The sequence below is a fragment of the Leptinotarsa decemlineata genome, unplaced genomic scaffold (genome assembly GCF_025532065.1).
Source record: "Leptinotarsa decemlineata unplaced genomic scaffold, Ldec_3_MD MMD2_tig00026354_RagTag_RagTag, whole genome shotgun sequence".
In the NCBI taxonomy this organism is placed as follows: Eukaryota; Metazoa; Arthropoda; class Insecta; order Coleoptera; family Chrysomelidae; genus Leptinotarsa; species Leptinotarsa decemlineata.
This window is the reverse complement of record NW_027412702.1, coordinates 7672092-8203685: the sequence shown is the minus strand read 5'-3', so window position 1 is coordinate 8203685 and position 531594 is coordinate 7672092. Positions and strand designations below refer to the sequence as shown.

Sequence of the window (531594 nt, the reverse complement as noted above, 5' to 3'; positions counted from 1 at the left end):
ACCAAACGATATGCAAATCCTAGTTCCTCTAATAGGAGACATAAGAAGAGAAAATATGATGAGCTATTGGAGGAAATTCGACGTTTAAAGGACAAATTTTTCTTAAGCAGTTCCGATGAATCGGATAATTCTTTATCGGGTGAGTACTAGAATAATTTGATTTCTTTCATGTCGTCACTTCGAAGAGTTGTTGCTCTACCAACAAAGAACAACGAGATAAACTAAGGTTAGGTGGGATGTACCATGTTATATCGATCACCTTTAGATCGGTTCGAATTAGAAAACAAAACTAGCATAATCTTTCATTTTTGATCTCTCCATAGAGCAGTACTGAATAACTATCGATCTCTCTATAGTTCGAAATTCTGTTGCGACAGCAATGACAATGGAATTTTCCATTGCAGATGCTAGTGTGGAAGAACAGGCATACCCAACCGAAGAGGCGGACCGAACTGAAGAAGCGGCGGATGCCCTTTGTGAAGATAACATGGTTTCACAGGACATTTTGGACAATACCGGCATTCAGGAATTTTTCTCTTTTCTCGGGTCAAATACGGAAGAAAATGAGAAGGAACGAGAATCGGTCCATGAGGAAATAAAAAAACGTGGGGATATTTTTTTGAAGGATGGTCTATCAAAAGAACAAAGAGAGGAACTCGTGAAAAAATATCCCATCTTTGGAAACTGCCCACTTCTAAAACCACCACAACTGAACCCAGAAATTCAATCATGCCTGGATAGCAAAGCTCTGAGACACGACCAATTTCTAGAAAATCTGCAACTACAAGCAGGACATGCTCTTTCGGCCTTAGGAGGACAACTGAACAAGATATTAGCAGAACAAAATAGATAGTCAATGAAAGAGACTCTGTCAATACTAGCAGATGTGGGCCAGTTAGTATGTAATATGCATAGTGCACTGTCTAAGAGCAGAAAATACCAGATTTTACCCTACCTCAACTACACTACACGTAAGGTTGTAGAAAATGCCCAAAGAGATGAATTTCTTGTTGGACGAAATTTTGTCGAAAACATGAAATCTAACGAGTCGGTGAAAAAAGTGGCAAAGGATCTTAAGATTACCAAACCACTGACGCGGCAGGAAACCCCGAGCTCTTCTAGGCAATCTTGGCAAACTACACAGCGAAATCCACAACAACCGTTACGTCAACATCCTTTAAACTGCCAGCGCCCTCCTCCCATGAAAGGAAGAAGTGGATCGCCAACCAAGGGAAAACGTCGAGGAAACAAGAATATTACAAACCTCACCGCCACAGGAAATTTTGAGGGTTAGCTGATTGGCAAGCCGTCTGAAATATTTTACACATAAATGGAAAACAATTACGGAAAATGAAACTATTCTGGATTGGACACGGGGTGTAAAAATTCCATCCAATTCGCAACCTTGTCAAAAGTCCCTTCCGAAGGTCTCTATACCTTATTCACAAAAGGAAGAATACGAAAGGGCTATAGCTGAGCTTGTAGAAAAAAGTGCTATATCACAATGTCAATCAGAAAGTGGCCAGTTTGTGTCTAGTTATTTTTTGAATTTGAAACATAACGGAAAATGTAGATTCATCCTGAATCTAAAACATCTTAACGAGTTTATAACTGCTCGCCATTTCAAGCCTGAGGACTACAGAACAGCAACAAAGCTTATAACAAAAGCTTGTTTTTTTGCTAAGATTGACATGAAGGATGCTTACTACCTAGTGCCAATACACCTAAATTACAAAAAATACTTACGATTTAATTACTACAAAAAAATGTGTCAGTTCAACTGTTTACCCTTTGGACTGAACGTAGCCCCTTTAATTTTTACTAAGCTCTTAAAACCAGTCCTACAAAGATTGAGGGAGAATGGTATTATTTCAGTTATATACCTAGACGACCTATTTATAATAGGTAAAAATGAATATACATGCTCAAAACATGTATATTTTACTGTCAATCTATTGTCTGAACTGGGTTTCATAACCAACCACGAAAAGAGTAACCTCATTCCTACTCAAAAAATCACTTTCTTGGGTTTTTTATACAATTCAATTGACATGACTTTGAGATTACCGGATGAAAAAAAAATCAAAGATAGTTGAGTTGTTACAAAATTTGAAAGAGAATACCACCCGCTGTACGATCCGACAATTCTCTACAGTAATCGGTAAACCAGTAGCAGCTGCATGCCCTACAGTAAAATATGGCTAGGTTCACATAAAAACATTAGAGCGAGCAAAATACGAAGCTCTTAAGGGGAAATCATTACGCCATTACAATAAACGCATGCGAATTCCCCCTTATATTGGGGACGACGTACAGTGGTGGTTGGACAATTTGCTAAAATCTTATCAAGCGATGAAGTCTCCCATTATTTCATATTAGAAATTTTTACAGATGCTTCCAAGACGTGGTGGGGGGTGTATGCTAATGGGTGCAAAACAAATGGATTTTGGTCGAAAATGGAACAAAAACTACATATAAATTAGTTAGAACTGCTCGCAGCCTTCTATGGACTGAAATCATTTGCAAAACATCTTGATAATTGCGAAATTCTTCTGAGAATAGACAACAAGACCGCTATAGCTTGCATAAATAATTAATAAAAATTTGCAAATTTGAATAATATTACCAGACAAATATGGTTATGGTGCGAAGAAAAACATTGAAATATTTGCTTCATACATCCCAACTAAAGAAAATACTTTTGCCGATGAAGAACCCAGATCTCAATACATAGAAACGGAGTATGCCCTGAATGATGAAATATTCAGTTCCATTTGTTCAGTTTTCGGCACTCCAACAATAGATTTGTTTGCCAACAAAAGCCAACAAAAAGTGTAAGAGATATGTATCCTGGGGTCCAGATCCGGACTCAGAATACATAGACGCTTTTACTATTACTTGGAAGCACGAATTTTTTTATGCCTTCCCGCCATTCAGCTTAATTACTAAAGTTTTGGATAAAATTGTAAGAGACAAAGCAATGGGGATATTAGTGGTACCGAAGTGGCCCTCCCAACCGTGGTTTCCCCTGTTCAATAAATTTTTAATCTCTAAACCGCTAACGTTTATTCCGGAAAATTATTTAATTATTTCTCCTTTCAACCAGCCCCACCCTTTATACCAGAAACTTACCCTGGTTGTAGGGAGTTTATCAGGCGACTATGGTTAAAGAACGGCACACCCCGAAAAGCCATTCCCGTCATGATGGAATCAATAACAGATAGTACATTAAAACAGTATGGTAATGTTTACAGAAAGTGGTGGGAGTTTTCATCGAATCGTAGGGAAGATATTCTGGCTGCAAATTTACAAAAAATAATTGATTATTTGTCAGAGCTACTTGATACTGCCGTGTCATACTCGACTATTAACATCCATAAATCCGCTTTAGTTTTGATCTTTCAGTTGAAATTGGAGGACGAAAAAATTTTAAAAAGATTTCTGAAAGGTGTATACAATAGAAAACCTCCTACACCAAAATACCAAACCACATGGAATCCAGAGCCAGTTTTGGATTATCTACGGACATTATTCCCTCTTGAAACATTATCGCTAGATCAACTCACAATCAAATTAACGCTGCTTCTAGCTTTAACCACTGGACATAGAATTCAGACTCTGTCAATGATTCAAATTGGAAATATACATGTATCGAATCATAAAATAGAAATAAAAATTTCTGAGAAAATCAAAACTTCGGGGAAGAATAAACCACAACCATTATTAGTTCTTCCTTTCTTTCAAGAATGTCCAGAATTGTGTGCTGCTTCAACTGTTCAATTTTACTTGAATAAAACAAAATCTGTACGTAACCAAAACGAAAAATACTTAATTTTGACTCATAAAAAACCACATCATAGAGCTTCACCTCAAACGATCAGTAGGTGGTTAAAATTGGTATTGGAAAGAAGCGGAGTGGATGTTAGTATTTTTCAGGGTATAGCACAAGGCATGCATCCACATCAGCCGCCTTCAGGAATGGTATCAACATTGAAATTATTCGAAAGGCCGCTGGGTGGACGCAGGCCTCAGAAATTTTTTACAAGTTTTACAATAGGCCCATAAATCGCAACTCAGAGGAGTTTGCAAGAGGTGTATTGAATATTAAAAAAAATATATTAGAAGATAGTTGTAAATGAGATGGTATCTCATTACCATTTTTTCTTGTAGTATTATTAGTTGATTACCTTGTTAAAGTTAAAAGATAAATAATTAGAATATAAACTTACTGAAAGTGTATATTGTACCGGAAAACATAAGAATAAAATATCTTTCAGATCATTTGTCTTTAAACATCTACAGGGTGTGTAATTATTGAGGAAGACAAGCGAAGAAAAATAGTAAGATTGATTGACTTACCTGGTAAGGAAGATCAATCGAGATTTTTCGAGCTTGTCTTCCGAAAATAATTTCAACCCACCCCACCCACAAACCAATTGTGATCTGAAGTGTACAAATAACGAAGTGATAAATCGAGGCAACAGCGGAGATGGTGATTCATTTCGATTATTCTTTTTTACATGTACCGATAGGTGTGGATTAACGACTACTACTGGGTGTGTAATTATTTTCGGAAGACAAGCTCGAAAAATCTCGATTGATCTTCCTTACCAGGTAAGTCAATCAATCTTACTATTTATAATGATATTTCCCTTGTTTCAGTCTTGAAAAAAATCCCTTGGTTTTTACCTGATATAAAATTTCCTTTTTATTTACTGTTAATCATTTTCCTAGAAATGTAGGTCGTGACGTCGATTACATTGTAACTTCTTAGGAATGGATTAAATCTATAGAAAGTGTATTATTTCTCTTTTTTGTTTATCTATATGGTGGGTAAGTATTATACAAAAATATTATTCATTATACTATTATATTCTGTAGAGTAGGGAGGATGAGTGTAGACCCATAGCACTTAGGTCACATGTGACTCATTGTACATCCTCCCGAGGAGTTGTCCTCCTAGGTCATCGTCCATCCTGTACTTTTCAGGAAGGTGGACAGGTCACTAGGAGACATCTCCTTTATATTGGCAGGTGTAGGTCAAGACTCGCCGAACACACACTCTCTTTGGCAACCTTGAGGTATCTCACGGTGGCCTCCGCGAAGTTTTTGGAAGGTGCAGCGACATTACTGTCGTTGCGCGGCTCAAGTGAGGGAGCTTTCCTGCAGGAGCAGCCGGTTCCTTGCCTTTATTCCAAGGCGGAGCTCTTGGCGCCCTCCGCAGGAAGTACCTTTGCTGTTGTAGGTGGAGTGGGGGAGGAGGAAGGTGTACTTATAGTTGTTACCACTCCTGCCTCCTTCGCTCTCTTTCTCCTTTTGGACTGTCCTATATATTCTTCATTACATAATGTCAATTAATTTGATGAAATTTTTGAGTTTATTGCCTATCTGACGAATCATATCTCATCTTTAACAAGACTATTCATTTAATTTTGTTATCTGGCATTTTTTTAGGTGATACAAATATTATCATCGATTGGTTTTCAAATTATGAGTGCTTATCTCAATGAGAATCACGATATAATGTAATCAATTTTTGTTGAAAAAACAATACAGTGAACTCATTTCAACTGAACTCCTACAATCCGCCTCGTCAATTATCCCGATCACTTCTAGAAAAAAGAATGTTTCTATTCCTTCCAGGTTTATTTAACTTACTTTTTGTAATCAAGTTACTTAACATGTTATAATATATTTATTGATGAATTCTACGTATCTATATACGTATTTGTGTTTGTATGTGTTTATTATTTGACAACATGTGTTGATTTAAATTAGGAAATTGTAAACTGTAATTTTATACATATTTTTATTTTTTGTGTATCTACTTTATGTGACGTATGTATAAATACTTCTGAGTAATAACATGAATGAAGTGTATATTTTTCTATCTTAGAGGTAACTGTGTGAATGAGAAATGGCTATTATGTAACGTTCGCCATATTGCATGAAAATGTTGGCATTTGGAGAATCGGAAATTGTTACGAGAACCAAACGTGTGCTAAATTGCACCTCAATAGAATACTGGCAAGTGGGACGATTTCAACTTGCAACATAACAATAACCTAACCTAACCATGGGTGGTAATAAAAATTGAGGCTCTAGATAATGTGTCCTTTTTCAAGGAACATAATTATTACAATTACCAAATAAATTGGAAACGAGGATCCTTTTCATAAAACTATGTTTTCCATGAAATACAACAAATATAAAATGTAAAAGCTATATAATGGTAAAGAACCCCTTTTATTTATCATTCGAATTACTTGGATACCTACTACGACAATCATGATTTAAGTACTTTTATCTTGATAGTATCCATTATTATTAAGGTTTTCCTTTGTTATTACGAGTGGCTATTTGATTTAAATTGATTCTGGTTGATTTTATCTTGTATATCGTGATATATATAAATGTATGTAAGTGTAAATTTTATTTTAGTATGTTCACATGTTCCTTTTGTGGTGCATTTGAATATTTTGGTAATCCGTAGTGTGAGAAAAAAGTAAGCTGTAAATTTGAAATTTTTATGAACCTTTTTCCCTTCATTTATCAGCTTTCACACAACTGATGACTGTGTATATAAGAGATCTGAATTTGAATAAATAAACATTCGTAATTTTATCATTCTGAATCTTTTGTCGCTAAATCACAATCGCCGTAATTTGCGCTTTACAATTTGTTCAAAGGATTTATTTTCACACTTCATTCGACACGTATTTCGAGTGTAACTTCGTGAAAAAAAATTCATATGTTATTTCGATTTCTTTGTACATTTGATAAGGTGTCCCTGACCGATACAAATTATTTATATTATTTAATTTTTTAAAAAAAGAAATCATTTGAAGATGTAGTTGCATCGTGCTCATTGTTGATACAGGTAGATTTATCAGTTATAAAATTCCAAGTGACTGGAGTTTATCTAAGCAAAGTTGTTAGAGGCTCAGCTCAATGGAATGTGAATTATACGATTTTTTAATATATGCAAGAACGCAAGATATACTTCAAAGTTTGGATAAACTTGATTCAGTCACTCATAACTTATCGGGAGGCAAAATGGCTATTTATCTAAGTCACTTTTCAAAACACGGCTAGCAAACGATCAAGTAATAAAACGAGTCTACTTAATGTTTCCTGAAAGTACTGGAAAATTGTTTTGTATTCTTTATCAGTTATTTGGTTGCACAACAAAATTAGTGAAAGAAGGATTTGTCGACTGAAAATACGGAAATGAAATCTTGAAAACATGTGAAAACTCTTCTTATAAAAAATAACGTTTCTTGGCTATGACAACTAGAATGCCAACCAAACATACTTACTTTCAAGTCAAGTCGACGACGAGAAAAATTATTGGCGCTTTGTTTTGAAAAGAGTGGTTGCAGTGTCTCGGTTTTTAACAGCTGATGGCTTATCTTCAAGGGGGCATGACGAGAAATTTCGATTATCATCAAACAGTGGAAATTACATAATGTGCTGGGAATCAATTTTTCGATCCATTTTAAGTAGAGTACATTTCTAAATATGGTAACTGGTTAGGGTCACACTTCAACTATCTATGGAAAATTTTTTAAGCTTGTGGCCAAAGAAGTCGTTCATGATACTGTAAAAAAGTCAAAGTAGCGAAATATTTTTTGTCACTATAGATTCTACTCCAGATATCACTGGCAATAGTCCTTAGTTATGTGTTACTAAATGGAATTGTCCGTTGAAAAATTTATTGGCTTCTTCAATCTATTGTTCATAAATCAGAAGCTCTATTCGGTGATGCGACTACTGTGTTGGTAGACCATAAAATCAATATTGAGAATTGTAGAGGTCTATCATTTGACAACACCTCATATATGTCTGGTGTGTATTCTGGCATATAATCCAGAATATGAGAGGTTAACCCTATTACTTTATACACACTGCTCTGCACAATACACCAATTTAATTAAAGATAACGCTGCTAGCTGCTGCAAAGAAAGTGTGGATTTCTTCTCGTTTCGCCAAAATCTGTATGTTTTTCCTAAAGTTCTACAAATGGGCGGAACATATTGAATGAACATTTGGAAAAAAAATAATCTTAAAAAATCGTTGGTCAGCATGTGATAATTTTTGTAAAAATTTTAATATGGATTGAACGGAAGTAGTTGTGCACTCACAACTATACCAATTGATGAAAAGGTAAAACTCAAAACAAGAATTGAACCCTCTGGATACCATCGCAAGTACAACGATTAGAAACAGCGATTCTTTTTACTTTTACTTGCTATTCAGATTCAATCTGACAAGTAAGAAGCTCCAAACAACAGATATACATTTTTCTGTTGTTGCCAAACTCTACGGATCATTAGTAGAAAATTTGATCATTATTCCAGAAGAGTTTCGAGATCTACGCAAATGGAGCAGAAATTACTGGGAGTGATGATCTGATCGCAGGAACAAAGAAACGAATACCAGAGTTGAGGAAACTGAGCTGAATGGCCGAATCTAAACTAAGACAAACACCTACGTGGTCATCGTTTACAGACTAACTTTTGAGTTAATGAAACGTGAATTATATAGTGTGATTAGCTGAAGATTTAACTTTTTAATTAAAGGGATGAACATGAGCAATAATGAGATGAAAAAAATGCAACAAGATTAAGCGAAGAATGCCCATATGATTCGTCAGATTCGGATACGTTTAGTAAGGAATGTCTACACTTGTTGATTGGATTTGCAAGCACAATTGAAATAGTAAATTGCCAGCAGGCAACACCCTTGATTTTTGAGCTACTATGTGACAATGGTTTGCGCAAGACCTGTACCCTTATGTGAACATCGCACTAGGATTTTCTCAACAATGCTTCACATTTTTATATGAGGTTCAGTTTACCGGTCTGTCTGAAAAGAAGGTATAAAGTAACATACAAAGAAAAAAGTAATAATAAATATTGCACGGATCAAACTTGCTTATATTTCTAGTTATAATATCAAATAAAATATAGAAATTTCAACTACTGCAAAAAGGAGTTAAAATTAAAAGATATAATTTGATAAAAGAAGGCAGGAGAGTCATGATCCAGATTTACTCTCAGGGGTCCAGGAGATACTCGACGGGGCATCCACGTTAGCGGGATCAACAAGTGGGGGTTCACAATTCGTAAACGGGGGTTCATGTAAAAACTTGCGAATTCCATATTCAGTACAACGAGTCGAGACTTGCAAAGCGCCGTTGCCGTTGGCAACACTTGTTCAGACGTGCAAAGGGAACGAAATATAACGTGTATACTTGCAATCTTGCATAAACTTGTTCGATTATTCACTGATATAAATAATAAACATTAATGCCAAGGATAAACGTTACTCATTTGTTTCCTGCATTCCGAAAAGAAAAGTGAATCGACGTGTTTGCCGGGTACGTTATTAATGTACTTGTGATGCATTGTTCGAAACCTTTGGTGTAGTAATGAATATTACTGTCAATGTTTAATTTTTTAATGTTCTATTTTAATTACATTACGACTGAGTAATAATAAGTAATAATTTCACCACACCGAAAGGGGTCTTTTGAATAAAATAAGTGAGAATTGATTGGTTTCTTGTGCTGTGAGTAGATGTCAAAAAAGTAAAGTTGGGTGGAATCACTTTTTTGATTGACCAACTTCACTTCTTTTGGCATCCACTCATAGCACAATCAATAAATTAATTAACCAATCAATTGTCACTTTCTATTCGAAAACTGTTACTTCGTCGCGTCGTGAGAATGCAGCCACAACGCAAATATCCATAGTTGCGTTTTGGGAATATGGTAGAAATGTAGTTGCAGAGGGTCTACAGGAACCAGCAAAATTTTGAAAGTGGTCTATGATTAGAAAAAATTTGGGAACCTCTGATCTAAACAGTACAGCGCGCGGGTGGTGGGGAGTACGGCACTATGTGAATAGCCCAGGGGCGACAAATTTCAAATCCGCTACTGGATGCGTATTAATTCAACTATCTTGCACTGCTCGATCACATGCGATATTATCAAACGTTACGTTTCCTCTTGAAATATTTCTTCCTCACTCAGCCTGCTGGTAAATCCGCCACTGGAAAGTAAATTACTTTTCAACCTTTTGAACACGTGAAATCTTTTGTTGGTGAACATTGCAATGATAACTAAGGCTAATTGCACACACACCGAGTTTGGATGGCCGATATTATACCGGTTGTCCAAATTCCAATAGTGAACCACATGTGGGAACGGGACCTGGCACACATGCCTACCTGTAATCGTCGCGTCGCCGGTAAAATACCGGTGAGCAGCCGTCCACTGCCACTGTATCGCCGGCAGTACCGGGAAGTAGTGGCGTACGTGACTAAATACACTCTTGCATACTCACCGGTTTTTTACCGACCATTCCAGTCTCGACTGGTCGGTGAAATTGTAGTTACTACGTATTAACTTAGTTTTGGTAGTGTGTGCTAATTACGGTTGCCGGTAAAAATTCGGTGAGTCTGCAAGCACCCGCTACCAATAAAATATCGGCCGATTTTATACTGGCCGTCCAAAATCGGTGTGTGTGCAATTAGCCATACCTACCGGTGATCGGCGTCGATCACCAGTAGGCATGTGTGCCAGGTCCCGTTACCACATGTGGTTCACTATTGGAATTTGGACGACCGGTATAAAATCGGCCGTCCAAAATCGCCTATGCCTATGCAATTAGCCTAAGGCTAATTGCATAAAACTTTTATTTTCACAAAATTTTTTAGAAATAATTTTCAAACTTTAATATACTAAATTGATACCCATAAATCTCGGAAGTATATTTCTCTTCTACCCGTTGCTGAAAGAAATGCCAAAGGGTTTTTTACTTGGAAGATATCTAAGGGTTCTTTAACTAACTAATAACACAAATATAGTTTGAAAAACTTCATTTCAATAACACTACTCAACTACCATTGATATTCCATTAGACCACTTTTCTATTCGTTTACTATCCTTTTTCAGAAACTGATTCTTAAATCGCAAAGCATGCTAGTATGTAAACAGATCGTCTACCCTGAAATATCACGAAGCAAACGTTTCTTTCGCTGACTATCAGAACCGAACCTGCCTATTCGCATCATTGTCCCTCTTCATAAGTTACTGTTTCTCTGATAACTCATCTGCTTCATACTGACGTAACCAATTAGCACGTTCGTTATAAGCCAGTCTTTCTATGTGGACGACTGATGGGTTGCTCCTCATATGCGACACATGTATCTATTTATTTCTTAATCACGAGCTAGGGATATTTAATCTTCCCAACGGCAGATGCATGAAAGTTTTAAAACATTGTGAAAGTAGGAATCTGATTTACAGCTGGATAAAATTGTGAATTCACTGAAGTTGGTCGGTGAATATAACCTACACTCGTTTCACTACAATATTTTCAAAAACAAGCACTTTTTCCAATTACCAGAAATACAAAACTTTTCTTGATGCGCATTTCACCAACCAAATTGGGGTCATTGGCAAATGTAGAAAACGTTTCTTCAACCGTGAATCACGATACAATAGATTTTTCAGGTGTGTGGATTTTCATCAACTATCGGCCAATTCCATTCATTTACTACATGTCATTTAGATTCAAATATACAGTGCATTTCTTTGATTTCCCACCCCCCCCCTTTATTTTTCAAACGGGTCAAATCAAAAAATTGAAATTCGGGATAACGAAATTAATGCATGAATACTTTATTTTGAAGTGAAATTGACAGATGAAACTTTTAAGATGGCGACTGGGCGCCATCTGGAAAAAAAAATAAATAGAAAGGAGGAGTCTTGTGACACATCATTTTGAAGTTCCTGACGAATACTTCACAACCCTAGAATATGAAATCAATATCTTCACCTACTACAAAATGACGGAACATTTAATAATTTCCTGAAGACAAACACATCAATATCCATATTTCTAAAAATATTCCTTTTTATCTGCCATATGGCAATTCCAACAACCCGACAAGGTTTGTTAAGTTATTTTTTGTTTATAAAAACGACAAAAAATGTCAGTACGACAATGAACATCATTGTTTAGTTAGAATATTCTCATTTAGTAGTAGTAGGTTTTACTAGTGATATTTTAGTGACACTAACCCTCACGTTTTCCGGGAAACACATACCCAATATCCAGAAAAAAAAACGTTTGGGTAGGAATATTGGGAAACCATATTGTAGGACCACTATTTATTGATCAAACTTTAACAGGGGAACTATATTTCAATATGCTGGAAACTACTTTTGACCCTCCCATCACTGAAATCGTCAAAGCGAATCCTAATAAATTCGATATGGATATTGTATTCCAACAAGATGGAACACCACCACATTACTCCAGACAAGTGATGAACTATTTGGATACTACTGTTCCTGGTCGTTGGATTGGCCGTCGAGGTTCTACAGAATGGCCAGCCCGCTCACCAGATTTGACACTTTTGAACTTTTTTTTATGGGGCTATTCGAAGCAAAAGGTGTACTAAACTGAACCTGCTTCAATATTGGATAACGGCAGAGAATAATAAATATTTGTAGAGATATTGACGTTACTGTGTTCGAAAATGTTCGGCGTGAAATATCGGATAAACTGTTCATATGTCAAAAAGTTCAAGGCAACCATTTCGAGCATCTTCTGAACTGACCTCAAGCTTATTACCTCATATTATGTAGTTAAATATTATATTCAGGCAATTATTAAAAGTTTCGCCATTTTGTAGTAGGTGAAGATATTGACTTCATATTGTAGAGTTGTGAAGTATTCGTCAGGAGATTCAAAATGATGTGTCACAAGACCCTCCTTTCTACTTAATTTTTTTTCCCAGATGGCGCCCAGTCGCCATCTTGAACGTTTCATCTATCAATTTCACTTCAAAATAAAGTATTCATGCATTGATTTCATTATCTCAAATTTCAATTTTTTGAGTTGACCCGTTCAAAAAATAAAAGGGAGGGACATTAAAGAAATGTATTGTATAATATATACTCATATGTTAAGGTTTATAGTTACTTTACATGAATATCAACTCATGAACTAGACTAAAACAGTTAATTGATTGATAAAATCCTCTGGTTGTTGAGTAACAGATCTGACAAGATTATCATTTCAAGAGTTGCAGCATTGTTGTATTATGAAAAATTAGATTTGCAGACAACGGAAATATTTAACTGTTCCGGAATGTCTGGTGGACTCTGTATATTTATAAAACCAGAACATTTGCCGCAAATTTTATAGTTTCTCTCAAGGAGAAAAATTTTCAAATAACTCGAATGGTGAAATGATTCCCTCTTTACTCTCGAATCTCAAGATCATGCCGACTTGCCGCACTTCAGCAGAAATCTTGGCCGGACAAATTAGAAAACTCGATTCTCGGATCCCATTATCACTTACCCAACGGTGTGTGGAGTGGTCATTGATTAATGATGCTGACGTGCCCTCCCGAATGTTTTGGGGCTTCTGGAATAGAGCCCGATTAGCGCAACTTCAGGAAAAAATAATAATAATATTATCATTCAGACTATATTTAGCATATTGAATTTCAGATTTCTTAGTTTTCACATCAATTCTCACAAAAGCGACTGCAGAGGAAGTGTCAGACGATTACAAAATGGATTTTGGGAACACAGAAATTTTTAGGGAAACCAATATAACTACAATGATATTTTAAGAACGAACCAACATTAATCTCAGACTGCTTAAACATTTCACCCAAATACGGGAAAGATAGGAAAAAATCTCCCATCATTCAGAAATTTCCCGCGTGACATAGTCAACATTTTACTATTTTCAGAATTTATTTGAGTTTTCTCTTTTCGTTTTTAATGTCGTTTATTTTTTATTCTTTTGTTGGTAAATGCTCCATATTTGTCTTTTCACACAATATTATGTGATCTATTCATTTTAATTGAATTTATACTGATTATTCAGTTGGTCTTATACCTACCTAATAAGGATTGAGAACTGTCCAATATTTTGATAACATTGTGTAATTCGCAGCTATAGAATGTCATATTGATTTTTTTTCAATGAAGTCAGCTGCTAATAGAAGTATTTATCAAATTCGTTCTTTACAGTTTTTGAAAGATGTCGGCCAAAGCTATAAGGGAAGCGACCGGAAAAAATCTGATAAATAATCATCTTGGAGGCGGTACAGCTGCAGTTCAGTGCAGATTTGCTTCCGTAAATCAAGATACCAAGTTTGCTGAATTGGTGGCCAACAATCCTTGGTTGAAAACAGAGAAACTCGTCGTCAAGCCAGACCAGCTCATTAAAAGGAGAGGGAAATTGGGTAAGTTTTTGTTTTTAAACGGTTGTACAATATTGTGGCAATCCAGACATTTCAAATTGATGTTTTCAGCATATGGAATTTTCATTTGTGATCAATAATTAAACCATTACACAATATTGTGTTGCTCAAATCGGATTTATCTTCATTTAATCTGAACGTAGATAAGCCCTATCTATGTACGCGTAATTGAGAAAAGTGCGATTGTGCTGGTTTTGACTAAGGAAGTGACTGATTTTGGAGATTACGGTCGCATTTTTGTTTGCGTTGTTTTCAGTTAGATACATCTATTTCAAAATTAAAATTATGGTTGTGAACATACGTTTCTTTGAGTGAATTTTGTCAAAGGTCATTATTATTAGTTACACTCTGATGTCAAACTGTACTACTAAGCTTTCATTTCACTACATTATCTTTAGCTTGTCGCCATTATTAACAGTCCCGAAAAAATTTCAAATATTATTCAGAATATACACCAATGTGAAAGACATCAGAAGTAGATACCTGATTTTATTTTTCTAGTATCTTCGAAAAAAAAATTATTACCGGTTTCTTCTTTCATAAACTTCACATGAGCTTTGAATTAGGAAAGCTGAATTCATAAATATTATGGTGTCGTTCAGGTTGTCAGTAGCAGATTATTTTCCATTGAACAACACAAAAATTAAAATGAAGGCGGGCATGAAAATTCAAGTTACATGAGATTGTTCAACGTGGGAAAACGACCTGACTGGAAATACTGGAAAGTTGTGATATTATAATTCATATGATATTATAAGTCACCCAATGATTATCAAATTGCAGGAAACTCCCAAAAATATCATGGCCAATTCAATTTCTCAATATTTAAACATAAAAAAAGTATAACATAAAATACAGATCTGTCCGAATATTTCAATGTTGAGAAAAACCCAAGTCGAACCACACATATTGTATAAAATTTCTATTAACATCCAGAAGAACATATTCTCAAGAGTTAACAGATTTTTTATTACAGGGTGTTTCAAATTAAGTCGGCACCATTGCCAACTCCGTTATTATTGATGCTACGAATTCGTTTAAATGGGCAAACTAGTAGCATTCTTAATCGCCTTTTCGATGCCGAAAAAAAAAACAACTACTCCCCTGGCTAACACCATGAAGGGTGTTGGATTATATCCGACAGGTTTCAGTACAGGATTCTTCACTGAAGTTATTTCTGCATATGCTGTTGGCGACACAACTGCCGCAATAGATTTTCAATTATTGGAACACACTTGCAGACTGGTTTCGGGCTGTTTGGTCACTCGTCAGTGCAATGTAGAGTCCATCATCAACATAAAGTCGATTTCCGATAATTGAAAATCGAATTCCTTCAGAGTTTCATTCCTCGAACTAGGCTGAAACGGACGGAAATAACTTCAGTCGGATATAATTCAACGCCCTTCGTGGTATTAGCCAGGAGAGTAGTTGATTTCTTATAGGAAGACTGTCCTGAACGAACTGTTCCTTTAGATTTTTAGATGATTTGACTTATAGCCAGTCTTCAACTATGCACACTGACTATATGTGAAAAATATTTTTTAAATGGAACACCATATATTATATCATGTATTTCGATTCGTGAAAACATTCTCGACATATCACCTTTTTTCCTAAAGTTGAAAATGAGCGAGACTTATGTGAAAATATTTATTTATTTCATTACTCCGAAAAAATTCTTTGATTTGGCTAATCTCATGATTGTACAAACACCCAATTTTGGTACTTATACGAATGTTACTAACGGCAAAAAAAATTGCGCTGGGATTTGAACTCGTGAAACCCGTGATGATCATGTCGTACCACTCACTTGACACCACTGAGATATTTGGTGTTAATTTACAAAACGATAATTTATATGTTAAAGCCATTCCACTAGCCGCATTTATTTTGTGAATCAAAATATGTCTGCTACAATGATAACATTGAAGCCGATGTTTGAAGGTGATTGACAATGTTTCATTAGTATCCACAATCGTCTTCGGGTGATGACTGATGACACCCGAAGACGATTCTGGATACTAATAATCGAAACGTCGTGAAGTAACTTGGCTTGGAATCTCTTACTTGTATTTTATTTCACTGTTATTTCATTTCAGGGTTTTTTGCTTAATAAATACAATTGTTTTTTCAACTATTTTTTTTATTAGTTCCTTCAGGGATTTCAAATCATTTTATATAATATCAGACAATGGAAGTCCGAACAGAACAGAAAATTCTGGATCGTCATTTTAATGAGGTTGGAAAAAACTATGTTTGATTCGTTGAAACAGAATTATTCTGAGTAATCAAGTTGCTCTGAAACATTTTTGAATTACTAGTTGTCAAATATTCTTAAGTATATCATGAACATGTCATAAATTATTGTAACTGTCAACTACTGTTCGAATATTTTTCAAAATGCCGTTTTCCCATGATTAAAAATGTGTTACTTATGTTAGAATCCTACTTGGCTTGCCAGAAAAATGGCAATTCGTTCCCCGATCGTGAATTACCTAATCGGCTTTTTTTGCTGTGCTTTACCGTCGATTCAGGAAAATGAAAAAGTTTTTGGGAAGAGGAGAGCTAAAAAACGTTTTGTAATATCTGAAGATACATCCATTGACGTTTTAGCCTACTTTGAGGTAAATCCAAATAATTCCATCAGAGATTCATCTAGGAAATAGTGTTTCACCGTCTGTTATTCAACGAATTCTGAAGAAACATAAGATTTCTTCTCATAAATTGAAACCAGTGCAAACGCTAGAACCTGGTGACCCTGAGAGACGATTGGGATTTTATCGGTGGTTTATGAATAAATGCATACAAGATACAAACTTCTATAGAAATATTATATGGAGCGACGAGGCTAATTTTTCAAATTGTGAGATGTATAATAGAAAGAATGTTCATTATTGGAGTAGACAGCGGCAGCTGATTAACGGAAAAACAGATTTTAAACAGATTTTTTAAACATAGGTAATCCATTTCTAGTCCATCCCCACAATCCGCAAAGACGATTCAGTATTAATACTTGTAGCAAATATATCTTCCACATTAGGCATTAAATATCGATCATCTTTGAGAATTTTATTAATTGTAACCTTATAATCGGCACACAATCGAATAGTACCATCTTTCTTAACAATTGGAACTATTGGCGTACCCCATTCGCTATATTCAATTTTTGTCAAAATTCCTATTTCTTCTAGGCGGTCTATCTCGTCTTCTACCTTCTTCTGCAATGCATATGGAACTTTTCTTGCAGAACAGTAAATTGGTACAGAGTTGTCCTGAAGAAATAATTTGGCTTCATAATTATTTATTTTACCAATTCCAGTTTCAAAAACTGCACTGAATTCTTTTCGTAATTCATTCAAAATTTGGGATTTCGAATTTTCTGACCAATATATACCGTCCTGTATCTGATGAATTTCAGGTAATTTTTATATCTTTGAGCCATTCACGACCAAAAATAGGTTCTACCTCACCAGGTAATATATATAGGTTAGCCAATACTTTTTGTCCGCAATAACTGACTTCAAAAGTTGAGTATCCAATTGGTTTTATTATTTCTCCTGTGTAAATCTTCAAAAGAAGTTCACTTGTATGAATCTGTTTATTGGGAAAAAGCTCCTTGAACATATCATAAGATATAGAAGAAACTGCTGCTCCGGTATCGTATTCCATTTCTACATGTTTATCATCTAATTGAACATCAAGGAGAAATTTATCCGGTTTTCGCTTAGATTCTGGTAACACATAGTCTATGATATTGTTGATGTAACAGAATGACACTTGGATGATTTGTCATTGGTTTTCCATTTCTACAAACTGCATCTAAATGTCCAACTCGACCACACCTTCCATAATGCGAACGTGTTTACAGACATTTGCTAAATGCGATTCATCACCACATCGAAAACAAAAACGCTTGAACGGATTCGGAGATGACCTTTTGAAGTTTTTACTGAATTTCATTTGATTTTGAGATATTGACATGATTGCAATGCTTGAATTTTTTTCGAATCTTTGTGAGCCGATTCCATTGCTAGTGCTGTTTGAACACAATCCAAAAAAGTACTGTTAGGTTCTTTCAGCTGAATTAGTTTTTCCAACCAACTGGAGTTTTTCAGTCCACTAATAAATTGCTGCCCTAGATGTTTATCAGCGGTGGACGCATTACAAGAAAGACATCGAAAGTCACAATTTCTTGATAGTTTCTTCAGATCTGCTACAAAATCGGTAATGCTTTCACCTTCTTGTTGTATTCTTCTTGTGAAACGATTTTCTTCCGCGATTACGCTGGGTTTGGGATGGAGATGTTCTTTAATTAGAATTTGGAGAGAATCATATGATTTGGTTTTCGGATCGTCAGGACTAGTCAAATTGTATAAAGTTGTAATGTTTTTGTACCCATGGAATGTATCAACCATTCTTTCTTCTTATTGTCAATCTCTGCCAAGGTACCCGTGAAATTTTTCATATTGAAAAAATTCTCTAGTCTCTTGATGAAAATGTCCCACGTTTCCGTTTCTTCGCAGAAAGGTTCTAAAGGAATAACTTCTGGGGAACTGCAATTTTGTGAACATTGTAATGATTCCGTAAGAGTCTTAATCAAGATACTGAATTGTTCAGAATCCATTTTATTCTATCCCGTCCTCGTCGCCACTATTTTATATGTAAATTCTTGTTAAGAAATATGTAATACTTTATTACAAAAATGCATATGACAAAAGTGATAACAGAATGACAGACTTCACTGCCTACACACATCGGTAAAATATGACCTATACAGTGTGAAATATAAATGAACATATACAACAGATTCAGTATTAATGTTTGGTGTGGTTTATTTAGAGGTAGAGTTATCAGTCTATTTTTCTATCAAGGTTCTTTGAACAGACCCCATCACATTAATTTGTTTACAAGAGTGTTGGAAGAGTTTTTCGATGATCTTGATATGTAGGCTCGTCAGATGATCTATTTTCACCAGGATGGAGCACCGGCACATAATTTTAGTGGCATAAAAAATAATATTGCGAGACTGTTTTGGAAACAGATATATTGCTACAAAAGGTCATGTTAGGTGCCCTCCGCGTTCACCATACATGACACCTCTGGATTTTTATTTTTGGGAATTGCTGAAAAATGAGGTGTCCAAAATAAAACGAAATAATATAGATGAACTGAAAAGTTATATTGAAACTATAAATAATAAAATTGATGTTGTTGAGAATGTTTTTACGAGTGGAAATGCATGATGAAATATATATTTGAAAAATATCATTTCATGACATATTTTGAGAAAGTAAGTGTCAATTTTTTTGTTTTCGGCATTTAGAAGGCCATTGAAAATGCTACTTGTTTGCCCATTCAACCAAATTCGTAGCATCAATAATAACGAAGTTGGCAATGGTGTTGACTCAGTTTGAAACACCTTATATATCAGGACAATTTAAAAGAAGAACTGATTTTTTGGTGTCATTTAATAATACTCTGAAATCAGTAATTTTGCAATAATTCAACCAATTTTTCAATTTTACCTTTTACCCAAATAGTAGAGTTCCATTTATAAAACGGTTTCAGTGTCCGTTCAATTCTAAAACTGTAGTGAAAGTGATGCCACTTGATTCCTAGAATTTTTCATGAATTTCGTTATGGTATGTTGAATAAAATTGATGTTCACCAAGTCAATGAGACAATATTGGATAAATATTGAGGTAATATGTATTGTTTACATGAAGTATTTTTGAAACTTTGCGTTTCACTGAAGAATGTATTTCTTGTATCAACTCAAAGTCATAACGGTACAAGCTTTTTTACAGGATTGATTGCTGTCAATAAAGAACTAGACGACGTTCAAAAATGGATAGCAGAAAGAATGAACAAAGATCAGAAAGTGGGTGCTGCTACCGGCAAACTTAGAAATTTTATAATCGAACCGTTCATACCTCACAATGACACCGAAGAAACATACGTTTGTATATACTCTCATCGTCATGCAGATACGATACTGTTTTATCACCAGGGAGGGGTGGATATTGGAGACGTAGACAGCAAAGCTCTAAAATTGGACGTGCCCGTAGGAGAAACTGTCGATGAAGCCACCATAACAAAGGTGAAGTAAAAAATAAACAATGACATCAGTAATGAATGATATATATATATATATATATATATATATATATATATATATATATATATATGTATATATATATATATATATATATATATATATATATATATATATATATATATATATATATGTATATATATATTTATTTTGATTTTTTAGGTGTTATTGGGAGGGGTTGTGTCCGCCAAGAAAGAAATGATCTCCACATTTATCTTTAATCTCTATAAACTATACACTGAGCTTTATTTCACATACTTAGAAATTAACCCGCTAGTTGTTACGGATAAAGAAATATTTATTTTGGATTTGGCTGCTAAATTAGATGCCACTGCTGATTTCATTTGCAGACCTATGTGGGGAGAAATTGATTATCCACCACCTTTTGGAAGAGACGCTTTACCAGGTGAGTTTATGTGATACCGGTAAAGTTACAAGTTACTGTTTCTCTAAAAAACCTTGTTGGTTCATTTATACTGTTTGATGATGGCGGTTCATCTTTAGAAAGATTTAAATACATTTCAGGTAATAAATTACAATTAATTTCTTCATGATTAGTTTACGGTACCCTTCAAGCTTGTACATTATGAATGTCTATTCTAGAGAAAGTATAAGCTTCAAATCCGTTGTATTGTTTTCTCTTTTCATTTTTCTTTTCACCAGGCGAGTCAAAGAAGACGAAATTATTGAAGTTAACGAAGAATTGTAGTATAAGAGGCTCAATAAAAATAGTCTGAAAGTTAATCTACACATGTGTTGGTTTTATACGAATCAGATCTCTTAATCATGTTTTTGAATCTATTCTGGTTACCTTCATTTTGAAATTTTAAAGAACATGATTTAAACCTGAGTTGAAGATCGAATAATCAGTTTGATTGTTCTGACATAGTAACCTATGACTTTGCAATTTACATTTTCAAAGCATTCTTTTTCTTTTTCATCATCACATCAATCCTAGTAATGGATCAATTTCAACAAGAATTACCTTAGTTAACCTATTAGTTAAAATAGATTACTTCTTGGAAACGCCATTTATTCATCCTATAAATTTGAACATGAAATGCCTGTCATTAATACAGGGTGGGCCAATTTTTCATACATGGCATTCGGGAAAATAATTCGCTCGGATCCGTCGATTTTTATTTCAAGGGAAAAACTTTTTGAAGATTTTTATCAATCTTTTCACTTTTATCCCCACGTCGGAGTCGAGTCAAGTGACAACTCATTCGAAAGGTCATCGATTTCTTCTTTCAACGCTTTCCACCTTTTTGATTTTGCTGCAGTGATTATCGAAAAAAAGACTTTTTGAAATCAATAACAAATGTTTTAAATTTTTTTAACGAGAACGTTAAATATATTAAAGAAGAAAGTAATACAAATCATGAAATTATGAAACAATTGGCGCTCCGAGGCGACTTCATCGATTCCAGTGGCGCATTAGCTTTTTCAGCTGTAGGAAAACCCGAAAAAACCTGCTGCACCAAATCATCTGAAGATCTTGATCTTAACACGAAGAATGTTAGCCATTTTGTTTTGTCCCTCACAAGGAGGGTTAATGAAATTTACAATTTTTTCCCTATCTTATGAATTGACGTAAGTTGTCTAGAGATGTTGGCTGAGATGTTGGATGAGATTTGGCCGTCTTGAAGTGATCCCACAAAAAAAATGTAACTAATTCGAATCTGACAACCTCGCGGGCCACTCCTCGGCCGATCCACTAACCAGAAAAGGTTCCATTAAAAAACTCACCCATCGTTGGAAATATCGATGTATTGTCATTGCATTTTGAAGGTGCATTTTTTGAAATATTCGTTATTTATACATATGTTAATACAATTCTTTTTACGTGATTATCTGTGTTATTATCAACACAAAATGTATCATCGTACGAATATTTGTTTTGCTGTTCATGAATAAAATTACTTTTTTAAAACAAACGTGAAATTTTGTCCATAAAAACTTCTACATACTACCTTCAACATGTAAATCGTCTCAATGCGTGGATTAAATGATTAGTTTTTGAAAAAGTTCTGTATTCAGGTTTCTTTAGAATTTGAAATATATTATATTAATAAATTATAAAAGGAAAGTCATTAATATTTTCATCTGTTGATTTTACCTCAATTCCATTTTTGAAACGAGGAATTCATAGATAAGACAGAACACTCAGTACTTAGGGATAACTCATTTGATATTTTTTGATACTTCTAGAATTATTTAATTATTTTTATACAATTTCATTAATTTGTTCCCAGAGGAGGCCTATATTGCAGACTTGGATTCCAAATCAGGTGCTAGCTTAAAATTAACGATTTTGAATAAATCTGGTAGAATTTGGACCATGGTTGCTGGCGGTGGAGCGTCTGTAATTTATAGTGACACAATATGTGATTTGGGAGGAGCAAAGGAATTAGCCAATTATGGAGAATATTCAGGTAAGCGAAACATTATATTTTCTCAACTACTGATTCCGCTCTTTCCATTGATTATTTGGTATTTGTCATTTATTATATATGACGTATTAGGGAATATATAATTATAATTTCGCCTAAACCTTTTACTAGTATAGAATTATATTTTTTATGATACTAAAAGTGGTTAATGATAATCATCTTGATGTTTTTGTCAGGTAAGGTTACCTTTTGTCACATTGTCATATTTATCACTTTTAATATTGGAGCTTGCTTGATAGTAGATATCTCTTTATATCTAGGACACGATAGAAATACATTAAGGCTGCCGTGAGGCTGTATAGATAGTAGATATCTCTTTATATCTAAGACACGATAGAAATACATTAAGGCTGCCGTGAGGCTGTATATTCATATCATATCGAAAATAGAATAAATCAAGAAGTGATGGAATTAATATTACCATTGCATCTCAGCCAAATTTTCGAAATAAGATTATACAGGCTAGTAGCCATATTTGCTGTCAATTTTTGTGATCACAGATAATTTGTTAGTGATTGTGAAATGGATTCAAGCGACGAAGAAAGTGTGAATTGTACTCCACCAGAAATAAGTGCATGATACAGCTGAGGATGCGAAATTGAGTTTCTGTAAATCTAAGAAAATATATAACAAAGTGTATGAAGAATTCGTGAGGTAGTGCAACGGGAATCGTGTAAAAAATAAGAACTATACAGATAATGTACTTCTTGCCTATTTTCTGAAAACATCTTATTATTCCATGCTGAAAGATACTTTAAATGTACATGCTAAAAGATATATCAGTAGTTACCTATAAGTACAATAGATATATTGATAGTCTGATGATGATGGTTGAAGGATTCTCGACTCGTAATGTACACTCCTGTGTATTTCAGATATATGTTTCAATAATTTTGCATTTATAGAAACCATGGGAATATAGATTCCTATCGATAAGAGTTTGAAATTCACTTTAGAGCCTGCTCAACGATTTTATTGCCCGTCGGGCGATAAAGTAGTCTGCGGGCGCTAAAGTGCTACTTTACGCCCGGTTGTACATAAAATATTATTCATTGTTCGGATATAGTTGTTTTTGAACCAATAAATTATCTTTGATATATTTATCTAAACTTTTATAACGAACATAATTTTTGAAATTCATGTTTTTTCCACTGGCTACTGTGATCTCCATTTAACCTTTCGGATTATTGAGATGACGAACGATTCCAAAGAAATCGATATGATATTCTTTAATCCTATCTCTCGTAGCTGCATGTGCTCAAAACAGCATAACCTTCAATATAAAGTGAAGATTTGTACTCTTAGTAACAGTGAAAACAGTCCACTCCTATGAATAATATCTACTACAACGCCAAATATATCTGCATTTATTCTTTTCATCAGAGTAATAATTTTCAGCACTGTAAGACTCTAAAGTTTGTCTTATCTTTCGACATGTATAGGAATACAAATCCTACTTATTCCGCCTAATTCATATAAATGCTTCTGAACTGCAATTTCAGTTAGTGAGACCAGAGTTGTAGAATCTTCTACAACTTTTGGCTTTCCTTTGATGGGTCTCCTCAAATTTACTTCTTTTCTTTCACTAACGAGCCACGATTTTTTGTATTGTTGAAATATGATTCACCTGTACTTAGGACAATTTTGCAATTTTCGTTTTAAAGAAAACTGACCACTGAGTTTTAGAAGTATGTTATGTTTCAGATTTACTAGAATGGTACTTGACTTCTAGTTATTCTATACTTCAGGTTGTTACAAAAAGTAAAAGTCTCCATTGCATTGAACATCGTATTCTCCCAAAAATGTATATATGAATGTATATATGAATTGTTCTGTGATGTCAGCCATAAATATATTCATTTGGTCTCTAGACAAAATACATGGTATCAGATATGTTATGATTGTGATGATTCAATTTATATTTTAATCAAAATGATTACAATATTTTTGTAGTAAATCTTTCAATAATTTAAAAGTTCTACAAGTTTTTGTTTGTTTCACATTCTTGTTCTACCATAAGTTGTGAGATTTTTGAAATACAGAATTTCTCTAAGCAATAGTAATTATTTTTGCAGCGTTTGTAGTGCGATATTGCATGACAATTATTTTTCCGGCACTTATTTATATAAATCCAATAGGCTTAAATAAGTATAGTATTTATTTCCACGTATATAAATGGTGAGGCAGATTATACACCTGAATTGAGTTGTATCTCAGTAGTAGCATTGCAAAATGGGATTCGAAAAGTTTTTTATAAACATATATATTCATATCATGACAGTGATTTATTATTAATTGAACGTACTTGAAAACTAATTTTTATTTATCTGAGGAACTTCACTGCCGCTCTGACATTTTTCGAAAAAAACAGTTTGTTTTTTGTGCATTCTACATAATTTGTTTGTTATAATGACAGTATCTTGTCTTGAATAAAGAGTCTAATAGTTGACTCTGCTATTTCAAAAATGGTTTCTGCTACTGTAATAGTCATTGGCGGTGCAAGACAAAATCACATGTTGCTATTCAGGTAGAGACCATTAATTGAAAAACGTTAATAAAACCAATGGTCCCAATATATGAACATCTGTTCTTGATGATGTTTGCTTTTTTTAGCACATGTTTTTCTGAGGTCTTTACATCATCTTTCAGAGTTACTCATATGATCTGGTAAGGCTGAATATGGCTGATGTTCAAGCCTTACGACAGCACAAATTGTATTCGTTTGCTTTTTGATTAGTCAGTTTGAAACCTTCTTACTTGGACAGCAACCCCTTCCTTTCCTTGGATTTTTTTTTATCCTTTCTGCTACTGTAATAGTCAGTGGTGGTGCAAGACTCCTAAATTTGATGTGGGCTAGGTACATTTCTCGATGCCCTCTAATAATGCAAGAAGAAGGGTTTATAAAATAAAAAAAATTATTCATTGAGAATCACTCACCAAAATTTTTATTCATGTATTTTTTTGAAACATTCAACAACATAATTAAAAATAAAACAGCCCGACTCAAAAGTAATTAAAAAACATCATGTATAGGTCTTCGTATTAAAACCCCAGTCAGTCACTGGCACTGCGGCTATTGTCTTACTTTATGTTAATTAAAGAAACACAATATTTTTCTTTTTCTTTTTGCTGAACCAGATTCCCATATTTTCTCCCTACATCTCTTTTTCTCTTAGTGCTTGAGCCTGACATGATTGATGAATTATGATGTATGCAGCAAATTTGTATCCGTAACCTGTAAAAGAAATAACAATAACATTTGTAGGTATTTGTTTCTTTCATTACATTTTTATATCACCTGCTTCAGTATTTTACTAACGTAATATATTTTTAATACAATATAATATTGGAAGAATATTTTTGATGGTGTTCAACACTTTTCATTGATATTCAAGATAGTTATCAGTATTTTTGATCTATTTTTTTGTATATATTTATTTGAAAGTGATAAAGACGATGATTATTATTACTATTATTATCTGTATAAAAAAGTAGGTGGATTCTAGGGCAAGCAACCGAAGGTATGAAATAAATAAAAACATAATTCTTAATCATGTCATGTTTTGTAAAAAAAGCTATATAAATATAAGTGTAAGTATAATAAATACTTCTTTCCTTATTCTTGATGAGTAAAATGAATACAGGTGTTATTATTTTTCTTCACGACAGAATCCAAGTTTCTACTTATTAAACAAGTGTTATCATTTGAAACTATGTAACACTATCATTTATTCCCACATCAAATATTTTCAGAACTTATCATATAGGAACATGAAGCGAGACTGCGTTCGCATGCGATACTTCGGCTTTCTGTTGAGGGAACGTCCCGACGTCTCTGACCGGGGATTTACTGCGATAGCAGCTTAACGCCAAGTAATGTTGCCAGATTCAATGAAAACGAATGATTAGTAACGACAAAGATGAGAATTTTCTAATATAATATTATTTTTTTGAAATAGGAATATATTCACAAGTTTTTAATTGATATGCTTTCGTGCCCCGAAGAGTGGTATTTATTATAAATAAAATACATGACGCGTACTTTTGGATTTTCCATATTTTTTATTTACGGCATTGAGGCGCGAGGTCCTTCGCACCAGGAGGCCGTGGGCGATCACCCACACCGCCCACGCCTTACGCCGCCTCTGGAAATAGTAGTACATTACAATACTATATTCCGCACCAGAATAATATCACTGTTCCTCGAGGCGCATTTCGCATCTCCTGATGATGCTAACTTGGTTAGCACTTGGTTAGTTCTTGTGTGTGAGAGCTGTTTCTATCAGATTAATTTCAATATTACTTATGAATTGCAGTTAAGGAAGACTGATACAATCCCAAAGTTTGAAATTTCATATTTTTTTAAGGTGCACCAAGTGAACAACAAACTTATGAATACGCAAAAACGATACTGTCTCTGATGACCCAAGAGAAGCACCCACAAGGAAAAGTGTTGATCATTGGTGGGGGAATCGCTAATTTTACCAACGTATCGGCTACTTTCAGAGGTATTATCACTGCCTTGGTCCAGTTCAGGGAGAGGCTCGTAGAACACAAAATTTCAATCTTCGTCAGAAGGGCCGGTCCAAATTATCATGAAGGTTTGAGAAGAATGCGCGAAGTTGGACAAACTTTGGGTGAGATTTTTGAGAAAAATTTAAGTTTTCCTGGATACAAATATGTTTCTTCAGGTATTTCTCTGTATGTTTTTGGCCCGGAAACCCACATGACTGCTATATGTGGTATGGCCCTAGGCACTCGTCCCATTCCCCAAGAAAATAATATTGAAACTGCAACGGCAAATTTCGCACTACCTAGCGGAGAAAAAGAACCGAATACGCAACGTCTGACTTCCAATAAAGATGTTCCGACACCTTCTGTCGCGTTCAGTGTGAATCCAAAAGTGAGTTGATTTTGTATTGTATTGTGTATGTTTTGACCTTCAAAATAACTTTGGCTTAGTTTCTTCAAGTCCTCTCCTTATAAGTTGTGAAACTTTTTCTTCAGAAACTAATGTAAAATATAAATAGGGAATCGAATGTTCTTAACTTAAGAATGTTGCAGAACGCAGTGGATGTCCAAAAACCATGAATGTGAAAAAAATCAATTATGTGCATGGTTAAATTTAGTTTAGTGTTAAGTTTCCTTCAGACCTTGTTTTTTTCAAAATGGGGAATATGCACTTTAGTGGTTTTGCCATAGGACCAACGAAATGCTCATGTTTTGATTAGTTTAACAAGTCTGGTGCATTTAATCGCTGTAGGTAATACTTTGTGAACACTGCCTAGTAGTGTATAGCCTTCAACTGCTTCCTTTTTTTATGCAATAAGGGAAATGATCTGCTAAATTCAATAATATCTCCATCTCAAATCTGCTACTGTTATTTCAATTTCAAAAAGTTTCAGAGCCTGAGATACAGAGAGTGTTTATAAACTAACTGGTAGATTATACAGTTAACCTTGAAACGAATGCTTTCTGTACATGATAGCACACTTTTTTCTTTCTTCATGATCATCTGCGCGTTTTAAATGATTCCTGCTCTGAAACTCGCGACCTTTAAAAATTTTTCTTATAATTTTTTCAAAAGCCTAATTTATTCTGTTACATTGGTGATAGCTGTTTTAAAAATGATGGCGTTATTTTGTCTTTGTCATTTGTAATATAGGTAAGTAGAGAAATAGAAAGCTAAAACCTTTCTTTCCCAAAAATTAATATCTCCTGAAAATATACGCCTTTCAATTTAGATTGAATCAATTTCATAATACTAGCTGATTTGAAATTGGAAGTGATTGGGCAGAAACTGTAATGAAATATCTTGTGGTTTTGCTGTATAAAGCTGGTAATGAAGTTAATCAACTGAAAAATTATAGATTTTCATTTGTTGAAAGAAAATGTTCCAATTCTAGTACAAATACTCACATCACCTACGAAGTCACAGATAATCATTCATAATAACATCTTTCCATGAAAAATAATGGTAAACAATATTGTTTTCAAAAGGGAGACGCAATAACATCCATGTTCACTAAGTCTACGAAAGCCATCATTTGGGGTATGCAAAATCGAGCAATACAAAGTATGTTGGACTTTGACTTTGTCTGCACCAGAAATGAACCAAGTGTTGCCGCCATCATCTACCCCTTTACCGGAGATCACAAGCAAAATTTCTATTGGGGTCACAAAGAAATCCTTATTCCCGTTTATAAGCATATGAAAGATGCTATGAACAAACATCCAGACGCCGACGTTTTGGTGAATTTTGCTTCACTCCGCTCTGCTTACTCAAGTACGGTTGAAACCCTGCAGTTCCCCCAGATCAGAACCATTGCCATAATTGCAGAAGGTATTCCAGAAAATTACACGAGAAAACTTATCAAATTAGCGAACGAGAAGAAAGTATCTATAATCGGACCAGCAACTGTTGGTGGAGTCAAACCAGGGTGTTTCAAAATCGGTAACACTGGCGGTATGATGGATAACATTTTGCATTCTAAGTTATATAGACCTGGAAGTGTGGCATATGTATCCAGGTCTGGAGGTATGTCCAACGAGTTGAACAACATTATGTCCAAGGCAACTGATGGTGTATATGAAGGAGTTGCAATTGGTGGAGACAGGTATCCCGGAACCACTTTTATGGATCACGTCATGAGGTTCGTCATTGAGTACATCCTTTGCAAAATTGTATAATTTTATTATATTTATTATTTATAATCTGTATTACATTAATTTCATAGGTATCAGGCTGATGAAAACGTTAAAATGATTGTACTCCTTGGAGAGGTGTGAGGTACTGAAGAATACGAAGTTTGCAGAGCGCTGCAAAACAAACAAATCACCAAACCTTTAGTAGCATGGTGTATAGGTATGACTGAAGTAATGACTTTTTCTCTGGAGTCTTCTCACTGATAGATTGTTTACAGGTACTTGTGCTGGTATGTTCACGGCAGAAGTTCAGTTTGGACATGCCGGATCTTGTGCTAATACCAACCAAGAAACTGCAACTGCTAAAAATGAAGCCCTACGAGCTGCTGGAGCACACGTACCTGATTCATTTGACTATTTAGGTATACAAATGCTATTTATAAGTACCTTCGGCGTTCAGAAATTGTCTTTACCTTCTTGCAGGTGATATTATTCAGAGTGTATATGATCAATTGGTCAAGCAAGGAGTTATAGTACCAGCTCCAGAAATACCTCCTCCAACAGTTCCTATGGATTACAACTGGGCTAGGGAACTGGGCCTCATTCGTAAACCTGCCAGCTTCATGACTTCCATTTGTGACGAGCGAGGACAAGAACTGATTTATGCCGGTGAGTTTACTTTTTTTCAATAAATTACCTAGAGGAATGCTGAAAACTTATTTTTCTACATTCTTATACATACATTTAAAACATTTCATTCTGATATAGCTTTTCAATATTTCTTCTCGGTCGTTTCTGTTTCAAGATAATTTAGAGATATCATGAGACTCATTATATATTTTGTTCATTTTTCTTTACGTATGGAGCCACGAGAGCTATGGAGCCACGATACCTCTAAAATAACAGTTTTCACAAGTTAAAGCTGCTGCATAGTAGTTTCAACAAATTCAGAGTTTCTGAAATTGACATATTCCTGGTGTCTTTGAACCTTGAAAATTACTTTCGATTTAGGTGGCTAGCTACAAAAATTGAGAAGATGGTCTCAATTTGATTGGGAAGTAACATCACCTTTGCACTCACAAATATTGCGCTGAGGGATATTTTCCGTTGTGAAGTAGCTAGTGATAAAAAATGATATCAAAAAATAAAAAATAGACTTATATATTACAGTAATACCTTGAAAATAGAGTTAACAATTTTTATATTTCACAATAACCAACAATAAAATTAGAACTTTCTCAATTTTTTTTTCCTATCATATATTCTAGGAGATAATTCAGAAGATTATTTTCATTTGCTTGGTTCCTTGATATTCAACCAATTCGAATGTAACAAATAGTGTTTCTAAATGTATTTATATCCATTATCTCAAAATGATGTTACCTTTTACTCATCCATGTAAGTCACATTTATGTAAGTCACATGCTATTTTGCTATTTAACAGTTTAGGGAGATCTAGTTATGAACGTCAATTACATCATATATCAACAGAAATATTTCTTTTTCGTAAAATTTATTCTCTTTCAGGTATGCCAATATCTGATGTCCTTCAAAAGAACGTTGGCATTGGTGGTGTGATCTCTCTTCTGTGGTTCCAAAGGTGTTTGCCGCCTTATGCTTGCAAATTCTTTGAAATGTGTCTTATGGTTACAGCCGATCATGGTCCTGCAGTATCTGGAGCACATAATACAATCGTATGTGCAAGAGCTGGTAAAGATTTGGTTTCAAGCGTAGTGTCTGGTCTATTGACTATTGGAGATAGATTCGGAGGTGCGCTTGATGGAGCTGCCAAGCAGTTCAGTGAGGCTTATGAAAAAGGTAAGTTCATTAACTGGCTTTGAAGAGAGTTCATTTTGTCCCTGATCCATTGAAATACTATGTCTCTGAAATGAAAATTTATTGATCATTTGGGGACAAAATACCTTTGATCATGTATCGAAAAATGCCAACACCTCTATTCGATCTTTTCAATACTGATGTTACGAATTCAATTACATTATGATATTTTCATGTGGGAGCTTTTTCGTGAATATTTTTTGAATAAATTAATTACTTCATTCAGGTCTTTGTTATATGTTTTGCATAGAGTTTCAATACGGAATAATGCAAAAACAAATTATTAATTGGTTGAATCTGTTTTCATCAACAATCTGAATTTGAGAAAAGTAGCGCATTTATGTGCCTAATAATATGCCATTTAGAAAATTTTGATATTCCGGGTAGTTTTGGAGATATTCGAAGAAAACCGAAATTTGAGAATTTCGTTTTAATTTTCTCCTAGCTTTATTTTCAAAGGGAATTTTAAACAAATAGCACTTTGCCATGTCCACTTTCTAAGCACTACACGATAACGTAAGCTAAGTTTTTCTGCTACGTTTCGTCTTTTAGAAAACATCATCAACTTTTTATTTTTATATGGGCTGAAACTAAAGTATACCCTGTGTACGACTCTATTTTTCATTGTGAATACAGCAACGTATCACACAAAATGATTTCATAACCATTTCACGCGCAAAATGTTTTTTTTTGTCTAATATGATTTTAAAGGAAATCTGATTCAATAAATGTTTGATTGATTGATTTTTGTCAAAATAAAACTGTTGTTTAGTAGAATTTTTGACATATTATCGTTTCTACTTTCACATCTCGTTACCTACCTAATTTGTGTTAAAAATGGAAAACGGCAGCTTTTTGAATACTGAAAAATTTGATGTTACATTTTGTGCCAAAGAAATTGTGTTTATGCTGAACGTGCGTACTTTAATATGTATCCAGAGAGGCGAAATCCTAGTAAATCAATATTTAGACCTTTAGTTCTTGATTTAAAAGAATACGGATCATTTCAAAAACCTGTGGTTTTCCGACAAATGCAATGAAGAAAGTCAACGTGATGTGTTACTGACCGTTGTTGAAAATTTTAATTTTGAGATATCCAGTCACACTATTGAACATAGGTAATACTGGAGTAGCCAAATCCACTGCTCACTTCATTTTAAGAAAAAATAAATATCATCCGTATAAATGTAGGATTTGTCATGGACTCAAACCAGGTGACGATGCAAGGCGAACAACCTTTTGTGAATGGTAGGTAGTACACTAGAAAATTTCCCTTTCAAAATAATTTGGTCTGATGAAACTAAGGTCACCAACAATGGCTTTTTTAATAGGCGGAATATTATTTATTGGTCACAAAAAAATCTGCGTGTACACAATGTGTCCAGATATCAATATCGTTTCGATTTTAACATGTGGGTTGGGATTCTCGATACGAATGTGATGGGGCCTTTTATCTACCAAAACAATTTAACAAAAGAGCGGTATATAAATTTGTTAGTAAATGATTTGGAAGACGCTCTAGATAATTTGCTTTTAGCGGTTACTCACTAGTTTCAACAAGATGATGCTCCAGCACATAATGCTAGTTGTGATTATTTGCACCGTCGCTTCCCAGGACAGTGGATTGGTATTCATAGTGATACATCCTGACCTGCAAGGTCCCCCGACCTAACCCCACTAGACTTTTTTCTTTGGGGATATATCAAGAATCAAGTGTAGGTACTCTCATAATTTTCAAAATGAAGATTTGCTAAGATTGGTTACTTCATCCTTTAACAATTCATTATAAAAATTCATTATAAATGACATTAATCAATTTACTTCATGTATCAAAATATGACATTTTTTCCAGCGCGTACTATCTAAAATTGAAGAAAAGTAGGTCAAGTAATCACTTCTCATTTTGCGCGAGAAATGGTTATGTGATACGTTGCTGAATTCACAATGAAAAATGGAGTCGTATACAGGGTATACTTTAGTTTCGGCCTATATAAAAATACAATGTTGATGATGTTTTCTAAAAGGCGATACGTCGCAGAAAAATTCGGCTTACGTTATCCTCTAGTGCTTAAAATGTTGCCATGGCAAAGTGCTATTTGTTTTAGATTTCCTTCGAAAATAAATCTAGGAGAAAATAAAAACAAAATTCTCAAATTTCAGTTTTTCTCGGATATCTCAAAAACTACTCGGAATATTTAAACTTTCTGAATGGCATATTACTAGGCACATAAACGCGCTACTTTTCTCTAATTTAATCGACCCCGTATCACTTACCGTTTCCGATATCCTCATGATGTTCATTCTTATCTTGGACACAGTGTATTTATTCCATACTGTAAGTATACTCATTCTAGAAATCATAGTTTTCATTATATCTGTCATATTATTCTGTCATGTTGTTCTTTAAATCATCTAAAATCTAAAGGAACAATTCGTTCGGGCCAGTCTCAACTCCCTGCACTGTAGGTTAATGAACTGACACCTATCAGAAAACAACTACTTCTCTGGCTAATACCACGAAGGGCGTTGGATTATATGCGGCAGGTGTCAGTGCAAGATTCTCCACTGAGGTTATTCCTGCATATGCTGTTGGCGATACAACTGTCGCAATAGATTTTCAATTATTGGAACATACTTGCAGACCGGTTTCGGGCTCTTTGGTCACTCGTCAGTGCAAGGTAGTGTCTGTCGTCAACATGAGGTATGTCTACTGACTATACGTGAAAGTGTGGTATTTTGTTGATTAAAGCCAATTTGTAATTTAATCTATTTATAACAATTTGATCAACAAAATAATGGAAGATATCTTCGTCCGGATCGTTTTGAAGTAAATCCAACTTAAAGTTCAGCGAATCGGGATTGGATTCATTGAAAACAAACCTTAGAAAATATTCTTGAGGTTCATAATGAAACCTCAGATGAAATTAAATTGAAATTATTAAAAAACCACATATCTCCTAATATTTTCGGAATAATCAGTGAGTACAAAAACTTCAAATCAGTTCTTGATGCACTTGACAGGGTTTATGTCAAACACAATAATGAAATTTCAGCCCACCATCGCCTTCCTTCACGAATTCAGAAGACTGAAAAAACTATCGATGAATATCTTCAAGCAGTGAAACAATTGTCGAAAGAATCCAACTTCAAAGCTGTGACAGCAGAACAAAATCAGAATAAGAGATGCCTTCATTGAAGGTTTGTACTCAGCCAGTATACGACAGCGATTTCTCGAAAACGTCACTCTTGAGTTAAATGGAGCATTCGATGAAGCTCGACCTCTGGAGGTGACTCAGCTAAATTCTATGAGTTTTTCATTGCCATCCTCGTCAATGAATGCAGCTCCAGAAGATCCATCATCCAGTTGTTCTGATATTGCCGTAAATGCCGTAAATTCTTATCAAAATAATGCTTTTTTTGTGGCAATAAAAGACACGCAAGAAACCAATGCCCAGCTTTAGGCGCGATATGTGAAAACTTCGAAGAAAAGACATTTCGCAAAAGTTTTCTGAAGTAAGAGAGCGGAAGGTAGAACAGTAGTGGCTGGTGCAAAAATACTTGGTTGCTTTATTATCGGCCACTTCACCCGGATGCCTGAGTAAAGCCACAGTACCAATCACTATCAATGAAATTAACGCTGTAGGTCTCATTCATACCGGAAGCAATTCTAGTTTCATCAATTCTTCTATTGTTTCTCGTTATAACATGCAAAGAATACCTTTTGATATGAAGATTGATATGGCTTTTTCAAACCATGTATCACAAGTGGCAAAAAGCTGTATAGTTGATCTGCAATTGAAGTTAGTTTCGGTGGGCCAAGGACTCTTCTCAAAATTTACAGTTTTACACAGGCGTCAGTCCCATCGGCCACTCTTTTCGAAAATCTCTCACGAGATTGCAGGCTCATTGCTATAAAATTTCGCAGATAATCTCAGGATGATGAAAAATCAATCGAATCGGAAATTCAAAGACTTCTCTTGGAAGGAATTATTGAGAAAAGCAAATCCCCTTGGCTGACACAAGTTCTTGTTACAACCAATGCCAGTCACAAGAAACGAATGCTAGTCAATTATGCTTAGACTATAAATATATTTACGCAGTTTGATGCATATCCACTTCCAAATATGGAAATTATTATTTCTAAGATTGCGAATTATAAAGTGTTCAGTACTGTTGATACCTATTTGTGAGAATGAAAGACCCTATACAGCATTTGAAGCATGTGGATATTTATTTCAGTTATCATATCATAGAACGTATTTTATTGTTATACTCGTATTTTTTGGTGTCCAACAGGGATCGGCAAGAATAATATTGACAGTATTAATAATTTTGGGAAGAATTTTGATAAATAATCTTCGGTTTGAGAACATAGAATTTCACGTCAGAAGTCGCGATTAAAGAGAAGAAAATCCGGGATAGTGGGCTGTGGTTGAATGGAATTCGAAGTACCGAACGTTTTGTCATAGACATAATCAATGGTATGTACGTTAAATGCTGAGGCGAATGTTATATTTTGAAGTACCACGTACCGCTGATGAAGTCTGCCAAACGTTTGCTGCTTCAAGTTTCATTCGACCAAAGCCTACCAGCACGGATTTTGTTCTCTTCAGTCTTTGGTTTCTCGTTCCTCACTACTCGATTTCCATTGTTTGAGACAGGATGAAAAGTAGCAAATAGAAGATCAATTAAGCATCAAAACGATGAGAATGGTTATTCTGGTTTCAGAATTGTAGCAAAAAAAAGGCAGCTTATATTCGTGGTGAACACATGTACCTATTCATGAATATATTGAAATTTCATAAAACTTTTAAAACATATTCAATCGATAGTTGTTTACTAAGTTTTTTTTTTAAATTTCAGGTATGCAACCCGCAGAGTTCGTTAACCAAATGAGAAACAAAGGAGAACTTATTATGGGTATAGGCCACAGAGTCAAGTCCATCAATAATCCAGATCAGCGTGTGAAAATAATTAAAGAATTTGTCATGTCTAACTTTCCCGCTACTCCACATACGCAGTATGCCTTAGAAGTTGAAAAAATTACAACGAGCAAGAAACCCAATCTCATTCTGAATGTAGATGGAGTTATTGCCGCCGCTTTTGTAGATATGCTGAAAAATTGTGGTAGTTTCACAAGCGAAGAAGCTCAAGAGTATATCGACATTGGAGCAATCAATTCGCTCTTTGTTTTGGGCAGGTCAATAGGTTTCATTGGGCATTTTATGGACCAGAAGAGGCTGAAACAGGGAATGTACAGGCATCCATGGGATGATATTTCATATGTATTACCAGAACAATATAACAACGATAACTAGATAGATTATGATAGATTTGACTATTTCACAAACAACAGCAGCACTTATTTTTCATAGAGACTTTATATAGTTAAGAGTAGAATGTATGAAATTTTGATTGGTTGTATCGAAATTGGGACATATGCACTTTCCATACCCATTTCCACGATGAAAACTAATGAACTTACTTGTATGAGAATGATATTCTCTAATTTTTTAATTTGAAAATTGAAAATTTATATTTATTAACCAATTATTTTCTAGTGTTTAATTTAAAGTGATGTCAGGCATAATTTTCAAGAGATCGACTATTTTATCTATCTTGCTTCTACCGAGTACCTACATGAGTTCTAAATTTATGTGTGTTGTATTATCTGAATAAAGTGATTTGAAATTGTTTCAATTGAATGTTCAATTAAATCATGGTTGGACCTAAATTTCAGGGAAAATGTTGAATACAATTTTTGTATACCTAATTAATTATGAAATAGGGTCATAATAATAAATAAACTTCATTATCAAAAACATTTTTTTGGCAAAGTTTGCATTCAAAATAATCAACATTTAATGACATGACTACTGCTCCATAACCCCCAACTTTTTACCCAAGAATTGTTTCTATTTATAAGATTCGTCAGCACTTTATTAATTATTTTAGAAATATATTAAATATTCCATAATCCAACTCTGGTAACTGGTAATTTGAATGTTCCAGTAAGCGGATAGTTGTTGGTTGACAGATGGATCAAAAACACCTTCCGGTTCTGGTGCAGGTGTTTTCAGTCGCAGACCCAGGACAGAGTTATCTACCTGCCTAGGAACTTATGCGACTGTATTTCAAGCGGAAATTTACGCTATTGATTTGTATGCGGAGAAATTGAATAAATCCAACCTCACTCACAAGTCAATAAAAATATTCTCGGACAGTCAAGCGGCGTTGGAAGCTCTTGGCCCCCACCGAGCAACGTCTAAATTGGTAGCAAACTGCCAAAAAAGACTCTCCTCGATAGGAAGACTAAACATATTGTCTCTGGTCTGGATTCCTGGCCATACTGGCCTGGAAGGCAATTAAGCTGCTGACTCTTTTGCAAAGGAGGGTGCTGCAAGCGGCTTCATTGGACCAGAACCTGTCATTGGTATCGCTTTGGGCTTTGCCAAACAAACACTTAACACCTGGATGGCAAGAAGAGTTATGGACTTCTGGCAGAATCTTCCTGAATTGGCTCACTCCAAGGCGTTTATTCACCCTTCGAAGCTTGATTCCAAACAGTTGTTGGACTATAGTAGGGATGAACTACGATCTCTAACAGGCCTTCTTACAGGTCACTGTCTTTTGAATCATCACATGCAGAGACTTGGACTGTCGAAAGACAGTGTGTGTCGCCTCTGTCTGGAAAATGATGAAACTGCAGAGCATATACTTTGTGCCTGCCCCGCTGGGGACCGAATCAGGTTCTTTAAGTTCGGCAGATCCGTACTCTTACCATCTGACCTGAAAGACCACTCACCATACAAACTATTCGGCTTCGTTAAGAAGCTGGGTTTATGTGGCCGAGTGTGAATAGGTGTGAGCCACAATAAACCCTTACGAAAACACTGTTGTCAAGTAAATTGAAGGCCGTCGTGGTTTGGAACTGTATCTTAACGTTTCGCCAGCACGAGTGGCTGGCTTCTTCAGAGGTCTATTCATGAGAGTGGATCTGCGAAAGACAAAAGAGATCCACTCTCAGCTGCGGAGGTATACCGTATCGTATACCATGCACCTGCGGAAAAGTTTATATCGGTACCACCAAAAGATCCATGGGTAGAAGGCTGAATGAACATCGGAGAAACTGTAGATTAGGTCAAATAGAAAAATCGACAGTAACGGAACACGCATTTAGTGAAGGAGATCATGCGATACTATTTGAAGATGTGAAACTACTTGCACCCGATCATGGATACCACAGTTGGCTTGTATGGGAAGCCATAGAAATCCATAAACATACAGAAAACTACAATAGAAAAGAGGAGGCGATAACGCTTAACCGGATTTGGAATCCCATACTGAAAGATGCTAAGGTAGCAGCAGTGCAACGGAATGTAACAGGTAATAACACTTCGGCCAATAACAACGAACTAATTAGAAAGGCGGGCTACCTATGTCAACATAAATACAGCTTACGAACTAGAAATCACGAGTCATATGTGAACCACCAGGATGAATAGACCTCCGAAGAAGCCAGCCACTCGCTGGCAAAACATTAAAATACAATTCCAAACCACGACGGCCTTCAAACCCGAATGAAGATCGTAACGTTGTCAAGGTTGTGATTCCATATATTTTATCATCATTTTTCCACATCTGTTTGGTATAATTTCCGTACGCCACTGCAAGTGACATATTAAGGAAAAATGTTAAGTCATTTCTGAGAATTGACTGCTTACTATTTTGAAATTATAGCTTTTTTATAGCATTGAACACTTGATACCATAGAAATTTTACAGTATATTTTTTCGACAAGAGAGAAGTAACCATAACTCATTAGAATGAAGTTTATTTACTTTGCTTTATCGTGCGATTTTCACCAAACAGTTTTACAAAAACACAACATGTGTTTCGCCATATAATGACTTTTTCAGGCGTGTTTTTACTGCGACCCGAAAAGATTAGCATCGTAAATCATTTAAGCGAGTGATTTTCGTTCCTCGCGAGTAGTATACCTACTAGGTATATGTACTTTTTCTGGCTTCTGTCATAAATATTTTGAAGTAAGATTCATTTGTGTAGGATATCCTGAGCGAGAGAAATATCATTGAATTCCAAAACATTAAGCTACCAAAAAACTATTATTATTTTATTCAAAAACTGTCGTTGGTATGTTTTGAACCAAGGATTACTGATTAACAATCCCGTGTTCAACCAACTACTTCACTCAGTTTTACAAATTAATCTGACTGAAAGCTATTTGAATTTTTAACTGCTCCCATTAAGTGAACTCTTTAAAAATATCAATCGTATTTGCAATATTACGAAATTCTGGTATGGTGCAGTCTTTTTTACCTTCTGTGATAAGGTTTGACAATCAAGAACCATTTCAAATCAAGAATTGAATTCTCAAGGCTTATTTGCAAATGAAAATAACTCGTACACAACTGTAAAGTAACGAATTTGCTCAACTAGGAGTGGCCTTGGAGTTAGTGAGTTATGTATATAGTCAACTGTGATTGGTTCGAAGGTGTTGAATAAAGGATCATTGCTTAGGTACTTACTCAACAAGAAATGGTCATCAATTGCCGAATTTGGAATTATTTGTGTAAATGCGGCCGACCATAGAGAACTATTATTAAAATTATTACTTGTTTGACGGATGATCTAATTGTAGAACTTCATATTGAATATAGGATAAAGAAAGTAACTTTTGTCTAATTTCTACTTATTATTATTTGTTACGACCGGTTTCGGTTTGTTAGACCATTCTCAAGTAACTAAGTTGCAATTCGTAAAAACATTTGTAAAGTTGAAAAAAAAATTATTTAATGTTTACTTATATATTGTTTGATAATGTATAATGTTCAAAGGAAACAAATAATTGATTAATAGTGATTTTCATCTAAAAAATTGCGACTTTGAGGATTTCAATCATGTATGGTCATGGAAAATATTAGATATCTTCAAATTTATATTTTTAACGGAAAAGTGGTTGGAATGGAATTTGAAGATAACAACATTCCCTATAAAATGAAGAAAAATCTAATTTCCAGATAGATAGTTTTCATTTTATGAGGAAAAAAACGGCGATTTTTAGAAAAAAAATCGTTTTATTCCAATTCTATATCAATGAGGCACATTATCATTATCCAATTGAGCTCAAACTTTCCAAATCTCATTCTCTAGATTCTAGACAAATAGCAAATATTACATTACTCGACAAGAGACTCTACTACATACCTTAAAAAGAAAAACAAAGCACTCATCAACAATTCTAGCATTTCCGCTGACAAGAAAACATATCTCGTAATAATATTGGAATTTTGTCGTATATGCAGTCTCCACAAATATACAAACTAAACATCCCGTCATCAGTGCTTTATTCCCTTTGCACACTGTTACCAAATACCTACCCTCCGACCACTAGCCCAAAAGTTGTCATCATGAATATGTCCGAATGTCCCAAGCGTTTGAAGTATAACAACAAGAATAATGCTATTAGTTCTTTTTCCATTATACTGTGGTAAAAGCTGTCGAGAGCAAAGGACAATGGTCAGGAGTTTCCCCTTCCCAAACATGGGAGCCAAGTTGCAGCGGTCGCAATACATCCAAATTTCGTGGATGTTGGATAAGTAGACACTCCAAATAAAAAAATTTGAAATTTGACATTGACACTTATATTGGTTTTTCTGATATGAATTAGGATTCGTGGTGCAGCTCTCGACGTGTGAACATCGGACTGACGAACAGGTGTGCTACTAATTTTTTGGGGAACTTTTTCTTGCTAACCTTTTCTTTCAAATATTGACAAATTGAAATTAATATTGGGTAGATTTGCGAAGCATAAAAAGTGTTGATAATTTTTTTCTTTTGAGAGAAAATTTACAAAAATAAAATCTTGGGCAAATAAGTACTGTAAACATGTTAGAAGAGGAGGGGGAGGATATATCCTCCCCCAAAAAAAAACCACATATACATACTGATGACATCGAAAGCAATGATAGTGTTGATGCGGAGGTACAGAGTATCTTGGAATCGAAACCGGGAAACTCTGAAAGCCAAAGCAGTTCACGTTTTTTTGATAGGGGATATACGGAAAATTTATCAGTAAATTCACAAACAAATAATGAAATGGAGGAAGAAGAACAATCAACTAATGAAATAATATTATATAATGAAATGGATAAGGGGCCATATACAATTATTGTAGAGTCAACTTTGGAACACAGAAATCTTAGACGTTTTTCTCATTTAGAAATCGCCAAGGATGTATGTGATTTAAAATTGGGAAATATAATAAAAATAAAAATAAAAGGTAATAATAAAATAGGTATAGACTATAAAGATAGGGAAAGTGCTAATAGCATGATAAATAATGAACAACTTAAGAACAAGGGATACAAAGCTTACATCCCGTATAGCCATGTAACATGTAAAGCCATAATAAAGGAAATTTCAATTTTATTTACAGAAAATGAAATTAAAGAAATGATAAAAAGTCCTTATAAAGTAATACAGGTTAAAAGAATGAATAGGAGAGTTATAATAAATGAAAAACCAACATATGTACCAGCTTCTACGGTATTAGTTACCTTTAAAGGAACAATAATTCCTAGATATGTAGATATTTGTTATATGACATACGTTACAACTCCTTACATACCACCAGTCACTCAATGCTATAATTGCCTTCTCTATGGACACATAAAAAAAAACTGCAAAGGTAAAAGGAAGTGTTTTTCTTGCACAGAACAACACAAAGACGATGAGGAATATAAAAATTGTACAATAAGTAAATGTTTATTTTGTAAAAGTTACGAACACAAATCAAATAATAGAGCATGTGCAGAATATGAAAGACAAAAAAATATCAGAGAAAAAATGACTTTCGAAAACATTTCCTTCTATGAAGCAGTGAAACACTTTCCAAAAGACAAACCAACATACACCCAAAACTCACGTGACTTTCCAACACTACAAAAACAATATACAATCAACAACCAAATCACAGTAGAACAACGTAGGGAGGTATACAATACAAACAATGGTAGTCAAAAAAGAACATATGCACAAAGTACAGGTAAAGGGAGAAATGTGGAAAGAAATGATAAAAATAGAGGGACAGGGTATAATAGGCAAGAGATAAATAATATACTTATAAATCCAAATGGAAGAGTTCATCAACCAGATAACGGAACGGTTTTTAATTACATGGAAAATCAAAGACAAACAAATACAGGAGCAACTCCAAAAAACCCATTAAGGCATAGAGACAGCAAGGTAGGAGAAAATATCGAAAAAAATGACAGATTAAATTTTGCAGAAGTAGACACAGAAGAAAAAATTATTATTAAAACTTTTTATGAAAATTTTATTAAGTTACCGAGCAATACCATTACAAAAATAATAGATTTAGTTCAAACATATGATAGAAACAAAAAACATCAAGACTTTGACACACCAGATTTTTTCTAAACATTCGATAGTCAGGGGGAACCTAAAAACTTGAAAATTATACAGTGGAATATAAGAAGTATCAATTCTAACTATCACTACTTAATCAACATTATTCAAGAATATAATCCACAAGTAATATTGTTAAATGAAACATGGCTCAAACAATCTCAAACAATAAAAATTAAAAATTATAACATTATTAGACAAGACAGAGATGACGGCTATGGTGGTATAGCCACAATCGTCCGTAAAGACATAATATATAACCTCATACAGGCAAACTTCGGCAATAATCCGGAAGAGTGCCAAAATATAATCATAAATATAGGGAATATTAACATAATAAACACATATAATCCACCAAATAACCAATTACAAGTAAATACATATGAAAGGATATTAAATCAGTTAAAAGAAAACATTATCTGGATGGGCGATTTTAACGCACATCACCCACTATGGGGAAGTAGGAATACAAATCATAACGGAAATACCCTGAATACAATAATAGACGACTTTAACATGATCGTCCTAAATAATGGGAAGAGTACAAGATTAGCAAAACCAAACGAAAATAATAACCCCTTAGACTTATGTTTAGTTTCGCATACAATAGCAATTAAATGCAACTGGGAGACGAGTGAAGACTGCGGAAATAGCGACCATTTTCCAACTATTTGTAACTATAAGAATAATATAAATAATGATTACGTTATTGATAGGGGGGAAAAACGAGTCTTCTCCAAAGCCAACTGGGGAAAATACGAACTAATACTAGAACAAACAAAAAACATAACAAACATGAGTTATGATGAATTAATACAACATATGAATGAAGCAGCGGATATGTCGATTCCTAAACAGTATCAGAAAAACATTAAAGGTTCAAAATCACCCTGGTGGGATGACGAATGCCAACAAATTAATATTAAAAAAAAACAAACAATAAATAAATTCAAATCAAATCCAACTATAGAAAATTTCATAGAAGCAAAACGAATGATAGCAAAAGCAAAAAGATTTTTTAGGAAAAAGAAAAAAAATAGCTTCCAAATTTTCTGTTCAACACTAAATAGAGAGTCAAACATTTCATACGTGTGGAATATGATAAGAGGGTTTTCAGATAAAAAGCTAAAAAGAGCGGACAAAAACAACCTACCAGATAAAACAATAGCAATTCAAATGCTTGACAGATATTCGATATGCGATATGGAGCCTGAATTTAATGTAATAAATAATCAACACACACTCAAACCATTCACATTTGTAGAATTAGAAAAAGCTTTGAAATGCAAAAAAATTACAGCACCTGGAGTTGACGGTATACCATACAGCATGTTTATGTATCTGCCAAGAAATTTGAAATTGATGCTACTAACAATATATAATAAAATATTACAAGGAAACCAGTTACCAGAAACATGGAAAGATTATTTATTGATAGGAATTAAAAAAATAAATATTGATATAGAAAACGTAAATAGTTATAGACCGATAGTATTGGCTAATTGCGGGCTTAAGATATTAGAAAAAATAATCAGAAACCGGGTGGAATGGGAAATCGAACACAATCAAATATTAACTAGATATCAAATGGGATTCCGTAAAGGATTAGGGACAATGGACTGCATTAGTTATCTAATTTCATACGTACAAATGGCATTTAACCTCAATGATAATGTAATAGCAGTTTTCTTAGATATAAAGGGAGCATATGACAACGTCAACATTCATAAACTATACAATTACATGATAAAATACGGAATAGATAATAACATAGCTAAAGTAATATTCAGAATTCTAAATAATAGACAAAACTATATTATAGATAAACAAGGAAATAAACACGGTCCACAAATAAATACAAAAGGAATACCACAAGGATCCCCAATCAGCCCCATACTATTTAACATATATATAAAATCACTTTTCGATATAATACCTAAACATGCCAAACTTATAGCGTATGCAGACGACCTAGTGGTAATATGTAAAGGGAAAAATATAATAGATATCAGAGACAAAATGAACATTATTCTAAATGAAATAAACACATGGATGAAAGAGCATGACTTCCAATTATCAGAGGAAAAATGTGAAACAATATTGTTTAAACGAGGGAGAGCATGCATAGAACAGTTAGATATAAAAATAGGGCAGTCTAAAATTAAAATATCAAGTGATGTTAAATATTTAGGAACAATAATAACACATAATCTAAAATGGGATAAACACATAGAAAACATAATAAATAAGGCAAAAAAGGGAATAAACGTAATCAAAAGTTTTTGTAGAACATGGTGGGGGGCGGACCCAGTAACAATGAAAATGGCGTACAATGGCCTAGTGAGAACACATTTAGAATATGGGGCTATACTTTTCAACCCATGCACAAAAAAAAACCTAAATAAACTAGAACAAACGTATATACAAGGTCTTCGGATTATACTAGGATGTATGAAATCTACACCTAGAAACGTTATACTTGCGGAAGCGGGAGTAATAAATCTAGAACATAGAAGGAAATGGTCAGCACATAAGTATGTAATAAAACGTATGGATTTTAAGCCACCTATTATATATATTTTGGAAATACTAACTATCATGGAAGGGAAACAAAACAACTATTGGAAACCCCACCAAACACCATATCTGATAGAGGCATATAAACAATGTAAAATATTTAAAAATAGCATATATACAAATGAAATAATACCAAATTTTAGTTTTGAGTATGATACCTATATACAAGAAGTAGAGACAATAGATACAAAACTTAAAAAAAATGATATAAATACAAAAAATGATTTTCTAAAATTTGCAGAAGAATATGAAGATGAATATAATTTCATTTATACAGATGCTTCCAAACAAAATAACAGGGTGGGAATGGGAATATACATACCAATAATTGACTACTCTTTTTCAGCAAGATTAAACGATTATACAAACATATGTGACGCAGAAATCATTGCAATAAATGAGGGTATGCGAATTTGTATTCAAAAAAACTTACACAAAAATATAATATTAACAGATTCTAAAAGTGCAATAGAAAGAATAAAAAATATGGATTCAACAGCAAACAATGATTTTATTACATTAAACATAAAAGATAAAATAAGAACAAATACAAATAATAATAAAACATTTAAAATAGCCTGGATACCAGGTCATCAACAAATAGAAGGTAATGAAAAAGTTGATAAGTTGGCAAAAATTGGTAACCACCTCAATATTCCGCTGGATATTAAAATAGATAAAAAAAACTTTATACCCCACATAAAACAAATAATAAGTACATCATTTTACACCCAATGGAAACACGAAATTCAAAACAAAGGTAAAATGTATTTTAGGGTCCAACCTGACTATCCAACAAAACCATGGTACACAAAAATACCAAATATGGACAGAAGACACATAACAAGTATCATTAGAATGAGAACAGGACACTGCAGTTGTAAACAACATTTATATCGCATAGGGGTCAGTGATAGTCCAAACTGTGAATGCGGACAAATAGAGACAATAAATCATATCTTTTTAGAATGCCCAATTAACAGTATCCCCGGACAAGATTTATATCAAAAATTTATTAACAACGGAATCAAAGCACCGTTCGATATGTTTACAGTACTTAGGAATTTAAATTTAAAAATTATTAAGGACATAACACAATTTATGCTACACAATCAAATTAAAGTATAAAAGAAAGAAAAGGTAATTGTATCGTTTAAAGACAAACCCTTGTATCATTCACCCTTGTATGTGTCTTTCGTCTAAATTTCTATCTGTGATATGTGAAAATACTAACAAACCTACACCGACTACAACAGACAAAAGACAGCAAAAAGTAATAAAGAGAGCAAAAGAAGAAGAAAGTGACACAATAAGGAAGCAGTCTGCATAAAAGCAGGACAACTGCAACCCCGGACGAAGCGACTGTTACATAAGTGACGTGTAACAGAAGGAGAACTGGCTAAATGCGCCTCAACGGAAGCAAGGGCCAACCAAACGGAGAGAGAGAGAGAGAGTGATATGAATTAACAATTAACGTGTATTGTGTCTGTATGGTTGTAAAATAAAACAGTTCCTGGTGATGAAAATAAAAAATGGCAAAGGAAAATTCAAGCTGTTTTATTCTGGAAAAAATAAGTGAACAAGTGGGTACCTCGGAGCCCGCACTTAAATTACTATTGACTGTTTTAGCTGGTGAGGAACTATTGAATTAATTTGGATGAAATGTCCTATTTTTATCAGTGGTCTGATGATACAAAGTTCAAACTCTTATTTTTTGTTGATTTTACAGGTTATCCTTTAGCTTTAATTCATAGGAAATATTTTTATGGAAAAGATGTCAGCTTGCAACATTTATTTTTCATTGCCTCTGGATTCTCCATGGGATATTGGAATTATGGACGAGACATGTTTCATTGTGTCTTCACAACTTTTTTCACCTATTGCACACTCTTCATTTTGAAAGGAACAGATATTAGTGTTGCGATAACTTTAATTTTCAATTTAGGATACCTTCTAATAGGTAAGTTACCCATCAAGTACATGTAATACTTCCTATTAGGTAACTATAAGAACAATTTTTTTCATGGATCACCTTCTATGAATTCTAGATATTTTTCATTACATAATGTCAATTTTTGAGTTTATTGCCTACCTGACAAATCATATCTCTATTTCCATTTTAACTAGACCATTCATTCAATTTTGTTATCTGGTATTTTTCTAGGTAATACAAATATTACCATGGATTGGTTTTCAAACTATGAGTGCTTATCTCAATGATAAAATCATAATATCATGATGTAATTAATTTTTGTCAAAAAAAAAAATAGTAAACTTCTCTCAACTAAACTACTATTCGCCTCGCTAATTACCTGTGATATTTACAATATGAAAATTATGTTTCAAATATTCATTGTAGGCTTATTTTTCATTATCTCTTCATGAATGAACACCTTCGAAATAAACCTTTTTTTTTCAAAATTCAATCCTAGGGTTGACCCCAATTGATTCCAATAACTGTTGTATAATACATTATAACACTTAAGTGTTTGTATGTATAATAAAAATTTGGTTTTTGCAGTTATAATGACTAGTAGATACAAAAGTGTGTGGTCTTCCGAAATCTCCTTGTGTGCTTTGGGGAAGAGAAAGGAACACTACCTCTCTTTCTGTTCCTCCATTTTACTGTTACTTCCAAAAACATCATTTTTCGAATGAGAAAATAAAAGGAAATTAAATAAAGATGTTGCCAAGTTTCACTATAACTACTCTACCAATTCAAATGGATAAACTTAAAACAGTAGTTTACCTCTGTTTTCACTTGATATGACAATTGGTTCTTTGGAGAAAGAGTTTTTCTCATTATTAATTTAATAACAATATAAACCTTAATGATTGAATTCTGAAGGATCAACTGTGGTTAGAAACAGGCAAATTTACATCAACTTATATTTGTGGTCATGCAAAAACTTTGTGGAGTGGACTGACAAAGAAATCAAATGTTATTATGCATGGAGCTGAAAAGGACTGACCATATACATCAAAAATAATAACAAGAAGCAGCTGCTTTTCGTAATATTACCAAGTGCTATACCAAACTTGACCAATACATATAGAAATACTTAATTGTTATCATCGGATACAATTTTCATTTTGGAGAATTAATGCTTCAATATAATTCGTGTTTTATTTTGGTTATTATCTTTTTCATTTGATTTGAAAAGTTTTTTCATTTATTCTTTTGATTTTCAATCTAGAATTCTTTTAATAGTACCAATAAAATTTTTGATTGGACTTGACCTGCTAGTTTGAAAGCTGACAGGTTGACTTTATCTGGTAAGGCAAGTCAACCTGTGGATCTGACTTTGGAAAAATGAGTCCTTTTACTGAAAAAAACTGTATCAGTTTACTTTCACCTAGATGATTTTAATCATAAGACTGTCTCAAAGGGAAGGTTGAATATCACATCTACATACTATTTGCACTAGGATAAGGATCAGCCAATCTCACAATTTTTGGTTGAGTAAAAATGGCAAGGTTTTGTACCTTGGGATTGCCAATGATAGATTTTGTATCTTTAACTGATTAGCAAAGAATTTTTTTTCAGGATATTATTATGCTAGTACAGATAGTTACGACATTAATTGGACAATGCCACAGTGCATATTAACTTTGAGATTAATAGGTGAGTCTTAATAACACCAAATTATCTTTGTGCTCCGAAAGCATTCAAACAATTTGCAGGTGTTGCATTTGATCTTTACGATGGACATCAGCCTGTCGAAACACTATCTAAAGATAGTAAAAAAGTTGCGTTGCAGAAAAGGCCCAGCTTACTAGAAATGTTTGGACATGCCTTCTTTCCAGCCTCTTTTTTGGTTGGACCACAATTTCCTATGAAAAGGTACCAAGAGTTTGTTTCTGGGCAGTACAGTGAAAAGGTGAAATTTATTATAATCATACAATAGAATACAAATCAGCACTCTGTTTTTAGTGCAACTAATAAAACTGTCTCATTTTTTAGGAAACTCCCAACCAACCGCCTGACAGTATTGATGCTGCAATAAGAAGATTTGCTCTAGGGGTGCTCTATCTAGTCATATTTCAGGTTTTAGGCATTTTTGTGTCTGATGATTTGTTTATCAGCGATGAATTTGGGAATCTAAGCTTTGCACGGAGAATATTGTTATTGGGAATATGGGGAAGATATACATTGTACAAATATATATCCTGTTGGTTGTTGACAGAAGGAGCATGTATATTATTTGGTGAGTGTTGTAAAATCCCCTAAATACTTTAAATTGAAAAGGGAATTTTTATCTGCTGATAAAATATATATGTTGGTGCTACAGTTCTGGGAGGTAGAACTATTCTTAAGAGAACTTTCTGCTCTTTGGGTTTGTTTTAAACTAAAAGTGTACAATAATATAAAATATAATTCTATGAATAATTTCACTCAAGAGGAGGACCCACCATAGAGACCCGAAAATGATGCATCTCTATGGGAATTCGGACTCCAAATCGTCCGTTCCATAGTTATACTTTCCCCTGAAAACAAGGGGGCTGTAGCCTTTTGAATTTGAAGACAGGGCCTTGAAGTCTTCAGAAGTTTGGTTTTTATTCTATGCATTTTCCGCGACATTGAGAGAGCAGGAATTAGAGCGTTTCTCTTTAAGAAAGGTGCCAGAGTTGGAACTCATTAACAAAATCCCCACTTGAAAGCATGCAGCCGTGATATATTCAGACTACTTCAACTTGTTATCTACGTGAACGCTGAGGAATTTCGTGAAACTTTAGCTATTATTGCAGATCTATTAATATGTGATTGCTGTTATTTCTCAAGTTAAAATAGATAAATTATGTATCTTGCTCATTGCTTGTGAAATGAGTAGGCAAATTATTGATAAACAAGAGAAAGATCAGCGAACCTAACACAGAACCTTGAGAAATCCCAGAAGTCAATTCACGATATTCTGATTTCACATCATTAAATTTAACAAACATTGTTCGAGCTGAAAGAACGCCAATGATCTATTTTGAGAAGATGCTCCTAAATCCAAGATTATGTAATTTATTTTTGATAAATTCAAAATTTATGCAATTGTGTGCACAGGACAGATCAAAGAAACATGATTACAATGATCTAAAGACTTCTATATCTATGTTTTTTAAGAATATACAAGTGGCTGATTGAATGGACCTGCATCTAAAAGACCACGAGAGAATCCTCAATCAACTCCCTGAACTATAAAACCGGATGGTTTCCAAACTACGGCCCGCGGGCCAAATCCGGCCCGCCAGTGTCATCAACAATTTATGTAATTGTGATTTTCCACCGACAATACTTTGTAGTTGTGGATCAATTTTACTTGTACCAATTATCAAAAGAGATTTAAGATGCTCATCGGTTAATTGAGATCTGTAAACATTCTTTGTCTACTTCATCTTGGAAAACATTTTCTCACACAAGTAAGTAGTACCAAAAACAGAAAACAACCCACGAGCAAATTTATGAAAATTATCAAATTGTTCCAGTGGAAGACTCTAATAAAATTCCAACAATGATGAGTTTCGATATTTGTTCTTAAGCATATCACTGCACCGTGAATCAATAATTTCCATTTGGATTTCCGGAGCCAGGGTTTTAATGTCAGAATGAAAAGGATTTTGAAAAAGCTCAATTTCATTCGCAATGACATCAAAATCTGAAAAACGAGTATCAAAATTTATCTTCAAAGCACTCAAAGTTTCGATTGCAAAGTTGACGGGAAATTCAGTTTCTGTAGTGTGGCTGAATATTTCACATGTTTCAAAGTGTGTGAAACATTTTTTACGTAATTGCGATTGAAATAGTATTATTTTCTGCCTGAAGGATTTGATATTGGTGTATAAATCAGGGAGAAGCTGATTTTCTCCTTGCAATCTCAAATTCAGTTCGTTCATATGATTTGTCAAATCGACATAGAAGGCTAACTTCCACATCCATTCACTATTTTCTAAATTGGCAAAAGGACGCTGCTTCTCATTAAAAAAAATTTCGATCTCTGCTCAAAGTTCAAAAAAGCGCTTAAGGATTTTTCCGCAACTAAGCCAGCTTACGGCAGTATGATATGGTAAATCATTTTCTCCAGTCTGTTGAATAAACTCGCGAAATTGTCGTTGATTCAGCCCAGTGAATCTGATGAAGTTAACAACTGATATGACTGGTTTTTGGAACTTCAGATATGTCCAAACATTTTCCGCACAAGGACTGTTGATGAATGATACAATGTAAGACTAATGGTTTTGAACCACCATCATTTTCTACAGCCTTTGACACAAGTGCAATCACTCCTTTATTTTTACCATGCATATTTTTGATTCCATCAGTTGTTATAGATTTCAAATTTCTCCATCGAAGGTTCTTTTTATTAATGGCATTTTCAACTCCCTTAAAAATATCTGCCCTAGTTGTCGTGCCGTGAATACTATCAATATCAAGAAGTTCTTCATACACTTCCTAGTTTTTATCTATTCCGCGAATAAAAATCAACACCTGAGCAGTATCTGACACATCCGTTGACTCATCCAATGCTAGAGAAAACCACTCATGATGTCCATTTTTGTCAGACAGTTGAGATGATATATTTTCTGCGATGTCTTGCACCCTCCGAGCCACGGTGTTTGCTGACAAACTGACACTTAAATAAATTTATCTACCTTTTCGGGGCATATTTCTTCGGCTACTACAATCAAGCATTCTTTTATCATTTCTCCATCGGTGAATGGTTTGCCACGTTTTCCGATATCTAGAGCCACACGAAAGCTGGCGCGAGTTGCCGACTCTTGTTCAGTATTCGCTTTGGTAAACAAAGATTGCTGCGATTTGAGTCCGCGTTTCAAAGCTTCAAATTTTTCCTTCCGCAAACTTCCTGTATACTTGGAGTAACTTTGAAGATGTTTCGACTCATAGTGTCGTTTAATGTTATAGTCTTTGGGAACAGCTATGGTTTCATTACAAATTAAACATGGCGCCTTATTACTGGACTCAATCACAAAATACTGAAAGTTCCATTTTTCTTGGAACGTTCTGCATTCACTGTCGATTTTTCGCTACTTTTCCATACTAACAAATCATACATGAAAACAATAAGTCAAATCAAAATACTTTTATTGACGGGTGTTACTTTATTTCACAATAGACAGTTTCGCTTCCTTCGCCTTTCCTACGCAGACTAACTCGCAGTTGTGCCTCTAGCCTTTTTATATGCAATTATTACTGCCATCTCGAGGTGATCGGAATACACTAGCTAGAACCAGAACTTTGTCGAACCAACGCGGTAATTCCAAATATTTAATTTCGCCTAATGCCACCAAGCGGGTAGCTGAAAAAGATAGTACATAGTACCACTACTCGCCACTAGATGTCGTTAAGTGTCGCAATACACAATAATAATTGAAATGAAAAAAAAAGCGTAAGTTTGCTTAGGTCACGCACTTTGCGACTATCCTAGTCTGAAAATATAGTCAAGGGCAGAAATTGGCCCTTGGAACAAACTGAAAAAATCATTATGGCCCGAAGGCTTAAAAGTTTGGAGACCCCTGCTCTAATCCATTGAATATGAAAATTAAGAAATAGAAAAAAATTAGATATTTGCTGGATAGCTAAATAAAAAATAAGCTTTTTTTAGTTCTCTCAATTATGTTTTTATTATTCAACAATTTTTGTTGAAGGATTACATATAACAATTTTAAAAATTAAAGCCTGATTTGTTTCTTTGTTGGAGCTTTTTTAAAGGCAACAGAAAAGATCCTTTCTGGATAAATTGAGAATTTATGAACAATCAAATATGTAAAATAATGAAAAATATCAAACATCGAAAAAGTAAATTTATAGTTTTTAAATTATTAAATATTTTTGCCATAGACAGTGACTCATAATAAATATTCTTCTAGGCCTAACTCACAATGGAGAGGATGAAAATGGCGAGGTTCAATGGAATGGTTTAGAAAATATAAAAATTTCTATTTTCGAGAACACCACCGAATTCGGACATTTCATTCAATCTTTTAATGTTAACACCAATCAGTGGTCTGCACAATATATTTATAAGAGACTGAAATTTCTTGGCAATCGCCTTGTGAGTCAATCTGTTACCCTTCTTTTCTTGGCAGTTTGGCATGGACTCCATTCAGGATACTACGTTTGTTTCTTATTTGAATTCATTGTTATGTACATGGAGAGAGATGTGAGTTGATTAACAAATTGTTCGTATATTATGAATAACTTGGTTTTTATATTTCAGTTGAAATCCATAGTGAAGTCCAATGAAACGCTAACTCGATTTTTTGATATCCCACAACTGCAATTGCCTCTACAGATTATTTTGAGGATCTACACCTTTGTCTTCATGGGATGGTGCCTATTGCCATTTGCTCTTTTGCATTTTCATTCATATATGAAGGCATTCGCAAATGTTGATTATATTGGTGCAGTATTGTTTCTGCTGTGGCCTATTGTATATGCCCCAATACTCAGATTGATTTTCAAGAAAACAAAGATTCGTAGTGAGTAGCTTGTACGGAAACTGAAATTATTCGCTAAAGAATTTCTATAAATGACTGAAATTGAACTTTTTTTTAGTATTTTATAGTTGCGTAGTATTTTTTTTTGAAAATGCAGTCTTGTATTTGAGATAATTTGAATTCACCATTGATGAAAATCGTTTCATGCTTTGGAGTTCATATAGAACGTATGCAATTTTTTTTATTATGTTATTATGGCAATATCAAGTGCTAAGGGTGCTTCTTCTGTGAATAATTTTTTTGTTTTCGTGATACTTCATTATGAATATCTACTATTTCTCATAGTATATTAAAACGTAACAACTCTGTCCAGTTTTCAAAAAGAGTGTGAAGTCAGTATTCTGAATATATTTTTGCTAGTTTTTTTCATGAGTCACAGTATCCATGAAAGAAAAATATATCAAAACTGGTAGGTACTTACTGCTGACCAGGTACGACATTACAAATTATCACTACTCATCACTCTCTGAATTGAACTTTTTGATTTCCTATTACATTTCAATCTTCAATTCAAATATATCCTCTGTCCTCTTATCAGCTATTTAGATTAATTCAATATAAACACTTCTCCTTTACATCCGAACTTTAACATTCTTCTGGAAGTATGTTTCACAAACCGAGAAGGCGTCATCAGGAGATGACGCCTTCAATATTATGTACTAGCAATGAAATGATAATATATGATGGTATTATAGCGGATTTCTGAGATTTACTTTCATTGTTGAAATGTGAATTTTTATGAAAGGCACTTTCTCATGATTGCAATATTTTCGTCCATTTTTATCAACAGTATTCAAATATTTTTATACTCTAAAGAAATGAATGATTTTCAAAACTTGGTTTTTGTCAATTGATTATAAAAAAATCATTTGGTCGTCCATTATTGCTGTTTTTACCTTTTGTCCTGTACTTAGTAACTTTACAAGATTTAATTATAACAAAACAATTTTTGTTTTGTGTGGTTTTTGTTTTTTATGTAAATTAGGTATTATTTAGTTGGGAAATCAGCAGTTTACTTTGGCGAGACTCTGGGATATTTTATCAACTCTTCAACTTCTTATTTACAGTGTAGGTTTTCACGGATGCTGGAATATCTGAAGTTGCTTTTCCGGTTGATGTTTTGCCATCATCTCAGATGGAATTATCAAGACTTGTTATCATTCGTTCTTCATGAGACGAAACTTGTAACTCATCAGAGATGATGGCAAAACGCCAACCTTTGAAAAATATATAATTTGTAGAATAGTTTATCCTAGGAAGATTTTTCCTCAAATGTGGTGAATCTCTGCCTGTTACTATTTGAAATTTGAAATTCTTGTGAAAAAAAGAAAAACGGAAATTGAAAGAAGTAAAGAAAATGGTTGCTCATCTGGCATTGGTGCCTTATACTCAGAACTAAAATTTTATAAATTTCATTACTTCCTTATAGAAAACATAATTAAGATGGATTCAAAATTTCAGTACTATTGAGTTTTGACTTCTTCGATATATTTTAGAAAGATAATTTTCAGTCGTGCTAATTTCAAAAGCAGGATATCTCAACGATTGTAATATCTTTCTAAAAATAGTAATATTAAGATAGTTGGCCAATGATAATTTTTAAACGAACTTGCACAAACCTTATTTGTACGATTTTTTATTGTCTTGAAATAAAATGATTTTATGAAAATATAATGTAGGCAATTCTTTCAGTTCCCTTACCAGGTTACCACTTTTGTTTTCATCTGATCAATGTGAAATTACTTATTCAGTCAGTTACAACTTAATTGTTAGTGATAAGACTGCCGTTGATTTCTTTACTGCTATAACTTGGTATGACTACAGAAATCTAAGAACCAATATAGCAATACAATGAAATATGTAAATATTGTGTACTTTGCATAGCGTGGAACTAACTGCAATCAGTGATACGTAGATGCTCAACTATTCTTTTGAACTCGTGAAGAATTTTTTTTTTACATTTGAGTGATAATTTATAAATTGTTTTATAGCTATTGAAAGAAGTGTCAGTTATGTGACTTTACAGTGACTACTCCAAAATATATTTTCAAAGGTCAAACTTGATCACTAGGTGATAGTTCGTTCGGCCATATAGTTTCCAACGAAAGAAAAAGAATAAAAACATGGATTCAAGTAAAACGAGTGTACATTACTAGAAATTTATAATGTGGCAAAGGAATTGATATTTTTCTGAAGTTCATTACTCAATAACAAAATGATAGTTGTGTCACTATTTTCCGGGTTTGAAGGTTGTGGATTTTTGAAATTTCATCCTGACGTTTCGCTGGCGCGAGTGGCTGGCTACCTTAGAGGTTTATACGTCTTGAGTTAGTATCTCGGAAGTATAAACCTCTGAAGAAGCCACCCACTCGCCCCAGCGAAACATCAGGAAGAAATTCCAAAAATCCACGGCCTTCAAACTCGGAAAATTGTGATACTGAAAACGTTGGCCGTGAAAGCCTCAACCATTATATAAAATTATAGTAGTTTGAAACTAAGCTAGTTTTATGTCACAATATTTTGTATACTCCTTGGATGATTAGTTAGAAGAACACTGGATTCAAATCTACTGGGATAATGATCCATAGATTCATCAGTATGCTAATGTCCACAGATAATTTTAATGAAGAACTCATTTTGATAAGTAAGTTGCAGTAAATAATAACTTCAACCTGAACATGATTCATCATATTCTTAAGAAAATACTATTCAATCAAATAACGAAATATACCCTCACAATAGACATATAAAAACATTAAGTCAAGCACTAACAAGAACAGTATATCAGGTGTTAACATGTGTATAGTGTTCAAAAGTTTATTTAAGGAAAATGTCTAGAAATTTCAAAACGAGAATTTCTCAAAAGTTTGAACTTTGACATACCTATTACATAAAGAAAATTTAGGACAAAAATTAAAGATGACAGAATCCCAGTTAACGAAAACAATCAATTACCTATTACACGACGAACAAGAAGTTAATAGCTCACTATAATTGAACTTATTTTTAAAAAATTATGAGAATTTATCATCACTAACTACTTGATGTTTGAATTTCACCCACTTACCTAGAATTGATTATGGTAATTACTTCTTATTGAATTCTACCTATTTACCTAGAATACCATCATCAACAAATCCAGTTCAGTAATCAATAATAATAATAATAGTAGGTCTTTATTCCCAGGATGTTACAGTAAATATGTGTAAATATTTACCGAAACGGGAAAGGTTGAAGATCAGTTGGTTGTATCAAAACATGCAACCCTGGTTTTTCATCTCAGGCTGTTGTATAAAATGCATTGAAGAATAGTTTAATGTATTAGTTTAGCTGAGGAAGATACTATGTAGTAAAACTCGTCTTTAAGTAAAATTGTTTCATTATTATGGTTTGGAAATGTGTAGTCCACTCTTGCAGAGTTTCTGTCCAATTCAGCTTATGGATAGAGAGGGATTTGATGACAGGGATATTTACTCCTGATTATTTCCCTCGAAACATAACATCGATGAAACAGTTGATGAGTCAGCAATTACACCAGACATATTTACCCGATTAAAAGGAATATAAATAGTTCATATTTCATGATTATCCTAAAATTTGGATTTTGGTACTGTAATTTTTTGAGGTAATATTGTCCTTTTCATTTTCTGGAAATGATCTCAGCATTAGCGGAATAAGTGGAAGAGCAACAGAGTAGCATTTCTTGTTTCCAAGTTGAACTTTGCCCTTTATTATCCCTAAGAGCCTATAATCCAAAGTTTTCAAAGCATGTAATGGGTAATAATATAGACTATTATTATTATATATCTCAATCAGTCGAAAATTGTGCAGTCCTATATTATTGAAAATTTCGCAACATATAAACTGAATTTTGGATTTCGCAACTACTTTCTTTGAGTTTCCTTTTTCTTCAAAATAATCTCCGGTACAACAACTGGAGATTATTTTGACCGATTACCTAACCTTAAGGCACTCGTGATACCTATAATTATAAATATTTAAATTATGAAGGTACTTACGTTTATTTGCAATGACTCAATTCAAATCAAATTCTACAATTCAATTAAAAAACTACAATAATATCGAAATCAAGTGAGTACCATGTATTTCATGTGGAAATTGCAATAATACAACCCAATATTAAACTTGTTTATATATGAATGCTCATCATGGCATTTTGATTCATGATAATATATATACAATTTTCACACCTTCGAATTCTCAGGTTAGGTTAGGTTATTCAACAAATATAAAGCTCATTCAAAAAAATTTATTTACCCAAGGGAATAACAAATAAACATTAATTATCAACATGTATATATGTATACAATATATAACAAAACCAATTTTTGGTGGTTCAAAAATACATTTAGGTACAGAGTTTCGATCAACACATTCAAAAATCAAAACTATTAGTTTCATTAAAACAATATCTGAGAGGTGGTACTACAAGAAAGTATGCAAAATGGAGTATTGAAAATATTTGAAATACCGAAAGCATAATATTTCTGTTTTTTTTTAATTTGAGATGCATCAGCCTTGTCCTGTACGTTTCAATAAACAGTGTTCACAAATTTTATTCATTTGTATAAAGTTTCACAGAGAAACAGTCGAATGTTGTACAGCTGTAGTAAGCAAATATATTTACACGTGCCTCAGTGGATAGTTTTTTCGTTATGTACATAATCTGAATGGTTCTTCAATTGTATTTGGGATACGTATTATATTCAGATTTTATGTAGTTGAATATTCAGCGATAGCATTCCTCCTACTTCTATTGTTTGAATTTTGGATAACCTTCAATATTTTTTGGAGTGAATATTCAGGTCATGTAATGAACCAGTTAATAACTATTCCACATTAAAGCAACACATACAATCAAGCTTTAAATATCTCCCATTAACAATAAAACCACTAAGAAATAAACAAAAAATATGTATTTCTGCCACGCACTAATTTTGGCACCGCTAGAGTCTTTGATTGTTGTGGTCAGGGCTTTTTCTCTTTCTCGAAAAAGATTTTTTGCCAACATTCTCATTTTTGATATTTTGTCATCAAACATGTCTGTCGATGAATTCGTTGGAACGTTGACATTGCAGTAATTTTGGTCGCAGCAGGACACGCACATCTGAAACAGAAAAATTATGTAAGTATTTGTATAGAAAATGAAGGTCCCTGCAGAATCCAATGAGAGATGACTTTAGAAAAATATATTGAAACTTTTTGAACCTGTAGTTCCCAGCATGTTGATCAACAGTGTTCATGAGTTCTCACATGCTGGAGAGGTCTCTGTATCTGTAGAGTAGGGAGGGTGAGTGTAAGTCCACAGCACTTAGGCCACATGTGACCCATTGTACATCCTCCCGAGGAGTTGTCCTCCTAGGTCATCGTCCATCCTGTCTTTTCCAGGAAGGTGGACAGGTCACTGGGAGACATTTCCTTTATATCGGCAGGTGTAGGCCAAGACTCGCCGAACACACACTCTCTTATTGACTATAACTCCGGGCACTCGCACAGTACATGCGTGATAGTCTCTTATTCCTGTTGTGTTCCTTTATATCGGCAGGTGTAGGCCAAGACTCGCCGAACACACACTCTTTTATTGACTATAACTCCGGGCACTCGCACAGGACATGCCCGATAGTCTCATCTTCCTGTTCACACCTCCTGCATAGAGGTGTGTCCACTAGCCCCATATTATGGAGGTGTTTCCTTAGTTGACAGTGGCCAGTCAGAAATACTACTGTTAGGCGTAGATTTTTCCTGGTCATCGCAAGATATTTCTTCAGCACCAGCTTCCCAGGGTCGCTCAAGGTGATCCTGGCAAAATTACATCCTTTAATTCCATCCCATCTCTTTAAGGATTGAGCATGGGTGTAACATTTGACTAGTTCTGCAATTGTCGAAGTCATCAGGCCGTAGGTGCCACTGGGTCCTAAAATTCTTAGTCCAGCCGCTTCCTTGGCTAAAGAGTCGGCAATGCGATTACCTTTACTCCTGTCGTGCCCTTTAAACCACCTCAGGATAATGTTATTATCTACCGAGGCTTTGGCTAAACCTTGGTGACACTCTAGTACTAGCCCTGAGGTTATACGTTGTCTGTTCAAGGCTAATAGGGCTTGTCTGCTGTCAGTGCAGATTGTTATGTTTTTGCCAGAAATTCCTTTCTTGGTAATTTCTTTTTTGGCGATTGAGATACCAGCCAGTTCTGTTTGGACCACGCTGGTATTTTTCCCATTCCCCACTTAATTCTTAGGCTTAGTGATCTGGAGTACACTCCACACCCTGAGCCTTTTTTGTTTTTTGAGCCGTCTGTATAAATCCGTATTGCATTTGTTTCATCTGACTCTATGTTTTGCTTAATTTGTATTTTGTAGGGTTTATTAAACACAAACCTGGGTTCAATCGCATCGCTTGTTGCCTGCAGCAGATGTTGTGCAGTAAGCGCTTCCCGCCATAGGCCCAGCCTCAATTGACCCATTCCTACTTTGAGGTTTACACCAGCCCTGTGCAATGGTACCATGTCCATTAACGCAACCTCCTTAACGTACAGATCAGGGGTCAGACCCGTGATTAATTCCATTGCCGCGGTTGATGTTGTCATCGTGGCTCCTGTGATGTTTAAACAAGCCAGTCGCTGTATTTGATATAATTTTTGGATGGCCGTTGCTTGTAGAACTTTCGGTCCTCATGCAATGGCTCCATACGTTGACATAGGTCTTATTATTGCAGTGTAGATCCAGGTGACCACACGGGGTGAAAGACCCCATGTGCGTCCCACTGTCCTCCGACATTGCTCACAGCTACATATGCTCTTTTTGCTCTACTCTGTAGATGAGAGTTCCATGTTAGCTTCCTGTCGAGGATAGTACCAAGATATTTTACCTCTTCAGAGAATTTTAGTTTGCTTTTGAAGATTTCGGGAGGTTTTAAGCCCATTAAACTTCTTTTCTTGGTGAAAAGGACCATCTCAGGTCTATTTGCTGATTGAATTGCGGCCAGCAAAATTTTTACTAGATCTTTATTTAAAAAAAAATGTTTAATTCTGTTTTTCCGTTAACCAGCTGTCGCACCCCTACGAACGACAACCCTCAGAAGTCTAAATTTGTGCGAGCTAAAGACTAACGAGGTCTTACCTTTCAACGTCTGATTCCTATCACGGGTTGGACGATAGCAAGTGAAAATCGATCGTTCAGCCGGGGGCTTGAACCAGCGACCAACACGGCGGTCGATTTGAGTGAGTGAACAAAGCACCCAGGTCGAACCGACCGGCTACCGTCCGACTCGAGAACATTTTCTAAAAAGTTCAAGTAACTCCATAAAGAAGTTTTCTGTGAATTCTTTGTCAAAAATTATCTTTTCTATTCATTATAAAATTCTGTATAGAAACGATATCTTTATTTTCATGTGAAAGGTACCGATTTCGATTTATATATATATATATATATATATATATATATATATATATATATATATATATTTTCAAATTATTATATATATATATAATTTATTATATATATATATATATATATATATATATATATATATATATATATATATATATATGTCATCTCAAAAGATTCGTACGTTATATATATAGTTCGTTCAGTATTGTCTGAGAGTAAAAGAATTTCAAGAATGCAAACATGTCGCTACGTCAAAGAAAGTATTATAGTTATCTCAAGCAAATAGCACTGCAATTCACCCACAAAATTATTGAGATATGTCTACCCTCTATATCCCTTGAGGATGCCGCTAACGAGCCATTAAAATAGGGATATGCGACAAAGAACGCGAAAATACCGCCAAAAGAACCGCTCGACGTTTTTTCTCATATTACGTTTAAGATAATATTAATAGGCGTCGGACTGGGGGTACTAATATAAATTTTCCATTGATATATTTTGTATGATGAAAAGATAATTAAAATATGGTGAAAACTAATTTTGTTTATATATTTTATTTTGGGATTGGTCATTTTATATTTGAAATAGTTTATTATTTAGAATTGTTACCTTCTATAGATCTATAAAATAATTAAATTTACAAGTAAATACAAATGTAGAAAGGGCAAAAAGTTGCTGCATTTGATAAATTAGCTCTTTGGAAAAAAAATTGTCATTAACTTGAATTAAAAAAAATTGCATATTAAAAGAAATATGTATCATTTGGTGACGTTGGTTACGTTATCCAACCTATTTAAATCAAAACATTATAATTTGTAGTTATGATTCGTCTTTTTATGTAAATAAATTTGATATTATTATTATCATTGACACCGACACTGATCGTCGGTATGATAATGAAGATGGATAAAGTAGTCAAAACATAACCAGATAAGTATACAAAAAGAATAGATTTCTGCGGTAAGAAATTTGAACATCTGATTTCGAGTTGAACCGCGTTCAAAATTTTGCGTTGTTCGACGTTTCGGCTTCGATTTTGACATTTTCAGGAAGTAGAAAAGTGTGGCTGCACTGAGAGATACACTTTATATATTCTTGTTGGTTTGGAAATGAAGATTCATATTCCTTATTGGATTTTATAGTTCATTCAGAAACAATTTTATAGATTTAATGGGAATACTTACTTCGAATAAGACATTGCGATAATTTTAATCTGATAAAAAGTCTACAGGGATTCGTTGAGTGATTCTTCACTGGATGAATCAGTTTGATTCGGATTGATGACAACTGGAATAATTTTTTCTGATAATGAGTCTATGCGGTCATCCCGATCCCACATCTCTGCTTCGATTCTGATTGTTTTGTGGATACATTTTTCCCAAGCTTTTTGGTCGACTGTTTCCAGAGCACTGTAGGTATAATATGTTTGTCTTTACTTCACACAGCTTAAAAGTCTTATTATTCCTTGCGATAAATCCTTTAACTTGAGCCCAAACCAACTTTATTGGATTCAATTCACAGTGATAAGGCGGTAACCAAAGAACCGACATTCCTTTAGTCTTCGCCATCTCATCGGTGACATACCTGAAGAATTTTGACTTATGACGTTCAGCTAAGTTGAGGAGCTCCGCTTTTAACATGGTCGATTTAAAAAGGAAAGCTTTCATTTGTAACCACTCAGTAATATCTGCTTTCTTCCAACACGACGTCGGCAGCTTCTCGAATCGTCTACTGTGGTGACTTGCGTTATCCATTACTATTACGGATCCCTGCGGAAGTTTTATAAGTATGTTTTATAACCATTCTTCGAATAATGTGGCATCCATTTCTTGATGATGATCCCTATTTTTCTTTAATTCAAACACCATCAATCCATCTTTTACGAATCCTTCACTGCTGCTTATGCGAGTGATGATAAGACGACGACCTTTTCCAACTGGAATTTTCAAACCAGTGGACCAACCTTCCATAAAGGCTTGTCTTCCACTTTTGATGTTCTGATCTTGCCAAACCTTCGAGACGGTATGACCCTCATTGACCCATATTTCATCCAAATAAAAAATAGATTTACCTAGTGCTCTGGCTTTCTTTATTTCTCTTAAATAGTTTCTTCTCCATTCTACAATCTCTGATTTTTCAATTAACATGCTCTATCTTGCTTTCCAAAAGTGAAATTCAGCTCATGTAATATCTTTCATAATCGAGTTCTTCTTATATCAGGAAAGAAATTGTCTTCGCGAATAACCTATTTGTTGGAGAATGTCTTGGTTACTACTGGACATATTTTAACATTTGTCATAGTAGATTTGTTATTTTGCTTGTTATGAATGATATTTTTCAAGAATAAATATTGTATTTTCGTCGTATAAATTCATTTATTCAATTCGTTGAGAGTAAATAATTTGAATGTAGTACGCCTATGGCACTAAAATATATGTAGATATATATATCTACCACTTTGTTGCCACCAGCCAATCCTTTGTGGATGCCTTGCACTGCATTTTATAGATTCGTTAAGGCTTTGCGGTATCCAGTTAAAAACAGTTTATATTGATCTCTTTCAGTCTTCATTCTATCAGAAAACATTCTAGTTTGCTCTCTACTTGACAGAAGGACAGTGTTGGTTATACGAAGAGATAATAGCTCCTGGTAATTGGTCTGCTGATAACTGATAAGTCTGTATGATCACTTATTATGAAGAGCCATCCCGGTCATAGCAAAATTCCAGATGTACCTTGTAACCATCCCAATTTGTCTTTCGAGGGTTTGATAAAATGCATTTTCAATTTTTCGAAGAATTATGAAACACTTTGGGGGGGAAGGGGGGGTTGGAAAATGTTTCTATTGAAAATTAATATTCTGGTCGAGAATCAAATCTGGCGGACCCGACCTGTAAGACTTTCTGTCGACCTGCAAGGTCACATATCTCATTTTATGAGATATGTGAAATTTTTTCATACTCGAAAGATGGAGGTTTTTCGTCAAAAATGATTAACTTCGTCGAGATATATGTCTGGGGATCCAACCTGCAAGAATTTCTGCTGACCTGCAAAATCTATTGTCAGTTTTTTGAGAATTGTGAAACTATTGAGTGGGGGTAGGATTCTTTTTGTCGAAAATGAATAATCTGGTCGAGATTCATTTATGGGAGACCAGAACTGCAAGAATTTCTGTCTTAGGAAAAGATTAGGAGAACAATATCTACTGAGAACAATTTGCTGACCTGCAGACCTGCAAAATACTTATACCCGTAATATAGACAATAAAGACTAGCAGATTCTACCTCTCCGTTAGGATTTCGTCTTAGTCGACGTTGCATTGTTAAACATTTTTAGTTTGTTCATTTCCAGAATTTCACTTTTTACGTGTGGTTTTGACTGAATGTGGGAAACTATTTTGAATGCACTGAATGTTTATATTATATGAATATTTTTTAATTTCATACTGAAGCGAATACAAATAATATAAATCGATCATTGAAATTAAAAATGGTGAAATATTTCTTCCGTTTCAGGAAAAACTCACAGACACTCAAAAAATCTACCTGTGAATTCCTTTGTGAATCTTTCTCGAATACCATTCAAACGGTATTTTCCCTTAGGAAATATGCGAAACTGTGAGCGAAGCTCTTTGCATCTACACAAGCAAACAAACTCCGCGAAAGAACAAACAAAAACGGAATCGATTGTAATATGCCATACCATGAATAGTTTGTATCTCTCAGCAAACACCAAATCAAATTCTGAATGTTATAAAACTCACCGTTTGAGCGTCGATTTCCACACATCCCACTTTATTTCTTTGGCATTCCTTGTCGGTCGTACACTTTTTGTTCACCAGCACGCTCGTACCCTTTGAATCCATTATGTGCAACGTGTGACAAAACGTTTCCCCTGCAAAAATAAAAATATGATAGAGAGCGAGTTCAATATCCTATCGGTTGTTCGAGCACCACGGAGGGCTGGATCATAACTTTTTCGGATTTGCCCGAAGGCTTTGGAATTGAACGGGCGGGTTCAGAGATTAGAGTTGAGTTACGGCCCCAATGTTATTTTATAGAGCGACTTCAGTGTTGATTCTAAAAGGAGGCTGTTATATAGATTCGCTGATTATGAATTCAACTGAAACACTCTTTGGGGTGGTTTTAGAATTTTTTTCAGAGTGACTGTGGAGCAAATCAATTCTGCCCAGTCGACAAACGAATAATCGAATGGTGTCAATGGATATACATTCTAGTTATTATGTACAGAGTGTGCCAAATGGGACGTTTTTGAAGGAAAACTCCTGTTGCCAAACTAGATTAATGAAAACTGATGGCTGTGACTGAGGATCAAATTTTATGATAACATCAGTAGTGAAAATCGCATGTCGATATCTGTCATCGTTCCTGAGTTACAGCATGTTTTTTGAAAATGTGCATTTTCAAAAAGTTGCTGCATTTCTTGTTTCTATGAAAACATTTCCAAAGCACTTTTTTACGTAGAATTAAATGGTGCAAACAATTTTTTCAAAGGGGATATCAATACTGATTAATGGAAAACTATTTTTTTATTGAGATACTCTGCATATTCCTGCTTATTTCTGTAGCACACTTGATGTTTTACTAGAGTCATCTTTGAAATACAGAGCTTTTAGGTTTTTTCATGTAGATTTTGAAACGCACACTTTACTGATAGCTGTTAGATTTTAATTTAAGCAGTGACGACGTGGCTTTTGTTCAATTTTCAAATACATTCACAATGAAGTATGAGAATTATGAGAAATGGGTTTGTTTTATACAAACCGGAGAAAATTCAGAAGCAGCAAGCAATTTGTATCATGAGAGGTATCCAGAGAGAAGACAACCGTTTAGAGACATTTTCGCAAGATTGTGACACAGCTTAATTGATGGTGTTCAGTTTGAAAAGAAAAAGCTAAAATTATATGAATCAAATAGGGATAGGGAATTGGAAGAAATGAGTCGTTTTAGGAGCTGTTGAATATAATCCCAAATCATTAACGCGAAATTTGAAAGCATCAAGGAGGATTTTCAAAAAACACAAATTCAATTCATACAGGACCAGAATAGTTCATCAACTCAGACCAGGAGATTTTCAAAGCCGCATGGTTTTTTTTGCCAGTGGTTCCTAGAAAGTTGCCTCCAAATGCGGGGTTTTTCGTTAAATTGTATTCGGGCAGACGAAGCTTATGTAGGCAGTACCGGCATTTTCAATCGCTACAATTCTTATACTTGGGCACAACAAAATCCTCATTCTATTGTGGAGCAAAGAAGTCAAGAAAGATTTGGATTTGGTGTGTGTGCAAGTGTTTTTAGGGGTAGCATTATCGATCAGTTCCGTTCCCTTATCTTTCCATCAAATTATTGAACTCTTTGTTGATGAATTGCCACTAATGAAGCTCAGAAAAATATATTTTCAACAAGATAGGGCACCGTTATGGTCTCCAATTTTTTGGTTGCAAATTTTGGTAATAATTGAATAGCCAACCAAGGACCCAACCGTTGGCCGGCCAGGTCACCGGACCTAACGCCTATTACTTTTAACCTCTGTGGAATGTTTTTGAATTGCCAATCACTTCTAGATACGAATTGGAAGCGGCAATGATGCAAAGTTTTGCTCCTCTCACTCCTTCAAAACTAATTATTTCGTCAAAAAACGTTCAAAAAAGGTGTCGCCGATGTGTAGCAGCCACAGTCCGTCGCGTATTTTTCATATGTACCGCTCTTGATGGAATACTGTCCTAAGTCACTTGAACACCTTCCGTGGAAGGCGAAGCTCCATACATGAGAACAAAACTCTAAAGAAGGTCTGATCTGAGCTATATAAAGCATCAAAAGTTGTTGAGGTGTGTACAGTTTTTTGGTTTGGAACAAGCTTTTGAGGAGCAGTCTTTGCAATTTTAGCGACATGATTATGAAAAATCAGAATGCTTGGCTCCATGATTTGGAACATAATGTTATCAAAATACGTTTTCTCATATGTAATTTTTTGCCAACTCCACAAGCAGATAAAAAAGGATGATTTTTTTATGATGCAAGTAAAAAGTTATTCGCTTCTGTTTCTCACTTACGAAACGGTTTTGATGAAAAAAATATTGAAGTTATTTGACAATGGCAAACACAGGAGTTGTTCTTACGGAAACAATTTCAATACAAGTAGCACCTAGACGTTTATTTTAGATCATAAATTGTTTTATGAAAAGGTGCTCACTATTCTCACTTAGATATAATTTGTTTTGAATTTTCGTTCTCTAAACAGTTTTCCAAACATGGGAAACGTGTTTCGCTATATAATAGCTTCTTCAGGCGTTTCTACAGGCTGATTCACGGTGGATGGCACATTAGACGTTTCTGGTGAACCAGACAACGGATCACTTTGAAAATTTAATGGAGGGCAGGCATATTCAGACATTCTCTAGCCAACTAAAATATTTTCGACAATGCGGTGTTGCCGCTAAATTTCTTGAGGTTCATTGGCGGTAGATTCGGATACATTTCATTGAACTTTCTACATGTTCTGCTGATAATTTTGTCACACTGTCCAAAAATAATAAACAAATTCATAAGAACTTCGTTTGAATAGTTTTGTTCCATCGTTTTGAAGGTATTTGCAACTTCTGAAGTGACGAAAATGTCGATATTATTAGGAGAATGTCACAACGCTACTGTCAAATAGTAATCATGGCCTGCTTACCAAATACCGAATGGAAATACCATTCTGAAGGGACATTTTCACAAATAAATGTTCATAAGTCCGAAACTTGACTAGTTAGGTATAGGTATGATATACATAGAAAGAAAGCAAATTTCAGCAGCTACCCGAATTTTCAATAATATACAGGGTGTTCCATTTAAAATAATCAAATTTCAGCAACTTTTTCAAGCAAACGAAAAAACTATTTTTTTACCACCCTGTATTGAAGTAACGGAGATTAGGCTGACGTGTGGGAGTGTCCAAGGATCACCTAACTCCAAACCAAATTTCGATATCATAGTACTTCTTAACTAAAAGATATCGGCATTTTTAGAAGTCATGATTTTCGAAGAAAAAAATTGAAATTAAGTTTTATTTCGAAAACGGTAACAGATAGGTATAGGGAAATATCAAGAAAAGTTGTCGGGCAATTGTTGGAGATTCCAAAAATAATATTATATACAGAGTGTTCCATTTGAAAAATCAAAGTTGCTACTGCTTTCTAATAGAAGCGGCAACACCGCATTGTCGAAAATATTTTAGTCGGCTAGAGAATGTCCGAATATGCCCTCCATTAAATTTTCAAAGTGATCCGTTGTCTGGTTCACCAGAAACGTCTAATGTGCCATCCACCGTGAATCAGCCTGTATATCCGCCCATAGACACGCTATTGTATAGCGAAACACGTGCTGCGTTTTCATTAAACTGTTTAGTGAAACTCTCACAATAAAGTGTTTCTTGAATACATTATGGATTTTCGTCAAATATCGGCCGATTTCATCACATATTGGAAATATGGCAATATTTTTCCGCTAGCTCCTTTACACGTATCAAGAAAACATTTTCTGGTTTTCGTTCATCCTTCCATCTAGAGATGTTTATTCGGACTATCGATTTATGTAACACATTCGAACCAAAAATATTTACTGTATATCTCTGAAAACCCATGTCAAGAGTGACACGTTCTACTGGGAGAAATTGACGAATATATGAATAACATTTTCCCAAATAAATCAGAAATAGTTGGAAGGGGAGACAAAAATGAATGAATAAATTTCAATGATAGATGCTTTGGTTATAATGGACTTTTGATAGGAAGTCAAAAACTGATATTTCAATTGAGGAAGATGATGAACATGTACCTATTACTTTATTGTGTAGAAATATACAGTGAAACATTTAGATTCGTCTGAATAATGAGATCATTTGTTTGAAGGTGTTTGATCATTCTCATGGCAATCAGGGAACTTGATATTCCACAGATATACCTATATATATATATATATATATATATATATATATATATATATATATATATATATATATATATATATATATATTGGAAAGACCAGAAATCTTTTTACGATTTGTACCAGAGAATTCAAGAATATTAATACGATTATAACACTGTTTAATGCCTATGTGAGGTTCAAAAAAATTTTTTAAAATATCTGTCTTTCAAGGTCACAGGAATATATCCTCAGAGGAAAATCGACTATTCTATCCTTTTGAATCAATTTAATGTAATATCTCTGAATACACGACGACTTTTTGTCACAATCTCCTTTCTTCACAAACTGCTAAACAATAAGATCTCGTGTGCCCCTCTTTTACAAATGATCAACTCCCACGCCTTAATTCCAGATACCAAAGGACATTTTACTGTGATCTTGTCAGAACAAATAACAGTTTGAAAGCACCAGTGCCAATACTTTGTAACAACTATAATTCAATATGTGATATGTGCGATATTAATCACAGTTCTCAAAGTTTTATTTCAAAATGTATTCTCACTAGAACCTTTTAACTGTGATAACTTTTTCTTTTCGCTTCTTGTGATATATTTCTATTTCTACTCATTTTCCTTTTAGTTGTAGCAATCTTTTTATTTAACTAATTATACTGTTTTGCATATATTTTCATCAACACCTTTGTACATTTCCTGTAATTGGGTGAAGGCCTGTTGGAAATACAGTGCTATCAATCAATCAATCAATAAATAAGAGCACACTAGTTTCTTCAGACAAATGAATATCAGCTGCTAATGCACATTTTTTCTGATAACAAGTTTTATGTCTGATTGAAGATCTGAAGGAAATTTTTGAAAAGCAGCTGAGGAAAATTAAATGCTATAGAAACCCAACCATCAAGTTTCTGTATGAAACTGAATGTGACTGAAACGGAAATAAAAATAATGACAAGGTACACCCTTCCGATAGCTCTGTCGATTATTTTGCTAGGTATCAGAATGGATGAAATGTTTTACTGAAATGGTAAAGGCAACGTCTCAGGAACTTTCGTCTCGCACTAGAAGATTTTAGACACCTCAGCAGTTTCTGATGGTCATTAGACCCTCTTTGAAATATTGCTCACATAAGTATATGGAGCTCCGCTCTCGAGCATACCCTGAGGTTTTCGAATTTAACCCAAATGAAGTCACCCGCCTGATTACAGAAAACAAGCAACTGTTATATAAATACTTTCAAGGGAGATGTTCAACTGACAGATTCTACCTCAACATATATTTATTAGAAGTACACGGTGAAATGCAGCTGCCTACTGCTTTTCGAATTATATTTTTCTATAACGAAATCCAACAAAATCGACGCAATCGATCTCGTTTACATACCATTTTGAAGAGGGATAACAACCGATGTTATCAAAACCAACGTTGATTTCTGTGTAAACACCATTTTCATCGAACGTTATTAAACCGGTTCAATGACCCAAAACTTTTTGGAAAGAGGTTTAACCTTATAAAACTGCTACACTTGATGTAATAATTCAGGAAGATGAAAATTCACTAGTATATCGAAATGTGAATTTTATTTCAATCGATGCTTAATTGAATGAGATGAAATACTACCTCACTGCTTGCATAACTTGATGAAGAAGCAGGTGGTGGGTGAAATTAGACAGGAAAATATTTAGGTTAGTCAAATATTTTTCCATTTAGTAGAACATTACTACATAGTATGAAACAAAGTCACTTTCCGCTGTCTGTCGCTATACATGCTTATATCTTCAATACTATATGCAACAGATTTGGAAGCGGGTTTTTTTTAAGAAAGAGAAATGTTTATATGTATATAACATGTATAATATCGTAGAGAAACACTGATAATTTTAAAAGTATATAATGTGATGTGTAAATAAACACATTTTTTTGCGCTTACCATTGGAAACGCTGTCTGAACTCTACGAGGCGGATCAAAAATGTACTACAGTATTGTACACCTTGAAATGATCTACAAAAAAGTCCGCGATGGTATTTGTCTGTCTGTCAGGGATACCCCACAATAACAATTTTTCATTCTAGAGAAATAATGACTTATTTACCTACGAATCGATTTCAACCAATACAACAATAATCTTTATCCAGATAAAGATATTACAGATTTAAAATGCAGGGACACAGCGCTTGCGGTGATACCGACCGGGAAGGCGGTGGCGGGTGTCTATAAATAGCGCGTCAAAAGTCGCGTTTCGCCGTGTCCTTTCGCCACACCTCTTCTCGGTATACACAACAGATGTGCTCCAGCCGGAGAACAACTTCAACAAGTTGGCGCTCTACGCGGTCGACACAGTTCTGCTGACGAGATCGACAAGCCAAGCGCAGGTCACTAAATACTTGCAGCAACATGCAGATAGATTAGAGGAATGGGCCAACATGTGGAAGATCGGTATAAACCCTGACAAGAGTCAGGCGATACTGTTTACCTGGAGGCCGGCACACCCGGAAGGAAACCTCACCTTCAACGGACAAGAGATTCTGTGGACCAACGAAGCTAGATACCTGGGAGTCACCCTAGACAAAAGATTAACATTCAGGTCTCAATTTCACTAGTTCGGACTTCCATTGTCTATTATATAAAATGATTGGAAGATGATCATGGACCAATCTTTGCCAAGATTGAAAGGACGTGCTTGAAGATCCGCCAAGACATGGAGAATACCCACAACAGAAAGTGGGGGAAGTTAGTGAGGAAACAATGCCCAAATACAGACCGAAAACAGGACAACTATGAAGCCACCAACGTCATCAACATGAGTTACCGCCCGCTCACGGGAATAGAGGAATCCTTGTTGAGGAAAGGCCTGAATTTTGCCATTACGCCAACATCTGTGCCCACTTTGGAGATAATTACTGCAGTGGAATCCACCAGTTTCCTCATTGACCAGACCGAGGCAGAAGAGTTCAGATGGAAAATTAGAGAACAGTTGGATCGAGAACCAGTTCCAACATCTAACATCAGCAAGGAAGAACGTAGAGCTCTGAACGGCCTACGTAGAGACAACACCATTAAGATCCTACCTGCAGATAAAGGAAACGCTACTGTGGTAATGGATACCGTTCTCTACGAACAGAAGATCGAAGAGGTTCTGCAGAAGGGACGATACACAAAGATCGTACGGGACCCAACTGCATCAATCGAAAGGAAGTTGTACCAGATTTTGAAAAAACACCAAGTCTATTTTTCGGACAAGGAAAGATCATGCCTAACACCGCACCACAGTAAGCCCCCTCACTTGTATGGTCTACCCAAAATCCACAAGAAGGACGTTCCGCTTAGACCGATCATCAGCTCCAGAGATTCGGCTACTCAAAACTTGTCTAGATTTTTACTTCCCTTAATACAACCATTACAAGGGAAAACATCGTCTTTTGTGAAGAATTCAAGACATTTTGTCGAACTACTAGGGTCAATTGAAGTCACACAGGAAGATCAACTAATTAGTTTCGACGTGGAAAGCCTTTACACCAACGTTCCTGTCGAAGAAGCACTCCAAATCATACAGAGAAAGCTATCCGAAGACGGGAACCTGAAAGAGAGAACGAATCTACCTATAGAAGTAATTATGGAATTACTAGGATGCTGTGTGCGAAACTGTTATTTCCAACTGAAGGACGAATTCTTTACACAAGATGAGGGACTGCCAATGGGATCGCCACTTTCACCAGTCATAGCCAACATATATATGGAGTGGTTTGAAACTCTGGCCATTGAAGAAGCCCACAAGAAACCTCGAGTCTGGTTGAGATATGTTGACGACACCTTCATAATATGGAACCATGGGAATACTGAACTAGACGCCTTTCTGAAACACATCAACAGCGTGAGACCTTCCATCACTTTCACAATGGAGAAGGAAATCCACAATGAATTGCCATTCTTAGACGTTTTGGTGAAGAGGACCGACACTAAGTGGGAAACATCTGTATACCGAAAACCCACTCATACGGGACAGTATCTGAACCACGAATCCAACCACCATCAATCGACAAAAAGAGGAATTATCAAGACTCTATTAGACCGTGCTTTTGGGCTTTGTAATACAAAGGAAGGTCTCGAGAAGGAACTAGACATCATCAAAAGTGATCTTCAGCGGAATGGATACTCCAAAGCGATGGTAGAAAAGACTTTGGCCAAAAGACAGCAGGAGCTTCGCAAGGAAGAGAAGCCGTCACAACCAGTGCTTGCACTTCCCTACATCAGAGGATTATCGGAGAGGATAAGAAGAATTGGTTCCAAGTACAACATTAGAACCTGTTTCAGATCCGGTAACACTATCCGTAGCAGCCTCACGAAAACCAGGCCCCCAAACGCGGACTGCGATTCCAAGAATTGCATTTACCGGATACCCTGTGAGTGCGGAAAATCCTATATTGGTGAAACTAAGAGGCCATTGAATATTCGCATTGCCGAGCACAAGAAGCACACACAGCGAGGAGAAACCAGCAAATCAGGAATAGCAGACCATGTTTGGACCCATCAACACAACATCGAGTGGTCCCAAGCTGAGATCTTGCACAGAGAGGAACATTGGTTCAGGAGAAAATTTAAGGAAGCCGCATACATGTTGTCCAACAACGTATTCAGCCAGGCCAGCGTAGATATACGAAACATATGGAAACCCATCATCAAACGAGAAATGACCAACTCCCGCCAAATCGGTCATCTCTCACGAAATCAGTGAAGCGGAAAATGGAAAGTAGAGAAAGTGAAAGTATTTCAACGACCTATAAAATAGTCATCTCTCGGAGGAATCAGTCCAGTCATCACCCGAAGACGATTGTAGATACCAACAATCGAAACGTCGTGAACTAACGTGACTTGGAATCTCTACACTTTTTTATTTTTATTATTTTCTTTTTTGCATTCCTTTAATTTTTATTTATTCAATTATTATATTTTTACTTGTAGGTTATTTTACTATCATTTCATTTCAGGTTTATTGTTGCTTAATATGATTGTTATTTTCAACTATTCTTTTTTAATTTTTCTTTTTTTACTTGTTTCAGGGATTTCAAATCATTTTATATAATAGACAATGGAAGTCCGAACTAGTGAAATTCATCACGAAACATTGTCAATCACCTTCAAACAAATTCAGGTCTCACGTACGATAGACAATAGGAATGGCGAGATCTGCCCGACAAAACCTATTACCAATAATAGGTCAAAGAAGCAACATGGGACTGAAAGTGAAGCTACTGATGATGAAGACCGTACTATTACCAATAATCCTTTACGCCTGCACTGGCCTGGGGCCAGTGCGCAGCGACATACAGAAGACAGATCCAGTCTTTTTTGGGAAAATAAAAATATAACCCCTTCAAACGCTTCAAGATGTACCTGATAGGTACATATTCCGGGATCTAGACCTGAACATATATTACGTAGATGCATATATGATACAACACGTAGAAGACGCGTTTGACAGAATTCGAGCGCAATGACAATCCAGCGATACGCGATCTACACAATGCATCAAACAGGGATGACCCCAGATTCCGAGAGAGAGAGATCAACATAGAAGGCCTACCAAGCAGAACCAACGTCCATGTCCGAGAGTCGCTGCCAGGCTGCTCTGGTAAGTAAACATTTTTTTAACAAATAACAAACACTTACTTTTCGGGTTCAACGAGAAACACTCGACCGCGATCTCTTTTTAAACAATAGTCTCCGGTTAGTTTTTGGGGACCCCATGCAAAAGTTCAGTTAGGAAAGCCAAGGCAAAACAAAACATTACAGTCATTAGAAAGCAAAAGCACCTAACGGCTGTCTTTCGACCGAAGAAGGTCAGATGTCAATCTTGCTGAAGTGCCTATCAGCAAGGATTGAGGACCGCTCATGTAAGAGCGGGGGGATGGAATGGCATATTCTCAACCCGGGATGGGGGCATGGGGGTGCTTCGCCGTATAGCACTTTATGATTAGTAGCGATCGCACGCGTTCAAGTGTATATTTGGTATCGGCATTGCACGCGTGCAATGCCGAATTGTAAGTTTAGACTCGAAGAAGAGATATTTGATATCATTTTAGAAAAAGTGAAATGAGGAGTCTTGGAGCAATTACTTTTCTACTTTTTACCTGAATATACGGCGTCACTCATACGAAAGTCGATATAATATAGTCCAAGGTAAAAATATTCCTGCCAACACGAAAGTTTTCCATTTTATACCTAGTGAAAAAAAATCTGAAGAAACATATGACAAATTTACGAACAGTTAATTAGTTAATTAAATGGGTTAAGTTGGCTACAATGGCAGCTAGGAAATTTTATTCGAGTACGAGTACTAGTAACTACTATAATTATTATTATGTATAGTTCTAAACTGCATATAATAATGACAGGACAAACAATTTCGCTTTCCGCTTCGATAAGTTTGTTGGGGTTAAAATGGACACGAATATGTGTTGCCACAATAATGTCGCTGGAATGGCAAAAGCTGTTTCTCAAAAGCATGGAACACTGTTCCGAACCAGAAAACTGTACACAAGTCAGCAACTTTTGATTTTTTATAAAGTTCAGATTAGACCTTCCTTGGCTGCTGGATTCTATCCGGAAAAGAGCCATCCGCCTGATTGGAGACGCGAACATCACTGACAACCTTGATAGTCTGGGTCTGGAACATCAAAGAAAGGTTGGGGATTTGTCTCTCTTCTACAGATACTTTTACGGGAAGTCTTCAAGTGACTTGGCACATTTGATTCTATCAAGAGCGTTACATATCAGAAATACGCGACGGACTGTGGCTGCTCATCGTTTTAAGTACAACTCAGTACACCTCGAACTTTACTGTTAAAGAACTCTTTCATTTGTAAAACTGCGTTCATGTGAAATAACCGTTTTTCCAAATCAAATGGATTTAATCTTCAGCGATTTAAATCCAATGTGAATCGCTTTTTTCGCATAGGCACCGCTTTTAGAGCGCCTGAAGGATTTTCCTGTTGTGCTTGTGTTTTGTTCTTAAAAAACCATTATTTTATTGCTGGGGGCAGAAAATGTCAAAAAGTGAAAAGCTCTAACTTTCTGCCCCATAAGTTCCACGGTAAAATATTTTATCTTGCACAACAATTCGAATTTTTTCCTACTGGCCTAAACTTGGGCTGTTATCGTTCGACCTCGCAGTGAGAGGGTTGTTTGATTAGGTTAACTAAATTCAGTTCGCTTCACTCTTTTTCGTCGATTTTGCGGCTTTAGCAAACACCGGGAAGGCGATTGAATAGCTGTGCAATCTTCATTCAGTAATTAGAATGCATTTTGGAGTATGTTTGCATATTCGAATGTTCAAGTGATTTTAACGGCGCCTCTTTGAAGTCGCTTCACACGAGATTTATTTCAAAATAATATTTATTGGTAATTCATGAAATCATTCGGAAACAGCAGTCAGTATTGAATTCAGTGTAAAATGAAAAGCCAAACATTCCTGAACTATGAAAATGAATTATGAGGTTTGCAAGCAGCTTGTAGGCTTCTAACAAATGCTCTGAAAATGCGATATGGACAATAATTGAAGCAAGTAGGTATATCAGAACGGGACACCAATTAGGAGATCAGGAAAGTAACTGAGCCAATCAGCAAATCCCCTAAAAAAATGTGAATTTGCAAGAAATCGTTGATTTCGTAAGATGTTTTATTATGGATAAATAAGGCAAAATTTCAATATAATGTGAATTACAAACACCTTTATCTTTACTTTTATCTTTATATCTACCTTCAACTTTACCTTTACCTTGTCTTTACCTTATTTGTCACATGTTATCAAGTGTTTTTGTTTTTTTCATCACATAGATAAATTGAATTCACGACGTAAATATAATATATTGAATACGGTAGGGAGCGTCGAAAGAATTCTAGAATGTATAATTCAGGGAAAGTGGTTGACAAAAAAAAAGGCAGATCCCTTTGGTCACCTTGTTGGAAGGATCTGATATCCCTGGATTTTTTTCGGGCTTCTCTTGTCTGTGTGCCACCAGAGGTGACAAAATGACTATAATGAATCGTTATTATTGAACATCTTATATAAAAATTCCAGAATATTAAATCATCATATCTTAATTGGATTGAAACTGAATCATTGCTGAGACATAAATGATTTTAGCAAATTTCCCATAACCTCTGAGATCTGTGCAACAAAGAAATTATGGATCGAATAAGGAACATTTTTCAGAAGATAAAACTTTTTAGGAAACAGCTTTCAATTTTCTACTGCTCTAACTTTATATAAACAATGTGAGAATCTTCCCAAGAAATGAATAAAATATGAATGCTTATAACGGGTGCTTTTTTAAGAGGTAAAGGATTTGATTTTTAAACAACACACAAAATTTGAAAAAATTGATGGAATCCATTGGAATCGATAGAACGATCAATATAATTTAATGTTTGAAGATGATTTCATGCAAATGTTGTCCGCGGCTCCGTTTTAGATGACCCATGCGCAAGGTCCAATTTTAGCACACTCTCTCTAACATATCGACCGGGATTTCACGTATAAATGCTTCAATATTTGCTTCCAGAGCGTCAGTCATTCCTGGTTTATCCCTGTAGACATGAGCCTTAACATGACCCCACAAGAAATAATCCAAAGGCGTTAAATCACACGATCTAGGCGGGCCCCAAACGTGAGATAAACTGTTCACCGAAGGCGGCTCTTAATTGGACCATTGTTTCGCGTGCCGTGTGGCATGTGGCACCGTCTTGTTGAAACCGCATGTCAGGCATGTCCCATTCTTTCATTTTGGGCAACAAAAAGTCGTCAATCATCACACGGTAGCGCTCGCCATTCACAGTAACGTTCCTGCCGTTGCCGTCTTTGAAGAAGTACGGCCCGATGATGCCCCCGACCCATAATCCACACCAAACAGTGACTTTTTCGGGATGCATCAATAGCTCTTGCTATGCTTGTGGGTGGTATTCACTCCAGATGCGGCAATTTTGCTTGTTAACGTATCTATTCCACCAGAAATGGGCCTCGTCGCTGAACACAATTTTTCGATAAAAATGTGGATCTTCCTTCAACTTTGCCAGCGCCCATTCACCAAATGTTAGACGTTGTAGGAGGTCGTGTGGCTTTAATTTTTGCACCAGCTGTATCTTATAAGTTTTTACACACAAATCCTTTTGCAAAATTTTCCATGTAGTGAAGTAACAGAGGCCCAATTGCTGCGAACGGCGGCGAATCGACATTTCACGGTCATCACAAACACTGATGTACACAGCAGCAATATTTTCTTCGGTCCTGACTCTACGTATGCGTGTTGGTGGTTTAATATCCAATAATGTAAACTGGGTTGTAAATCGATTCATGGTTGAATTATAGACCAAACTGAACAAGTTTGACAATGACACAAGACACGATTCACGCGTGATCTGTCAAAAACAGTGTTGCCAAAAAGATACCAGCAAAAAAATCACTCATTATTTCAGATACAAACGGAAAGACAAAGCTACTTCGAAACTTCTTCAAGATATATGAACATTGAATCACACGAAAATCTGCTTTTACTATTCAGTGGGCATTCCAAACATTTGAATGTTACTTTCTTCCTTCAAGTTCCCTACAATTTTTTTGTTCAAAAATGGAGAAATACAAAGCTAAAGTATTTTTACAAAAATCATGAAGTGAGTTCAGTAAAAACTATGATTTCTTCACCAAAAGTAAGGCTGAATTTGAAATTGGAAAGTAGTTATTTCAACTTGACTCTTCTGAAGTTTATGTGAGACAAATGCTGATGATTCAAACATCTTCATGAAGATAATTCATTGATATTCCTCAATTGTTTCGTGATCTATTTGCATCTCACCTGGAATTCAATTTAGGTTAGGAAAATTAACAACCATTTTCTACGACCCATATGATAATTCAATTCGAATTACAATTATGTATATCCTTACCGGGCTTACACGGTCTATCTATGGCGTATTGATTACAAACTAGATTGTCGGATACATTAACGCAAATGTAGCAGGTGACGGCATATTTGTCGAAATCCGGCAAATCCGAGTTGGAGTCTACGAAGTTAGCGGCTAGATTTTTCTCTTCCATCGCAGTGTTTGTCATGAAAATACAGCTGATAAGCATACTCAGTCTGAACATCACAATCTGAAACAAAAGAAAAATTGGTGAGTATTTGTTTATGATTAAGAGAAAATGAGATTTTGAACAAAATTAATTTTTTTTTGGAGATATCAGTTTTTATGAAATTTTTATGGAGATTTTCCCCTTTTACAGTTGAAAAAAATAAATAAAAATTACAAAGGAAAACTTTATACAGGTGTAGAAAGTGTAAAATTCTTGTTCACACGAATACGTTACTGCGTAAATTATTTGTATTTTATACTCAAAGGAAAATTCGCTGTTTATCAGTAACTTGCATTTGATCCTTTTTCTGATACAAATTATTGTTTGAAGTTTCGGTGGCTAAAAACCATCTCCGTCTTCAGAACTGAAAAAATCAATTACATCAAAGACACAAAATTAACGTAATCAAAATTGTTTTGAAATCTGACTGATACTATCGAGTAGAATGATTGCCAATGAACCATTCGCTACCAGGCGTAAGCTTGAAGAATCAGCTAATATTCTGATATAATAATAGTAATTGAAAGGAAATTGATAATTATAATGAATGATTTACATCCCATACAACATAAATAAGGGAGAAACCCCAGCCACTCTCCTTACTGTACTGGCACCCTACTAAAAAAATGCTAATGGACTCGCAGCAGTGTTCTGTTTACTTTTTAACTTGTCATCTGTATCTGTAGAGTAGGGAGGGTGAGTATAAGCCCACAGCACTTAGGCCACATGTGACCCATTGTCACATGTGACCTCCCAAGGAGTTGTCCTCCTAGGTGATCGTCCATCCTGTCCTTTTCAGGAAGGTGGAAAGGTCACTGGGAGACATCTCCTTTATATCGGCAGGTGTAGGCCAAGACTCGCCGAACACACCTCTTATTGACGATAACTGCGGGCACTCGCATAGGACATGCCTGACAGTCTCATCTTCCTGTTCACACATCCTGCAGAGGTGTGTCCATTAGCCTCATATTATGGAGGTGTTTCCTTAGTTGACAGTGGCCAGTTAGAAATCCTACTGTTAGTGTAGACTTTTCCTGGTCATCGCCAGATATTTTTTCGGCGACAGCTTCCCAGGGTCGCCAAGGGTGATCCTGGCAAGATTGCATCCTTTGATTCCATCCCATCTCTTTAGGGATTGAGCATGGGTGACATATTTGGCTAGTTCCGCAATTGTCGAAGTCATCAGGCCGTAGGTGCCACTGGGTCCTAAAATTCTTAGTCCAGCCGCTTCCTTGGCTGAAGAGTAGGCAATGCGATTACCTTTACTCCTGTCGTTCCCTTTAACCCACCTCAGGATAATGTTATTATCTACCGAGGCTTTGGCTAAATCTTGGTGGCACTCTAGTACTAGCCCTGAGGTAATACGTTTTCTGTTGTGTTATGAAGAAAGGCTTCCTGTTCTTTTTACAGGACTGCTCCAGTTCAACCTGTTCCCCCAAAAAATAGGAAAATAACAGTAGACCAGTGATATCGAAAATCATGGAGAAAGCTGTTCATCAATACATTCTCATCTGGAATGCCTCCACATCTTAAGTGATCATCAGTATGGTTTCCGTAAGCAAAAATCAACAGGTAAGTACAATATGTCATCTACTTTTGGAACTATAGAATCGTGAAACATTGAGAGTCTCGAACTTCCAAGACATATGGCCGTTTCTGGCATGAAGGTTAACTAATGGAACTTCGTTGTGGCTTGCCTGATCGTCTTTGTTAGTGGATTAAACGTTCCTGACAAGTATGTGTCCATAGATGTAGACCACAAATAAAATATAAAACGTTGACGCATCACTACATAGTATGAAATAAAGTAGCTGCGGTGTTGATTTGTATCTTGTTCCGTTCCAATGACTGATACGGTCAGAACTCGCAAATACTACCGGAAACAAGTTGTGTTATCTAGCGATAAGACGAACACGTACGGTGTTATTGGCTATTGTCTCATATGGATACGCGCCCATAAGTCGAACCACCATTGCATGCGGTGTTACTTCGTACCTCGTTCAATTTCGTTAAGGTCGAAACTCAAAATGTTTATGCGAGAGAATCGTATCATTTCACAATATAGTCCGAGTATGTATGGTGTTACATTATACGATACGTCATATCGATACGCGCTATTTCAGACATGCCCGTACATCAAAGAAAGCAACATAGACGTCTCAAGCAAATAGCACTGCAAGTTATCCACAAAGTTACTGAGATATTTCTACCCGTTATGCCCCTTAAAGACGCCGCTAAGGAGCCATTGAAATAGTGACTTGCAAAAAATAACTGGGGGTATAAATATAAATTTTCCATTGATATATTCTGTATGTTGCGAAGAAAATTAAAAAATTGTAAAAACTAATTTTGTTTGAATATCTTATTTTGAGAAGAACAATTTATATTGGCAGATCAAGATCTTCAGATGATGTGGTGCTGCAGGTTTTTCCGGGTTTTCCTGCAGCAGAAAAAGCAAATGCGCCATTGGAATCAATGAAGTCGCCCCGGAGCGCCAATTAATTTTTGTTGTTGTTTTATAATTTCATGATTTGTATTTTAGAATTATTGAAATAACAGTTATTAGTATATTACTACCAACATAATTTTTTATTTAGGATTGTTACCTTCTACCGATCGGTACTATTGATGGGTGCAGGGTGTCTGTTGTCGGTATAATTCAAATGAATATTTATTCATACCACTTTCAAAAAAACAATGTTTTCATCAATCCCTTCCATCTAAATATTTATTTGTTGGAGAATGTCTTGGTTACTATTGGATATATTTTCACATTTATCGTAGTTGATGTATTATTTTGTTTGTTACACTTTTCTTGAAATTAAATGAAATATTTTAGAGTAGAATGAAATAAAGAATGCATTAGATCAAATTAAAATTAGTACCTCAATTATTGGTTAAAACATTATTCGATAGTGTAGCAATTTTTTTGGGGAGGTCAGCTTTCAACTTTGACCTGAAACCCGATTTGTTGCTTAAATTTTTATCGAGGTATCCAATTCGTTAAATATTTCAGCAATGGCTTCATTCCCAAGACTTGCGTGATTGAACTGGGTCAAATTGAGTTACGTAATAAGGCTTTATTTTGCCGGTTGTATATCTGTTAAAAAAATCAATTGAAATATATTTTTCCGTTAACCAGCTGTCGGAGCCCTGCGAACGAAAACTCTCATAAATCGAAACTTGTGCGAGCTAACTACTAACGAGGTCTTACCTTCTGAAGTGTGATTCCTAACACGGGTTGGACGATATAGGGAGTGAAAATCGATCGTCCGTTGTTTTGTGTTCGAACCACCGGTTCACACAGCGGTCGATTGAGTGAGTGGAGTGAACCAAAATCAAAATCAAAATGCTTTAAGTGAAGATTATGGTTACAAACCCTAATAAAAATTTATTTACAAAAACAAACATTGTCCCACATACGGAAGGAGGTTTAGGGAAGGAAGAGGGATAGGGGGAAACGGCAGGTGGATGACTATTTTGTTGAGCCTAACAAGACGGTACAAGACACGCCGTCACATGGTCCCACGATTGGACTGTGGAAGGCTCCCCCGCAGATGTTAACGGGTAGCTCTTCGCTCAACAGATTTTTGCTTTAGCCACCACCTATCTGTATCGGTGGAGTAGGGAGGGTGAGTGTAGGCCCACAGCACTTAGGCCACAATTAACCCTTTGTACATCCTCCCAAGGAGTTGTCCTCCTAGATCATCGTCCATGCTGTCCTTTCCAGGAAGGTGGACAGATCTCTGGGAGACATTTCCTTTATATCGGCAGGTGTAGGCCAAGACTCGCCGAACACACACTCTCTTATTGACGATAACTCTAGGCATTCGCATATAACATGCCTGACCGTTTTATCTTTCTGTTCACACATCCTGTATAGAGGTGTGTTCACTAGCACCATATTGTGAAGGTGTTTTCTTAGTTAACAGTGGCCAGTCAGAAATCCTACTGTTAGGCGTAGATTTTTCCTGGTCATCGCCAGATATTTCTTCGGCGCCAGCTTTCCAGGGTCGTCCAGGGTGATTCTGGGAAGATTGCATCCTTTGAATTGATCACATCTCTTTAGGGATTGAGCATGGATGTGACGTTTGGCTAGTTCCACAATTGTCGAAGTCATCAGGCCGTAGGTTCCACTGGGTCCTGAAATTCTTGGTCCAGTCGCTTCCTTGGCTGAAGAGTCTGCAATGCGATTACCTTTACTCCTGTCGTGCCCTTTAACCCACCTCAGAATAATGTTATGATCTCCCGAGGCCTTGGCTGAATCTTGGTGGCACTCTAGTACTAGCCCTAAGGTAACATGTTGTCTGTTCATGGCTAATAGGGCTTGTCTGCTATCAGTGCAGATTTAGCCTCCGCCTATGACGTCATAACCTCCGCCTATGACGTCTCTCTTCCTGCTGAGCTCACGCGAGAGTTCTCCTTGTGTCGCGATTTCGATATTACTTTATCTCATTTAACCTATGTAAGCTTATGTTAGTTGTCCGAAACCTGCTGGAAAAAGTTCATGAAACAAAACAGGTAAGAGTAATTTCGCTATCACGCTACAGCGTAAATTATCTTATCCAATTTTTCCATGGACTTGGCGTGATCTTGTTCTCTCCATTCGTGGAAGATATCCAATTAATCATAGATCAGCCCGTGTTCACGGGGTTGATTATGATAACTCCTCATACCCGTGACGTCCCTCGTCAGAGGATTTTTCGGCAGGAAGAACTTGAAGAATTTCTGAGACAAGCCTCTTGATATGTTCAGTGACTGTCTAGTGGAGCAAACCACCCACGTCAACCCAACCGGCTACCGGCATCGTCCCCGTCCAGTTCCTCAGTTCCACTGATTGAAAATTTTCTCATGAATAGAAGATCCGAATTCATTTTATCTTCACTTAGCGAAACATATTTCCAATAAGGGATAAATTTATGGAACTGATGGAAGACGCTGTTCATGTGAAATAGAAGCCATTCATGTCTGAGCCTCGCACATTTCATTTCTCGAATTACGATTTTCCATGGAAATATTCGAAGCGCGTTGGCGACAAATTCATACGAAATTCATCTTTACGATCCGCAAATGCAAATGATATAGAAACTTTAGACAGCGTTGAACTAAGACAATCATTAGATATAATCCTTTATTTGAGACTTTAATCCGATTTACCCAATTTCGGGTCTATTTGGGAAAACGGAATATAGATATAACGTGAGTTTCAGTGAATTGTTATCTGAAATAATTGATCTCATTAGGTAACAGGTATGTTTTGGAGTATTGTTAGGTTTTCATTTTTTATAAATTTATAAGTGGCACGCATCAAAATCAATACCGTTCACACAGGAGTAACCTAGGAAAATTATAACGAGAAAATTGCCAATACAAGCTCAGATATAATCCTCTATTTGAAGCTTTAGCATCGACGACTGACTGACGAGCTGTGTTATCGCGCCACTTTCAAATCAGTTTAAATCAATTAGAAATGCACCTTCAATCAATTCCACTATTTCCGCCAATCATGGTGCAGATTGGGGATATAAATTGAATCTAAGTTTTGTAGCGGGAGAACAGGCAATAGTTATGGGAAGAACGACATCCCACGACATCTCGGGCTATGAAAGTGGCTGGCAAGTGCGGGTAAAGTACCTCGGTCTTCTAATACACCGTAGGCTCACTTGGACCCCGCACTTCGAAAACGTGAAGGCAAAGATTGAGAAACAGATCAGAGGTATGTACCCTCTGATTAATAGAAAATCTAGATTAAGCCTCAAAAACAAAATAACGATCTATAACACAATGTTAAAGCCTATCAGTATGTAAACTTCAGGCGTTTGGGTACATGGGGCTCCGACGAATCTCTCCATTTTGGAGGTATGCCAAAATAAGTTGATACGGATGATGGTGAACGCTCCGTGGTTCATGGGGGATGAAGCCAACCGCATAAATCTGTCTTCCATTCAGTAGTCCATTAAGTCGAGGAATCGGCGAGTTTTTGATAGCCAACCCTCCCTAACGCTCCCGAAATAGAAGGCCCGAGACTCTGTCGAATGAGGCCCTCATATGGTCTGTTAACGGATGAACAATTTTCTCACCTAATCACTCCAGCTAGGTGGGGTACACCGTGAAGGGCGGTACGGATGTCTGAGGAGCTTCATACTGTCATCAATCCCCAGTCAGTTGTGTCTCGTTTTGTCCACCTGACTTAAAATAAAACCCTCTTTTCACATTACACGATTTACCGCGTGCGGGAAAAAATCGCCCGATTTTTAATAGTGGTTTGCTACTTTTCACATTGAACGATTTACAATCGTACATTTTTATCAGTTCACTGGAAAATGTGGTCTGGTTAAGTTATAACAATGGATCGTGAACAAGTTATTGCGTTATGGATACTGTATCGGCATCGGAAAAGACAAAGGCGCAATCGCCTTCACTGGATTCACCCAATTAATCAGAGAGAGGAAGTCGGGATGTTCCACACATTATTTAAAGATCTTAGAAACGATGACCAAAAGTTTTTCAACTACTTTCGTATGTCAGTTCGCTCCTTTGACGAGTTACATGGGAAACTGAAGAGTGTTCTTCAACGACAAAACACGCAGTTCAGAAACTGTATACAACCTGTTGAAACGCTGGCAATATGTTTAAGGTAAGCATTGAAATACAGCTTTGTTATTATACCGTTGTTTGAATGAAAATGCCATTGAAGTTAATAGTACATTTAAGTTTTGCGTTTTAAGTGACAAATTTTTTTATCATATTTTGCTTCCGAGTCTACCCGGGGTAGCGGAAGCCTTGTTATCACTTTCCGGAGGTGAAAAAAAATAAATAAATAAAATATAATATAACCTTTTGAATAAGCAAATATACTTTATTTAATTTAAATCAGAATATATCAGAAATATATCAAAATATATCAGAAATCGAGGAATCTTGTGAAGGAGAAATAGACGGACTATTCTCAATTTCAGTTTGTGAAGAGTCGCTGTAACAAAATCCCTGTAGGTACTGAGGTGCGGATGATGTATCCGGTTTGGATTGTGAACCTGATTGTTTAGGCGTTGATTGCTGCGGTGGCCTTGATTGATTTTGCTGTTCACGTTCATATTGAGACAAGTGAAGTTGTTGTACGCTATTTTGAACGTTGCCAGAAAAACTAGGATTTGCATATTGTTGAGGTTTAAATAGAGGTTGATGAACATGGACATATGCTTGCGGTTGGTTAACGGGAGATGGCTGAAGCATGTACTGAGGAGGTAGTTGATAAGATGGCACGGAAGAGGGGTACTTTGATTGAGGATGAGTAGTTTCCTTTGGTTTGTTTATGTTTTCTATTACATTTAACACTCCCACTTGAAATTGAAGGAATTCACTGTTGGAATAGTTTGTCAAATGAGGCATTAAAACCCTTTCAGACCCGGCGTCCATTATAATGGACATACATTTCATTATTTACAATACGGACAGACAATAATTTATTTAATTGTCTGAAGTCTCGACTACGCTACTGTATCCTTTATTAGTTTAAATTAAGCACGCAGCACCATCTATGAATGTTTTTGTGAAATATATGATGATTATAATACGACAGTTATCATGGCGGGAACATCACGCTCCACCAAAGGTAAGTAAAATTCGATTTTTTGGCGCTTTTTTGAATTTTTTCACCTAAAAACGTTCCATAGAGATAGATGAATGTGTATAAAATAGGTTTTGATGATTTCCGAGTGTCCAGCTATAGAATAGACATTATTAGAGCTTTATACGTGTTATTGTCCATTAGAATGGACATCTGGTCTAAAGTACAATATTTTTTCAGCTTTCTTTGATCCTGAAAATCCAAAGGATGCAGATATATTATTATCACTTTTGGATGATGACGATCTGGAAAAAGAATGCGAGAAGGTTTTGAGCTCTTTAGGTCATTTTTCCGACACCGAAGCTGACAGTGACCAGGAAATTGAAACAACGTTCAATGACATACCAGCTATTTCAAGGGTGGTAGGAAGCGATATTGAGCTTATACCCGATACAATTGCGTTACCAGAAAGAGAACAGAACGAGAGCAGCAAAAAAATGAAAGTTTCCAAGAAATTGGATATAAACTGGAAGAAAGGATCTTTTCTAAAGTACAAATTTATAACAGGAAACATAGGAACAGAAAATAATGACAATTCTGAAAACAATTTGGTAAAATATCCAATTGAATATTTTTTCGATATTTACCCGATAGTATATTTTCAAAAATGTCCGAAATGACGAACATCTACGCCCTCCAACAAGGTAAACACTTCAAACCAGGCGATACTGAAGAAATAAAAAGTCTTTTTGACCTACACGTTATGATGTCTTGTCTGAGATACCCAAGGGTACGCATGTACTGGGATAAAACGCTGCGACAGAGTTTTTTTTATGACACCATGAGCAGAGACCGTTTTTTCCAACTGCGTACTAACCTACATGTTGTCAATAATTCAGAAAGACCAGCTAGCAACGACGATAGAATGTTCAAAGTAAGACCTTTATTTGATAGCATTAGAAAAAGATGTCTTGAGCTGGAATTGGAAAAAAATATGTGTGTTGATGAGCAAATGGTACCATTTACTGGAAAACTCTCTATTATACAATACGTAAAAGGTAAACCTTGCTCGTGGGGTATAAAAATATTTGTATTGTGTGGTAGCAGTGGTCTTGCTTATGACTTTGTTATCTATCAGGGATCTACAACCGAACTTGACAAACAAATGGACTCTACGCATGATATTTCATGCAGTAGATTTAGTTTGCACTAACAGCTGATTAGAGTATAAAAAAGACGCTCAAGCTATGGGTGTAGCCAAAAATGAAATAATGGATTCCTTACACTTCAAAATGCGGATAGCAGAGTGTTTGATGAGGCAAAATCGTCCTGTAAATCTGAAAAGAAAAGTTTGGCGACCTTCTTCCAGTCCACCAGTTTCCCCTGTCCTACCCAAAAGGGGAAATACTGAAGTGAGGCCCCTACGCGAAATTCAGACAGACCACAAGGACCATATGCCAGAAATGGACCAAAATTCAGAAGTAACAAGATGCAAATATCCTGGTTATTAAGGGAAAACTCATGTTTACTGTATCAAATGTAAAATCCATCTCTGTTTTGTCAAAGATAGAAATTGTTTCAGAAATAATCACCAATAAACTATTCAATCCAATGATATCCGTATTTAGTATTGGGTCTACATGTCCATTATAATGGACATGGTTTTTTTTCTTGAAAAAATGTAGAAAAAAAATAAAAAAGTGAATAAACACCCTTATGGATCATTATTCTGTTGGAAAACCCCTAAAAATAATTTTTTTGAACTCAAACTAAAATTCGGGTCTGAAAGGGTTTTAAACTCTGAAGGAAGGACATTTTACTGCAGGTCGTTTTAGGTTCCAGAGCTTTGAGCATTTTCAACTCGACCTCATCTAGTTTCCTTCGTTTTCTTGTTCCTACGAGCTTGGATGGCAGGTTTACGTTGGTAGAAACATTAGGTTCACCAGTGGTACCTTCAGGCTCCTCATCTTCTTCGAGTGTTCCTGGTACAGTTTCTGTGTTCAAGCTGTCGACCGTATCTTTTTCGGTGTAGATCTTATTCAAAAATTGAAGTTGGTCTGAAAACACATATTTCTTACGTTTTTTAGCCTCAGATCCACTTTTTTTAGCAGATATGTCATATTATATATAATTATATAACTACAGTTAGCTTCATTTGGTCTGGTGGAAGATTCCAGGCAAGCATTTGAAATATGACAAACAATGAGCAATGAGGAATAGACACAACCTTTCGAAATTTTGACTTGTATATTTTCTGTACCAATTTTGCTGCTAGATTCAATTTTTCCTCTGCACTAATTGGAAGAAATAATATTGAGTTGAAATATATTTTTGGATAGTTTCCTAGATTACATGAGAGCTTATGATGTACTGTTTGGCAAGCAAGTTATATAAGGACATATTGTAAAATAATAGAAAGGCCAATTGTAAAATTAATTTAGGGTGGTACACTTGTATGGGTGGTATTACTGGTTACCTACCTGTATGATGTATCTGAATAGCATAAATAGCTTTAGTTTTGAGTAGTTTCTAGTTTTATCTTCCTCTTGAAGATGATCACTTGGTGATCGAAACACGTGTCGAGGTGTAAAAATAACGATTTGGTGTTGGGGAAAAAACTCCAGTAATATAAATGAGAGCTAATTATATTATCTATAATAGCTTTTACAGAAAATTCAATTAAGTTCTTAAATGACCTAAGAGGTATAGAAGTGTATCGCCGTTAGTTGAAAAAATTCTTTGAAATGAAACAAGAATTTCATAGGGTGAAGAACTTGAAACCTAAGAATATATTAGTAAAAATAGGTAAACTGACTTAATAGGTAGAATTTGAAATTTCTGGCAGAAAAGCGTCGATTGAAAACACTTTTCACATAGCAGAACAGAAATACTGTTTCTTGATGGGCGTTTTGCTAACCAAGTGTGTATCATCAGTGTTTTCAATAAATGGTAAACTGAAACTAACATCCACCTTATCTAATATAAAAGTAATTAAGCGTTATACTTTTGCTCGACCAAATATTAGGCTACATTTATCGTAAACAGTTCGAGAGGACTGCAGAAGATAATAGAAAGAAAGGACGAAAAAAGCAAACTGCCCTTCGTGGCAACTAATATTTTTGCATCAAGTAGTTACTAAGACAACTAGTGTTTTTTTTCGACCTTGGAAATTAAATACCTCGAATTAGACTACCAGATCCAACAGAAAGGACTTAAAAAATGCCATGTTGCAGAAATGTTCATCAGAACAAAAAAATTATACCCACGAATTTGTTATTTTCAATGAAAAACCTGAAAAAACTTCCTATAATTCTAAGGTAATTTTAAAAGGTTGTGAAATTATGAGTTCCCGTAATAAAAAGATAGTTTCTAATGGAAAATTATTCACTAAAACAGATTTTAAAAAAAGTGAAGGTTTTTTAATTTATGAATGGACGTTATTTAATGAAAAATAGCAACACTATCATAGCAACACTATGATTAAACAATTTTTAAAAACATTTTTATTTATAGACGCGTTTCGATAACACCATAGCTTCCTCGTAGCTTTTTTACCAAAAAAGCTACAATGTCAGAAATGAAAATGTTTGTGAAAATTTAGATAAAAATAGTGAAATAAGTATTCATAGCAAACATCGGTTACGGTTTGCACAACTGAACTTTCGAAAACAATTTAAAATCAGTTTTGATAGTAAGAAATTTATAAAAAAAATCTTTTCATTTAAACCTGTTTTGCGAATTTCTACGATATATTCCAATGATGCGATTTTATTTCCATGTCATTTTCGTAACTGTCCGACTGGAGCTCGTGAATACAACATTCATTATCCCCAATTCTGTCAGACGAATAACCAGTTATAATAGACTTATTTTGTCTTTATTAATTTGAAACACAAATTTCCCTCTCTTTGTCGTTAAGTAATTACCCTCATAAAACATTGTCACGTTGATGATCACCTCAGGCAGCGGAAAAAAGCTTTCTACCTTTTTTTTTGTAAAAACGTTAACAGGTGTGACAACATGAATACAAATAATTTTCTGATGAGATTTTTTTATGAAACGGGAATCAGAAGATGCAATGAATTTCTCACTAATTAACAATGAAGTACAGTACTTGAGTTTTGAGAATGAGGGTAGACTGGATACGGTTGAAATAATTAAGCTTTCATCGTTAATAATTTTGTTGTTCATAAACCAAATGACGATTATGATACGTGAAATTCAAATTGGTGCGGTTGGGGTCAGTTGAAACACATACAAATAAAACAATAAATACTGATGAAACATGTTTTATTTGTCATCGATCGATTTGTCATCGATACTTTTGACGAGTAGATTACAAAGAACGATAATAATTTCAGAATCAAATGAATATTGAGTATAAACTCAAAAAGAAACATTCAGCTTAGAGATTAATCAGAGTCGCAATTTTGGCAAACGTAGCTAAACAGCTTCTTTGCATTCTTTCTGAGTCCACTGCTTACACGAACTACATTGAATTCAATTTTCTCCGGATCTGCTCTCTGAATATCGTGCTAACCAAACAATACAGTAGCATTCTTCTTGTGATTCTTCCTTTTCTTTCGTCTAATCTTTTCTTAACTTGCTCAGTTTGGTCCCTTTTTTATTTTGCTTCATATTCCTTTTATATTTTTTCTTTCCTTGGTGTATCAGTATAAATAGTTGATTTTTTAGGTTTACGCCCTTCATTAAATTTTCTTGAGGGTGCTTTTGGTAATAGCCTCACTGTCTCCGGAGTAAAGACGATCATTAGTAGCTTGTGTACTTGTAGATGATTTTGGGGAAATTTTTTGATAGATACCGATGCTGCCAAGTCGTCTAGGTGGTGTATTTATTGTTTCTTCAGGTTCATGAACGTTCACTTGCTGAAATATTGAAACTGATTAGTCAAAGAGAGCTTGTTGTTCATCTGTTGTCTGGAAACACAATGTAATTTTTCAGTTTGAAGAGAAGGCGATAATGGTGATGTTTCATTAAATGTAGGAACAACTGCAGAGTCAATAGTATTTTCTGGATTATGTCTATCTGTTCTTTCAGTTGTATTTTTCGGATAAGGCTTATTTGTTACAAATGCAGGAGCATAATCAATCTCAACAAGAAACAGTGGTTCATACCATGTTTGTCTGCCTCTTTCCGTAGCGAATCTCCAGCTTTTACCTTTTCATATGCATTACTATAGGTCGACAAGTTAATTTCCCCTCTGGAAGTCTTCTTCACCTGAACTTTCGACATCTACAAAAAAATAAACACTAATATTTTCTATCCCAACCGTACCCACAAAAAATGATTCAACCGTCCCAAACCCCACTTTTGGTGAAATATACTTTATAGTTACGGCAGTAATGATAACACATTAACCCTTTGAAGCCCATGGAGAAATTTTTCTGTTTTCAAATGTTTTTATTCAAAAAATAGTCTCTCAAAGTTATAAAACACAACTTTTTAAATGATTTTTTTATGTGAAACACAGTTTTTTCAAAAATAGGTGGTTCCGCCAAGGAACCACAAATCCATTAGTGTTTCTGGTGAAATTTTTTGAAGCAGTTGATTTTTTCGTTGAAACATAGACCAACGTCGCAAATAGTACAATGCCATCGTGTATGATGTGGCTCCAATCAAGTGCTACATTGGGCAAAACGAACTTTATTTCCATGTTCAGGTAAATGTGCACATTTGTCATATTTTCTCTCAAGGGGTCTGATTTTTTTATACCTGTTTGATTCAACACTGTCACTTGGTCTCTTATTAGATATTTTGGAGCCGGCTCCGATGAGTCCTGTCGCTACTGCAATCCTAAAATCTTTCAGGCTCAGAGTTTTGGTTCCAAGTGCACGAGATTTATGAATATCATTTACAACTGCAAGATCTATAAAGTGCCACAAGATGCGATGCCACCACTTCCTTGATTTTCTATTCACCTTATATAAGAAAATATACATGTCAGATTTGTCGACATATCTCATATGTTTGTTGTAATCTTTGATATTTTTCAGAAGATACACCATTTAAAATTTGATTTCCATTGTTTTTGTAGTGTAATGATGAAATATACTCATGTCCGTTATATATTTACTAGGATCTTACCTGCCATCATTTTATAAGAACGTGCACACAAACATGAATACTGTTTCAATAATGTGGTTCCAGCCAGCGCTTACTGGGCCACTTCAAAAAAATCATTTGATTTGTGGTTCCACGGTGGCACTTCTAGGCTTCAAAGGGTTACCAAATAATCACCATATCTCATAATAATCACAAACACACACTCAATACATTCACTTGAGAAGAACAGATAATATGAGCAACAATATCTGAAGAAAAATACTTACTTTTGAGTAACAAAAAAAAATATGGCGTCCTGCACGAAAAGAAAACGCGTGGAAAACGGCGCAGCACTGAATAGTTTTTGGAACCATCCACCGCTTCGTTTTCTCCTTGCACGCTTCACTCCTCGCTTAACCGTTCACGAGATATTTGCACTGTTTCAACCGTACATTATTTTTTTTATATTTTATTGTTTTCAATCACTTGAAAGATTTGCTTGGAATGAATCACCATTGTAAGTTCATCTTCACAGTATTAGTCGTCTAGTTCTTTTTTGTTCGTGGGGAACCACTGATGATAAGGAAATAAAGCAATAAGCAATGAAATTCTTGCACCTGTCGGAATGCACCGAAAACCGCCACCGTTTTTATATCGGAAACTGTGTTATTGGATTGCGTTGGGAGAGATTTGTTGAAACGATGTAAAGTCCGTGGTTTTATTGTTGCCCACGCATTATTCAGTTCATATAATTTGCTTTGGCTTGGAAGGTTGAATAATACTTATATTGTGGTGAACCATGCCTGCAGTTTATTATAGGTAGGCAATAGTAAAGCCAGTAGTGTTCTAGTGTGAGATTTAATTAAGTCGTATTTCAGCTGTGTTTTTGCGAAGAATCATCCATTAACGACACCCTGTATTGTCCATTTATTCCACTCTGAATCAGTAAAAGTTCCATATTTTATGAGCAGCAGTCTGAGTTTTCCTGACCACCCACAAAAAACCTTCAATCCATTTAAATATAACTTGGCGCCCAACATGGAGCCAGAAAAATTTGCCGTTTGATAATGGTACTTGAGAAATTGAAATCTTTGATGTTGCATCCAATAAATTAAAGTCATCCAGTCATAGAGATGAAGATGTTCATGTGCTAAATATATTTCCAATTCGGTGACAAAGTCTTGGTTATCTTGGTCAGTTTTGTAGACCAAACCAAGTTTATTTTCTGTTCATATAGCAGAAATTGTAAAGCTAAAGTTAACAGTTCTCTGAAATGGTAGGAACCATGATTATTATATATCATGGATTTCAATTTGTATGTGATGGAATCGGCCGATTCTTAATGAAAATTCACAGTATCAAATCATCTAAAGGAACAATTCATTCAGGCCACTCTCAACTCCCTACACTGTACATTGATGGACTGACACCTATCAGAAAACAAATGCTCCCCTGGCTAATGCCACGAAAAACTTTGGATTATTTTCGACAGTTGTCAGTGCAGGATTTTTCACTGAAGTTATTCCTGCATATGCTGTTGGCGATACAACTGCCGCAATAGATTTTCAATTATTAGAACACACTTGCAGACCACTTTCGGGTGTTTGGCCACTCGTCAGTGCAAGGTAGTGTCCATCATCAACATAAAGTCGATGGTTTTCGATAATTGAAAGTCGAATTCCTTCAGAGTATCATTCCTCGAACTAGGCTGAAGCGGACAACAAACAATAGGTTTGTCATCGCCCCATGTGCGTGTGAACGAGGTAACCAACCGCATATCCGAAATTTGTCCAATTCCTCGAATAAGGAAAGAAAACTCTTCACATATAGACAGTGGGCATACTTGAAGACGCTATTCATCAAATCAATTTCATAGTCAATCTTCAAGTATGCCCATTGACTATATGTGGAAAATCCACAATATATTCAAAAAACATGTTATTGTAAGCTTTTCACTAAACAGTATTAGGAACATCTTCTACCATTACATGCAAGTAGAAGTTCGATCTATAGATCCATTCAAGTAACCATTTCTGAAATTTGTAAATAGATATGATTTTATTTTTTCTACAGATACATTGTTTCTTTTCAGATCATAGATGATATATCGAGCATGGATTGATTTCAACATTTCAAAGCAAAAAACAATTTGAGAATAAAATATGAGCTAAATCAAATCTGAAACAACATTTTTGGAATACGTACACCCAATAATATCCCGAAATATCTCATGGCCACAGGAAATACCGAAGTTATCACACAAGGGACAACCAAATTGGAAATTGAAATAGGAACGATGATTGGAGAGTATGTGGTCGGCAATTGTAATGAACAAAGTTTCTGTTAATAGTAGTTTCTCACTGAAAACAAAATCGTAATCTATCAAAGAAATAGACAGGCAATACTGAACTTTATGCAGTAAAATCACCAAGTTTTGAAAAAGTACCACATTGAGAAAAAAGAGAATCAGAAATATTTATTGGAAGATGAAACTTGAGTTTCTCACATAGAATAAAACCAACTTGAATACTGTTCCAAAAGAACTACAGCACTATTGTCGAGTAGTAAACATACAATTAGACGGTAGCCTAGTGGGGTGACGTGGGTGGTTTGCTCGACAGATTCAATCGACCGCTGTGTGAACCGGTGGTTTGAACCGCAAGGCCGGACGATCGATTTTCACTTCCTGTCGTCCAACCCTTGTTGAAAATCACACGTTAAAAGATTTAACCTTGTTGGTCCTCAGCTCGCACAGGTTTCTACTTTTGAAAGTTCGTAGGGGGGCGATAGCTGGTTTACGAAAAAACAAATTTCAACAGTATTTCCTCAAGGATTAATTGCGAGATTGTTACGACGAACGATCGAAACCGAAAAAATACTTGGTCAAGAGTTTGTTGTATATGTGGTATAGTGGTGTCATATGTCAGGATGTATGCGTTTAAACTTTATAACACTAACGATCCTTTTTGGTTTTGCAGGGGTATCAGAACATATATTCTTACATATCCAGAAAGTTTTCCATAGCTCAAAGTGGGGGTGATCAATCAGAGTCAGTATTGAAACAAAGTCATCTCCACAATATATGATGACATGTATATTTGGCAGTCATTGAAATTGAAGGAGGTGCAAAGATACATAGACTTATTTCGAGTGGAATTAGTTATTCATCTCCAGTATGACAAGGAAGAGAAGCTACAAGGAATGAATCATGAAATATCTAGATTGGAAATGTTTTCAGTAAATTGGTACTTACATTATAAAAAAAGTATTCATCAATAACTCACAAATTCTAGTATAAGTCAAAAGAATCATGATAATTATATCACAGAAATATTTTCAAACTTTGGCTTATGTCTTACTAAGTTGGACCAAGGCATTTTCATAAACTGTTAACATCGGAAATTTTGTAAAAATGCAAAGAGATTTAACAGCTAGTCAATACACAGTTGAAGAAAATGGAGATAAAATGCAAAACAACTGATCCATTAAAAAAATAGTTACATGCTCTGGGAGTGCGATAGGGAAAGTTAGATCAAATGTGAATATGTCAAAATGTATCCCCCTGTATACTATTTTTGAAGTGTTTTTTTTTATTTCCTGAAAATCATTGTTCCAAAAGTTATTCAGGGTGGCTCGTTTTCAACTCAAATAATTTGTAGCTCCCGAACCGTAAGTTTCAGACCATATGTTTTTGACTTTGTTGGAATCTACTCATCATGGAGCATCTGATAATGCGAAACAATATAGAGTGATCCATTTAAAAAAAATTGCTCTGGTGGTTCGAGAGGGGAAGTAACATCAAATGTGAATATGTCAAAATGTGCCCCCCCTGTATACTATTTTTGACGTGTTTTTTTATTTTTCCTGAAAATTATTGTATGAAAAGTTATTTGGGTTGCTCGTTATGAATGTAATGCGCTGTATACATTTTCCTCATAACAATTTTCATTAACTATAAATATAAACATTGAAAATGGAATATAGGCGACCACAATACATGAACTAGAAAAATATTTCAAGTGAAAACAAAGCTCAGTGTTCTTCCAAGTATTGAACGTGAAAACCTATAATTAAGCTCCTAAATAGACTTAGTATAAATTCGGGATATCAGCTACCGGAAGTCCGGGCGGACAATTAATTCTTAGCTAGAGGAATGATGAATAGGGTAAAATTTCGTGTTTTACCTCATCCTGGGCTATCTCTAAATGTTCGGACAGTAATATAGCTCTTAGTTCCCGAAGATTCACGGTAATGCTTTGGCGAATTTAGTGGATACTCAGCATTTTCATTTGTTAATGAGATGTTGGCATGAAAACACAGTTTGAAATGAGAGAACTACTTTCTCAAAAATACATTTAGTGATTTTTCAACATGATATACAGCTGAACTTATAGAAATATAGTTTCTGCAAAATAACAAGCAATTCAAATATTTTTATATCAATAATGATTGAATGCCTTTTGATTGGTTCGGAGTTTTGGGTTCGTGTTATGACCAGCAATATAATACAATATGTTCGTTCCAACCTTGAGTCACCAACAGATTTCCAACAGTTTGTAAATCGTTGTCAACGCGCATGTCTGGTAGATATTTGTTTCTGATTAATTTGAAATTTCTGATTGGAACAGCTGACAGCTGATAGTTCAACTGAAGTTTGGCATGGAATTTCAACATAACCTTTAAAAATAAATCTAATCAATTGTATTTCTGGGGAGTAGTAGTAGTAGACTTTATTTTAGGAATCCTAATATACATTATATAGTTATGCATATATGAATAATTTATATACGTATATAATTTTACAATTGTATTACAATTTTATATATTCTAATAATAACTTTTTGAATACTTTTAAGGAATTTACATGTTTTATTTCATCAGGTAACTAATTGAAACTATCAAGACCTTTAAAGAACAATGAATTCTTTCCACTCTTATAGTTTGTTCGGGATCTATAAAATGTATTACATGTTCTTGTGTTATATGAATGAATGTCACAATTTCGAACTAAATATCTGCTAAGATAGGCTGGTTGTATCCCACTCGAAATTTTGAAAATAAAAATCATGCTCAAATACTACGTTATTTTATGTACCGGCTGCCACTATAGAGTATTCAACATAGATTCAATAGGGGTATACTGGTTGCATCTCAAAATGATTCTCATACCTCGATTTTGTAGTTTCTGCAACTGTCCCATTTGATTTTGATTGAATAGATACATCAGTGTGGCACAGTAGTCAAAGTGTGGCCTCATTATGCAGTTTTACATGTTAGTCTAGCAAAGGTTGATAAAGATTTTGAAATTCTAGAGAAAAAATACTTTTTCTTGCATATCTTTCTAATGGAATATTCGGCATGCTTATTCAAATTTAATTTATGGTCTATAATGAATCCTAGGAACTTAATTTCATTTATAATTGTGAGTTGATTATTGAATATGCTGATATTAACGTCGTTAGTATCAATCTTTCTTTGATTCTAATTTGTTGTAACCATCATTGCCTCAGATTTATTGATATTCAATTTGAGTTTATTCACTTGTAGATATAATTCAATGATCTTTAAAGATATATTGATATTTTGTACAGCTTCTTTTAAATCACAGTTTTCCGTATATACAAGGGTAAAATCAGCAAATAAGAGTAAAAGAAGGTTGCAATATTTTATATCTCTATTCCATTTACTAATCAACATGGAACTGGGAGGTAAAAGTAGGTCACCGCAATAATTAATTTGTGTAATTAAAGATGTTCATATTTTAGGTTCACTTAAAGAATTCCTAATTTTTCCTGCGCCAGCAAATACGTAATTTATTTTATTACAATTTTTGCAGGTTATGTTGTTTGCAAGTTGCATGAACATACAACAGAAACAGTAATACGGAATACGCATGCGTCAGATTAATGGTTGGAAGATAATCCTCAAACCATTCTGATAGATTTCGAACAGGTTTGAATCTTGGATGGAACAGAAAACTGATAGTTTACTTATGGTTGGAAACTCACGTTGGAACGCAATCACATTACTGCGCACAATCCTGACTGTCAGAAACTGTTTCTGACACTGGTTGGAACGAACCTAATAATGATAACTAAAATAACGTGCGGACAACTGGCCCGCTATGCCAGTTCTTTGAAATTACTGGTCATGTTCATTATTGAACTTTTATCATTATATTTGAATACGTGAATTCGAACATATTTTAAACGTATTTTTTGTAAATCCTAGGACGGGATAAAAAAATAAGTGATACATAAGTTCACTTGAAGTGAATAGACAACTTTTAGAATTGTAAATGTGAAAATTTCCGCTACAGTATATGCTCACAAATGATTGATTGGTTCATATATATTTACGTTTCTCATTGATGGATTGAGACTAATAGTTTTTCGTGTCATTAAGTGTCATGAAAAGTTACATGGAATTGTACACTAACTTTGAGACGAAACTTTGGAAAGTTTTTTGAGAGTTGTATTTTTAGTCAGAAACAGAAATTTCTAAAAGGAGAAATAGTGAATAATGTTCTCAGTATCAGTATTGATTTCATCCAAGGTTGAATGGAGTATTTTGTTGATTTATCACTGTTAACTTTAACATAGGGAGTTATTATTATTTCAGTCGTGAAAATGGATTTTTTTTAAATACTGAATGAAATATTTTTATTTTGTCAGAAACTTGAGTCAGAGACCAAAATAATATTTTGCGTATCAGATTATACAGTGTGAACCATTTTTAGAAATAGTGTGTATCCAATCGTGGTCGCCAGTTTTTTTTTCAAATAGGACACAAGTCTTCAATAAAGTCCTTTGATTCTTTATGCAACCGTGCAGCCCTTCTCAAGGAATTTTATATTACGCAAACAAAAGATAAATATCATTTGTGTTCACTTGGAGAGGCAAGAAACCTATCCAGTCGTGGACTGATCTACATCAGAACTATGAAGAGAAATATTAGTATCCGGTTCCCTGAACACGAAAGAAAATATCGCCTGGGGCATATCGATGAAAGATCAGTAGCGGAAAATGAATGCACTTGAAGAAGCTACTCATGTTAACGCATTCGAAGAGACCTAAGTCATGGATAGAACTCCGAGTTACTATCGACGTTTATATAATGAGGTGATAGAACTTCAGAAGCATAGAAATAATTGATAAAATCTGACTACATTTACTTAATTGCTCTTGTATTAGATTTCTTAATCCAATCAAAAGAAAAGAAACCTCTCCACCACCAATGGAATAAATTTGGAGACTTAAACTGATTCTGTAGTATCTGCTTTGAGGACAGCCAACGCCTTTGGTAATGTCTATCGTAGTTAGAACCCGTGGGTTGGGCTTACCTATCGCGCGCGTCCCCAGGTGGCGGATAGGGGTATGGCCAGGGGACTGGAGGCCCTGTCCGGAAAGCCAATGTGGTCTTACGGACGGGGTCGCCGGACTCCTGGTCAGTGGCAGAAATAAGTAGGGTGAGGGGAACTGAAACCACCCAAAAGCCTTTGCAAAACATGCCACCGTGGACCAGCCCACCCAAGCTAAGTGTAAGGAATCGTGTCGACAGCTGAATGGCCGCAGGGTGATATGTGGTTACGAACGATCCCTTTGGGAAACTGGGCGAAACCTGATTGTAATCAGCCTACCTCTGATAATGCGGGGCTCTGCCAGAGGTGACCAACTTTTCCCTTGCTAATACTCGTGAGAACACACATGAATGAAACAAACACAAAAACAGAAACAACAGAAACAAAAATCAATCCCGAGGCTGGACAGAAGGGCTCACCTCAATCTAAGGTGGTGGCTGGGGAGGAACAGAAATGTCCATCCCAATCTACCGCTTGTAATGAGGCTGGACATAGCAGATCACCTCGTGATGAAATACAGAGGCCAATGCGTAAGCAAATTTGCGGCGCTGAGGCCAAAAGGAGAAAGAGATCGAAAGGAGGCAGGAGTGGCAGGAACTTTAAGTGCACCCTTCTCCTCCCCCACTCCACCTCCAACAGCAAGGGCACTTCCAGCGGCGGGAGCCAAGAGCTCCGCCTTGAATAAAGGCAAGGAACCGGCTGCCCCTGCAGGAAAGCTCCCTCACTTGTGCACCTCCACAGAGGGAACCCCAAAAAGGTGGAAGAAGCCGTGCAACGACAGTAATGTCACTCCATCTTCCAAAACCTTCGCGGAGGTCACCGTGAGACACCTCAAGGTTGCCAAACAGAGTGTGTTTTCGACGACTCTTGGCCTACTCCTGCCAATATAAAGGAGATATCTCCTAGTGACCTGTCCACCTTCCTGGAAAGGGCAGGATATACAATGACCTAGGAGGAGAACTCCTCGGGAGGATGTACAATGGGTCACATGTGGCCTAAGTGCTGTAGGTCTACACTCACCCTCCCTACTCTACAGATACAGATACAGTCGTAGTTATAAATGAAACATCGGGCATAGAAACCTGCAGACCGGGAAATATTTTTGCCTGGTCCTAATTGGCGAAAGCTTCACCGGTGAAAATGTTAAAGAAAGATGGTGGTCTGTTGGCGAGAGGGCGTTTAATTTTCGGATGGTCATTTGTGTAGCATGCAGACGGGCGTTGTCGTTGAGCAGGATCGGACCTCTTCTTTTGCCCAGTACCAGCTGCTGATGACGCAATTTTCGGTACATTTCGTCGATTTCCTCACAATAGGACTCTGAAGTGATGGTGATTACTGTACAGTAACTATGGTTTATTCTGGTGAGTTTTCGCCTTAGGGAAATGCCTGGGTAGTTCATCGGTGTCCTACCACAGTCTCCAGTTATCGTAGAGGATCCACTTCTTATCACTCGTGACGATCCGATCCGATAAATGGATCGTTTTAGTTGCGCAAAACCAAAGAAGAACAAACCTCGAGACGTGACAATTTCTGTCGATCGGTTAATTTGAGGGGCACGTTGACCTTTCCAATACGCTTCAAATCATCAAAAACGACATGGGAACTCAACAAAATTATATAGTAATGAGCTAAAAAGAGTAAAAAAAAATTTGAAAAATGTATAACCATCAAAGTGTACAGTAGAATAAATATTCATTGAGCTACAAAAATACATGACACCAAATCGGACCAGACTTTTGAAACAACCTATTATAAATAAAGCGAGAGCTATCCATATCATGTTTTTTTCAAGGACAAAACACAAGCACTACAGAAACATTCTTAGGAAGTTCTTAGAGCTGTGCCTGTACGAAAGTAGCGATTCACGATAGATTGAAATCGATGGAGATTAAATTAACAAAGTGAACATCTCACTGGCGTGCTTTCTTGAATTGAACCTCGAACATGAACATGGCTTGATTATTTTTTGACAGAGGTTCACTACCAAAAAAATTATTACATGCATTCATCCAAAACATTTTCATCTGACTGTCATAATCACTCTGTATTATTAAAAACAGAGTATCAGTGAGTGTGGTGAATTTAATTTTTTGTTGACTCCCAGAAGTTTCAGGAGCCGCCGTTAATGTTTCTGTTCAAAAAAGTGTTGTTTGCTTATCCATTCTTGATTTTGAAAGCATCTGGCCTGATATACATATCATGCATAATGTATCAACTGGAGAAATATATATTCTTTCATTTCATGATGCTAGATACCCCGTTTCTGTGCTTCGTCACAAACTATTCATTTCACTAACGATACATTTGTTCCATGCATCCAGAAAAATACGAACAGTTGTTTTCTTTTGTTTGCTTTCTGTATCATGAAGTCGTGCACATTTCAATGCTACAAAAGATACCGAAAAATATGTATTGAGATAAAAAAGCAGAAGAATAACTGAAAGGAAATAACTTTGCGTTAGAATAACTCTTTCTGAAATATGTTTTTCTTGTCATAACCTTTGTATGGCCCTCGCCAGGAATACTTTCAATCGAGATAACGAAAGTTTAAAACAAAAAACTTGCATTTCGTCAAAAACTTATTCTTGTCAAAAAGTACTCTTATTGAAACTAGAATTTGGCTTTCAGCATCGAGATCACCAAATATTGAAAGACTTTCTTTGCTTTTTTATAGTCATTCGGTGTCTTCACAGGAGTAACAGGTATTTTCAATAAACACAAACACTTATAGGTTCTGAAAATTTCACAATATTAGGCTGTTTGTAGATGTAAAAAGATAAAATTTAAATTTTTGTCAATATAGAAATTCAATCTTCATTCATTTTGACTGTTGTCAAAAAATAATATATGCACATTGGATATTTTTTTCTCACTTCCATGTATCAAGTGTTTTGCCAGCTATGGATTGTTGAATATGAAATTCGTCTTTCTTATCGTTAATCATAAAAATGTCTCTGATTTCTCATTATAATAATAATGATAACAATTTATTTTCCCAAGAAACATATAATGTTTATAGCAGGGAAAAAAACAATAGTTCAAAAAAACTAACTATAACATAACTGAGTACGAACAGAGCACACAAAAAATCAGAGCTGAAACTTAAAAACATATAAATATACATACATATACAAATACATATATACTTACATATATGTTTGAACATTATTATCAACATGAACATAAATGTACTCATCAGATAATATATCTATCTATACAAACAATAAAATATTTCAAATTAATCCGGAATTTTTGTTCATTAATTTTTTCAAAGCATTCGGTAGCTCATTAAAAAATTTTATACCTATATAATAAATTCATTCAGAAACAAATCGAATTCTGAACAATATTTGTTTTCATTTTCATTAATTTCAGATTGCCTGAATATCTTGTCAAATGGTTGTGTTGGTCACCATTAATTTTTAAAGTCAAATTTAAATGCTCATTTTTAGGCAAATGAATGAAGGTACATAATTTGAATTTATGTAAGGATGACAAATCTGAGTTTTGTTGTTTATACAAGTTGACTGTAGGCTTCTTGTAGTTCATCTTGTATATATACTCCTTATAATTTTGTTCTGAAGTTTTTTAATTTGTTTCAATAAGAGATTTGTTGCCATTTCCCATACTGATATAATGTATTAAATTTTGGAATATACTATTGTAAAATAAATCAGTTTATGTTGTTTTAGGGGTACAACATTTCTTATTTTGAATCAAATTCCAATTATGGTAGCTATTTTTTTTCTTATTGTTATAATGTGTTTTATCCATGATACATTTTCATCTAGAATAAGATCAAGAAATTTAGCACTAGGCGAGTATTTAATATTATCATTATTAAATTTAATTGCATCTTTTGAAGCAATTGATATAGACCTTTTTGATATTAACATATATGAAGAATTGTGAAAATTAGGTGTCCTTGATAAATGCGCCTAGAAAGTTAATTATCAATTGAAATTTATTCAACATAAATGCTTAATATAAACCGGGGTAGTAGGCGTTCGAATTTTGTATATCTCATATTCCACTTACATTACAGTTGTTTTTTCATCCCAATCACGTCACGTAACAGTCTTTTACTAAAATTGAATTATTTAGCAATAACATAGGTATTTCAAAAATTGAATTGGTGTACCCTATTGGAGGTATGATCAGCTATTGAGATTTAGTTTTTGTTCTATACCAAATTGGTTGGTAGTGTATCTATTTTCTATAACTTTTTGTTTGTCTTATGTTGCATAACACACATATTATTACATTTGATTGCGAATCCAAAGATGAAAAGTACTTACTGGAGAGTACTTTCATGTTTTGAAGCCCTTCGTGTGTTTTCGTCCACGACCCACATCCTCAAGGTGGTGGGTCGTGTGTGTGTCTTTGGGACAGATGACTCATGACGGAATTTTAAAATATATTATCCTGGGTTCATTATTGATTGATAAAATTACTATCTGTTTTATGTGTGTTTTTCAAGTTAAAGCGTATTTTGTCGATTATTTTGGGGCGCATCCTCCGGAATATCCAATTTTCAATGATTCTGGCGCATAAATCAGCCTGAATTCGATTGATAGTATGGGTTACGTTTGTGGCCATGATTGTGGCTAATTGGCATACACCTGCGACCTAAGAAAAAGCCAGAAGAAGAAGTCTCACGGGGTAAAATCGCACGATCTTGATGGCCAGTTCATATTACGTTTACGTGAGATGGTCAAACCCTCAAATGACAACGTTTCATGAGCTGTGTGTCACATAGTGCCGTCATGTTGAATCCACATGTCATTGGTGTCCAGATCACCCAGTTCAGGATAAAATGAGTTGGTTTACCTTCAGTTCCTGGGTCAGTTACGATGCGAAAATCGACAAGCTTTAGTCTGCGAAAGGCACAGTTCTTGTGAGCGAAGCGAAATCAACTGCCTCGGATTCTTCTGGACACTCTCACAGACAGCGGCGATGTTATTGGCCGATCTTGCGTTGCGTCAACGTACGGATGTTGGTCGATCGTTTACTGAATCAGTGGGCTCAAATTTATCCACCAAATTGCGAATAGTTCTCTCAGCAGGACGATTATGGCGACCGTAAAATGGGCTAAGCACGCGGTACGTTGCCCAAACAGAACACTCATTCAAGTTAACTAGTTAAGTGATCCAATAATTTCTCTGAAAAAGGATCAATTTTTTCTTAAAAAAAAACAATTGTTTTATTGCCGACGGCGATGTTTAGAATTTGATAAAATTCTTCTTCAGGGCTCTGTAACAATAAATTTTCATAATCATATCTCCCACAAAATTTATACGACAATTCTCTGTATTTGTATCTGTGGAGTTGGGAGGGTGAATGTAGGCTCACAGCATTTGGGCCACATGTGACCCATTATACATCCTCCCGAGGAGTTGTCCATCCTGTTGCTGCGGTTCGATGAGACTCAGGGATACAATGCAGGTTCAGAGCTTTAGTGATAAAGACAGTGCGATTATCAATGTTTAATGCAACTCGTGAACATAAATACACTTTTCAATAGATGGTTACTACCAATATAACGTGGTTGTCATTATATAAACTAAAAAACTAACATGCGTTCTCCTAACTAACATGTCCTGCTCAGTCAAGAGCTAACCGAGGACCACAAAACAGCCACACATAGAAATGTAAGTTAAATGGCATCACTTGGTTATATGTTACGCGGCTGCCAAACCAGGGATGGCGACACTATCGGAGTTTTCTCCAGTTTTCTGTAATGAATCACGTGCCTTCTGCGCGCGCATGATTCAAATTACTGTTTACAGAAGAAGAATGAACTTAAATTAGGTAGGACGTCCGTTAGTTTTGTTGTGATAATAATGTATAAATATGGTTTGGGACTGTTTTCCTTTTCAAATTGTGTTTTTGCTTGTGTGCTGTCAGTTTCATATTTTTATTTATCATATTGAGTACTTCCGAACATATAGGATATCGAAAAAAGTGCTGCGTTCCTTCTTGTGAGGATAGGGAGAGTAGTCAACATCGGTTTCCCAAAGATGACCCCGCTGTTTTCGATGTTTGGCTCAAGAATATAAACAATAAAGAACTCTTCAATGTACCCCATGAGACAATTTATTGTAACTCACGAATTTGTGACAGACATTTCGCTGTTGAGGATAAAATTACTAGCAGAAGAGGTTTAAAACGACATACTGTACCTGTTTTATTTCTTCCTGGTAAGTAAGCATAATCCTTACTCCTTTCGATATCTTGCAATTCTAGTTTATATATCTTATTCATCATATTCTCATTATTAAACAACAATTAGATTAACCACTTATCGAGTGCACCATAAGTATTGCTATATGAATTTGCAGAAAAATGGAGATGTTATCATGTGGTTGAATAATAGTGTTCTACATGTTTTCAGAAACTATTGAAGAACCAAGAGGTATGGCAAGAATGAGTAGGTCTTCTGTGGCAGGTAAGAATTATTGTAAAACTGTAGTTCCGAAATATATGTAGTTTATAGAAAAAAATCCATACAAATGCTGCAATTTCATTTTATAGGCCAAGAACAATATGAGGACATGTGTCAGCCCTCCACTTCCATACCTGAGCAAGAAATTTGTTTCGGTACACCTTCCAGAAATGAAATTATCAGTGTTACCCAAGGTATGAATAGAAAAATCTTGGAATGTTCATCATACATACCAATTTGTTAATTTTACACAATATATGAAAGAAAGAAAGAGAAATTATATATTCATGTAATTTTTCAGGTCATGGAAGCTGTGATGATAGCTATATAAACCAGCCATCAACTTCCACTTTTGAGCAAGAGCAAGAAAGTCATTTCCTGATACCAACAAGGAATACAATAAGCGTTATACAAGGAAAATAATACTGGAGCAACTATCCTTCAACCTAGTCCACTGTCTAGATCATTCTGACAATGATTCAAAACTGTGTCATCTGATTGTTAGATGCTGTTTGTATTTTTGGTGTAGAAAAGTCAATTTGGTTACTAGGGGAAAAGATAAAAAATTCATTAGGTTTTTGAACACCCAGACAAACAGCGATTTCATTGATCCAATTATATTGTCCGCTCATGAAAAATTTTTGAAGAAAAAGAATCGTTTATTGAAAAAAACATTAGTTTAAGTTGAGGTTCACGTATTTCCAATAAATTTTGAACTGCGTTCATATAGTTTCATTACCACATTTACACAAATTTAACTGAAAATAAATATGATTGATCATAATTTGAGGTAATCCAGTTCACATATTTATTGTTGCTTCACTTGTTGATATTTTTGATTGGTCAAGGTTTTTCCCAGATGATTTCTGTGGAATCAAAACCTGACCGGTAGTGAAGCAACAATAACAATAAATGATGAGATTGGAACCTGTAGTGCTCAGGTGGGTAACAGTTGAAACTTTTCCTAGAGATCAATTTCCCTAACACCAAACTGATATTTTTGCACTCGACGCGCGTTTCGCTATCAAGGTCAGCATCTTCAGGAGAAGAAAATTGATACTGTATCAATTTTCTTCTTCTGAAGATGTTAACCTTGTTAGCGAAACGCGCGTCAAGTGCAAAAATATCAGTTTGGTGTTAGGGTAATTAATCTCTAGGAAAAGTTTCAACAAAAAAGTAAAATGCGAACAGCCACTATTTGAATTTCGCGCTATATCTCTTAGGTTCGGCTGCCAAACACTGGGGGCGCTGAGAAAAGTGGTTCTGTCGTCAACATTGCCGTTACCGTTCTATGTGTGGCTGTTTTGTGCCGAGGACTCCCCGGTGTCTGCCCGTTCGCTTACCTTCCGCACTCTTCACCTCTTTCCCATCGTCCACATTGGTGCCTTATAGTCCGGAGCACGGTATAGTCTAGTGCCGCACAACCCGAACCACCACACTGTCCTTTTCAGGAAGGTGGACAGGTCACTTGGAGACATCTCTTTTATATCGGCAGATGTAGGCCAAGACTCGCCGAACACACAATATCTTATCGACTATAACTCCGGGCACTCGCATAGGACATGCCTGACAGTCTCATCTTTCTGTCCACACATCCTACATAGAGGTGTGTCCACTAGCTCCATATTATGGAGGTGTTTCCTTAGTTGACAGTGATCAGTCAGAAATCCTACTGTCAAGCATATATTTTCTGGTCATCGCCAGATATTTATTCGGTGCCAGCTTCCCAGGGTCGCCCAGGGTGATCCTGGCAAGATTGAATCCTTTGATTCCATCCCATCTCTTTATGGATTGAGCATGGGTGTAACATTTGGCTAGTTCCGCAAATGTCGAAGCAATCAGGCCGTAGGTGCCACTGGGTCTTAAAATTTTTAGTCCAGCCGCTTCCTTGGTTAAAGAGTCGGCAATTCGATTACCTTCACTCCTGTCGTGCCCTTTAACCTACCTCAGGATAATGTTATTATCTACCGAGGCTTTGGATAAATCTTGGTGGCACTCTAATACTAGCCCTGAGGTAACACGTTGTCTGTTCAAAGCTAATAGGGCTTGTCTGCTGTCAGTGCAGATTGTTATGTTTTTGTCAGAAATTCCTTTTCTGGTTATTCATTTTGTGGCGATTGAGATACCAGCCAGTTCTGTTTGGACCACGCTGGTATTTTTTCCCATTCCCCACTTAATCCTTAGGCTTAGTGATCTGGAGTACACTCGACATCCTGATAATTATCGATCATTATCGTTTCACTTATTATTTCTTGTAAAATTTAATTAAATTCGAAACGTCGGCAACCTGTTACCCAACCAACCTTTCTTCAGAAAATGAATAAGTGACCACTAACTTGACAGATGTAGTGTCAACAAGATGGTCATTATCAATTGTCAAAGTTCCGAAGTGTCTGTTGGAAGTTCCCATATATACTGATTTCATGGGATATACCCGAAGAAATGAAAAAGTATATTTGAATAGATTATTTTGTTGGATATTCTGCCAGATCGTTAAATATTTGTTAAAGTCAGAAAAAATCATTGCCAGTCAAATATTTTTATTCATTCTGATATCAATTACTAGAAGGATCAGCATCTCCGGCAATTATTTGTAGTATATGCTTAAATCGCGGGGACATATTCAACCAAAAATTTTATTGCATCGAATTCAAACGAGATCCGCTCAATACTACTTCTGTATCAGTTGTTGCAGGCGAAACAAAGAAGATAAAAGTATTTTTGAAACAAAACTGTGATTTGTACCCACGTCGTTTTACAAAATCGATAACCTCCTTTGGCTCTGGTGAAAGGTTAACGTGATGAAATGCATGTTGTCTAAATATGATTTATGATTCTTTTGTTTTTGCAGCTACTCTTCCACTTTGTGAGGGAATGCTGGATGTGCGACCAACACCCAAAAAGTTTTTATTTGATCCATTAATGTTCGATTCAGAAGTTCGGATACTGAGTATTCCTTTGGTGAAAAATGTATATGGGGATTTGTTTATTTATTCAGTAATTTAGTTTGACCTTCTGACAAAGTGACATTGAAAGTAGGTCCACTTTCATATTATCTATACTTTATTTTTAGAAACAAATCATCTCGAAAACTCACTTGAAAATTAAATAAAAACTATAACTGCTGCCGAAATATCTTACAATCACTGAAAACGATGTTTTTCGCGTGATAAATTCATTGAGTAACTCGAAATGGCTGGATGTATTTGTTTTGAATAGTAAAATCATAAAAGAAATAATTATCATCATCTTACAACCACTCACACATCTTATCGATGCAATTTTTAGCTCCGGTATTTTCCCGGACGTTTTTAAAACTAAAAAAAGTACTTTTATATAAAAAAGGTGACAGTTCATGAGTGAAACATTATTGTCCATTTTTTATATAATTCTGGAAATAATGCTGAAAACAAATCTGTACTCATATTACGTTAAAAATAAACTTTAAGTAAATCTCAGTTTGGATTGCTACAAAATTGTTTCACACTTGAAGCTGTTTCGAAAATTGTAACTGACGTGATCGAGTGCATTTGGGTATAAAATCATATGGAAATTACATTATGCGATCTTTCGAAGACGTTCGATTGTGTCTCCCATTACAACTTAATCATTATGGTGGAGTATATTAAATACCTTCAAATCTCAATCATTATTTTTTAAAGTCTTCTTCACATCAGCGTTGAAACTTGTCATACATGGTGACTTGATTTCTTTCACTTGATTTATATCCAACAAAATACAGTTCGTACAGTTCAACAACGTATCTTCGTTCGAATTCACCACCACTTCGGAAGTTCCGCATGGCTCAATTTTGGGTCCTCTCCTTTCCGTGTTATTTGTTAATGACGTTTCTCGGTATATCAATTATTCTGAATTTCTCCTATATGCCGATGATCTCAAGCTTTTTAGAAGAATCGAAAGCGAAAAAGTTTCTGATATGCTTCAAGATGATCTCACTGATCTATCTAATTACTGACCTATCTCTCAATGCAAAATAATGAGTTTCACACGAAACAAGTCACACATTATCAAGGACTATTTCATTAATCACACCAATTAACAGAGAATCAATGGGATGAAAGATCTCAGGATCGTTTTCACTAGTGTGTTCAATTTCTCGACACATTGAATACTCAGTATCTGAAAGTGAGAAAAATGAGCTTTGTCTTAAGATCTAGCTATGATTTCAATCACGATACTTGTTTGTTACTCTTTAACTCCATTTTTCGTTCTAAGCGGGAATATGGTTGTGTCATTTGGAATCCAAAGACCTTTCTATATTATTATACTATAGAAAAAGTCCAGAAACGATTATTGAGAACAATCTTTTTCAGAAAAGAGAATGTCTGGCCTTTATTTATGTCGTATACCAGCCAACGACAAGAATTTGAAATGCAACCATTGAAAGACCGCTGTGAGTCCTCTGAAGAAGTGATTTTTGTTTTTAACATTCTTAAAAAACTGAAAGTACTTGAAATTGTCTATACTATTGATTTTATTGTACCTGACGTAAGACTGAGAAGAATATACAATCTATTTTGTGTCTCAAACAATTTGTCTCCTCTTCAACAATGTCTCGAAACTGTTAACAAAATGCTTCAACGACCAGATAAATTCTCTCAAGAAGAATATCTGGTCGAGGCAGGAATCGAACCCACGGTCTTCCGATCGTGAGTCCGGGCGCACTACCCCCGCCGTAGTCAAAACTTCATATTTGAATTTAACGTATCATAATCGTCACTTGGTTTATAAACGATAAATGATAAATTGTTTCAACCGTACCCAGTCTCTCTTACACCTTTATAGAACTTCCTCCGAATGGAGAAAAACTAGTCTGCCATCAAAGTGGTTCATTTCCTGGACGCTCATAAGTTGTACATTCCTGAAATGTATTTTGGTAGGACTTTCTGATGCGTAATAGTTGCTTCATTTAAGTCTTTCCATTGTCGTTGCCAAAAGCTATCGAAAACCCACTAAATTAGGCACCATTTCACATTTTTATCACACTTGGGAACTTACTGCTGCTCTTATCAAATTCCAAGTTGCAGCAAATTCAGGATGTATTGAGTACAATTGAAAGTATAAGAATGAGCGATGCTTTTTCTTCATCTGTCCTACTCCTTCCTTCATCAACTTTGACATAATTGATGAATATATTGATAATTTGATAATGTCCACCACAGTTATGGGCGGAACGTCAAGTATGAAAACCTAGTCATTGATATGAATGAAAGTTCACAGAAACATAATAAATTGGAATCTTTTTATCTAATATATCAACTTATTTACATTTTTACATTTGCGATATTACTTTCATGAACAAGAAATTAATTCAATAATAAATACTCATGTTGAGGTTAGATTTAGGTTTTCAACTTCCTATCAGTCAAAAACAATATGCGGAAAGTTCACATTCAATCATCTCATTAAAGGTATATCAATCGAAATTGTGCTCGACAGTAGTGTAATAATAAAGAATGTGTTTTTGCAGTGTTCAATTTTGTAAAGGAAGGAAATGTGTATAGTGAAAAGTCAGAAGAGCAAATTATATTTCATTTCTGATAATTCAGAATGTTAAATGCTAGAATATTCATATTTTCACTTTTGAAAGCAATTTTCCATATTGGTTCTGAGAAAAACCTCGACGTAATTAAATTTCCACAAAATTCTCTAAGCGAAATAACTGCCTAACAGACTTCATCTCCAGAAGAAACTAAATTATAATTTCATGTTCTCTTGACATTTCTAACGAGTGCATCAAATGGCCAACAAGAAATTTCATCTTTCTAATTCTCTTTTTCGCGATTCCATTCAATTTGCCACGCGACTGGAAGTGTTCGCTCATTGCTCGGAGTTTGGAGTAGTATTCTTTTAGAAATAAAACACTGGAGCAATTTTAATATTGCTCTCTTCACGAAAACTTTTGTACCGTCTCATGAAACAAACGTGAATTAGAGGATTCCTTTCAAAATTATGATGATGATTTTCTTCATATTCAGGGTAGCGTATAAGTTCTGTTACTGATAAAAATAGCCTCTGCGACAATAAAAGGAATCAAAATGTATGGTTGGGGATGAAGTTGGTGACGAGTAGAGCCGTATTTGCCCAATGAGAAAATCGATGTACAGGACACTCTGCAACATTTGAGGGCTGTAGAGGAATTATTATTTGTTCCCCTAGCTTTGGAGTTATGCGTTTGAGAAACAGTGATAGTATTGAGCTTCAACCCAAAAGCTTTTTTTTCTCATATCCATGGAGTTACCGTCAAAGTAAGCCGAATTCTGAAAAAGCACAACATAAAAATAGTATTCACAGCCAGAAATCGAAATTTAAATTCTCTAAAAACATCCAAGGACACGTTTTCCAATAAGTTACGAAATACCGTGTTCCACCTGCTCCAGAACTTGCATCGGCCAGACCAACAGAAGAGTCTTCAATAGAGTTTATGAACATGGGCTTGTTGTCCGTAAATCTGATCCAGACTCATCCCTCTTCAAACCTCATCTTGAAACATCGAAACCATTACCACCAAAAAAACTCTCTTGCCAGGGTATTTCGCAAAACTAATACAATTTAAAACCGACTCAACTGCTTCAATAAACGAGATGATTCACAAAGAGTACTTAATTCATGGGGATTATTACTGTCACGCTGCATATCTCACAACAGTACACTCGCCTCTGCAAATCTGGAGTCTCACAGGACTCTACCCTTCCTTACGGTTTGTCCTCTACCTATATACGGATATAAATTCGAGACCAAAGCCTGTGGACTGTGGTTTCTCGCCTCTCAACACCTGAACCTGTTGTCTTACAGGGCACTGTTCAAGTTCCTTTTCTATTCGTGATCTTTGTACACGACGTTCCCACTACCCAGATATTCATACATTACGCATACGACACGGTTTTATACTCTTCCGCATCGAACACTCGCATACTACAAATACAAACGATGATAAATCACTTATCTCTTCGGTGCAGTAAGTGGCGTATCGAAATTAACCCGACTAAATTACAAACCATCCTTTTCAGACACCCCAACACCACAACCTGACCTAAACTAAATACTAACAATAACTTTGACCTCATGTTTTTAGGAGAGAACCTCTCACTTCAAGATTAGATTAATATTCGGTTTGGGTAGGTTCTTGAATCCCGTTTAGTAGGTATAGTTGTCAAGGGGTTTTTGGATTTTGGATTCTCTTGGGAAAAACCCAAGAACCCCGTAACAATTAGATTAATATTTAGATTAAAATGAATATATTATTGCAATTAACACAGCTCCTGAACAGGCATGAGCCCCTCACAATCTCATGTTATAATACTGACTCATAACTGAAATTATCAATAAACATCTTGAACTGTGGACTCACAATCTTCGCTTGGGAGTAGGCGAATTGAGATCCTTGCGGAGATCAGTGAGGAGACCTTGGTAGTAGGCATCAAGTCACAAAACGCTTGAAGCGTGTCACTTCAAAAGGAGTAGGCAGATTGAGGCCTTAGAGCAGCCATGCTTTCTGGAAAATGGCTTCATTCGAAAAACAGAAAACCGTAGACGCGGTTCAAGCCGGATTTTAGTTTGTCAAACAGAAACGATCCCTCTCCCCATGACGACATTTATTGGCTATAATTTTTGTGACTATAATTGACTATACTGACTATAATTTTCATTTACATTATCTGTGCATTATTTATTTATATTAGAAATAATGTTTTTTGTGCAGATTTTGATCCGTATTCTTATTTGATATGTCTCGATATGTGTGTTGCAATATATTTATATGTTCTTATATAATATTGTTTTGATGCTTACCGAATTTGAGGATTTCAATCAGGAAATTTGCTACTCTAACCAGTTGTATCCCAACAAATCTAAGTAACATTTCACTGTGATAATTCCGCTGAAAGTTTACAAAACTGCAACATATGTTTCGCTATACAATAAATAGCGTTTGCAGTAGTGTTCAATAGTGTTTTGCTTGAGTTCAATCACGTTTCTGAAGTGTTACGTTTGGAAGATATAGGTTTAAAATTCAATCTTTCAAAATGCTCAAAAATTAGTAGATTCAAGAATGATACACCTTTGTTTAATTCTATTGAAAATACCGACAATTTTGAACAGAAGGACTGTTATAATAACATTGAAACCTTGACATACTTGTTGACAAGCTATCAATTTCAACAGATTTGTTCAGGAGAATCTAAATAATATTCAAATATTATAACAAACGAAATAATAAATATCATTTTCAGAAAATTTGTTTCCCAAAGCTGAAATAGTGAAGTATAGCAATATTACTATGAACACTCATGAAGTTTTATTTCATTAGAAGTTCAATAGAATGTTTCTTTGGTGATAGAAATATGTCTGGAAAAATAAGTTTCAAAGATCAGAAACAAAATCATATGAATACTTTCATAGCGAAGTGGCGGAACAAAAACAATAAAAGTTTGGTCAACTCATCTCAAAAACGTGTTTTCCAGGTTGGGTGACAACACTTATGGCAATAATGGAACTAACAATAACGAACATGATCATTTCTGATGATTGACAGATCGAAGTGTGGGAGTTGAATCAATGCGTACTTACTTTGTGAATATAGTTATAGTATTGAATAGTATTTATGTGTCAAAGACATTGTACAACTGTAGTACTGCGAGATTTCATATGCATTTTGACTCGAAATCTACAGTGATGAAATATTTTAAACGTACTTAATAAGCAAATTGATCTTTTCTATCACAAAAGGTTTGATTATGAAAATAATAAAGGAAATACCTTCTCATAGATCATATGGTAACATTAGCGAATTTTGAATTGGTCTTCCCATTCAAAAAATAGTTTTATGTTTCTGTATTTTTTTAAATATTTCTCGATCTGTGTGTTCAGGAACGGTACTTGTTTTTGATTCATTCTACGCCATAGGTTCTAGTTCTATCTTTTATTATACTCATGTTGCTGATGATTTATATAAGAAATAACACGAATAAAATAACAAAACGGTGATATCGACTCTTCTTTTATAATTTTTCAAACTAATCCACAAGCATTCACAATATTATCCAGTCCAATCCTGGACTATACGCTTATAAAGACATTGTAACAACATATATTTCCCCTTTCAACAATTTATCTTAACTCCAGAAGTTTTCAAAACGCATTAAGTTCATGCCCGTTCATGAAAAGTAACAGATCTTCGAAAAAACCTGGAAGAGATTTGATCCATGAGTTCTTGGAAACTAATAAGTGAATATGGGAAAAACGGAAAATAGGTTGGTGGAAATAAATAACGGAGGAACTGATTGTTCGTTCTACTATAATATCCCTTATAACTCATCTATGTTGGAGGTTCTCGTTATATTTTTGAAGAGCCGGTAAAATGAATTGGAGTTTTCCCTTGGTTTTCCCATATGAAGTAGTGATCCGTTTCCTACGAATCGACGTATATATCATAAAAAGCGAGCCAAATCAGTCGTACGATATTATTGATAGTTGTGTTAAAGGTAGGAAAGATTTAAAATAGGATGATTGAAATGCGTTACACATCAATGAAATGATCATAAAATTGTCTACATGAATCATTTTTGTTACAACACCATTCATATGTGGCAATAATAATTTGTATTGAATAAAAATAATTATTTAAAGTTGATAGGCATTTGTTGGAAGCAAAAACGGTTCACTGTTTGAGAATAATTTATATTTTTGAGTCATTACCACTTCAAAATTTAACAAAAAAATATTTCAGTGAATGATGGCAAGTTCACCAGATTTAAAGCAGGATGAAAGTTTGTGTCCAAAGCTCAACCTCTCGAAAAAATCGTAAATAAAGTCAGTTACTGTGAAAAGAACTTCAAAGAGATGACAAATTACCTCTCAAAAGATGAAATTGATTTTGTGATTCCCTTATAGTCCCATTCGGTTTTGTCTGAGAGTGAAAGAATTTCAGGAATGCAAACATGCCGGTACATCAAACAAAGCAACATAGTCGTCTCAAGCAAATAGCACTGCAATTTGCTTGCAATTCACCCACAAAATCATTGAGATATGTCTACCTGATATGCACCTTGAGGACGCCACTAACGAGCCGTTATAATGGAAACTTGTGACAAACAAAGTCAAAAGAGGCGGCCGACGCTTTTTATCATATTGCGTTGAAGATAGTATTAATAAGCGTCAGACTAGGAGTATTAATATAAATTTTTCCATGATACATTTTGTATGATGAGAAGGTAATTGAAAACTAATTTTATTTAAATATTTCATTTAGAGAAGGACAATTTATATTTGAAATAGTTTTTTTTTTAGGATTGCTACCTCAGACAGGTCTATAAAATAATCAGAATATTGAATTTAAGAATGAATACAAATGCAGAAAGGGCATAAAATTACTGCATTTGATATATTAGCTTTTTAAAAGAAAATCTAATTTGTCAGTAACTTCAATTCATAAAATTTTGCATATGAAAATAAATATGTATCATCTGATGACGTTTTAAAGACTATCCATTTTCTTTATTCAACCTACTTAAATCAAAATTTATAATTTGTAGATATAATTTGTCTTTTGATGTAAATCAATTTGATATCATTATTATTGACACTGATAATGTCAAATTGATCGTAGGTTTGATAATGTAGTAGTAGATGATTTGTTATTTTGTTTGTTATAAATGAGATTTTTCAAGAATAAATTTTGTATATTCATTTATTAAATTGACACGAGACATAAGAGGAACTACCTATTGGTGTGACAACCAAGTCAACTTGCCAAGTTTTTATGTCAGTGTTGGTGGTTTGACCAATCAACCGACAACTGCGGTAGCAAAAATTTGGGAAGCTAACCTGGAATGCCATCGGAACGAATCCACATGTTTCTAGAAATGATATGAAATCGAGAAAGGTTAATGCAGTTAAGCTGCTGGAAAATAATTCCATGAATATCAAAAAATAAATACCTAGATAAGTACTATCTTGAATAAAAACGTTAGTGTCATCGTATTTCTTGATGTATTATCAGCTGACAGAAGGTCAATATTATTATTGCATCGAATAATCAATAAAAACAACTAATAAAGACAATACCAACAACGCCATTCGCATCTCTTCAGACAGCATTGAAAAGCAATTTATTTCAAAGAGTTCTAGATGAAAAACCATCAAATTTTCCAATGCTTCCTCAGAAATACATGTAAGGTCGTTTCCTCATGAAAACATTCATGAAAGTGAAAGAAAACAAACAAAAATAACATGCCGCATAACGAAATTTCCATACACATTACAAAAAAGTTGAGAAAAAGTTGGATGATCTTTCTTACAGAACTGAATATAAAAGTGGAATGTGCCAATTTTGATGAGTTTTGGTGCCAGTTTCAGTATAATAAATTCCACGAGATAGACGATTCCTTATGGTTTGAAGAGAATCATTCGTGCTGTAAAACTTGGAGATTGATATAAATGCGAGAGGCACTAGCCAAAGCATCCCATATTATAAACAAGTTTTATTTTTCTCACACTGTCTGAAGAACTTAAAGCATAATGTGAGAGTTTTATGCTGTCGCATGAAATTTCTTATGCACAAACACAATTTAAATAGGGGTGGCGTTAGAAGTATTATCTGCTTGGTCAATTGAATGGGTTCAAGAGCTGTGTGAACATCAAACCCCAAAAATCGATATCTGTATGAGTAAAAGGTAGTATTTTTGAATGTGCGATTCCTAGCACGACTGAGGATATGCAACCAAAAGTTTGTGACTACAGTATCGTTACCGGTCCCACAACAATCTTATAGGTGAAAATAGTAAATTTGAGGAAAATGACTGAGCAATTAATGAAAAACTTTTCAGTGGGACGTAAATAAAACCTTATTTTTCAATGATTAACGAGAAAATATAAGCCTGACAAATATGTGGAATTAGGACATTTAAAAAAGGATAGAAACTTGAAATCCATGAAAGAGATTCCAAGCCATGTTACGTTTCGATTTTTAGTATCTGCAATCGTCTTCGATTGCAGATACCAGTCTTCGGGTGATGACTGGACTAATTTTCCTCCGAGAGATGGCCATTTATGGGTCATTCGAGTACTTTCACTTATCTCCGCTTCCCTTTTTTCGCTTCACCGGTGGGAGATGACCGTTTGGCGGGAGTTGGCCATTTTTGCTTGATGATGGGTTTCCAGATATTGCGAATCTCCACGCTAGCTTGGCTAAATACATTATTGGACAACATGTATGCGGCTTCTGTGAACTTACTCCTAAACCAATTTGTATGATGTCAGCCTGGGACCACTCGATATTATGTTGATGTGTCCAAACATGCTCTGCTCGGTAAGGTATGGAAATAATATAATTTGTCGAAATTGATAACAAAGAATCAAGAGGATTGAAATGTTAATGAAAGTTGAATAATGTTTCATTCCCCCAATATTTTAGTATAACCATCTTTGAAGAGGAAACGAACGTAGAATGGAGAAGAGTGAAGAATATTAACAGATGAAGTTAGATTCAATTTGATGATTTAGTTTGGACAATAATATTTTCCATGAGCAACTTGGGAAGCTAAACATGATAGTAGATGGAGAAAAATCTGAAAATATGTATATATTCAAGTGGATAGCACAGTTGAATTAACAAAAAATAGAACTATAAAAAAAAGAATAGTTCTGTTTCACAACTGTAGAAAATATGTAAAAAATGAGCAAGAGGCTCGAAAAATTCAAGAAAATATTGAATTAACTCGAGTTCGTCAGGACAAGAAGATATATTAGGCAATATTCATAAATTCAAGTGATATAAAAAATAAGACCTTACTTCTTTCATATAGGTAGAGATAAAAATCAATATATATGAATATGTGGAATGAAAAAGTTTGTGTTTTCTCTGAATACTTTTTCTGTGTTCATGAGATTTTTCTCCAAGTTACTGATCCTGTACAGATTTCACAAATTTAACGTACCTTTCAGCCATGTTCTTCTGTCGGAGTCTAGTTTAACAAATACTTGATTCAGTCCAGAAAATCATATCGAATATAACTTTCCATATTAAGATAAAACATCCTAACTTACTTTGAAAGTTCTCAATCAGATCTGGTTTGTTTTCTAACATTCCAATAATACGTAACTGCATTTCTTGATATTGCCGGCGGTGTATTTCTCTTGCTTGAAACGGAAAATCCTCTGTTACCTCGCAAATATTTTATTTATATGAAGTACACGAACACAATCCCAATGGATTTTTCCATTCGGGCGGAATTGTTAATATTCATAGAATTCCTTTTCGATACCGAGAGCTTCAAACAAAATTATATTAGATTCATTTACGTAAAACGATTTCCGGTTCCCTTTGTTGAACAAAAAAGGAAAGCAATTCAATGATATGCAGGTGTGAAAAGACAATTGTGAGAATACTCAATGTGTTTGTTTTACAACAAAAAAATGGTAAGCCATGGCGTGAGAATGTATTTTATGAAAAGTTGGGAAAATTGAACGGTTTTGAAATTTGAATTTCAAAGTTGGGATATTCATAGATTTCGAATGTTGTTGAATGAATAAGTATTAACCATGACGATTCTCCTTACAAAAACTCAAACAATGCCAGAGCTCATCAATGGTACTGAATGCGACCTAGTACCATATTTCGGTTACATAATTCTATAGTTCATACCAAAAGCATTCAACTTGTGGGTGATAACAGTAATTTCGTTAGATTATTTTCATGCCGGAAACTAGCGTTCTGCATAATAATTCAAATAATAAGAAAAGAAAGAAAAAAGGAAAAGAAAAACAAATCTATTACCTAATAGCACAATATATATTAGAATATTTATATAGCTAATACAATCAATATAAATATATGTGTATTTATTTTTGTATAATAGTATAAAACCAAGTGGTTCACGACCTGATGACCCGATATTATCAACATTACTGAGAAATATTAGTTTACTAAATTGATGGATGTAGCCCTGACTACGTGGCAGGAAATCATTATGAAGAAAAGAGAATTGAAAACTTTCTGTTTTTTACCACTTTTATTTGTTACTAACGTTACTACAGTTTCGTCCTATAAGAAAGCTAAAAAAAGTGGTGAGTGAAGATGCTCTGTTAAATACCTATTCGGCACTCTTTCATTTCCATATAGAATATGGTACAATATTGTGGGGCAGTTCCACCAATTCAAAAAAAAGTCTTAAAACCCAAAAAAAAGGCGGTTCGAACTGTTGCGTTTGCAGGTTACAAAGACCTCTGTAGGCCACTATTTCAAAAATACGGTAACAGCTATTAGAAATCCATAAAAATAAACATAATTACTCACTAAATTCAAATTTCCATGACTTCCACACTCGACATGCAGATCAAATTAGACCTATAAGATATAGATTGAATAAAGCTTTGAATAACTCTCCCAATATAATTCTTTATAATCACTTGCCTAGGGAAGTTAAATCTTTGTCCGCGAATTGTTCCAATCAAAAGGTGAAACAGTTCCTCATCAGCTCAAGTTTCCACACTGTTGCAGAATATTTAGACTTCCCCCATTCGCATGAGAATGTTCAGATATTTTCTTTTTTAATATCTTTATTGGTATTTGAGTTAATAATGTTTATTTTTTGTTTGATTGTTCATGCTATATATTCAGTGTTTCTGACTGATTCCATGAATTCTTTTTTCATTCTGGAAATAAAAATGCATTTTATTTTGAAATACAATTTTTGTAATATGACTTGCTACAAATGTAAATTACATGAACGTAGTCAATTAAAGTATATGTCTATGTCTATGTCTTTGCGGTTTTCACCGTCAAGTTTGTCACAGAATTTGATCTTCAGACACAGCCATCAGTTTTCATCTATCAAGTTTGAAAACAGGAGTTTTCCTTTAATAGTATCCAATTTGGCCCACTCTGTACATATCTAAAGAAATGAACTTCAAACGTTCAAGCTAGTCTCGAATATACCTACACAGTAGGTTAAATGGACTGACGCCTATCATAAAACAACTACTTCCTTGGCTAATACCACGAAGGGCGTTGGAATATATCCGACAGACGTCAGTGCAGGAATCTTCACAGAAAATTTCCTGCATATGCAATTGGCAATACAACTGAAAGAGTCGACCTTCAATTTTGGAACGGGTATATACAGGAAATTTTCTGTGAAGGCATATTCGAGACTGGCTTGAACGTTTAAAGTTCATTTCTTTAGATTTGTTTACTGCCAGTTTTCAAGCATAGCCCACTGACTTATAAGAAAGCCACTCTGTACATCTTTCGTTATAAGGTACTGGTAGAGTTCCAGAAGGACCTTTGACGCAACATTTCACATCAAATCGATTTCCAATACGAGCATGTTTCCACCTTCATTATCGCAAACATAATCAATGAAAGCAAATTTCCGGGCAATGAGCTGATACTATCGAAAGCTCTTAACTAATCCATTGAAACCAATAACGTTGCACATCCTCTCAAGGGGATTTTAATAAGCTTCGAACAGAAAAGAACTTGACGGGATCCCGATCGCTTCAAATACATTATTGAAATTACACAGGTCTGTGATGAAAAAATTGTAGGATATTTAACTAATGATTTTAACAGTATTTTGTGTGCAGATTACGGAAAAAAGTAAAAAAATTCTATCACCTATAGATAAGTCACAAATTTCAGCTGAAATTTTCTTATTAAATGGGTTTTTAGGTTCGGTATGGGTTCGATGTTTCTGTATTATATTAGCCTATACCGATTTAGAGAAAGGGAATTTGTCCCTTTATTACACAGGAGGGTGGCCTAGTTTTCTGCAACAATGTACCCGGCGTCATGGAAATAATGTTCAACATAACGTATGAACCAGAGAAATGGAGACTTTTCATCGATTCATCAAAAAGAAGTTTGAAAGCTGTACTTCTTCACAATGGGAACCAATAAGCTTCTGTGCCTGTTGGACACTCAGTTTATTTGAAAGAATGTTACGAACATCTTGAATTTGTTCTTAATAAGCTCAGCTACTCTGATCATAAGTGGACCATTTGTGGAGACTTGAAAATTATTTCAATGTTACTAGGTCAACAAAATGGTTACACTAAGTTTCTGTGTTTCCTATGTGAATGGCATAGCCGTGACAGGAAACAACACTATGTCAGGCAGGTGTGGCCAATAAGAAAGGGTCTTATTCCTGGAGTTAAAAATGTTGAAAAACAAAGTTTACTGTATCCTAAAAAAATCATACTTCCACCACTCCATATCAAATTGGGGCTAATGAAAGCATTAGACAAAGAAGGAGATTGTTTCAAGTACCTTTCTGAAAAGTTTCCTGGTCTATCCGATGCTAAACTAAAAGAAGGAGTCTTCGTTGGACCTGACATAAGAAAACTTTCAAAAGATGAGCTTTGTCACTGAAATGGAATTAAAAAAAACGCCTGGAATTCATTTAAACTTGTTTTTTGGAAACAAAAAAGACCCAAACTACAAAACTTTGGTTGCTGAATTGATACAAAACTACAAAATGTTGGGCTGCAACATAAGTGTCAAAGTTCATTTCAGGAGAACGGTTCTATCAAGACATAAAAGAAATGGAACGCAGATACCAAGGTCGGTGGAATGTTAACATGATGGCAGACTACTGTTGGATGTTAAAAAGGGAAAATTCACATGAACACAGCTGAAAAAGTACCAAAAGAAGCTTTGACGGAAAAGAAAACGTTTTTACAAAGACTTATAATCACTTTGAAAACACTTGTGAATCACTATTATGCTCAGTTCAGCTATGTAGCATTGTTTTTTTGCTTTTACTTCATGTTAAAATAATAAAAATTAATTGACAATTCCTCGTTTTTTTGCAATTTTTCAATTATTTTATCCTTATTTTGTAGGCAAACCTTACGTGATAGATGTCATTTTTGAAATCAGCACAAAAAACTACATAAAGATCAGTTAACGAAATCAAAACAATTTTTTAAAAAGTTTTTTTTGCAGACCTGTGTTATTGATTCCTTATTTGAATTTATGCAAATATATCAAAGTAGAAAAAACTTCTGTGCCATGACATGAAATCATCTATACTTCTATACTATCTATACCTACTAATATTATAAATGTGAAAGTTTGTGAGGATGTATGTATTTATGTATGTTTGCGGCTCTTTCACGCCCAAACGACTGAAGGGATTTAGATGAAACTTTCAATTAATACAGCTTATACATCAGAATAACATATAGGCTACAATTTACAAAGGTTTTGTGTAATTTTGGTCATAATATAACGATAAGTATTACGTACGTAAAAAATCTTGCTCCCTGGCGTGCGCTGCTTATACCGTTGGAGTAACATGAAGATAATGTACCGTATGATTTTTTATTTCAAATAGTTGTAAACGAAAGTCCGCGATAGCATATAGTGGCTACCTCTTACGTGGTAGTCACTGGTAGCATCTGTCAAATTATCATAAAAATTGATACAATTATCGTTTCAATAATATAGATAAACTTTATCTTTTACACTAAGTAATTTGGACGAATCGTTTGAAATTTATTACGATAAGATTAGCTTGACGGAACGCAGTAAGCCATTGCGCGTCGCGCATACTGTAAGATGACGCGGGACGATGCGCAGGAGTAAACGAGCGGTCTATGCAATGAAGTGCCATCGCCGATAACGCGAACCGAAGGCAGGCAGACGCGTGAGGGCAGACGCCGTTGACACTTTTGTTAGTTTTGCGATTTTTTTTATAGGTAACATAATTCAATTCTCGAAGCTATTCATTATTTATTGCAGTTGGCATATTTTCTAAGTTACTGTATTTTTAAAGTCAAAATATATATTACCAGTTGTTGCCCGCTCTTATATTAACGTACAGCCGAAGCTACTTAACCTATAATTTTGAAATATGCAGGTAGGTTCTTTGTTTAGCGTATATAAGCATCAAGGAAGGGAATCAGGAATTTCCACCCCAAGGGAGAAAAATAGGGGTTCAAACATTGTATTAAATTTGGAAATCTGAAGATTTGGGTTAATAAAAAAATATTGTAACTATTCGATTAAAATGGTCCGTCACGAAACTTAATGTGACATACCAAATTCTACTCGGGCGAAGCCGCGGCAACAACTAGTCAAAAATGAAGTTTCAAGGAGTCCAAGGTGATATCGACAAGGTCTAAGGTCAATACTTGAGGCTGCTTAGTGAATTTCTGGAGTTCTATGATCGAGCTGAAAGCATACCTATTTTGTACGTGGTAATAATCAAACAACAATTTTCAGCGTAAAAATTACATCAAATTGAATTATCGCGTATACACCTCGCCTGGAAAGGGCATTAAATATTAAGAGTTTAATCGCTCGTATATGAAAGTTGGAAAGTCTTTTTCACAGAACAGTTTTGAAAGTTATTTTTAATAACAAGCCAGGCGGTTTTTCTGATATATCGGCCCCCGGCGTACAATCGCAATAGAATTAGTTTCGAGAATTTTAATGCAAACCTGCAAGTTTTGCAGTTATTTTATTTTGGTAACGAGCAGACTAATTTCCATATTTATTCGCCTGCTAATGAATTTCAGGGAGAAAACTTTTAACAGAAAGGAGGTAAAAGATTGAAACATTCTAAAATAATTTTTATATAAATTTGCATCAAAGTTTGGATACAGTTTTGAAAAAACAGAGAGTAGATAGGGATCACGGATGTGTCACCAAAGATGATCCAGCGTATTTCTGGTATAAAAACTTTACGAGTTTTGTAATGTGGTGAATGAAGCTCTAGTATCGCACAGATAAATTTGAACTGTACTTATCCGTGCCAAAAACTATTTGAGTGATTAGACGTACCTGAAGGTGTAATTGAGAGCCTCTGTTTTTCATTGTTTTCGAAAATATGGTATAAAAAATTTGAATAATTTCAAGTCAGACTCTTCGTGTTATTCACGAATTTCAATTTTGAAGCTGAGGTATTTTGAGTAAATATTGAAATATTACTTTGATAGTAATAGTTACATTTCAATCAAACCACCTTTCGGTGGATGAGAACGTTCAATAAGTAAATGGTATAAATCGGAAAGAAAGAATGGAAAAAATAACAAAATATAACCCTATATAAGTAATAGCACAGAAGTGTATGGAAACTCGGTAATATCAATGGTTCCAGTAGAGAGTACCTACTGGAGAAAGAAATATTAAGAGCAGATAGTTGTTGGTTCGCAGATGGATCAAAAACACCTTCCGGTTCTGGTGCAGGTGTCTTCAGTAGCAGACCCAGGACAGAGATATCAACCTGCTTAGGAACCTATGCGACTGTATTTCAAGCGGAAATTTACGCTATACGCTATTGAATTGTGTGCAGAGAGATTGGAAGAATCCAACCTCATACACAAATCAACAAAAATATTTTCGGACAGTCAAGCGGCGTTGGAAGCTCTTGACTCCTACCGAGCAACATCTAAATTGGTAGCACATTTCCAAAAACGACTCTCCTCGATAGGAAGACTTAACAGATTGTTTCTGGTCTGGATTCCTGACCATACCGGCCTGAAAAGGAGGGTGCTGCAAGCAGCTTCATTGGATCAGAACCTACCATTGGCATCGCTATAGACTTTGCCAAATAAATATTGAACACCTGTATGGCAAGAAGATTTATGGACTTCTGGCAGAATTTTCCAGGATTGGCTCACTCCGAAGCGTTTATTCACCCTTCGAAGCTTGATACCAATATCGACCGCTCTCAAAGATGGCAAGTGGATGTTGTCGTCGGAGTGGAGACCGGAAGTGAGGTGTTGAAAAAATTAGGTCAAGTTTGAATAAATATTGAAGTGGTAGACTTGAGAGGACTGGCTGCCCCTACGCCAGTAACCAGGCCGGATGTCGACGATAATAAATGTGTTATTAGTGTTTTTTGTAAAAGGAAAAGTGAATGAGAAAACATAGGGTGGCATCATTGCCTCGAGTAAGACGGCTGTATCCCCGTATGAAGGTCCTGTTCACTATAGACAGGAGTCTGGCCAAATGTTCTTGACTTAGAAGCAACGACCATATCATTCAAAGAAGAAGAAACTAACTTCAGGGTGTCGGTTAGCGCGCTCCTCGTAAAAAATTACTCTCATCAATTTTCCCTAACGCGCCAAAAATAGTATAACTTCATAAATACATTGATGGAGACACACGACTTCCCATGACCTTGAAATAAATTGAAAAGTGTAGTAGATATTCTTAGCACAAATACATGCGTATTCTCTGTTTTATATTTGAATACTTATGACGAGGTGTACCTATAATTTATATTTCGTGAATAGCAAATAATAAACTTTTTTTAATGAAAATGGCTTTATTGTTTTTCGAAATATTCCCTTTTGATGATCAATACACTTTTGAATTCGTTCAAACCATTTGTCGAAGAGTTTTCCTCTTTGACACCTCCTCTTATGACACCTCCAAAACATGGGTTTTGAACGCTTCAACTGCTTCTTCGGCGCTCGTAAATCGTTGACCACGCAGCTTACCTTTGATATTCGGAAACAAGAAGAAGTCATTGGGTGCCAAATCAGGACTGTACGGAAGATGAGTCATCAATTCCATGTTTTGACTGCTCAAACATGTACCTGTTTGACGGGATGTGTGAGGGCTTGCATTGTCATGATGGGGAATGATTCGTCTTCGGCGGTTAGTTTAGCGAATGTTATCGAAGATTTCCGGCAAATAAATGGTCGTGTACCAACGTTCTACGTTGCTCAAGCGAAACGGTGGTATGGCCAAAGAAACAGGCGAACATATGCTTTGCTGTGCTTCTGCCACGAACAACTTTTATTGGATTTAGTTCGTCTTATGGGGGATCCAACATTTTCAAATAGGATTGAATAACTCTCCGTTACTAGATATTTTTTCACATGTGAAAACTGGTACATAAGCTCAGGTTATTCAATTCATTACAAATTCAGGTAAAAACGCAGGTACCTGAAATTTAGGTACCTAATTTAAACTGTTAAATTAGATATATAAATCATTGAATATGCAGAATTTAGTTAGTGAAGACACTTCCCGAGGAGCCATTGTTTAGTTACAGAGTAGTCTGTTCAGTTTTGAAATCAAAATCAGAGTTGTGATAATCGCTTGAAAAATGTCAACTGCTGCTCGTTCTACATTCGATCCAGCTCGAGGTGGCCAGGGAAAAAATGAAAAAGATTTGAGTGCTATTTCCAGGCAATATTCCAGCAGAGATTTGCCAGGACACACGAAATATAAATACAGAGAGCATGGCCAACGAACTATTGGTGAGACTAGGGCCCGTGATTTCCGTAGAGAATTAGAAGATAAGGAACGAGAGGGAATACCTGCCAAGAGGCTGAAGTTAGACCAAGTACATACAGCAAGTTAAGATGCTGATAACTCCCTAGATGAGGACTCTGATTCTAGTGACGACGATGATACTGAAGCTCTGCTGGCTGAAATAAATAAAATAAAAAATGAGAGAGCAGTCGAACAATCCAAAAAGGAAATAGCAAGACGCCAAGAGAAAGGAAGAATCAGAATGGAGAGTATTCTAAGAGGAAATCCGTTGTTAACCCGCTATTCTTCCGGTTCAACGGAAGTTGATCAAAGAGTAAAAAGGAGGTGGGACGATGATGTTGTGTTCAAAAACTGTGCCAAGTCTGAACCAAAGAAAAATAATGGCACGTTCATCAATGACGCATTACGTTCAGGGTTTCATAAAAAGTTTATGGAGAAATATGTTGAATGAAATTATTTTGTTATATTTTTGTGTGACGAAAATTTAGTTGTATTGTCAACGTGGCGCAGATTTTTCTTGTTTTTGCAAAATAAAATATTTCATATGTTTTCAGTTCCTCTGATTTTCATTTCGTTTGGGTATTTGTTTACAATATGTGTGCGATTCTAACCAGCTTCTCTCCTTAATTTTTGGAGTTAGTGTGTTGAAAATTGCCAGTAACTTATCCGGTGACATCTGTCTATCAATTTTCGGACATATTATTTGATACTATAATTCTATATGGATGAATTCCATCATACTTCTTCATTCAGTCATGACAATTCTAATTTAAATAGCTCAACATCAATTGAACGTCCAATTTAGCGGGAATTTTGATTTTTCTTCCAGATATAGATTTCTAAGCCTTTTCAAGAAGCCTTTCTGGCATTTCCAGTATAGTTCATTTCCATTATCCAACGCTAGGAAGTCCGAAGGTGAAAATAGCGATTTTTCCATTTTCGATATGACATGGAATGTACTCAGCGGAATTGCTGCCAACTTAATGGGGTATGCAACCTTATCAAAGACAGTTTTATAGACTTTCAAGAGTTATGTGTCGAATATTCCGCAAATAAAAATTGAAAAAATTGAATAGAAAATGTTTTTGTCTTCAGTGGGATGTGAAAAAGTTTTCAGACTGAAAAATCCATTGATATTCCTAAGATTCTGAAATTAATATACATAGCACGGGTCACAAAATGTTAATTACAGTTTTGTTTGCGAAATAAGAAATATCTAATCCACCAGCATTCGGAAATTTCCAGTCCGTTTCGTCTTTGACCAATGCGTATTAATGACCAGATACAACGCCAAAACCACAGTGAACACTGACTGCATGAAGATTATAATAGTGGTCATCTACTTCGAACCTTCGTAAGAGTTTAGTGCTTCTGTCAGAGGTTGAGTCATGTTTAAAGATCATCAGTGCTATTATAAGACTGACTGATGCCTCAGCTATACTTGTTGTCTTATAATAGTCAGTTAGTTTAGCGCATATTTGGCAATACAATTGATCATCGCCAGTTGAAAGTTCTATTTTCAGATAATTCAACAATAAGATTTGCACGGACTGGTTATTAGTCATATTAGGAAACGTTAGTTGAAGTTCTAGATAGTCACATACGTTTTTGCTACTTCTTGAACATTTACTACAAAGTAAACTAGTAAGGATTTTTCCAGCAAAAGATCTACAAACACAACAACATGAAGAGATGTTTGAGTTTGGTGAATGAGTAGAAAACTTTCTCGGACTCGTTCATCGTTAAAACCTCGTTCTTGAAAATCCAATCCAGTTTTCTTTGCAAGATTTTCAGGATACCTGTCTACTGATTCGTAAGGAAGAACGTGTTCCACATAATCTGCTTCAGAACCATTTCTCAAGCTGCAATCGAACCTTCCAAGTGATGAAGGGTTTCGTAGAGGGATCGATTCGGCTCTTTCTCCATGAAGCTCTTCCACTGAGAGGGAACCAAAACCACGACGACTGCAGCTCACATTTTGGGGACAAGAATGACCTATATCCAGAGTAATTAAAACTTTTTCAAACTATTATAAAAACTCAAAAGAAATTTTATTTTATTTTTAGAAATACAAACACTGCCCTCATTTGTTGCACACTTAATGGACCACACTGTGTTTGTTGAGAAATTATCGATGATTGATTGAGTTGCTTGGTGAAACATGTGTTGAGAGAATGTTTGAGAGAATTATCAGTCAAATTAGTTCAAGCGATTCAAATTGCCTCACAAAATGGAGCGCAAAAACCGTTATAAATCCTTCTTCCTACCTTGAAGTACCAACATCGTTCGTGGAAAGGAGCAACCGGAAATGCTTGGGATTAGGTATAGTGGTATTTTCAGGAAACATCTCAGGAATCATAATTAAAATATATTGCGAATACGGTGCGTTGAAACCCCTTCAACCTCACCCTTGCGTGTTTGTTGGTAATTGACTATAAATTTATAATTAACCACATGTAGCTTTTTGATTATATTACACGAGTATTAGAAGAGTTCCTTATATCATGAAATTAACAAGGTGGATTGAACTGAATAATTCATTATGTTTCTAATCAAAGGATATCAGTATGTGGGGTTTTTATCTAAGAGAAATAACTATGGATAATTCATAGATTTTTCTGAAATGTTTCCACTACTATTTGTTGATATTTTTTAATTTTTTGTTCCATACTATGGGAATTTCGTATTTTTTGAATATGAGTGTGAAAATTCGAAGTTGAAAATGATTTATTTTAATAACATTCACATTTTGTTCCACTGCGAATGAAATGCAAATAAAATAACTCTGCATCATGTAGAGATCTTCCTTTTCAGTTCTAAGTGAAACTCAACAAAATAATACTCCAACTTATCATCACTGTCACTTTCAATTATTGTCAAGCGAGAATAAATGGATCAAAATAACCTTTCGAATCAGATCCTAACGGTTTTCCAATAAAACGAGTATACGAAGACCAGTGAAAGCCAGTTCAATTAACTATATACATTGTTCATGAGTTTTTTTTTCGAAACTATCTTGAATAATTCAATATTTTACAGCATATCAAGTATTACATTTTGGGTTTCAGTAATAATTTCTTGACGAAGGCAAAGATCTTTTATTGAATCGGACTTCGTACCAAGCACTCATCCCATTTTCATTGGGATGAATGCTTTTAAACAAACACGCAGTAATTCTAGGACAACTGTGATATTTCTTGAGTGAAATTCAATAATTTCAACTTGTTCTGCAAGGATATGGAATAAATCAAAGAACGAACGATTCCACACAGTTGTTTGCTCATTTTAACAAAAAAAAAAGAAAATACTACAGAATGTTATTTTGTTCTGATTGTGATATCTTCTTTTTTGGCATTGAAATATCTTGTAATTTATGTCAATTGCAGGTTTTTTTTCTTTTGAAAGAGATATCACTTAACACTCCTCTTCCACTTGGAACCCACCCCCACTAGACGTAACCGTAACCGAACTCTATTTCAAATTTATTGAAAAATCAAGATGATACTGGGAAATACAGGTGAGGGGAATTCCATAGCTGGTCCAAATTTCAGTATGTAATGCTTACCTAATGTAAGGATTCATCATGGTCGAGTTCATATTTATTCTGTTAAAGATTCTGTAAGGGTCCGAGGTGACAGAAACTCATAAATGACCATTTTTAATGGACGCATTATGGACGTTCAGTTTGTTTCAAAGAAATGAACGGATTTGGTTCCTGAAACGTTAACGATTTTCAACAAAGATAAACTGTTATCGTTATCTGATAATGTCGATATGAAAACATTTTGAATATGACAAGTTTTCAATTGATTTGGTGTAGTTTTCGTTAATGAAACAACTTTGAGGTAAGCTCGCTAGTTTGTTGCTTGAACAATTTGTCTAAATTTATTTTGAAAGATTATGATAACAAAAAAATCAATAAAAAAAGTCTCTATCCGTTATATGAAATAGCTTATTTGTTTTTACTCACCCCCTCGTCCTAGCCACTCCAACTTTTTAAATAGCAACCACCTACTTGTGATACCTTATCTAAAAGCTCCTAAGACATGCTCTTAACTGGTACATACAAAGCAATATTCGATGTAGTAATTTTTAGTTCATTGAATGAATTGGACATAGGTCCGAGGATCTAGGAGGACCTCTTCTTCCAATCCGTTGATTAGTATAATAATTATTTAACCATTGCCTAACTGTAACTACATAATCATAGGGGATCCCAAGCAGGGATTTCAGGATTCACTAAAGCGCAGCAGATTAATATACAAGGAAATACCTTGTACTCGGTTAAGTACCTCCACCAAATATGAGCCTCGTATATAAGGCCGCCCGCGAAGGATAAAGGATCAGATTAGTAAACAAAACTGATCATCAAAAATTCGCGAGCGCGATAGATTAAGGTAGGGTAAGTTGATTACATGCTAAAAACTGTGTATTCCAATAATCTGACAGTTTTAGAGTGACGTAAAGAAAGGGGAGGGCAGAAAAGTTGTGAAAAAATAACGTCATTTCGACATTCTCTAGCGTAGCTGATTTTTGTTTTATTTTGAAGAAAATAATTCAAGGAAATCTGACGATTTCTGCAACTCGAAATAACAAAAATTCGTTGATAAAGTTTAATGCGTGCAGCTGTGTGATACCTATATTTCCCTCTTCGCGTTTCTATTCCTTTTTCACTTTTTCTGTATCTATTACTCTCTCAATCCGTCCCCACTCTGAATTCTGATTGAAGATGATAATTAATTAATCGATTGATTACAGAAAATTCAATTTTTTCAAGCATATTCTTTAAATTATTTTCTTACAAATACAAGTATTTTATTTGAAAAACATACACTTATTTATTCGCATGCTATTTCCTGAGCTTTTCAATTGATTAAGTTCAAAGATTTAAAAAAAATATTTTTTTTTGTCAGATTAGGTGAATCCCTCTAGATAATCGTCAGATTATGAGACAGCACGTCTAGAACATAAAGATGAACCATATATATCTCAATCTACGGGCTTGGGTATTTCAAAATGACGAATTTTTTTTGCACATTATAATGATGGCTGCGAGTTTGCGTCAGATCGAAATCGTCAGATTATTGAATAAGGGCTTTTTTTGGATGAACTTAATACCCGCTTAGAAAATCTGACGCGCTTTAATATTTTTTTTTCTTTTTACTTTAAACCCTTATGTACAATCACCGCATCATGCAAACGATCAGATTAACATGCGAACATTATTAAAAATACGTAGGACATTGATGCTATCAATATCTGACCCGCTCGAGTATGTCCCTGAACAGTATTTAAAAACCTATATCCGTTTGCCCCACCGTGTTAGGAATCACACGTTAAAAGGTAAGACCTCGTTAATCCTCAGCTCGCACAAGTTTCGACTTCTGAGGGTTGTCGTTCGTAGGGGTGCGACAGCTAGTTAACGGAAAAACAGATTTCAAACAGAACAGATTTTAAACAGATGAAAAGGTATATATTATATAACATTTTTTTCTTTTTATCATCCAAGTTTTGCAACCTAATATGTCTCTATCTCGCTCGAGTAAATCCCCATTTTGCATCGTGGGCTCCCCTCCTATAATGAGAAGGTGGTCCCATCCTGTTGAAAATATAATAATTTTTTTCTAAAGACAAATTACGGTGTATGTTTCCCTGATTCTCTAATTCATTAACTATCTGAGGTTCGATAAATATTTCTAGCATGTGAGGATACATTTCGCCATTTAAATGTCCTTCTATGAATAATGGACCAATAATTGCATCTCCCAATATAACAGCCCAAACATGTGAGATAATTCGGTTGCTATAGCTGCCTGACGAGTCGATAAAGTATGATTCATTGCACTCTGTCCGAGTACTTCAATTTGCGTTGCTCTGTCCAGTAATTTTGGTTGATCCCTCTTTTTATTTGCGACAGTAGGTACCAGTTTCTTGAAATTTTGCTACTAGTTGGCGAATGTAACTAGCATTTCTCTCCGGGTGCCTCTGGTTTAATACTTTAGTTGTTCTTAAAATATTCACATATTCACAATTTCCACATATTCAGCTGTGTTGTACACCATTGTTGCAGATAAAAATTCCGTTTCTCGTGTACAACGTATCGAAATAAAAATCAAATGTATTAATGAAAAGAGTATCGTTTCCAGTCCCTCTCAAAAACAAATTTTTCAAACACCCCTTTTTTGTTACTTTTACTTATCAACTGAGTGACATTTTACAGGCGTAAATTGTTTGAGAGATTTAATACTAATGAAATGAGAATGTTTTTAAACATTTTTTAAATTAATAATAGAAAATAAAATTTTAATTTAAATAAATATTGTTTTATTTAATATACAAAAACTTACTATATCGAATGTAGCTTTGTGAGGTACCATTGAAGAGCATTTCTTCAGAGCTTTTAGATGAGGTATCACTAGTAGGGGTTGCCATTTGAGAATTAAAAGTTGAGGTGGCTGGTGCTTGAGGGTTGAGTGAAAACAAGTTAGCAATTATATCATATTGTTTTCGCCTCCCCATTATGAAAGTTGTTTTTAACAATTTTTCATATTTTTCCTAGTTGATCAGATATAGCCATTGTAAGTTTTCAAATTGTCACTTTGTATATCAATTTTACTGTGCTTGATTGTAAGACCGAGATAATAGGCTTATGGTATGAAAAATAAAATACTTATACGTTTTCGAATAAAAACTAGAAATATATCTAGATAAAACTACAACGATTGTTGTTCCATGTTTCGTGGTGGGCTGTGGTACGTTCTTTTTGCAGAAAGTATACCAAGAGTTGTCCAACTTCAGACGTGAAATCAACATTGAAATTTCCTGCTAAAATTAATGGCAACGTATGATAGTTTTTTCCTAATTCTTCAGAGCCTACTCGACCATAAATGTGTGCTGGCACCTCCCTCTCTTGCCCCTACAGAAATATACGAATTGTAACTCTCTTTCACTCTCATATACTTACTTCCGTTCGCCTCACCCGATCACACTTTTCGTAATGATCTCGTCACGTAATCAGCAGCTTACTCCCCAAGTCAAGTGCGCATGAAGAAGTTTTACTTCAATAACTTGGAGAATAGAGAAATTAAAATATAGAGTAGCTTTCAATTTTGAGTTAATTCATATTGCATCCTTTCCTTAGATATCCGAAGCGAAAATCGACAACTTCCATTTTTGCAAATACGCTAATGAATTCCATCATGAATATTTTACGCACCTCTCGAATTCACTGCTGAAAGCGAATAGTTCAAGAGAGTCTGTTACTTAACAATGTATGCAAGATTGCAAGATGTTTCCTAAAGTAATCTAATGAGAAATTTTATAATGGAGCCGATATTAACCATGGCAAGGGCGATAACTCGATTAATTTCGTTGGTAAATTTCATTTTTGAAACAGCTTTTCACTGTAATTCTATAGGACAGATTCTTCATTGGCGGTAAGATGTTATACAATGTAGGTTAACGAATTGAAGGATCTCTCTCAAGAGAGATTACTTTTTGCGAAAAAAAGTTTTTGGTTCTCTACTTTTCCATTATTATATGAAAAAGTGGAAAACTCGCGAAGTGAGGAAGACAAAAATTGAGTTCATCAGTGAAAACTGTTTGAATATGTATACCTATATCATGTAGATACAGAAGTTTCTTTCAGATACAAAGTGGAAGAAAAAATAGATAGTTTCTATTTCATACAGAATAATAACAATAATAATGAAAACGAACTTTCACTCACGGTATTGACGAGACATTGGTGTTGCCTTACGCTCCAGGGCATAATGATTCCGTTGTGGGAAATGGGAAGTACCGAATTTATGAGAACTATTCATTGCCCATCCTCAAGCTCATTCAAGCTAATAAGCCTAATTTATTTCTCGCTAAAATCAGAGCAAGACGATATTCGTGGTATATTCTTCAGGTCCGAGAGGTGACGTGAATATCGCCTGATGAATATCGACGGATGAAATATCAAGACTTTCTCTTCGAGCTCCGCAGACTCTATCGATACTACTCTGTTGAGGTGGTTGTTCAGATTTATTGGTAAAATGATGAAATTATACTTCAATAAGATTTAAATTCGATAAATGATGACTGTAGCGATCTTATACCGGTATTGAAGGGAGTGCCACAAGGATCTATCCTTGGGCCCTTGCTTTTTAGCTTGTATATTTGTGACTTTTATCTGTCCGTGAAAAAATGCAATATACATCACCATGCAGACGACACGCAGTTATATTTCTCTTTTTCGCCAGGCGAGTCTACATCTGCTCTGTCGCATATTAATAACGGTCTCCAAGCCATCTTTGACATTTCTACTGCCCATAAGCTCAAGCTCAATTCAGACAAATCCGCAATAATGATGTTCGGAGCTAAGAAGAACAGAGAGCTTACCAAATCTACCTTTCAAGTTCGCATCGAAAACGATATACTTCCCTCCGTGGACGAGATAAAAATTTAGGACTGTGGTTTGATCTGGATCTCCGCTTTACTAAACATGTCAGCTATCTGAACCAATCTTCTTATAACGTTCTCAGCCAGCTTTTTCCCGCTGCTTCTCGTATAATGCACCCAAATATTACAATCAACTACCCTGCGAATTTCGATCATACACCATCGTAAACTCTAAAAAAGACTGAAGACTTATTTATCTCATTAGCCTCTTGCCCGTTCCCGACCTTGGCATTTCTAAAATGAATTTTCTAAAGTAAAGCAATAACTAAAATTTTTTGATATTGTTAACTCGACTTGTGTTCATATTATTTATCTATAGTTTCTCCCAGGTTGGGTTGAAAAACAGCCTTGGCTGATACTCCGCCTATTCACCATATACTGGAAGTTTTTTTTCTTTGTTTTTGTTATTGTTCCTGTATTCTGTTCTATTTTATTTTTGTCTATTCCATTTGTATTTTTATGGTGAATAAAGACGTATTATTATTATTATTATTATACTCAAGTGTTCGATTTTCATACTAATATTCGGCTTGTTTTGAAATGAACGTGATTAGAAAATTTCTAATCGTGTTAACAAAAATGAGAGAAAAAATAATTGATTCAGTAAATGAAAAAAATAATGAGAATACGAAACTTTCTATAGAAAAAATTAAACAAAAGGGAAAGAAATATATATTCAATCAGCTGATCAGTTTTTGCAGGTACTGACGGATTGCAGAGAAATTGAAATATATTATATTAGTACCTTGAATTGTACATGTACTTGTATGAAATTATTTGTTCATAAATAACTATGAAATGTTCAATTGATGTTTGTGATGTCTTCTTTATTTCAAATTTTATCGACGGGTTCTCCAAATTCTATGAAGATATTTTTATTGGTGATTCACAGCTTCTTCTAGAGCCAGTTTCATCAAACTGAATTTTTCTTTCGTAAGGTCTCGAATAATAATGCCTTTGCTCGTAGCTTTTTCTTGTTGCTTTCTTGTTGTTTGGTATCATATCGGACGACTTCTTTCATTGTCATATTTTCCCAATTAGGACCCAGTGGCACCTACAGGTTGATGATGACTTCGACAATTGCAGAACTAGCCAAACGTCACACCCATGCTCAATCCCTATAGAGATAAGATGAAATGAAAAGATGCAATCTTGCCAGGATTACCCTGGGCGACCCTGGGAAGCTGGCGCCGAAGAAATATCTGACGATGACCAGCAAAAATCTAGGCCCAACAGTAGGATTTCTGACTGGCCACTGTCAACTAAGGAAACACCTCTACAGGATGTGTGAACAGGAAGATGAAACTGTCAGGCATGTCTGAATGTCCGGAGTTATCGTCAATAAGAGAGTGTGTGTTTGGCAAGTCTTGGCCTACACCTGCCGAGATAAAGGAGATGTCTTCCAGAGACATGTTCACCTTCCTGGAAAGGACAGCATGGACGATGACCTAGGAGAACAACTCCTCGGGAGGATGTACAATGGGTTATATGTGGCCTAAGTGCTGTGTGCCTACACTCACCCTTCCTACTCTACAGATACAGATACAGATTATTGAATTGCGTTTGGAGTATTGCTCCGATTTTTCGCTGGTCGATATTATTTTCTGTAACACTTTTTTTAAATTTTTTGAGTACAAGTTCCAGTTCATTTTGTTTTTCATCGAACGTTTCGAATTTTTCATTGAATTACTTCTGCAATATACCTACCTACAATTGTTTGAGTTATCTGATCCACAAATCCATCGGATGAGCACAATTTTGAAAGAGATATTTTTACACTTAGCTGTTGATCACCCTCTAATTTGTTTGTCGCTCCTTTACGGAACATTTTCACTCATTTCAAGAAATTCAACAGACGAAAAAAATTATCCGGGGCAATCGATAATGAAAGAAAAAGTATTTGTGAGGACTTGTGGTAATCTTCTCAGTTGGTTATTGAGTTATGAATGCTATGCTGCTATGTGGACTCCATCAATATACACCATCTTTCAGTCAATCAATATCGCAGTAGATTGATCTGGAATCCTATGTAATAGTATGGACATCAGACATTCATGATTGATGGTAAATTCTAACAAAATAAGAAGAGTTATATAGCTTTGATTATTTTTCCTGAACCCTGACCGAATTATTGGTAGAATGTGATATCGATTTACATAATCGATTCAATAAATCTTTCAGCTAATTTGAATAGATGGATAACAAGCTTATATCTTTGAGGTCTTCATATTCCAGAGGAATTTTTTCATGGGAATTTTTTGAAGCAAAGTCTGTTTTCATGACGTAGGAAAACATTTTTCAAAACAAAACACAAACACTATAGGAAAATGCTTAAAGTGGAGCCTGCAGATTGTGGAATAAACTTGATTCTCAGGAAGTTCATTCCACATGAAGGCAGTATCCGGTTCAGAGATATTTATGTTTTTGTAGAAAACCGATGCTTGGGTTTTCGTGTCATCGAATCAAACCCGGTTACCTTCACCTCGGTTTTATGTTCAAACTATCAGTACCAGAAGCATTACTCTTGATGTTAGATATACTCTGATATATAAAGAGATTTTATAGATTTCCGTGTAGTTGAGTGGTCATCAACTTTTCGTTGATTCTGACAAGAAGTTAAATGAAAGACTTATTAGAAGTAGATTCGAAAAATTTATTCAGCACCGCAACATTCGTTGAATATTTCTTTTTTTTATCAGAGAGTAGGTACGTGTTAATGTTTGAGAATTTTCTACTTTCCACGTGACTGTCAATTATTTAGTTAGATATTGAAGTACTTTTTTTTGCACGGACTATCGCTTTTGGTATATTGTGAGCTTCTGTGAGCTTCTAAGTTCATCTTTTGATATCGCTTTCGAGCTTTATCTCACGTAGATATTATCAACTTCAACGTATTGGTGAGCCTGGGGGCTTACGGTTTCGTGACATGAATGTTATAATTGGAGCGTGTCTACATGATGTTTACGATCTTCGAAAATAATGAATGCGGCAAAAAACACAATGCAACTGACAATTGAGATATGTTACTCAGTTTCAACTACACATCCGAAATAATCAATATACGGGGTGTTCCAAATCATGTCGGCACCATTGCCAACTCCGTTGTTATTAATGCTGCGAATTCGGTCAAATGAGCAAACTAGTAGCATTTTTATGGGCTTTGTTGATGCCGAAAATGAAAAAAATGTAAATATTTCATAAAATGATGTTTTATTGTATAGAACACCATATATTTAATTATGCATTTCGATTCGTAAAAACATTCTGAACACCAAAGGTGAAATCACCTCTCTTCCTAAAGTTGACAATGAGCGACTTATGTGGAAATATTTATTCATTTCACTAGTACAAAAAATGTCTTCGTTTTGGCAAATATAACCTCATGATTGTCCAAACTCTCAGGTACCTATATGAATGTAAATATTTTGTTACTAACAATAAAAAAAAAAGATAATTTCCATATTGAAGTCATTCCACTAGCCGTATTTATCTTGTGAATCAAAATGTCTGCTATAATGAAACATTGAAGCCGTTTTTGTACAGAACAGAAAACACTGGAGTTTGTTTCGATAAAACAGAATTATTATGAGTAATCAAGTTGCCTTGACACTTTGTTGACGTTTCAGCCTACTTTGAGGTAAATCCAAATTTATCTAGAGAAATAGCTGTGCCACTGTCTGTTATTCAACGAATTCTGAAGAAACATAAGATTTCTCCTTATAAGTTGAGATCAGTGCAAACAGTAGGATCTGGTGACCCTGAGAGACGATTGGGGTTTTGTCGGTGATTTATGAATAAATGCATACAAGATACAAACTTCTATAGAAATATTAAATGGATCAATGGGGTTAATTTTCCAAATCGTGGGATGTATAATAGAAATAATTTTCATTATTTGACATAACCCATTTCTAGTCTATCCCTACAATCCGCAAAAACGATTTAGTATTAATGTTTGGTGTGGTCTATTTAGAGTCAGGGTTAACGGTCCACTTTTCTATTATGGTTCCTTGAACCATCTTGATTTGAAGGCTCGTCAGATGATCTATTTTCAGCAGGATGGAGCTCCAGTACTCTCAGTGGCGTAAAAAGAATGTTGAGAGACTGTTTCGCAAACATATGGATTGCTACAAATGGTCCTGTTAAGTGGCCACCTCGTCCACCAGACACGATACCTCTAGATTTCTGAAAAATGAGGTGAACAAAATAAAACATAATAATGTAGATGAACTGATAATGGTTTTGAGAGCAACACGTAGTGCCAAGAGTAGGGCCCAAATATGTGTTCAACAAGAAGGCGGTGTTTTTAAATATTTAACCGATATTTTATAGCTCTTTATTCGCCAAAATTATTGTACTAGTGAAAGAAATAAATATTTCCACGTAAGTCGCTCATTTTCAACTTCAGTAAGAAAGGTGACATGAGCTTTGTTGTTGAGAATGTAATTACGAATCGAAATTCATGATGAAATATAGGGTTTTCTATTCAAAGAAACTTCATGAAATATTTTGAGAACCCGACAATCATTTTTTTTTGTTTTCGGTATCGAGAAGGCTATTGAAAATGCTACTAGTTTGCCCATTCAACTGAGTTCGTAGCATCAATAATATCGGAGTAGGCAATGGTGCCGACTTAATTTGGAACATCCTGTATACTGAAAGTGTTTGACCTCCCAATAATGAAATCTGTATGTCACCCACTCTGCGGAACTCATGATGATTCAATTTCAGATCGATGTTCGACATTCGAATCATAAAACATAGATGTCCGCCACTCTGTGGTCCCGCCCAGGAAAAGTTACGAAATGAAAAAATTGGCGACAAAGTGGGCACGATACAAAGTGAAACAACGCCATACTTAGATATTTATCAGAAATCACTGTTCTACAGTATGCCATAAAATGTGATTTTTGTGGGTCAGAATCACACGGTGATGTAATAAAAGTTGGAATTTTCTAAGATTTGAGGTTTAATGTATGAAGTTCACAAAAATGTATCTATGCAACAATGTATTTGAAATATTATTTTTGTTTTGTAATGAAGAGTCAATGTTTCTTCACTTTTTTGTTTATGTTTTGGTTATTCGATTGAATCGGTTACAGATTTGATATAAGAAAAACTTTAGGATCTATCTACCAATACATATACCTATCTTCCGATATCTTCTGACACGAACAAAATACGAGAAAATACGAATTATTCACAATATGCTATGTTTTTGTCAAAAAAGCTAAAAAGGTGAACTTGAATAACTATCCTTGATGTGAGAAAATCAGATATCGTGAATATATAAAAAGAAGATACATATCGGGATTAAGGAAAGCAGAGCCTATTTTAAAATCAACTGTTGCATTAGGTGAATGAAAAATTGTCGCCAAAGATCCACACGAAAAAATTAGAAAGCTCAAAGAATCTGCATATATTCTTTCAGCAAGTAACAACTGTATTTCAAATACCTCTGTGGAGATGGATCGTACCTGTTCACCATTACTGAGCCAAAATGTTGAAAATAGAAATATGAAACTAAACTGATTTTTCAGAAAAAACTTGTATGAGTATTCATGGGAATTATCCAATGTGACACCGGGACATTTTATTCTATTGACGCCCGAAGTGCTTTTTTAAAAGTTAATTTCTTTGTGGTTTCGAAATCGTAAAGGGATTACTTTCTGAAACATCAGCTAGAAACTCTTCTCGATGCGTTTCATCATCCCAGCTGGCACCTTCAAGAGATGAAGACCTCTGAAGACGCCAACTTGGTTGGTAAACCGCACTTCGAGAAGAGTATTGCATTTCTTGTTTTCTCAACAGTTCCAAGCGTTTCTCGTTTATTCTATGGCCGTTCTCTACGGCATGTTGAGCTACACTAGACTCCTCTGGTCTACCTCACTACACGAATAGTAGTGAGGTAGAAAATTTTGTGTTTCATCTCAATAACAGATCTCTAAATATAAAGTTCACGTATGAGAATTGAAAAATAATAAAAATGCTACCATTCCTGGGTACTCCAGTTGTAAGAAACGGTGAAAAAGGTTTAGCATTTGATGTATACATAAAAATACTAATATCTTCAGATATTCCTGTCAGCTGTCATCATTGTTCGTAACAAAAAATGATGGGACTGCATTTTCTTGTCCTTGAACTGGTCAAATTCCTTTGATCAAAGGAATCTATAATATAAAGAAAGAAGTTATTGAAGAAATAGCTGAAAAACGAATATCCTTCAAACATAGTGGATTGGTTGATTTGGATAGGAAGAAAATTTAAAGTACTTCTAAGTGAATCAAAATACATCAGTGGAGTGACCTCAGTTTTCAAAAACTGAATATGAAAATGGCTTTCAAAATTGCTCATACACTTCATCGAATGACAAGACGATGGAAATGGAGAAATCTGTTGTTCAAATTCAGTAGACTATAATAGGTTGTTACAAGGAACATGTTTCCCTTATGCAGTTCATGACCAAAGCGGTCTAGTGTCTTACAATTTTTGAGACCCGTTTGTGAATAGCGACACAGGTACGATTCCTAACATTCCACCGTTCACGCTCGTACGTAATAATTACAGATGAAAATCTGGTGAAAGATTTGGTTTGGTGATGCAGAGCAAGAAACCAAATTGAAAGCTCTCATTTGGATACCACCAACAGAAGTTTGTAGAAATACCGTACTCGAATATAGAATAAAGAAACTAAGTTTGGTCTAATTACTACTAAGTTTATTATTTATTACGACCAGTTTCGAAGGAATTATCACAAGTAACTCCAGTATAATGGGAATATTAAAAAGAAGAGGAACAACGACCAACTAATTTTCACAAACACTTGAAAATAGTCTAATGAATCGAAATCGGTCCTAACAAATAATAAACTTAGCGAAAATTAGACAAAAGTTATTTTCTTCATTCTATATTCAATATGAATTTTAACAAAATAAATAGGTCATCAATCGAACAAAATACTGTACCCCTTTTCAATACCTGTCGCTGTAGACTAACTTAGTTTTTTCAAGGACAAACACAAGCACTACAGGAAAATCATCAAGGCGCTCTAAGAGCGGTACCTGTGCGAAAGTAGTGATTCACGTTGAATTTCCATCCCGAGCCTTGGAATGAATCGAAACAAATACTAAATAATCACTACTGAACATGAATTGTCACTATATAAAGAAATCAGAATGTAAATGTTCTGAAATTTTCTATTCTTTCCAACTATTGCTTCAGAAGGAAAAATAACAGAATACAGGATCTTACCCTAGGGTTCAATACATTGAATCTTACAACTTCCGATCGAAATCCTATTTCCAGAAACCATCAAAAAAACTCAAGACTTTTATTTTACACTCCTCTAAATAGACTGCTTTTATTCTTGAGATCCGGGAATTCGGCAGTCTCCAGCAGTAACCACTTCGGACCTATGTGTTACAGTGCAGCCACACACATCCAAGACAATTTCCTCATTGTGTCCAATTCATTCAATTTATTTCTGTTTTTATGCATTAACTTGTTTTTATGTTTTAAATGGTTCTCATTCTTCAATGCTTCAATGATTCTGATTATTGTGATGATTTTGCCTGGCAGAACTACTCAGTGGTTGTGATTTATTATAATGGATGAATCTCAATATTAATAATTACATCACTAGTACGTGCTCTCTATCTGAAGCCAGGCACTGAAAAAACCCTTTCAAAATTTCATTATCCATACATAGAATCAGTATCGGTTCAAAGTTCAGGCAATGCTACCACCTGTTACATCTGCCTCCTCATACACAGGGAGCCCACCGATTCCAAGTATAACATATAAGTAAAAGTCTGTACCTAACTTCTCACTCCAAGTTAATAATCAAAATAAACACTATGGACTCTGAATAGGTAGCATTCTGATTCTGATTCATTTGGAGTACTGCTGCAGACAGCTCAGAAGAATCTCGGATCTGTGAAACTAGAAATTCAAATAAAATTGGTATGTCACAATATACAACTGAAAATTAGGAAAAGGGGTTTCTTTGTGTTCATATTGTCTCGCAAACAATATAAAATCGAATGTGGAAAAATAGAATGTTGCAACTGGTAGTCGTTAACATTAGGAACAATCACAATATGAAACAATACGTTACAATCAATTCAAATCAGGTAAGGTGACGGTTGCTGCAGATCTATACAAAACATCAAGATAGCCATAAAAAATGTGTTTCTGTTATTTTCTGACGACGCTAATTCAATTGGCCAAACGCACGTCGACAGACATAATTTTGTTTGACAAGTGTTTCTAATACATTCATTCCACGTCAGAGGTTCCAAGGTACCTATAAAATTTTTACTTTGCCAGCAATTACACCTCAAGACATCCACTGTTGATGTAGCTTTGTTTATTTTTCAGATTGGTGAAGGTTTCATACCCAACGAATAGCAAGAAACTCTACATTATTCAAACATAATCAATTCATGTAAACCATTTCTACTCCACCTGCAATAATTTGCTTCTGCCAAACCGAACTATTTTATCTTCCGCACCGAAATTATTAATTCGGAAATTCCTGAGCGCTTTGAGCCAGCTCCTCCCCATGATAAAATGAAATTATTTCAAAGTGAAAATTGAATCATCGGTAATTTCATTTCTCGCGAGATTCATTATTGAAATAATTGGATAAAGAACGAAATAAATAATTCGCATAAGAGCGGCGAATTAAAATGTCGAAATTACTCGCACTGAAAATTTGTTATTTACGACGACTAAGTGTCGTACGGTTTCTATTTGAAGCAAATTAATGACTGAATAAATTGAATACCGTAAATCCATTGGAAGAAATTTATTAGTTTCTATGTTTTTAATAGAAATACAATAGCGTTGTAGGGAAATCTTTGAGATGCTTTGAAGTTGGAGAGCTCATTTGGAAAAATCGTTTCAGGAAATCAATTCCAGAAAATGTTCTTGAAAAGCTCGAAGTCTATTGTGATATACATAGAACTCTTTTCCAAATAGAGTCTAGCATTTCATTCTCTGGTTGTGTCTCGAGCAAAATGGTAATGGTGTAATGGTAGATACCAATGAATTGAAGAAAATTTTCCAAATAGCCATCCGCTATTTTCTACATAATAAAAATTCCAACACTACTTAGTGAGATCTTCAATTTTAATACAGAAAATCACATTGAAAGTTTTGGTTTGAGTGTTCACAGTTGTTCAGAATCATGAGTTAATACCTTGAAGCAAATCACAGGTGATAAAGTCCAGAACACTACAGTTGTGGATGAATTATTTTCATTCGCAAAGAGAGCTCCAAGAATTCACCTACTCCAAAATTGTTCTCCAATGTCAAACTCAATTATTGAAATGTCATTTATCATTAAAAAATATAGTTTTTGTCATTGGCATCCCTTAGGTTTGACTCGTTTCAAGACGAGATCATGGACAGTGAGGATGGAGCCGCAACGACAAGAAGAAATGTTGAAAAACCTAGATCGCGACGAATTAAACAGAAAGAAAACCCTCCCTCCAATCGTCATAAAAGGAATACTCCCAATGAGTAAGGATTACCTAAAGCAGAAGTTGCAGGCAAGGTGTCAGCTCAAATATACAAGGCGCACAACACTGCTGTGTACAAATAATGAAAATGACCACTATACCATAATCAATACCCTCAATAACAACACCGACAATCAAACTTATACCTTGGCAGAGGACAACACACACGCTAGACTCGCAACCATCAGTAGATGATATTGCCGATGACAATATACAAGAGAACATCTACAAGATCAGAACTGGAGGAAGGTCGTTATATATAGTCATAACGAACCAGGACATTACCCTTAATGTCCCAAGCATCTCATATATGCGGGTCAAATGGGAGCTAAGAAATAACACTGGGCAAATATCCCAAAGTGTTTGTTACCCACTTTGGAGGCTTGCTACTCCAATTTCAACAGGAAATTTCGATGCCTCAAATGTGCAGATTACCGTCCTATGTATGAGTGCACGAAATTGAAGGATGGAACATCATAGTGCGTTAACTGTGTAGGCCCTCAATCTGTAAATGGCGTAGACTGCATTTTTACAAAGAAAAGCTCAACGATCTTGAGCTTAGAAGAAAGGTCAAACGCCCCATCAAATACATTCCAGCTCCGGCCCCACGGAGCGATACGTGGGGTGGGGTAAACCTACCTAACAAGGACAAATCTGTTCTGATGACATTAAACCTATCTAAACAGATTCAGTCGCTGCGAAGACGTCTGAGCCATCAGAGCAGACGATACAACAAAAGGAACATGGAAGGCATCAACTACATGCAAATGAAGAGTCACCTTCTATACCTCACTCTCCTTGAGCAATTCGTGTCACCGGGGCCCCTTTGAGAAGGTGGAACAGGGCAGAAATATCTCACAGGCTTTCGAGAAGCTCAATTCTTTATTAAACATGGTAGAGATGTTGAGACCGATTAATATTCTCATTCGCTTACTGGAAGGTACGACAGGACTTTCGGAAAAATATAAAGTTTCCCCAAAACATCAATAACTACAATTCATAAAAATTGTATACATGCCTGTTTTGGAGAAGCGACAAAAATGCATCTCTAAAAGCGCTTGCCTCGAACAACGAATGTTCTAACCCGGTTTTTTGGCACGCGCTTTTTTCGAGAGTCACTGTCATGAACCCGAACATCAGCGAATGCGATATTCGATGGACCTCAATATCAATTTCATGATGAATGGTACATAAGCTTGATGCACGAGGTGTCAGAAGGAATAACTGCTAATTGAAAGTCTGTATCTCGACTCACTAACATTGCTTGGGGTCGTGAGGGATTTTCAAAATGACCCTCATTTTCAAATATTTCTGTTGAGTCATAGAAGAAGTATAGTGTTCTATTCGCAAGAAATGGGCATTACTCGCTCGAATGATTTACAATGGCCGCCTTCAGCTCACGACAAAAATCTTCATTCTCACGATTGATGGCTACATTTCTCGCTTGTTGAGTAATATATTATTTTTCTATTATTCATTTTCACCCTCACAAACTAAAGAAGGCAAATTCTAATTAGTACGACAAGTAATTAATAAATAGAATTCAAAAAATATATACCGGGTGATTCTCTAAGGTGGCTCACCCCTATAACATTTTTATTATTGGAGATAGAAAAACGAAATTTGGGGGTTGTGTATTATAGTTCAATTTACATTTTTTGACATATTCACTTGCTTTGCCGTAATTGGAATAAAAATGAAATAATTTTTATTCCAATTTTTATTTTTTGATATAGAATACCATGGATCGTGTAAATCGCTTCATTCTTGATCAAGTAAATTTGCATCAGATGTAAATTTGTTTGAGACCAGTACCTTTTATTATTCCTATTGAACATATCCAAGTTGGTGAATCGGGTTTCATCTGAATAAATAATTTAAATGGAAAACGTATATCTTCTCTGTATTTGATCAAAAACCACTTGCAATAAGTCAATCTTCGGTTGTGATCGTTATCATAAAGATGTTAGTGTAGTTGGTACTTGAATGATCGATAATTATACTACTGAAGAATTCTCTAAACGGACGAATAACTTATATCACACTCAGAAACAATTTGGCGAATTGACGCCGTACAATTCATTTCAACATAGGCCAACACGTCTACTTCTTTTTCTTCACTGATGATGAAGTTATTGGCATTTTCATCTGATTCATTTCGCATTTTTCTTTCCAGGTTTGGAAAATAATGCCGAGTGGGATGGCGACGATTAGGGAACTTCTGAGCATAAATTTGAGCAACATGTCAATTTTCTCATTTCTATTATAATTTGCCATATCTACACAATAAATAAATTTTCAAAAGTGATAGCATATTCATTTGTTTAGGTAGTCCTAGCAACAGCTTCAATTGTTTGTCACGGATAAGTAGAATAACAGGACTTAGGACCACTTGTATAGGTTCAGTTTAAACCACAAGTCTTAGTTAAACTTTGGTTCAACGAATAAAGTTCGTTGTTTAGGTGTTTGTGACTGCCATTCGGAATTTAACTGTCAACTGATGGATGGAGCGGCAGTTAAACTACAAGCGTCGGTTAAACACATGTTCGGATTGAATACTGATGTGTCAACTTTTGTGGTTACTTTATGTATTATAACCTATAAATATTTGACGCGTCCAGATATATTCATGTTTTCATGATGGACATATTTGAAATATTTGAAGATATATTATTTGAAGAAGAAGATGAGATAGATGTTATAAATATTGTGGAAAACCCAAGAAGAGCCCGACTTTTTCTACCGCGAATCGACACATATATAATCACTGTCAAAGTAGCCCTGCAAACCCGTAACAGCAATGCCCATGATCTCCTTTATATCATCATCCTGTGTTGTAATGTGGGGAAAATTCCCTTTTCCTCCCCCTGTTCTGTGAATTTCCTCTTTCTCTGCTGCAAATTTTTTCTTCGTGTTCTTTTTTACATTTTCTCACTTTGCCTTGAGGACTTTGGAGGTACGGGGTTCTTTCGTGTTCTTGCTTGTGTTAAATTCCAGGTACAATTTCTGCCAACATTCCTCCTTTTCCCTCCATGCCATGCCCTTCACTTCCTGCTTGGAAAAATTGGATGACCTCCTGAACCCACGTAATCCATTTTATTACTGAGTCAGATTATGAACTTATGAAACAAATTGCATATGGCATTTACGACATTTACGTCAATGTACGACGACAGGTCAATTTCAATTCACTTGTCACTTGTCAATGGTGTCGTGTCTACGAGTCTTTAACTGGAAGATGTACAAATGATATTTTAGCATTTTATCGGTTTAAACCTAAGTTCAAATATAAGCTTAAACCCAAGTTTAAACTGAACTATAAACGAGACCTATACAACTGGCCCTTAGTGCATAAGTATACCAAATACATATTATTTGTTATTAGGTATGATCGTTTCTTGCAATTATTCAGAAAAATAAAGATAAATAAAGTGGAAGTGCGTGCCATTAAATTATTCGTAAGAAATATTTGCAACTGTGAAATAGTTCTAAAAACGACTGTGAAGTCATACGCCTCAAAAATTGTAGTTTTCCCATGTTATTTGATCAAGAATGAAGCGATTTACATGATCCATGGCATTCTAGATAAAAAAATTTGAATAAAAATCACTTTATTCGTCAAATATTGACAAATGAAGTATTGTTGGGTTTAGAATGTTATTCTCGAACGAAATAAGTAAAAATATGTGGGATGTCCCATTTGAAAATCGGAAGTTGGGGTAAATTCCGGTCAAACCTGAAGTATGGCAAAGCAAGTAAATATGTCAAAAAATGTAAATTGAACTATAATACAAAACCCCCTAAATTTCGTTTTGCTATCTCCAATAATAAAAAAGTTATAGGGGTGAGCCTCCTTAGAGAATCACCCGGTGTACTGTGCTCTCTCTAAATCTGCATAAAATCATTTTTTGTCAGTATATGGTACGTAAAAATACAAAAGTTCAACAAAGTGAAGAATTACTCTGAGAAACAAATGGAGAATCTATAAAGAACGAGATCCGGTCTGGTAAGCTGGGTCGGAAGAAACTTCTACTATAAGACTTCTCGTCTGCTATTGTGGCACGTATCTTCAGTGTCTGAGTCCTATCGATCACCGCCTACTATCATGGATTTAGTTATTTCTGATATCGACACCGGTGAAGGTTTGTGTTCTTATACCATACGATATAAATTTTTATTGAAATTTTGGGTTCCAGTATTTTAGAATTTATCTCTACACAAATGAGAAATTGATAATTTTGTCTATTTCTCTCCGAGGAATCGGTGCGAAAAAGGTTCAAAGATGAATGGAAACTTGGAGTTTCCAATTCTCGAGAAAGAATGAACTGCTCAATTTTTGTGTAGTACGGAAAATTTCAATTAACTCGAAGCCGAGAGAACACATCCATTCTAAACAAATGCCATGCTATTATGTTACTAATATTGGCAGAAAACCTCTCAAGATCCGCGTCCATGTCAGTATTTCTAATACAAATAGTTCTCCGCCCCATTTTTCCCAGCGAACTCAGGCGGAGTAAATGCCGTTCCAAATGAAAATTGCTACGCCAACACTATAAGGAGACGGGACTTATCGAGAAAACATTGTCAGAAGGTATTTTTCTCATCATATTATTTGACGACGTTATCGAATACAAGAGACATTCGAGATGGAACAGCGTCAGCGTTTTTAGTAACGCTTTCTGGGAAGGGGGAGGATTTTATTTCTATATTTCTAAGGAACTTGGATAAATATTCATTCAGTATAGCAAAAAAATACGTTATATGTCAGATATTAGAAAGAAATTATTCAACCAAAAAAAGAAATGAGAATAAGAATAACTAAGGGAAGAGAAATTTGAAAAAGAATTCCGGAAGTTTATGATGGGAATATACAATCAGTGTAAGGAAAATTCTTAACACGCTTTTAGGAAGGCGTCTATGTGGAAATGCTAATTTACAAGTGGATCATATTCAGTTGAAAAAGCAATGTCGTGAAGTTTATTGCGCGATGAGTACGTTCATCAAGAAAACATTCTTTTTAATTTTAGGTCGAGTACTATTATGCAGTTGAAACCTTAAAAATACACCACTTCTTAAGAAATCAAGCGAGCTATAAGCTAGTTACATTTTAAAGAGATTCTGATATGTGTTTTATATACTTATATACTTATATACTTTCTAATTCGGAAAACTTTCGTTTGCTAGCAGCAACTCAGTTGTTTGTCTCATAATATTTCAATATACGGTGATTTCATAATTTCTTTACGGTAACATCAAATCGAAAAGTTTAGATATACTTTCCGAAAAACATGGAATATGCAGGTTACATAGGCTTTTGCTCACAATTTTTTGAACATTTTCTTGATATAATCAATGAATTTCATAATAAATTCCAAAATTGCTGTTTTGTTCAGAAATGATTTGAATCTCGAACTCTCCAAATATCAATAATATCACAGTAGAATTGAAAGTTTCTTACAGAGACCTTTCAGATTACAATGTACGATTTTTTCAAATTGTCTGTTGTTACTAGAAGAAGCACCTTTTCAATAAGAAGATTAACGCAGGTCCATGTCGAATTTAAATTGAAACCATATCCTCAAATATCTGGAAGGCTTCAATATCTTGAGCGATCATCAATATGGATTTCGGAAACAAAGATCAACAGACGACCTTCTATCGTAAGTCATCCATATTTGGAATAACGCAATCGAGAAATATGGAGAATCGGGAGCCCTATCAGGCTAGCAAGGCGAATCCAGCAAAATTGCAAAAAAATACATCAATTTGTAGCTAATTAGTTGCCAAAACAACAATTTTGCTGCTCTTGCCGATCCCTAGAAATCGCAAATAATGCTATCGTAATATCAAGGAAGCAAGGCAACTCAATAAATTGTATACTTTTCCTTTGATCTTTACAGAATATTTAGTTGCTAAACTTCGGATATTACGAAAGCGTTGAAGGGCCACACAAAAATATTTTTTTCGATTTGTATAATTCTGACTTTCATCTCAGAATTCTGACTTGTAAGTCAGAATTCTGACTTGTATCTCAGAATTCTGACTTGCAAGTCAAAATTCTGACTTGTATCTCAGAATTCTGACTTTGTAGTCGACTAGCTTTATGCCTGTATCGTTGTCCGAGTTGATCTGTTATTCAACAGATAAAACGTCCTACCATAGTGTTTATTGTAGTATTTTGAATCAGTATTTATTACAGTATGTTGTTCTGGGTAGGATGCCAATCATCACTCTCAAAAAAACATTTTGTTCTGTATTTGAGTTTGAAAGTGTAGGTATAAATTAATATTTTTCATTTATACTGTAAACCATTGAATATCTTATTAACAAATGTGCTTTTCGATTATTGATTTCTTAGTGATACCGACCTAGAAAGCGATATTTTTTGAAAATGAACCAATAAAACTACAATGGAAAATCCTCAAAACATTACGAGGGGGACATGCTGAATAGCCAGTTTAATTTTCATTTACAAGGTGATCAATGGAGAAGTTAACTGTATTAAATTTTTATCTAAGCTATCTCCTAATTTGAAAAAAATTATACAACGTTCTTTATGTTTCTCCAACACCTCAGTCAAATCTAAGTCATAATAGTCCTATTTATCGACTTTGTCGGATTGCCAGTGAATATCTTGTTACAGCAGATTCATTTTCTGATGCAATCTCGATATTCAAAAAAGATATAAATGATACTTTATACAGTGCGAGTCTCTAACATGGAACAAATTTACTAAATTAAAGGTGTTATTTCTTTCGGAAATATGCTCGGACACGTCGATTAGTATTTTAAAGTGCCCTTATTTTAATGCAACACAAATTATACAGTGTGTCTCAAATATGAGATATAACGTCATGGATAATTTTTTTTTAAATGACAACCCTTCTTTTTAATGACTTCAATAAGTTGCACATGCCTGCCAAATTTCATTTTTTTACTCCATGTCCTTTGAAAGATATTCAACAAACATTATCTAATTAAAAAAATGAATTCAAAATCAATAGTCTTCCGTTAACAAGTGTTCAAAATGTCCATTTACTAACTGACAATACCCTAAACGTAACTGAAACTCGTTTTGAACATTTCTGATTACTTCGCCGGAAATTAGCCTACACTCCTGTCTTATTCCTTCTTTTAAATCATCAATATTTGCCGGTTTGGTTTTAAAAACTTTGCTCTTCAAGTAACCCCATAAGAAAAAGTTCAAAGGTGTTGGATCCGGAGACCTAGGTGGCCATTCATAAGGTCCTCTTCTGCCAATCCATCTGCCTGGATATACATCATTCAGGTACTCACGGACAGGTCTTGCAAAATGAGGAGGCGCACCGTCCTGTTGAAACCAGATGTTTCTATTTGACACGTCAGCTTCTATAGGACAAGGGAACAAAATAGCCAAATTCAGAACTAGGTTCTTCTGCAAGAATTCTGAATATCTTGTTCCAGTAAGATTTTCTTGGAAGAAAATCGGTTCCATAACTCGATCACCAACGATCCCTGCCCAAACATTGACTTTTTCTGGATGTTGAGTGTGGCCTTCGCTCATCCAGTGTGGATTTCTATCTGCCTAATAACGACAATTTTGACGATTTACCACACCATTCAACAAAAACGTTGATTCGTCAGAAAATATAAGTTTTCTTTATGTACAACATTCCTGTCTAGTAGATCCATCATTTTTTCGTAAAACTGAAGTCTTCTATCTGGATCAGTAAGTTCCTGGAGGATTGTTATTTTATATGGATGACATTTTGCAGCTACAAGAACTCTTGCCACTGAAGACTGGCTAATTTCGAGTTCCCGAGCTATCTGCCTAGAGGGGACATGGGGATTTTCTTCGACAGAGAGGAGAACATTTATTTTGATCTCTTCACTAAGCGCATTCCGACAATGTTCATTTGTTTTTCTTAAATGCCCATTTTCCCAGAATTCTGAGATACAAGTCAGAATTCTGAGATACAAGTCAGAATTCTGAGATACAAGTCAGAATTCTGAGATACAAGTCAGAATTCTGACTTGCAAGTCAGAATTCTGAGATACAAGTCAGAATTCTGAGATGAAAGTCAGAATTATACGAAAGCGTTGAAGGGCTACACAAAAATATTTTTTTCGATTTGTATAATTCTGACTTTCATCTCAGAATTCTGAGTTGCAAGTCGGAATTCTGACTTGAATCTCAGAATTCTGAGTTGCAAGTCAGAATTCTGACTTGTATCTCAGAATTCTGACTTGCAACTCTTGCAACTTGCAAGAAAAAATGATGGATCTACTAGACAGGAATGTTGTACATAAAGAAAACTTATATTTTCTGACGAATCAACGTTTTTTTGAATGGTGTGGTAAATCGTCAAAATTGTCGTTATTGGGCAGACAGAAACCTACACTGGATGAGCGAAGGCCACACTCAACATCCAGAAAAATTCAAGGTTTGGGCAGGGATCGTTGGTGATCGAGTTATAGGACCGATTTTCTTCCAAGAAAATCTTATTGGAGCAAGATATTTAGAATTGTTCCCTTGTCCTATAGAAGCTGACGTGCCAAATAGAAACATCTGGTTTCAACAGGACGGCGCGCCTCCTCATTTTGCAAGACCTGTCCGTGAGTACCTGAATGATGTATATCCAGGCAGATGGATTGACAGAAGAGGACCTAATGAATGGCCACCTAGGTCTCCGGATTCAACACCTTTGGACTTTTTCTTATGGGGTTACTTGAAGAGCAAAGTTTTTAAAACCAAACCGGCAAATATTGAGGATTTAAAAGAAGGAATAAGACAGGAGTGTAATTTAACAGGAGAGCTAATTTCCGGCGAAGTAATCAGAAATGTTCAAAACGAGTTTCAGTTACGTTTAGGGTATTGTCAGTTAGCAAATGGACATTTTGAACACTTGTTAACGAAAGACTATTGATTTTGAATTCATTTTTTGAATTAGATAATGTTTGTTGAATATCTTTCAAAGGACAAGGAGTAAAAAAGTTAAATTTGGCAGGCATGTGCAACTTCTTGAAGTCATTAAAAAAAGGTTGTCATTAAAAAAAATTATCGATAACGTTATATCTCATATTTGAGACACACTGTATAATTTTTGTTGTATTAAAATAAGGGCACTTTAAAATACTAATCGACGTGTCCCAGCATATTTCCGAAAGAAACAACACCTTTGATTTAGTGAATTTGTTCCATGTTAGAGACTCGCACTGTATAGAGTATCATTTATTTTTTTTTTGAATATCGAGATTGCGTCAAAAAATAAATCTGCTGTAACAAGATATTCACTGGCAATCCAACAAAGTCAATAAATAGGACTATTATGACTTAAATTTGACTGAGGTGTTGGAGAAACATAAAGAACGTTGTATTATTTTTCTCAAATTAGGAGATAGCTTAGATGAAAATTGAATACAGTTAACTTTTTCATTGATCACCTTGTAAATGAAAATTAAACTGGCTATTCAGCATGTCCCCTTCGTAATGTTTTGAGGATTTTCCTTTGTAGTTTTATTGGTTCATTTTCAAAAATATCGCTTTCTAGGTCGGCATCACTAAGAAATCAATAATCGAAAAGCGCATTTGTTAATAAGATATTCAATGGTTTACAGTATAAATGAAAAATATTAATTTATACCTACACTTTCAAACTCAAATACAGAACAAAATGTTTTTTTGATAGTGATGATTGGCATCCTACCCAGAACAACATACTGTAATAAATACTGATTCAAAATACTACAATAAACACTATGGTAGGACGTTTTATCTGTTGAATAACAGATCAACTCGGACAACGATACAGGCATAAAGCTAGTCGACTACAAAGTCTGAATTCTGAGATACAAGTCAGAACTCTGACTTGTATCTCAGGGAATAATAATGATACATTCAGTATTATAAGGCAGTTTTTTGCATTTATCAAAATATGAAGATTATGAAATTTTTCTCATTGCTTGAATCGCTTCTTTCGATATAACTGGAGATACAATTGCGGTATCGCCAAAAACATATTCAGGCATTTCTTCTGCGAAGAATCCTGCACTGACACCTATCGGATACAATCCCACGCCTTTCGTAGTATTAGCCAGGGGAGTAGTTGTGTTCTGACGATCTCACTCCATTAAACTACTGTGTAGGTAAGTGAAGACTGGCACACACAAGTCACTTACAAGTCAGAATTCTGAGATACAAGTCAGAATTCTGAGATACAAGTCTGAATTCTGACTTGCAAGTCAGAATTCTGAGATACAAGTCAGAATTTTTACTTGCAAGTCAGAATTCTGAGATACAAGTCAGAATTCTGACTTACAAGTCAGAATTCTGAGATGAAAGTCAGAATTATACAAATCGAAAAAAATATTTTTGTGTGGCCCTTCAACGCTTTCGTAGAATTATACAAATCGAAAAAAATATTTTTGTGTGGCCCTTCAACGCTTTCGTAGGATATATCGAAAAAAATTCAAATAATATTTTTTTAAATTTTTTATGATCTTGCTATCTTGAAACTGTTTTTTTCCTGGAATTGAAGATGTTCTAAATATGTTGCTCACCAAGAGTGAACTTAAATACACCTTGAGTAACAGCAACAAAATAGTTGAAACCAATCGGCCGATTTTCATTTTTTTTTATTTTCTACGTTCTTGCTATCTTGAAACTGGTTTTCTTCAGAATAAAAAGTGTTTCAAATTTGTTGCTCACCAGGAGTATACTCAAATACACCTTGAGTATCAGTAACAAATATTTGAAACCGATCGGCCGATTTCAATTTTTTTTTCAGTTTCCTCATTCTTGCTACCTTGAAACTGCTTTTCTTTGAGATAAAAAGTATTTTAAATTTATTGCTCATCAGGAGGGTACTCAAATACACCGTGAGTATCAGCAACAAAATAGGTGAAAGCGATCGGCCGATTTTTAATTTTTTTTTTCTTTCCTCGATCTTGCTATCTTGATATTGGTTTTCCTGAGAATAAAAAGCGTTTCAAATTTGTTGCTCATCAGGAGGGTAATCAAATACACTCCGAGAATCAGCAACAAAATAGTTGGCCTTGATCAGCCGATTTTTAATATTTTTTAAATTCTTCCTGTTCTTGCTATCTTCAAACCGGTATTTTTTGGAATACGGAGTATTATGAATTCGTTGTTCATCAGAAGGAGACTCAAATACACCTTAAGTATCAGCAACAAAATAGTTGAAACTGATCGGCCGATTTTTAATTTTTTTTCATTTTCTTCATTCTTGCTACCTTGAAACTGCTTTTCTTTGGAATGAAAAGTGTTTTGAATTTGTTGCTCATCAGAAGGGTACTCAAATACACCTTGAGTATCAGCAACAAAATAGTTGAAACCGATCGGCCGATTTTTGAAATTTTTTCCTCGTTCTTGCTATTTTGCAACTGGTTAAACTGGATAGTGAAACTTGTGAAACTGGATAGTAGGAACGAGGAAAAAAAAAAAATAAAAATCGACCGATCGGTTTAAACTATTTTGTTGCTGATACTCAAGATGTATTTGAGTATACTCCTGGCGAGCAACAAATTTGAAACACTTTTTTTTCTAAGGAAAACCAGTTTCAAGATGGCAAGAACGTGGAAAAAGGAAAAAAAATTAAAATCGGCCGATCAGTTTCAACTATTTTGTTGCTGATACTCAAGGTGTATTTGAGTATACTCCTGGTGAGCCACAAATTTGAAACACTTTTTATTCTGAGGAAAACCAGTTTCAAGATAGCAAGAACGTGGAAAATTAAAAAAAAATTTGAAAATCGGCCGATCGGTTTCAACTATTTTGTTGCTGTTACTTGAGGTGTATTTAAGTTTACTCTTGGCGAGCAACAAATTCAGAACACCTTTAATTCCAGGAAAAAACAGTTTCGCTATATCCAAGGTTTAGCAACTAAATATTCTGTAAAGATCAAAAGGGAAGCATTTAATTTATTGTTAGTTACCTTGCTACCTTGATATCACGATAGCATTATTTGCGATTTCTAGAGATCGGCACGAGCAACAGAATCGTTGTTTTGGCAACTAATTAGCAACTAATTAGCTTCAAATTGATGTTTTTTTTGCAATTTTGCTGGATTCGCCTTACTAGTCTGATAGGGCTAGAATCGGGAGCTGTTGCGATTAATATTTCTTAGGCCTTTGACCGTGTGTGGCATGAGGATTTGCTGGCCAAACTTTGATGCTATGGTTTGTCAGATCATATCTGTGTATGGCTCTTCAGCTTTATGAAAAAATGTTCCCTGCGAGTGGTCGTCGATGGATATCTCTCGAATATTTTTAACATCAATGCTAGTGTTCTCTAGTTATCCGTACTGCCTCCAATCTCTTTTTATTGTATACAACGACTTATTGGAAAGAACCAAGAATCCAATATATTGCTTTGCTGACGACAGCACACTTGTCTCGTCATTCCATTTGGATTCCAGGACATCGGCTACGGAGACACATCTTCACCGGCAGCAGCAGGTTGCATATCTTGTTGAGGATCTAGAAGTGATTTCGAATTGGGGTGAAAGTAACCAGGTTCAGTTCAGTGCCACAAAAACCCAGGCATAGGTTTTCTCCACAAAGTAAAATGTCTCCGAACCGGATAAAATAATGTCAGGTCAGACAATTTCGCTTTCTGCTTCGATAAGTTTGTTGGTGGTTGAAATGGACACCAATATGTCATAGCAAAATCATGTCGCTGGAATTGCAAAGGCTGCTTCTCAAAAGCTTGGAACACTGTTCCGAACGAGGAAACTATATATACACACCTCAGCAACTTTTGATGTTTTATAAAGCTCAGATCAGGCCTTCTTTGGAGTATTGTTATTACGTATGCAGCTCTACCCCCAAACATACCCTGAAGTTGCTGGATTCTATCCAGAAAAGAGCCATCCGCCTGACTGAAGACGCGAACATCACGTGCACCTTGTTAGCCTGGAACATCGTAGAAAGGTTGGAGATTTGTCTCTCTTCTATAGATACTTCCACGTGAGTTTTTCAAGTGACTTGGCACATTTGATTCTACCAAAAGCAGTACATATCATAAATACGCAACGGACTATGGTTGTTCATTGTTTTGAGGTTCAACTCAGTACAACTCGAACTTCACTGTTTAAGAACTCTTTCATTTGGCGTTTATGTGGAATAAACTTTTTGAGAACGTTTTTTCAAATGGATTTAATCTCCAGCGATTCAAATCCAATGTGAATCGCTACTTTCGCACAGGCACCGCTCTGAGAGCGCATAAAGGATTTTTCTGTAGTGCTTGTCTTTTGTCCTTAAAAAACACGATTTAATGGAACAGATGAGTTCGAAGATTTCTTCAAGTTATTCTATACACTATTCTATATTCTATACAACTAATGCTTTTATAAAGGACTTCTCTCAGGAAAGTGTCGCTCATAAAAGGTTGGAAAACACAAAAAAAATGTTTTATAGGGTTACAGACAACGCACTTTCAGTTGAATATATAGTTGTATATATTCAGAATATGCTATACCTACAGTATGAGAAGAACTCTGAAAACAAAACCAAGGCTACCTGGAATCTTACCAACTGTTTCATCAAGAAAGAGTACAATATCATCGACAAAATCAATATCGACAAAAATGACTCTGATTCAGAAATTTCCCAGATGATGTCTGAAGAATTCAAAGATGTTCTTCGCTTATGAGCACGGAGTTCTGAAACATTACTGAATTCACTTATGTCATTTCCTCTTTCCATTTGCCGTTGACAGAAATAGAGGTTAAATTTTCTTGACTACCTTAAAAGCCTGGAAATACGATATACCAATGTAACTTCTAAAAAATAATGTCCACCTATTTGAAAAGCCTTTTACTTTCTTATTCAACAAATTTCTTTCCACTGAAATATTTAAAAATGCCTTCAAAATTTTTATCATTATACCTATTCACGAAATACCTATGACAGAAACATCTACTACTATCCAGTTTCATAAAACTTCTAGAATGGATCGTTTCGCTAGTTGGATTTCAAGAGAATACAGTTGACGTCATACTCGACCTAACCGCGGCTTTTGATTGAGTTGATCTTGATATATTTCTGAACAAGTTTGATAACTATAACATACATGGTATTTTCAACTAATTCAGAATCAACAAACTCTTCTTTAACTTGAGTAAAACTGAAAGTATTCACATCCTGAGAAAAAACGAAGATATAAAAATCGTCTTTGATGAAAAATGTATCAATACGAAGTATTCGTCAAAATACTAAGGTCTTATAGTATTTCCAATACCAATTGGAACAGCACAGAGAAGGAATTCTCGCCTAGACATAGGCGTCGGCATATTATTTTTCAGTGGTAGTTTTTCAGTTACTTATTCTTACAATCATAGCAATTGATAACCCCATGAAAAAGTTATCTCAACTGATTTTTTCCACCATGGGTAATTATGAAAAACTTCGAAATTAAAGGTAGTTGATTTCCGAGTCGAAAACTCTAAAATATAATGAAAACACAAATAATCACACCGAATTCTCGTCAAACATATATTTACAAAATAATAGAGGCCAACAAAATTGGTGGAAAAATCAAAATTCTTCTTCGATATATTCGGATGAGATGAAATCATCATTGGGTTGAATAACGATCGGATATATGAAACTTTGCACATATTATATGTTCTCTTCTTTTATAACGTGGGCTACACACTTCTTTCACACATCACTATTACCTACTTCATTCACCACTCGGCTTATATTGTCAAGCACTACAGCATTCAAAGTCGGTGACTGATTACATTTCCGCAAGCTTTCTTTCATTGTGGCCCAAACCATTTCAATTGGATTGAACACACAATAGTATGGAGGCAAACGTAAGAGAATATGACCACGTGTTTCACACATCGAATCAATAATATTATCTTTTTTGAAATTACGTTGTTTTATAGTCGCCAGTAATACCTTTTTCGTTGGAATCTTTTCGGGTATTTCCATGTCATGATTTCGTATAAAATTAACAATATCTGATTTTTTTGTGTTATTGTTTAGTATTGTAGTCAATAACCGAGAATGATACGAAGCGTTATCCATAACAAAAACCGAGTATGGAGGAATATTTGGGAGAAGCTGCTCACTGAACCAGGTTTCAAATAAAGCCGCAGTCATATCTTCGTGGTAATCAGCAGACGAATCTTTTATATTTTTGGCCGACAGAAGCAAAGCGTTAGGTACGAAACCACTTTTATCCCCGGCATGCAAAATTATAACACGTTTTCCCCTTCGAAGAAGGTGTGTTCAAAGCACAATACTTGGTTTTGTCTACCCAGCCATATTTGACAACATCATGGGTGTCAAACCAAGTTTCGTCGAGGTAGATTATATGCCTGCTGGATTGTCGGTAGCTTTTCATTCTCCTCAGATATTCTTGTTGGAGTTGAACAATGCGTGTCGATTCCATTATGACCATCCAATTGTTCAATTTTTTATATTTGAAACCACAAGACAATAAGACACCTCGTAGAGTTTCTAAACATTTGTAATTGTAATCGGGATAGTCGAGTAATTTATACCAGATCATTTCCAAGGTTGGTTATTTATTTTTTTGGTATATACCATAAATTTTTCGCCGAATCACATCTTCTGTAGCACCATCAACGTTTGCGAATTTTTCATTCCTTTGTTTTCGTTTCATTGCATGGTCAATGACATCTCCTATTTTAATGACTCGAAGAACTGTCGAACGGAATAGTTTCGTTAACTCGCATATTCTATTCACAATAGCATTTTGTGAAGTGTGACAGTTTTCCTTCTTCAAGTATTCATGAATGTTTAAAATTACTCGCTGAACTTGAACATGTAAGTCCTTATTTTAAAATTCCGAGTCCCTGTCGATTGAAACACATTCCTCACACGTAATGTTATTGTATTGGTAGCAAAAACATTAAGATTTTCACAAAAATCGGTTTGAACGATGAGATTGGAACCTTTGGTGTAATAGTTGAAACCTTTTTCTTGAGATCAATTACCCTAACACCAAATTGATATTTTTGCACTCGACGCGCGTTTCGCTAACAAGGTTACCATCTTCAGGAGAAGCAAATTGATACTGAATCTAAAGACAAGGGTTAGCTGTTTATATACCTGAAGTTTATTGGTCCGATGTGAACTTTGTTTGTTAAATGATGATTATCCTAATTGATTTTTCGGTAATTAACTAGTGGAACCACTACCTGCAAATTAATTTGTCCGCTTTTTAATCTATTGTTGACGTGAACTTTGTTTGTTAAATGATGATTATCCTAATTGATTTCCCGGTAATTAACTAGTGGAACCACTACCTGCAAATTAATTTGTCCGCTTTTTAATCTAATTTTGTGTAAATTTATTAGCGAAGCTTTTCTCCTCTATGTTAAAAATCTAACAGCCCTGATACCGTAATGCAGATTTTTTTGACTTTTGTCTTTGTGACTTTGTTTTTTGACTTTGTGGTGTACCGGCTACACCGGTACACCACACAGTGGTGTACCGGTGTAGCCGAACTCAGAGAAGACACTAAGCCGAGCTCAGAGAAGACACTAACGAAGACACTAAGAGTTTATAGGGTGGCGATAAAAATTCATGAACACACCAAGACATCTTCGGACACGACGAAGGGGAAATTAACGTAAATAATACCTGGCTACCTGTTCTGAACTGCACACTAATTTGGTCTACAATCCGATCAATAGGAACGAAGCCACGCCTGCCACCGACAGTATAAAACCGAAGAAACTTTCCAATGATGTAGTATGTGCTGTGGGAACAACTACAGCACTTCGACTGTTGACTCATTGTCTTTGATAAAATCTGCCGTAGTTGTAGATGAAACATCAGGCATGACAACCTGCAGACAATAGCCAACAAATTCGGCGAATAGCTTTGATACCATATATATTTGTCGTGTTTTTTAAAAAATAATGAGCTCCCCAAATGTTCTTTTCTCTGCAAATTGAACTGTATTCGATCAAAATTCTGAATGAGTTAATGAAGACAAAAGTCGAATTTCATTATAGTTCTCTTGAAATTATTGAATATGAATGAGGCAGTGAGGCACCCTTTCTGTTAATACATATTCGAAAGGAAAATTTCCAAAGTGATTTTCCATTTTAACCATTCAAAATTTCATTTCATACTTCATTTGGTTATCCAGATTACGGCACTTTCGAGTAACTAAATCCAAATCGTAGCAGGAGTTTACGAAGAAACACGAATTCAATTTAACATTTAGCTAGTACAACATAAGCTTCATACTTAAGGAATCCTCAACTCACGGCTCAACCTATGGGGATTTATGCAAATATCAGGTAAATTATTTGATACCGACTTTGATAAGCCGTTCGTTAAACACGGGTTTAGTTTTGCGTTCAGCCTGTACTTGCACATCTGGATTCACTGGAGATTCACGGAATAACCTGTACGCATCGGTAAATTCAATCTGAACTATTTACATAACTCGCGCTGACTTACATCGAATTGAAAAATTCGATGTAGCAACGGCTTTGTCGAATAGAAAAAACACAATTCTACACTTTGACAAAAAACAGTAAAATATTTTCACAGTTGTATACAAAATACCCTCATAAAATGTTATTGTGACAAATTAAATAATTAACTGTCTCAAACAAATTCATTTCCAATTATATTTCACTAATCACCAACTAATTTAATTACAACATTTAGCAACTAACGCTTAATTCATCTACAGCTCGATTCACTTTCTGCACTCCTCCTTGGGTCGGGAAGCCGGACTTATATATCGATAACGATCTTTCTAGAAATTTGTATTCGGTTCGTTTCTAGAGTTTCACCGGCGGTTGCCTGTTGTTTTTTTGTCTAACTTCTAATAATTTTCCTTGATTTTTACAGAATCTCCATGTTCAGATATTCATCAGCAATCATTTTCTGAACGATCTGATTTAATAATCTGACCTTGATTGTAGGCACCCCAAGGAAGAGAGGGGGAAACAGAAAGATAGAGTAAGGTTCTTCATTTCATGTCAAGTATATCCTTGGTACAGAAGATACAAGTGCACAAGTCTCAATATTGCGTGTCCAAATCTCAATAACCTACAGTACGTTCTCCTCAATTTTCATGGTTGTTTCGATTATAAGGGAAGTAGATGAGTTTCATTGCAAAATAAAACCATTTGACTTCGAATTGACTTCTAAATGTGGTCATCACTTACTTTACTTACATTACTTACTTATATTCTGACAAATATTGTTGTGATCCGTATGTCTTCAATCATAATACTGTGTATTAAATTAAAAACCTCCAAATACAAAAACAGTCATTTCACGACCTCATGGTTGGTAGAAACTACAAAAGAAATGATTAGTACGAGAGAACAGGCTATGAATAAATATACAAGAACAAAATCACCAGCACACTTACAGTTTTATATAAATATGCGTAACTATGATAATGACAGATTCAGAAAAATCAATGATTTTTTGATGAATATTATTCTTATTTCTAAACCATCATATACAGTTTTGGACTTCTAGAAAAATCGGTTGAATGATTCAGATTTTGAGTTTCAGAAAGTTAACAACGTAATTGCTTATAAAACTATCAATTAAATTTGATATTGATCTAATTATGTTACCCTCATATAGTCACCTACAATACCAATATAGTAAATATTTGTTTTTCTGATAATATTTTTTCTTTTGTGTTCTTTCGGTTCACCGATGACGGGTCATCGGTGAACCTTCAAGATGAATGAACCTCTGAAGAAGCCAGCCACTCGTGCTGGCGAAACGTTAGGATGCAGTTCCAAAGTACGACGGCCTTCAAACCCGAATGAAGATTGTAACAATGGGAATGAACTGTATTGAAAAGTTTTCATCAAGTATCGGCCAGTTCTATTCAATCTATTCGTTGACCATGGTGAAAAAACTTGAAACCTGTAATTCACATCTTTATGCGGACGACACGCGATTCTATCACAGCTTACATTCAGAAGATGTTAAAGAAACTGGCGAAATCATAGACTTTGAGATTAGCCACTTTATTGAATTAGCAACTCGACACTCACTTTTTATCAACGCAGGAAAATCGGAAGTTATCATTTTCGTGTCGAAAACCAGTAGAAATTCATATAAATGCAGAACCAGTTGATGTTGTCGAGGAAGCCAGAAGCCTTTAGAGTGTTTTTTCACTCTGATTTATGTTTTGAATAGGACACCAAAGGAAAAGGAGAAACAGAATATCTCTTCCAACTGAAGGAAGTTGGATGGAGATATGAAGACTGTTTGCCACCTGTCGCTATCATAAATGATTCCAACATCAGGTTCAAAGGCTCTCTAACGTCTCCAATCTTTTTCAAAATTAAATTGAAATTATATTCTTTTCAAAAGCAATAATGATATAATAAAACTCTCGCAATTCTGCTCTTTCGTCCTTTTTCATCACTTCTTTTTCATTCACGACTCATGATTTTTTGCTTAATTTAAAAACATTATGTTTTCAAAATCTCATCGCCGGACACTGATCTTCATTCATGTAATGATAATAATAATGATTTATTATTTATCATAACATAAATATTGAATTTCACTAGTTCGGACTTCCATTGCCTATTATAAAATGATTTGAAAACCCTGAAACAAGTAAAAAAAGAATAATTAAAAAAGAATAGTTGAAAATAACAATTATATTAAGCAACAATAAACCTGAAATGAAATGATAGTAAAATAACCTACAAGTAAAAATATAATAATTGAATAAATAAAAATTAAAGGAATGCAAAAAGAAAATAATAAAAATAAAAAAGTGTAGAGATTCCAAGTCACGTTAGTTCACGACGTTTCGATTGTTGGTATCTACAATCGTCTTCGGGTGATGACTGGACTGGATAATTGTTATTTTCAACTATTCTTTTTTAATTATTCTTTTTTTACTTGTTTCAGGGATTTCAAATCAATGGAAGTCCGAACTAGTGAAATTCATCACGAAACATTGTCAATCACCTTCAAACAAACATAAATATTATTCAGATCACATAACGAGGTGAACAAATGAATTATGTTAGGCCTTAAAACCAATTCTTTCACATAAACCAGAACGAAAATGAATAATAATTTTCTAACTATAGATATACCAGGATATAAATAGAACTCCAATATTGCTTCTCAAATAAATGTTTTTTGGGTTTTTTTTGAGATTGCCGTAAAGATATATCTGGTAGGTAAATGACCTTTTTATTGTATGCAGGAATATGGATCATATTTTTTCTCCGAAGATTGAAATTATGCATATTTGTCCTGTGCATGAAATAAATTCATTTTTAGCGTTATTATGTACTATGTGGAAAAAACCTGAAACAGGTCGATTTTCATTCTTAAATTGACAATTTAAAATATGAAAATATTATCCTCCTCCAGCACCCCCTCGAAAATTTTAAATAGCAAAGGGGGTCGTGTGGCACCTTGTTGGAAAGTGATTTTAATCCTCTGTTCAGCAATATAAAGTTTTTTGAGTTTGGTGCAATCATAACTGAGAAAATTGATTTTTAGTACGTAAAATTTTGATAATGTCTCTAGGTATCACAAAACTTTACGTAGAATGGAGATAATAACGCCACATAATATTTACAATGTATTTTTCAATGTACTTTACAATTAAATTAAATGTTCAAAATGACCACCAATAACTTCTTGACAATAACCGAGGCGATTTTGGAATTCTCGTACAACATTTTGTTTGACGTCGGGGGTTATTTTGTTAATTTCTTCCGTTATCCTAACTTTTAAATCAGCAATATTGTTTGGTCTATCAAAATATACTTTAGATTTTAAATAACCCCATAAGAAGTAATCGAGAGGAGTCAAATCTGGGGATCTAGCCGGCCATTCGATCGTTCCATGTCTTCCAATCCACCTATTGGGAAAAAACTCGTTTGAATAATTTCTAAATGTACGTGCAAAATGCGGTGGAGCTCCATCTTGTTGGTAGTAAATAGTTTGATCTATCTCATTTGGATGATTAACATCAGGAAAATGTATTTGTAATCTATGCACTAAAAAGTTAATCAAAAAATTTAGATAAACCTCACCATTAACAGTGCCCTCAAAAAAATAAGGGCCAATGATTTTATTGTTAATGATACCAGCCAAAACGTTAACTTTTTTAGGATATTGAGTGTGAGTCGCACACATCCAGTGAGGATTTTTCCTGCTCCAAATCTACAGTGCTGTCTGTTAACTGTTCCATTTGAATGAAACGTCGCTTCATCAGAAAACACTATTTTGTTTATGAACTGCAAATCTGCGTTCATTCTGTCCATCATCAAGTCACAGAATTCTTGCCTTCTAACAGAATCATCTTCATTTAACTCCTGAACCAACTGAAATTTGTAAGGGTGGTATTTTTCTTTATGCAAGACTCTCAAAATAGATGATTTACTTACATCATTGTCGGCGGCAAGATCTCGAGTTGTCTTATGCGGATTTTCCTCAATCTCTAGAAGTACATCTAACATTTTTTCATCAGTAAATTGAACATTTCTACCTGGTTTTCCAATATTTTTTACATGTCCAGTTTCACGAAACTTTTTTTCACTTTTGCTAACTGTAGACTGCGACACGTGTTGACCAGGGTATTTATTATTAAAAATTTCATAAACCTCCTTTTGAGTTCTTGTTTTATTACCACAACCAATCATAATTGAAATGTCTATTCTTTGAGTCTCGGACAAATGAGTCATGATTAAATTCATTAAGCCCACAAATATTATACTGACGTCTTTTAGTAGTGTGATACATCTTTCGAACACAAACATTTTGAACTTTTCGGATTCGACGTATGTCACTACAATCTATACATGAACCATACACAATGTCACAGTGATTGAAATGGGACAATATCATAGTATCGCTCAACATTCTTCTTTATTTACTTGTGATGCACTGTTTGGAACCCCTGGTGTAGTAATGATCATTGCTGGAGTTTTATATCAACAACAAACTGTTATTTTCAACATCTCGACACGTGTTTCAATCACCAAGTGATCATCTTCAAGAGGAAGATTAAACTAAATATAAATAACATATATATATATATATATATATATATATATATATATATATATATATATATATATATATATATATATATATATATATATATTGGGTTGAAATATAAATACAATGTTATCTATTTGAAAGGGTTATATTTTTAGAAGTGACCAATTTTTGGGAAAGAAAGTTTCTACTATTCCATCTTGTTACAGAAAAATGTGGAAATCGTTCAAAGAAAGAGAGAAAGTAATCAATTTTGAAAGAAGTAACTGTATACATAGATGTGAATGATATCTGATTTAATTTCATATCTAAGTGTTTTCTGTATAATTCAGTGTTCATATAAAAGTATTTATTTCGAAAGAATTTTTTTTCGTGTAATTCAATGTTTATATGAAAGTAGCTGTTTCAGAGAGACTTTTTCTTCCAGAGAGTTATTTCTTCACATGATCTACACATCTATGAATACAGTTACTTCTTTTAAAATTGATGACTTCCTTCCTTTCTTTGAAAGATTTCCACATTTTTCTGTATCAAGATGGAGTACCTCAGTAGAAAGCCAAAAACTTCCTTTCTCAAACAATGTTGTTCTTATTCATACCATAGATACCACTGCTAGGTACATACGTCTCAATTGTCTGGAATTAATTTTACAATGTTGTTCATCTAATAGTCAGGTAAATGATTAAATATTATTTCAACAAGCTTATACAGTATCTATCAAAGAATACATTTCAGCTGGTTTTGAATGACTCAAACGACTGTAGGTATACTTTTCGAATTTTGTCGGTTTCTTTCCGAACTAATTTTTATAGATCTCTCTTTCCATGCAGAGGAGCCTTATTGTCAATATTCACTTTAATCAAAATTAATAATGTGTATCCAAATAACGAATGAGTCGAGTACACAGTGTAATACATCTCCACAATTCACAAAATTTTTTTTCAATAAAGGAAGTATCAATATTTCATTCATCAGTTTCAAAAGTTTGCGTTTTTATTTTCATTTCCTGTTATTGGGGACACGAACTCATCGGAGCATATCATCGATCAGCGAGAAAAGGAAAGAAACGAGATGTTCTAAAGTTTGTTCAGTTGGACAGAATGTTATGCTTCCTATAAGATTATTTCGAAAGGTAAACACTCGTCTCACGACACAGCAAAGCGGTTGTTATATCAGATATCAAATTTGCTATAGAAATATAGCGACAGAGGCGTCATATTCACTCCTTTTATTAGGTTGTGTCGAAAGTTTTGTCCATTTTTATAAGTCTACTTCAAACTCTGATAGCTCAGTAAATAGTTATTTGATTTTATCGAAATAAGTCGATTAATTTCGTAAGCACGGGATTCGACGAAGTTGACGAAGGCAATCTTTGCCTTGTTAGGTGGTTCGAACACACAAAATGGCTGCTTATAACGCATTCATATACAGAATGCTAAGGATACCACTTAGCAATGAAGCTCGGAACAAAGGAAGAGAACGGATACACCCAAAAGACAATGGTATAATTAGAAAATTAGAAAAAAACAAAAACACAAAACAATGATCAAACTACTGCAACAGATAAAACAACACAACGATGTATTCACTGAATTCACATACATAGGTTACCAAAGCAAAAAGTTAACAAACATCTTCAAACCCTTGAACATCTACATCACTTACAAGCCGAACACGAAAATACCACAGAAAATAAACAGTTATGAAAACGAAGAAGACAAAAACCTAAGCGGAGTGTACAACATACAATGCTCAGACTGCAACAGATTCTATATTGGCAAAACCAAGAAAAAACTGATTCAAAGGTACGATGAGCATAAATCATATATAAACCCAATAACATATAAATCAAACCTCGTAACATACGCCATACAAACCAAACATAACTTTCCCCCACCAGAAAACATCCAATTCATAAAACAAGTCAATGATGGAAATCGTATGGACATCTGGGAAAACCTAAACATCCATAAATTCAAAAGTCAAAATTCAATTATCGAGGAACAAATACAAATCAAAACACAGCAAGACCTAACATTCAATACACTACACAATACAATACACATTCCTAGAAACAATGAAACTGGAGAAACTCCAACACGAAGGATATTACCTGATGTAACCCAAATACAGACAAATTTAAAGAGACATCCGGATGACAGGAGGTCATACCCGCGCTAAGGCGTTCTAACTGTATAAAAAAACAAACAAGAAGATAAAATGCTCAGTTTTCGTAAATAAGACATGGCTTTATTCTTGCTTTGTTCAGTGTTCACTTTGAACTAGAACTGGAACTATATCACATATGACTAGTTGGATTTTATAGTAAAATACTAAACATTTCTCAAGACACTACTTATCTCTTATATGTATCTTTGATAAAGCAATGTCGAAACTGAGAAGTTTCGCAAAAATTGGCAAAACCCGAAATTACCTTAAGCAGCGGAAATTTTGCGTATGGGTTGAAAATTATATCCAGAAAAATATTTTTGATAACATTTGGATATTTTGAAAAATGATTGTGAAAAACAGAAACAGACAGGTGAAACCAATCACATAATCACTCCTCTTCCTGCTATTTTCCACCCTGTACTAAATAGAAGTTGCTGCAAAAGTCAATTTAAAAAAAAACTATTTTCAAATCCCATATGATGTCTGCCGACTTTACTGGTTATACTGTATGTATTTACTTTTTCAATTATACCCTTTGTCATTCTAATTCTTCCGTTCTCTATAACAATAAGTTCGCATAAATTTTTTTCAACATTCTCAATTATTATAATGTATGTTATTAGCCATACATTTTTTTCTAATTTCACTTAATTAACGTAGACATGAGCTATCTCTGCATCAACATCCTGCTAATCATTTTCACAGTAAACATTGTATCTCTGTCAATAAGCAATCCTTCGCAACTCCTAGGGACTTCCACAAGTTGGGAGGGAGAACCTTCATTCCACCTAATTTCTCATTTCGTCCAGCAAACAAATATTTCACATTTCGTTCTCGACATCATTCATTATATACGCTTCGAATTTCTTTTTATAGCATCTTTTCGGTCCATAGCTCATCTTCACTGGAAGGAACAAGGGTCAACTCGCTCAAAGAAGTATGCCGAAACAATGTAGAGCTGATAAATTTCCCAGAAATCCAGACAAACTATGGAAATTCCTTTTTATGTGCCTTCAGGGTTGAACCTGCATGTTTCGAATAACGTGTTGAAGATTTGCATAATATATCTTCCATTTGGTAGGTATGCTGCGATTTTGATTGACTTGTGTTGGACTAACAGACATAATGAGTGGTGTTTTTTTTTCAAAATGTTTGAAAAAGACACCGGTATGAGCACAATTTGTTTTGTTAACATTAAGATATATCAGATGTGGTGGATTCACTATAGATTTGCTGGTATGAGTATTAATCTATGAGACAACATATACTGAAAATCAATTTAGGTTTCAAAATTAGAACAATCTTCAAATATATCAACACTTTTCCACTGATCTTTTTTTTAATTTTATCTCTCCACTAGGTGAACCAATTCAGAAATTTCATCACAAAATCAGCTGTAATTGATATAATTTCTAGCGGAGAATAAATCCAAGAATAATTCCAATAGTAGAAATGCAACATTATTCTTCTCCAGTCAAAAAAAGTATTACATTTCTGGTGATTGGGAAAAGTGCTCGTCTTGGAGTGATCATGTACTTGGGAGAAGTTGTAGAAAACCGAAGGTTTTTTCCCTTTCTTTGGAAATTCCATTTCTTTATTATCCACATGAATGAGAAACGACGAAGTTGCTCCACCGAAAATTTTCACATCAACTATTCGATGGTGAAATCGGGATAAAAGAAGAAGTGACTCTAAACAACACAAATATAACACACGAACAAAAAACATTCTAAAGTTAACCCAAACTATATGATTATCTTCCAGTTGAGCTCAAAGATATTAACTCATACTGTGCATTCAAAACAAAACAGAAATCATGAACTCCTAATTACTCTACAGGATCCATCTAGTACCATTCTGTATTGTAGATAATCCAAACTCAAATGTTCATGGCCTCCCTGTTATCGCTGAAAGTACAACCGCTGAACGGATGATTTGGGATGCGAACCCCTTTACCGGGTCTTTACATCAAGTTGATATAGCTCCTCCAGAGTCCATTTCACTACTCCAAAGAAGTTGAGTGAAGTCGGAACGACCAGCATATTTGTAGTAGCAACTTTTTTCTCACCCGAAAGTTTTGATTACCAGATCTGCAGAGAGTTTTTCACTGAGGTTACCTTTAGTGAGTAGCGTTTTCCCACCCCACTCCACTTCGGCATTTAGATGGTGCAGGATGAGTGATTTAGATCCTATTCCAGAGGCATAAAGTTGAAGATCAAAAATCCACGGCCATTGAACTCGAAAGATAGTGATACTGAAGTACCTAACAATGTTTCACATTCTATTTCGATCAAAAATTGTCCCATTTATGTAATGGAAATAAACATAGAATAAAACAGGTTAATTAGGAGAAATATCATGAAAGGCATATAAAAACCCAGCAAACCTAATGGAAACTGTGTAAAAAACTTGTTAAACTTACAATATCAAGAATCGATCTATTCCTTTTCATTAAATTCAATTCACTTCTTGAGCTAGTTTGATTCGCTGCAGATCAGTGAAACATTTCCTAATCATCTTCCCTCAGAGGAGGCGGGTTGGCTGTCCTTGTTTATTTTTCACTGCCTGAACCACTGTGCATGCTGTGGGGGTTGAGCAAACCGGCCATCGGATGCCTGCTTCCACGTTGCCCCGCATGGACAGAGTAAACTTAAAAATTCTTTCTGACGCTGAGTCTACAGAGGAGATGGATATAGAGCTTATGACTCCAACTGACCTCCCTGTAAATTGAGATCAGAAGAGAGTCTACAGAGAGATTGATGTCGAGCTTACGACTCTAACTGACCTCCCTGTGAATTTAGATCAGGAGCGAGAGCTTCTCAACTCTTAACCTCTTGATCCAATAATTGAACCTATAAAAAAGGTTTGGTGGTGCAGCCAGGAAATGACTGAGTCGTTTCCTCAAAAGCGGGGTACCTTATGAAACCGCCTTGCACCAAATTCTTGAGCGGCGTACGCATAATCTGTCCCAGGCGAAGAAACAAACCCTCCACGGACAGGTTAGCAAACGTTTGCGCTTAAGCTTAAGTGATAATTCACCAAAACCAGAGTCGAAAAAGCCTTGCATCGTTGAATCTAAGGCATCGTCAGGTGCAGCTGACGTGCAAAAACCCTCATATGGGAAGGTTGTCGCGGTTGTCAAGGAGGGAATCTTGCACCTTGACTATCCGACTACCTTATTAACGATGAAACAGCAGAGCATATACTTTGCGCCTGCCACGCTGGGGACCGAAACAGGTTTTTAGAGTTCGGTAGAGCCGTACTCTTACCATCTGACTTGAAAGACCACTCACCATACAAATTAATCGGCTTCATTAAAAAGCTGGGTTTATTTGGTCGAAGGTGAATAGGTGTGAGCCACAATAAACCCTTGCGGGTTGCGGTGGAGGGTCGAATAGACCCACTCACTTTGGACCTAACCTAACTAACCTCAGAGGACTATAGAACTGTACTCAACACAAAATCTCATGACTTGGGGTCTTTTTAACAATCACCCATTTCATTGTTATTCGAAAAAAACTCGCGAAAAGAAGCAGCCAAGTTCAATATTCATCTCAATTACTATGAGAACGATTGATTGGAAAATGTATGATCACAGTGTATGATCCCAGTTCTCACTCAGAAAATAATTCAACAATTAACTATTTTGGTTAGTTTCCGGGTTCTGCCGTGGTATTCTTTGGTTACAATCTCCAAACATTTCAACTGCAATTGCGGCAGTCATCTTCAGTGGCGTCGTCGAAGTACTCTTCTTCACGTATCAACTAATACAAAAAAGACCACAGCAAAACCCTACCAGAACATTAACGACAGCCGTGAAAGCCTACATTCCTATAACTATTTACACTTTTTAATGACACACTTGACAACTGTCACAGGCGTCTTGTTTTAAAAGCAACCAGAAATCCACTGTCCAAAATTCTCGAAAGTATCGGATAGGAAGTAGGTGTTTTTGAGACAAATCCTCGAAGTATAACATGATATATAGGGGACACTGGGTACGGTTGAAACGATTTAGCATTTATCGTTTATAATTTTGTTGTTTATAAACCAAGTGACGATTATGATACATAAAATTCAAATGTGGAGTTTTAGCTACGATATGGTTGTATCATTGTAGTTCCCAGGTTAGTTTCAGAAATATAAGAAATTAAAAAAACATAAATTTTTGTTTCAACCGTCCCCATGCCAGGGGAGGTTGAAACAGCGATTGAGGTCAGTTGAAACACATAAAAATGATACAATAAATACCAATGAAACATGTTTGTTTTGTCATTAACACTAATTTATACTGTCTCTGGAGTGAAGACGATAGGATCGTTAGTAGCTTGTGTAGACGGTCTGGGTAAAATTTTTTGAAAGATCCAATGCTGCCCAGTCTAGGTGGTGTATTTATAGTTCCTTACAGTTCATGAACGTTTACTTGCTGAAATATACGAACTAGTGAGTCATAGAAAGCTTGTTCAACTGTTGTCTGGAGAAGCAACTGCAATTCTTCAGAGAATGCGATAATGATGGTGTTTCACTTTCAGTTGGATTTTCGTTAGATATAGTAACAACTTCAGACTTGATATTTTTTCTGGATCAGGCCTATCTGTTCTCTCAGTTTTTCCGGATTAGGTATATTTACGAATGCAGAAGCATACTCGGTCTCAGTAAAGATTCCGGTTATATGGATGAATTCTCGTTTTGCGAAAGACGGATTGAATGTTGGGATCGTCTTTGCCGCACAGCAAAAAGTATTTTTTTCAAAGAAGATCATAGGTTGCTTTGAAATTTTTATTTCTATTGGAGAAACTATTAATTCATGCCAACAGCGCCATGTTCCACAAGAGAATCACACTTTTTTTAACGAAGAAATCAAATTTCTTGGCCTTTCAACTACATCATTCGTTTGATTATATTATTGCGAAGATGAACTATTTTGAATCAAGAAAATATAATATCATCTGAAAATCTACCACCCATTTGAAGAGAAAAATAAACTGTTTCAAAGGGAGAGCAATATCAACTTGATCTGATCACATATTGTTTGTTTGAATTTAAAACTGTATCCCTTCAAATAACTCAATTTTTTTATAATAAGAGTTTTGTGAATCTATATTCAAAACTATATTAAGATCGACTGAAGATAACAGGAATTTTGTAAAGAGTGAACACGGTTTCTTTTAAAAAAGTATTTCATTCCTTTCAGTTGCAAATTTGGTTTTCCTATGACCCTGTCAAGTGAGAGGGGAGCGGGGAATTCCTTTGCAAGCATAGCGTACGCGCCTGTATGTGTTGGAAAGTGATGTTTTGTGTTGCGATTTCAAGGAGGCAGTGTTTTATGTGTCTGTAGGCAGTGCAATTCTTTTACAAGACTAGAGTCTTACACAGTTGAAAGATATTTTCATGGTGTTTGAGTTATCTGGGAAAGAAATTCTGCTATATCAGTAAGTACTGTATTGTATACATAGTACCGAAGAGAAAGTGGTAAACTTTGACGACAACTCTTAATTTTGCTCTCATTTTGCGAAAATTATATCAATGCTTCGTAATTTTTCACACATGCATTATTACATTTGCCAATCTCTGCAAGTGTATATCAATTTAAACTGAGAAATCCTCCACGTCGATTCAAATTTGCCAATCTCTTGTTTTGAATATATATTTCATCTTGTTTTCAAACAAGTGCATTTTTTCTAAATAAAATTTGATTTTCTCTTAAACCGAATTCATTTTTTATATTGAACGAGAGAGGTACTTATAGTTTCGACAATAAATTATAATACAAAAAATATCAATATAGGCACCAGTAGGTATAAAAAGCACCTATATATGACACCCACTTTCTGATTTCAACATATAAATGTTTGTTGAATTCCGAAACGTGTTTGCTTTCTGTAATTACTTTAGAAATATTTTTTATGTTATTCATTGGGAACAAATTGAATATACCCAACTCAGCATGAAATTATTTAATATATTTCCTTTAAGAATGTAAGAAATATTCAGAAATAGTACCAATAAACTCACTAGAGGAGAAATAAAAATTTACAAAAACCTGAAAACAGTGAATGTTGTTATTTAAATAGCGAATCGTTTACCTTTAAGTATGTTTGTATGATCAGCAGTTACATTTTTTAAATGAAACATTTTATATTTTTCATTGATCCTCTAATGATACTCACACAACATTTCTAATTCCTATAACGGTTCCAAAATGATTATTTTTTGAAAGGCACTTTTTCTGTGAAGACTTCTGTCCACTTCAAAGGGATTTGAGGTACGTCTTTTGAATTGATTATTCATTTCATCAAGGAATGGATTCAAGGAGCTTAAACTTTTCAATTTGCTAGGAATCGTATGTTAAACAATAATACCTCACACAAGTTTAAAATTTTGAGGGTTGTCGTTCGTATGCGGACAACAATTTGATTGGTTAACGGAATAAACACACTTAAACAGTTTTTTATTTAAAAAAAAATTTTTTTTGAGTGTCAGCTCTTTTCATATTTTTACCTTTCTAGATATTTGAAATGATGGCTAAGAATGATGTGCTGATTTCTTCTTTCGTTTCAGAATCCAAGTGATGTTCCGGCAATTGTGGATAAACAAAAGCAGAATGCAGAACTTGACAGATGATAGTGATTTTTTTAATGTTATTTACCAGAATGGCATCTAGTTTAAAAAACTTTATATGTGTAAAATTACTAATAAATTAATTAATTTTCTTGTCTGAGTTGTAATGTTGTTAATAGGCTTCGATTTTATTTTGTTTGTTAATTTGCACTTGATCAAGAATATGTCACTTTTTTTATATATGTTTTCTGATTGAATTGTTATTTCTGTTATTTGTATAATAGTATGATCTCTCGATAGTGTGCGGTTGGAATATGCAAAGATAAGCAAAGAAAATTTAGTTCTCTATTACGTTTTGTTTTTTATCATATGCTTTTTGAGGGCATTATTAATGATTTGCATTTTCTTCAAATTAACAAAACATGATTTATAATGTATTATTTAATTTCTTCCCTTACTACTTAAGATGTTCATATTATAGATGAGATACTTTGGATTCAAGTAACTAAAGACATTCATATGAGAGGGGCAGTTTATAAACAGAAGCATAAGTTCATCTTGGATGAAGTAAATGAGTTTATTTGATTTATACAATTAGAAGCGTTTGAATGAAAAATGCTTCTCTTCAAAGGAAAACAATTAATTTCTTCTACGGAGATATTTAAATAGTGTTCCAAGTTAACATATGATTCTTTCAAAACCCAAAACAGTTTTGCTTTGAGATTAATTTTGCTCCGACTAAAGAATGCTTATTTACTTCTCTTGAGCTAATGTGATGATTTCTATTGAAATGTACGCACAATCTTGGTGGAATATTTTTTTTATTCCAAAGAATTGTTTATTCAGTCCATTTGAAGTAATGATTCAACTTCAACTTGATAGAATATACTTCTCAGTTTATAAAAATATTTCTTCATGAATATAGGAGCGCAAGATTTCTTTAAATCGAGATAATGTTCTTCACTTTGAGATTTTAATTTTAACTGTGCGGATACATCTTGTTTTCGAATGTATCTCAACAGGGAACAGTGGTTTATACCATGCTTGTCCGCCGCCTTCCGTAGTGAATCTTCAGCTTTTACCTCCTCATATGCATTACTATAGCTATAGCTCGACAAGTTAAGTTTCTCTCTGGAAGTCTTCCTCACCTTAACTTTCGACATCTACAAAAAATAAACATTATTATATATTTCTGTTCCAACCGTACGCACAAAAAATGTTTCAACTGTCCCTAACACCACTTTTGGTAAGAAATGGATATAAAAATACCTCATAGTTTCGAAAAAAATAATAACACAGTAAAAATAGTCATCATCTCTTATTCTACAAGCGTCATAATAATCACAAACACACATTCAATTATTATTGGGTAATTAAAAACAATATGGCGTTCTGCATGCAATGAAAACGCACGGGAAGCGGCGGCACTCAATTCGGATTCGGACCGGCCATCCGCTTCGTTTTCCCCTTGCCCGAATCACTCCCCGCTCAACCATACTAGATACATGCACTGTTTCAACCGTTCTTTGTTTCAACCGTACCTAGTCTACCCTAACAATTACCAAAATATTCTACCCTTTGTGGTTTGTGTTCCATATATAGCATTTTCCAAATAAAAATCCAATAACATATCGCCGTGATGATAACGGATCGTGTCGACTTGTGGCAATATTCAACTCATGCACTAGACTCATCAGCTCATCGCCTACAGCGACGATTGAGCAACACAATTATTACGAAAATTCTTCGAGTTCGATAAGACTATTTCTCTCTACATTTCGTAACGTGTGTAGCATTACATATTTTGTACGTTATTAGAAGACGGCACATTTTCATATAAAGTACAAAGCACCAATCCCGAATGAGATCGCTACGTGATATATTTCAGAAACGCTTCAATCCGCTCAGAATCCGGTAAAGAATGTTATGTGGAAGGCTTACTTTATTTATCGAATTCCAGACTGTACATATATTCTTTGGAACGTGGTGGTTTCGACTGGAGAATGAGCGGGGATTTTTATGAGTTGCATATCCAATTTTTATTAATTTCATTTGAAAAATGAAATTTGGCTGACAATGACTAATTCCGGATACGAGTTATTTGATATATGCATAAGTTCTGACCAAACTGATAATTTTGATTATTGAAAATTAAATTTCTGACAGTAGACCAACAGAAGTTTCGTTTTTTAGAAAGCGTCCATATTTTTGATATTGTTTTTAACTTACATAAAATATCTATCCGCAGAATATTTCGAAAATCGACCGATATCCCATTATTTTTATATACACCTAGACGGATCATTAGCTCACCTGAATACCACAATTTCTCGGATAACTTATATATTGCAATGTAGGCTTTCTCGGCTGGCGTTAATATTTTGAATGGTTTTCGGATAGACTATTTGACGATCGGTGGATGAGGCGCTTGGGACCATGGAATTGGCCAGCGAGATCACCCGATCTTAATCCATTAGATTTTTATTTGTGGGGAATGTTTGAAGAAAAAGTTTACAAAATACCCGTGCGTTCGAGAGATGAATTGTTAGAAAGGATTGCCCAAACATTTGAAGATTTGGATCCCAATGAAATCAGATCTGCCACCACGAAAGCAGTCAACACCCGCATTTTAAAGTGCTTGGAAGTGAACGGCCAGCGATTCGAACATATTTTGAAATATTCCACATGATTGTTTTACTTTTTTTAATTATTCATATCAATATTTCGAATTTCAAGTTTCTTGGTGCTTTTTTAAAGTTTATCCAAACATATTGAAATTGTTCTGAATTCGTATAAATTTCTTGAGGTTCATTGGCGGTAGATTCGGATACATTTCATTGAACTTTCTACATGTTCTGCTGATAATTTTGTCACACTGTCCAAAAATAATAAACAAATTCATAAGAACTTCGTTTGAATAGTTTTGTTCCATCGTTTTGAAGGTATTTGCAACTTCTGAAGTGACGAAAATATCGATATTATTAGGAGAATGTCACAACGCTACTGTCAAATAGTAATCATGGCCTGCTTACCAAATACCGAATGGAAATACCATTCTGAAGGAACATTTTCACAAATAAATGTTCATAAGTCCGAAACTTGACTAGTTAGGTATAGGTATGATATACATAGAAAGAAAGCAAATTTCAGCAGCTTTCCGCATTTTTAATAATATACAGGGTGTTCCATTTAAGATAATCAAATTTCAGCAACTTTTTCAAGCAAACGAAAAAACTGTATTTTTTACCACCCTGTATTGAAGTAACGGAGATTAGGCTAACGTGTGGGAAGTGTCCAAGTATCACCTAACTCCAAACCAAATTTCGATATCATACTACTTCTTAACTAAAAGATATCGGCATTTTTAGAAGTCATGATTTTCGAAGAAAAAAATTTAAATTAATTTTTATTTCGAAAACGGTAACAGATAGGTATAGGGAAATATCAAGAAAAGTTGTCGGGCAATTGTTGGAGATTCCAAAAATAATATTATATACAGAGTGTTCCATTTGAAAAATCAAAGTTGCTACTGCTTTCTCATAGAAGCGGCAACACCGCATTGTCGAAAATATTTTAGTTGGCTAGAAAATGTCCGAATATGCCCTCCATTAAATTTTCAAAGTGATCCGTTGTCTGGTTCACCAGAAACGTCTTATGTGCCATCCACCGTGAATCAGCCTGTATTGTTATTGTTTCTGATGTTGATAACTATTTGTTATGTTACGTTATCTTTCAACTGTTTCTGTCTATTGCATGCGAATGTAAATAACAGGTTTTTTGGAATGGGACTCTTATCGCTGTTCATTGATCTCATTCCAAATTTTTCGATTTCTAAACTTTCGTAGGCATCTTAAAATTTGTTGTCATTTACCGGTCTCAACAATTTCAAGCATTCCTTGCTTATTTTGAAGCCATTCTTTATGGCACTTCTTTGATATATGAAATCAAATATGTGAACCATGGTCCTTGTAACGACCTATTATATTTCGATTGACCAACATACTTTTTAATATCTCAATTCTCACAGCTTGTTTCTAAAATTCCAGACTATTTTTTTTCGATATCTCGTATTCCGGATTGCCCAACATTTTGGAGTCCTCTTTTTGAAATGTTGAGGATTTACGTGAAATTACTACCATTCTGTGAAAATTTATGCCTACACGAAGAACAATCACTAACGTACAATAATTTCCAACTCAACCAAGTGAGTTATAAGCATGTGAAGTTTATGAATTGATCACGAAGTGAAATGGAAATAAGGTTTTCTGTTTAGCGTTATACGATTTGTTTGATTTAAATTATGAAACCACAAAATTCTGTAGGGAAACGAATTTTATGTTATTGTTTCTTCGAATTCTGACGGCAGAGGAGGATTTTCTTAGAAACGTGAATATACGATACATATTAAGACTCATTTTTGATGGGTGAATTCAGAAAATTGGGAATGAGAAAAAGATTATTATCTTTCGGTTATTTCCTTAGAACCGATAAAATGAATAAAAAATTGAAAAATGGAAACATCTAGGTCTCATTATTCTTGAATCTTCGTGAGTGACTGTCAGGACTTAGTTATACACCATTCTCACAATTTCAATCACTGTCACTGTCCTAATCAAATTGAACGAACGGAATGAAACATTCGAATATTATTGTGACTGAATATTAAAACTTTGCATGAATTTTTCCACACAAATTAACGAGTTTGATTTGATATTATAGTTATGAAACTGAATCAAATGAAACTCACCAATACCGTGAACAGATACAAGAGACTGAAATGAAAATTTAATTGCCACACTTCACTGACTCACATAACCTCACGGAAATAAGAACAATCCTTCAATTCAAACTCAACTTGGAATACCAACAATTTATATATGATACCCAGAAATTTCAAAATCTCAATCGAAATTTATACGTATAATGAGACATTTCTTTCCAATGGAAACGTCATTCGGAATTTCAATAAAAACGAAAAGAATACGCGACGTACTGGTGATGTATTTAGCCCTATCAAATATTGTTGAAAAATACTAAGTTTACTGATTCACGTACCTGTTAATATATTGTTCATTGTGGCGTAATTGATCCGATTCGAGAATAGACATTTTGTTCGTATATCTATGAACACAGTTCATACTATATCAGGAGAAAAGTATCAGTAATACGACTTGATCCAAAGATTTTCTCATATAAATGTTTTTTTTTAAACTTAAACTTTGTTATTTTTGAGCAATACTAAACGAGCAACCAGGAATAGATTAAGCCATTCTCACTAAGGACTAATGGTTTTAGCATGTCGTTTGCTCTTATGGTAATGTTGAATTGCAAAGTTTCTTTCGATAAATGAAAATTTGTCAATGCATTTTGGAGGTTTCGTGGTATTACTTCAGATGCAAGTGTTTGTGTTGGCGAACTAACTAGAAAGTTTGTCTATTTCAAACTTATGTCAATTTCTCAATTGTACTTTTTATTGATTTTTTGAGATCGTCGAAAGATGAGTTACAAGCTTTCCTCAGGAAGTGTTGTTGAGAAAGTGAAGAAATTGTTATGGAGACTCGTCGAATCACTATTAGAGAAGTTGCTGAGGATGTTGGCATATCGGTTGGCTCATTCCATGCAATTTTTTCATAAATTTTGGACATGAAGCATGTGGCAGTAAAGTTCGTCCAGTCGAATTTTCTAGAATTGAAGTCGGGAGTGCCACAAGGTTCAATCCTAGGTCCACTACTCTTTTCTATTTATATCAGCCAGCTCTTTAACTCCCTTAGACATTGTTCTTCTCATTTATACGCAGACGACACACAGATCTATATCTCTTTCAAACCTAAAGATAAGTTGATAAGGCTTGTACACAACTTAATAAAGACATCAATAATTTTGTTGAAACTGCAACTGATCATTGTCTAGTTAACAACACAAAAAAGTCAAATGTTTTGATATTTGGGTCAAACAATGTCAGGGAGAAGATTGAAGATGAAATAATAATAAAAATACTTGATAAGGACCTGTCCATTGTACATCAAACGAAAAGTCTGGGACTTATTCTCGAAAGTAATTTAAGATTCGAAACACACGTGAAAAAACTTATTCAAAAGGCTTATAGAAATAGAAATTTTCTTACAAAAACAACAAAAATAATTTTATGTGATAGTTTAGTTTTGTCTACCTTGAATTTTGCTGATTCATTGTACGGTCCTGCGTAACGAAAGCATATGAGCAAAAAATCTGAAAGATTCAGAATTCATATTTACATCTCATTCATGGGGTGCAAAGGCGAGAAAGTATTTCCAATAAATTGGTTGAAACGGGTTGGTTAAATATGGCAATGCGTAGGCGGTTGCATGCAACATGCTTATTTCACAGAATAATCATAACGAAGATTCCGATTTACTTATATGAAAAACTTTCATTTCGAACCGATGTTCATACAATCAGTATTCGATTTAAAGTTATTGTAACACCACCAATTCACCATCATGAATTCATTAAACGGCCCTTCAGTTACCAAATTGGCTACGTGTACAACAGTATTCCAAACGAAATTTAAAAAATGAATACGATTAGTTTCAAGTGCTACTATAAGAATGTTTTGTGGAAGTAATGAACCAAATGATACATTTCAGATCCCTAAGTTGTTGAGAGTCCCTATTATTGTTTTTCCGAATTATGTATTATAGGCATATTCCATAATGTTGAGCTTGTGTGAGGTTAAGTGATAGAACAAATCAGTAATTGATTTGATTGATTTGAACCTCAGTAATTGATTTGAACTTCGCCTTTGACGTCAGCCCTAGCATAGGATCAATAATGTTCCAAACGTATATGTATCCTAGATTGATAGAATAAAGACATTATTCGATCAAATGTTTGAGTTTTGCATCAAGAGTTCTTGCCACATGGTTGTCCAATAAAGAGAAGCAATACGAAGAAAACGTCCGGCATTGTGGAAAATAATTCATGGCTTTTGAACCTGCTGACTTGTTATTGCTTGATCGTGATTTCTTGGTTAAAAACAACACCGCAATTATGCCTCAGCCACCGTATTCACCAGATTTGATCCCCTGCGACTTTTTTCTATTCCCATGATTGAAAAGACTCATAAAAGGGCGGCATTTTGGGGCGGTTGAGGAGATAAAAACCGAATCGTTGAGAGAGCTCAAAGACATACCAAAAACTGCATTTCAGAACTGCTTTGAGGATTGGAAGAAGCACTGGCATAGGTGTATTATATTTGAAGGGGACTACTTTGATAGGGACGAAATAGAAATTGATGAATAAATAATTATTTTTTGAGAAAAATTAAAATGCACCTCACTTTTTGAACAGACAGCGTATATTGAGGTCAACAGTAGAATCAAAACGACCCTATCCGAGTTTGTGACAATCCAAAATGATAGATACGTGATCTATTTCGGAAACTTCCCAATCCGCTTCGAACCAGTAAAAAATATAATGTAGGGAGCTCAGTTTATTTATCGAAGTCGAAAATGTGATGGAATAGCACGGAGACGGAGAGGAAACAAAAACAAGGACGAGGGTAAAAAGTGTGGATTACAACAAACGAATTAGGTTCAGAACGTTTCTCTTTTCCTTCGAAAGGCTGACGTCGGGGTCTTTCGGCGGTGGGGGAAATTGGACCGATTAAAGGCAATAGAGGTCATAAATTGCGGTGAATTTAGGTGAGCATAAAATCAGGAATGTTTATCGACACGTTTATTTTATTCCAGAATCAGCAGGAGAGAAGTCGTATCAGCAGGATGTAGGGGAGGGGTTTCGTGAGTGAGATTGGACCATATGCCACCTGCTGAATATTAATACAAACTGGTATATTTGGAAGTTCCTTTTTGGAATGAATCTTTCTGTCTCATGAGGTATTGGTATTTTGAGTATGATCCATTGAATATTTCAAATACTTTTTTTGATATCGTGAAAAACTCAATTTCAAACTGACTCTATTCAAAATGACAAACACATTTCCATTTTGACAATCTGACAGAAATAACTCTATTTGAGATAAATGGTTTGCCAGAAATGTCTAATTGACGCTCATCGTGAAAAGCCCTGTATATGGATTTCTATTCCTAAGCATACTTTAAGGCTTTTATATTTCATTAAGTAGAGAGTCATCCGCCTGATTAGAAAGTCGAAAGCATCCCTGATGATCTGGACCAACAATTTCGTAATTATTGCAAAATACTCCCTTCTTACTTTTCACATGAAGAAATGGCCGTAATTTTCTAATCCATAGTCGAATATTCCGAGGACGGAAATTCTACAACTAGGTACTTGCTTTTCTACATAAATAGCAAATTACCGAATTCAGGTGGGAACTCCATCGGATAATCGCATTAAACGCCGATATCAATAATTGCCAGTTCATCATAATGAAATATTTCCTCCTGAAATCCCTGAAACGACCACCGGTCCGCGGCGTAAAAGCAGATTTTGGGGATCGCATAGCCGGATTATACCCCAATTTACATACGTGTACCTTCCATTTAACAGCTATAATATCTTAAACTATCTCAGAAATTTGGGAACAATTATTATAAAGCGAGTAACTTGGAATACTTGTGTTGAATCGAAATGTTCTCGAAAGTTTGCCCGTGGATTAATAAAGGGCAGTGGGATATACAATGGTGATATTTCATTTCTCTCGTGACGTGCACATTTGAATAAAGTTGATGATGGGAAACTTTGAAAGGGTCTCTTTATAAATTCATCATAAATAATGTTTTCGCTGCCGTCACCTAGAAACTACGAAAGCGAGAACCATCAGTTAGTCTTTATTATTTTCCAGATGGATTTTTTCGTAATGATATTAATCGTATAGTTCAGATCTTGAGAATTTTCAGTGAGAAGTATTCGTTCTGCTAGTTCTGAAATTGATTAAGCAGATAACTCTGCGAACAATTGCAAGGAAACCATAATTTCCCATGAATATGGATTATATGAAGCATCAAACTAGATAACAATGGTTAGGTTGGGTCCAAAGGGTCTATTCGACCCTCCACCGCAACCCGCAAGGGTTTATTGTGGCTCACACCTATTCACACTCGACCAAATGAACCCAGTTTCTTAACGAAGCCTATTAGTTTGTATGGTAGGTGATCTTTCAGGTATGATGATAAGAGTACGGCTCTGTAGAACTCTAAAAACCTGATTTGGTTCCCAGCGGGGCAGGCATGAAGTATGTGTTCTGCTGTTTCATCATTGTCTTTAGACAGTCCGAATCTCTGCATATAATTATTCAAATGACAGTGACCTGTAAGAAGGCCTGTTAGACATCGTAGTTCATCCTTTCTATATTCCAACAACTGTTTGGTGTCAAGCTGCGAAGGGTGAATGAACGCCTTAGAGTGAGCCAATCCTGGAAGATTCTGCCAGAAGGCTATAAATCTTCTTGTCATCCAGGCCTAAAGCGATGCCAATGACAGGTTCTGGTCCGATGAAGCTGCTTGCAGCATCCTCCTTTGCAAGGGAGTCAGCAGCCTCATTGCCTCCTAGGCCAGTATGGCCAGGAATTCAGACCAGAGACAATCTGTTGAGTCTTCCTAAAGAGGAGAGTCGTTGTTGGCAATTTGCTACCAATTTAGAAGTTGCTCAGTAGGAGCTAAGAGCTTCCAACGCCGCTTGACTGTCCGAGAATAGTTTTATTGTCTTGTGTATGAGGTTGGATTCTTCCAACCAGACAAGCCTGTCTCTGTAAGCCAGAGAGCTTCGCCTGGACTGTTTTCTGTAAAGCTTTCGGTCACCAGGTAATTCAACCATAAATGATCATTGATCTGACAATCATCACATACTTACCTGGTGTAGGGGCCAATCGTGATTGCTATCTTCTCGACAATCTAATCTAATCATCACATACCTCCAATGAATTCGTTTCGGACCTAAACCCCAAGTTTTACCACAGATCTTTCGACGTGTCCATAGAGACAGTCTGGTATCGTGTAAAACTTTTTCCAAATGAGCGTTCTAGGTGAGTTTTTTATCAAGGACAATGCCAAGATATTTCACCTCCGTTCCAAATGGAATGACCTCCCCATTGAGGAAAAGTGGCGTTCTTTGGAGGATATTACAAGCTACCCTTACCGACTTAGACCTTGTCAAGATGACAAGGTGATCTGCATGAGCTTGCAAATCTACTTTTTCTCTGTAAAGGGCATCAAGCAGACTATCCATTAGGAGCGACCACAGAAGGGACGTATTCCTAGTTCTCTAGGAATACGTCCCTTTTCATTCCTTGGCATGCAACTACAAGTTTCCGAATCTAAACGATACGAAAATTCTGCACTATGCAAGGAAGGGTTGCGAACTCAATTATTTAGAATCCTTGGACATGGCGAATGTAATGAATCATTGTTAGTTTATTGTATAAGTTTGAAAATGTCCGTATAGGACGAAACTGCAGTAACGTTAGTTACAAATAGAAGTGGTAAAAAACATAGAAATTTTCATTTTTCTTTTCATTATGATTTCCTACCTACTATTGCGTAGGTATTGCTCAAGTTCCATTTCAATTTCCACTGGCAACTTTTAAACTTGACACCCGGTGTACTTTTCTGCTCGAAATCATCCCATTGAGACCCTTTATAACATCGTCACAAATATTATTCACAGATATAATTACTTTCCCGTTACTGGAATAACATGAAGCTACAGGATATATTGAACCTCTAGGGAAAGATAAACTGACACGCCTAGCAAGAGGACCCGAAGTGATGTCTGGATTATGTTATTTCGAAGATGAGGACGTCACGTGAAATGGAACTTGCCACTTTGAGGAAGTAGGTGAGTTGCAAAATTAACGTTGTGGGGAAAACAATGATGAAAACAGGATTATTCTATCAGCTCTTCGAAACACAAAATAGACCTAAACATCCCTAAACGTGTCACGAAATAGGATTAGCTTACGAAATTGTGTTTTGTGGTAAATCAAACTGGTATGCTCGAATAAGCTCGTCAATTACAGAAATACACAGAAACAACTTTGATATATTTTCAGAAGATTATGGCATATTGGTTTTTTGATAAACACTTTATGAGTACCAATAAAAAGTTATTGATGGAGATCACATGGCTTTTAAAAATTTACAGAAAAGAAAAAAAATATCTTCCGAATATAACTTTTTTTTTGGAATTGAATGCCAATTTTAGTGATATTTACCGATCATAGAAGTGACATGTTTGAGGCCTTGAGAAATAATTGTTTCTTCCTTTTTTTGAAGTTTTGTCCTGCCACCCGCAGTAGTAAGTCAATTACTTCTCTGCCTAGTGAAACAGATAACTATTGTTCATACACTCAACAGAAATCAGTATAATCAGTGAAGAATAACCATTAAAAATTTAAAAATTTCTTACCCTCACGACCTAAATCGACGTCATGTGTCGTTGTTTGTCGTGAAAAGATTGATATAGAACACAGTGGGGCCAATTGGACACGTTCGAAGAGAAACTTCTTTTTTCAAACTGTTAAAAATTCTTTGTTTCTATGAAAACATTTTTGTATAATTCAATGGTATATAAACTTTTTTTTTTAAATAAGATATCAATGGTTATGGATGAAAAAAATATTTCTAATGAGACACTGTATATTCCTGCATATTTCAATGGAGCTTAAAATTACTTTTTCAAAAATCTACCACACTTGATGTTTTGCTACAGATATCTTTGAAATACAGTTTTTTCATGTAGACTTTGAAACGCACACTTTGATCATGTACGCTTTGAACGATGCGGCGATATAACAGAATGCAAATACCACCGCGGCCAATTCCACAATTACATCAGAGCATTGTCGGAAAGGATAAGAAAGATTGGTTCCAAGTATAACATCAGAATCTGCTTCAGATCTGGGAACACTATCCGTAGCAGCCTCACAAAAACCAGGCCGCCAAACGCGGACTGCGATTCCAGGAAATGCATTTACCCGATACCCTGCGATGCGGAGAATCATACATCGCTGAAAATAAGAGGCCATTGAAAGTTCGCATTGCCGAGCATAACAAACACACACAGCGAGGAGAAACTAGCAAATCAGAGATAGCAGAGCACGTTTAGACTCATCAACATAACATCAAGTGGGTTCAAGCTGAAATCATCCACAAGGAAGAACACTGGTTGAGGAGAAAATTCAAAGAAGCCGCCTATTTGTTGTCCAATAACGCATGTAGACAAGCTAGCATAGAGGTACGCAACATATGGAAACCACTAATCAAGCAAAACACGACCAACTCCTACCAAACGGTCAGCTTCCGCTAAAACCGATGAAGCGGAGAGACGGAAGAGGTGATAGGTGAAAGCACTCGAATGACCTATAAATAGTCAGATATCGGAGGAATAAGTCCAGTTACCACCCGAAAACGATTGTGAATACTAATTGGATAGCTAACCAAGGACCTAACCGTTGGCCGGCCAGGTTACCGGATCTAACGCCTATGAACTTTCACCTCTGGGAAAGGTTGAAAGATCTTATTTTTAAATTTCCGACCAATTCTAGATACGAATTAGAAGCGGCAGTGATGCAAAGTTTCGCTTCTCTTACTCCTATTGAACTAATGAATTCGGCAAAAAAAACGTTCAGAAAAAAACGTTCTAGTTCTGTTTCAAAGATGACTCTAGCAGAACATCAAGTGTGCTGAGGTAATTTCAAGTTCTACTGAAATCTGATGGAATATACAGGGTGTCTCATGGTTATCCATCAATAATTATTGATATTTTACTATAAAAAATAATTTTTCATTTGCAATGAATTCTAAGTAAAAATGTTCTCTATAAATGTTCTTATACAAACAAGAAATTTCTGACAGGGGAAAATGTTACAGCAACTTTTCGAAAATGCACATTTTTGAAAAACATGCTGTAACTCAGCGACGATGACAGATATTGATATGCGGTTTTTACCATTGAGTGTGTAATAACATTTGACCTCACACACAGCCATCAGTTTTCATCCGTCTAGATTGAAAACAAAAGTTTCCCTTTGAAACTGTCCAATTTGGGCCACTCTGTACACGTGCACCGAAAAAGTTTGTGGCATTAAAGGTATCATTTTGAGTAAGACATTTCGAATGCCACAACTGCTCTAGATGTAGTGTCATAAACAAGCAAGCGATTTGTTATCATCATATTTAAATTATTATCATACAATCAAAATGAGGATATGTTGAGATCAGTAAAATAAAAATGATATACAGTGTGGTCCACTAAGTGTGCAACAAATGGCAAATTTTTTTATTATCGATTTCTCAGAAAATTTTATTCTTGACAAAAGTTGGTGCATGTTCCAAAACTATACCAAGTTTACCTGAAATGGCTTTATGACAAACACCATACAGGATAGATAAAAAAATATAAAGTTCGTTCAGAAGTAAAATACCCTTATTTCAAAAAATATAGAAATATGTTGAAGAGAAAAGTTGCTCAGAATTGAAAGTTATGTTCAAATACGAAGTCATGGCCTGGTATTCGAATTTTTTTTCTTTTGGAAAATTTTGAATTACCCCTGTATGATACATATTTTTACTATTTTCATTTAATATGTATTTGGAGTAGCCACAATCAAATCAGTTTGGAGTATTTTTCATCAAATTAAAGTGTATTTGTAAAATTTACTTGGATTTGTATTTTTTTTAGGTGGCCGTCAACTTCATGTTTGTTGCAACGATATTTAACAGACCTCTAGAATAAAACAAATACTCTTTTTAATGAGGCAACTGAATGTTCATATGAATAAACTGTCAATGAAAGTATAAAATTTCTTTTATTCTGACAACAATGACTCAACTAGAACAGATATTAAAAAACAATCCAAAATCTATCGCGGATAGATTTTGAACTGAAAAGGCAGAATTAGTTTTAATCTGTGGTGATGATCTGTGATAAGACAATGCGCGAAGCTGCAAATATTTTCAATGAGCGGCATCCAAACAAACAAATTTGCTATTCAAGTGTAAGTAGAATTTTAAAGAATTTCAAACAGACCGGCTCACTAGAATATAAATATAATATGGAGTGTACGAAACCTGTTTGCACAGAAGAAAACCAGCTTGACGTACTTGAAGCAGTAGTAGAAAATCCTAGAAGGTCCACCCAAGAATTTAGTGATTATACTGGCATAAAAAAACCTCTGTGAAGCGTATTCTCAAGAAACATAAGTACCATGCTTACAAACCTACATTCATTTGTACACTTCAAGAAATATACTATGATTTGAGTGATTTCATGTGGATTCAGAGTGAAATAGAAGAACAATGAGATTTTCATCGATGTATTCTGTTTGGAGATGAATCTACTTTTACAACAAATGGGGTTCTATCATCACAAAATTGCAGATAGTGGTCAGATGTCAAACCAAATTTTATTATTGACAACAAAAATCAATACTATCAGAAAACAAACGTTTGGTGTGGTATATTAAATGATATATTACTAGGTCCGTTTTTTTTCGCGAGAATTTCAATGGTGACAGATACTTTTTGGAAACTGAAACAGGAGAGTTTTTGGATGATATGATATTAGAAGAACGGCAAAAGTTATGGTTCCAACATGACGGATGTCCCGCCCATTCTACTAGAAATGTTTCTCAGTGGCTGAATAGGACATTTCGTAATAAATGGTTAGGACGAAATACCGATCCTCGATGGCCTCCTCGTTCTCCAGTCCTTACACCTCTAGATCATTTCTTATGGGGATACTTAAAACAAAAAGTCTACAGAGATCACCTTTTTAATAATGTTGATGAGCTTGAAACTTCAATACGAGTTCATTGGAGAAATATTCCCGCTAATGTGTTGCGATCTACATTAAACGAATTTTATGAGCGAACAATTAGATGCATCGAAGGAGAAGGTGGACATAGAGAGACGCTTCGATAATTTTTATTGTTAGCATCTGTTAAGTTGTTAAGTTACCTACTGTATTTTTCCGTACTATCGCTTATTGGTACTTTTTTGTTCATGACTATCCGCGATAGATTTTAACAGTTTATTCATATGAACATTATACTTAGTAAAGTATTTGCCTCGTTAAGAAGAGTATTTGTTTTATTCTAGAGTTCTGTTAAATATCGTTGCAACAAACATGAAGTTCACCTAAAAAAATACAAATCCAAGTAAATTTAACAAATACACTTTAATTTGATGAAAAATACTCCAAACTGATTCGATTGTGGCTACTTAAAATACATATTAAATCAAAATAGTACAAATATGTATCATACGGGGGTAATTCAAAATTTTCCAAAATAAAAAATAGCAGCCCATGACTTCGTATCTGAACATAACTTTCAATTTTAAGCAACTTTTCTCTTCAACATATTTTTATATTTTTGGAAATAAGGGTACTTTACTTCTGAACGAACTACACTTTTGTCAAGAATAAAATTTTCTGAGAAATCGATAATAAAAAAGATTCCTATTTGTTGCACACTTAGTGGACAACACTGTATATATTGATAATTATCTGTTTCACATAACTATCCAGATTACTGCACGATCGATCCATGCTATAAATCATAAAACCGATTGGTAAAAGTTTAGTATCTCCAGCATCTCTGCACCAACTTTTTATGGCAGCAATACTCATCAGGTGATCACAGCCAATGAGTGAAAATCTTCACGAGTTATATCGATAAGACTGAAGTTGGATGCTTGGTAATTTATAACCTTTATACCTTGTGAACAGATTGAGCTCAACTACGACGTTTTGGTGGCAATATCTCGACTCTTTATATTTTCTTGGTATTGTTTTGAAACTGAGTAAATCATGATAAATATATGTAGTGTCCAAAACAAGATGTTACTTTTCGATTTTGTTAATTCCTTCTCAAGTCAATAGTAGTTTGAAACGATTAGTTTTTTATTCTGAACAGTTTAAAGTTGTTTTCTTCGAGGTCAAACTGCCAGCAGCAAAACAGGATCATTCTTACCAGAATTTGAAAAATAAATCTCAAGAGATTCATCAGGTGTTCAAGAACATACACTTAGAGGTATGTGGAATATCACCTAATATAAATTTTTTCTACACCCGTACTCTAACAATACACTTATATGACCATAATCCGTTTCATAATGATATCCATTATGATACAGATTTTTCATAACGATACAGATTATCAACCAATAGAAACCCATAATTTTTCAATCAAGAATCCTGTTCCTTTGTTTGTCCTAGATTCTAATCTAAGTAACTAATTGCTTTATTTGTCAAAATCAGTTTTCATATTACCTACCTATATTATCAAAATGTCTGCAAACAGCGATATAGAAGGAATACCATCGACTCCAATATTTTTAAAAGATCAGATTAATTACAGTTGTTATATTCAATATAAATATAATTAAAATCTTTATAGTTTTCATATATCCATGATAATACCATTAAGTTTGTGTTTTTTTAAAAAAATATGAGTTAATTACTGTGAATGTGTTCAATACAAATATAATATTTATAGTTTTTCATTATTTATCGGGTTTAGAAAAAATAGCGTATGCAACTCTCATGTAATGGTTATTTAATACACTCGCATATACCATACAAAACTCACCTTCGGCTCGTTTCGTATCCCGGTTAATGCTCGTGTCTTAATAACCATCATTACATGATCGTTGCATAATATACTAATAGAACGCTCTTTACTTACTAAGTGGCAATAGGTTGGCCATTTCGAAAACTTATTCAGAATCAATCAACTGAAAAATATGTACATCTTTGGGAAAAGAAAGTTAAAAAAAAAGATGAGGGAATCTTCCAAAGAAAGGAAGGAAGTAATCAATTTGAAAATAAGTAACTCTATACATGGATGTGTAGATCATGCAAAGAAGTAACTTTCAGACACAAACTGAAAGAAAATCCTCCTGAAATAGCTACTTTCATATAAACATTGAATTACCCGAAAGAAAAAATTTTTTTCGAAACAAATACTTCTATATGAACACTGAATTATACAGAAGATACTCTTCTCTACTCAGTTTGTATTTCAAACATTAGTTGTGGAATGAAAATCAGATATCATTCACATGAGTTCTACTTTAAATGAATGGTAACAAATTGCACTTACATTGAACACTGTCATCCTCACTGGTATACATCGATGTTTCAGTGAGGATAACAGTGTTCCATGTAAGTGCAATTTGTTACCATTCATTTAAAGTAGAACTCATGTGAATGGAATCTGATTTTTATTCCACAACGAACGTTTGAAATACAAACTGAGTAGAGAAAAGTATCTTCTGTATAATTCAGTGTTCATATAGAAGTATTTGTTTCGAAAGAATTTTTTTCATTCGTGTAATTCAATATTTATATGAAAGTAGCTGTTTCAGGGGGACTTTCTTTCAGTTTGTGTCTGAAAGTTACTTCTTTGCATGATCTACACATCCATGTATAGAGTTACTTATTTTCAAATTGATTACTTCCTTCCTTTCTTTGGAAGATTCCCTCATCTTATTTTTTTTGTATCGAGATGGAGTAGTAGAAAGCAAAAAACTTTCTTTCCCAAAAATTATTCACTCCTAAAAATATAACCCCTTCAATTCATGTACATCTTCTTATTGTGTTTATGTCATCCGTAAACTTGTTTCATGAAACTGATTTCATGAAACCAGTTTATTGATTTTCCATCACTTCAATGACCATACCTCAACAACATCGTTCATATTGTCACATACTACTTAACAATTATTGAAAAGACTTCGAAATAATAAAACTGTTTTCACTCACCTCAGTGTAATTGTTCATTTTTCACCAACACTCAGAGCTAACCTCCAGTTAGTGACCTTCTTTGTTATTACTGGAATCACGAGTTCTAACTAGCGATCAAAAAGCGGCTTCGACATCCGAAAAAATCCTTAAATTTATCAGGATATTTGCTCAGTTCCCGAACTACAGCAAAACAGGTGTGCTGCCGATGATGTCGATCCCTGATCAACGGGTGAACCCACTACTTGTGTGTTTTTTTTTAAATTCTTAGCCAATTATAACACAAGAACTTAATCGTCAGAATCTATCACTGATGGAAAACTGTTGCTTCTGTGTGTACGTTAGTAGTTGTTTACAGCTGATTCTCGGCCTCCCCCCACCACTATGACGTATTAATTGCTTTTTTTATTGGTTGTTGTTTGGTGAAGTTTTTTTTGTTGTGCAGTGAAGTCAAGGCGTTGTGACCTTGAAGTGTCTGGTGCATGGATCGTTCAGATTTTTTTTTCATATGAGATTTTGTGTGTTTATGTGTGTGTGTAGGAGAATGCACGGTACAGGGTTTCATCATGTGCTTGTTTGTCTATGTACAAACATACGTCTGCATACTTCGAAGATCCTCCAAGTAATAAATGCTCCATCGGTGTTAGGGCACCAAGTTAGTAGTGGAGTGACGTCACAGCAATAACCGTTCAACGGCTAGAGAGCGACATGTTCACTCCACGACGTGTGGCAGAGTAATGCGTATTCATCGGTCTGCCCTCACCTCTCCTGAAGCGATGAAGGTTCGCTCTAGCCCCGCTATCGATGGTGACACAACGGCAGCCGAGGACTGTTTGCCTAGCGTCTACCCTCTCCGAGACCGCAACGACCACTGCTTGCTCGTACCGGCAACTGTTATCGCATCAAGTTGGGAGATGGGCTTGGCTGTGACGTCAGGCATCTCTAGTGGATAGCAACTAGCAATGTGAATCTTTCACGGTTTCATGGTGGGGGTGACTCACACTGTTTAATATAAAAGAAATGCCTGGCACACTATGAAATCAGTAGACGAATATATCTGCAGCAGTTAGCAATTGGTAGAGTGTTATTCAGTTCGTAATAGAAGGAAGACGGTGAGTGTATTTGTCTGTTGGAAATTGTTTATATTTTCATATATATTTTCATCATGTCCGTTTCAAAAGTAGACTTGAATAAAATTAATAATTTGATTGTACAGGAGGTTGAAATACTAGAGCAAAAGGCCTTATCATCATTGCCAATTGATGAAGTGTACATAATTAAAAATATGTCAACTTATTCTACACGATTTGGTAAATCAATTTTATTAACTTTGCAAGATGTGAGCAATGATAAATTATTTAAAACATGGCTACCAAAACGTATTTCGTTGCAATTCAGTGATGACGATATATCTTGTATCAACTCATCAGGTGGTAAATATACGATGATGTATTTAGGACAGAGCCAACAAAGTTTTGCTGGCATGAAAACGCGATCTCTAGTCAAATTCAATATGATTGAATAATAGTAATAATTTATAGTGAATTTCTTTAGGTCATAGCTTACAAAGTTTTTTTTGGTGTGAAAACGATAACTCTAGTCAAATTCAATATGATTGAATAATAATAGTAATTATAATGAATTTCTTATTGTTTTATTAATATTCATATATTAGATGATAATTATATGGAAATATAAACATTACTAACTTAGTTGAATACACTCACTTTGTAACTACAAGTAAAATGGGAATGTGAGTATTATATCACTGAAAAATTGGAGGTTGCTTATTGTTTTTTTTTTTTGTTCGATTTCAGTTCCACCATTTAAAGATGTGGATGCAGTACGCAAGTCAAGATTGGGTCGATATTGTAGATCTCAAATCATCGGTTCAACATTTGTCGTCTAAATTGAAGGTGTTGGGTGATGGAGCCGAACATGCAAGCGTTTATGATATGAGTGTATGCTATGATGAAAAACAAATCGAATTATGCCTTCGTGATGCTGAGAACTATTGGAGTGGTGCAGAAGTTTGCAACAAATTTTTGGATAATGAATTGGAATTGTGGCAACTTTGTGAGGTTATGATTGAACTGAACCTAAGAAGATTCCTGTATAGCCTCCAACCATACTTGCCAGAATGGATTATTCATCACTTTGAATTGAATGATGAAAATCGAGAGGAAATTGAAGATGGTCGCGAAAATGATGATTATGAGGAAGAAGTTATTTTAGATAGTCTGTATGTTCCTGTGAATCATAAATAATGTCAAATAAAAAACTTTGTATTATTTTCATGTTTTATTTATTTAAATCTGATGAAATACAATAGAAAATGATTACAAAACAATAAATATGATATAAAATACAATACATGATATAAGTCAGTTACAAATAAAAAAAAAAAAGATCATAAAACAGTACATGATAGAGTGAAAAAAAAGTGTCAATATCTGCTATGAACTGAACCATCCAATGCATTGTATGTTAAAACTGTATCATGCAAAATTAATGCATATACTTTAGTGTTGTCTGGAAACTTGGTCTTCCTCGTCTCAAACTCAATCTTTATATCAATAGTTGATGATTTTGTTGCATTCGGTTGATGGGAACAATCGATGACGAATAGTGGATTCTCTCTAAATTGTCCAATGTCCATCAGAGGTTCACTCATATCTTTATCATAATAACTTCGCTGGAAACTCTCAAAAGCATAATAAGCAGGAGCATCAAGTTTTTTATCGAAATTCAAATTCCAACGCTCATATGGATAAACTTCAGAATTCAAGTATACTCGAATACTATTGATATCAGCAGTTGTGAATTTTGTAATATCTTGTGTTCTATCTTCAGATGTGGTAGTACTTTGGAATGCGATGATGACAAAACGAGGAGTTTCCAATGCGTTAGTTGTTTTGATGGCCCATATGTCTGAAGAAGTCCCACGTAATGATGGTAGTTCATAGAGGTCCCACATACGATACGCCAACTTGATTTTGGCATTCAGACCGCTTTTGTTTATTCTACTCAAAAGTTTGAGCTTGTGTTTATCATCTGGTACAATATGCCTTATTTTCCATTCGATTTTATTTATTTCCAAATCAGCATCAACCTCACCTATATATGAGTTTTTGAATGATCGAGCGATAATCAAAATCAATTCCTGTTTGGCATTCAAGATACTTTTGTTGTAATCTTCAGCAAAACCCATCAAATATTTCAGTGGTAGTTTTCCACTAAAAACATGACTGTTTGTATCCAAGATATCTTGCTTCAATTGTGAAAGTCCCCAACCAGATGTCAATAATGTGTTAGCATGAGATTGTCCAAATGATATCATGGTTTTCATTGTAGATGTTATCCCAGGTTTTCTAACAACAGCCACTTGTTCACCTCCCATTTCATAACGAATTTCGTCAAAGAGAAATGCAATTGCATTATTCGAGAGATAGCATGTTTTCGCTACATCTTTGGGGGTGAATTTACCTTCTATGTAAATGAAGCTCTCGGCAATATCTAGTATAACATCTTGATTATTGATTGCAATTCTGATTTCATCCGAATTCCTGAATAGCGGTGATCCATAGGGCTTATATGTGTGCTCATGTAAACTTATGAGAGAATGATCGAGCACTGGTTCATTGAATATATTCAACTTTTCATTGTTTGTTTCGAGCACCATTGTTATTTTCTCACTTTCAATCCAATCGATTTCAAAAATTTAAGATCACTCACAGACAGAGCGTTATGTGCTAACTGTTTAGCATACACTTGTGGAATGAGCTTCTTTTTATGCACACCTTTCTTTTTGATAGTGCAACTCGTTTGGGATTGTTCAATGCGATTTTGTCTATTATAAATGAAACCCATAACAACAGTTATTCGATTTTCTTCAATTCCAAAATAATGAAAATCTCTTCTTCACTTCCAAAATCGATAAGGTTATTTTTTTCATCCAAAATACGCACTGTAATGTTGTGAATCAATTGACGACCTTCTGGACTGACAGGCATATATATAATACTGTGTGGTTCTTTAGTAAGATTGTAGCCAGGTTCAACATCAATATCGAATGAGAAAAGAATGTGGGATTCTTCACCATTTATATATGAACCAGATATTATATTGCAATCTAAGCGGATAAGTCTCACAGTTGTAATGTTTATTGGTAATGATGATTCATGTATCTGATTTGGTGGAAATATTTCATGAGCGAACCCCATCATTTCTGCTATTGAATTTGGATGTGTCAGATCAATTTCATATTTGGATCGCATTTCACATTTGAATGTATTATTATTGGCGTGTAGATAGAAAATATCATCTGCAACGACATCATTTGGTTTTTTATCATGAAACAATCTGAACATGATATGTTTCTGTATGACGGCATTGATCTCTTCTATTTCATAAGCACCACATGGAATTTCAATTGTCAACTTTTGGGGTATCGATGAGTTGTCATTACTGATTCTAAAACTAACTAAGTTATTAGCTTCAGTTATATTATTGATTGTATTGCATCCATAGAATCCCAAAAGTCCTAATCCATAACGACTGTTCCTATCCAATTCAATTGGTGGAAAAAAATCCGCACTCAAGACACTTGTCCCGACAGCTTGTAGCTCGAACTTTCGTGACATGACTGATGAATATTTTGAAACACATTTCAATTTATTATTGTACACAGCAACAGCACATTTGAGACAATTTACACTTTTTGGAAGGTGTTGTATTGTAATAAGTATCATTTTTATTGATACCAATATTCACATCCTCTATATTACAAATACAACACATAGATTTCCGAGGTATAGGACCGTCATTAACATCCGATTCTGAATTTTGATCGTGGTGGTGGTGCTCATAACAATATCTATGTTTCATTATATCGATGTCATCTTGCAGATGCTTAGGCAACTTTTCCCAAACATATGCAATCTCATGTGCAACACATGCAAGTATCACTTCCTTAGGCATATTTGCAAGCATCACTTTATCCATTTTTTTCAAGGTACCATATTTTGAAAACATTCTAAGTGAAAACCCCATTCCCTTGATAGCCTCCCGATCCAGTTTTGGTGTTGAATCCATTTTTATTTGGAAAATTATTTAGAGAGAAACTGCAAGCACAAGTGACCACAGAGAACTGTATTAAATTTCTGTTGTCGATCATAGTTATATTTGATTTTTACATTCGAACATTTTCGAAAGAATCGAGTCAATTCCAATGGTGGGGGTAGATCTCCAAAACTATCGAAATATGTGACTTCTTTCCCACATTTTTTATATGCCACCCAATGTGTTCCTGGTCCACTTATTCCATCTAAATTAACAATAGCTGTCTCGTTTTGTTTTGGACCTGAAGATGGTAATCTATCACGCATAAAAACACCACGAAAATGTGGAATTTTCATTTTTTGTGCATAATAACTGAGATCGAGATCAGTAAGAGGCCTCTGAGGTAGGGGTTCAATTAGTTTTTTGTTTTGTTTGTGGCTTTGTATGGTTTTAAATATAGTCCTAAACCTTTACGGTATGGTTTGAGATATATTCCACTTCCGCGTTTGCCTAATGCTACAGCCTCCATGGTTTTATTGTGACGATTGGCTTCCATTAAAGCCGCTCTGCTGGCTTTTGCCGAATTCACGGCCTTGGTAATACCAGCAGCAGCTCCCGCCAAACTTCCTAGTGCGGATAGTCCAGCAAAAATTGGTATCAATGGTAAAAGTCCACCGATCTTGGGAACAGGAATTATGCGTGGTGTGCGGATTTTCTTCTTTCCACCGGCAGCTTTAAGGTATTTACGTGCCGCCTGCAATGCCACAGTGATAGCTTTTTTGCTATTATTCGTCACAAATTGATTCCCACCAGCTTTCTTCAATACATTTCGCACTTTATGGACTATCCCAGCACCAAATGCAACTTTTTTAATTTTATTTTTCTTCGTTTGTTTCCTCTTACATTTTTTCTTATTGGTACTACAACCCATGCCCATATGTCTTTTCGCTTTCATAATGTTGGTGACAAGTAATGCAGCTGCTCTTTCCCCAATACTCGCGTCCTTCGATTTAACCCTATCCCAAGCGCTGTATTCAAGTTCTTTGTCGGCTAAATGTCTTGCTGCAAGATCGGATGGATGCTTAGAATATTGAATATCGTGTTTTTTGCATTCAATATCTAATTTATTGATTCCAGGGTCGTTACGAGCTAAACGTTGTTTCAATTTTGTACCCGGTCCACAGTATTGATAACCTCCGGTAGATGTAATTCGAAAGGAAGTTTGTTTATTAAATCATTAACAAAACCACAACCTCTTTTAATTTTACGATCACTTTCAATACGTCCGTATCGTTTGATGGTACACATTGAAATGAATAAGCTAATAACATTTATATAGTCTCCAACCACGGCACGATGCGCATTGTAAAACAGAAAGAAAAGTTTGCTGTAGATAATCTAGATGAGAAATTTGGTTGTGGATTGAATGGACAAAGGGTATTCAGACATGGTCCACTACTTCCATCATCAGTTCGAGGACTCATTATAGGACCTTCAAATTGTGGAAAGACGAATGCAATGATATCACTATTAACACATCCACAAGGACTGAGATTTAGAAATGTGTATCTCTATTCGAAATCACTCAATCAACCTAAATATCAGTACTTGCGAAGTGTTTTGGAACCTATAAAAGGATTAGGTTTTTATACATTCAGCAATAATGCAGAAATAGTGGAACCCTCCGACGCTAAGCCTAATTCTGTTTTCATTTTCGATGATGTAATATGTGAAAAGCAAGATATTATTAGATCATATTTCTGTATGGGACGTCATAAGGATGTTGATTGTTTTTATCTAGCACAGACATATTCACGGGTACCCAAACAGTTAGTGCGTGACAATACCAATTTCATTATAATGTTCAAACAAGATGAGACGAATTTACATCACATTTATTCAGATCATGTTTCACCCGATGTAACATTCAAACAATTCCAATTGATGTGTGTTAAATGCTGGGAGGACCAATATGGATTTCTAGTCATTGATAAGGATAGAAAAATAGATGAAGGTAGATATCGCAAAGGATTCGATAGTTTTATATACCCATGATCTTGTTTTTGGAACTTATTCGATCACTGAATATTGTAGTGGTCACTTCACCAACGAATTAAGCTTTAATTCAAAAAAAAAGGGCATTATGAATACAAAAAAAGATCCTGAAAATAAAAACAATGAAATAAATTTGAAACGTCAACTAGTAGAGACAACAGAAGCTGTCAGGCAGAAATTCAACTCTATCAAGAATGATAATATTGAAAATCGTACGACACTTGAAAGATTGTATGAGCCCATAATGAAACCATTGAATGTTTTATCATCAAACGCTACTTCTAAATCACCAGTGTTATCACCAAATCATGGAACTGTTCAATCTACTTCAAATTATCCCATGAGTACTCCAATAGGAAGAAAACAATCTTTTGGTAGTGTATCATCTGTGAATAGTGACACGAGCACACTTCAAGACGATATGAGAACAACTCTATTCGAAACACCATCATCGTCCCACATCGATTCCTCGGATCCTGACATCTCACCTGTTATGAATGAAAGTGGTGAAGATGTTTTGATGAAACATTTGAATAATATAAAATCTAGAAATCCAGCATATGATGGAACATTTGGCGTACGTATGGATCCAATTTCACAAAAGCTGAAAATGGGAAGTCTAGTGGTAAATTTCAAAGATGGAAACATTTCATTTTGGGATGCTAATAAAGTGAAAAAATATGAATGCGCAGGTAGTCCAGAATTGTATGATATGATTTTTTTGAAGAATCCACAAGATGTTGATAATGAAGAAACTCGTCAAGTATATTCCAAAATATTGAAAATAACGAATGCTCCATATAAACAATATCATCTGAAGAATGGTTTTAAAAATACAAATTCTAAAAAATTTCGTGAAGTTATCAAACCTCTATTAGACTCACGACAATATCCAATAAGAAGTAGAAGTAAAATTGGTGGAGCACTCAAACGAGTGAAAATGGAGAAAATATATAATTCTAAACCTGTGAATTATGTGTACTGGAATTCACCGAAAGAGTTAGTTGCTCGCCTACGACTATTGGTAGCTTCAAAGTCAGCCGGACATACCGGACATGATAATGAAATAATTTCAATAATTGAAGAATTACGTGAAGAAGGTATAATATATTAACATATTCACATGTAATGATCACTGTCACATCATCATTCAATGCAGTAACATTATCACCTTTTCTCTTTAATCATATTGAAATAGAATGACTAATGAAATAAGTGATGTCAAACGACAAGTTGTTAATGAATTACATAAACCTGCAAGACGTAATTTTCGTAGAAGAATAACCACCATCAAAGGTTTTGCAGATCTATGGCAAATAGATTTAGCTGAACTGCAACCTTATGCAAAAAGTAATGAAGGATACCGATATATACTTGTAGTGATAGATTGTTACTCCAAATATCTGTGGACTGTAGCAGTTAAAGATAAAACAGGTAGTACAGTAACTAATGCAATGAAACATGTACTGAAAGAAGCCAAATACTCCCCCAAACACATACAAAGCGATCAAGGGAAAGAATTTTTCAATAAAAGCTTCTCATCTCTCATGCGAGAATATAATATCAATCATTATTCAACATTTAGCACAAAGAAGGCAGCTATAGCAGAAAGAGTGATTCGTACAATAAAGGCATGGCTCTACAAGGAATTTTCGATGAGAGGTCACCACAAATGGCTTGATATTCTTCCAATTATAACTAGTAGATATAATAATAAAGTTCATCGTACAATAGGTATGGCACCCATCAATGTTGATTCAACAACAAAATTAAAATTCAAGGGTATCAATGGAATTGGAGGAAGACAAAGTAAACCCAAATTCCAATTAAATGATATTGTACGTATAAGTAAATACAAACATATTTTTGAAAAGTCTTACACTGCGAATTTTACCACGGAGCTATTCAAGATTGTTAAAATTAATAAAACCATCCCAACGACTTATAATCTTGAAGATATGAATGAACAGCCGATTAGAGGATGTTTTTACGAAGAAGAGTTATTACGAACCGAGAATCCTGACGTATATCTGATTGAGAAGGTGTTGAAGAGAAGAAAAAATAAAGTATATGTAAAGTGGTTAGGCCTTCCTAGCGAACAAAATTCTTGGATTGATGAATCAAATATGGTTTAAATGTATATAATAGTGACTTTTATGAATAAAGTAATATTAAAGTTCATTATTGTTTTCATTTCAATTATAAGTATGTGAACTGAAAAATATTGCAGCGGTAAACATTGCCCCAGCCATTCGCAATGTTCTGTGTATACCAAACCAAATTAATTGTATACTCCATTCCCGCTTATATTTTTCAACTCACGATATTGAAAACACATTATCATTCCCAAAACTAATCGCCGTCACTTTGAAATGCAGTATCCAACTCTTTTTGCCAATTATCTCTCACTGATAATGCTGTCTCATAAAGCTTAGTCGACTCCTCAAGCTCAGCCTGAGCTTGCATTCTCGAACGTTGATGGAATTGCTTATCTTTACCAATTTTTGAACGGAGTTCATCAGCATCTTTAGACATTCTAGCCAATTCAACCTTCGCTAATGCAATCTTGGCATCTAATGCTTCAAGAGTTTCATTATTAGCATTAATAGCTCGCTCACTCTTTTCAAGTTCAGCAATAGTCATCTGTGCCTTTACAAGACGGCATTTTGCTTTCCTTTTCATTTCCCCAAACCGATGGAGGGGGCTGAAAGAAGATAGCGGTTCAGCTTTCAAATCACTCTTCATTTCTTTAGGAGTACCTTTTGGCTTCCTCTTCGATCTGTCACTTTTCGTTGCGGGTTTTTTCTGTCGCACAACACTTTTGGATTCTTTCTTTTCTTTAAAGTCAGTGACAATCGATGAAGATGCCTTAGTAACCTTCCTCTTGATTGTTCTAGATTTCTTATCAACACCAAGAGGAAGGGTAGATGAAGAGTGTTTGAGTGATGATAATTGCGAAACGATCGGATTTTCAATAATAATTTGCTCATTTGGTTCTGGCACATCTGCAAAGTTAACGAAGTCGTTAATATCAAAATCATTTATCGAATCTTGACTCGATAAATGTAATACTGGAATATTTTCAAAATCAGTCTGATCGATATCAACAAGTGGTGAACCATCTTCAGCAATCAATAGCGGCATAGAGCTCATGATTATTAAGGTCTGAGGAATGATATGTGATAGCAATAGAATGTGGATAGGAAAGGTGATGATGTTACTGAGACCTCACCATTTATAGAAGAAAATAAACTAGCGCATGCGCTCTTTCATCAACTGGCACATGCGCTCTCTCACTAAACTATTCACGCATGTAACAATCTTTGTCATTTAAGAGGAAAACTTTGTGTTGCATGCATGTATTTTTAAATGTTAGAAAATAATACAAATAAATTCAAAATATATATATATTTATTAATAATAGAGGACAATAACGATAATAAAAAATGAAAAATGTTAATATGTCTCTGTGGATGTGGAACGTTCTTTGACTCTATTCCTCAATAGTTGTTGCTCGTGCGTCAAACACCAACATTGAAAAAAATGGATTCTCCTATTGGGGTAGAGTTGACCAACCTTCTCACACAGATCCCAAGTACTTCTACATGCATTGCATACATGATTCCAACAATTCATGGAATATGTATCACAACGCAAACAACGTTGCAGTGGAGTTGGAACGGCAGCACAGATACCACAAATATTTCTACAGATACCTATATTGTTAAATATTATAGGTTCGGAACACTTCAGACACTGTAACTGTTGTTGACGATAATCCGATTTTGTTCGCTTCGGTGGATGAGAAGGAGGCGATAGTTGAATCCGCAACACGCAATCACTACACATACCAGTACATGGATTGATTGAATCCTTAGGTCTACTTATTTGACAAAAGTAGCACACAATAGCCCCTGCAATCATCATTGGGTAGACACACACTTTTGGTTTTTCATTCCACTCTTTTGGAAACGGCATTTTACTAATTCGATTAGAAATATAAAGAGATGACTTACAGAAACTCTGAATGCTCTCTCCTATACCTACGATCTCTATTTATACAAATCAACATCATGTGGAAGTATAGTGGGATAACTTCTCCTACTATTCCACTCTAAACGAGTCAAGTGGGAGTCGCATCACCTCCTATATAAGTTGACTTGCAAACCTAGAGTTCATTCATTCACTCTCTACAACTGTGAGCAAACAACAACAAGATGAATTCTGCAAAAATAAATGCTGCATTAAATAGAATAGCTGCTGTTGATGAAAACAATTGGATAGACGAATCAGATGATGAGGATGTCAATGTTCCGCTAGAGGAAGTAATAGTTGAAGCAGAAGATGTTGGAGTCGATGAAGATGAGATAGACGAAGTTGAAAACGAGGCCAACCAAAGCGACGAAGATGATGACGTGATGGAGTTTGAGAGGGTCATGGATGAAGAAGGAGATGATGAAGGGATAGAAGCTGACACAACTGAAGGTGATGGTGCTATGAGGATCGGTATGCGAACACTCAATGTCAGTGAGACACTGGAAGATCCCTTGGATTTGTATTGTGCATTGGATGCATACGTATTGATCAGCACAATAGATGGAGAGAACAAAAAACTATGTTGGTGCTGCTTTCGGTTTTATTCGCATAGAAACAATAATGGAGGGTGGTATGCCCATGTCAACACCCACAACACTGTCTCAATTATGGAAATGGGACAGAATTGGTGTGAAGCTTGCGAGAGGCCACTAACAAACTTCACCCGAGTATCTACATGTATTATATGTAATAATGTCCAACCTGTGGCACAATAACCGTGGACCTACTGGTCAAAAAAAAACAACAGCCCTTTTCAGGGCTACATTATTCACACAAACAGTAGTTAGTTGTATTAGTATTCATAGATTATGTGACAAATGAATACTTTGATTAATAAAAGTCTAAGTTGGAAATTTGTTAGTCTTTGAATATCTATACATTATATGACAAATAAATTACTACTTTGACTGAAAAGTCGAAATTTGGAATTTGATAGTCATTGAATATCTATGCATATGATGAGTACTACTTTAAATGAAAGTTGAAGTTGGCATTTGTCAATCATTCATATGCATATAATGATGAATACTTTCACATACATATATTTCGTTTGAGATTATAATGTTAACATAATGTTAACAATGGTATGAATCTGTTTCTGTTTGAAAGTATAATGGTAGCTCTGAAAAGAGCTATTTTTTTTATTGTTTCAGTCTTTAATTGTAGCCCTGAAAAGGGCTGTTATTTTTTTATTAATCCATGCAATGATATGGACTAACGCTCCTCATCATCAGAAACAATAATTATGGTATCGTCATCTGAATCAGATGATATACTAATGATATCATCCTCATAGTAGTCATCTGAATCAGATGATATACTCATGATGTCGTCGTCGTCATAATCAGCTGAATCAGATGATATACTAATCACATCATCCGCATTATTATCGTCAACAGCATCTATGTCGTCCTGAATACCTTGTTCCACTCGTTCTGCGAAATCATCAGGAAGATCATAGATTCGCTGCAGAAATTGAGCGAAGGTTGTACTCAAATGATCAGACGTTGAATCTATTTCATGTACTTGGATGGGTCCTGTACTCGACATTGTGGAAGAATGATATAGAACTGGGATTGTTGCTATATTTATATTGGAAGAAATGAAATGGAGGGGGTGAAATGTAGAACAGTGTTTGAGATTCGAAAACATCAAGAATGAAACTCTGAGCGATTATTAGGAGAAATTCTAGTGATTATTATGGAAAAAAAACTAATAAGAGGGAGAGGAAGGGAGGAAGACACTGCCCCAGCCTCGCAGTGCCTCGTGTACACCAACCAAAAAGTGTGTACTCCGTGGAAGGAAAGGAAAGGAAATGATGGACGAGTAGATGATTATATGTCATCATCGGAATTGAGGACATCATCATCGATTAGGATTGGGGATGGCGGAGGACTATCCTCGATGAGGATAGGGGATGGTGGAGGACGTCTAACGTCAAGCTCGTCATCAGCATCATCACCAGAGTCGTCGTCGTCATCATCGTCGTCGTCGCTACTCATTGGGACAATGTCATCATAAGCAGGGTCCCACCATCCGTCAGGATCTGGATATTCCGAGTCATCCAAGTGTCCTTCGTCACTGCCAGTGACATGCTGAACTTGCATCCTGATGTCGTGATCCCGGTATTCGTATGGCGGACTGTGGGGTTCCGTGGTGGAAGAGACAACCTGTACCTGGCTGTTATCCCAGTAATTGAAGTTGTACCCCTGATCCGGGCAGCTATAGGGTTCGGAGGTTGAATCGGGTTCCATCTCGATGCTAGCTGATCAACTGAATGTTTCATCAGATGATTTCTACTTTTATACTTTCGAGAGGGAGTGGGAGAGGAGTGGAACATTGAGTAGGGGTAAATTGTAGTGTGACATAAGACATATTCAATGAGTAGGGGTAAATTGCAAAGTGACATAAGACATATTCAATGAAAGAGATACTTGAATGGATAAAATACAAATGAAATATACTTGTCGATTTCACTATGAAACATGTCTATTTTTTTATTTTTTAAATTTTCTTCACATGAAATTATTTACAAGTGATTAGAGAACACAAAAATTGATGTGAGGTATTTGTCTAGAAGAACTTGGAATTGAAATAAAAAAATAATAATGATAATAAGAGGAAGTGAAGAAAAATGCTCCAACCATCGCATTGTTCAATGTGTACCAAACCAAAAAACAGTGTACACCCTTTATTTCACTTCCTTTTCCTTTATTCAATATAAACTTAACAAATATAAACTTAAAACTACCATAATTAAATACTCCTAACTAACCTAAAACTAATCTTACATTTACACTTCATCTACAAAAAGAGTGTCCATAACTGTCACTACTTTTTTGTACAGCTCTATCGAAGAGGTCTTTGCTTTACACCTTTCCTGCAGAGATGCATAATTCCGATCTATTTCGGCCATTTCCTTTTGGAGTTCCCTCCGTCGGTTATCCATTTCAGCCATTTGTCGCTTCATGGTAACCAACTCGGCCTCGCTAGATCGGGCAGCTCGTTCTGCTTTCTTGCATCTCTGCAGAAAAACACTCATCTTTTCACTAACCTCTCCGATAGGCTGTGGCACCAACACCTCAGGATCCGCCGGTGTCGCTGGCAGCGGTGGTAGTCGCGTCACCAACGGCGACAATATCACCAACTCCGGAGAAGGACTCCTCGGAATTTCCACTGCTGCTGGTGCTGCTGCTGGTGTGGAGGCCCTCTTACGAGAGGTCGAAAAACTACCTGCATAAGGATTAGTCCTATTGCAAGTAGCTCGGTACTTTGAAATAGGACCAACCTTTGCTGCAGGTCGTTGGCAAACCTTCTTCACAGCCCTGACTTCCTCCTCCTCCTCGAATAAGTCAGGGCTAGAAGATCTGCACCTAACTCGCGAACGCGAAGTGGTTGGCTGGTCAACCGTCACCGCTCTCGAAGATGCTGCCTCCTCCTGGTCAGCGGACACCGGCAGAATAGACGCCACAGCATTATTCACCTCCTGTGTATTGGTTGCCATTCTGAAAAAGAAGAAATAATACAAAGTTAGTTGATATAAAAAATAACATTCCTAATTTACTTACTCAAATATCAAGTTGGTCGTTGGAACGTACTGCCTTGTTGTGGAGTGGACTGCTCTCGATGAGATGACTTCTCGAACTGAATGTTGTGGAGTGCTCTCCGGAGGGTATCGACTTCGATGCGTGAGCGGTGGGAAAATGGTGGGAGCGCACATGCGCGATGAGGGTAGGGGTGTACATGCGCAAATGTTGGGAGTCGGGGGGCGGGGCTTCGGGGAGGGGAGGGGCGGGGCTTCGGAAAGGGGGCGGGGCTTCGGAAAGGGGCGGGGTATCCGAAAAGTTGGTGGCGACGGGGGGGGGGCGTGGCCCTAACGGGCCCCGCCCACTGCCTGGGCTCCGCCCAGGTGGGTGGGGCCTCCGGCCCCAGGTAGGCGGGACATCTGGAGAGACATCTACGCCCTCTTCGCGCGCGCGTTCGTAACATAATATGCAACCGAACACCTAACCTAACGTATTAACGTATTAACGTAACCTAACCTAGTACGCTAACCTACCGCTATGCAACCGAACACCTAACCTATCGTATGTATTAACGTAACCTAACCTAGTACGCTAACCTACCGCTATGCAACCGAACACCTAACCTAACCTAACCTAACCTAACCTAACCTAACCTAACCTAACCTAACCTACAGTAACTATTAACCTAACCTAACGAGGGAATACTAACCTAACACCTAACCTAACGTAAGTATGCAGCTAACCTAACGTAGCTATTAACCTAACCTAACGAGGGAATACATTCACCATGTTGGTTCCATTAATACATCATCAGTTGGTTTTGGTTTTGGTTGTATTATTCTATGATTTGGATTAATGTTCAGTCCTGGATATCCCAGTCCACCTGATGATGATGGCCTGACTTTATAGTTTCTCTCCAAAACTTCTTTATGGTTTTTCTCCAATACTTCAACTCTCTGTTCCAGTACATCATACTTTTTCATTGTAGTCCCTGTTATGTTTGACATAGCATCAAATTTTTTATTTGTAGACGCTGTTATGTCAGACATTTTTATGTCTACATCACTTGTAAGTTTGTCAAATTTACGAGTGAAAGTTATCCGAGCCTCTGCAATTTTATCGTTAAATGCTTGCCGGGCGTCCCGAGCAATATTGCCTATTGTGGATTGTATTGCAGCTTGTAGGGCTAGAAGTATAACTTCCTTTGCTCCATTAATTTCCCCCTCAAGATATGATACAGTTACACAATCACTCTTGTCAATTGGTTCACTTGTATTTTTCAATATTTTCCTTTGCATGTCATAATGACCATCTTTTGTTAATTTAAAACCATTCCCAGGAGGACCTCGAATGACATTACCACCCCATTTTCTTTTTCTACCAAACTTATCGATTGTTTTAGACATTGTGCACTCTACGATGATTCTCTTCAAACTGATATTTCTGTCATTTACATTATACTATATATTGCAGTAATTGATTAGGGAAATAGAAATAATACAAATAAAATTTTAATCATTTTATATTCATTACAGTAATACATATACATACATACATAATACATTAATATCACATTACTTCTATCATATATTATTAATTATAAATGGCTACATAAATATCAATATTGAATTTTCCGGTTTTGAAGATATTGAATGATATTTCAATCATTGATCTCGGCAGATAATAAATTAATCAATTGATCCAATGGAGTCTCCTGAGATTGTGATTGTTGAATAATATTACTTATCCAACGAATGTTCTCATTTGGATCGTTTTCATAAAATTCAATATCATTATGACCCCAAGGAAGAGTGTGGGTAGTATTCGGAATGATAAATCGTTTATCATCGTGATATGATAATGCAACTTTATTTTTTAATTCAGTATACATATCATGTAACACGCTTCTAAATGAATTCATCTTTCTGAATATCATACCACCTTGTTCGACGATTTTTTGATAATCTTCGCATGTCAATTCATTCTTTATTACAGATCGTTTAACCCCTTTGGCTTTCTTAAATTCACCATCAACAGATTTCACATAATATGCTTTAGCACCTGTACCATAAAAACTCATGATTGGATCATTTGGAAATTCATCTTTGAAGTTACCCAAGACTGAACTTGTTACTGGAATATTGAATTGGTTAACTATACTGTAATTGGATGTATCAAATCTACTTATGTTAGTTTTTATGAATTCATAAAAATTTTCTGTGTTTACTTTAAGAATGAGCGAGTCGGTATCTGTGTAAAGTAAAGAGACATTTTCATCAAAGTGTTGTTTGATGCATCCATAGAAAAAGTCATACATGACTGTTTTAGATAATTCTAATATGGAAAATCCCAAATATAATGGTTTATCGTAATGAACCTTCACTCTACCCAATTGAATGGCAACGAAATTATCAGTGAAAATTGAACAATTTTTGAAATTTGGTTTGGCTATGAGAGTGCTGGCACCTATATTTTTCTTTATATTTTCCCAATGTGTAACGAGTCTAACATCAATTCGATTATCTACATTCTCCATTGTCTTTCCATACACCGCATTATTCATTAGTTTATAGAAATCTTTAACAGATTTGTTGTTAGACCTATTACGCATTTCAGTATTAAGATCTATATAGGGTTTCATCCAGCATGATTGTTTGAATTTCAATACTCTATGTGTATTCATTACAATCAATCCATTTTTGACAGCTTGCTGTAGATTCCTATAATGAACAATATATTTTCTTTTATCATTCAAATTTGGAATTAATTTGGGAATTTTCGATTGTGTACGAGGTGGTATTATTTTTTCGACTAAAAATGGAAGGTCAGAATGTTTATCATGCAACTCTTGTGGATAATGAATGTCCACTTCAAATACATACCCATACGGACTATCAGTACTCACATCCATCACATCGAGATTAAGAATTTCATTTGGTGTCAACCATGTAAATTCACTTGTTGGTAGAGGTTGTGACATACTGTGACCGTATAGATTTGTTGCATCTAAATATGTAATGAATGTGGAAGGTTCGTTGGGATTATAATTGGGTAAAAATCTATTATTTGCTATATGTTTCCTCTCGCTACATTGACTAATTCCACCTCGTATACCTTTTTGAAAAAAGTGAATCATATCAATGTCAGTTAGTAATTCCAATTCAACATTAGTGAACTTCAACATGGCATCCCATGATAATCCAGGTGCAGTGTAATATTGTGCCGGATCTAAGTTATATATCTCTAAACTTGTGGTGCGGAAGTTTTCAAAAATATCACATAGTAGCAATACATCCGACTTCAAATACAAATCAGAGTATTCCCCCAAATTCTGACACTCGAATAAATTCCAAACTTTTCTAGCCCTATCATAATCAGTTTCCGATATATGTTCACAATTGAGTGTGTCATAAAACTGATTTTTTGTCGGAAGTAATGGATAATTCAATTTGTCAATGTCATCAACAAAACTATATGGAAATACACCTTTCTGTCTCATCAAATTGAATTTCTCAATTTGTGGGAAATGTTTGTGCATCTCCAAACATTGATCGGAGGTCAAGTTTGCACCCAACTTCTCCAACGAATTAGTCATAAATTTATAACTATCGATAAATCTCATTTTGAGATAATTCTTCCTAACCACACCATCTTTATCGGTATAGCTGTGTGTAAAGAGATGCTTCGTGAAAGATATATATTTCTCTTTAGTTTGCGGGATAACATCAACTTTCTCTTTATTCCTATACAATTCTTTTATGAATAAATGACAATCATAACCACTTAAATTATGAAAAATGATAGGTATGAAGTTTGGTATTTTGAAATTTAAATTACATTTCGAGTGAGCGGCATGTGATCTTTTCTTTCCTGTGACATGACAATGATCTCTTACTTTGACGTCACCATCAGTAAATGCTTTATTACATATACCACAAGTTCTGGCTGCAACAAACTGTTCTTCTTCTTCGACAGTTTGTGTATCCATTGGTTTAGGGTTTCTGAGATGATTTTCATGTATCTCTTTCAAATCATCTTCAATGCTACTCACAAATTTCTGAGCTGCATCTACACCCCTATATGTAACAAATTTTGTCAAATCATCATTATATGAACACTTTATCAAATAAGCAAATGAATATGGGGCATGTTTGAATGTTTTAATCGTGTATGAACTTCCAGGATTTGGCTCATTCACATGAATCGGTTTAAGCACTGATTCAAAATCAGCATACACTACAAATGGCACCCTCATTTGCCTCTCAAAGTTTTCAAACATTAGTTTATTTTCCGCAACCATTCTACCATATTTATTGATCTTTAAATTAGTAGTTGGTGTTGTGGTACTAATGTGATTACAATCATACATATTATGACGTAAAAGCAATCTCTCATCAGAAAAATATATCAAACATCCGTCACAAAAATATTTTTTCTGTCTATGAGCTGATAGTTGATTAGAAACTAATCTTGAAAGATCTTTGATCCAACAATAGTGACCATTACCGGAGTCATCAGTTATAAACAACAAATTGACATGTCTCCGGAGTCTTCTCTGTGAGTATCGCAATGGACCAATCACTTCATACTTCATTTTACCCTTCTCAAATGTACTCTCTAAACCGTAAACATTAATTGAAATATCATTCCTATCTTCGAATATTTCGATACTCTTATTATTAACTTTAACCGGAAAATCCATACCTGTGACATCTAAAACAGTGGAAAAATGTGGATATGACGTAAGTTCGGACACTCGACTATCTGCAGGATATAATGCTGATGTTATAGCCCAAGCAAAACAATATTGATCTTCATTACGAACATTCACAACAGCTTTCTTCCATTGAATACATTGAGGCAGCTTCACATATGAACGTCCTTCCAGTGGACTGTATTTATTAATGTTGACCTCGAGAAACAATATTTTTTCACAAGTCCAACCTGAATTATAAAAAAAAAAAAATATTACTATTCAATCTTATTGAAATTTTTAAAAAATAAATACCTGAGTCACGATCCTGGAACTCAGTCGTTTGTGCCACAATTACATCACGGAATCCATCAAAAACAGCATTCAAATCTGAAGATTGGTCCACTATTTTATTTTGGGAATTAAATGACTTCGTGTCCCTCGAATCATCAGTCTGAAGAATATAATTCCCAAAAACTTCCATATTCACCTTGATGCTTTTATGGATCCTGATGGCTGATTCCAGTAATTCAATGACCTTCTGCCTAATCTTATTGAAAAATGAAATGTAGTCACTGGTTACAATCGAACTCTCCACCCTGTATGTAGCAATGCGGCAATTGAATGCATTCGTTATAATTTGAACACCGTCAGACAATTGAACACATGCATTATTTTTATGACTCATGGTTCTTCGGTGAGAATTCACTTGGCTCATAGGAATTGTCACATTACAACAATTGCACGTATACATAGGTGTTGCATTATCCACTCTCACCCGTTTCACTGCAGGCCCTCCTTGGCAACTCTGGAGCTGATGCCGACGAAGATTATCACTACGAGTGAAAGATTTACCACAGTCACAGGAATACATTTTATATAATAGTTCTCACTAACTCACTTGATGTAAACTGACATAGCCAACACTCGTACGCTTCTTAAATACACTCTGATAGGACCCGTCAAGACGTCATAGCCAACCCCACTTCTCAACTACATGCGCCAAGATTACCTCCCAACTGAATGCGATAACAGATGTCGATATACGAGCAAGCAGTGGTCGTTGCGGTCTCGGAGAGGGTAGACGCTAGGCAAACAGTCCTCGGCTGCCGTTGTGTCACCATCGATAGCGGGGCTAGAGCGAACCTTCATCGCTTCAGGAGAGGTGAGGGCAGACCGATGAATACGCATTACTCTGCCACACGTCGTGGAGTGAACATGTCGCTCTCTAGCCGTTGAACGGTTATTGCTGTGACGTCACTCCACTACTAACTTGGTGCCCTAACACCGATGGAGCATTTATTACTTGGAGGATCTTCGAAGTATGCAGACGTATGTTTGTACATAGACAAACAAGCACATGATGAAACCCTGTACCGTGCATTCTCCTACACACACACATAAACACACAAAATCTCATATGAAAAAAAAATCTGAACGATCCATGCACCAGACACTTCAAGGTCACAACGCCTTGACTTCACTGCACAACAAAAAAAACTTCACCAAACAACAACCAATAAAAAAAGCAATTAATACGTCATAGTGGTGGGGGGAGGCCGAGAATCAGCTGTAAACAACTACTTACGTTCCAATGAAACAGTTTTCTTGAAACCTATCACATGAAAACAGTTTCATGAAACACTTTTCTTCAGTGTGCACCGCGCCTAATGGTAATCTAATGATAGTTTCAAATATATCTGGTCAAACATGTCATTGAATAAAGCTCAGAGTTTTGATAAGTAAGTTTGCGAATATGTGGAGAAATGCAATTTTCAATTTATTATAATTTCATACCATTCCTGTTTCAATATAAATACTTGTGATGGATTTGTGTCAAGTGTTTCCGCGAGACCATAAAATTCTGCTTGGTAATCTTGACGACTGAGAAGATTTGAATATCTCATAAAACGCAAACTATGCTGATATCGTAGGAATTTTACTCTGAACTGAAATTGTAATTGATTGTCATATTTTCTCCAAAGGTACAAAAATCTTGGCCGGACAGGATATCAACCTGAAATTTTCCAAGTTGAAATTATAAATAAATTATTAGAATAGCTTAAATTATTGTCAGTTTTTTAAAAAATGTTTCGAAGGAACTATTTGTATCTGTAAACCAAAAATGTTCTAAATTCTGAATGTATTCTAGTTCAAACAAATATTTGTTTTTTCGTAATGAATGAACCCCAAAATTACTCAACCGATTTTAGAATTCCTGTCACCTAGAAACATGTATCATCTGCAAGTTAACATGGACTATATATATTTTTCTCAATCAGAGATAGATTCCTACCGCAATTGCAGTAATATCAGCCAGCTGAGGTATGAAAAATTTGCCCATAGAAGTCGAATGTCGAGATATCGACATAATTTTATGGTGGAATATTATTGAACTATCTAAATATTAACCTTTCTTGCATCTGAATTTATCATGTTCTATGTTGTTCACCCTATAATTTGGACATTATCGAATTAAACATTTTTCTCCAGATGGACCAAGACATATTTTAGACCTACTAGTTTTTGCCTACTTTGAGTTTTCCCTCTCTTTCATTCATGATCTACACATCTATGTGTAGATCGTGAATGTGAAATTGATTACTTCCTTCCTTTTATTGAAAAATTCTCACATTTTCTTGTATCAAGATGGAATAGTAGAAAGCCAAAAACTGTCTTTCCCAAAAATTATATACTCATAAAAATATAACCCTTTTTATTTAAACAATATTCCTTTGGTTGGGATGTAATCAAATAAGCGAGTGAATGTCATTACGATGCCTTCGATGACATGAGTAGATCAAACTCATTTCGTGACATAATATCGTAATTTCATGAATGAATTGTGTTTTTTCTGTTTAACATTGGTACTGAAGAGCCCTTACGGCGGAACATCGGATGTCTACCAGTGATGACGACAGTATTCCATGTAAGTGAAACTTTTACTCTTTCATTTAGTGTATTGTTTAGAAATCCTGTGAATTATATCTGATTCAACTTCATTACGAATGTTTGGAATACAAACTGAATAGAGAAAATAATTTTTGTGTAATTTAGTGTTCACGTGAATGTATTTGTTTCGAAAGTATTTTTTTTTGTAATTCGAAGTTTATATGAAAGTAGCTGTTTCAGAAGGGCTCTTTCTTCCATTCAGTTCGTGTCTGAAAGTTACTTCTTTGCGTGATCTATACATCTATATATAGAGTTACTTCTTTCCGAATTGATTGCTTCCTTTCTTTCTTCCAAAGATTCCCACATTTTTTTTGTATCAAGATAGAGTAGTAGAAAGCCAAAAGCTTCCTTTCGCAAAAATAATTCACTCCTGAAAATATAACCCTTTCAATTTAAAAAAATATATTCATACTCAATTGATGTAGTTTAATAAACCTTTGATTTGAGTAATATATAAACTACAGTCGCTACTTATATTTTATTTTTGACCTCTGGCAGATTCTTCCAGGATTGACTCACTCCAAAGCGTTTATTCACCTCTCGAAACTCGATACCAAACAGTTGTTGGACTATAGTAGGGATGAAATACATGTCTAACGTGTTAGGAATCACACGTTAAAAGGTAAGACCTCGTTAATCCTTAGCTCGCACAAGTCCGACTTCTGAGGGTTGTAGTTCGTAGGGGTGCGACAGCTGGTTAACGGAAAAACATATTTTAAACAGATTTGAACAGGTCTTCTCATAGGTCACCTCATAGGTCTCATAGATGTGTGTCGCCTCTGTTTGGAAAATGATGAAATAGCGGAGCACATACTTTCTGCCTGGCCCGCTGAAGACCGAATAAGGTTTTCTGAGTTTGACAGAGCCGTACTCTTACCATCTGACCTGAAAGACCATTCACCATACAAACAAATCGGCTTCGGCTGGGTTTATTTGGTCGAGTGTGAATAGGTGTGAGCCACAATAAACCCTTGCGGATGGAGGGTCGAATAGACCCACTCACTTTGGACCTAACATAACCTATATTTTATTCATCTTGTAGAAAGTTTACCAAGAGTTATTCATTTTCGGACGCGAAATCAACACTGAAATCTTCTGCTAAAAGTATAGCAACGTATGGTAGTTTTCTCCTAATTCTTCGCAGCCTACTCGACCGTGAATGTTGTGCTCGCACCTCTCTCTCTCTTACCCCTATAGTAATATACGAAACGTAACTCCCTCTTTCTTTCTTCATTAACTCAAACTTCCCTCTCAACTTCCGTTCGCCTCGTCCGATCACACTTTTTGTAACGCATTCACCATCCTGTTAATGAAGATTTTTGTTAAGAGAATACATATTCATATAAGCTTTGAAAAATGAAATAATTTGGGACATATTTATGTTTTACCAAATATTTCAACCCCGGACGCCATGAAGGTGATGATCATGTGGACATAATTCATGAATTATTTGATGATAATCTCATTAATGACATAGAACGTAGTTGTTCAGAAATTTTTGACATAACCGATATTTCGCAAATACAATGTTTACCAGGAAAGCAGCGTGAAAATTGAACCTATCATTTCTTTTTTCCCTACCAAGTTTTCCATCCAGTGTTGAAGTGAATGCTGCAAAAGGTTTGTATTTTTCATTTCGAAATTCTCATCCCTCCCAACCATCGCTGCCTGAAACACAAATGAATACCTCGGAGTATGAACATGTCCGGTTCATTGTAACACACAACTTCCTTTTCCATCCTATTGTCTGTTTATTATTTTCATCACACCGCCGTAGGTATGATGAAACCAAATGCGTGTCAACACATTTATTTAATATCGCTAGTGATTAATGCAAATTCCGATTAACACCGATGGGATTACGTCGGATGAAATACGTTTTGGTGAATGATGAACTAGCTGTGGTAATTACAGTCACCGGATGTTCGATATTATTATTTGTATTAATTTTGAGTAGAATCTATTGGACTGCGAAAATGTCACAGATTGGAGCAATAGTTGTATACGATAAATATGAGAATCGATTTGTGTGGTGTGCCATCATTATTAGAACTTCAATTGATTATTTTGTCTCTTCGAGCCCTCAAGTTTCAATTCGAAAAGGTAATAAAATGAAATGAGTATCGCGGAAAATGGTTGATTCCTATTTTTCAAGCTTTCGATTCCTTTATAGGAGTATAATATTGAACGACTGGAACGAATCGTAAATTTGTGTCAAAAAAAGTTTGTTATATTGTTGGAAACCAATGATTTCGTAAAACGGTGATAATATTAGAATATAATAACTAATTGGACACTGAGCTGAGCGATTTCTTTCACATAATGAAATTTCATCTCGAATCTTCAACAAAAAAGATAATTTACTCCGCCACACGACGGAATATGTTACAAACAATCATTTCAATAATGATTCATGGCTCCAAGCAACTCTTCCCGTAAACCTTGGCGGATTAGGGCTACGTTCGGCTTCTTCCTTAGCTTTACCAGCATTTCTGTCATCAGTCAATAGTGTTTCCGATCTTATCGATTCCATCCTTCCTTCCATATTTATCAATATCAAAGACGTTTTTTATTCTGAAGGTGAATCACTTTGGCATGCTGCAACTAATATTGCTCCTCCTACAGATAAAAAGAAAATACAAAGTGTATGGGACCGACCTCTCCTGAACATTATGACTGATAAACTTCTGAAACCTACAAGTGTATACGATAAGGCTCGTCTGAAAGCAGCAATGATCAAGGAATCGGGTGCTTGGCTGAATGCTTTACCTGTTGCATCTCTTGGAACACTATTAGACGATGAATCTTTCAGAATAGCAGTAGGACTTAGGATGGGTTCATCTATTTGTGTTTCTCATACTTGTGTTTGCGGTAGTATAGTTGATGAGAAAGGTACACATGGTTTGAGTTGCAGGAGAAGTGCAGGGCGTATATCTCGACATCACCAAGTGAACGACATATTGAAAAGAGCTATGTTGTCAGCGGATGTTCCTGCAATTCTGGAACCCTTAGGTACCAGTCGAGATGATGGTAAACGACCAGATGGCATGTCTCTCATACCATGGAAATACGGTAAACCTGTGGTATGGGACTTTACTTGTGTTGACACGGTCGCGGCTTCCCATCTAGCCGAAAGTTCCAAGTCTGCTGGAACTGCAGCATTGTCTGGCGAGAAATTGAAAAGGAAAAAATACCAAAATCTTGGAAACAACTATCTGTTCCATCCAGTAGCGGTTGAAACTTTTGGTGTTTATGGCCCGGAGTCTCTGTTATTCGTTCATGAACTCGGAAGGAGAATAGGCCAAGCAACGAAAGATAACCGTTCTACCTCTTTTTTGTTAGAAAGAATTAGTATTGCTATTCAACGTGGCAATGCTGCTTCAGTACTTGGAACTATTCCTCCTTCACATAATTTTGATAAGATCATGCATTGCCCTAATTTCAGTACGGAACTGAAACCTCTTCGAAACAAGCCAAAATATGTGGATATTTATCAGTCTCCTGATAAGGTTAATTCACAAGTGATTGATCCACCTTCTTCTTTTTCAGTGCGGTCAGTGGACTCAGGTCATTCTTGGCCCCAAAAAATGAGTTGCATTCCTCGTAGAATTGGTACCATTTCAGTGGAAGCGCTTCTTGAAGCAAGAGCCGGATCGATCCCTCTACGAAACCCTTTTTTATTTGGAAGGATCGATCGCAGCTTGAGAAATGGTTCTTATGGAGATTCTGTGAAACGTGTTCTTCCTTACAAATCAGTAGAGAGTTGTCCTGAAAATCTAGAGAAGAAAATTGGATTGGATAATTTAGGAAACACTTGTTACATGAATAGCATTTTACAAGTGTTGTTCATGACGGAGAATTTCAAGAACGAAGTTTTAATGATGAACGAGAACGAGAATGTTTCCTGCTTATTCATCAAACTCAAACAACTGTTCATGTAGCTGCAGTTTCGTAGGAAGGTATCATCTTTCCCTCCAACTGATTTCCTGGAGTCTTTGAAGTCCACTAGATACTCGTTAGGACAACAAGAGGATTGTTCCGAATTCTTGGGGTTCTTGTTGAATACTCTTCGTGAGCAAAACAATACCAAAATCAATACTCCCAGCCGCTCTGGACTGAATGTACAACCCATCTCGTCTTGTGTTTGTGAATCTTTTGCTGGAAAAATCCTCACTTGTTTACTTTATGGTAAGTGTTCAAGAAGTACTGAAAACTTATGTGAATTTCTGGAACTTCATCTAGCTTTTCCTAATACGACTAATTACCAGTCCGTGCAAAGCTTATTGTTAAATCATCTGAAAATGGAATTTTTAACAGGTGATGATCAACTGTATTGTCAAACATGCGCCAAACTAACTGACTGTTATAAGGAAACAAGTATAGCTCAGGCACCAGTCAATCTAATAATAACACTGATGATTTTCAAACAAGACTCAACCTCTAACGGAAGCAAGAAACTATTTGGAAGGTTCGAAATAGATGAACATTTCAACCTAGCAGACCACTGTTATAATATTCATGCAGTCATTGTTCACTGTGATTCTGGCGTTGAATGTGGTCATTATTACGCCTTGGTCAAAGAAGAAACGGACTGGTTTAAGTTTGACGATAGTCGTGTCACGAAGTGTTCTGGCGATGCATTGAATTTATTGGAGCCTCTGGAGACACCCTACATTTTGTTTTATGAGAGAGAGGACATTGTTGGATCAAGATCTTCAGATGATGCAGCTGAAAAAGCAAATGCGCCACTGGAATCAATGAAGTCGCCCCGGAGCGACAATTAATTTTTATTGTTGTATTTATTTTATTTTTATCGTTGTTTTAACACATTGTAATAATTTTATATATAATTATTTATCAGTACTAAAATTATCATATCGATAAAAATATGGTATCAGAAGTTATCCCAACCAATTTTCAATGTGTTTTGCTTCAGCAAAACACATTGAAAATTGTTCAAGAAACGTAGAAAACCTATGATACACTGTTTGGAACCTTTGGTGTAGTAATGAATATTACTTTTTTTTAGGCGATCTCCGGCCAATTAGCATCTTATGTGCACTATATAAAGTTTTTGAAAAAATATTGAACTTGCAGATGCGTGATTATCTGAATGATTTCGATATATTACCGGAGTGTCAATAAGAGTTTAGATCTGGCCACAGTTGTACGACTGCCTTCCTGAAAGTTGTGGATGATGTGCACAGATCTATTGATAATAACAAACTCTGTCTTCTGATATTATTGAACTATTCTAAGGCGCTCGATCGCATACACCATGAACTTCTTTTTGCTATTTTGATCTACCTAGGGTTTTCTATACATGCTGTAGCACTACTAAAAATTACTTCCGCAAAAGTTTTCAAAGAGTTGTGTATAATAACAAAAAATCTGATTTAATACAAAATAAAAACGGTGTTTCTCAAGGATCAATATTGGCCCCTCTCTTGTTCGTTCTATACACATCTCAATTTCATAGGTCACTGCAGTTTGAAACCATGCATTGTTATGCCGACGATACTCAGCTGTACATGTAATTTGACGAGAATTTAATTAACGAGGCCCTATGGCAAATTAATACCGATCCCGATATGTTATTATCTTTGTCAACAAAATATATCATGCTCTTTGGTAGAACAGCGGCAAGAAATCGTTGTTTTGGCCTCATAAATATTGTAATAAATGGAACAGAACTTCCCTTGAAAGGAGTTACAAAAAACTTTGGCCTATATTTTGACAACAGTCTTCGTTCTAAAACACACATTTCGCAAATTCTGAAACGGGATTATGCAAATTTGAATTGAATTTTCAATATATTCCAACAGAGCATTTCTGAATAAAAAAAGTAAAATTATACTTTGCCATGCCATAGTTCTTTCACATGCCAATTACGCAGACGTGGTGTATAGTCCGAGAATTTCGAAGAGTGACAATTTTAGAATCCAATAGCTCCAGAATGCATGCATTAGGCTCATTACGGGAACGAAGAAACGAGAATACATTTCCCATCTGTACGGGGATGTGGGTTGATTGAATATTGAATTCAAATGGACATTTCTTTCTGCAACATGTTTTCAAAAACTCCTCAAAACAAATAAAAAACCTTTTCGAAAAAATATCCTTCAGAACTGACGTACACCATCTAAACTTGAGATTCAGGACACATGCAACACTTCTTTCTGCAACATTTTTTCAAAGACTCCTTAAATAAAAAAAAAAACCGTTTCGAAAAAAATATCCTTCAGAACTGACGTAGACCATCTTAACTTGAGATTCAGGACACATGCAACACTACGACAGTATGAAACTTCTCTTTCATCAGTTCGGACTTCCATTGTCTAATATAATACAAATTGATTTGAAACCCCTGAAAGAAATTAAAAAGATTAACCGAAAAAATAACAATTTTATTAAACAAAAACAGAAATTACAAAGAAATAACATACAAGCAACAACCGAAGACGATTGTGGATACTAACAGTCGAAACGTCGTGACCTAATTTGGTTTGAAATCTTTTAATTTCTAGTTTCATTTCTTGTTAATAATATTTTTCAATTTTTTAATTTTCAGAATGTATTAACTTTTCAATTTTTTATTTTTTTGTTTGTTGCTTGTATGTTATTTCTTTGTAATTTCAGTTTTTGTTTAAAAGAATTGTTAATCTTTTTACTTTCTTTCAGGGTTTTCAAATCAATTTATATTATATTAGACAATGGAAGTCCGAACTAATGAAATACACCACGATACATTGTCAACCACCTTCAAACATAAAACTTACCTATTTCGCGGATCTTTCACTTACCATATTGCCTACTCATATAATTGGATATCCATTGGATATGAACCTCAGCCATTAGGAAGCTACAAACAGAAGATAAAAAAATATCTTCTCACAATAAATAGATCCAATTAATCGAATTATGCCGAAATCGAACAACCTTTCTCCAAGCTCAACAAAATGTATATATATATATATATATATATATATATATATATATATATATATATATATATATATATATATATATTGTTATGATAAGTTTTTTTATAAGATTATTGCAAAGTTAAAGATTTTCAAATTCTAATTAGTTAAAAGTTTACATTTATTTTAGTAGTTAAAAGTTAAAAGTTTGTATTTATTTTGATAGTTCGATGTTAAAAGTTTTTCATATTATTATTAATTTGATGTTAAAAGTTCACATATTTTGTTAGTTCAGTGTTGAAAGTTTGTGAAAATCAAAGTTATTCTTAGATGTTTAATTTTATTAGAAAGCCAGATACTTTACCTTTATTCAAATTCTTATCTGTATAATTTGGAGTAATGTTCATGCCCAGATCAGGCAAAGTTGTGACTTATCAGTATTAGAGTATTTCAGATCATTTCCAAACAGCACAACTAACCAGAAACCATCAATCATCGGGATAAATACACTGAAAACAGTAAAGACATTAATACAACATAATAACATACAATAAAACAGATTTACACTACAAATTAATAACAAAAATTCAATTAACACTGACATTAGGAATTTATCTGAAAAATGATAAGAACACTCAGTACATGATTTGGATGCAACTAAAGAGTAGCCAATCAGATTGATAAATTGAAAAGGAGGTGTTAACTTCTGAAAAATGATGAATTTTGGATTCAAAATTAGAAAAATTGAAAACAAAATGTGATGAAATGTAATCAAAATTAATCATTATTAGTATTAGTGAAAATTGGGAAACAGAAATCGTAAATATAATATGTGTGAACAGTGAAAAGTGTCAAAATTGAAGAAATTTCAAAATTATTGTTATGAAAAGCAGTAGGCAGGAAAATTTTGTCTGGTTGCCAGGGGTGAATCAAGAAGGAGTGGAGGAGAAGCTTTGGAGATTGTCCAGACGCGAATTTTTTGAAGAGCTGTTAGAAATTAAAAAAAGGAAAAGAAAGAGAAAAGGCCGTTTTGCATGTTCTTATCAATATAAATCCATCAATAGGAGCCAGAGTCTAAATAATAATAACAATAAAGGATACTTACTGGAGATTTTAGAGTGTCTGGAAGAATTCAAAATTCCAATCAAGGGAAAACCAATCCAGGGAAGCTGTACCAGTTTTGAGGTATTACAATATTATTTATAATTCCCAATCCATAAGAAGAATACATTTTTTTGAAAATCTTGAACAATTCATAACCTCCAAATCGAATCAAAAGTTTTCCAGTCACAAGGAACTTCCAGTGTGAAAATCACAACTTCTGAACTTTTATTTATCAACGAACTTCATCATTTTATTTACATGAACTATTATTGGATTTAATATTAGGAAAATTTGAAAAATTCACTGACATTTAGCACAGATATTTTTAGAATCGTTTCCCACGCACGAACCACAGACAGCTTAAGTTTTCAAGTAACTAATTTGCCGTTACACGTGAATTTAACTGTACGGAACACAATTCTAAGAATATTTTTGTTTCAAATTTAACATTTACTGTAACAATTCTTAACATAAGGTATTTTGGCGCAGTTTTAGGGTAATTTAAGTTTGGTTTGACAAAACATTTACGAAAATTTCACATTCATTATATTTTTTTTAACTTTGAGACAAAATTTTATTTTCAAAAACACAGACTTACAAAATTTTATTTATAACACCTTTCCAAGAACTCTACTCTGAGAAAGAGAGCTGCATGAGCTTCGATTGAGCTGAGCAACCTTGAAGAATAGAGGTAAGATTTAGAGGTAAGGACAGGTATCTGCCGGAGCACTAAGAATTTTGAAATCACAGAAAATTTTCAAATTATTTGAACTAACAGAATAATAATCAAGAATCAAATTAATTAAACTATAAATACTCTTCTAATTTTATATATTTATAACAATTTATATATATATATATATATATATATATATATATATATATATATATATATATATATATATATATACATATATACACAAAATGGCTGCTTATAACGCATTCATATATAGAATGTTAAGGATACCACACAACAATGAAGCCTGAAACAAAGAACGGAAAATCATATACTAAATAGCGAACGAAAACGGATACACCCAAAAGACAATAGATAAACTAGAAAACAGAATTAAACAAAAAATACAGAACAAGGATCAAGCCACCCCAACAGACAAAACTACACAAACGATGGACAGCATTTACGTATGTAGGACACTAAACCAAAAAACTAACAAACATCTTCAAACCACTGAACATTAACATCACATACAAGCCGAACACGAAGATAACACAAAAAATAAACAACTATGAAAAATAAGAAGACAAAGACCAAAACGGGATATACAGTATAAAATGCTCGGATTGCAACAAATTCTATATCGGCCAAACCAAGAAAAAACTGATCCAAAGGTACAATGAGCACAAAAAGGCATACATAAATCCAACAGTATATAAATCAAACCTTGCAACACACGGCATACAAAACAAATATAATTTCCCCTAATCAGAGAACATAAAATTCATAAAACAAGTCAACAAGGGAAACCGCATGGACATTTGGGAAAACTTGAACATCCATAAATTTAACAGTCATAAATCACTTATCGAGAAACAAGTACAAATCAAAACACAACAAGACCACATTCAATATATTAAACAAAGCCATACACATTCCTAGAGAAGATCTAACACAAAGAAGAGTACCTGATGCAGAACAAATACAGGCAAATTTACCTATAGTACCTGGAATACCTGAGTTAAGACGCTCTGACCGTATAAAGAGGCAGACAACAGGATGACCAGTTCAGTTTGAGGAGTGCCTAGAAGATGACAGTACTACCAACTGTCGAAAGCGCTCGCAGATAATTAATAGAAGATATAAATCTTCAAATCCTTTCTGTAGAATTTAATACTCAAAAAAAGGAAAATTAGTTGCATCAATCAGTGGTTACTTCTCAAAAAGAATAGTTAAAAAAACTGAAGAAGAAGAAAATAATGCAATAAAGCGTGGGAAGCTTCAAATTATATTTTTTATGGTTCCAATCTGACAAACAGCTCCTAACCAAGTATTTATAACAATGGATATTTAGCCCCCACAAAATCAATTCATAAGTAAAAAGATTTATATTGGTCTCAGACTTATTGAAAGTCATTAGTTACATCAAGCCGTAGGACTTATTATCGATGTTGAACAAAATCTTACATTAGTTTCGGATTATTTTTTAATTTTTGGTTTGTGTTGCTATGAGAGCGTTTTTTAGCTCTCACATAGAGACGTGTGAAGGAATTATTTAGTCCTGGTAATCCAGGTCAGATAAACTTATGAAATTATTGTATTATCACCGATTTTTGATTAGTGTACAAATTTTTAAATAAATCTGTCTTTTTAATATTAGTCAAAATCTAGTTCAAATGAGTCGATTACAAACAAACATACAAGTGAAGCTAATAAAAGCGCACTAAAAAAACCTTCTGAATGCCTCTGAAGTGATTTTTTTTCGTGGATACAAAATAATTCATTGCAGTAACAGTGATCTCAGTATTCATTGTTTTTCTATCAGCATGCTAAGTACATACATACATACAGGCAGGCAGACAAAACTGAAAAACAAATCTTGTTCGAAATGTAATCATTTCGTGATGAGCATCTTTAGCTCTATTCGGTGAAACAAAAATAATTGGGGTCCGCAATCAGAATCGTAGCTCAATACTCATTAGAAAAATTGAAGGCTCAATAATAAGAGATATATAGCAATTCATGTGAGAATTTTTTGTTACAAATCTATTCAAAATCATATTGTTGATATCGAAGGGCTTTTTCCAAATTTTTTTACGGCATCAACGTATTTAACTTTCAATGATATTCAAAGAGTTGCAATTTTCAACAAGCTACACTGTTGTTTTCGAAATACTATGAGAGATGGCTTTTTTAAATCGTTCATCAGTGGTTCTCTATGCTGGAATTTACTTGGTTCTCTATAATATATTTCAGGAAAGGGAAATAACCAAAGGAAAGTCCTCTCCTTCCTATATTGTCTTTATGTGACCAATGATTATTCCACTAGTAGCTACTGAAATTTGAAACATATGATGATAAAATTTTTCCATTTTGAGTCCATTTTGAAGTTCATTTCGAAGATTTCCATATTTTCCTTAAAATAGTTGGTACCCCATTCTGATACTGATATGAACAACTGAAGCTCAACAATATTGAGTTTCCTCTAACAATAAAACGTTCGTCCACTCATTGGATTTGTAGTATTTCGAAACAAAACCAAACGAATTCCTCTCCCTTGTAAACAAGATCCAAAAGAAATACAAGCGAATTGAAACCTCAGAATATAAACGAGAGCAGGCACACTGCATTCATAATGAGTCTTGAGTTATTGATGAATGTTTCATTCATGAGACTTCGACAGGACTAAAAGAGGGAAAAGAAAATTACATCGAAAGAATACAAGTAACGAGTTCCGCAGTATCGAAGAATATCTAAAAATAATTCAAATTGGAAGCATGTCGATAGTGGGTATTCCTTTTTTTTCATCAATGTGAGTTCAGAAAGATTCAATAAATATAGATGAATTCATGGAATACTTTTAAACGAAGGAAGAAAAGAATCAAGTTGATAATGAACTGTGAAGTGAGAAGATCATGCATAGAAAATTGGGATGAAACTGGAAGAAAGGGTGCTCTTGTAACAACTACTTTTATATAAACATTGAATAACATTAAAGAAAAAAATCTTTCGGAACAACTACTTTTATATGCATATTGAATTACACGAAAATCACCTTTTCCTATTCAGTTTGTACTTTGAACATTTTGAATGCAATTGAATCAGATATCATTCATTGGAGCGCTACACAATAAAATATATGAATAATTTAAAATTTCAGTTTTTCAACTAGATTGCTTTCGCCTCTCTATTTGCTCATCTCACGTTACTGAAATAAAAAAGATTTCCAAATAAGGGCGAAGGATAACCTTTCGCATCCACCATTTTATCTCGGCACATTCACCATTTCTTTCAGCAGTAAGTAGTTACAACAGAACAGAGAATAGAATCGCACAAAATCGAAATAAATACATTATTTTCTTAGAGCATTCAGATGGTTTACTTTATTTCTTTTTTTTTAAACAAAATCAGAACCATAACGAACGATTCATCCATTGTGTGCAAATTATTCATAGGAGCAAAGACCTACTCAAAAACGAAGCGGGGAAGTTCACCACCAATTCAGTTATTTCGAAAAGGTCGAAACTGTGATAATTCTCATAAAATTATGTAGAAGCAATCCTCTTTACTCTGGGACGCCCCATAAATCGAAAATATCACTGTGGCTGGAGACGAAAAAAGGATAATAGGCCCGGCAGTAACAATATATAGAGTAAAATTTACGACGGCCCTTTTAGCTAGTGCTGAAAGCAGGACAAATCTGGGAGAACTGTTTAGTTTTTATGTTCAACTCAGAAATATGAAAAGCAAACGGTGGATCCTAACATGAATGTTACATCAGAAGTCATTGTTGAAATAAAATGTTGACCAAAAATATAACACAATACAAAACTAGAAATTAATGAAATATATATTCATGTGAGCAAATATATTGAAATAGTGTGGAATAGGTTATTTGAATGAGTAGCATACTATACTTTCGCTACGATCAAACTGAAAATATATTCACTCAATATACATATTTCACAACGTGTCGATGTTATGTTTGAAACACAGTCTGTGAATATTGTCTGTACTAATATTATAAATGTGAAAGTTTGTGAGGATGGATAAATGTATGTATGTATGTATGTATGTTTGTGGCACTTTCACGCCTAAACGACTGAACGGATTTAGATGAATCTTCACATAAATACAGCTTATACATCAGAATAACATATAAGCTACAATTTACAACGGTTTTGTGTCATTTTGGTCATGATATAACGATAAATATTGAGTGAGTCGGAAAAATTTTTGCTCCATATATATATATATATATATATATATATATATATATATATATATATATATATATATATATATATATATATATATATATTGGATAATGTTAGCGACTGGAGAAATGTATGGTAAAATGGATTAACAGGGTCTCTCAGTCAAAAACTCAAAAATCAAACTCTGCTTTACTTTGCCAAGCTTTCGCTTCTAATGGGAAGCTTCTTCAGGGCAGTAAAAATGAGTGAAAAAACAATAAATTGAAGATAGAATTGACATAAAAGTTAACATGTATACCCACAAAAAAAATCGTATACATGTTAACTTTTATGTCAATTCTATCTTCAATTTATTGTTTTTTCACTCATTTTTACTGCCCTGAAGAAGCTTTCCATTAGAAGCGAAAGCTTGGCAAAGTAAAGCAGAGTTTGATTTTTGAGTTTTTGACTGAGAGACCCTGTTAATCCATTTTACCATATATATATATATATATATATATATATATATATATATATATATATATATATATATATATATATATATATATATATATATATATATATATATATATAAATAGATAAGTACTCTTTGATCATTCCCATATTGATTTCAATTTAAGAGCCACCGGTATACAGCTGTTTCAGCCTATTGGGCATCGTCAGTACCGGGCAGGCGGTCCTCGATTGAAGACAAAATGAGAAAAAACCAAGAAAGTACTTGATAAAAATAGCTGCGTAAACGCAAGCGAAACATAAGTGGAACCACCTATTGGTGTGACACCCAAGTCAACTTGCCAAGTTTTTATGTCAGTGTTGGTGGTTTGACCAATCAACCGACAACTGCGGTAGCAGAAATTTGGGAAGCTAACCTGAAATGCCATCGGAAAACGAATCCACATGTTTCTAGAAATGATATGAAATCTAGAAAGGTTAATGCAGTCAAGCTGCTGGAAAATAATTCCATGAAAATCAAAAAATAAATAGATAAGTACTCTTTGATCATTCCCATATTGATTTCAATTTAAGAGCCACCGGTATACAGCTGTTTCAGCCTATTGGGCATCGTCAGTACCGGGCAGGCGGTCCTTGATTGAAGACAAAATGAGAAAAAACCAAGAAAGTACTTGATAAAAATAGCTGCGTAAACGCAAGCGAAACATAAGTGGAACCACCTATTGGTGGTTGACTGCATTAACCTTTCTAGATTTCATATCATTTCTAGAAACATGTGGATTCGTTTTCCGATGGCATTTCAGGTTAGCTTCCCAAATTTCTGCTACCGCAGTTGTCGGTTGATTGGTCAAACCACCAACACTGACATAAAAACTTGGCAAGTTGACTTGGGTGTCACACCAATAGGTGGTTCCACTTATGTTTCGCTTGCGTTTACGCAGCTATTTTTATCAAGTACTTTCTTGGTTTTTTCTCATTTTGTCTTCAATCGAGGACCGCCTGCCCGGTACTGACGATGCCCAATAGGCTGAAACAGCTGTATACCGGTGGCTCTTAAATTGAAATCAATATGGGAATGATCAAAGAGTACTTATCTATTTATTTTTTGATTTTCATGGAATTATTTTCCAGCAGCTTGACTGCATTAACCTTTCTAGATTATATATATATATATATATATATATATATATATATATATATATATATATATATATATATATATATATATATATATATATATATATATACTTCTTATGTGGTAGCCACTATATGCAAAATACTGAGTCATAAATACAATTAATTTAGATACTCCTTTTACAATGCACATTTTAGAATATCTGTCGATATCTTATAAAAATTGGTACAATTGTCGTTTTAAGTATTTGATATAGATAAATTTATATTTGGACGAATCGTTTAAAAGTTATTACGATAAGATTAATTTGACGCATCGCAGTAAGCCATTACGCATCGCGTCTAATGGGGGACGATGCGCGGGTATAGAGGGGCAGTCTAAGCAGTGAAGCGCTATCGCCAAGAACGCGAGCCGAACGCGGGCAGATGCGTGAAGCAAACGTCGTTGACGGTTGTATTAGTTTTGCGAATTTCTTTATAGGTAACACAATTCGATTCTCGAAGCTATTCATTACTTAGTGCAGTTGGCAATTTTTTCAGCAACTGTATTTTTAAAGTAAAAATATAAATTACTAGTCTTGAAATATGCAGGTAGGTTCTTTGTATGGCGTGAATAAGCAGCAAGAAAGGGAATCAGGAATTTCTACTCTCAAGGGGGAAAATAGGAGTTCAAAGATTGTATTGAATGTCGTTCGTTTTGAAGTTGAAATCTGAAGTTTTGGGTTGATGAAAAAATATTATTACTATTTTATTTGAAATGCTCAGTCACTAAACTTGCTGTGACGAAGCGGGCGAAGCCGCGGACAATAACTAGTAACTTTAAATATTGTATATTGAAACAAATTTTCAAATTTATGGGTATGCATGCATGTTGATATACTTGTATGATGAGATTATCTCCTATAAAAGAAAACGATTATATAAACTCATGAAACTTAGTTTTGAAATCTGAATTTTAATGTTAAATATTTGGTACCAAATAGTTTTTTATCAGTTTATATATTTTGAGTGGAATTTTTCATTTTACTGTTGAGTTGTATACTGGCTCATTGAACAGTATCTTTTGAACACACAAGTACTTTCAAATAGGTAATTTCAAAATAGAAAAGAGAATAATTTTGATAAAGATCAGTTTTTGGCTTTTCACTTCTACCATCTTCCCACATAAAATGTAAGGAGGAACTTCCGAAGGAAAAAAAAAGTTTCAGTTACAAATTGGAAGAAAAAACCCATACGGTACAACAACTTTCGAGATTACAAAAATTCCGCACATTTTTGGTATGAAGATAAAGAAGAAGAGCTATTTTCTCAGAAACATAAACGACTGAAACTTGTTTGTTTCTGCATGTTCTCAAATATAGTTTCATTTGAGGAAAATCAGTGTTTTCTCTGAGTTTTACGTTCGAATTGGAAATCCTAAATGTCGTCCATTTCGGGGTATTCGCGAATTCAAGTTATATTTTCAGAGAGCAGTATTCATAAAAATTGAGATGTTGGTTGACGCTGATATCATTTAATACACTTCTTCTCCTACTTGAATATTCTTTTGATAATCACATCCCGTTTCATTTTAGCCTACTACCGAGTAGATATCTATTTTGAAGTGAAATAGATTTTCTAAATGTATAAAAATGTATGTTTCCTAGATTATCCAGAATAAGGACACATTAATAATATCATCATTATTATTTTCTATCAATCACTAAAACACTGAAGTTACACTTGTAGAAAGCATTTATGAAAATTGTATTTATTGTCTTATTCTAGTACATAGCTATTACACTGTATTTCACGTCTTTCAAAACATACTGTATTTGTTCCGTTTTGGATTTGATTCATTTCAAAAAATAAGTTATGAAAAGATGTGTTTTATATTCATCTGCATCATCAAAAATTAAATGTTTCATAGTTTTCGTTCCTGAAATGTTTCGGTTTTTGAAAGTAGAATAAACTTATATGGATTTTTCGTATATTTCATAATAAAATGAGATCAGTGACGCATTCCTTCTTCGCAGTTTCTGTTTCTACACGGAGACTTGATTCGAAGTTCCCATCTTTATTACCTTGATATATCTGATTTGGGAGTCTTACACAAATCAGATGATTCAATCGTTCGCAAAATTGGGTAAAACGACAAAAAACGCAGATGCCGTTAAATCGGATAGTACTCAACAAACTATCTCATTTGGTATTCATGAAGCCAGTAGTATTCCGTTACCGTGGAAAATATTCTTTAGAACCAATCTTTTCAATATTCTGCGATGGCAAGAGAAGCTAGCTGTATCAGTTGCATGACGATGTTTGCAATGAAATTCCTGAATTTTCAATCCACCATTCGACTTATATTAACTATACAACTGATTTTATTAGTCGAAGATCGGAGAAGATTATTTTTTTCGCGTATCTTGACCCGAAACCAATTTACTTCTATACACTTGGGAAGATAATTCGAATTTCCTTGCTATATATTATTGAATTCCGTTTTTGAGTGACATTTCTGATACGGCAGTTTGACTTCGATACAACTATTGTTGAAAAACGATATCTTAGGAATGAAGCAAGAGAAATGAAATATTTATTTGTATCAGAAAAATGTACAGGCAATTTGAAAACTTTCAATGACTATATCTGAGCAACAAAATAAAATATAAAAAATCGCTGAAAACAACTTCCATAATAGGCAGGGAGAAACAAAATGATGTAATCGTCAACTTGTTTTTACTCACCCCCTTGCCTCCAGCCACCTCAACTGTATATTTTCAAATGGCAACCCCCTACTTGTGATACTTTATTCAAAAGCTTTCAAGAAATGCTCTTCAACAAAGCTACATTCAATGTAGTAAGTTTTGGTGTATTAAATAAAACACTATTCATTTAAATTTGAAGTTAGTTGATGAGTAAAAGTAACAAAAATGTGGTGTTTGAAATATTCGTATTTGAGATGTATTACTTCGAGACGGAAATCGATAATCTTATCAATAATACATTCGATTTTCATTGCGATACGTTGTATACGAGAAACAGGATTTTTTTCTGCAATAATGGTGTACAACACAGATGAAAGTGTGGAAATGATTTTTTTTATGATAGAGAAGATCAGTGTTTCTTAAGTATTCAACCAGAAGCACCCGGAGAGAAATGTATGTCACGTGTACATTCCTCAACAAGTAGTAAAATTTCAAGAAACATGTACTGTCACAAATACTTTATCGACTCATCTGGCAGCTACAGCACCAAATGTATTACATTTTCAGCAGGATGGCGCACCTCCTCATTATGTAGTTCCAGGTAGACAATGGTAAAATAATAATTAAGCTAATCAATGGATTGGAAGAAGAGTCCTATTGAATGCCTATTGATGCCCTCGACAGAAGAAAAGTTGATCTGCAAGCTTATGCAGATGTACTTGTCATCCTGGCAAGGTCCACGTCGGGTAGGGTAACTTGTAATATCCTCCAAAGCGCGTTGGACGTTGTTCACATTTGGTGCCTGAGGGAGCAGAAGTCTGTCAACCCCAGCAAAACTGTGTTAATTCCCTTCAACAAGAGAAGAAAATTGGACGATCTAACCACTTTCCCTCCATGGTGTGGTCATTCCATTTGGAACGGAGGTAAAATATCTTGGCATTGTCCTTGATAAAAGACTCACCTGGAACACTAACTTGGAAAAAGTTTTACACAAAGCCAGACTATCTCTATGGACATGTCGAAGGATTTGTGGTAGAATTTGGGATTAAGGTCCCAAACAAATCCATTGGATTTATGTGATGATTGTCCGATCAATGATCATTTATGGTGCAATTGCTTGGTGGCCGAAGGATTTACAGAAAACGGCCCAAGCAAAGCTCTCTGACTTACAGAGACAGGCTTGTCTGGCTATCAGTGGTGCCATCAGTACCACACCGTTAGCGGTGATGAATATCCTTCTAGATCTACCTCCTCTCCACTTTTTTCTGGAAAGATAGGCTAGGTGGACTGCATACAGACTTGTGCACATTGCCAGTTACACAAATCAATTCAATGCAGAGTGCAACATACTGTTGGTTGACATTGGAAGTCACAGCATTCTGGAAATGACCTCTGGAAATGGCCTCCAACTGTCAACTACGAACTGCCTTATAAAGTACTATTCCCGAGTAGAGAGGATTGGATCCTTCGCAAGAAGGAAATATTAAGAGCAGATAGTTGTTGGTTCACAGATGGATCAAAAACACCTTCCGGTTCTGGTGCAGGTGTTTTCAGTCGCAGAACCAGGACAGAGTTATCTAACTGCCTAGGAAATTATGTGACTGTATTTCAAGCGGAAATTTACGCTAGGTATTGAATTGTGTGCGGAGAGATTGGATAAATCCAACCTCACTCACAAGTCAATAAAAATATTCTTGGACAGTCAAGCGGCCTTGAAAGCTCTTGGCTCCTACCGAGCAACGTATAAATTGGTGGCAAACTGTCAAAAAACGACTCTCCTCGATAGGAAGACTTAACAGATTGTTTCTGGTCTAGATTCCTGGCCATACTGGCCTGGAAGGTAATGAAGCTGCGGACTCTCTTGCAAAGGAGGGTGCTGCAAGCGGCTTCATTGGACCAGAACCTGTCATTGGCATCGCTTTGGGCTTTGCCTAACAAACACTGAACACCTGGATGGCAAGAAGATTTATGAACTTCTGGCAGAATCTTCCAGGATTGGCTCACTCAAAGGCGATTATTCACCCTTCGAAGCTTGATTCCAAACAGTTGCTAGACTACAGTAGGGATGAACTACGATGTCTAACACGCCCTCTTACAGGTCACTGTCATTTGAATCATCATATGCAGAGACTTGGACTGTCGGAAGACAGTGTGTGTCGCCTCTGTCTGGAAAATGATGATACAGCAGAGCATATACTTCGTGCCTGCCACGCTGGAGACCGAATCAGGTTCTTTGAGTTTGGCAGATCCCTGGACCTGTCTCCTCTTGAGTTCTTCCTCTAAAGCCACCTAAAATCTTGTTTTCAAGACATAACCTGACTCAATAGAGCAACTGAAGAAAATAATGATCGAAGAATGCCAAACTATTTCCAGAGAAAAGACTTTAAATTGTTTAAAAATAATGTATAATTGTTTTTGGAAAAAATAGAAATCTTAAATTGATGAGAGGTAATAAAATTTTAATTCAAATGAATAGTGTTTTATTAAATAAACCAAAAACTACAACATTCAACGTAGCTTCATAGGGTACCATTGAAGAGCATTTTTTGAGAGCTTCAAGATGAGGTATCACATATAGGAGTTTCGCGTTCAGAACTATGGAGTGGGGATGGCTGTGGGCGAGGAGGTGAGTGGAAACAAGTTACCTGTTACATTTGGGTGCTATTGAGACGCTGTCCACCCTCTGGATGATGCCCAGCGGAGGATCCACCGGAAGAAGCTCTCGTTTTCTTCAGCCAGGCTCCTAAGAGCCCTGGAGGATATCACGGAGCGGTTTCAAATCATTCTTGATGAGTTTCTGCTGGCGATCAGATAGTGGGAAGCCCACAGCGTGGGTCACCAACAGACTACCAGCTATTATACCCAATTCCATCTAGGACAATACTACCCACATAAGGAACAAGAACCGTAATGCAGAAGTAACACGAGAAAAGCCACTTACCCTACTAACCTAGATTTGTACATATCAATACTAACCAATAATCCCTAGAAATACGTTACCATAATTTACTAACCTAGATCAGGTTTTTAATTTTTTTGTATTTCACACATTCCCTGAAGCATAAGCTTACAGCAGGGCCTCACAAAAATAATCTCATATACCGTGGTAACCTATTACCATAAACTGTTAATAAATGTAGTGATGCATGTGGAATCAAAAACCTTTGGGTCTAACTCTAAAGGGTTATCCGAACTACCTCGGCCTGGATATCGGCAAGAATTTCATCAAAATCAGACACACATTGCAATTACATCCACAATGGATAAATACAACAAAGAAAGAAGTGTTAGCACATTCGAAATATTGTCAATCAACGGAGTTGGAGCAAGTTAGTCGATATTTGAATATTCGGTACAGAGGGTATAGTAAAATTTAGAAGCTACCGAATTCAAACTCCATTCAAGTTATTCAAATCCATCAAAAATACCTGTAGCAAACCCATAGCTGTCCAATTTCCCTATTATCTCAGGTTGTGATAATACGACCCTAATCAAGTTAAAATACAATAAACGATTCAAACACAACGAATGCATTGAGTTAATTAGAAATTACTCTCACAAAAATAATTCTCTTATTGGTTCACAACACCTAATTCGCTATTCATGAAAGAGGTACAATTCTAATACGATGTGAATATATTTTGAGAGCTTATTCTTTTCGAAATCCTTCAATACCTCCAAACGACAAGAGACTAGCTGTATAGTTGAATCTCATCATTATCACCTCCGCTAGAGTATTCAGAGTGGAAACCCAATTTCCAATCGATGTCCCTCATATATTTCATGGAATTTCAGCAGGAAACTCTAACTTAAGTAGGCACTTTTAATTTACTAGAAAAGCTATTAAAATTTAGATCCCACCGCTTCGAACGGCTTTAAATCCGGATAAGATAAGATATGATCCTTTTCGGTTGAGAGGATAGATAAAACCGTTATCCTTTCTCCTGTATAGGTCGCGCGAAGAAAAACAATGAATAGAAACAGGAATTAATTGATAAATGGAAAAGTGTATATGTACATCGAATATGTACAGTAATGTGTACCGGATTTAATCGGATAATATGTTCGCAATCCATTTCAGAAACTGATTTCAGCATGAAATAATTTCTAAAATTGCGAGAAAGTAGGTCGCGAGATTTCATTTCAAATTATTACAGGCGAAAAAATTTGCTTGAAAGCAAAGTCTTCAAAATCCTGTGATTGCACACATTTTGATCGATTGTGCTTCGTGTACGAGAAAACAGGTCTGGCGGATTTGATCGCTGTAAAACTCTGTCTATACTGATTCAAAACTGATGGCATATTAGTCGAAATAATTCACTAGCCAACAAATAAGAAAACAAAATTGCGACTAATGTTACAATGGCTATACATGCGAGTTAAAAGCATCCTGATTGCGACTTCAACATAAACAAATTTTCATCACGTAATGATTTTGAGTTAGAGTTATTTTCATTTTATACAAGAATTTTCAAATATTATAGGGAAATATAAGATCAAAACAAGAAAAAAAAACAATATATTTTGAGGATAACAGACTTTATTCAAAATACACATGAAAAAACATTCAAATGAAGTCTTTTGTGCATGACCTGTTTCCAAATGTTGACTTTCGTTTATATGTTTCATCGTTTTCCCTCATAAGGAACCAACAATAATCCGCCATCATTGCTGCATCCAATCTGCTTTGGTAACGTTGATTCATTGTCAATATGACTTGGTAGAACCTTTCCCCTTGATTGAAGCTGACAGCACCCAAATTTCCTGGGAAAAAATTAAAATGGAAGTGTAAGAAATGGATTTTGAGAAACATGCGACATCCCATTTTGCAGTAGTCTCGTAATTTTTTACTTTGTTGTTCCCTGAAAACTCAAAAATAATTCTTTTGAACTTCACTTAATTCAAACTGTTGATCACCTTCTTTGTCTAATGCTTTTACAAAATTTTTCGTTAACCCCAGTTTAATGTGTAATGGAGGTAAAAAAAAAGTTTTTGGGATTAACAAAAGGTATATTTCTCACGTTAACTTGACCTGGAATATATTCATCTTTTATCTCTGGGAGGCCATTCTTTTACTTGATGATGGCTCTTTGTTGACCTACCATTCCAAAGGCAAAGAGAACAGCTAAACTTCGTAAATCCGCCCTGAAGACCTAGTAATAGTCCTTTTAGGTCACCTCATATTTTCCATTTAAACATATTTCTTCAAACGTTCTAGCCAGTCTCGAATATACCTACACAGTAGGTTAAATGGACTGACGTCCATCAGAAAACAACTACTCCCCTGGCTAATACCACGAAAGTATTGCCAATTGCATATGCAGGAAATTTGCTGTAAAGATTCCTGCACTGACGCCTGTCGGATATATTCCAACGCCCTTCGTTGTATAGCCAGGGGAGTAGTTGTTTTCTAATAGGCGTTAGTCCATTAAACCTACTGTGTAGGTATATTGAACGTTTGAAGTTTATTTGCTTTAGATTGTTGACTGCCAGTCTTCAAGCATAGCCCACTGACTAATAAGAAAGTTTTTTTCCTTATTCAGAGGAATCGGGCAAATTACGGATATGCAGTTGGTTAGTACCTCGTCCACTAGATGGAGTGACATTTTCTTGTTTCGCTCCAACTTAGGAAGAGGAATGAAATACTCTGAAAGAATTCCGGGAATATTATTGACTTTAGATCGATGATGGTCACTATCTTGCACTGATGAGTGGCTAATGAGCCCAAAACCGGTCTGCAAGTGTGCCCGTTCCAAAATTAAAGGTCGACTCTTTCAGTTGTATTTCCAATTGCATATGCAGAAAATTTTCTGTGAAGATTTCTGCACTGACGCCTGTCGGATATAATCCAATGCCCTTCGTGGTATTAGCCCGTGGAGTAGTTGTTTTCTGATAGGCGTCAGAGACTGGCCTTAAACGTTTGAAGTTCATTGCTTTAGAATTGTTTACTGCCAGTCTCCAAGCACTAATAAGAAAATTTATACATATTATAACTTATTCCATTCAGAATAAGTTACATACTTTCGTGTGTTTCCTTCATGGCAACTGCATGTGCAAGAGAAATATTTTGAGGGTATTTTGTTGCCATTATGGAGCAGAACGGCTTTTAAACTTGTTTTAGATGTTGTCTTGCTAGATTTTAAACAATTTCCTCAATTTAGGGGAAAAGCAAATTTGGAATCTGTTCATTAAATTGTTGTAAAAAATTCATAACTAAAAGATCCTAAGTGTTAGGAATTTTTTGGTATCATTTTCGCATTTAGGGACCAAAAATTAACAAAAAACTGCCTTTGGTATTACACTCGTATAAATTGGTTGTAAATTAGTGTTACTTTTATAATAAAGCACTTGAATCAATTATGGAAATTGAAATTCTTTAATTTACTCATCATTATTGTGAAGAAAAGGAAAATTGAACATAATCCAAAACAATTCATTATTTCCAGGTTATCAATGCATAAGCCGAATTCGAAAGTCATCTGATGATTTGAATGATAGTTTTCTCTTGAATATTAAATTCAATTATTGACTCATTCATTAATAGATCTATTAAAGTAAGATATAAGGAACACAATGCACACTTAAAATATGAAAAAATCAGCAGTCGCCCATCATATTTTGCAACAAAACCATTCCATAGACTTCAGTTCATTGAGATTACTTAGACAAGTTAACAACTACAGGCAACTAGATGCCTATGAGAGTGTAGAAATAAGTAAACACAATAATATTATGAATAACGATGACGGACCTATACCAAAGAGCATACTATATAGCTTGTTAAAATAAAATAATATTGTTGGGTTTACTGATTACTACATAAGGACACATTGCAAAAATAAATTTAGATACGCGATATTATGAAATTAATTTTTATATAGCTGAAAATTGTTTTATATAAACATATATTGTAAAATAATAGATAAGGCAGGTGGTACACCTGGATGGTTTACCTGTATGGGATACCTATATAGCATAAATTGGGTTAGCTTCGCATTAGTTTCTAGTTTTAATCTTCCTCTTTGAAGATGATCACTTGGTTATCGAAACACGTGTCGAGGTGTTGAAAATAACGATTTGGTGTTGGGAAAAAACTCCAGTAATATTCAGCTATCGCTCCACTATGAACGGGAACTCTCAGGAATGGGAACTTGCGCGAGCTGAGGATTAACGGGGTTTTACCTTTCGACGAGCGATTCCTAGCATGATTCCTATTTATTAGCATTTCCTGTAATTTACAAATACAACGCCGTTCTATTGAAAATATCTTCCCAACACCAGAACAAAATTACGGCCTCTCGACGCGCGATTCCCTAACCAAGTTACCGTTCTCAGGAGATCATTACGACAAAATTTTTGCTAATATGTTGTGTGTTTCATATGCTAGTGGCTTAACCACTACCTGTTTCTATTACCTTATTACTACCTAAACTACTACCTGTTATTGTTCCTATGCTAAACTACCTGTTTTTTTCATAATACCTTTAAATTACGTATTTCCTTCATGTTAGTGACTCTCATATATTTTTCCTGTTATTTATCTGTTTTTTATTTATAAATATTACGTCACCTTTGTCACTATTCATAGAACTCATTCCACTCTTTTCGATTTCCAAGCTTTTGGAGGCATCCAGAAACCCGTTGTTCTGTACGGGTCTCAACAATTTTAAACATTTCTCACTTATTCTGTGGTCGTTCTCTAAGGCACGTTGAGCTACGCTAGATTTTTCCATATATGAAACATGTTTCTTGTAGCGAACCCAATAAAGTCCGTTTGGTATGACCAACATATTTCTTATCACAATCCTCGTAGCTTATTTCATGAATGCCAGACTTTTTTTTCCAACGTCTTGCCTTTCGGACTGCCCAACACTTGTTGAAGTGTACATGTAGTTTTGAGAACCACTCTCATATTCAATTTTTGAATGTTCGGACCAACTCATTGGTGTATTTGGGTTCATATGGCAGCACTATGAATTTTGAATCTTCCTTGGAGCTGTGAGGGTTATATCTGAAAGTGCTTGCTTAGCAACACATGCGTCGAGAGACCGTAAGTTTGTTCTGGTGTTGGAAAATGCTTTCAATATATTCATTTTATGCCAGTAAGAACTATCAACGTTGCGTCGTTCACAAAATCAAATTATTGGCATAATCATTCATGAAGACAAATTTAAATTTTCTCAGTGTAAAAACCTTTCTTGATTTTGAGATTTGTTGATTACACTTTCTATTGAAGCTAGTTTAGTCTGCCTATCGAGTACTTCTCTACAACCACACCAATACTCGTTAATCACTTATTTTATTTATCACACTGACCTTATATTATAATTTCATTTTATGGACTCCCAATATATGAACCTCCAACTCGCGGCCCAAATGGCTCGCGAGTTGGGTTAACTCAGATGGTAGGGTTTATATAAAAATAATAATCATAAATAAAAAATATTGGAGTTTATTAAAATAAAGTTACAACATAACCCTCAACAATGTTACGTTTTATAAAAAATATGGTTCAATAAAAAATAATACACTTACCGAAGGTACATTTTCAGGGGTGATGGATGTGTTATCTTCAGAAGGTGGCAAACGAATGAATCATACCCACACATTCTTGTTCCCGATTTTAGGTCGAGGTCTAATATTGCCAATTAGCACTATTGCATTATCGCTAATTGCCGAATATCATAACTTTCATTTAGGTAGATGAACTTTTACTAGATCGACCCATACAGTGCGATGCACTGAGGCTATAAATTTGGAGAATTTAATATTTTCGGAAATTAATATTTTTGACAATTTGGCTTTTGACAGTATGCTTTCACACAGTTCCATTCAGGTTTCAATGCATCTCTTGAATTAACTTGAATCCCGCAAAACTAGAATAAAATTATTTAACACACAAAAGTAATCATTTCGCTGCCAACTTAATTATTATTATTGTTTTTTTTTGGTTTTTGAATTTGTCTCTGACGTAAGTATAACGAATTCGATAAAAATACTGGTCTCACAAACCAAAAATCCAACATTCTCCATTTATTTTTCTTATGAAAGTAACAATAAGCTTAGCTTCGAGAAGGGAACAATAAAAAAATAAGGGAATTTTGACAAGAGACTTTTTGATTTTGTCGAAAATTTAAAAACACCCTTTGAAAGTATCAAAACTAATAGAAACTACAAAAGAAATTTGCTGTGGTGAAGTAAACAACAAGCGATTCGACAGATATGTGTGATTGGTGACTGAGAAAATATTCAAAATTATTTCTCTGAATAAAAAATAACAACAGCTTTTATAAGTAATAATGAATCAGGAAGAACTCTGTTCAATGCAAAACCCAAACGGGATAGAATGAAAAAATCATGTACCTATTTATAGAATAGTGTGGCGAATGCTCTGCATTATATACAGGCTAAAACCGGTAGAAATTTTGACGTAAGGTTCCGTGAAAGCGTCTGATTGGATAAAAAATCTACAATGTATGAACATTTTCAAGAATCAAAACACAAAATAAGTAAAAATAACCTTAAATCCAATATTTATGTAATAAAGGGGAAAATGAATTTGTTGTTGGTATTAAACCAGAATTTAAACCAGAAATATAGACCCTCTAAACGAGCAACTCGATTTATGTAGGTCTCCAGTCTTGAATTTATAAGTTTATCAAGCCGTATAATCTTCAGTGTTGAATTTTAAAGTTGGCAACCTCGTTCATTTGACAACCTATCCTATCTTACCTAAAAACTCCCGATATAACCTAGTTTTTCAAATATCACATTTCAGTTTTATACTTGATAATGGGGTTAAACCCGAAACCGGTCGTATAAATAAAATTGACTTGTGGTAATTAGACGAAAGTGTTTTTATTAATTTCATTAAAGTGATTCGAGAGATATCAGATATCAAAGTGATTTGAACTCATCTCTCAAAAGTTTTGGCGTAACTGGTTTATAAAATAACCATTATATCGATTCCAGGAATTCTTCATTTGGTGGAATGAATGTGTTTTACATAAAAACAACATTTGATCCTGAAAGTGCTGCAGGAACATCAGTTTTGGTAAAACTCAAATGGTTTTAATGTTTTTGGAGTACTGAATTACTTGACTATTGGGATTCATTTTGATGTAAAAAAGTATAATACTGAATATCTCGCAGCAAATTTATATTTTTTGTAAAAATAGAAGTATATGAAGATAATTATATAGGTGACAACATTAGGCAATGCCTCAACCCCTTTTTTATTGTCTTGATATTTTGTAACTTCATCTAACAGTGATGTAGTGCATTGTAGGTGAGACTTTTTTTGTACCTAGAGTACAGTAATTTGGAATTCAAGACAACAAATGACCTATAAATTATTTGATTATTTCTTGTTTGATAAGAACTTTATGGTGAATACTCCAGTACAGGCCGGAGTGGTAACATCTGAATTGTTGACATTTTTCGCAATTTTACCTGCTAGCTGCTTGCCTATTGAGAGGAGGTGGATTTTTACTTATTAATTCATCCCTTATACTCCCATCTAGCCGAGTCAACACCGAGGCTAAGCTCCTCTGCAGGTTCGGGAAGTGGAAAACGCCAGGTTCCGATCCGAAAACGCTGAAAGGGGGATCAGCTAAACAAAAAACTGTAGCTGTATTTTGAGCTAGCCAACAGGATCCTTTTTAGACAGAAAACTCCACGACGAATATCGTTTTACTTTGGTGGTCGAAGAAGACAACATCAGTTATTCGCTTGTATGAGCATAGGGTCACACTGGTAATAACGTAAGAGTGCCGGAGATGGTGATATAACAGTTGTGATGACGCGTTGTGTTTCTATAGGCAGCTTGTAATTGCGTAAAGGCTGCAATGTCAAGGATGAGTGGCTGCGAATAATCATAAATGTCCTTCCTGGAGTATTCCACCCCATTAGCGGTAGACGGATTATCCACAACACGTAACGTCTTTTGAAATGGATGGTAAGTTTTTCTCGGAACTTGAGGTTTTATCTAATATTCTATCGAGTATACTCGTCGGTTATTCGTACGAACCGTGATATCAGGATTTCGTCCTTCTGATTCGGAAAACGATGGAACGGCACCGTACACGGCGGTGTACAGAACATCACGAACCTTTGTATCCAAACAAGCCAGCAGTTGTGACTTCTCCTGTGGAACAATCTGTGTGTTAGTCATTATTTTTGTTATCATTATACATTGATATTATCATACAAGAAATTATATGAGAAATACGGCAAACATTCATTCACTATTTGTGGAGAAATTATTTTAAGAAATTTCCAGTTACTCAATCGATGGGACGGGATGGAACGGAGCGGGACGGGTGACGAGGGGACGGGATGGGACGGTAGGTGAGGGGACGGGACGGGTCGGGACGAAAGCTGGTTGGGTTGTTTTGAGTGATTCACACTAGTGTGCAGTCGTAGTGAACAGTTGTCACTTTCCGTTTTTGTTTAGAGATATTTCATGTGTTTCCATTTGAAAAATATCTGACGAGAAATTTTTTATCAAATAACATTGAATAATGATTTTTTTTGCAATTTACTATACACTGCAGGAAGAGAAGACGCACGCCGCTGTACTCAAAGCAGTATTGAACACGCTAGCATGAAGCTCACTGATCGTGCCGATTGGTGTCTGCTTGTGTGCTGTGTATAATCTACCAACAGACATATTTATTCACGTGCTTTGGACAATCTACTTCATAGCAGAAGTCGAGCCAGTTAAGTATTTCATCCGGCGTCTCGATTATGAGAGGTTTCTCTCCAAACATCGTCTGACTAGTTCAGTCACGGCTATTAGAACTTACCATAATCAGCCCCACCACCATGGTGGGCTGATCTGAGACCCACGATATCTTTCACAAACGATGAGTAAAAGACCTCTTTTAAGTTCATGAAGAAACTGGCACCAAAATTTGTAATGACAGTTCTGTTCTGGTGAATTATTTCCAAAAGTAGCTGGCCAAATCCAATAATCACAGCATGAGTGACCTCAATATCAATTCAACGAGATTGTGCGCCTAATTCTTGACAGGCACAAATCTCAGTCGGACGTGTGTGGTCTGTATTTCTTGGTGAGCCCGATAACATCGCGGGAGGCGTTCACCTCCGCCCATTCTCAGCGGGACCGTGAGGGAACGTCTGTAGAAGAGGAAGCCCTTTGCTACTCCACCTTTCAAGTGAAGGAAAACTATGAAACTTAGATGTCTGGTTCGAGCCCAGAGGCCGAACGATTGATTTCCACTGGCTATCGTTCAACCCGTACTGGAAATCGCACGTTTGAATGTAAGGCCTCGTTAATCCTCTGTTAGACTTCTTAGGGTTGTTCGTAGGGAGGCAACAGCTGGTTAACGGAAAAACAGATTTCAACAGATTTTTAAAACAAACGATTTCATTATATCTTGGTGAATTCCTGCGCATTTTTTCCTTGAACTCCGAAACCCGTTACCCACCTTGAGCGCTACCGTTGGAAACGAATAGAGCGTGTGAGAGTCGCAAGAATGACACGGGTGGATTTATTTTATGGCTGGTGTTTGAGTTATTTTTATCGGAACGTGGTTGAAATTTATTCGAAATTTTTGAGATCGCTGTTCAGAGTTTTCTACTTGTTGGGAAATACGTTTTGACACAATCGAGTAATGGAGCAGAATATAGCTAATAAAATTTCAAGGAAAAATATGAATCGATAGGGAGTAGTTTTCGAAATTGAATCATGGTAATAAATTCCTGAGTTATGAAGTCCTGCGTGAATTATGAGGACCTTTGAAGAAGCGAAGAAGGCTAATCTCAGAATTCACATCATAAAGGCTCCCCTAGCCGGTATCAGGTGCAAAAAGTCTGAAATAGTTCTTAATTTCTTCGAGAACGTCATCGTATCTATGGAAAATAATTATGAAATTGAACAAACACAAAATATTTATTTTAACACAAACAAAATTCAATGAACAATTGTATTTAAAGAAATTCTAAGTAGGAAACATTGCGAGATTGGGAATGCCGAACTCAAATTACCTGACATTTTCGTAGGAATAATAATAGGTATTTTCTGTTTCTCGAAATGTCAAAAGTCAACATGTATCCAGAAGGAACATTTTTTTTGAAGACAAAAAACAAGCACTACAAAAAAATCTGTAAGCCGCTCTAAGAGCGGTGCCTGTGCGAAACTAGCGATTCACATTGGATTTGAATCGCTGGAGATTAAGTCCATTTAGAAAAAAGTACTCAGGAAGTTTATTCCACATAAAAGCCGTTCTCTAAATGAAAGAGTTCTTGAACAGTGAAGTTCGAGGTGTACTGAGTTGAACCTCAACACGATGAGCAGCCACAGTCAATAATATCGCTGAAGAACTTATCCATTTGTAAAAACGTTATTAGGAAGATTATTTCACATAAAAGCAGTTCTCCAAATGAAAGAGTTCCTAAACAGTGAAGTTCCAGGTGTACTGAGTTGAACCTCAACCCGATGAGCAGCCACAGTCAATAATATCACTGGAGATCATATCCATTTGGAAAAACGTTATCAGTAAGATTATTCCACAAAAACGCAGTTCTCCAAATGGAAGAGTTCTTAAACAGTGAAGTGAAAAAGATGAGCAGTAACAGTCAATCAAATGTGCCACTTGAAAACTTTCCATGAAAGTATCTATAAAAGAGAGTTAAATCTCCAACCTGTTTTCGATGTTCCAGACTCTCAAGCTGACAAGTGATGTTCGCGTCTCCAATCAGGTGGATGGCTCTTTTCTGGATGGAATCCAGCAGTTCCAGGTATGTATGCGGAGCTCCATACATGAGGACAATACTCCAAAGAAGGTCTGATCTGAGCTCTACAAAGCATCAACAGTTGTTGAGGTGTGTACAGTTTTCTGGTTCGAAACCGTATTCCAAGCTTTTGAGAAGCAGCCTTTGCAATTCCAGCCACATGATTGTGCCAAGACATATTGGTGTCCATTTCAACCCCCAACAAACTTATCGAATCAGAAAGTGTAATTGTCTGACCTGATATTATTATATTCGGTTCGGAGACATTCATCTTTTTATAGAAAACCGATGCCTGAGTTTTTATAGCATTGGTCATTTTCACCCCAATCCGAAATTACTTCTATATCCTCATTAAGATATGCAACCTCCTATTGTCGGTGTAGATATGCATCTGCAGCCGATGTTTCGGAATCCAAATGTAATGACGAGACAAGTTTGCTGTCGTCAGCAAAGCAATATATTGGATTCTTGGTATTTTCCAATGATATACAATAAAAAGAGGGTGGGTGAAAATATGAATCCCTGGAGAACACCAACTTTGATGGTAAAAATGTTCGAAAGATATCCATCGACGGCCACTTGCAAAGATCATTTTTTCAGGAAGCTAGAGAGCCTTACACAAAAATTATCCGAAAAGCCATAGTATCGAAGGTTGGTCAGCAAATCCTCATGCCACACACGATCAAAGACCTTAGAAATATCAAGCGCAAAGCTCTTGACTCTCAATGTGTCTCCATTGCGTTATTCCAAATATGGCTGACATACGATAGAAGATCGCCTGTTGATCTTTGTTTCCGAAAGCCATATTGATGATCGCTCAAGATGTTAAAGCCTTACAAATATTCAATGATACGGTGGTTTACGGCTTCCTCCATGATTTTTGATATAACTGATAGCAAAGCGACTGGTGTATAGGCATTTGTTAGATTTTTCTTGCCATTGTTGGGAATAGGCTGAACGCGAGAAACCTTCCAACGAAAAGGAAAAATCCTTTCAAGGCAGGTTATTGTTTTGACCTGCTACAAATGAAATTTTTTTACATAACGTGGTTAAATAAACTATCTATCATCCAACTTACGAACTCACTTCCTTCCAAGTGAGTAGTACTCATGTCAACACAATCATTGAAATAATGAGAGGAAGTTTGTTTCCAGAGAGTCTCAAGTCTATGTAAGCCTTCGAAAGTTGGCATCCCCTTATGTTACACACAAAAAAACACCTGACGACCGAAAACCTCTTTAATGTTCGTGAGTGTTTTAGAGCATGAAATATATCCGTTTGTTAAACACTAAAGGGACCCAGTAAAAGTTCCTTGCGCTCTCCGAACTCTCAAGGCGTTATTTAAATCGAGGATTATTAGCGATGAGGGCACATGGAACAAGGTTTTGCAATATATGTTTATGGCTTTTCTGGAGAAGTGATTTTTCAGTGCCTGGAATAAAAATGACGGAAGAATGTTTACGACTATCATAGCTTCATACTCCATTTCTTTCTGTTACTTCCACTCTTTATGTATAGTGTCCTTTTATATCTTCAGAATGAAAACTAATTTTGAAAATCACTGCTTTTCAACATGTAGTTTCCAAAAAATCTTCAGTCTGAGATGTCACCAGTACAAACTATGTTCATTATACCCTAACTCACCAAGGAAGTATTATGGCTATTCGCAATCCCTTTTAGTCTTGATACGTAGCAGAATCAGATAAATAAATTCTTCCCAAAAAATATTCAATCGAAGTTGGGATTGTACGTATTCCGGATCCTCATGATTCACGGAAAATAAAATTTCAATTGAAGGTGATTCATTAGCAACGTCGCACTTGAAGTGACCAACGGATAATCTTCTTACCAACTCTGCAGAGGCGTTCCAAAATGATATTTTTATTTATTCAAACACATAGGTAATTACGTAAAAATTGTTATAGTAGGTGGCGCTACCTGGTGTCAATGGTAAAATTGATAACATTTTATTATTATGCCTAATACAGTACTTCAAAAAAACAAAAAAAATTACAAAATAATTATTATGTTCCGTCTATATAAAAAAAGAACTACAAACCATGTTATGCTTATGAAGTTTCAAAATCCATTGACTCGTCCGAAGAGAAATCCCCAGTCACACTTAAATCTATTATTATTTGGTTGAAAACAGTGTGTACCGTCCTGTCCAATCTCCACATTTTCTCTTCTTCCTTGATCTCATGGGCTATAGCATTAGCCCAATCTTCTTTCCGTATCCGTTCCACTGCGAGTTCTAATAAACGTTGGATATCAGAAATTTTATATCTCACGTTTTCACGAGCTACGTAACCGCTAAATTTGAACCCAGATTAATTATATCGGGTTCAACTCGCAATGGTAAAGAGGAGGTCTCAAATTGATGATGTCTTCAGCACGAGCTATTGTATCCACCACATGCTGGCGATATCTGTCACGACGCTTTTTAATGACACTCATTAGCTCGGCCTCAACCATATCCTCGGAAAATGGAATTCCTTTTTGTCCTAACCAACTCTAAATGTCTGCTTTTCTGGTGGTCATAGTTGGCAGATGTTCTACTAATCGGCTGTGATAAGAAGCGTTATCTATTACTATTACCGAATTTGGCTCGACTCGTGAAAGAAGGGAGTCAAAGCACCCTTTAAAGCGTTGGGCGTCCATGTCTTCATGATGATCCCCCGGTTTTTTTGATAAAAAAATTAGTGCACTATCGTCTAAAAAGCCACTCTCGCTACCTATATGGGCGACAATTAGTCGTTGCCCTTTACCCGTTGGTCCGCGTAACCCTGTTGATGAACCGTCTACAAATGCTTGACGATAACTAGTTACAGTAGTATCTTGCCAGATCTTAGATACTGTGTGACCAGCTTTCACCTACGTTTCGTCCAGATAATAAATCTTTTTGTGAGCAGAACGCATTTCTCTAATAGAGCGAAGATATCTCCGTCGCCATGAGACTATATCTTCTCTTTCTATTAAGACAGATTTACGGGATCGTTTGGCATATATGAATTTTAATCTTCTTTTATTATTTTCCTTGAGTTCTCATTGCTCATTTTTGTAATGAGATCATTATCCATTACCTTTGTCCTAATGGATTCAAGGGTTGGCGCTTTATTCTCAACAAAGAAAAAAATTAATGGTATAGCATACAAAATTTTTCTGGTATTCGTTCAATTCAATTTTTTTTCTACCACGACAATGTACTTTTGGAGCTTGCACAATCCCAGTAACCTTTTTTTCACGTACAATGCGTTCAACTATCGACACGGATATTCGCGTTAAAAATGAACACTGGGCTACAGCTTTCACTGTACGGAGTGTATTTTTAAAATTTTCATACACTCTACAGACAATCTGTTTTTCTTCTAACGACAGAAACTGTTGCTTTCTTTGTTCATTATTTGGACTTGCTACGGCATCTATCTTAATACTATAAAAATAATAAAATTCAATCATATTATTCAGCTATTTGTCAATTGTTTACTTACCTCAAAAACTATTTTAAAGTTGATGTATTTTGAAAAACACTTTATTGTGAGATTTTCACAAGAAAAGATTAACAAATCCGCAACACATGTTTAACATACTAACAAACTGAATTCTACATACATTGTGATTTATATTTGAATAGGATGGCGACCGTTGAATATGATTTTGATTGTCAAGTTGGCGGGAATTCGGTCAAAATGTTGAAGAAAACCAATTTCTAAATTGTCAATTTAGAAGTCAACAGAGATCATCTTCACCATAAAATGAAGTTATTCCAAAACACCTCATCTGGAAGAACAATTAACCTTCACCATTTATATACCAGACGCAAGGAAGTGATAGACATAACACTGAGTACGTCTATTACAAGTAACTACTTCAGGATATGTAAGTGCCTGATGAGAAATTTTATTTGGATCACCTTCACATAAACTTTGGTGTACTTTATCTACTGTCATTACATAGATAATAATAATAATAATAATAATAATAATAATAATAATAATTGCCCTACGCTCCGGGGGATATTGAATCCGTTGTGGGGAACGAGAAGTGCCGAATTTATTGGAACTATTCGTTCCCCAACCTCAGGCTCATACAAGCTAATAAGCCTGATGTAGTCCTTCTCGACCACCAGACCAAAACGATATTTGTCGTGGAGTTTTCAGCTCCTGGCGAGACGAATATCGTCAGAAAAGAGGAGGAAAAACGGATAAAATATCGAGATTTTCTCTTCGAACTCCGCAGACTCTATCCAGATCACTCTGTCAAGATGGTCGTCCTGATTGTTGGAGTCCTTGGTGGAATGATGTCTTCTCTACTCTCGAATCTAAAAATCATACCGGCTTGCCGCACTAAGACAGAAATCTTAGCCGCACAGATGCAGAAGGCTGTCATTGGCTCACTGCGTTTGCTCAGGGCACATAATTCTCGGACCCAATGATCCAGACGCACTCCCCACGGTGTGGGGAGTGGTCATTGGTTGATTATGCTGGCGCGCCCTTCCGAATGTATCGGGGCTTCGGGGGATAGGGCCTGACCAGCGCCCACTACGGTGAAAAAATAATAATAATAATAATAATAATAATAATAATAATGAGCAGGGATGGCTACTAACACTCTTGGCCTTTGGTGAGTTGCGACACCACTTACCCGAGCAACTGGTGTAAAACCGGACCGGCAGCCTAGGCGCACCCGGGAAGAAGAACTCCATTCTCCCTCCGGTGCCGGCCGTGGGTCCAAAGGGCTAACCACACGGTGGACCCAACACTTGGTTCCCAATAATCAAGGAAGGGGCCCCCACAATCGACCCGCTCGAAGGGGTCAGAGGCAAGGTGGTGGGGCCATAACGATGATTTGCCTACTGATGACAACCCTGGCAATGAAAACGGACATTTTGAGTGGACGCATGAGCTAAGAGATATCCTTATGCATTGCTACGAGAGTAGTGAGCCTGCGCGAAGAGGGTACATGGCGAGATTGCATGCTCTGTGGTGTGAAACACATCCGGAGCATGCCGCCTTTTCCGCCCAAAACCTTAGGGATTATGTATCTTATCTTCGGCGGCAGGGCTATTTAGCTCCTTCCCAGCCTGCTAACGAAGTGGTAGAAGTGACAGTTCTACCACCCGTTGGCACGGCTGGAGAGGAGACTCGCATCATACCACCAATGGAGACGACAATCAGAACACGCAGGGCGCTCCACAGGATTAAGCCCCTGAAGCCACAAGAACTGGCTCGTTTGGATGCGGAGGTTCATAGTATTCTAACAGAAGTGGCTGACATCTGGCAAATCAACACCGCCGTGTATAACGTCGTCCAATCGCTTTCCGAATCGGAAGGACGAAATCCCGGCCTTGCGGTTCGGAAGATTGAACGGCGTGTACACAAGATGGAGGCTAAGATCACGTCGGCGAGACAATACGCGTCTCGTATCCAATGTGTGATGGATTACAGGGCGGCCAACAGGCCTTTCACGCCTGCAGTGCAGCGAATACCCGCCAATCTACGACGTATCCATCACACTTTACGCCAAGGCGTGCTGCTGACCACCAAACAGCATTGCCTTGATAGGATACGAATGCTAGTGGCTGCTGAGAAGTCACTAGTGAGGCGAGCGAAAAGTATCACGGAAAACCTTAGGTTCCGCGAGAAACCTTCTCGCTTATTCCAAGAGCCTATACGTGTTGTGGATAATCCGCCGACCGCTGATCAGGTGGAATCCTTCTGGAAGGATATCTATGAACACCCGCAGCCACTCAACTTAGACACTCCAGCCCTAGCGCAGTTCGAAGCTTTCAACAGAGAGCTTCGACAGCCTGAGCCCAATGAACTGCGCAACCCGATAACCCCGGATGACGTTCGAAGGGCCCTTGCTGGTTCCAAGAACTTTACTGCTCTAGGCCCAGATGGGCTGAACACTTATTAGTGGAAAAAACTGCCAAGTACCCACCGCCATCTGGCCAGAGTTTTCAACTCATGGCTGGATGGAGAGCATCCGATTCCGGATTGGTTTGTCGAGAGGCGGACCGTTCTTATCCCCAAAAGCGGAGATTTGTCGATTCCTAAGAATTACAGACCGATAACATGCTTGAATTCGTGTTATAAGTTGTTTACAAGCATCTTATACACACGAATACTCACCGCAGTTGACCGAGTGTTCGAACGGATATATGAGCAGAGAGGGTCGAAGAGAGGAGTCGCTGGATGTAAAGAGAACCTGCTCATCGATAGATGTGTAACGCAGGACTCGATACAATATAAGTGTAACCTCTCTATGGCCTGGATCGATTACCGTAAGGCATTTGATACAATTTCGCATGAGCTCATCTTGCATTTGCTCAGATGCCTTGCGGTACCCGACAACATAGTGAGATGCATTGAACAACTGACACCACATTGGCGAACTCGCTTCACCATAACATCTGGTCAAGCAAGAGTTCAAACAGGGTGGGTCACTTTCAGAAGGGGTGTATTTCAGAGTGATTCCCTGAGCCCCCTTCTATTCTGCATCTCACTATTGACATTATCCGTTGCGCTCAGAAAGACTCGAGGTTAAAACTGTGGCACCCCCCGAAACGGGAGGCACAAGGTCACCCATCTGTTTTATATGGATGATCTTAAACTTTATGCCTCTGGAGAGAAGGATCTCCATCAGTCCTTGAGGGTGGTGGAAGAGTACACGCATGCTATCGGTATGAAATTCGGGATAGACAAATGTGCAATGGTTCATCTCAAAAGAGGACGATGCGGGGACTACGGAGAGGATGTGCAGCTCGTAGATGGAAGCATCCTACACCATCTGGATGCCGGAGAGACGTATACTTACCTCGGGGTGGAACAACGCCACTCACAAGAGGTAACTGCAGTGAAAAACTCTCTCCGCGGCAAGTATCAGCACAAACTTCGACAGATCTGGTCATCGGAACTATCGGGGAAGAACAAAGTAGCTGCAACAAATCGTTTGGAGTAGTGAAGTGGACTCGGGAGGAGCTGTAACAACTCGACGTAAGGACCCGAAAAATGATGCATCTCTGTAGGAGTTTGCATCCCAAATCGTCCGTTCCACGGTTGTACTTCCCCCGACAACAGGGAGGTCGTGGACTTTTGAGTTTGGAGTGTCTACATGACACTCAGTCGTCAGGAGTTCGGATCCCCTTCTCTGCATGATCCGTGACCATGAGAGAGCAGGAATTGGAGCATTTCTTCTTAGGGCAGCTGCTCGAGCAGCTGATGAACTCGGTATAGTTTTCGACTCTGAACGAGGTGACTACAACTCTGTCACCGAATTGGAACCCGTTCAGCAAAAAGCTCAGATAAAAGCCGCAGAGATCACCTTACTTCTGCGGAGACACAGGGATAAGCCAATGCATGGGGTCTTCTTCAATAACATTGAAGACCTTGGCTTATCAAAGCGCCTGACATTCGCTTTTCTCAGGTCGAGTGGGCTGAAGTCGAAAACTGAGGAGTTCATCATGGCCTGCCAGGATGGTGTCTTCAACACCTTAGTCTACCGCAGTCGCGTGATGGGTATAGAGGTTTCTGACACAAGGTGCTATCAGCATGTCCCGCATATGCGGTCTCGGCCTATATCCATCGACATAACGCGGCCCTAAGAGTGCTATATTACCATCTACGGCACTCTTACGGTATTGACGAGACACCGGTGTTGCCCTACGCTCCGGGGATATTGAATCCGTTGTGGGGAACGAGAAGTGCCGAATTTATTGGAACTATTCGTTCCCCACCCTCAGGCTCATACAAGCTAATGAGCCTGATGTAGTCCTTCTCGACCACCAGACCAAAACGATATTTGTCGTGGAGTTTTCAGCTCCTGGCGAGAGGAATATCGTCAGAAAAGAGGAGGAAAAACGGATAAAATATCGAGATTTTCTCTTCGAACTCCGCAGACTCTATCCAGATCACTCTGTCAAGATGGTCGTTCTGATTGTTGGAGTCCTTGGTGGAATGATATCTTCTCTACTCTCGAATCTAAAAATCATACCGGCTTGCCGCACTAAGGCAGACATCTTAGCCGCACAGATGCAGAAGGCTGTCATTCTTGGCTTACTGCGTTTGCTCAGGGCACATGATTCTCGGACTCAATGATCATTTACCCCACGGTGTGGGGAGTGGTAATTGGTTGATTATGCTGACGCGCCCTCCCGAATGTATCGGGGCTTCGGGGGATAGGGCCTGACCAGCGCACACTACGGTAAAAAAAATAAAATAATAATAATAATAATAATAATTATCGTCTTTATTGTCAACCCAGCTATAGTTACATACAAATATTTAAATAAATTAGAGAGCTAGTTGCTTCTGAGTTGTTCTTCCACTCAACCTCAAAAAGATTCTACCTAAGCTGAAACAAAAAAAAAGTAATACATAAAAAAAAATGGGATTGTTCCAATATCTATTAGGATGCTGGAGAGGCCGTCCATTACGAAGACTTATTCTGGTCTCATAAAGATGAAAAGTGTATAGGAGTGGGCAGTTTATATTTAAAGTTGGTTTTCGAACAGAAGGAGTTTGAATCTTTTCCGTAAAACAGAAAGTTCTGAATTTCTTATTTCTTTTGGTAACATGTTGATCACTTGGCAAATATTATAGCTAAAAGATCGTTCGAAAAATTCAGTTTTGAAACTAGGAGGGGTAAGAGTACTCTTAAATCAGTACGAAAAGTGATTTTTCTGTACATACCGGGTGTCAACGAATCTATTAGACAAGTCATAATTTCTAGACTATTAGGAGAATTGAAATGAGATTTGGTATAGTTGAATGGTATGTGGAGAGGAATGTTTTCACATATTTTTCACTTTCCGGTCACTTCCGGTTTCAGCGGAAATGGCTCCGGTTCTGAATTTTTAAATGGAACACCCTGTATATTGTAACATTTTTTGGTTTCTGAGACAATTCTGGATCAGAAACTGACATTAACGGAAGTTTTTCAGCCTACTTGATTTTTTCAGAGTCACTTTTAAAATTGCATCTAGGTGGCCATGATCGGACGTAAACTAATCTATGGACCTCAGGTGATATCAGAAAATTGCAATAGCGGAGTTTTAGTGACTAGTGTGTTGAATATGAATGAGACAAGTTTACAAAATAACATTTTCGTGTCTAACTATTATTTTTCAAATGGCGACCATTTTTTGACAAGCAATTTCCGAAAAAAGGATTTTTTGACGAATCTAACGTTACTAATTTATTTGCGATTGGATCAACAAATTTAACAAATTTAACTAATAATTTCAGCGATGCACTTAGATTTTTTGCAATATCCTAAGTTCTTGAAAATTCACTATAGTAAATTTTCAAAGTGCATCCCTCCTTGTTCAAGACACATTTCAGCTCGTTCAATTGTTTCTCTCAACACGTTTTGTAACATTTGAGGCGATATAGTTCTAAATGCCTGTTGAATCCTTTCTTCTAAGATTTTGAGAGTGGCTGGGGCTGTTGCATAGTAGACCCTTTCTTTTACATATCCCCAAATGAAGAAATCTAACACAGTCAGATCCGGTGAGCGGGCAGGCCACCGTACTGGACCGTTGGTTGCAATAACTCTATTATTAAAATGCTCTATTGAAAAATCAAGTACGTCTCTGCGCTATTATGGGGTAGTGCTCCACCTTGCTGGAAGTAAATTTGCCGTAAAACTTCTAAAGGCATATCATTAAGATGATCCTCGATTTCATTTTGAAGAAAACCCAAGTATCTAACCCCTGTTAACTGACCTTGAAACATTATTGGACCAATTATTCTGTTTCCAACGATACCAGCCCAGACATTGACGCCAAACCTTTCTTGAAAATTGCCCTCTCTCATTGCAAGTTGATTTTGTTGGGCCCAGTACCGACAATTCTGCTTATTAAACATGCCATTATTTGTAAACCGTGATTCGTCGGAAAATAGAATGAAGTTGATAAAATTTGGGTTAACTCTATGATTTTGAAGCAACCAATCACAAAATACTACTCTTCTATTGCCGTCGTCAGCATACAAATGTTGATGTAACTGATATTTAAATGCTCGATATCCGTGCTTTTTCAGTATTTTTCTTGCTGATTCGTGACTTATCTGCATTTCTCTACTAATTTCTCTTAAAGAAACCGTTTTGTCAACTTCTACCATAGCAAGAACGTTAATCTCAGTCTCCTCATTTATGACAAACCTCTGTTCTGCGTCTCGATTTCCCTCTTGCCTAAAACGACTCTCAACATAGGAAAAATACTGATGAGATGGGTGTTGCCGATTGGGATATCTCTGAGCATACAACTCAGCAGCTTTCCTTGAATTTCTGTGGCATTCTCCAAACAATAACAACATATCCACTTTTTCACTTTGAGTATACATTATTTCGACGAAAAATTAAACTAAAATTAACGAAAATCAAGAGAAACTTCTACTTTCTGCTCATAAAGCTTATGTCACTGTCATAACCTAGTTGAGCGTTTTGTTCTCCAAAGTGGACTTGATGGAAATAACCGCAAAATATTATGCATCATTCCTATCCATGGCACCCTTGACAAAAGTAAATGAATTTGTATCGAGTATTTTCCTCAGTAATATTTAATGTATGTTCTTATTTGTAATCCAATCGCAAATAAATTAGTATCGTTAGATTTGTCAAAAAATCCTTTTTTCGGAAAGTGCTTGTCAAAAAATGGTCGCCATTTGAAAAATAATAGTTAGACACGAAAATGTTATTTTGTAAACTTGTCTCATTCATATTCAACACACTAGTCACTAAAACTCCGCTATTGCAATTTTCTGATATCACCTGAGGTCCATAGATTAGTTTACGACCGATCATGGCCACCTAGATGCAATTTTAAAAGTGACTCTGAAAAAATCAAGTAGGCTGAAAAACTTCCGGAAATGTCAGTTTCTGATCCAGAATTGTCTCAGAAATCCAAAAATGTTACAATATACAGGGTGTTCCATTTACAAATTCAGAACCGGAGCCATTTCCGCTGAAACCGGAAGTGACCGGAAAGTGAAAAATATGTGAAAACTCTCCTCTCCACATACCATTTATCTGTACCAAATCTCGTTTTGATACACCTAATAGTCTAGAAGTTATGACTTGTCTAATAGAATTTTGTTTCTTATCTCATCAACATAACCTATATCCATATAGAATCCTTTTCCATAAAATTGTAACTGCTTTCATCATCATTTTTTTGTTATAAAACTCTCCAGATATTATATGTTAAAAAAATATGTTCAAAATATGTGTTTTCCATTAACCAGATATCGCACCCTACGAACGACAACCTTCAGAAGTCGAAAGTTGTGCTAGCTAAGGACTAACGAGGTCTTACCTTTTAACGTGTGATTCCTAGCATTCAGCCTGGGGCTCGAACCATCGACTCATACATCAGCCGATTGACTGAGTGAACAAAGCACCCACGTCGAACCGACCGGTAGCTATAAACGATTATTTTTCAATTTTTCATTCCATCAGAATTGTATCTTTACTTTTAACTGTTGATAAACATCCCAGATATCGCTAGATTCATAATTTCATTTATTCTGACCGAATAGCAGATTCATTTATAAGCGGATTTGTTCTAGAAAGAAGCTAAAGAGCCAGTCGAAATAATTCGGTCGTGAAATAACTCTATTGTGGAAAACAGGACCAGATCCGATAATACTCTATCGAGATTATCCTGCCTAGCTGTTCTGAACAGCTATAGAAATTACCTCCACTTCCAGACGATCATGTTAAAGCCGGTATCCATATCCAACAAAAAATAATGAAATGACTTAAGTTTTCTTCCAACTCGAAGAACATCGCATTATTTGTCTTCCAAATCATATGTTGTCCTATATATTTTTTGTAAATTCGTTTTCAGTGACCTCGAATCATCACACAACAAACGCGATATTTTTCCGATCTCGAAACTTTCTCTTATTTGTCTCATGAGTCTTCGCTATACAGAGTGTAGCAATTTTCAAATGGCCTCAAATTTGAGAATTTGCTCGGAGACTTACGCAGTACTGTTGAATAACTCTAATTGATATAGATAGTATCTTCTTATAGAAACCTACCCCATTCATTGACAACCTAAATCAATCCACTAAGTAACAACGAAGTTATTGTTTACAGCATCTATCAAAGGGTCGGAAGAAGAGAAACAATTATTTTGAAGAACATCTGGATAAACTTTTATGATAGAAACAAAGTAGGGAATTTGTTACCTTGATTTTCGCAAAATTTTCATTAGAAAGTGAGTTTTTCACACTAAAACGAGATAACAGTAAGCGAGTTAAAATTATCAACGATAGGAATCAACAAGAATCAACTTGTTAGAAAGTATGTTTTTCCATAAACCAGCTGTCCCCTGCAAACGACAACACCTAGAAGTATGAACTTATGCAAGATAGGATCTAACGAGGTCTTACCTTTTAACGTGCGTTTCGAGTTCTTTTCTCATGTCCACATTTCTTATTTTATCCATCTTCGTAATTCTTCTCACTCGTTTTGTTGTTGCTAATCACTGCGTTCAAATCATTCTTGTTTATGTTCTGACTTATTTTTATTAATTCGTATTCTACATTTCTCTCTTTGAATATATATCTTCCATATTAGTTTCCTAGGTGCCTAGTCAAATGATTTTTCGAAGTCTAAGAATGCTATATATAGCATTTTGTGCTATTCGAGTTTAATAAATATGAAACTTCTGAAAATATAATCGATAGACCACTGGATTCAGAATGACGTGTAGAAAAATGTGTTTTAATGAGTTCACAGTAAATGAGAGGTGCAATTGTTATTAACAAATCAAGATGAAAAGAAGAAGGCATTAATTATTTCGGTAATAGATAAAAAAATATAATTATTTAAGAAAAGGAAAATTCTGAAAGAGGAGGAAATCAACAACAAAAAAGTCCCAATTCCTTTACTTGATTTGAAACCAAAAATTGAGATCCACACACCCATTATGTCATGGACGAATCGCCATTGAAGACATTGTGATTTTTTTCAGAGTATTACTCCATCTTCATCTTCATACTTGAATCAAATGTTCGTAATTTCGCCATTTCCCCATTCCCAACGAAGCAGTTTTTTCTTCAACATATACACAGCATTTCACAAAATTCTCAAAAAAGCTAACTGAACTGCACAACTCCAATGTTTTTTTCTATTGAAGCATTCAAGAGTGTTTAAGTGACTGACAACTTTTATTTTCCAAAGTTATTCTCCACCACTTAACTTCCTCGAACTTTGTCCTTTTCAAAATATCTATTTCCTTGCTTTAACCGCTAATAAAGTTCCAATAGAATCGAAGGTGATGTCAACTCGTTAGGAATGTTTGACACCGAAACTTTTTATTCGTCTCAGCTCGAAGAATGTCTTCGGCCTGGAAAAGGATTTCAACTTTTGTAATCTATTAAGTTCCGCTCTTTCCAGCCGTTGAAGCTTTCTTTTCCATTTATTAGTTTATTTTGGAAGTTTCAGCTATCTCGCCCTCTATTGCACACATCTTTGGGTCAGCTTTCTCAACGTTTACGTGTTAAACGTGCGAACGTGAGAAGCAGTTCTTTCGTGATTCTACTTTGTGACTAATTTGAATTATGGGTCTTGAGCTTGTTCTGGAAATGACATAAATTGGTTTGAATCAAATGTGCTGAAACTCTGTTTTCTTGGAGTTTGTTTTTGCAATCTATTCGGGAGAAAAAAGGCACGAAGAACTGTGGAACGGGTGGTCCAGTTCACATGGAAACTGACAAAATTGTGCTAGAGATTAAGGTCCATGTGATTCTGAAATTTAATAATGAAAATTCATGATCTGAAATGACCATCGTTCGACCAATCCAATGTATAAAACATGGTCGCGAAATCGTGTTAGTACACCATTTATAATTGGGTCAATTTCCATGATCTTTGATTTCTTGGACTCATATATCTGCCTGGATTAGCAGGATGACTATTCAAATGTTCGAAAAATCAAGAAAACTTTGAGGAACTCGGAAATTGACGACATTTGGTTTGTTAGGTTATGAAAATTATTATGGTGCCTGCGAAGACAATTGTGATTGTGCGCGCATCAATGATTGTTATGACATAAAAGGGGCAAAGTCATCAATATTAATCGCTAGTGTTATTCGCAGGGTTACGAGTGAAATAATCAAGTATTTCTCAACAAAGCTATAACACAATTAGACTGTTAATATTGCGAATCAATCTACTGCAGATAGAGAAGAACTCGCACGAGTAGAGCGTCGTGTATATTATTGCCAGGTCCACTGTTTTAGTTCCTAAGCTGAGAGAAGTCTACTGATGACTCAGTTCACTTTCTATAATAACAGTTCACTTTCTATTATAATATTTATTAGCCAATTCACGACTGTAATGCCTAAGCAGTTCTTTGTTAATTTTTGCTCCCTAAATCCAAAAATGATAGTATAAATTTGAGTTATGATTTTTTTCACAAAAATGTTATGAACATGACATTTAAAATTTGCTTCTCCTTTAAATTGAGAAAATGCTTTAAAATCTGGCAACACAGCGGCTCTGCCCAGTATTCGAATCTGCTTTTGCTGTATATAATAATAATAATAATATTTATTTGTATTTCCTTATTATATATAAATACAATAAATATTCAATCTATAAAAATGATAAAAAAATCTACAAATAAGGCTAGAAACAACATGTATCGGAAGGGTACTGTTGATCTTAGTTCTAGCCTTGAAGACAAGAAAACTAAACAAGAGAAAAAAAAAAAGAAGAATGAGAGAGAGGAAAGAGGGAGAGTAAACATGTTAAATGTTATTACTGAAAATTTTTCAGAAGTATAAATTATATGAAATCAATGGCTTTCTGATTGAGCAGCGATGAGCTATTTTTTGTAACAGCACTTAAATGAAGAAACTTTACTAACTTTAAAATTTTGTGGAATATTATTATACAAACTATATATATTATAACTGAAGGATCGTCGATATAGAGTGGTTCGATGGGGTGGAGGAGGGAGTAAGCTTTTAAACCTCAAATTTAGAGTATTGTAATGAATCTGAAGCCGGCCCTGACAGATGTCTCAGCGAGCAAACGCATGACTTATCGGGAATGCACTCGATAAGCCACCGCAAATTATCTAGGCCAGTGCCGAAATCCCCAGAGAGATCCGGAGCGTTCGTTGACGATATAAAAAGGTCGCTCTCCGTCCCGAGCAGTAGTCTGTACTTAGAAAGTGAATCGTGCGTTTAAAGAAAGAAATATAACTGTATAGATACATTAAGCGTTACTTGCTAAGTGTTGTACATATATATTAGTTGTGATAGTGAAATATTGTAAAAAAAAATTTGTTCAAGACAGTTAATTCTTTAATTCGTTACAGTATGTATATCGCTACGAAAGCTTATTTTGTTGTACAAATATGATGGACATTTGTTAATCAATATTTAATGAAAAAGGGTAGCCGAGTGTAAAATACGTGTATTTTCCATAGTTAACCAATTGGTTTCCTTCATTCTGTCATATTTTCTAATACCATATATACCTAAGATATGATTTTTGAACTCTCTCAATTCTTAAAATGTCTTTTTTATCCAGGCATGAACCATACACAACATCACACAGACGATAAAGCATTTTCAAACTCATGTAACTTCTTTGAACACATTTTGTGACAAGTTTTGTGAACCTTAAATTCACGTCCATTTTGATACCTAAATTTTTTGCCACGTTCGTGGGGCATATTACTGTATCACCAATAATAATATTGATATGTATTTCCACCAAGCTACGATTAGTACCAAAAACAAGCAGATTAGTTTTGTTTGAATTGATTTTGAGGTTATGAGCTTCAGATGCTGAAATAAGACGAGCTAGATCTTCATTCAATTTTTGATTAGCAGTAGAAACGTCATTAGGGTTAAATGATAGATATAATTGAGTGTCATCCGCATGCATATGTGAATTAAAATGTCTTAAAATAGAAACTAGATCACAAGTGTGTATGCAAAATGATAAGGGTCCCCGTATAAATCCCTGAGGCACTCCAAATTTAATAAATTCACTGCTTGATTTTTCCTTCGAAGTTTGTACAAACTGTGAATGATCTTCAAAATACCTTTTAATTAAATTTATAGCAGGTTCAGGGAACCCGATGAAGTTCAAAATTGCAAATAAAATTGGATAACTGATAGTATCAAAAGCTTTGGAGAAGTCTATGAGTATCAAAGCAGTCGTCTTATCTTTCTCAGCAGCTTCGAAAATATCGTCAGTTATTTTCAAGATTATTTTTTCCAATACTTTTGAACAAGTAGGTAGCAGACTAATGGGCCGCAGATCATTAGGAGTATTTGGTTTAGATATTTTAGGAAGAGCCAGTATTTTAGAAATCTTCCACACTTGCAAACATGAATTTATTATATTAGTGAGATTGGTAGTATTATAGGACAGCAAAGAAGTAGCATATCTATATTAATTTCATCTGAACCTATGGCTCTTGTTTTTATTTATAAAATACATTTGTAAACAATATTTTTTGTTACCGGCTCAAAGTGAAATTTGTCAGTAGATATATTATTTTTTCAATTACTGTTATAATAATTCAATAACTCATTATTAGGTATAAAATGTTGTCTCACTTCTTATGGAAACACCCCCGTATCTTCCGTAATATTCAAGTTGAAACAATGAAACTCTCAGGATTGATGGAGATGCTCAAAATGCACCTACCACCTGGATAGGGTGGGCCAAAGTGATATACACTGTCCGTCCACAGTAAAAACGGGGTGTTCCATCGCGATTGGCGGACAGTGTATATCACTTTGGCCAACTCCATTCAGGTGGTAGGTGCATTTTGAGCATTTCCATCAGTCCTGAGAGTTTCATCGTTCCACCTCGAATATTACGGAAGATACGGGGGTGTTTCCATAAGAAGTGAGACAAATTCGGATTTTTCAGGACTGAAATTTTTTCAGGAAAAAAGTGTAATCGTAGTAAGTCGGTAGTCCTGATCACGAATCTGAAGGAATTTTGAGCCTATTTTGCCATCTAATATGTTTTACCGTAAAAATGGGGTGTTCCATCGCGAGTGGCGGACAGTGTATATCACTTTGGTCAATCCCATTCAGATGGTAGGTGCAGTTTGAGCATATCCATAAGTCCAGAAAGTTTCATCGTTCTAACTCGAATATTACGGAAGATACGGGGGTGTTTCCATGAGAAGTGAGACACACTATATATATATATATATATATATATATATATATATATATATATATATATATATATATATATATATATATATATATATATATATATATATATATATATATATATATATATTGTTTCCAATTTGTAAAATCATGTTATATACTATATTAGTATATAGTTCATTGGTTCTGTTTTATCTTTCAGTTTAGTATATAGATTTCCAACGGTTTTGATATTTTTTTTTGTAATTTTAATATTGATATTTTGATTGAATTTTGAGAATATGCTTTCAATTTGTTTTGATAAAATGAGAATATGAATCAGTGAAGAATATATAGTTCTTTTATTTTGTGTTAACATATCCGAAGATTGAGATTGATTGTTTGTATTATTATTGGAATTTTGTATTTCATAGTTAGGATTAATAATTCTTCTGGAGGCGGTATTATAGATTAGTTTTTTTAATAATTCAGATGGATGAGAATTATCAATGAGAATATTATATAAAATTTTGAAATTCTTTTCTTTCAGAGTATATAAAAGGTATATTATTATTGTTTTTTTCTTCTAGAGTGAATTGCAATTTTTCGTTGTAATTATTAAATATCAGTAAAATATCAATTGATTTATTGTGAGTAATAACCACAAATGATATCGTCAACATATTTTTTTATAAAAGCTACTTGAAATCTAGTTTAGATAAACAATCCATCAAAAGATCATCCATAACATACTGTGTAATAATAGGTCATATTGTGGCACCCATTTCCGAGAATTTGTTTGTAAAATTTACCATTGTATAAAAAATAGCAAGAATCGAATATAAAAGATATAATTTCAATAAATTTTGGTTGTGATATATTGCATTTGCTTTCTTGAAATTATAAAGGAAGAGAAAATAAATCAATCAAAAAATTACAAAAGAAAGATGAGTAATAAGTATGACAATTGAAATTAAATAAATTTTTTTTAATTAAATGTCTTAGTCAGCTTGAAGGTTCATCTCCCGTCTTTTGAATTTTCTCCAAATCTTCCATTGTTTTCAATGCAATTTTTTTGTCATTGTATTTGACATATACGGTCCATTTTTTGGCCAGACTGCCTCTCTACCATATTGTACTCTGGCCCTAATCATTAATTCCAGGCGTTACTTGATAAGTTCTTCAGCTATTGACAGTCCACTACCCCTTAATTTGCTTTTATTGAAGAAAATAATATTTCGGTCTCCCAAACAGCTGAATTTTACCCTAATCGGTCGAGGTTTTGCAGCTCCATCCCTATAAACTCCCACTCTGTAGCAATTTTCGAATCCAATAATATCTGCATGTAGCTTATCTTTGAAAAACTTTGTTAGTTTCTCACTTAAATTTTCGTTTTTAACGTCCTCGGAATTTGTTCCTGCTCAAAAATTTTCTATTTTAATGCCAAGTCACAGTGTATGGCACTTTTCTGGGATAGATCAACACCTTCAAGTTTTTTTTTGAGTTCTAAATTGTTATTCTCAACGCAATTCAATCTGTTCATAATTGTTTCCACATCCTTATCGAGTTTCATTATTTTTTTATTGTGTTGTGTTTGAACTTCAACTGTTGCTTTCTTAACCTCACAAAATTTTCTGGTTGATCCTGCAATATCCGAAGACCATTTTTTCGACACTAAGTCAAATATTTTATCAGCAAGGCTGTCCATAAAAACATGCATGAGAATTGTAACGCTGCTTCTCGAACTTCCGATACTCGAAGTTTCCAGAAAATACCAGAAATACGGAACCGCTATAAAAGTAGCAGGTTGACAAACGGATCAATATTGATTTAACGCAAGTAGTGGTGAGTTAGTATTAGAAAAGCGAGGTGAGCAAAAACGCGCATATTAAGAGTATTATATTAGTGTTATCTATGTGAATAAAATAACTCCTGTAAACGCAGTATCACATATTTGAACTCGACGTACGCAACAGTACAATGTCCAAACTACAGAAACGTGGCTGCGTTCATTCCGCAGATAGTTTTTACTATATATGTGGTCAGTTTACTTCTAAATCGCAGAAACGGCCCATTAATCAATTGACCAAAGTAGCTTATCGTAAGTATTTTGGATATGTTGTTGGGCTCCTCACGTATGTTGCCAAACCTGTGCAGCAAATCTAAGTAACTGGTTAAATGGCAAACGCTCTTCTATGTCTTTTGCATTAACAATGATTTGGCGAAAAACAACAATTTTTGCATGACAAAGGTATCTGGTTTTTTAACAAAGACCAAACACAAAATTGTATATCCGGATACTCCTTCTGTAAGAAGGCCGGTTTTTCATAGAGAAGGTTTACCAGTTCCAACACCCCCGGAAAATTGGGAGGAAGATTTGGAAATGTATGATGACCAGGCAGGTTCTCCCACTTGTCCAAAGAGAATACTGAACTATTAGGGTCTAGATTACAACAATGGAATTTAATAAATTTATGGATGTAGCCGTTACTATGTGGTAGGAGATCATGATGAAAAGATAAATGGAAATTTCTATGTTTTTTACCACTTTTATTTGTAACTAACGTTACTGCAGTTTCGTCCCATATGGACATTTTCAAACTTAAACAATAAACTAACTATTTTTATTGTTTAACTTCATTTGAATGTTTTCTCATGTGTATTGTAAATAAAGTCTGTTATCCTCAAAATATGTTGTTTTCTTCTTGTTTCGATCTTATATCTCCCTATAATATGTGGACATTTCTGTATACAATAAAAATAACTATAACTCAAAATTTTTACATGATAGAAAATTTTTAAAAGTTTTTATTCAACTTGACTTGTATGTATGTTAACAAATCTTGCAAGTTTAATTTGACCCACTTCCCGGTATCCAATTGACCTGAAATTTTGCATGCTAATTCAGAACCGATGTCAATGCATGTTAATCATAAACGTGATCTGATACTGCTGCCAGGATCGGCTCCGTACGAGAGATCTCCTCAGTAGTAAATAGCAGGGACACGAAACTTTGTATACGCATTCGTTCATGAGGCAGTTGGTAGGCCCACCATGAAATATATGCCACATCCAGGGTTGGCTTCAATAAAGAAATATATTTCTAGAAAAAAAATTAAATCTGATATAAACAAGACTGGGGGGGTTGCCTAAAGAGTTAGAAATATTTGTGGGGGCCAAGGTGATGTTGCGATACAATGTTGATGTATCTAAGGGTCCAATGTATGGTGTCATTGGTCATATAATAGAAATTATATGGCCCTGTTTCAGGAGATCGCAAATGTATGAATCGGACATTCCATCAGTCCGTTTCGAATTCGGTAAAGATGGGATACATGTTATTCAACCGAAATCTGTGCAATTTCTAGTTAAATTCAGTCATGGTACAGCTGAACGTAGAATGTTGTCAATGGTTTTATGCTGGGCTTGTACAGTTCACAAAATGCAGGGTAGTACGGTTGTATACTTGGGTTCAAAGTTGTTCGCTGCCGGCCAAGCATACGTGGCTTTAAGTAGGGTCACATCAATAGAAGGCTTCCTGATAGAAGAATTAGACTGTTCGAAATTAACTGGGACTTCAGCTATGTAATAATGACGTCATCATTGAAATGAATAGACTAAGAAATATACCAAGCTAATTCTTCTATAAGGTATGCCGGAGGAGTAGGTACCTACCTACTTCCTACCTAATAATAGTTTTCCCCGTTCCTTGAGTTTTTCTGTTGAAGGACTCCCTTTTATAGATGGATTTTCGTACTGATCGATAATTATCGATTGAAACTGAAAAATATAAAATAAAATAATGAAAAAAAACTTTTAAAACAAGCTTTCATTCAAGTGCCCTAAAAAGATCGAAATAAAATTTCAAATCACATTAACCACATTCATTTATGAGTTTACAGAATTGAAATTATGATAAAAGCTTGTCACAATGCCTAGAAGAAATCTCTACATATTCAGTTAGATGAAATTTAAAAAAAAAATTAAATTTCATACCCGATAAATCCTGTGTGTGGAAAAAAGTTATTCAAGGTTGAAGTTCCACATTTTAAGCATTCACGGCACTTTTATTTAATTACAAACATTATGAATTGCTTAGAAGTTTAGTAATTACTAATTACTAAAGCTTTTATTATAATTTCAATTCTGTAAAGTCATAAATGAATGTGGTTAATGTGCTTTAAAATTTTATTTTGATCTTTTTAGGGCACTTAAATAAAAGCTTGTTTTAAAAGTTTTTTATCATTATTTTATTGATGTTGAAGTCGCAATCAGAATGCTTTAAACTCTCATGTATAGCCATTATAATATTAGCAATTTTTTTCTTATGCGTTGGCTAGTGTAATCATTGAGCGACTATAGGTAGTGTAAATTACCATTTATGTAGTATGTAATTATAACATATATCTTCTACTGTTTTTGTATCAGTCTACTATTTTTCTGACAAAAAATCAACCGATAAGCATGAAACCGACCTGGCAACACTATTCGTATTAGTATGACCTGGCTTTGTGATTCACAAACACAATATGAAAATAATGATATAGCTCAGCAATTACAACTTTTAATAATCCTGAGGCGGTACGATATTCGTCAAGTCAGCTAGTAATGCTATGAAATTCACATTTGTAGATAAAAATTTTTCTCAACATAATTGGAAGATCCTCAGAAAATCATTCAATATATCAATCAAGAATAACTGTTTACTTGTATGTATCTCCCCGTTTGAGGAGCTGAGAAATATGTACGCCTAATAATTCAACTCATTCTATTGACTCTATCACTCATTCTTACTCGGCGGCTTCATGATATATCCTTGACACGGAGAGTAAAATTAATAAAACTGTTTTTCTCATTACTTCTCCATTGACATTTTATTTTTTTCCAGATTTTGGAAGCAGGCAATTCCAAAAAGGTCGATAAAAAACTATGGTAATTATATCGGATGTCAAAGCACGAGTATCAGGTATCAGTTATATATTTGAGAGAATCAACATAAGTGGAATCAGACTACCTGCACTAAATTGTATACTATGGAATGAAACTGGAAACTGAGACATTTATCAAAGTGATGCATGTTGTGAGGACAACCGGAGGAGTACGTCCGTTGTCTTATCCCCGTTGATAACGCCTACCGTAGTTGTGAACAAAAAGTCAGGCATGGAAACATGCACCGGTCAAAAACCTGGATTATAGATACAAATTATGGTATGTTCAATGAATAAAATACTTGTAATTGGGCCAACAAAATCAACATGCAATCAGAGAGGGCGAAATAATTTCCAGCATCCTTTGACAGTGGCAGAAGATATTTTAATTACATTTTAATTATCGTCATGTCCTGCCGGTCCACCGGATCCTACTGTATTTGAATTTTTCATGCATCGATTCTGCTGCTGGATGAACAGGAAACATCTGTTAGATTAACCTCTGTGAGGTAACTTGCTTGAATGTCTGTCGGATATAATTCAATACCCAGCGTGATATTAGCCGGGAAAGTAGTTTTTTTTTCGGCAGGCACTCACCAGAACCTACGGCGTAGGTAGTTGGAAGACATGAATATCTCGAAACAGTCTTCAGGCACAACCCCACTCTCTGTTGGAACGTATCCAAAACTATTAGCAAAATCGATATTGTATGAAATATATATATATATTTCTGCTAGAAAACATGAAATGAAACGCAATCGAATAAATTCAGTCAGTTCCAAACTTCGGCGAATTATAACTTAAAATCCCCCGTACTTCACGGTATGAAATATAGTTATTTCTGTTGGTGTGGGATATTTAAGAGCACTAACGGTGTAAGTTAACGTGCTTGAAGAAGTACACATAACTTCCAGAAAACTTTATGGGGAACTTATAGCGCACCAAATATTTTATTTGCCGGAAGTGTTTTCTAATGTCCTATGGGAAACTGTATGAATGAGTTGAAGTTCTCCATATAAATAGGGAATTTACGGTTTCGTTACCTTTAACCTCTTTCGTGAAAAACTGTTCAGAATTTCACATACGAATAACAAATCACTTTAATGAATTGAATAAAAATACTTTCGTCTAATTACCACCGGTTTCGGGTTTGACCCCATTATCAAGTATAAAACTGAAATGTGAAGTTTGAAAACTCGGTTATATCGGGAGTTTTCAGGTAAGATGTAAGGACAGGTAATTGAAAGACAGGTAGTTGGGCGAACCAGGATGCCAACTTCAAAATTCAACTCTGAAAATTCTAGGGCTTGTTGAATTTATAAATTCAAGAGAGGAGACCTACATGAATCGAGTTGCTCGTTTAGGGGTATATATTTCTGGTTTTCAATTGATTTCTTCATTTCCATGGCTTTCGACACAGTTTTCAAACTTCACATTTCAGTTTTATACTTGATACAGGGGTCAAACCCGAAACCGGTGGTATAAATAAAATCAACTAGTGGTAATTAGACAAAAGTGTTTTTATTCATTTCATTAAAATGATCATGAATTACCATAAAATAAACAAGTCCTGAATCACACAAATTAGTATAAAAAATCAATATTCCTCATTATTCTAAAGATATTGAGAAACATTCCTGGGTAAAACATTTTATGTTAATATTATGTAGTCTGAATTTTTGTGATGAAATCTTATCAAAATCATCCTATTCTCACGTTTATGCAGTAAATGATCTTACAGAGCTGAAAGAGATATTTGGAACAATATAATCTCATATTCAAAAAACAATTTATTATGAGATTTTCACCACATAGTTTCACATAGCTTCTTCAGGCGTGTCTATATAAGTTAGCGAAACATGTGTTGCGTTTTTTAAAACTGTATAGTGAAAATTTCACAATAATGTGTTTTTTGAATATGATATTATATTGTTACACTTATGGTAGAAGCGAACGGAACCACCATTTAATAACGGAGTGTGTTTTTCTAATATATCATAACATCATATTGTCCACTTGGCAACAAACGAGGTTTGTTCAAAAATAAGGTGAAAAACCATCTCATGAGCATCGCTCAGGAATGTGTGAATGACGTTAACAGCGATCCAGGTTTGCTTGAGAGTCCAATCATTCCAATGGAAGAGCCCAGGATAGCCAAGACAACGAGGAGTATTATCTTGAAGTTATTCGCCGCTTGCGAGAAGCAATACGAAAAAAATGTCCGGTACCGTAGAAACAAAATTCATGTATTTTGCATCATGATAATGCACCTGCTCACTCGTCATTGCTTGTTGTAATTTTTTATTATATTTGTTTCTATGAATGATATCTGTCTCAATTCCATAACAAATGTTTGGAATACAAACTGAATGAAAACAGTGATTTTCGTAGATTTTCGCATAACAAAATATTTATATGAAAGTATTTTATAGTTCTTTCAGAAGTAATTTTTCTCCCGTGAAATGTTATGTTCATTTGAAAATAGTTGTTTGGGGAGGACTTTTTCTTACAGTTTTTAGAGTTAATATTGAACTTCATTGCTTTCTCTGTTGCTTCGGAAATTTCCGACATTTTTTGAATAAAGATAGAAAGGTAGAACGCCAAATAACTTTTTTTTTATAATGTTTTACTTCTAACGTACATCCTAAATATGGATTACTTGCTCTATATATCAGACATACATAAAGTTGATTCTACTATGTTGGGAGATATCGTTTTGTGAGTGAACTTCGTAATTAATTCAGATAAAAAAAGACCAACTTTGCAGATACATTGAGAGCCAACTGATTTACGTTAATTTAGAAGCATTCGCCGAGCAGGTCATTGCAATTCTGATAATGAAAGTTTTCGGTGTTCAAACGTACTACAAAAAGTATTCCAAAACCCAAACTCTTTCAGCAAGCTAATTAATTTCCTTTTGGATCGACATCAATGAAGAGTTCGAAAATTTTCTTGCTGTGATGAACTTCATTACAGAGATCAGACGCAGATCCTGTGATCGATTTTAAGCTAATCACTTCAGTTATGATTCTTTTGAATCACGACTTTACTGGACGAGGAAGGCAAAATCAATAGATAGGAAATATGTTTATCGTGAATTTAAAAGTATCGATAGTTACCAAGTTTTCCATGGTATAAATGGTCGGGAGCTATCAAGACATGAAACTGGTCCATACTCACCTGAAAACAAAATAGTTTTATGAGAATATGAACGGAGAACGTTGAGTAAAATAGCTATTTATGATTTGAGTGTTGAAAGTAAGGTTTTATTTTGTGAGTGGGAAAGTTTGCGAAACGAGCGTAGTGAGGTGAGCAATTTTACGAGCAAAATAAAACTTACTTTTAACACAAATATCATACAAAGTTTCTTGTACAACTGTCCTGTTTTCATAATGAATAAATTTAATATTTCTTTAAAAACACATTTTGATATTTCGTGTTATCGCATTTACTGTGGAGTTGCTGTGTCAGGTGACGACGAATCACCTGGTTACCAACAAACAATATTGTTTACAGCTCGCGCGTTTTATTTAAAGTCACAACTGGTGTTTAATGTCTTGCATAATGAAGAACAATAGTGAGGAATTTAGTGTTCCTGACGTACTGATATGAAAACAATCAAGGAGTGGTGTGATGCTAATTTGCTATCCTTCAATATCACTAAAACAAATATTTTATCATTTAGATGTGCCCTTGATGACCTGTCATTCGGTGATTACTTAGTGATCAGGAACGAGACTCAATCTAAATTTCTAGGTATTCACATTGACAACAAGCTCAAATTTATTGAGCATATTAAACAACTTAAAAGTAAAATTTGTTCTGGACTTTATGCAGTGAGAGTAACTTCAAGAAATTTGGGAATCAAAACTGCCGGACGGTGTATTACGCCCTCGTTGAATCCCACCTACGTTATGGAATACTGTTTTGGGGAGTATGCAATTCATCAGCACTTCTGTCTGTATTAGTACTGCAGAAACGGGCTATCAGGTATATGTAAAAAATTAAACCTCGTGATTCATGCAGACACAAATTCGCTGAACAAAAGATTTTAACAGTGATTGTTTTGTTCATTTTGAAAACGGTTTGCCTCATTTACAAAATGTCCCTATTTGAGGCTTCATGCCATTATTATAGCACCCGTTCTACCGCGTTGAAATTGCCAATTCCTTTAACAAATTTGGTCATGAATTCTATTTATTACAATGGGGTCAAGATGTTTAATCACTTGCCCTCAGATATAAGACAGGCAAATTTGACCAACAAAATGTTTAGAATAAGAGTAAAAACATTTCTGGCTGATAGACCCTATTATAATTTGCAAGAGTTCTATAATGATAAATTTACCTGACAAGTCTGTTCACAACCATGTTGAGACAAAATTTTGATATAGAACTATAGTGTATGTTCTAAATCTACTTTTTTGTAGGTGTTTTTATATTCACATTTTATATTTCTATATTTACATTTGTATGTACTTTTCACAAGCTTTGTCCACAAGATTTATTCCTAAAGACAATAAAGTAAATTATTATTATTATATTGAAGAGGCTGCGAAAAGAGCTTCAATTGAATTGTTCCCAAAAAAATCGGCTCAGCAGTACGACATCGCATAGTATAATTTTCTTAGATGGTATATACTTAAAAACGTCGTAGAAAATTTCAGCGAAACCGTCTTCTTAGCCTATCTAGAAGAGAAATCAAAAATACAGAACTCGTCAATTTTGTGGAGCAAGTTTTCAATGATAAAGTCGAGTGCGCTCTTTGAAAATGGTGTTGATACAAGCAAATATTTTGAAAGTAATAGCAATCTTGAAGCGGAAAAATGAAAGTACGTTTGAACAATTCCAGAGGTTTATAAATGAGGCACCAGATGAAAAATATTAGATGATAAAAGTTGCTACTATTTTCGGAATATCTGGAGTCTGCCAAATACAAGTCCAAATACAAAAACGAATATAGGTCATTCTTTTTGCATCGTTGAAAAAAACAGTGACTATTTTAATGATTACGTTTCATTACGCCCTTCTAATATACTCAAATTATAAATGCACTGTCAACCCAGTTGGTACAAACACGTTTGGGATAATGCCCTCTACCATTACTGAACTCCTGGAACTAAAGGAATATACAGGTCACTGTTTCAGAAGGTCTTCTGTTTCTTTGCTAGCAGAATTAGGAGCAAATGTAACGGGTATTAAGAATCACGGAGGATGGAAGTCTACAAAAGTAGTTGAGGGTTACATTGATCAATCTATTTCTTATAAAGATGCTATTGTTGAAAAAATAATCCTAACAGCTAGTTCCAGCTTTACAGCATCGTCCTCTTCACTTCAAGAATTAAATGTTAATGCCCATGAAATTGTCAACTCAGATATATCAAATATATTACAAGGCTCTTCAACATCGCGAGGTATCAATATCTGCAGTTGTTCTAATTGTACTTTTCATATTAATTGTATCTATATCTTTTGTTCACAATGAAACTTTTTTGAAAATTGAATAATTATGCTTTGTTTATTGGTATTTGGTCGAAAAAGATAGTATTGAAAATACTTTCCACACTAGTGTTACAAATATGTTTAACACGCTACTTTGTAAACATCATCTTTTAGTACTCTTGACAACCATTGAAAATGTCACTTTCAATGACAGTTGTACAAAATAATCTCGTTTGAACAAAGTTTGAGCAAACATACACAGTGTTCTGATGGAAGAGTACGCTTCAGACTGCACAATTTTCTATAGGTCCACGACGTCAACTGTGATGAGTAGGATTTGGAACCTTTGACGGGTAATGATTCTATTAAAAACACTTTTCCTTCACCACAAAAAAATTTTGTCTGTCAAAGGACGTTTCCCTAACCAAGGTAGCATCATCAGGAGATGACTAAAACACGTCAACTGTGTTTTCGAGTACACATTTTCATACTATTTTAAATCTTGTTTAGTTAAAACCTCGATAAAGGTGAATTTGAAACCAAAAATTTCAAATGAGAAATTGCCAGTGAATTCTGTTACAGTGGTACAGTGAAATTGTTCGAGATATTTTGTTCTGAATTGATTTGACTATGAATTTTTATTTATTCTCTGAATGAGCTCACAAGTAGAGATAACATAAAAATGTAGGTAGTAAAGAATTAAAAATACTCCAAATATATTCTGAGATTTTTTAAATGTTCTTTGTTTTTTTTGAAATTTTGTGCTGGAAGCAGTTGAAGGATTTTACTTACTGTCAAGTATACTCTCCAAGACGAGGGCGCCAAATGATGACTTCTTTCATCAAACATCAAAAATGCATGATGTTTCTTGACATCTCTTATCTAATCGAAATTATTATCACCATGATGACGGTTCTACTTTTAGTGTTGGCATTGAAAGTATCTATCTCAAGAACACTTTCCAATGTATTTGGGTGAAAATGGTAATGGTAATGGTAAATCTTCAATGTAAGATTTCCACTTGAGAGTTTACAAAATTGCGACACATGTTTCGCTATACGATAGCATCTTCTTCAGGCGTCATAATACACTCTATACAAATTCTGTGTCGTACTTTCATGGTGATTTGCATCATTATAGATATTACAACCTACCAAATGTCTACAAAATAAATTCATGACTCAAATTATTCACCTATCAAGGAACAACTCGTGAGACTGGTAAACAATGTTCACCTATGAAGCAGGACAAAATTTGAATCTATTTGAACAATAAGCAATAATCCCGAATTTTCACATCAATTGATTTCTAAACATTCCAAAAGTATGAATTCCGAATACAATAAATTCGTCATGATCGTAATTGTACTCGTGCCCCGCTGTCGAAAGATGAATGGAATTGAATTGATCATTCCATTCAGGTTTGTCCGATATGAAATTTTTGACAAGAACTACAAATCAACTTCTATACTCTCGAACTATCCGACACCGAAGTTTCATCTTTATTGTTTCCATTCAATTTACTTAATTGATTTTTTGTTCTGTAGGTTACGTCCAATTCTTTGTTCATAAAAAATCGAGCGATATTATAGTTGGATCACCAAATTAAATTAATACTTACATAATGTTCAGTATCATGTTTAAAAACTGGACAGACCTGATTTAGAGCTTGTGTCTGCCATTTTTTGAAAAGAATTGAGCCAATAATATCCACCTCATAACTGTTTTTGACAGTTTTAAATCAGTTCTCTTTGAAAGTTGCTTTCTGAGAATGGAGGAGTCTGTAAATCATAGGTAGGTACTATTGAATGCTGCCACTTTATTTTGGATGTGCTATTTTATTATGGATGTGTAGATGAATATGTATAATGATGCCAATGTAAGATGGTTTGTAGAAAATTGTAAAATAATAATTAATAGTAATCCTAGTGATGGTCTAGTCTAGAAAATTTATAGAGTCATTCATTTCCGACTCAATCGTGAATTGATTCGAAGGGTGGATGGAATAAACCTACGATGAACCTACCCAGTTGCCGGCCTGTACAGGTAAAACATATCTTCTACATATCTGTACCAGTATGAATATTGGTTGAAATAAATTAGCCGCTCTAGATCGTCCATGTTAGCTGAAATTTCCATTCCCAAAATATTTTTTGTACATATGTCAATCATATCAATGACAATGAATAATTTCCATGAAAATTATTCGATTCAAATTTCGAATAAGATTGTCATAAAATTTCAATAACTTGATTACTTTCATTTCCTCTGCATAAGTTGGCTTTAATTTTGAATGCATATACGAATATAATTTATACAGGGTGTAACAAAACGAGTGTAAAGCATCTAAGGAGGTGATTCCTCATCGAAAAAACTCCACATAGAATATTTGCTCGACTTCATCAACGATTACGAGAATATGGTTCATTCGACAAAAGAGCGCAGGATTGTGGTCGCCATCGAGAAGTACGAACACCACAGTTTGAGGAAGCAGTACGTAATTTGATTGAAGAACACCTACTACCAGTACTAGAATGATTGCTTCCCAGCTAAATGTTGATCATATGACGGTATTTCGAATTTTAAAGGAACAACTCTTATACCCTTACCATCTGCAACGAGTATAGGCACTGTTACCGCGAGACTTTCCGAACCATCTTGAATTTTGCAATTGGGTGCTGGAGATGATTTAGAAGAAATTGTGACTTCCTGAAGACGATAGAATTCACAGACGAATGTAGTTTTACTCGGGGCAAGATTATTAATTTTCATAATTACCACATATGGGCTGATGAAAACCCCCACGCTATTGTCGAAACTAACCATCAAGAAAAGTTTTCTCTCAACGTGTGGCTCGGAGTTATTGGGGATGATTTAATTGGGCTTCATTTTCTACCTCCTCGATTAAATGGTGAGGCATACGTTCAATTTTTAAGAGAAGTGCATCCTGTACTGCTGGAGGAAATTCCTTTAGGCGTCAGAAGGGATATGTTTTTTTATGCATGATGGAGCTCCCGCCCATTTCCGTCAAGTAGCACGTCAGCAAATCAGTGCATAGGTCGAGGAGGACCACAGACCTGGCCCGCTCGATGATCCCCGGATCTCCATCGTCTCGATTTCTATATTTGGGGCCATTTACAGCATTTGGTTTATCGTACTCCTGTTCGCGATGTAGAGGACTTACGAAACCGCATCATCGATGCGTGCAGGGTAATCAGAGAGACGAATATTTGAGCGAATACGTAGCTCAATGCGCCGACGTCTAGACGCATGCGTAATGTCTGAAGGTGGATATATTGAACATTTACCATGATTTCTACATGTTGTGTATTTTGTTATTAATAAATTAGTTTTTTTTATTACACTTCAATCGTTTAATGCAGGTACTAACTACAAAATAACAATAAATCCAGTTCGCATTTATGACGATGTATCTCTGTAGTTGTTCGTAAAATAATTTTTTGCTGCGAACTGGTTCATTTTGGACAAAAAACCCAAGAGACATTTTTTGTTTAGAATGAAACAGAATATCGGAAATAAATTTTTAAATGGTAAACAAATAATAAGACAAAAAGTTACATTGGAAATAAATTTTAGGGGTTGCGTTTTCCATCCCTCACAACCATGGGGTAAACCAAATAGATTACTGGCTTGGTGTCTTTTTGATAGTACAAAACGTCAGGTTAATTTCAATATCGTAACTTTTCCAGTGCTTCTGAAAAAAATTGTTATACAAATTTGATGTACCCCTTTTAAGGGGCTGTATCTTAACAAGGAATGCTCCAATGAAGTTTCTTTATATGAAAGATCCTATCTTTTTTTCGATGAGGAATCACCTTCTCAAATGTTTTACACTTATTCAGTTACACCTTGTATAAAATACTAAGTTAACAAATATTCATTTCCATCCCTACTGAATCACCATCAGAATGGTATGTTTAGTAGATATGCCTTAGTCGGGATAATATCCTTAAATGTCCGAAACTTTCAAATTTGCACATTTGAATGTAATATAATTATTCACAAGGTTTGATTTGCTCTCGAAATATATTTCGAATGAAAATATTGATATAGTTGGTGTCACTGAAACTTTGCTCTTCCTACTATAGACGCTAGCTCCATTGAAATTAGCCCTTATCAGTTAGCCCGATCCTACAGAACTACAGCGATTGCATATATTTTCTGGTCTTATCATGACAGTATCACTGTTAACTCAGCTTTTTTGTTATTTTCATCGCTATTTCCAGGTTGAGTTGAAAAACAGCCTTGGTTGATACTCCGCCTATGCACTTTCATACTGAAAGTTTTTCTTTTTTATCTGCTTGAATCGTACTTTTATGGTGAATTCAGACGTATACCGTATAATTTATACCGAAGAATGCACTGGTCGGGCCCTATGCCCTGAATCCCCGATACATTTGGGAGGGCCCGCCAGTATTATCAACCAACGACCACTCTCCACACCGTGGGGTAAGTGATCATTAGTTCTGAGAATAATATGCCCTGAGCAAGCGCAGTGAGCCAAGAATGACAGCCTCCTGCATCTGTCCGGCTAGGATTTCTGCCTTAGTGCGGCAGGCCGGTATGATTTTAAGATTCGAGAGTTGAGAGGGCATCATTCCACTAAGGACTCTAATAATCAGAACAACCATCTTGACAGAGTGGTCTGGATAGAGTCTGCGGAGTTCGAAGAGCAAATCTCGATATTTTATCCGTTTCTCCTCCTCTTTTCGGACGATATTCGTCTTGCAAGGAGCATCTTCACGACAAATATCGTCTTGCTCTGGTGGTCGAGAAGGAGTACATCGGGCTTATTATCTTGTATGAGTCTGAGGATGGGGAACGAATAGTTCCAATGAATTCGGCACTTCTCGTTCCCCACACCGGATTCAATATCCCCCGGAGCGTAGGGCAACACTTGTGTCTCGTCAATACCGTAAGAGTGCCGTAGATGGTAATATAGCACTCTAAGGGCCGCGTTATTTCGATGGATATATGCTGAGACCTCATATGCTGAACATGCTGATAGCAAGTGCATAAGGTTCTCGGACGCCTCGCGGCAGGCCTTCATCTTATGTCAGGAACCTCTATACCCATCACGCGACTGCGGTAGACTGAGGTGTTGAAGACACCATCCTGGCAAGCCATGATGAACCCCTCATATTCCGACTTCGGTCCACTCGATCTGAGAAAAGCGAACGTCAGGCGCTTTGATAAGCCAAGGTCTCCAATGTTATTGAAGAAGACCCCATGCATTGGCTTATCTTTGTGTTTTCGCAGAAATGAGGTGATCTCTGCGGCTGAACGGGTTCCAACTCGGTGACAGAGTTGTGGTCACCTCGTTCAGTGTCGAAAACTAAATCGAGTTCATCAGCTGCTCGGGCAGCTGCCCTAAAGAGAAATGCTCCAATTCCTGAGATCCGAACTTCTGACGATTTTACAGACCATATCACTATTATTATAATTATTATTGTCATTATGTTTATTATTGAAACCTATATTTCGATAGTTATTGTCGTCGCTTCATTCAGGTGGGAATTTCTACAGAATTGCAAAATATTCGACACTTGTATGAGACTTAAGAAAGATGTATTCACAGATTTTTCCGATGGTATCAATAAAATCTTGGTGAGATTTTGGCAATTTTTTTTTCAAACTCCTATACAGTTCAAAATGCAAATCAATTTTTTTTTTCTACATTTTGTCAAGTAGTCAAGTTTTCGTTAATCTCCTTCTTTCTAAATATTTTGTGAACATTTTCTCAAATTCTATCGAAAAACTTAAGATTGCTTCATCTCAAAATTTTATTGAACCAATACCGACAAAATTTTGGCAAATTCATTCTCAAACAACATTCGCATAATTGATTAGTACACATTCCATTCAAAATTGAAAATAATCGGTTGAATCTCAGAAGTTTTTCTTTCATAAATTTTTTTGCTGAATTTCAGTAAAATTTTAATTCAATTTCGGCATGAATATTCAATTTCTTAAAAATTCTTTTGAAATTTATCGAATGCTTGTAGAAAATTTGTGAATTTTTTTGAAATATTTCATGAATTTTTTTTATTGATTCTGTCACTTACTCAAAAATTCAAATGTCCAGCTTTTCAGAAAATCAGTTGAAAAACTAGGAAACATTTCTAAAAGTTATTCAATTTCAGTGTATTCTAAATTGTGTTCTGCTACTCGGTATTGAAGGTGATGAATAACGAATTGAAATTGAAATATTTCATTTATATTTTTATAAATTCTGTCACTTACTAAAAATAAAAAAGTTCAGCTTTTCAGAAAATCAGTTGAAAAACTAGGGAAAAATTTTAAAAAGCCATTATATTTCAGTGAATTCTGAATTGTGTTCTGCTACTCAGTATTTAAGGTAAAGAATAACGAATTTATAAGTTTCCTGAAATCAAATCTCCCAACAATCGTCGATATTCATAAACACACCGAATTTACACCACGAAATCATTCAAATTATACTTAGTTTCAGATCTCTAATTTTACAACGCGCCCTCTTAAATCCTTCCATACATATTTTAATCCGACAGTGGTGAATTAATGCGACACCCCGGCGTGATAATTTTTCTGTGGAGCCCTTCATTCAGGAAACGAATTAAATTCTGAATAATAAAAACCCTGTGAGGCTTCACAGTCTCGTAATATAAACTTGAAAAAGTTTCCGGACACAAGAAAATCTAGATTACAGATATTCAAATGTCTGAGAGGAAAGGAAATCACATGGCAAGAGAGGGGGAATGGAAACGAAAATTTCCACCAAACAAATATGAGTTTCATCCAGCTGGAAGAGTGGGTGGACATCTGTAGCACTAATTTATTTCCAATAGAAAGTTTTGAAATTATTACCCCATTCGTGAGATAGGTGGAAAACAGCTGTTTTCTTTGAAATTCGGAGTGAGTTTTTTAAGAATCCGGGAAAATATGATGAAATTTTTCATTTTACCATTTCTGATCTGTTTTCCGCTTCTGTTTTTTATTTTCTCTCATTTTGAAAAGGAAGAGTCAATTTTGTTACATTATTGGATATATATAACGCTGAGGTGTTGAAATAACTACACAATAGGAAAATTACCCTGGATTGAACTAAAATCTTCATATATATATATGTATATATATATATATATATATATATATATATATATATATATAAATATATATATATATATATATATATATATATATATATATATATATATATATATATATATATATATATATATATATATATGAAGATTTTATCGAGTGGGCATGATATAAATCAAAAATGAAACAATTCGTGGACACAACACTCCAAAAAGGGGGGCAAATCACGGACCCGTGTTTCTGGCTATTGGCCTCATCAGCGCGGTGCAGCCAAGTGCAAAGATATTCACAATATGAATATAAATCAACCTATATCAACCTCTCAATGCCAGAAGGCTAGCTGGACTCTTCAAATCAGAATCCGAATATTATAACATACCCCTCAGACCCAGAAATCATCCAATTTGCGTCGCTCAGTCCTATTTCAGAGAAAATTGTATCTGAGTCGACAAAGGTATGGGTTTCTGATTGGAATTTACGAATAGATGAAACTTCCAGATGCTCTCCACTAGCTCTAAACAAAAAACTATTCGAAGTAGTAGTGAATGGGTATAAAAAATATCATCTTCGATCAGTTTAGATTTTTGTTGTAATAAGCGGCGAGGAGAGAAGATGAAATCACGAAATAATAATGATTATATTGTAGTGAATCTGATATTAAATGTTGCTTGCATGTATTTGCTTGTGGAGACTAGTTGGTTTATACCATTTTACAAAGAGAAAATATGTTTCGGTAGTCCAGAACCGCTGATATATCCATACTTATCATATCAATTTCGTTGAACTTCAAGAAGTCTTCAGGTCCCTTTAATACAATCAAAAGTAGGTAAGAAGGTAATGCTGGGAAAGACAGCTGAAATAAATATGCCAATATTACTTCGTCAGAGGTACTCGCAACATTGATGAAACCCAGATTGCCAGAATAATCAAGAATCATAGAAAATGCAGAAACTGATCAATGTGACAGACACAGAATATCAACTCCATATATAGGTCTCAATCCAGCTCTAGATTTTGATAAAAATTGAACTGATGAAAATGTCACTTGACCCAACTTGATGTGAACATCTCGTTCGAGTAGCTATTTCAGAGAACTGAATTCCTCGTCGGTATTTAAGACTTCACAACTCCTCATCAATCAACATGGTGTGATAGGTTTCCATATGATTTACCCTTCAGCTGAATAATTAAATTATAGATTATTAACGGTGTTCTGTACTCAACCTAAATGTTATTTTCACAGTTGAGATAGTTTTATAATATATTGGTTCCGTACATCAATTATTACAGAATTGTATTGAATTTCTCACACATAGGTATTATGTATGCGGGGATCTTCATTATGGATCTTCTTTGTCGAGCTACTCCTAGGACCCTACATGGTCCCTAAATCGACTGAAGAATTCGTCCCTAAGTTTACACAGGAGATGAACTTTGACTAGAAGTTCTCAACTTTGGATCAAAGGTGAAAGCTCCTCACTCCAACTCATGATCCTAAACCTAGGAGGTCATGTGGTTCAGCCAAGAGGCGCCTTAGGCTCCCCCAAGAGCAGGATATCCTATGAATTTTACCTTACACGAAATGAATTCTTAAGCCGAAGAAGATTTGTCAGGGTCAGGAGAGTAAATAAACTACCATACACAGGTTTATAAGCGTCTGGCCCAAAAAAAGTTTCTCTCAAATCAAAGGCAAAATGCTTTGCGTGACTGAATCAAATGTATCGTTGACTATAGCTGAAGTGGAGATTGAGGTGAAAATCTTGCATCCTGAACATAAGTCAACCTCAATATCGACTAATAAACTAGAATCATTCCAGTATGCCATCAAAGCTGTCATAAAGGATATTCAGGAAAGTAGTCCGCAAGTATATTTCGAGAAATGAATATTCCGGGTTAGATAGGTAACCTAAAAGGTTGATGTAGTTAACACCCTGGAGCCATGGGATGGTGCCACACTGGAATGCGGCACTTGAGACTCACTCTCTACACTACACATTTTGTTGGCTAGCTGCCTGATGAAGCTAGAAGTCGACTGGTCCCTTATCAAGTCTTCAACATATTAAGAAAATTCACCATAGTCAGCTTCGGAATGGACTATTCCCTAAAGAAAATTTCAGGCCCTGGTAGCATATCACTTACTCTGTGCTTGTCACGCCAAGATCCATATCAGGTTTTTCAGTCTTACTCTTACCAGCTGACTAATCGACTTCGAACTCTCGCGAATTTCAGTGGAGGGATGAGTCAGATAATTATTATCTGGCATTATAAGGCAGATAAAACCTTCTCACTTTGGGCCTCCCCTTACACATATATTATGTTTGAAGTCAAAGGAGCAGAAGTGAAAGATTTTATCCATTAAGATGAGGTAGAGGCTCATCCCACAACGTGCAATTCCAAACATGAGTCGTATTTGATTATTGTAGTCTTTATAGGAATCAGTGTCAATCTCACAAGTCTGCAATTAAAAACAATTCCATTAGGTCTGAGTGCTTTGTCAATAAGAATTTTCAGTTTGCAAACAGTAAAAAACAATTATTGATTGATCACTATAACCCAATGTTATCAATTCACAAGTGACTGCATCTTCACAGTTAACTAACCTAAATTAACGGTCGATTATTGAACATGAAACTTCCGTTTATAGTATTACCCCAGGAGTTTCTGAACTCTCGCATATTCGGTATATAGTTATAATTAACAGTGCCGTATACGAAATTCCAAGTTCGATGAGATGTGAGAGACATGGTGTCAGAAATATTTTTGAATTATTCAATTAGTCAAATCTTGCAATATAATGTTTTTTTAAAGTTATAGAAAGTTATAAATGATTGTGGTCGAAGGATACTGAGATTCATAGTTCCATTCCCTTGAAAGATTTCTCAGTTCACAAAAAAGGAATACAAATGTTCAACAAATTGGACATTTCGAATAACTATTTTAGCAATGTATGAATTTTCAAGTCAAAGTTGAATGCTTATCTCATCTGAAAAAAGTCTCCATTTAATGTGTTTCAACTTGTTCTAAATACTCAAGACTACCAGGTCTTACTTATTTTATTTTTCATTTTTTATGAGCCTAAGGAGACGTTTCCCTTGTTGTCGTTTACAATTTTTCTCAAAGACAAATATTACTATCATTATCAATCTGCTCAAGTGTAGCTAAGGCAAAAATTGAAAACTTCATACCTGAAATTTGGCGCATAACTTGAAACTTTGTTAAAATCTAATTAGTAACTAACTTTTATTCATATATTTTTCCTTGAAATCAAATAGATGATTTTGAAAAAAGAATATTTTTACTCTGTTTTCCTAAAATGGCAAACGATTTGGAGAGTATTTTCATTCCGTTGTCAATACTTGAAAAATTATGTGTGAAAAAACGCCTTGATTGGATATATGTCCCATATTGATGTTTTTCACCATTAATTTTGTAGGTTTCAAAACGGAAAATGCTACTTATAAAAATTCAATTATCACAATCATAAATTTTACTTACAGGTGAAATTATTTTTAAGTACGACCAGTTACTAATTGAATTCGCAGTAACTTTTCGGATGAATTTTTCAGTTTACCCTTTATCATACTTGAGCAGATTGTGCAAGGATTGAAATCTAGAAAACATTAAGAAACATTGCTACCCCAAAAAAATGTCTATCGAATCGAAATCGAATCGAAATTATAATATCAACGAGAAAGAAGGTTTGTGGCTTTCTACTATTCCATCTCGATACACAAAAATATGGGAATCTTCCAAAGGAAGTAAAGAACAACTAATTTCAAATATTACGTAGATATGTAGATCATGCAAATAAGTAACTTTCAGACACAAACTGGAACAAAAGCCCCCGTGGAACAGCTACTTTCATATAGATAGTGAATTACACGAAAGAAAAATTATTTCCAAATAAATACTTTTACATGAACAATTATTTATTTAAAAACACATCCTTTCACTCAGTTTCTATTACAAACATTCATTAGGGAATTGATTCAGATATCATTCACAGGATTCCTACACAATATACTAAATGGAAGGAGAAATTTCACTCACATGGAACACTGTATCAAGATGGAGTAGTAGAAAGCCAAAAACTTTCTTCTTCTACATTCAAAACCCTCTTACCAAGCCATTTTCGGAAATACAATTGAAACTACATTACTTGATAGTTCATACTGAAACCTCGCGCGCTAGGGACGCTGAGGACGCTATTTTGGTTAGAGAAACGCCCAGTCGAGAGACCGTAATTTTGTTCTGGTGTTGGGAAAGTGTTTTAAAAGCTACATTAGTTGTCCAGTCTGATCACTCTCAGAGAATCAATGATAATGAAGAAAGGGATCAATTCGTCATATACTTTCCTTCATAAATATTGAAATTAATCCTACAATTGGAATTGTGAACGACCAAAAAAATTAGTTCTATGGAATGGAAGATAGAACTGGAAACTATGGCGTAGAATATATCAGAAACAATCACTGCTTCCAAATACAGAAGAGTTACATACCTATTTATTTTCAAACGATTTTGAATCACCACTCGAGAAATACATATAACAATTTGCCTGAAAATACATAATATTACAATAAGTAATTACAGGTTAACTATTATTAGTGGGTGATCATATCATTTCTCTCATTAAAAGGATATTACTGTTACGACTATCCTCATTACAGTATTTTGCCATCAGATTACGTTGATTAGTTGTGAAGAATATTACTGGAGTTTTATAACAAGTTCTCATCTTCAAGAAGAAGATGAGAACTTGTTATAAATCGTCTCTTGAAAATGATAACTTGGTGATTGAAATACTTGTCAAGATATTAAAAATTACTGTTTGATTACTTACAGTCAACGTATTGTTTTGTAAATTCACATAAAAAAGAAAATTCAACTATGCTCACCATATTTATTTATTTATTTACAGCTTTGGCAACTCAACAAAACAAAAGTTCCAATTATAGAGTCGCACAGAAATTACAAGATTCACCATTACATTCAAAGAGTTGAGCTAGATCGAACTAAAGATAATTATTCAGAAAACGAAATAAAAATTCAGTTACCCTACCTAGTTCATAGTATGTTTCTACAAGAAAATCTTACTTTTGAAAGGGGTAAGTGAAATAGGTCAACAGAGTAAAAAGTAGAATTGTATATTTGTTGCATACGTGATATTGGAGCGTTTAAAAAATAATTACTACTTGCTGGAGACAACTTGAATAAATCACCATTGCGCATGGAATAAACATTTGCCTTGAACGATATCTTTGCCAAACAATATTCTGAATCGATTTTATTGTTGAACTATATGATTTCATATAGCCATGTGCCACTCGTTTTATAAGAAAATAGCATGATTTTCATATACTACTGTGGGGCTCATTGTCATTCTTCAGAATAACGACAGTGTGTCCCGAATTGCTTTGAACTGGTGCCTCTTAAAATAATACACCTGGGGCTGTTGCCACATACCAAGCGTCAACCCTGATTGTAACGCAACATTCCCCTTTCAAATTTAATACAGCACTTTATGTCTCATGAATGTTCCAGATTACCGCGTAGCTTTATTTTGAAGATACTCTTGCGAATAATATCAGCATATCACAAAGGAGATGTGAATGCTTTACTTAAAATAATAACAAACTACGAATATAAACAACCCTGACCCTATATTAATTACAACAGTTTAATGGATACTGGAATCATTTTAAGAGTGAATTTGTAGTATGGAAGATCTCATTCAACTTGTTGAAAAGTGAAAAGACCAGAAAATGAAACTAAAAAAAGACGTTGAATAAATTGAAATATTTTGGACACTTGACGAATAATCCTCGATTAATCCATGCTTATTAGACAACGTTAGACTATGAAATTTTCAGCATCCTACTTAGATGAGAGAACATTCAGATGAGTACCAGTCAAAAGCAGGAGTGCCCCAAAGGTCAAATCTTGGGCCTCTACTGTTTCTTATTTATATTAATAATCTACCAGCAGAAATTGAATATTCAAATTGTTGACTCTTTGCAGATGACTTTGATTTTTATAGAAAAATATATTGTGTTCAAGATTATAATAAGTTGAAAACTATATTGAAAACGTTTACCAATGGAGATGAAAACTAAGTTACGCTTCAATACGTCAAAATGTGTTGTAATGAGTTGCACAAGAAAGAGAAAAAAATAGAGTATGCATATGAAATGGAAAATATCACGCTGGCACGAGTAAGTGATGTTAAAGATTTGGGGGTACGATATGACTCAACCCTTTGTTTGAAGGTGATTGACAATGTTTCGTGATGAATTTCACTAGTTCGGACTTCCATTGTCTACTATATAAAATGATTTGAAATCCCTGAAACAAGTAAAAAAGAACAATTAAAAAAGAATAGTTGAAAATAACAATTATATTAAGCAACAATAAACCTGAAATGAAATGATAGTGAAATAACCTACAAGTAAAAATATGATAATTGAATAAATAAAAATTAAACGAATGAAAAAAGAAAATAATAAAAAATAAAAAAGTGTAGAGATTCCAAGTCACGTTAGTTCACGACGTTTCGATTGTTGGTATCTACAATCGTCTTCGGGTGATGACTGGACTGATTCCTCCGAGAGATGACTATTTTATAGGTCGTTGAAATACTTTCACTTTCTCTACTTTCCATTTTCCGCTTCACTGATTCCGTGAGAGATGACCGTTTTGGCGGGAGTTGGTCATTTTTCGTTTGATGATGGGTTTCCATATGTTTCGTATATCTACGCTGGCCTGGCTGAATACGTTGTTGGACAACATGTATGCGGCTTCCTTAAATTTTCTCCTGAACCAATGTTCCTCTCTGTGCAAGATCTCAGCTTGGGACCACTCGATGTTGTGTTGATGGGCCCAAACATGGTCTGCTATTCCTGATTTGCTGGTTTCTCCTCGCTGTGTGTGCTTCTTGTGCTCGGCAATGCGAACATTCAATGGCCTCTTAGTTTCACCAATATAGGATTTTCTGCACTCACAGGGTATCCGGTAAATGCAATTCTTGGAATCGCAGTCCGCGTTTCCATTTTATATAGTAGACAATGGAAGTCCGAACTAGTGAAATTCATGACTCAACCCTGTCGTTCAAAAACCACATTGAAATATTAGTCTCGCATGGTTTACGGAGTTTGAGTTTCGTTTTGAGGCAAAGTAAATATTTTAGAATTTACTAAACAGTCATTAGGATATATAAAGCGCTGGTGAGACCCATACTTGAATATTGTGCAGCGGTTTGGCACCCATATCTATTCACATACAAAAATAATTTCAAAAAAATTCAAAATAGACTACTACGGCATTTATATTTTAGGAAATATGGAGTCTACCCAGATTATTATTACGTGAAAACTAATGATCTTAGGAAAGAATTTGAAATTTTGAGTTTGGAGAATAGAAGGTTATACATAATAATCGCAATATGTTACAAAATTCATGATAATTATACCAACTGTCTTTAGTAACGTAATTTGAAGAAAAAAATAAACCCTATTCAAATTACAATATCAACTCCTTTTTCGAAATTTCATAATATACCACGACTCAAGGTACCCCAATCGTAACGACGTTGAAAGTCACAAATGATATATTATTAACTCAGCTTTGTCTAACCCCTTGATGAATTTTTCAACATACTAAGTATCAATCATTAGCTTATCTGTTTTATTTTTGGATTAGTGATATTAATGATATCAAAAATCATGGAAGTCGTAAACCACTATATCCTCAAATATTTGGAAGGCTTCAATATCACCTCTTCAGCTTCCTCAAAGAATGTTCCCTGCAAGTGGCCGTCGATGAATATCTCTAGAATACTTTCAACGCTGGTGTTCCCCAGGGATCCATATTGTCTCCAACCCTCTTTTTATCGTATAACAACGACTTATTGGAAAAAAACCAACAATCCAATATATTGCTTTGCTGAAGACAGCACACTTCCAGGATATCGGCTACGGAGGAACATCTTCACCGGCAGCAGGTCAGAAAATTCCGCTTTCTGCTGCAATAAGTTTGTTGTGTGTTGAAATGGACACCAATGTGTCTTGGCACAGTCATGTCGCTGGAATTGCAAAGACTGCTCCTCAATAGCTTGGAACACTGTTCCGAACCAGAAAAATGTTCACACTTCAGCAACTTTTGATGCTGGATAAATCTCAGATCAGACCTTCTCTGGAGTATTGTTCTTATGTATGGAGCTCTGCCCCCAAACCTGAAGTTACCCTGAAGTTGTTGGATTCCATTAAAATAAAACCATCCGCCTGATCAAGTGCAACTTGGATAGCCTGGAATATCGAAGTGTTCAAGTGACTTGGTTAATTTGATTCCACCAAGAGCGGTACATATCACAAATAAGCTACGGACTGTGGCTACTTATCGTTTTGTGTTTCAACTCAGTACACCTTGAACTTCCTTGTTTGAGAACTCTTCCATCTGGACAACTGCGTTTATGTGGAATAAACTTCCTGAAAACGTTTTTTCCAAATGTATTCAATCTCCAGCGATTCAAATTCAATGTGAATCGCTACTTTCACATAGGCACCGCTCTGAGAGCGCCTTGAGGATGTTCTTGTAGTGCTTGTGTTATGTCCTTAAATATTCAGCTCACGTTCGTCGTGGCACTTTTTTCAGAGGAAGTTTATTTAAGTATCCTATTTGGTTTTGTTTGGTATTTCTAAATTTTCATATTTGTTTTTCGAATAGTCTCAGTAGTATATCTGCCAAACGCTTTATTGATATTTACTTTCACTATCAAATCAAGTGATTTCTTCAATATCGAATTTTCATAATACATTAAAAATAACATGATACATAAATATCACACTCGGAATGGTAATGAACTGCGATTACCTCTCTTTCAACTGGCTCTTGGTCAGGGATCCTCATGTTATTAGGATATCATCTGCTATAATAGAGAACTTCAGCTATTTAGAAACGTATATAGTTTCACTGAATTCCAAAGTACTTTACTTGACTAGCTTACAATTTCTACAACTCTAGGTATTATTATATAATTACTTCATTTTACTTGTACAAATATACAGATTTTATAATTTCAACTAGTTTAAGCTGATCGTCGATTTTGGTTCTTTTTAATATATCTGTTTAACTGCTAACAAGTATATATACATTGTAACTATAGATAAGCGCAGTTGTTTATGTTCTGTTCTGACTAGTCTGATAAAGTTTTATATCTGTATGTACCACACGTATGAATTTTTTAATGATGAATTCTTTTCAATTCTATTCTATTCTATTCCGTTTATTGAGATAGTAGTTGATTGAGCCTCCTTGAACGAATATTCCAAATAAGAATTTCAATTCCAATTTCGTGAATCAAATTACCAAATTTCTGAAGTAATTGGATTCACGAAATAAATCGTCCAATAGCTTGCAGGAAAAGAATTCAATAAAACACATTTGCATTGCTTGAAAATTATCAAAGGATCCTAGGAGAGTATAGAAGACGATTTGCATTTTGGAAAATGAATACCACTTTATTGAATATTTTATCATTTAATAAATTGAGTTCAAATTGTATGTGTACTTTTCTGTGAAAAAATCGATGAATCATGTTTCTGATGTGTTATTTACAAGAAAACTTTGGATATCATATCCTGATAAGTTCACCAACCGAAAAAAGTTGTTCCCATTCGAGGGGAAAACCTATAATCGGAAATGTTGAAAAATTAATTATTGAATCGAAAATAGACATTATATTCAAACATTCATTAAGAAAATGTCAAGTATAATCATTACGACTATTTCGAATGAGATATTTTACGTTTTCCTATAAAATTATGCCTAGGAGTGATTATTTTGTGAATATTATGAGTAATATGACGTTTCAGTGACCAACAGTAATCAGCCATCATATTCGCATTCCGTCGAACTGGGTACTCCATTTCCATAGTATTGATGTCTTGATGGAACCAGTCTTCCTAAGGAAAATACCATATGTCAATCTAGAAAGTGGATATTCAAACTCATATAACATCCCAATACGAATCCAATAAGTTTGCCACAATATTTTTATACACAGGGTGTTTGTGACTCCATAAAAAATTGTTGACATCTCTGAACGACAGTGAAACTTTCAATTCAGTGGTATTCATTGCTGCATCAAATGTTTCATTGGTCAATATATATCTGAATAGTGGTCTATCAAATACCTCTTCGTTTATTTTTGCATCAGATAATCTTGGGAATTTTTGACACAGGTATTGAAAACTATCTATAATTCTCTTCATATGATGTTTTAGCAAACTGTTTCATCATACCGACTATTAAATTTTTTCCTGTGACATTTTTGGTTCCAAATTTGAGATTTTTAGAAGGATTCCATTATTTACGTAGTTCTTTTGTCGTGCCCTACTATACCACAAAGTAAAAAAAAATCTCAAAGTGAAGAACATTATCTCGATTTAAAGAAATCTTGCTCTCCTATATTCATGAAGAAATATTTTTTAAACTGAGAAACATATTCTCTCAAGTTGAATTTGAATAATCGCTTCTTTTGAGTAAAAAAAAATATTCCACCAAGATTGTGCATACATTTCACTAGAAATAATCACATTAGCTCAAGAGGAGTAGGTATGTATTCTTTAGTGTGAGCAAAATTAATCTCGAAGCAAAACTGTTTTGGGTTTTGAAAGAATGATATGTTTACTTGGTACATTATTTAAATTTCTCCGTATGAGAAATCAATTGTTTTCCTTTGAAGAGAAGCTTTTTTCATTGAATCGCTTCTATTTGTATGAAACAAATAAACTCATTTACCTCATCAAAGATGAACTTATGCTTCTGTTTATAAACTGTCCCTCTCATTTGGATGTATTCAGTTACTTGAGTATCTCATCTGTAATATGAACAGCTATAAGTAGTAAGGAAAGAAATACATTACATTACATATTATGATTGGTTCATTTGAAGCAATTGCAAATCATAAATTTTATCCTGAAAAAGCATGTAATAAAAAACAAAACGTAATAGAGAACTAAATTTTCTTTGCTAATTTTTGCTTAAATATCATATTCCAACCGCACGCTTTCGAGAGATCATACAGTTATACAAATAACATGAATAAATATTCAATAAGGAAACATATATGAAAAAGGGACATATTCTTGACAAATTGCAAAATAACAAATAAAATGGAATCGAAGCCTATAAACAACATTACAACTCAGACAAGAAAATTAATTAATTTATTAGTAATTTTACACAAATGAAGTTTTTGAAACTAGATGCCATTCTGGTAAATAACATTAAAAAAATCACTATCTTCGATCAAGTTCTGCATTCAGCTTTTGTTTATCCACAATTGCCGGAACATCACTTGGATTCTGAAACGAAAGAAGAAATCAGAACATCATTCTTAGCCACTATTTCAAACATATAGAAAGGTAAAATATGAAAACAGCAGCCACTTAATCAGAAAAAAAAATGTTTTTCAATAAAACACTGTTTAAGTGGGTTTATTCCGTTAACGAACCCAATTGTTGTTCGCATGCGAATAACAACCCTCAAAATTTTAAACTTGTCTGAGGTCTTATTATTCAACATACGATTCCTAGCAAGTTAAAAGGTGCTTAAACATTATTTGATCTATTCAAAAGACGTACCTCAAATCCCTTTGAAGTGGACAGAAGTCTATACAGAAAAATTGCCTTACAAAATATTAATATTGGAACCGTTATATAGGAATTCAAAGTGTCGTCTGTGTATTATTAGAGGATCAATGAAAAATATAAAATGTTTCATTAAAAAAATGTAACTCATGATTATACAAACAAACTTACAGGAATATGATTCGCTATTTAAATAACAGCATTCACTGTTTTCACGTTTTTGGAAATTCATATTACATCTCTAGTGAGTTTGGTAATATTTCCACCCTATTTCTTACATTCCTAAAGGGGATCTATCAAATAATTTCAAGCTGAGTAGGGTATATTCAATTTGTTCCCAATGAATAACATAAAAACATTTCTGAAGTGATTACAGAAAGCAAAGACGTTTCGAAATTCAACAAATATTTATATATTGAAATCAGACAGTGGCTGTCACATATAGAAGCTTTCTATACCTATTGATGCCTATTTTGGTATTTTTTGTATTATAATTTATTGTTGAAACTATAAGTACCTCTATCTATCAATAAAAAATGAATTCGGTCAAAGAGAAAATCAAATTTTATTTAGAGAAAATGCTCTTATTTGAAACAAGATAAAATGTATGTTCAAAACAAGAGATTGGCAAATTTGAATCAACGTGAGGATTTCTCAGTTAAAATTGATATACCCTTACAGAGCTCGGCAAATGTAATAATGCATGTGTGAAAAATTACGGAGCATTGGTATAATTTTCGCAAAATGAAGGCAAAATTAAGAGTTTTCGTCAAAGTTTACCACTTTCTCTTCGTTACTACATATACAACGCGGTACTTACTGATATAGCGGAGTTCTATCCAATTATAATACTTATCCATGAAAATATCTTTCAACTGTGCAAGACCCCAGTCTTGTAAAATCTGTTCCATTATGGTAGATACAAAATAATCGGAAAGAAATTACACTACCTACAGACACATAAAACACTTCCTCCTCAAAATCGCAACACACCAACATCACTTTCAAACACATACTGGCGCGTACGCGATGCTTACAACGGAATTCCCCGCTCCCCTCTCACTTAATTGGGAAATGAATTAATTCTTTAAAAGAAACCCTGTTCATTCTATGAAAAATTCCTGTTATTTTTCTGTCGATCACAATATAGTTTGTATGTAGATTCACAAAACTCTTGTTATAAACGAATTGAGTTATTTGAAGGGATACACAATTAAATTCAAACAAACACTATGTGTTCAGATCAAGTTGATATTGCTCTCCATTTGAAACAGTTTATTTGTCCCTTCAAATAGGTGGTGGATTTTGGGATGATATTATATTTTCTTGGTTCAAAATAGTTCATCTTCGCAATGATATAATTAAACGAATGATGTCGTTGAAAGGCCAAGAAATTTGATTTCTTTGTTGGGAAAAGTGTGATTTTCTGGTGGAACATGGCGATGTTGGCATAAAGTGATAGTTTTTCCAGTAGAGATAAAAAAGCAACCTATGATCTTCATTTAAAGAAATACTTTTTACTGTGCAGTCGCACAAAAAAACCTATCGGCATAGTTATACATTTCAGCTGCCGCAAAGCTGCCAAATGTATTCTTGATGAAGGATTTCACTAAGTAGTGTCTTCAAATGTTCGTATTTCTTTTCAAAATGAACAGAATGAGCAACAGGTACAGAATCCTAGTGATTAGAATTGTAAAGAAGAAAACCTTCCAAACTCCGTTTCTGTGAAGAACTAGAGCATAAAGTGAGGGTGGCGAACATCACTGAGGAACAGCTAATCAATGTGATGCGCGCAATAATTGAAAAAGTTGAACTTTGCCGTGATCAAGGAGGACGTCATTTTGAAAATTCATAACCTTAATGGACCAATTTGCGACTTGAAATTGTTCAGAAAAATAAAGAAAATAAAGTGAAAGTGTGTGGCATCAAATTATTCGTAAGAAAATAATCTTTCACAAAAAAACCAATTACATTTGAGAAAATCAAGTTGACTGGAAAAATTCATATTTGCGACTATGAAATAATTATTAAAACGACTGTGAAATCATAAGCCCCAAAGTCGTAGTTTGCCCATGTTACTCGATCAAGAATGAAGCGATTCACACGATCCATGCCATTTTAGATCAAAAAATAAAAATTGGAATAAAATTGATTTCATTTGTCAAATATTGACAGGTGAAGTATTGTTGGATTCAGAATTGTATTCTCCATGGAAATAAGTAAAAATATATAGGATTTCCCATTTAAAAATCGAAATTTCGGGTTTATTTCCGTTCAAACTGGAAGTACCGCAAAGTAAGTAAATATGTCAAAAAATGTAAATTGAACTATAATACACAACTCCCAAATTTCGTTTTTCTATCTCCAATAATAAAAAAGTTATAGGGATGAGTCATCTTAGAGAATCACCAGGTATAATATTAGACAATGGAAGTCTGAACTAATGAAATTCAAAACATCCGGTATTATGAAAAATGATTCATGACTTCTGTATCACGATAATGCACCTACTCATTCCTCATTGCTTTTTCGTAATTTTTTGGGCAAAAACAACACCTTAATCATGCCTCAACCACCAAATTTACCAGATTTGGTACTCTGCGACATTTTTCTGTTCCTAAGATTGAAGAGACCTATGAAGGCCGCCGTTTTGCAACGATTGAGAAGATAAAAACACAAAAAGTGCGATCAGAACTGCTTTGAGGATTGGAAAAACCCTGGCACAAGTGTATTATATCCGAGGATGACTACAATAGAAATAAATGAATAAATAAATATTCTTCAAAAAATTCACCAAATTTTTTGTACAGACAGCGTATAACATCATAAAAAAAGATTCATCTTATTTCATATTCAACTGAGCGATGAAAGAATGCATTTCCTATAAATCTAGAAAAACTCGCATTTTTGTCGTGAATTTGTGAATCAAAATTCAGTATGTATCTTGAACATTCAGATTTTACTTGATACATCAATTTTGATATATGTATGTTTTTTATTACAACATGTATGATTATGTATACGTTTGTTTTTCTCCTTCTCTTATACTTTTTCAAACACATTGATTTTATCACGCACACATTTTATATTGTTGCAACTTTCAGTGATGAATAATTCCAATATTCAAGTGAATTTTATTTAATTTCAGTGAATGAACATCATCAATATGATCATTACATCATTAAAGCAGACAGTTTTGAGATTGTTTCTTTCTGGTTGTAGCAATAGTTGTTTTTGGCAAAATATTTATTGCTCGTAAATTTTTTGTGATCCGGTAAGATTTGAGAATATTACTGAATATAACTGAGTTTTTGCAATTAAAAAAAGTATTTGCCAAATCTGTTCCCGCTGACAACCTCAGTTCTCATAAACTTTCTATCAACTATCTGGCATCTAAATTCAAAAGTCTTTTAGTTGGACGTATCCCTTGAAACACTACGGTTTTTATTACTCCAAGAATTTTTTTTTCGATTCATCAACTGTTTATGGACAGTAACACTTCACAAACTACGAAATATTTTTTTACTGGCATAAGATATTTCAAAAGAACAATATAAATAAATCGGTGCTTCCTCGTTACTGGAACTGGCGTATTTGGATACGAGCCAACTGACTATACATATTATATGAAATATTTTGATAAAATAAAAGTTATTTTGTTGGAAATATACGAAACTTGATTCAAGAATCTGGAGAATTAGTTGAGAAATTTTCTTTTATCAGTTGTTTTACGAATGTTGGTAAATTTGTTTAATTGATGAATTAGTCTTTTATAAATTATTCTAATCAAGTATTGTTATATCCAAAACAAATATCGTTTCAGATTTTGATTACTCGATTGTGAATTCAGTGGCCTGAATATAAACCTGAGAATTTCGTTAGTTCAGAATTCCATTGTCTGATATGATTCCACTACGATGCGAAATATGTGACAGAACAAATAAAATCAGAATGAATAACTGAAATATCAATTATATTAGGCAATAAAAAGTGAAATGGAAATACAATGGAATGAATAAAATAATCAAAATACAAAATGAAAATCACTACAAGGTAAAAAAATGAAAACGATGAAAATGAGCAAAAATAATCAAAAAATAAATAAAAATCGAAAAAGATTTCAAACCAGGTATTTTTCCAACGTTTCGATAATTAGTATCCACAATCATGTCCGGGTGATGACTGGACTATTCCTCCAAGGTATGGCCATTTATGATCATTCGAGCACTATTTATGGGTCATTCAAGTACTTTCACTTATCTCCTCTTCCCCTTCTCCGCTTCACTGGTTTAGCGAGAGTTGACAAATTGGTGGGAGTTGACCGTTTTTCACTTGATTACAGGTTTCCATATGGTGCGTATCTTTAAGCTAGCTTGGCTGAATGGGCCATTGAACAACAAGTATGCAACTTCTTTGAACTTCCTATTGAACCAGTGTTCCTCTGTGTGAATAATCTCAGCCTGGAACCATTTGATGTTATGTTGATGAGTCCAAACATGCTCCGCTATTCCCTATTTGCTGGTTTCTCCACACTGTATGTTTTTCTTGTGCTCGGCATAGCGGATATAGGATTTGCCGCAGTCGCAGGGTATCTGGTAAATGCAATTCTTGAAATCGCAGTACGCGTTTGGTGAAACTGCTACGGATGGTGTTTCCGGATCTGAAGTAGGTTCTGATGTTGTACTTGGAACCAATTCTCCTTATCCTTATCGAAAATTCTCTGATGTAGGAAAGTCGGTCCTCATCACCAATACGTCTGAAAATGGCAATTCGTTGATAGATCTCACGTTGTTGAGGTGCTTCAGAAACGAGTCTAGTTATGTATTTCTATGGTTCCATACTGTGAAGGTGTCGTCAATGTATCTCAACCAGACCCGGGACTTCTTATGGTCTTTTTCAATGGCCAGAGTTTCGAACCACTCCATATATATGTTGGCTGGTGGAAGTGGCGATACCATTGGCAGTCCCTTATCTTGCGAAAATAATTTGTCCTTCAGTTGGAAATACCAGTTCCGTACACAGCATCCTAGTAATTCCATGATTACTTCTATAGGCGAGTTCGTTCTATCTTCCAGATTTTCGTCTACGGATAACTTCTCCTGTATGATTTGAAGTGTTTCTTCGGCAGGTACGTTGATGTACAGGTGTACGTCGAAACTATATATGTGATCTTGCTCTGTGTCTTCAGTTACCCCTTGTAATCAGACAAAATGCCTTGAAATCTCAACAAAAAATGGGGGTTTTCCTTGTAGTGGTTGTATAACTGGAAGTGAAAATCTAGACTGGTTTTGACTAGCTGAATCTCTGGAACTAATAATCGGGATAAGTGGAACACCCTTCTTGTGGATTTTGGTAGATGACGGGGCTTACTGTGATGCGGTGTTAGCGATGATCTCTCCTTTTCCGAAAAATAAACGTGGTGTACAACTTCCTTTGAAGTATTCAGAAATTTTCTTTTTGAAGGTTTCTTTCATACTGATATTTGCAAACGGAAAAACTATGTTTTTGAAAAATGGTACTCACCAATTTAGTTTTTGTATCACATAATCTTATGTTTTTTGACCGTACTTTTTAGAATGAATCCGAATTTGTAAAGCAACATGTGACGTTACTTTGAAAAACATAACTTGATGAGCCATGTTGCCATTTGGTAGCCTGTGTATTGGTGAAAGAGTTCATGACTAGCTGGAATTATATTTGCTTGGTCGTGGTTCTAAGACAGTTCAAGACTCTATTAGACCGTGCTTTTGGGCTCTGTAATACAAAGGAAGGTCTGGACAAGGAACTAGACATCATCAAAAATGATCTTCAGCGGAATGGATACTCCAAAGCGATGGTAGAAAAGACTTTGGCTAAAAGACAGCAGGAGCCTCGCAAGGAAGAGAAGCCGTCACAACCAGTGCTTGCACTTCCCTACATCAGAGGATTATCGGAGAGGATAAGAAGAATTGGTTCCAAAGTACAACATTAGAACCTGTTTCAGATCCGGTAACACTATCCGTAGCAGCCTCACGAAAACCAGGCCCCCAAACGCGGACTGCGATTCCAAGAATTGCATTTACCGGATACCCTGTGAGTGCGGAAAATCCTATATTGGTGAAACTAAGAGGCCGTTGAATGTTCGCATTGCCGAGCACAAGAAGCACACACAGCGAGGAGAAACCAGCAAATCAGGAATAGCAGACCATGTTTGGACCCATCAACACAACATCGAGTGGTCCCAAGCTGAGATCTTGCACAGAGAGGAACATTGGTTCAGAAGAAAATTCAAGGAAGTCGCATACATGTTGTCCAACAACGTATTCAGCCAGGCCAGCGTAGATATACGAAACATATGGAAACCCATCATCAAACGAAAAATGACCAACTCCCGCCAAAACGGTCATCTCTCACGGAATCAGTGAAGCGGAAAATGGAAAGTAGAGAAAGTGAAAGTATTTCAACGACCTATAAAATAGTCATCTCTCGGAGGAATCCGTCCAGTCATCACCCGAAGACGATTGTAGATACCAACAATCGAAACGTCGTGAACTAACGTGACTTGGAATCTCTACACTTTTTTATTTTTATTATTTTCTTTTTTCATTCCTTTAATTTTTATTTATTCAATTATTGTATTTTTACTTGTAGGTTATTTCACTATCATTTCATTTCAGGTTTATTGTTGCTTAATATAATTGTTATTTTCAACTATTCTTTTTTTAATTATTCTCTTTTACTTGTTTCAGGGATTTCAAATCATTTTATATAGTAGACAATGGAAGTCCGAACTAGTGAAACTGTATAATTGTATAATTTGAAAGCTCATATACGGCATAGAGTGCCGTAGATATATTCATTTGTTTCAAAAACTGAGTGCCAGTCTGGAAAAAATCAAAAACAAATTTCTGACATTATCGCATGCCACTTTTACAAATTTTCATATCTCTAGTGATTTATGTCCATAAATGCAAGGGACAACAGATCGTGCGAATCTATCCCTGATTACTGGAAAGCCATTATCAAATCAAACAAAAAACATTTCGTTCCAGAATTATCTTTGCGGGCTAAATGAAAAAGAGTTGGATCGCATTCCTGTTATAGAGTTTTTGCACTATAAATAACAGCCAAGTGACATTTTCGGTGTGAGGCGGCATTGTCCTCATCAATTATTCAATTGTAGGGTTTTACAGCATTCGACCATATCGACATAGAGTATTTTTTACATGTTTACCCTTTTTCAGCTTCCCATTCGGAATACCGAGAAATATATCATTTAATGATCGTTTATCATCACTCGAACAATAATTGACGCGACCACTCGGGCTTGTGATCAAATCAATAATATGAAGGAAGACTCGTACAAAAAAGGGCTTATGATGGAGAAAAAAAACCATCAATCAATTTTCACTTGCTTCGTAACTCACTGGAACTCAAGTGGATGATTTATCTGACAGTATACAGAATTGCTATCAACTGGTATATACCGTCAGTTTTTGTCGATGTTTTTTTCTGATTACAGCAGATTTAGGAATCACACGTTAAAAGGTAAAACCTCGTTAGTCCTTAGCTCGCACAGGTTTCTCAACTTCTGAGAGTTGTCGTTTGTATGGGGGCGACAGCTGATTAACGGAGAAACAGATTTTGAACAGATTTTTTTTAATCCATACTTACTCAATTGAATGCTATTTGGTAACGCCATTTGGGTCAATGCACTTTTGCTAACATAACACAAGTCTATTAATTTCGTCAGCATGAAAATTGTTTACTTGGGATTCGATGAAGTCGATGTAGGCCATTTTTGCCTGACTGGCGAAAGTTCTACTGGTTCTACTGCTTGGGAAGATGGTAGTCTGTTGGCGAGAGGTTTGGGAAGTATGGTGAGTGAGGCAGAATTTCGACACTCAATTCGTTTAATTCCTGAATGTCTCCTGCTGTCGTTACGATCCCATCCAGAAAACGGAAGTAGTTGGTTAAAGCCGATTTCAGAACCTCCCGCTACCACTTTCAACCTTGAAATGACTCCTACATACGTCACACGAGGTAGCCAAGGTGACGAAGTGACAAACAACTATACTGAACGTCCCCTGTCGTAGAGGATACACTTTCCATCACACGTGACAATCCGATCCAAAAAAGGATCGTTTTGGTTGCGAAAAAGCAAAGAAGAACAGACCTCGAAAGGTGACAATTTCTGTCGATCGTTTAAATCGTAATGCATCCCCGAGCATTTTCACCTTTCTATACAGTTTTGAACCATCAAAAACAGCATGGAAGGTGACGCGCTGACTTCCAGTTCTTCCATGATCCTACGCACTGTTTGTGATGGATCAGTCTTCACCAGAGTCCACAAATCTTTGTTCTGGATTACTGTAGGGGAAGATCAAGATCCTCCGCTTGAAGATGATCACTTGGTGATCGAAACACGTGTCAAGGTGTTAAAATAACGGTTTGTTGTTGGGAAAAAACTCCAGTATCATTCATTACCACACCAGAGGTTCCAAACAGTGCATTACAAGTATCAATCTTTATGACAATACCTTCTATGGAATTAACAGAAGACTCAAATTCCGAATAACAATGGTAAAGGGGGCTCTCATTGATATTTTAAGTTTGTGTTTACTGTCGTTCCCATGGCGTCTTGTTAAGGAGGATTGCCTTTTTCTACTCAGGTCCATCTTTCAAGGTTAGCTGAGTCTAATAATGCATTTGTGGTTTGGCCTAACATAACTCATAAGACTCAAGACAGATCGAAATAGCATTGTATGATGTTCGCTCAAGAGGAATTTGTTTTTGGGATCTAGCTCCAACTAGTTGCCTTACAGTAGAGGCTGCAGAGAAAGAAAAAAATAATTCCATACAGAGTCAAAACTAGCTTTGCAAGGAATATCCGTTGGGAGTTTTGCTCATCATTGATTTTTATAATTTGGGTCATCTATCAATTCTGTAGATGGTGTTTTCGTAAGAGGATATGTCATTGCCATTTTCTACTAAGACACCCTAGGATCACTGATTACACCTATGATAGGTTGAAGTAGTATTGTTTGGTGATGAATCATGAATGCTTTTTTTTGGGCTCTAGTTCCATCAGCCTTGAATCGCTTTTGTAAAATATAAGAAACTGTTCTTCTGTCTCTCGTATTCTTCATTGTTTATATATAATGTTCAAAACTGCAGTGTAGGACACTACAGGCTTGTTCTACCACTAAATTCACACCACCTTCGAGAACTGGCATCAAGAATATAACAAATACAAAAAATAGAAAAAGAAATACATTTTTAACCTGATATCGATCAGCATTTGAATAACAACAAAAAAGAAATATTCATATTGATAAATTATTGAGTAGTCAAGTTTGTTCACCTAGTGGTTCAATTTTCAATTTTTGTCTAAAAATACCTATTTTTTGAAATGTTTTGAATGGGGGGAAAGATGCATATCTGTTGCGTGAATGATCGTTCAAAAAATTCGTGAGTGTGTATCGGAGGAGTTGATAACCCTTTGTGTACGTCAGTTCGAAATGTAATTTTAGAATATTGATAAGTCGGAATTTTGTTGCAGATAACTTTATGGTAGATACACGCAGAGTGTATCAATCTTCGGTTTTCATGTCAAGCCAACAATTTGCTGAAATTCTTTCCGTTCTACTTACCCCATGAATAAGGAGATTTGAATCTTTTGCAGTTTTTTCTTGTTCCTAATTGTGAGGCTGGGTTGATTAAAAAACCAGACTGTCACATTGAGTGGTTGTTTTAGGGAGGAATTTTTGATTTCCGTAAATCAGCTTGAATGAGAGGTAAGCTTCCTGATTCAGTTTATTCACATGGAAGTTGAATATATAAATATATGTGTGTGTGTGTGTGTGTGTGTGTGTGTGTGTGATCGCAGTGACAGTAGATAATCTACTTCTCCTTTAGAATATGTGCCTTACTCTACCCTGTTCAAAAGTGGCAGGAAGAAAATAGTTTTGAAATCGATAATTATGTCGTGTTGGTCATCAAATAAAATCTCTTGGGAGAAGCAACATCTTTTAGACACATTCTGATATTTTCAACATGGTGGCCATGTGAAAAAATAGATCAATATGGATAAAACTATTGAACCGCAATTTACTGGGAACATTAATTCTTTCTGACTCCTTCAGAACCATTTATTTCGATATGACGTTCTTGGTGCCATATGATTTAGAACGATGCACTGATTCTGTCAGCGCTTTTTCCAATTTATTACCTCTATTCTCTTCTCATTGTGATTCTCAACATTTAAATGTTTGGTGGAAACAAAGTTATTTTCGAAAAGTGCCGTTTGATTTCCCGAATCAATTAAATCGGAAACTACATAACATGTATCGCATGTTTGCATTTTAAGCGGATAAACAAGCCCGGAAAGAGGTGCATGTTTACGAAGAGCTCTCAGCGGAGACTAGTTTACTGCATGCCTCGCCGTATAAAGCCGAAACCATTTCGCAAAGCTATAACGAGCTTCGATTTTCGATAAAGTCCATGCATGAATTCTATCAAAAACCCAACAACAGATATGATTCAACTTGATTTATCATCAAATGAACCAAACAACATCAAGTAAATATGCGCATAATTTTGGAGCATTCTGCCTGGAACAGGAATAATACGGAGTTCGATTTCGAGAATCAAATATTCCACGGAAAATAATATTCTGGTTAAGTGATGTGGAACGCAATAATATATTCAGTTGGAATTAACGTACGTCTTTAAGTTTCTGAGTATGTACAGTTCTAGAAACGCATATAGGTAGATCATCACTATTATAATAATAATAATATTCATTTCAGAACATCAATACATAGAATAATACAAAATTACGATATATAATGAAATAAATATGGTAGAACTCCACGAGAGTTTCCCCTGTGTGTGGAGGGGGTGAGAATAGTTCAATAGGTATAAAAATATTAACAAAGTAAAGCATATAGACACAATAACACAGTCATACACACGCATACTCACGCCATTAATACTCACATATGTAAAGACAATTCACAATACAACACAATACAACATCAATAAAATCGAGAAAGGTTAATGCAGTCAAGCTGCTAGAAAATAATTCCATGAAAATCAAAAATAAATAGATAAGTACTATTCTGATCACTTCCATATTGATTTCAACTGAAAAGACAGTGGTAGACAACTGTTTCAGCCTATTGGGCATCGTCAGTACCGGGCAAGCGGTCCTCGATTGAAGACAAAATGTGACAGACGTAATCCATCTTGATTTCATGCAGGTTGAAGCCTGGCTCTCTTCCCCTTTCAACTGGTGTTTGTCAGAAAGACAAACGGGTCATAGACAAAATGTGAATAACCAAGAAGAGTACTCAATAAAAATAACTGCGAAAACGCAAGCAAGACATAAGTGGAATCACCTATTGGTGTGACATCCAAGTCAACTTGCCAAGTTTCTATGTCAATGTTGGTGGTTTGAACAATCAACCGACAACTGGGGTAGCAGAAATCAGGGAAGCTATTCTGGAATGCCATCGGAAAACGAATTCACACGTTTCCAGAGGTGATATGAAATCGAGAAAGGTTATTTGTTGGATGTTGAAAATATTGTTGTAATACCTTATTCTATAAAGCAGAGTCTCTTCACGGTGGCATTTATATTTATATGATCTTGTAGATATTTTCACTGCTTCCTTATCACTCAAAGTAATGCTATGTCATATTCCACATTCCTTCCATTCTTGGAAGGAATGTGGAATATGACGTGAAGGGAATAAACATTATTTTGTCAAAATTTATTGTTAGAAAGCGACTACTGAACCATTGGATAACTTGTTTGGAATCTGATTCTGCAATACTCTTTAACTCATTTCAGCGATATGATTGGCAAGCAGTTTATCTCTAATTCTCTATGAAGTTCTTTGCTTTCAATTATCCAAAGTTTGCAGCTGTTGCGAGCATTACTAAACCTAGTTCGGTTTTCGGTAATGGGATTTTGCGCCACTGCCGGTGGGCGAGCTTTTTGGAGGCGACAGTTTGCTCGCAATTTTTGTAATAATAATAATAATGATAATTATTAGTTTGCTCGCAATTTTTGTAATAATAATAATATTGATAATGATATTTAATTGATCCATTAGAATGAGCCTAAAACAAGCCATTGGACAATATAAAATACAACTATAAAACAGATACATTCATATAACAAGAGTTATTGAAACAACTTAACAAAGCAGCAAAAATAAAAAATAATACAAAACATTTTTACTAATGTAGATAAGAAAAAACTCATCGATTGTATAGGGGCTAATTCAATTTATTTTATGTTTGAATACTTGTTACTTGCTTATAATTTTGAAAAACTCCGGTAGTGCATTATATAATCTCAGCCCCAAAATCTCAAACGCGTTCAGACGTGGGTGTGTGAAAATATGTTTTGATGCGGGTATTATATCAATGGAAAGATTGGTTTTGTTTGAAAAATTCTTAATTTTTATGGATGTACAACAAAACTTTCAGAATATAGAGAGTAGGTAGAGGCAAAATTTTCAATTTTTTTAATAATGTTCTTCATGATGATGTTCGTGATGCGTTCGCAATGGTTCTGATAATTTTTTTTGCGTTATATTGTGTGGAAGTGGAGAATTTACCCGAATTATAATCCCATAGGTAGTTTTTTATTGTATCTGTTCATGGTAATATAAAAGTAGACCAGAGTAGTGTAGAATTCTTTTCAGGTTTCTTAACACATAACACTGCTTGTTGAGTATTCTAGTGAGATTATCGCAGTGCTGACGAAAATTGAAAATGCTGTCTAGAAAAAGCCCTAAAAATTTTATACTTTCAACCCCTTCTATTTCAACACCGGATATTCCAATATCAATGTCTACCGTGGTAATATTTTGGGCAATATGAAAAGCTATTGCTTTCGTTTTGAATTTTCACTGAACCAATTTTGCAAGTTATCAAGATCAGAATTTTATATTCAGGCAAATATTTTGCTTTAAATAAGAGGGAAGAATCATCAGCATACAAATAAGTGAGTGACTTTTGCAAAACAGATGGCAACTCATTGATATAGAGAGTAAAAAGAATTGGCCCCAAAACTGATCCATTATTCAACTGATCGAAAAAGAAAGTTTCGTCATAATTCTCATTTGAATATTGTATCTTGATAGCCTGGATGAGATTTGAAAAATATGATACGAACCATTCATGGTGAATACCCGTTTTATATAGTTTGTCTAGGAGTCAAAGGCACGGCTTAGGTCACAAAAAATCGCAGAAATAAAAAGAAATAATTGCCGTTGTAGTGGAATGATTCGATCGAAATCCATGTTGTTTCGGAATTAGAATATCATTTAAATTCAGAAAGTTACTTGAAATACTTTTTAGAGTAGAATTTAGAATTATTGCCCTATTGCTGAAGAAACAGCAATAGGGCAATAATTTTCCAAATTATGAGAGTTTCCTTTTGTCAGGATCGGAGAAACTATAGAATGTTTCAGTCGCAAAGGAAACTGTCCTTGCAGAAGGGATATATTTATAATGTAACTTAGGGGCGCTATGATGTATGGTACAATCCTTTTAATCACATGCCCAGAGATGCCATCTGGTCCACACGAATGCTTGTTTTTGATTTTCTTCCTGAAAACCTCCAGTATATCATCTTCACTGACATAAGTAATGAACATACTATTCTATCATCAGTTCAATGTTGCTTCGTTGAGAAGAATACAGTTTGGTGAGAAGATATACAGTTTTCGAGTACACCCCATTCGTTGTTCTCTGGTAGGTTTGTATATATTTGATCGATCGTCGTTTGACAAGTCTGGCTGACTCTAGTAGGTTTGGTTATTCTGGGACTGCGACCATATGATATCAATAATTGTGTGGAGCAATTACTCATCGAATGAGGGTTGGAATATCCATTCAATATTATGACTGTTCTAGGAACAAATATTGTATCAAGAATTAATGAGATTTTTTCAAAAAATATTTCGAACTTTCCATGGAGAGCGATAACATGTCAAGATGAGAATATTATTATTATTATTATTTCATAGGACACCACAAGTTTCAATGTTTTTTTCAACGAAGTAAATTCAACGGAGTTATATCTAAGTCGGTTTGAGACCATATAACAACTTCACCACCTATACCATTGATTCTGTGATATGAAATAGAAAGAGTGAAATCATAAAAATTAAAAGAGTTTACAGAGCTTTCAGACCACCAGGTCTCTGTCAAACATATGAAATTAAGTTGATAGTCGGCAGTTAGATATTCAGCACTGAGGTAGTAGATTATGTCATAATTCTAACATTCTGCATTCAACAGCAATAGATCGACTTGTTCTGGTACTTCACCTAAGTTGGGGGAGGAATCACGGACCTCTGAAAATTTAAAAAAACGTTGAACGTATGCTCGTTTGGGCCATTTAGTTGAATCCATTGCAACATCAAAATGGGATTCAAGGTTTGCCGTTAGAAGGTCGTTTCATTGAAGAAGGAGTATATGCATCCATGGATGATAGAATAACTTCCGTGACTCAAAAGCAGAAGTTGACGGATCTTTTGAGCTGAAACAAACATCTAGTCAGGGAAAATTTCTGAAATGGTCTTGAAGATCCTCCCATTCAGCTGATCTGTAATGCCAAACACTGAAATGAGTTTGTGGTTACAAGATCCCAAGGGAGACCAAACGGTGACTGTGTAAATTTTTGGATTGGTTGTTAGGTATACATCCAGAAGACTGGCATATTCTCCATCACGATCAGGAATCCTAGTTGGCTCATTTATAATATGAGTAAGTCCGCTGCTTATTGGAAAAAACTTCATCTTCGCGACCTCGTTCGTCGTTGATATTTGGAAATTTGGGCCAATCGATATTGTGGACATTAAAGTCACCGATATGGAAATTTCGGCACTAAGATGATTGATTTGCAGAAAGTCTGTGGTGTTTGCAAGTGAAGAGAATAATGCCCTCTCTATATTGTGTATCGCTAGGTGGTCGATAAACGCAGCATATGAATTTGGTGATCTTTTGCGATTTTATTTTGAACCACATAACATCGATGTTTCGGGGTTCCAGTATTTTGTCTCGCTGACAGAAGAGGTTGCTCCTGATAAAAATTGATATTCCAAAGTTACGTCTGAATCGGGAGTGGAAATCATAGTCGTGATATAGAAAATTAACGGGGTTTGTTGAAGCACTGAATTTGGTTTCTGTGAGTGCAAGAATATGAGGACTATTTTATTGCAGATATTGGTGCACTGAGTTTATATTTGAGTTGAGTCCTCTGATGTTGCAGAAACCAATTTCGAAGTTGCTAGTGGGCCTCTCAGCAACTGCAGTTACCATGCCTGTGGACTGATGTTAGAAAGAACCTGCTGACTGTTTCGTGTATGGGTTTCGGGGAAGAAATAAAAAGTGCTTCTCTGCACATTCGTGAGCCCTGAAACAATGATTTGAAAATATTCTTATCTTTCTCAAATTTTATGATGATAACATAAAAACTGAACGCAAAACTGAAGTGAAGAAGGAAACAGAAATAATCTTGATTGTCAAAGTGACTCTCACTACACTGGTGGTGACAATTTTTTTTGTACTTACCTACTTTTTTTAGTTGAATGGAAACATAGCAGGAATCTCTAAATTCTGATCTTCATCTCATAGGAAGTAACATTCAAAAAACTGAAGATGATCCTTCAATAAGTACTCGAAAATTATATTGTAATGTGTTGGGAATTGATATCAACAATTGAAAACACCCGTGGTTTCAAAATGGTGTTTATTCTCCATCGCCTACATACCTACTATAATAATAATAATAATGTATATTCACTAACAAACAATAAAATAAACAGTAAGTATACAAGATTACAAAACGAGTGATTATCATCAAAAATATTGTGAATAAAGATGAATAGGTCACTGAAGTGTGTATAACAACAAACTGTAAGTTGCTACACCATTTGCCACACCATGGAGGAGTGGATGGAGTACTCCATCTTGATGGAGTAGCTCCACTACTCCATCAACAAAAACTTTCATTCCAAAAAATGTATCACCTCTAAAAATATAAGCTTCTCAATTAAAACATTTTGTGCGCTATTATCTGGTGCTGTTAGTGTTCATGAACGCACTGTTCCACGTTGGTTTGCTAAATTTCATCCCGGAGAGTTTTGCCTCAAAGATGATCCCCGAAGTGATCGACGTACAGTGATCCAAGAAGAGAATTGAAGGACTCTGTTAGAGACTGAACCATAGTGCGTGGGCTGGCGGAAGAACTAGGCGTCAGCTCCCATACGGTTTTTGATGGTTCAAAATGTATTGGAGAAGTCGAAAAACTCGAAAACTGGATCCCCACGATTTGAACAATCGACAGAAATTGGAACGTTTCGAGATCTGTTTTTCTTTGCTTTTGGATCGGATCGTCACGTGTAATGGAAAGTGGATCCTCTACGACAACAGGAGACGTTTAGGACAGTGGTTGGACACCGATGAGCTCCCCCAAGTACTTTCCAAAGGCGAAAAACCAATAAAGAATACCGTGTTTATTGTATGGTAGTCAGCGGCTGATTCACTATAACTTTTTGCAAACGAATCCAAACCATCACAGAAGAGTCCTATTGTAAAGAATTTGACGAAATGTACCAAAAATGGCGTCATCAGCAGTCGTCACTAGTCAACAAAAGAGGTCTGATCCTGCTCCATACCAGGGGAGCCTACGATAAAAAATGGGGATTTACTCGAGCGTCATTGAGACATGTTAGGTTGCAAAGCTCAGATGATAAGAAAAAAATGTTATATAATATATACCTTTTCATCGGTGGGGGAAGCTGCTATAGATTTTTGAATATGTAAAAAAATACTGTTGCATGGACATACTCGAGCGCGTCAGATATTGATAGCATCAATGTCCTATGTATTTTTAATAATGTTGGTATGTTAATCTGGTCATTTGCATGATATGGGTGGTTGTACGTGAGGGTTAAAAGTGAAAAGAAAAAGAATTCATTCGAGCGCGTCAGATTTCCTGAGGGGGTGTTAAGTGCAACTAAAAAAAGCTCTCTTTCAATAATCTGACGATTTCGATCTGACATAAACTCGCGGCCATTATTATAATGTGAAAAAAAATTCGCCATCTTGAAATATTCAAGCGCGTCAGATTAAGATATATATGGTTCATCTTTATGTTTTAGACGTGCTGTATCATAATCTGACGATTATCTAGAGGGATCTGCTCAATCTGACAAAAACAATATTTTTTTAAATTTTTCTTCAATTCATTCAACTCAAATAATTGAAAAGCTCAGGAAATAGCATGCAAATAAGTAAATGTATGTTTTTTAAGTAGAATACTTGTATTTATAAGAAAATAATTTTTTTAAAATGCTCAAAAAAATTTATTTTTCATAATCAGTTGATTAATTAATGAAGAAAATAGAAATGAAACTTTCTATGTTTTTTACCACTTTTATTTGTAACTTACGTTACTGCAGCTTCGTCCTGCAAGGACATTTTCAAAGTTATATATTGTATATACTTATATATTGTATAAGTTTGAAAATGTCCTTATAGGACGAAACTGCAGTAACGTTAGTTACAAATAAAAGTGGTAAAAAACATAGAAAGTTTAATTTCCCTTTTCGTCATTATGATTTCCCACCACGTAGTAACGGCTACATCCATCAATTAATTGATTAATTAATTATCATCCTCATCTTCATCATGAACGAATCTCTGTGATCAGATGTGATGGCGTCATGGTAACAGAATTCAGAGTGGGGAAGGAATGAGAGAGTAATAGATAGAGAAAAAGTGAATAGAGAATAGAGGAATAGAAACTCGCAGAGGGAAATATAGGTATCACACAGCTGCACACATTAAACTTTATCGACGAATTTTTGTTATTTCGGCTTGCGGAAATCGTCAGATTATATATTTTCCGTTATCCTCGAATCATTTCCTTCAAAATAAAAACAAAATTAGCTACGCTCGAGAATGTCGAATGACGTTATTTTTTTACAACTTTGCTGCTTTCCCCTTTCTTTACTTCACTCTCAAACTGTCAGATTACTGGAATATACACTTTTTATCATGTATTTAACTCACCCTACCTTAATCTGACGCGCTCGAGAATTTCTGATGATCAATTTTTTTTACTAATCTGATCCTTTATCCCTCACAGGCGGCCTAATATATGGGGCTCATATTTAGTGAAGGTACTCAACCGGGTACAAGGTTTACCCCTGTATATTAATCTGCCGCGCTTTAGTAAATCCCGAAATCCCCGCTTGGGCTCCCCTATTACCACGACAGCGTCCGAACACACGTTTCACGAATCACTGTCGGAATATTAAATAAATTGAGCATTGAAGTTTTGCCTCATTCACATACTCCCCAGACCACTCGCCAAGCGACTGCCATTTTTTCAAGCACTTCGATTAACTTAAATGAATAGTCACCGAGATATTACAGTTGGAAGTTGACTCATAAAAACGACCCAATACTTTTAATTACATTTCACAAATGAGGTGCATCCACGCAAAAGTAAACAAATCCATGTGAAATATATCTGCATAAAACGATATTTTTTGCTGCAGCCACAATTTTCGAAAAATTTGGATTTTAATGTTTGTTAATTTTTTTTTAATATCAACTTTAGAGGAGTTTTTCGATATAGTGATATGGATTTGTTTACTTTCGCTTGAAATGTGAGGATTTGTACTGTTTTGCTTGACCAGCCTGTTGGAATTGTTCTCTTTTGACTGACATATAATAAAATTCGTTTTAAGCGAAACATTTTTATTAAATCATCCAAAAAAAAACATTACAAATAAACAATAACTTGTATTCCTACTTGGGAAAATGTCATGAACATTAAAAGTGAAGCGCAGGATCTTCTTCACATAAACAGTCACAACCTCTTTCCTGTTCTACATCTTCCACGTTATCTTCTTCTATCATCTGTGTAGCATTTCCAATTATATTGCCATCAATTATACTTTCATACCAAGCTAGTTCAGGATCTGCCCGCCAGTCATCATTAAATTCCGCCTTCAGAAGACTTTCAACGTTAGTGACTTTTTCAGGTGGTAAGTTGCGTACTAAAGGTAGCTGTTCCAATTCATAATTTTTTGAAGAACGTCTTCGCTTGCCGAGATTTTGGAATATCTCAGTAGAGGATTCAAATCTGTAATTAACAAGACCACGACACTTAACAACAGTGTTGTTCTTTTCAGTCATCAAACTTAGGTGCATTTTTTTCATTACAGTATAACGCCTGGAAGTTTTTTATAAATCTCTTCCAGCCGTTTCATGTCATAAAGCATCCAATCAACACCCAATACCCTTATTTTCCCTATTTCTTTATATAGTGCGTGTTACTGTATAAAGAAATAGGGAAAACGGGATTCCTCCCATTATTTTCCAAAATACAGAATGTGTAGTATCCAATTTGTCTCAAATAGAACGCTTCACCTACAGCACTTTTTGGCAGAGAAACACTTTGCACCACTAAAATATGTTCAGATAATCTGCGTTAACCACTATTTACACTGTTAAACACAAGGCGGCACACTATGTAAATTATTAGGCAGTTCTGAAATACTTCTGGATTTGTTCACTTTTGCATGGTTCATAACAGCGCCTTCGTATTTTCTGCAAGGATTTGTTGCTTTTCGAGAGAAATTCTGCTGAAATTGACGCAAATTAATGGTTTATATAATAATAATGGTTGATATTCCTGATTTCACCTCACCATTATACAAGGATTTATGTACTTTTGGTTGAATTTGGGGGTGGGATTTCATAGAGATGATCGAGGTCTACATGATGCAATATTTATCTCATTTTGTTGTGAAAATGGATTTGTTTACGTTTACGTGGATGCTTCTCAAATTTGGTCGAAGTCTTGTTTTTTTACTGTTAAGACTTCGAAATAGAAAATATGCAATGGAATTTTAACATCTATTCACTGAAGTAAGTAATATTTAGTGACAGAACAGATAACAGACTGAAAGTTGACTGAAAAAATAATTGATTATTCAAGGGTCATACAAGCTAATACTACAATAATAAATAATTAATTATGATCTGATATGAGACTTTTCATCGCACAGCAAGCCATGATGGTAAACCTCTGAAAAAGTGAGCCACTCGCGCCAGCGAAACGTCAGGAAGAAATTCCAAAAATCCACGACTTTCAAACTCGAAAAACAGTGGCACAGTCGCGAAAGTCTAAACCATTTTGATATGAGACTGAAATACAAACACATTTTTCTAATTACTTATTTGATGAAATTTCATCATATCCTACTCATTGTTTATTTATATACGGTTTTATAATCGTTTATACATGCCAAAGTTGTCTATTTTCAGTGGATTGATCAACTGGTGGGTGAAAAAAAAAATAATATGTGTTTCCATTTATCAGCTGTCGCCCCCATACGACCAACAACTCTCAGAAGTTGAGAAACTTGTGCGAGCTAAGGACTAAAGAGGTCGTACCTTTTAACGTGTGATTCCTAACACGGTGAAGTTATTGCTATTATTGAAAGGGTTCATTTAAAAACCCAAACATGACTTGTCAAGAAAAATATCAGTCTGATTGATTATGGGTGGATTGATCATGAAATATTTCTACATCCAATCAAAACTTCGAGTATATCTACTCCAGAAGGATTCGATTTCAAATTTTCTTGAAATTTGATGTCTATAATGTAACAATTCAGAAGCCAGGAATAATAAGAAAGAAATAATCCAATCTAACGAATGTCTTCAAAAACCTCAACTGGGATTAAAATGAATTTTATTTAGTATTTTCCCCGAATTCAGTATTTTATAAAAATCCAATAATCAACACGAGCCAACTTTTTCAGCAACGAGCCTAGCGAAAAACATTTCCATGTTTCATTCGAGAGACCATTTTTTATCTTTCTCGTTGTATACAAGATCGAGTTCAGATTAAATTTTCTCTTTTTCCATTTTCAGGACAGAAACTTTCGTAATCTATTAGGTTCGCTCTTTATAGAGGTTAAAATGTGTTTGTAATCTTTTTTTCTTTTCACTGTACATTCACTTGCCTTTTTTTTGTTACAACGAATTCGACCATCGTACAATGGTATTCGAAACCCTGGAGATGCCATTAGCTTTTTTGTGGGAATGTAGACGGCTGAGTTGAAAAGATGAGGACATGGACGTAGTAAGCGGTGAACGGAAGACAACCGGAAGAAGAATCCCTGTGGGGAAAATATAGCGGGTTGTGGGAAATCACAAGGATTTGTATAAGGTGTTGTAAAAGTCAAGAGACCCCATCGAGAAATTTAGGTGTTATTGATGATTCTCATATTGTCAACGTCCTCACGAAAAATGGAGGTTTCGTAATTGTCTGGGGAACTAGGTCTTGAATGAATTATTTTGAATCAGGAATCACAAAATTACATTATTTCATTCACTGTTTTGGGTACAAACATGTATAGAATCATATCAGTCGATTGTTTATACATTAGAGAAAAATTAAAGAAATGGATGAAAAATCACAAAAATTACATTCAGCTTTATCAGCTTCATATCAATACGAAGCAAAACAAATTAGCATTGGTTCTGAAGGCTCCATGCGAATCTTTGTTTTTGAAATAGGGCGATATTATCACTAGAATTTATTTTGATTTCCACTTGAAAAATGTATGAAACCGCGACACGTGTTTCGCTATACAATAGCGCAAGATTTGTTTGCTTGGGATTGCTTAATTTATACACCCCGTCTAGGATGTGTCCGATACGTTAATTTTAACGATATACTGTGGTCATTATTTGCGAGTATTCGCAACTTTCAGCCCGATAGGTGCGATTTCTATGGAACGCCGTTTTACTTTATATTGTCACAAATATTCATTCCTCAATTTCAGTGGTCGCCAACCTCTTCAATGTGTTGAGCTACTTTGTTAATTTTGGAATAAACAGCGAGCTACCCACACGGAAGCCACGTAACGCAACGTAAATGAAATAATCCACAGTTAATTTATCATTATATGTATTTATTTTACTATTTAACTGGTAATACATAATACATAGGTACTAATAATAAACTAATAACAAAATAACTAATATTACTAGTACGTACTTGTTCATAGCTACATTCCTACCTATCAAACGGAGGTGTTTGGAAAATAAACACAAACTTTTATCCAGCCACAACGGCATGTCACGTATGATTTAAAAATAGTTAATAATAACAACAAAAAATTAACGCACTATCATGAACATAAACATTGTAAAATAAGAAAGCACGTTCAATGAGAAGGCTGACACTCAGACTCATCGATAATTTTTTTAATGTTTGCAGTATAATTTGATGCAGCCATTCGAATACAATTATCCAAATGTTCATCTGTAAGTCGATTGCGATATGCTTCCACTTTCAAGGCAACACGGCATATAACTGAATATTTGTCTTTACTTACAATAGGCCAGATACATTCAGTACTTGAGACTAACGATTTTAAGGCTAAATCATTTTGAAACTCAATGACTTCCATTTCTGTTGCAGCGATGTCTTCGCCAAAGTTCTGCATAACACAAGTTGCAAACTGTTGGATTTTAATTTCCATAAAGGGTGAAACAACAAACTGCGCTACTAAAGCCATTTCATTGAAATCCTTAAAACGATTTTTGAAGTTATTCTTCAGGGTAGAAATTATTTCTACATGATATTTGTTGTCATAGGGTTCTAATGGATTTTGAGATATTTTTTCTGAAAGGATAGGAAAATGCTTGGCATAGCTGTTAATTAGGTTTTGTTCCCAAAACTCCAGCTTTTTGATAAATGCTTTTATATCAGAAATCATTTCCGCTAGTTCTTTGTCTCTCCCCTGAAGCTGCAAATTAAGTTCGTTGAATTTCTCTGTAATGTCCACGAGAAAACCAAAATCTCTAAGCCAGATTGAATTTTTCAGTTCCGGAGTCGGTTCATCGCGTTGTTTGAAAAATTGAACTATGCCAGATAGGACACCATTAAAACGTTTCGGCACCCGTCCTCTACTTAACCATCGGATTTCAGAGTGAAGGAGTAGGTCCCCGTATTGACAGTCAACTTCATCGGCCAAGGTTCTGAATAATCTTCTTTGTAACGCTTGAGCTCTAATCTTGTTCACAATTTTTACCACCAGTTTCATAACGTTGTTTACTTTCAGGAAATTTCCACATAATGCTTGCTGATGGATAATGCAGTGGTAACAGAGAAATTGCGGAAGTTTCATCTTTACGACATAACGCCACCAGACCCTTATCACAACCCATCAGAGCGTCATCGGTTGTCAAGCCTACCATTTTCGATATTGGACGAACACGGCCATCTGGGCAGTGTCAACGACATCTGTTGATTCATCCAGTTGAAGTGAAAAATAAACACAGTTATCTAAGTCAGTTCTTAACTGTAAAGGAATATCATTGCTTATTACTTCTACACGTCTCATCACTGTATTAGCAGAAATTTGCATAGATTTTATAGCTGAAACTATCTCGTCTTCATTTCTAAAGTTGGCAAATAACGAATCAGCAGCTTCTAAAAACACCTGTTTTATCATTTCCCCGTCTTCATAAGGTTTCTTTTTTTGTGCAATTATCTGGGACACACGGTACGATACTTCAGTTGCAGCCTTATTTTTGTCGACTGTTCTTAAAAATATTGATTGTTGTCCAATTAACTGCTTTTTTAACTGTTTCAGTTTCTCCTTTCTGGCGGCAGAATGTAGTGGGAATGATTTTTCAAAATTAGAATGTACAGTTTTATGATGTCTCTCAATATTTCCTTTTTTAGCAACGGAGACCGAAGTATTACATAACAAACACACATTTTCATCTTTAACTTCTGTAAAAAAGTATTGTTCTTCCCATTCCGAATGAAAGTGGTATGTCTTTACCTTCTTACAACTGCTTGCCATAATATTATTTTTGTTGTTCTCTACTAACCCAACCGCTGGACGTTGGTTACGCGTTCAGTTTTAAACTAAGCGCAATGTCTCCGCGCCGTGCGTATTTATCCCGTTCAAAGCAATCCAGATCGTTCTCGAACACTAACGCGCTGGTCCGGCTGGTCGGTTCTAGCCGATTCTAGCTTGATGGCGTCAGCGGCAGATCGCTCACCGCAACGTTGCCGCTGTTTATGTTTAATATTATGACAATTAGATTTTTTTGTGGAATTTTCGGAAGCTTCTCTGATTTTTGCAGTTTGTATTTTTTAAATTAAAATCGTTGTGAGAGCTACCAGAATTACCTCCGCGAGCTATAGGTAGCTCGCGATGGACAGGTTGGCGACCACTGCTCAATTTATTCACCTAACAATTTATTTGCTTGAATTTAATTGATTCATGCATTTGTTGGACACATTAAAAACGATTGTTCGCAAAATTTGTTCTATTTTAAATGACACTTGATTTAAAATGTTACATGAGTAAAATTGTTATTTGAATAAAAAAAAAAACTAATGAAATAACTTGAAGCTTTTATTGATTCTGAAGAAAAATATTGTTTCAGAGTATTGGAAAATGGAACGCCAATTTACTATATATTATGCTGAAAAATAATATATATACATATAGTTCAACTCAGTAATGAACAAATATTTTTATTCAACAGTCAATGGAATGTATTATTCGAGTAAATTCAACAAACGTTTCAATCCCGCATATAATTTTGACCTTAGAATAAAATATTAGTTATTTATATGACTGTTGAATTATAATGAAACTTTGAATTCACTTTCAAAATGTAAGTTTGAGAATAAAATTTCAATGAATATATTTGAATGACTATCAAAGTTTTCCCATGAAACTTTGTTGGTAATAAAAATAGACTCTCGTTAGTCTGAAAATATAGCAAATCAATTTTCCATATTAAATATTTTTCTATGAATAATAAAAATTGTTATATTTCAATTGTTTTGAAAGTTATGAATATTTTCAACATTCACTTTAATGCATTCAATTTAAAATTTGGTTACAACTTTTGTGCAAAACATTCTCAAGCAAGTATCATTTTATTTCATCAATCTTTTTAAAAAGCTATTTTTTGACATAGAATAAAATTTTTTGATGATTCAAAAAATTTGTTGTAAAACGATTGTTGATAATATTAATTCGGCGCTGGTATCGAGCGGATTTATAAAGAACTTCAAGTGTTACATATGGCAACATGCTAGTTCATTTATAGTATGACAAAACGCCGTTCAACCGTGGCGCCGAATAAAAATTATCAACAATCAATTTGATTCATGTATCATTGAAATTCAACAAACAAAATAATCCAGCTCATTTCACAAGGAATAGTAATGTTTTACTTTCTATTGGTATTTTGTAAAAATGAATTGTTTTGATTGTTGCTTTTAGGTAATTCATGAATTAAATTAATTGTTGATAATTTTAATTCGGCGCTGCGGTCGGACGAAATATTCTATTACTATCACTAGACTATCATGTTGCCAGATTTAAAAATTCAGCTTCTGCAAGAATCCGCTCGACGCTAGCGCCGAATTAAAATTATCAACAATCGTTTTAATTCATGTAACTGTAATTATCAAAAAACAATTTTATTCATGTTTCACAGACATTGTGATAAATTATTCGATAGTTACAAAAAAGTATATGACAAACATTTACTTCCAAAAATTTCAAACAATGAATCTATAATATATAGGTTGTTCACGTTAAGAAGAGAATGACGTCACAAGATGACAAGTTACGGCGTTGCCAACATGTGCACTATTTCGAACTTTTTAATTTTTTATACTAATGATATGTTTTATTGCTATTAACCTTAAACCTTACTTACTTTCAGTATTTGTTGGGATTATTTCGACAATGCTTCAGGCATATTGAATATACGCAGGTCTTATCAGAAGAAATGATTAGTTCTGAAAAGAAAAGAAAGACTGACAGTTTTTGATTTTTTTTTGATTCGGCAACGTCTGAAATTTGAGCAACTTACAAAATGAAATGTTACTAGTTTCATTGCTGTTGAACGCATTTCAGTGGGAATTTTACGTGCGTTTTATCTACCTCCGGATAATGAGGTAGAACTTTCGCCAATCTGGACCAGGCAAAAACGGCCTTCGTCTTTTCTTTTGATACCGAGCACACAATTTTCAGCTGTTATGTTGGATATACAAAATTACCAAAAACGACGTCATTCTCTTCTTAACGTGAACAACCTATAACTGTTCGCAACTTTTCATCAAACAAATTAATTCATGTAACCTTTTAAATCAAGTGTCATTCAAAATAGAACACATTTAGCGAACAATCGTTTTTAATGTGTCCAACAAATGCATGAATCAATTAAATTCAAACAAATAAATTGTTAGTTGAATAAATTGAGGAATGAATATTTGTAAGTATAGATTTCTCCGAAATCTATTCTCATAAATGGGAAGTCACTCACTAATTCATCTCTGTTTCTCTGTATTGTTAAGTCCTAGGCAATTTCAATTGGGTATAAGGTATTTCTTGGGAGAAAATATTTTCTTAGGCGCACTAAGAAAGTATTTTCAAATATTCTAAGAGGTTTTAGTTTTCAAGACATTTTTTTATCATTGCACTACGCCAGATCATCTAATACACAAAATAAAGTTGCAAAATCGTGTTAATTATATTATTCATAGCTCAGTGTGTTAAGGTACGACAGTTGCCAATTAGGGCAGTTGAATTTGTTAATATGTAGGCATGAATAACTCATGTCATAATAGCAGCGGAGTCAGAGATATCCGTCACAGTGTTATTTAAAATTCCGCTAGCGCGAAGATCAAATTTTGCATAAGGAAGTCGTGATGCAATTACACTGCGAGATATTGCGAATCAATCCACTGCAGGTGAAAAATAAATCGCACGAGAGGAGCGCCGTGTTCAGTTTTGCCAAACCTAGTATTTTTGCAGTAGATCCTCTGTTTTGACTCTCTACTGTTCACGAGACGAAATCTGCTGAGGACTCAGTTCATATACTTGCTATAATATACAATGAATTACCATATACAGTGGGAAACTGTATATGGTAATTGGAAATGGGAAACTTTTTTATTATCGAATTCTCAGAAAATTTTATTCCTGACAACAGTTGGTGCATGTTCCAAAACTATACCAAGTGTACCTGAAATGGCTTTATGACAAACACCATACAGGATAAGCCGAAAAATATAAAGTTCGTTCAAGAGTAAAGTACCCTTATTTCAAAAAATATAGAAATATGTTGGAGAGAAAAGTTGCTTAGAATTAAAAGTTATGTTCAGATACGAAGTCATGGCCTGCTATTCAATTTTTTTTCTTTTGGAAAATTTTGAATTCGAAAGTTTAAATGTATGATACATATTTTTACTATTTTTATTCGTTATGTATTTGAAGTAGCCACAATCAAACCAGTTTGGAGTATTTTTTATCAAATTAAAGTGTATTTGCGAAATTTACTTGGATTTGTATTTTTTTAGGTGACAGTCAACTTCATGTTTGTTGCAACGATATTTAACAGAACTCTAGAATAAAACAAATACTCCTTTTAACGAGGCAAATACTTTACTAACTAAATGTTCATATGAATAAACTGTCAATAAAAGTATAACATTTCTTTTATTCTGGCAACAATGCCTCAACTAGAACAGATATTAAAAAACAATCCAAAATCTATTGCAGATAGCCATGAACAAAAAACACATACGCCCTAAAACAATAGATACTGTAGTTTGACAGTGTGGCTTCTTAAAACTTGCCTGTACGTTTTCATATTTGTCCTTAATTAAAAATGCCTCGCCCAGTATTATTAACGTCAACTGAAAGGCAGAATTAGTTTTAATCTGTGGTGATGGTTATAAAACAATGCGCGAAGTTGGAAATATTTTCAACAAGCGGCATCCAGACAAACAAATTTGCTATTCAAGTGTAAGTGGAATTTTGAAGAATTTCAAACTGACCGGCTCACTAGAATATGAACATAATCAGGAGCGTACGAAACCTGTATGCACAGAAAAAAACCAGCTTGACGTACTTCAAGCAGTCTAGCAGGTCTACCCAAGAAATTAGTGATTATACCGGCATAAAAAAACCTCTGTGAAGCGTATTCTCAAGAAACATAAGTAGCATGCTCACAGACCTACATTCATATGTACATTTCAAGAAATTTGAGACAATATTTGAGATATGATTTTTCCATGTGGATTCAGAGTCAAACAGGAGAACAACGAGATTTTCATCGATGTATTCTGTTCGGAGATGAATCTATTTTTACAACAAATGGGGTTCTATCATCACAAAATTGCAGATTGTGGTTAGATGTCAACCCAAATTTTATTATTGACAACAAAAATTAATAATATCAGAATACAAACGTTTGGTGTGGTATATCAAATAATAAATACTAGGTCCGTTTTTTTTTCGCGAGAATTTGAATGGTGACAGGTACTTGAACTTTTTGGAAACTGAAATTGGAGAGTTTTTGAATGATATGGTATTAGAAGAACGGCAAAAGTTATGTTTCTAACATGACGGATGTCCTGCCCATTCTACTAGAAATGTTTCCCAGTGGCTGAATAGGACATTTCGTAATAAATGGTTAGGACGGAATACCGATCCTCGATGGCCTCCCCGCTCTCCAGATCTTACACCTCTAGATTATTTCTTATGGGGATTCTTAAAACAAAAAGTCTACAGAGATCGCCTCTTTAATAATGTTGATGAGCTTGAAACTTCAATACGAGTTCATTGCAGAAATATTCCCGCTAATGTGTTGCGATCTACATTAAACGAATTTTATGAGCGAACAATTAGATGTATCGAAAGAGAAGGTGGACATACAGAGACGCTTCGATAATTTTTATTGTTAGCACCTGTTAAGTTGTTAAGTTACCTACTGTATTTTTCTGTACTATCGCTTATTGGTTCTTTTTTGTTCATGGCTATCCGCGATAGATTTTGAGTTTATTCATATGAAGATCATACTTAGTAAAGTATTCGCCTCGTTAAAAAGAGTATTTGTTTTATTCTAGAGTTCTGTTGAATATCGTTGCATTCTATTCAGGCATTCTATTCCAAAGACACGAAGAGAACAAACTGTGATTACACGCTTGAGAATAGGTCGTACCAACTTAACTAACATATTCATCCTCTCAGGAGAACAACAACCAATATGCCAACAATTTAGGCAGAGGCTAATAGTGAAACATATCTTGCTAAATTGTGTGCAATATGATGAAGCTAGACAACGATTTGAAATACCAAATTCTATGAAGGAATGTTTGAAACATCATAATGACAGTCTGGATAGAATTATAAAATTAATGAAAGCTATTGGGCTATACTCAAAAATTTGAACAAGAAAGCAAATGATAAACAAACTAATAGTAGAAGGCCAATGACCTCGTAGTCGACGCCTTCAAACCACAAAAAAAAAAAAATATCTTTGCAACAAACATGAAGTTGACGATCACCTAAAAAAATACAAATCCAAGTAAATTTTACAAATATACTTCAATTTGATAAAAAATACTCCAAACTGATTTGATTGTGGCTACTTCAAATACATATTAAATCAAAATAGTAAAAATATGTATCATACGGGGGTAATTCAAAATTTTCCAAAAGAAAAAAAATTCGAATAGCAGGCAATGACTTCGTATCTGAACATAACTTTTAATTCTAAGCAACTCTTCTCTTCAACATATTTCTATATTTTTTGAAATAAGGGTACTTTACTCTTGAACGAACTTTATATTTTTTGGCCTATCCTGTATGGTGTTGGTTATAAAGCCATTTCAGGTATACGTGGTATTGTTTTGGAACATGCACCAACTTTTGTCATGACTAAAATTTTCTTAGAAATAGATAAAAAAAAAGTTTCCCATTTGTTGCACATTTAGTGGACCATACTGTATGTAGTATTAATCTATGGAATATATTTGTCACTATGTCTTTATGAATCCACGGGTTTTCTGATACAAAATCAAATTTTCAAGAAACACTCAATTGTGAGATCTTCACTGAAAAGTTTTACTGAAAAGTTTTACAGAAATGCAACACGTGTTTCGCTATACAATAGCTTCTTCAGGCGTGTCTATACTAGTATAGTGTCTATACGTAGTATAGTCACTATACTACGTGTGGTATCTATAGGTACGTCTATAGTAACGCTTCAAGAAACTATCGTATAGTAAAACGCGTGTTTAGTTTCTGTGAAAATGTTCAGTAAGAATCTCACAATGAAGCGTTTCTTGAATATGTTATGGATTTTCATCAAGTGTCGGCCGATTCCATCACATAACAAAATCTACTACTTGTAAAGCACAGAAAATGACCCGTAAAACTGTCCGTGTCAGTATAGCCTGAGGCCGTTGTTCACCAAACACAACATTGAAAATTCAAACCAACTCAGCTGATAACTTAACAAAGTAACCAATAGTTCTGAGGTGATACGAAGTTTGCTGGGTCAGCTAGTTATTTTATAAAAAGATTTAAGTCATTGAACGATCACAATTGACTGTTTTGGAAATAATACTCCTTCTTCCTAACAAAACTCTGAAATATTTCATCACACTGGAAACTGGCCCATTGAAATATACCAAATGAAACGTAACCGGATGGTAAAAATCTGCTTTTTCAAACAACTAGAAGTAACAAGCGCTGAAACGAAATGCAACTGTGATCTAGGCAGGTTAAAAAGCTAAATTTGTAGACTTCAACGTTAGCATAGTTCAATATTGATGCTGTTAACACTACAATTAGAAATAAAGAGAAATCCAAACTCCAGCAAGAAGACGTTTCAAATTATGATAGAGTTAGAGAATTAACTGAAAAATGTCGAAATTATCTGAATATATATTTGCACAGATCAGAGTCTCTAATTAACTCGTGGTAAAACTAACTTTTCACGGCACTACTCGTCATCTAAATCAGAAAGAGTTCTGCACCATTGCAATGATTAAAAATACCAGACGGACGGTAGCCGGTCTGTTCAACGTGGGTGCTTTGTTCACTCACTCAAATCGAACGCCGTGTGGGTAGCTGGTTCAAACCCCAGGCTGAACGATCGATTTTCATTTGCTATCGTCCAACAACCCGTGTTAGGAATCACATGTTAAAAGGTAAGACCTCGTTAGTCCTTAGCCCTTCTGAGGGTTGTCGTTCGTAGGGCTGGTTAACCTCAATAAAGCATTCACAAATTGAATATTTACCAAATGATGAAATATATGTTGCTATCACAAATAACATTAGGTATATTTATTAAGGCAAAATCAACCTATAGGCATGTGCATAATACCATGAAATTGAGAGCATTTGTTTTTAATGAATGAACCATCTGTCTATTTGAAATACTTAGGCAACCACTGCTAATAAACTCTTTCTGTTTGTATATTTGCATATAATTTTGTATGCTCAATATGTATCAGAAAATACAATCTCGTTAGAGACCTGTGAAGTTTTAAAAAACAATGCATTGTCTATCGATTTTCTACCAAATTCTTTATAAGGAGATGATATAGAAGTTTACTTGCATTTATTTACTATTTCTTCGATTTAACAGGTATTCTAGAAACGATATAAAATGTAAAGAATTATAGTGTTACAATCCTGTCATCATATATACTATGATTTCATTAATCTCTGCTGTCTACTGATATCAAAAAGTTATATTTCACAGTCATTTATTTCAGTTATACATTCATTTTTGATTTTTATAAAGACAAATGGGTATATCTTCAATGTATAATTGTTTAAACTCGTGAATCCTACGTGAAAAATCCCAAGCCACAAGTGAACGATAACATTTCATGTGTAATGGAAATATATTTTGTAGGCTTTTTCACCGTTCGGCGTACAAGAGAAAAGCAAACGAAGCGATCACAATATTTTCCAGAAATAATCGCGTCAGGGTAATGCTAAATAGACTATGAATATAAAACAAGATTTCCGTACGTTCGAATTCTTCTTGTAATAGGCCTCTCAAGAGGTTACGCCATAGATCTCGTCCGAAAACGAATTTCTGGGTTCATTTTCTATTCTCTTGTTTTACCCATAGGCCATATCGGAAACCAATATCGTTGTTTCTAGTAGAAGTATTAATTCTTGCACGAATTCCAGAGTTTGTGTTATTATTCAGTTCATATTACAGGGTAAAGGGTTGAGAAATAGGGCATATGTCACCTAATCATCAAATAATCCTCTGCGAATTTCATGCTGTTGGGGACAATCCAACCATGGCATGAATAACCGGTGAATTCATCTCCAGTGACAGGCAAACTTATACGATGGGAGACTATTTATATTTCGGGAACTGGCAACTCTAATATCAATAAGTGAAACACCATAATGAAGTTTGACATTTTTCAGCATAAACGTATACTCATGATTTGATGTACAAGTGCTATTTGTTTTGTTTACAGTCAATTTGAAAACAAGTTGACCAGAAAATGAAAATTTCAAGAAAAGATTTCCGTTGGATTATTTTTCACAAGTTTCGATGTGGATTATCTCAACAAGAATGTGTCAATGAACTCAGTTCTTAATCGGACGATAAAGTACCATCAAAAACCACGCTGGTATAGTGAATTCAATCGTGGTCGTAGTTTGGTCGCTGACGAATTCCTTGAAGGTCGTCAAAAATCGGTTGTTGTCTCACCAAAGATCGACGCAGTACGTAAACTGATAATGCGAGATCGTTATATGACATATTATGAGATAGAGGCATCCTTGCACATTGGTTCCATTTCAATACATTCGATTTGGCATGAAAAAAATTGTTTTCGTTGGATGGCTCATAATTTATCAATCGCCCAAAAAAACGATCGCGTCAAGTGGTGTAGGGAAATGATTAAAACGTTCGATGGTGGTGCTTCAAAAGACGTGTATAGCATCGTGATAGGTGAAAAATCATGGTTATATGCATATGAGCCGAAAACAAAACAGCAATTGACCGTGTGGGTATTCCAAGAAGACGAGCTTAATCCAACAAAAGTTGTTCGTGGAAGAAACACAGCGAAGAAAATGGTCGCCTGTTTCTTCGGTTGAATGGGTCATGTGGCCACTGTTCCGCTTGAGCAACGTAGAACGGTCAATTGTAAGTGGTATATGATCATTTAGTAACTGGAAGTCTTCAGAGAAATTCGTAAAACTAACAGCCGAAGACGAATTATTCTCCATCATGACAATGCATCTCGTCAAACAGGTGAATTTTTGAACAATGAAAACATCGAATTGTTGACTCATCGTCCGCACAGTCCTCCTTTATTATCCCTGGGCCTTCAAATTTTCAAGTCCGGCCCTGGTTGAAGTACATGTTTCCTTTGCTATTGTGAATTATTGAATAAAATTATCAACTTTGTATAAAATGATTATTCTTGTACTACGAACCCATGTATACATGACATCGGTGACATCGATAATCGTGATGATTTAATTTTAATTTGTATTTCATAACTCATCTCTAACTTACTAGAAAGACTCTCATCTCGTCTTGAGGACAGGGTGCTAAATTTCTGTGATCTTACAACTTCTATTTATAGTTCGTTGAAGTGGATGGCATAATATCATTATTTATCTCAATATATTTTTGTGTTACATCGCCTTCCAAATGAACGTATTGTAGTAATGTCTAAAGGTTATTTTGCTGGTAGTATATTTCTGGATCTGAGTGGAAATTTTGACAGTGTGAACCATTCTATTCCAGTAAGTATAAAATCTCTTTTATCATGAGATCAAAAGTAAAGCTACGAATTTCATGAAATCGTTTCAGTAGTAACAAAAACCAAAAAGTTTTATTAAACAGCAAGTAGCAGATTTTTGTTCTGATATAGCTATAATTCATGTGTGTTCTACAAGGATGTGTGCTATTATATTAAATGTTGTTTCTTTATCCTCAATATATTTTCATCGAAACGACCTTTTTTTTAAAATTGGTAAAAGCAGTTGTAGGGAATTGAAAAGTAAGAGAGCGCTGCACTGAAAACAGTTATTTCTTGAATTTGTCGTTATGATCTACAATATGCAAAAACGTATCATAGAGACTATATTGAACATAAACTATACAGAATCTCGTCATATTTTTTAAACAAATAAATGGATTTCAATTTGTTTCGTTCTCTAGTTTTCTGCTGATGTAAGTTACCAACATTTTCATTCTATAAAAGACATTCAGTCTATTCATCATCACTCTATCATTCACACATTCATTCTATAAAAGAGTGAAAGAGTGGACATTGGCAGATCAAGATCTTCAGATGATGTGGTGCTGCAGGTTTTTCTGGGTTTTCCTGCAGCTAAAAAAGCAAATGCGCCATTGGAATCAATCAAGTTGCCCCGGAGCGCCAATTAATTTCTATTGTTACTGTTTTATAATTTCATAATTTGTATTACTTTCAATTATTCATATTATACATATGTATACAATTATACATATTATTCATAAACGTGATTCTATCTCATTCATAACACTTTACCGTGAAATTTCCACTGATCAATTTGAAAAATTGCAACACTTATTTGACAACAGAAGCTTTCTTAGGTGTGTTCATTCTGAATAAATTTTAGCCAATTAGTCATAAAGGAGGGAGAAGGACATATGATTTGAATGGTTGAATTATGTGAAGCACTAATTAAGTAAATATGAACACACCCGAGGAAATATTTGTATAGTGATACACGTGTTGTGTCATAAAGGAGGGAGAAGGACATATGATTTGAATGGTTGAATTATGTGAAGCACTAATTAAGTAAATATGAACACACCCAAGAAATATTTGTATAGTGATACACGTGTTGTGGTTTTGTGAACTACTCAGTGATAATCTCACAATAACAAGTTACGTCACAATAATACGTTACGCTTTTCATCAAGTATAATCCAATTTCACCACATGAGTTCATAGCTTTAGAAGATGCTAAATATTTCCCTTCAAATCATTCTACATAATCTTGAGTGGTAGAACTGAAGTTTGGACTAAAATAGATGTAAGTAATCATTTGAAATACTGGAACCCTCTGTATATCATTCCGAAGACAAACTCTGCTGTCAGGTTTAATTCAATATTCCACTTTCTTCAGCGGAAATTAATTGAGATTTGAAATTTTAATTTCCATAGAAGATTTGAGAAGGCCGACAGCGACTTGCCTGATGTTCGGAGCTCGAAGAGGGCCTCTTAAATGCCGACGAATTACTTCAAAATTATCACGATCTCCACGAATGTTAGATAAATCTCACCTAATTGTCTGGAGGCCCCAATTCTCTTGGACTCGAACGACTTTTATTTTCTATTCAGAGATTTGATTAGGTGTACGTTGAACAAATAACTTTCGGAAGCGGCGCAAAAATGCGTTGGTGGAATTTTGAGGTAATTAACGGTGAGTTCGGGTCGATGTTAACAAAACACATAACACCGGGTCGAACAAATCAGATTGAAGGAGCTCAGTTCGAAATATACCTCGAGAACATGGCTTCATTGTTGATTGTTACCGATATAATTATCATTGAACAACTGGGTTTAGAAAGGACAACACAGTGGGATTTTTGAAGTGATAACTTCTTATGAAACGATGAACCGCTTCGTTACCTAACGTGTTACAGCGCCAGTCTATCTGGCTTCCCTTGCTCTTACGAATACGTCAGCGGAAGGCAGGCCCCTTCTCTCTCGTCGGACAGATCAGTGTTTAGTGTGCGTTAGACATATACTGTTTTTTTCTGATTGATTCGGCCGTTACTTGATGAAGATCCATATTAATTTCATAAACTACATCTCACGATTTGATCTCCACAAATTTTATTTGAAAAATATATCAAGACATGTTTTGCTAACACAGTAGCTTCATCAATAGTGATTTGAATCACTGTTCTATAAAAATATCACCAGCAATCTAGGCTAGGCTTTACTCAAGTTAATCAACTTCAATATTGAATAGTTCAACTTAGATTAGTTGAAGTTATCACTTTTGTCGGGTACGTACACATTCATCATGCATGACTGCCATGAATTTGAAAATGAATATATAAAATGGTGTTCCCTTATTTTCAAAATATTTTCCATCAAATTCAACGATTTTTTAAAATAGGCAAAACCAGTTGTATAGTTTTGAAAAGTAAAATAGCGCTGTACTGAAGCTATTTCCTTAAATTCGGATTTATGATCTACAATATGAAAATACGTTTCATAGAGACTATGTTGAACATAAACTATACAGAATCTTGTGATATTTTTCAAACAAATAAATAGCTTTCATCATAGGGGATTGACAACTATTCCGAAGGGGCGACATCTAACTTTAATATTCGGAACGTCAAACTCAGAGAAATCGATGATTATATTATTATAGTCTCAAACATTTACTTGAAATAGAAGCTCGCATTAGGTTGATATTCGAGAATTCCATAAGCACATAATATTTCATAAACGAGTCCTCGTTTTGAAGGCAAACTTTTATTATTTTTCAATGTCACATCACTGGATTCACGTAGATTGGAAATGTATTATGTCTGAATTACGTCGAAATGCGTTCGTTATAGAAGAAGTTCCAGAAATTTTTTGAAAAATCTGACAACTCCATAGGAGTCCACAGGTTTTGGTCCATCACTGTCCAAAATTTCGAAATCTGTTCATTTTTAATGTAGAGGAATTGCAACAAATTTGGAATACTGCAGGTAAGTTGGAATACCTTGGATACCTAATTATTATGAGTGCCATCTGTGTTTTCTTCTTGTAAACTTATCGTCACCCGCCATCTTGACATTCCGGCTGCCAGCCTCGTAAAAGCGAAATGTCAAATTTCAAACTTTTTTCGGTAAAAAGCAATCATTGATAATCATTTACTATGATACATTAAATCTTTGTTGTAATTATTTAAACTAATAAGCGACCTTTTCAGTTAATGGTTCTACTTTTATTTTGTTGATATTTCTGAAATTAAAAATGTGATATGAAATTTTAGGTTAGGATGTCATGTTGTTAATTTGGTATACCGAAAGTGGATATAATTTGGGATATTCCATCTGTGATTATTGTGACTGATTATTACCTAATAATTATATTAGTGTAAGCTATTATGTTATAAAAATTATTACCAAGAGATCTGAAAACTATAAAACTGTTACAAAAATAAGAAATTTATTAGATAGTAAGGAAAAGTGTAAGCAAAGTCAAAGAAAAAAAGGTGATTATAAATTGGAATAATATATTCCAAATTATCTTAATTTTCGTTTTGTTTTATTCTTTCTATTATTGAAGTTTAATAATTTTCTAACCATTTGATGTATTTTTCATTGGGCTAAGCCATTTTCTTCTCTACTTATTCCCAAAAAACAAACCAGTATTCCAAATTTGCTGCAGTTCCTCTAGTATTCAGCTTCATTCCTGAGTAATGTGTTCAACCAGTGTTCAACGTTATTTTACGAAATTTTTTCCGGGATATTTCAGCCTCGAAGATGAGCCCCGAAGTGTTCTACCTACAGTAATCCAGGACGAGGATTTGAGGACTCTGATGGAGACTGACCCATCACAAACTATGCGTGGGATGGCAGAAAAACTAGGCTTAAGCTCCCATGCGGTTTTTGATGGTTTAAAGCGTATTGGAAAGGTGAGGAAGCTCGAAAAGTGGGTGCCCCATGATTTGGAAGACAGAAATTGACACGTTTCGAAGTCTCTTCTTTATTGCTTTCGCGGAACCAGAACGATCCTTTTTTGGATTGGATCGTCATGTGTAATGAAAAATGGATCCCCTACGACAACATGAGAGGTTCAGAATAATGGTTGGACACCAATGAGCCACCCAGGCACTTTTAAAAGGCGAAAACCCATCAAAAAATACCATGGTTACTATATGGTGGTCAGTGCCTAATGTGATTCACTAACACTTCGTGCAACCGGGCCAAACCATCACGAAAGACTTCTGTTTTGATGGAATCGACGAAATGTACCGCTAATTGCGTCGGCAGCAGCGGACACTGGTTAACAGATCCAGTTCCATGACAACGCCCGTCCGCACATTTCACAAATCAACGTCTGACCATTAAACGAATTGACTGTCGAAAACTATCCCGAATACCAAATTTGCCCGCATGGCAAACAGCCCGATGGACCACCCAAAAGCTTCTTTTCCTCACAATAATGGGGTTACCAATATAGTAAGATGAATTCTGAAGAGGCAGACAAGTGGTCATTTATTCAAACTCTTACTTTGTTATTTTCAAGCAATACCAATCGAGCAATAAGCAATATCATGCCGTTTGCTCTCATGGTATTATTATGTTTTTGAAAACATGAGAATACATCGATGAAAATTCTTGTGGTATTACTCAAAAAAAAAACTCAAATTGGTAATGAAGGGAAAGCCAATTAAGGGTTAGTGATCCATCTTACATCCTGAATCGTTCGGCTTGTGGCATCAATACGTTTTCTAACGGTCACCAGCTGCCTCATTGTGATGGACAATCAGTTCTCTCCTTCTTCCTCTAGGCCTGTATCCCGTAACTCGACAACTGAATTAAACCGATACGAATACCAATGATACTTCCAGATGTTTCTATTTCTGAACGCTTTCCGGAACAGTTCATTCATAAATTGATGTCGAAGAGAAAAAAGTACAATAAAAGATGTAATATGCATTTAAAAACTATTTATCCTCGAAAGATATCCTCGAGTAGTTGTATTCATGACACAACCGAAAGCCACTACTTTTTTCTTGAATAACTTATATCAATGGTATATTTAGTAATGTCACATAATATGCCATCAAAGAAGTCCCAAATCCCATTGGAAATAAATATTCACATAGATTGTCTCTAGTTTTTTCCATTTTCCATAAGCATTGCAACTTGAAACGATCTGAATGCCTTTCGAAAAGTTTCGATCCAGTAAATTATGATATTTCAAGCATATCTCCCATCACTAGTATTTTCTCAGATCATTATACAAGATTATTTATATTATCATACACGCAAGTAATATTCAGACATATTCGTCAAGAAAATGTTCAGGTGCACCAAGTATGGATAACTGAAACTGAATCGAGTCAATTTTCTGGAGAGGATTTCATTTGCTGGTCCAATACTATTTGCATCTATGTAGTTTTCTCTCACCTTCCGATTTGAGCATCAATACAGAAATCAGTGTTTAAATTGAAATAGGTGACGAGATACTCAAAACCCTACAATGTGATTCATCAAATCATTTTGGAAAACTTTTTCTCATCTGAATTTCTTATATTTGCGATCCCACTTGATTATTACAAGAGTAGAATCTGAAACTTCCGAGAAACTTCAGGAGAACTTTAGTATCTTGATCCTAGTTAAATAAACAACTGAGCAATACGGCGTAACCTATAATTATAGTTTCAATACAATTAGTAAATTCACTAAACATCGGTAACTACGCTAACTAATAAGATAATAATAATCATATCCGTAGGATACTGATTCTGCAGGAATTAGTATATAATTCACAATATTCCATAACTTTCATTGACTTCTCAAACATTGAGTTCTCATAATAAATTGATTACATAAACCCAGTTACTGTATAATATACACATCTATGTACATATAGGTATATGTATTGATTTTCTACAAATATTCAAATTTATCATGGGTATTCATTGATAAATTAACATTTTTGAATAGATTTTTCATTTTCATTTATTATTTTTATTATCGGATACATCAGTAATTACTGTGATCGAGAAATGACATACATATGTTTTCGAGTGAAAATAAGAAAGATATCTAGAGAAAACTTCATCGATTATTGTTCCATGTCTCGTAGTAGTTGTCATCATCGGACGCGAAATTAAAATTCTTCAGGACCTACTCAACCGCAAATCTATCTTCACTATCTTAAACCTCCCTCTCAACTTCTGTTCGTCTCGCCCGATCACACTTTTCGCAACGCTATCGACATGCATTCACCAGCTTACTCCAGTCAAGCGCACTTTCTGTGGATGACGTGGAGAAATGGATTGCCATTTCTGTATAAAATAGTGAAGAGGACCAACAAGTGTAAAACATACGTCTACATAAAACCTGCTCACACCCCTGAATAACGAATTCCATCATCCATGGACTGAGAGACTTCAGCTTATTGTGTTGTTAGTCTTTGTGACATAAAAAAAGAACTGTGGTTTCAAAGCCAGTAGAACACACAAGAGCCCCAGAATTCGTGCTATGCTTATCTATTAGTAACCTCAGAAGTGTTAATTAGACAGGCTAGTTGTAAAACTCCAGACATCACCAGAAGATGGTAAAAGAGATTTTTTCCGAAACATATATGCAGGAGGCCACATTTTGAAACATCCGTTCTAGAGACAAATATGGAAGCAATGAATCAGTTCTTCAAATCAATTCTTGAAACAAAATCTGATGACTGGACAATGAGATGAAAAAAATGTTCTATAGTAAATGTTTCCACCAACTTCCATATAATGGTACAAACGAGCTTCCATTTCCTCCCTCATATGGTTGATAATCTCGAGAGTTATTTCTCTGCAATGCCTCATGATACTCTCTCTCAAATCTTTTAATGTTACTGATTCTATCACATACATTTCAAATTACCCCGTAGAAAAAAATCTATAGGAGTGAGATCCGGAGACTTTGGTGGCCATTCTGTAGGATCTCTTCTGCCAATCCAGCGACCAGGAAAATGATTATCCTAAAATTGTCGCACTGGAGCTGTATAATGAGGAGGTGTACCATCTTGCTGAGGAACAATTTCGTGTTTGAATGAATTTATATTCTCCTCAATTGCCCTATTGATGTACGGTATTATTCGATTCTTCAACATATCCAAATATTTATCACTGGTCAAATTATCATCAATAAAAAAAGGTCCAAAATCTGTTCCTCTTTATATTATTGTTGAGGTGTTTTTTAATTTTTTCTGAAAATCATTGTTCCAAAAGTTATTCAGGGTAGCTCGTTTTCAACTCAAATCATTTGTAGGTCTCGAACCGTAAGCTACAGCCCATATGTTTTATACTTTGTTGATAACTACTAATCATGGATCATCTAATAATGCGAAACCATATAGGGTGATTCATTTAAAAAAATTGGTGACGTGCTCTGGGGGTGCGACAGGGGAAGTAACATCAAATGTGAATATGTCAAAATGTGCCCCCCCTGTATACTATGGTTGATGTGTTTTTTTAATTTTCATATTTATAATTGAACGTTCCCTTATGAGTACTTCTACGTCTCGTACAAGTTGGAGCTGAAATAAGCCGCTGAAAATCAACTTTCCAGGTATGGCACCACTGTTGGACTCCACCATAAGTATGGGATAATTTTTCTGAATCATACTTTTTATGAACTTTTCGAAAATTAAAATGCCGTACTGTAAAAAATCGTTTCTTATTTCAATTTTTACATCGCAGCATGTGTATCACGGTCTTTCGTACCATGATCACAGTATGACGTATTTTTCAAAACTTATATTGGTGTTGGAACAATCTGATTTCATTCATGCCATACTGTGAAAAATAATGTCATATCTTTTATTGGCGTGTTTTACAAACGGTTAAAAATTACCATTTTTCATGTATGACGCCACTTTTGTACTGCACTAAAGGTATGGCGAATATAATTTTGTCTCACTGTGTCTCACTAACCACGATTCAACTGTAAGAAAAAGTTTTCCGAATTTTGATAAATGGTATGGCGTCGTAATTTCCGTACAAGATTAATGAAAAACCATTGTTAAAATTAAAATAAAAAATCATTTTCAAAAAAATATGGCGGTCCTAAACATCAACCGGAGAAGTATGGCATATAGCAAGCGCCTATTTGCTTTATGTAAAAATACCGATAAATTGAAGAAATTTTGTGAAAGAAATTGTCTGACACCTCTGGATTTTCGAGCAATTTCAATCAATTATTCTGCAATTGCGTAAGAACATCATTTTCCTGTTACTTTTTACGTATTTGAACCCTCCTAAAAGTGCCATACTGTGAGAAATGACTCACCAAAATCCACCATCTTCCGGTCTATTCCGTTCACAGCATGAAAATAGAGCTGCGTCCACCCACTGCCGACACAGGTGTTCCAATTTCCCAAAAATCCTAATAAGATATATCTTTGGGAATAAATTGAACATATCCAAGTGCTGGCTACCCGCATGAATCACACCGTTCGAGTCCGAACTTGATTCCCCACATACTCGTACATTCTAAGATCCAGGCATTCAATTGGGTATTTGAAATGTTGATGTTAGTGAAGATTTCCGTTCGTTTTTCTCTCAGAAAATTGAATGTACCATTCCGAGTAGAGGAGAGTTTCGGGTGGTGTGAAATATTTATGTCTTTGGTCTTACACTATAATGTGAATATTTTCATATGAGGAAATAAATATTTGGAAATGAATTTCTAAATATTATCCTTTCCCAATTATCTACACAGTAGGGTATGGTGAACGTCTATCGGGAAACAACTACTTCCTCAGGTAATACCACGCTGGTTATTGAATTTATGCAAGATTCCTCACAGAAGCTAGTCTTCCAGGTGTTTCTCGTTCATCTAGCAGCAGGACCATGCTTCCTTTACTGTATAAGTGAAAAATATGTGGAATAGCTAGTCACTAGCGAAATTTATGAAGAACGCTGTTAATTATAAAAGTCTCAATTATTCGTAATACTTGACCAACTTAAGCGATCATTATTATAGTTTTCGGAAACAAAGTTCAAATGGAGACCTTCTTCTATGTCAAATCAACTTCAAAATAGTACAATTGCAAAACACGAAGGGTGTTGAGCTGTTGTGCTTGATATTTCCAGAGCTTTCGACCGTATTTATTAATTAAAATTTGATATTACGCCTTGCCAAATAGTTTTTGTTCGTAACTCTCCAGTTCTCCCAGAGGCCGTTCCACATAAATAATCATGTATGGTTCTCTTTCTGGTACATTCACTGTCAAAGATGGTTTTCCCGATGGCGTCATACAGACTTCACTCATTTTTTATTGTATATCAACGAAATGATTAAAAAAAAAACAGAAACACTACTAAGTGAATAGAACTGGCTGATACTTGATGAAAATCCATATTAAAACTTATTGAAACAGTTTATTGTATGATTTTCACTATAAAGGGTTTTACGGTAGCACATTTGTCTCTTCTTTCTATTTAGGTTTCCGAACAGCAGTTGCTAATGTACATTCTTGCTAACATCAAGTAGGTTTATATCTCAAGGTAGATCTGGAAAAAATTTTAGAGGCGATAGTAATCAAGTAAAACTCAATGCTTAGCCAAATCAGACATCAGTATTCTTTACTCTGAACCGAAAGTTGTTCACGCCTCCATAACATTCGATATTCCATCAAGCTCAAATCAGACCTTCTTCAGAATATTTCTTACTGTATGGCCGGATAAAACTCCGTTCATTTTTTCGTTTATTACTTCACTTTTCCGGACATTCATTGCTCAGAATATCATGTACTTCAATGGTATTGTGAAGTGATGTGATTGAGTGTATACCTAGTCGACTAGTTCTTCAGTAAGTTTTCCAAAGACTCTTGTTGAAAATTATGAATATGTGATGAAGTTAACTGATAGTCACTTCATTGTGAGATTTCCAGTAAATGTTACTAGTAGAAATCTCACAAAGAAGTGTTACTCGAATAAAAAAATTATAAGGAAATCAATCTTCAAATATTCTCCCGTCTGCATGTAATATGCCTATATGGATTAATTTACAAATGAAATTGAAATTTTCGGTAAGAGTTTCTTCACTTTTTCCAATAGTACCTATAAATCTCCAGCAGAGTCGTCAATATGTGCCTCCTATGTTATTGCTACAATCAAAATCACTAAAAGTTTGAAATAATAATAAAATCTATTGTGAATAGGAATGCAGATTTTCTTTTCTGTGGACAGTAGAAAAGTGAATTGCATGGAGAATGGAATGTTTTAAATAGAAACACATTTGCAAATGATATTAACATTTTCGGTAAGAGTTTCGATTGATCGTTTGTTTCTTCAATGGACAAGGTGGAACCTAAACAATTTCTCCAATAGTTTTAATTGTCACCAGAGTCGTGTCAACATATGCATCCCATGTTATCGCCACGATCAAAATCAAACTGCATACTGAAAGTATGAAATAATAATAAAATCCATTGTGGGAGGCGAATTTTTTATTGTGAACAGTTGAAAAGTAAATCGTACCGTTGAGGTGGTGTAGAATCATACAGTATTTTTTCTTCATTTATATCCACTGTTTTTTTTTCTGATTAATACGGCCATTACTTGATGAAGATCCATAGTTATTTAGTCAAATCGTGAGGTGCAGTTTTTGAAATCCATTGTTTCGTTTGTTCAATATATATTATCGTTCAATATATTATTATCGACCTGAAAATAAGCATTCATTTCACTGAAATAATCACTCTTCAATGTTATAAGTTATCTCAACTGCGAGATAAATTTACCATCTCAGGAAATTATTAGTCTCTATAAATTATTCATCGCCTATAATTATTCCAAAAATTTCCAATGGAATGAAAGTTTATGAATACCATACTCCACAATTTGCTCAAACACGGATATTCAAATTGAGAAAATCAACATCCTGTGCGAATATCAAGCGCAGCAAACAACCTGTGGGAGTATATTTCACCGATATTGTGGCCTCAACTCGAGGCTAATGATACTCTGGAGAAAGTCTTTTGTAATAGAAATTAATACTTCCTTCAGCAAACTTGAACAAGAAAAGAAAAAATCTTTATTGGAGCTCCGTTGTGGCAAAAACGCATGAACCGCTGTTGGAATGAAGTCGAGCAGAGACAATAAACAACGAATAAGGTTTTGGTCTTGAATCCTTTACACAAACCAACTTCATTCCATTACAAGACATTAACAGAAAATGTACTTGAGTACTCATAATTGAACAGACATTTTCCTGGATAAGAATATTCGACTGAATCAAAGAAAAAAATATCGTCCTCAATGTAGCGCAAACTAGTTGAAGTTTTTTGTGGCCTGTGAGAGTATGGAGTATTGGATAATTTACTTTTTGAATTCACAAGATGACTAGTCCAATTTAACCTATTATCTAAATTGAATCTCAATACTGCGTAAAAACTATTTTCCGGGTTTTTTGACGGTGGTTTGCAGGTGTTTATACCTGACGTTTCGTCTACTACTGCGGTAGACATCATCAAAGGCTATGTGGTAACGGTCGCAGTACCTACCCAAGTTGGTGCTCGAGTTGTTTCCATTGTTCCGAACGCATTAACTACGATGCTCTCATCCCCCCTGAGTTGAGTGCCCTAAGAATATTACCCACACGGTTACTGTGTGCAGAAGCTAGAATTTCGTTCATCCACCCCGACTCATTGCAGAGCGAACCTCAATCTGCTGATGGGCTCTTCAGCAAGATTGACATTTGACATACTGCGGTCGAGAGCCAGCCTTCAGGTGCTTGTACTTTCTTCATCTGTTATTTTTATTCAACGTGACTTTACTGAATGTAATTTTTGCATGAGGTCCCTTTAAACTAACCGGAGACAAGTGCCTTTTGGTCGCGAACTAATGTTTGTTATTGTTCTGAAAAAAAAGTGAATGTTGGGTCTGTTCATACAATTTTTATACTTACCGGAGCCGCCTAACGGCGACTCTCGGGGGGTGGTCTCTGGTTCTGCTTCGTTGGTCTCTTTCTCGGAATAGTCTTCCCTGTTGAGCGCTTCATGTAGTCCAGTTCCCGGTATATGAATCTATTTGGTATGTATTTTGGCTCACTCGCAAGCGTTCCTAAACATTTGAATACTGCGTCTGTATGTTGCTGAGCATTGGCCCCAGGCAGGGCAGGCATACAGGATGATTGGGTCTTGGGTAGGGCATACAGGGTACGGTCTTGATTAGCAGCAGTTTTTTGCGACCTATGATCGGATATAGGTTTTTTTTGGAGTCTCTCGCCAGCCCTGCTCTTTACCGTACGTGGGCCCTGAACATTAGTCTTCTGTCGAGACTGTCGAGAGTGATTCCCAGATATTTCGCATCGTTGGTCCACGGAATCTCTTGTCTTCTGAAGATGACGTTTCCTTCCGGGTATACCATTCTCCGGGTAAACAGTATCGCCTGACTTTTGTCAGGGTGATTGTATCTGGTGATTTGCACATTGCTAGATGATCGTAGAGCTGTGTTGTCCGCGTAGAGTGTAAACTTGTTAAAGATGTTCTCAGGCTTGGGCATGTCCGCTGTGTATACCGAGAAGGGGTGTGGCGAAAGAACTGCACCTTGTGGGACCTCTGCTTTCAGTATTGAGTTATTATCAGTTAGGAAATATTCGATTAGTCCTACCATTTGTTTCAAGTAGCCAAAATTGCTCATTTCGACTATTAGTCCATCGTACCAAACTCTGTCGAACGCCGGTGTGGTAGTATTCTTTGCCAAGGTTGAAACCTTCTGTCGTATAGTCTACAACCTGTAGCTCTGTCGAGTATTGGAATCTGAAACAGAATTGTTCATCTGTTAAGACTCCCAGTTCGTTGGTTTGGTCCTCTTAACTACGATGCTGGTATTTGATTCTGGTTTTATATTATCATCAGTGGGCGTGGTGTTGTGAAGGTTCTCTGAGGTTCTCAGCTGTCCTTAGACTTTATCTGACAGTTTTTATTGGCCTAAATATTGGTTTCACGTCATGTTTCTTTCTCCCAATTCGGTTTGTAACAGTGAAGGAAAGGTTTTTCCTTGACCAGGGTCGTATGGCCTGCTCGAATTCTCCTTCGCTGTACCCACTCCCTTTTAAGATATTTTTACCTTTGTGATTGAGTTCTTCAGGAAGACTCTCAGGTTTACAAATACGTCATACTTTCTCAACCACCATTTACATTCTTTGATAAATCTAAATAATTCAACACTTTCAAATTCTGATGTCGGAGCGAAATGATCATATTTTCTGATTTATCCCTACTCATCGAAAGTTTGTTGATAGAAAACCAATATTCTGCTTTTTTTGTATTTCTTGTTTAACCATACAAAGATGAACAGTTCGAATGTATTGAATGCAAATAATGAAAGAAATAGAGCCCTACAGGACACCTGAATTTACTGGTTTCAGAAAATATAGACAGTGGTCATATATCTGTTTCAATTTCATAATGGATGTTATGCAAACTGAATAGGAAAAGTTTATTTTCGCATTATTCATATGTTTGGAAGTAGTTATTTCAAATGGATTTTTTTCCAGCTTGTATAGACCGAACTTCTGTGTCTGATTCACTTATGATAATAAGGATGTTTATTTTCAAAAATAGAAAAATACAGAAAGAAAAAATGCTATCCAACTTTGAAAATAGACATGAAACATCACTGAAGCTTTAATATTTATATAGTACAGGATACAACAGTTATACATTGACAGTAATATTAGAACAACAATTATATATTTAAATATTTACACAGGTCCCTACTATTAAAATAATTTCATAATTTTTTGTTTTTTTTTGTTTTTTTTTTTTTATTATTATTGTCAAGGTAGGGTTTCGGTGTCTTATGTTGGTAGATGGGTTGTCATAGTCAGTGTATGTCGTATTTTGGTGATTTGGAGAGTAACTGTTTATTGTAGAAACTTTAGGTTTATAGAGTTATTGAATATGTTTCTATCTGTAGTGTTCATCCATTGTTTTACATGGTATTTGTAATAGGTATAACATTTGATAGATTTGCGGTTTTGTGGCAGTAAATTGTATATTCTTGGTGCAAGATATTCTGCTGAGCGTTGAGAGGCTGTTTTTTCGCAGGTTGGAACTTTTATTTTTTAATTTTTTATTCGAGTTTCATATCGGTGGTCGATGGGTGTTAACTTGATTTTATTTTTACGGATATACATTAGAATTCGTTGATAAAATATTTGTCTTATATCAAGAACATTGGCCTCTGAAAATAGCTTGTTACTGGGATATCTTATGTTCTTCTTTAACATTTTTCTCAGAATCCATTTTTGTATGATACTCAAATTATGTATAATATTTTCTGTTACACCTCCCCAACCTGAGATTCCGTACTTGAATTTTGTGAGTAGACCTCTTAATTTATTTTTACCTGCTCGATATGTGAATTCCATCCAAAGTGTTTATCAATTATTATTCCTAAATATTTCAAGTGATATTTTCTTTTTCTTCTATACGAGAGTTGTCTCCAATGTCCCGGGTTCCCAAGTTTGGAACGTGATTTGGGTAAGATGTGAAAGGCAAATAATATGTTTTTTGAGTATTGACTGTTGTATTTGAACCAGTCACATATACTTCTCAGGTCTTGTTCTGTTATTGTTTACAATTCTGTCCATGTTTTCCCCTTGTATATTATTGCCATATCATCTGCAAAACTGATGAGTTTACTATCAGAAGGTAATGCCATCAAACTATTTATATATATATATATATATATATATATATATATATATATATATATATATATATATATATATATACATCTAGGTAATAATAGGGGTCCAAGCACCGATCCCTGAGGTACACCGTAAGTGACAGTCCTAAGATGGCTTTTTATTTCTTCAATTTCAACTGTTTGTTTTAGATCTGATAGGTAATCTTTCAGAAATTTGTGTGTAGGTCCTCTTATGCCGTAGGACCTTTTGCAATAATCTCCAGTGGCATACAGTATCGAATGCTTTCGATAGATCTACAAAAATGCCCAATAAAGGGATCTTCTTATCTAATGCGTTGTAGATTTCGGAAGTCAGCATCAAAATGGCATCTTCTAAAACCGAATTGGTTATCAGACAGTATGTAATATTTCTCTAGAAACTTATATATCCTATCTTCCATTATTTTTTTCAAATACTTTAGAAAAGGCTGATAATAGTGTGATTGGGCGGTAGTTTTCTGCCTTTATTTTATTGCCGTTTTTGTGTAGTGGTTTGATAACCCCCATTTTTATTCATTTTGGGAATTTCCCTATCTTAAATCTGATATTCGTTAGAGGTAAAGCTATTTGTTCTGATCTGACGCCATCCCATCCAGGTGATTTTTTTAGTTTTCAGTTATTGATGGTATTATTAGCTTCCTTTTCATTGGTACGTTTTAGGTAGATACTATTTTTTATGTGGGGAATTTTTTCTGTGTAATTTTTTGGTATTATTATTTCATAAAATTACTAAAATGGTTGTTAAAGTGATGTGCAATTTCGGTTTTTGAGGTGATGCCTCCATTTTCGATTTCTAAATATTCATTTTTTTTGTATTTTTTTCATGATTTTTTGTCTTATTTCGTTTTTGAGTGCTTTATATCTTTCTTTGATAGTAACGTTATCAGGATTTTCCCGTAATTGTCTATATATTTTTTTTTATTTGTAAGTGTTATTATTTCTTGTGATATTCAGGCTTTTCTGATTTTATTAGTTTTAATTTTTATGGTTTTTGTGTGTTTTTAAATATAATGTTTCAGTATGTTTATGAATCGTTTCATCATTTCATCCACATTTTGTGTATTATATATATTCATCAATTGTTCATTTTCAATATCTGTTTTGAGAGTATTATAGTTGATATACTACTTATATTAGTTCTTTTGTGAGTTTATTATTTTTGGTTGGTAAGTGTATTCCAAAGAAACAGGAAAGTGATTTGTTATATCATAGTTGAAAACATATGAATTCATTTTATTGTCATCATTGAAATCTTTAACGAAGATGTGGTCTAGACAAGTTCCACTGGTCTTGTTATTCTATTTATGTAGAATAAAATTGAAGGAGCTCAATATGTTTTTAGTCTTCTATGTTATTGTTATCGTTCTTAAGAAAATCCATATTGATGTCCCCTACAACAATGAAAAGTTTATTACTTCCTCTCGTCTCTAAATAGTTGTAGAGTTTTGTGTTGAAAATATTTTTGTCTATACTAGGAGATCTGTAAATTGCTGTTAGTAGTAAGTTGGCACTTTTTATGCAAATGTGTACCTCAATTGCAGTACTCTGAATAGATAGGTATGGATTTTATTTTGAAGTTATTAATTTTTTCCGTTCCATTTTTTATGAACAGATGGAAACGTAGAGAACCAAAAACTCAACATTATACTTCAATTGAACTATTAATATTTTTATCGTGTGAATCCGTGGGTTGAATCCTGAATAGTATTTTCTAAAAGCCAATTTGCCTTCATAGTTTCATATCTATATCCAGTGTGATCTATTTAAAATGGAAGCACCCTTATAAAAATATAGTTTTCAATCGATTGGAATATATTTTTTATTGAGTTGACATTTAATAAGTCTACTAGAACACCAAATTTCATAACTTTCATTAGTTTGAACGTCAAGATTCAATAAAAATATATAATGGGACCATTTCAAATCTCTTTGGAATTTGAGTTGATTCGTATTCTCTAGTGAAACAGGATGTTTTTCTTGTTTTTTTTGCCAATTCTAGAGTGAATTATCAATATAAAAGGCATTAAAAAATGTTACAAAAATAATGAAACTGGATCATCTATTATTATTATGAACAGCAAACCTACTGACTGGAAACATTTCTGATGAGGATCAACAAATCAAAACAGTGACTTCATTTTCTCAAATGCTATGGTCAATAATATTACATTACGTTGATTTTCTAGATCAGGGGTCTCCAAACTTTGAAGCCTTCGGGCCATAATGATTTTTTCAGTTTGTTCCAAGGGCCAATTTCTGTCCTTAACTATATTTCTAGACTAGGATAGTCGCAAAGTGCGTGACCTAAGCAAACTCACGCTTTTTTTGCATTTCAATTATTATTGTGTATTGTGACACTTAACAGCATCTAGTGGCAAGTAGTGGTACTATGTACTATCTTTTTCAGCTACCCGCTAGGTGGCATTAGGCGTAATTAAATATTTGGAATTTCCGCGTTGGTTCCAGAAAGCTCTGGTTCTAGCTAGTGTATTGCGATCACCTCGAGATGGCAGTAATAATTGCATATAAAAAGGCTAGTGGCGCAACTGCGAGTTAGTCAAAATAAAGTAACACCCGTCAATAAAAGTATTTTGATTTGACTTATTGTTGTCATGTGTGATTTATTAGTATGGAAAAAAAGCGAAAAATCGATAGTGAATGCAGAACGTTCCAAGAAAATGGAACTTTCAGTATTTTGTGATTGAGTCCAGTAATAAGGCGCTATGTTTAATTTGTAATGAAACCATAGCTGTTCTCAAAGACTATAACATTAAACGACACTATGAGTCGAAACATCTTCAAAGTTACTCCAAGTATACAGGAAGTTTGCGGAAGGAAAAATTTGAAGCTTTGAAACGCGGACTCAAATCGCAGCAATCTTTGTTTACCAAAGCGAATACTGAACAAGAGTCGGCAACTCGCGCCAGCTTTCGTGTGGCTCTAGATATCGGAAAACGTGGCAAACCATTCACCGATGGAGAAATGATAAAAGAATGCTTGATTGCAGTAGCCGAAGAAATATGCCCCGAAAAGGTAGGTAAATTTATTTAAAAGTATCAGTTTGTCAGCAAACACCGTGGCTCGGAGGGTGCAAGACATCGCAGAAGATATATCATCTCAACTGTCTGACAAAAATGGACATCATGAGTGGTTTTCTCTAGCATTGGATGAGTCAACGGATGTGTCAGATACTGCTCAGGTGTTGATTTTTATTCGCGGAGTAGATAAAAGCTATGAAGTGTATGAAGAATTTCTTGATATTAATAGTATTCACGGCACGACAACTGGTGCAGATATTTTTAAGGGAGTTGAAAATGCCATTAATAAAAATAAAATAAAAAGAACCTTCGATGAAGAAATTTGAAATCTATAACAACTGATGGAGGCAAAAATATGTATGATAAAAATAAAGGAGTGGTTGCACTTGTCAAAGGCTGTAGAAAATGATGGTGGTTCAAAACCATTAGTCCTACATTGTATCATTCATCAACAGTCCTTGTGCGGAAAATGTTTGGATATGTCTGAAGTTCTAAAACCAGTCATATCAGTTGTTAACTTCATCAGATCCACTGGGTTGAATCACCGACAATTCCGCGAGTTTATTCAACAGATTGGAGAAAATCATTTACCATATCATACTGCCGTACGCTGGCTTAGTTGCGGAAACGTCCTTAAGCGATTTTTTGAACTTCGAGCAGAGATCGAAATTTTTTTAAATGAGAAGCAGCGCCCATTTGCCGATTTAGAAAATAGTGAATGGATATGGAAGTTAGCCTTCTATGTCGATTTGACAAATCATATGAACGAACTGAATTTGAGATTGCAAGTAGAAAATCAGCTTCTCCCTAATTTATACACCAATATCAAATACTTCAGGCAGAAAATAATACTATTTCAATCGCAATTGTCATCATTTCTGTCGTTAAGTTTTACCTTGCAAGTAAATAAAACCGATTAATTATCATTCTGTGTTTTCTTCTTCAACTTATCACAGCAATAGTAACAACAATTAGGTAATCATTGGCTGTCGCGGGCCAGATTGATGACAGTAAATCATTGGCTGTCGCGGGCCGGATGTGGCCCGCGGGCCGTAGTTTGGAGACCCCTGTTCTAGATCAAACTTAATTGACTCTACCACTCGAGTAAAATTTTTGTGACTTGAGAGCATAACTATTCAAATGTGTGAATTCATCACGATCTGTTTTATATATTCATTTTAGCAAGTCCTATAATTATTACTTAATGTACGCCACTGGTTGATATAAGTCTAACTTTCCTATATGCGCATCGTATATTCCGTGAAGAGCAAAAAATGCCACAGAATACGTCGCTTCTAACAATGATAAACTTGTTATTTAAACTAGTACAGTTGGGAACAGAGTTCTGTTGCTCTTTTCGGGGTCTTCTCTAATTATATTAGAGAAGGATCGGCATGAAACATGCATAATTTCTTTCAATGTCGTTTTCACGGTGCCGCATTTTAAAAAGGCCTCAGGCTGCTGTGAGTGCTTTTACAAAAGGGAATGGAAACGAAATCTTTGAAAAGTTTTTCTTTGTATATGTATTATTATGAGGAAGCGAAAAATATGAAGTGGAAATTTTAGGTCTTCCCTGGAAGGAAAATATGCAGCTTTCATTTGGAGGTTGATATTTCGGAGAAGATTTAACTTGACTACTATACAGCAGAAATCAAATTTTTTAACCTAAAATTTTTATTGAAAATCCAGTTGTACTGAAAAATGTGTACGTCTCGGGACACCCGACAGAAGTAACTTAATCTAATCTAAGTTGAACTATTTAATATTGAAATTGTTTGATTCAAGAAAAGCTTAGGTTACCACTTGAATTCTATGTATAATAATATGATAATGTTATTATTATCTAAATATTCTATTGATTATTTTGTGTATGTACATGTATTATAGCTACCATAAACCAATTGTTACTTTTGTAAGATTAAATAATGATACTAATAATATTCGTTTCACATAATGAAAGAATATTACGTGCTTGCTGGCTAGTTTTTATAATACTGTCAACAGTATATATCTAACGCACACTAAACACTGAGCGTCTATCCGACAAGAGAGAAGGAGCCTGCCTTCCGCTGACGTATGCGTGAGAGTAAGAGTGAGGAAAGCAGTTTACTCACTCATAGGAAGTTATCACTTCAAAAATACATATTTTTGATTTCAATTCGCCACATTCACCCCTTCTGATGTCCCTCTATAGTAGGAACTGGCAAATGTCCGCCGGAAAAACATACAGTTCACTGAATAAACGTTGTTCATAAATGATATCACCAAAATAAGGGCATAGACTTTCACGGCCAAAAATACAAACTCCGAGCTGATAGGCCTTTGAACCTGGAGTACCAAACTTTTCGTCGGATACTGCAGCAGACATCATCAGTGGTATATGCGTTGACTGCGAGGACGAAGGCTTTGCCTCGCAGTGTCAGCAACCTACTGAATATTCTCTTGAGGTGATTGTCAGTTTCAATTCCGGAGAATTAATAATAATAATGATTTATTAAATCCTTCATGATCACAAGTTGATATTGGATACATCGACATTATACATACATAAAAATCTTTACAAAACGTGAGATACAACAAATAAATACCTGAAAGTACAAGAAAAAAGAAAGTATATTAAATATTTATACAATACACTCTCATCGACTTAGATATTCAGCGACATTGTTAAAAGAACCGTTGATTAGGAATTTTTTCAGGGTTTGTTTAAAATTCATTTCCTTATTTTCCCTTTTTATATAATCTGGGAGATTATTGAAAAGCTTTGCTCCTACGTAGAATGGACTGTTCTCATGTAAATCAGTTGAATGTTTTTCCAACCTAATGAAGTTACCATTTCTTGTTGGATATGTATGAAAATCTAAATTGCGGAGATGATTCTGTAAATGTTTTCTAAAATTCAGAATGATTTCGTATAAGTATATATATGCAGGGTACAGGCAACATTTTATTTGTGATAAAATGCGGTCTACAAGATTCCCTAGCATTAAATTTGAATATCAACAGCAATACTCCCTTTTGGCCAACAAAAATGTCATTTATAGATGTGGAGCAACCCCATACAACGATATTGTATGAGATGTGAGAATGAATTACGGCATAATAAATATCCAAAAGCTGATCCGTACTGAGTGTGAATGAAAGTTGCCGTATAACATAATAACCACAGTTCACTTTATTTCTGACCTGACTCACAACTGATTCCCAAGTCATGTTACTATCAATATAGGTACCAAGAAATTTAGTATTGTCTGACGAAATCACATCACGGTACTTACTCTGACTCGAAAATCGGTAATTTTCCTGATAGTTCTAGGGTGGAACTGCATCAAAACAGTCTTACTGGGGTTTACAACCAAGGAGTTTTTGCGGCACTGATCTGTAAATGTGACAGACAGCTCATTGAGTTTGACTTGGAGTTCCTCCGGGATTTCAGCATATGCAGAAAGTGCTGTGTCGTCTGCATATAAAATTATTCGGTTTGTAATCACATGTTTTGGCATATCATTGATGAAAAGTAGGAACATCAGAGGTCCCAAAATGGATCCCTGAGAGACTCCATATTCATTACTGTATGATTGTGATTAGCAGTCATCATATTTCACGCACATCTTTCTGAAATCAAATATGACTCCAGCCATGAAAGTACATGTCCTCTAAATCATTTGAGCGAAGTATCTCTTATCTCCTTTGGATTCAATGTTGATTCTATTCAATTCTACCAGTTCTTCAGATCTCATTATTCTCCATCTGCTGTTCCTTACCTCGTTCGTCAGTATGAATAAAAACCGTATCATCTGCAAATGAAAATATATTTTCTCAAGCTTCTTTCGTTGAAAGATATTGAAATTGATACAAAACCTAAAACAATACCCTGGGATACACCCATACAACTTTCAATTCACATATCAAATTCTTTTACTGAGATACGATCTGAACCCGCCTACAATTATTTCTTTGAAACCTTCCATGAGACATTTTATACAGCTCAGATCAGACCTTCTTTGGATTATTGTTCCGCCCCCAAGCATACCCTGAAATTGCTGGATTCCATCCAGAAAAGAGCCATCCGAGACGAGAACATCACTTGCAACCTTGATAGTCTGGAACATCGAAGAAAGGTTGGGTATTTGTCTCTCTTCTATATATACTTTAACGGGAAGTGTTCAAGTAACTTGGCACATTTGATTCCACCAAGAGCGGTACATATCAGCAATACGCGACAAGCTGTGGGCATCGTTTTGATACACCTCAAACTTGATTGTTGACGAACTCTTTCATTTGAAGAACTGAGTTTATGTGAAATTAACTTCCTAAGAACGTTTTCCCAAACGAATTTAATATCCAGTGATTCAAATTCAACGTAAATCGCTAATTTCACACATCAGGTACCGCCATTAGAAATCCTCAAGGATTTTACTGTAGTTCTTGTGTTTTGTCTCTGAAAAAAGCAGTTAGCTTAGATCACTTTTCAACTGAATATTAAGTTTTACGTAGAGTAAGCAATATACGAAATACATATTACATATATTTTTTTTCCACCGTAGTGTACGCTGGTCAGGCCCTATCCCCCGAAGCCCCGATACATTACATATATATTATTATTATTACATATAAATAAAGGTTGTGGACAAAGTCCTGTGCAAGCCTAAAATCGAAGGATATCAACAAGTTAATACAATGCATGCAAAAGCAAAAGAAAAATAATTAATATTTGCATAGAGCCGATTAAGCAAATAAGCAAATATCTATTTTGTTTTTGAAACTGCCTCGTTGCGAATTTTTCCTTTTTTAATTTGAGTGTCTGACCACGCAACCGCGAATCATTGTTGAAAACAAAAAGTTCTTTCTGATTAGCATAGTTATACTTGGCTATACGGAAAGATATGATGAGCTCCCCACGGAGTCGACGTTGATCATAAGCTAGCAGTTGTGACATCCTCAGTCTTTCGGGATAGGTTGGACGCACTTCACCAAAGGTCATACGTGTGGCTCGACGCTGTACATTTTCTAACAAGTCCCTATCGCGCACCAGAACAGGACACCACACTGGACCTGTATACTCTATGATTGGACGAACGTAGGTTTTGTAGAGTTTTATGGAACTTGAATATGCTAGATGGAGGAACGTTTTGCGGATGAGGTAAATCAGTGTGTTTGCGTGTTTGCATGTGGATATTATATGTTCGGACCAAGTTAACTCGGTATTAATAGTCACTCCCAAGCCTACATGTGAGGACACTGTAATTAATGATTGACCGCTTATTGTGTACGTATGGAGTTGATTGTTCTTTCCTTGATGAAGTACGACGCATTTGTCGACGTTAAGAGATAGAAGCCAATCCTCGCACCACTGACTAATTAAGTTGAGGTCTTCTTGAAGGAAATGATGTTCGACTAAGGCATTTCCATACAGTTCAGTATCATCGGCATAAAACGACTTGCTGGACTTTATGTGAAGAGCAAGACCACTTGCATAAACAACGAAGAGGAGCGGGCCAAGAACAGATTCCTGGAAAACTTCACTTGTGACTTGTCTGGGCGAAGAAAAAGACTGACCCACTTTGACCGAGAAAGTTCTATCTGTCATGTGATTTTCAATCCATAGGTTTAGTTGGCCTCGAATACCGTGTGTGTCAAGTTTGGGAATTAGCCTCCTCAATGGGACCTTGTCGAAAGCCTTGGCAAAGTCAAGATAAACGATATCTGTTCTTATCGTTAACTGTCGTCCAATCGTTCATGCATTGTAGTAGATTGCTGGTGGTTGATCTACCTTTGACGAAACCATGTTGTTCTGGTGGTATGATTGTGTTTTTTGTTAAAAATTCTGACATATCTTCTACGATGATGGATTCCATTACTTTGGAAGGTACGGATAAAAGACTAATGGGCCTGTAGTTAATTGGATTGAGTTTATCGCCTTTTATGAAAATAGCGGTGACAGATGCCTTCTTCCAAGCCCGTGAGATGCGAGATTTTGCGAAAGATACTGACATAATTGTTGACAACGGAGAGCAGAGAGTTTCGGCAAACTTTTTGAGAAAAAAGGGGCTCATTCCATCCAAACCAGGAGATGAATTCGATTTAATCTTCAATAAATGATTTTTAATTTTTTTCCAAAGTAAACGACACATTAGTCAGATTATCACGTAGTCGTTATGCTATAATTTTTGGTAATTGGTCATCTCGAGGCTCGACCGTGAAGGAGCTTGTGAAAGAATCGGCCAAAATCTCAACTGATTCGATGTCTGTAGAACACAAGGAACCGTTAGGTTTTCGTAGGAGCGGAATGCTTACTTTGGTGTTCAGGTTAGATCGTATGAACTTGTACAATTATTTATTGTTTTCAGAGTCTGCAATAGATTCTTCGAACTCACGACGTGAAAATCGTATTGTTGATACCAAGTGTTTTGAGAAATTTCGATAAGCTTGGTAATCTTCTGTGGCTTTTGATCTTTTTGTATGTATGAATGAGATTATTTCGGCATTGATCCATGGTTTGAGAGGATTTTTCCGGCATATTTTGTTGCGGGAGTTCTTGTCAGTAGAGGCAGTTACGGTCGAGTAGAATTTTTCCCAGAGGATATAAACGTCATCACATGCGTTAAACAGTTGTGTCCAATCGATGGTAGAAAGTTCCTCGGATAACTGATCAAAATCGATTATTTTGTAAACTTCGGTTTCGTGCATGTTTGGCATGTGAATGTTGAGCTGAACAGTTGCGTAGATTACTGCATGGTCCGATAATCCAATAGGTGGTAGGATTTCATGATCTGTGATGATGTTTCCATCGTTGGTAAAAATGAGTCTAGAACAGATGGCTCGTTGTTGATTCGGAATCTAGTTGGTTCAGTGATGAGTTAAATTGGCAACGAAATGCATAAAATTACTCATGTCGCTATTTGTGTCAGGTATACTATTATTGGGTCAAGTGCTATTGGGGTAGTTAAAGTTACCAGCAATGATAAGGTTGTCAAGGGTCGATAGTTGATTTAAGTAATTGATCAATTGGACATTGGCTTCATGGGATACATCATTAGGTCTGTAGATACATACAATATTTATACTGACAGTTTCCTTGGTAAGGCTGACACGCCTTGGATCACGGCAATATCTTGTTGAACTGCAAAATCGGTTATGATCTTATTGCATAAATATACAGGGTGTTTTTTAAACACATGCTAATATTCAAGGAGGAAATTTTTAGACCCATTTTAAGGAAAAAACGTCCTATGGACGTATGTCCTGAACGCCTTAACTTTTGAGATACAGGGTGGCAAAGTTTTCAAATGTATATTTTTGGTGAAAAAAATACTACGCCACTGCTTTATCTTAAATTAAAATTATTTTTATAATCTCCATACATTTTTGAGCACATTTGATTTGCTGGGTTTTCTTTGTCCGACGCATGGTTTTCGCTCAAAAAATTAAAAATCGCTTTACTTAAGGATAAATTCCTTAAAAATCTGATGCGGTATCGTGCATCGACTGAAAGCAAACTGAGAGATCAGATTTGTTGCAAAATAATTGAGGATCTCAAAGGTATTTGTTTGTTGTCAGATGCACTGTTCTCAATTAAAATTACGTCATAACGCAGCACCGCTTAATAATTTTTGAAAACATAAATTTAGTTATCCTGGAATAAATAACGTGTAGCAGAATTTATTTACTGCATCTCTTGGAAATATGGAGTTTGTCGATATGTGATTTCTTTCAAAGATTAAAAGCAGAAAAAACAGCGTACCCACCATAGCAATAAAAAACGAATTCTCTGTATGTACAAACGTCAGTAGCTAATATTGATGTTGGTTTAAAGTGAGGTGTTGGTGTGAAAAACTGTCACAGCGCGTTTTGATTGATTTTGAAGTGTTATTGAAGTTAATTTGGTAGTCCGCTGTTTTTCTGAATATCAGTAAATATGGTAAATTTTACGAATGCGGAAATGGCGCAAATGCATTACGTATATGGACTTGCCGATAGTAATGCAACAGAAGCCAGGCGCATTTATCAGGAAAGGTATCCTAATCGTGCCTTACCAGATAGCCGAACCTTTTCAAATATTCATTGTCGACTTGGGGAAACTGGTAGTTTCAAGAAAGGGACTCCGGAAGGTAGACCTCGTGTAGTAAGAACTCCTGAAATTGAGGAAGCGGTGCTACAAGAAATTGAGGAACATCCTGAGACGAGTACGAGGAAGATCGCTAGAACTCTGGATATTTGTCATCAAATTGTTTGGCGTATTTTGGTTGATTTTTTGTTATACCCATACCATATTTCAAGAGTGCAGGCATTACTCCCCAGAGATTTTCCACATCGTGTGAACTTCAGTCAGTGGTATCTATAAAGTATTGCACTAAATCCGCAGTTTGAGACACACATTTTGTTCACAGACGAAGCAAATTTTTCTCGGAATGCCATTCAAAATTTCCATAACAATCATGTGTGGGCTGAAGAAAATCCCCATGCAATAACCGAAACCCATTTCCAACACCAATTTTCGGTTAATGTATGGGCAGGAATTATAGGTGACCATCTAATAGGCCCATTTTTTCTACCAGGACGCCTTTCACTTTCTCGAAGAAGACTTACCTGGGTTATTGGAAGATGTGCCACTTGCGTTAAGGAATCGAATATGGTACATGCACGATGGCGCCCCTGCTCATTTCAGTGTAATTGTCCGACACCATTTAAATACAGTTTATCCTAATCGTTGGATAGGTCGCGGAGGACCTCAGCAAAGGCCGACAAGATCCCCCGATCTCAACAGTTTAGATTTTTTTTATGGGGTCACCTTAAAACTCTTGTGTATAAAACTCCCGTTAATACTTTAGAAGATTTAAGAGAGCGAATAGTTGCCTCGTGTGAAACTATACGAAATACGCCGGGAATATTTGAACGGATGCGTAATTCCATGCGTACTAAGTGCAGGTGGCCACTTCCAACAATTTTTATAATCAGTTTTGGTATTATTACTAATTAACAAATTTGTGCTATTCGTTTAGACTTACTGTCACAAAATGAAATAAAATTCGTTTTTGTGAAAAAATATTTTTTTTGCAGATTATGTTTTCAAATATTATTAGGGAATTGGTAATGCGTTATGAAACAATTTTCAGATTCTCATTCATTTTAGAATTGATCTAATTTCTTAATTTGCTTTCTGTCGATTTTTATTTTTTTGAGTGAAAATCATGCGTCGGACAAAGAAATACCAGGAGATCAAATTTTCTCAAAAATAAATGAGGATTTTAAAAATGATTTTATTTTGAAAAGAAAGCATTGGCGTAATACTTTTTCTGCCTTGCCTTGAGGCATGGAACATATGTACCAAATATGCCAAAGATGTCTACAAAATTATCTCAGTTATTATTAAAAACCTGATTATTTTTGAAAACTTTGCCACCCTGTATCTCAAAAGTTAAGGCGTTTGCGACATACGTCCATAGGAAGTTTTTTTCTTAAAATGGGTCTAAGAATTACCTTCTCAAATATTAGCATGTGTTTAAGGAACACCCTGTATACACACTCCACCACCGACACGATTTAATCTGTCCGCTCTGTAAATACTGTATCTAGACTATTCTATTTAAACCCTCTTACACTAGAAAGAAAACGATGGTTACAAAGGGTTGAAAATGAACACCCTTTTCTGCGATTGCAATGAAGCAAAATACATTCTGTTTTCCCCAACCCTGTCGTATTTTACGAATAAGCTTATCCCGCCTTCAAATAAAGTGTTATAAATGATCACAAACACCAGCAGTTTCAACAGTTGCACAATAGATTTTCAAGGTTTTTATCAGTATTACAACTGCAGCCTATGAATTTTCCGGAAACAAACTATTCTTGTTTAAATTTTTCACCACGAGAAATAGTTCGATTCCTCTTTGGAGCTCGCAAAATTTATAGTGTAATAAAGTTTATCAGCTTGTTTTATCCACGGAGTCTATTTGCATCAAAAGAGAAAACTTTGCGGAGGAATTCTGGTAAGGCCAATATAGTCAAGTAATTACCAACAGTTTGCAACTTTGCTATGTGATCTTGGAAATTGATGAGTTTTTGGCAAAAATAGTTAATGAACTGTGGTCTCATTATACTTATAACCGCTACTTCAATGTGGATATTGCTCTCCCCTTCAGATTTTGGATAACTAGCTTGAACTTATTAAGTCGATAGATTGAATATTTTGTGGTAAATCGAAGAAAAAGTAAAAGTAAGAAGTCAACTTCAAGAAGTTGGGCATTTGAGGAATATGACTCAAGACTTGATGAACGAGAAAATCACTGGTTCAATATAATGGTTTCAGTACTTAAAGAAATCCCTTGGTTTTTATCTGATATAAAATTTCTTTTTTATTTAATCATTTTTCTAGAAATGTAGGTACCTGATATTGTGGCGTCGACTACCTAATAACTCCTTATAAATGAAATAAAACTATAGATTTGGTAGGTTTTAGAGTTTTTATAACAGAAATTCCAAAACTGTCATCAGTGTTGAAACAGACTTAAATCTTTATAACTGAATTATAATAACATATCCCAGAAAAAAATTCTCTACGTATTATTCAACCAATGTTACGCTCATGAATGTTGACATAGTCGCGCTCAGATGATGGGCCAATATTCATATATCTCTCTATCTAACGCTAGTTGCACACACACCGATTTTGGACGGCCGACTTTGTACCGGTCGTCCAAATTCCAATAGTGAACCACATGTGGTAAGAGGACCTTGCACACATGCCTACCGGTGATCGTCGCCGGTAAATACCGGTGAGCAGACGTCCACTGAAGGCAGTACCGGGAAGTAGTGGCGTACATGACTAAATACACTCTTGCATACCCACCGGTTTTTTACCGACCATTCCAGTCTCGAATGCTCGGTGAAATTGAAGTTACTACGCATTAACTTCGTTTTGGTAGTGCGTGCTAATCACGACAACAAAGCAACTGATTGTTTGACCGATAAAAATTCGGTGAGTGTGCAAGCACCCGCTACCAATAAAATATCGGCCGATTTTATACTGGCCGGCCAAAATCGGTGTGTGTGCAACTAGCGTTACGGCAAATTTAATCTGTCGTTTTTTTCCGCCACACGAACATATCTGTGTACGCAAGGTTGTCATTTATAATTCAAATTTTTTATATTCACTTAATGAACATTGATGCTGTCTGTTATTCTATGACCATTAAGCTGCGTGGGTATGATTCAAACAGAGGATGATAAAATTTATAGAATCACAACCTGATAACAATGTTTTCGTTTCAATGAAATAATGTTCTTAAGAATTTAGTGCCTACTATCTTGGAATTTCAGTATATGTGTAACATTATATATACGAATAGTCTAGAAACAGTATTGTGGCAGTACCACTGTGTCCACACCAAAAAAAATTATGAAACTCGCGAAGTGAATTATAATTGTGGCATTAACTATGAGATTTCCACAGAACAGTTTATAAAACCGCAACACGTGTTCCAACATTAAATAGCGGTTCAAACTGACTGTTATTGTCCCACCATAATAACTACAACACTATGGTGGGACAGGGGTACGATGGTGCAATTGTGATGAAAGGTGCTTTTAATGACATTCAAGCAAAAATACGGCAATCATATCATCGAGCTCTGTTTGTCCATTGCAGCTCTCATTCTTTAAACTTGGCCCTTTGTCATTCATGTAGTGTACCTCTTATAAGAAATTGTATAGGAACTGTTAAAGCATTCGGACATTTTTTGAGAGTTCAAATCTATTATTGAGACATTAGAACAATTCAGCACGGAGCGAGATATGGAGACCTCAAGGAAAGCTTCTTCTTTTCTGAGATCTGCTCTTTTCAGCGAATTCGTGGTATCACTCTGTTTTTTGGCAAACGTATTTGCAGCAACATATTGAGAACGTAGTATCTCCACTTTCAAGATATTCGATCCAATATCGAAAAATAATTTTCAAATTCATTTTCAGAAGCAAAAGATTCATTAACTGAAGCCAATGAAGAGATCAAGCCTCCACGGTTGACATCAGGAGTGTGATAAATACCCTCAACAACAAGGCAGGACATAGCAACACTGTTTTACCTAATACTCATGGGGACGGGATGAATCTAGCGAATGATTTTAATGTCCATTTTGTAAACTCTGCACCAGCTATCAAGAGTTTCCATAACAGGGAAAATCCTACCCCTAGCAAAACAAACCACAACTCGATATTTCTTCATCCAGTGAGTGAAGAAGAAATAATCCAATCCAGCTATGAACTCAAAAATAAAATGAGCAGTGGTATAGACAATGTGCCATCAAAAATTCTAAAAAAATGTATTCCGTCCTTATTACATTTTTGATGATTGCCTGGTACCTATTCAGATCAAATGAAACTGGCCGTAGTTATCCCCATATTTAAAAAAAGGTGAACAAAATGACACGAATAATTACAGACCAATAAGTTTGTTAACAGCTTTCTCCAAACTTTTTGAAGTTATTATATCAATGAGAATTATGAATTTTTTTGTGGCACATGGTTTGTTCAATGATTTCCAACATGGCTTTCTTAAAGAGAACAGTACCGAAACAGCCTTGTGCAAGTTTGTGGATGAAATTCAAAATTTAATTGAACAAAACTCTTGTGCCTGTGGCGTCTTCCTGGACCTCAGTAAAGCGTTCGACTGTGTTGATCATTCCATTTTACTTCGAAAGCTTTCCAATTACGGAATGAAGAAAATGCCTTGGATCTCTTGAAATTGTATTTGAGTAACAGGAAGCAGAAAGTATATATTAGGCAACGAAATAATGAATTTTTCTCAGACTTCACTGAAATAGAAAAAGGCGTACCACAGGAACGTGTACTTGGACATTTACTATTTATTATATGATTTATATAAATGATTTCTCTGAAATTTACAAAAATCAAGTACTAAAGTTGTGAGCTGTGCAGATGGTTCCAATCTCATTGTACCAGTAAACAGGAACCTCAACTTGGAAAAATATTTATATTCCGGAATATTTCTATTCCGGAGTGTTTTCAGCTCAGTAGTGAAAGACTAGATATTTCAACGAGTACAAAACTGTTAGGAATTTATATAGATGATAAACTGAATTATGAGGTACATATTGACTATCTTGCAAAAACTAGCAAATAAGTGTTATGCAATTCGAGTGTCGAGAAGTCACTTGAAAATCGATGCATTGAAAACGGCATATTATGGGATTGTTTATCCTCTGCTGAAATATGAAATATTAGTATGGGGAGGGAGTACACAACTGGAACGTATTTCCATAATGCAGAAACGTATATTGAAAACAATGTTCAATATGAATTACACAGATACTTGTCGGGGTACCTTCAAGGGTAACAAAATGCTTACTGTATATGCTATATACATTTATGTTTGTGTACTTTTTGAAAAACGAGAACAAATCAAATTTTGAAGATGACAAATATAGACATGAGTATTCCACCCGATAGAAACCCAATTATATTGTTCCCAAACATAGATTGAAAAACACAGAGCATGGGCCGCATTACGCATCAATTGAACTCTACAACCATTTACCTTTGATCATCAAAGAAGATCGGACAAAACAAATTTTTAAAAAACGTGTTTTCAATCTCTTGTGTGACATTGAGCCATATTCATTACAAGAATTCATGGACAAATACCCATTTTCAGTCTGTATCAAATTTAAGCTTCCTTCAATGTTACATTCTACTCTTCAATCTTTATCTGTGATATTTACTTATTTGTTCCTGTCATTTTCATATACTTATAGTATTTACCTATAACACGTGCTTTTATATATATATTAACATTAACTAGCATTTGTATTGTTGATGTAATCATTTTTATGACTTGAGTTTTATCAATTGTTTAAATTGAAAGCTTCAATAAATCTATCTATCTATCTACAGAAGCATCGCGCTAATCCAAATAGTAATAACCACGAACAGTATTACCGCATAACTGTTGCAATACCCCTATTAGAAGACTTAACTTCCCAGCTAAAAATGAGAAACTAATTGCTGCTATGTACACTCTTATACCAACAGTCTGTTCCGAGAAGGAAACGCCATTCCCAAGAGAGGACCTAGTGATGTACGAGGACCTGGTGGAAATAGACGAGGCACAAGGCGAATTTCAATTATGGAAATTATTTTGGCAGTGCAGAAGCCCTTCGGACCTGCTTTCTTGCGTTATTGGGGGTGTCGGAGAGTGCAACAGGCAATTGTATCCCAACATTTATATGTTTTAAAGATTCATAACTTTTTTGGGCGTACTTCTAGCACATTTTTCAGTAAAAAAATCGATTCCTCTATCATATCTACGTAAATAAGCTACCCTTGTTACTAGTCGACTCTACCAGTGACCGCATGCACCTCGGAAAGGTCATTTTCCACACCTGAAAACCTACCTATGGAATTCTTGTGAGCAAGAAAGGCTAATCGGATTGGCCGTAACGGCAATTCACAAAGATGTCATTATCCCAAGTGATGCTGTTATAAAATCATCTAAAGGAACCATTCATTCAGGCCAGTCTCAACTCCCTACACTGTAGGTTGATGAACTGACACCTATCAGAAAACAACTACTCCCCTCGCTAATACCTCGGAGGGCGTTGGATTATATCCGACAAATGACAGTGCAGGAATCTTCACTGAAGTTATTCCTGCATATGCTGTTGTCGCCCTTCGTGGTATTAGCGTAATAGTTAGGGGAGTAGTTGTTTTCTGATGGGTGTCAGACCATTAACCTTCAGTATAGGGAGTTGAGACTGGCCTGAACGAATTGTTCCTTTAGGTGATTTGTCTTCAAGTATGCTCACTGACTATATATGATGATGTTATAACTGAATTTGCCGTTAAAAAGTCTGGAAGGCTTGATTTTGTATTGTGAATTCAGTGGAGGACTTTTTCCGTACCAATTTAATGGTAATTAATTAAATTTGAATTAGCAAGTCTTTTTTATTGAGACCCCCCGAAACAACAATCTGGGCACGGCTTTGTGTATGGTGAAACAAGTGTTGCAGATTTGTAAAGTGTTAACTGAATATCTGAGATTTAACACGCTTGAGGAAGCTATTGTGCGTTACCTAAATCATTATTAAGGTTAATCACATGTGTAATTTCAATACCCTAGATATCATATTAATAAGAGAATCACTCGCCTACATGGAGTAATTTTCCAAAGGCAGACTGGAATAGAGAACTACATTAAATGTGGGAAACAAAGAAAAATTGGCTGTGAAAAATTATAAACCATCTCAGAATTCCATGCAAAACCATTTAAAATTAATATAACTGGCATTCATGCAGTCCATTTTAATTAGAAAAGTTTGCATTATCATGTAAATGGGAATTGCTGTATTTAACAATTGTGACATGCCGCTTTATATTAGAGCGAAAATTATTATTAACTCAGAAATGATTCAGTTGTCCCCGGTCAACAATTTTGTACTCTGGCTATGACAGTTTCGATATTTGATCCATAAAGCTGAAAAGTAATTTGCACGTAGACTTAAGAATGATGTGTACGTAGAGTTCAGAACAGCTTGTGGGTATTCAACTCACTAGAATTGTGACAAATCGTGATGTGAAGACTGTAAAAAATCATCTCTAAAATGAAATGCAGCGTACACATTTTTTTAGAATAATTGTCAACAACCTCTCAGTAACAAAGTGATAAAGTTGTTGAAGTAAAAAAGTGCAAAAATAGAAAATGATTTACTTCAAATTTTCATTTCTTCACCATAAATTGGTATCATTTGGAGGTATGAATTTTGAACATTTGATGAAGTAATTTTTTTCTCTTCAGTTTCATCACCTAGTTTTGAATCAAATAAAAAAGTGGAGGGCCGTGAACATAAGATGATTTTTTAAGAAGGCATATGAACCTGATGGCGAGGCCATTAGGTTCAGGGTCGCCAGAGGCTGCTCTCAAGGTGGGGTACTATCTCCCCTTCTGTGGTCGCTACTGATGGATAGTCTGCTTGATGCTCTCGACAGAAGAAAAGTAGATCTGCAAGCTTATGTAGATGACCTTGTCATCTACTGTAATGATCCCCTTCACCAGGAGAAAAAAATTGGACGATCTAACGCCACTTACCCTCAGTGGTGAGGTCATTCCATTTGAAATGGAGGTGAAATATCTTGGCAGTTTTATTCATGAAAATCTCACCTGGAACACTCACTTGGAAAGAGTTTTACACGAAGCCAGACTGTCCCTATGGACACGTTGTGGTTTGTCGTAAAACTTGGGGTTAAGGTCTCAAACAAATCCATCACATTCATGTGATGATTGCATATGATGCAATGGCCTGGTAGCCGAAGGCTTTACAGAAAAAGGCTCAGGTGAAACTCTCTGGCTTACAGAGACAGACTTGTGTGGCCATCAGTGGTACCATCAGTACCACACCGTCAACGGCCACGGATGGACTTCCTTCTGACGAAGACAACATCAACACCGATCTATTATCTATCCATTTGGTAATTGGAAGTCGTAGTTGAAAAGCACCTCTACCCTCTTTCCTTAGATCTTTGTCGGACCGAATTATATTTTTTGCCGAAGCAGGCACTCTCGTATTCATGAGAGTTCCAACTGCATGAATGCCTCTGTCTTCCAAATAATCGAAGAGAAGACACGAAGTGAAATCTCTATCCATGAATTTAGGAAGGAAGTATTTACATTTTGAGTCAATCGTTTCACAACACTTCCGCCAATACCTAATTCTGGTTCAGGTTTACCGGCAGGTCATGTGCTAGCACCTTGGTAAACGAAGAAATCCAAGACTAGTCCCTGAGGAGTACCCAAAACAAAATTTTTCAAGCCTACTAGATTGGGCTTGTTTTTTACGTACTGCGAAAACAGATTTTCCCGAAAATGGAATCATTTGTTGATCTATACTGAGGTACTTTGTATGCGGAACTTGTATTGCACTTTCTTTTTATTGCATCAATTATTGGTTGGACTTTCAATAACTTATTATTGCTTTCAGTTTCAGCGGTAATTTCTACGTTATTTACCAAATGCAAGTAATAACAGAGTTTGAATAGTTTATCACGTGGTAATACTGTCGCTGCAGGAATTTTCAAAGTATTTTTCTAGTACATACGCACCCTAGGCATCTTGAAGCAACCCATTATGATATAAGAACCCACTAACTTCTTGTAATCATAACGTGTAGCTCTAAGAGGAGGTAAATTATCTTGCAGCGCTCGAATATTGCTCTGATCTGCCATCAAGCTCAAAAATTCATCGCCCAGATACTGACACAGATAACGAAAATGTGACCAATTTATTTTTTCTCTGACAATCCACTCTTGATCCATAGCTTCGGAAATATCTGGTTGAGAAATGTTATTTTCCCATTTCAATTTATTTCGTTCAGCAGCTGTTTTGTTTTGCATGATTTCATCTCTTATGACTGACAACGGGATAGTATCATCGTCTTCAGAGTATCGATAGAGTTGACCAGTCCTTCGTACTTGTTTCCATCATTTTCCTCACTTTCTGAGTATCGATCCTGTACCAAAAATTGCTCAATTACGTCATCGGTGCTGAGGTCTGAATCTCATATTCGCCTCAGTTCCTCGTCAGTCAATGTTTTTTTCAAATAAGCAGCACTGTCTGTAAAGTAAAATAAGATTACGCTTACCACACTGAAACCGATAGTCCAGCCGGCGGGATCACAAAATAAATAAGATTTCACCAAGAAAATACCTAACTATCAACATTACAATTACGTCTGCCAACTCCAGAAAGCATGAATTTCACTACTTGTTACTCTTCACATTTGATTTTTATTAAAAACCATAAAAATCGTTACTTACATTTCGAGTTGCTGGGGTTCGCCATAACTTCACTTTGCATTCACGAAAGCCGATAACTATGTGCTATTAACAGCACCGATTGCGGTGTAATCCCAAGTACATGGGTTCAGTCTGCTGGACAGGTGGATTCGAGCATTACAAATTATATACATTTTGTATTAGACCCAAATGAAAATGTGTCCAGTAGGCTGAACCGGGGGACCGAGGAGGCTAACCTAACAGGTTCTTCTTGATGTATGTATTCTTCTAGACATAATTTGAGTTGTCCATAAATTGATTGCCTACTTTGATCGAGTTACTCACATTGACAAAAACATGACAAGCTGTTTCTGTCCCATGTTTTCATTGTCTCTAGCCTGTCCCTGCTAGTTCGTCTCGGCTAGCCGCTATTTTGTTCAGGTAAGTTTTTCAGTTAATTCTTTAGACTTCAGACTGTCTCTTTGTAATGTTTTTTCTATGTATGTTTCCAGATGTTTTTCTGATAATCTTCATGTTTGTCATCATAGATTTTGTCACTCCCACAATTGGTTGAAGGCTGGTATTCGGAACTAATGATCCGTATTATCTAATGGCAGAGTAGTCAGAGAAAGACTCCTTAACAAGTAGTATTCCGACTTCATCAATTTCTGCTACTCTAAGAACTTTTACAATAAAATTCTGAAGTACTGACATATTTTAAAATATCTGGCGCGAGAGACAGAGAGAAAGAGAGAGGTCAGTTCTTGTTCCACACCGAAGAAGATAATTCAAACCCGTTAACTTAAAAAACTACTTTCCAACGCCCTACGCCATTTTTTGTGGAATTAGCCGCGGTGGTAGTGCGCCCGACTCACGATCGGAAGATCGTGGATTCGATTCCCGCCTCGACCAGATATTTTTCTCGAGAGAATTTATCTGGTTGAAGTGGGGATGATTCTGCAACCGTGTTAGGAATCACAGGTTAAAAGGTAAGACCTCGCACAAGTTTCTCAACTTCTGAAAGTTGTCGTTCGTATGGGGGCGACAGCTAATTAACGGAAAAACAAATTTTAAACAGACAGACAGAAGGTTTCTGACTATTCGTTTTCTTGTTCTTAAATTGAAATACCCAATATGACTTTTTCAGTTAACTCGTGCTCTTGAGAGGAACATTTCTGCTGCATAACGTTTTTACTAAAAAAGCAAAGAATTTGTGTGACAATGAGAAATAAAGTTCTTATCAAGGAAAACCATTCACTGATTTAAACCTTTTTTCATAAACGAATACATCACGAACTATTCACTTACTCCACAACACAATTAATTCGTAGGGAATAAATGGACTAGAGGGAATTTTTATTTCCATTCGGGTAGTATACATTCCTATTGTTCTCCATAATTTTGTCGCGCTTCCGCAATTTATGGCATATTAGATTTTTCAAGTGAGATATTTTTGGCGTGTCGAATTTATGACTACAATTAAAACTTTTTGGCCCTTTCCGGTTGAGCGTGGTTCATGATCGTTAAAATAGTAATAAAGTGGTGAAAATTGTTAACCGGAACGTTATAATGATTTTGATTTTTCCTCATCACTAATATTTGGTTTTCACTTAGGGAATATCCTATTTCAAGATGATCGTAATTATTATCAACAGTGTCAACCAGTGGCTTATATAAAAGGTCGGTTCCTGCCCTGCGACATATAAAATTGATGTAACTGTAAATAATTCAATAATAATGAATTTAGGAAGTCATTTTATGGGTCATCATAAATCATTCAATCGAAAATAATAGAGTATAATTGGAAAATTGAGAAGGTAAACTGGTACGAAAATCAGAAACGTAATTATGAGGTCACTATATTTATTCAACTTCAAAGATGAACTTTCAATTAAAATTTCAGCGATGATAAATACTCTCTCCAAGATTTTATATTTTCAAAGGTTTCGTTCGCTACAAAATTCTCAGTTTCTCAGATTCTAATTAAAAGAATCCGCACATTTTAATTCCGAATATTTATTTAGAAACTGATTAATTTTCAACGAGTTCAACCTGAAGACTACCAAAGAAGTTTTGATTTACATTTTATATAAGTGATGTATTAGCAGAAACAATCTCGGCAAGAGAACTCAAGAATAATGGGTCTTCTAATGGTTTTTGAGAAAGCGATAAACGTTACAGATCATTAAAATAGAGAAAGAGCAAAGAGTTTGCACATTGAATTATGACGAGCAAAATACCTTTTGTTTCAGTGTAATTCGAATGGAACCCAAAAAGAAAATACATTTAGATCCAGAGGCGGCCTAAGGCGTGGGCCACCGCTTACGACCTCGAAGCCAAAAATACTTTTTTTTTATCGAAAATTAAAAAGTACATGCCATGCATCTCTCTTCATGAACAATAAATTACAAAATTCTCAACGTAACGATACGTAAGCAAATGAATGAAAAATTGGTAAATGTATTTCTTTTTCTAATGAGCAATATTATATCAAAAATTAATTTAAAAAAAAACTCATCTTTGTCGTTTCTGATCATTCGTTTTTATTGAGCCTGGCAACAATTTTTGGCGTTGAGCTGCTATCGCGGAAAATCCCCGGTCAGAGATCCCGGAACTTTCCGTTAATAAAAAGCCAATCAAGTATCGCATGCAGATGCAGTCTTGCTTCATGTTCCCATATGATAATTTCTAAAAGTATTTGATGTGAGAGTAAATAATAATTTTACATGGTTTCAAAACGATAACACGTGTTTAATAGGTTTTCTTTACAAAACATTAATAATTGAAAATGATGTCTATTATTTCTTTCATATCTTCGACTTGTTGATCTAGAATCAGTTTTCGTTTGAAATTAGCGAGTGTTGCATTATTCATTGATTGGGGCAGTGACTTGTACAATGATATGTATGAGTTACATCTCCTTGTTATTTCTAGTCTTTGGTTTGGTGCTCTAATATTATCCTTGTTCCCAGTATTATACGAATGGTTGTTACCGTTTGTAGTAAACTTTTGTAAATTTTTTTGAATGTGTATCAAATTGCAGTGCAACATGATGACAGAGTTAATATATTGAACTCAATAAACAATAAACCCATTCTTACAGCTCTCCATTTGACCTATTCCAGCTAAAGCTCTGATTGCTCTTTTTTGAACTATAAATATTTTCGAAATATGAACAGATGTGCCCCAGCAATAAATAAAGGAACTATGAAACATTGCATGATAAGCGGTATGGGCAGCTTCATCACCGATTTTATTTTCTATCTGCCTGATTGCATAGACCTTGCATGATAGATTTTTTGCTAGTTTGTCAATATGGGGTTTCCAAGTTAACTTTAAATCAACCTGCTTTGTTTTTCATTTGTATTAAACATATATTACATTAGTGAAATACTAAAGTAGGTAATATACAAAGTAATATTATTATCTATTATATTCATTTGATTTTTATTCGAACGAATTAATCCACTTCTAATTTGGTTTTACTCTAGGAAAGAAAGGCTCCACAAGGAAGAGACGCCGCCACAACCAGTACTTCCCTACATCAGAGGATTATCGGAAAGGATAAGAAGGATTGGGTCCAAGAATAACATCAGGACCTGCTTCAGATTCGGGAACACTATCGTAGCAGCCTCACGAAAACCAGGCTTTATGAAACAAAAATGAACGAAAGTTGATAAAAGATACGTCTTTCAGATTATTGTGATCGCTTTTTACTAAAATATTAGATTTGTGCTCTGTTCCAACAGCTCGTTGATGTATAAGAAAAAGGGTTAGAAAGTAATTATATAAAATAATTTTCGAATATATCATAATGAATCAAGATAAACTGAAAAAATTTTTCCTTGTCGTCTCTCATACTTCAGCTAGCTCAGCTTGGTTTCATAAGATTTTACCAAACTATAATTGAATAACAATAATGTAAATACCACGACTACGCTTACATGTTACTCGGTTTTCCGGCATTTTGGAAATAAATCCTGAACTATCGGCTTTATGTGAAAAATAAACTTTTTCTATAAAGTATGAACCACGAAACCTTTTACGTGGTAAATTTCGCCATTTCAAACTCGGCCACTACTGAATATTTTTCAAATCGTGTAAATATTTATAGTAAATTTTTTGAATAATTCTTGACTATTCACTTCACAGAAAAAATATTCGATTTTTTACCGAGTTTTTTGGAAATTCCGAATTCTTTCAACCATTTGAAAATGAGATAGGGAAGTTCGAGAATTAGTATTGATTAATAATATTTTTCGGATTGTTCAAATATTTATTTCTGATGAGGGTTTTAATGATAGTAATCCTTAATTACTCCAATGACTCTGTTCATCAAATATTAGAAATCTATAAAAATAAACATAATTACTGACTGAATTCATATTTCCATGACTACCACACTCGACATGCAGATCAAATTAGACCTATAAGATATAGATTCAATGGAGCAATGAATAACTCTCCCAGTATAATTCATTATAATCACTTGCCTAGGAAAGTTAAATCTTTGTCCCCCAATTGTTTCAATCAAAAGGTGAAACAGTTCCTCTAGTTCCTCATCAGCTCAAATTTCTACACTATTGCAGAATATTTAGACAACCCCCACATTCGCATGAGAATGTTCAGATATATATATATATATATATATATATATATATATATATATATATATATATATATATATATATATATATATATATATATATATATATATTAATATCTATAATCGTATTCAAGTTAATAATGTTTTGTTTTCATGCTGTTTATTCAGTGTTTCTGACTGACCCATGATTTTTTTCCTTCTGGAAATACAAATGCAATTATATTCAAATCCACCTTTTTCTAATTTTTGTAATATGACTTGCTACAAATGTAATTTACATGAACGTAGTCAAATAAAGTATGTCTATATCTATGTCTATATGTTCAATTTTTATCATGATAGAACCAAATTTTTCAAATTGAAATAATACTTTTGTCCAATTCACAATAATTAGTGTCCGACCGAAGCTGGTTTTTACGACCGAAACCGAAACCGAAAACGAATTTCGGCAACGGTTTCAGTTTCGGCCGAAACCGAAACTTCCTTACAATGATTATGTTTTGAAGGAAAAATAAAGAAAAGGTTATTTTAATCAGTTAGTCTTTATTTTTTCATCTTTAAATATAACGTTATGCAGTCTTCGAAATTTTTACTTATTGATAATCAACCTTATTTAAGAAAAAATATTAATGGCACCTTAAAACTTTAAAATAGGTGAGGTGTTTATTTGAGTAGGTGTAGATCCTTCTTTTGAATATTATTGATGGGTTTTCCAAAATATTAAACACAAAATTACTTATTTAAGTTGTTACCTAATATCACTTGTATAAAATTCAACGAGCCGAACATGACCGATCACAGCGCGGGAACTCCCGAATGCAGTTTCGGTTTCGGTCGTAGTTTCGGCAGGTTTGCCACCAAAACCGAAACCCGTTTTTTTGCCGAAACTCGACCGAAACCGAAACCGAACTTTCGATCGGGCACTAACAATAATTACTAAATATTTGAAACCTAAAAATATTGTACCTTCATATAACATCCCAAAATTAACATCGTTCAGATATATTCAAGCTGTTTTATGAGAAATTGAAAAGACCATTTTTCTTTGAATTTTTTGAAATTATTTTTTCCGAATAATTTCGAACTGAAGTTATTCTGGGTTACTAATAACTTGCATTTTCAAATATTTGTTCATTTTCATATGTCATATGGACATAAGTATCTTTTTTAATTTAATTTCTTCTGAAGAAAAAGATTTTATATAAGATACATTTATAATGTTCAATATTCTACCAAATATTTCAATTATGATAAAAATGTATATATGATATACCATTACAAATGTCAATATGACGATAATATATAAATCATTTCCATGATCATCACAATGCGAACATAATTGTTTGGAACTATTGATTCATCTCCAAACGTCACACGAAAACCTTTATATGACCAATATAGTTTTCCCAATAAACTTCCTCACAATTACATAGTAATTTTCAGTCCAACGCCTATTATTAAGCGTATTGCCCATATCGATCGTCACTGCGACTACTGGAGCAAATAATCCAAATATTCCGCCTCAACTAATTACACTTGTACGGCTGTCTCATCAGAAAGCTTGCCGACTTGCTATATTTGAATAATATTCCTGAACGAAACATGACTTGTCTCAAATTAATGACTTCAACGGTATTAAAACTTCTGACACATAAATCGAGTTTATTGCATAGAATTGTGGCATGCAAATTATTTAATGCTCGTACTAGAGTTTCTGATGAACAGCTTCTCCAGCAACTTGACGATCATAATTTCCAACAGTTTTAGTCTGGGCAGTGTCGACAAATGTTAGCATACGTCATATTGTGAGTTAATTTCCGACGAATATCATACATGAGATAAAACTGGAACCTAAGACGTAGAATAAAACCAAAACCAACACTTTTTTCAATAACCCAGTAACCACAAAAGTAATATTCTTCTTAACCACCGTTCAACCAACCAAATTGGTAGAACTTGATAGAACTACCAACCAAGTTGGTAGAACTTGGTCGGTGGAACAGTCATCTCCTGAAGACGCCACCTTGGTTGTATAAACGCGCGTCGAAAACAGTATTGCTTTTCTGGTGATTGAGCATGGTGTTTGTTTTGGAATATCATACAGTTTAGGAGGAAAATAAATAAATTCGTGCAATACAGATGTTGCAGGAAAAATTAACGATTCACATATCCTTTATTCAAAATTGTCAGGTATCCACGTAATCTATGGTTGAATGTCTGAAAGTAGGACATTTTCATTTCTCCCAAGATCATTTCAACCCAACTTTTTTTTTAACAATGTGCTATGTGGAAGTATTCACAATTTTCTGAGCATGAAATTCAGTAATTTCTAATGGTGTTATAATTTCAAATGTATAATTTTTTATTATATTTCATAACAGACATTGTTTCTCCAAAAATATGGACTAACGAAACAATTTTGACTCAGGACTCGAATCGAATGGGACACATTACTATAAAATACAATATTCTGTACTCCTCCACAATCAACAAAATCTCAACTAGAGACGGAGTAAAAACTGAAAATAAAAAAAGATACCAAAAACAATATCAGATAATTAACTCTTTTTTCATGCAAGAGTAGGTTCGTTGAACAAAATAAAATCAAAAATTGTCGTGGAATGAGAGGTAGATATTTTTTTCAATTCGGATATTATAAGAGATATGAACCCCTTCCGTTCTGCATATTTCTTTCAAACATACATACATATTTGTAAAGAAAAGAAATATGTCCAATACACCAACAGGGTTCTGCAGTCACCGGAAGCATTATCAATGAGACAAATTGTTTTATATGATGTACTGGTGAGGTACTGATAAGGTTAATAGTAAAATAGTCATCAACAATACTCAAAGATGGGGGAACTGAAGAGTACCTGTCAACACTGGCATTAAGGCATAGGCAGGATTTTTTCGGGGAAGTAAGTAACTGGTACCATAGTCGAAAATTAGTTCAAGAGCGAGTCTACAGAGGAGATGGATGTCGAGTTCACGACTCCAACGGACCTTTCTGTAAATTTGGTTCAGGAGCGAGTCTACAGAGGAGATGGATGTCGAGTTTACGACCTCAACGGACCTCACTGTAAATTTAGTTCAGGAGCGAGTCTACAGAGGAGATGGATGTCGAGTTTACGACTCCAACTGACCTCCCTGTAAATTTAGTTCAAGAGCGAGTCTACGGAGGAGATGGGTGTCGAGTTTACGACCTCAACGGACCTCACTATAAATTTAGTTCAGGAGCGAGTCTACAGAGGAGATGGATGTCGAGTTTACGACTCCAACTAACCTCCCTGTAAATTTAGTTCAGGAGCGAGAGCTGCTGCGTACGCAGAATCTGTCACAGGTGGGAAAAGTAACCCCTCATGAGCAGGTTTAGCAAACGTTTGCGCCCAAGTGAGGTTTCACCAAAACCAGAGGCGAAAAAGCCCTGCACGGCTGAATCTAAGGCATCGTCAGGTGTAGCTGACGTGCAAAAACCCTCATATGGAAAGGTTGTCGTGGGTATCAAGGTGGGAATCTTGCAACTCGACTATCCGTCTACCTCATCAACAGAGCATATACTTTGTGCCTGCCCCGCTGGAGACCGAATCAGGTCTTTAGAGTTCGGCAGAACCGTACTCTTACCATCTGAACTGAAAGACCACTCACCATACAAACTTATAGGCTTCGTAAACAAGCTGGGATTGTTTGGCCGAGTGAGAATAGGTGTGAGCCACACTAAACCCTTGCGGGTTGCGATGGAGGGTCGAATAGACCCACTCACTTCGGACCTAATCTAACCTAACCATAGTCGAACGCTTTCGAATGATGATGTAACTGTTTCAGACTTTCCATATTTCTCGTTTGACTTGGGCATGTACATGCGTAACATGAAATATTAACTCTATCTTTGACACAAAAAACATATTAGCGGTTATTCAATCTGTATAAAATCTGTTTTTCCGTTAACCAGCTATCGCATCCCTCCGAACGACAACCCTCATAAGTCGAAACTTGTGCGAGCGAAGGACTAACGAGGTCTTACTTTTTAACGTGTGATTCCTAACACGAGTTGGACGATAGCAAGTGGAAATCGAGCGTTCAGTCTGCGGCTTGAACCAGCGACCAACACGGCGGTCGATTCGAGTGAGTGAACAAAGCACCCACGTCGAACCGACCGGCTACCGTCAATATACTTGAACATTGCAAAATATTCAGTACCTTCAATAATGACCCCCACCATTATTTCAGAAATCGTGATTTTCCAATTTTATGGATAGGTGTTCTTTTTTGTTGCAGAGATTGGTTGGATTCGAGTTCATTATAAGGGAATATACCAAGATTGTATGGAAGAATACAACTCAGAGAAGATCGGATAGTCAATCAGTCATTCAGAGATACAAATATGACTGGAATTCCATTAGCTTGCATTGCTTCACTGGTATAGGAGGCACGAAGGATTCGCTCATCTTAAAAAATATCGTCCTTTTTTGAGGAGTAGTTGTTATCTTTCAATGATCTTTGGAGAGAATGGAAAATAGTGGACCTAAGATATCCCTTATTGTGTTTCTTCAACGAATATCAATTTGGGAATGGTCTCCCTTTAGATTTCAAATAAAAAAGATCTGAAGCCAATGATGAACAACTGTTTAGGCTGAGAGTTTTCACACAGCCTTTGTCAAACCAGGATCTATTGTCTCAATTCCAGTTAATGAGGTATGTTGGCCTCCATACCTATGAAAATGGCTAAGTAACCTATTTCAGCTGATCGAATGACATTATATATCTTTGAATAGCGGGTTGCCCTTCCATGAGCTGGAAGAATAATTTTTTTTCTATTCACGATGAATGGGTCGAGATGTATTCAAAAATTTCCATTTTCATTTCATTTTTGTAGGTCTCTGAACAGAAGATATTATTGATAGGTCAAGAAACAATACACAAAACATTGTTCAAAGACGTTATGAAATAATGAGATTATACCAAAACGAAAGGGGGGTGAAAAATAGGTCAACAAATTTGAATGCCAAAACGAATTAGAGCAATGAAAGTGTTGACTCTAGAAATATCAAATATATCATATTTCGTTATGTGGATCCATTACGTATAATAGAGAAAGGTATCCACAGACTGTAGTAAATATAATGTAGTTCTCTTCATTTGTCTAAAATACCGTAATTCTGTAGTTTTTATATGCAGGCCGGTTTCCATAGTGAATCACTCCACATTTCTCGGACTATTTTAATTAGTTTATCCATATGTAACAATGCAATCGGTTCGAAACATGATGGATTATCGTGAAATTTCTGATGGATTACTTGGAGTGAGAGGTAAACAAGTGCTGATTTGATTTGGCGCAAAACAATGTTATTTGGAACATAACATAAACAAGAGGATACAATACGCCCAAATCGAGTATCGAAATAATACATACATTGGTACAGCTATATACAAAGTGAAATTTTGATGACCATGTAGTATATCAAATTGAATTGACAAAATGGTTGAACGCTTTCACGGTCGAGGTTTTCAGTGTCACTATTTTTCGGTTCAGAAGGCCGTCGATTTTTGGAATTTAATAATAATAATAGATAATAATAGGGTCTCAGGTGCCTCGCGATACTTGCTATCAGCATGTCCAGCATATGCGGTCTTGGCCTATACCCATCGACATAACGCGGCCCTAAGAGGGTTATATTACCATCTACGGCACTCTTACGGTATCGACGAGACACCGGTGTTACCCTACGCTCCGGGGGGTATTGAATCCGTTGTGGGGAACGAAAAGTACTGAATTTATTGGAATTATTCGTTCCCCACCCTCAGGCTCATACGAGCTAATAAGCCTGATGTAGTCCTTCTCGACCACCAGAGCAAGACGATATTTGTCGTGGAGTTTTCATCTCCTGGTAGGACGAATATCGTCCGAAAAAAGGAGGAAAAACGAATGAAATATCGAGATTTTCTCTTCGAACTCTGCTGAATCTATCCAGACCACTCTGTCAAGATGGTTGTTCTGATTATTGGAGTCCTTGGTGGAAGATGCCCTCTCTACTATCGAATCTTATAATCATGCCGGCTTGCCACACTAAGGCAGAAATCTTAGCCGGACAGATGCAGAAGGCTGTCATTCTTGGCTCACTGCGCTTGCTTATGGCACATAATTCTTGGACCCAAAGATCACTTACCCCTAGGTGTGAGGAGTGGTCGTTGGTTGATAATGCTGGCGCACCCTCCCGAATGTATCGGGGCTTCGGGGGATAGGGCCTGACCAGCACAAACTACGGTTGAAAGATAATAATAATATATATATATTTCCAATGAAAAATAAAATAGTACATTATATTTTTCGTATGCTACCCAGAAATCCCAAGGGTGAGTTTACGCAAGGGTGCTCTACCACTCAACCCTTGCTATTTTAAATATTATAATATAACTTATAACTTAGAAAACTAACCTAACTGATCCTAAAACGTGAATCTGCATCATACAGTTTTTGGCATTTATTGGGTCACTTAAATATTCATCAACAACAACAAAACGAGAAAAAAAGTAATATGGAAGATTACGAGGAATGAATACTTGTCAAACACAGTCTGGAGAAAAAAAAGGATATGCAGAAAAAAATTATCAAATTGTGTTAACTTGCCCAAAACTTTCAAGTTTTTTTTTGAGTTTATCAATATTTCTGGGCTGTTTTAACAAATTGAGAATAGAATTATGAAGATGAAAAATCGAATACGAAAAGCTTCTCTGGGAAACTGAGGTCTTGTGTTGTGGGCATGTGAATACATTTTTGTGTCTCCGTATAATTTGATTTTATGAAATAAACATATTGAATTAAATTTCATAGTAAACCAGCTTAGTTCCATAAGCTTGGGGAACACCTGTTCATACACCCTTATTCCATATATATATACTTTTTGATCATTCCCACATTGATTTCAATTTAAGAGCCACCGGTAGACAACTGTTTCGGTCTATTGGGCATCGTCAGTACCGGGCAGGCGGTCTTCGATTGAAGACAAAATGGGAAAAACCAAGAAAGTAATTGATGAAAATAGCTGCGTAAACGCAAGTGAAACATAAGTGGAACCATTGGTGTGACACCCAAGTCAACTTGCCAAGTATTTATGTCAGTATTGGTGGTTTGACCAATCAACCGACAACTGCGGTAGCAGAAATTTGGGAAGCTAACCTGAAATGCCATCGGAAAACGAATCCACATGTTTCTAGAAATGATATGAAATCTAGAAAGGTTCATGCAGTCAAGCTGCTGGAAAATAATTTCATAAGAATCAAAAAATAAATAGATAAGTACTTTTTGATCATTCCCATATTGATGTTAATTTAAGAGCCACCGGTAGACAGCTGTTTCAGCCTATTGGGCATCGTCAGTACTGGGCAGGCGGTCCTCGATTAAAGACAAAATGAGAAAAAACCAAGAAAGTGCTTGATAAAAATAGCTGCGTGAACGCAAGCGAAACATAAGTGGAACCACTTGTTCTTAGCTTGTTCTTAGTGTTGTTTCACTACCAAAAAAGTACTGTGAAAATAAAGTTTCTGAAGATCAAATCGTGAGCTGTAGTTTATGAAATATCATATACTAGTTGTTGCTGCGGCTTCGCCCGCGAAGAATTTGGTTTGTCACATTAAGTTTCGTGACAGACCATTTTGAACAAATCGTTACATTATTTCTTTATCAACCCAAAATTTCAGGTTTCCAACTTCAGAACTGATGAAATTCAATACAATCTTTGAACCCCTATTTTACCCCTTAGGGTGGAAATTCCTGCTTCCCTTTCTTGATGCTATACACGCTATACAAAGAACCTACCTGCATATTTTAAGATTCTAGGTTCAGTGGCTTTCAGCTGTACGTTTATATAAGATCAATCAATCATCATCAATAGGTACCCATCAATATCAATCACCTATCAATAGGTACCCACTCATACAATACTGAATAGCATCAGCAGAAAGAAACTGAAATGATTTAAATGAAGTACATTGGTAATCCTACTAATCCTACTTCTAATAATATTATAAATGCGTAAATTAAGTTTGGATGGATGATTGTAATGTTTTTTACTTTTTGACGCCTAAACTGCTCAACGGATTCAAATGTATACAGTGCCTTAATTTCAAAACTTCCCACCCCTAGTACTTCGTTTAGCAGGGAGAATTTGCCGTAGGCAAAAAACACGTCAATTTAGATATCGAGGGGTAAGTTCAAAACCAGTGCCAGTGGTATTTTAGGTTTAACCCCCTTACCCCTTACTTAATAATTTTAAATGGCACCCTCTATTTTGTAAAACATAATTTTAAAGATCTTAAAAATCCTCACTCAACCCCGTTGAGAAAACTGAAATTGGTTGATCCATTATCGTAAAATAGGGCAAAAAGAAAATGAATTATAACAAAATGCAAACATTTATGGAACCGCTACCACTGACTCAATAACGGTGTGTTTATGTCTCTTTTTTATACAGAGTTTTTTGCTTTAGCTGAAAGTGAGATAAGGTCACACAGTTGCTTCTTGGCATCAGTTACAATTAAATAATGAAAACATTTATCAGAATTATTTATTCCTGATTTTAAACTGTTTTTCAAGTGGTGTCAGTTGCACTGACAGTAATACAAATCATTATGGTGTACACTTTACAAAAAAGAATTGAAATTATTTTTATTTATGGTGCTGAAGATAGGTGCTCGTAGGATAGCCCGGGTTTTTAATGAAAGGCATGCAGGCCAAAATGTGAGTCACCGATATATTCTAGACCTTGTTCAAAAATTTGAAGAGACCGGTTCTGTGTGCAACAAAGCAGTAAAGCAGCCAAGAGTTTTTACGGAAGCCGCACAGATTGAGACTTTAGGCCAATTTGCCGTTGAGCCTACTACTTCAATTTCGAAAGTCGCCAAGTCAGTAAATATATCAGTTGGTTCTATACACAAAGTTTTGAAACTAAACAAGTTCTCTCCTTTCAAAATGAGTATTCTTCAGAAACTCGGTGAGGATGACTATGATAGGAGAATTGAATTTTATGAAATAATGACTGCGAGAATTCAAAATGACCCGAATTTAATAAAAAATATTTGCTTCAGTGATGAATCAACTTTTTTTCTCAATGGCTTTGTAAATGAGCATAGTTGTAGATACTGGGATAATGAAAATCCACACTTGTTTCGAGAGGATCATACGCAATATCCACAAAAAATAAACGTCTGGGCTGGAATTCTGGGAAACGAAATAATTGGCCCTATTTTTATTGAAGAAAATTTAACTGGGCAATTGTATTTGAACTTATTGAAAAATGGAATCGATCCACTCATAACACAGTCCATAGAACGCCAAGTTGATGAAGAAGACAACCCGCTCTTGTATGAACAAAATTTATATTTTCAACAGGACGGCGCACCGCCACACTATGCATTGCATGTCCGACAGTAGCTCGATCAACGGTATCCTGACAAATGGATTGGCAGGCAAGATCTCCGGATTTAACGCCATTGGATTTCTTTCTATGGGGTTATTTGAAGACAATGGTATACAAAACTCCCCCGCAGGACATTCATGATCTAAGACACAGGATTACTGACACATGCAGACAAATTAATAACGAAACATTTACAAAAGTCCGCTAGGAATTCAAGAATAGATTGTACTTTTTCTTAGCTACCAATGGTGAACATTCTGAACACCTAATAAAGTAAGGGACATTTATTTAATTGCAATAGCTTTTATTTTATTTTTTATTATAATTAATTTTCCATTTGCCCTATTTTACGAGAAAGGATCAACCAACTTCAGTTTTCTAAACGGGGTTGGGTGAGGATTTTTAAGATCTTTAAAATGATGTGTTACAAGATAGGGGGTGCCATTCAAAATTATTAAGTGGGGGTAGCTAGGGGTAAGAAGGTTAAACTTAAAATACCACTTCCCCCTCGATATCTAAACTGCTAAACGAAGTACTAGGGGTGGGAAGTTTTGAAATGAGGGCACTGTATAGATAGATCATGACCTGGAATAACATATAGGGTAGGTTTCTATGGTAACGCGGGTTGAACAACGGGGAACCGTTAGTATTGTATAAGTGGGTACCTATTGATTGACTGACTCTTATATTAACGTACAGCCGAAGCTACTGAACCTAGAATCTTGAAATATACAGGTAGGTTCTATGTATAGCATAAATAAGCACCAAGAAAGGTAAACAGGAATTTCCATCCCAAGGGGAAAAATAGGGGTTCAAAGATTGTATTGAATTTCGTCAGTTTTGATGCCGAAAACCTAAATATTTGAGTTAATGGAAACGTAATGTGACATACCGAATTCTACGTGGGTGAAGCCGCGGGCAACAGCTGGTAATTTATATTTTTACTTTAGAAATACAATCACTGAAAAAATATGTTATCTAGAAAAAAATTCGCAAAACTAACAACCGTCAACGACGTCAGCCCTCACGCGTCTGCCAACGTTCGGATGACGCTTCATTGCTTAGACCGCTTCTCTACCCCCGCTCATAGTTTTCCATCGTCTTACAGTAGACGCGACGCGTAATAGATTACTACCTTGTGTCAAGTCAATCTTTTGGTGATAACCTTTGAACGATTCGTCTAAACTACTTAGTGTAAAAACAAAGTTTATCTATATCAAATACTAAAAACGACAATTGTATCAATTTTTATAAGAATTCGACAGATATTCTAAAATGTGCATTATAAAAAAGTATTCAATTCGATTATATTTATGGCTTAGTATTTTGCACGAAGTGACTACCACATAAGAGGTAGATATATGCGGGCTCTCAGGGAGCAAGTATTTTTCCATCCTCACCAACTTTCACATTTATAATATTAGTATAGAACATAGATAAATTGTTGGTATTCGAAAGATTAAGATGAGTACTATTCTGATCATTCGCAATTTGATTTCAATTTGAGAGCCACTGGTATACAGCTGTTTCATCCTGTTGGGTATCGTCAGTAGCGGGCTGGCGGTCCTAGATTGAGGACAAAATGTAAATAACCAAGAAAAGTACTCGATAAAAATAACTGCCAAAAAGCAAGCGAAAAATAGGTGAATCACCTATTGATATGACAGTTAGGTTGTCAAGTTTTTATATCGACGTTGGTTGTTTGATCAATCTACTGACAACTGCATTGGCAGATATTTAATTTCATGGAATTCTTTTCCAGCTACTGTGTTAGTTATTGAAACTGAGAATGATGCACAACTAGGCCCTGAGTGTCATGTGTTTAAAAAATCTGTTTAAAATCTGTTTTTCCGTTAACCAGCTGTCGCACCCCTACGAACGACAACCCTCAGAAGTCTAAACTTGTGCGAGCTAAGGATTAACGAGGTCTTACCTTTTAACGTGTGATTCCTAACACGGGTTGGACGGTAGCAAGTGAAGATCGATCGTTCAGACTAGGGCTTGAACCACCGACCAACACGGCAGTCAATTCGAGTGAGTGAACAAAGCACCCACGCCGAACCGCTTGGCTACCGACTGATCCAATAATAATGACTCTTAAATGATGAATATATCTCTGACAGTTTTATTGCTCTCGAAAGGAAGCATTCTATCACTGTTGAACTCTGTTTTGATTATTTGCATCATTTGATCAGTTTGAAAGAAGAACTCGCTGCAAAAATGTGTTTTGGAGGCCTACTCTTCAATTTTTTCACCATTTTATGGGTATGAAGGAAATAATTCAAATAAAATATCATTGTTACGCTTATTTGAAGGAATCGAAGCCGTCGCCATGGGGGGGGATGAGTTAAGTTAAGAAATTTTGGGCCGTGAAGATAGAAAAAAATGAATAAAAATTAAAAAATAAAAATGAGTGGAAAAAAGAGAAAGGTAATAAGAAAAGGAAAAGAACCAGAAGGTTGGGATTTCCCAACATGCATAACTTGGAGATCCCATACTCTGAAATTCTGAATTGTTTGAAAACTTCAAAAAAGTTCATTTTTCTCCTAAGTAAGAGAACAGTCCTGAACAGTCCACAAATTTTGAAGTGACAATTTTACAAAATTCCCAACTTTTAGCTGTTTTTTCGACTTGAAAAAGTTGGTAAATTTCGGACCGTGAAAATAGAAAAAATAATAGTAGAAAATAATAAGCACAATATTATTTAAGTGTTGTTTCATTTCATTTGTATTGAATATTCCTATACACGGTGGAAGACCAAGGACCTTGGTCCATAGTAGAATAATTCTCATTATTATTTTTGAAATTACCAAAATTTATTTTTGTTTGTGCATACATGCTTATGCCCTAACGGGCATAAGCATTTAGCCAACCTTTGGATAGCTAAGTAAAAAAATTAATATATTATAGCAGTACCTAACTAATTCCTCGGCTTTCATTTTTTCGAAAGTTGGGAAACTTTGCTGGTGGGGTTGGGAAAATTTGGGTTCCCTCCCCCTCCCCTGATTTCTCTTTTTGCTACGGCCCTGCTCCGAATTATATTAGGGTATTGAGCATAAAATTTCAAAGATTATAATAAATACGTCAGAATAGAAACCTTTCGAGTGATACAATGACTGATGAGACTGAAACGAATTCGAATCTCATAATTATCAGATTGAATTTCAAAAAGTAGCTCCTGGCATCTCATTAACACTATTTCAATTCAATGAAAAATTAAGTATTAAGTATTCAATAATTGAATAGAACTGGTAGATACTTGATAAAAATCCATATTAAAACTAACTAATACAGTTATAGAGAAAATCATACAATAAACTGTATTAATTAGTATTGAGTATTCAACTTGTTTCGTAGGTATGGAGGATGGTTGATGCTGAACTTAATATTTGTGGCAGCACTCTAAGCCAGTAGGAACCAAAACTCAAGCATCCCAATGTAAATTATAACGAAAATGAAATGAACATTTTCACTGAATCTTATATTGCAATTCATCCAGTGAAAAATATAGGAAAAATCAAAAGTTATCAGTTTCTTCGGGAAAAATCTCTGAATGTGACAAGATAACAAACTCCTTCGAATTGTGGTGATCTGGACGTCAAATGAAAGTTATCATAGACGAAGTGATAATTTGATTACAAGTATGAATGTCAGAGGGACAAGGAAAATTCTGTAATTTAATGATTAGTCTAGATGATCCCAGAGTTTTCACATTTCAGTCTGGCTATTGATGTGGTGAAATAGGGGAATGAATGAAAATTAGAAGAGACTTAAGAAACGAGTCTCCGTTTTCAAACAATAAGGAAATTCTTATTAACTTTTTTGCCTTTCCTTGTGTTGCTGGATGAGTGAAGTGATCTCTGCTAGATGGGTTCCATTCCGGTGTCAGAGTTGTGATTACCTCGTTCAGTGTCGAGAACTAAACCGAGTTCATCAGCCCTGAAGAGAAATGTTCCAGTTCCTGCTCTCTCATCGTCGTGGACCATGTAAAGAAAAAGACCCGGAAGAAGATTGTTATCATAATTATCATTATTAATAGATGAATATACAAAAAACTCCTACCAGTGTCATCTACTCATATTCAAGAGAGACTATTTCAAACCGGTGAATTATCCACCCAATGAAATAGCCTAACTTATGGTCAGGTATCCGATAATTGCTACTGAAGAAGCATAAAATTCTGTTCCGCAATTTAAAGCCAAACAGACCATCCGTAAGTCCAAACGACAGAAATCTGGACCAGCAATAATTTTATGTCTCCACGAACAAAAGAAATAAATACATTGTATGTTATGAATCTAAATTAAAAACATCATTCTTTATTCGTCCGAGAATCTCCAGCGAAAAAGAAGAAACTCTTAATGGTCTTATACAGAGACTTCTCCGGTTTCGCCCACTTTTGATATATGCTGCCGTTTTCACAATATTCTTTCCTGAATTCTTCCAAAATGCAATATAACTAATGGTTCTGGCAAAAATCGCAAGAGGGGTTGAATCTACAATATCGCTGATACGTCGGATCATTTATTCGATCACGATTCTAACGTAAGTATTTGAAATATGATGAATATAAGATTCAAAACTTGAAAACAAGTAAATATTTCTGTCAATAATGTCTGAAACTGATTATTGATTGAGCTTTTTTTTAGATAATCTGGTATGTATTCACTTTCTGTTTATAGGAATAATGTAATATTATTATAGCTATTATTCCAGATTTTATACATTCCTCTTGATATCATGTTCCGACTAAAAATGTATACAGTAAGAAATAATTTATTCCTATTTCTCACCCTTTCGATTCCTATTGATATGGGATAAACATCGATACCGATGGAGTCATTACAAGACGGTGAATAAACACTTAAATATTTACATTATCTATTATCTTCCATTCAAAAGTGGATACCTTGTCATTCTTCACTATGAAATTCTGTATAGAGTATGGCTGTTTTGAACTATATGCAGGGTGGATAAATAAAATTGGTATTATGCCTCTTTGAAGATTCCTAGCCTACTATTTGCGAACGACTGAAATCATATTTTATAATCTACGACATTACTGACTGCCAATGTATACAATATGAATTAGATGTAATAAAACTTTGGTGTACGATAATCTTCTAAAACTGAACGTTTCCAAATGTAACATAATATCATTCACAGCAAAAAAGAGAACTTTAGTGTACGATTATTCAATCTAGAACACTACAATCAACCGCGTACACAAGATAAAAGATCTTGTTATAACATATGACAGACAGTAAATTAACATTCATAACACGTATAAGGAATATGACTGCTGATGCAAATAGAATGCTTGGATTCATTTACAGAAATGGCAAAAATTTCAAAAGTATTGCCACCATAAAATTGCTATATTTTGCGTATGCCAGATCTAAGTTAGAGTATGGCTCTGTGTTGTGGAATTCAATTTAGGACTACCAAAAAAACATCAATTGAAAGCGAGCAGAGGAAGTTCCGTAATTATTTATATCTAGAAGTTAATGGCCAATACCCCACGAGAGACACCAATCATAACATTTTATTGATATGATATCTTTGGTACATAGGAGACTTATCCTTGGTACAAAATTCCTGCATAAATAACTCAACAAGAATATTGACAGTACGGTTCTTTTACCCAAGATCAATTTCTCAGTACCAAGAAGCGGAGGTCGACACAATCTGACGTTCTATTGCGAAGTATCACGCACAAATGTTATGATTCGATCGCAGTTGAATTTTATGTGCAGTAGCTTCCATAAATTCTGTGAACTGCAATAGTCATTTCGACTCTCTAAATGCCTTGGTATCATGTATCAACAATCAACAATAACAAAGGTTATTGTTACATCATCTGATGATGGAATTTTTAACAGGTGAAGATCGACCGTATTGCCAAACATGCGCCAAACTAACTGACTGTCATAAGGAAACAAGTATATTTGAGGAGTAATAACACTGATGATCTTCAAACAAGACTCAACCTCTGACGGAAGCAAGAAACTCTTTCGAAGTTTTGGAATAGATGAACATTTCAGTCTGGCAGACCACTGTTATAATATTCATGCAGTCATTGTTCACTGTGGTTCTGGCGTTGAATTTTTTAGTTGTATGGCTAGGATTATAAAAAAAGCTGGCAGAAACGTTTTCGCTTTCATTTAACGAAAACTTTAATGTTACCTTCAGCTATGGTATAAATGACACAGTTCAAATGTTTTCATATTTCAGGTAAATAATATATCCAACTGGCAATTTCTGAAACATAGGGTCTCGTATTTTGATTATTTATTTTAATATATAGTTTCATCAACAGGGTTCGCTGGAAAAACATGAAGGGAATTCAGTCGTAAAATAATGCAGATCTCAATCTATTCCTTTAATGAATATGAAAATTGTGAAAAAAAAGATTATAAACGATACATTGATGGATATAGCCATTACTACGTGGTAGGAAATGATAATGAAGAAAAGAGAATTGAAACTTTGTATGTTTTTTATTATTATTTGTTTATTTTATGGTAAAAACAAGTTTCAATTCTCTTTTCTTCATTATAAACGGTTTTTGTTAAAAAATCCAAAAGGCAATGGGTAAACAATTGCCGAAAGTTTTTAAAAATTTCTAGGAATATTTTTTGACACCTTTCGAACCATAAAACACATTCAGATGTAAAACAATAAAAGGCTAATAAAACCCACATTGACTCTGCTCACCTTCAATCATGTGGGTTGACAGCCTAAAAAAATGTTTTATATATTTCCATTTTTCGTAGTATTTATTGAAAACCGCTTCAAATACAGTATTCATTGTGACTCTCAAAATCTGTTTTTCACAAATCCATAATTGCACTGTGCAAAGTTAAGCAAGAAAATAACAACTATTTATAGACTGGCAAAAGCTAAAGCAGACAACGGCAACGCTTAATCATCTCATTGGAATGGGTCCCTGCTCGTTATTAAAAAATCAACTCACGTATACTCTCTGATATATCAGGATATTTCCTGTAACAATAATCGAGTTTTGCTGGAACTCTCTTTTGAGGATAATGAAATTCGCAACTTAATGATCAGTCCGTTGGATTATGTAATTGTTTGTTTTTACACAACGACTCTTACTATTGCGAATAACGAGTATCAATAGGCGATAGAAGGCAGTAGTTATAATTTTTTATATGTTGTTCGGAATGTTGTATGAAAGTGAAAAGTCTGATTTTTCGTCACCTCCACCCATCACACCTATGTTCAATTGCAACACTCGACATTTATCACCAGTTCTCTTAAACGGTTAACTGGAGTTCTATTCCAACACCAAACCGTTATTTTTAACACCTCGACACGTGTTTCAGTCACCAAGTGATCTTCAAGAGAGAGATTGAAGTAACTCTACAAACAATGTTGTCCTTATTTATACCATATATACTTTTGCTAGGTACCTGTGTCTTAATTATCTTAAAATTAATTTCACAATATTGCCTTATCTCCTTCTCAGGTAAATCTGATAACTGAAATATTATTTCAAAAAACTATACAGTATACTATTAGGTATTATAGAAATGTAGGCTTTCACGGCTGGCGTCAATGTTCTGGTTGTTTTTCGGATTTTGCCATAGTCTTCTTTGGTTACAATCTCCAAACGTTTCGACTGTAATTGCGGCAGTCATCTCCAAAGGCGTGGAAGTGTCAACTGAAACTCAGTTGACACGTCAAGAATGTATGTTGTTGTTAACTTGTCTGACTAATCTTAATGAACCAAAGTCTGTGAATTGGTTTTGCTGCAAAACATGATGGGCAACTGCTGATTCTTCTGGTCTTCCATATTTTAGGTGTGGTAAGTGTTCCTTGTATCTTATGTTATTAGATCTTTTAGTCTGCCCACCATATTTTGAATCGCAGTCCTTACATTTGATTTGGTAAATTCCAAACTCTTCCTAATTCTCGACTTTGTCCTTTGAATTTCCTGATAGGCTCTGTAGTGTATGACTTATTCCAATAACTACCTTCATACCTAGTTCTTTGGAAATCTTTCCAAAGAACTAGAAGAACCTTTGTGTATTGGTGGTAAGGAACTGAGATATATTTATCTTGGTTTTCGTCGTTTCGAAAAGTCGAGATTTCGTTCATGCATAAGCTAAAGTTTTCCTTTCTTTTAATATCATCTACAATTCCCCTCAAGGAACCGTTACTGACTGTTATTTCCTGTGTTGTCACTTTTTCCTGCTGATAGTTCGATTCAAAATATGCCTTATTCCTCGTTAAAACTGGCTCGAAATAAAGTCAGGAACACCTCGACACGTGTTTAGATCACCAAGTGATCATCTTCAAGAAGAATATCAAACTAATCACACTTACAAAGCTATTTTATATCATTATTTAATTTATACCATAGCTACCTGTTCTAGGTATCTGTGTGTTGAGTGTCTTGAATTAATTTTGCGTTATCTTCTTATCTCAAATTATTTCACAATGTGTACTTATCTACTAGTCTTCAGACTCATTGAAAGTCGTTAGTTACATCAAGCCATAGAACTTATTATCGATATTGAACACAATCTCAAATTAATTAAGAATCATTTTTCAAGCTATTATTTATTGAATATATTTTTTTTCAACACTTTAAGATCAGTTATCATTTTGAACTTCGACAATTTGATTATTATGCTTGCGTATTCTATAACTCTATTCTATAACTCAAGAAATAGAAGAAATAAACTCAAATTAATGAACTTTCTTTACATATCTAGACAAAATGACATTTTAATTGGCAACGTTCGATAAAAATTAAAATTACAGTATTTTTATATTAAATTAGTTCTATGTTGCTGTATCGCTGCTGTTCCAATGTTTTGATAGAATCAGAATCATCGAACTTAGGCGTGCGCAGCATTATAGAACAATGCTTTCAAAAATTGTTCTGCAGCGCCATCTAGTGGCGAATTACAGAAAAATTGATAGCCTAAAAACCTTCTCTATGAAAAATTACTTACACATGTCAAGTTTCATCACGATCGGTTGAGCGATGTAGAAGTTTATCACTTACCAACAACCAACCAACCAACAAACATCCATTTTCATAAAGTAGATTCGTGAACTCATTTCTTGAAGAACAAGTCTCATTTGATATTCATTCTTTCATTCACAAAATAATGATGAATTTTTTCTGCATGAAAATTCAGTTTCAAGTTGACATGACACAGCTAAACTGTCACCTGTCAAACCGATGGATACAAAATAAGGAGTCATGTGACAGGGAATTTGCAGATCTTTCCTGGGTCAATCCAGTCAATGAAAATGATCAAAGAGGACCGTCTTGGATCAAGGTTTTTTTAACAAGAAAATGAGTAAGGACTAGGCACATGAAAAACTGAAAAGTTGCACTCTTGATGCTGGGAAGTCAGATAATCATAGATACTTTTGGAACATAAAAATTTCAATTCTGTTACTACTAATTTGAAATTTTTTTCTGTTCGTCCTCTGTTCTTATTTTGGTTCATATTTTTGAAAGAACTTTGCTATGTGATTTTATATTTAGATACTATTCTTTACTGACTCTGCTGAAATGTTGTGCATCTGGCAATGTCGATCTCTACACCAGCGGAAAAAGTACTAGCGTTACCATTTGGTAACGCCGTCATATATCGGGATGATGATCAAAATCAAAACCTCTTTTTTGAATTTTTGACAGTGACTAATGTTTATCTATTATTGATCGTACAATATGGTTGAATTAGCAAAATAGAGGAAATTGCGGTATTTCTGGCAACTTACGTGAAGCGGATATCCATTTTTTCTGCCGGGTGAAAAGAAACGATCGTTCAACACTTTATCTGACGGATTGAAAGTCCCAACTGTGCATGAAACATCAAAATATACGTAGTTCGATGCATGAAGAGAACTATCCTAGCGCCATCTAAATTTTTAAGATGTAATTTCAATATTTATTTGGCGGTAGAAAACTGTCTTCTCTCTGTTACCATATGGTAACGTCAGTGCTTGAAGGGTTAAAGTAAACAGTAATTATTTTTGTTAATGAATATGTCTGAGTGAAACTAATGTGTAATTTCTGAAACTATTTGCGTGTGGTGAGGTCAAATCCAAACATATTTCTGAATAGTATGAACATCAAATGCCATTGTAGTCACATACAGTTGGAATATCATCGACTCAGAAGCATTTGTCTTTAGTTTCTGAGTTCAGTCAGTTCATTCGTAGTGAACTTCAAATGTATATTTAGCTAGTATAATAATTATCATGAAACCTAGCACTGAAATTATAGATAGTTGAAACAGCATAGATCCTAGATCAGGCTGTGTGAAATAGGACATGAAAGGTGTTAAGTAGTTCTGTTTTCACTCGTTATACTGCACTGACAATCAATTTTTTTCAGGTTTTTTAAAGACAAAACACACGCATTACAGAAAAATCCTTGAGGCATGTGGAAAATTAGCGATTCACCTTGGATTTGAATCGCAGAAGATTAAATTCATTTGGAAAAACGTTCTCAAGGAGTTTATTCCACATAAAAGCAGTTCTCCAAATAAAAGAGAACTGGGTTGAACTTCAAAACGATGAGCAGCCACAGGCCGTCGCATATTTCTGATATGCAAGTGATGGTCATATCTTCAATTAGGCGGATGACCCTTCTCTGGATGGTGTCTAGCAACTTCAGAGTATGTTTAGAGCCGGAGCTTCATACATGTGAACAATACTCCAAAGAAGGTCTGATCTGAGCTTTCTAACTTATGAAAAGTTGCTGAGGTGTGTATAGTTTTCTGGTTCGGAACAGTGCTCCAAATATTTGATAATCAGCCTTTGCAATTCCAGCGACGGGATTGTGCCAAGACATATTGGTGTCCATTTTAACCCCCAACAAATCGAAGCGGAATTATCTGTCCTGAAATTATTACATCCGGTTCAGAGACATTTATTTTTTTTTTGGAGAAAACCGATAGCTGGGTTTTCGTGCCATTGAATTTATCCTGGTTACTTTCACCCCAATTCGAAATCACATCTAGATCTAGATATGCAACCTCCTGCTGCCGATGAAGATGTGCCTCCGCCGCTGATGTGCACCATGTCCTAGAATTCAAATGGAATGACGAAACAAGTGTGCTGTCGTTAGCAAAGGAATATATTGTATTCTTGTTTTTTTTGTAATAAGTCTTCGATACACAATAAAAAGAGGGTTGGAGACATATGCATCCCTGGGGAATATCAGCATTGATGGTACAAGTATTCGAGAGATATCGATCGACTGCCACTTGCAGCTGGAGAGCCATACACAAAAATGATCCGACAGCAAAACCTCATGCCACCCACGAGATTGGATTGAGAAAAATTCAGTTCGGAATTGCCGCATGAAAAATTCTGTTCCTCTACCATATTCGTTTCTATCGCAAGGTCAAAGTTATCTGAATTTGAAGTTTTTGCGTTGAGTACAAGTTAATCTATTTTTTGTTGTATTGGTGATTTATTCAACAGAGAACAATTTCAACAGAGAAGAACGTGGTATCCAGTATTCAAGATGGTCGGAAATGGACTAGAATACTAATCCGATAGACTCCTATCAACAACACCATACCTATAAAAAATGTGGACTTCGTCAACTTCGTAGACATCTTCTTCCTCGCATATAGTACTGAATATGTCTGCCGCAGTAGCAGACGAAGCGTTCCTTTCGACCACGGCATAATGGCCCAGATTCTGTTTTCTCTGATTAGATGTTGACCTTTGAAGTGTATATTCAAGGAATACATTCGGAGCTCCATCGGTTGTGTTCTATTTCGAACTCATCACGCCTCTTTCCAAAGTACAAACACGTTTTTTACGAAAATCGAACGGAAATGATTTAATTAAATTGGATTGGTGAATGGGAGATTGAATCTATTATTTGCGGTCGTCTGTTATCCAGGGATGATCCGTCGTTTACCGGTCGATTGAACACGCTTTTGTTATAAGACCGGACTCAACATACGTCCCTCATACATCATATCACATGTAACATCGTTCCGCTGGTGTAGAGATCGACATTGCCAGATGCACAACATTTCAGCAGAGTCAGTAAAGAATAGTATCTAAATATAAAAGCAAAGTTCTTTCAAAAATATGAACCAAAATAAGAACAGAGGATGAACAGAAAAAAAATTTCAAATTAGTAGTAACAGAATTGAAATTTTTATGTTCCAAAAGTATCTATGATTATCTGACTTCCCAGCATCAAGAGTGCAACTTTTCATGTGCCTAGTCCTTACTCATTTTCTTGTTAAAAAAACTTTGATCCAAGACGGTCCTCTTTGATCATTTTCATTGACTGGATTGACCCAGGAAAGATCTGCAAATTCCCTGTCACATGACTCCTTATTTTGTATCCATCGGTTTGACAGGTGACAGTTTAGCTGTGTCATGTCAACTTGAAACTGAATTTTCATGCAGAAAAAATTCATCATTATTTTGTGAATGAAAGAATGAATATCAAATAAGACTTGTTCTTCAAGAAATGAGTTCACGAATCTACTATATAAAAATGGATGTTTGTTGGTTGGTTGGTATAACAGCATCAGGCAAGTATGATTTCGAGCGTTATGATGCGAACGAAATGAGAATTTGAAACAAGAAAAATTAAACTGGGTACATAAATAGATACGAAATCAGACGAACTATATTTCAAAGTTCAAGGGTTTGAATTGTTTCGCATAGACACATTTTCAGATTTTTTTCTCTCTTGAACTTGCTATGAAGCGTATAATATTTGATGAATTGGTAGTTTGATGGAATGAGAAGGAGAAAAAGTTTCCTTTGGTTTGAATTCGATCCCCATGAAATAAAAGGGTGAAGGGCTGTTGTTCTCCCATTTGCAGATTCCTTCATTTTTTTATATCGATTTCTGTCACACCAGAGACGTATGTACAGTTTTTCAGTTTTCATTCATACAGCGAATGAAATGGAGCTTTCTGAATGAAAAAGAAACATGCAGAAAACTGCAATTCAAGACTTCATATTTATTTAAACTGGAATTGAGTAGCAAAGAACCAATGAGAAAAGTGTCAGGAAAAATCAAGTAACGTTGATTCCCGAGTCATAATAATAAAAACATGTAAACGATTGAAATGAATGATAATGAAGCTACATAAAAATTAGATAATGTTGGTACAGATAGTGGGGAAGAGAACAAGATGAAATGAGGATAAGGTTACAAAGGATGAGAAAAGAATATAAAGAGTAGAGAAACGAAGGTAAAAGAGGTAGGAAGAAAGAATATGAGAAATAGAAACGCGATGGATGGAAGAACTGGTATTGCTGAAGAAAACAATGAAACAATAAAAAACGCAAAATCCGTTTGACGGGACCCGATTTCAAAGCAATGAGCAGGCGAGGAAAATAACAACCAATGTTGTAGGAGAAGTTGGAACCTACACCGAAAAAAAGGATATACTGCGAAATTAATTTCCTGGAAACCATCCAATAAGTGGCACCTTACCACCCAATCACCTTTTACAGAGGCTGAACTGCTGGTAACATCAGAGACACCTCAGCATGGTGAGACTACTGTCACGTATGGGTGTCAAATGAACCAGTGGAAGCCACGAGGAACCTTTCCTAGCAGGTGATTAGACTACTCAATACTTGCTAAGGTGAGAGTTATTTCCCTTGGGAGTAGATGGAAAGTTAGATGATATGAGTTGGGACAGACATATTTCGCAGGCCTTTGAGCTTTCTGACAAATATGGAATGGACGTCGAATAGGCTTCTTAGTGTAAGTGTAAAAAGTTAGTGTGAGAGAGGGTTAAGTTCTCGCTCAACCGAATCTGATTCAGAGCGGAAGTTAATATAATAATGGATGTACATGAAATGGTAAATGAAATGAAAAGTAATAAGGAAGAAAGGAGTCATAGCTGGATCGTAGCGTAAGACCTGTCCAACGCCATCAATACATAAATGGCATCGGTGATTGGAAAGAAAAATGAGTAAAGCAGAGAAAAAGTCGGCAACGGTGGCACTTTAGGAGTGGAGGATTGGGGGTATCCGAAGAAGTCTAGTTTGAGGCTGACGCTCTGGCTCATAATCATGAAAGAATAGTACGATAGAATTATGAGCGTGGAAGTGGAGAACAGCATAATGATGAATGCAGTACGCAAATGACCCTTTAAAACCAACGAGTCGTCGTAGAGAATAGCACAGTGAATGAGATAGAGCACAATGAAATGTGTGTAGAGAGTAGATAGATAAGATGAAGGAGAGATGAAATGAAAGTTCATAGCAAGAAGAAGGGTGCCAGCCATCAAGGTGAATGTGAAGGAACTATGAATTGGAATGAATGTTAGATGCCTAGGACCAGTTGGTGATACTGGTTTACTTTTTGTCAATCACCATGAGGAGCTACAAGGACTGGGATTATGGATAAATAGGAGAGTGGTTAAACCTGTGACATTGTATGATGTACAAGTCTGGGGGAGCAAGCAAATCACTATATCAAGAGGCAACAAAGCGCAACGCAAATACCATTTTTATTACCGGCCACTAGATCCTACAGGAAGGCACCAATGGCAGTACTGGCGGTGATGGTAGGCATAGCTCTTCTATATATCGAAGCGAGAATCACACTGGATGACCCGAAAGTCAATGGAAACAGAATATTTGAAACGAGAGAGAGAGAGAGAGAAAAATAAATAAAAACGCTCCTCTAGATGTATGTGACACTCATGTCAGTTATACGTCGTAAATTTGTTGGACTTGAAATTGATAGAAGTATGTATTGTCACAATTATATTGCTGCAATAATGAACTCAACTTTTCGAAAACTCAGAAAGAGGTACTGTCTTTACAATATTGCTCATATATATGGAGCTCCACCTCCAAGCATACCTCCTACACTTAACAAGCGGAATTTCTTACAAAAAAATGCCACTGCATGTTTGAAAAAAAATAACAACCTCGATAGTTTCGAACATTGAATGAAGAATGAGAGTTCTCTTATATAAGTACTTTTGAGGTCAATGTTCAGCTGACATAACCCAATTGATTACTCTCAGGACGGTACAATATATCTCCCAAAACCATTGTTCCAAATGAATATCTTCTGGCATAGATGCCAGTTTCTGTAGAAATAAAATGGTTGGATCTCAAATGTTATTCATTAACTGATGTTGATGTTGTTTTCAAATCAAAAATATTCACCAGTTTCAATAATATTTGTGGGAATTCGTATTGAAGTCATTATAATTCAAATCGTTTAATCCCAAACATCAATTGGCAAAAGTCATTTTTGAATAATCCAAAACAAAACCGATTCAAATCTGGCCATCAGCGACAAACAATCGGATATAAAATTGGCAATTAAAAATTTAATAGACCGGAGTTCAATCGAAGATATTACTACGCAGTTTTTGAAACGAACAAAACTAGTTCCCGGGAGATGAAAGAAAATCGTCAGTTAATGAAAAATATAAAACAAAAAAGCGGATCGGAATGGAGTAAATTTCATTCTGGAGTTTAATAAAAAACGCGTGGCAAGCTGAATGTCGGCTAATGAAAATAAAAAAATGGATGTATGGAATATGCGACATTCTGGATTGGATTCTTGATGAAGTAAAAAGGTTATTTCTCTTTGAATTTTCTATAGAGTGTTGCGAGATGGGATAAATTGATGTTTATGGAGCAGGTATTAGGGATAAAACGAGTATCCTAATTCGTTGTGGGGCAGAAAAGATTATTCCACAAAATTGAAAAGGATAACTAGATTATCCTTTCGTCCTCTTGTTAATTGAACATTGATAAAAAAAAGTAAAGCTAAAATATACTCTACGAGTTTACCAATGTGAAACGTACAAAATAAGCAATATCAAACTGGTTTTAAAAATCGAATATTTTTTGCTCCTTTTTTGTTATGTTTGTACTTTCGTTGAAACTGGCACATTTCTTGGTCTTTTATCATTCAAGAATCAGTTTATACTCTCATACAAAAACCAAGTTCCTGCCGTTCATTTGCCAAACTATATTAAACTAATACTGAATTATCACAAAAAAACATGGAAATTTCACGAGCAGACCAAATTAAATACCTGGGAGGTGCAATAGATCCTCACCTTGAAATAATATACTACACCTTAGTACAATCTCGTCTCCAGTATGCGTTACTGAGCTGGGGTGATATTTCAGATATCCACCTCAAGAAAGCTGAATTACTACAGAGAAAAATACTTTAAATCATATACCACAAAAAAAAACTATTTTTCTGATCAAATCTTCATTGACTCGAAGCTACTCGATATCAGACAAATATACATGTTCAACTCAATCTTGTATATATACAAAAGCAAAATAACACTTCGACCAATTAGACACGATTATAATACCCGCACTATATCAAAGGGTGACATACAAGTGAACGCAACAAAAAAATCCATTGGTCAACACTCATACAAATACCACAGTGGGAAAATCTTCTTACCAGACATGTAGAAGACCTACATTTATACAATAAATAATATTAACTTACTCAAAAACATCTTCAAAAAGTATGTACTCAATATCAATAGGGACATCGTTCATAACATTCTTATAAAAAAATAAAGACGACAATAGTTCAAGTTCAGAATCTGTTATACTTTCCTTTTAAATACCGTTGCACATTTGCACTTCTCAGTCAAATATACCTATCAAAGTACCGTAATTTAATATTATATTTATTTTCATAATTATCTATTATATACTTCTAACTATTTTATATATACAGTACGCTATATTATAAATGATCGTATTGTTTTTCAATTCAACTCATTAATTATGCATTTCGTAATAGAAGCCCCACGCACAACTTCGGTTTTAGTGGGTTTCTCTGTCTTTGTTTGTACTGTATTTTCCAATGTCATTGTTTCAAATTATTGTAATATTTGATGTATTTATGTATGAATGAAGCTATTATTATTATTTTGTTTATACCAAAGTATGCGCTGGCCAGGTCCTATCCCCCGAAGCCCCGATACATTCGGGAGGGTGCGCCAGCATTATCATCAACCAACGACCACTTCCCATACCATGGAGTAAGTTCATTGGGTCCGAGAATCATGTACCCTGAGCAAGCGCTGTGAGCCAAGAATGACAGCCTTCTGCATCTGTCCGGCTAAGATTTCTGTCTTAGTGCGGCAAGGCATCATCGGTATGATTTTACGATTCGACAGTAGAAAGGGCATCATTCCATCAAAGACTCCAATAATCAGAAAAACCATCTTGACAGAGTCGTCTGGATAGAGTCTGAAGAGTTCGAAGAGAAAATCTCGATATTTTATCCATTTCCCCTCTTCTTTTTGGACGATATTCGTCTCGCCAGGAGCTGTAAACCTGAGGGTAGGAAACGAATAGTTCCAATAAATTCGGCACTTCTCGTTCCCCACTACGGATTCCATATCCCCCGGAGCGTAGGGCAACACCGGTGTCTCGTCAATACTGTAAGAGTGCCGTAGATGGTAATATAGCACTCTAAGAGCCGCGTTATGTCGATGGATACAGGCCGAGACTGCATATGCTGGACATGCTGATAGCAAGTGCATTAGGGTCTCGGGCGCCTCAGGGCAGGCCCTGCACCTTGTGTCAGGAACCTCTATACCAATTACGCGAGTGCGGTCGATTCAGGTGTTGAAGACACCATCCTGGCAAGCCATGATAAACCCCTCAGTTTTCGACTTCAACCCACTCGACCTGAGGAAAGCAAAAGTCAGACGCTTTGATAAGCCAAGAAGAGTGAATGCACTGGCTTATCATTGTTTCCGCAGATGTGAGGTTATCTCTGCGGCTTTTATATGAGCTTTTTGCTGAACGGGTTCCAACTCGGTGACAGAATTGTAGTCACCTCATTCAGTGTCGAAAACTATACCGGGTTCATCAGCTGCTCGGGCAGCTGCCCTGAAGAGAAATGTTCCAATTCCTGCTCTCTCATGGTCACGGACCATGAAAGAGCAGTGTGTCATGTGTGTCATGTAGACACACCAAACTCAAATGTCTATGGCCTCCCTGTTGTCGGGGGAAGTACAACCGTGGAACGGACGATTTGGGATGCAAACTCCTATTGAGAGGCATCATTTTTCGGGTCTTTACGTCGAGTTGATACAACTCCTCCCGAGCCCACTTCACTACTCCAAACGAGTAGAGTAAGATTGGGACGGCAAGCATATTTGTTGCAGCAACTTTGTTCTTCCCCGACAGGTCCGATGACCAGATCTATCGAAGTTTGTGCTGATACCTGCCACGGAGAGAGTTCTTCACTGCTGTTACCTCCTGTGAGTGACATTGTTTCACCCCGAGGTAAGTATACGTCTCTTCGGCATCCAAATGGTGTAGGATGCTTCCATCTACGAGATGCACATCCTCTCCGTAGTCCATTTCTTTTGAGATGGATCATTGCACATTTGTCTATCCCGAATGTCATACCATAGTGTCAATGCATCTACTCTTCCATCACCCTCATGGACTGATGGAGATCCTTCTCTCCAGAGGCTTGAAGTTTAGAATCATCCATATAAAACAAATGGGTGACCTTGTGCCTCCGGTTTCCGGGGTTATGACCTCGAGTATTTCTGAGCGCAACGTATAATGGCAATAGTGAGATGCAGAAGAGAAGGGGACTGAGGGAATCACCTTAAAATGCACTTCTTCTGAAAGTGACCCACTCTGTTTGGACTCTTGCTTGACCAGATGTTATGGTGAAGCGAGTTCGCCAAAGTGGTATCAGTTGTTCAATGCATCTCACTATTTTGTAGGGTACCGCAAGATATCTGAGCAAATACAAGATGAGCTCATGCGATATTGTATCAAATGCCTTACGGTAATCGATCCAGGCCATAGAGAGGTTACGCTTATATTGTATCGAGTCCTGCGTTACACATCTATCGATGAACAGGTTCTCTTTACATCCAGCGACTTGTCTTATTATTATTATTATTAATATTATTATACCTATAGAGAAGTGTACTTCGAACAGCTCCTTCGAAATGGATCGTACTTGGTTAACCGTCTTGAAGGAAAATACGGACAGTGTCGAAGTAGACTAATATCCTAGAACACCTTCTAGTACATTGAATATTTCAGAGATCAACTAATTGAAATATTCTAAAATATATAAAATTAATTCCACGAATTGCCTTATCTACTAGTCTTAAATTAATTCAATAATGTGTCCTCAGGTACATCTAACAAATATATTATTATTTTAACAAGCTATATAGTATACTTTTAGGTATTGGTCCAGCATCGTTATTCATAATATCACTATGTTTACTTATTTTTATACTCTCATAGGCATCTAGATGCCTGTTGTTGTTAACTTGTCTAAATAATCTTAATGAACTGAAGTCTATGGAATGGTTTTGTTGTAAAATATGATGGGCGACTGCTGATTTTTCATGTCTTCCATATTTTAAGTGTGCTAAGTGTTCCTTATATCTTATTTTGATAGATCTTCTCGTCTGTCCAGACTTGGTGTTGGGGAAAAAACTCCAGTAATATAAGTAGATAAGGCAAATTGTAAAATTAATTTAAGACACTCAAAGACACAGGTACCTAGATCAGGTAGATATTCCTCTTGAAGTTGATCACTTGGTGATCGAAATACGTGTCAAGGTGTTAAAATAACGATTTGGTGTTGTGAAAAAACTCCAGTAACATTCATTACTACACCAAAGGTTCCAAACAATGCATCACAAATTATAAAACTATCAAAAAAGATGAAAGTTATTACATGAGTGAATGCTAAAAAATTTGAATCAAGAAAAATAAAAAAAATAATCACAAAGAGAAACCAGAAGTTCCTGTCATTTGAAAATTTATGAAAAATGTTTAATTAGTAACAGTAAAGCAGAGCTGTATTCTCACATGGGAGAGTTGACCTTCAATGAATCAACTTATTTCTTGCTTATTATTGTGAATTCATTTTCTCCCCATGAAATCAAAGTTTTTGTTCGTACCTTCCGTTGTATCTTGGATACACCTCATAAATCCCCTTTAATGGCCGATATGCAATTACAATGTACCTACCAGACCATTTTACGTACGCGATCTGATGCAGTTCAAATCTTGTAATGAACACCTCTCATGGGAATTGCATCATGCCTGTTCTACCAGCGCGAAGGTCTAATTAAGTTTCAGGAAAGACGAATATGTGGGTGCGCACCAAAGGCAAACTTGATTAAATTCAGCATCTCGTCGACGACCTCAAACATCAACGATCGCTAGAAAAACCTCAGTTACACTTATCAACTGAAGAGATATTTCGGATCAGAACTGAAATGAATATATTCAGGCATGTGTGTTGGAGATGCGTTTTTTTCTATTGAACCGCCGCAGTGGATTCAACCACACGGTTACTACAGACTAATTCAAGCCCATTCAAATTTTCACTGCAACCGAATGTACTTTATAAAATTTCGTTTGTGCAAGATTGTGAGGTGGGAAACTTGCAATCGGTAGCACCTGCTCGTCGTGATCGATAGAGAAAAATGCTGCAGTATTTACCTCAGAGAATGTTTGCTCGATAGGAAACCACTGATTTATACTGATTCAAATTAAATTCACCCATTTCCAGAACCACTCCACCTGATGACATCAATACTATTTGATGTTGGTTTTGAGAGGAATGGATATACCTCCCACAGCAAATGTTTGCAAAGCCACTATACCGAGTATTTCATGACTATATGACACGGGGGATGTAATCAATTATATCTCAATGAAATATCATAATGGATGTACTGAAGAATTGTTTCAAGAGAGCAGAGATTGGCTTAGAATAATTGGAGACCTGTTCATTAAATACTGTCCGCATGAACGACACCTAGACAAAATAGTGTTGCAATATTGATGATTCAACATTTTCTTTGGTTTCATTTAAAAAAATTTGAAATCACATCCGATTTTCTTCTGAATGTATAACAACTTACAATTTATTTTCATTATTTCAATTCCACTTCGGATCAAAAGTTTCAACTCCAACGCCAGAAATTTACTAACAAGCAATGACGAGTAAGCAGGTGCATTATCGTGATAGAAAAACCATGAATTGTTTTTCCACAATACCGGACGTTTTCTTCGTATTGCTTCTCGCTAGCGGCGCATATCTTCAAGATAATACTCCTTATTGACCGTACGATCATCTGGAAAGATTTCCTGATGCATTCCGCTACGGTAATCGAAGAAAACAGTGAGCAGAACCTTGACATTTTATCAAACTTTGCATGCTTTTTTGGTCTTGGCTCTCCTGAGCTCTTCCATTGGAGCCCTATCACGCTCGCAAGGCAAATCCAGCAACATTCAAAAGGAATATACATCAATTTGTAGCTTAATAGTTGCTAATTAGTTGCAAATACAACGATTTTGTTGCTCGTGCCGATTCCTAGAAATCTCAAATAATGCTATCGTGATATAAAGGTAGCAAGTCAACTTAATAAATTATATACTTTTCCTTTGATCTTTACAGAAGATTTAGTTACTATTTAGTTGCTAAACCTTGGATATAGCGAACAAATTTCAAATAATTTTTTTTTAAATTTTTTCTGATCTTGCTACCTTGAACCTGATTTTTCCTGGAATTAGTAGTCTCTGTTATATATTATATGGATTATGTTATTTCCAAGTTAATCGTTCTGTGGTAGGGTGAATGTAATACATTCAGTGTTTTTCACATTCAGACTCAGAAGGTTGTGATCAAGCCATATCTGGATATCTTTAAGTCGCTTTTCTGATTTTTCAAATGCCTCCTTCCCATTACTATCTGTGAATATGAGTGCTGTATCGTCCGCATATGATATGAGATGATTTCCAAAATGGTTGATACTATTAATATAAACAAGAAATAGTATGAGACCTAAAACTGTTCCCTGTGGTACTTCTGTTTCAACTTTCATTGCTTCACTTTGGCTATTATCAACTTTGACCTTTTGTGTACTATGTGATGGACAGTCTTCCAAAATATTATATGTTGGGCCACGTGTACCATACCCATATAATTTTTTTAATAGCATGTCATGATCAACGGTGTCGAATGCCTTAGAAATATAGCTGAACATTTTTCTGATCTATCCAATGCTCCGATTATTTTTTGTACAAAATCTAATACTGCTTTTTCGGTATTGGAGTTGCTAATGAAACCGAACTATCTATATGTGTGTATTTTTTTGCATTGAGGTAATTTGCAAGTCAACTTTTCAAGGATTGTTCAAATATCTTAGCAAAATTATTGATAAACGATATTGGTTTATAGTTTCTAATGTCATCACGCTTACCTGTTTTATATATGGGGGTAACGATTGACTCTTTGAATTGTTGTGTGGTAGTTTACCATAATGAATTAATGAATATTCTTTATGAGTTTCGAGGAAATGCCATCAGGACCAGATGAACAGTTGGTTTTTAGCTTGAATATAATTTCAATCAGCTCATTTTGTGTTACTGGTTTCAGAAACATGGATCTTGTTGCATGGTGTCTTTGAGGAAATGATCAGGTAAGTTTTCAGTTTTTTTTTATGTTTTTTGCCATTTCAGTTCTGATATCAGTGAAGTAATTGTTAAAATTACTAGGATTCTTTTTTTTATCAGAGATTGACTTTTTAACGATATATTACCAACTTTTGTTTTTATTAAAGTGTTTTTTTCAGTTATTTCATTTTTAATTTCCCACGGTTTTTTACAATTTCCATTTATTGTACTTTATCTGTATTTAAAATATTGATATTTTGTCAGCTTTATAGTATTATTCAATCGATTTTTGTATTATTTTATTCATTTTCCCTTTCTGGGGTAGATCTAACTAATAATTTCATTTTCAAGTGATCCCTTTGCCGTATTGCGATAATCAGGTCAATAGTGATCCCTGGTTTCATTTTTTTATATTTTTTATATTGAGTATCATATGAATATGATGCTGTTCTCAAAGCAAATTCAAGTTTTTTAATGAAGTTTTCATAACAAACCTGTATTTCATGATCTATTGTGCTTTGTGTATTAGACGTAACCCTGGTCGGCTTATTGATATAGGAGAAGTAACCATTTTCATCAAGGATGTTGAGATATTCATTAACAGAACCGGAAATTGCATCCATCAATGTTTATGCCATCTATAAATATGTCAATATTATTTTTTTTCAAATCATAGATGTAGTCTTCTATGTCGTTCAGATAAATTTGAGTATCAATGAAGGGTAATTTATGAGATGCTGTTATTCCAATCTCAATACCATCAATTGTCAATGAAATTTGTATCAATTTGGTTTCAGTTAGTGAAATTATTTCGACATCAGCAATAATATAATCCTCGATGTACACCAATAGACCATCATTCTGATTTACCATTGAATTGTTGTAATGTGCTGAATAACCTGGTATTGAATAATCACTTACCGACTCGACACTCCATGTTTCCGATATAATTATTATGTCCATATGCTTATTCACCTCTTCTAGATAAATAAGGAGTTCATCAGAATTTTTGTTAATGTAATGTAATATAATAAACAATTCCAACTTTCTTCCCCCATTTTGCTATTTAATTGTAAAATTATTTCAACCCAAAACGCTTCGGTATCTTCACTCTTCTTCCAGATATTGTTATGACTTGAGATGAAGTCGTCGCACCTTGGTGTCTTCTTTCACATTAATTTTCTTCATCTTTTCCTTGCTGTATTACATTTTCATTGTGAATGCTATTGTTTTCTCCGTCTTGATTTTCTAGTATCTCGTTAGTATCCACTTCTTTAAACTTTTCTAATTGGTTCGCCGTGTCTGCCTCAAATAATCTACTACTCTTATCCTCCAATTGTCTCAGTAGAAATAGTAAATCCTCCTCAGTTGAACCTTTCAGCTTCAAAGCTCTATCAAGCGCTTCGACAGATTTTTTGAAAAGTCTCCTTAACTGCTGCCTATTTTTCTTCAAACTATCCATCTTTTATGCCCTGTCACGGTCGCCAAATGTTGTAAATGGGATGGATTATTATTATTTTATCGTTATAAAAATAGGTTTCGACTTTTCTCGTAATTACTTTTATTAATATTAACAACTGAACTCAACTGGATACAACAGATACCAAACAAATCATAAAACAAAATTATTCATATAGGGAGAGAAAATATTAACATCAAAATAATATAATAAACAATTCCAACAAAAGTTGTTGTACACCAAGAGCATGATTTCTATCTCGGGAAGTATATTCATTAAGAGAAGAAGTCCCTCCATCAAAGATACCGTTCTACAATTGAAATAGTTGGTGAAAACTGTAGTGCGTATTTTCTTGATTGAAGAGATGGACAGCTGCAGTTTGCCGGTTCCTTCCACTCTCCGAGAAATCAGTTAGGTATTGAAAACTTCTAAAGTTTTCGGAATTCGACATTTCATGTGCAGATTCAGAAGCACTTGTAAAATACCCTTTCAGTCCTATACCAGTGATATTTACCCTAGATTGCCTACTGAAAGAGGCAATGAATAATAATATTATTACTAATAATAACAATAAAGTTTATTCATCTTACCAATTTACATGGATTTTATGATATGACAAATGAACAAGAAATCACAGAAGCTCTAAATTAATAATCGGACTTAGCACTGTATCTACATCAAGACACTCAATAACTTCCATATTTATATTATTTACTGCATCCGGATATCACGCAGGTAGCTATAGCTGTCTCAGTGGTGATTTTGATAGTTTTCTTGTAAACACAAGATTTATTAACTGAAACCACAAATGTGTGGCTGGCTCCTGCTGGTGGCTTCGTATATTTGTATTTCTTTCTTTTGGTAACCATCCCATCCTCATGCCTATCCTTACACTTGGATGCACCATACTGATGATGTGCCAAAATCCCGGAACACGTGAATATGGTTTGCCACTATCTTGAGTACTGAGTCCGATTATTAATTTCTGTATTCGCTGTTTTCTTCTTCGGTTTCGCTCCGTGTTCTGTGTATTTTATCCTCAAGGATTATTCTTAAAACGTTTCCGCAAAGTCTCATTTGCCATCTTGTGGTGATATCTGGAGTCTAGTTGAAAAACTCCAATAGCTGTATCACCAGCGAAACCCAAGATATCTTCCCTAGTATTCAGCGAAAACATTCCGTTCACGTAAAGATAAGAGGTACCGACATTGTTCCCTTGGATACTCCATACTCAATAGTGCTGGGATTGCTGTAGCTGTCGTCTATCTTCACGAATTGGCGTCGGAGTTGAAGATAGGATTCAAAAGTACTTTCAAGCTACTATTGATGACTCCGATATCTTGTAGGGTTTAAGTAGTAATTGAATCACCGAAAACACATAAATATGGTTTACTTTCCTCCATGGATACTTTTCGAATTATTCTCAATATAGCATCTTGAGTTGACTTTTTTCCTGAATCCGAATGGTTTCCAGAAAATAGACATATTTTGGTATATCTCTGATAACTCACTTGACGAAGGTCGGTAGTTTGATAGAATATTTTTATCTTCCTTTTTATAGATGGGCACCACTACACTCTTTGAAAACTTGTGGCCAAATTCCAACTCTCATGTATTCATTGATTAAAAAGGTGAGTGGTTCGATGATATATTCAGAAATACAATTTGAGGTCTCAGCTCGTATGCCATGTACCCCAGGGAACTTTTTTGGTTTGAGCTCATTGATGAGGCATCCGTCGATGCATCTGCATTGATTCCATACTATTGTATAGTTTTGATTTACTCAACTGTAAACATTAGTACATTAATTTGGTTGACGCACTTCGTGAAAATAACCATCAATAACTATTTATGTTTGTATGATCCTTTATGAGATTGTATAACGACAAGAAGAATAAGGAATATTAGAAAATTTGAATAAACGTACTTGATGATATGAAATTGAATAAGTTAGGTATTTTTAGAAGCTTCAAATTGTTCTTAAAATTAAAGTTTATGAAGAATCTCTTGGTGAATAATTCATCACGAAGACATTGTTAATTTCACAATATATTTCCACCACAGAAATAATTTACTGTTAAATATTGAGCAGTATAAGCTAAGACGGATGAGCACAAGATAGTAAATTGGATTTGATGCAACGTCTGGAAATATTCAGCGCGGTAATGTTCAGAGAAACGGAATCAAGAAATTAATCAAATATATGAATATGTCAGAATGCGGTATACTGCATTAGAGTATGCATTATCTCAAACTAGAATGAGTGGAATAATTTTTCATTTTGTTTTACTTTCACCACAACCTGATCCATAATTATAAATGATTTACGTATGACCTCATATAAAAAACTTGCAAATTTCAATTTTTGAAAATGATTCAATACCGAATCTTTGTAAAAGCGTAGATATCTCAACGTTTACGAAGATATGTGAAATCAGTGAATTGGAGGAAAACGGAAATTGCATTTACAAATAGGGTAAATGGGGGTGGCTCACGGCCATACGTACATTTTCTCCCTTCAAGACAGCCTCATTTCATAGTAGGAATCCCAAATACTTTCGCTACACAAATTACATTTTTCTGCGCTAAGATATGTGTGGAACTGTAGCATAATATATGTTTATATATGTATAATATACACAGAGTCCTCAACAGTAGCGAAGGTGATTTCCTTATTTAAAAAAGAATCAAAGAATTTACCAGAAAGCTATAGACCATTGTCTCTCACATCAGTGTTTGCAAAACTATTTGAGTATTGTATGTTAGAGAGGTCGACCTCCTTGATTCTGAGATTTAATCTGATACCAGATGAACAACATGGATTCAGAAAATCCAAATCAACCACAACAGCAACAACAGAAGCATATGTACACATATAAAAGGAATTGGACAAAAAAAGATGAAATATACTGCGATCTGAGCAAAGCATTTGCTTGTGTTCCACATAATCGATTGTTAGAAAAGCTTTGGATTTATGGGATACATATCAATGGTTTCGGTCTTATCTTGATGGTAGAAAACAATAAATACAGATATATCACCTTAAGGATGATGGACAGAAAAGCATACACTGCTTAGATTTGATATCGATAAATGTAGGGGTACCGCAGAAAAGTGTCCTTGCACTTATATTTTTCTCTTCATATATAGTGGATATTGTTAAATACTTTGATGAATAGCAACTAATACTTTACGCAGATGATCTGTCGATCCTAGAAGCAAAAGCAAAAGACTCCTTAGAAGCTATCCAACAAAACTGTAATGATTCAATGACAAAAATCATACTTTGGTTCTCAATAAACGAATTATATATCAATTCTAGTAAAATAAATGCATCAATATTACACTCTAAAGTCTAGACTCTAGACGAAAGAGGATTGAAAACATACAAATTGAAATGGTAGAAGTAAAACTAAAACAATGCGAAAACATAAAATGTTTAGGCATAATTATGAGTGACACATTAGATTGGGAATTCCATATCTGAGAAACAATGTCCTATGGAGAGTTCTCAACTTGTCCGTACTAAAAAAAATTATTATGCTGAAATTCGGTCACGACTCACATATGGAATACCATTATGGGGTTCATCATCAGCAGCTCAGAAATTATTTGCACTGCAGAAAGAATGCATTAGAACCCTATTGAATAAATGTCAGAGAGAATCATGCTGACCATTATTTGCCAATCTGAAAATACTTCCTCTATTTTGCTTGCATATTCTAGTGCATTTCCTCAATGTCCCACCCTTTCATTTTTTGAACGGATTAACTCAAAAAATTGATATTTGGGATAATGAAATTAATGCATGAATACTTTATTTTGAAGTGAAACTGACAGATGAAACTTTCAAGATGGAAAGGGCGATCTTGTGACAAATCATTTTGAAGCAACTGACGAATACTCCACAACCCTAGAATATGAAGTCAATATCTTCACCTACAACAAAATGGCGGAATATTTAATACGTTTCTGAAGACAATATCTGAAGAAATATTCCTTTTTATCTGCCATATGACAATTCCAACAACTGATAAGGTTTGTTAAGTCATTTTTTGTTTATAAAAACGACAAAAAATGTCAGTACGACAATGAACATCATTGTTCAGTTGGAATCTTCTCTTTCTGGTTTTACTATTAGAAAGGTACCACGTCAACAATCTCTAAAATGATCAATTCTCGTCCATTGGAAGGAAAAATTGAAGCGATATTTATTTACGGTGCGACGCGTAAATATCACTAGACCGAAAAGATTTTCAATGAACGTTATCCGAATCGTCCTATCTGTAGAAAATATTTGAGGGAACTTGTATTCACATTCACAACTACTGGTAGTATACATAACAAAAATCCCTCAGGTTATCCGTCCATTCCGGAAGAACAAGTGTAAGTGATTGGTGAGATGATAGTAAATCCTGAACAGTCTACTTATTCCGTCGCGAATGTTTGTGAGGTGTCTCCTTCTACTGTGTGGAGACTTTCAAAGAGGAATAGGTATGATCCATACAAAATTAAAATGATACACCAATTAACTGAAGATGACCTTGATCGAAGAACAGAATTCTGCGAAATCATGACGCAAAACACCTATCTCCACAATATTTGTTTTAGTTTCGAATGTACATTTTCTATAACGTCGATGTTCAAAGACGAAATTGCCGTTATTTGAGTGACACCAAGCCTCGCGTTTTCCAGAATATCCAGAAAAAATTTACGTTCGGGCAGGAATATTGGGAAACCATATTGTAGGACTTTTCTTTATTGATCAAAATTTAACACGGGAACTGTATTTGAATATGCTGGAAACTACTATTGACCCTCTCATCATTGAAGTCTAATGAATTCGATATGGATATTGTATTCCAACAAGTGAGAAACTATTTGGATATTACTTTTCACGGTCTTTGGATTAGCCGTCGAGGTCCTACAGAATGGTCAGCCACTCGCTAGATTTGACAAATTTGGCGCCCAGTCGCCATCTTGAAAGTTTCATCTATCAATTTTACTTCAAAATAAAGTATTCATGCATTAATTTCATTATCCCAAATTTCAATTTTTCAAGTTGACCCGTTCAAAAAATAAAATGGAGGGGACATTAAAGAAAAGCACTGTATATGTCAAATGTGAAATGTCTACATATATGGAATTTGTGACGTATTTTATATTACTTCCACTGTAATCCGTTAAACCAATGAATTATATTGAATGAACATATATCAATTTTTACAAATATTCATATTTATTATGTGTTTTCATTGATAAATTAACATTTGTAGTTCTAATTTATCTTGTAGAAAGTTCACCAAGAGTTGTTCATCTTTAGATCTACTGAAATTACTGGCCTACTCGACTGTAAATGTGTGCTTGCACCTCTCTTTCTTGCCCGTACAGTAATACAAGAAACGTAACTCTCTCTCTCTTTCTTTCTTCACCAACTTCCGTTTGCCTCGCCCGATCACACTTTTCGTAACGCTTTCGTCACGGATTCACCAGCTTACACCCAAAGTCAAGCGCGCGTAAAGAAGTTTCACTTCAAAACTATTTTGAATACACCCAATTTTTTTTTATTCTAACAGCTTGCTTGCATAATTTTCCAAAAGTGAAAATATTTGAAGACATTTTAGAAGCTGAAATAGAAATGAGAATATCAAACCACTAACTCGCCTAAATAGTCATAACTGAAAAAATTCTAGATCACTATCTCATATGCAAAAAAACACACGCCAATGAGTTCAGAAACTCCAAAGTAAGTAATATATGTGGAGCTGCAGTCAATTTTTATCGTTCTCAGTAGATTATTTCTCCTTAACGGCAGATTTAACATTTTCCAATTGAAATCGGAAAATAACAATTGTAAGAAGCATCTTATCGATGTGGAACGTTCAGATGTGAAATGAACGTAGATCGTTAAATGGTTAAGTACTCATTCAAAGTTTTCATTTTAAGTGCATCGGCTGTTTGTGTTGTTCATTATTATTTCAATGTTATTTCTGAATTCAATATTCATTTCATTTTCAATAATGATTGGGGTAAACCTAATAAGCAACATCAAAAACAATTATAATTGTGGACAATTCAAAAAAGACGCATACATTGAAAATACGTTACTATGAAACATTTATATGTAATTTAAACTATTGAAAATATGTTCGTTTAATAATGTTCAATTTTGGTGAATTGTTGCAGAGAAATTCAAATTAATTTGTCTATCAGAAATGAGTACATAGTACATACATTAAGTTATATTGATATTAACAAACATAATAATTATTATTTATTTGTAACACCACTAACAGCTTATGGATTTACATAGCATCCAATTTATCAGTGTTTATTTATATTTTCAGCCTTTTCCGTTGGTAACAGCAACTCTATTAATTAAATATTTTGATCCGCGCTCCTTTTCATGAATAAATCCGAGATAGGATGATTTTTTTATATAGGAATCCTAGTTTTTAGAGAAACATTCCAAAGCGCATTTCAAGTTAAACATAAGTATCCAATTTCAACTTATTTCATGTCGTTAACGAGATATCAAATAACAACATTTCAATCAAAACAATTATCATATTGATGATGTTCATACGATGTTGGGTCCTTCATTATTACACAGTATACTTACCTCGGATCTCCCTGTCACAGATTTTCACGCGCATTGAAATTCAAATCTTTAAAGTTCGCAAACCCCTAATAGGTCCGAATTTTCTGGAGACAACCCTATATCAACGTGTTCGCAATGAACAGCGCTTATGATGATATAATTTTTTTTATTATCTAATCAGTGAAAGTAACTGGCATCGATATACCTGTTTATACCTGACAAACCAGTAGTTCGCTCAGGTAAATAATAGACAACCCAACGGCTGCACATTCTATACGTTTTATACTTCAAGTAAGGACAAACATTTTCTTATTATCTTGATGTTGCAAAATTTAATTATGGTTCTTATGGAGATTCTGTGAAACGTGTTCTTCCTTACGAATCAGTAGAGAGTTGTCCTGAAAATCTAGAGAAGAAAATTGGATTGGATAATTTAGGAAACACTTGCTACATGAATAGCATTTTACAAGTGTTGTTCATGACGAAGAATTTCAAGAACGAAGTTTTAATGATGAACGAGAACGGGAATGTTTCCTGCTTATTCATCAAACTCAAACAACTGTTCATGCAGCTGCAGTTTCGTAAGAAGGTATCATCTTTCCCTCCAACCGATTTCCTGGAGTCTTTGAAGTCCACTAGATACTCGTTAGGACAACAAGAGGATTGTTCCGAATTCTTGGGGTTCTTGTTGAATACTCTTCGTGAGCAAAACAATACCAAAATCAATACTCCCAGTCGCTCTGGACTGAATGATTCCGTACAACACATCTCGTCTTGTGTTTGTAAATCTTTTGCTGGAAAAATCCTCACTTGTTTACTTTGTGGTAAATGTTCAAGAAGTGCTGAAAACTCATGTGAATTTCTGGAACTTCATCTAGCTTTTCCTAATACGACTAATTACCAGTCCGTGCAAAGCTTATTGTTAAATCATCTGAAAATGGAATTTTTAACAGGTGATGATCGACTGTATTATCAAACATGCGCCAAACTAACTGACTGTTATAAGGAAATAAGTATAGCTGAGTCACCAGTCAATCTAATAATAACACTGATGATTTTCAAACAAGACTCAACCTCTAACGGAAGCAAGAAACTCTTTGGAAGGTTCGAAATAGATGAACATTTCAACCTAGCAGACCACCGTTATAATATTCATGCAGTCATTGTTCACTGTGGTTCTGGCGTTGAATTTGGTCATTATTACGCCTTGGTCAAAGAAGAAACGGACTGGTTTAAGTTTGACAATAGTCGTGTTACGAAGTGTTCTGGCGATGCATTGAATTTATTGGAGCCTCTGGAGACACCCTACATTTTGTTTTATGAGAGAGAGGACATTGTTAGATCAAGATCTTCAGATGTGGTGCTGCAGGTTTTTCCGGGTTTTCCTGCAGCAAAAAAAGTAAATGCGCCACTGGAATCAATGAAGTCGCCCCGGAGCGCCAATAAATTTTTATTGTTGTATTTATTTTATTTTTGAAATATTTTTAAAATTAAAATATTTGGATATATAGTAATTGAAAATTTAAGCATTATATTATGTATACTATATATACTATATATACTAAATTTATTATAAAATATATTTCATTTTATTATCAGCTCGGTGAAAGTTGATTTAGGTTCGGATCTTCTACTATATAATATCCCAAATTATTGTAAGCAGTATTGAGCAGCAGATCCGAGAAAATAGTCACATGAAAAACAGTCATTCCCTGGGACTTGACTCACAATTTTTCAGAGAAATGATGTTTTCATGAACAGGAATTAACTAAACACAGTGAATATTAGGTTTTCTGTCAATTCGACTTTCAGTACAAATGGCGTGCTAATCGACAGAATTTTCATTTTAGGGCAAAGGATAATTCACACTGGATGAAAAAAGGACATTCCCAGAGACCCCAAAAAGTCAATGTTGGGCGACAATTGTTCGTGATCAAATTATACGACCAATCAATTGGTAAACGGCAGCTGGTTGGGTTGGCATGAATGGTTTGTTTCACTCATTCAATCGACCTGTACTTCGCGCCCAGAGGCCTGATGATCGATTTTCAATGCCCATCGTCCAGCTAGAAATCGTTAATCGTTAGCTCGCACAAGTTTCAACTTCTGAGTATTATCGTTCGTAGGGGGTGACAGCTGGTTAACAGGTTTTAATAGAACTTCTTTGAAATAAAGTCTGTGGAACAAGACATTAGGAATTTTTGGGAGAAAAATAAATTTCAAATCGGGCTCTTTTGTTTCCTGATGACGAAGCTGATGGTCTGACAAGTGGTATTCCCCCCTATTTTGAACGGATTGCCTAAAGAATGATTTCCCAGATCTTCAGATCACATTCTCATGGACTATTTTCATTGGAGGGTTGATTGAAAAATAGATTTGAGAATAATAATCCGGACGAAGATAAGATATTGAAAGTACAATATAAGTTTAGGTTAGTTTCGTCAAAAGTTATTCAAGAGTTCAGTTCAAATTTTAGTACCATTCAGGATACAGGCAATTAGTGTATGAACATTATGGAAACAACGTGGAAAAAATGAACTAATATTCACTCATTCATAATTTAAAAAACTATCAACTCTATATTATTCCCAAGCCAAGTATATTTAACCTGCACTTTAATACAAAAAAATTCTTTTCCGAAGTTTTCCTCTTATTTTTGCATAAATATTAGCCGTTTTGTCTCGCATAATGGCTGTACTAACGCCTTAGAAAATATGTTTATGAAATTCGTCTGTGAAACTTACAACGCTCTTGGGTATAATTAAGTAACCCTTTGTGTGTTTTCTTTCAGAAAGTATGTGCTCTAAGTGAATTTCAGTTTTAATTCAGTGGAATGAAAACTCAGAGTTTTTTCAGTCTTGAAACGGTCGAGCGTTCACGTGTAAAATATCTCTTTTACTCAACAACGTTTGAACGGGTGGTAAAGACAGGTTCATTCTCATAATTCACGAAATGGGTAGTGTAACATTTTAAAGATTACTTGAGGTTCAACAAAAAATTTCATGAGAAAAGTTATAGGTATCTCTATGAAGCCGAAAAGGTATGGAAAGCGAAATTAATGTTCAACTTTTCAAGAATGGATAGTGCTCAGTAATGTTCAAACACAGTCCAGAGTAACGATAAAATTTTTGAATGCAATGTTGATTGCCTATTTAACGTGATTTCCAATGAATCTTTCTTTTATAAATAATGAATCAAAATCATTAGTTTAATTTTTATTCACGAAAAATATTCCAGTTATAAATACAGTCAGAATTTTGTTTTTTATTTATGATAACAATTCAAAGATAATGGTGTCAATCTGATGTCCAATCAGTGATTGACAGAAATCGAATTAGTTAAACAAAATCAGCTGTTAATACCTCAGTATATTTTGATTTGAAATGCCTTCTCTTGTCTATAGATATCAATTCCTCTTTTCCTTATCCTGGTCATCGCTGGTGATTACGCCTCTGATCATATTCTTTTTTGAGTCGGATCTTTTCATATTCAAATTTCAAAAGTCCATATGCCAACTCTATCTCCCAGAGATGGCACCTTGATATTCGTCCCGCCGCTATCTGCGCAAATGCGAATAGTACGTAGATGACCACTAGATCAGAGTTTGAGTGGATGCAAACGTGTTTTGGAAAACTCACGAGCCTTCAAAAAATAGCGTTCTGAACCGATAAATTCCAGTTGTCGATTTGAACACTCCTCCATAAGATATTCCTCTTGAAGTTGAATCATATAGGATGATTAAAACGCCTTCTTGGTAGTTTTTTGTGTACTGCCTGCTTTCTTTTTTGTGAGTATTTCAGTTGCCAGTTTTCTATTGTAAGTACTTATTTTCGTTCTCTCTCATTTAAAGATTTCATAAGTGAAGTTGAGGTTGTGGAATCTTTACTTCCGAATTGTAAGGAATAAAAAGTCTCTCGTTAATTTTTTTTGAAGTTTTAAACCTCCTCCAGTGGGGTAAGTAGCAAGGATTTTGTTTTTTCCTATTAATCATTCCCCGTAGGTTGTCGGGACGGTTACACACTAGTACAGGATCTCCGTGGAATGGAACTATTGATACGCAGTCATTTGCAATTTGTTCCTGCTGAGGATCCCTTGAGCTGTTGTTGTTCAGAAGGGAGGCGGAAATTAAACCCAACCCAGATATTATGTTCATTAGAGTCGCTTGTCCAGGAGTAACAGGCCAGTTAGCTTGGCCTAAGATGAAAAACAGAGGTTACATCTTTTGATGCAACCAACTGACCTTCAGCCTTTCCCGTTTATTGATTGTATCATTATGAAAATAAAGACCTATTATTATTATTATCATTATTTTTTTTTTCACCGGTGAAAAAAAAAATAATAATAAGTGTGCGCTGGTCAGGCTTTATCCCCCGAAGCCCCGATACATTCGGGAGGGCGCACCAGCATAATCAACCAATGACCACTCCCCACACCGTGGGGTAAGTGATCATTGGGTCCGAGAATCATGTGCCCTGAGCAAACGCAGTGAGCCAAGAATGACAGCCTTCTGCACCTGTGCGGCTAAGATTTCTGCCTTAGTGCGGCAAGCCGGTATGATTTTGAGATTCGAGAGTAGAGAAGACATCATTCCACCAAGGACTGCAACAATCAGAACGACCATCTTGACAGAGTGATCTGGATAGAGTTATTATTATTTTTTTTTTTTTTTTTTTTTCACCGTAGTGTGCGCTGGTCAGGCCCTATCCCCCGAAGCCCCGATACATTCGGGAGGGCGCGCCAGCATAATCAACCACTGACCACTCCCCACACCGTGGGGTAAGTGATCATTGGGTCCGAGAATCATGTGCCCTGAGCAAACGCAGTGAGCCAAGAATGACAGCCTTCTGCATCTGTGCGGCTAAGATTTCTGCCTTAGTGCGGCAAGCCGGTATGATTTTGAGATTCGAGAGTAGAGAAGACATCATTCCACCAAGGACTCCAATAATCAGAACGACCATCTTGACAGAGTGATCTGGATAGAGTCTGCGGAGTTCGAAGAGAAAATCTCGATATTTTATCCGTTTTTCCTCCTCTTTTCTGACGATATTCGTCTCGCCAGGAGCTGAAAACTCCACGACAAATATCGTTTTGGTCTGGTGGTCGAGAAGGACTACATCAGGCTTATTAGCTTGTATGAGCCTGAGGGTGGGGAACGAATAGTTCCAATAAATTCGGCACTTCTCGTTCCCCACAACGGATTCAATATCCCCCGGAGCGTAGGGCAACATCGGTGTCTCGTCAATACCGTAAGAGTGCCGTAGATGGTAATATAGCACTCTTAGGGCCGCGTTATGTCGATGGATATAGGCCGAGACCGCATATGCTGGACATGCTGATAGCAAGTGCATTAGGGTTTCGGGCGCCTCGCGGCAGGCCTTGCATCTTGTGTCAGGAACCTCTATACCCATCACGCGACTGCGGTAGACTAAGGTGTTGAAGACACCATCCTGGCAAGCCATGATGAACCCCTCAGTTTCCGACTTCAGCCCACTCGACCTGAGAAAAGCGAACGTCAGGCGCTTTGATAAGCCAAGGTCTTCAATGTTATTGAAGAAGACCCCATGCATCGGCTTATCCCTGTGTCTCCGCAGAAGTAAGGTGATCTCTGCGGCTTTTATCTGAGCTTTTTGCTGAACGGGTTCCAACTCGGTGACAGAGTTGTAGTCACCTCGTTCAGAGTCGAAAACTATACCGAGTTCATCAGCTGCTCGAGCAGCTGCCCTAAGGAGAAATGCTCCAGTTCCTGCTCTCTCATGGTCACGGACCATGCAGAGAAGGGGATCCGAACTCCTGACGACTTTACAGGCTGTATCCAGTACCATTCTGTCATGTAGACACTCCAAACTCAAAAGTCCACGACCTCCCTGTTGTCGGGGGAAGTACAACCGTGGAACGGACGATTTGGGATGCAAACTCCTATAGAGATGCATCATTTTTCGGGTCCTTACGTCGAGTTGATACAGCTCCTCCCGAGTCCACTTCACTACTCCAAAGGAGTAGAGTAAGATTGGAACGGCAAGCATATTTGTTGCAGCTACTTTGTTCTTCCCCGACAGTTCCGATGACCAGATCTGTCGAAGTTTGTGCTGATACTTGCCGCGGAGAGAGTTTTTTACTGCAGTTACCTCTTGTGAGTGGCGTTGTTCCACCCCGAGGTAAGTATACGTCTCTCCGGCATCCAGATGGTGTAGGATGCTTCCATCTACGAGCTGCACATCCTCTCCGTAGTCTCCGTATTATTATTATTATTATTATTATTATTATTATTTTAAAATACATTTAATTTTCCTAATTATATAATTTATCTTAAATTCATGAAATTATCAATTTATATGATTTGTGAACTAACACACAGTATTGGGTGATCGCAAAAATTAAAAAATGGTATTGATCCCTTAGGATAAAATATTACTAGTATCTGTATTTCTAAACAAGAACTTTAATTACAGCCGATTAATTGGACTCAGAATAGTAATTGTTTGCTCCCTTTTATATTTTCAGGTTGCTCAAGTGAATGCAATATTTTTTCAATTCATAATGTAGTTTGTCACCCTGGCAGGGCGAACTTTGAACTCTGATTTTTGCATTTAGCCAGGTGGCGCGCATTACATAATTATGTACTGTTCCCAGTCAGATGTACACTCAAATGCCTTCGACCTCAATTTTTGCTCACCAAGACGAACAGCTGCGAAGCTACACTTTATTTCCAACTGAGAGGAATAAACGTTGCAGTAGGTTTGCGACAGCATAAATAATATAGGTTTTCCTATAATGATGATGATAATCAACTAAAATGAGAAAAGAAAGTATAATGCATTTGACGCCAAAGTTGAATTATGAAACGATACGACAAAATGATTGTAGAACCTACAGTGGGTCATCACTTACAGACTATAGTAAAACAGTGATCATTAATAACAGCTCATCAGACTATCTACCTTCGAAATCTGGAGTATCTCAAGGGTCAATTACGGGCCCTATACTGTTTGCTTCTAATGTCCTCATGAGTCTCCAACAGTGTATAACTCACCTCTATGCAGACAATTCTCAAACTTATTCAGGTTGTTTCTGCATATTTTCCGAACAGTCCATCTATAAACAGAAGGATGTGCTATAATTTCTACAATTTGGTCTTTTTTCTAAAAGTTGTAGAATTTCAAATTGAACGAGAATTCACTTGATGGAATTTTTTTTTAAATTGACAGTGTTCATTTTTATTATTTAAGGTTCATTTATATATATATATATATATATATATATATATATATATATATATATATATATATATATATATATATATATATATATATATATATAAAATAAATAGATAAGTACTCTTTGATCATTCCCATATTGATTTCAATTTAAGAGCCACCGGTATACAGCTGTTTCAGCCTATTGGGCATCGTCAGTACCGGGCAGGCGGTCCTCGATTGAAGACAAAATGAGAAAAAACCAAGAAAGTACTTGATAAAAATAGCTGCGTAAACGCAAACGAAACATAAGTGGAACCACCTATTGGTGTGACACCCAAGTCAACTTGCCAATTTTTTATGTCAGTGTTGGTGGTTTGACCAATCAACCGACAACTGCGGTAGCAGAAATTTGGGAAGCTAACCTGAAATGCCATCGGAAAACGAATCCACATGTTTCTAGAAATGATATGAAATCTAGAAAGGTTAATGCAGTCAAGCTGCTGGAAAATAATTTCATGAAAATCAAAAAATAAATAGATAAGTACTCTTTGATCATTCCCATATTGATTTCAATTTAAGAGCCACCGGTATACAGCTGTTTCAGCCTATTGGGCATCGTCAGTACCGGGCAGGCGGTAGAAATGAATAGTTACTTCTTTCGCGATGCACTATGATTAGTTACGATTCTTTGTTTGCAGGCTGAATGATAGAAAGCGTTGTCAAGAACTATTACACTATTCGTATCCAAATTTGGGATCAATGTGTTTTCAAACCATTCCTCGAAAATATTAGCTTCCATGTTCTTATGATAGTCAACATTGCATTTCTCAAGTTTTTTCCACATAATTTCAAAGAATTCGGAACCCATCCGTTACTTCTTTCGCGATGCACTATGATTAGTTACGATTCTTTGTTTGCAGGCATCTTAGGCGTACACATTCTCGAACCATCAGTCCACCCTTTCGTAACTGTATCGTGAGTGTCATACCAAGTTTCATGCAAATAGAAAATTGTTACGAAATTTCACTATTCTTTTGCTTTCCATAACTGCTTGACGTTTGTTTATTATTTTAAATCTGAATCCTAGTTTATTTATCTAATTCCGAAGAAATTTGTTACAGCAGCTCACGTTTTGGCCGGAAGTATTCAATTTCTTCCTTATGATTTCAGTTGTTTGATGAATTTATTAGATGAACATTTAAAGGTTTCGATAATCCCGTATCACATCGCGTCTTGCGTTCATAAGGTTCGTTTTTGACTATTTTACGTACAGTTGAGAAAGAAATTTCGGTCAAATCTGATGTGGCTTGTAATAGATTGTTTCCTTCGAAACCAAACTTGAGATGTAGATTCTTATATACATTGAAACATACTCTCTGTGTTTCAATATTCGAATGCATCCGAATCTTATTCACTGGTATGTCTTTTTCGCATTGTTTACCATAGCTATTGAAATCAGTACACTGGAAAAAATCTGCGTTGTTATCACACTCGTTAAAACTATTGGTACTTGTCCAAGGACGTTACTTTTCAAACAGATAACAAAAATCTTAAGTAATTATAACTGCACCAAATCGCGATTAATTCCTGAACTGAACACGATGGCGATAACCAAGGTCACATTTCCCGATTTTATATCCGTCACCATAACATGACTTCAGATTTAATTTTATGACTATTCAGCCAATCATAAAACTCGGTTAGTAAAAATTATCCAATACGAACCCAAGTCTACAGTCCACGTGCACAATATCGTTTACTTCGACTATACCCACTTTCTATCGTGGATTTAGCGTTACAAGCTCGATGGAATCGCAAAAGCTGCTTTTCGAAAGCTTGGAACAGTGTTCCAAACCAGAAAACTTTATACACCTCAGCAACTATTTATGCTTTATAAAGCTCAAATCAGAGCTACGTCGGAGTATTGTTCTCATGTATGGAACTCTGCCCCTAAACATACTCTGAAGCTGCTGGATGCCATCCAGAAAAGAGTCATCCGCCTGATTGGAGACGCGAACATCACTTGCAGCCTAAAGCCTCGGTAGATAATAACATTATCCTGAGGTGGATTAAAGGGCACGAAAGGAGTAAAGGTAATCGCATTGCCGACTCTTTAGCCAAGGAAGCGGCTGGACTAAGAATTTTAGGACCAAGTGGCACCCACGGCCTGATGACTTCGATAATTGCGGAACTAGTCAAATGTTACACCCATGCTCAATCTTTAAAGAGATGGGATGAAATCAAAGGATGTAATCTTGCCAGGATCACCTTGGGCGACCCTGGGAAGCTGGCGCCGAAGAAATATCTGGCGATGACCAGGAAAAATTTACGCCTTACAGTAGGATTTCTGACTGGCCACTGTCAGCTAAGGAAACACCTACATAATATGGGGCTAGTGGACACACCTCTATGCAGGATGTGTGAACAGGAAGATGAGACTGTCAGGCATGTCCTGTGCGAGTGCCCGGAGTTATCGTCAATAAGAGAGTGTGTGTTCGGCGAGTCTTGGCCTACACCTGCCGATATAAAGGAGATGTCTCCCAGCGACCTGTCCACCTTCCTGGAAAGGACAGGATGGACGACGACCTAGGAGGACAACTCCTTGGGAGGATGTACAATGGGTCACATGTGGCCTAAGTGCGTGGGCTTACACTCACCCTCCCTACTCTACAGATACAGATCACTTGCAGCCTTGAAAGTCTGGAACATCGATGAAAGGTTGGAGATTTGTCTCTCTTCTATAACTTCCACAGGAAGTGTTCAAGTGACTTGGAACATTTGATTCCACCAAGTGCAGTACATATCAGAAATACGCGACGGACTGTGGCTGCTCATGGTTTTGAGGTTCAACTGACTAGGTACACCTCAAATTTCCCTGTTTCAGAACTCTTTCATTTGGAGACATGCGTTTATGAGGAATAAATTTCCTGAAAACGTTTTTCCATATGGATATAATGTGAATAGCTTCTTTCGCTCTTAGAGCGCCTTAGGGATTTTTGTGTAGTGCTTGGATTTTTTCCTTAAAAAAATGTGATGGGACATTTGTACGATACAAATTTTTGATGGTGATATACCATCAAAAAGAAAAGATATTTTCTGCAATTTTCAAAAAGGTTTTGAATATTTGAATAATGATCATAATTGAATGACTAATTGAAAAAGTTGCCATGCTAAATTCATGTTTTTCGAATCTTCAGAATTGTATCAACTTCATTTGATTTCCAGTTCAATAGACACATCAGATGAATCATTTTTGCCAATCAAGAAATGGGATTTATGAAACTTTGATGAAAGTAATCAGGAAAATATTCGTGCAACTACAACTTATCATCAGTGGAAGTTATTCAACCAATCGATCATATCATAAATTCAAATAGATTCGCTCACCCGTGAAGTAGTAACTGAACGGAAGTTTCTCGTCGTTTTGCTAGCTCAATATAGTTGAAAGTCAATTCTGAAAAAGTCTTGATTCGAGTATAAGGTACAATGGAATACTGGAATTGAAGGAAATGCGAAACAGGGTAGAGAAGTGATGCAGCGTTGCATAATAACTACTGAATATTTCTCTCTCAGTGGATTTGCCTATTACTTTTTGGTACAGAATATGTGATGAAACAATTTCTGGCTATTGGAAATATATTTCCAATTGGCATTTGGAAGGCTTCCTAACTAAAACTATCCAATCCGTACCAATTATTATAAAGTAACTAATTTTTTATCTGATCAATACCGTAAATTGCTTAGAAGAGTGGTGTGATGACTTCCACCTAGGGCCTTACGAATACTTTTTTTGTTTTTAGTAGATTATCTACCTACATCATTATTATCTTCTTTTTTGCAATTCCGCTTAGTTCGTTTGGTGCCTCAGTCTTATACGGTTCATTTCCTGACAATTTGTTGCAATCTAACTCCTCAATACATTACAAAGGAGGGTGCTGCAAGCAGCTTCATCGGGCCAGAACCTGTCTAAACAACTATTCAACACCTGGATGAAAAGAAGATTTATGGACTTCTGGCAGAATCTTTCAGGATTGGCTCACTCCAAGGCGTTTATTCATCTTTCGAAGCTTGTTACCATACAGTTGTTGGACTACAGTAAAGATGAACTACGATGTCTAACAGGTCTTACAGGTCACTGTCATTTGAATCATCATATGCAGACACTCGGACTCTCGGAAGACAGTGTGTATCGCCTTTGTTTGGAAAATGATGAAACAGCAGAGCACATAATTTATGCCTGCCCCGCTGGGGTCCATATCGGGTTTTAGAGTTCGGTATAGCCGTACTCTTGCTCTCTAACCTAAAAGATCAGTCACTATACAAACTAATCGGCTTGCTTAAGAAGCTGGGTTTGTTTGGTCGAGTGTGAATAGGTGTGAGCCACAATAAACTTTTGCGGGTTACGGTGGAGGGTCGAATAAGCCCAACTAGCAATTTCGTATTTTATAATAGTTGCGGAAACGTTTTGGAGAAACAAATTATAAAACAACATTTCTCCCAGAAATGTTTTCAATGTGTTTATAAAACTGCTATAAATAGGAAATTGGCAACGTTTTATAAAACATTATAGTTATTATCAATATTTTGTAAGGCCTTTTACAAACACTATAAAACAGTTTCATACACATTTTGGCAGTTACTATAAAATTTGTCTAACACTCTAAAGTAGTTTTGTAAAGACTTCCCTTACTGCACTTTTGCAACATATTTGAGCGATACTTATAAAATAATCAGAAGAGTTTTTTAGTAGTTCCAAGTAGGCGTTATAAAATATAATACAGCCGAAAACGATAACAATAAAATAAAAAAGTGTTAAAAATGTTTTCTTGAAAACGGAAGAAGTAATTTTGTATTGGACACTAGGAAAATTTAATTGATATGTCACCAACTGAAAACTAAGAAATAGAAAGGTTGAAGCCATTTCAAAATTTCACTTTTGCACTCATAAAACTGTATAAGACATTGTTTGTGTTTCAAAGATTGATATTTTTACTGCAAATGAAATTTTATTGACAAATATATAGCCTATTATTAGCAAAATTTAAGCGCGCCACTCATTTATAAATGTTTTCGGTAAAATTATTAATTATACAAAAATTCACTCTGTCGACGTATTAATTTTCTAGTCACAACCTCAACTCACTTTATTATAAATAATATAATGTTATAATATTTATGTACTTTTCAGCTGTAAATATGTGCGGTATTTCATATTTTCAACTCATCTAATTTCAGTATCCCGGATCGCTATCATTTAAAATGGCGTCGTTCTATAAAATGAATTGGTATCAGTAGCAAGCATTTCATCGTATTTTAGCTACTATGTTACCCCTATAAAACTGCTAAAAAACACTTAGTTCTGGGAGTGATGGTATTGCGGCAGAGTCGGACTACTTTTAAAACTGTAGGTTTCCACAAAAGTGCTTGTATGAATAAAGGATTTCTCACATACAGTTTGTATAAATATTATCTGTCGGAATGTTGTGGCTAAAAAGTTTCTTTCATCGATTATAAAGGCTAAACGACAGGTTTTAACTATTTTAATAACCTTTTCCTCTTTTTCGCAAAAAAAATGAAGCACTAGGGCGACTCAAAGCTTCCAGAAAGTTTTTTTATGGAACACCAAGTAATTTCTTCGTCTATTTGAAGCACCTCGAACTGATTCTAAAACTATGATATACCCCCCAATAAATGTTCAAAATGGCCGCCATTGAGTTATCATTTATTTTCATTTATATATTCGGGATATAAACAGAAAAATCCACTACAGTATCCACACAATGGAATTATTATCAAAGTGAAAGTATAACATATATATACCCATATATATGCATATCATAATGTCTAAAATTAAGGATGAATTAAAAATATTGAATTTACGTATAGGGTACCTATAATCAATAAAAAACAAATATTTAGAAGTTGCTGAAGAGCTAATTTCCACCACGATATTGATGGTGTCCCATTTGAATAACTGAATGAAAATAGTCTTACTAAACACAACTAAAATTTTGAAGAATTTTTCAAAGCTGTGATTAGGAATCGATATCAGCTGGTTGTTCTTAAATGCTGCATTTTATTCTTGGTGGCAGCAATATATTAACAAAAGCAATTTGATTTTATAACAGTTATATTAGTGTTTTTGAATTGTAGTTAATATACCATACTATAAAATAGTTGGGAAATTTTCATTGAAGTGACAATATGGTAATGAAAATAAAATAGTATCTGAAAGCATTCTAATAAAATAATTTCATTAAAGCTGCATAAAAGTTTCGCAGAAAAGTGTTATGAAACTGCTACATAACAATTTAATTTTATAGGAAAATGAGTTTTATAAGTTAGTTGCAAAAACGTTTCTGTGATAATTTCCTGACTATTTTATAATGGTTTTTTAATTTTATTTCATAAACGTTTCTATGACAAATTTATAAAAACTTTTATTGCCTATAACTGTATTGTGTTCACCGATCATCTAATTTAATCAATTAACATTTTGGAAGTAATTATAAAATACTAATAAAATAAAACTGTTGCAACACCATGGAATTAAAAAACAACTTTGCTGGTTGGGAACCTACACTTTGGACATAATCTAACCCAACCTCGATACATAAACCTTTCATAGACTTCACTCGACTTAGGGCCACGTATGCTTGTCTTTCTTCACACAAATTCGAGACTTATTACTCAACTGCATGACCACAGTGCTGCCTTGCATTTTGTGGACAGTGGAAGCGCATGACAACATTAAGGGTAATATCCTCCTTTCAGCCGTCCCATAATTGAACTTTCCTGGAAACTGTATGACCTTAGGGTGGGTAAGATGTACGCCTTCTCTTCCAGAGTTGATCTGAACTGACGGTTCATCTGTTTTGTACTACTATTCTACTAGTCAACAATGAACAATAAACCCTAACGGATCACGGTGGAGGGTCGAATAGACCCACTCACTTTAGACCTACCTAGATCTACTAGTCAAGTCCTGTCATTTGATACCCATATTGAGGATATGTAATCCGCCATTTTGTAGCTGCGGCCATCTTGGATTTATAATAATACAGAATTATTTAAATTGTATTTTCATCAAAACTAAATGTATGTATCAAATATTAGATCAATTTGTCAACAGGCAGGGGGTGAAACTTTAATTATTAAATTACACCCAAGCAAACAGTGAATGAAGACATATAATTGTGAAATTAGACTCCAAATTACTTTTTTATACTATTCAGCTTAAATAACTTTTTTCGAGATCAATTGTCCTAACACCAAACTGATATTTTGGCACTCGACGCGCGTTTCGCCAACAAAGTTAGCATCCTCAGGAGCAACTAATTTTCTTCTACTGAGGATGCTAAAATTGTTGGCGAAACGCGCGTCGAGTGCAAAAATATCAGTTTGGTGATAGGGCAATTGATCTCGAAAAAAGTTATTCAACTTTCACACCAAAGGTTCCAATCTCATCGTTATTCAGCTTAACTCAAATCACTGACTTTCATTTCATTTACCTGTATGACGATAACACTAAATGAATGTGTTGCAAAAAAAGGAAACTATTCAAAGGAAACTAATCGAGTCTAGGATTCAGATAATGTCAATAAAATATTGGATACTTTTGAAGTGGTGATCACTAGTCAGGAGAGAGAAAAAAAATTTAGATATCTCATCACATTATCATTTCTATCATGTATAGTGTTTATGTAGTCTGAGGTGTCAAAAGTGGATGCAAAGATGGTTTTGCAAATATCCTCGAAAAGTAGTCCCATAACTGGTTAAAAGGCTGGCATTCATATTTTCGTTAGAATTCTAAACATACAAAACTAGTTAATAGCGGGATATTCTGCATCAGTTGAAAAAAAAGTCACTCCTTTAAAGCAAGTGCTCCCACTGAAAACAACGAAAAACACAAAAATTGGTGACTGAAATGTAACACCCTACTTCCTGGTCTCATAAAAAGAAGATCTGGATGGATCACAAATTTTTACGATACCTTCAATTTGTCATTTGCAAAAATACAAAATCAAACCAAAATAAACATAAAGCCGCCATTTTGATCTGTGCGCTTGGAGTGATATGAAATTTTGGGGTAATATTAATAGAGTTGAAGATTGAAGCTGGGACGGAACGTGTACTAAGTCTTGGGAATTTCTGATATGTCTATCCGTTCTGGAAATATTCTGGGTTGGAAGTTCCATTGCAAATCCTTGTAAGTATCTGATACTTCTTCTCTCCCATAAAACTGAGAATTCTACGTAACTCTTCAAATCCTTTACGGTTCACCTAAACGTCGAGATGATTCAGGAACGCCAATCGAATCGATGAAATTGCACTGGAATAAATGTCGCAAAATATTCCCATCTTCGGAGACCGCCGAAGCTTTAATAAGAAACGAGAATGTCCACCGAACCACAACGTTTTCTTCGGAAATTAAATTTGATGGCGGCGAGCAGAATGAAAGAAAACTTAGAACAAATAAAATTGCGCCGCATTATTTGATGAAATAGAAGGGGGTAGCTACAGTCACCCACTTAGTTTTTGATTGTTTTGTTCTTTTGTTTCATCGAGTTCTGATTTCATTAACGGGAAAAATAATGGTCTAGAACTCTGTAAACGAGCATCATTATGGGCGAGGATTAAGAATTAGGGCAGTGTTGAAGGAAACATTTAAGAAAGCTTCCTGTACTTAAAAACGTTCGTTTATATTTGATATTCTCATTTTGAATTTTCAGTCGGTTTCAGTCATCTTAATCAAGACATTAAGGAATTGACAGATTTGAAATGCTGCATTCATAAAATAACCTAGTACCTCGGATGATATCTATGGCAAGTTGAATTGGTTTTGGTTAGCCTTACTGTAGTCACGCATGACTATGAAACTGAATTACGGTGATTACGTTTGCTGACGATTGTGATTATGGACGTAAAAATAAAATGGTCCCAATTCTTCACATCATTAGGTAAAATCGACGTTTGAGAACTTTCTAAAGTCATACTGTTGAACTGAGCGTTTCTATATCAAATCTGTGATGATTCTTCAATGTTGAATTTTATTAGTTCGAACGCTCATTGTCTGATATGATAGAGTATGATTTGAAATCTATGAGAGAATAAATAAAATTGAAAATAAAATATATTGCTGAAAATATAACCGTCATATGACAGTCATCACCCGAAGACGATTGTGGATACTAACAATCGAAACATCGTGGAGTAACTTGGTTTGAAATCTTACAATTTTTATTTCATTTCAATTGTTCAATTCTCAATTTTTTGCCTAACTCTATTTCATTGTAATTTCATTTCAAAGATTTTCCTCTTGATATGATTTCTTTTGAGGATTTCAAATCATATTATATCACATTAGACAATTAAAATCCGAACTAATGAAATTCACCATGAAACATTGTCAACCACCTTCAAATAATTAATTCTTAAATATCCACCAATATTGACCTAAACTTTATCACCAACGAATTCCTTTCATTAACTTAAAAATTAACAACCTTTTTTATGAAACAAAAGTCGACATGGAATATTCCAGAATCCAGACTGGTGCAATCTGCTTTGAAAATCGTTTTGGTGAATATTGACTTAACCATTACGGAAAATAACAATAAACATGAATTTGCACTTTTTCACAAACAATCTTACACGGACTATTGACTATTGAATATTCCATTGAATGAGAGTAATTTTCAGAGAGAGCTGAGTTTGATCAAACAAATCGCAGTCAACAACGGTTATAAGGTAGGTAGACATTATAGACTCCATTTTTTCCAAAAAAACTACAAAAGCAAGCCATGGACTAGGTAGATGCGATAACGTCAGTTATAGGACATTGTCATATTAGGGTGAACCATCCAATAATATTGCCCGTTTTTGAAGAAAGGATGCGTAGTCCAAGGAAATTTATTAAAAACAATGAAGACAAAACTTCGGTGTCGGATGAATCAGGAATATATAAGTTAACTTGTGGCTCTTGCCCAAATCTGCATATTGGCCAAACAGGGAGAACATTTTCCCTAAGAATGAAATAGAATAGAATTAGTTTTGTAAATAGAAAGAGCAATTCCACATTTGCTCATTTGCAAAACACGTTTTAGCAGAAAGACATGAGTTCAATCATAAATACGATGTGTTACATTCAGAAGAGAATACTTTGAAACTCAATATTCAAGATTGTTTAAAAATCAATAGGTTCAGGAATTCGGGTAATTTACTGAATGATCAATTAGAATTAAATAACTCCCCGTTACTAAATATTACTTCAAATTGTGAAATGATATAAATGTGAATATTAAGCATTGCATATGTAGAATATAGTTAGTACAGACAGGCCCGATACCTAAGTAATAAAAATTAGACAAATAATGTTTTTATATTAATAAATTTGGATTTTTTTTCCTGGCTTTGGTCTGCGCAAAATCATCAATTATAATATATATGTTCACCAACATGAACCCCTCTTGCCCTAAACTATATGGCCTGATAAAAACACATAAAGAGGATAACCTCCTAAGATCGGTAGTTTCGTACATAAACAGTCCGATAAGATAACTAGGAATACGTCTTAACAAGTTGTTCTGAAATATTACTAATTTAGTTCCATTTCACAGCATTAAAAATTCACTGACTTTAGTAGAAAACATACGGAACCAAACCACGCCACATAATTCAATTTTGGTGTCATTTGATGTAAAGAGTATGTTCTCCAACATACCGTATAATGAGTGTAAACCCTTCATTTTAGATATATTAGATATACGATCAAGCCAAAGTAGCCCATATCACTTCCTTTGAAGTTTCAACAGCTTTCGATGTGTACCTAAATCAGGCACACAACGGCTATATAAGGGCTAATGTAATCAACCATTTTTGGTTTAATGTATTGTTTAAAAATGTCCTTATTGGACGAATCTGCAGTAACGTTAGTTACAATAAAAGTGGTAAAAAACATAGTAAGTTTCAATCCTCTTTTCTTCATTATGATCCCCTACTACGTAGTTAACGGCTACATCCATCAATTTATCAGAATTAAAGGAGTTTGTCGTCTATGAAACTACCAAAAGCACAGAAAGCAACCATTTTGATGACGAGCTATACATGGTAAAATAAATAAATAGGAAAATCAGTTTGTTTTTTCAAAATTGGCCTCATTTCATCACCATTCATGTCGTTGAAAACGTTGATGAAAAAACTTCTTGATGACAGTTTTATTGGTTGTGAGATGAATAGCTAACTAGATAATGTTGAAAGATATAAGGGCATACTGTATTTCACAGTCGAATCAAATATTGTTACTGAAATCAATGGCGAGGGGTGGTATGGACGATGTAATAGTTTGATCTTGTGCTCTTATATATTGTAAATTTAGCTTGCTTACATGTGAATATTTTCATGTGAATCAGTTCGAACTGATTAGTTGAAGCTTGTGCTATTAACTTCGAATTCGTTATACAAGCAAAACCTCAATTTGATATAAATAACAGACAGCAAGTGCTAAATATTTCAATTTTATATAATCAATATTTCAAGCTCTCATTTCGATGATCATTTGGAAGATTGAAAATTATATTTGAGATAATCAAACGATATAGCGTTGAAATGGCCCAGTTGATGAATGTGAGACATCCTAAAAATTATCCTAAACGATTTGATTTTCGTGTCAAGTGTACAAATTATTCATGACTACCTGAATACTTTTCAGTCAACACAGAAAAAACGACGGGAGGAACAGTAAATACCAGTGCCTAAATGCAAATATTTGTATTTTTTGACAAAATTAGGCATTCAAAGTGATGACGAAAGAGATGAGACGTTCATCGAACTTTCCAGATATAACCTTCAAACTGAAATTTTTTTCTATGCAAACAATTGGAAGTGAAAGTTTATTCGCTTTATGTCAAGCAATAGTTGAAAGTTTGAACTGATAAGTTCTAACTAGGAACTCAGTATAAATGCTATAATTATAAAATTAATTTTCATTCCTGAATATAATTGCCACGTTCACTTAAGTGGTGGCACTTTCCATTTGATGGAAACGGGAAAAAAGCATAATCCAAATGCCAGAAATTTCCAAACGTTCTGAGCGAGCAAAGATTATACTTTCGCGAAATGCATTCTGCAGAGGCGTTCCAGAAATGCATAATTAGCAGAAGAATGTCTTGTTTACAAGAATGTTCATCTGGAAATGAAACAATGTAGCGTGAAAAACGTGCCTCTACGTCTCCGGAAGCGACAACCAGAAGTGCATTTCCTTTATTTTTCAATTTCTCGTTCGGCGCGGCAGCTGAAGCAATTAAACGCAAAAAAAACGAAATGGATTTTCATTGAGCGGAAATTGAATATGAAATTTTTGTCGAATAGCTTCGAATGACCCAAATTTTCCACATAAAATCTGTAGTTCAATTATTGAAACTTAATTTGCCATCACCGGGAAACAATAATATAATGCATGAAAATTTGTTTTCCATGTCACATAAAACAAAAGTGCTGTGCGATATGTTAATGTGAATTATTTCATTTTCATTGTATGTTCCAGGCCATTCATTGAAGTGGCTGTGACTGAGCAATTTTCTGAATTGATGAATGACTACTATTTCATGATGAATTTTATGAGAATATCGAATATTTATGTTTCTCTTTACTTTGAAGTGAAAAGCGTTGACCAAAAGTATAATATAGTTACAATTATCTAATAATAACACAAGAGTGGAATATTACAAATCAATATTACCTATAAAAAATGACATAAAAAAATACAGGTCCGCATTCAATATTCAAAAATTGAGGGTGCTCCAAAGCTGACAACACTATGTACGAAAATTATTCGATCATACGGTGATTGAAGAAAGTTGAAACGACAGAGTTCGAATATCTGCAAATAGAGTATAGCAAAAATGAAATTTCAAAATGTTAGTTTTTTTCTTATATCTTCGGATTATCATTCAATGGTGATCTAGAATAGACAACCTTGCTAGCATTTAACGGACACTCTTTCACCGTTCTCGAAATCCCCTGAATAACCGAGAATATACAGGGTATTCTTCAATCTGGATGCAAAAATAATGAGAGGTTACTACATAAATACGAAAATACGAGGTATTGAAATTTCAAGAGAAACCGAACCATTTGGGATATTTCAGTAATATTTGTTGAGCAGTGATGAAACTAAATTTTGTCGAATGTGTAGTTGCTAGTTTTGAAATGACCCTCTTTAATTTATTATTTCTTACTACTTTGTATATGTTTTGTCTTCTTTTCATTTATATACAATCCATATTTTCCACTTCAGCATTCTAATTCATTTTATCATTACACCAGTTTTTGTTTTTCGTATTGTTAATATATCGTCTACATGTATAACTGTTTGGATGTTATGTAGAAATATTCTTTTTCGTTTTAATCGAACTTTTTGGGTATTTTTGTGTACTTTTTAGTTCAACCCGATAAGTTACTGGGAAAATTCAAAGTATTTAATAATTTTGTCAATCAAAAAATTGAGAATTCACTTGAACGTTTCGAAAAATAAAATTTCCCTCCGCCTTCATGATTGAAAGTCCTCGACACATGCCAAAGAAGTTTTGGAATGTCGAATATATAAATTTTCATATTCATTCAGATTTGAAGGTAAAATTATCCAGCAAAAGATTATTCGTTCGATGCTTTTTGTGTTCATGTTTTTTTGTTAGGGAGATGGATTTTCCTTGGTTCACCTTCTGATTCGTGATGAACTTCTCTGTTATTTTTCTTGATAGTTCATTCTAACTTTTGTTTCATCCGGTGTCTTTTTGTCAGAGTTCTCGGTACTTATCGATTTATCAAAGCTCAAGTCAATAAATACTAAGTGTTGTATTACTATTATTTTAACAGGAGTTCTTCCATTATTTGAAGAACATTCATCATTGGTCTTCTTGGTCTGAATACATTTTGGTAGTTAATTTGTATTTTTTTGCCAAAATTTTGATTTTTTAATAAAATTTTCCAATACATATTTCACATATACAAACTAGAAACACGATTGGTCGAAAGGTAGTTTTTCGTACCTCTTCTTATACTTTCCGAACGGGACACCGTTCTTCAGATATTCAACTTCGTAATATTTCTACTCATGCATTTTTTTCTCCTTCGAATTTCATTGGTTCCTGAACATTATGTCCTGACATATTTGTCTTTTGCATTTCTTTCATAACTTTCTCATTAGTTGCTGATTTAGTTTCTTCTTGCTCAGCTTCTTTGTTCTCTTCTTGTTATCATTCACAATTGCTGGTATCTTTCTTCATTTATTCCTTTTATCTCCTCCTTATTCAGGAATATGTTGAAATACTATCTCTTCGATCTGTATCGTATGACTTGTTATTTCGTCCCTGCTTTTCATTTCTTCTACTTGGTGTATTGCCTGATCTCAGTAGTTCTATAGAAATTTCCCAAATAAGCTTCACTTTTCTATTTCTAATATGTGTGATTGATGATTTGTTTATTTTGTAGTAATCCATGATCAAGTTTTCTATTTTTTCTGCTACTTTCTATTTCCATATGATTCATTTTGTTTTGTATTCATATGCTTCATTTCTTGTAATTTTCAATTTCATTTTGCTCTCACTCAACTCGAAGAAGCACACTCTGTACCCCAGTTTTTAATTTTTTCACTTAGGCTTCAACTCCTCAATGTGCATTCATGAATTCTGTCAATGTTTTCTTCAATCTTCGGTTTACTTGTATCCATATTAAGTACCGTTATAACGACAGGTTTTGTTGGATTTTTTCAATTTTCCATTCGATTACGTTGTTTGTATTTTTTTCTTTCTCATATTCATTTTCATCTTTTAGCAACTGCATTTCTTCGCAAATTCATTTTGTCTTATCCTCATTTTTTTATGTCCTTGGATATCTTATGAAACAGGGCTATATAAAAGCCCAACCAGCAAAATTGTTTTATGATTTCATGGTGCTGCAACAGTTTTATTTTGTTGGTATTTCATAATTACTTCCAAAATGCACGTTTACAAAATAAAATTAAACTATATATCTAATAATTTCGTGTAATATTGGTCATTGGAAAAAAATCTATTTAAAAAAGTGGTTCGTTTAGATGAAGACTCACGTGACCTAGTGCTTCAATTTTTTCCTTGTTCAAAACAGGAAAAGGTTATTAATTATTAAAACCCGTCGATTTAAGTGGAGCACCGTGTATATATTCCCTCAAATCACTAGCTCAAAACTCCTTCGAAATTTAGCCTTTTTGGATAAGAGGCTTCTTATCCAAAACATCCTGATAGATGATATTTATACAAACTATACGTGAGAAATCCTTCATACAAGCACTTTTGTAGGAATATATAGTTTTGAAAGTATTTCGACTCTGCGGCATTACCATCACTCCCAGAACTAAGTGCTTTTAAACAGTTTTATAGGGGTAACATAGTAGCTAAAATACTTTAAAATGCTCGCTATTGATACCAAATTATTTTATAGAACGACGTCATTTTGAAATGATGGCAATTTGGAATACTGGCATTAGATGAGTTGAAAATATGAAATACCGCACATAAAGTGATATTTACAGCTGAAAGGGACATAGATATTATAAGGTCATATTATTCAGAACAAACTGAGTTGAGTTTGCGACTGGAAAATCAAACAGTTCAATCTTCCTCTTGAAGATGACCGCTTAGTGATCGAAACACGTGTTGAGGTGTTCAAATAATAGTGTGGTGTTGGAAAAACACTCCAGTGTCCTGAAGTGTTCTTTGGAGCACAAATAATGTCTTGAAGAATTAATAATTACAGAAGTGAAATTATTAATATGCCTTCAACCTTTCTATTTGTTAGTTTTTCGTTGGTGACATATCTATTTTATTTTCCTAGTGTCCACCACAAAATTACTTCTTGCGCCTTCAAGAAAATATTTTGAACACATTTTTATTTTATCGTTATCTTTTTGGGCTGCATTATATTTTGTAACACTTACTTGGAACTACTAAAAAACTCTTATAAAACTGTCTTTTAATTATGCATGCTTACTCAGTTCCGATCAACATACCTTGAGTAATCGTCAGCTACACCGTTCTTGAACTTAATCACATTTCTGTAGGAAGACATCGAGAGAAAAGATTTCAACCTGATAACAAAAAAGTTTTTTCCACTCCCGTCGCCTCCAGGGAATTTGAGACAATCCCGAGTCGCTAATGATAATTCAAAACCTCGAACGCCTTTCAGATATTCAGAAGTACACTTCTCCCGTAGCGACAGTTAGATCCTCGAGTTTCGAGTCCGAAGGGTTGGAAGCAAGTTTGTATTCGACAGATAAATCGAGTAATAGTAATAACTGTAGACGGAGCATGGACGGGGAACAATTAAATTTAGTAAATGAGTTTGCCTATCTTGATAGAATGTTTGCGATTGATGGGGAAATTTCCGGAGAGATCGGAATATGACTCGAAGGCCCATTTGTCAGTCAGAGTGGAATATATAGGACTGAACGGAGTTACTCATTTCAGAATTATGTTTCGTAATTTACAATTTCTTCTTCAAGGCAGTTGGAACATTATAAGTTGGGCAAAATCTTATAACCCTTTCTCTCAATTTCATATTATACCTATCAGGCAGCGACAAGAATTTCACACCAATTTCTACAAAGCTAATTTCAGTTCTGCAGGAGTGTTCGCAATAAAAATTAGAACAGTGAAATTCTGCCAAGCATTCGAAGTTGCGTTTATTGTATAAACATTTAATAATTAGTTCAAACAATTTAAAATATATAAAACTCTTTGAGAATTTCCATTGATCGCGTAAGTTACAATAAAATATATGATGGAATTGGCAGATACTTGATGAAAATCTATAGCAAACGTATTCAAAAAAGACTTTATTGTGAGATTTCCACTAGCCAGTTTTACAAAAAAGCAACACATGTTTCGCCATACAATGGCTTCTTCTTCTTTAGTAACTGATTTCAACATATTCAGCCCTAATTTTACAATTTAAAGTATCTACATTTCAAGAACATGAGTTTTACCCGGTCATTTATTGTTTTATATGTACCTGAGTTCGTAATGTATTGAATAACCTGAGCTTATATGCCAGTTGAAAAATAATATAAGTTGGAAGAACATCTTCCCAAAGAATTAAAGAGAATAGAAGTAGTTTTGTGAATAGAAAGACCTATTCCACATTTGCAAACTATCCTTTAGCAGAAGGACATAAGTTCAGTCATGAATACGACGTGTTACATTCAGAAGAGAAAAGTTTGAAACTCAATCTTCTAGAATGTCCAGAAATCGATAGATTCAAGAATTGGGGTAATTTACTGAATGATCAATTAGAATTAAATACCTCCGCCTTACTAAATATTTTTTTTAATGTTGAAAGTGGTACAGAAGTTCAGGTAATTCAATTAATTACAAACTCAGATACACATAAAACATTAAATGACAGGTAGAAATCAGATACTTGCAATGTAGGTACTTCAACTTATAAAATTAGGTATATTAAGCATTAAATATGTAGAATATAGCAAGTAAAGTGGTTTTTTGGATACGTTAGTTACAATAAAATGTATGTATTGTTAAGTTACATTATTTCAAGCCGTATCGGTGGAAAATTATATGCAAAAAACTTGATTCCATCATCAATTTTGTCTTTTTTGTGCAGCCGCTTAATGAAAAAACAATTTTCTTCAAAATACATTTCTTGAAATTTTTCATTACTAATATCCTATTAAATTTGTCAAATATTGTGTCAAACTTCTCAATTTTTCGAGATAAACGTTATTCGAATTTCTGTTGATATTTTGAAAAAAGGAAATTGAACTCATCCATAATTGGAAATTTGGGCTTCAACACATTCATTCAATTCATGAAAAAACCCATTATTGATAAAAGGTCGATGTGAAGTGGTTACTAATATTATTCTTTTGTTTGTGCACATAATTACTATCAGACATAGAAAAATAATGTGTTGAACATTTTTATAAAAATCGACAAAATATGATAACTCCATATTTTGGCAATAATCGGGAAGAGAAAATATATATCCGGTTTTTTGTTAAAAACACTTTTCCCATTTTTTAAAATTTTTCTCTCAGTAAGTGACGAATGAAATTCACGTTTGTCACAACTTTAGTACCATATATTTTTCATTAAAAAACTAGAGCGTTTCATATAAAACATCGAACAATTGTAAGATCTCATTACCCTTCATTTTCAGATACTCTACGAATATTACCATTTCCAACATGCAGTCTTTCACGTGAATAACTCTTCAGTGAAAACAGATGTGTCTTTATAAATCAACTATTTCTTTTCGAATAAATCTCATTACACATATTATCAAAATACTTCATCATCTTGTATTATACAGGACTTCAGAATAACAGTCTGCCTGTAGACAACTATTGAAAGCTCACTCCTTTTCTTTGTATCCCAGTCGAACTTCATTTTACTTCATTTCGTTGCATAATGAATGTACGTTCATGAAAGCATATCCCTGAAACATCGATTTCTCTGTGCGAAATGCACTTACAAAAATTGAATTTTTGGTGAAGGCGTTGGTGTTCCTGGCCTTCGCCAGTTTAGTTGAAGAGTGCAAGAATTAAACGCATTCAACAGTAAATAATGTTAGTAGAAAGGAATTAGATGTTTTTGGTATTGTTGAATACGAAAGAGTTATAAAAAACGTGAGGTGTGAGCACAAAACTCAATAAACAAGAAATCCGTTATAGTTCATGATTTTAAATCCAAAACAAGCATATTTCCCAATTACCAGAAAAGCAACACTCTTCTCGACGGGCCTTTCACCAACCAACTCAACGTCTTCAGGAGACGAATAAAAATGTATTATATGTATTGAAAATATCAAGAACAAGGTAGTTTTTACGTTAGCCATATAATCCTTGTTTTCTCCAAATCTGGTTGACTTGCTCATCTAATTTGATTAAAATATTTGATTTTGAAGCGGTTGCTTCAGAAAAGCAAAAAGAGTATCTTTTTGCATACAAATCAAAATATTTTCAGTCCGCCGATGCGGATGTCTAACAACATTTGAGACCTCGACTCATCAAAGCACCCGACATTCGCTTTCCTTAAGACGAGTGGGCAGAAGTTGAAAACTGAAGGATTCGTCATGGCCTGCCAAGATGGTGTATTAACACCTTGGTTTCCTTAATCTCCTGAAGACGCCAAAGCATCACAAAGAGTGAGAAAAGTTATTTTTGGATGTATTATATGTCATAGGTTCCACTTTAACCTTTTATTCGTGATAATACATCTCCCTTTCCATGGCATTCTTCTCTTTGTTAGACAAAAGTCGGTCTTCTTTTGGGAATTGTATAGAATAGGGGTCTTTAAGTACTTTCATTAGGGGTCCTTTTGTAAAAATAACGTGACCGTCGCAGTGCGGAAGGGAAAAGTTAACGGCCACCCCCTTCACCCGGGTTTCATTGAAATAATACACTTTACTATTTAAGTATGTACAGATACAATATTAAGAGATATAACCCTTCTTTTTCCCTAGTAGGGCAATGGATAAATAAAACGAACAGGCTCTGGAAATAATTTACAAATGTTATAAATAAAATGAAGTACAAAAGGGTTTTTAAGAGTATTAACGAGAGAAACTGCATATTTTTTCTTGCACGATACGTCCAAAATTTGAATTAAAATATGTGCAGACTATTGTCAATCAATGAAATAGGTCGGCGGTCCGAATCTGGACCGCGCTTCATTATTTGGTGACCCCAAGTATAGAATTAACCTCCCGCCTTCACCAAACTAGTAAATTATAGAACTGTGTACCTTTAGTTCTCTAATTTTAGGGGTGAATTCTTATTTCTTGAAGAAAAGGAGTTTCTGAGAAACATATTTCTGGAAGACATAGTTTTGAAGATATAAAGCGTTGAAGGTTGGGGTGAAAATGAACTTTTTAGTGTAAATATCTAAAACTGCTCAAAATACAAACTACCTACGTTGCCGCATAAAGTTCATCGAGATAAATGTTATCATAACATTGGTGGTGTATGAATGGTAGAAAAAAGGGATCAACTTCTTCATAATCAAAAGTAAGAGTTATAGTTTTGGAGTGATTATTTTTGGAAAAAAAGTTTTTGGCTTTTTACTACTCTATCTTGATACAAACTGGAGAAAAAGCCCTCATGAAACAGATTATTTCATATAAACATTGAATTACGCGAAAGAAAAATTTCTACAGAACAAATACTTTTATGAACACTGAATTAAACAAAAATTACTTTTCTCTACTCAGTTTGTGTTCCAAACATTCGTTAGGGAATTGAATCAGATATCATTCACAGGATTCCTACACAATATCTATACTAAATAAAAGGTAAAAATTTCACTTACATGAAACACTGTCATCTTCACTATTTAGAAATCATGTTCATTTATATGAAAAAAAGGTGATATATTGCTTCCCGTTTCCGAAAAAAATGGACTGATCCAATTAGGTGCACAAAATCATGTTCTAAAAATTTTCATCATTTCATGAAAGTTCGATTAACCTCAGAAGTTATCATTATTCTCGATATTTTATTCCGCATGCATTATTGTTCATAATGTGCACCTTGAATTGAGATGAATGAATGTGGTAGTTTGTTACACTCTTTCAAATATTATTGGAGTGTTACGAATAATGTTGCAATCGGCAGTAACTTTGTGTATCAAAGAGTATCTTCTAGAAACTATAGGTATATTACAACATCAAGTCAAGACGAAAGAAAATATGACCTGATGTGATGATTATCCATATAATCATTGAAAATTACATTTGTGAATCACTTCTCACAATGAAATAATGATTTTTGTAAGAGTCCATAAATAATCACTAAGGAAATTTTTAATGATATCCCGTCATGAATTCGCTCAAACTTTAAACTGCATGTCTGGTGCAGAGTTGGAAATGTTAACAATTTGTTGGAGAAATTACTGACAAAATGCTTATTGTTGAAGAAATCAGCTTGATGATAGCACAGCCTCTACGCAATGAATTCAGTATAGGTATAGTTGATTTGAATTCAAAACCGTCCACACAAGTGAATTAAATCGAACTATAGTACTATCATCTCCGTACTAATCCAAGGATTTGCATCAATTCTTAGTAGACTGTTTTCCTCTAACTTATGTTCAATCTAGATGTTTAGTATCATCCTTGAAAATGTCAGTTGCATACAGTACATACATGTATTTGTTATGATAACATTTTTCTTCGGCATTTCTATTCACAGAACTCTAAATGAAATGCATTTGGCTCATTCAATTCATATTCAGGTAAGAGAGCTAAGATGATGTGACAATTGCATGACGAGTGGAAACAGATATATACAAATGCACAAAGTTCCAGCCAAATCAATTGAATGCTATTTTCATAACATTTTTCCTACAAATGTTTGACGTGATTCCTCAAATTGATATACATTTTTCATTTAAGAACAGATTGACACAAATCAGAATTTTAGTATAAAGTGAAGCTTTATGGCCTGTCAAGATAATGTCTTGGTCTACCGTAGTCGCGTAATACATATAGAGATTCCCGATACTTGATGCAGGGCCTGCCGTGAGGCCCTAATTCATTTGTTCAGAGCATGTGCAGAGCAATGCAGGGCATGTGCAGCCTATATCCATCGACATAACGCGGCCATGAAAGTGCTCTATTACCATATATGGCACTTTTACGGTATTGACGAGACACAGGGATTGCCCCATGCTCCTAGGGATATTGAATCCGTTGTGGGAAATGAGAAGTTACAAATTCATTGGAACTATTTCTCACCTTCAGGCTCATACAAGCTATTAAGTCGATAGACATAGTTTTTCTCGACCATTAGAGGAAGACGAATTTTGTCGTGGAGTTGTACTCCTAGCGAGATGGATATCGCCGCAAAGAGAGGGAAAAATAAATTGAATAGCAAGATATTCTCTTCGAACTCCACAGACTCTGGCAAGATGACTGTTTTGATTATTAGAGTCTTTGGTGGAATTATTCCTTCTCTATTTTCGAATCTCAAGATAATGCCGGCTTACCGCATTAAGACAGAAATCTGGACAAATGCAGAAGGCTATCATTCTTGGCTCACTGCGCTTGCATAGGGCAAATGATTCTCGGACCCAATGATCACTCACATCACGGTATGATCATTGGGTTACAGGATTCGAACAGATATATAAGCAGAAATATATCGTTGAATGTAAATAGATCCTGCTCGTCGATAGATGTGTACGCAGGATTCAATATTGTATAAGCGTAACCTCTATATGGCCTGAATCGACTACCGCAAGGTATTTGATACAACATTGGTTGAGCTCATCTTGCATTTGCTCCCTAGGGCATTACATTTGGTTAGGCTACACTTCAGATTGAATCAATTTCAGAAGAGGTGTGTTTCAGGGAGATTCCTTTGGCCCCATTTATTTCTGCATCTCACTATTGCCATAATCCGTTGCGTACATACAAGAGGAAAAGTACAAAAAAAAATTATTTGATTTTGAGGAAACTAGAACTGATGTATTAACTCGGTCATAATAGAGGAACGTAGTTTGAGTAAGGCAATGGGTAGTTGTATTTTTTCACATTGTGTGAAAAGACCACATGACTGAAGTAAAACTTCTTTAGCTCCATCTATATGTATGTATATGCATTTTTATATATCTATAGTATACACATTAATTTACATATATTAATTTCATACAAATATTTGAGTTCATTATGGGTTTTCATTGATAAAGTAACATTTTTAAACATTTTTATTCTCATCAATGGAAACATCAGTAATTACTGTGGTTGATTGTAAGACATATTTTTGCGAAAGAAACATGGAAAGATATCAAGGGAAAACTGCATCAATTGTTGTTCTGTGTTTTTTATTTATCTTGTGGAAAGCTCACCAAGAGTTGCCCATCTTCAGACGCGAAATCAACATTGAAATCTCCTGCTGAAATTAGCGAGAACGTATGTTAGTTTTCTCCTAATTCTTCATAGCCTACTCGGCTGTAAATGTATACTCATTTGTCCCTACAGTAATATATGAAACGTAACTCTCTCTATTTCTATCTTCACTAACTTATACCTCCTTCTCAACTTCCGTTCGCCTCGTCCGATCACACTCTTCGTAACGCTCTCTTCACGCATTCGCCAGCTTACTCCCCAAGTCAAGCGCGCGTAAGGAAGTTTTACTTAAAAAATTCAAATTCAACTAGATACTGCAGGTCTGAGTACTGAGATTATGGAAAATTCATGAAGAATATGCTTTGAATTTTGAGGGTGTAACGATATTACAATCAATGCGAAAGTTTCCATGACAACTATTATAGACTTTCCACAATTATATGTATATATAGACTTTCCACAATATATATATATATATATATATATATATATATATATATATATATATATATATATATATATATATATATAAATAGAGATTTTATCGAGTGTGTATGATACAAATCAAAAATGAAACAATTTGTGGACACAACACTCCAAAAAAAGGGGGCAAACCGCGGACACGTGTTTCTGGCTATTGGCCTCATCAGCGCGGTGCAGCCAAGTGTAAAGATGGGCAACACTTGTTTGCCAAAAGCAGGAAACAACACATACGCACGGAGTCAACAACAGAAGCCAACCGCACATTTGTGGTTCCAGTTAGAAGACCTAGAATTCCCAGGCTACATATAACACGACCACGTAGGCAGCTATAGCTACCTGCGTGACATCCGGGTCCAGGATATGAATACGAATAGAGATTTTATCGAGTGTGCATGATACAAATCAAAAATGAAACAATTCGTGGACATAACACTCCAAAAAAGGGGGGCAAACCTTTCTGATCATTCCCATATTGATTTCAATTCAAGAGCCACCGGTATACAGCTGTTTCAGTCTATTGGGAATCGTCAGTACCGGGCAGGCGGTCCTCGATTGAAGACAAAATGCGAAAAACCAAGAAAAGTACTTAATAGAAATAACTGCGTAAACACAAGCGAGATATAAGTGGAACCACCTATTGGTGTGACACCCAAGTCAACTTGCAAAGATTGATAGATGTAACCCTCAGCTATATACTGTCGTAGACAGAAGACTCCGTGTTTCTCAATGTCCATTATATTTGCTCCTGATTCTACTAGTAAAGAAGCAGAAGACCTTCTGAAACAGTGAACTCTATATTCCTTTGGTTCCAGGAGGTTCAGAAACTCATTATAAATGCACAGTTGGCACTGCATTTATAATTTGAGTATTTCAGAAAAAAATGTTGATGTGTCACTGTTTTTCGAGTTTGAAAGCCGTGGATTTTTAGAATTTCTGCCTAAACGTCAGTCATCGGACAGCAAGCCATGATGTTTAAACCTCTGAAGAAGCTAGCCACTCGCGCCAGCGAAACATCAGGAAGAAAATTCAAAAATCCACGGCTTTCAAACCTCAGCCGCGAAAGTCTAAACCATTTTGTCAAAACGTTGATGATTGATAACAGAAGGGCGTTATGTAACGTATTTATTAAAATTTTAAATCAATGCAAAAATAACGACCTATTTTCTTTTTGTGTTTGAAATCTGAACAATCAATGATTTATTCATTAATTTAATGTCTTCTATTAATAAATGGCACAGCTCTTCACGCCGGCAGGCTCCATAAATTCCGAAAATAGTAGCAACTTTTATCATCAAATATTTTTCATCTGACGCCACAATAATAAACCTCTGGACATGTTCAAACGTAAAAGTTTTTGATTTTTTTGCAGCCTCTTCAATATCGTCCGGAACACAGAATTCCTCACTATTGTTCTTCATTATGCAAGACATTAAACACCATCAAGAAGTTGAAATACGACTTTAAATACAATGCGTGCGCTGTAAACAATACCCAGGTGATTCAGCGTCACCTGACATGACCACTTCACAGCAAATGTGGTAACATGAAAATAGTTAACTGACAATAGATGTCAAAATGTGTTTTTATAGGATTATTAAATTTATCTATTATGAAAACAGGACAGTTGTACAAAAAACTTTGTATGATATTTGTGTTAAAAAGTTCGTGAAACGTTTTAACACAAAATGAAACCTTACTTTTAACACTCACATCATAAATAGCTATTATTCATTTCGTGATTAGCTACACGTTAATTAGTCTCATCAGTTGGTGATCAACTGTTGAAGTTCTACAATTATCATCATGGATTGTGTTATTAATTTTCATCAAGTTACGGGTCACTGTATTCATACATGCCTAAGAAGAATATTTTACAACGTTTGAAATCTTCGAAGGTATTTTAATGTAACTTTTTTTTAATTACTATCAAAAATAAAAACAGAGAATTATATTGATGATATTTAACAGCATATAAACCGAGTTCGAATATACCCTTCCATGCGAAAATAGATCAATGTCACATTTCACCACAAAATAAAGGTTGTGACAGTCGTCGTAAAATATTATAAGGTGTACCTCGAAAAGAAATCCTCTCTTTCTTACCACTACGCACAGGAATGTGTAGCTTTCGCACCCTTGTGAATAGCATTGCGCCTACAGGGCACGAATATAGGGAATAATGAAGACAGTGATCACTTTCCCAGAGAGCATTTCGAGACATTCACTTATAATTACATTATCTAGATTACGCAGAACGCCAGCTCAAGGAAAGTATTTCAGAAGACATTAGTATAAATTTCAGAGTTTGTGTCGTTTTTATTCCCCCGAATAAAAATTGTAATTCGTCCGCTAAAAAGGAAATTATTTCGTTTGTGGCCGTCATTAAAGCTGACACCTCGAAATTTATTATATTATCATGGAGCTGAAACTAGCCATTTCGACTGCTATACTTTCAGCTATGTGCACATATTGTTGCAATTTATGTTCGCAAATACACAAATCGGCTAACTATTAACTGCATGATATCCCTCCGATCCTGAATATACGGAAAATAAAATGAATCGTCACCCATACGGAAAACATTTTGAAGTTTATCAATTTTTCATCGGTGATTTGACCTCAATAAATGGATACAAACAAATCGAGTAAGCCAGATAGCTTTCGATAAAAGTTAGGGTAATTTCGATACAGATGTCTGATTTTCACCTATGAAGATTTGAAATAACCGAGAGGATAAAACCAGTATGCGCTAGTAGAATATTATACTTTACCACGACTAAAATAATTTCTGTTGAAGTATTTTTATTGGTTAATTTTGTTATGTTGTCTATGTATTCAGGTTAACAATCATCACGTATCTAAGATCTACATCTACATCTATCTACATCTACAAGATGATATTTATTTATAGTTAATAATAATTGTAATATTGGTTGAATTGAATGTGATATTTTGTTGGTCGTATTGGTTTTATTTTTCACGTAAAAACTGACTATTTATAGCAAAATAATATACTATTATAGCTGAATCAAAGAAGCATCTGGCAGCAGTGATTAATGACTTATTAATCACTGCCGTGATTAACGGGTATCATTAAGGTCGAGCAAACAGGCTAATAATGGTTACATTATATATTATATCAGGATGTTTTGAGAGTTTTGTCCGTTTAAATATCATGTGTTATTGTAGCTCCATACCTCAATAAATATTTATTCTACTGTGTCGTTGTGTATACTAATTTTCAAAAACGGTGCGGAAGAACTGGGCGTCAGCTCCCATACGGTTTTTGATAGTTCAAAACATATTAAAAAGGTCATAGGTCCTGAAAAGTGGGTGCCCCACGATTTGAGCGAACGACAGAAATTGTCACGTTTCGAGGTATGTTCTTTTTTGCTTTCACGCAACCAAAACGATTTCTTTTGAGATCGGATCCTCACGCATGATGAAGTGGAGCCTCAACGACAACAAGAGACGTTCAGAGGAGTGGTTGGACGCCGATGAGCCACCCAAACACTTTCAAAAGGCGAAAACTCACCACCAAAGACCATAGTTACTGTATGGGAGTCAGCTGCTGATGTGATTCACTATAGCTTTCTGTAATCTGGCCAAACTAACACATCAAAGTCCTATTGTGAGAAAATGGACGCCTTGTCACGTTAATGCGGGGCTCTGCCGTGATTGACCTTCTTTCCCTAGCTACTCGTGGGACTTTTATGGACAGAGTAAACTTAAGAATTCTTTCTGACGGTGAGTCTACAGAGGAGATGGATTTTGAGTTTACGTCTCCAACTGACCTCCCTGGAAATTTAGTTCAGGAGCGAGAGCTTCTCAACTCCCCAATACTTGATCCAATAACTGAACCTAAATAAAAGATTTGGTGGTGTAGCCACCAGTCTTCTTCTCAAGGGCGGGGTACCTTATAAAACCGCCTTGCATCAAATTCTTGAGCGGCGAACGCAGAATCTGTCTCAGGTGGAGGAACAAATCCCCCATGAGCAGGTAGCAAACGTTTGCGCTCAAGTGATGATTCACCAAAACCAGAAGCGAAAAAGCCCAGCACGGTTGAATCTAAGGCATCGTCAGGTGTAGCTGACGTGCAAAAACCCTCATATGGGAAATTTGTCGCGGATATCAATGTGGGAATCTTGCATCTTGACTATCCGACTACCTCATTAACGATGTGCCTGCCCCGCTGGGGACGAATCAGGTTTTTAGAGTTCGGCAGAGCCGTACTCTTACCATCTGACCTGAAAGACCACTCGCCATACTAACTTATCGGCTTCGTTAAGAAGCTGGGTTTATTTGGCCGAGTATGAATATATGTGCGCCACAATAAACCCTTGCGGGTTGCGGTGAAGGGTCGAATAGACCCACTCACTTTGGACCTAACATAACCCAAACATACATATTTTTCATGCTGACGGATATAATCGACTTGTGTTACGTTGGCAAAAGTGCACTGATTCAAATGGTGCTTATTCGATTAAATTGAACAAGTATTCACTAAGATATACCAGACTTATGAAAACTTTTGAAACAACCTAATAAAAGTAAAGATAGAATCAATGAGAACTTATTTCAACAAAATAACGATTCACCCAACCAACTCTCCTCCTTCAATATTTAAATATATTTCACCAAAAGCTATGCAAGCCACAGAGGCATAATATCCTTCCTCTCTTCCTCGGTTTCCCCGCAACAGTTTTGTTTTGTTTATAAGGCAATGTCGTAGTTTCTGGGTTCAACTGATCTCTTTTCTGATAATACACGTTCTAGGTCAGTTCATTTCTCAGAACGACCACTTCAGTGCACTGTAGAATTATTCAAATAACATCAAACAATAATCCAATATCGGATCCCATTGACAAGAAGATTAAAATTCTTGTCGGGTGGTTCTGCCAATTTCCAATTATCGGTTGAGAACTTTTAAATACAAATGAGGATTTGCTAACGATCCCCGTTTTTCATTTCGACGCTTCAACGCCTGTTAATTATGTTAAAATTATTCATAATCATCCGTCTTCTCGGTATCCATTATTCACAAGATACGTTTGTCGTCTAGGTTGTAAAGTCAACATTGCCTCTGTGAATATGATTTGAATGTGAAATTCTGAATTTCTGCGGATAATCCATAAAGGAAAGAACTTTGTCCCGTCTTGGAGCGATTTTCCAATCTAGACTTATTATATTCGTTTTCTGACATAAATAATTCAAAGTGATCAGAGAAACAGAGACGTGGAAGGAGGTGAAAAAGTTAATTGATCTTCACACGTCTCCATTTGAAGACACCAAAAATGTCTGAAGACGAAACTTTATGTTAAATAAATCCATTCTTAAATAAATGAAGGTGAATTATTTTATTTCTGTTAATTGAAACTTTGGTTCTTATCCACTGTAGAAGTGTTCATAATCATTTCAATAGGAACATCTGAAGGAAATCTATTTTAACACATCGTCTTCTCATTATACAGACCTCCCTAATTTCAAAGTATATTTGAATATACAGGGCGCAACTCCAGTGATGATTTCAATTTCAGGGAAGATTCCACGTCACATTTTATGAAGGGAAGGTCATATTAACATATTATGTCCTAAATCGCTTCATTTTTCGATCAACAGGGTGTTATAGTTATAATGAAGTGGTGGTTTCGCATTAATTGCTCAGAAGATATTTCGCCTATTATATGTAGGTATATAATTACAACTTTCTTTTGTCTCGTGAGTTTTTGTTGTATCGTATTCAGTTATCAAGAAAAAAATGTAAAGTTATCATCGACAGGCACGTGAGTCATGAAACAATGATATGAAAATGACAGTTTTCTCAAATTTTACAGTAAAGCTAAAAGTGGAGCTGAAGTTCTCATATTGTGTTGCGATGAGACTGATCTTTTGTTAGATAAATGGATGAATAAGAATTGACAGAAACATTCTCAAATTTCTCACCACACTGTTGGTGAGAACTTTCACAAAGATGTTTGCTTGTGAAATAAAAAAGTAGTAGCGATCGCTGAATTGCAATCTTTATCTCAGTAGAAGTCAATTTTACCGTTATATAGTTTCAGGAGCTAAATCATACCTCATTTAATAAGTATGAAAAACGCTGAATGTGATCGAATACATTTCATTCACGAGCTCCAGAAGCCTATCGAATTCAAGAAGAACGATATCCAAAACAGATAGACTCTATAACAAAAAACCTGTGCGTCTCGGGACGCCTGACAGAAGTGGCAACTTAAACTAATCTAAGTTGAACTATTATTTAAAACGGTGTTCCAGCCCACCAGGAAAATACAACAAAGCCTTAGATCTGCGAAAGAAAAAAGAAATCCACTATCAGCTGCGGGGGTATATCGTATACCATGCACCAGCGGAAAAGTTTATATCGGTACCACCAAAAGATCCATGGGTACAAGGCTGAATGAACATCGGAGAAACGAGAAACTGTAGATTGGGTCAAATAGACAAATCGGCAGTAGCGGAACACGAGCTTAGTGAAGGAGATCACACGATACTGTTTGAAGATGTGAAGCTACTTGCCCCCGATCATGGATACCACCACGGGAAGCTATAGAAATCCATTAACATACCGAAAACTGCAACAGAAAAGGGGAGGCGGTTACGCTTAACCGAATTTGGATTTTCATACTGAAAGATGCTGAAGTGGCAACAGCGCAATGCAATGTTACGTCATTAACGTCATCAACGTCACTTCAGCAAATAGCAACGTATCAACACGAGAGGCGGACTACCTCAGTCAACATAAATACAACCTACGAACTAGAAATCACCAGTCATCGGTGAATCATTAAGATGAATAAACCTCTGAAGAAGCCAGCAACTCGTGCTGGCGAACAGTTAGGATGCAGTTCCAAACTATGACGGCCTTCAAACCCGAATGAAGATAGTCCCTACTGGAAGACCCTATATGTTTCGAAGGATTTTTTTGTTGAATGAGCTGTTTCCCAATTTATACATTTATGAAAACTCGTGTATCTGGAGATAGTTTAGCAAAACATGATGTGTGAAAAACACATATCTTAGTAAAAGTGACTGAAATGTTGCTGGAATTGTTGCTGAAAATGACTTTCTCTAATAACGTAGGGATTTTCGTCGACCCAAAAAGGGTTATTGTGAAAGTTCGTAGCATCTTGTGAAAAAATTGCTTCGTCCGTAAATAAAATTTTGGTGAAACATTATTATTGTGTGCCATCGTATGAATCAACCACCTGCAAAACATTAATCATGGTTGAGAATCCCGAGGTAGTAAAGCTCATACCCGTTGTACGATTTTTGGGCTGACTTCCAACTGCAGTGCAGTTTTCTTGGTAGTATTTGAAATATCTTCTATCGCATCAATTATAGCTTCTTCTAGTTCAGGTGTTGTTACAGTTTCTGGTCTTCCACCTCCTGGATTTTCATTAAAACTCCCAGTTTTGCATAATCTTGCAAGTAGCGTTCTAAATGTTTTGCCACATGGAATTTCCCTATTAAGATATCTATCCATAGATGAAGTGCATGACAGATATTTGAGCATTAGTAAAATGATTCATGATGGAATCACTACTGAATAACAACTCACTGACTTTTACTGATATGACAACACTATTACTGTCAGCTGGTATCCAAAGCAGATGTTCATGATATGCAAAGTGGCTTCAATTTTTTTTTTTCACGAAAACGAACCTAGATATGAAGAAAACACAGGCGACTAAAAAGTTGTATTTTCAGATGATTAAATAAAAAAAAAAATTGCTAGCTGTGGTGCCCACCGGGCCTAATAATTCCAATTTAGTTTGCGCTAAATAAGTGTCTTATTACTTCAGAACTGTAACACATTGGAACCAAATGGATGTAAAGATATTTATGATATTTTATTAATACCGTTTTTTCTGAAAGTTCAACACCCTGTATCTCAGAAACAAAGCAACTCCGAACAAATGTCCAAATAATTTTCCTTAACGAATCACCCTTTGATCATTCCGTCAGAAATTACTGAGATAAGTGAAGAAATTGTTAAGTTTCCTTTTATATCATCAAAATGCTCATTAAACTATCATGAATGGACTGATCCGTTACTTGATAAAAATTAATTACACTATTCATGATAATATTTGAACAATTTTCACAAACATTTTTTATTTATAGACTGTTTGATAATAGTATAGGTACCTTCTTTGATACCGGTACCGAGAAAGTACTGAATGAAATTAAAGTTAATAGCTATATACCTAAGTAAAGCCAAAAAATTTCTATTCTGATTTCAACTATCACGAATATATAGGTGATAATCCTGCTCTCCCAGAAATTATTAAAATAACATGAAGATTATGAAGTTACAAAGGATAATGAACAGCACAAACACTGTCGAATTGAGAACTTTCCTCTTCTTAGGCAACCATTCCTACGCAAAATAAATCTTTGGATAAACGGTACGAATTTGTTAGCTTGTGCCCTCGCTAGTTGAATGAGGCCATTACTATTATGCGTTGAAAAGTTTCCGTTTACCGTGCAGAAAGGTATCCAACGCACAACTCAAAGCAGGGACAGGAAAGAAAAGCGTCGCGAACAATTCGCCCGAAAAGTTCTGCATTTGATTTATTTCGTTGTCATCCGAAGATGTTCGTCTTTATATTCACATTTGAAGGTGATGTGAGTCATTTTGATACAACTACTCAAATTTTTCCACTATTAACTCGGAGACATTCTTCTTGCAGTTTTCGAAATTTTTCGGGATATTCTGCAGAATTATCATTCCGTGAATAGTTAGAGCGATACACTACAGTTAAATATCGAGTATGAAATACATGGGATTATTCAACTCAACAGAAAGCGCACACATTCAATTGGTACATTGTTGAATCCTTTTTTTTTGTAATTTGGTGTGCGCAAGAGTACAGTCGTCTTTTTTATTCGCTGGGAAAAACATTGAAGGATCAGTGTTTCCATTATGTCCTAATTGCTACATTCATATACATATGATAATGTTAATATCGAACGAAACTGAATGTTTCGAGGACTAAAGAATCCACAGAATTCTACTTTTGTTGAAAACATTGTAATATATGTCGCTTTGTCAACTTAAGAACTCATGAAGATCTGCCTGCTTGGTATTGAATAATGATTATTGGAAAAATATCTTAGAAGACAAAATTTGATATAGATATATTTTCTTTTACGCCTGACAAGAACTAACAAGTGCATTAGCCAATGCAAAATGTTTACTGGATAACCTCGATATCAACAAAATATAGCAAATTTTTTATTTTTTGACTTTCCTTTTGAAATGCCGATTATTTTTTATCGACGAATGAATATTGGCCAAAAGAACAAAACTTTTGTTCTAGAAAGCTTGCATTTGTGTCTCTCATGACCTACTTCTCGAAAAACTAGAATTTTATAGCATAAAAGGTCCTGCACTTTTGTTAATTCGTTCATATTTGACCAGTAGAAAACAATATGTATCTTTAAAGAGCAAATCGGAAATTCAGGAAAATCCCTATGGTGTCCCATAGGGGTCTGTCTTGGGACCACTCTCATTCATCATATACAGGGCTATTCAAATTCGTTTCTGTACATGGGGATCTCGTAAACGATAAGAGATAGAGTGTCTGTTCAATTATCAGTGAGCGTATTTTAGTGACCTAATCAATGATGTAAAGAAATCAAATATAGCTCTTTTGGTTCTAGAGATATACAGGAAAAACCAAAAAAATCCCAAAATATTTTTTGCCTATATCTTCTTTATTCGTTTTCTTATTCGAAGTTCATTGTAGAAAACGTTCAGAGCAATGGAAAAAATATGTATAGGTACCTAAAAATTAAAAAAAAAACTCTACGATACATAGGGAGACGTTTTTATTCAACTCAGTCAACCAATTTCCAGGGCCGTAATTTAAAAGGGAATAATTCACCCAATTATAATCGAATATTACCGAAACATCCCGAAATATAAAATTGAAATTAATTTCTCAGTATGAAGTGAACGTCTACGATCCAAAAACTACAACAAAAAATACAGGTCCGTATTTAAAAATACAAAGATGGGGGTGGCCCAAATCAGATGAAACCCTGTATAAGAAATTCATGAATATATTCTGAGAATCCACATAAAGTGTCAATAGCAAAATGTGAACAGATCTGCGAATAAAGAAGATATAGGCAAAAAAATAATTTGGGATTTTTTTGTTTTTCCTGTATATTTCCAGAACCAAAAGAGCTATATTCGATTTCTTTACATCATTGAATAGGTCTTTAAAATACACAAATTTGCCGGAATTCAACCGACACTCTATCTCTTATCGTTTACGAGATCCCCATTTATAGAAACGAATTTGAATAGCCCTGTATATTAATGACCTTTTCTTTTACATACACCTTTATGATATGTTGTCATATGCGAACCTATTTCTCATCACAAAAAATATTGATGAAGCTAAAATATGGTACAATAACAATAATCTTAAAAACTCAAACATTATCGTCTCCAGTCGAAATAATATACGAACTAGAAGTTCCGTAAATCAATTGGGAATACAACTGGACGACTCGTTAAATTGGTTCAGTCATAACGAGAATCTATGTAAAGAGATATCGTCCCATATATTCCTTCTGAGGCAGGTGAATCGGATTTGTAATGAAGATGTTCTACTTAACTATTACTATTCTCTTATTCATAGTAGAATTTCTTATTGCATTGTTTTATGGGGTGATTTCAGTTCTTCAATACATGCTTTCAGATTACAAAAAAAAGCATTAGGAATCATTGCAAATGTTCCAACATTAGTCCACCGCCAATCTATACAGGGTGGCCAACCACATTCGCCTCGGTATTTCTAGAGTTAGGGAAAAAATTTATCACAGTCATTTGTGGGTCCATGAGGAGCATATTCCAAAATTATATTGAAATATATAAGGTGACTCCCAAAAAAGTTACATACCAAAGTTATATTTTTCTCATGGAACACCCTATATTTTTTATATTCTTAGATACTATAGACAAAATAGAGGTGAGTTAGTATTATATTTTCCATACTCAAAACTTACCGTTTCTTACCCCGTATTTAGTGGCATAATTTGACGCAGAAGTAAATTCCCTTCAAAACTATATTATGGTTCCCTATACCTATCTCTTCTGCTTTTTACACAAAAGGCGTTATTATATTTTACTTATGAGTATTTTTTTTATCTTGAAAAGCTATACCTTCCTTTATCTACACAATAGTTTCATGGATTGACACATATATAAAAAACAACTACCCCCCCTGGCTAAAGCAATGAAAGGCTTTGGATTATATCCAACAGGTGCCAGAGCATGATTTTTCACAGAAGTAATTCCTGCATATGCTTTTGGCGATATCACAGCCGAAATCGATTTTCAATTATTGGAACGGGCACACTTGCAAACCTTTCTGCCGATACAAGAGACATCATCTGGTGAAACCAGTGTTGATTCTAGCACCGAATGGATATATACTGAGTATTCAAGGATTCTATTTCTCAGACGTTCGCAACAATGACGCAAAAATTTTGGAGAATCGGTTTGAAAGAATCTTAGAAGACATGAAGGGATGGTTTAATGATGGAAACATTTTTGTTGTGTATCGGGGTTATCGAGATTCCATATCCTTACTTGATAATCTTGGCATGAAATATGAAATGCCCGCGATTATTCCACGAGGGCGACAATACTTTCCACTGAAGAAGCAACCAAATCTCGATTAGTGACGAAAACTAGATGGATAGTTGAAGCAAGAAATGGACATTTGAGAAGTATGTTTGAGTTTTTCTCTAAAACGATCAAAATGCCACACGTCCTTAATCATCCCAACAATAATGGATTCTACACAATTGCATATGCAGATGACATAGTTATTTTGCAGACCGGCAAGTTTTTGAACACACTGTGCGATAGAGCGCAGGATGGGCTCATATTAATAGAAACATGGTGTAAGGAACACTTACTATCGATCAATCCCAGGACGACTGAGATGGTCCTTTTTACTAGGAAAAGAAGTTTATCGAGCTAAAAACCACACGAAATCTTCGAAAGCAAAGTAAACTTCTCTGAAGAGGTGAAATACCTTGGTACTATCCTCGACAGAAGGATTCTACAAGCAACGGTCATTCAAAAATTATATCAAATACAGCGACTGGCTTGTTTAAACATCACAGGAGCCATGAGAACAACACCAACCGCGGCAATGGAATTAATTACTGGTCTAACCCCTCTGGACCTGTACGATAAGGAGGTTGCGTTAATGACCATGTTACGATTACGCACGGCTGGTGTGAACCTCGAAGTAGGAAAGGGTCAATTGAGGCTGAGCCTATGGCGGGAAGCGCTTATTGCGCAACCTCTGCTGCTGTATATATGCAATACGCATATATACAGACAGCTCAACAACCAAAGAAGGATCAGGATGTGGAGTGTACTCCAGATCACTAAGCTTAAGGATCGAGTGGGGAATGGAAAAAATACCAGCGTGGTCCAAACAGAACTAGCTGGTATCTCAATTTCTGGCAAAAACATAACAATCTGCACTGATAGCAGACAAACCCTATTAGCTTCGAACAGACAACGTGTTACCTCAGGGCTAGTACTAGAGTGCCACCAAGATTTAGCCGAAGCCTCGGCAGATAATAACATTATCCTGAGGTGGGTTGAAGGGCACGACAGCAGTGAAGGTAATCGCATTGTCGACTCTTTAACCAAGGAAGCGGCTGGACTAAGAATTTTAGGACCCAGTGGCACCTACGGCCTGATGACTTAGAAAATTGCGGAACTAGCCAAACGTCACACCCATGCTCAATCCCTAAAGAGATGGGATGAAATCAAATGATGCAATCTTGCCAGGATCATCCCGGGCGACCCTGGGAAGCAGGCGCCAAAGAAATATCTGGCGATAACAAGGAATAATCTACAGTTAACAGTAGGATTTCTGACTGGCCACTGTCAACTAAGGAAACACCTCCATAATATGGGGCTAGTGGACACACCTCTATGCAGGATGTGTGAACAGGAAGATGAAACTGTCAGGCATGTCCTATGCGAATGTCCTATTTTGGGCTATTTGGCCTCTCCTCAGTGCAAGTTAGTGTCCTGCATCAACACGAAGTCGATAATTTCCCATAATTGAAAATCCAATTCTTTCAGAGTGTCATACTTCGAACAAAGCTGAAACCAATTTCAAGCAACATAACTGTCAGCGCCCCCTCTGCCTGTTGACGAGGTACTAATCAACCGCATTTCCAAATAGGCCCAAAAACTCGTATAAGGACATAAATTTCACCTTAAGTGAAGGAACAAAATCATTCAGGCCAGTCTTCTCTTACGTATACAGCAGGTTCACGGACTGCCACCTATCAGAAAACAAATACTCTCCTGGCTAACATCGCGAAGGACATTGGATTATATCCTGATTGATTATATTCTGGATCCTGATTATCTGGATCCTGATTATATCCTAAATACATTCCTGTCATAATTTTTTCCTCACAGAAGATAATATGTAAATATTATTTTTCAGTGGTGATACGGGGTGTTTACATCGAAAATATTTAAATATTTTTGGGAAAAAAAGTTTTTGGCTATCTACTACTCCATCTTGATACAAAAAAATATGGGAATCTTCCAAAGCAAGGAAAGAAGTAATCAATTCCAAAAGAAGTAGAAAGCCAAAAACTTTCTTTCCCTAAAGTTTGTCACTCCTAAAAATATAACCCTTTCAATATACATAAAAATTCTCTAAGTTTTTAACAAACAATATAATTGCAACACAATGATAAAATTGATTTTGATGACTTGCTGGACGATACTATATAAGAACATTTTGTTAATAATCGCCTTCAGTATTAGATCTAAGCAAAAGTCTCACAAATTATTCAGTGCCATGTTCAAATTTATAGATGGAAGCTATTTGTTCAAGTTTTCAAAATTGCTGCAGTACCTTATTTTTCTTTAACTTTGCCAATCACCATTTATAAGTCGTATATAGAAAAAAAATTGACTTCAGTATATACCTAATGAAATTTAATATTGGTCTCTCCGTAAATTGTGATTTAACCAAATATTTACAAGCTAAGTAGAATTATAATTATATTATTTGGAGTTTATGTTTTAATTTATTAGATTCTGTTCAGAATTGTTGTCACCTCATAATTTTTTGTTTATATTTATTATTCATCACCAAAAAGAAAGTTCGGAGTAATTTATCAGAAAATGTCTTGAAAGTGTATGTATTTGATTAATAATCGCATTTCTCGGTGCGTCCTCCACACTTGTTTATTTCAATATTATTACAAGCCACAGAGATTATGATTGAAATTTCATTAATTTCATTCAACTTCAAGTTGCCTGTAACAGTACACAGTAATTTCACCTTGAAAATCATTACCCATATAAACAACAAATGCACAGAAATTTCAATAGGGTGAAATTGCGTTCTTCTGCTCAACACAATGACTCAACAGAAAAAACAAAGAGTTCACCAACAAACTTATCTATACTTTCGATTTGTCGTAACAAAAAGTCCCAGAGTTTCCATTCACGTGTGTCTGTTTTCATTCCTCCTTAACTTTTTTATTAGAACCACGAGTATGCAAGCAGTGATGTCAATTTACAAAATTTTCAAACACTTACCTATAAAACATGGTTTACCATACATAAAGAAATCGAATATTTGGCAGTCCACAGTTTGTTGTGTCAATCGTTTACACGAAATAGTTTTCCAATATATCAAGTCTAGAACACATTATGCGAAAAATTCAGAGAGACCGATATCTTTAACATCTTACGATTTCCGAAAAATTCTTCGTAGCCACTGATTTTCAATCTTACTTGTATGATAAATCAACCATCTACCTTTCAAAATATTTTTCGATATTTTTACCGAATTCAATAGAGTCTTTTTGGTTCAAGAAAAAAATTCGAAAACGCGAAAATAGTTTCCGTCGTACTCAGCGATGTTTTTTAGAGGGCATTTTTCGTGAAAATGCATCGCATCGCTCGTGGGTTCCACAGCCAACTGAAATATTGAAGACCCGGGAAAACGCGATCCTTATCGAGGCGGAACGGAAACAGTCGAAAAGGAAATTCACTATCAAAATGTAATGGCTTTTCAGAAGAGTTTTCACGAACATTTTCATGAATTATTACACACGTTCTTATTCCAATTTGGCTGTCGGTGATATACGAGCCAAATTGTATTTTAAGAACGGCAAGAGTTGACACTTTTCACTCGAAAAGGAACGGAGAATGTGAGAATAATCTGAAGGAAAAGCCGCCGCCGCTCTTCGTGAAGCACGTGATCTAGAAATAGTCCACGACGAAATGAATAATATATTGAGTTTCCAAGATTTCAATAATAAAGAATGAGAAATGCGAGAGGAGAGGTTGCGGAATGTTATTATCAAAAGGATTCTGTCAGGGTCATATTAAGAAACAAAAAATTATGAAGGGATGGAAAATGGAGTAGGAGATTAATATTAATTTCAAACTTTCGGGAGAATTCCAAAACTTGGGCATTCAATAAGTGATAAAATTGAAATCTTTGGAATTTTCTTCCCGGAAAAATATGAGGCAACTCATTTTTCATCTGTCATGAACAGGAGAGATAGTAATAAGAACTTTTTTTACCAATTGATTATCATTTCTTGTTCTTGATAATCGCGAAATGGGCGGTTTTTCAATATTTCTATTTCACAAGAGGAATCTGGATGATTTACCTTCGTTTCCTTCGAAGGTAAGGCTATTTCAGCAAAGTTGAGCAAAGTTGTTTAAAAAGTTTTGCCGTTTTAATGTCGTGGGTTTCAGTAGTCTTTGATGCAGATATTCGTTTCATCAAATATCGGCTTTGCAGCCATCGATGTATTAGAAGACATGTGAGTGAGTTTGCCAATGTTTTATATAACCCAACCCCACAGACAACCCGAAGGCCATCGTTTACATCGACGGTTTATACGCCGCCATAAATAAAAGTTATAATTTCAGAATACTGCGCCAATCTTTTTGCCGATACAAAGGACATCATCTGGTGAAACCAATATTGATTGGATGTATACTGAGTATTCAAGAACCCTATTTCTCAGATGTTCGCAACAATGACGCAAAAATTTTGGAGAATCAGTTTGAAAAAACTTAGAAGACATGAGGGGATGGTTTAATGATGGTGATATTTTTGTTATGAATCGGGGTTATCGAGATGCCTTTACTCAATAATCTTGGCATACAATATGAAATGCCCGCGATTGTTCCACGAGGGCGACAACAGCTTTCCACTGAGGAAGTAAATAAATCTTAATTAGTGACGAAAAGTAGATGGATAGTTGAAGCAAGAAATGGACATTTGAGAAGTATGTTTGAATTTTTTACTAAAACGATCAAAATGCTACATGTCCACAATCTTAGCGATCTAAAGTCACAAGGGGTAAATGTCGTCCAGACACGAGTAGAAAGTCTTCATCTGAGAAATGATCAATGGATCCGTATGAATGGAAACCTGATTGCAAACTTTCCTCGCCTTACGATAGATTATCCAAGAGATTTGGCCGTAAGTATATACCAGGTTCAACTTCCACCCTCTTATATACAGGATACATTACAGAGGGAAGAAAATGAAGAGTTTTAGGTCGACATGTTAATCAAATGGAGAAGAACCTGATGAACCAAACTAGCCCATATTAGGATATAATTGTACTTGTATAACCGGTGCCAGGACTTTAGGAACATGTACGCATGTTGCTAGTGTTTTGTGGCATCTTGGTCACACTCAACTTAACCCCAACAATCGATACCCGTCAAGTTCCCCACTAAACTCAATAATGGACGCGGCAAATAGACCATAACAAAAGGTTCCTGATGGTGGCTTGTAATAGTTGGGTAGTGAAACCTTGATAGTCATGCCGGTGAATGAACTCCTCACAATTCATTTGAATAACATCTCGAAAAACCCAACACCGGTATAGGTGGTCAATTTGGGTGCATGACATTTCGTCCTTTATTGGGATAGATATCACTTGCATTCTCATTCTTCATTGCAATTGAATTAACTGCAGATTCAATGATTGTAATAGGATATTTTACTGCAGCATCTCAATAAATAATCATTAATCATTCAATTGTTTCCTGATACATACTGATCGAAAAAAAATTCTGTACTTTAAACATTGATTCGGTTAATTTTTCTCCAATGTTTGATTTTTTGCTTTCCTTCAATTTCGTTAATCGATTTTCGGCCAAATTTTCTTCAAGAATTCAAATTGAACCAAAGCGCCGCGAAACACCCCGAAAAATTAACCAGGAATTAAACAATGCTAGTGTTTGTTAATGAACTTACTGTTAGAGGTTTGTTTGTGAAATTTCGTTTCAGAAATGTTAGCCTCGAAGATGAGACCAGAAGTTATCGAACTACATTAATCCCTGATGCGTGGGAAGGCGGAAGAACTGGTCGTCAGCCTCCATGCGGTTTTTGATGGTTCAAAATGTATCGGAAAGGTCATAGAGCCCGAAAAGTGAGTGTCTACGATTTGAACGATCAACAACAATTGCTACGTTTTGAGATATATTCTTCTTTGCTTTTGCGCAACCAAAACGATCCGTTTTCTGAATGGGATCGTAACGGCAACAGGAGACGTTCAGAATAGTGGTTGGACACCGATGAGACACCCAGACACCTCCCAAAAGCAAAAACCCACCATGGTGGTCACCAGCCGTTGTGAATCACTATAACTTTCTGCGACAGGGCCAAGCCATCACAACAGAGTCCTATAGTGAGAAAATTGACTGAATTTACCGAAAATGGCGTCAGCAGCAGCCAGCACTGGCCAATAGAAAAGGTCAGATTCTGCTCCACGACAACGCCCATTCGCATGTTTCATAAATCACAGTCCGATAATTCAACGAATTGAGCGTCGAAATTCTGCCTCACCCACCATACTCCCCAGACCTATCGCCAATCGACTACCATTTTTCCAATCACTTCGATAACTTTCCCATCGCTAGAACCTCCGCCAATTAGGACCAGGCAAAAACGGCCTCCGTCGACTTCATTGAATCTCGGGCACGCAATTTTCGATTTGACGAGATTCATCGATTTGTGTTGCGTTGACAAAAGTTCACTGATTCAAATAGCGCTTATTTCGAATAAATTGAATAATAATTCACTGAGATATTACAGTTTGAAGTGGACTCATAAAAACGGACAAAAATTTTGAATCAACCTAATATTCAAGTGTCATTCTTGAAAAAAATTCACCTGGAATGTTCAATTGGAAAAGGTTTTACACAAAACCAGACTGTCTCTATATGAAATGTAAAAAAATTAACTTTAAACGTTCAAGCCAGTCTCGAATATACCTACACAGTTGGTTGAATGGCCTATCAGAAAGCAACTACTCCCCTGGCTGATACCACGAAGGGTGTTGGATTATATCCGACATGCGTCAGGGCAGGAATCTTCACAGAAAATTTCCTGCATATGCAATTGGCAATACAACTGAAAGAGTCGACCTTCAATTTTGGAACGGGCACACTTGCAGACCGGTTTCGTGCTCGACCTAAAGTCAATGATATTCCATAATGGGGAATGTTCCTCAATTTGGGTTATTACAGCAAATGCAAGTTTGAACAAAATAAAGTTGTTTAAAGAAATTTAAAGAAAAAAGTTGGAATGATAAGTTTAAAATGCGTTGTTTTAGAGCTTTTTTATGAAAACTACTTGATTTTCGTCAGGAGGAACATTCCCCATTGAAAATCGGAATCCTTTCAGAGTATTTCATTCCTCTTCCTAAGTTGGAGCGAACAACAAAATGTCACTCCATCTAGTAGACGAGGTACTAACCAACTACATATCCGAAATTTGCCCGATTCCTCTGAATAAGGAAGAAAAACTTTCTTATTAGTCAGTGGACTATGCTTGAAGACTGGCAGTAAACAAATGTAAAGAAATGAACTTTGAACGTTCAAGCCAGTCTCAAATATACCTACACAGTAGGTTGAATGGACTGACGTCAGTCAGTCAGTCCAGTCTTACTGTCTTACTGTCTTACTGTGTAGGGAGACTGGCTTGAACATTTAAAGTTCATTTCTTTACATTTGTTTACTGCCAGTCTTCAAGCATAGCCCACTGACTAATAAGAGATATATGAAATGTATTCGTTCAGTTTTGAAAATCTGAAACCGAGCGAGCAGATACAGATCTGATACCACGTGATCCGAGAATCAACGAACCAAAATATATTTTATTTCATTCTGTCCAGCAAATCAACTTACCCTTAAATTGGCGGGGGTCTCTATATGTACAAATTATGTATCATTGTGTACAAGGATATGGGAAAATTTAGAACCGACAAAATCATTCATATCCTACAAGGGATATAGAGATACTGACAACTTGCTCTCATCGAACTGCTAGCCCTTTAAACCCTTCACCTAGTTTATAACTATATGTTTATATTCGTATAGGTGTTTTATTATTGCTCATAATTGGCTTTCTATTTCTTTCTGTATGAGAATATTTTATATTTACTATCTATTCCTTACTTTTCAACAAGCGAAATGAATACCTATTATTATTATTTTAAAAATGATATGTGATAATGAACAAGAGTCAAAAATATCACCAAAAGTTAATAATTTTACAAAAAATTTCTGAAATTCAATCGATTCCTTCAAATATGACAACTGACAACTTAAAAACTCTGTTTCGTTCTAACGTTGATCTCGAAGCTAACCGATCATATTTTTTCTCGCTCTTGTAAATACCAAATAAAGAGCAGATATACCTGTAACTGAGACAACAGAGCTGCATTATCAAACGTTTGCCAAGCAAAACGATCCAACCGATACTCAGATATGTATTAAACGAAAACATCTATAAAAATGTCAAAGAATTTTTGGAGAATTTTGGGGCTTAGAATACAATTGAACAATTGTTATAATAATGATCACGTGGCCAAAAGGTTCATAACAAACGGCTCAAACGAAGCTCTCTGGTGTACAGAGTCAAGCTTGCCTAACTTTCTACGATACCATCAGCACCATAGCGTCAACAGCCTTTTAGATATACCTCCTCTCCACATCTTTTTGGAGAGGGAGGCTAGATGAACAACACGCAGATTTGTGTATTTTCATCTTCACAAAACACGCATATGCGTGGCATAGCAGGCTACTGGTTGACTATGACAGTAACAGCATTCAGAGCGTGACCTCTGACTCAGTGCCTTAAATTGTCAACAATGACCTGTTCTGAGTCTTAGTCCAAAGTAGATGGGATTGGATCTTCCAGGAGTAGGAAATACTGAGAGCAGATGACTGGTAGTTCACAGTTGGATCAAAACACTCTCATATTCTGATGTAGGAGTAGATAGTCTCAGTGCAGAAAGATGAACCTGCCTGGGGACCTATACAACTGTATAAAGGCAGGCAAAAACTTCTCTCGGTAGTTCGTGTGTAGGAAGATTGGCATAGACCAACCTCATAAATCGGACAGCCAAGCGGCTTTGGAAGCACTCGGCTCTCAGTAGAGAACAACCAAAAATGGCTCTCCTCGATTGCAAGACCGAATAAATTGTCGCTGGTTTGGACTCCTGACCACACTGAACTAGGAATAAATGAAGCTGCTGACTTCCTCGCAAGGGAAGCCGCTGCAAGCAGTCTCATCGAACCAAAACCTGTCATTGACATCGCTTGATGCTTTACCAAATGAACACAAAATTAACCAGGATTGTCCTATTCAAAGGTATGCGTACATCCTTCAAAATATGTTCCCAAACAACCATCTGATTACAACAAAGATAACCTATGTTATCCAATAGGCTCACTCACAGGTCACTGTCATGAGACTTGGGCCCCCAGGTCTGGTGGTGCACCACCAGTCCAACTGATGGAGACACCGTGTAGTTTCTCATATTATTGACTAACAGGGTTATAACCTAAAAATCTATTTTCTTTCGAGTTTATTTCATGTTGAAACAACAAGTTTTTTCACAACTTTCGAACCGCTAGGTATACAACCCTATATCCCAAAAAGATCTATTTAAGGAAAAATACATATCGAGTGGAATATATAATTTTTGATTTGGAAAATCGGGAAAATTCTTTTCGAGTTTTGATCCCCTCAGCATTAGAAAAAAAATTGCGGTCAAATCGTTATTCGATAATAGAAATACTAGAATGGAACGGTTTCGAAAAGATAAAGACAAATTCTCTTCCATATTTCCTGAAGACACTAACCCCGTTTGTGAAATACGCGTCGAAAAGGGTGTTGCAGTGGTGGTGATTGGGGTAGCAAACATATACTTTATAAATTCAAAATCTGTGTTTTTTAGTATTTCTCTCAAATATGATAAAAATGTTCTAACCTTTGTCATTTTCAAATGTTTCGAAAACAACAGAGAATGAAATTATTTATTTCTTCAATAGATCTACAACTTGTTGAAATATATGTTTCCAACTTTCAATAGAACTGATTGATATCTATAAAATTATTATGAATATCATTCTGTTGTGGAAAAACATGATGACACCATTTTCAGAAAATCTAAGGGAAAGAGTTTTTTCTTTTTTTTGATTTCAATCAGAATAAATAGGTTTTCTTTTCCTCCGTACGAACGATGGGCAACAGATCTGTTGAAAAATCTGTTTTTCTGTTAACCACCTTTCGCCCTCTACGAATGTCGGAACTTGCGTTAGCTCAACTCAATATACCTCGAACTTCACTGTTTAAGAACTCTTTCAGTTGAAGAACTGGGTTTCCAAATGAATTTAATGTCCAGCGATTCAAATCCAACGTTAATCGCTACTTTCGCGCAAGCATCGCTGTTAGAGCGCTTTAAGGATGTTCCTGTAGTGCTTGTGTTTTGTCATTAAAAAATAATTAAAGAGGTCTCAATTTTTATCGTACACAACATGTTCGACATATGTTCTTCGAAGCAACCAGGACTAGAATACTTGTGGTGCACCGTTCTGAAACCTTCGATGTAGTAATGTTATTTCAACACATCGACACGTGTTTCTATCACCAAGTGATCATCGTCAAGAGGAAGATAAAACTGATATTTTTAACACCTCGACACGTGTTTCAATCACCAAGTGATCATCTTCACGAGGTAGTTTGTCTTCCTCTTGAAGATAAACACCTGGTGATTTAAACACGTGTCGAGGTGTTAAATATAACGGTTTGGTGTTGTGATAGAACTCCAATAATATTCAGGACTAGAATATTCACCGGTAAGGGTCATGGTATAAAAATTCCTTTTTCAAATCAACCTATAGAATAAATTTTCGAGATTACTCGTAATTCTCACTCATAATGAAGTCGATTCTCATACAACAATATAACACCATCCAATTTATATCGATCAGAATGTCTCGACCGTTATGAGTATATGCAACTTATATACCGTTTACGAGTATTGTGGGTTGCATAATAGTAACAACAGGTTACAGTCTGGTTGTCTGTCGATCAACGAGTTTTGAATATATATATATATATATATATATATATATATATATATATATATATATATATATATATATATATATATATATATATCTATATGGAAATGAAATGACACCAGAAAAACCGATCTAATCCTTGACAAAAAATTAACTTCAGGCATGAAATCCTTTTTGTTAAAGTTTAAGATGACTTTTGCTTTCAATAAAAGCCAAAGGTTTAAAGAAATATTTTTTTCAAAACTGTTACTCTCACCCAGAATGAGCTTCGAATAAGAGATCCACTATTTAATATCAGTTCGAGAACAAACACCTAATTAAGTAGTTCAGTTGAATTTATTCCACTATACAGGGTGTTTCATAACTACGGTACCAAACTTCAGAGGATGATTCTTTAGGTCGTCTTAAGAAAAAAGTTCTTATGAACATATATCCGGAGTTGCTTCGTTTCTGAGATACAGGGGGCGTTGGAGTTGAAAAAAATGGTATTTATTTAATATCATAAATACCCTTACACCGTGTTGGCTGACATTTTGCTACAGTTATTTGAAGTAATGAGGCGCTTATTTAGCCCTAACTAGGTTAAAATTATTAGGACCAGTAGAATCTCAGTGGGCACCACAGCAAACAATATTGTAAAAAAAAGTACGCCACGGACAAAGTCGAGAATTCGAAAAATTCTGGAATTCACGAAAATAATTGTAGAGACTGCGATGCAAAATATTATGGACAGACAAAAATATATATTGAAATAAAATAGAAACAACACTTAACACAACCTAAAATATGGAAGACCAGAAAAATCAGCAGTCGCCCATCATGTTTTTCAACGAAACAATTTCATAGACTCAAGTTCATTAAGATTAGTTTGACAAGTTAACAACAACATGCATCTAGATACCTATTAGAGCCTAGAAATGAGTCAACATAATAATATGAATAACAATGATGCACCAATACCTAATAGTTTGCTATATGTATAGGTAGTTGAAATAAGTATGTTTAGTTATTAGAATCACTAGTAGATAAGGCAACATTGTGAAATTAATTTTTAGACAATCAAGACGCAGGTACCTAGCAAAGGTATCTATGGTATAAATATGGATATTGTATGTAGATTTCGTTTAATCTTCTTCCTAAAGATGATCACTTGTTGATTTGTTGTTGGGATGTCATATTAATTCCATGTGCTAAATCATTTAGAACGCTACATGCAAGATCATGTGAAACTGGGAGCTTTAATGAAAATGCAGGTGGTGGAAGACCAGAAACTGTAACAACGCCCGAACTAGAAGAAGCTGTACTTGATGCGATAGAAGAAGATCCTACCCTAACTGATGGATTGGACGTGCAGAATTGGCGAGCTCGCAGTCTTGATATGAATCCAATAGATTTCTATTTATGGGGTCATCTGAATGCTCTTGTTTATAAAACTCCTGTACTAGATGTGAATGACATGAGAAATCGAATAATTGACAATAATTGCAATGTCATAAAGAATACTCCTGTCATTTTCGAATGTGTCAGACAATCAATGTCAAATCGATTGCAGTCGTGTGTTTGATCAGAAGGTGGACATTTCGCTCATTCACTTTTGGGTCAAAATTGTTCATTATTTACTTTTGATTTTTATTTTATCGTCCCTCCAGTGCCAAAACCGCGAATGTGCAAATTTTCGGTTTTTCACCTATGTGCACCGGCAATAATAATAAATTTCAAAGATTTCAATGCCAAAAGCACGAATTCGTCTGTGAGCCTACACCGCCTACACCCCCTCCACCAACTGTTGGCTGTTTCGCGAGAGTGTCAACTTCAGTTTGGTTCCAACGCCTAAAGTGCGAATGTACTTAAATAGCAGACGAAAGTATTTTAAAAGACAGACTATGCAGAAGATTTCATCGAAGTAGATTGTTCTTACACAAAAAGTCGGGGTCGCGGTCGTCCAAAACAAGAGAATATAGTATTAAACAACGCCTATACACGTCCACTAGCCATAAGTGAGACAAAATTCAAAGATTTACAGAAAATGTGTGAAGATTTAATCATACCCAAAGCATACCATAGTTTTTATCGAACTTTGAAAACCAACAAAACTGTTCGGGATAATTTACCAGAACCAGATGCCGATGAAAGCGACAGTGATTGATGCAGCATAGATATTATGAAGTAAAAGTCATTTTATTTCTTGTTATTTTCTTTTTTGTGTTATTTTATTTTTGTTTTTCTCATGTGAATTTTTGTTTGATTTGAAACTAGTTTATGTAAGCTATTTTGAAGGACATTTAGTTTTCATACAAGTTTTTAGATTTTTAAGTTAATTTTTAATTTGTAAAAGTCAGAAGTTATGTCAAATAACAAAATTAATTTTTTCAACACGAAAAATACATATTTTTACTTTTTTGCAAAACCAGAACAACAAATGTGCTCTTTTTTAATAATAAAAAGTGTTTAGTGAAAATTGAATTCAATAAAAATTCAATTTGCAACTCATACAGTGAAAAATACTAACTAAACACTCTAAAAAAAAGGAGGCGCATTTTAAGTACTCATTCAAACATTTAATTGGTGTTTTCTCAAAACTACAAATTTGCACATTCGCGGTTTTGGCATTGGAGGGACGTTATGTTGTTCATGGAAAGTTTTTAGAAGTGGTTTTTTTCTCAAAAACAAAGCTTGATATGAAGAAAACACAGGTGACAAAAAAGTTGTATTTTTAGTTGCTTAATCTAAAAAAATTAAAAACTACAAAAAAGTCAGTGACGTTCTTTTTTTTCTCAATATTGTTGACTCTGGTGCCCACTGAAACGCCACTGGACCTAATAATTTCAATCTAGTTCGGACTAAATAAGCGTCTTATTACTTCAAATGACTGTAGCAAATTTCAATCAAATCGATGTAAGTATATACATATCTGATATTCTATAAAATCCGTTTTTTTGAAACTTCAACGCCCTGTATCTCAGGAACGAAGCAACTCCGATCATATGTTCGTAGAAACTTCATTTCTTAAGACGACCTAACGAATCACCCTCTGAAGTTACGTACCATAGTTAGTATTTTTCACTACCGACCGCTACTATATTTGCAATAACTAAGCGCTATTCATATTGAAGTTAATCAGGCCCATCGAGATTAATGAAGCTTCTTATAGTAGAAATCAAAACTTGAAAAAATAAAATATTGAATTGATTCAAATTTAAAATTTTCCAAATCTGAAATCTCTTTGGAATTTTGGAAAGGACACGTCTGGACTCTTCTTTGAGAAGCCACGTGTACCAATATTCTCGACTGGTAGCATTTTCAATCACAAAAATTCGTTGGAGACCTCAACTCAATGATTGAATAATGATTTAATAATCCATCACATATTTGCCCCTTCAAATAGCATGTCACAAAAATAAATAAATTTGTTCTCATTCTCCTCAGACCAATAAAAACATATCCTTTATAAAAAGTAAGATTGGTTGCATACCTACTTGTACACATGAATTAGAAGTTCTTGCAGTAACAGCCATCGAAACCGTTACCAGAATCAAATGTAAGAATGTTTCTTTGTTTATTGAACACATAAAAAACCAATTATATTTTTGAAAAGAACGAGGACGGTGATGGAAAATTCCTCACCATGTTTGAAGCTTTCAACTTCATCTTGCATCAGTTATTACTTGTCAAAGTACTTCAGCAACAAGTTTGCTTTTTAGCGGAGTACCTCAGGGATTAGGACACTTACATTCAGTATTTATTTTTATGTACTTTTTTGTCATATTCGTTATATTCATGTGTTATTTCGAGATTACGCTCACTTTGAACAATTCACCTCGATAACTATCAAATAAACACAGGCCAGTAAACATACACCAGTATTTTGTAGGTTCTCCCAAACCAAAGATTAACACCTGAGTTCCATTTGTATATCACAAATCTTTGAAATGACACAATCAAAAAACACGAAGCGTAGGTATGACATACGAATTCATTATTTAACCTTTGATGTGATGCCAGATCGTTTTTTTCAGAGCTCTCCAGCATGTTTTCCTTTCCATTACTGTTGTATTCCACAGGCATTCATGTGGACTCCAACAACTTGTCAATTGTACTCAAAGACAGAACACTGGTTCCTTCTTTTCATTTAAATTTTTAGATGCTAGAACATCATCTGTTTGTTCCATATCTTCACCACGATAAAGAACTGGGTGAAATTTTTGATCACAGTGACAGTAAGAAGTTGTTGAATATCAAATTGGCTACCTACTCACGGAGAAATGTTGCGCTTGATATGTACCTATTCCCAACACATTAGACTGTTGAAGTTCAATGTTACAACATATCAGTATGTGTTAACACATTATTTTTGTTTTGTCGAGCTAATACTACAAAGCGCAAATCATATGTTCTTCGTAATATTGCTCACATGAAGCTCCGACTGAGCATACCCGAGGCTGCAGAAAATGGATATATGTATGTCTGATTGGAGAGCCAGAAAAACCAAACTTGATTATCTGAAACATGGACAAGATGACGAAGAAAGAAATTTTCACGGGAATTGTTCGATGAACATCGGTATTATACGTTAGAAATATGCTGCAAACGAAACGTTTCTCATCGCTTCGCAGTCCAACTGAATACATTTCGAACACTTTTTAGATATTTGTGGAAAGATCTTTCTGGGATGGTTTTTACAAATTATATGATCTACAAAAATTCGAAGTAAAATATGTTTTTCCGTTAATCAGCTGTCGCCCCCATACGAACGACAACTCTCAGAAGTTGAGAAACTTGTGCGAGCTAAGAACTAACGAGGTCTCACCTTTTAACGTGTGATTACTAACACGCAAGCACTGCATTTCAAGTGTCTTGAAGATTTTTCTGGAGTACTGAAAATGGCATGTTGACAAATTTAATTCACAAAATGATAATTGATTATTATCATAATCATTTATGTAATTCATTATTGACAAAACAGAGGTCAAATTGATAAAACAGAACTCATTTCTGACATATGGATGTTGAATTGAACAGAAAAATAATCATGAAGGAATTACGAGTCGTTTAAATTCACAATGACACGAATTTCTTTGTCTGACCAGCATATCTTCATGAACTCTGAATACTTTCACTTACAGATTGATTCACATCCTTGATCCCTCGATTTCCGTCGCCTTAAAAACCCCTGCATTCTTTTTTGTCGTTTTCTTACCTCCGCATCCTTTTCCACCCTTATTGCTAAAAATCGCAGCTGTGTTTATTCGTAAAAGGGTTTAAATCGTAGATAGTATTACCTTGCATTTTTTCCATTCTTTTTTCTCCGTACAAAGGGTGAAACCAAACACATGTACAAGGGTGCATTTTTTCAAATAAGGAAACCAAATTAAAGGGTAAAAAATTGAATTTCCGTATGTTTAAAATTTTTTATTTTCTCATGGTGTTAGGTTTGTGTGAATAAGGAAAAGGTAAAGGGTTTGGGATGCTATGGGAATCTGAGTACTTGAGTATAATGGCATTTTTTTGAAGAAATGAGAGTTTTGAATTTCGACTATGCCGGAGCAACCGCAATTCCCATGAATTACAATCCTATTAATTTGAAACAGGTTATTGAAAAAGCTCAAAATACATGTTTTTATTGTGAAACGAAGGTTTTGGTTTACTACTTCTTAACCTTCATACAAAAAAATGTGGGAATCTTCCAAAAAAGGAAGAAAGCAATCAATTTAAAAGAAACTCTATAAAATGATGTGAAGTTCATGCAAAGAAGACAGACACAAACTAGAAGAAAAAGCTATTTCAAAACAACTACTTTCATATAAACATTGGATCACACGAAAGAAAAATACTTTCAAAACAACTTTTGTGTGAACATTGAATTATATGATAAATACTTTTTCTCATTACCATTGCTTTCCAAACATTTGTTATGGAATAGAATCTCAGATATCAGTCGCAGGATTGCTACATAATGTAGTATATGAAAGAGGTGAAATTTCGCTCACATGGAACACTGTTATCCTCAATGGCGAACATCCGATGTTTCGGAATAAGACACTTATTTCCTCTTCAGAACCAATCTGGGTTACATCTCAAGATGAAGCACTGAATTCATGCATACAATAAATATAGTGTAAAAAACTAAAAAATACACTTTTAAAGAACATCGAACTAAAAAGTTAAAAAAAATTAAAATAAGCTTAAAACAATAACGAACGAAAAATATATTCTAGTAGATATTATTGTGAAAAAAGCGACGGGCGCTTGATATACAAAAAATATGGCACAAAGCGCCCACGCTTTTTTCACAATAATACTAGTATTTTCGTTCGTTATTGTTTTAAGCTTATTCAAAAAATTTTTTTAACTTTTCAGTTCAACGTTCTTCAAAAGCGTGTTATTAAACTATATTTATTTTTTCATTTTTTTAGTTTCGTATGCTATAAAACGCGTTTTTTAGTTTTTTCAAACTATATTTATTTTATCTAAACTTGTGGATCAATCAGCCGTATATTGTTTAGAAAAATGACCATCGATATTTTCCGATTCCGGAGAGGGAGCCTGAAAATCAGCTACCAAGCCCAAGGAAGGCAGCAGGCGCACAAAGGAGGGTTACAAATAAGGCAGCAGGCGCGCGTGTTAATAAAAAAAAAATCTTTTTTCAAATGAAGAAATACATGTAAAGTGGGTTCGAATCATATCAAGGATGTTACGTACAGCGTCATCTGCCCGCGAATAGATCAAGCAATAATGTCGATATAACCAGGAGTTTACGTACAGCGCCATCTGCCCGCGAATAGATCTAGCAATAATGTCGATATATCAAGGAGGTTACGTACAGCGCCATTTGTCCGCGAATAGATCAAGCAATAATGTCGATAATACAGATCCCCAGATTGAGAGTCGCAAACAAACCACCAAACATATATACATACATACATACAGTTGAAGCTAATAAAAGTTAAATCTGGTCATGTCATCGATGACAGTATTACGTAATAACATTTTTTCGTAAATTTCATTCAATACCAGCGGTAGGAATTTTGTTTGATTTGAAAGGGATATTAATTTTTGGGAAAGAAATGTTTTAGCTGTCTATTTCTCCTTCTACACAAAAAAGGGGGAATTTCTCAAAGAAAGGAAGCATTCAATCGCTTTGAAATTGTTTCGGAAGGCCTTTTTCCTTCGTGTAATTCAATGTTCATATCGAGGTAGTTGTTTAAAAAGGTCTTTTCCATCTAGTATGTATCTGAGAAAAGCTACTGCATATGAATTACACATTTTTGCATAGAGTTCATTTCGAAATTGATTTCTCTCATTTCTGAAAAGTTTTCCATATGTTTTGTTTGAACTTGAAGAAATAGAAAGCCAAAACGCTTTTACCAAAAACCAGTCTTCCCTTCAAATATCCTCTTTTTAATCTATATCAAAAAGTGTTTTAATGGTATTGCCTATTGAATATTTTAAAAACTAATTGTGAGAATATTGTTGTAAATAGTTTAGTGATCCCATCATTTTTCTGAAAAAAGGTTGGTTGAGTAACAGGTTCAATTTCGTTTGTTTTATGTCGTTTTGTGTTGGTTTTGTCTGGGAAATTTGGTTGTTGTAATGTTTTTAATTTGTTTTCAATTATGAATCTATGTCTAATGGTTTTCAAAATAGTAATATTATCAACACGAAAAAACTTCTTTTCGAAGAAGAATTTAGTTAAATTCGAAACGTTGGCTAGAAAACAATTGTTTTTGTAAGAAAAAATTGATACTTTTACTCAACCAACCTTTTTTCAGATTGTTGAAAATCATGACCTAAAGAAAAAAAGCCGGCCGACACTGGTAGCCATAAACAAATTGTGACGTAGCTAAGACCGCGCGAATGTACGATGTTCGCTATCGCTGTAGATGTAGCGAGAATAATGCTACCGACTTCGATGGAATTTTCCACCGCATTCGATTACGATATATAAACGCTAGCCACGAGCATATCGATACAGTCAAGTGGAAGTTACAGTGCGATTCGCAAAGCATTTTAGTAAGGCAATAGACATTCGAATAATAGTTGAGGTTTTAGTTGAAGTATTCGTTGTATTTAAAGTGAAATAAAGTTGAGTTTGATTATTCAGTGTGGTCAATTATTGGTCAACCCACGGAAAAAACGTAACATTATGATGACACTTTGCATGTTGAAGAAATTAGGCTACACAATTGTAGTTTGAATCACTTTTTAGTTGAAGATGAATTGATCAAAAAGTATCCATCATGCTAACAATAAAATGGAAAAAATTCTAAGTTGAACCAATCCGCGTTCCAATATGGATGCTGATACTTTCTCAAAAAATTTATTTGATTAGAAAATATATAAGATGTTATAAGAAATGAAAAAGGATGAAGATAAGGATCAAAAAATGCAGCATTTAGCTTGTACATATGGATGTTGATGAACGTTGATTTTTATATTATTTGTCACTTTGTCACTTTGTCACTTTGTCAATTTCTTCCAAATCTCAGCCTCATGGGCTCATCGCGTTCTTCTCCTATCTTCTTCATGACACCCATTTCAGCAACCTTGTGCGCCATAGGTTCTGATATAATTTGGGTTGTCCATAAATTGTTTGCCTCCTGTGATGCAGTGCCTCACATTCACATAAAATATGGCGAGCTATATCTGTTGCTCGGTTCCATTACCTGCAGTACTTATGTCTGTTGTACAGCCCTATTTTATTCAGGTGTCCTCCAAAAGAGTGCGGGGATCCATATTGTCTCCAATCCTCTTTTCATTGTATATCAACGACTCATTGGAAAAAAACAAGAATCCAATATATTGCTTTGCTGACGACAGCACACTTATCTCGTCATTACATTTGGATCCCAGGACACACAACACAACAAAGTTTTTGTTTCGGGGTTGAAATTAGATGATTTTAATGTATTTTCACGTGTTAAAACCGAAAGTGACCATAAAAATTATATATTAGCTCTTGTTTTCAAGATATAGTATCATTATATTATATATATGTATATTGAGTTTTCAACAAATGAAATATTTCATTACCAACAGTTGGTACACATGTTTGTTTACATAACACCCCTCTCATCAGCTGTTCTTAAGTAGTAAACATAACCTATGTGAGTTTGTCAATTGTACGCACGTGGTTGCTATTGAAATTATCGTGTGAAGTTAATTTTTAAATTAATTTAAGTGCTGATCTGAAATGCCTCGAAAGTGTGTGAATTCTGTCGATAGCTTTTGCTATATATGTGGTAAAATAACATTTAAGGCTCAGAAATGTAAAATGACACCTATCGTTAAGACAGCCTATGAACATTATTTTGGTGTGAAAGTTGGGGACCAAGATAAATCATGGGCTCCTCATATATGTTGTAATTCTTGTTCCGTCATATTGCGAGAGTGGCTGAAAAATAAAAACCGGGCAATGGCTTTTGCAGTACCTATGGTTTGGCGTGAGCCTACCAATCATACAGACGACTGTTATTTCTGCTTAACTCCTCCCATTAAGCAAGGTTTATCTATGAAGAAAAGAGGAACGGTAAAATACCCTAATCTCCCATCTGCTCTTCGGCCTGTACCACACTCAGACAATTTTCCAGTCCCTTCTCCACCCCAAAACTATGGAATTTTAGAGGAAGGTGATGAAGACTGTTTAGAAGGAGCAACCCATCCTTCTACATCCTATGACCCTGATTTTGAGGTAAGCGATAGGTCTAGTGATCCGCACAGAATTAGTCAAGCAGAGTTGAGTGACCTTATAAGAGATCTTCGCTTGTCTAAGGAAAAGGCGGAGCTGTTAGGGTCAAGACTACAACAGTGGAATCTTCTAAAACATGATGTGAAAATATCTCAGTACAGACAGCGTCAAAAAGATTTGCTTCCTTTTTTTGAGAAAAAAGAAAACCTCGTAGTTTGTTCTGATGTTAATGGTTTGATGGACTGCTTGAATTTGGATCACACTCCATCTGAATGGAGACTGTTTATAGACTCTTCAAAACTAAGCTTAAAAGCTGTACTTCTGCATAATGGAAATCAGCTACCCTCTATTCCTATAGGTCATGCAGTTCACATGAAGGAAACTTATATAAATATGAAAACACTTCTCCAATCAATCAAATATGAACAACACAAGTGGCACATCTGTGGTGATCTGAAAGTCATTGCTATACTCCTAGGAATGCAATTAGGGTTCACCAAGTACTGTTGTTTTTTGTGTCTGTGGGACAGTCGGAATAGAAAATCTCACTATAAAAAAATGAACTGGCCTACACGAGACCTAAACCCTAATGAGAAAAATGTAGTTTACGAGCCTCTTGTAGATCCTAAGGATGTTCTCCTTCCCCCATTACATATTAAGTTGGGACTAATGAAAAACTTTGTGAAGGCCATGGACCAGGAAGGACAAGCTTTTAAGTACTTGAGAGCAAAGTTTCCCAGGTTGAGTGATGCTAAAGTCAAGGAAGGCATCTTTATTGGGCCTCAAATCCGTGAAATCGTAAATGATCCTGCTTTTGACATGATTTTAACAGGAAATGAAAAAAGAGCCTGGGAAGCCTTTAAGGGGGTTGTACATGGGTTTTTAGGTAACAAAAGAGATGATAACTTCACAGCATTGGTTAAAGAGCTTCTTCAAGCTTACCACCAACTTGGATGCAACATGTCCTTAAAAATTCATTTTCTTCACTCTCATCTTAATTTCTTCCCACAAAACTGTGGAGCTGTGAGTGACGAACATGGAGAAAGATTCCATCAAGACATTGCCTTAATGGAACAGAGATATCAGGGCCGTTGGAATGAAGCAATGCTTGCAGACTACTGCTGGTCTGTGTGTAGGGATGCTCCAGAAGTGTTTTATAAAAGACAAGCTAAACGACAGCGATCTTACAATGAATCGGATGGACTTAATTGAAATTTGGTGGTACAAACTTCTTTTATTTGTCAAAACACTAAGTATAATGTTTTTTTTTATTAATTTTGTACTTAAAATATTCTAAAAGAAACATAACAATATTGTTTTATGTACTTTCACTTTTCACGTATAGTATAACTACTCTTTAAGATTAAGTACTGTGTATCTCACAAACCAGAGCTAATAAAAATTTTTCATTGTTATTTTCGTTTTTATCACCCCAAAATTAGTAGAAATTGACTAATTTAGTGTAGGAAACATTCAAAAAATATTTTTTTGTTGTGTTGTGACATCGGCTGCGGAAGCACATCTTTACCGGCAGCAGAAGGTGAGGATCTAGGAGTAATTTCGAATTGGGATGAAAATAACCAGGTTCAATTCAATGCCACAAAAACCGGTTTTCGGTTTTCTCCATGAAGATAAATGTCTCCAAACCGGATATAATACTGTCAAGTCGGACAATTTCGCTTTCTGTTTCGATAAGTTTGTTGGGAGTTAAAATGGATAACAATATGTCTTGGCACAATCATGTCGCTGGAATTCCAAAGGCTGCTTCTCAAAAGCTTGGAACACTGTTCCGAACCAGAAAACTGTTACACACTTCAGCAACTTTTGATGCTCTATAAAGCACAGTTCAGACCTCCTTTGGAGTATTGTTCTCATGTATGGAACTTTACCCCCAAACATTCCCTGGAGATGCTGGATTCCATCTAGAAACGAGCCATCCGCCTGATTGGAGACGCCTGATAGATACTTTCACAGGAAGTGTTCAAGTGACTTGGCACATTTGATTCCACCAAGAGCGGTACATATCAGAAATACGCGACGGTCTGTGGCTGCTCATCGCTATGAAATTCAACTCAGTACACCACGAACTACACTGTTTAAGAACTCTTATATTTGGAGAACGGCGTTTATGTGGAATGAACTTTCTGAGAACATTTTTCCAAATGGATTTAATCTTCAGCGATTCAAATCCAATGTGAATCACTAATTTCGCACAGGCCCCGCTTTAAGGATTTTCTCGTCGTGCCTGTGTTTTATCTTTAAAAAAATGGACAATGCCCACTGAGTATACCTGTGATTTTCTAGAGCCGATCCTTGCTTTATCGAAGCATTTCCTCCAGTTCTCGTCTCGGATGGTCCTTTTCATAAAGGTATGTTTTCCCGATACTATCTATGTTCCTTAGTGATCCATTTTTAGATCAGGTTTCGTACCAAAGATTCGGGAAACCCTATAATTGGTTCAGGGCCTATATATGGAATTTATGATCCGTATCTGGCAAACTCATCGGCTCTTTCATTGTCTGCGATACCTGAATCCTAGCAACCAGGACATAACAAATTTATCAATATCCACCAGTTTTCCCAATTTCTCACAACATTCCAGATCAGCTTGTATGTCACTTTCGGGTTCGTCAGTACCCATAGTAGAACTTGGGGTACTAGGGGTACTTGCTCTTTGCAAGATTGCATACACTACATCCTAGAAGACTGATGTATACTAACCGAGTGGATATCTTAAATGAAGATTTCTCCCCATACAGTAAATTCCACCTTTTTTCTCATGTTTGGTTTTTTGACCCGTCTCCATACCAATGTTTCTGCCAAGCCTGTTCTCAGGATGACGTTTAATCTCCAATCTTCATGGTTTGAGAATTACACCGCGGAGTTCGTATCGAAGATGTATTCAATCACCATGGTGTAGAGCCAATACATCATGTCTGGTTTCCATGTCTGGCCAGCATCAGTGCTATACTTTTTCCTTTCTTTTAACTCTTTCTTGATGTTGGTTCCGAATCAGCCTGAGATTCACTATCACTCCCCGATATTTGACCTGCCCCCCTCAATGCATTTTTTGATTAGGAAATACATGGATGAGATGTTATGAGAAATTGGATGAAATAAAAAAAAACTTGAAAATATAGCATTAAACTTATGCATATAATAGATAGATGTGGATGTACTGCAACATCCCTGGAAAGATGAGATAATTCATTTGACATACATAATTTTTTTAAGACAGAATACAAGCACTACAGGAAAACAATCTAAAGCAAATGAACTTCAAACGTTCAAGCCAGTCTCTATATACCTACACAGTAGGTTTAATGGACTGACGCCTATCAGAAAACAACTACACCCCTGGCTAATACCACGAAGGGCGTTGGATTATATCCGACATTAAACCTACTGTGTAGGTATATAGAGACTGGCTTGAACGTTTGAAGTTCATTTGCTTTAGATTGTTGACTGCCAGTCTTCAAGCATAGCCCACTGACTAATAAGAAAGTTTTTCTTCCTTATTCAGAGGAATCGGGCAAATTACGGATATGCAGTTGGTTAGTATCTCGTCCACTAGGTGGAGTGACATTTTGTGATGTTCACTCCAACTTTGGAAGAGGAATGAAATACTCTGAAAGAATTCCGATTTTCAATTGTGGAATATCATTGACTTTAGGTCGATGATGGTCACTATCTTGCACTGATGAGTGGCTAATAAGCCCGAAACCGGTCTGCAAGTGTGCCCGTTCCATAATTGAAGGTCGACTCTTTCAGTTATATTGCCAATTGCATACGCAGGAAATTTTCTGTGAAGATTCCTGCACTGACGCCTGTCGGATATAATCCAACGCCCTTCGTGGTATTAGCCAGGGGAGTAATTGTTTTCTGATAGGCGTCAGTCCATTAAACCTACTGTGTAGGTATATAGAGACTGGCTTGAACGTTTGAAGTTCATTTACTTCAGATTGTTGACTGCCAGTCTTCAAGCATAGCCCACTGACTAATAAGAAACTACAGGAAAATCCTTAAGGCGATCTAAAAGCGGTGCCTGTGCGGAAGTAGCGATTCACGTTGGATTTGAATCGCTGGAGATCAAATTCACTTGGAAAAACGTTCTCAGAAAGTCTATTCCACATACAACGCAGTTCTCGAAATGAAAGAGTTCTTAAGCAGTGAAGTTCGAGGTGTACTAAGTTCAACATCTACTAACGAAATAATACCTGTTCACAGTTGATGTTCACAGTTTGCAGTCAAATGAAAACCACAATCCAATAGTGATATTCATCAAATATATCTCTTCCAAATGAATGTGCATCACCTTGAAAATCAAGTCAGTTATATTGGTAAGGCGTATTCTTCCATTGATAATTATAAAAAGTACATTTGCATTTTAAACTATGTTGTGTATTTTACAAATTTATAGTCTAAAGGTCAAATAAACGTTTTCTACTTTAATAACCAGGACCTAATTCAAGAGTAAAATTTTTACGACCGACCATTTTATATTACATAAATAAAATTTTTATTGAAATATGTTAAAAAGATTGTTATAATCCTCGAATTGGGAATTTATTCATGACTAATAAATCGATATTTCTGAAAAATTTCAATTCCCTGTGGATTAAGATTACCCAACGTGGCCCAAATAGAGATCTTATGTCCACCGGAATCTTTTTTAATCATAAAAGAAAGAGATATTGTCGTCTTTCACTTTTCAGAATACTTTGATGAATTCAAATTTACCGTTTATTGGCATCATCCTTAAACCGTAAAATATTTGACGGAATAGATTTACATAATCATCATTTGCCGGAACATTATTATCGTTCTAATTTCATTAATTTATGCCATAAAATACTGACGGAAAGTATGGTAATAAAAATTTGTTAACATGATAAAATATCGAATTTTGTAATCGAAAGAGCAATGGAAATAAATACAGAAATATACAGAGAGTGTGTATATAATAGTAACACGCCACAAATTGGTGAGTCGCTTTCTGGGAATTTGACCACCATCAGTAGACAATAAAATGATAATAAATATTTCAGACTGATAGTTAAATCAGTCTTATAGAATAACTCCATATAAATCATATATAAAACAGAGACAACTCAGATAACTATTTGTGTGTCAGATTCTGAAAATGGCTTTTTAACTAAGAATTATCCCCCAGAAAACTAACTTACTATCCCTAGTTTCGACTAAATTCTGGAAGATACTGGTTCGATGTTATAATCTGCAGAATTTAATTGAATCGAACATCGAATCAAATTTTGTTTAGTCTAAACCTATCAGTCAAAGACGATACTAGCCGATTGACAAAACAAATTCAGGTCCCGCGGACAATCCCAACATGTTGGAGGTAAATTCCAGAACGGCCAATTTTTTAGAAACATGACACTTCTACACCACAGATGTTTTTACTCATCATCACCAATGAACAAACAAATTTCGCTATATTTTCTCGTCCTTGAGAATATTATTATATCTAATGTAGAAATACTGACAGTTTGATAGTTTACGACATAATTCTGTGCTATAAAACTTTGATTTGAAGTTCTTATCACTTTAAAAGTTATTTATGTCAGTTTCAGTTGGAGTATGTTTTCCTGCTTAAATTATTGTCAGCTCATTGAATTAAGTTAGTTCGAAAGTGTTTTTTGAGAATCCAGAAATGGAAAAATATATTGTCAAACTTCCATTGAAAAATGAAAGGATACAAAATATAGACAATAAGAGGGAAAACGAAGGACTTGATGTTCAATAGGATATTGAAAAATTTTCAAAGTCGTTCAGAGGATGGCCAGTTGATTAGTGAGTTCCACTGCTTTTTTATTCTTTGTTCTGGCATCGACTACTGAGGTCATTAGCCATTTTGTAGCATACAATAACTGTTTATATTTTGTTGAGGATATCTGTTGCTTCCAGAAAGTTCAAAACATTTATCGTAGATTTGGTACTGAGACAAGACCTGATATTATTCGGTAAGTTATATCGTGGTCGATCAGCTTCATATTGGTGGCCTTCTAAGAGAAGGCGTTTCACTGTCATCAAGGTTTGGCAATTTTCACAGCATGATTGTCTTTGTCTTGTCAGTATGGAAGATGCTGTTAAGTTCGTATGACCTATTCTAAGTCGTGTTATTATGACTTGTTTTCTTCTCGTGAGCCCTTGTGGAAATCTCATGGCTGCAATATCGGGTTTGATATCTTTCAATTTTGAATCGTTCTTTGTCCATTAATGTTGCCATGTGTTGAGTATTAGGTTTTTGTGAATTTTTTTGTCAGTTGGACTCACAGGTATATTCAAATCGACATAATTTTCAGTTGCAACTCAGTTACAACCCAAACAAATATGATCGATTTTCCTTAGGACTGGAGATGAATTATCAGTGCTATGATTCTTTGTACCAACGGGTGTTTACTAAGGAGTTTTCTATTGCTTGAATAAAACTCAGCGAGTCGGAGCAAAAGATATATGAATTGAAATTACAGATTGCATTTAGTTCTGAATATTACTGTAGTTTTTTCACAACACCAAACCGTTATTTTAACACCTCTACACATGTTTCGATCACCAGGTGATCAACTTCAAGAGTTTGATCTTCCTCTTGAAGATGATCACTTGATGATCGAAACACGTGTCGAGGTGTTAAAATAACGGTTTGGTGTTGGAAAAAAACTCCAGTAATATTAATTACTACACCAAAGGTTCCAAATAGTGCATCACAGGTGTATTTAGTTCTGCTGTGAAAACACTTGCTTGATTCGGTAAGGTCCAGAAGGGTCGATTCCAAACATGTGAAAGCACTTCCAGTTCCTTGGTCAGTCTTTGACCCTTTCGTGTACACTATATGGCTGATCGGGTGTGATTCAATTTTTTTTTATTAATTCCTTATCACCGCTGGGTTGGTGTCCTTTTTGTTGAATACTGAACAACCTGAGTTGCTTTCAATCGGTCCTAGCTTAAATTTATCTGTGAAGACATCAGTTCATTCAGTCATACGCCGGTTAAGCAAAAATAGTAAAAATAGTTATGAATGAATTCTATCCCTGCTGCGGTGATACTCGAAGGATAATTTATTTTGCGCGGTTCTGTATCATCATTGTATTTAATGTATTTGTATTTGTATTTGTATTGTATTCAATGATGATACAGGATCTGTGGTAGGTATCTCACGATAAAAGTTTAGCTCCCGTTAATTTTTTTCTCGCATAAATCTCCTGAAATAGGTTCATAGGGAGATAACAGCTGGTTGACAGCTGGTTTCTGAGAACTGAGAAAAAGGTAATGTTAATTTTCCATTTGCCTTAATCCAACCAAGAGAGAAACACGGAGAGAAACTTGGAACAGTATTTCGGGCAAGGAAGCTAGTCACACCCCCATAACTGATTTTCTTTCATTATTTTCATCCTAGTGCGGCACAAGTATACAGTTTTTTTGATAAAATAATTAATTTATTCAAAATTTGATTTAACAATAAATTTGTGCCCCGCAACATGACGGGTCACTAATCCACCAAACACCTGAAGTGAAACACTGTCTCAGTAAGATATTTAGGGGCAAACTGATAGGACGATATTGGGAAGATCACCAACATCACCAAACTCACCTCCAAGGAACTATTTTTACGAGGTTATCTGAAACAAAAAGTGTATAAGCAAAGAGCATTTGCAAACAAAGAGAATTTAGAAAATACCATTTCGTAGTGTTAAGATGTTTTGTTGTGTATTTGGTTATAGATAGTTTGATTTAATTTTTTTACACATCTAATGGTGAAAATAAATAACATGAGATTTATGAAATTGTTTCAAAAATGCTGCTAAAAATTATCATCCCATCTGCAGCTGAATTGTTGATGAAAAATCCGTCACGGAACGTGAATCATCAATAATAATATTGTATGACCATTGTGATGATTGTTGAGTACAAAATTTGATGTGGCTTGAATACACTAGTAAACTCAAGAATTTTAGCTATAGATATATATATATATATATATATATATATATATATATATATATATATATATATATATATATATATATATATATAAAGATCTCAAAATATGAATATCAATTCCAATATAAATTTCCCCATCATCAGAAAAGTAATTAATTTATTCATTTTTTGATACTCGCTATCAGTTGATTTTGAAATACAGTCCATCAAAAGAGTTGACTAAACATTTACTCACTCATGACACAGAGCACATATGCACGGGCTTAATGCACAGATAAATGCACACTCCAATCATAAAATACAAAAATATACTTAACTCACTGATGATTTGAGTGTGTTTCGTATTGTGATTTTACTTGCTTTGCAGGAGGTTGCTCTCTATCACCAAATTATCACATATTTTATTTTTGGTAATTTACAAAAAATTATTTATTCAGTAAAACAAAAGTTATGTATACTGTAGTGAACACAACTGTATACACTACAGATATCCGAGCTTAGTGTGGCGAGATAAATAGCATAACGCCGAACCAGTGGGAATAGGATCGCACAGTCGCTTGCGTACGGCGACCCGTCGCCCCGGCATTCGTCGCCACGTCAGCAATTGGTTTTACGTGCGGCTTTTACGGCTTTTTATCATGACGATTGTGATAAGAATGAAGATACATTCGTTTATTCAATAACTGACATATTAACGTCCATATACTGAAGACAACAATCAATCTACAAAAGAGAGCAATCCGTTATTTGTACAAGGCCAAAGCAAGGGATAACTGTAGACCACTATTCATCAAGCATCAAATTCTTACGCTTACATGCCTTTTCATTACGGAGACAGTATGCTTGATTCACAACCGACATTTATCGAATGATAACCCATTAAATCCCAGGCACACCAGAAATAACTGCCATATCTCCCTGCCAATACCTAGGTCGACTCAAATTGAAAATTCAATAATATACGAAAGCAAAAAAATGAACAATCATTTGCCTGAACATTTTAAAGCAATCGAAAATAAAAAAAAATACAGGAAGGAGATAAAAGTATTTCTCATTCCAAAAGCGTATTATAACCTGCAGGAATATTACAATGACCATTTTTAATCATTTATATTTGCATAAAGATATAGGTATCAACTTCATGTTTAGATATTGTTTTGTGATTAGTTTCGAATATATGTGAGTGAATGTCATCATTCTATTTGTCATGGTTGTGTTTATTTATATGGACATTTTATTTATACATATATATATATATATATATATATATATATATATATATATATATATATATATATATAATTATTCATCTTTACATTTTATATTTTCATATTTTTTGTCTCTCATATGTATTGGACACAGTGGATATCCACTTCATTGTTATCTACTCACTTTGTCAATAAGAATAATTATTCTTGGACAATAAAGTACAGTTTGATTTGATTTGATTTGAATTGTACAATGGAATGGAAAGCGTTTTCTGGGAAAAAAAATGAGATCGAAGCCTCGTAGTCATCAAAATTATAGAACTATACCCTGTCCAACTAAGCAACAGAGTGTTCCAAAACATTATCATGCATAGTATACGTAATGTACCAGACAAGGATGCTTGTACAGAGTCGCACTAAGGAACGACCAATTTTTTTTTAATATTTGCGGCTGGGTATAGAAATTTTTTTAGGTGGAGTGTAGGGACACAATTTAGCAGTTTCTTCAGCTGTATCAGAACTTGATATTTTAAAAAATTTAAATTTGAAAATACCTTATATGTACACACCACAGGCGTTAAAACGTAACTGACTACTCCGACACTGTAACAATGAATTCCGCCAGCCGATTGCAGTTAAATCTGATTGGCCAGCGTAAGAAGGCTTATTAATTGTATCCAATTGATCGTGCTTCGATCACGCATCTATCATTGTTTGGATTGATGAAGTTTAGAATCGTATTTCGTTCGAATCGGTAGATCGAAAGATTCAAGAAATTAAAAAAAAACAAAACAAGTGAAAGTAGAGAGTTTATAATTGAAAAAAAAGTATAACAATGAAAACAGCAATTTTTGTGTCATTAGTAAAATTTCCACAAAAAAAATGATTTTTTGAGAATTAAAAAAAAAACGATTTTTTGAGGATTTAAAACAAAAATACCATTGGATTATAATAACTGAGATAGATATTGAATGAATCTCCATGTGCTGCGGACTTTATGTATAACCTTGTATAATAATTCCTAAAGGAATATTTTTGATCGAGAAAATTTCACATTTCAATTATTGAAAATTAATATCTATTTGAAAACAAAATACAGTGGAACCCTGATTTTGTGATTTTTCATACCTGTTATTGGATTGATTGAACTCATTGACACTATCACACTTTTATAATATGATCTAATCAGTTTTTAGACAGTAATTAGAATTATCAGAATACTCAAAAAAATTCACTCCGCTGCCAATGTACAAAAATGGCGATCGTCTTCACACATATTGCCAAAAATAAAGATATACTGGTTTCTTATTATCACCTGGTAAAACGATCTCAATAAAATCACAGGATAAAATTTTTATTTCTCACGAAATGAACCAGTTCATTAGTCAGATGTTGTCGTTATAGCTAGCAGAAGAGATAATTTACATTTTTTGGTCGCCACAAAACTGTTTAATTAACATTAATAAAATTTTATATTATTTGTCTACCGTTTGTCGAATTCGCTTCCAACTGTACAATAATATTTTCAGTATGGCGTTATTTTCATTTTGACGTTTTTATTTTTAAATACAACCCTATTGCTGGAACCCCTCCAAATAAAAATAAAAAAGGAACAGGTCGATAAACTCTTAACCCTTTAAAAAAATACGGAACTATATTTTACCGCCAGAGGATGATGGCATACTGAATCAAAAAAAACTTCCCCAGTATCTATTAATTATATACGGTACTAGAGTTTATACCTTATACTTTTCATATGTACGTGTATTTTAATTTCGGATTCTAGAAATTTATGAACCGTCTTGGAGGGGTGATGGCAACTGGCAACCCCATTTTCTCACGGAGTTTTTGTTGGCTGTTTTTGTTTTAACGTTTTCGTGTATTTAAAACATTGCGCTGTTTTATATGTTTGACATAAAAGGGGAATTTTAAATTGGTGTAAAATCCTGAAAAATAACAAACATTAGGATTTATGTGTGAAACGGGATGATACATTTTACGGTTACGGTTTATTGTGGAATTTTGGGTATTTCTCAATCAATCAGATGCGTTTTTTTTGCTATGGTGTACGGCATGACGTATTGGTTATACAAATAATACGGGTCAATAGATATCTATTAGCATTCAATTTGAGCATTTCTAGTTGTAGGTTTCAACAAATCTGTTTAAAAACCAACTGTCGCACTCCTATGAACGACAACCCTCAGAAGTCGTAACTTTTGCGAGCTAAGGTTTAACGAGGTCTTACCTTTTAACGTGTGATTCCTAACACGGGTTGGACGATAGCAAGTGAAAATCGATCGTTCAGCCTGGGGCTTGAACCACCGACAAACAAGGTGGTCAACTAGAGTGAGTACAAAGCACTCACGTCGAATCAACCGGCTACCGACCAACCATAATTGAAATATTGTTATCGAATTATCACTTCAGGGCATGCGTTTTGGGTAAATGAAGTTGACAGTGGATTTATTATACGTTAGATATTGCAAATATCTTCGTATATGAGATATACGAAGATAGTTAAATTGTGGCAAAGTTGGGCATTTACCTGACTAACAATATGCCGTTGAGAAAGTTCTGAAACTTCGAGTATATCCAGAAATATCCGGAAAAAACAGAAGTTTAAATACATTTCCGATGTCCCAACACTGTTTCTATCGTATTTGTAATAAATTTGTATCATATCTCTTTTTTCTTCTTTCGTGAAAGCCATTTTCTGACAAAAATTTAATGACTTGTACAATAACAAAATATCATTGAGTGTAACAAATTGAAAGTCAAATTTAGAAATATCAAAGTCAAAGCCTATTATGATAAGGATTAATTTTTTTCAATATCTCCAATCTTTAGAAACAGAATAATTACTTTTGATACATCATTGAAAAGGTAAAATATCGTTCTATTCAAAACAGAAAGAATCCAATGTAACGCCAATTCAAAACAAGAAGTTGATGATGGTGGCTGGAAGACAAAACGTCGGATAGCAAATCTGGAAACACCATTATGTAACAGGGAAAAAGAGGCAATGTGGAAGTGCAATTTATTTTCGAATCCTTCGAAAAATAAAGACAAAAAAATAAAAACCATTGTACGAAATTTTTGTTTTTTCCGTATATCTCCGGATATACTCGGAATTTTAGAACTTTCTCAACGGCATATTGTTAGTCAGGTAAATGTACAACTTTGCCCCAATATAGGTAACCATCTTCGTATCTCTCTAAATTTCCGAGATCCCAATGGTGATGATCGAATTTGAAACACCCTGTATACTGCACAGTGTGACACACTTAAGATGAAGGTAAATTTTGAACACAGAGTTTAAATTTCGGTGCAGGCGTATACCTTCAAGGGGCGCACTTTTCGCAGTATGTACTTAGACCGCGTGACCGAGTCTTTCGCGATCCCGGGAAAAGGGCAAACTATCGATATTTTGCTTCCCGTTGGAGATACCGAAATGAGTTGTTCGAAAAAGTTGCTTTAAAATATATATACCAAATTTCAATTTTGTAATTTTCATATTCAAGTGCGATTTTCGATTAATGGTTCCGAATGAGGAGCTGCAGAAATGACAAAATACACGTAATTGAATAGAACTGGCCGATACTTGATAAAAATCCATAATAAAAAAGTAATCAATACCGTTTATTGTATAGTTTTCACTATAAAAGGGTTTTACAAAAACCGAGACACGTGTATAGCTATACAATAGCTTCCTCAAGCATATGCTTGTGGAAGTGTGAGTTAATCGAATTTAGTCTCCTCTATTTGGACTATCTCCAATTTTGAGGAACTTTTCAAGTTCCTGTTGAATATTGCCTGATTTGGATGGAAAATTGTCATTCTCAATGTTTCGAATCAGTCTCATATTTTGTGTTTCAACAGTTTTCAATTTCGACTAATATCATGGAAACAAACGAAGTATTTATACCTCAAATGTCAGTTTGGAAGTTAATACGCCAAAAACAGGATGTCTCGTTCGTCATAAAATCAACCTTTTAAACCAAAGTCCTTGCACACATTGAAACAAGGTGAAAGAAGGTGACGATAATGGGCCAAAGAAATTTTTCAAATGATAGAAATTTACTAAGAAAAATTTTGTTCACTGATGAGGCTAAGTTCACTACCAATGGAATAGTATCTGCTCAAAATTGTAGATACTGGTCTACTGAAAATCCCCACTGGTTTATAAACTGTAAGGACCAATACTCTCAAAAAGTTATTGTATGGAGTAGTATTTTAGGCGACAGAATAATTGGGCCGTTTTTATTCAGTAATATCATAAATGTTGAACGATTATTAAATTCTTGGACGCTTAGAGAGAGGTTAAACAAACGTTTTCCATCACGTTGGATTGGTAGAAATAGCCCATATGAACAATGGCCTCCTGGCTCTCCTAACATAACTCCAATGGATTGTTATTGCTGGGGACTGTCAAGAACAAGTCTAGACCACGAAATTGACAAGAACTTTGTGAGAGAATACGGCAAGTCTGCCGTGAAATAAGTATTCCTTTTAACGTGTGATTCCGTCAATAATAAATGAAACAGAATTGAAAAATGTATCAGAATGGAAGGCGGGCCAGTTGAGAGAGACAAAATATGGAACTGACTGCCAATATTAGTGTTTATTTCATTTCCTGTTGAATTTGCCTCATTAATTGTAAACTGATTTCGACCGATGTCGTTTTATTTGTCTATATTCAACAGACAATCTCAAAAACTACATTATAAGAGAGTCAAATGAATTGAATTTCAATAAAAAAAAATTGAATTCTCTACCTGAATACAATATAACACAAGGCATCAAAAATTTGTAAAAAAAGAACAATTATTTGGAGTGTGCTATAGTCATTTTCGTAAAATAAAGGTCAAAAAGATACGCTGAATAATTCGTTTAAAAAAATTAAAGCCTGATGAAGATTTCTGAAGGATCAAGCATATTTATTCCAAATACTAACTTGTTGGATTAATAATATTGACTCTCCACACCCTCGCGATGATTTTCATCAAAAAAACAGAAAAAAGGTATCACAATAATACAATATTCTGAGAATAGGTATACCATTTCAACTCTTTCTCAAATCGTGCATTACCATATCCAATAACTTGATTGATGGCATTCCATCGTTTGAAATTAAAATACTCATTCGGTTCCCAGAGTGACAGTGCAAGATACCTTCTTCATAAATGAATGTTAAAAATAAACCTTTTATTTTTAATCGAGTGCATTTCCCCCATATTAAAACGAAGCAGAGAGAGCATATGGCATATTTTATATAATTTTTTTCGATAAGTTTTTGTCGAGCTTAACGCAGATGGATATACGCTCAAAGGGTTATAAAACCGGAAACTGAACAGACTCATTTCGAATTAAGCAAGAAGCAGATTTGAATCCTAAGTAATGAGAAATAACATATTTCACGAGTATTTTTATGATGCGTGTCGGTCAGAGATCAAGAATGGGATTTGAATGCTTGTAGTGTTCTTATCGCGTACACTTTGATTATAAGAATAAATAATTGAGATATTTGAAAATTGTATGTAATTTATATATGAAAAATATTTTTATAGATGGAAAATATTTTCAAAAACTGACTTAGAGTCTAGATAAATATCCTAAATTAAGTGCGCGTTCATCAAACAATACCCTGATAATTGGCGAAGAAGTTTTACAAAATATAATTGTAGAAAATACTAACTGCATTTTTTCATTCTCTGCAAAAAAAATTCTTACGTTATCTCAGTTCTTAAAACTGAGACATGGAAGATGCATTATTCTTCCACCAATCCACTAAAACCGTGTCAATGAAATGTATACAGGGTGTTCCTTTAACACATGCTAATATTTAAGAAGGTAATTCTTAGACCCATTTTAAGGAAAAAAACGCCCTATGGACTTATATCCTAAACGCCTTAACTTTTGAGATACAGGGTGGCAAAGTTTTCAAAAAAAATCAGTTTTTTAATAATAACGGAGATAATTTTGTAGACATCTTTGGCATATTTGGTACGTATGCACCATGCCTCAAGGCGCATTTTCTGATGTACAATTTTCTTAATTTTCTCTGCCAGTGGCGTACGTACCAGTTTTGAAATGTATATTTTTGGCGAAAAAAATACTACGCCACTGCTTTATCTTGAATTAAAAATTATTTTTAAAATCTCCATACATTTTTGAGCACATTTGATTTGCTGGATTTTCTTTGTTCGACGCATGGTTTTCGCTCAAAAAATTAAAAATCGCTTTACTTAGGATAAATTCCTTAAAAATCTGATGTGGTATCGTGCATCGACTGAAAGCAAACTAAGAGATCAGATCTGTTGCAAAATAATTGAGGATCTAAAATGTATTTTTTTGTTGTTAGATGCACTGACAATTAAAATTACGTCATAACGCAGCACCGCTTAATAATTTTTGAAAACATAAATTTAGTTATCCTGGAATAAATGACGTGTAGCAGAATTTATTTACTGCACCTCTTGGAAATATGGAGTTTGTCGATATGTAATTTCTTTTAAAGATTAAAAGCAGAAAAAACAGTGTACCCACCATAGCAATAAAAAACGAATTCTCTGTATGTACAAACGTCAGTAGCTAATATTGATGTTGGTTTAAAGTAAGGTGTTGGTGTTAAAAACTGTCACAGCGCGTTTTGATTGATTTTGAAGTGTTATTGAAGTTATTTTGGTAGTCCGCTGTTTTTTGAATATCAGTAAATATGGTAAATTATACGAATGCGGAAATGGCGCAAATGCATTACGTATATGGCCTTGCCGATGGTAATGCAACAGAAGCCAGGCGCATTTATCAGGAAAGATATCCTAATCGTGCCTTACCAGATAGCCGAACCTTTTCAAATATTCATCGTCGACTTGGGGACTCTGGTAGTTTCAAGAAAGGGACTCCGGAAGGTAGACCTCGTGTAGTAAGAACTCCTGAAATTGAGGAAGCGGTGCTGCAAGAAATTGAGGAACATCCTGAGACGAGTACGAGGAAGATCGCTAGAACTCTGGATATTTGTCATCAAATTGTTTGGCGTATTTTGGTTGATTTTTTGTTATACCCATACCATATTTCAAGAGTGCAGGCATTACTCCCCAGAGATTTTCCACAGCGTGTGACCTTCAGTTAGTGGTATCTACAAAGTATTGCACTAAATCCGTAGTTTGTGACACAAATTTTGTTCACAGACGAAGCAAATTTTTCTCGGAATGCCATTCAAAATTTCCATAACAATCATGTGTGGGCTGAAGAAAATCCCCATGCAATAACCGAAACCCATTTCCAAGACCAATTTTCGGTTAATGTATGGGCAGGAATTATAGCTGATCATCTAATAGGCCCATTTTTTCTACCAGGACGCCTTGATGGTCGTTCTTATTTACACTTTCTCGAAGAAGACTTACCTGGGTTATTGGAAGATGTGCCACTTGCGTTAAGGAATCGAATATGGTACATGCACGATGGCGCCCCTGCTCATTTCAGTGTAATTGTCCGAAACCATTTAAATACAGTTTATCCTAATCGTTGGATAGGTCGCGGAGGATCTCAGCAATGGCCAGCAAGATCCCCCGATCTCAACAGTTTAGATTTTTTTTATGGGGTCACCTTAAAACTCTTGTGTATAATACTCCCGTTAATACTTTAGAAGATTTGAGAGAGCGAATAGTTGCCTCGTGTGAAACTATACGAAATACGCCGGGAATATTTGAACAGGTGCGTAATTCCATGCGTAGAAGGGCTAAAGCATGCATACTAAGTGCAGGTGGCCACTTCCAACAATTTTTATAATCAGTTTTGGTATTATTACTAATTAACAAATTTGTGCTATTCGTTTAGACTTACTGTCACAAAATAAAATAAAACTCGTTTTTGTGAAAAATGTATTTTTTGCAGATTATGTTTTCAAATATTATTAGGGAATTGGTAATGCGTTATGAAGCAATTTTCAAATTCTCATTCATTTTAGAATTGATCTAATTTCTTAATTGGCTTTCTGTCGATTTTTATTTTTTTGAGTGAAAATCATGCGTCGGACAAAGAAATACCAGGAGATCAAATTTTCTCAAAAATAAATGAGGATTTTAAAAATGATTTTATTTTGAGAAGAAAGCATTGGCGTAGTACTTTTTCTTCAAAAATATTCAATGCGAAACCCGTAGGGATGCCACTGTTTGAAAAAATAAAAATTTGTGTACATCAGAAAATGCGCCTTGAGGCATGGAACATATGTACCAAATATGCCAAAGATGTCTACAAAATTATCTCAGTTATTATTAAAAAACTGATCATTTTTGAAAACTTTGCCACCCTGTATCTCAAAAGTTAAGGCGTTTAGGACATACGTCCATAGGAAGTTTTTTCCTTAAAATGGGTCTAAGAATTACCTCCTCAAATATTAGCATGTGTTTAAGGAACACCCTGTATATAGTTCAATGAATTTCAATTTGCTCAACGCCAATATGTTAGACATTTTTCCAAATATGATACGTGAAATAGTAGCTTTTATTAAATTAAAAAAAAAATCACCGCAAGTAGAATGAACAAATTTAAATTTGTATTATTTTTATTCCTAACTAGGTTAGTAAAGACATGCCTGAAGAAGCCATTGTATGGCGAAAAACGTGTTGCGTTTTTGTAAAATTGTTTAGTGAAAATCTCACATTGAAGTGTTTTTTAAATACGTTAGTTATGGATTTTCATCAAGCATCAGCCAATTCCATTATATAAAATATGACTTACTTTTAACACAAATATCCTACATAGTTTTTTTGTACAACTGTCCTGTTTTCATAATAAAATAGATAAATTTAATATTTCTATAAGAACACATTTTGATATCTCTTGTCAGTTAACTATTTTCATGTTTCCGCATTTGGTGTAAAGTGGCCGTGTCAGGTGACACCGAATCTCCTGGTTACCAACAACAAAAATCGTCTTCAAAATACTTTTAACACTAGTGTTGAAAATATTTTCAAACACTACTTCGTAAACATTATCTTTTAATACTCTTGACAACCATTAAAAATATCACTTTCAACAAGCTGTACAAATAGTTATTTATTATACAAGGGAAAAAAGTATTAGATTTTAGCCGAGAGCTAAAATCAAATATTTTTCCCGTGTATAATACACAATTTCTTCTGTGACGAAAAAAACGACGATTTAATATTGAAAAAAAAAACATATATTTACAATATGTTAAAGTCAGAAAATTATCCATGTGAGATTTGAATTTTTAAACAGGTAGGCTGTTGTGCTTATAGCGTTGTAAGGAAACCAATCAATAGAAAATCAAATATCTGTCAATTCGATTCTATGATTTGATTTAAAAATTGCGAACTTAGTGGTCCGTAGTTATTTTGAAAAATGTCTAATTCCAAGTTTTCTCTGACTCCACCTGAGTTAGTAGAAGCAGCGAAAGTAGCGTCATGAAAATTATTGCCAGCTAAATCGCGGAAAATTTATGAAACCGCGTATTCAAGATTCATGGAATGGAAGATAAAAGCGATATGCAGTTATTTCTCGGAGATGGTGTTATTGGCTTATTTTTTGGAAGTGGCACCACAGTTCTGAAACTGGAACTGTTCTGGAACAACAGAAGCCATCAACACTGTGGTCGAATTATTCAATGATTAAAAGTATGTTACAATCCAATAATAATGTAGACATTTCAAAATATTTCATACTAATTACATTTCTGAAACGAAATGGGAAAGGTCACACGCCCAAGAAAGCTGCGATATTTACGAGTACACATATTAGTGACTTTTTAAAAATAATGCTCCCGATGAAGTTTATTTAATGGCGAAGGCTGTTGTTGTATTTGGGATTGCAGGAGCTTGTCGAATTTGTGAAATCAGCCAGGTAACATTAGATGATATTGAAGATTCGGGAACGTTATTAATTGTGAAACTCAAGCAAACAAAGAATGATGTGAACAGGAGATTTGTAATTACTGAAGAATATATTAAATTTTACCAAGTGTACATAGTCCTTCGTGCAGCAGCAGCAAAGGATCGCCGCCTGTTTTATGCATATCGCAATGGAAAATGTATCAATCAAGTTGTGGGTAGCAATCAGTTTTATAAGGTACCTGAAGCAGTGGCTAATTTTCTTCAACTTGAAAATGCCAATTCATATAAAGGTCATTGATTTCGAAGATCGTCCGCTACACTTTTAGTGGGGGGAGACTTGATGACACTAAAGGAACATGGCGGTTGGAAGTCATCAACGGTCGCTGAAGGGTATGTTGATGAATCGGTGGCACACAGGACAGAAATAGCCAATAAAGTGTTTGGAACGACCAGGTACATCAACGGCAGTTGTGCATGTCTATGACAGAAAAAAATATAATTTCAACACAAGAAAATTCGACTGTTATACCGAATAGTTCAAGGAACATATCATTCATGCAATGCACATTTAATAATTGTACTTTTGATATAAAGGAAATGTAACTTTTGTATAAGAAAATATTCTAAAATTGAATTTCCTTTTAGTTTCACCGATATAGGATTTTCCGCACTCACAAGGTATCCAGTAAATGTAGTTCTTGTAATCGCAGTCCGCGTTTTGTGGCCTAGTTTTTGTGTTTCCGGATCTGAAGCAGGTTCTGATGTTGTAGTTGGACCCAATTCTTCTCATCCTTTCCGACAATCCTCTGAGGTAGGGAAGTGCAAGTACTGGTTGTGACGGCTTCTATTCCTTGTGAGGCTCTTGCTGTCTTTTAGTCAAAGTTTGTTCCACCATCGCTTTGGAGTGGCCATTCCGTTGAAGATCATTTTTGGTGATGTCTAGTTCCTTCTCGAGACCTTCTTTGGTATTACGCAACCCGAAAGCACGGTCTAATAGAGTCTAAATGATTCCTCTTTTAGTCGATTGATGATGGTTGGATTCGTGATTTAGATACTGTCCCGTATAAGTGGGTTTTTGGTATACAGATGTTTCTCACTTAGTGTCGGTCCACTAAATATATATGTTGGCTATAACTGATGAAAGTGGCGAAATAATTTGCCCTTCAGTTGAAAATAACAGTTTCGTACACATCATTCTAGTAATTCCATAATTACTTCTATAGGTAACTTCGCTCTTTCTTCCAGGTCTCCGTCTTCGGATAGCTTCCTCTGTATGATTTGGAGTACTTCTTCGACCGTAACGTTAGTGTAAAGGCTTTCCACATCGAAACTGATTAGTTGATCTTGCTTGCGGATACCCTGTGACTGTGGAAAATTCTATATCGGCGAAACTAAGGGCAATTGAAAGTCCGCATTGCCGAGCACAAGAAACACACACAGCGAGGGGAAACCAGCAAATCAGGAATAGTAAAGCATGTTTGGATCCATCAACATAACATCGAGTGGTCCCAAGCTGAGATCATACAGACATTGGTGTCCAACAATGTATTCAGGCAAGTAAGTGTAGAGATACGCAGCATACGGAAATCTATAACCAAGCGAAAAATGGTCAAGTCACTCCAAACGGCCATCTCCCGCTAAACCGGTGAAGCGTAAAGAGGGAATAAGTGAAAGTACTGGAATGACCCATAAATAGCCATCTCTCGGAGGAATTAGTCACCTGAGGACGATTGTGGATACTACCAATCGAAACGTCGTGAAGTAACTTGGCTTGGAATCTCTTAATTCTTAATTTTTTTATTCAATTGTACTTGTATTTTATTTTAATGTAATTTCATTTCAGGATTTTTTTGTTTTTTCGCCTAATATAATTGATATTTTGAGCTGTTATTTTTTGTTTCATTTTTATTGGTTCCTTCAGGGATTTCGAATCATTTTATATAATATTAGAAAATGGAAGTGCGAAGTAATGAAATTCATCATGAAACATTGTCAATCCACCTTCAGAAAAACAGTGATTTTATTGATTTATCTCATTGGAAACCTCATATTTCCGTCACGTTTCTTCACAAATCAAGGGTCTTCGACCCCATAGAAAACGCGTCTTTACAATTTCCTATTTTTTAGATCCTCTGCACCCTTCCACTTCTCTTATAACGCATTAACTCATACTCCCTCTTCATATCAGTTGGGATTTCAACAAATCTCACGTAATCAACAAAGACGACAACTACCTTCACATTTTTTACCTGAAATCTGAATGATGTAAGGGATATTGCTTTTTTATACCTGTTCTTTATGTTGTGTGTGGTTTAGAATTTCAGAAAAATGAAACTCCAGACGTGCCTTCGAGGCTGCTGTAGAAGGGTTTGGGAGAATTTCAAGTATAAATGTGATATTTTATGTAAAATGACGTGTTTTCACTTTTTAACCCCTTTTTATTGTCAAGAAGTGTGAGAAAGTTTTTGTTTGACTCAATGTACACACGATACAGGTCATAAGGGATTTATAAATGACTTGCTTGTCTTAGCACATAATTTTTCACGAGTTTGAGTTATACTTTTTGAGAAGTTTGATAATCATTATACAGTAAAATATTTTTTTATAATTTCCGAAACGTTTCGAACTTTAAATTATTTTCAATTCCATTATTTTCGTCTTCGGGTGATGTGATCTACGATTGTAGATACCAACAACCGAAACGTCGTGAACTAACGTGACTTGGAATCTCTACACTTTTTTATTTATTTTTTTATTATTTTCTTTTTGCATTCCTTTAATTTTTTATTTATTCAATTATTATATTTTTACTTGTAGGTTATTTCACTATCATTTCATTTCAGGTTTATTGTTGCTTAATATAATTGTTATTTTCAACTATTCTTTTTTAATTATTCTTTTTTACTTGTTTCAGGGATTTCAAATAATTTTATATAGTAGACAATGGCAGTCCGAACTAGTGAAACTTTGTACGTTGCTTTGTCGCTTTTAACAATGTTCAACGCACTTGTAGACAAGACGTCAGACATAAACCCTGCATACAACGTCCACCAGACCCGAAAAATATAGCTTTGACACAGCATCATGATTAAAATCTGTTTAAAATCTGTTTTTCCATTAACCAGCTGTCGCATCCCTACAAACAACCCTCAGAAGTCAAAACTTGTGCGAGATAAGGATTAATGAGGTCTTACCTATTAACGTGTGATTCCTAACACGGGTTGGACGATAGCAAGTGAGATTATTGAGTATACATGTTGATCAAGAAATTTCAATGAAAATCGTGTATTTATTATTTTTATTAAACCATGATGCATGATTTTCCTGATGTTTGGGAGGCGATGCCAGGTCGAAGCAGCTCTGCTGTTGTGTTGGACCAAGAATGGTTCGCCTTTGGGTTCTACTCTCATTAAGGAATGTATTAGAAAATTAAAATTTATAACATACTTATTTTGTAGTGCCATCGTTTCTCTAATCACGATATTTTGAATCTGTTATGTTTTGGTACTCTATAAGTAATCAAGTAAGTACATGTCATATATCACATCAAATAGATTATTTTATTGACAACTGAGAAACCAAAATTCATAAGAATCAGTTATTAAATAATTTGATATTTCAACTCCAAGAAATGTGGGTGACTGTGGAAAAATATTGACTTACTTTGGCAAACCCACCAGAAAAATCGTTCTTGAAAAAAAACTTGTACGAACCTTAGAAAGGAAACAATAATTTGAACGAATTCATCAAAATAGTTGGAACTAAACTTTGGCGTCGGATAAATAGATTAGGATTTGGCTTGTGATTTTTATCATCTGACAGAGAGGAGGAGCCTGCCTTCCGCTGACGTATGCGTGAGAGAAAGAGAAGTCAGACAAACTGACATCGTTACACTTCAGTTAACGAAGCGGTTCACCCTCCCATAAGAAATTATTACTTCAAAAGTAGAAGTAATTTTTAAATGATAAGACCAACAACGAAAACTTCCCTATCATTTTCTGTGAGAAGAGCATGTGATGAAGGAATAGTATATTATTCAACGAGCGAGAAATGAGGCCATCACTTGTGAGAATGAAGTTTGTCGTAAATCTTCCGAGCGGTTAATGTTCATTTCTCGCAAGTAGAATACCAATATTTTTTAATGGAATATGTTAAAATGAGTTTTTTTTGTGAAGGATATCCCAAATGAGAGAAATACCATTGAAGCATCCTGACAAAGTATGTATTTAAAAATATTTCCCATTTTTGTTTTTCTATTCACTTTCGATTAATTAAAAAATTGAGTGGTTAGAAAAAAAATAAAGAAGCTTCCGTCGATGAAACTTGAATTCAGGACTACCGGCCCTCAAATCCATTGTTTTAAGAAGCACTCCAAGAAAAGCTCACAAATAACTGTAAGCTGCTTCTGTGACATTTTCTTATAATATTTAGCGACAAACTTTTCAAATATAATAATCTTTCCGTCACATCACGAATTTCTGGTAGAATTCACTCGCTTTCACTTCCGAATACATGTTTTTATTCTTGTTTTTTATATACCTTATATATTTCAATGAAAAATGTCAGTTCAAAGCTCAAGTTTGCCTTTTGGGAACATATTTTAGGGTAGATGAATTTTCAAATTTCACTTGTTATTGAAAATAGTTGAAACAACTATAAATTTATGAATTTGTTCATCTATGACTGGCCTGGAAGGTGGTGATTTATGAATCGGAGGTGTAAGTTATGGATCATTTCGTCTATTTACCCAACAAGACAAAGTATGGAACAGTATGGAATTTTTCACGAATTGTGTAATCCCTGAATTCTAAAATTTTGTTGGTAAACACGAAATATTATAGCAGGGGAGCCCACGATGCAAAATGGGGATTTACTCAAGCGTCATTGAAACATATTAGGTTGCAAAGCTTAGATGATAAGAAAAAAACAATGTTATATAATATATACCTTTTCATCATGATAGCATCAATATCTGACGCGCAACATTTTTAATAATGTTGATATGTTAATCTGATCGTTTGCATGATGTGGGTGGTTGTACGTAAGGGTTGAAAGTGAAAAGAAAAATAATTCAATCGAGCGCGTCAGATTTTCTAAGTGCAACAAAAAAAAAGCTCTCATTCAATAATCTGACGATTTCGATCTGACGCATACTCGCGGCCATTATTATAATGTGCAAGAAAATTCGCCATTTTGAAGTACTCAAGGGCGTCAGATTAAGATATATGTGATTCATCTTTATGTTTTAGATGAGCTGTCTCATAATATGACGATTATCTAAATGGATTCGCTTAATCTGACAAAAACAATAGTTTTTTATTTTTTTTTTCAATTCTTCAACTTAATTAATTGAAAAGCTCAGGAAATAGCATGCAAATAAATAAGTGTATGTTTTTTAAGTAGAATAGTTATATTTATAAAAAAATAATTTTAAAATAATGCTTAAAAAAATTTAATTTTTTATAATCAATTGATTAATTGATGAATAAAATAGAAATGAAACCTTCTATGTTTTTTACCACTTTCATTTGTAACTAACGTTACTGCAGTTTCGTCCTATAAGAACATTTTCAAACTTATATATTGTATAAGTTTGAAAATGTTATGATAGGACGAAACTGCAGTAACGTTAGTTACAAATAAAAGTGATTAAAACATAGAAAGTTCAATTTCTCCTTTCTTCATTATGATTTCCTACCACGTAGTAACGGCTACATCCATCAATTAATTGATTAATTAATCATGTGATCAGCTGTGATGGCGTCATGGTAACAGAATTCAGAGTGGGGACGGAGTGAGAGAGTAATAAATAGAGAAAAAGTGAATAGGGAATAGAGGAATAGAAACTCGGAGAGGGAAATATAGGTATCACACAGCTGCACGCATTAAACTTTATCGACGAATTTTGGTTATTTCGGCTTGCGGAAATCGTCAGATTATATATTTTTCGTTATCCTTGAATTATTTCCTTCAAAATAAAAAAAAATTAGCTACGCTCGAGAATATCGAAATGACGTTATTTTTTTACTTTCACTTAATATTGTTCCCCTCCCCTTTCTTTACGTCACTCTCAAATCGTCAGATTACTGGAATATACACTTTTCAGAAGGTAATTAACTCACCCTACCATAATCTGACGCGCTCGAGAATTTCTGATAATCAATTTTTTTTACTAATCTGATCCTTTATCCCTCACAGGCGGCCTTATATATGGGGCTCATATTTGGTGGAGGTACTTAACCGGGTACAAGGTATCCCCCTGTATATAAATCTGCCGCGCTTTGGTAAATCCCGAAATCCCCGCTTGGGCTCCCCTATTATTGAATGTTTCGCTTTACTCGACTTTTTTTGTCTGCTAATATTCTGATTAGAATTAACCACTATTCAATGGCAATTTGACAGTTAACTTTGTCATAAAATGGAAAAGGAAACATTTTTCCTACTTTTAGAAAATCGGATTGTCACTGAATTGTTTTTTAATGATCAATATATTCACTGTTACAGATTTGTAATCTACATATGAGGAAGAATATACACATGAAAATATGTTTAGCCTAATATAGAGAATATTATTATTGAGAATATTAATAATAACAAGACAGAAATATTAGTTTGAGTTAGTTGAAACAGACATAATGACAAAAAAAGAGTAAAGGTCTCACGGTATCTGTATTTGTGGAGTAGGGAGGATGAGTGTAGACCCACAGCACTTAGGCCACATGTGACCCATTGTACATCCTCCCGAGGATTGTACTCCTAGGTCATCGTCTATCCTTCCTGTCCTTTCCAGGAAGGTGGACAGGTGACTAGAATCTCATTTATATTGGCAGGTCTAGGCCAAGACTCGCCGAACACACACTCTCTTTGGCAACCTTGAGGAGTCTCACAGCGGCCTCCGTGAAAGTTTTGGAAGGTGAGCGACATTACTGTCGTTGCGCGGCTTCTTCAACCTTCTTGGGGTTCCCTCCGTGTAGGTGCACAACTGAGGGAGCTTTCTGCAGGGGCAGCCAGTTCCTTGCCTTTATTCAAGACGGAGCTCTTGATGCCCGCCGCAGGAATTGCCCTTGCTGTTGGAGGTGGAGTGGGGGAGGAGGAGGCTGCACTTATAGTTCCTGCCACTCCTGCCTCTTTCGCTCTCTTTCTCCTTTTGGCGTCGGCGCCGCAAATGCGCTTACGCCTTGGCCTTTGTATTACATCACGAGGTGATCTGCTATGTCCAGCCTCATTCCAAGCGGTAGATTGAGTTGGACATTTCTGTTCATCCCCGGCCACCGACATAGATTGAAGTGAGCAATTCTGTCCAGCCTCGGGATTGTTTTTTGTTTTTGTTGTTTCTGTTTTTGTGTTTATTTCATTCATGTGTGTTCCCACGAGTAGCAAGGGAAGAGTTGGTCACCTCTGGCAGAGCCCCGCATTACCAGAAGTAGGCTGATTACAATGAGGTTTCGCCCAGTTCCCCAGGGATATCGTTTGTCACCCCGCGGCCATTCAGCTGTCGGCACGATTTCTTACACCTTATCTTGGGAAGGCTGGTCCACGGTGGCATGTTCTGCAAATGCTTTTGGGGAGTTTCAGTTTCCCTCACCCTACTTTTTCATGCTACTGACCAGGAGTTCGGCGACCCCGTCCGTGAGGCCACTTTGGCTTCCCGGACAGGGCCTCCAGTACCCTAGCCGTTCTCCTATCCGCCACCTGGAGACGCGCCTGATAGGTAGCCCAACCCACGGGAAGGTCTCACGGTGTTGAGGTGTTCTGTTTCGAGTCACCAACGTAACTCAGCTTGAGACTTCTTGTGGGCTTTTTCAATAGTCCGCATTTCAAACCACTCTGTCTATATGTTGGCCATAACCAGTGAAAGTGACTATCCCATTGGCAGTATCTGGTTTTGCGTGAAGAAATCGTCCCTTAATTGAAAATATTAGGTTGTTTCAAACATTTTGTTTGTTTTTATGAGTCTACTTCAAACTGTAATATCTCAGTGAATACAATTTGAGCGAAATAAGCGATATTTGAATCAGCACACTTTTTTTTTCTTATTAGTCAGTGGGCTATGCTTGAAGACAGGCAGTAAAAAAATCTGAAGAAACGAACTTTAAATGGTCAAGCCCGTCTCGGATATACCTACACAGTGATTGAAAATTGAGGGTCGACTCTTTCAGTTGTATTGCCAATTGCATATGCAGGAAATTTTCTGTGAAGATTCCTGCACTGACGCCTGTCGGATATAATTCCACGCCGTTCGTGGTATTAGCCAGTGGAGTAGCTGTTTTCTGATAGACGTCAGTCCATTCAACCTACTGTGTAGATATATCCGAGGCGGGCTTGAACATTTAAAATTCATTTCTTTACATCAGCGCACTTTTGCCAATGTATCACAAGCCGATTAATGGCGTCAGCATAAAAATTGAGTGCTCAGGATTCGATAAAGTCGACGAAAGCCGTTTTTGCCTGATCCCGATTGGCGAAGTTTCTACCGGTGAGAAAAAATAGTAGTCGGTTGGAGAGAAGAATAGGGAGTATGGTGGGTGTGGCAGAACTTAGACGCTCATTTCTTCTAATTTTCGAACGGTGATTTGTGAAACGTGCGACGGGCCTGTTTGTGGAGCAGAATCAGAACTCTTCTGTTGACCAGTGTCGGCTGCTGCCAACACATTTCGTCGATTTCCTCGTAATAGAACTCTGCTGTGATGGTTTGACCCGGTTGCAGAAAGTTATAGTGAATCACACCAGCCGCTGATCACCATACAGTAACCATAGTCTTTTTGTCGAGTTTCCTTCTTCGGGGTGTGATTGGGTGGGTCATCGGTGTCCAACCACTGTCCTGAGCATCTCCTGTTGTCGCAAGGATCCACTTTCCATCATATGTACCTATCCGATCCGAAAAAGGATCGTTTTGGTTGCGCAAAGGCAAAGAAAAACAGATCTAGTTGATCATTCAAATCGTGAGGCACCCACTTTTAGGGCTTCCCTACCTTTCCAATACGTTTTTAACCATTAGAAACAGCATGGGAGATGGTGATGGGTCAGTCTCCACCAGGGTCCTCAAATCTTCGCCCAGGATTACTGTAGATAGAGAAAATGTGACCGAAAATCGCTTAATGACTTTTCTTCGTAGCGATTGGATTATAGAAATTATACAAAATAGGTATCTGAACAAGTTGTGAGTAGCTGAATCTCTGTTCCTGATGATCGATCTGAACGGAATATCCTTCTTGTGGATCATTGGTGCGGGAGGTTACTATGGTGCAGTGTCAGCAATGACCAACACTTTTCTGAAAAGAAACGTTTGTGTTTTTTTCAACTATATCTGACTACTATCAACGCAATTCAATATTTTTTCATTGTATATTGCTTCTATGATTTTTAGCAACTTGTATATTTTATTTAACAAAAATAGAATAATATCAAACTATGAACCCCGCAATACAGCGTATGAAAAACATTTGAAACCATGATAATCAAACTCTGAAACAAACGAGGAACATTAATCACTTCATTATTAGGTTGCACAAAAAGTTAATTATTTCGAGATTTATTTTACGTAACCTTCCTTTGATGTTCAGCCTCAGTTGTTTTCAAGCCATAAATACGTTTCTAAATATAAGTCGGTGACCGACAAATAGCCAATTTAACGAAAAAAAGTATTGTATCCATTTTCCGTGCAAGCAACCATTTTTACATTAACGATCCTGTGAGAAATTCCCCAATCTTAAAAAACGCCTCAAAAACCAAACAAATATACACAAAACAGGACCTCTCCACGCATTTTAAAAACATTTTCAAGGCTGTCAGATGCCGAAATGATTAATCTTATTTAGGAATTTTTAACCGGCCTTTTCACATTTTCTGTATAAGTTTTTTAACGAAATGATAAATGATACATTGACGGAACACAATTCATTTATTATCTTTCTTACATTCCGTTTCTTTTTAGTTTACAATTTAACTGGAAAAATAACCTCATAGGGTTAGATGCAGCACACACAATTTTATTAATGATCCAATTCTGATACAGTACATGAGAAAGGTTTTTAAAAAAGGGTTGAGTTAATGGTTGAAAAAATTAGATACACTCGATAATTTGAATATCCCTGAGGGTTTTAATCGAATTTTTAGTTGTTCCCTTTTGATTTGTATTCCATTTCCATAAATCATTTATTGATACGGGTGCACGGGTTCTTTATACAAGATGGCTGGGTGACACATGTCCAAAGCATGGGAAACTCTACTTATCATCTATTCAGTTTTTAAAAGATACTCGGTGAAGCATTAACATGTTCCGTAAATTATATGTCGTAGTAGAATGTGCGGATTGAAAAAGGGTTGAGATTAAATTGAAGCATCTCTTACTTTTGAAGTAAGACATAAGAGTATACGGTTTGTACGGAATCACTCTATTAGTAACGTGTTCGTTTTTTGTGAACTGTTGTTTAAAACCAATATACCTATCTTGCAAATGATTTTTCACAAAAAAGTGTTATATTAATCATGATTTAATTTCCCACTCATTCATTTCCTTACTTGAATAACCCAATAAAAAATGATTTGTCATGTTAATGAATCTACGGCTTGAGCCCCGATGAATATCTACCGAAATTCTCCCTAAATACATTTGATTGTTGCACGTTTTCTTGAAATCGGTGCCCCAGGGGACGGTGTTAGGACCAATCCTATTCAATATTTACTTGAACAACCTTTTTCTACAAGACATCAACTCCAACATTCTGAGTTTTGCCGATGATACTGTTCTGTTTTGCGAGAACGAAAACTGGTTTAATTTGAAACAGAAATTAGAACATGACCTTCATCAAATCAAATTGTGGTTCGACCACAGGCTCTTATCTATTAACTTTGAGAAAACATATTACGTACCATTCAGTAGTTATGACAAATCTCTATCAGAATTTGACATCAAAATCTCCAATACGGAAGTCATCAAACCCACAAAGAAAATAAAATATCTTGGAATAATTTTAGACAGAAATCTCAGATGGAACCAGTACATAGACCACATAGTTAAAAAATTACGTTGCAAACTTTACAAATTCAAACGGATAGCAAACATACTCAATCAAAAACAAAAAATTATGTTATAAAAGAGTTTAGTAGACCCCAACTGAGATATGGTATAATTGGTTGGAGTGGAGTGTCGAAAACTCATCTACATTCTCTTAAGGTTATGAAGCAGAGATTTACCAGATGTATCCTACGGAAAGGTTTCGACTACCCTAGCGATCTACTTTATTCAAAATCTGGAATATTTGATCCCAGATAGCTGTTTTTTCATAAATATTACTGTTGTACAGCATAAAAACAGAAAAGAATTAACTACTTAGCACCATAAATATGCTACACGTCGGAATCATAGTATTGTTATACCATTAATTCTCAAAACAGTCGTGCAGAAATCCTTTCGGTATTTAGGACCAAAACTCGACAGTTTTCTTCCTGAAAATTTAAGATGCGAAACAAATCTCAAAAAATTAATGACAAAGATTAAATTATTTGTCAAGAATATACCACGAGCAGATACATAGACAAATATAAATTTAAATATTTACTTCCACGATTGTGGATATATATTGTGTATTGATTTGTTTGTAGTCTGGAACCCTTATGATTAAAATCTCTATATCCATAGATTGTTTGATTTATTTATATTATGTCCAAATGTATCCAGTTCAAAGTAATGTTTTTATCCATACTTAGTATCCATTCAATACATTAGTTTATTTTGATTCTTCATATTCTGTTCAAATATGTCCAGTTTGAACTTATCTATATCTAGTACCTATTTCAATAGATTTATTGGTTTTATTTATTTATATTCTCTTTAAATGTAACTATTTTGAATTTATATCGTAGTACTTAATTTAAAGCATGAATCTCATTCAATGTCAGATTCAGTATTCTCATTCCTTACACACAGGCAGATCATTTTGCCTAGTAAGATGTATTTTATTTGTTCACTGTTCATTTCTATATGTACATGTATATTTACTGTAAAAATTTAAAAAAGTGAATAAATACATATTATTATTATTTTTTTTTTTTTCACCGTAGTGTGCGCTGGTCAGGCCCTATCCCCCGAAGCCCCGATACATTCGGGAGGGCGCGCCAGCATAATCAACCAATGACCACTCCCCACACCGTGGGGTAAGTGATCATTGGGTCCGAGAATCATGTGCCCTGAGCAAACGCAGTGAGCCAAGAATGACAGCCTTCTGCATCTGTGCGGCTAAGATTTCTGCCTTAGTGCGACAAGCCGGTATGATTTTGATATTCGAGAGTAGAGAAGACATCATTCCACCAAGGACTCCAATAATCAGAACGACCATCTTGACAGAGTGATCTGGATAGAGTCTGCGGAGTTCGAAGAGAAAATCTCGATATTTTATCCGTTTTTCCTCCTCTTTTCTGACGATATTCGTCTCGCCAGGAGCTGAAAACTCCACGACAAATATCGTTTTGGTCTGGTATTATTATTATTATTTTTTTTTTTTTTTTTTTTTTTTTTTTTTTTTTTCACCGTAGTGTGCGCTGGTCAGGCCCTATCCCCCGAAGCCCCGATACATTCGGGAGGGCGCGCCAGCATAATATTATTATTATTATTATTTTTTTTTTTTTTCACCGTAGTGTGCGCTGGTCAGGCCCTATCCCCCGAAGCCCCGATACATTCGGGAGGGCGCGCCAGCATAATCAACCAATGACCACTCCCCACACCGTGGGGTAAGTGATCATTGGGTCCGAGAATCATGTGCCCTGAGCAAACGCAGTGAGCCAAGAATGACAGCCTTCTGCATCTGTGCGGCTAAGATTTCTGCCTTAATGCGGCAAGCCGGTATGATTTTGAGATTCGAGAGTAGAGAAGACATCATTCCACCAAGGACTCCAACAATCAGAACGACCATCTTGACAGAGTGATCTGGATAGAGTCTGCGGAGTTCGAAGAGAAAATCTCGATATTTTATCCGTTTTTCCTCCTCTTTTCTGACGATATTTGTCTCGCCAGGAGCTGAAAACTCCACGACAAATATCGTCTTGATCTGGTGGTCGAGAAGAACTACATCAGGCTTATTAGCTTGTATGAGCCTGAGGGTGGGGAACGAATAGTTCCAATAAATTCGGCACTTCTCGTTCCCCACAACGGATTCAATATCCCCCGGAGCGTAGGGCAACACCGGTGTCTCGTCAATACCGTAGGAGTGCCGTAGATGATAATATTATTATTATTATTATTATTATTATTATTATTATTATTATTATTATTATCTTTTCGTTAGTTTCACCGAAATCGCCTCTAAAAATTTCATTTCAGTAATTAAAATCATGTAAAAAGCGGCCGGCGTATTCGTTTTTGATGTTTATTCTACAAACAGTATAATTTTCCCATTTGTCTCCAAAACTGCTAGATTACTTAAATTTGCTCTTTCGATGGATACCAATAAAACGGATGTGTCAATAATTGTGTGTCTTTATACAAAAATGTGGGAAACTTATAAAGGAAGGATGAAATAAACTCTTTACGAAAAGGTGTACTTAGTTACTTTCAGATACACGCCAGAAGAAGAAGACTTCTCGAAACGACTGCTTTCATACAGTGTGACGACCCACTTTTCTTCGATTTCGAAGAACTTCCTTTTTGATTGCAGAGCTCAAAAAAATGTACTTTGAAACCAAGTTTCATTTCCTTTCAACACAAACCAAGGCCTGCTGCGAATATTTTTATGAGTTGAAATACAAGAATTCGTATCAGCGATTTTTTTTGAAAAAAATTAGAATCACATTAATAACTCTGTGGTCGAACCAGAGAAACGTTTATTATGAATTATTTCAAGTATCTGATGGACTGAAAAGTAAAATAAACATCTAGTAATCGTTGATAACTATGTGTTAATCTCTCCTAAAACTATACCCCTTTTAATTTATATAAATGAGTATTTGATATCATAACTAGAAAATTGGACAGAAAGAGGAAAGAAGAAAGAATGGAATTGCAGAGGAAAAAAAGGAGAAGAGCAAAGGAAACAGGAGAACGATAAGGCAAAAAAATTAAAAATGGAAGAGAAAATAAAGGAATTGAAAGAGAAAAAGGTAAATGTAACAAAAAAAGAGGTGAAAAAAAAAACACGATAAACGAAAAAAATTTTTAAAAAAATTGAGAAGAACAATAAAGGGTTCAAAAAAGAGAACACATAGGAAATTAAAATAAGAGATGTTACAAATACTAAAGCAACATGAAATAAAATGAAAAGAAATGACGAGAGAACAAGTACAGCAAATAAAAAGGAAACTAACGAGTTGCTGAAACATCTCTGGCCACTAATAGCGTGAAATTAAACGACTTGCAGTGGTGCAAAAATCCATGTGCCGAAAACCGAACTAGGATTGTTAATGCTCGCAAAGAATCAGGGATAAACTGCTTACCAATACCAACGGGTCTAGATTCTTCTGGTCGATAGCTGAAGCTGTTAATCATAACTTTACAAAATCCAAAATTCCACCACTAACACAAGCGGATCTACTAGATGAAAAATTTGCCTCCCACTCCACAGTCGACTTTCTGAGAAAGGCACAACCCACCATACCCACACTAGAATCCACAATGCCGGAAATTTCTTTTCGACAGCGTCTAGTCAGGCGAATTTTGACAGCCCAACAGCCCAATATCAACAAGCCGTCTGGTCTTGATGAAGTGCGCTTCATCGTACTTAAAAAGTGCGCAAATTAACTCGCCCCAGTATTTTGCAGACTTTTCAACCTGTCTCACAAGAAGGAGGTTTGGTTTGACTATCAGTGATATCAAATATTTGTGAGGCTTCAACAACTTGAACGATCATCAATATGACTTTCGGAAACAAAGATCAACAGGCGGTCTTCTATCCTATGTCACCCATATTTGGAATAACGCAATCGAGAAACATAAAGAGTTCAATGCCACAAAAACCCAGGCATCGGTTTTCTACAAAAAGATAAATGTCTTCGAACTGGCTATAATAATATCAGGTCAGACAATTGCGCTTTCTGCCTCGATAAATTTGTTGGGGGTTAAAATGGAACACTGTTCCAAACCAGAAAATTGTACACACCTCAGCAACTTTTGATGCTTTATAAAGCTCAGATTGGACCTTCTTCGGAGCTAGGCCCCCAAACATACCCTGAAGCTGCTGGATTCCATCCAGAGCCATCCGCTTGATTGGAGAAGCGAACATCACTTGCAACCTTGATAGTCTGGAACATCAAAAAAAGGTTGGAGATTTGTCTTTCTTCTATAGATACTTTCACGGAGGTATTCAAGTGACTTGGCACATTTAATTCCACCAATGATGGTACGTATCAGAAATACGCGACGGACTGTGGCTGTTTATCGTTTTTAGGTTCAACTCAATACATGCAATAAATGCATTTCGAAATGTAGCCAAAATAATCATCAATAGTAATACCACAACACCTCAAAATTCTATGATAAATTGCATGATGAAAACACGAGTCCATAGGGCGAGTTGTTTTATCTATAGCTTATTTCCATTCAAATTAAAAAATGTCTAAGTTTCGAGTAAGTTTCGATTATGATCGAAGAATGAGTTTTCGTTAGGTTATTTGAATCAGTGAAGTGTAGAAATACGTTTTTCAGTTCGGACACTTGTATCTATTCATTGTATTGGTGAGTTTCATTCGATTTACGTTTTCATTTGAGCTGTCTCAGTAAATTTATGTTCTAGTTCATAATCATAGTATCAAATTGAACCTATGTATTTCTGTAGAAGCATGTATGTAACGTTTTAATATTTAGTCACAATCATATTTCAATAGTTCAATTAGTTCAATTCGATTAGGGCAGTGACAATAATTGCAATTGCAGGAGTGATAACTAGGCTCCAAAATTCTTTTATGATCCAAGAATAATTACCTCAAGATGTTCATTTCATAACTGTCCAAGTATTTAATCCCTGAAAAACTCTGTTTTGGTAGCCCGACCTTCGATTTTTCAATAATTTTATTGGTTGAAAGGAAACAATCGAAAAGATCGTTGGGAATGCAATATATGAAGCAAGAATTTTACAACTACCTCTGTAGTAGTTATCAACAATCCCCAAGAAACTATGCAGGAGTATGAGGCAGAGAAGTTATGAAACAATTTGTAGAGCACATGGAAGAGCATTCATCGACATATCAAAATACCTACACCAGGATGCACCGAATATTATTAATTGCTGCGCTAGCGTTTGAGAGTGCAGAAATGACTTGGGAAAAAAATATAAATACAGTTGAGAAAGACAACCTTGGTAGGAAAAGAAGTATTCAAAGAAAATTTCAAACAAACCAAGCAAATCAGCTCTTGCTTGAGATAATAGTAAGGCATAACGGAATTCTTCGTTGCTACACCAGCGAAAATCCAAGGGACCTGCAAACGAAGAAGAAATAAATCTATAATAATAATATGCTTTATTGCCCAAAGAACACATGCATACACACATATACACACACAATATACATAAACACACACATACATATTATATAGGATACAAATAATGTTAAATTACTCAAATATATATAAATTTGAAAAAAGATATCATACAATAAAAATACCAAAAAAGTTCAAAATGTTCAAATGCAATGTACCATACTTTGTTTGATAAAAAATACAATTGATAAAATACATTGCGATCCTCATAGAACCTCTAAACTATAATAGGGCCTACCACATAATAAGTCTTTTACTGATTCTTGAAATACATAGCTATCCTGTAAAATTTTTATATGGTCAGGTAAATGATTAAACATCTTGAGACCATTATAATATATAGAGTCTTTCAATGGAGTAGAGGCTGGTATGGGTAATCTTAGGTCGTTAGATTGACGAAGCGAAGTAACCGCTAAATATCAATTTATGTTTGTTAATCAAACATACTGTTTCTAAAATAAAGATTCCCCAGAAAGGAATTCCATATCTCAAATGTGACTCAACAAGTGAGAAATAAGCCGATTTAGCGGCAGACAAACCAAGATCCTTATATGTTATTCTCACTGCAAAACACCCTGAACTAGCTTTTTGTTGAGGGTTACAATGTGATTGGCGAATTTGAGTTTATTGTCAATTATTACCCCCAAAAATTTAGTACTAGGTATGTTTTCAATCATCCTGTCCGCGTCCTGTGTTGGTAAAGGAATGCTGTTAATAAAGCAGCGGAATGATATTAAATTTGTTGTGGAAACATTGAAAGACAGCAGATTAGAGTCGCACTACTTTTTTATTTTTTTTATATCTGCACTTATATTCTCGTGGAGATTACATAACGTTTTATCACGACACAATATTGTGATGTCATCGATAGATCTAAATCGTTTATGTATAGCAGGAAAAGTAACGGTCCCAGTATTGAACCTTGTGGTACGCCACACAATCTGACTTCTTCCTGTGAGATAATTTTCGAACCACTTGTGAGTAATTCCACGGATGCCATAGTGATACAGTTTTTTTAACAGTATTCCATAATCTACATAGTCAAAGGCTTAAGCAAAGTCACGGAACACTGCTTCTAATGATTTTTTTTTATTAATATTTCCATAAACGTCATATAACAAAGAAAAGATAGAATCATGGGTATTCTTTTTTTATTGAAAGCCGAACTGGTTCTTGCTTATGACACTATTATTATTCAAAAAACATTGTCAATCTTAATTTAACCAGTTTCTCTATTAGCTTTCCTAGAATGGGAATGAGACATATAGGACGGAAGTTTGAGGGATTACTGAGATCACCACCTTTGTGTAATGGGATAACTATTGATTTTTTAGGCAGGAAGGGAATGTTCCGGTCTTGAAGGATGAGTTTATTACGAACGCTAGAGCATTTAATGTGGTATCAGGAAGGTTAGCAAAAATGATAATTGAAATTTCGTCTATTCCCGCGGCCATTTTATTTTCAAAAGATTTGAATTATTTCTTTAAGCTCATTTGTAACAGTAGGGTGTAAGATAAAGTTATCAACGATCCATTTGTTCCCTAAATGAGTCAGCGGATTGAGAGAAGTTGGTATGTTTTTTGTTAATTTTTCTGCTATAGAGCAATAGTAATTGTTCAGTATGTTTGCGTTTATTGGTATATCAACTAGTTCTTTCCTTTGTTTTCCTCTAAAATCATTGATCATGGACCACATCTCTTTTGATTAATTGCTTGCTTGCAAAATTCTGCTTTTCTATAAGTAGTTCTATATGTTTTAACACAGGTATGAAAATATATACTATCCGTGAATTTTTTTATATAATTAAGTGATCTTATATTCCTCGCGGAAACCTGTATGCCCTTTGTAATCCAGTGTTTTTTTTTCAGTTTAATTCTTTGATAAGGAAAATATTCATCAAAAATGATTTTTATTTGGGAATATAAAACAAAGGGGTTCATTTTGCACTTCTACCAACTGAAGAGTAGAATGCTCCTAGAACAAATCAGAGCAGCACATTTGAAAGAAACATCCATATTTTGAATGTTGGCAAATATTGCCAACACTAGAGAGAAGCCATAAATAACTGTTTTCGGGAAGGAGAATGCAATTCAAAAATGTTGAAAAAACGGCAAGAGATATGAGATGGTTGATGTTCAAAATAGATTCAGGAAACAAAAGAAGTAGAGTAGAGCCTACAACGGTGAGAAATAAATGTCTCAACCGGTTCGTATAATCGGAAGACTACTTACCATACTCAGGAATCCCAGGTGAGATAAGAACAGGCCAGAAGAAAGATGGTTTGGAACTGGCTCAACAGCAGGGTTCGAACTGATCTGCAGTCAGTTTCCAAGTATGGTGTAGTTGCCAAAGATTCTGTGGGGTCTTCTTTTCCTCTGTGATGACCTATTTCCAAAAAAAAAACTAGATGAGGCAACGAAAATAATTCTGCTCGTCGTAAAAATTACACGTCAGATGTGACGGACCAATTCTATAGGAGTTAAATCAAAGACTCCGGTATATATAAGCATGAGTTCAACAAAGATACCATTAGGCCAACTATCACCATGATGAGGAAAAGTAGAGCATAAATGTCTCACAAAAAAAACATTGAACGATTTCTTTGATACGGCCAGACAAGGGCCAGACAAGGGCTAGAAAAGAACAAAACGTTCCAACAAGAATATGCTGCGTGGTTATACCACATAACGTCTATTTCCCTGAAATGAAAATCCAAGGACACACAGTTTCCATTAGAAGATGATCTGTGATTAGTCCAACCCCAGAAAAGAAGAAAATTTGTTTCACCCAACAAAAACTGAAAAGCCTTATTTGGTGACTGAAAAGATAAACGACACGGAGCAAATAACCGGTGAACCATGTTGTGATTACCCCTATTGTGGAGTGAGTTTGTGGAAAGGAAGTGTTACGTGAAGAATTTCAAGACTCTACCAGAATGTTCGAATGTGGTTCATATGAGAGTAGTTTCAGAAATCAGACAGCTTACTTATGAATACGAGATAGTGCGCATGAGCGATGAGGCAAGAAGGGAGAATGAATAAGTGAAATGATTATATTGCTGCCAGTAATGTTGCGTCTAACAGAAGTTCTTAATAAATATTTGGTACTTTTATTCTTTAAATGGCGTTCAGAATTATGACTAAACACTATACTACGAATAGATTTTACGATTATCATTTGGCATTGCAAGGATGTGGTTTTAAAACACGAACAAACAAAATGTTACAGTTTATTTTATGATTCTCACTATAAACTGAAAATAGTGAAAATAATACAATGAACTGTATTGATGAGTTTTATTATGCATTTTCATCAAGTATCGCCCAGTTCTATTCAATAAAATGAAATGTTGTTGAACTCAACCGCCAAATTTGAAAATAATACGTTCTTCTGTCTTTTATATTTTATACCAATCTGAAGAGTTGAAATAAGACTAATTTCTTTCGTGAGAAACTGCATGAAATAAAAAACAAGCCGAAACAGAACACATGTTCGAGTTATTCCATATTTCACGCAAACGATCCGAATCATGTCTGCAGATCTTCACAACTGCCACCCTATTCTTTCAAATCACAAACTTCCGATGAGTCGACGAAAAATAATGGTTTTTAAAATCTTTCTTTCCGAAAACCATTTGACTAATTTTTTTAACATTTGTCCTAATTAATAAAAGAAAGCATGATTAATGTTGAGGATTTTCTTGTTGAGATATTGTGGGGAATAATGCAATGGCTGTGTCGCTGGGGGAATATATCATTAATATAAATTCTTGTTCATTTCACAGATGTTTAAGCCCGACTATTAGATGTTATTTAGCTGAGCGCACTTTCACAGGATCGTTAGTATTGACAGGTATTGGGTTTCGACCTCTCAGTAAGCAAGCAATTATCGCACCTCAACAGGTCAAAATGTCTAGTAGCTGGGCAGAGATAAACGACATCTGCATCAAAGTTATCACGTAATCAGCCACTAGACAGCATATCTCCCAAGCATCCAGCTTATTCAAAACTTGAATAGAATCAGTAAAATTCATAGCGAAATCAACTTGTTTATTATCGACGTTTCGGTCTTAAATTAGGCGCATCCCCGCCCAATGAGAAATGAAGTTCCTGAATTTGTATTATACGCACTTCATACTCAAAATATAAATAAAATTTCCATCCATAAAACGACAATGTGTTCACAATGAGCAGACAATAAACAAACAATTTTAGAGTGACAAATGAGTAAAGACACGCCCTAAACACGTGTTGCGTTTTTGTTAAATCGTTTAGTGAAAATCTCACAATAAAGTCTTTTTTTCATTCTGGAAACACTTTGCTACTTTTGGTAGCGAGTATATGAGGTATATATAATATTATATAGCTTAAAGTTAAATAAACTAGCTCTATAGTATACCAAAATCATTCTGTCTTCACGGAACACGCCTAATTTTTTTCCATAGCGAAATAATGTTTATTTAGCTCACTTCAGATAGTGCCAATCATTTCCCATCGGAGGTTACTATGGATTCCAAGGAATTTGCAACTTTTCTGGAATAATATAGAAATGATGTCGTAGTTAATAATTCACCAGAAGAATGTTTTGAAAATGTATGGCAGTCGTTTCAGAGTAATTTATTATGAAATGGATCAGTTCACACCAACTACTGAATTGAAGGAGTACGTTATTCATTTTGCACAGCAGGTCATCTATATCTGAACTCTCAAGCGTCGACTATCGACGCTTGGAAGAAGCCCAGCGACAAGACCTGTGGGTTAGGCAAATTGAGGTCCCGACGTCAAGTCACAAAACCCTTGCAGCGTGTCATATGAATCAACCACGTATTCTCTGGATAATTGTTCATCAACTTTAACGATTATTTTTCGGTTTTACAAAAATGAACCAATCCATTCTCAGAGTAACTGTCCCTAAGCATAGCGATCCAACTCATGTATCATGAGTTCCCATTGACACTAGGTCAACACTCATCAAGCTTTTTCAAAGATCAAGAAGAATTCAAAGAATTTATATGTATAGTTAGTATGAACACGCCTGAAGAAGCTATAGTATAGTGAAACACGTGTTGTGGTTTCGTAAACTGTTTAGTGAAAACCTCACAATAAATATGATATGGATTTTCATCAAGTATCGGTCAAATCCATCTCATAAATAATAAACATAAATTCGAAAAAAATTCGACAATCTTCGATTGGGATATTTATGTGAGTACATCTTCATAGATTTTGAATATTTCAAGTATGCCCTAGTGAATGCTAGCAGATTTTCAAAATACTATAGTAAAAACCAGAACAAAAAGCTGTCAATCGCAGTAACAGAAACAACGTTTAGATATATAGATAGTACCATTTTGATACCTTGGGATCACATTTTTGCAATATCAAGAGAAATCTCTGTTTTTTTTTGTCAACGAAATGCAACCTATATTACACATTAAGGTAGCCTTCTGAAGGTGAAAGACTTTTTGAAATCACTTAAGTAATTTTTAGTTTATCCATTACATGTAAACGAGAAAAATTTCCTTTTCATACTACTGGGCTATGATAAATAAATTACGTGGAGAAGGTAATATATTGCCTGTTAATTCGCATATAGATCCTAACGTGTTAAACAACTTCTACTGTACAATAGCACAAAAAATAACATCAGAATTACAACCGACAATCCATCCAACTGTGTTTATAAAAAATATAAATATTCCAGATAACTTTCACCTATTTGATACAGACATATACGAACTGAAGCAAACTATAAATAAAATAAAGAACAAAACATCATCTACTTATGATGAACTGTTTGGAACCTTTGGTGTAGTAACGAATATTACTGGAGTTTTTTCCCAACACCAAATCGTTATTTTTTAACACCTCGACACGTGTTTCGATCACCAAGTGATCATCTTCAAAGAGGAAGATTAGGATTAGAAGAGGAAGTTTTAATCTTGGGAAAAAACTCCAGTAAAACATCATCTGGTTATGATGAAATATCAGTTGAAATTTTGGAAAATCTCTCAGAATACGCTTTGAATCAGCGGTACTCAACCTTTTTTCTCCTTGGGCTACATAGTCGCTACTGCTAGACCTTGCGGGCCGCAATAATGAAACTGAACTGAACAAACTACTTTCAGGTTTTGCGTTGTTAGAGTTAGACGTTGTATGTAAAATACAATAAAACGCAACTGTTAAAACAAACCATTTATTTAAACATTAATGTGATGATTGACATTGACGCAAATTATTTACAATTTCTGATGAATCTGGCACATAATTACTACATGCTACTCTCAAAACGTCGTCCAGGTGCGAATCACTTATTCGGTATCTATAAATATATGTCGCATATTTCATTTTTGAATATGAGGATTCGCACAGGCAAGTTGACGAAAACAAGGTGAGGAGCAAGTGTACGCAATTTTTGAGCGTTTTGTAAATATCCGGTACTAATTTCCAGAATTCTTCATATTTGTCGTGATCAGAAAATACTATTGTCAAATAATTTAAAAATATTGTATTAGCCTTCAGACTGCAGAAAAGACTAGAGCCGCTAAAGGGCCGCATAGAAAAGGCTGGCGGGCCGCATGCGGCCCGCGGACCACAGGTTGAGTGTCGCTGCTTTAAATACTCTTGTTGAGGCCATTAATAAATCATTTCATTCTGGCAGATTTTCTACATGTCTGAAACTAGCGATAGTCATTCTGCTTCATAAAGGTGGTGAAATGAAAGATCCATCAAACTTCCGGCCTATATCATTGCTTCCGACAATCTCAAAAATCATTGAAAAACTGGTCAAAAAGAGAATGCTTAACTTCTTAAGTAAACATAACATACTATGCGAATCTCAATATGGATTCCAAAGCCATAGAAACACAGGCGATCTATTCTTTTCTGGAAGATGTATACATTGGTTTAAATAATACAGAATCTATTGGAGCAGTATTCTGTGATTTCTCAAAAGCGTTCGACTGCGTGAACCATGAAACACTATTATTTAAATTTCAGTGCTATGGCTTCAGAGGATTGTCATATAACTGGCTTTACAGTTATCTAACAGGCAGGAAGCAGTTAGTAAAACTCCAAGGAAGTACATCACATATTGAGAATAATTCATCAGGTGTACCACAACATTCGGTTCTGGGTCCTATCCTTTTTCTGCTTTATCTGAATGATCTAGTTGATACCATTGATACCATTGATACCATTGATATTAAAGGAAAGTTCACGCTTTTTGCGAAGGACACCACGATCCTTTGGCGTAGGACGCACCAACAGTGGTGCGATTCAAACTCCTTATGTTTCAACACAAATAAAACAAACATAGTTTGCTTCAAACTCAATTTGGACGACTTACTTATAGAAAATCACGCTATAGTTAACAAAACTCACACAAAATAAATTTTTAGGGGTATTTATAGATGATAAATTAAAATTTTATGAGCATATAACAAATTTATGTAAAAAATAGCATCTGGCTGCTATGCAATTCGAGTTGTTTCTAACGAACTCAATCCATCCTCAGCCAGAACTGTGTATTTTTCCTTAGTAGAGTCGCACTTGAGATATGGAATTGTCTTTTGGGACTTTTGTTGTCAGCAACTACTAAATTCAGTATTCGTTCTACAAAAAAGGGCTGTCAGATACTTATGTAGGGTAAAATCACAAGACCACTGCAAACCACTTCTCATCAGTCAGAAAATTCTTATTGTACCTTGTTTATTCCTGTTAGAACCCGTTTGCTTACTTCACAAAAAATATTCCAACTCAGCAGATAATAATGACAGACGTTACCACACGGGAGGAAGTCGGAATTTACCCATGTCAATCCGAAAATCAGCAACTTTAAAATTTTCTTCGATATATGAGAGCAAGAACATATACAACCACCTTCCAATGTGCTATAGGGCAATAGCAAATTTAAAAACATTCAGAAAATTGGTTAAAGGAGTACTTCTGCAAAAAGCCTACTATGACTTAAAGGAATATTACGATGATGTATTTTAACTCTTAGTATTTCAGATGCTTACATATCTGTAATGATTTATTTATTTATTATCTGCAATGGTATATATACTATTTTATTTATGTGTATGTATATGTACATTTTTTAAACTTATAATGATTGTTCACTGTATATCATAATTTTAATATTTTTTAAAAAAACTTTAACATTGTTGACTTCATAAAGTTTCACTAGCTTTGTCAATAAATATTTCTTGGGCAATGAAGCATGATTGATTGATTGATTGACCTGTGTCTGACTCTCAATACAGTTCATGTAATCAATATTGGAAATTTTTAAAATACAGCATTACTGGCTATTTTCCCAAAGTATTGTATTGTGCTAAGTAAATACAAACTGTTGCTGTTATTTTTTTATGTCCTATTTCGTTACATATACATATATTCAGTACCTACTTAAAATTGTATATTATTGTATAGTTTATAGTTTTATATGACTCAGTGGCGATAACTAATATGTGTAATTTTGTTTGTTTGATTTTTTCATTTAATTATTTCAACCAAGCTTTGTCGATAAGATATGAATCTTCAGACAATAAAGCATATTTTGATTTAATTTGATTCATAATATAAGGTCAGATTAGGAACTTAATATATATCGAATTGTGACCGGAGAAGTTTTTTGAACCTGGGGCATTTAAATATAGGTTTGAACTGTTATTACCAATTAGTTACAACCATCTTCTGATAGCACTATTTTAGATAGTAAAACGTTTGTCGAAAAAAGTATTTTGCATGTTTGGCTTTCACTAGTAATAATTCGATATACTATCAACCCAGGACTACTTTGTTGCAGTGTTAATATAATAATGTATAGTTAGAATTATCTGCGGTCGACACACCCTATTTAATTATTCGATGACCACCCGGCAAAACACAGGCCAGTCTTAATGATTTTTGAGATTCCATTAACTTCCTTTCATTCTATAAATAAGTTGTAAGTATGTAGCATCTATCTACAATGCGCAGGTATTTACATTTATGAGATTGTGAATAGTTTGAAATTTACTAATATCAGTTGCAAAAAGAAATCAATAATTAAATCAAATAATAGTTTAGAGTCATATTACACTGAATAATACTGACGTTTTATCTCAACACCAAAATGTTATTTTATTTCTAGGTACCTGTGTCTACAGTATCTTACATTAATTTCACAATATTGCCTCATCTACTAGTCTTGAATTATTTCTACAATGTGTCCTTATGTAATAGTCAGATAAATCTGATAAGTGTTTAAATATCTTTAAAATATTTTTTTCGTTAACCAGCTAGCGCACCCCTGCGAATGATAACCCTCAAAAGTCAAAACCTGTGCGAGCTAAGGACTAACGAGGTGTTTTAACGTGTGATTCCTAACACCGGTTGGACGATAGCAAGTGTAAATCGAGCGTTCAGCCTGGGGCTTGAACCATCGATTCACACATCGGCCGATTGACTGAGTGAACAAAGCACCCACGTCAAACCGCCCGGCTACCGACTGACCAATTATTTCAACAAGCTATGTAGTAAACTATTAGGTATTATGTTTGCTTTTTTCTATACTCACATAGGCATCTAGATGCCTGTTGTTGTTAACTTGTCTAACTATTCTATGTAATAGTTGCAAAATATACTGGTGGACTGCTGATTTTTCTGGTCTTCCATATTTAAGCTGTGATGAGTGTTCCTTATATCTTATTTTAATAGATCTTTTTGTCTGTCCATAATATCTTGCATCGTAGTTTGTACAATTATTTCCGTGAATTCCAGAATTTTTCGAATTCTCGACTTTGTCTTTTGGATTTCCTAAATGGCTCTGTAGTGTATGATTTGTTTCACACGTAGTTCCTTGAAAATCTTTCCAAAGTTCTTCCTGTATTGGTGGTATGGAACTGAGATATATTTATCTTCGTTTTCGTCGTTTTTAAAAGTCGAGATTTCGTTCATTCTTAACCTAAACTTTTTCTTCCTTATTATATCATCTGCAATACCCCTCGAGAAACCGTTACTGACTGTTACTTACTAAATTGTGAACCTCTCATGTATGAGAGGAAAAGTCAAAAGACGATGCACTTGAAAATAAACCCAGCACGTTTGTGCTGTCCACAGTGATGTGAACTGTCAGGAATATACCTGTACGTGCTTGTTTCTTTTCTAAATATATCGTATTCTAACCATCCATATTGGCTCCTCATTACCAAAACGTCAAGAAATGGAAGTTGTTCTTTATTTTCTAACTCATACGTAAATTTTATTGGTGGAAATCTGTTATTTAAAAAAACAATGTCCTCAATCTTCGATTTTTTGTTATCGAATATCGCAAAAACATCATCCACATACTTCAGCCATATCCTAGGAAAATACTTTGTCTTTTCTTTGGTTTCCATTTCGAATCTGCTCATGAACAGATTTGCCAGGTAGGGTTACGAGGGTTGCCTTTTATGTTTCGGGATTTGGAAACCCTAGTGTTGCAATCTGGCAACTGACAGCTCTATCGTGAAGTTGGACATTTTTGAGCTTATACGTACTCAGAACGTTTTGACATACGCGCGCTACTTGTGTTGTTTACAGTAACTTAAAAGATTCATGTCGGCCCAAAAATGAAATTAAATCGTGAACATTTTCGTGCGATTATTTTTTACAACTTTCAACGTGGATTAACTCAGCAACAGAGCATGGATGAACGTAATTCAATTTTTGCCGATGAAGCTCCATCAAGGACCAGTGTTTATCGATGGTATGGTGAATTCAATCGTGGTCGTAGTTCTCTCCAAGACGAATTTCGTGAAGGTCGTCCAAAATCAGTTGTTGTTCCGAAAACCATTGATGCTGTGCAAGAACTGATATTGCAAGATCGTCATGTGACCTATAGTGAGATTGAGACAACCTTAGGCATTAGTAGGACCAGCATACATTCAATATTGCATAAAAATTTGACTGTCAAAAAAATTTGTTCGCGTTGGATCCCACACAATTTGTCAATCGCTCAAAAAAAGGCTCGTGTTGATTGGTCGAAGGAAATGCTCAAAAACGCGGTGCTTCGAAACACATCTATGACATCGTAACAGGTGATGAATCGGGGATTTACGCGTATGAGCCGGAAATTAAACAGCAGTCGACTGTATGGGTGTTTCAAGGTGAGCCAAATCCAACAAAAGTGGTTCGCGCACGAAGCGCAACCGTACCACTAGAACAACGCAGAACAGTTTGCCAGTTGTCTTCTAAGAAATCTGGAAAACCAACCGCCAAAGACGGATCACTCTTTACCACCACAATGCGAACTCACACATTGGCTCAAACAACTGCATTTTTGAGCACCCAAAACTTCGATTTAATGAGTCATTCGCCGTATAGTCCTGACTTGGCACCGAATGACTTCTTTTTATTCCCGCACGTGAAAAACAAACTGAGAGGGCAATGCTTTTCAACACCTGAAGAAGCGGTTGCTGCATTGGGAATGCATGTTTTGGAGATACCTCAATCAGACAATTGGTTCAAACACATGCAAAAGTGTAAATATCTTCATAGGGAATATTTTGAAAAATCATAAAGTGATTTTCGTTGATCAATATTTGTTTTTGTTCCCTAATCCCGAAATATAAAAGGCAACCCTTGTACCCATAGCCGGTCCCACCTGTTGTTCATGAAAGCAACCTTCTGGAAACGGTTTTGTTTCATACACAAATCAATGAGAGATACGAATTAATCAATTTTGGTATTATTGAAATTATTTTCCTCTAGGAATTCCCTGAGATATTAAAAAAAAGCAATTTATTCACAACAGGAGTACCAGGTTACAGGAAATGCTATTATTACAGAGTATATATGAAATAAATATTAACAATAATGAAATATAAAAATGTATAGAAGTAAATGATAAAACAAAGTATATATAAAATATTCGTATAAGTAGAATTTCAAAAGAGGAATGAAAAATTGAGTATATAAACAAAGATTTACAAAAAATGCAATGTAGCAGTACTAACACAAATGTTATTTATAGTATTATTAAAAGTAATTGTGGATACAAGATACCAAGGCATTCAGAGAGTCGAAATGAATATCGTAGTGTTCACAGATTTTATTGAAGCTACTGCACATAAAATGCAATGGTGTTGGTAGCATAACATTTGTACGTGATGCTTCGCAATAGAATTTCAGATTGTGTCGACCTTCACTTCTTGGTACTAAGAAATTGATTCCGGGTGAAAGAACCGTACTGTCAATATTATTGTTTAGCAATTTATGGAGGAATTTTATACCAAGGATAACTCTCCTATTTCCCAAAGATGTCATATCAAATCGTGTCAACAAAATGTTATGATCGATGCCTCTCGTGGGGTATTGACCATCAACTTTTAGACATAAGTATTTTAGGAACTTCTTTTGCACGCTCTCAATTGATGTTTTTTGGTAGTCGTAAACTGAATTCCATAACAGAAAGCCATACTCTAACTTAGATCTGGCATACGCAAAATATAGCAATTTTAAGGAGGCAATACTTTTAAAGTTTTTCCCATTTTTGTAAATAAATCCAAGCATCATATTTGCATCAGCAGTCATATTCCTTATATGTGTTATAAATGTTAATTTACTGTCGTACGTTATACCAAGATCTTTTATCTCATGTACGCGGTTGACTGTAGTTTTGTTGATTGAATAATCGTACATTAAAGTTCGCTCTTCAGTTGTAAATTATATTATTTTACATTTGGATACGTTCAGTTGTAGATGATTATTATTACACCAAAGTTTGATTACATCTAATTCATGTTGTACACGTTAGCAATCAGTAATGTCATCGATTTTATAATATAGTTTCAGGTCATCTGCAAGTAGAAGGCTAGGAATATTCAAAGAGGTTGCCAAGTCATTAATAAAAATTAAAAATAAAATAGGTTCAAGATTAGACCTTGTGGTACTACGTACTGGGCCGATTTGAAAGATTCATATTCGACGAATTCTTTTCTGTTAACTAGATATGATTCAATCAGAGTAAGCAGTTGGTTAGGGAGTCCCAATTTTGTCAATTTTCTGAGAAGAACGTAATGGTCTATTTGATCGAAGGCTTTTTGAAAGTCTAAATAAACAACATCAACTTGTTTTTGCTTGTCCAGGTACGAACAGAAATATGAATTTAAACATGCAAGATTTGTCATACATGATATTTGCTGTACAAAACCATGCTGAGTAGGAAAAATAACGTTTTGAATATGGGAGTACATAACATTTTGCACACATCTCGAAGAGTTTAGATAAGTTACATGAAATTGAAATTGTCCTCTAGTTTCTGATATCGCTAGAGTCGCCTTTTTTTAATATCGGACAAATTCGAGCCGTTTTCCACTGCTCAGGGGAGGCACAATTTGATAAAATTAAGTTGAATAAGCTTATTAGAGGTATAGAAAGAACGTCGTGACAGTCCTTTATCACGAGACTAGGGACATTGTCAACGCCTGCGGTGAGTTTATTTCTTAAGGTCTGTAGAATTAGGACGCTAAGAAATGAGGAACTAACATCAAAGGAAACCAAAATCTCACCTTCGACGCGGCGTTCTTATGGAGCTGGAAACTTTCAAAAGAAAACTTGATGGACTATGAACTTATGGACTAAAACATTTTTGGATAATTTATTAGAAAGTTATTTTCAAACTTCGATATCTCGAAAACGGTTGAAATTAGGAAATGATGTGCTTCATCAATTTTGTTCAGAATTTCGAAGAGAATTGAAATATAGAATAATATATAGAGTGTTCCATCAAAAGAAAAAGTAACTTTATTTCTTCAAGACTTTTTGACTGATCCTGTATACTTAATTTTCATTCAGTGTAACGCATAAAATTAGGGAGATTTTTATAATTTTGCGGTATGTAAAATATGACGATATGATCATGATCTTAGGTATGGTTGAATTTGTGAGTGAAAAATTCAAAAAAACTATCAATGTAACTACTCATATATTACAAACAGTTTCGATAGAAACGGATATAAAGAACATATGCCAATAACGAAAAATCCTATCGATTGACACAAATGAGTGATATTCGAAGATGGCGCTGAAGGAAATATGCAAAGAAAATATGCAATAATAGTAACTTTATGATTTGTGAAAAGTGTGTTTTGGAAATCCATTGTTACAGAGCCCTGAAGGAAACTTTGATTGAATTAGAAAAACAATAGTTTTTCCAAGAAAGATTGATTCTGATCAAACTAACGTTTTTTTCTGAAATTATTCATTGAATCGCTAGACTGGTCAAAAATATAAAAATTTCAATAAATGCTAGAAAAGGAAAGTCATCGCTCTTATCTAACAATACCATTGGCATTTGACAATACATCGATCCGATAGGAGGCCACAAAAAATGCCGATTATCAAAAATGAATCAGTTCATTCCCATGATTATCATTCTTTTATGCATAACTACATTAAAAACCTGGGCTGTCAAATAATTTTGATATAGGTTTTTTAACATCTTTCGATTATTCGAGTCGTTTTTCAAATGAATCTACCTCTTATCTGATTCAAAAGATAATTAGTATGTATTGAAATTTCCGAGTCATCCGAAGATATTTATCGAGGTAGAATTCATAGCGCGCTACGATCTACTACACGTAGCGCCGCTCTTTTGTTTTTCCACAGCCGAGAGGATATAGTCGAATCAATAAAGTCTTCTCGAAAACAGCTTCGAGTTTGATGATTTTTTTAATTTTTTGTTTTCTTATAATATTCAAAATCAGAAACCCTTTGAAACGAACACAAAATCATTTATTTTGTTCATTCATTCTATATGATTATATATATATATATATATATATATATATATATATATATATATATATATATATATTAAATTATATTATATATGACAGATTTTAAACAGATTATATATGATGTTCATAGGAGAAATTAGTTTTGGGTGATTTTTCAATTAATCGTATAGTAAGTTGTTTTTGGGAGAAATCGAAGATATATAAATTAGACCCCAATCGATTATTTATTTGAAAAAGACATGCCTCTAAATACGACTTTGATTAGTTGATGATTGGAAAACAGAAAAATCAAAATGCGTTTTTTAGTCTTCTCTGCAAAAAACCAACCGAATATAATATGGAATGGAGTCAAGCAGAAAGTGATGCGGATTATTTTATTATCTGTGGTATTGACGGCTTCAGCACCTGTTGATGGAGAAGGAACGGTATTAATGAAACACTCAATATTATGGAATTTATTATCTACTTCATTCGTACATCCATCGGACCATATTCGTTTGTTATAATAAAGAAAACAATAATTGTATGCTTGATGGAAGAGAAACATCTGCCGGACTAACCTGTTGCATAAATGCAAGATATCTGGGATATAATTCATTGTCCTGTGTGGTATTAGCCGAGGAAGTAGTTATTTTCCGGCAAGTATTACCAGAGCCTGCAGTGAAGTTACTTTGAGAAAGATTAATGTTTTGAGATATCATTTGGAAATAATTATATGTATGTATCTCTCCTCGATACAGTATTTAAACTTATTTCGATTTCTGTCACAGAATTGATACGTGAGATATTTTTTCCACGCTTGGGGCTTTGTTCACGAGATGAAGCTGGTACTACTTAACAATCTTTCTCTCAGACGAAAGTTTCATACATGCAGTTGAAATTAATCGAGTCCCAAGCACACTGCTGTTCGTGTCAGATCTTTTCTGTACTGATGACAAGTAATACCTCGAAACAGGTCTGTAAGTGATCTACTAGAATTATATCAGAAAAGTCCTGTTGCTGGCTGAAACGAGATACAGTTGAAATAGTAACCTCTTTGAGGTATGTTGCATAAATGTCTGTCGGATATAAATCAATGTTCAGCGTGGTATCAGCCAGGGAAGTAGTTGTTTTCCAGCAGGCGTTTACTAGAACCTACGGTGTAGATAACTGAAAGAAAAAGCTCTCCTGAAACAACTACTTTCACACGAACAGTGAATTATGTTAATGATATTTGATATCGTAAGTCATATATCATATTGTGTAGCTTTTCTATGAATGTTATCTGTTTGAATTCTATTATGATTGTTTTAAATACAAACTGAATACGAAAAAGTGATTTTCGTATGACTCAATGTTCATATGAAGGTAGTTGTTTCGAAAAAAAAACAAATCACTTCTGAAAGATACTTACTTCCCTTTTAATTTAAAGTTATATACGTTTGAATGAGATTTTTAAGTATATCCTCGCAATGCCAAAACCTTTAATGAACTGCTATAGTATTAATTTCTAATAGCAAAAGCTTACGACAAAGGATGCAGCCGAATAATATACTTCAAAAATTGGCTTACAAGTTTGCATCACTTACAAACATTTTGGCAGTCATATTTAGCTATTGCAATATAGATAGAAGTAGATCAGCAGATCACTGATTCTTTTTTTATGTATGCCAATAAACTGGTGAATTCACAAATGATATGCATCATTTGTAATTTTGATGTGCATGACAGTTTTGAGCTTATATTCCATACAAGTGTTGATGAACAATTTTCAATTGAATTTCTTGAACCTAATTCTACCAATTCTTTGAGAAAGTCCATTATAAAATGATAAGTTTTCCACAATCAATAAATAATGGAAATCAACTTTCGTTTATTAACCGTATGTTATTATTATTTTAAATAAATATCTGAGCAATTGTTAATATTTGTTTGTTACACGAACTTATTTCTGAATATACAATAACATAAATTCATGTTTCCAATGAATAATGAAAAACCTCTGTACGCGCGCTTGACTTGGGGAATAAGCTGGTGAATGCCTGACGAGAGCGTTACAAAAAGTGTGATCGGTGGGGTGAACAGAAGTTGAGAGACAGGTATGAATAAGTGAAGATAGAAAAAGAGAGTTACGTTCCGTATATCACTGTTGGGGAAAGAGAGAGGTGCAAGCACACATTTGCGGTAGAGTAGGCTCGGAAGGATTGAAAGAAAATTATCATACGTTGCCACTAATTTTAGCAGGAGATTTCAATGTTAATTTCGTGTCCGAAGATGGACATCTCTTGGGAAACTTTCTACAAGATAAATTAGAACTTCAAATGAATAATGACCGAAATGAGCCTACCACAATACATTGAACAACAATCGATGCAGTTTTCTCTAAATATATTTCTAATTTTCACTCACCTCTTTTACTCAACATATTGTTCAAGCAATATGAATAAATCCCTGTCCGTTCTAAGATGTTTTTGATTTTGAACATATTAAAAAAAACAAGAAGAATTGAAGAATTCCAAAGAATGCCTGTTTTTCGTTTTCATTGACGCGACTAATATTGTTGTGCGGGAGTCTGTGATTTTCGTGAAGGCATTTTTATTCGAGATGGAGTCATTCGATTTATTGGTATATTCTCTCAAAATGGGCCAATCACGTATTATAATTGTTAATATTTTTGTATATCTCCGACCACGAGGCGTTTTTTAAGAACCGTGTCATTCATCTCCCATTGTTTCGTATCAAGATTGGATTTTTATTCCTTTTCGTTCGAATCGTTACTGAAGGCGGTTTCGAGTGTACCAAATACTCGAAACATATATTTATTGGTGGTCAGCATGATACGAGAATTACAGCTTGTACTCATGCTGATTGGGCATGTAAAAGAATTTACAAACCGATAAAAAATTATCTTTGAGATGCAGAGTGTTCTGAAAACCAGCTTAGTTAGCATATCCTATGTGTTTTGAAATAAATCTGTATAATTTCAAATGATAATAAAACTGAAAATTCACCACAGAATTATCACCTAAAAATCTACTTAGAGTACATTATGATGATTACGTTACTGTTGATGAGATAGAAGCTCAAACTGAAAATATTCAAAGTATATATCACAAAAGAAAGTGTCATATTTATCAGTTACTTGTCGTATTCAATAATTTCGCCTATCAAAGAAATAACTGAGGAATTGTACGAATATTTATTTCAACGTTTCGGAGGCTAAAATCTTCAGAATTGGAAGGCATCTTGAATCTTGCAGGGTGTTCTTTGGTTCTCGTCCTCAACAGATATCGAAGGAGTTTTGGAATGTGAAATGAATGAAAGGTAGATAAATAAGTGTATTTCTCCCGCAAAAAATAACTTTCGTTCAGTACTTTATAACTTATTTCGTGAATCCCAAAATGTCTTTTCCGTCAACATAATAACTTTAATAATACCCAGAAACATACATGTTCATAGAGGAAATTAAATAGAATAACGGATATTATGGAACAAGAAGTATTAAATAATAATAATAAATAATTTATGCTTACTAGAACCAGGTGAAACTAAACATTTTTCATGTTCATACAATCATAAAAATACTTTGTTTTGAATTTAATAGCAGAATTGATGTCTTTGTATATTCGGGCAGACCATTGTAAATTTTTATTCCAGAAAAGCAAAACGAATTTTTGCCAACCTTATGTGATTGGATTTTTTAAATGGTTTGATTTCTTCGTCAAGTTGTCATGACAATTCGAATGACGTAATCAGAGATATTTGAGTATGTGTAGTCTATGTCAAAGTTTGATCTATGTATATTCCTAAAAATTTTGTGATTTTTGCATATTCAATTCTAAATTGTAAAAATGAGATGTACTTGTGTGATCAGGAAAGATCATTATTTATTTCATTCATCAAAATAGGCTAAAGTTGTGTCATTCGCAAATGATCTCAATTCACCATTCGAATTTGATTTCGATATTGAATTTATATAATTAAGAAAAAGGGTGGGCCCAAGAATAGATCCTTGAGGTGTGCCATATGGAATACTTCTCATCTGTGATTTTAATTCTCTCATGTATACAATTTTTTTTCGTGTTCTACAACATTTGTTGAATATTGAAGTAGCTTTCGAAACTGCTGCTATATTTCAACAAGTGTTTCGGGATTTACAAAATATTCTTTGAGGATGGGTATAAAAAGTATGTTGGTCAAACTAAGCGGACTACAAAAGCTCGCTACAAGGCCATTGTTTCACATATTCGGTTTCATAGACTAGAGAAGTCCAGTGTTGCTCCACATGCCAACAAGAACGGCCACAGAAAATGTGAGGAAGTTGCGATTCCATCGAAAGTTTAGAAATCGAAAAATATGGAATGAGATGAATTAACAGTATCAAGGGTCCCATTCCAAACATCTCATTGTTCACTCTCTTATGTTATGATTACAGATAGAAAACAGGTGAAAATCAGGTGTCATTGATGGTTATTGAGATTAAGAACAATAACACCATAACACAATCAAAAATTTGTTAAAATCTGTATTTCCGTTAACCAGCTGTCACTTCCTTATGAATGGCAACCCTCAAAAGTCAAAACTTGTGTGAACTAAGGATTAACGGGGTCTTACCTTTCAACGTTCGATTCCTAGCATGAAAATTCATACTATAATAATTAATTTAATGACCCTCATTAAGTAAGGTTCACTTTTCTTTCTTTCTTTCTTTCTTTCTCTTCTTTTTTTTTATTAAAAAAAATCCATTCTATAAAAATTATTAAAAAATTAGAAAACCAAGTAGTAATTTTAGTTGATCGCTTCTGAAATAGGACTTCTTTCACATACATATATATCACACTGCTTAAATACATCTCAATAACTCTAAATTTTTTGCAATAATGTCAATTGATCAATTCCGATATACTTCATAAACATAAATTATTTTGAAATACTTATTACCTACTTATGACTTTCATACAGTTACACCACTGATTCCCTTCAACGCATTCATAACAGTTTGTAGCATTCTGTGAACACCATTCCATTTACTGGAAAATAAAAACCCATAAAAATCTTCATGTTTTTGTATAGAGACATAAAATTAACGACGAAACTCGAAATCTCTTTCAAACTTCAAATTTCATATGCAACTATAAAGATATATTCGAAAATATAGTTGAATTGTTAAGTGAATTATCGGGTTTCTGTGAAAATAAATAAAATCGTAAAATACTACTAACCAACCCATTACGTGAGAAAATAGAATTCCGAAAATTCCATTAAAATGTTTATAGTACACTTGAAAAAAAAATGTTGTGTTCTATTTGGGTTAAGATGATTATAATAGTTTCCTAATGGTTACCAAAATATGGAATGAGAAAAGGACAACTTTGCTAAAAAAATTTAGAAGTGAAATTAATGAAGCAAAATCACGAAGAGTGAAAAAACACTAAAAATTAGTGAGGGTCAATAAATCTTTAGATATACTGGCAGCAATAAATCTAAAAAGCACAAGGTATATTTGACGTTGACGTTGACTGAGAAGTCCGGAATGAAACGAAGTACCTACTTTCAGCAATCCAGTAAAAAGACCTAAAAAATCAACAATAGCGGGTGATGACAGAAGTAGACGAGAAATTGAACCCAAATCAAAAATCAAATCAAATCAAAATTTATTCAATTCAGATTAATATAAAATATAAACCATTACAACTTACATCTATGAAGGATCGTGGCTATCTAAGCCAAGCTTGTGTTACAGCCACGAATCCAATACAAACAATACATTTACAAACTAAGATGAACCTACTAAATAGTTCTGGAAAGTCCTAGAAGGACGACCAAAATGATGAGCAGTGTTTTAGCATAACTAGAGCATCAAATACGAAAGAAGAAACAGAAACAACAGCTTGTGACGTTGTTTTGAGTGATTGCAGTATGGTGAATTAGTCAACTATCCAGTAATCTTTCCAATCTGTGGTGATTGATGAATGTTTTCAATTCTATTTTCAATTTAGTATAACTTCTGATACATTTTAGTGACGGTAGTAAAGAATTGTAGAGTTTTGGTCCAATGTATCTGATAAATTTTTGATTGTGAGTAAGTCGGCATCGTGGAACCTTTGCAATCTGAGAAGTGTGTAAACGAGTGTTATATATATTCTGAACAAATGAACTCGTAACATTGGCTGTCCATAATATACAAAGGAAAGTATACAATTTTCTTACACTTTATATTCCACACTCTTCATATAATGCTTGAGTATTATAGAATTTATTCTTTTTGAACATAATTTTTATGAGTGAGTTTTGGATCATTTCTAAATTACGTAAGGAAGATTTTAATATTCCGCCCAATATTATTAGACAATACCGTAAAGTGGACTCGGCCAGGGCATCATATACAGTAAGCAACATTTTTCTACTGACTATATTTCTGAGTTGATGAAATTTGTAAGTGAGCTTACGTAATCTTTTTACCGTATAGTCAATATGATCATTCCAACGAAGGCACTGATCCACTAGGACCCCTAAGTATTTTATTGTATCAGTTTTTTCTATGAAGGGACAAGTGCAAGAGACTCTATCGTTTTGGCAAGTAAGTTTATGGATTTTAATCTCTGTAATAGTGGGCGATCCTTCTTTGTTGAGGAGAATGTAATAAATTTAGTTTTTTTGACGTTAACACTCAATAAATTATTACTTAGCCAGTGGAAAATTATATTTATGCCTACCTCCGCCTTTCTATGAGCTTCCTCCCATGTGGTCCCGACAAAAGTTAATGCTGTATCATCCGCAAAAGAAGTTATATTACCTTCGAAGTCCCTCACTGAAAAAATGTTATTTATGTATATTAGAAATAAGATAGAGCCAAGCACCGTTCCTTGAGGTACGCCCCTGGTTATTAATAGAGGTTCACTAATTGAATCATTTGTTTCATCTCTCTGAATCCTATTAGACAAATAATCCTCAAAGATGTTTAATGCTACTCCTCTTATACTCGAATCATATAAACGCTGAAGAAGTATATTGTGATCCACCGTGTCAAAGGCCTTAGCTAAATCTAAAAAAACAGTGATAGTTTTGTCTTGATTTTGAAAAGAATTGTTAACTATATTAACTACTTCAAAGATGGCTTTTTCAGTGGACCTGTTTTCTCTGAAACCAATTTGACATTGAGAAAAAAAATTATTATTTTCTAGGAAATGCACCATTCTTTTTTTTATACATTTTTCCAAAATTTTTGCAAAATTGTTTATGAGTGTTATAGGTCTATAATTAGTTACAAGTTTTTTATCCCCAGACTTAAAAATTGATACTGTAATTGATTCTTTGAAGGAGGCTGGTATTTATCCTTCTACGAAGATTAAATTCAATATATGAGAGAGGGGTATAGCAAAGTAAGTGTGATACTTTTTAATAATATGAACAGAAATTCCATCAGGTCCAGGAGATGTGCTATTTTTGAGTCCAGCTATAACAGTGATCAGTTCTTTAGTTGTTATCGGTTGAAGAAATAATGAGTTGCACATGTTTACATGGTTTTCAACAATAGTCGTTTTGGGTTTCTCGATTTTTCGGGCCATGTCTTCCCCAATTTCAACAAAAAACTTATTAAAATAGTTGGCTTTCTCTGTATCTGATGGAATTTCAAGTTCATTGACAGTTACAATATCAAAATGTTTCAATTTTATTCCTGATTTGGTGTTAGTTATTTCGTTTATATTGCTCCAGATTTTTTCCATGTCATATTTTGTTTCCACAATTTTATTTGAGTAATACTCATTTTTTGATACGCGTAGGAGATTAGTTAAGTAATTTCTGTACAGTTTATATTCAGTTTCTTTTTTTATTATAGAATTCTTCAAAAATTAATTTGTTCCTGTGAGTTATTAATTCAAGCAGACCATCTGTCATCCATGGTTTTATTTTAAGCAATTTCTTTGACTTCACCCTAATTTCTGTACAATTATCCAAATACTTTGATAGTTTATCAAAAAATACTACGTAGGAAATATGTGGGTTATCTGAATAAAGTACTGTTTCCCAGTTCTCTAGTTTCAAATATTTTTCAAATTTGTTATGATTCAAAACTTCATACGATTCACATGTATTATTATTATTAGTTTCAGTGTTAACTTTGATCGACATGAGTACTAAATAATGATCAGTTATATCGCATTTAAAAGTATAGGGACTGATATCTGTTTCTTTCATCATGTTGCTGGAAAATTTCACATTTCACAACACAATACTTCTACATTTATGAGGACAGCCTCACCAATAGTGACAAGATCATCAACTGGTTAGACCAAGAAGCCTTACTTTCCAAACTCAGTCATCTAAAGTCTTGGAAATCTAAGGCGGCATCCAATTCCAAAGTCTGGATAGAGATAGAAAAAGTCACTGCACCAGTACTGACACTTCTATGCCAGACCATAGAATATCGTATAGTACAGAAGAACAATACAGGACAAGACCATGCACATTTTGATAGATAATAATCCTGGAGCTGTTAGTTGTCAACCTAAAAATTTCTTCGAAGGATCTTGGAAGGTCTGAGAATGCGCTTTCAACAACAATACTCGAAGCAAGTTTTTCAGGACAAATATCAACAATAGCATTTGGTTTATTTCTAAGCCACAAATGAATTTGTAGAGAAGAAGAATGGTCCCCAAGTTGTGACACTTGAGACTGAGAATAAGAGCTGCATTGTGCTTTTGATGACTGCTTTCGAGTTTTGAAGTGTTGTAGCAGTATCTATCAACCAAAATTTTTACGAGAAACATATCACTCCTTTCTAGATGGAGCATCCCATTATGTTATTATGAATTAATAAATACTACATGGGCCGAAAAGGCTCTGGCCTAACACATGGATTGCGCTAGTCTAATTGCATTGCAATTACTTGAAAAGTGTTATAGGGACTCCTCTACATCAAAAACAGCAATTAAACATTGGTTTGCTGACTTCAAACGTGATCGTAAAGACATCGATGATGCAAGAACGCAGTAGACGTCCCAATGAGGCAGTAACACCAGTAAACATAAAAAAAATCAAAATCTTTTTGAATTATCGAAAACTGAAGTTGCGTGAGTTAGAAGGAATTGTAAAAATATCACTAGAACGTGTTGGCTTTATACAAAATGAGCATTTGACTATGAGAAATCTTTGTACAAAGTGGTTGCCGCGCGAGCTAACTGTTGACCGAAAACAAGAACATCTTGATGATCCTGAGCAGTGTTTGACCATGTTTAAACATAACAAACCGGAATTTTTGCATCGATATGTGATAATGGATGAAACATGGATCCATCACTTTACTCCGGAATCAAAACGATCGTCATCTGAGTGGAGAGCAACTGGTGAACCTTGACCAAAGCGCCCGAAAGCACAACAATCGGCTGTGAAGGTTATGGTCTTGGTATTTTGGAATGTGCGTGGTGTAATATTCATCGACTATCTTGAGAAGGAGAATATCATTAACACCTGAATATTATATAGAGTCAATGGATCGTTTGAAGGACGAAATTGCGGAAAAATGGCCTCATTTAGAGAAAAAGAAACTGCTGTTCCATCAAGACAATGCACAGTGTCACAAATCACTGAAAACGATGGCAAAATTGCATGAAATGGACTTGGAAATTGCTCACGCATATACCATATTTGCCACAACGTGGGGTCCTGGTAGTAGGAGAATGGATATTCAAGATGCTCTCTAGTAGAGCAATAAGTATCAATGTAGAAGACATCACAGGGAGAGGACTGATCATGAAGGGATGTCCACAGGGAGGGGTCTTATCACCCCTTCTCTGGAACATAGTTCTGGATACCCTGATTGATCATCTCAACAATAATGGATTCTACACAGTTGCATATGCAGATGACATAGTTATCTTGCAGACCGGCAAATTTGTGAACACACTGTACGATAGAGCGCAGGATGGACTCAAATTAATAGAAACATGGTGTAAGGAACACTCACTGTCGATCCCAAGAAGACTGAGATGGTCCTTTTCACCAGGCATCGGGCTCAAAACCTCCCAAAATTTTAAAAAGCAAACCAAACTTCTCTGGAGATTGAAATACTTTGGTACTATCATCGACAGGAAGCTAACATGGAACTCTCACCTATAGAGTAGAGTAAAAATAGCATATGTGGCTTATGAGCAATGTCGGAGGACAGTGGGACGCGCATGGGGTATTTCACCCCGTGTGGTCACCTGGATCTATACTGCAAGAATATGACCTATGTTAACGTACGGAGCCATTGCATGGGGACCGAAAGTTCTACAAGCAACGGCCATCCAAAAATTATATCAAATACAGTGAATGGCTTCTTTAAACAGCTCAGGGGCCATGAGAACACCACCAACCGCGGCAATGGAAAGTATTTCGGGTCTGACCCCTCTGGACCTGTACGTTAAGGAGGTTGCGTTAATGGTCATGAGTCAATTGGGGCTGGGCCTATGGCGAGAAGCACTTACTGCGCAATCTCTGCTGCAAGCAACCATTGATGCAATTGAACCCAGGTTTGTGTTTAATAAACCCTAAAAAATACAAATGAAACAGAACACAGAATCAGATGCTACAAATGCAATAAGCATATATACAGACGGCTCAAAAACCAAAGAAGACTCAGGATGTGGAGTGTACTCCAGATCACTAAGCCTAAGGATCAAGTGGGGAATGGGAAAAATACCAGCGTGGTCCAAACAGAACTATCTGGTATCTCAATTGCCACAAAAGAAATAACCAGGAAAGGAATTTCTGGCACACACGTAACAATCAGACAAGCCCTGTTAGTCTTGAACAGACAACGTGTAACCTCAGGGCTAGTACTAGAGTGTCACCAAGATTCAGCCAAAGCCTCGGTAGATAATAACATTATT

The 531594-nt window shown here is 35.2% G+C and overlaps 4 protein-coding genes, 2 long non-coding RNA genes and 1 pseudogene across 7 annotated transcripts; 4 read left to right on the top strand and 3 right to left on the bottom strand.

Annotated features, from left to right (window-relative positions):
- The first annotated feature begins 4506 nt into the window (after nt 1-4506).
- Nucleotides 4507-36897, top strand: LOC111507675 (ATP-citrate synthase-like). The gene is given in 13 exon segments (XM_074184490.1): nt 4507-4614; nt 14063-14277; nt 20103-20395; nt 20573-20816; nt 22666-22845; nt 27231-27500; nt 27555-27766; nt 28864-29516; nt 29601-29728; nt 29787-29930; nt 29992-30177; nt 31036-31326; nt 36208-36897. Coding segments are annotated over 12 exon segments (3261 nt in total). The 5' UTR covers nt 4507-4614; nt 14063-14072; the 3' UTR covers nt 36663-36897.
- A 9935-nt stretch (nt 36898-46832) lies between these two features.
- nes (lysophosphatidylcholine acyltransferase 3 protein nessy) lies at nt 46833-55551 on the top strand. Its single transcript, XM_023163023.2, has 7 exons — nt 46833-47004; nt 47102-47332; nt 48920-48997; nt 49057-49253; nt 49337-49580; nt 53248-53540; nt 53598-55551. Exons 1-7 carry the CDS (start codon nt 46905-46907, stop codon nt 53865-53867), a joined length of 1413 nt encoding a protein of 470 aa, XP_023018791.2. The 5' UTR covers nt 46833-46904; the 3' UTR covers nt 53868-55551.
- Nucleotides 55552-58137: 2586 nt separating this feature from the next.
- Nucleotides 58138-453528, bottom strand: LOC111507662 (uncharacterized). Of its 2 annotated transcripts, none has more exons than XM_074184510.1 (4): nt 452983-453528; nt 79162-79369; nt 65046-65176; nt 58138-59005 (listed from the first exon to the last, which is right to left on the bottom strand). In XM_074184510.1, the coding sequence occupies exons 2-4, from the start codon at nt 79361-79363 to the stop codon at nt 58763-58765; spliced, it is 576 nt and encodes a 191-aa protein (XP_074040611.1). In that variant the 5' UTR covers nt 79364-79369; nt 452983-453528; the 3' UTR covers nt 58138-58762. The 2 variants fall into 2 exon arrangements, with proteins under 2 accessions (XP_074040611.1, XP_074040612.1); XM_074184511.1 differs by lacking the exon at nt 452983-453528 and adding an exon at nt 387014-387244.
- Nucleotides 127826-128490, top strand: LOC111509155 (protein CWC15 homolog pseudogene; annotated as a pseudogene).
- LOC141486345 (uncharacterized) lies at nt 208461-209387 on the bottom strand. Its single transcript, XM_074184151.1, has 2 exons — nt 209236-209387; nt 208461-209172 (listed from the first exon to the last, which is right to left on the bottom strand). The coding sequence occupies exons 1-2, from the start codon at nt 209385-209387 to the stop codon at nt 208461-208463; spliced, it is 864 nt and encodes a 287-aa protein (XP_074040252.1).
- Nucleotides 224220-225319, bottom strand: LOC141486402 (uncharacterized). Its single transcript, XR_012467812.1, has 2 exons — nt 224867-225319; nt 224220-224270 (listed from the first exon to the last, which is right to left on the bottom strand). It is a non-coding gene; the product is annotated as an uncharacterized lncRNA (long non-coding RNA).
- Nucleotides 352374-368141, top strand: LOC141486328 (uncharacterized). Its single transcript, XR_012467773.1, has 2 exons — nt 352374-352489; nt 366715-368141. It is a non-coding gene; the product is annotated as an uncharacterized lncRNA (long non-coding RNA).
- Nucleotides 453529-531594: the final 78066 nt, after the last annotated feature.

Excerpts from the sequence above, each read along its gene's own strand:
- LOC141486345 (XM_074184151.1), bottom strand. The coding sequence starts at position 209,387 with ATGTGCGCTCCCACCATTTTCCCACCGCTCACGCATCGAAGTCGATAC. Across the intron at positions 209,173-209,235 it reads ACGACCAACTTGATATTTGA|AATGGCAACCAATACACAGG; the intron begins GTAAGTAAATTA and ends CTTCTTTTTCAG.
- nes (XM_023163023.2), top strand. The coding sequence starts at position 46,905 with ATGGCAAAGGAAAATTCAAGCTGTTTTATTCTGGAAAAAATAAGTGAA. Across the intron at positions 47,333-48,919 it reads TTTAGGATACCTTCTAATAG|GATATTATTATGCTAGTACA; the intron begins GTAAGTTACCCA and ends ATTTTTTTTCAG. Across the intron at positions 49,581-53,247 it reads AGGAGCATGTATATTATTTG|GCCTAACTCACAATGGAGAG; the intron begins GTGAGTGTTGTA and ends ATATTCTTCTAG.
- LOC111507662 (XM_074184510.1), bottom strand. The coding sequence starts at position 79,363 with ATGTTCAGACTGAGTATGCTTATCAGCTGTATTTTCATGACAAACACT. Across the intron at positions 65,177-79,161 it reads AGATAGACCGTGTAAGCCCG|GGGAAACGTTTTGTCACACG; the intron begins GTAAGGATATAC and ends TTATTTTTGCAG. Across the intron at positions 59,006-65,045 it reads TGGAAATCGACGCTCAAACG|ATGTGCGTGTCCTGCTGCGA; the intron begins GTGAGTTTTATA and ends TTTCTGTTTCAG.